Source organism: Callithrix jacchus, chromosome 1 (genome assembly GCF_049354715.1).
Source record: "Callithrix jacchus isolate 240 chromosome 1, calJac240_pri, whole genome shotgun sequence".
Classification (NCBI taxonomy): Eukaryota; Metazoa; Chordata; class Mammalia; order Primates; family Cebidae; genus Callithrix; species Callithrix jacchus.
In genome coordinates, this window is record NC_133502.1 from 123770853 (window position 1) to 124347568 (window position 576716).

The 576716-nt window shown below is 36.7% G+C and overlaps 2 protein-coding genes and 1 long non-coding RNA gene across 16 annotated transcripts in view; all 3 read left to right on the top strand.

Annotated features, from left to right (window-relative positions):
- Window positions 1-15352: 15352 nt before the first annotated feature.
- CNTLN (centlein) lies at window positions 15353-344908 on the top strand. 13 transcript variants are annotated; one of them, XM_054256412.2, is made up of 27 exons: window positions 15353-15785; window positions 23594-23682; window positions 91008-91092; window positions 100093-100227; window positions 100843-101022; window positions 121457-121594; window positions 134725-134883; window positions 145657-145851; window positions 175941-176117; window positions 177910-178035; window positions 186267-186388; window positions 187770-187889; window positions 211029-211129; window positions 230710-230801; window positions 237581-238116; window positions 249396-249576; window positions 255101-255194; window positions 255295-255518; window positions 295172-295363; window positions 300519-300616; window positions 302089-302215; window positions 304428-304565; window positions 305461-305646; window positions 324818-325012; window positions 327469-327546; window positions 335674-335768; window positions 343551-344908. In XM_054256412.2, exons 1-26 carry the CDS (start codon window positions 15426-15428, stop codon window positions 335758-335760), a joined length of 4215 nt encoding a protein of 1404 aa, XP_054112387.2. In that variant the 5' UTR covers window positions 15353-15425; the 3' UTR covers window positions 335761-335768; window positions 343551-344908. The 13 variants fall into 13 exon arrangements, 11 of the variants coding, with proteins under 11 accessions (XP_054112387.2, XP_054112389.2, XP_078225842.1 ...); XM_054256414.2 differs by having other exon boundaries at window positions 324818-325003; XM_078369716.1 differs by having other exon boundaries at window positions 249399-249576; window positions 324818-325003.
- Window positions 344909-356617: 11709 nt separating this feature from the next.
- Window positions 356618-408553, top strand: LOC128932176 (uncharacterized). Its single transcript, XR_008481671.2, has 4 exons — window positions 356618-358540; window positions 394097-394239; window positions 402475-402574; window positions 407022-408553. It is a non-coding gene; the product is annotated as an uncharacterized LOC128932176 (long non-coding RNA).
- A 7678-nt stretch (window positions 408554-416231) lies between these two features.
- SH3GL2 (SH3 domain containing GRB2 like 2, endophilin A1) overlaps window positions 416232-576716 on the top strand; it is a 208742-nt gene continuing 48257 nt past the window's right edge. Inside the window, exon 1 of one of the 2 annotated variants that reach the window (XM_002742946.6) lies at window positions 416232-416456. In XM_002742946.6, the coding sequence (XP_002742992.4) occupies window positions 416250-416456 (207 nt within the window). In that variant the 5' untranslated portion in view covers window positions 416232-416249. Of the gene's footprint in view, window positions 416457-469987; window positions 535083-576716 lie in introns of those variants that run through there. The other variant, XM_008997300.5, reaches the window with a different exon arrangement.

The following is a 576716-nucleotide window of genomic DNA, read 5'->3' on the forward strand; positions in this document are numbered from 1 at the left end:
CCTTATGGATACATAATAAACCTATGTTAGTCTACCCCTCTAGAGAGCCCTCACTAATACAGGTATATACAGGTATATTAGTATATACAGGTATATATATATATACTAAACAAAAATATATATAATATACAGGTATACAATATATGTATATAATATACAAAAATATATACTAATATACCTATATACTAGTATATATATATGTATACTATACAAAAATCTCATGGATATATAATATACCTGTATTAGTTCTACCCCTCTAAAGAACCCTAATACAGGTATATACAGGTATACTAATATTTACTAATATACCTGTATATACCTATATTAGTCAGGGTTCTCTAGAGGAGTAGAACAAATATATATATATATATATATATATATATATATATATATATATACTATTCATTGCATCCACATCATTTTACATTTGCATACTGTTCTGGGAATCCTTAATTACAAGTATCTACCAACTTGTGTGTGTGTGTATTTACACACTTGTAAATACTTGTAATTTATATATATAAATATATTTATATATAAAGGGGAGTTTATTAAGTGTTAAGTCACATGATCACAAGGTCCCACAATAGGCTGCCTGCAAGCTGAGGGGCAAGGAAAGCCAGTCCGAGTCCCAGAACTGAAGAACTTGGAGTCCAGTGTTCCAGGGCAGGAAGCATCCAGCATGGGAGAAAGATGAGGCTGAGAGGCTAGGCCAGTCTAGTCTTTTCACGTTTTTCTGCCTACTTTATATTCTAGCCATGCTGGCAGCTGATTAGATGGTGCCCACCCAGATTGAGGGTGGGTCTGCCTTTCCCATTCCATTGACTCAAATGTTAATCTCCTTTGGCAACACCCTCACAGTCACACCCAAGATCAATACTTTGCCTCCTTCAAACCAATCAAGTTGACACTCAGTATTAACCTTCATAATACCTAATTTATTTTAAACACAATTTCAACATTGTTAAAAATATAGTCTCTCCCAAAATAACTAAAAGCAGAGACTCAGACAGCTACTTAAATACCAGTGTTCTTAGCAGCGTAGGCAAAAGATGAAGACAACCTAAATATCCATCAGCAGGTGAATGGATAGAGAAAATTTAGTATACAAAGATAATGGAATATTATTCTTTCTTAAAAAGGATTGAAATTTGGATGCATATTACTACATGGATAAACTTTGAAAATATTATGCTAAGTGAAATACTTCATACATCAAAAGACTAATATTTCATGATTCTTCTTATATAAGGTGCCTAGAATAGACAACTTCAAAGGGGCAGTAAGTATAAAACAATAGGAATTGGAGAAAGGGGGTAATGGAGAGTTAATGCTTAGTGGATACAGAGTTTCTATTTGGGATAATGAAAAAGTTCTAGAAATTGATCCTGGTGATGGTTGCACAACATTGTGCATATACTTAATGCTACTGAGTTGCACACCTAAAAGTGGTTAAAATGGTGAATTTTATATTAGATATGTATCTTACCACAGTAAAAAAAAGTTAGTTTCCAGAAAATAAACTCTTTCTTGAGTTCCATCTCCAAAAACCAGGAGCCTAGCTTCCCAAATATGGAACAGGGAAAGATGTTTCCAGCAACTGTAGTAATAGTAGGGTTTGGTATAAAATAGAATTTTACATTTGTCACTCAGTATTAACGTCACAATACCTAATTTATTTTAAACACAATTTCAACATTGTTAAAAATATAGTCTCTCCCAAAATAACCAAAAGCAGACTAACGAAAATGTAATAATTTATACCAGAATTAGAGTTCATACTTTATAAGTGTAGCACCCAGAACCATGCTCCATGCTAGACTTTCAGTCTCCTTTCCCAGTACCCTCTGCTTCTGTCTGCAACATCACTAACACTGCAGGAAAGAGGGATTGTCCTACCTGGCTAAGTGAGAACAGTAGGAAAAACGGAGTAATGGGAAAGCAACACTATGGACAGGACTATGTGTGAGCTGTGATTTGAAAACATGAACTGCCCCTGCTTTTGTTGTTTATTTAGTGTTGAAAAGATGGAGGCGAAATCAGGAATTAGAAGAATTATAAGTAAAATGTATCTGACTGTGTGTGTTTGATACTGTTGGTTGCTAATTGTAGCAGACACCTTAGGCTATTTTGCAAAAGTTGCCTCTCCTCCTCTTTCCTATTAAGAGAACACTAATTTTTGTTTGGGATCATAATATGTTCACTTAAAAAAAACTTGCTTTTCCATCTCTCATTCAATTAAGTGTGGCCTGATAATGTAGTTTGGTCAATGAGATGTAAGTGGAAATCTACTAGGGAATTTGGGGAAAGCGTTTGCTTTTATGATGTAAGTGCATTTCCTTCCTCTCCCCTTTGTCTAGCCAGGCAGGAAGGTGTAATCCTAACAGTTATAACAACTTGTTTTCATTAAGATGAAAGTCATTTGCTCAGTTCAACAGAGTAAGAATTTAAGAGCTAGCTGGTGTTCTTTGTGACATGGAGTAGTGTGGATTCCCTAAATCTGGGTTTCTTGTAAGGTGAGAAAATAAACACCTATGTATTTAAGCTACTGATAGGTACAAGTGGCATTCATCTACTGGGGAAGGGCAGAAATTCCAGATAAAAGGAACAGAATCCAGAGATCAGAAGTAATGGCTGTGTAAGGTAGAGGGTAGGGCTGGAGAATAAGTGGTTTATTTTGGTTGCAGCATAGAGTATGGAAGAAAAAGTAGGGGGAAGTAATATTGAAAAACAGTGTTGAGTCAGAAAGTAGTAGAAAGCCTGACATACTAGGTTAAATAATTGAATTTTGTTATGAAAGCAGCAAGGAACCACAGAAGGTCTCTGTATTAGTCTGTTCATATGCTGCTGTGAGGAAATACCCGAGACTGGGTAATTTATAAAGAAAAGAGCTTTAATTGACTAACAGTTCCGCATGGCTGGAGAGACCTCAGGAAACTTAAAATCACTGCAGAAGGCACCTTTTCACAGGGCGGCAGGAGAGAAAATGAGTGCCAACAGGGAAAATGCTTATAAAACCATCAAATCTCTTGAGAATTTACTCGTTATTATAAGAACAGCATAGGGGAAACCGCCCCCGTGATTCAATTACTTCCCATCAGGCCCCTCCCACAACACGTGGGGATTATGGAAGCTATAATTCAAGATGCGATTTGGGTGCAGACCCAACCAAACCACATCAGTCTCTGTTCTGCAATGTGCCATACTGAAAGCTATGCTTAGTCAAGCAAGGACTGGCTGTAGTAGTTCAATTGGGTGAGAACAAGTAGGAGACTATTTTACTAATCTAGGTTGGAATGAATGAAGGTCTGAACTGGGGTAGGGGTAGTAGGACAAGATGGGAATTGTGGGTAGTGGGCAAAATATTTAAGGCAAGAATGGACAGATGGCGATATGTGGAGTGAATAGAGGGAATCTTGCCTACCTCTGACTTTCATATTTTGATAATTGAATAGAAAATATACAGACTGGCTTGGAATCCTGATTTCTTTCTTTTAGAATAAAACAGAAAAAAGATATAGATGAAGATTTCTTTCTAAAGGCAAAAACCCTGATGTATGACCTGTGTTTGTCTTCTTTCTGGTTTCGAAATTACTTTGGTCAAGATTTTAACAAAACAACTCCTTTGAAACATAGACTCCAAGAGGTTAGAGATGTTTTTTTCACTGCTATTTCTCCAGCACCTAGAAGAGTGGCTGGCACATAGTAGTCCTTCAAAAAATATTTGTTGAATGAATAAATGGAGTATTCATTATATTTGGAATTTTTTTAGAAATGCAGTTGTTTTTTATTTAATGATATTAGTGATTTTTAGAACAGAAAACGAGTCTAAGGATTGCCTGATCTAGTCTGTTCATTTTAAACAAAAGGAACTGGATTCACAGGGAATTATGGTACACAGATATTATAATTTTCCTTGTGTATGTGTGTTACATTTCTGGGGACCAGTAAACCAAAAAGAGAAAATAATCAATACCTATGTGCAAATTCTGTCTAGGACCATCTTCAAATTAATAAGTACATATTTTTTGTCTTCTGTATTTCTCATACTGTTAAGGATGTGATAGGACATTTTAAAAGGAGACTGAGATCTGAATCTTATCTTCAAAGAAATTAGAGTTTAGGGAGAGAAGGTTAAGGCATATGAAATATCTAGAATGCACTCAAGAACTATAATTGGGTAGGACTGGATAGGCGAGTTCAGGAAAGGGAAGAGTAATGTGTCTTATAGACTGTTTCGTAAAAATTTTAAAAATATATTTATATAAGAACATAAAATGTTGACATTTATCAAATAACCAGCTAGTATAAAGCTGAGCAGAGCAGAATTCAAAATGAATTCAAAAACAGTGGGGTGAGTGTAACAAGGTGAATTTAAATAATAGCTTAATAATACTTAATAAGAATTTAATGATTCCTAATATTTATTCAGCATCTACTATGAAACATGGAAAGAGTAAAACAGTGTTTACTGACATTGTTGCTTTTGATCCATACTGCCCCATAAAGCTTGTTTTAATTCTTATTTTTAGGTTAGGTAATGTTCAAAATGTTAAATGACAGATAAGTCATGAATTCATGCTTCAAATTCAGATTTAAACGCTTACCACTACATCACACTGCCTTGATAGCTTTAAAAAGAATAAATGTAGCCTTCTACATTTATGTATTTAGTATGAAGCACCTCATCAGTTTGGGGTACAAATATGGTCATTTATTCTTATGATAATCGCAGTAAATATTCAAGACCTCACCAGCACAATTAACGAGATGTTCATTTTCTGCTTTGGAGCTTCCCCCTTACGTAGTCTAGAGTCTAATTGTGACTAACAGCCAGAGGAGAAGAGGCCTGGAAATGTTCCTATTCTGAAAGTTCTGAGTTCCACCTGTCATTGTTTCCATGGCATCTTTGTCTGTGGCTGAGAACTGACTCTGTATGTTGGACTGACTTTCTTGTCTGAAGTAGTAATGGCACCCTTCCTGGTACAGAACCCTGCATAGGTCACATCCATTCTCTTTAGGGGAAGATTATCCCACACTCTCCAGCTGCATGCTGGACCAAAGGCAGTTAATCGTCAAACTTCCAAGTTTACAGCTCTTTGGTTTACATTCAGCTGCTCAGCCATTGTCCTCAAACAGATGTTCGGTGACAAGAGTCAACTTGAATTTCCAGTGCAAGTCATGCACTATGGTCAAAACTGGCCCTCACTCTACAAGCTCTTTCAGTTAAGTACTCAATCTGAGGCTACCAGTCCAGACATTCCCTTCTCTCATGGGCCCGTTTCTACCACTGGGTCTCAGTCAGGATCATCTCAATTCATTAGATCTAAAACAATGTTTAGGTCAAGCACAGTGGTTCACATCTCTAATCCTAGCACTTTGGGAGGCCAAGGCAGGAGGATTGCTTGAACCCAGAAGTTCAAAAGCAGCCTGAGGAACATGTGAAGACCTCATCTCCATAAAAAAATCCTAAAGTTAGCTAGTTGTGGTGGCATGTGCCTGGGGTTCCAGCTACTCTGGAGGCTGAGATGGGAGGATCATGTGAGCTTGGGAGTTGTGGCTGCAGTAAGCCATGATTGTACTACACCACTGCACTCTAGCCTGGATGACAGAGTGAGACCCTGTCTCAACAACAACAGCAAAGAAAACAATGTTAAATCTCTAAGAAGAAGAGGACTTGCTGCCTTTCCTTCAAGACACTATGTCTCATGCATATTTAACTACTACATACCAATGAGTTCTACATACCTAACCAGATATAGGCTGATGATTTCCAAATGTGTATTTTGAGATTAGAATCTCTTCCAAGAACTTCATGTTTGCATGTTCTTTTGCCTACTCACATCTCTAATTAGAAGTCTCTTAACATTTCAAATTCAGTGTATCTCAAAGGGAACTTTTTTTTTTTTTTCTGAGACGAAGTCTTACTCTGTCACCAGGCTAGAGTGCAGTGGTACCATCTTGGCTCACTGTAGCCTCCACCTCTGCAACCAGTTGGGGTCAAGAGATTCTCATGCCTCAGCCTCCCAAGTAGCTGGGACTACAAGCATGTGCCACCACGCCCAATAAATTTTTGCTTTTTTTTAGTAGAGTTGGGGTTTCACCGTGTTGGCCAGGATGGTCTCAATCTCTTGAGCTTGTGAACTGCCTGCCTCAGCCTCCCAAAGTGATTACAGGCGTAAGCCACTGAGACTGGCCTTTTTTTTTTTTTTCTGAGACAGAGTTTTGCTCTGTCACCCAGGCTGGAGTGCAGTGGCTCAATCTCAGCTTACTGCAACCTCTGCCTCCTGGAACCAAGGGATTCTTTTGCTTCAGCTTCCTGAGTAGCTGGGACTACAGGCACGCACCACTACACCCGGCTAATTTTAGTATTTTTAGTAGAGATGGGGTTTTACATTTTGCCCAGGCTGGTCTCACACTCCTGACCTTAGGTGATCTCAAAGAGAACTTTTGATTCCCTGCTTCTAATCCTGTTCATCCAGTAGTCTTCACCACCTCAATTTATGGTACCTCCAGCTATTCAGATTCCCAAACCAAACTCTTGCAGACCAGATCCTTCCTTTGCTGTCTTCTTTCACAACCAATGAATCAAGAAGTCCTGTCAGCTCACCCTTTGTAATACATCCTGAATACCACCGTATCTCTTTTCCCCCTGCAAACTCCCTGGTCCAAGCCACCATCATCTCTTGCTTGACTGGTCTTCCTGCTTCTATTCCTCTTCTCCCAACCCCATAATCCATTCTCTTCAAAGCAGAGTGGTTTTTCATCAATGTAGTGAAATCGTATCTCCCTTCTGATTAAAATCTTTCCATTATTTACTGTTCGTCTTAGAATAAAGTCCAAACTCCCTCCTTCATCTTACACCACATTTCCTTTCACACTTCCTAATTCTAGCCATACTTGCCTTTGTTCTGTTTTTAGAACACACCAAGCGACTTTGTATCTCTGGTCTTATGTATTTCCCATTAACACCCCAGACTTTCTGAATAGTTGGTTCCTTTTCATTTTTCAGATTTCAGCTCATATTCCACCTCTTCAGAGGCCCCCGCCTTAATTGACTTAATGAAAGTAGTCCCTGCCCAGATAGTCTCCATCACACCGCCCTTTTCTTTCCTTTTTAGCACTTACTACACTCTTTATGTTGTTGTTGTTGAAGTTGCTTACTTGTTTGTCAATTTACTTTCCCCATATGAGTTCAGGAAGAAGGAGTTGGTTGGCCTTGGCTTTTCTGTATATCCAGTGTTAAGCTTCCAGCACATATTAGGTATTCCACACATAATTTGATTAACTATTGACTAAGTGAATAATTGTGAGACATCTTTTGTGCATCCCAGAAGCACAAAAGCATGGCATAGTTTTTATCAGCTTAACTCAGTGATTCTCAATTCTGGCTGCATGTTAGACTTATCTGGGGAACTCTTAAAAAAAAAATGCTGGGTCCCATACCACATCCATTGAATCATAATGTCTGGAGATGGAACCCAGGTAACATTCTTTTAAAAGCTGTTATGTGATTTTTATCTACAACCATCACACGGGAACTGGGGGTAACCATCATTTCTCTTTTAACTCCAGGTCAGCTTCTTTATCTTATTTGAGACTTTCAGCATGATTTATATGTGGGATTTTCTTGTGGATTACAAAACTTGTTCCCTGGCCATCTGGATATTTTATCCACTTGGGGATCAGCTTCTTTGAGATTGAAGGATAATAGACATTTCCTGGGAAATGGATGTGTTATCCCTCACAATCTATAAAGCACTGTAGTGTTCAGATTTCACTCAAGCTTTTGATTTATGTTTATACCTTCAGTGTCCTCATTGTCTGATACTTTCCCAGATAGGTCCATGGTGTGCTTCCCAGTCAGTTGAGGTGTTTGCTTATTCTTTATTAGAAATGCTTTTCTTGACTACCTAAAATTGCACCTTATCACTGTTATTACTTAGTGTTCTTCCTTGCTTTTTAAAATATATAACATCACTAATTAATAATATATTTATTTGTTTATGATATGTTTTCTCCTAGTAGAGCATAAGCTCTGTAAAAGCCAGAATTGAGACTGTTTTGTTTATTGATATATTCCTAGAAGTGTTCAATAAATACTTGTTAAAAGAGTTAAGGAATAAGTAGGCTGGGCATGGTGGCTCACACCTGTAATTCCTGGACTTTGGGAGGCCAAGGTGAACACCCGAGGTCAGGAGTTCAAGACCAGCCTGGCCAACATAGTGAAACCCTGGCTCTACTAAAAATATGAAAATTAGCCAGGCATGATGACGGGTGCCTGCCTGTAATCCCAGCTACTCAGGAGGCTGAGGAAGGAGAATCTTGAACTCAGGAGGTGGAGGTGGAGGTTGCAGTGAGCCGAGATTGCTCCATTGCACTCCAGCCTGGGCGACAGAGCGAAACTCAGTCTCAAAAAAAAAAAAAAAAAAGGGGGGGTGGAAGTAATGAGTAAATGAAAATGAGTTAAGGAATGAGAAATGAGTGTTCTGGCAAGGGGTCCCCGAATTGAATGCATATATCCTTTTCTGCCTTTTTCTCTTCCCAAGGAATTTGCTGTAGAAGTTTGCTACATCAGAAAACATTGTTTGGAAACAGAAATTTTGGTAGCACCGGGAACCATTTTATCCAGGATTTAACAGTCTCATTTTCCACCAATAGTAGTTAGCATACTGCTACTATGTGATTTATCTCAAATACTAATTTTGATATCTGATACTCCACAAAAATATTCTCTGTTCATAGCAAAGCCCTGTATACTAAGGTGAGATATTAGTAACTACCATGAGGAATATCTATTAATTGCTGATGGCAAGAATTTCTGTGGCTTATAGAAAGCTAGCTAATAGACATTCGGCTTCCTGTGTTCGGCAATTGTGATAGGTATCATGAGTGATAAGGAAAAAACAGGCATTTTCTTCCATCTAGGATCTTATAATATCTAAATATATAAATAATATAGAACTACCAATCACATTAAATAAAATGTGAGAATTATACATTTATAAAAGAGATGTAAAATAGGAAATTAATGCAAAATACAAATTAAGTACAAATTATCTTGGAATACATAATATTGAGGATAATCAGAGTTACCTAGTATAGTCCAGACCTTCTGGAAACTGGGTTTAATGAAGAATGTGAAGATGATAAAAAAAGTACCTAGACACATTCCCTTTGGGACTTGTAGAGGGGTTTCTGTTTACAAGCCTAACTCTTTGCTTAACTCTTGCTTGAATTCTGTTCCTTCTACTTTTTTAGTGTGTGATTCACTTTTTTCTAGAAATTTTGTGGGCTTGTTGTCAATTAATGTCCAACCAGCTTCCATGAGAAGGACATAAGAGTTGTTAATTTAAATCATTTATTTTCTATAATAAGATGCAATTTAGACCGCATCCCAATTGCTGCTTATTAGAATACCTTGGCCTTTTAAGCTAGATACCTCATGTTTGCTTCCCCAGATTGTTTCCTGATGTTTCCCACCCTGCTTCCATGTCCTGGTGGGCTGACCTGTAAGAACTGGTTGGGTTCAGCAAGTGAGTAGCACAGGAGGAGGTGGGTATGAGAGAAGAAGTTGGAACATTTGTTCCCCTGGCTCCAAAGTTCCATAGTCTGTGCCTCTCACCAGGCAGCTCTCTATACCCAGCCCTTCTCTCTCCTTGTAACATTAGCTGCTCTTTCTCTCATCCCTTCAAGCCTAGGGTGATAACATTTCTCATCCTTTAAGAAGCCTCCCGAGGCAGGTGGATTACAAGATCAGTAGTTCAAGACCAGCCTGACCAATATGGTGAAACCCCCATCTCTACTAAAAATACAAAAATTATCCAGGCATGGTGGTGTGTGTGCCTGTAGTCCCAGCTCTCAGGAGGCTGAGGAAGGAGAATCACTTGAACTCGGGAGACGCAGGTTGCAGTGAGCCAAGATCGTGCCACCACACTCCAGCCTAGCAACAGAGCGAGACTCCGTCTCAAAAAAAAGAAGGCTTAGGGTACAGTGTGTTTCCCTCTGTCCTACTCTTACCTTTGTGATTAGTCTTCGTTTTAACTGTTTCTTGAAGTACTCAGTATGAGTTGCCATCAATTTCTTGTTGTACTCTGATTGATCACCTCACCAAGCAGAAAGGGAATTGGCCCTCTGATGGTAAGGTGACGTATATGTTTCTCATACTTAAGACTGGAATCAGTGCCTCTGTGTGGGTTACCTAAACACATTCAATAGAAGTGTGATTCTGCCATTCAATATTGCTGCCATCTCCTTGGCCATTTGATAAAATTTATCTCCTATTGCTAACACGGAAGATGAGGATAAACAGTCAATTACTAATATGGACTAAGAAAATCAGAAAAGTCTGGAATTGGCTGCTGCTATTGAAAGTCTGCTATGCATCATAAGTGGGTATGTGACACATCAGGATGATGTTGGGTTGGGAAAAAGTGCTATTTCTCTGGTTATGGAAGCCCTCTTACTAAGGCAAAGGAGTGGTGACTGAAGACATGGTATTCTGGATTTTCAAGAGACAAATGCTTGTGTGTGTGTGTGTGTGTGTGTGTGTGTGTGTATTTCTGTATATAAGTGTGTGAGACCACTGTAATGTGGAATAAGTAAGAATCTTCAGGACAGAAATGTCAAACAAGGTCATTGGCAGTGGAAAAAGAAGGCCTTCATGTTTAGGATAAAATCAGGGGAGAAAAGTGCTCGAAGAATTGAAGTACTTTTGCAATACTGCCTCGAGGATAAAGAACAGTCAATTAGAACACCTAGGACCAGGAATGTATAATTCCATCTATTAGGGAGGAGGAAATTTAAATATAAACAAGAAGGCTGAAAAAGTAGGGTGTTGCCTCACTGTGGTCATGTGTTGAAAAGGAATACTGTAACTATGCAACCCTGTGTTTTGTGGAACCAGCTGAACTTCTCAGGGAACCTGGGACTATATTCCAAATTTTGCTGAACCAAATAAGCTGAGACAAGTTACTCAAACCTAAGGCTTACGGGTTACTCCCACCCCCTGCCCCACCCCCCTGCTGAACAACATACACACTTATATTTGTGGTTCAGTGGAGATAATTTTTGCTTATATTTAGAAAAAGCAACAGTTGTTTGAACACTTTTGGACTGTTTGGCAATCTTTGGAGATGAAATTGGAAAATGAAATTCTGCTGTCATAGCTCAGTTGGGTCATAACTTTTGAACAGGAACTGATGATGTCTCCTTGTATACCTATAATTGTGACCTAGAACATTCTTAGGACTGATCAGGGTATCAGTAGTTGTCAGGAATTGCTCAATCAAAATTGCAGTAATTGAAAGCACAGAATAATCCTATTTATTTACTTCTGCTAACTTCTGGATTGAGATTTGTCCACACTAGGCTGTCATGATACATCTACTACTGATTCAAGTACCACATCAGCACATTCTAGCTTATGGGTTCCTCTTTTGATGCTGAAGCAAGTGATTCTTGATTTAAATCTCTAGGACATGGCAAACACTAAAAACTAAGATAAATTTTAAAATCATAAGAAAAGAAATCTAAGACGTTTGAGGTCTTGCCAATACCTAATGATATTTTAAAACTTAATTAAATTCTGCTATCCAAATAAAGATTATACAAAATTGGTAAAGCAGAAATACACAGGTCTTAAAATTCTGCATTCTTTCTGGAAACAAAGAATATAAAGGATGAGAAACTGCTAATACATTTTTTCTCTTTTAAAACAGAAGTTAAAAATAAATTTTAAAAATTAAGGTAAAAGAGGAAATTTAAGTACCATATTAATTTGCACATTTCTTTCATTATTTCCCAATATTTCAGCTATACAATGTTGATATTGAGAGAATTATGCATTTCTCTATTCTATTATATTTCATCCTCAGCAGACTCCATTATGTATTTCTTCAGAACAGATACTATCACTTTTAAATGTTTAGACAAAGAGTTGAACAGGAGAAACAGCTTGTTTTGCACATTTTTATTCATGTAGCAGTGTGGATATTTAACTTATCTTTCTGAGTCACAAGTGTTTGTATTTAACATTTCATTCATTTCTGTCATTTCAGCAAATAACTAATACAAATAAATACCTCCTATGTATACTTCTGGAAATGTGCACATTTCTTTTCTTAAAAATTGTCTGCCAATAAAGAACTTTTATAACTCTACAACAGAAAGACAAATAACCCAATTAAAAAATAGTCAAAGAACTTGAATGAATAGATATTTCTCCAAAGGAGAGAAACAAATGTCCAACAAATTCATGAAAATATGCTCACTGTCATTAGTTATGGGGAAAATGCAAATGAAAGCCACAAGGAAGACAGCACTTTATACCCACTAGACTGGCCATAAAAAACAACGCAAAACAAAAACAGAAATAAGCGTTGGTGAGGATGATGAGAAATTAGAATGCTAATACATTGCTTATGGGAAGGTAAAATGGCACAGCCACTGTAGAAAAGAGTTTGATGATTCCGCAGTAAATTAAACATGTGATCTAGACATTCCACTCATAGGTATATAAACAAAAAATTGAACATAAGTGTTCAGACAAAAACCTGTACATGAATGTTTATAGCAACTCTATTCTATTCACAATAGGAGAAGGGTAGAAAGAACCGAAATGCCCATTAACAGATGAATGGATAAACAAAATGTAGTATATTCCTTCAATGGTATATTTTCAGCTATAAAAGAGAATGAAGTACTGATACATGCTACAACATAGACGAATCTTGAAAACATTATGCTAATAAAAGAAACCAGACACAAAAGGCCACATAGTATATGGTTCTATTGATATGAAATATCCGAAAAAGGCAAATCCATAGAGACATAAAGGGAATTAATGATTGCCTGGGGCTTGGGGGTGGTGAGAATGTGGAATGACTAATGTGGGTATGTGGTTTCTGTTTCTGTTGATGAAAATGTTCTGGAACTAGATAGTGGTGGTGTTTGCCTAACATGGTGAATGTAGCTAATGCTGCTGAGTTGTTCTTTATTTGTAGCCATTTCATTTATTTAGTTATTATTTTTATTTTTTGAGACCGTGTCGCTTTATTACCCAGGCTGGAGTGCAGTGGCGTGATCTCGGCTCACTGCAACCTCTGCCTCCAGTATTCAAATGATTCTCCTGCCTCAGCCTCCCTAGTAGCTGGGATTACTGGCATTCACTACCACTCCCAGCTAATTTTTGTATTTTTAGCAGAGACAAGGTTTCACCACGTTGTCTAGGCTGGTCTTGAACTCCTGGCCTCAAGTGATCTGCCAGGTTTGGCCTCCCAAAGTGCTGGGATTGCAGGTGTGAGCCACAGCACCTGGCCTATTTGTAGCCATTTTAAATGGCTTGTGCATAATAGAAGATATTTCACTGCTTTTCAAAATAATCTTTTTATGATGAGGTGAAATGATGTCCTTTCGATTGAATGACATGCAGCAATTAAAAATGTGCATTATACTGATTTGGGGCCAAACACGTAACTTATGTGGTTAGACTTCCCAGTCTTAACTCCAGTCAAATCTCATAGGCTATGAAGGCCGAATGGTATTTCTTTTTTTTTTTTTGAGTCGGAGTCTCAGTCTGTTGCCCAGGCTGGAGTCAGTGGTATGATCTCGGCTCACTGCAATCTTCCCCTCCCAGGTTCAAGCGACTCTCCTGCCTCAGCCTCCTGAGTAGTTGGGACCACAGTCATGCACTATTACACCTGGCTAATTTTTGTATTTTTTAGTGGAGACTGGGTTTCACCATATTGGCCAGGCTGGTCTGGAATTCCTGACCTAGTGATCCTCCTGCCAAGGCCTCCCAAAGTGCTGGAATTACAGGTGTTAGCCACGGTGCCCGGCCAATGCTATATTTCAAGTCACAGGTGTGGAGTCGGGGTAGACATCAAAGTACACATGGTGCCCGGCCAATGCTGTATTTCAAGTCACAGGTGTGGAGTCGGGGTAGACATCAAAGTACACATTTTCAGAGTTAAGTGGAATTCAGTGAATTCAAATCCTGGCTTTTCTGATAACAAATGTGGAACTTCAGGGAAGTTACAGTAACCTCACAAGTGTTTCCGCCCTAGTAAAAAATGGAGATAGATAATATCTAATTGAAGGTGACATATTAATTGAATGAGTTCGTATATGAAAAGTGCTTAGGACTGGACTCAGCATATGGCAAATGTTCAGTAGGTTAGCGAGTTCTAAGACAAGGCTTATAAATATACTTTTTCTAATTTTTTTTGTGAGAAATTCACCTTCAGTGAGAAGGAAGTCCACTTATCTTGCCTGCCTTGGCAGGATTCTAATTGGAAGGGTGTCTTTTAACATCCTGACTAGAACCTCATGCAGAGATGGTAATTTTTTGATTAAATGAGGTCAATAGTTAAAGTGGTCATCTCTCTATTTCTACAGTCCCTCAACCCCCATCTCAGCTCTCCCCAAGTATTATGGAACCCTTTCTGCCAAAGAGGGCAGTTCTAGCTTTCAGGAATATTCTGCCAGCTCAATATGCATCTCCTTACTTATCAATAGTAAGAAAGTATTTGATGGACAAAGAAAGAGAAGATTATTGCCTGTTTGAAGTTTAAAAAGAAAGCCAGAAGAAAAAAAGAAAAAAGAACAAAAGATAAAGTAGATCTTGTTTCTTCAACCACGCTCCAAATTACTGATTTCAAACTCTTTCCAAGGATCCGAACTGTTCAGTAATGTGGGCTCCGCTCTCTCTGATATCCAGCCAGAAGCTGACAGAAAAACTCAAAGGAAATCATGACTCTTGCAAAACAAAAGACAAAGGGTGTACAAAGCATCATCATTTGAGTGGGAAACCTGCTTGATAGTCCCAGCTCAGCACAAGGCTTTCCACGTCTCCTTGACATTAGTCAGCTGGATGTCAGCTGTGCTAAAGCAGTTTTGCCAAGGGGTGTGAAGAAAACACTTAAGTGTAAAACTTATTCCTTGATCCTCAAGGAGCTTACAACAGCGTTGGAGAGATTAACCGTGTAACTGACACTCCAGGGCGGGCAATGAAACGTGACACAGGCGTTGGCAGGGTTCTTGAAGGAGGGAGATTTCACAGTTAAGGATCATTTGGGGTTGAGGGCTAGTCAAAGAAGGCTTTAAGAGGTGGGGTGTAAGTGGCGGGCAGGGCTTCAGGTGGGAGGGAAATTCAGGCGATCCTAGCCAAGGATTCAGGCACAGCACGTCCGGATTGCTTGCCTGGCGGACCCGCCTCACACTTTCGGGCCACGGCGCGTGCGTAACCCAACGTTCGCGCTGGGCGCAAGGCCCGCGGGAAGCCGGCCAGGGCCGGAGAACACGAGACGCCGCGGGCCAAGGCGGGAAAAGACTCGCGCATGCGCGGCTCTGTGTTCCGGGCTCCTGGTTGGGAAAAGAGAGGTGGAGTTTCTAAGAGGGAACTTGACCCGTTAGCAGCCGCAGCCATGGCTGGGCGTTCGCCTCCCTCACCGCCCCCTCCACCCCCGGCGCGACAGTTGGGCCCCAGGTCCCCACGTGTTGGGCGGGGAGCTGAGGTACACGCAGTGCGCAGCGAGGCCTCGGGTCTTGCCGGCGCAGCGCGGGAGGTGGTGGCAGACAAAAGTGATATAATCTGGCTGGGCGAAAAAGGGTCAAGGGGCCGGCAAGGGCCTAGGGGGGCAGCTCCGGCTCATGGTCCTCTCCTCAGCGCGCCCATGGGGTCCAGGGGGCTAGAGGGCATCTCGGTAGAGGAGGCGATGGTGACCCGGACGCAGCTGCTGGAGGAAGAGCTGAGCAGCCTAAAGGAGGAATTGGCCCTGTGTCAGGTATCGAGGACTCTCGCCACGGGACCCGTGGGGAGGCGCTCCCTTCTCCCTCTGCCTTGGGACCTACCCTGCCCCGCCCGGCGACTCTCCCTCGCGGTTCCACACCCCGCTTCGCCCGCGGCCCGGGGTCTGGAGGGACGCGGTTGCGCCCCACTCCCCGACCCCGGGCCCGTCCCTTTCTGAACAGCGGCCAGACAGGCTTCTTTTGCGATCCCGGATTTGGTTTTGGCCACTTGGATACACTCAGCTGCATCCCCTCCCCTTTCCCCAAAGCCCAAGTTCTTGGTAACTGTAGCTGATGCCTGCCTGGGGCCCAGGAGTGGCGTGCAATCCACTAGGTGAAATGAACAGGAAAGTAAACACTTGTTAAAGTAAAATCTGTTGTTGAAGGAGCATGTTTTTAAAATTCAAACCCAAACTTGCCTTTGTTTTTTCCCAAACTGAAGTTTTAAACACAGACCACTCACGTTGAGAATGTCTCCGAGCTGGGAACTTAAAACAGATAATAGTTGGTACTTGTTTATTAACCAACTATAGTAAAAATGCGGTCCTTGAGTGAGAAATCTCATTTTCATGTGATCTTGTCGGTGAAAAGCATTTGCTAAATCAATTGCATTAGCGTTACTTTCCTGTTTGTAGAGTTTTTGTAAGGATGGACTTGACTGTACTCATGTTCAAAGAGATTGAATTTTCCTTTAGTTTTGCATCCTTACTATCATCTCTTCTGATTTTACCAGAACCTTTAGATATTGGGAGATTGGATGTTGGAAACTCACTCAACAGATCTTTAAGTCACTCTGTCTTCAAGGTAGAAACCAATTAGGAACTGCTGAACACCAAAGTAACTTTGTGAACAGTATCATCAGTTTAATAAAACAATTCATGAAATTCATTCTCTTAGAGTTTGTTCTGCTGGATTTTTTTTGCCCGTTTTATAGATCCTTGCTGACTGAGTGAAGGCTGTAAAAATTGGACCATCTTCAAATTGATTATGCCTTTGGTTAAACAAGGTTGGGACATTTTATGTGGTGCCCTCTTTTCATTTTTCCCATTTTTCTTTTCTTCCTTGGATGAGGAACAAAGAGATGAGTAAATGACGCCAATGAACTGAAGCTTTTGTCATATGCAGACCTCACCCTTTGGCGAGTTTTAAGATGTGAACTCATGATAAAGGCCTTTGATACTCTGAGTCCTAATCTAAGATACTCTTTGGCATATTTTCCACACTCTTTCCTCCTATCTCTGGCTCCCCACATAGTTAGGCTTTAGTTGGCTAAGGAGCTAAGATACTTTTTATGAGTGACTTAGTTAAGGAGGTCAGTCTGTTGGAAACAGCCTGGTGAACCTCTTCCCCCAAATACTTACATTTTTTAAGACTAGCTCCAAACATGGTACCACTTTTTTTTTTTTTTTTTGAGACAGAGTTTCACTCTTGTTACCCAGGCTAGAGTGCAATCACACGATCTCGGCTCACCGCAACCTCCGCCTCTTGGCTTCAGGCAATTCTCCTGCCTCAGCCTCCTGAGTAGCTGGGATTACAGACACGTGCCACCATGCCCAGCTAATTTTTTGTATTTTTAGTAGAGATGGGGTTTCACCATGTTGACCAGGATGGTCTCGATCTCTTGACCTCGTGATCCACCCTCCTCGGCCTCCCAAAGTGCTGGGATTACAGGCTTGCGCACCGCGCCCGGTCGGTACCACATTTTTACATGGAGCCAAATGTGGCTCCAAACATGGACTAGGAAAATGATTGAAATACTCTTGGCAAATGTAAGAATACAGGGATGCTTGTAATAGCCTAGAATGATGATTTCTTAGAATTTGTAATATTAATACTCTTATACAATTGTAGGCAGTATCCCGCACCATGAAAATCTTAGTCAAATCAGACTCCTGCTCTTGGGGAAACTTGGGGTAAAATAGCAATTAAACTCCCAATTGTTTTGTAAAAAAGCATTTAGGTAATTAAATAATTCCTTTCATATCTTTTAAAATATATTACCCCACCAGTTTATTCAACTAGAACTCACAGTACCGAAGACTACGGAGTATTAAAATTGCTTGAAATTACAACTCAAAGTAAAATTCATTTTGTATCTCAACCTAGTAAGTACACACACACAAATAAATACATGTGTTTTCAGAAAGAATACATACACTCACACTATGTCTGCTGATTTTTTTCAGTTCTATTCCTTTAAAAAATCCTGTCCAGATCTAAATTAATTTCAGAACCCAACAATGCTTGAAACATTCAGTTTGGGAAAATGAACACTGCTAATTAGTCCATGGTCATAAGTAGTAGCTTCGTTTAATTTGTTTTGCTTTCACATTCAGCTTATGGGAATTCAATGATAGGTGTTTGGTGAAGTTTGAGTAATTCCCCATACCATTCTATGTAACTGGAATGCCTCAGAATAAGCATGTAATAGAAAGCAATCAAACATTTCTCTTAATATCAGCATCTCATCCCACTCTATGTATTATCTAATTAAACTTAAAAAAATATGGCCCCTAGATTAGCAAGTGAACTACAAATAATGCTTATCTGAAGAAAAAGTGATTAATTTCAATGAGGGAAGAAAAGCTGTCTGTATTTGTCTTACTGAGTATAGTAGGTTAGCTTCCAAATGTAGCTTTTTCCTAAGGAATTTTTCGAGGGTGTTCCAAATGGTAATTTTGCATCCATGACATTTATGCCCTGTTTCACTAATTTAGAACCTAACTCCACTACACTTTTAATTTTGATTATATGCTTCAAGAATGCGTTCTGTTTGTGATAAAGGATGCTAGGGCATGTGTATGTGCACATTTATCACCATTTATAGACTTTTATGAGAAAAAGTGTTTTGTTTACATAGAGAAATACTATGCTTATATACTATTTATAAAGGTTATTTTTTGGTATCAGGTAAAAATATTTACTAAATCTATAAGCCAGTTTTAGGAACAAAATTGTTTACGGTATTTAAATGAAATATGAGATAAATTAGTTTCATCATTAAAGCTCATCAACTTTAATGATGAAACTAACTTTTGAAGCAGGTGATGTTGGAATTATATATGATCAGAAAAGTCAGCCAGTTATATTTTATTTTAGAAATTTAGGTGTGTTGAAACTTCATTCACAAAAACAAATTTGAGAACTTACTGTATAATTAATTCCTCCAGTTGTTTGTAGTTGTATTCTACTTGGTGAGTCTTTTTGTGAAATTATTTTTCATGCTAATAATTTACTAAGTGGCTACTTGGTGCTGTATTTTGTTAGTAAACTCTTGACATGGTTTGCCCTGAGCTCTGATGACCAAATTATTGTTTAGATTTAGGAAACAGTTTCAAGTGTTTGTTCAGTTCATTCCTCCAGCAGAGGTCAATTGAGGGCCTAATATATTGCCAACACTAAATTATTTCTCATGAGACTAGGTACCCAATGAAAAATGGCAATTTTAGGTATCTGTAGTTGTATAGATGGTATCTATTTCCATGCCAGTTGATGAAAGAGAAAACCAATCCACGTCCAAGGAAATTTAGACCTAAGTCACCTAGTATTTAGTCAGCTGTTTCATAGCCTGAGTTTAGTATAGTTTGTGAAAAGGAGTAGGAATCATTATTATTATTTCATTATTATTTTGAGACAGATTTTTGCTGTCACCAGGCTGGAGTGCAGTGGTGCGATCACAATCTCGGTTCATTGCAATCTCCACCTCCAGGTTTGAGTGATTCCACTGCTGCAGCCTCCCAAGTAGCTGGGACTATAGGCACATGCCACCACACCTGGCTAATTTTTTGTATTTTAGTAGCCACGGGGTTTCACCATGTTGACCAGGATGGTCTTCATCTCCTGACCTCGTGATCTGCCTGCTTTGGCCTCCCAAAGTGCTGGGATTACAGGTGTGAGCCACTGCACTCGGCCATTTTATTTTTTAATTTTTAAAAATTATTATTTAATTCTGTTTGGAAGTTCTATAGTGAGAATAAAGAATTTTATGATAGTACTTTGGGAGGCCAAGGCAGGCGGATCACCTGAGATCAGGAGTTCAAGACTAGCTTGGCCAACATGGTGAAACCCTGTCTCTGCTAAAATATAAAAATTAGCATGGTGTGGTGGCATACACCTGTAATCCCAGCTACTTGAGAGGCTGAAGCAGGAGAGTTGCTTGAACCTGGGAAGCAAAGGTTGTAGTAAGCTGAGATCACTCCATTGCACTCCAGCCTGGGTGACAGAGTGAGACTGTGTCTCAAAAAAAAAAATTTATAGTAAGTAATCTTAATAGGTTTTTATTTTTTGTTTTCATTTTATTTGTGACAGCCTCCCTCTGTTACCCACACTGGAGTACAATGGTGTAATCATGGGTTATTGCATAGTTGACCTCCTGGGCTCAAAGGAACCACCCACCTCAGTCTCCAGAGTAGCTGGGACTACAGATGTGTGCCACCATGCTACGCTGATTTTTGTATTTTTTATAGAGATGGGGTCTCTGTCTCCCTATGTTGCCCAGGTTGATCTCGAACTTCTGGACTTAAGCCATTCCTCCATCTCAGACTTACGGGCATGAGCTACCACATCTGGCCAAGGTTTTAATTTTTATTACTTAAAAAGAACATCTTTAAGTGCCTGAAGATAGGGAAAATATAAAGAGAATATGAGTGATTGACAATAGTTTTCTTGTGTTAATATTTGGAACAGTTTGGAAACTAGCTCTGTGTTTTTTTGGGGGGACTTTATTTTTTGTATATGAAGGAGTTTTAGTAATTCTAGGTATAATCCAAATTGAACATAATATAGCATCTAAATAAAACACTCACAAAACTCTTACATAACATAGTTCCACAATCCATTTGTAGCATTTTATTGTTCACAAAAGAATTTACTTTTTTTCATATCACCAGCCTTACTGTACAGCATGGTGGTATAGTTAATAACAATAGGTTGTGTACTTGAAAATTACTAAGAGGATAGATTTTAAGTGGTATCACAAAGAATTGGTGAGTGTATGAGGTAATGGTTATGTTTTTTTCTTTGTTTTTTGAGACAGGGTCTTGGTCTGTCACTGAGGCTGTAGTGGAGTGGCACAATCATTGCTCTCTGTAGCCTTGATCTCCTGGACTCAACAATCCTCCTACCCTCAGCCTCCTGAGTAGCTGGGACTACAGGCGCATTCCACTACAGTTAGCTAATTTTTAAGTTTTTTGTAGCGACGGGGATCTCACTGTGTTGCTCAGGCTAGTCTCAAACTCCTGGACTCAAATGATCTCCCATTTTGGCCTCACAAAGTGCTGGGATTACAGATGTGACCCAATGTGCCAGCCCTAATGGTTATGTTATTTGGCTTGATTTAACCATTCTAAAATGTATACCTAATCAAAAAATTATGTTGTATGCCATAAATATATGCTAATCTGTCAATTAAAAATATTAAAAAAACAAAAATTCCAGAAAAAGAAATGGGTAAATACATTCCTAATCTTGAAATAGAGGAGGCTTTTCTAACTAGTACATAAAATCCGTAAGCCATAATGGAAAAGATGGATAAATTTGATTATGTAAAGTTAATAACTTACTTTTTCAAAAAAATCATCATAAATAAGCAACAACAGACTGGGAAGAATATTTCTAATAGTGGGTAGACACAAGTCTAATTTTAAGATGTTCTTTAAGTTTCCAACAACGCTTATATTTTATTGGCAGAACTTAGTCACATAACCCATAAGGCAAGAGAGGTTGTCTGTTAATTGGGCAAAATTATTTCTGTAACTGAAAAGAGAGAATGAATGATAGAGACAGACAGAAGTTGAGATATCTGCCACACAAGTAAAACCAAATAACTGAACATACAAGATTATTAAATGTGTTGTGAAAAAAAGATTAAAATGGGAAAAGGGATTACTAGAGACTTGGGGGGTTTTGGTGGCTATTATAGTAGTCAGGGAAGAATTCACTTGAGCTGTTATTTAAGCAAAGACTTGAATAAAATAAGGGAATAATCTATATGAATATTTGACAGGTCATACCGTGTGTGCACAGGCCCTGTGCAAGTAGAGTAAGAAAGTTTATGTGACTAAGGAAGAAAGTGACAGATGAAGTTGGGGTGGTGTATATGAGCCAGGTCGTGTGGAGTCTTGTAGCCTTGACACAGAGTTTGGATTAATTTCCTAATCTGATGGAAACTCACTGGAGAGTTTTGAGTTGTAAGGCTATGAGACCATGATAGAGAGTTGGGCAAGAGATGAAACTGACTTGGATTAGGGTGATAGTAGTAGAAGTAGTGAGAGTGGTCAGAATTTCCCTAAAATGTAGATGAGGACAGTAGGGTTTATTGATGATTTGGATATGAAGCGTGAGGAGAACAGAATAACCAAGATTGACTCCTAGGTTTTAGATTAACCTAACCCCTGGCCCATGGGCCACATGCTGCCCATATTGGCTTTGAATGTGGCCTAACACAAATTAGTAAACTTTCTTAAAACATTATGAGATTGTTTTTGCATTTTTTTTTAGCTCATTAACTATTGTTAGTGTATCTTACATGTGGCCCAAGATAATTCTTCTAATGTGACCTAGGGTAGCCAAAAGATTGGGCACCCCTGTTTTAGATCTTTGAATAAATGAATAGATGGTGGTATCATTTTCTAGGAGGGAGAGGGACAGGTTTGTGAGAGGGTAAGGAACCAATAATTTTATTTTGGACAAGTTAAATTTAAGTTACCTATTAGGCTTTGAAGTGGAATTATTGAATATGCAATTGGAGATGTAAGTCTGGACCTAAGAGTAGAGGAAATGGCTCTAGATAGAAATGTGGGAGTCTCAGTGTAGAGTTGGTATTTAAAAACATGGGTCTGATATGAGGTCACCTAGGGTAGTGGTTCACAACCCAGAGTGCACTGATTCACCTGAGGCACTTTTAAAACATACTGATGCTTGGATCTAACCTAAGATAAATTAATCAGAATCTCGAACTCATTCCTATTTTTTAAAAGCTCCCCAACAGGGATTCCTGTCAGCCAGGGGTAATAACAACTAACCTAGGTAATAAGGACTGAAACTACCCATTGTCCTTTAGATTTGGCAATATAGAGGACCTTGAAAAATGATTTTAGCATAATGGTAGGGAGAAAAATCTTACTGGGAACCATTAGAGAGTGAACAGGAGATAGGAAATGGACAAGTCTTTTTTGTTTTCTTCAAATGGAGTTCTCTTGTTCCCCGTGGTGGAGTGCAATGGCATCATGATCTTGGCAACCTTACAGTGGCAACCTCCACCTCCTGGACTGAAGTGATTCTCCTGCCTCAGCCGTCCGAGTAGCTAAGATTACAGGCATGCACCACTATGCCTGGCTATGTTTTTTATTTTTAGTAGAGATGGGATTTCACCATGTCGACCAGGCTGGTCTCAAACTCCTGACCTCAGGTGATCCTCTTGCCTCGGCCTCCCAGAGTACTGAGATTACAGGCATGAGCCACTGTGCCCGGCCCAGGCACCTCTTTGAAGAAGTTTTGCTAAAAGGGGAGCTGATAAATGGAGCCGCAGCTGGAGGGAAGTTTCCTTTTAGAGCAAATTTAACTAGGTATTTAGCATTTCAACAGTTGCATCCCCAAATATCGGTGACAGAAATAGTAAAAGTGAATGTGGATTACCTGTGTAAAAAATTTTTAAAATAAAGCTTTCCCCCATACTTAAAAAAAAATCAATTGATGTAGTTATAGAACTAGGGGTCAAGTAATTTATTTTTGTTTTAAAATTTATTATAGTATCTTGGCTGTCACTACAAGGCAATGCATCTGAAGTCTCTTTTATTTCTTTAAGGCTGATAAAGAATTTGTATGGTCTTTGTGGAAACGTCTCCAGGTGACAAACCCAGATCTCACACAAGTGGTCAGTTTGGTTGTAGAAAGGTGAGCTCTCAAATTATTTTTTTGTGAGTATTTGGTGTGTTGAGTTTGTTTCTCTTCATTATTAAAGTTAATACTTGTCATTAATTTCCTGAAGAGATTCATTTCATTTCTAAATAAATGTGGAGCCAAAAATTAAGATTGTTGGATTTATTATAAAGGGTGCCAGTTCACCAAATAAAGGTATGCCTATTCATATTCTGACATATTTGGAGAGTGTGTTGCTAAGAGATAAAACTATGTTTTTAATACTGTGTGTGTGTGTGTGTGTGTGTGTGTGTGTGTGTCTGTCTGTCTGTCTGTCTTGAACTGTTATAGCTCAACTTTAAAGATTGGCAAAGTCCCTGTCGTTTGACTTTTTCTCCATAGACTGCCTCTATAGGGAACTTACTAGATGTGACTCACTTTCCCCATAAGATAATTGCAGTATGCAATTGAAAACCTGGGATGACCTTGCCAGTGTAGAGTAAGTGTTCTGGAATAGGTTGAGGGATTTTACTTAGCACTCCATATTATCCTGTAGGGGATGCCCAGTCATTTAACTGTAGATTATTAGGCCTCTCCTTTGTCACTAGAAACAATGGAATGATGCTTGTTCTCCCTATCAAGCATTTGGTATACGGTAGTCCCATGACACTTAGCACAGCAATTAAAACACTTGCTTTCCTGTTACACGGATTCCATTATACCTCTTAAATTAGAAGCTAAGCATATGGATACCTTTTCCTTTTCCTTTTTTAAAAATTAAAATGCTGATCATATAATCTGAATATCATTTTTTATTACTTGAACTATATTCATTTTTGTAGTCTCTAGTCCTGGGATCATTCCAGTGTTGTCTGGAATTTGACTTGTTTAAAATCTGTAATATATGCCTGAGTATGTCTAATTTTACCATCTTTAGTTATTATGAACACTTAAAATAGTATAATCAGTTTCTCATGTTGCTTGTATGTCTAATTCATCAATCATTTTTTTCCTCTAATGATCAGAATTTAGTCTTTGTTGAAATACCCTTCTTAATTCCTCAATCATTTTTGAGATGAAATGTGATAATTCTTAGACTCCCTCTGTTTTTTAAGTAGAATAAGCCTTCTAAAGAAGCCATGGGACTTCAGTTGTCATTTCTGTGATTCATTTTTTATACTCCCCTCTTTTTATTTGTTATTTTTTAAAACTTTCTAAACCTATCCATAATTTTTACTTTCCTCTTGGTTAAACAGAAGCAGATATTAAATTATTGTTAGGTCATCTTCCTTATCCTTTCCAATGTCTATTTTTCATATTTATAATATATAAAATATATATTCATATAACATACAATTTATAAATAAATGTACATACTGTATATTAGAGATAGGTGCTCAAAAGTCTTTTGTTGATAAGATGTGTAATGAGAAATTTGGAGATTACTGCTTTATAACTATGATTCAAAATTTAGTGTGTACAAGTTATACTTGGAGAATTTATTAAATGAAGATTTCTGGGACTTTCACCTGATATACTGAGTCTCTAGGGGTGATCTAGGTTTAAAATAAAGTTTAAAATAATGTTTCCAGGTAATTTTGATGTCTGTAGGTTCCATTGTGAGATACTTTGGATTTCGAGTTTAATTTTGAAATTGGAAACTATAAGTGGCATTTGTAATTTAAGACTATGTAAATATTTCCAAGAGAACCATGTAGTGTGTTCACATCCATTGAGAAGTGCAAATGATATGCCAAGTATTCAACCTATGTCTGTTAAAAGTAATATTCTAAATATCAAGGTCAAATAGATTATCTTTCTGTATAGTCCATTAATTATCCAAATATGATCCATTTAGGTCTGTTTAATTTTTAAACCATGGACTTCCTGGACAGCATTTCCCCCTTGGAATTTCTCATTGCCCTTCCCTTTACTTTTTCTTGTAAAGGATGCCTATGTTCATTGTCCTCTTTACTTTTTCTTATAAAGAATGTCTGTGTTCTTTGTCAGATGTTTATATACTTGGCTGAGGACATTTTCCTTGTTCTCTTTGGCTTATAGTATGGATTTGGTCAAATGAATTTCTAAACCTACTCACAGTTGTCATCATAGGTTTTCTTTTTGTTGTACAGCTGAACTTATTCCACAGTTTATAGGATGCCAAAACGTCCTTTTCTTTTTGTCAGATTATTTATTCAAGTTTTTTTTTTTTTTCTCAGAAAGGATGGTACATTTTCTGACTCCTATGTGACTGAAAATATCTTTCTCTTGCCCTATGCTTAGTTGGCACTTCAGCTGAATATAATATTTTATGTCCATGTAGTTTGCCTTGGATTTTTGAAAGCATAGTTCTGTTATCTAATTTTAGCATATAATAATGCTACCAAAGAGCCCATCAGTGTGATTCTTGTTTCTTCCTAGATACTTGCTTGAAGCGTGTAGGATTTTCTCTTTAGATGCACTATTACTGTAAAATCTCAACATCATCTGTTTATGTGGGTCCTTTGAAAATTTATCTTTTTCAGCCTTTGGTGGGCCTTTCCATCTGAAAACTTAAGATTTTCTTTTGATTGAGAAAATGTTCTCATATTTTTTCTTCATTGTATTATTTGTTCTAGCACTCTGTTAGAAGTTGGATCTTATGGATTTAACCTTCTTTTCTTTTTCTCTGTTATCTCATGTTTTCCATCTTTTTATCTTTCATTGTAGGTCCCGAATGGCCTTCCTACTTTTTGTTGCTTCAATAAGTGGAATTCTTCTGTTTGTTCTATGCTATGATCTGAATTTTGATGTCCCCCCAAACTTCATATGTTGGCCCCTAATACCCAATGTGATAATATTAAGAGATGAGACCTTTTGGAAGTGATTACATCATGAGGGTTCTGCCTTCATAAGTGGGATTAGTGCCCTTATAAAGGGGTTTAAGGAGCCTCCCTCATCTGCCATGTGAGGATACAGATGGTGTCATCTACAAGGAACAGACCCCTCACCAGACACCAAATCTGCTGGTGCCTTGATCTTGGACTTTTCAGCCTCCAGAACTGTGAGCAATACATTTCTATTGTTTATGAATTACCCAATATAAGGTATTTTGTTATAGTAGCCCAAATGGATGAAGATTCTCTCATTTTTTGAATTTTTAAATTTTAGAAATCAAGTTTTTACTTCTAAGAAATTACTTATGTGATTTTTCCTTTCTCAAAACAGCTTCCTTTGATAGAATAACTTCTTAATCTTTCTGATTATAATTTTTAAGTTATTTTCTGTTTCTTGAATTATCTTTGTTTTCTGTCGGGTAACTTGTTTGTTCTTTTTAGTCTTTCTCTTTTTTAAATTAAAAAAATTTTTCTCACCTTTCTCTTTGATGCTATTGATTTTCTTCAAATGTATGATGAACCTTCACTGCATTGCTTTATATAGGTATATTGCTCATATGGGTTTGCTTTGTTTTTTATATATCTGTTTACCAGAAGGTTTCTCCTTTGAATGTAAGGATTGCCTATGGGCTTTTTATAAGGCCTAGGGAGAGGCCTGTTCACAGGCTTTCCTGAAAAATGTGTAGTAGATAGACTTCATTGTAGTGAATGAGAGTTAGGTCCTTTAAGTCAGGCCTTTTTCTAATTCTGTTGCTTTCCCAACATTCAGAGTAGGGATCTTTGCCAGGCAAATGGTTGTTCCAGGCAAATGGTTGTTCTGAAAGCGTTTTTGGGCATTTGATATAGGCAAATGCTGCAGGTAGCTGTTCTGAACATGGATGAGAGGGAGGCTCAGCTTTTTTGGTAAATGGTTTCTTAATTAATTGTCTTGATTTCTGTGGGCTTCTGCTGTCTGTACTTACTAATTGGGTACTTATAGCCTTTCTGGGGCCTCTTCCATGAAAAACAGCCATCTTCTTCTTCTGTAGACTTCTATTTAGGTTTTGGATTAATTTTTTCCTTTGGTTTATTTGTCTCTATGAGTCTGTGCTTCTGTTTTTTTTTTTTTTGAGACGGAGTTTTAGCTCTTGTTACCCAGGCTGGAGTGCAATGGCGCGATCTTGGCTCACCGCAACTTCCGCCTCTCGGGTTCAGGCAATTCTCCTGCCTCAGCCTCCCGAGTAGCTGGGATTACAGGCACGTGCCACTATGCCCAGCTAATTTTTTGTATTTTTAGTAGAGACGGGGTTTCACCATATTGACCAGAATGGTCTCGATCTCTTGAGCTCGTGATCCACCCGCCTCGGCCCTTCAAAGTGCTGGGATTACAGGTGTGAGCCACTGTGCCTGGACATGTGACTCAAATTTTTTTGCCACTTTGTGTGTGCCTGCAAATGACTACAGTAGTGCCACAATTACTGAGTTTCATGTTAACAAATAAATTTTATTGAGGAAGCGAGTTTACAAATTCTGAATCCATTAATAAGAACTGACTATCTCTAAAAGATAAGGGGTCTTTTAACAAAACAATGATATCATCATCATACTTAGAATTCTATAATTATTTCCTATTATAATTAAATATCCAGTTTGTTTTTACATTTCTCGGATTGTCTTGTACCTTTTTAAAAAAAGGTTGGTTTGTTCCCAGGAGGATCAAACATGCATAGCCTACCTGCTAAATATATTTGTTCATTTTTTTCCTCTTCTGCCTTTCTCTTAGTCTTTTTCTTTCTTCACAGTTTATTTTTGTAATAGCTTGAGTTTTTTATTCTGTAGAGTTTCCCCAAATCTGGATTATTGTGTAGTACTCTGTACACCATAGTTGCCATAAGCTTGTAGTTAGAACTAGAAGCTTATTCAGATTCATTTTTGATATTTTCACAAAAATAATATTTTTAGATGTTACTATTTACAAGGCTTACCATGGAGATATCACAGCTTCAGTTCCAGACCACTGTAATACAGCAAATATTACAATAAAGCAAATCAGGCAAATTTTTGAGTTTCCCAGTACATATAAAAGTTATATTCAGGCTGGGCTCAGTGGCTCATGCCTGTAATCCCAGCACTTTGCAAGGCCACGGTGGACAGATCATGAGGTCAGGAGATTGAGACCATCCTGGCCAACATGGTGAAACCCCATCTGGTGCATGCCTGTAATCCCAGCTACTTGGGAGGCTGAGGCAGGAGAATCATTTGAATCTGGGAGTCAGAGATTGCAGTGAGCTAAGGTAGTGCCACTGCACTCCAGCCTGGCAACAGAGTGAAACTTTGTCTCAAAAAAAAGTTATATTCAGAATGATTTATAATTCAAATGATAAAATAGAATTGAAAGCACTGTATATTAACTAGCCTATGGACTTAATCCTTTGAGAAGCAATGTAATTGTGTAGAGCAGCAATTAATGTTGCTAGGTACAAAGTTGCATTTAAATTTGTAATTATGTAGAACTGATATCACACTATGTGGAAAGATACTGGAGGCTGAAGTGGATACTACAATAAATAATATTAGTAATAACACTGCCTACTCTCTCTTCCACAGAAAATAAAGAAGGGAAGGAGAATGCAGCGAAAGGTATTGGGATCTGGGATGAGTGTTAATGTTGCTCATTGAGCAACTTCAGCCAGCATGTTTTGAGAAGACTGTTTTTTTTTTTTTTTAATTTTTTATTGGATTTTAGGTTTTGGGGTGCATGAGCAGAGCATGTCAGACAGTTGCGTAGGAACACACATGGCAGTGTGCTTTTCTTTCCTTCTCCCCTTCACCCACATTTGGCATTTCTCCCCAGGCTATCCCTCCCCACCTCCCCCTCCCACTGGCCCTCCCCTTTTCCCCCCAATAGACCCCAGTGTTTAGTACTCCCCTTTCTGTGTCCGTGTGTTCTCATTTTTCATCACCCACCTATGAGTGAGAATATGCGGTGTTTCATTTTCTGTTCTTGTGTCAGTTTGCTGAGGATGACGTTCTCCAGATTCATCCATGTCCCTACAAACGACACAAACTCATCATTTCTGATTGCTGCGTAATATTCCATGGTGTATATGTGCCACATTTTTCCAATCCAGTCTATTATCAATGGGCATTTTGGTTGATTCCAGGTCTTTGCTATTGTAAACAGTGCTGCAATGAACATTCGTGTACATGTGTCCTTATAGTAGAACGATTTATAGTCTTTTGGATATATACCCAGAAATGGGATTGCTGGGTCAAATGGAATTTCTATTTCTAGATCCTTGAGGAATCGCCACACTGTCTTCCACAATGGTTGAACTAATTTACACTCCCACCAACAGTGTAAAAGTGTTCCTTTTTCTCCACATCCTCTCCAGCATCTGTCGTCTCCAGATTTTTTAATGATCGCCATTCTAACTGGCGTGAGATGGTATCTCAATGTGGTTTTGATTTGCATCTCTCTGATGACCAGTGACGATGAGCATTTTTTCATATGATTGTTGGCCTCATATATGTCTTCTTTTGTAAAGTGTCTGTTCATATCCCTTGCCCACTTTTGAATGGGCTCGTTTGTTTTTTTCCTGTAAATCCGTTTGAGTTCTTTGTAAATTCTGGATATCAGCCCTTTGTCAGATGGGTAAACTGCAAAAATTTTTTCCCATTCTGTTGGTTGCCGATCCACTCTAGTGACTGTTTCTTTTGCCGTGAAGAAGCTGTGGAGTTTCATTAGGTCCCATTTGTCTATTTTGGCTTTTGTTGCCAATGCTTTTGGTGTTTTGTTCATAAAGTCCTTGCCTACTCCTATGTCCTGGATAGTTTTGCCTAGATTTCCTTCTAGGGTTTTTATGGTGCCAGGTCTTATGTTTAAGTCTTTAATTCATCTGGAGTTAATTTTAGTGTAAGGTGTCAGGAAGGGGTCCAGTTTCTGCTTTCTGCACATGGCTAGCCAGTTTTCCCAACACCATTTGTTAAACAGGGAATCCTTTCCCCCTTGCTTGTTTTTGTCAGGTTTATCAAAGATTTTATAGTTGTAGATATGTTGTGTTGCCTCCAGTGCCTCTGTTTTGTTCCATTGTTCTATATCTCTGTTTTGGTACCAGTACCATGCTGTTTTGATTACTGTAGCCTTGTAGTATAGTTTGAAATCCGGTAGTGTGATGCCCCCCGCTGTGTTCTTTCTGCTTAGAATTGACTTGGCTATGCGGGCTCTCTTTTGGTTCCATATGAAGTTCATGGTGGTTTTTTCCAGTTCTGTGAAGAAAGTCAATGGTAGCTTGATGGGGATAGCATTGATTCTGTAAATTACTTTGGGCAGTATAGCCATTTTCACGATATTAATTCTTCCTAACCATGAACATGGAATGTTTCTCCATCTGTTTGTGTCCTCTCTGATTTCGTTGAGCAGTGGTTTGTAGTTCTCCTTGAAGAGGTCCCTTACGTTCCTTGTGAGTTGTATTCCAAGGTATTTTATTCTTTTTGTAGCAATTGAGAATGGCAGTTCGTTCTTGATTTGGCTTTCTTTAAGTCTGTTATTGGTGTAGATGAATGCTTGTGATTTTTGCACATTGATTTTATATCCTGAGACTTTGCTGAAGTTGCTTATCAGTTTCAGGAGTTTTTGGGCTGAGGCAATGTGGTCTTCTAGGTATACTATCATGTCGTCTGCAAATAGAGACAATTTGGCTTCCACCTTTCCTATTTGAATACCCTTTATTTCTTTTTCTTGCCTGATTGCTCTGGCTAGAACTTCCAGAACTATATTGAATAGGAGTGGTGAAAGAGGGCATCCTTGTCTAGTGCCATATTTCAAAGGGAATGCTTCCAGTTTTTGCCCATTCAGTATGATATTGGCTGTTGGTTTGTCATAAATAGCTTTTATTACTTTGAGATACGTTCCATCGATACCGAGTTTATTGAGGGTTTTTAGTATAAAGGGCTGTTGAATTTTGTCAAATGCCTTCTCTGCGTCAATTGAGATAATCATGTGGTTTTTGTTTTTGGTTCTGTTTATGTGGTGAATTACGTTGATAGACTTGCGTATGTTGAACCAGCCTTGCATCTCCGGGATGAATCCTACTTGATCATGGTGAATAAGTTTTTTGTTTTGCTGTTGCATTCGGCTTGCCAATATTTTACTGAAGATTTTTGCATCTATGTTCATCATGGATATTGGCCCGAAGTTTTCTTTTCTTGTTGGGTCTCTGCCGGGTTTTGGTATCAGGATGATGTTGGTCTCGTAAAATGATTTGGGAAGTATTCCCTCTTTTTGGATTGTTTGAAATAGTTTTAGAAGGAATGGTACCAGCTCCTCTTTGTGTGTCTGGTAGAATTCGGCTGTGAACCCATCTGGACCTGGGCTTTTTTTGTGTGGTAGGCTCTTAATTGCTGCCTCGACTTCTGACCTTGTTATTGGTCTATTCATAGTTTCAGCTTCCTCCTGGTTTAGGCTTGGGAGGACACAGGAGTCCAGGAATTTATCCATTTCTTCCAGGTTTACTAGTTTATGTGCATAGAGTTGTTTGTAATATTCTCTGATGATGGTTTGAATTTCTGTGGAATCTGTGGTGATTTCCCCTTTATCATTTTTTATTGCATCTATTTGGTTGTTCTCTCTTTTCTTTTTAATCAATCTGGCTAGTGGTCTGTCTATTTTGTTGATCTTTTCAAAAAACCAGCTCTTGGATTTATTGATTTTTTGAAGGGTTTTTCGTATCTCAATCTCCTTCAGTTCAGCTCTGATCTTAGTTATTTCTTGTCTTCTGCTGGGTTTTGAGTTTTTTTGATCTTGCTCCTCTAGCTCTTTTAATTTTGACGATAGGGTGTCAATTTTGGATCTCTCCATTCTCCTCATATGGGCACTTATTGCTATATACTTTCCTCTAGAGACTGCTTTAAATGTGTCCCAGAGGTTCTGGCACGTTGTGTCTTCGTTCTCATTGGTTTCGAAGAACTTCTTTATTTCTGACTTCATTTCATTGTTTATCCAGTCAACATTCAAGAGCCAGTTGTTCAGTTTCCATGAAGCTGTGCGGTTCTGGGTCGGTTTCTGTATTCTGAGTTCTAACTTGATTGCACTATGGTCTGAGAGGCTGTTTGTTATGATTTCAGTTGTTTTGCATTTGTTGAGCAGTGCTTTACTTCCAATTATGTGGTCAATTTTTGAGTAGGTGTGATGTGGTGCTGAGAAGAATGTATATTCTGTGGATTTCGGGTGGAGAGTTCTGTAAATGTCTATCAGGTTTGCTTGCTCCAGGTCTGAGTTCAAGCCCTGGATATCCTTGTTGATTTTCTGTCTGGTTGATCTGTCTAATATTGACAGTGGAGTGTTAAAGTCTCCCACTATTATTGTGTGGGAGTCTAAGTCTCTTTGTAAGTCATTAAGAACTTGCCTTATGTATCTGGGTGCTCCTGCATTGGGTCCATATATGTTTAGGATCGTTAGCTCTTCTTGTTTTATCGATCCTTTTACCAGTATGTAATGGCCTTCTTTGTCTCTTTTGATCTTTGTTGCTTTAAAGTCTATTTTATCAGAGATGAGAATTGCAACTCCTGCTTTTTTTGCTCTCCATTTGCTTGGTAAATCTTCCTCCATCCCTTTATTTTGAGCCTTTGTGTATCCTTGCATGTGAGATGGGTTTCCTGGATACAGCACACTGATGGGTTTTGGCTTTTTATCCAATTTGCCAGTCTGTGTCTTTTGATTGGTGCATTTAGTCCATTTACATTTAGGGTTAATATTGTTATGTGTGAATTTGATACTGCCATTTTGATGCTAAGTGGCTGTTTTGCCTGTTAGTTGTTGTAGAATCTTCATTATGTTGATGCTCTTTAGCATTCAGTGTGATTTTGGAATGGCTGGTACTGGTTGTTCCTTTCTATGTGTAGTGCCTCTTTTAGGATCTCTTGTAAAGCTGGCCTGGTGGTGACAAAATCTCTGAGTACTTGCTTGTTCGCAAAGGATTTTATTTTTCCTTCACTTCTGAAGCTTAGTTTGGCTGGATATGAAATTCTGGGTTGAAAGTTCTTTTCTTTAAGAATGTTGAATATTGGCCCCCACTCTCTTCTGGCTTGTAGTGTTTCTGACGAGAGATCTGCTGTGAGTCTGATGGGCATCCCTTTGTGGGTAACTCGACCTTTCTCTCTGGCTGCCCTTAGTATTTTCTCTTTTATTTCAACCTTGTTGAATCTGACGATTATGTGCCTTGGGGTTGCTCTTCTTGCAGAATATATTTGTGGTGTTCTCTGTATTTCCTACATTTGAGTGTTGGCCTGTCTTGCTAGGTGGGGGAAGTTTTCCTGGATGATGTCCTGAAGAGTATTTTCCAGCTTGGATTCATTCTCTTCATCCCCTTCTGGTACACCTATCAAACGTAGATTAGGTCTTTTCACATAGTCCCACATTTCTTGGAGACTTTGTTCATTCCTTTTTGTGCTTTTTTCTCTAATCTTGGTTTCTCGTTTTGTTTCATTGAGTTGGTCTTCGACTTCAGATATTCTTTCTTCTGTTTGGTCAATTCGGCTATTGAAACTTGTGCATGCTTTGCGAAGTTCTCGTATTATGTTTTTCAGCTCCTTTAATTCATTCATATTCCTCTCTAAGTTATCCATTCTTGTTATCATTTCCTCATATATTTTTTTAAGTTCCTTAGTTTCTTTGCATTGATTTAATACATGTTCTTTTAGCTCACAAAAGTTTCTCATTATCCACCTTCTGAAGTCTAATTCCGTCATTTCGTCACAGTCATTCTTCGTCCAGCTTTGCTCCCTTGCTGGTGAGGAGTTTTGGTCCTTTCTAGGAGGCGAGGTGTTCTGGTTTCTGGTGTTTTCCTCCTTTTTTCGCTGGTTTCTTCCCATCTTTGTGGGTTTATCCACTTGTCGTCTGTGTAGTTGCTGACTTTTCGATTGGGTCTCTGAGTGGACACCCAGATTGTTGATGATGAAGTATTTCTGTTACTTGGTTTTCCTTCTAACAGCCTATCCCCTTCGCTGTACGACTGCTGAGGTCCACTCCAGGCCCTGCTTGTCTGGGGTGCACCTTTAGCAGCTGTGGCACAGTGAGGGATGCTACCCGTTTCTTTTTCTGCTATCTTTGTCCCACGATGATGCCTGCCAAATGTCAGTCTTTTGGATATAGAGGGGTCAGGGAGCTGCTTGAGGAGACAGTCTGTACTTTTTTGGAGCTCAATTGCTGAGCTGTGAGCTCTGTTGTTCATTCAGGGCTGTTAGGCTGCTATGTTTGATTCTGCTGCCACAGAGCTCATTAAAACCCTTTTTTTCTCAAATGCTCTGTGTTGGGGGGTTCGGGCTTTATTTTTCGATGTCCGATGAGGTGTCCTGCCGAGCTAGAAGGCAGACTAGCCACTGTTTGGCTGCCGAAGCTCCGCCCTGCTGTTGTGTGATTCGCCCTGTTCCTGCAGGCTCTGCTGTGGTCTCCGCCACGCCCTGTGGCGGAGTCTCTTCATTGTAGCGTGTTGCCTCAGCAACAGCAGGCTGCGTCAGCAGTGGGTGTGTATCTCAGTGGGGATGGGTTGCCTCGGCAACGGCTGGCTGCGTCAGCAGTGGGCGTGTATCTCAGTTGGGGCGGGTTGCCTCGGTAGTGGTGGACGCCCCTCCCCCACAGAGCGTCTTGGACCGTCTGCTCAGGATAGTTTGAAATCGCGGTTTTGTTCGTCCCACTGGGTGTCCCAAACGATCTGTCCCTGCAATCCCCTGGGCTGGCGTACTGTCCAAGTCTCGTTCAGTCTCAAGTCCAGCCCTCTCAAGTCTCAGGTTGCCGGTTCAACAGGGCACCTGGACAAGCGCGCCTTGTGGGGATTGCTGGGTAGGGCCAGCCGCCGCCGCCCCGGCTTCCGGCTTCGCCAGGCAGACCTACTGCCTGGCGTCCCGTGTCTTTTTTATACTTGGGAGTTTCCCCGTTCTGTGGGCAACAAAGATCAGTCTGGAAATGTAGCTCCGACTCACCGTTTGCGGATTCAACGAGAGCTCCAATCCTGGGTTGTTCTCACAGCGCCATCTTGAGTCCTCCCAAGAAGACTGTTTTTCTGGCACTATTTGGCCTGAATTCTCGAGCTTTAGTTAGTGTCGTGACTTACCATGTTTCCTCAAACTATAGCCTAATATATTTGCTGATAACAATCAATATGTACCAAATATTAATAATGATTTATCTTTTTCCATTAGAGAGGCTTCAGGATTATTCTTTGCTGATGCCATTACTTTTTACTAAAATTTCATGTACTTTCCTGATTGAGAAGTTATTTAAAGAATGATAAGATTGAAGCATGGTGAAGGTAGAGAAAAGGGGTGGGGTTAAGAGGAGGAAAGAAGAGAAAAGAGCATTTCCCCAATGTGAAAGTTAATTTTAAGTATTGATTTGACTGGGCCATGGGATGCCCAGGTATTTGGATAAATATTAGTTTTGGATGTGTCTGTGGCAGTGCTTCTGGAAGAGATTAGCATTTAAATTGATGAACTGAGTAAAGTGGACTGCGCTCTCCAATGTGGGTGGTCATCCAGTCATTTGAGGCCTAAAGAGAACGTAAAGGCTGAGGAAAGTCTGCTACAATGATAATTTTCTTTGCCAAGCATGTCAGACATGTATGTCATATTTTTAACTAAGTAGTTACATGTGAATAAGTGTAAGAAAATGATTGCTTATCAGTAGTACATAAATTCAGATTCAGAAAGGATGGTCATACAAAGCAACCACAGGTTGTCCACATGGGTAGCCGAGATAGTGATACTTTTGCTTTCTGAGGGATCAATGTTCACAAACTTTGTTTTATGCACACAATTATTAAGTATTAATTAAAACTATCTTCAGTCTATGTGTGTAAGGTACATATTAAACATAAATCAATTTCACATTTAGGCTTGGTTCCCATTCCCAAGATACCTCATTTATGTATATGAAAATATTCTGAAATCCAAAATTTGAAACACTTCTGATTCCAACCATTTCAGTTATTTAAAGAATGAGAAGATTGAAGCATGGTGAAGGTAGAGAAAGGGGTGGGGTAAGAGGAGGAAAAAAAGAGAAAAGAGCGTTTCTTTGATGTGAAAGTTAATTTTAAGTATTGATCCGACTGGGCTTTTTCATTTCCTTTACTTGTTATAGGTTGATTCAGATTTTCTATTTTTTTCTTGAGTCAGTTTTGGTAGTTTGTGTCTTTCTAAGAATTTTTACATTTCTTCTAGGATATCTAATTTGCTGGGTATAGTTGTTCATATAAATTTCCTTAATTTCTTTTTTTAAAGATTGGTAGTAATATCCCCTTTTTTATTTCTGATTCTGATAATTTTAGGCTTCTGTTTATCGTGATCAATCTAGCTAAAGGTTTGTCAATTTTGTTGATCTTTTTGAAGAATCAGCTTTTGGCTGTTTTTGTTTTTTCTTCTGTTTTTCTTTTCTCTATTTTATTAATTTCTCCTCTAATTTTTATTATTTCCCTCATTCTACTTGCTTTAGGTTTAGTTTGCTTTTATTTTTCCAGTGTTATTGACTTGAGACTGTTCTGCTTTCTTGATATAGGCATTTATGGCTATACCCTTCCATCTTAGCACTGCTTTAGCTACATTTCAAACATTTTTATACTTTGTGTTTTTATTTTCATTAATCTCAGAGTGATGTCCTCTTTGACTTGTTGCTTAGAGTGTGTTGTTTAATTTCTGCATATTTGTGAGTTTCTCAGCTTTCCAATTTTGATTTTGATTTTTGATTTTGTTCCATTGCATTCAGATTTATTGAGATTTGTTTTATGGCTGAGCATATGGTCTATTCTGACTAGAACTTCTAAGCTTGAACTTCTCTACATTGTGTTGCAAATGAAGTCAGTTTCTTTGGGAAGAAATTAGGCCTTTTTTGACATAATGCTTTTCCTTTCAAGGAAATCTCTGAGTCAGGCCTGTGGAGCTGAGGATGTGAACAACATTATGCTTCTCTTTGAGTGACCCCCTACTCTAGGAGCTGATTGCTTAGTGGAAGGAGGCCACAGCCTAAGGTTCTCTTGGCTTGCCTTTCCTGGCATGAAACCCTTGCATCACAAGCTGGGATCTCAATATACTACAGCCAAAGTAGAATCTATATTCCATAATTTGGAGCTGGGCAGAAGAAAGGAGTCCCCACGACTCAATTGCACTTGGGTTGGTCTTAACCTCAGCAACAATTAGCTGGGGGCAGGATGAGAATTGTTGATGTCCTCTTCTTCCTGGGAAGAAAACCCTCCAGCTGGGAACAGGAGGAAGAGGGAGCCCTGTGTTCTTGGCTGCAGCTGTCTTGAATGGAGTCTATACCATGCTGAGCTGGAAAGGTGGAAGGAGGGAATGGTTTTGGTTTAGACACCACAAACATTGATATGACTTACTTATAGATTTTCTTGGATAGATGTTTCTTCATTTGCTGTTTGATTTTAGGACCATTTTTAGAGGCTTTAAGTGGTTGTTGTTGTTAATCATTTTCACCAGTTCCACTGGAGAGTGCGTCAGAAGAGTTCTTCAATCATCATCTCTCAATGTTTGTTGTTTTAAACTGCTAAATTTTGGAGTAATTTGTTATACTTCAGTAGATAAATACTGGATCAAAAGATACAGTGGCAATTGTGATAGAGATTATAAAATCACTGACTTTAGGAGTTGTATCAAGTTATACTTCCACCAGAAAATACAAGACGGTACTTATTTTCCCTACATTCCTGGCTATCATATTGTTTTTAAGCTTTTTTTTTTTCTTACCTAAAATGTAAAAAATGGTAACCTGAATAGTTTTCACTTGTATTTCTCTTACTATTTGTAAGTGAAGTCTAAGAGCCATTTTATATCATTTTTTAAATCTATCTTTCTATATCCATTGTTGTGGCATTTCTAATTCATGTCCTGTGGTGCCCTTCAAACTCACTATATTATGTAAAGAGCTTATTGGCTTCTCCTATGAGTTATTTTACTACCTAACTTTCTCACTATCACAGGCATGCTGTTTTCTTCCTTTTCTTTAAATTTCACATCTTGAGGGTAATCTTTGATACCTTTTGGACTCTTTGAACAGAAAATCAATTCCCAAGTTCAGTCACTTCCTCTTTTACAGTGTCACTCAAATTTAGTAATTCCTCTGTGTCCTTAACTTCCAAATCCTCTATCTTGGTTCTTAGTAGCTCAGCTCTGAACATCTTATTGATTTCTTTTCCAAACATCAGTTCTGTTGTACATCTTTACTTTGAAACAAAAGAAGATATGAGACACCAAAGAAAATAATTTGTAAAATTTAGGTTAAAGATAGCCAGTGAAAATTCTAGGACTTTCTTAATGGGTATCTAGAGGAAGCTTATAACCTTTAAGCTTGGATTCCTAGGGGATACTTCATATTGCAAAGAAACCCAGCTGTGAGATTTAGACATGCATGGCCATCATTAAAACAGATCTCTCCACCACATTTACCCATTCATCAGGTATCAATTCAATGTCATCTGATTGTCCGACACTCTGCTAAAAGTTAGAGAAAGAGATAACTCTGCATTTAGCTATTAAAGAATATTGTCTAATAGGAAAGACATTTGTAGACAGAGGCAATTTATAATAAGAATTTGATAAATACTATAATAAGGATATTCATATTAATGTAATTATTTGATCTATGGAAAAAGTTAAAAAAAGTTCTCACACTAATTCTATTTTAAGTAATTAGAAGTTTATGTTATTGAAAATAAAATTTTGATTTCCCTAGTAGAATAATATCATACTAGAAAATATTTTTATAATACTATTTTATTCTTGTAAATTTGTAGAAAATGTTGTTTTCTATCATATATAGATATTTAAGTATACCTGTCACTTTATGAATTTATTATAAATTACTACTGGAAAAAGGACATTTTGAATATATCACTTGTTTATTTGCTCTACAAATCTAATTTCCTTGCTACTATATATAAACTCTCACTTTAGATTATTGGTATCAAAAGAGTACAACCACTGTATTTTATCTTTAAATGCATAAAAATACATAACCTTAGGAGGAAGGAGTAATAAACATTGATGAAATAGTAACATGGAGTTTCATAGAAATATTAATACATTAGGAACCATAAGAGCTTGAATTATTCAACTTTTCTTTGGATTACTACAAATGCATGCCAAACTCCAGTATCTTTGCCTTAGACACAAATTTTATCTTGGCTTTAGAAATTAATAATACATTATTTTTTCCATAAAGAACTTTATTTTGAGTTTGCAGTAAAGTAACAGCAACTGCTATTATTTTGCATGCTAAAATTATATGGTGAATTATTTTGTAGGCTTATCTGACAAATGTGCTGTCCTGCATTTTGTGTAGCCCTCCTTTAAGGTACTGCAGCTTGTGATCCACCTACTGTTCACAAATAATCTCAGGAAGTAAATTATTTTGTGTCTTTGCTGCTACAGATCCATCCAGAGTTGGGTTATTAATCTGTTTCCTCCAGTCCTTTTTAATTCTTTACATTTGCTTCTATGGTTAATCTTTTTTGTGTTACTTTCTGTTTTTTCTCTTCTATTAATAGTTACTTGACATGTGTTTGTCTTAGGGCAGTCATCTCAGTATGGTCTGTCTGAAGACATGTGCTAGTAAGCAAACAGTAAGGAGAATGTGCCAGAATGTGTATAATCAACCTTGTGGTCTCTTCACTGCTAACGTTTTGATACTTGTCTCGCTTTCTTTTATGGCCAACTAGTAGCAACCAGTTCACAGTACTGCAGTTTGAATAGCACTGCTTTAAGTTTCCATACTTTGTTACACACCACTTTCACTAGAAATACACTAAGCTTTGTTGGTAGAAAAGAATACAGTATGAAGAAAACTGGAATAGTGGTCTTCAGGGAATCACCAAAAGCTCTTGAGGCCCTCATTAAACATATAGATGGTGTAATTAATTCTTTTTCCATCTGGATGTTTCCCTGAGTTGTTGAATTTACTTTACTTTTATTGCACATGAGGATGAATCGTGGTTTGGTGGGCTGGAGGGTGCACAGACTATGGGGCATAGAACAGTTACCGTAAAGTCAGTCAATGGAAACATTTCTAACTGGGCAGGGTAAAGATCTTTTCATTTTGGTTTCAATGGATGGAATGAATTCTCACACTACTTACTGATTTGAAATTAGATTGGAGAATATTAAATATATTTTTAGGTAGATTTCTGGTTTTGATGATGTATTAATCTGTTTTCACACTGCTAATAAAGATATACCTGAGACTGTGTAATTTATAAAGAAAAAGAGGTGTAATTGACTCACAATTCCACATGGCTGGGAAGACTTCACAATCATGGCAGAAGGCAAATGAAGAGCAGAATCACATTTTACATGGTGGCAGACAAGAGAGGATGTGCATTGGACCTTGCCTTCATAAAACCATCAGATCTTGTGAGACTTACTATCATAAGAACAGCAGGGGGAAAGACTTGTCTCTATGATTAAATTACCTCCCACTGTGTCACTCCCACTGCATGTGGGGATTATGGGAGCTACAATTCAAGATGAGGTTTGGGTGGGGACACAGACAAACCATATCAAATGATATATGGAAGTAAAATGCATTGTTTTATTGTCGTGATAATTAAGCTCTCTTCCCCCCATTTTTAGAAATTATTTTAGAAATAAGAGTATAATAAAGCATAAATTGATACTGTATTTTTGTGATTCATTAGATATCAGCGAATCAAATATAGATAGGTCTGTATTTGATTTGAGACTATAGAAATATAGAAATAAGGTCTCTTGAATACTGCTTCAACAGCATTTATATTTCATTGTAATTATTTATATGTGTCAATTTGTTGCCTTTTCCATTGAACAGTGTGAGGACCATATTGTGCGTATTTTCCATAGTGCTTATTACGGCCCCTGGCACAAAGGCACTGAATAAATGAATGAATAACTGAACAAGTAAATGCATGATATTATAATACAAGGTAATGGAAACTAGTATATTGAAGTAAGAATAAGCATATTTACATATTAAAAAATGTTGATCTGGCTGGCCTATAATCCCAGTACTTTGGGAGGCTGAGGCACTTGGATTGCTTGAGCTCAGGTTCAGGACCAGCATGGCAAATACAGTGATACCCTGTCTCTACAAAAAATACAAAAATTAGTTGGTGGTTGTGCACACCTGTAGTTCCAGCTACTTGGGAGGCTGGGATGGGAGGATGGCTTGAGCCTAGGAGGTGGAGGTTGCAGTGAGCCAAGATCATGCCACTGCACTCCAGCCTGGGTAACAGAGCAAGATTCTGTCTCAAAAAAAAAAAAAGGCGAGGAATAGTGGCTTATGCCTATAATCCCAGAACTTTGGAAGGATGAGGCGGATGGATCACTTCAGGCTGGGAGTTTAAGACCAGCCTGACCAACATGGCAAAAACCCATCTCTACTAAAAATACAAAAATTAACTGGACATGGCGGTGTGTGCCTGTAATCCCAGCTACTTGCAAGCCTGAGGCAAGAGGATCACTTGAACCCAAAAGGCAGATGTTGCAGTGAGCAACCAGATATTAATCAAGTGTAAACTCATAGTAAAGATATTTTCTGGAATATTATATGGTCTCACATCTCTCATGTACGTATTCTTAGGAGGCCACTGGAAGATGTGTACCATCAAAACAAAGAATATACCAAAAAAGATAAAAAGTTGGGATTGAGGAAATGTGAGATCCAACACATGAATAATACAAAGATATTCCAAGGTGAAGATAAATAAAGTCTGAGAAGACCTGATAGCAGTAGTTCAGAATGAAGCAGGACTACAACAGTTCTTTAAGAAGGATGGCTCTATGAAAAAATTGGCACTGACAGATTGTAATGTTTTTGAGACAGATGTTCATACTTTGAGAATTCTAGAAATATGTCCCCAAATTTATGAAATAATGTAAGTCATATATGACCTAACTAATACATTTATGGATGGTATTTGGGACTGCTTTTTTGGTGGTGGTTGTTTTTTGGTTATATCTTGATAATTATGTGTAAGTTGAAAAATAACCTGTAACTTGGATGAAACTAATAATTATATAAAAATATGAGACTATTCATGCTGATTCTGCATGGGATCTTTGATTAATTTGAAAGTTGCATGTAAGTTAGCATAGCAGATTTTTTAGGCTATTTATTATTTTGAAACTCTTAAGTTTGCTTGTTGAATAAATGTCCTGTATAGCAACATTTATTAACCACAGGTATCTATTTATTTTGTTATACTTTATATACCATTTATGATAAAGACCTTTTTTCTTTTTCCACTTTTGATTTATTTGAAATCGCAGATGGGTCTATTGAATAAGGATTATGAATAAGAGGGGGTATAGTAGAGTTGGGTGATGAATTGTGAAGTTTTGTGTTGGTTGTAGTGAAGGTGATAGTTTTACCAAAAGGCTAGGTCAGCAACAAATTACAGGGGCAGGCAGGAGTTATGGAAGGTTTGTTCACTGCCATAGTATGGCATGCATTTTTTTTTAACTTTTGAGTAGATTTCGAGTCTTTTTATTTTTTAAGTGACCACATCTTGCTTTGTCACCCAGCATGGAGTACAGTGGTGTGATCATAGCTCACTGCAGTCTCGAATCCCTGGGCTCAAGTGATTGTCCTGCCCCAGCCTTCCAAGTAGCTAGGACTACAGGTGTGTACCTAACATGCTTGGCTAATTTAAAAACACTGTGTACATGTAGGGTCTTGCTGTTATAGCAGGCTGATCTTGAACACCTGGGTTCAAGCATCCTCTTGTCTTAGCCTTACAAAGCACTAGGGTTACCGGTCTCAGTCACCACACTCAGTCTTAGAATCTCAAGTAATCCTAAACCTGATAGAACATAATGACAGCTTTGTGAATATTTGGGGTCTCTTTTGATTGCTCCAGATATCCCTGGTACATTATTTTGAATTGTTGAATATGGTTTTTATTCTGGTTCTAAAAATTGAAATCAAATATGAACGAGATTATAAAATCATGGACAAGACCAATTTCAAGTTTTTTCCTATTTTTTTTTTTTCTTTCTAGTTTTGTGATTTCAGGTCTTATGATTAAGTTTAATCCACTTTGAGCTAATTTTTGTGTATGTCATAAGATTCCAATTTTTTTCTTCCACATGTAACTATCTAGTTTTCTTGGTACCATTTATTGAAGAGATTTTCCTTTGCACATTGTGTATTCTTGGCACCTTTGTTGAAAACTAGTTGACCATTTGTGTATAGGTTTATTTCAGGGTTCTCTATTCTGTTCAATTGGTCTGTTTATCTGTGTTTATGCCAGTGTGCTTTGTAATCTGGTTTGAAATCAGAAAGTGTGATGCTTCATCTTTGTTCTACTTAAGATTGCTTTAGCTATTCACAATCCTTTGTGGTCCCATATGAATTTTATGACTTTTTTTTCCTTTGTGTGCCATTAGAATTTTGATAGGGATTGCAATGCATCTGTAGATTGCTTTGGGTAATATGAATATTTTAGCAATAACCATCCTTCTAATCCATGAGCTGTTTTTCCAGTTATTTGTGTCTTCAATTTCTTTCATCAGTGTTTTAAAGTTTTCAGTTATAGATCTTTCATGTATTTGGTTAGAAATAAATCTAACCAAATTTATTTATTTATTTATTTTAACATAAATGCTGTAGTCATCAGCTTTTTTTTTTAATTTTAAATTTTTTATTGTGTTTTAGGTTTTGGGGTATATGTGCAGAACATGATAGTTGCATAGGTACACACATGGCAGTGTGTTTTGCTGCCTTCCGCCCCCTCACCCACATTTGGCATTTTTCCCCATGCTATCCCTCCCCAGCTTCCCCCCTCCACTGTCCCTCCCCTATTCCCCCCAATAGACCCCAGTGTGTAGTACGTACCCCTTCCCTGTGTCCATGTGTTCTCATTGTTCAACACCCGCTTATGAGTGAGAATATGCGGTGTTTCATTTTCTGTTCTTGTGTCAGTTTGCTGAGAATGATGTTCTCCAGATTCATCCATGTCCCTACAAAGGACACGAACTATAATTTTTGATTGCTGCATAATATTCCATGGTGTATATGTGGGCATTTGGGTTGGTTCCAGGTCTTTGCTATTGTAAACAGTGCTGCAATGAACATTCATGTGCATGTGTCCTTATAGTAGAATGATTTATAGTCCTTTGGATATATGCCCAGTAATGGGATTGCTGGGTCAAATGGAATTTCTATTTCTAGGTCCTTGAGGACTCGCCACATTGTCTTCCACAATGGTTGAACTAATTTACACTCCCACCAGCAGTGTAAAAGTGTTCCTATTTCTCCACATCCTCTCCAGCATCTGTCGTCTCCAGATTTTTTAATGATCATCATTCTAACTGGCGTGAGATGGTATCTCAATGTGGTTTTGATTTGCATCTCTCTAATAACCAGTGATGAGCATTTTTTCATATGATTGTTGGCCTCATGTATGTCCTCTTTTGTAAAGTGTCTGTTCATATTTTTTGCCCATTTTTGGATGGGCTTGTTTGTTTTTTTCTTGTAAATCTGTTTGAGTTCTTTGTAAATTCTGGATATCAGCCCTCTATCAGACGGGTAAACTGCAAAAATTTTTTCCCATTCTGTTGGTTGCCAATTCACTCTAGTGACCGTTTCTTTTGCCGTGCAGAAGCTGTGGAGTTTCATTAGGTCCCATTTGTCTATTTTGGCTTTTGTTGCCAATGCTTTTGGTGTTTTGGTCATGAAGTCCTTGCCTACTCCTATGTCGTGAATCGTTTTGCCTAGATTTTCTTCTAGGGTTTTTATGGTGCCAGGTCTTATGTTTAAGTCTTTAATCCATCTGGAGTTAATTTTAGTGTAAGGTGTCAGGAAGCGGTCCAGTTTCTGCTTTCTGTACATGGCTAGCCAGTTTTCCCAACACCATTTATTAAACAGGGAGTCCTTTCCCCATTGCTTGTTTTTGTCAGGTTTATCAGATTGTATGGTTGTAGATATGTTGTGTTGCCTCCGATGCCTCTGTTCTGTTCCATTGGTCTATATCTCTGTTTTGGTACCAGTACCATGCTGTTTTGATTACTGTAGCCTTGTAATATAGTTTGAAGTTCGGTAGTGTGATGCCCCCCGCTGTGTTCTTTTGCTTAGGATTGACTTGGCTATGCGGGCTCTCTTTTGGTTCCATATGAAGTTCAAGGTGGTTTTTTCCAGTTCTGTGAAGAAAGTCAATGGTAGCTTGATGGGGATAGCATTGATTCTGTAAATTACTTTGGGCAGTATAGCCATTTTCACGATATTAATTCTTCCTAACCATGAACATGGAATGTTTCTCCATCTGTTTGTGTCCTCTCTGATTTCGTTGAGCAGTGGTTTGTAGTTTTCCTTGAAGAGGTCCCTTGCATTCCTTGTAAGTTGTATTCCTAGGTATTTTATTCTTCTTTGTAGCAATTGTGAATGGCAGTTTGTCCTTGATTTGGCTCTCTTTAAGTCTGTTATTGGTGTATAGGAATGCTTGTGATTTTTGCACATTGATTTTATATCCTGAGACTTTGCTGAAGTTGCTTATCAGTTTTCAGGAGTTTTTGGGCTGAGATGATCGGGTCTTCTAGATATACTATCATGTCGTCTGCAAATAGAGACAATTTGGCTTCCACCTTTCCTACTTGAATACCCTTTATTTCTTTTTCTTGCCTGATTGTTCTGGCTAGGACTTCCAGTACTATATTGAATAGAAGTGGTGAGAGAGGGCATTCTTGTCTAGCACCGGATTTCAAAGGGAATGCTTCCAGTTTTTGCCCATTCAGTATGATATTCACTGTTGCTTTGTCGTAAATACCTTTTATTATTTTGAGATACGTTCCATCAGATTCCTCTCTCAGTTGTCCATTCTTGTTATCATTTCCTCAAATATTTTTTTAAGGTTCCTAGTTTCTTTGCATTGATTTAGAACATGTTCTTTTAGCTCACGGAAGTTTCTCATTACCCATCCTCTGAAGTCTGATATCGTCATTTCATCTCACTCATTCTCCGTCCAGCTTTGTTCCTTTGCTGGTGAGGAGTTTTGGTCCTTTGTAGGAGATGAGATGTTCTGGTTTCGGGTGTTTTTCTCCTTTTTGCACTGGTTTCTTCCCATCTTTGTGGATTTATCCACCTGTAATCTGAGTAGTTGCTGATTTTTCAATTGGGTCTCTGAGTGGCGGCCCAGATTGTTGATGATGATGTATTTCTGTTTCTTAGTTTTCCTTCTACGAGTCTAGCCCCTCTACTATAAGACTGCTGAGGTCCACTCCAAGCCCGGCTTGCCTGGGGTACAGCTGTAGCAGCTGGAGAACAGTGAGGGATGCTACCAGTTTCCTCTTCTGCTATCTTTGTCCCAGAATGCCTTCCAAATGTCAGTCTGATCAGTCCTTTTTGTGGTGAGTCTTTGCGTATACGGGGGTCAGGGAGCTGCTTGCGGAGGTGGTCTGTACTTTACAGGAGCTCAAGTGCTGAGCTGTGAGCTCCGTTGTCCATTCAGGGCTGCTAGGCAAGTACGTTTAAGTCTGCTGCAGCAGAACTCACAAAACTCCTTTTTTCCCTCAGATGCTCTGTCTCAGGGAGTTAGGGCTTTCTTTATGAGTATCCGTTGCACTGTCCTGCCCAGCTTGGAGGCAGTTTAGTCACTATTTGCCTGCCGAAAGTCTGCCCTGCTACCATGGGGTCCGCCCTGTTGCCGTGTGCTCCGCCCTGCTGCTGTGGGCTCTGTCCTGTTGGCGGAGTCTCTCTGTTATTGTGGTTTGCCTTGGCAACGGCAGGCTGCGTTGGCAGTGGTAGAGTACCTCAGTAGGGGTGGAATGTCTCGGTAATGGCAGACGCCCCTCCCCCACCGAGCTGCACTGTCCTGCATTCAGCTGTACCCGCCATGAAACTCTCAACCCCAAGCGTTTCGAATCATTGTTTTATTTGTCCCTGTGTGGGTCCACCCGTCGAGCCTGATCACCTTGCTCCCTGCCTCAGAGCCCTTTTGTTTTTTTTAAAGTTGAACAGTTGTCTCTCTTTCAGGTGTTTCAGTCGCCTGCTGAAAGGGCACTGGGATCTGTGTGATTTCCCATGCAGCAACCCACTGCGCTGGCTCACAGTTTGCTTCCTGGGAATCTCCTGGCCTGGCTCACTGTCCAAGTCCCGTTTAATCAGATGTATATGCTAATCTGCTCTCCGAAATCTCAAATTGCTGGTTTAACAGGGCACCCAGAGCAGTGCATTTTGTGCGGCGTGCCGCCACACTGCGGCACCGGCCAAAATGGCCGCCTCAGCTGAGACAGCTGCACTGCCATCCCGTGTCTCTCCTTCACCTGGGAATTACCCTGTTATGTGGGAAACAAAGATCCATCTGGAAATGCAGCGTGAACTCACCCTCTGCGTCTTCACTGAGAGCTGCAATCCTGAGTTGCTTCTATAGTGCCATCTTCCAGTCATCCTAACCAAATTTAGATTTATTTCTAACCCAATACATGAAAGAAATATTTTCTTTTTTATTTTTATTGAGACAGAGTCTTGCTCTGTTGCCCAGGCTGGAATGTAGTGGCATGATTTCAGCTCACTGCAACCTCTGCCTCCTGGGTTCAAGTGATTCTCCTGCCTCAGCCTCCCAGTAGCTGGGATTACCATGCCCAGCTAATTTTTGTATTTTTAGTACAGACAGGGTTTTACCATGTTGGCCAGGATGGTCTCAATTTCCTGACCTTGAGATCTATCCGCCTCAGTTTCCCAAAGTGCTGGGATTACAGGCATGAGCCACCATGCCTTACCATATTTTTTTATTTTTGATACTGTTGTTAATGTGATTGTTTTCTTAATTTCGTTTTTTAGAGAGTATGTTTTAGTGTATAGAAACACAACTGATTTTTATGCTGATTTTGTATTCTGAAACTTCATTAAGTTATTTTACTAGTTTCTAACAGTTTTTTTGTTTTGGAAAGAGTCTTTAATTTTCTGTATATAAGATGTGTTATCTGAAAACAGTGACAGTTTCACTTCTTCCTTTCTAATTTGTATGGCCTTTATTTCTTTTTCTTGCCTAATTGCTTTAGGTAGGACTTCCAGTAGTATATTGAATAAAAGTGGCAAGAATGGGTTCTCTTCATGGTGTTTCATAAGTACTGTAGGCTTTCTTTACTTTACTTTTTAAAAAATATTCTTTTAAATGTAATGAGTAATTTCAAATTATCTGTTTTTGAGTTCACAGATTCTTCTGCTTGATTAAATCTGATGTTGATACTCTATTTCATTTTGCATTCCATTGTATTCCTCAGCTTCAGAATTTGTTTTTTTTTAATGATTTTTATCACTCTGTTATTCTCATTTTGATCATGTATTGTTTTCTTAATATCATTGAGTCATCCACCTCTGTCCTCGTATAGTTTGGTGGGCTTCCTTGAAACAGTTGGAATCATTCTCTTCATAACAATGTTTTGGTCAATGATGGCTACATATCTGATGGTAGTCCCATAAGATTATAATACCATATTTTTACTGTATTTTTTTCTATGTTTAGTTATGTTTACACGTGCAAATACTTGCCATTGTGTTACAGTTGCCTATAGTATTCAGTACAGTTACATGCTATACAGGTTTGTAGCTTTGGAGCTACAGACTCTACCATATACCCTAGGTGTGTAGTAGGCTATATCATTTAGGTTTATGTACGTACACTCTATGATACTTGCACAAGGACAGAATCACCTAATGATGTATTTCTCAGAATGAATGCTGTTTTTTTTTTTTTTTTTTGAGACGGAGTTTCACTCTTGTTACTCAGGCTGGAGTGCAATGGCGCGATCTCGGCTCACCGCAACCTCCTCCTTCTGGGTTCAGGCAATTCTCGTGCCTCAGCCTACTGAGTAGCTGGGATTCCAGGCACGCGCCACCATGCCCAGCTAATTTTTTGTATTTTTAGTAGAGACGGGGTTTCACCATGTTGACCAGGATGGTCTCGATCTCTTGACCTCGTAATCCACCTGCCTCGGCCTCCCAAAGTGCTAGGATTACAGGCTTGAGCCACCACACCCGGCCATTTTTTTTTTTCTTTTAGATGGAGTTTTGCTCTTGTTACCCAGGCTGGAGTGCAATGGCGCAATCTTGGCTCACCACAACCTCCGCCTCCTGGGTTGAGGCACTTCTCCTGCCTCAGCTTCCTGAGTAGCTGGGATCACAGGCACGTGCCACCGTGTCCAGCTAATTTTTTGTATTTTGAGTAGAGACTGGGTTTCACCATGTTGATCAGGATGGTCTCGATCTCTCGTGATCCACCCACCTTGGCCTCCCAAAGTGCTGGGATTACAGGCTTGAGCCACCAGAATGCTGTTGTTAAGTTACATATGACTGTGTTTTGAATTCTTTGACAATTAAAAGATCTCCATTTCTTTTGGATTGGTTATTAGAAAATTATCATTTTGTTTTTTGGTGGGATTTTTTTTTTATTTTTTGGTGTTTGTTGCCTTGCATTGATATGTGTGCACTTGATGCAGCAGTCACTTCTGGACTTTATACACTAGTTTTCTGCCTTGCATTGATATGTGTGCACTTGATGGAGCAGTCACTTCTGGACTTTATACACTAGTTTCATTTACAATTGAGTACAAAAGTGCTGGCTTGATGAGGTGCCCTGGTGAGGATATGGTGGTATAGTCTCCATGCAGTTTTGTCAGGTGAAGTCAGTATCATATGGGTCATATGATTGTTATAGTCTTACTTTGTTAATAAATTGCCAAGCTGTTTGTCCGAGTGTCAATACCATTTTACGTTTTCTCTAGTAATGTGAGAGTAATTCAGTTTATCTGCTTCTTCACCAGCATTTGGTGTTATCACTATGTTATTATTATTATTATTACTTTTGAGATGGAGTTTCGCTGTCATTGCCCAGGCTGGAGTCAATGGTGCGATCTCGGCTCACCACAACCTCCATTTCCTGGGTTTAAGCAATTCTCCTGCCTTAGCCTCGCGAGTAGCTGGGACTACAGGCATGTGCCCTTATGCCCAGCTAACTTTAGTATTTTTAGTAGAGACGGGGTTTCATCATGTTGACCAGGATGGTCTCGATCTCTTGACCTTGTGATCTACACACCTTGGCCTCCCAGAGTGCTGGGATTATAGGCGTGAGTCACTGCGCCCGGCCTGTCACTATGTTTTTTTTTAGCCATTCTGCTGATGTAGAGTTATACCTCATTGTAGCTTTAATTTGCATTTCTTGTGGTTAATGATGTTGAACATATTTCCTGTATTCATTTGCCATCTGTATATCTTCTTTGATGAAATGTCTTTTCATGTCTTTTACCTATTTCCTATTTGGATTTTTAAAAATTATGCTGAGTTTTGAAAGTCCTTTACATATCCCAGATACTGGGATACTGGTATTTTGACAACTATGTGGTTTGCAAATATTGTCTCCTAGTCTATAGCTTGTGTTTCATCCTCTTAACATGGTCTTTTTTAGAACATAATTTGAAATTTTGATTAAGTCTAATTTTAATTTTTCTTTAATAGATGTGTTTTTGGTGTCAAATTGAGATTTTGTTTTTGCCTACCCCTAGAGACCAAAGATTTTCTCTTATATTTTTTTAAAGTTTTATAGGTTTTTTTTTTTAATATACTAGCAACAAATGCTTGGAAAGTGAAATTTTTTATTATTATTATACTTTAAGTTCTAGGATACATGTGCAGAATGTGGAGGTTTGTTACATAGGTATGCAGGTGCCGTGGTGGTTTGCTGCATCCATCACCCCGTCATTTTACATTAGGTAATTCTCCTAATGCTATCCATCCCCTAGCCCCCCAACCCCTGCTGTCCCTCCCCTAACCCCCAACCCCTGACAGGCCCCAGTGTGTGATGTTCCCCTCCGTCTATGCGTTCTTATTGTTCAACACTCACTTATGAGTGAGAACATGTGGTGTTTGGTTTTCTGTTCTTGTATCGGTTTGCTGAGAATGATGCTTTCTGGCTTCATCCATGTCCCTGCAAAAGGCATGAATTCATCTTTTTTTATGGCTGCATAGTATTCCATGGTGTATATATGCCACTTTTTTTAAATCCAGTCTATCATTGATGGGCATTTGGGTTGGTTCCAAGTTTTTGCTATAGTTTTATGTTTTATACTTAAGTTCACAATCCATTTTGAGTTAATATTTGTATAAGAAGAGATTTAAGGAGGACAAAGTTATTTTCATTTTCTGCCTGTGGTTGTCTAATTCTTCTAGCACAATTTGTTAAAAGTACTGTTCTCTTCCCATTGAACTATTTTGCATCTTTGTCTAAAATCACGTAGGCATATTGTCATGGTATATTTCTTTATTCTGTTCTGTTGATCTATTGTGTCTATTTTCTGTCAATATCATACCATCTTGATTACTATACCTCTATAACACATCTTAAAATCTGCTAGAATGATTTCTCCTGCTTTTTCTCCTTTTTCAAAATTGTTTTAGCTCTTTTAGTCCTGTGCTTTTCCATGAAGTTAAGATGACTCTTGTCTCTATTTAAAAAAAAATCTACACTGGGTGTGGTGACTCAGGCCTGTAATCCCAGTACTTTGGTTGGGAGGCGGAGGCAGGTAAGTCACGAGGTCAAGAGATCAAGACCATCTGGGCCAACGTGGTGAAACCCTGTGTCTACTAAAAATACAAAAATTAGCTGGGTGTGGTGGCATGTGCCTGTAGTCCCAGCTACTCGGAAGGCTGAGGCAGGAGAATCACTTGAATCTGGGGGGCGGAGGTTGCAGTGAGCTGAGATTGTACCATTGCACTTCAGCCTGGTGAGAGAGTGAGGCTCTGTCTTAAAAAAGAAATAAAATTTAGCTCAGGTTTTCAGTTGAACCTGGATATCAGTTTTGGGGAGAATTGGCATGTTTGTTGACTCTTAATCCTTGGACATTAAGAATAAGATTTCTTTTTGCTTATTTAGATTTTCTTTGATTGCTTTCACTACCATTTTGTAGTTTTGAGCATACAAGTCCTGTATACTTTTTGTTAGATTTACACCTGTGTATTCAAACATTTTTGTATGCTGGCAAATGATACTGTATTTTTATGTTTAGTGTCTACGTTTGCATTACTAGTATACAGAATGCTGAATTCCGTGTATACTTATTTCTAAGATTTCGTTTTTAAACGATCCCTTGATTTTTCTACATAGATAATCATGTTAGTTGTAAGTAAGTACAGTTTTCTTTCTTTCTTTCTGATTTGTGTGCCTTTTATTTTATTTTTTCCCTTACTGTGCTGGCTGTATTTTCCAGTACTATGTTGAATAAGAGTGGTGAGTGAACCTCCTCGCCCTGCTCCTATTTTAGAGAGAAATCAATCTTTCACTAAATGGCCCCTGCAAGTTTTTTGTAAACGTTGTTTATCAAGTTGAGGAAATTTTCTGTTCCTACATTGCTGAGAATTTTTTAAAAATCATAAATGGAATCAAATGCTTGTACCGCATCACTTGATATTACCAAGAGATTTTTCTTCAGACTGTTGAAATGGTGGAATACATGGATTTATTTTTGAATATTGAAACACTTTTGCCCACTGGAATAAATTTCAGTTGGCCATGCTGTAGAATTATATTTATACATTGATAAATACTATTTGCTAATGTTTTGTTAAGTATTTTTTGCATCTCTAATCGTGAGGGATATTGGTGTATAGCTTTCTTTTACTGTACTATCTTTGTTTTTTGTATCGGAGATAAGGGGAAATGCTACTTTCTCTTTTCTTTTCTGGAACAAGTTGTGTAAAGTTAATGTTACTCTTCTTCACATGTTTGGTGGAATTCTCCAGTGAAATCATCTCCACCTGGAGAATTCTTTTCTTGGAGTTTTCAAATTGGCAATTCGATTTCCTTAATAGTTATAGGATTGTCTAGTTATCTATTTCATATTGGTGAAGTATGGTAGTTTGTGCATTATGAGGAATTGGTCAGTTTTTCTAAGTTGTAAATTTATGTATGTAGAGTTGTTCACAGTTTTTGCTTGTAGTTTTATGTCTGCAGTGTCTGTATTGATAATCCTGTTTCTTTCTTGATACTGGTAACAGATGTGTCTTTTTCCTATTTGTTTCCTTTGTCAGTCTTTCTAGAAGACTTATTTGAACAGTTGTGGGCTTTCAAAAAGTTAGTTCTTAGTTTTATTGATTTTTTTCTATTATTTTTCTGTTTTCTATTACTTTGATTTCTGCTTATTATTTCCTTTTTATTGTTCTCTGTGTCAATAATTTTCAGTTTCTTAAAGTGGAAGTGTAGATTATTGATTTGAAGTGTTTCCTCATTTGTAATGTACCTGATTAATTTTATAAATTTCCCTCTCACCTGCTTTAACTTCATCTCTCATAGTTTGATACATTGCCTTTTAATTTTTATTCAGTTCTATGTATTTTAACTTTCCTCTAAGACTTTCTATATGATCAAGGATTAATTTGAAGTGTGTTATTTAATTTTCAAGTGTTTGGAGATTTTTTTTATTGCCAAATTTTTAGTTTGATTTTATGTGGTCAGAGAATGTGTTCTGTGATTTAATTTCTTTTAAATTTGACAAGGTTTGTTTTATGGCCCAAAATATGGTTTATCTTTGTATAAATCTATGGGCATTTGAAAATAATGTATATTTTGCTGATGTTGGTGGATTGTTCTATAAATGTTGATTAGATCCTGTAGGTTGATTTTGTTGTTGAGTTCTTTTGTATCCTTAATAATTTACTGTCTAGTTCTGCTCATTGTTGAGAGAGGCATTTTGAAGTTGCCAAACAAAATTATTGATCTATTACTCTTTTGCATTGTATCAGTTTTTCTTTCTATATATTTTTGAGCTCTAAAGTTTGGTACATAAACATTTAGGATCACTAAGTCCTTTTGGTAGATTCTTTTACCGTTGTATAATGTCCGTTGCTTTCCCTAGTAATTTGCTCTGAAGTACACTTTATTCAATGTTAATATAACCACTACTCATTGTTTTTGAAGAATGATTACATGACATATCTTTTTTCCTTCCTTTTACTTTCAGCATACCTATATTGTCATATTTGAAATGAGTTTCTTTTAGCTACTGTATAGTTGTGTAAGGTTTTAAAATCTGTTGATTACTTTTAATTTGTATATATTAGATTATTTTCAGTTTAATTATTGATATGTTATCACTTGTGTGTCATTTTGTTTTTTTTTCTGTTTGCTATCTCAGTTTTCTTTTTCTGCCTTCCTGTTGGCTATTGGAGCACTTAGAATTTCATTTTGACTTATCTGTATTGTTTTTGATGGTATCTCTTTGTATATATCTTTTAGAGGTTGCTCTATTGTATATACATAACTTATTAGAGTCTACTGGTGTCAATATTTTACAACTTGAAGTGACATGTATAATAGAAACCTTTCTGTCTATTTTCCTTTTCTCTCCCCTGTATAATATAGTTGCCGTGAATATTTTTTGACACACATAACATATTATTATACTTTTTGTTTCAGCCATCAAACCTAATTTAGAAAAGTGAAGAAGACAAGGAAAGTCTGTTGTATTTACCCAGATTTTTGCCCTTACTCTTTTCCTTCTTTGTTCTTGATGTTCCAGAATACATCCATTTAAAATTTCTTTTCTATTTAGAAAACTTACCTTAGCCAATCTTTTTTCGTTGGCCTCCTGACAACAACCAATTCATAGATTTTCCCCCTCTTTTTTTTTTTAAGAATGTCCTGATTTTCTTTCATTCCTTTTTTTTTTTAAATTTTTTTTTTTTTTTTTTTTGAGACGGAGTTTCGCTCTTGTTACCCAGGCTGGAGTGCAATGGTGCGATTTCCGCTCACCGCAACCTCCGCCTCCTGGGTTCAGGCAATTCTCCTGCCTCTGCCTCCTGAGTAGCTGGGATTGCGGGCACGCACCACCATGCCCAGCTAATTTTTTGTATTTTTTTTAGTAGAGATGGGGTTTCACCATGTTGACCAGGATTGTCTCGATCTCTTGACCTTGTGATCCACCCACCTCGGCCTCCCAAAGTGCTGGGATTACAGGCTTGAGCTACTGCGCCCGGCCAATTTTCTTTCATTCCTAAAAAATGTTTTCACTGGTTGTATTATAGAATTGTGAGTCCTTTTCTTTTGGTATTTGAAAAATGCTGTGCCCCTTCCTTCTGGTTTTGGTGTTTTCCAGAAAAAAATCAGCTGTCATCTGGATCATTGTTTGTTTTTAGGTAATAATGGTATTTCTGTGTCACTGTCTTAAAGATTTTTTCTTGGATTTTAGATTTTAGAAGTTTTAGTTTGATATGACTTGGTGTAGATTTATTCGAGATTATTGTGTTTGGGTTTGCTCAGCTTCTTGAATCTGTATGTCTTTTTGCCAAACCTGATAAATTTTGAGCCATTATGTTTTTGTATATTTATTTACCACTGCCTCTTTCTCTTCTACCTGGGCTCAGCTGTTATAAATATTAGATCTTTGACAGGCCTCTGAGATGCTATTCATTTTGTCTATTTTCTATGTTGTTCTGATTGGGTAAATTCTGTTGTTCTCTTTTGCTTTTCACTGTCCTCTCCAGTTGTCTGTTGAACCCATTTATTCAGTTGTGTTTTGTACATTTCAGTAATAAAATTTGCATTTGTTTTTTCTTTGTGTCTTCTGTCTCTTTGCTTAGACTTTCTCTTTCTTGGCTGAGCCTTCCAATTTGTTTCTTTTACTTTCATAACTGCTCATTGAAGCATTTTCATTATGGCTGCTTTGAAATTGTTTTCATACAATTTTGACATCTCTGTCATCTTGGCATTGGCACCTGTGGATTTTTTTTAACAATTCAATTTGAGATATTACTGGTTCTTGGTGTAACAAGTGATTTTCTGATTGAATCTGGATACTTTGGGTATTACATTTTGAACTCTGTATCTTATTTACACCTTCTATTTTCTCTGGCTTTCAGTGATACTATTCTATCAGAGGAAGAGGTAGCCCCTCCTCTTTACTGCCAGAAGAGTTCAGAAGTTTAGGTTCCTCTGGTCTCTGAAGACACCTGAGGAATGTGATGATTTTTTTATTGCTGGATGGGTGTATTCTTACCCTTTATTAGGCCTTCACTGATACCACCCTAGCTGGAAGGGGCAAGAATGTCTCCCATGTGGCTTCCACTGACACCATGGAAAGAAGGGTGCCTTGTTATTGCTGGGTATAGGTGTAAATTCTGACTTTTCCCTGGCCTTCTCTGACACAGTTGCAATGGGAGCAGGGGCTGGAGGAGTGGGTAGCCTCATTGCTCTATGGTAAGTATGAATGTCCTGGCTCTCCACTTGTCCTTCTCTGAAATTCTTCTTGTAGCAGTTAGGGAGGCTGGGAAGTCTAGGCTCCCCTTTTGGCCTTTGCTGGCATGAGTGGTGGTGGGGCCACATTTTTTTTTTTCCTTTGGTACTTTTCAGGAGTAAAGTGGTTAATGTCTAAAAGTTTTTTGTTTACTAGGCCAACCCTTTTCTGGTCTTTAGGGTAGAGAGCAGACTTTTGTTGAGGCTTTTATTTTTCTGTACTTACTGGTGTTTCTAGGTTGTCAGCGTTTCCTGTTCCATTTCTGCTATGCATATGGCCAAAAGAAAACACAGGGAACTTACTGCTTTTAATAACAAAGTCCCAAGGTCTCTAGTCAGTCTGCTTTTTTCCCCCCACCTTCAGAGTTTTCTTATGTTTATTTTATATATAATATTCAGGGTTTTTAGTTATGTTTTGAGGGAGGAATCAGGAAAATACTTTTAATTCATTTTCCTTGGAACGGAGGCTGACCATGCTGCAAAAAAATGATTTTGTCATTGTATTTGGTGAATTAATTGAAGTAGGTAACTTGATATTGTTTAAATTTACAATTCAGAGTAAGATTGAAAAAGTTTGATAGATGAACAGTTTACCCTAGAGGGAAGGTGGCAAATACCTGGTCCTTGTGCCACCCCTCTTACCCTTACATGCGTGGCAGTCTTTACTGATTGTTCTCCATTCTTCTTCCTGTTGAGTCCTGAATTAAAACAGCACTCCAGATAGCACATTTATAGGGTTTTGCAGAGGAGAGAAAACTTATTTGCCATACTTTCCATGAAGCTGTATTCAGTTGGGAATAATTAGTCATGTGAGTTCTAATAGGAGGGGCCCAGTTGAGATGGGTTCTAGTGTGTACAGAATTGATGCAGTTATTCATGAAGCCAAGTGAAACAGGTCATTAGTTGTTACTGGAGGTCTGTGTCTTCAAAGTGTGTTATCTGCATCTGTGTGTAGATAATAGCATGATAGAATCTGTATTTACTAATGATTCTAGTAATTAAGTGTGGACCTTCAAGTTTTGTCATCAGGACTTATCATTTACATATTTTTTTGTGAGGGAAGATAAATTTATAATTAGTAAACTAAAATGTTTTAAAATCCATCTGTAAATCTAAACTATCTTATAGACGTGAATGGGACATACCTACTTTGTCATCTGGAACTATCAGAGAATAATTATTCTTTTAACAAATTTATCATTTTATAAGGTTATTCAGGAGAAAATAAACATAGAAGAAAAGAGTGTCCATAAAAACTCATTGAATAGAATTGCAGTCTTATATGTAGACTTTTGAAAACTATCTTGTTGCATTAAAAATTACTTTACAAACACTTTATTTCTGTTTTTTTTTTTTTAAGAAATAGAAGCATATAAATGTTTAAATAGAATTGCAAGCAATAAAAATGCAGTTATGGTAACTTTAAAATGTTCACATGAAACGCTAATAATAATCTTTGGCCATTCAGTAAGATTGATAAAGTCTTGCCTATTTCTTTCAATGCCTTTGGTAAATTTTTATGTTATCATCAAAAATAAATGTTTCAAAGGCAAATGAACTAGGTATAATTATATATAAACAATGCTGAGATCAATAGTATTTAAAGTAGTTGGGAAGTATACTAAACATGAAATACACTTCTACATCCACTTACTTGAAAATACCTGGAGGCCTTTTCTTATCCCAAAGGCATTTCTAATTTGCATAGCAAAGATAATATTATTTGTATTTTCCTTTAATATTCTACTATAGTTATATTCACCAGATAAAAAATGTACCTACCCTGTGAAAGCTAGTATCTAAATTTGTTCTTAAGAACGAGTCAAGTATAAAGTAAATAACTTCTAGTTGAAATGGATTATAGTGACCTTTTTAAAGTTACACATTGAGGTCATGAGATAATCTGATTTATGATAGCATATGAGAAGCAACAAATAATCCCAAATGTTCATCTCACACTGTAGATTAACCTGAGTTTCAATAGATATAATTTTGAGAAAGATTTTTGTGAAATATCTTTAAAGTATTTGGTGATTTTATCAATAAAAGGACTTATTGGAATCATAAATGAACTCAATTATTTGAAAATTATCAAGCATATATATGTATAAAATTCTTACTATTTTGGAATTTGAATTTTCAAGTAATTATATAAACATGAATATTTATTATAACACATATAGCACATTTTTGTAGTACTATTTCAACTAATTTCAAATGTTTTAATTTTAGTAGTTAAAATACAGTAGGATTTTATTTTAAAGTGCAATACTTATGATAACTAGTTATTTCAAAATTTTACATTATGCTTAAAATGTTACTTTTCAAGAATAAACATTAATGTAGGGAAGAAATACTATGAAAAGGTAAAACCAGATATTCTTCCACTTGAGAATGTTGATAGATGTGAGGTAGGAATTTGCTTTTAAAATTGTGAATTGTATTGGGGGAGAAGGGAGAGTTACTACTATGATCATGACTACAGTTACCATTGCCATTCTGAATTGGTTTCATTAGGGTTCAATCCAGCCATTTTAGCAGAATTTCTACTGGCATAATTGCTATTTCAGGATTAATTTTTTAAGACAACAATAGTAATACACAGTAACCATATTCAGAAAATTAACCCCTTTGAAATAAGCATGTCTTTATTAAAAACCTGATAAGGACTAAGGATCACTTAGGCAAAAATTTGAAATAGTAAAGTATCCATAAATTATTTCTGTATTTTTCTAAAGGATTGTAGGTTTGAGTGAATTATGATATAAGCAAATCTGGTGTTAAAACTAAACTCACAGTGCATCTTTTGTATATCTTCTAATTAAGTCTCAGAATTTTATAAAAGCTTTAACCAAATAACATTTAATTTATATACTCTTGAAGTCCAACTAGAATGTTCTAGCCAAATGTTGCATTGTTAGAGATTCTTAAAGTTAAGCTGGTATGAAGATTTTCATTCTATTGGAAAATAGAATTCTTTTGGAATTCTAAAAATGAAATTTTCTGTTGAAACCTGTCTTCTGGTAAAACATTCAAATACATTTACAATTTATATTCCAAGGTGAAGTGTGTGTTCTTTAATTTCTAAGGAGGTTATCAATTTTATTGCAATAGATATATCTAAAACGTGAGTAAATCAAAAGAAAATCAAAAGTCAGTCAACTTCTGGTACATGTTCACAATTTTGCCAGAAACTGGATGACTCCAAACAAACATGACATTTACTTTCATAGGGTTTATTAAAAGGTAATGCATTCCTAAGTAACATGTTGGTACAGCATTGTTTCTAAGATACATCACTATTTGTCTCAGCAAATGTTTTCTTTTTAATTGTATCTGGCTCAGATCTTTCTGTGATTGCTTTTAAATTTATGCTGATTCTTCTAGCTTACTTTCTTTTCTTCTAGTTTCCTTTTCTCTGTTAATATCTGTTGGTTTGTGAGTGTGTGAATGATTGGTGGGATCTACTCTGAGGGTTCCCGAGAACAGTGAAGAGGTTTCAGAGACCAATGAGGTGAGGGAGATGCAAAAGACATGGAAAGATCTTTCCTATGCCTTGCACATTTCACTTTGCTAGAAAGGCTTTTCTCTTATCTCTTTGTTTTTAAAATGTTTCCCATTCGAATATGTGTGTGTGTGTGTGTGTATGTGTGTGTGTGTGTGTGTGTGTGTGTCAGTCAGGGTCCTGCTCTGTTGCCTAGGCTGGAGTGCAGTGTTGAGGTCATGGCGTATTATAGCCTCTACCTCCTGGGCTCAATTAATGCTTCCACCTCAGTCTTCTGAGTAGCTGGGACTACAGGCATGCACCACTGCGCCTGGCTAATTTTTAAATTTTTTGTAGAGACAGGTCTCACATAGGTTGCTCAGATTGGTCTTGAACTCATGAGCTCAAGTTATCCTCCTGCCTTGGCCTCCCACAGTGCTAGGATTATAGGTATGATTATAATTATATCTAGTGGATTATAGCCACCATGCCATGCCCTCCTATTCTTTAGTTATCAGAATAAGTGAAACTTCTTTATATACTCCAACCGAGGGTAATTTATTTCATCTTGGACTTTGTTTGTAATTTTCTTACAGGACTTCCCATATTCTGCCATGTGTTCATGCACACTGAGTAGATATGAATTCCTTGAAAAGAGTCTTTATCTTAGAATCACTGGTAGTATATAGTATATATAGTACCTTATTCATATTGTGTAGTGTCTGTTCAGTGCTTTTTTAGAGAGTTGTTCTCAGCATGTCTCTAAAACTGGATAGAAACTGGGTAGTTGTAATGATAAAAGAATCTCTTGCAACAAAATAGGATTCATGTTGGTAGGCATTAGGAAGTATTGGGAGCAGATAGTAGAGTTTATCTTGGTTTTCTCAACTGAGGGCATTTGTTAACTTTAAGGTTATCAATCTGTTGTTCAAAAATATTTATTGAATGTCTACATTGTATATGATTTTGGATTGGAAATCCTTGCCAGGTCACCTTGCTAAATGAAGTTTAATAGGAGGTGCTCACTTCTCTATCTCAGGTTTGCAGCTGTTACTAGTTTTTTTTTCCTTGTTTTCGTGATTTTTAGTTTATAGCCCACTTTTAGCTGCCAATTATGTGTATATATTTAGGTTCTATTACCATTTATAAAGCATGTTAAGCAAACATTACCTTATTTAATTTAGATACTTATTGCCTAAAATGTTTCAGAATATCATTTGATCCTCCCTATGTTCTGATGACTACATGTTTCTTTTATTCATATTTAATATAATTATTTCTATCCTTTCTATAGAATGAGTCCTACATTTTCTACCCTTACAGACTAGCTACTTAATTTTTTATATGCAAACCTGAATTTGATGGAATAGCATTCCTATGTAAGATTTTTGGATAGAGTTGCAAATTGTTTTAGTTTTAGACTTGTGTCTTTGGTTCTTGATATATTATCTACATTAATACTTTACCTTGACCAGTGACATGATTTCTGACCCCTGTATTGTCAGAAAGATTGTGTCATAAAGTGGAGTGAGTTCAGATATGTGTTTGAATTTTAGCTTTGTTACTTATTAGCTTTGATTTTGGGTAAGTTACATAATTTCTCCTAATTATTATAAATTTCCAAATCTGTAAAGACAAGTATCTGCTTTACTTTCTGTGTTAATAGGAGCTAATTTGAAAATGTCAAACTTTTTTGTAAATTATGACATACTATATAAGTTTAAGTGGCTGCCAGTATTTCTTCTAGCTAGTTCATTTGATAGCAGTCTTAGTTTATTCCTATGCTTTCATGTTTTTAAGGATGAGGAAGTGAGAATGTCAGAGAAGGGTTTAATTTTTTTTTAAATATATGAAGACATAGTAATGGGGTCATTATAGAAAATTTGAGAAAATAATCGTAGGCCTACTATCTAGTGATAACGTCTCTGATAGTTTACATATTTTTTTCTGGTATTTTTTGTTTTGAAACAGAATCTCTCTCTCACCAGGCTGGAGTGCAGTGGCACAATCTAGGCTCACTGCAACCTCTGTCTCCTGGGTTCAAGCGATTATCCTGCCTCAGCCTCCTGAGTAGCTGGGACTACAGGCATGTGCCACCATACCCAGATAATTGTATTTTTAGTGGATATGGGGCTTCATCATGTTGGCCAGGATGGTCTAATCTCCTGACCTCGTGATTCGTCTGCTTCAGCCTCCCAAAGTGCTGGGATTACAGGTGTGATCCACCACGCCCGGCTTCCCCTAGTATTTTTTTTTGTGTAAATATATAATTTACTTTTGTTTTGTAAAAATTGGATCATGTTTTTATATTGTGCTACTATACCAGTAGCATTTTCTTATTTTTCCCCTGCCTTGAAAACTTTATTTTTCAATGCCTAAGTATTTCACTTTATGAATTTAACATAATTTATTGTTATTGTTTTGATAATTACTGAATGTCATATTTTTACTGTTAGAAATATTGCAATGATGAATGTATTTTAACATAAATCTTTTTTTTTTTTTTTTGAGAAGGAGTTTCACTCTTGTTACCCAGGCTGGAGTGCAATGGCGTGATCACGGCTCACTGCAACCTCCGCCTCCTGGGTTCAGGCAATTCTCCTGCCTCAGCCTCCTGAGTAGCTGGGATTACAGTCACGCGCCACCATGCCCAGCTAATTTTTTTGTATTTTTAGTAGAGACGGGGTTTCACCATGTTGACCAGGATGGTCTCGATCTCTTGAGCTCGGGATCCACCCGCCTCGGCCTCCCAAAGTGCTGGGATTACAGGCATGAGCCACGTGCCCAGCCCTAACATAAATCTTTATTTGAAAATCTTGAGTCCAAGATTGGAACTTTAAAAGAACCTGTATAATATGTAAACAGCAGCAGTTTATGAGACCTTTTGTGGCATCCTCTCCAGCTTTGTGTGGGTTTTATCATGAAATATTTTGAGTGTGCAAAAATGTATAAATAATAACTTAATATTTATATACTGTCTACTTTGCTCAATATATATATGCTATATATACATATATGTGCATTGTAATCTTCTTTGAATTCTTTCCCAGTCCATTCTTTCCTTCTGCTAACTTTCATACCTGAAGAAGACAAAAATAACTGTGCTTAGCAAAGTATAATGGCAATTTTAAATAAAGAACTTGCTAGATTGTTAAGAATTCTGAAGGATTATTTCTATAAAATATAAATGTCCCATTAATGTTTGTCAGAGAAGAAAAGGCATGGAAAAAGTTATCACATGTTTAGATTTATTGTTTGTGTTTCTGTGTGAAATTCTGAAGATAAGTCTAATTCTACCATGAGGGTATATATCATGGAATATATTTTTCATATTGATGGCAAAGCAAAGGCAGTTTTCAAAAATTATGACTCTTACATTTATATGGACAACATCTGTAGACAGTAAAAAAGTCCATTGTCTTTTTTCGCATTCTTTTCAAATGATTTCTTTTACTGATAAGAATTGCTGGTGATCCAAATGAATATAACATTGTTTAGGCACTGCTGTTTGGGAAATACTATGATCCTCATTTATAAAGCAGTATTTCAGTGAAAGAATCTTAGGCGATGGGAAGCAAATAATTCAGCTCTATTTTGAATAATTTTTATTCAGTGGTTTCAAGTTTTCTGATTTTTTTCTGTACTGTTTAATCTCCTGTTCATTTTTAGTATATGTTTCATTTAAGATTCCATAGTTTTCACATCTAGAAGTTCCATTTAAAAAATATATATTCACTTTCTCTCCATTATGTTCATTAAATTATTGAGTATCTTTTAAATATTTATAAAAGCTGTTTGAAGGTTTTTGAATTCTTTAATTTCATTATCTGAGTTACTGACTTTTCTTTTTTCCCATCCGGATTGTGGATTATGTGTTTCCACTTCTTTGCATGCCTGGTGATTTTTGGTTGGATACTTGGCATTATGAATTTTATCTTACTGATAGTTTGATTTTTGTTGTATTCCTTTAAGGAATGATGGATTTTTTTCTTCCATGCAGTTAAGTTACTTGTTAATCAATTTGAGCTTTTTGGGACTTAGTTTTAAGCTTTATTACTGTAGGCACAGAGCAGTAGAGCAACTTTTTTTTCTAATCTAGGGTGAATTTAATCCCACTATTAAGTTTTTTGTTGTTGTTTTGTTTTGAAATGGAGTCTTGCTCTGTTGCCCAGGCTGGAATGCAGTGGCAGGATCTCGGCTCACTGCAACCTTCATCTCCCGGGTTCAAGCGATTATCCTGTCTCAGCCTCCTGAGTAGCTGGGATTATAGTTGCCCACCACCATGCCCTGCTAATTATTTTGTATTTTTAATAGAAACAGGTTTCACTATGTTGGCCAGGCTGGTCTTGAACTCCTAAGTGCAAGCTATCCACCTGCCTCCAAGTGCTGGAATTACAGGCGTGAGCTACCACACCTGACTTCACTATGAAGTTATCGTTCTGGGGACTTGACTTAATTTCTTGAATATTACAAGGTCTTTTCACTCTGACTGATGGAAACAGGAACTATTATAAGCCTTTTGTGACCTCTAGGAATTTTTTAGTCTACTGCTTTCCAGTGACTCCTTTCCTTTGTCAGGAGTAGCTTTTCTCTCAGGCATGGATTGATTAATACTCAGAACTTCTGGAACTCTCTCTCTCAATGCAGCTCCATCCTCTAGTATTTTGCCCTGCAAATTCTGCCTGCCTTGACCTTCCTGACTCTAGTCTGTGTCTACTCAACTTAATGAGACCCAGAGCTCTGTTTGGGTCTCTTCATCCTTTGCTGTAGCTGGAAAACTGTTTCTATCTAGTAAGCCGGGGGCAATCATAGAACCTACTTCATTAGTTACCTTTCTTCAGGGATCATAGCCCTTTGTTACCTGTTGTACAGTGTCTGAGAATATTTTGTATATTTTGTACAGTTTTCAGGTTTTTTAAGGCAACAGGGCAAATCAGGTTCCTGTTACTCCCTGATGACAAGAAGTAGAAATTAATTCAGCTTTGTATGCTGAGGAATGGCCCAGAACTTTCAGAGGAATGGCTCAGAACTTTCACATCCTTTAATATATATATTGCATTGTGAACAGATAGTAACTATTAAATTGTAATTGTGCCAAGAAAGGATTTTTTTTATTTTGCGAGTTTATAATTTTCACATGACTATTAAAAATTTTCATTTAAACTACTATATATATAAAGTTTAGCATATTTTTGTTGTTGTTACAGTGAGAGTTTCAAATATCCACCTCCTAATGAAGTTGACTGACTCATATAGGTAATGATCTTTATATCTGGAATTTCACAGTGGTCAAAAATTTATGCAAAAACATCTCTATTTGAACTTGAAGGTACGTGACTTATTTCTCATTAACTGAGTTGTCATATTCTTAAACTCTTTCAATTTTAGACTTGAAGAGGAATGTATGAGTCTGATGAAATGCTGAAAATGGTACAGTAAGAAATGAGATTAAACTTAAGTGAGACTCTAGGAGAATTATAATTATAGCAATTAAGAATTACCAGGGTGTTGAAAGACTTTTTGGTAAAGATCTGTTACCATAAATGTAGCTCTCCACAATTATAATTCTTAGTCATTTAAATAATAGATCTGTTTTCTTTAAAGATTAACTCAGGGATTCCTAAGTGTTTTCTGTTCATAATGCCCTTAGTATCTCTGTAATTTTTTCATGATGCCTCAAGGCAAAGTGAAATACCTAAGTTCCAGTGATTAAATATTTAGGTCCTAAGAACTTAGTAGCCATTAAAAGTATATATATAAATTAAACAGAAACAAGTATTTTCTTCTTAAACAGCTGTAACTATTTACTAATAGTATATGTGAACCTGTCGGGTACTGGACAGCTTCTCATACTTTAAAATCAGTTTGGATGCTGCCTCTCTCATTTCCTTGGCTCTGTTTTTGCATTTTATCACAGCAATTGTTAAATACCCAGCTTCACGATGCCACACAAGAAATGTTAATGCAATCTAACATTGAAGTCCTAAAGTTCCTTTTGCTAGTAGTGCAGTGTCCAACAGATGTCAAGTATTTCTGTTTCTCTCAGACCCTTAAAATATTCCATAGTGCTGTTGTGTATCTGCTATAGTACCCCTTGGAAACTTGACACACATTCTGGGTACTGTGGGATTAACTGATTTTCTTCTATTGTTTATCACTGTTTTATATGGCGTTCTGGCATGATTAAGGTCCTAATTTTTTTATTTGGAATAGAGAATTTTTTTTTATCTGTTTCTTAAGAACCTGAGTTATTAATGGTTAAGTAAAGGAATAATATATGATATTTCTCTTGCTAGAAAAATGCTTACAGCAGAGGCTTAATGGAAAAGTATTGAATAAATTGGTTTTGTGTAATTTTACAAATAATTTCAAATATGAAGAGAAATAGTGAATAAATATTGAAACATGATATTTAATAGGAAAAGAAGGAAGATGAGGTGGGATGAATAAACTGAAAAGAAAAACATGAATTTTATTGTGAGGATATATAAGGGAAAATAATTAAAATTATCTGTGCTATTATTTCATTTCTTGACATTAATTATTGTCTTGTAATGGACTAAGGATGTTGCTGAGTGATCCTTACAGATATTTACACACTGAACTGTACTAAGCTGTTTTTTGACTGAAAATGATTTTTAGAATGATACATTTTACAAAGAAGTATATTCTACACCTTCTGGGAAAATACTATTCTTATATACCATAATAAGTATACATTTGCAATTCCATGTATTCATAATTTAATGTGTCATCGAACATAACTATACACTCAATATATATTAGCTATTACATAACCATTGTGTTAAGTAATAGCTAATAAGTAATAGCTAATATATATTGAGTGTTTATTATGGGCCATACACAGTTCTTAGTGATTTTTATATATTAATTGAATTGTTACAATAGCCCTCCCCAACATAGGCCCTATTCTTATTTTCATTGAATGTATGAAGGAACTGTGGTACAGAGTACATGATTAATTTGCTCACACTCACAGAGCTAATGAATGGTGGAGTCAGAATTTGAAATCTGGTGGTATGTTTCCAGAGCCCCCCTTTTAAAATCTACTATTTAAGGGGAGAATTAGCTTTCACCTAAGTGTCAACAAAGAAACACTAGTCAAGAAAAAGAAGACAACAAATGAATGCAATCTAAATTTATTTTAAGATCCTAGACTTATTAAAATCTTTTTTTAATAGATTGATTCAAGGAAAGTAAGCTGTATTAGTTTGTTTTTATGCTGCTGATAAAGACATACCCAAGACTGGGAAGGAAAAGAGGTTTAATTGGACTTACAATTCCACATGGTTGGTGAGGCCTCAGAATCATGGCGGGAGATGAAAGGCACTTCTTACTTGGTGGCAGCAAGAGAAAATGAGGAAAATAAGAAAGTGGAAATGCCTGATGAAACCATCAGATCTTGTGAGACTTATTTATTACCATAAGAATAGTATGAGGAACCTCCCCCGCCACCGCCATGATTCAGTTATCTCACTGGGTCCTTTCCACAACACATGTGAATTACAGGAGTACAATTCAAGATGAGATTTGGGTGGGGACACAGAACCAAACCATATCATTCCAACCCTGGCCCTTCTAAATCTCATGTCCTCACATTTCAAAACCAGTCATGCCTTCCCAACAGTCCCCCAGAGTCTTAACTCATTTCAGCATTAACCCAAAAGTCCATAGTCCAGTCTCATCTAAGACAAGGCAAGTTCTTTCTGCCTGTGAACCTGTAAAATAAAAAACAAGCTAGTTACTTCCCAGATACAATGTGGGTACAGGTATTGGGTAAATACAGCCATTCCAAATGAGAGAAATTGACCAAAACAAGGGCCCATGCAAGTCTGAAATCCAGTAGGGCAGTCTAATTTTTAAAATGATCTCCTTTGACTCCAGGTCTCCCATCCAGGTCACACTGATGCAGGAGGTGGGTTCCCATGGTCTTGGGCAGCTCCACCCTTGTGGCTTTGCAGGGCACAGTCTCCCTCCCAGCTGCTTTCATGGCTGACATTGAGTGTCTGTGGCTTTTCCAGGCAAATGGAACAAGCTGTTGGTGGATATACCATTCTGGCATTTGGAGGGTAGTGGTCCTCTTCTCACAGCTCCACTAGGAAATGCCCTAGTAGGGACTCTGTGTTGGGGCTCTGACCCCACATTTCTCTCTGTGCTGCCCTAGCAGAGGTTCTCTGTGTGAGATCAGTCAGAATGGTGGGAGAAATTTTAGAGAACACACACCTTCTTAGAAGGTTGGAAGGTTTTACAAAAGCCTCAGAAGAAGGTTATGGCTGAAGGCAGCCTAATCCTTTTACCTTGAACTTACAGCATAGAGTAAATAACAAGGGAATATAGAGAGGAGTTTATCTAAATAGCTTGTTTACTCATGTGGTACTAAGACTGACCTTTGAACATTTGCATGCACAACTGCTCTCTACTCATGGCGGGGGTTGGCGAGGTTAATTACCCCCAATGGTGTTTACGTGAGACCTTTACCATTTACTCTGTAGTAAATAAATGCGAAGGCTGCCAGCTTATGGGGGCTGCTGCTGACTTTGGCAGAGGTTCCTTGGCTGCACTGACTGGCAAGCCCATGTCAGTGTATGTTTTTCATCCATCGCTCAGTTGAGTCTGCCGGACAGACTCGATAGTTCTCCACGAGTGCCCACCCCTGCAGCAGACTTCTGCCTAGGCATCCAGGCGTTTCCATACATTTTCTGAAATCTAGGCAGAGGTTCTCAAACCCCAATTCTTGACTACTATGTACTTCAGGCCCATCACCACATGGCATCTGCCAAGGCTTGGGGCTTGCACCTTCTGAAGCCACAGTCCAAGTTCTGTGTTGACCCCTTTCAGCCACAGCTGGAGCAGCTGGGGCACAGGGCATCAAGTCCCTAGGCTGCACACAGTACATGGATCCTGGGCCCAGCCCACAAAACCATTTTCTCCTAGGTCTTTGGGGCTGTGATGGGAGGGGCGGGCTGCTGTGAAAACCTCTGACATACCCTGGAGACATTTTCCCTATTGTCTTGGGGATTAACATCCATCTACTTGTTGTTTTTGCAAATTTCTGCAGCCAGTTTGAATTTCTCCTCAGAAAATTGGTTTTTCTTTTCTATCACATTGTTAGGCTGCAAACTTTTCAAACTTTTATGGTCTGCTTTCCTTATCAAATGGAATGCTTTTAACAGCACCCAAGTTATCTCTTGAATGCTTTGCTGCTTAGAAATTTCTTCTATCAGATACCCTAAATCGTCTCTCTCAAGTTCAAAGTTCTATAAATCTCTGGGACAGGGGCAAAATGCCGCCAGTTTCTTTGCTAAACAATAACAAGGGTCACCTTTGTTCCAGTTCCCAACAAGTTCCTCATCTCCATCTGAGACCGCCTCAGCCTGGATTTTATGATCCATATCACTATCAGCATTTTGGTAAAAGTCATTCAACAAGACTCTAGGAAGTTCCAAGCTTTCCCACATTTTCCTGTTTTCTGAGCCCTCCAAACTGTTCCAGCCTTTGTCTGTTACCCATTTCAAAGTTCCTTCTGCATTTTTGGGTATCTTTTAAGCAACACCCCACTTCAGTGGTACCAGTTTACTGTATTTGTCCATTTTCACACTGTTAATAAAGACATCTGAGACTGGGAAGAAAAAAGTTTAATTGGACTTACAGTTTTACATGGCTGGGGAGGCCTCTGAACCATGGCAGGAGGCAAAAGGCACTTCTTACCTGATAGCGACAAGAGAAAATGAGGAAGATGCAAAAGCTGAAACCCTTGATAAAACCGTCAGATTTTGTGAGACTTACTCATTATCATGAGAACAGTATGGGAGAAACTGCCCCCATGATTCAAATTTTATCCCACCAGGTCTCTCCCACATGTGGGAATTATGGGAGTACAAGTGCAATGAGATTTGAGTGGGGATACAGCCAAACCATATCAGAAGCTAAACAGAAAAGCTTGAAACTATAAAGTAATATGTTACTTTGTGTTATTTTATTTCATTTATACCATGAGTAATTCAAGATTATATTGGAAAGTGTTTCATGATGAGTTCAAGGAATTGGATTATAGCAAGTGGTTATTGGAAGCTAAGTCTGTTTGTGAGATCATACTAATGATTTGGGGAGGAAGCATAACCATGCTTAATAATAATTTTGACCTATAATATTGCTGGAAATGAAAGATAATTGGTTTAGTAGGTGAGCAGTGTGACCTTTTCCTTGTATCCTTTGCTTCTTGATGAAGACTGTTTTTTTCCCCCCTTTTCTTTTTGATACACTTCCTCATCTCAGGATGAATACCATTCAATTATTATCTGGTTTTATTGTGTTGCATCTTCTTTAAACTTGTTTTTGTGAGTTTTTAAGTTCTAGGTTTATGTAGATTGTAGTATTGTTCGTATAGTTATAGGTACTTAATAAATCTAAATTAATTCAGAATTACTTACTGAATGCCTAATACGTGCCAAGCATTCTGCCAGTAGTGTGCCCGGAGAGAGAATTGGGAAGGAAAAGAAAATAGCCCTTTTTGTGAAGGTGGTTTTGGTAAAAAATGTAATCATTAACTGAAGAATGGTCTTCCTTGATCTCCCTTGTTGACTAAAGGAACTCTCTTGCCTGCATTTATTCTCTGTCTCCACTTCTTGGCTTTATTTATAGTACTTGTTAAATTAAAAGGGTATTTTTTCTGTGATGAAAATTTTGCTATGCATGATAATTTATTATAGCTTTACATGAAATCAGAACTTCTGGTGATCTATATAAGATTAAGTTTTATTGTAAGGAATTTTGAAACTGATGGTAAAGATGGTTGGGAACATAGAATTAGAAGTCATACAGATAAGAGTTTTTTTATTTTTTACCATTTTGAGATTGTGTCTTGTCCTGTCATGAGGGTGGAATGCAGTGGCATGACCTTAGCTTACTGCAGCCTCCACCTCCGGGGTTCAAGCAGTTCTCCTGCCTCAGCCTCCTGATTACCTGGGATTACAGGCGCCTACCACCACGCCTGGCTAATTTTTTTTTATTTTTAGTAGGGATGGGGTTCACTGTGTTGGTCAGGCTGGTCTTAAACTCCTGACCTCAGGTGATCTGCCTGCCTTGGCCTTCCGAAGTACAGGGATCCCAAGGTGGGCATAAGCCACTGTGCCCTGCCTAGATCAGAGTTTATATCCTTAAATATTTCTGATTTTCTTATATTTTAGACCTCAGTTTTCACATTTTAAAAAGAGTTTTTATAAAGGGATTTTTCAAGAATTTTAGAATATGTACATAAAAATTTAGTTTAAAGCTTCTCCAGTAGTAGGTATTCAAAAATGGCAATGATACTTTAAAAGTTCTCTCAAGTGGTCAGAATTTTATCAGGAGATGTGTGAGGAATGATATTTAATTTTAACTGTTGAAGACTTTAAAAAGTAAGACATACAAATATTTCCTTCATTGAGTTGTGAATTCACTTAAAAGGTATTTAAAAATTTTTTAATTTATGTGGGTATATAGTAGGTCTATTTATCTATGGTGTATACAAGATATTTGGATACAGGTATACAATGCATAATGGTCCCATCAGAGTAAATGGGGTATACATCACCTCAAGCATTTATCTTTTCTTTGTGTTACAATCTCAGTATATTATTTTAGTTATTTTAAAATGTACAATAAATTATTGTTGACTGTAGTCACCCTGTAGTGTTATCAAATATTAGATCTGATTCAGTCTATCAAAGTGTATTGTTGCACCCGTTAACCACCTTCCGGTTCACTACCTTTTCCAGTCTCTCTTAACCATCATTCTACTTTCTGTCTCCGTGAGTTCAATTGTTTTAATTTTTAGCTCCCCTAAATATGTAAGCAAATTACTTACACTCTCTGTACCTCAGTTCCTTCATCTTTTAAATGAAAGTAATAATAGGGCCTACTTCACAGGGCTATTTTTTAATAAGAATTCAGACAATACATGGAAAATAGGAGATTTAGTTCTTTTTATATATTCACAGTTCTAATTTACACGTTCACCAACAGTATGTATACAAGAGTTCCCTTTTCTCAATATCCTTGCCAGCGTTTGTAATTGCCTAACTTCTGGATAAAAGCCATTTGACTGAGGTGAGATCATATCTCATTTCATTTTGATTTGCATTTCTCTGATGATCAGTGATGTTGAGCACCCTGTTATTTATCTGTTTGGTGTTAGTATGTCTTCTTTTGAGAAATATGTATTCAGATCTTTTGTTAATTTTAAAATTGGATTATTACATTTTTTTCTATACAGTTTTTTGAGTTTCTTATACTCTGGTTTTTGATCCATTGTCAGATGAGTAGTTTGCAGATATTGTTTCCTATTCTGTGGCTTGCCTGCTCACTTTATTGATTGCTTCCTTTGCTATGCAGAAACTTTTTAACTTGGTATGGTCCCATGTATCTGTTTTTGCTTTGGTTGCCTTTGCTTATTGAGTATTACTCAAAAAATCTTTGCTCAGTCCAGTGTCCTGGAGAGTTTCCCCAATATTTTCTTTTAGTAGCTTCATAGTTTGAGGTCTGAGATTTAAGGGTTTAATCTATTGTGATTTGATTTTTGTATATGGTGAGAGATGAGGGTCTAGTTTTTATTCTCCTGCATATGTATATCTAGTTTTCCCAGAACCATTTTTTGAAGATATTGTCCTTTCCCCAGTGTATATTCTTGGTATCTTTGTTGACAATGAGTTCACTGTAGCTATATGACTATATTTCTGAGTTCTCTATTCTGTTCCATTGGTCTGTGTGTCTGTTTTTATGCTAGTGCCATGTTTTGATAACTGTAGCTTTGTAGTATAATTTGAAGTCAGGTAATATCCATCCAGTTTAGTTCTTTTTGCTCAGGATATTTTTGGCTATTTTGGGTCTTTTGTGGTTCCATATAAAATTTAGAATTGTTTATTTCTATTTTTGTGAAGAATATCCTTGGTATTATGATATGGATTGCACTGAATCTATAGATGGCTTTGGGTAGTGTGGACATTTTAATAATAATTATTCTTCCAATCCATGAACATGGAATTTCTTTTCTTTGTTTTGTATTTTTCCTCAGTGTCTTTCATCAATGTTTTCATTGCAGAGAACTTCCTAGGTATTTAATTTTATTTGTAGCCATTGTATATGGCATTACTTTCTTGATTTTTTTTTAGATTGTTTGCTGTTGGCATATAGAGATGCTATGGATTTTTGTATTTTTTTTTAACTTTAACTTCTGGGATTCATGTGCAGGATGTGCAGGTTTGTTACATAGATTTACATGTGCCAGGGTGGCTTGCCATACCTATCAACCCATCATCTAGTTTTTAAGCACTGCATGCATTAGGTATTTATCCTAATGGTCTCCCTTCTTTTACCCTCTATGCTCCCCCCACAGACAGGCCTTGGTGTGTGATGTTCCCCTTCCTGTGTCCATGTGTTCTCATTGTTCAACTCCCGCTTATGAGTGAGAACATGCAGTGTTTTCTGTTTCTGTGTTAGTTTGCTGAGGATGATGGCTTCCAGCTTCATCCATGTCCCTGCAAAGGACATTGAACTAATTTTTTTTTATGGCTTCGTAGTATTCCATGGTTTATATGTGCCACATTTTCTTTATCCAGTCTATCAGTGATGGATGTTGGAGTTAGCTCCAAGTCTTTACTGTTGTAAATAGTGCTACAGTAAACATATGTGTGCATGTGTCTTTATAGTAGAATGATTTATAACAATTTGGGAATATACCATATAATGGGATTGCTGAGTCAAATGGTATTTCTGGTTCTAGATCTTTGAGAAATTGCCACAGTGTTTTCCACAATGGTTGAGCTAACTCATACTCCACCAGCAGTATGAAAGCATTCCTATTTCTCCACAGCTTCTCCAGCATCTGTTGTTTCGTGGCTTTTTAATAATCACCATCCTAACTGGTGTGAGATGGAATCTCAACATGGTTTTGATTTGCATTTCTCTAATGGCCTGTTATGAGCTATATATATATATATATATATATATATATATATATGTTTCTTGACCACATAAATGTCTTGTTTTGAGAAGTGTCTATTCATATCTTTGCCCACTTTTTGATGGCATTATTTTTTTTCTGTAAATTTGTTTAAGTTCCTTATATATTCTGCATATTAGACCTTTTTCAGATGACTAGATTACAGAAATTTTCTCTCATTCTATAGGGTACCTGTTCACTCGGATGATAGTTTCCTTTTGCTGCACAGAAGCTCTTGATTAGATCTGATTTGTCAATTTTGGCTTTTGTTGCCATTGCTTTTGGTGTTTTAGTCATGAAGACTTTGCCTATGTGTATGTCCTGATGATATTGCCTAGGTTTTCGTCTTGTGTTTTTATGATTTTGGGTTTTACATTTAAGTCTTTAATCCATTTTGAGTTAATTTTTGTATAAGGTGTATGGAAGGGGTCCAGTTTCAGTTTTCTGCATATGGCTAGCCAGTTTTCCCAGCACCATTTATTAAATAGATAATATTTCTTATTACTTGTTTTTGTCAGGTTTGTTGAAGATCAGATGGTTGTAGGTGTTTGGTGTTATCTGTTCCACTGGTCTATGTATTTGTTTTGGTACCAGTACTGTGCTGTTTTGGTTACTGTAACCTTGTAATATAGTTTGAAGTCAGGTAGCATGATGGCTCCAACTTTGTTCTTTTTGCTTAGGATTTTGTTGGCTATAAGGGCCCTTTTTTAGTTTCATGTGACATTTAAAGTAGTTTTTTCTAATTATGCGAATAAAGTCAATGGTAGCTTGATGGGAACAGCATCGAATCTATAAATTACTGCCAAAAGTAATTTATAGATTCGATGCTGTTCCCATCAAGTAGATTGAATCATTTGAACCAGCAGTGAATTACTGCCAAAAGTAATTTATAGATTCAATGCTGATTCAACTTAATGCTGCTTCAACTGATTCAGTTCAGTCATTTCCGTGATATTAATTCTTCCTCACCATGAGCATGGAATTTTTTTTCCATTTGTTTGTGTTCTCTTATTTCCATGAACAGTGGTTTGTAGTTCTCCTTGAAGAGGTCTTGCACATTCCTTGTAAGTTGTATTTCTGGGTATTTTATTTTCTTTGTAGCAATTGTGAATGAGAGTTTATTCATGATTTGGCTCTCTGCTTGTCTGTTATTGGCCTGTAGGAATGCTTGTGAGTTTTGCACATTGATTTTGCGTCCTGCACCTTTGCTGAAGTTGCTTGTCTGCTTAAGGAGTTTTTGGGCTGAGTTGATGGGGTTCTCTAAATATACATTCATGTCATCTGCAGAGACAATTTGGCTTTCTCTCTTCCTATTTGTATACCCTTTATTTCTTTCTTTTGCCTGATTGCCCTGGCCAGAACATCCAACACTATGTTGAATAGGAATGGTTGGAGAGGCCATCTTGTCCTGTGCCAGTTTTCAAAGGGAATGCTTCAAGCTTTTGCCCCTTCAATATGATATTGGCTATGGGTTTGTTTTAAATAGCTCTCATTATTTTGAGATATGTTCCATCAATACCTAGTTTATTGAGAGTTTTTAGCATGAAGGGATGTTGAATTTTATTGAAGGCCTTTTCTACATCTGTGGAAATAATCATGTGGTTTTTGTCATTGGTTCTGTTTATGTGATGGATTACATTTATTTATTTGCATATGTGGAACGAGCCTTGCATTCTAGGGATGAAGGTGACTTGATTGTGATGGATAAGCTTTTTGTTGTGCTGCTTTATTCAGTTTGCCAATATTTTATTGAAGATTTTTGCATCGATGTTCATCAAGAATATTGGCCCGAGATTTTCATTTTTTTGTTGTGTCTCTGCCAGATTTTGGTATCAAGATGATGCTGGCCTCATAAAACAAGTTAGGGAGGGGTCCCTCTTTTTCTATCGTTTGGAATAGTTTCGGAAAGAATGGTACCAGTTCCTCTTTTTACCTTTGGTACAGTTTGGCTGTGAATCCATCTGGTTCTGGACTTTATTCAGGTGGTAGGCTATTAATTGCTGCCTCAATTTCAGAACTTGTTATTGGTCTATTCAGGGATTCAACTTCTTCCTGGTTTGTTCTTAGAAGGGTGTATGTGTGCAGGAATTTATCCATTTCCTCTAGATTTTCTAGTTTATTTGCATAGAAGTGTTAATAGTATTCTCTGATGTTAGTTTGTATTTCCGTGGGATCAGTGGTGATATCCTTTATATAATTTTTATTGTGTCTATGAGTGTTCTGTTTTTTCTTGATTAGTCTAGCGAGTGGTCTGTCTAATGTGTTTTTCAAAAAACCAGCTTCTGGATTTATTGATTTATTTTTTTGAAGGATTTTTCGTGTTTCTGTCTCCTTCAGTTTTGCTCTGATCTTAGTTATTTCTTGTCTTCTGTTAATTTTTGAATTTGTTTGTTTTTGCCTCTCTAGTTCTTTTAATTTTCATATTACGGTGTTGATTTTAGATCTTTCCAGCTTTGCAGTGTGGGATTTTGTGCTATAAATTTCCTTCTTAACACTGCTTTAGCTGTGTCCCAGAGATTTTGGTACATTGTCTCTTTGTTCTCATAGGTTTCAAATAACTTATTTATTTCTGACATAATTTCATCATTTTCCTAGTAGTCATTCAAGAGCAGGTTGTTCAGTTACTTGTGGGTTTTGAGTGAGTTTCTTAATCCTGAATTCTAATTTGATTACATAGTGGTCTTTGTTATAATTTCTATTCTTTTGCATTTCCTGAGGAGTAATTTCCAACTTTTATGTGGTCAATTTTAGAAAAAGTGCTATGTGGTGCTGAGAAGAATGTATATTCCGTTGATTTGGGGTGGAGAGTTCTCTAGATATCTATTAGGTCTCTTTGGTCTGGAGCTGAGTTTAAGTTCTGAATATCCTTGTTAATTTTCTGTCTTGTTGATCTGTGTAATATTGCCAGTGGGATGTTAAAGTCCCCCATATTATTGTGTAGGAGTCTAAGTCTCTTTGTAGGTCTCTAAGAACTTGTTTTATGAATTTGGGTGCTCCTGTATTGGGTGCATATATACTTAAAGGTTGTAGCTCTACTTGTTGCATTGATCCCTTGATTGATAAGAACATATGTAATGTTCTTATTTGTCTTTTTTGATCTTTGTTGATTTAAAGTCTGTTTTATCAAAGACTAGGATTGCAACCCCTGCTTTTTTTTGCTTTCCATTTGCTTGGTAAATATTCCTCCATCCCTTTATTTTGAGCTTATGTGTGTCTTTGCACATTAGACGGGTCTCCTGAATACAGCAAATGGATGGGTCTTGACTCTTTATTCAACTTGCCAGTCTGTGTCTTTTAATTGGGGCATTTAGGCCATTTACACTTAAAGTTAATATTGTTATCCATGAGTTTGATCCTGCTATTATGATGCTAGCTTGTTATTTTGCTTGTTAGTTGATGCAGTTTCTTCATAGCATCAATGGTCTTTACAGTTTGGTATGTTTTTGTAGTGGCTGGTACCAGTTTTTGCTTTCCATGTTTAGTGCTTTCTTTAGGAGCTCTTATAAAGTAGGCCTGGTGGTGGTGAAATCTCTCAGCATTTGCTTGTTGGTAAAGGATTTATTTCTCCTTCACTTATGAATCTCAGTTTTGCTAGTTATGAAATTATGGGTTGAAAAATCTTTTCTTTAAGAATGTTGAATATTGGTCCCCACTCTCTTTTGGCTTATAGAGTTTCTGCTGAGATATGCTGTTCTTCTCATGGGCTTTCCTTTGTGGATAACCTGATTTTTCTCTTTGGTTACTCTTAACATTTTCTCCTTCATTTCAACCTTGATGAATCTGATGATTATGTGTCTTGTAGTTGCTCTTCTCAAGGACTATCTTTGTGGTGTCCTCTGTAGTTCCTCAATTTAAATGTTGGCCTGTCTTGCTAGGTTGGGGAAGTTCTCCTGGATAATATCCTGAAGAGTGTTTTCTGACTTTTTTCCATTCTCCCTGTTACTTTCAGGAACACCAGTCAAATGTAGATTTGGTCTTTTCACATTGTCCCATATTTCTTGGAGGCTTTGTTTATTTCTTTTTACTCTTTTTTCTCTAACCTTGTCTTCTCATGTTATTTCACTGAGTTGATCTTCAATCTCTGAGATCCTTTCTTCCACTTGATTGTTTTGGCTGTTGATATTTGTGTATGTTTAATGAAGTTCTTGTGCTATGTTTTTCAGCTCCATGAGGTAATTTATGTTCTTCTCTAAACTGGTTATTCTAGTTAGCAATTTGTCTAACCTTTTTTCCAGGTTCCTAGCTTCCTTGCATTGGGTTAGAACATGCTCCTTTAGTTTGGAGGAGTTTTGTTATTGCCCACCTTCTGAAGCCTACTTCTGTCAGTTCGTCAAACTTATTCTCCATCCAGTTTTGTTCTCTTGCTGGTGAGGAGTTGTGATCCTTTGGAGAAGAAGAGACATTTTGGTGTTTGGAATTTTTAGTCATTTTTGCCGTTTTTTCTCCCATCTTTGTGGATTTATCTACCTTTGGTCTTTGATGTTGGTGATATTGATAATATTCCTTTCTGTTTGTTAGTTTGCCTTCTAACTGTCAGGCCCCTCTGCTGGAGTTTGCTGGAGGTCCACTCCAGACCCTGTTTGCCTGGATATCACCAGGGAGCCTGCAGAACAACAAAGATTGCTGCCTGTTCTACCTCTGGAAGCTTCTTCCCAGAGGGGCACCTGCCAGATGCCAGCCAGAGCTCTCCTGTATGAGTTTTCTGTCAATCCCTACTGTGTGTCTCCCAGTCAGTATACATAGCTGTCAGGGACCCATTTGAGGAGGTAGTCTTTTCCTTTTCAGAGCTTGAACACTGTGCTGGGAGAACCACTACTCTCTTCAGAGGTGTCAGGCAGGAATGTTTAAGCATGCTGAAACTGTGACCACAACCTCCTTTCCTCCCATGTGCTCTGTCCCAGGGAGCTGCGGTGGTCTCTGCCCAGTTCAAACTTTGTGACAACTTTGTTTACACTGTGAGGGTCAAACTACCTACTCAAGTGTCAACAAGGGTATCAGCCATACCCTTCCTTTCCACCAAGCTCGAGCACTGGAGGTCAACTTCAGACTGCTGTGCTAGCAGCGAGAATTTAAAGCCAGTGGATTTTAGCTTTTGCTGGGCTCCATGAGGTTTGGACTTGCTGAGCCATGCACCAGAGAGACTCTCCTGGTCTGCTGGTTGCCATGACCATAGGAAAAGTGCAGTATCTGGTCCAGAATGTACCATTTCTCCTGCTACAGTCTCTTGCAGCTTACGTTGGCTAGGAAAGGGAAATCCCCTGACTCTGTGTACTTCCCTCAACCTGCTTCGGCTGGCCTTCCATGGGCTGCATCCACTGTCCAGCTCATTCCAATGAGACGAACCAGGTACCTTAGTTGGAAATGCAGGAATCACCTGCCATCTGTGTTGATCTTGCTGGGAGCTGCAGAATGGAGCTGTTTCTATTTGGCCATATTGTCAGCTATCTGTTGGCTTTTATTAATTGTGCTTTTAATTCTCCTGTGCTTATCCTGTATCTGTAATCTGTATCAACTATGCCTTCCCCATGTATCTATGAGGGTATTTTCCTACCGTTGAGTATCATATTGAGGCTGAATGGGGAGGAAAAGTTAAATTTTAAACTTAAACTCAACTGAACATGGACACAGACATTTGTCACTAAGTCCCGGAATGGGTTGTGTGAGCCCCTTGAGGTGATAATTCAGCATTGTTTCAGAGAAATCTCTATTTCAATCTATTCCTATGTGTTAGTTATTGAAAAACAATAGACAGTCACAAAAGCAAGTTGCTTTTTGTGTTCCTTGAGTCCAGTCATGAAGTGCCCTTGTGATTGTTTGGCCTCATGCCAAACAACTTGTTACAAAAAGAGCTAGGGTCCCAGATTGTGCCAAAGCTTCATGAGACCTCTCTTTATCTGTGCGCCAATGAATGGCTGACTCTGGAGCCCAGGCTGTTGCTTCTTAGTCTGGTGGTGAATCCACCATAGTCTGGTGAGTGTGGTGTCTGACTCTGGTGCCCAGCCTGTTGCTTCCCAGTCTGGTGGGCAATCCTCCATAGATCTCTTTTCCTTCTTCTGTTCCATTGCAATTTGTTTATTATATAATTTGCTTATTATATCAATTTGCTTATATAAATTTGCTTATATCTGCATTGCCATTTATGTGGGATAAAGCTTATTAACCCTTAAAGGTATTGTGTATGTGCCTTTTCTTCTCCCCTCATGCATTTCCTGCACAGAATACACCTTTCCAGGGGAGTGAATGGTTATGTCTTGCTGGGGTTCCAGGCACCACTGGAGTATGAAGAAAACTCCTGCAGCTTGCTTGGTGTCTGCCCAAACAGCTGCCCAGTTTTGTGCTTGAGACCCAGGTCCCTGGTGGTACCAAGGACCCTGGACCCTGATGTCCCTGGTGCAGTTTTATGAAATGCTTTTCACATGAGGGAATCTCCTGATGTGTGGATTGCAAAAACCATGGGAAAATTATAGTACCCAGGCTTGGAATCACAGTCTCTTATGGCTTCCTTTGGCTTGGAGAGGGAGGTCCCCAGCCTTTGCACTTCCTGGATAAAGTGGTGCCCCACCCTGCTTCTGTTTGTCTGCTGTGGTTTGTACCCACTGCCTAACCAATCCCAATGAGTTGAACTGGGTACCTCAGTTGGGAATGCAGAAATTGCCCACCTTCGGTGTTGGTCTCACTGGGAGCTGCAGACCAGATCTGTTCCTATTTTGCTATTATAGCCCCTCCCTTGTATGCTGATTTTGTATCTTGCAACTTTATTGAATTTATCAGTTCTGATAATTTTCTTGTGGAGTCTTTAGGTTTTTTCAAATATAAGATCATACCTTCTCCAAACATGGATAATTTGACCTCTTCCTTTCCAGTTTGGATGCTTTTTATTTCTTTCTTTTGTCTGATTGCTCTTGCTAGGACTTCCAGTGCTATGTTGAATAACAGAGGTGAAAGTAAGCATCCTTGTCATGGTCTAGATCTTAGAGGAAAGACTTTCAGTTTTTCCACATTCAATATGAATACTAGCTTTTGGTCTGTCATTTATGGCTTTTATTGTGTTGTGGTGTTTCTTTTATATCCAGTTTTTTGAGGGTTTTTATCCTGAAGTAATGCCTAATTTTATGAAATGCTTTTTCACCATCAATTGAAAGGATCATGTGGCTTTTGTGCTTCATTCTGTTGATATGATATATCCCACTGACTGATTTGCATATGTTGAACTATCCTTGCTTGCCCAGGATAAATTTTACTGCGTCATGATGAATGATCTTTTTCATATGTTGTTGAATTTTGTTTGGTAGTATTTTATGGAGGATTTTTGCATTAATGTTCATCAGGGATATTGGACAGTGGTTTCCTTTATTTGATAAGTCTTTCTCTGGTTTTGGTATCAGGGTGAGAGTAGCCTTGTTCAATGAATTTGGAAAATGTTTCCTTCTTCTCTGTTTTTCAAAATACTTTAAATATGATTGGCATTAGTTCTTTAAATGTTTGGTAGAATTCAGCAATGAAGCCATTGGGTCCTGGGCTCTTCTGTGCTTGAAGACTTTTTTTATGGCTTCGATGTCATTACTTGTTATTGGTCTGTTCAGGTTTTAGATTTCTTCATGATTCAATTTTGGTAAGTTGTATGTGTCAAGGAATTCACCTATTTTTTTCTAGATTTTCCAATTTATTGGCATAGAGTTGCTCATAGTAGCTGCTAATAATCCTTTGAATTTCTGTGGTATTGGTTGTAATGTCTCCTTTTCATCTCTGATTTTATTTATGTGTCTTCTCTCTTTTCTTGTTAATTAGTCTGGCTAAGGATTTTTCGATTTTATGTATCTTTTCAGAAAGCCATCTTTTTCTTTCATTGTTCTTTTTTTGTTTCAATTCCATTAATTTATCCACTGATCTTAAGTATTATTTCTCTACTACTAATTTTGTGTTTCATTTGCTTTTCCTTTTCTAGTTCTTTAAGATCAATGGTTAGGTTGTTTATTTGAAGTTTTCCTACTTTTTTGTTGTAGGTGCTTATAGCTATAAACTTTCATGTTAGTACTACTTTTGCTGTAGGTTTGGTATTTTGTGTTTACATTATTATTTATTTCAAGAAAATTTTCAGTTTCCTTCTTAATTTCTTCATTGTCATTCAGAAGCATATTGTTTAATTTCTGCGTTTTTTTATAGGTTCCAAAAGTCCTCCTGTTAATTGATTTCTAGTTTTATTCCATTGTAGTCAGAGAAGATACTTGATATAATTTCAATTTGTTTGAATTTTTAAGACTTTTTAGTTGCATCACATATAGTCTTTTCTTGGTAATGATCCAAGTGCTGAGGAGAAGAATGTGTATTCCCGACTGGTTGGATGAAATATTCTGTAACTACCTATTAGATCTATTTGTTCTGTAGTACAGATGAAGTCCAATGTTTCTTTGTTGATTTTCTGTCTGGATGGTTCTGTCTAATGCTGGAAGTGGGATGTTGAAGCCTCCAGCTATTCTTTTATTGGGGTCTTGCTTTTTAGCTCTAATAATATTTTCTCTATATCTTTAGATTCTCCAGTGTTGGGTGCATATATAATTACAATTGTTGTAGACTCTTGCCAGACTGACCCCTTTCTTACTGTGTAATGAGCTTCTTTGTCTCTTTTTATGGTTTTTTTCTTGAAATCTGTTTTGTCTAAGTATAGCTACTCCTACTCATTTGAGAGATTCTTGAAGTGTAACTATAATTCACCCGTGACTTCTATAAGGATGTGATTCACTAAGGTTTAGGATGAGATTGAGGTATCTGCATTTTAAAACAGATTCTTCTGACATTCACCTTAAGGAAAATACTGTGATTTTACAGAATAGAATCTAAACTTGAAAAGTAAATATTGTTTCATCTTTATGGATAGAAAAACCCCAAGATCCAATATTTAACAGTTTTAAAGACTACTAAAAAAATTTGTACCTCTTTCATTGTAACTTGTTTACTGCTTAACTCTAACATTTGGAAAGAAGTTATTTTTAAGAATTAGGGGTTAAGAACACAAGCTGTTGAATCAGGCAACTGGATTTGTAATCCTGGTTTGCTAGTTGTGTGACCTGGGAAAAAATGTTTTACTGTTCTTTTTTATAAGATATAATAAGTATAGAATTGTTTTGTGTTAATGAATACAAGGATTGTAATGTCTAGCACATAGTAAGTGCATTATTATCATTACTATTTCATGTTACAGTTTAAGTTTCTTTTCAGTTTATTTTGTAGTCTTGTGAAAAATCAATTAGTATCTTCTATGTAATAGTCTTCTAAGAGTAACTCTCAGTATTATTTTTTAATATTATATGTTATTTGCAGTTTACTAATCCTAAAAATAATGTGTATTATACTTGTATCCGAAAATGCAAATGCAGAAATATATCTGAATTTCAAATGGAAGATATTCATGGCTTACCAATGATAATACTTTTTGATTTTCAAATATGCATATTTCAAATGAAGCATATGCATAAATTCCTTTATTTTTCTACTGTTTTTACATCTAAACACTATATATTTGTATAAATTTTGAAGATGTGGTTTGCTTTCTTTTTAATATTCTGTACTTTTTTTGTAGACTTCTTAATACTTTTTTCTTATGTTCACTTTCCTAATTTCAGTTCTTCTTCTCTTCTTCTGTCTGGTAATGAAAACTCAATTCTGGAAAATCAGAATGGAAAAGGGAATAAAGGCAAGATGATTTTTAGATTTTATTGACATGTTTTTATTGGCATGTTTATTAAGTTTTTATTGACATGTTTATCAAGGATATGTGTGTTATATCCTTGATATACTTGTGTTCAAAGATTGAATTTCATAGGAAACGAGAGGTTATCTTATTTTTATGGTTGATGTTTACATGCTTGCTAAGGAGATGGTTTCTGTAAGGTTATGGTATATTCTCTCACCAGTGGGACCACCTCCCTCCTGCTCTTTTTCTACTCCTGAACACATAGTTGTACACTATCCTATGTGTATTACGCCAACATAGACTGCAAAGAGGTTGCACTTTGGAGCATGGTAGTAGCGTGGCTGTTTGGAGACCCCAGAAGTGTAGCTGCCAGAATTATGCCATCTGGTAACAATGCTGCCAGGAAATTCCATCCAGGGCATAAATATATTTTTGCTGAGCGTTTTTCCTGTTGCAACAGCCATGAATGGCTAGGCAGAGATATGGATGGATGGTCATGGGAACTAACTGAAAGGTTTTTAATTGGAACCATTCTAATGTTCAAGGTGAGATAACTTGCAATAAAGCGTGAAGAAACACATTTAAACTTTTACAATAGATGCAGGAAGCTTGACCAAATAATCTTTAAACTTCTATGAAGATTTTTAAATTAAATAATCATGAGATTATAGTAAGGAATTGTTACTTAAAAAATTTAGTGTTTATCCACATGGCAGAAGGTAGTACAGAAACATAGCTTTTGTTTTAAAGGTAAAATAATTGTGATCACCTTTATTTGGTTATAGTTTATTTCTGATTTCTTAAAAATTCCCAGAACATTGAACGTAAGTCAACATTACATGGAAAAGAAAGTATTATGCAGCTTGTATGTGTGCATATCTGCATATTTGAGCACAAAATATTGACATGATAATTGTAGTCAAGCCTGAGTGAACAGTGGCCTGTGGGAATTCAGCTGGTGTTGTACCAACTGGATGGCGGCTCAGGACACAGTTTGAAATGCAAGGTGCAAGTTAGCACTTTATTCAGCACAGGCAGGCATCATTTAAAAATCCTTGGGGGCAACCCTGGTGATGTGCAGATGTTAAAACAGTCTGTTCTGAAGTGCTGATATTTTTGAACACTGGAAGAAACTTCTAGATTCTGGGTGAAAAATATTTATGCAGTTACAAAAGGCATATAATACAAATCTTTTCCAACTCTTTTTATGATGTTTTACATGATAATTGTTGAGTATATGCAGAAATATCTGGACAATTAGTTAAAAGAGATGAAATATAAGAAAACCAGGAAATATTTAATTTCTAACTATAAAATGAAAAGGTTTTGTTTTGAGTTTTAGCTTTTATATTTAGAAATGCTGTTGAATGAGTATCTGATACATAAAGAGTATTTGGTCTTATTTAGTAATATATTTAATATAAAACAACTGTGTTCTATTAAATTGTTGCTGCTTTGCTTAGAGTTCATCCATCTGTAATTTACAGATTCAGATTCAAATTCACATCTTAGCCTGATGGTCTTCTGCATTGTGGTCTGACTGAATAAGGAAAAAAAGTCAATCATTTGTCATTTGTCAACTCCTCCAGCACAAGTTTTGGCTTTCAAATATAATTTTAAACATGTATTTTATACTGGAAATTATAATAGTTCTAAATTCTGGATTATATAATAAAAACTAAGTTCTGTATAAAAGCAAAGTAGATATATTAACTATACTTGAGCCTTTACAACATTTTATATGAATTAGGATTTATTGAATTATTTTTATTCCACATATTAAAGTTTTCTTTTTTCAAATAGTTGCTTGAAGTAAAATGTGTTTGTACAATATTTTTGCAACCTCTTTTTCAAGTTTTGTTATTGGTATCTTGTTTATAGATGCTATTCTGGTAATTCACTATGCATATTCATAATAAGAAAATACTTATAAAATAGTTCATGAATAAATGGTAAATAATTTGATGATGGTATAATTCCGATTTCTCTAACCTTCTATTATTATGTCTTACTGCTTTAGAATCTTAATCTTATAATTATGTTTGCTAGAATTGGGAATGTGTTTAAATTGTAAGCCATTGATATGTATAAAATCTGCATTTTAATAGATTCTCTACTCAAAGAAAACTTTAGTCCAACTAGTTTTATTTTGTGCATTATTTATATCTGTAAATTAAAAATAACCAACTTCAGAAGGTTTGCTTTTTTATTTTCTTTGTTTATAAATTCAGACTAATATCACTACCTCATTTATAGTTAAATGTTTTTTTAGACTCTAATATTTCATTTTGACATCTCATTAAAAGTGGGCTCAAACCCAGAAAATATGATCCTGTTATAGTGTATAATATATGGCCTGGTCTATAACATAATACAATTTTGTTTAATGATATAGAATAATTTCTCAGAGTTTTGAGTTTAGAAAAATGGCAGAAAGTTAGCATGGTAATTCATGTGGCTAAGTATGGCAATGTTAAATGTTTACATGGGAAGTACTCTTGGGAAAAATAATTGGTGCTTAAAACTTGTACAGATTTGACAGCCTCTCTTCACTTCATTTTTCATCCTAAAGAAGTCTGCAAATATTCTTAGCTCACATCATTATTGCACATCAGTGGTTCTAATTAGCTAAACAGGAGTTTGTCTCAGTCATTGATCATCATCAGCTTCCTGACAGTGTCTTTATTTTTTTTAAGGAATCTTTTTTTTAATGTCTTGTAAGTACATAGAAGTACATGTATTAATTGAATTGACCAGATAGGCTGGTGGCATTATAAACATGAAACAACATTTAAAAATCTTATTTTTTCAGGTAAAGAATATTGTATTTCTTTTACAGCACCATTTAATCTTGGGAACATTTTTCTGTTATGAAAATGTTAGACTCCCATGCCACCAGGAGGAGCTGCTAGACAAATTGCCATGTTTTGAGTTGTGATTATATTTTAATTTCAAAATTATAACATAGTAGTCAATTTGGGAGGTTTTTGGTTATGAGATATACTATTCAGGTATCTTTTTGAAGTTTTTATTTTATGTGACACTTTATGACCCATTTTTTCAATATTAGGTCACTCAGATTAATTTATTGAGAAGTCTTACTGTTATTTTGGTGACTCTCACACTTTAGCATACATCAGAATTGCTTGAGATCTTGTGTCTTAATCAGTTCTGGCTGCTAAAACAATCCTCGGTGGCTTAAGTATTTATTCTTATAGTTCCAGAGGCTGAGAAGTACAAAATTAAAGTGCCAACTGATGTGATTTCCGGTGAGGGCTCTTTGCAGATGGCTGCTGTTGCATCCTCATATGGCAGAGAGAGATCCTCTCTCTAGTGTCCCTTCTCATAAAGGTGCTACTCCCATTCATGAGGGAGTAATCCTCAAGACCCTAATTGCCTCCCACAGGCCCTACCTCCAAATACTATCACATTGGTTATTAGGGCATCAGTGTATTAATTTTGAGGAGACACAAACCTTCAGTCCATAGAACCTTGTTAAACCGATTGCTGGGCCCCCGACCATTAGAGTTCTTGATTCAATGTGTCTGGATTGGGCTGAAGAACATGCATTTCTAACCTAGGGGCTGATGACGCTAGTACTCTGCAACCTACCACTAGTTAGACTGTGAGTATGTGTATGTGACATACTTGTGTTGTAGGAGAGAATCAACCTAGTATCAAGCTCATTTGGAAGCTGTAATAATGCTTTTGTTTGGGTTTGGTGGCACATAATCTAGTATTATCCCTATCCTTATTAGTGGGGATCTTAGGCTTATTATAGAAGAGGGGATTATAAAGACTAAACCTACAATTTGTTTTTAACATTTATTTTAAGTTTAGGGGTACATGTGCAGGTTTGTAACATAGGTAAATTTGTGTCATGGGGATTGGTTATACAATTTATCACCCAGGTATTAAGCCTAGTACCCACTGGTTATTTTTCCTGATCTTCTTCCTCCTCCAATCCTCTTCCCTCCAATGGGACCTAATGTGTGTTGTTCCCCTCTATTTGGCCATGTTTTTCATCATTTAGCTCCCATTTATAGGTGAGAACATGTGGTATATTAGGTTTTCTATACCTGCATTAGTTTTCTGAGGACAATGGCCTCCAGCTCCATCCATGTCCCTGCAAAGGATATGATCTTGTTCCTTTTTGTGGCTTTGTAGTATTCCATATGTACCATGTTTTCTTTATCCAGTCCATCATTGGTGGGCATTTCTGTTGATTCCATGTTTTGCTCTTGTAAATAGTGCTGCAGTGAATATATGGGTGCATATGTCTTTATATGGAATGATTTATATTCCTTTGTAAACTTATACATTAAACTAATTCCTGGACAGTTAAAAGTAGATTCATGGTACATCCAGAAAGGAACTTACAGAGGAAATATCTGACTGTAATTAATGCTTTAACTTTCATGATCTGGGTCTTTGTCCCTGGGTAAACCCTATCATGCCCTACCTTTTGGTCTCTGGCTATTTTCCTCTTAATGTATATACCTCTAATAGATTTAGTATGTTTTTGCAGTACTTATGATTTTATAATGGTAAGTAATTTGAGGTAATATATTAGTGACAAATTATAGGCCAAGTGCATATATTTTTAACATAAAATAGTTGTATAAATCAATAAACACACTAAAATATAAAATGGCAGATATACTGATAGACAATGGCAAAACAGAAAATAAAAAGGGGTAGAAATTAATCAACTTTTGAAAGTATATTTTATTATTAATACAAGAAACAAAAGAAGTCCTAGTTGTACACAATGGATTGCAATTTTGTATTAAATGTGCTATTAATGTATGGTAAGTAGGAAATAAAATAATAAAGCAAGATAAAGTGCAAATGAGAAGAATAAATCATCGTAATGTATATGTTTGTAAAATTTCCAATGTGGTTTTTTCCAGTTCTCCACCTTTTGTCTGCCTACCTCCAAAGGGCTAAACTTGACTTGAGAAAAACCCTGAACCATGATGACAATGATCTTACATTAATTTATGACTACTAATTTTAAGTGGTCTTTAGTACTGCCTGGTCATAATCCTACTTTTTCCTGGCCCACTTACTATCTCAGTTTCTTGTTTCCTCTCTTCTCAACTTCCAACACTTCTCTTCCCATTCTTCCTTTCAGCTGTTGGATACCCTTGCTTTTATATACCATTGAGAAAATGGAAACTCTTTGAAGGGAGCTTTTATTCCTTCCCCTAAGTATATCTTCCAACATATTTGATTCTGTTCTCATGTTCTCTCTTTTAATTTCTTTGGAAGAACTATTTATATTTATCTAAAGCCAAACAAGCTGTGTGTATCCTTCAAGCCTCAAGGATTCAAAGACGTTGGACTGCAGTTCTCTCTCTCTCATTCATCATCAGTGTCTCTCACTGCCCTGGATAATTCCTATCAGTATACACACAAGGCTGTCTTATCTCCCATGTTAAAAAAAAAAAAACTCTGGTGATCTCATGTTTCTCTTGAAGTACTCTGCCATTTCTCTGCTCCTTTCTATGCAAAATTCCTCTGAAGAATACTTTTCAGTATTTCTGTGTTTTTCTTTCTTACTTGAACTTTCTCTAATTAGGCTTTGTAATCACCATCCTCCTAAAATAGTTCTTGTTAAGATATCACTACTGACCTTAATTGATACAGTTTGGCTCTATGTTCCCACCCACATCTTATCTTCAGTTGTACTTCCATAATACTCATGTGTTATGGAAGGGACCTAGTGGGTGGGAATTTGAACCATGGGGGTGGTTTCCCCATACTGTTTTCGTGGTACAGAATAAGTCTCATGAGATCTAATGGTTTTATCAAGGGTTTCAGCTTTTACATCGTCCTCATTTTCTCTTGCTGCTGCCATATAAGAAGTGCCTTTTACCTCCTGCCACGATTCTGAGGCTTCCCCAGCTATATGGAACTGTAAGTCCAATTAAACCTCTTTTTGTTCCCAGTTTCAGGTATGTCTTTATCGGCAGTGTAAAACAGATTCATACATTAGTATTGCTAAATCCAGCAGTCATTTCTCCATCTTTACTTTTTTTAGTGTGTTTGTAGCAATTGATACCCTTGATCATTCCTTTCTACTAGCTTCTATTAGCTCTTTCTCTTAATTCTCCTCTCAAATTACTGGCTTATCCTTCTTAGTTTCATGTGATGTTTTTTCCTTATCTTATCTTAATAAACTATAAATGTTGAAATGTTCCAGGACTCAATCCTCATACTTCTTTATCTAAAATCACTCCCTACGCAAACCTATCTACTCTTATGGTCTTAAAAACACAGTAATCTGCCTTATCCATGGAGAATATGTTCCAAAGCTCCCAGTGGATACCTGAAATCATGGACAGTACTGAACCCTATGTACACTATGATTTTTCCCACACAGTAATGGGCAGGTAGTGTTTATAGCATGGATACTTTTGACAAAGGGATGATTCACGTCCTATGTGAGTCAGAGTTGGACAGTGCAAGATTTTATCATGCACTCAGAACTGCACTGCAGTATAAAGTTTATGGATTGTTTATTTCTGGAACTTCTTATGTAATATTTTTGGATCACAGTTGACTGCTAGTATCTGAAACCATGGAAAGTGAAACTGAGGGTAAGGGAGAACTACTGTACTTGGATGACTCCTAAATTTGTATCTTCAGCCTTAATTTTTTACTGATTCCAGACTTTTTAATCCAACTGCCTACTCCTTTTGGATGTTGATTAGGCATCTCAAACTTAGTATGTCCATATTTGAAATCCTTGTGTCCGACAGTTTTCTTTCCATATCTTAGATAATGTTTACTCCATTCTTCCAGTTGTATAGGGAAAAGCTTTGGAGACATTCCTGACTTTTCTATCAAATAATCCTGTTAGTGCTACCTTTAAAATATCCAAAATTTAATCACTTGTCAATATCACTGCATCTACTTATCTTGTACAATTCACATTCCTTTTTCACCTGGCCATTTCATTTTGTTTCAAACTTGTCTTTTTTCTATATTTTAAAGTGATATTTGTATTTGGGATATGAAAATTTAAAGTATTAGCTACCAATTATGACTAATAAACTCTATATATTTTTGTATCTAGAGAAAAACAGAAATCTGAAGCTAAAGACAGAAAAGTTCTAGAAATTCTACAAGTCAAGGACGCCAAAATACAAGAATTTGAACAGGTTGGTGTTACAATAAAAATATTGGAAATTATTATATTTGTTTTGGGTAGTAGATCTTGAAAATTATTTTTATGTTTTTGCAGTAGTGTTTATGGAGACTATCAGGGTTCTTATGTTAAAGCATTACTATTTCGAAATCACTAGTAAGATTATTCTTTATTATTAATACTTTGCTTGTACCCTGTTATTTGTTTTCTGAATTAATAGGCTTTAACTCTATCTGATGTTACAGTTTTATAATAGTATCTGGTTGAGATACTGTTTACTTCTTAAACTTGTAAATTTTCAGAATGTCTAGAAGAGATAAAAATTGAGATGATAATATGTATACTTTAAAAAACTTGTATTTTTGTATTAGTGCTGTATTAGGCTATTCCAGTGCTATGAAGAAATACCTGAGACTGGGTAATTAATAAGAAAAAAGTTTCATTGGCTTATGGTTCTGCAGATGGTACAGGAAGCATAGCAGTTTCTGCTTCTGGGGAGGCCTCAAGGAGCTTTACTCATGTCAGAAAGCAAAGCAAGAGTATACACCTCATGATTATAGCAGGAGCAAGAGAGAGAGACAGGGCATGGTGAGAGAGGTGCCACACACTCTTAAACAACGGGAACTCATGAAAACTCACTCACTATGTAAAGTCAGCACTAAGCCTTGATGGATCCACCCCCAAATATCTCTCACCAGCCCCCAATTTCAGCTTTGGGGATTACAGTTCATTGTGAGATTTGGTCAGGGGCAACTATTCAAACGATATCAAGTACAATCCTATGTCTTATGTTTAATCAGTAAATTACACAATTACATATAATTATATGTATATGTAATATGTAAAATCATGTGTGATTGTATATATTCAGTATATAATTACTACAAAAGTACATGTGACCATGCTTCCTGGAAGAATTTTCAAGATATAAACATCTTTAAAAAGAAGTAAAAGAAATTTAAGAGTGGCTAATATTGTTATATAATATTTAAATTCATTTTATACCCAATTGCTCTTTATGGAGCAAATTAACTATAATTTTTCTTTGGAGGTACCTTTGTGGCAACTATGCTTTTTTGACATTTGAATTTATTTTCATTTCTAGCCAATTAAAGGGTCATGAGAACTTTGATCTAGGGTCAGTTGTTGTTATAAAGCTGTTTTATGAACGGACTAAAAGTTCTATTCCCTACATCCACCTCAGTTCTTTCTAAAAATGAATAGTGATTCCAATATAACATATAAATGTGAAATTTATACCTTTTCCAAAGTTGAGTTTGTCTTATAGAAAATGTCATAATTGGTACTATAATGATAAGAATAACATTTTAGTCAGTTTGTTCTGGAAACAAACAGTTGTATTTACCACCCAAGTATTAAACAATATTAATATATTCTCTAAAATAGGTAAATACTGTCATGTGCCTGGTATATTAATTGGATTAGGCTAAGCTGCTTAGTAAGTACAACCTTATGACCCAGATGTGGCCGACATCATTTGTATTCACATTTTACCTGAAAAAATTTGTCCACTCCAAGATTCAGGTGATTTGGGAAAATGTTTTCCTCAGTTACACCTCTATTCCGTTAGAGAAGGAAAATGGGTTTTGGCACTCTTTTTAATATCCTTAGGCATTAAGTTTGCAACACTCTAATGAATGCTTTTCAGTTTACCATCTTCGGATAACTATAGCATACCCTTAGAAAATGTTGCCTTTTTTCAATGAAAATATATATTCCCCTTTTATTTGCTAAGTTCCTTGTTTACTTCTGCATCCTTGAGTAGAGATTATTTCATTACTTATCTTTTTGAGTGAAATCACATAGCTTATGTATAACATATTAAACTTCCATAAGATAAATTATTTCCTTTGTAGGGACCCAAATTTCTTTAGGTTTAATTATTTCATTTTTGTGTAATGATGGTTATAAGTTTCCACAAGGTGTATTTTCAGTTAAGTTTAACAAAATGTTGTATTAAATGTATGTATTATCCTGTGATGGTATAGTAGAACATTCAGAGTTACATTTCTTGCCTTTAATGCTTTTTAAATCTCTTTGATGATTAGGTGAAGATAGAAGTGAGGTGGAAATAGCCATATTCTCCTACACTACTTTGTGTTTTCTATGAGGGCAGAGTCTATTTCTCTCTCATCCACTTGTCAGTCTCATACAGACAACTATATACCCAGCGCCTAATTATTAATAGTTATTTCATCATCGAGTCCACTGACATGGACTGGAATTATTAGGTTGGCAGGAATTAAAGGTATGTAAATGGAACTGTAAGGACTTGATAGTCATTTTGAAAATCACTCTTAGGTTTTCAATTAGAGAAACCAGGAGAACAGTGGGATTATTATCAAAAAGAGGGTTATTTACAGGAAGTAAAATTGTTTTGAAGGTAAAGTTTTGAGCTTCCTTTAGATAGTTTGTGTTTTAGGTGTTGACGGGAATTCCAGTTAGAGATTTTTAGCAAACTGTTGGAAGCATGAATGGAGTTTTGACCTGGAGATGTGGGTATATAATGGTTTAATTAGAGAGAAGATTTTAAGCAGTGAGAATTTTGAGAACAAGATATTTGCTGATATTTTTTATGAGGAAGGGAAAATTTTAGTAAAAGAGATGGAAAGACTTTAGGGAAGTAAGGAGAGAGTACAATGCAGTGTCTCATAAATTGAGAAAAGAGAGTTTCAAGAAGCAAAAGGTTGTCATTGTTGTAAAATGCTACAAAAACTGGAATAGGTTTTTGAAAAAGATATTACATTCAGTAGTCATGAAATTTTTGAATCAATTTTAGAAAGCAATACAAGGGGAATGGCATATGAAATTTTAAGAGATCATTGAATTCTGACAATGTAATGGAAATGAGTGAAGAAATGTGACATTATGGGGTAGGGAAAGACAGGGATAGATTGATTGACTGATTGATTTTAAGTAATAGCTCACACAGTTGTGGGCTGGCAAGTAACTCTGCAGGGCAGTTTGGCAGAATGGAGATCTAGGGAAGAGTTCATGTTACACTGCAAATCCTATGGTAGTCTGGAGGTAGAATTTCTTCCTCCTCTGTGGATGATAGTATTTTCTTGAACCCTTCAAATGATTGGGTGAGGCCAGCCCATATTATGAAGGGTAATCTGCTTTTTTCAAAGTCCATTAGTTTAAATGTTAACCACATCTAAAGAATACTTTCACAATAAATAACATCTAGACTGATGTTAGATAAGAACCTGTGTACCATGGGTAGCTTAGCCAAATTGACATATAAAATTAACCAAATGGGTAAAAGGAGCTGGGGTAAATAGGTTTTAGGTTTATCTGCCTAGAGATTACACTGTGTCCATTGTTTGCTATGGTATGAGTTAGAGGCAAAAGTTTGGTATTCTTGTTTTTTAATTTCAATTTTTGTAGATACTTTGTAAATATCCTTGATATGCATAGTTCTTTCTGTTTTCTTAAAAAGAAAAACTTTACACAAATTAAATTCAATGTAGTTTAATTGAGCTATAAAAGAATTCTTGAGTTTGGTACCACTCAGGACCAAAAGTGGTTCAGAGAGCTCTGCTCCACAGTATGGCCTGGGACTATGTATAGCCAGAGAATGGAAGTGAGAAACAGAAATAGCCAGATTGGTTACAGTTTGGTGTTTGCCTTATTTGGACATGTTTTGGCAATTTGCACTTGTGATTGACTGAATGCTTGGCTGCTGTAATAGGCTGAGACTCGGCTACTATACAAGAATATACTCTCAAGTAGGGTTGTGCTTGTTTACATATTGTTAGGTTATAGTTAGCTACCTACAGAGGCAGTTTAATTTAATAGTTGCTATTTAAACTGCATTTTTTTGGTCAAACTTACTGATTATACAATAATCCTATTGATATGGTGGTAGGGTGTTGGAGGAGGAGAGGAAGCGGTCTGTAGTGTTATGTTTGGGTTTCAGTCTTTTGGGGGGCTGTGCTTCTGGACTGTGACCTTCTAAATTCTTCTCAGTTTTTTTTTGTCTCCCCCCTCCCCTTACCCCCTTAGGAGAGATAGGAAGGCTAGAAGGTGCTAGATTTGGGTATTTCCCTTCCCCAAGTTGGTTAGTTAGGCTCAAGTAAAATCCCATGAGTCTGGGCTCTGGTAAAATAGGTTTTCTTGGCAGACATTGGTAAAAAGAAAAGAATAGTCTCAGTGTGTTTAAAGATGGTTACTTTCTCCCCCCACATATTGGAAACAGGAAGGAATTATTGTCCCATCTTCCTTGTGACAACATGACAGGGGTCCAGTAGGTTAAATTTATGAAAATGTGTCACCTCTTACTATTTGATGGTTCCTCTGAGTGCTGTTTGCCTCCTTTGCCTGATGATGACTGGGCCATCCTTGAATTTTAAACTCTCAGACTTGTCCATATTGATCTTCTAACAATTCATTAATTACAGAATGAGTTTTGTTTCTCCCCTCTGGTGCTAGCTCCTGTGGAAACATTTTCTCCTGGGCATCTGTTCCATTAAGTTGTTATTCTATTTGCCTGTCTGTCTTTTCAATTTTGGGGGCATTGGCTTGCTGGATAATCTCGGTTCCCTAGTGGATCTAAAAAGAGTTGTTGATTTTCAGTTTGTTTAGCTTTTTTTCTTATTGTGTAAATGGGAAAGATGACTTCCAAGTTCCTTATATGCTGGACTGTTAACCAGAAGTCACGCCATTGAATTTTTGTTGTTCCACTGAAAAATATTAAATAGCTCCTAATTTTCAAGTTTAATAGCTATAAGATAGAGTAAGAATTAGAATGACAAATCCTTTAGCTTATTTAAATCTTCTATATCTATGAAATTACTACAAAGTTACACACTTTTTTTTAGCTGATTGGAGAAAGTCTTTCATAGAGTGCAATCTAATAATTATTAGTGTAAAGAATTGCCATGTTTTTTCTTTTGGTAAGACTATGTTTTAGCTTTGTCACTGTTATAAAATAATGTAGTACATTTCCCTTCTAGTATTGTGCTTAATAGCATGACTTATGATAGTCTAGTATACTGTATTTAATTAGATGATGATTGCTTTTTAACATTATGTTTCCTTTTTTCCTTACCTTCTAGGAAGCTCAAAAGTTTCATTTCCTAATTGCAGTTGCTTTTTTTATCCCTTCATTTTTCTCCACTTATCACTGTTTTAGTTAAATTGTGGTTTAATTACTGCTTTGTTTACTTTTTTTGTTAAAACTTTCATGTCCATTTTGAAAATAGGTCGGTATAAATAATAAATTAACTATGCTGAAGTATTGCCTAACAGTTTGGGCCTTATGCTCCTTTGCCACCCCCTACACATTTTTATCCCTGCTTCATACTTGCTATTATTCTCTTGTTACTCTATAGACTTCTCTTGACCATTATTTGAATTATTCATTTCATGGCTTATCTGTAATAAATTATTTTTTCCAGACATTCTCTCTTGTCACCCCTTATTGCTTTATGGTTCCTTTGAGTTGTGTTTACTATTTTAATATTAACTCAAGCCAGACTAATAAGAATTTACCTACCTCTGTTCAGAAAGTTTTGTTGAAAAATATTAATAAAGCTAAATTTTAAAATGAACTTTAACTGTATATATCTGTGCTTTCATTATTTAGATTATCGAGGACATATTTTATTAGGAAATTGTGTTGATTTATACAAACTTTTACACTTTTTTAGAGTTTATCAGTGCTCTTGTATTGGGAAAGAATCTTTGTCTAACTTATTACTTTAATGATTTTGTGATACAAGAAACTATATTATGCAATGTAAACTAATTCTCAGAATATGATAGTTGTAGTTAAAGTTTTTTTCTTATTACGCTTTTAAATTTACAAACTGAGTCTGTGTTTGTCCTTTTGAATTACTATTCTAAGTTAACGCAAGTGCCCAAATCTAATTTATTAAATAATTTTCATGAAAGGACTCACTATTGATATCATTTATGTTGTCAGTGCCTATTAAATTTAGTTCACTTTAGTGGGAAAATCCTTTTAAAACTTGTCAATTGGTCAGTGTTCTCTCCTTCCTAGAGTTTAATTTCCCGAATAGACAAGAGATGCTCAATTTTTGTCATTTCTCCTTCAAAGCATAGGCTTATGGGTCTTTTACAAACAGTTTTAATGCTTATATTATTGAATTTATTATTTAGTGTCAATCTCATCTGTAAACACTTAACAATCTAGTTTGGAAGATATTATGAGTAGATAGATAGTTAGCAACACTAGGTAGTTTGTTATGTATCAAATGAACAATATAGATAATATAAAAATTTAGAAATGGCAAGAATTACAAAATACTGGGATTCAGTAAGGGAAACTTTTATTGAGGAGCTGGAAATGGAATCTTAAAGGGGCATAAGACTTAGCTGAGAGTAGAAAAATTGATTATAAATTGTGGATGAGCCATTTTTATGCATCTATTTTTATGTTACTTGATTGATGTCAGGCACATTTTGATATGGCCTAGTAATGAAAACAGGACATAAAAGTTAAAACTGAGATGCCATTTGTACTTACTGGATTAAAAAAAATTTCCAACCCTGAGAGTTAACTGTTGGTAGGGAGGTAGAGTAATGAAAACTCTTGAAGTGCAAATAATCGTTGACTTAGCAATTTCACTCTAAGTGGATATAATCCAGCGAAGTGTTCTTCATACTTTTATTAATATGACCCTCACACTGAAAAAAGTACATTCTACTTCATGACCCAGTAAACACACATGAAATAAAAATTTCATATAAGTTATTTTTACTATGTATAATTAAGATAAACATATGCAAATGTTTATATCAAATGTGAGTTTACTAATATTTAAATACAATAAAAATCTTAAACATAAGAATTTAGAAAATAATTATAAAGCATGTCTGTTTCATAAGTTTATTCCTGTAACTATAGTTTCTTTGCTCAGAATGTGTGGCTATTAACTTGATACTTTCTGTTGTATATTACATTAAAAAAATACTGATTATGGTAACTAAACTGATTTAATGACCCATTACTAGATGGTAATCTGCAGTGTGAAAAACACTGCCTGGGAGAAATTCTTGGTCATGAATACTTGGAATCATGCTTAAGAGTGTTCATAGCAGCATTGTTTCTATACCCCTTTACCTTAAATGGGAAACAGCTGAAATACACACCGATAAAAGATGGATAAATATAGCATATTTTTCTGATGGACTAATACTATATATGAAGGTAGTTGATCTACAGTTGCATTTATTATTATGAATAAATTTGGGAACATACATTGAGCAAAAATAAGCTGTATAATATGTATAGTATGATTTAACTTAAATTTAAAAATAAGCAAAATTATATACAGTATTTTAAATAGGGACATATATCTGTCTCTGAACTATAAAGAAAAGCAAGACAAAGATAAGAATCAGGGTTTCAGGATAATGCTTATTGTTGGAGGGAATAGGAGGTATTAGAGGATAAAGGGATATACATGAGATATCAAAGATAATGATACAATTTTGTTTCCTTGCTGAATGTTGGTATGTACAGGGCCCACTCCTTTTATTTCTTTTAAGTATAATAAATCAATAGTATTATACCTTTAAAAATTAGAGTATTCGGGTTAACTCAGCAGGCTGAGCTGGGAAGACTGCTTGAGTCCAGGAGTTTGAGAAGGCAATGTAGTGAGACCTTGTCTCTACGAAGAAAATTAAAAATTATCTGGGTTGGTGACACATACCTATGGTCCTAGCTACTTAGGAGTTTGAGGTGGGAGGATCCCAGGAGTTCCAGGCTGCAGTGAGCCATGATTGTTCCCCTGCACTCCTGACTGTGTGACATAACAGAGTGAGACCCTGTCTCTAAAAAAATGAAATAAATAAAATATAATATTGGATATATTTTCACTTTATTCCTAAAACTCAATCCATTTTTCATTCTGTTTCTGAATCTTCTCCTCATTTTTGGTTTATTTCCAAGTCCTTTGGAGACAATTTGATAAAGAGGAAATATGAGAGTATAAAATAAATTGATATTTAGGGATCAGCATCAATGATAGCTCAGAGATGGAATAAAGTCTACTGAGTGTAATACTTAAAAAAATGTGTTTCCATCTTGATGTGTCTCTTTCTTGGTTGACAGACAAATGGTGTTATTGAGTCTGACTTGGAGGCTTCCAATAATTGCATCAGGCTGGATAGTATGTGCTTAATAAATGTTAGTTGAAAGAATGGATGGATTGATAAAAGTTGAAGAAGTTTAGGAAAGAGATAAAATCAGGATATGGATTTCATTTTTAACAAGTTAGTTTGAGGTAGTAGACAGTCCAAAGGGGAAGGTCTTGTATAGCTGGAAGTATGAGACTGGTGATTGGGAAGGTGAGGGCTGGATTATAGATTGGATAGTCTTTCAGACAGAGGTAGGATTAGCAGCCAAGAGAGGTACTACAGTTTTTGAGAGAAAAGATATATGGAGAAACAAGGGAAGGTAAAAATTGAGTCATGGGTACATCTACCTCATAGATGTAAGTTAGGTATCTCACAGGCGAAAAGGATGTTCAGTTAAAAATTATGGCAGTCTTAACATTCTAAATATTCTGTCTACAGAATAACTTCCCATTAAAAGATTTTTAAAGTGATTTATGCTTTCACAAAATCATAGTTTTTCAGAAAAGTTTCTTCTAAATGACATTCAAATAAAATAATAAGGAATTATGTTAGCTATAAATATATTTTCTTTAATTAGAATGTTTTGTAAAAAATCTTGTTTTTCTCTGTTACACACATGAATTCTGAAAGCTTGCTTTCTGAGTGTGGCTTAATATTTAGTGTTCAATTTTTATGTGTTCTTCAACCCAAATAGGCCCTGTACTTGCACATTTTAGTTAAAAATTAATGGGCATATCATAGGAAATGAGAATTGTGGTGATAGACATTATTTTGAAAGCTAGTTAATCCTAACATTAGCAAATCAAAATCTAAAACCTTTAAAATAAAGTATTTATTTTCTTAGAAATAATAGCTCATCAGTAATTTAATTTTTTTTCCACAGACAGAATTACTACTGAAACAGGAAATAAATGACCTTGTGAAACGCAAGACTGCAGTAGATGAAGAAAATGCTTTCTTAAGGAAAGAATTCAGTGAGTTGGAGAAGAAATTTAAAGATAAAAGTCAAGAAATTAAGGTGTGTTGAGTTGTACATAGTTTTGTGGGACTGTTGCTTTGAAGTTCTGCTTTAAGCTTTGTTAGCCTTTGTGGCACAGGAAGTGACAGGTTTGGAGGAAAAATTGCCTTAGGCCCTGCTGTACCATACAGCTTTCTCACATGCAAAAACTCTGATAAGGATGCTTTAAAGCTAGAACTCCAAGCTTTATAACTTTTAGATAAATAGTTAATGATGGAAATGGAGCTAAGAAAGCAGGAGTGTTGAATATGTGGCTTCTTGTAATTAGATTCTGATTGGGACTGGCATTATTAATTGATAAAACCCAGGTCTGGGAGGATATGTCTGTATGGGTCTCAAAAATAGCTGGGGACAGCATCAAAGGCAGCTTGATCAATTAATGGGCTCTTTGCAAATGTGTACTCATCAAAGCTGTCATCCAGTGAAAAAATATGACCCATCCACCTGCATGAAAAGAGCCCATAAAAGTACACAGGTGACCTTGGCTATCAAATATAGAAGAAGCTGCTGTGAGGGTAAAACTGCACAGTTTGTATTTGCTGATTAGTTCTCACCATTTTTTGGGGTTTTTTTGGTTTTGTTTTGTTTATTTGCCCTTGTGGTACTGTTCTACAGGACACTAAGGAGTGTGTACAGAACAAAGAAGAGCAAAACAGACTAGTTATAAAAAATCTGGAGGAGGAAAACCAGAAATTAAGTACCCGCTGTGCTGACCTGCTAAATGACCTGGATAAACTGAGGAAGCAGGAAGCACATTGGAGAAAAGAAAAATATAGCACTGATGCAAAAATAAAGGTATACAATGGGAATGGAATCCAGATTCCTCTTTTGAATCTAACTTTTTCTAGGAAGTTTAATACATGTTATTTTCTTTAAATAACAAGTTATATATTCAAATCCACCAGTGGGGCCTAGCATTAATTTATATTCTTTCACTTAAGACCCATAGCTTTTTAAAAATTGATGTTGCAAAGCAGGAAACTGACTTCAAATGGTTATCCTAAAATGTAATCATTAAAAAATAAAGGCTATTGCATTTTGAAATAAAATGTGTTTTCAAAAAACATACTTAGAATCATGGGTTTTAACTTTTTCACTTAAGGCTTAAGCTTACAAATATAGCTAGAATTTATTGCAATATGGTTTTTAAGACTATTTTCTAGCTCCTTTAAAATATAAACTGTAAAAAAATACTAAGCAGTTAAACAATACAAATATGTGGTTCTATGATGGTGCTTTCTTTGACTTTAAAGGGCCTTATTTATGGGAAAATTTTATTTTTATAGAAGATAAAGGTTACAATCAAGCTTTATAATCTTTTTTTATAATCCTTTTTTAAAGGCTAGTCAAGTGAGGCAGTTACATTTTTTTGATTAGTATATTTCAAAATAATACTTTTATGGCATTCTCTTTGTCTTTAGAGGTTTTTGTTAATTTCTTTTCTCATTAAATTATATGCTTTTTTTTAAATAATAGGTTTTGTTGAAAAGGCCAGGCACAGATTTTAGTACTAATAAGTATGGTGGTCTCCCTATGCATATGCCCCTAAAAAGAAAACACTCACACACACACTCACACACACACAGCTATTCACCAACTATAAGCAGTTGACCATATGTATCTGCAGGTTCTGCATGGGTGGATCAAAGTATTCAGAAAAAAAAAACAATTAAAAGTAACAATATAATAATAAATGATACAAGTAAAAAATACATTATAACTGTTTATATTACATTTGGTATTTTAAGTAATCTAGAGATGATTTAAAGTATATTGGAAGATGTGTGTAGGGTATTCACAAATACTGTGCTGTTTTATATCAGAGATATCCATGGATTTTGGTATCTGTGGAGAGTCCTGGATTCAATCCTCCAGGGATACTGAGGGACAATGGTAATATGTATGGATGTACGGTTGTGTATGTGCATGTGTGCAAGAATATTTAAGTTAGGGGAGAAGGATATATCTTTCTCGGTGTATACACCTTTTGTAGATTACTTAAGTCTATTAGTGCACAATCATGGGATGACTGAGCCATTGAGATAATTGAATTCTGGTGCATTTTCTTAATTTTTGTGTCAGTTTCTGCTTCTATGCAAGGTTTAAACAATTTAGAGATGTGTTAACTCACAGCTTCATAATTATTTGGTGGTAATTTTTATTTCCTTATTTATTTTATTTGAGTAATCAGCTCTGGGATTTGCTGCGACTTGTAGTTGTGTAATTTTTTTTTTCTGGTAGGGTTATTGTCTTTTTCTTAATTGCTTTTTGGGCATTCACTATTTATTTTGGATATTAGTACTTTGTATCTTATAAATACCTTCTGTTCTACATACCTTGAATAAGGAAACTAGACTTTCAAAAGTTTGTGAATTTTGGTAATCATTTTATTATTTTCTTCTCAAATGTTTTTGCTTTAAAAGTTTTATATGATAAAGCTTTCCTCACCCCCAAAGTCTTTAATCTAATTATGATTTATTTTTGGGTGTGATGGTCCACATCATTTACTCAATACCCACAGAAGCAGCAAGATTGTTCACTGATCTTCAGCTTTCTGCATGGTCATAAAAGAATTCTCACTGCTACCTTTCCGGAAAGTGGATCTTACAACCCTCATTCAGAGAGGTCCTTTCTTGTACCTAGAGTCTAAGAAGGATCTGAACAAACAGTCCTTTCTAATAAGTTTACTTTACCAGAGGATCATATGCCGTTGTCCTCCAGTCACAGTTTTACATGACTCTCCATAGAAATACACAGTTTTTCCTGTTTGGGTCTCCATTTCTGATATCTACTGTGTCATTTAAAACTTTGGTTAAATAAATTAGTTGTATTTTTCTCTTAATAATTTGTCTTTTATTACTGGGATGTCAGCCACGAACCTTGCCATGGGTAAAGGAAAATATACTACTTTTTCTTTCCTACATGTCCATATATTTTCATTTCTCTTGCTTATATACTTAGGAGTGAGGTTATTGGGTCATATGGTAACTGTTTTTAAGCTTTTGAGGAACTGCCAGACTATTTTCCAAAGCAGATGTACCATTTTTCATTCAGACACTATGTTTAAGGGCTTTGATTTTTTTCCATGCTCTCACTAATACTTGTAATTGTTTACCCTTTTTGTTATAGCCACCTCATGGATGTGAAGTGATATCTCACTAGGATTTTTTGTTTGTTCATTTGTTTGTTTGGAGTCTTGCTCTGTCACCCAGGTTGGAGTACAGTGGCATGATCTCAGCTCACTGCAAACTCTGTCTCCTGGGTTCAAGCTATTCTCCTGCCTTAGCCTTCCAAGTAGCTGGGACTACAGGTGCATGCCACTGTGTGTGGATAATTTTTGTATTTTTAGTAGAGATGGGGTTTTGCTATGTTGGCCATGCTGGTCTGGAATCATTGTGGTTCTGATTTGCATTTTCCTGATGGCAAATGATGATGAGCATCTTTTCATTTATTATTATCTTTGGAGAAATGTCTATTAAAGTCCTTTGTGTATATACTGGATCCACATTCTTTATCAGTTATATACATTGAAACTATTTTTTCTTAAATTCTTTGTTATTTTTTACTCTCTTGATGGTGTTCTTAAAAATACCAGTTTTTAATTTTGATAACATTTTATTTACCTTTTTTTGGTGTTGCTCGTCATTTTGATATATCTAAGAAACCATTGCTAATCCAAGATTATGAAGATTGACACCTTTATTTTGTTCTGGGAGTTTTATAGTTTTATATCTTACATTTACTTCTTCGATACATTTTGAGTTAACGAGTTAACCTTTGAATATGGTGTAAGCAGGCCTAACGTCATGCTTTTGTATGTGTTATTTAGTTGTTTCAGCACCATTTGCTGAAGAAAATTCTTTTTTACCCACTGAATTGTCTTGATACCATTATTGAATATCAGTTGACTGTAAATATAAGGGTTTATTTCTGGACCTCAGTTCTGTTTATTTGATCTATACATCTATCCTGCCTGTGCCACACTCTCTTCATTGTTGCAGCTTTGTAGCAAGTTTTGAAATTGAGGTTTATGTGTCCTCCATATTTATTCTTTTTCTAGACCAGCTATTCTGGGTCTGTTAAATTTTCAAATGAATCTTAGAATTATCTTTTCTCCTCTGGCCAAAAAAGCCATCTGAGAGTTGAATAGAGATTGCCTTGAATCAGTAGATCAGTTTGGGGAATGTTATCATCTCAATAATATTAAGTCTCCTGATCCATGAACATGTGATGTTTTCCATTTATTTAGGTCTTCTTCAATTTTTTCAATTGTTTTGTAGCTTTCAGGGTATAAATTTTCACTTCTTTGGGTAAATGTATTCCTGAATATTTTATTATTTTAGATGCTATTGTAATTGGAACTGTTTCTTAATTTTCATTTCATATCATTCATTTATAATGTATAGTATAGATACACAATTGAGTTTTGTATACTGATCTTGTATACTGCAACCTTACTGAATAGGTTAACTAATTCTGATTTTTTAATTTGTAAATTCCTTAAGACTTTCTACATATCATATCAGGACATCTGCAAATAGACATAGTTTCATTTCTTCCTTTCTAATCTGAGTGCTTTTAATTTCATTTTGTATTTTTCTGATAGAACCTCTGGTACAGTGTTAAATAGAAAAAGGATGTATATCTATATCTTGTGCCTTATTCCAGGGGCAAAAGATTTGCTCTTTCACCGTTAAGTATGATATTACCTCTGAGGTGTTTTGTTGTTGTTATTTTATTAGATGGAGGAAGTTTTCCTCTAGTCTTAACTTAGTGAGTGTTTTTAAAAATATTTATTATTATTTTGTATTTTATGGGTACAGAGTAAGTGTATTCTTTTATGGGGGTCCATGAGATATTTTATCAGGCTTATAGCACATAATAATTATGTCAGAATATTTGGGGTATACATGATCTCTTTTAGTTATTTAACCATGTGTAATAAACCATTATTCATTGTAGTAATCCTGTTGTGCTATCAAATACTAGATTCTACTCAGTCTAACTATATTTTTGTACCTGGTAACAATCCTCACTCTCCCTACAGCCTATGCTACGCTTTCCAGCCTCTGCTAACCATCGTGCTACTCTCTGTCTCCATGAGTTCAATTGTTTTAATGTTGAGCTTACACAAATAAGAACATGCAAAATTTGTCTTTCTGTGATTAGCTTATTTCACTTAATATGTCCTCCATTTCCATCCATGTTGTTGGAAATGACATGATCTCATTCTTTTTTTATGTGAGAATAGAACTCCATTGTGCGTGTTTACTACATTTTCTTTATCCATTTGTCTCTTAATGAACACTTAGGTTGCTTTCAAGTCATGGCTCTTGAGAATAGTGGTGTAATAAACAAGAGAGTGCAGATACCTTATTGAAATACTAATTTCCTTTCTTTTGGGTATATACCTAGCAGTGGTATTCCTAGGTCTTACGGTAGCTCTATTATTAGTTTTTACAGGAATCTTCAAACCATTCTCAAAAGTGGTTGTACTAATTTACATTCCCTCAACAGTGTACAAAAAGTTTCATTTTCTCTACATCCTTGCCAGCATTTGTTGTTACTTGTTTTTTGGATAAAAGCCATTTTAACTGGGATAAGATATTATCTCTTAGTAATTTTGATTTACATTTCTCTGATATTTTTTTCGGAGTTTCGCTGTTGTTACTCAGACTGGAGTGCAATGGCACGATCTCGGCTCACTGCAACCTCTGCCTCCTGGATTCAAGCAATTCTCCTGCCTCAGTCTCCTGGGTAGCTGGGACTACAGGCGCGCATCACCATGCCCAGCTAATTTTTTTGTATTTTTAGTAGAGACAGGGTTTCACCTGGCTGATCAGTATGGTCTTGATCTCTTGACCTCGTGATCCACCTGCCTCAGCCTCCCAAAGTGCTGGGATTATAGGCATCAGCCACCGCACCTGGCCCATTTCTCTGATATCTCATAGTAATTTTGATTTGCATTTCTCTGATGATCAGTGATGTTCAGTACCTTTTCAAATACCTATTTTTCTTTGTGTGTCTTCCTTTGAGACATGTGTATTCACATCTTTTGTCCCTTTTAAAATCAGCTAATTAGATTTTTTTTCATATAGAGTTTGAGCTCCTTATATATATATATGGATATATATATATGGATATATATATATATAACAAGGTTATTAATCTCTTGTCAGATGGTTAGTTTGCAGATATTGTCCCTGTCTGTTCACTCTGCTGATTGCTCTTTTTGCTGTGCAGAAGCTTTTTAGCTTGATGTGATCCCATGTGTACATTTTTGCTTTCGTTTCCTGTCCATGTGGGGTATTACTCAACAAATCTTTGTCCAGTCCTATGTCCTATTGTTTCTGCAGTGTTTTCTTTTAGTAGCTTCATAGTTTGGGGTCTGTGACTTAAGTATTTAATCCATTGTGATTTGACTTTTGTACATGGCAAAAGATAGGCGTCTAGTTTCATTCTTTTGTGTATGTGTATCTGGTTTTCCCAGCACCATTAACTGAAGGCACTGTCTTTTCCCAAATGTATTTTCTTGGTACTTTTGTTAACAGTGAGTTCATTGTAGATATATGACTATAGTTCTGAGTTCTCTGTTTTGTTCCATTGGCCTATGTGTTTGTTTTTATGTCAGTACCATGTGGTTTTGGTTATTATAGCTTTGTAGTCTAATTTGAAGTCAGGTAATATGAGTCCTCCAGTTTTGTTCTTTTTGCTCAGGATAGCTTTGGCTACCCTGGGTCTTTTGTGTTTCCATATGATTTTCAGATTTTTAAAAACAATGCAAAGAATGTCATTAGTATTTTGATAAGGATTGCACAGAATCTATAAATGGCTTTGGGCAGTATGGACATTTTAACAATATTGACTCTTTCAATCCATGAACAAAATATTTCTTTCTTTTTTTAAATTATATTTTAAGTTCTGGGGTACATGAGCAGAATGTGCAAGTTTATTACATAGGTATACACTTGTCACGGTGGTTTGTTGCACCCATCAACCTGTCATGTACATTAGGTATTTCTTCTAATGATGTCCCTCCCCTAATCCCCACCCTCAGATAGGCCCCGGTGTGTGATGTTCCCCTCCCTGTGTCCACGTGTTCTCATTGTTCAACTTCCATTTATAAGTGAGAACATGTGGTGTTTGGTTTTCTGTTCTTATATTAGTTAGCTGAGAATGATGGTTTCCAGTTTCATCCCTGTCCCTGCAAAGGACATGAACTCATCCTTTTTTATGGCTGCATAGTATTCCATGGTATATATGTGCCACATTTTCTTTATCCAGTCTATCATTGATGGGCACTTGGATTGCTTCCAAGTCTTCGTTATTGGGAACAGTGCTGCAATAAACATATATGTGCATGTGTGTTTGTAGTAGAAAGATTTATAATCCTTTGGGTGTATACTTTAGTAATGGGATTGCTAGGTCAAATGGTGTTTCTAGTTCTACGTCCTTGAGGAATCGCCACACCGTCTTCCACAATGGTTGAACTAATTTATACTCCCACCAGCAGTGTAAAAGCATTCCTATTTCCCCACATCCTTTCTAGCATCTGTTGTCTCCTGATTTTTTTAATGATCGCCATTATAACTGGCATGAGATGGTGTCTCAGTGTGGTTTTGATTTGCATTTTTCTAATGACCAGTGATGATGAGCTTTTTTTCATGTGTTTGTTGGCTGCATAAATGTCTTCTTTTGAGAAGTGTCTGTTCATATCCTTTGCCTACTTTTTGGTGGGGAAAAAGCCTAATTTTAGCTTTTGTTGCCATTGCTTTTGGTGTTTTAGTCATGACGTCTTTGCCCAGGCCTATGTCCTAAATGGTATTGCCTAGGTTTTCTTTTAGGGTTTTTATGGTTTTAGGTCTTATATTTAAATCTTTGATCCATCTTGAGTTAATTTTTGTGTAAGTTGTAAAGGAAGGGATCCAGTTTCAGCTTTCTGCATATGGCTAGCCAGTTTTCTCAACACTGTTTATTAAATAGGGAATCCTTTCCCTATTGCTTATTTTTGTCAGGTTTGTCAAAGGTCAGAAGGTTGTAGGTGTGTGGCATTATTTCTGAGGCCTCTTTTCTGTTCCATTGATCTATATATCTGTTTTGTTACTCGTACCATGCTGTTTTGGTTATTGTAGCCTTGTAGTATAGTTAGAAGTCAGGTAGCATGATGCCTCCAGGATTTTTGTTTTTGTTTAGGATTACATTGGCTATGCAGGCTCTTTTGGTTCCATATAAAATTTAAAGTAGTTTTTTTCCAATTCTATGGAGAAAGTCAGTGGTAGCTTGACGGGGTTAACATTGAATATAGAAATTACTTTGGACGGTATGGCCATTTTCACAATATTGATTCTTCCTAACCATGAGCATGGAATGTTTTTCCATTTGTTTGTGTTCTCTCTTATTTCATTGAGCAGTGGTTCTCCTTGAAGAGGTCCTTTACATCTCATGTAAGTTGTATTCTTAGGTGTTTTATTCTCTTTGTAGCAATTGTGAATGGGAGTTCACTCATGATTTGACTCTGTTAGTCTATTATTGGTGTATAGAAATGCTTGTGATTTTTGCACTTTGATTCTACATCCTGAGACTTTGCTGAAGTTGCTTATCGGCTTAAGGAGACTGTGGGCTGAGATGGTGTGGTCTTCTAAATATTCAATAATGTCAACTGCAAACAGTGACAATTTGACTTCCTCTCATCTGATTTAAATACCCTTTATTTCTTTCTCTTGCCTGATTGCCCTGATGATAACTTCCAATACTATGTTGAATAGAAGTGGTTAGAGAGGGCATCCTTGTCTTGTAATGTTTTTCAAAGGAATACTTCCAGTTTTTGCCCTTCAGTATGATACTGGGTATGCTTTTGTCATAAATAGTTCTTACTATTTTGAGATATGTTCCATCAGTACCTAGTTTATTGAGTTTTTTTTAGCACGAAGGGCTGTTGAATTTTTTCGAAGGCCTTTTCTGCATCTATTGAGATAATCATGTGGGTTTTGTCATTGGTTCTGTTTATATGATAGATTATATTTATTTATTTGCATATGTTGAACCAGCCTTGCATCCCAGGGATGAAGCTGACTTGATTGTGGTGGATAAGCTTTTTGATGTACTGCTGGATTTGGTTTGCTAGTATTTTATTGAGGATTTTTGCCTTGATGTTCATCAGGGATATTGGCCTGAAATTTTCTTTTTTTTATTGTGTCTCTGCCGGGCTTTGGTATCAGGATGATGCTGGCCTCATAAAATGAGTTAGGGAGGATTCCTTCTTTTTCTATTGTCTGAAATACTTTCAGAAGAAATAGTACCAGCTCCTTTTTATACCTCTGGTACAATTTGGCTCTGAATTTGTCTGGACCTGGACTTTTTTTTTTGGTTGGTAGGCTTTAATTACTGGCTTAATTTCAGAACTTGTTATTGGTCTCTTCAGGGATTTGACTTCTTCCTGGTTTAGTCTTGGAAGGGTGTATGTATCAAGGAATTTATCCATTTCTTCTATAATTTTGTAGTTTATTTGTATAGATATGTTTATAGTATTCTCTGACGGTAGTTTATATTTCTCTGGGATTGGTGGTGATACCCCTTTATCATTTTTTATTGTGTTTATTTAATTCTTCTCTCTTTTTTATTAGTCCAGCTAATGGTCTATCTTATATGTTGATCTTCTGAAAAAATCAGCTCCTGTATTCATTGATTTTTTTAAAGAGTTTTTCATTTCTCTATCTCCTTAGCCCCTGCCCTGATCTTAGTTATTTATTGTCTTCTGCTAGCTTTTGAATTTATTTGCTCTTGCATCTCTAGTTCTTTTAATGGTGATGTTAGGGTATCAATTTTAGATATTCCTGCTTTCTCTTATGGACATTTAGTGCTATAAATTTCCCTCTAAACACTGCTTTAAATGTGTTTCAGATATTTTGGTACATTGTCTCTTGGTTTTCATTGGTTTCAAAGAACTTATTTTATTTCTGCTTTAATTTTGCTTTACCCAGTAGTCATTCAGGAGCAGGTTGTTCTGTTTCTATGTAGTTGTGCAGTTTTGAGTGAGTTTCTTAATCCTGAGTTCTAATTTGATTGCACTTTTGTCTGAGACACTGTTTATTATGATTTCCATTCTTTTGCATTTGCTGAGGAGTGTTTTACTTCCAATTATGTGGTCAATTTTAGAATACATATGATGTGGTGCTGAGTAGAATGTATTTTCTGTTGATATAGGGTAGAGAGTTCTGTAGATGTGTGTCAGGTTTGCTTTCAAGTCCTGAATATCCTTTTTAATATTCTTTCTTGTTGATCTGTCTAATATTGACAGTGAGGTGTTAAAATCTCCCACTATTATTCTGTGGGAGTCTAAGTCACTTTGTAGGACTCTAAGAAATCTCTAAGAACTTGCTTTATGAATCGGGGTGCTCCTATATTGGGCGCATATATATTTAGGATAGTTAGCTCTTCTTGTTACATTGATTTCTTTACCATTATGTAATGTCCTTCTTTGTCTTTTTTGATCTTTGTTGGTTTAAAGTCTGTTTTATCAGAGCCTAGGATTGCAACTCCTGCTTTTTTTTTTTTTTGCTTTCCATTTGCTTTGTAAGTATTCCTCCATCACTTTATTTTGAATGTCTTACGTGAGAAGAGTCTCCTAAGTATAGCACACCGATGGGTTTTGACTCTTTATCCAATTTGCTAGTCTTTATCTTATTGGGGCATTTATCCTGTTTACATTTAAGATTAATATTATGTGTGCATTTGATCCTGTCATTATGATGCTAGCTAGTTATATTGTCTGTTAGTTGCTGCAGTTTCTTCATAGCAGTGAGGTCTTTACAATTTGGTATGTTTTTACAGTGGCTGGTACTGATTGTTTCTTTTTATGTTTAGTGCTTCTCTCAGGAGCTCTTGTAAGGCAGGCCTGGTGGTGACAAAAATCTCTCAGCATTTGCTTGTCTCTAAAGAATTTTAATTCTCTTTTGCTTAGCTTGGCTGGATATGAAATTCTGGTTTGAAAATTCTTTTCTTTAAGAGTGTTGAATATTGGCCCCCACTCTCTTCTGACTTGTAGGGTTACTGTCTAGGGATCTGCTGTTGGTCTGATGGACTTACCTTTGTCGGTAACCCGACCTCTCTCTCTCAGGCTGCCCTTATCATTTTTTCCTTCATTTCAACCTTGGTGAATCTGACAATTATGTGTCTTGGGTTTGCTTTTCTTGAGGAGTATCTTTGTGGTGTTCTCTGTATTTCTGAATTTGAATGTTGGCCTGCCTTGCTAGGTTGAAGAAGTTCTCCTGAATCATATCCTGAAGAGTGTTTTCCAACTTGGTTTCATTATCTCAGTCACTTTCAGGTACACCAGTCAAATGTACATTTGGTCTTTTCACATAGTCTCATATTTCTTGGAGGCTTTGTTCATTTCTTTTCACTCTTTTTTTTCTAATATTGTGTTCTTGCTTTATTTCATTGAGTTGATCTTCAGTTTCTGATATTCCTTTTCTGCTTGAATGATTTGGCTATTGATACTTGTGTATACTTCATGAAGTTCTTGTGCTATGTTTTTCACCTCCATGAGGTCATTTATGTTCTTCTCTAAACTGATTATTCTAGTTAGCAATTCCTCTTAACGTTTTTTCAAGGTTCTTCACTTTATTGCATTGGGTTAGAACATGCTCCTTTAGCTTGGCGGTGTTTGTTATTACCCTCCTTCTGAAGCCTACTTCTGTCAGTTAATCAATCTCATTCTCTGTTTAGTTTTTTTCTCTTGCTGGTGAGGAGTTGTGATTCTTTGGAGAAGAAGTGTTTTGGTTTTTGGAATTTTCAGCTTTTTTGTGCTGGTTTCTCCCCATCTTTGTGGATTTATCTACCTTTGGTCTTTGATGTGGGTGACCTTCAGATGGGGTCTCTGAGTGGTTGTCCTTTTGTTGATGTTGATATTATTGTTTTCTGTTTGTTAGTTTTCCTTCTAACCTTCAGGCCTCTCTGCAGTAGGTCTACTGGAGTTCCTTGGAGGTTCACTCCAGCTTCTATTTCTTTGGGTATCTCTCATGGAAGCTGCAGAACAGCAAAGATTGCTGCCTGTTCCTTCCTCTGGAAGCTTTTTCCCAGAGGAGCACCCGCCATGTGTTAGCCAGAGCTCTCCTATATGAGGTACCTGTAGGCCCCTACTGGGAGGTGTCTCCCAGTCAGGATACACAGGGGTCAGGGACTTACTTGAGAAGGCAGTCTGCCCCTTATCAGAGCTCAAACAGTATGCTGGGAGATCCACTGCTCTGTTCAGTGCTGTCAGGCAGGGCCATTTAATTCTGCTGAAGCTGCTCCCATAGCCATCCCTTTCCCTAGGTGCTCTGTCCCAGGGAGATGGTTTTTTTTTTTTCTAAAAGTCTCTGTCTGCTGTTGCTGCCTTTTTTTCAGTGATGCCCTGCCCAGAAAGGAGGAATCTAGAGGGGCAGTCTGGCCATAGTGGCTTTGCTGAGCTCTGGTGGGCTCTGCCCAGTTCAAATTTTTGGGTGCTTTGTTTACACTGTGAGGGTCACCCCTCCCAGTATCAAGCTGTCATGTACCAGGTTGACCTCAGACTGCTGCACTGGCAGAGAGAATTTCAAGCCAGTGAATCTTAGTGTGCTGGGCTCTGTGGGGGTGGGACCCAGTGAGCCAGACCCCTTGGCTCTCTGGCTTCAGCCTTTTTTCCAGGGGAGTGAATGGTTCTATCTTGGTGGTATTCCAGGTGCCACTGGGGTATGAAAAAATAATTCCTGCTGCTAGCTTGGTTTCTGCCCAAATGGCCACCCACTTTTGTGCTTGAAACTCAGGACCTTGGTGGCCTAGGCACCTGAGGGAATCTCCTGGTCTGCTGGTTGAGAAGACCATGGAAAATTCAGTGCAGTATCTGGGCCCTAATGCACCATTCTTCTCAGGGCTTCCCTTGACTAGGGGAGGGAAGTTTCCCTACCCTTTGCTTTTCTCAGGTGAGGCGACACCCCTCCCTGCTTCAGCTTGCCCTCTGTGCACTGTACCTACCGTCCAACCAGTCCTAGTGAGATGAACCAAGTTCCTTAGTTGGACATGCAGAAGTCACCTGCCTTTTGTAGACTGGAGCTGTTCCTATTCAGTTATCTTGCCTGAGCAAGGTATTTTTTTTTCAAAAATTTTTTTGTATTCTCTTCAGTTTCTCTCATCAATGTTTTGTAGTTTTCATTGTAGAGACCTTTAACTACTTTGGTTAATTCCTAGGTATATAATTTTATTTGTAGCTATCATAAGTGGGATTACTTTGTTACTTTTCTTCAGATTGTTTGCTTATAGCAGTGCTACTGATTTTTGTATGTTGATTTTGTATCCTGCAACTGAATTTGTTTATTCATTCTAGTAGGTTTTTGGTGGCGTCTTTAGTTTTTTCTAAATATAAGATTATATCATCTGCAAACAAGGATGTTTTGACTATTTCCTTTCCAACTTGGATGCCCTTTATTTCTTTCTCTTGTCCAATTGCTCTAGGGCTTCCAGTACTGTGCTGAATAACAGTGGTGAAAGTGGATATTCTTGTCATGTTTCAGATTTTAGCATAAAGCTTTCAGCTTTTCCATATTCAGTATGATACTAGCTGTCAGTCATTTATGGCTTTTATTGTTTTGAGGTGTGTTCCCTCTATATCCAGTTTTTTTGAGAGTTTTTATCATGACATAGTGTTGAATTTTATAAAATGCTTTTTCACCATCAATTGAAATGATCATCTGGTTTTTTTTTTTTCTTTTATTCTTCTTTTCTTTTCTTTTTTCTTTCTTTTCTTTTCGGTGGAGTCTTGCTCTGTCACCCAGGCTGGAGTGCAGTGGTATGATCTCAGCTTGCTGCAGACTTCACCTCCTGGGTTCAAGTGATTCTTCTGCCTTGGCCTCCTAAGTAGCTGGGATTAAAGGTATGGGTCACCATGCCCGGCTAATGTTTATATTTTTAGTAGAGACAGGGTTTGCCATGTTGGCTAGGCTGGTCTCTAACTCCTGACCTCAGATTTCCAGGTTTGCCATGTTGGCTAGGCTGGTCTCTAACTCCCACCTCAGCTTTCCAGGGTGCTGAGATTACAGGTGTGAGCCACCATACCTGGCCGGTTTTTGTTTTTCATTCTGTTGATATGATGTGTTTCATGATGTATCCCAACAATTGATTTGCCTATATTAAACCACCCTTGTATCCCTAGAATAAATTCCACTTGGTCATGATGAATGATCTTTTTGATTTGGTACTAGTATTTTATTGAGGATTTTTGGCATCAGTGTTCATCAGGAATATTATTCTGTAGTTTCCTTTTTTTTTGATGTGTCTTTGTCTGGCTTTGGTATCAGGGTAATACTGGCCTTGTATAATGAGTTTGAAATTATTCCCTTCTCTGTTCTTCCAAATAATTTGAGCAGGATTGTTGTTAGTTTTTATTTAAATGTTTGGTAGAATTCTATAGCTGAGAGACTTCTTTACTGAGAGACTTTTTATTAAGGCTTCAATCTCATTACTTCTTATTCATCTGTTCAGGTTTTGGATTCTTCATGGTTCTATCTTAGTAGGTTGTATGTGTCTATAAACTTGTCTATTCTAGATTTTTAAATTTATTAGTGTATAGTTGCTGATAGTAGTCATTAATAATCCTTTGAATTTCTGCAGTTTCTGTTATAATGTCGACTTTTTAATCTGTGATTTTACTTATTTGGGTCGTCTCTCTTTTTTTCTGAGTTAATTTGACTAATATTTTGTCTATTTAGTTTATCTTTCAAAAAACCAAGTTTCTCTTCATTGTTCTTTTGTATTGTTTCAGTTTCATTTATTTCTGCTCTGATTTTTATTATTTTCTTCTACTGATTTGGAGTTTTGTTTGCTGTTGCTTTTCTAGTTCTTTAAGATGCATTGTTAGGTAGTTTATTTGTTGAGTGTTTTTTTTTTTTTATTTAGATGCTTATAGCATAAAATTCACTTTTAGTACTGCTTTCACTGTAGCCCATAGGTTTTGATATGGTGTGTTTCCATTATCATTTGCTTCTTGGGATTTTTCAGTTTCCTTCTTAATTTCTTCATTGCACTACTGGTTATTCAAGAGCATGTCATTTAATTTCCACGTGTTGTACCATTTCCAAATTTTTTTTGTTATTTATTTCTAGTTTTATTCCACTGTGGTCAGAGAAGATGCTTGATATAATTTTGGTTTTTGGAATTGTCTACACTTGTTTTGTGGTAAACATATGGCCTATCCTTGAGAATGATCTACATGTTGAGAAGAAGAATGTATGTTCTGTAGCCATTGGATGAAATGTGGTGTAAATATCTATTAGACACATTTAGTCTATAGTGCAGATGAGTCTGATGTTTCTTTGTTGATTTTTAGTCTGGATTATCTATCCAAAGCTGAAGGTGGGGTCTTGAAGCCTCCAGCTGTTATTGTATTGGGGCCTCTCTCTCTTTAGCTCAAATACGGGATTTTCTTTATATATCTTGATGCTCCAACGTTAGGTGCATTTATATTTATATTTGTTTTATTCTCTTGCTGCATTGACTCCTTTTTCATTATAAAGTGAGCTTCTTTATATCTTTTTGTAGTTTTGTCCTGAAATCTATTTTCTCTGGTAGAAGTATAGCTACTCCTGCTCTTTTTTGGTTTTCATTTTGTATGGAATATTTTTTTCACCCTTTTGTTTTCCATCTGTAGGTATCTTTATAGGTTGAGAGAGAGAGAGAGAGAGAGAGAGAGAGAGAGAGAGAGAGAGAGAGTGTGTGTGTGTGTGTGTGTATGTGTGGTTTGATACATGGTCTTGTTCTGTCACCCAGACTGGAGTGCAGTGGTTTGATCATGGCTCACTTCAGCCCCCATCTCCCAGGCTCAAGCAATCCTCCCACCTCAGCCTCTCAAGTAGCTGGGACCACAGGCATATATAACCACTTCTGGCTAATTTTTTGTAGAGATGAGGTTTTGCTGTGTTGCCCAGGCTGGTTTCAAACTCCTAGGCTGAAGTGACCCTCCTGCCTCTGCCTTCCAAAGTGCTGGGGTTACAGGTATGCACCAACATGCCGGGTCCCCTGAAGTTGAGTGTAGGCAACATATCATTGAGTCTTGTTTTTAAAAAGATATATATGTAGAGAGTTTGTCCCATTTACCTTCAGCATTATTAGTGAGATTTGTTCCATTTATCTGCATCATTTTTATTGATAATTAAGGACTTACTCCTGCCATTAGTTATTTGCTTCCTGATTGTTTTGTGGTCTTCTCTTCCATTTTTTTCTTCTTTCTGGTTCCCTTTTAGTAAAGGTGATTTTTCTCTGGTGGTGTGATTTAATTTCTTCTTCTTTATTTTTTGTGTATCTATTGTATGTATCTTGATTTGAGGTTACCATGAGGCTTGCCAATATTATTTTATCACCCATTATTTTTAAATGATTACATCTTAACACTGATTGCATATTTAAACAAATTAACAAACACTCAAAGAGAAACTAGGATAAACTCTAATCTTCATCCTGTTTTATAACTTTTTGTTCTTTTTATTAATATTTTATTGTACTGTATATGTCTTGAAAGTTGTCACAGTTATTTTTGATAGTTTAAGTCTTCTTACTCAAGATATGAGTAGTTTACTCTGCAATTACAGTTTCATAATACTCTGTATTTGTCTGTGTACTTGATATTACCAGTGAGCTGTGTTCCTTTGTATGACTTCTTATTGCTTATTAATGTCATTTTTTTTTTCAAATTGAAGAATTTTTTTTTTAGCCTTTCTTGTAGGACAGATTTGGTGTTGATGAAATCCCTCAGCTTTTGATTGTCTGGGAAAGTCTTTCTTTGAAGGATACTTTTGCTGCATATACTATTCTATGTTAAAAGTTATTTTTTTCCCCTTTTAGCACTTTAAATATGTCATGACACTCTCTCCTGACCTGTAAAGTTCCCACTGTGCAATCTGCTGCCAGATGTATCAGAGAGTCTATTGTATGTTATTTGCATGTGTGTGTGTTTGTGTTTTTTTTTTTTTTTAGCTGCTTTTTGTATTCTTTCTTTGTCTTTGACCATTGGGATTTTGATTATTAAGTGACTTGAAGTAGTTTTTCTTTGGGTTACATCTACTTCATGTTGTATAACCTTTTTGTTCTTGGATATTGATATCTTTCTCTAGGTTTGGGGAGTTTTCAGATACTATCTCTTTGAATAAATTTTCTAGCCTGACTTCTGCCTCTACCTCCTCTTTAAGGCGAGTAACTATTAAATTTACCCATTTCAGTTTATTTCCTCAATCTTGTGTGTGTGCTTCATTCCTTTTACTCCTTTTTCTTTTGTTTCTGTATTTTTAAATAACCTGTCTTCAGTCTAACTAGTTCTTCTGCTTGATCAGTTCTGCTTTTAAGAAACTGATGCGTTCTTCAGTATGTCAGTTACATTTTTCGTTTCCAGAATTTTTGCTTTATTCTTTTTAACAACTTAAATATCTTTGTTAAATATCTCTGATAGAATTCTGAATTCCTTATCTGTGTTATCTTGACTTTAACTGAACTTCTTCAAAGCAGCTATTTTGAATTACCTGTCTGAAAGATCACATATTTGTGTCTCCATGATTTTTCCTTGGTTATTTATTTAGTTCATTTGATGAGGTCATGTTTTCCTGGATAGTTTTGATGCTTGTGGATATTCGTTGGTATCCAGGCATCAAAGAGTTAGGTATCCATTGCATTCTTTGCAGTCTGGGATTGTTTGTACTCATCTTTCTGGGGAAGGCTTTCCTGATATTTGAAGGAACTTGGGTGTTGTGATCTATGTCTTTGGTCATTGTAGCCTTATCTGCATTAGAGAGCACCATAAGCCCAGTAACAGTGTGCCTCTTGTAGACTAATAGAAGTGCTGCCTTGGTGGTCTTATGTGAGATCTGGGAGAATTTCCTGAATTACTGGGCAGAGACTCTTGCTCTCTTCCCTTACTTTCTCCCAAAGATTCCAAATGGAATCTTTCTCTGTGATGAGCTGCCTGGACTTAGGGAATGAGTGACACAAGCACCCCTGTGACCACCAACACTGGGAATGAGCTGGGTCATATTTGAAGCTACTGTAGCACTGATTCTCACCCAGGGCCTATGGATCTAACTGTGTGGTTATTGTCTGTGTTTACTCAAGGGACTAGGGACTCCACAATCAGCAGTTTGTTCAGCCAGCCAGACAGACCTGTGTCCTTCCAATATGGTAAGGTTGCCCTGGCCATTTATAGAGAAGCCATCTGGGAGTCAGGGTCTGGAGTCGGGAAAAGTAGTAAACTACCTGATGTTCTGTTCCACTGTGGTTGAGCTGGCAGCCAAGCCTCAATACCAAGCCCTTCCCACTTTTCTCTCTCCTTTCCTTAAGCCGAGAAGTCTCTCCTCATGTCCATCACCCAAGGGCTCTTTAGTCAGCAAGAGATGAATCCAGTTGGAACCAATTATTTCCCTCAGAGGAGTATGTTTTTTTTTTCTGGTCCAGGGTGTGGTTAGAAATGTTGTTCAGGAGTTAGGTCCTGTAATGGGTGCTTCAGGGCACTCCCTCCTGCTTTATTGTACTTTGGCTCAGCTGGTGTCTAAGTTATGAGACTAAGTCCTCTTTATTCTCTTCTCTTCTCTAGCAGAAGGTAGGAGTCTGCCCTGGAGCTGTGTGCTGCACTGCCTTGGCTTGGAATAAGGGGTGATACAAGCACTCCCTTTGCTGCCCTGGGTAGTGTTTTTACTGGGTCACATGCACTCTACGTCCACCAGCTCTGAGTCTAGCATACCACTAAGACAGCCTGGGAATTACAGTCCATGTGGCCTAGATTGCCTTTAAAGTTTATTTAGGACCTCAGATCACTTTATTTCATTGTGGCAGGGCTTACCTGAAATCAGGTTCCAACTGCTTGGTTGGGAGACTTCCTTCTGGCTAGGGCTGATCTAAATGCTCCCTCCATGGTGCCAGCTGAGTTCTGCCCCATGTTGCTTTCTACTATGACAGAGTAGCACTGATTTGCAGAACAAAGTCCCTCAGTTCCTATGGTCTACCTCTCCCAAGAACACAATTTCTGTCTTTGCACTGTGCAGCTACTGCTGGGGTACGGGGGAGGGGTTGTGTGGGTGTCTTGAGATTGACTGTCCTTCTTCAATGCCTCTTTCTTTAATATGATGTTAAAACCAGGTACTCTGATTGCTCACCTGAGTTTTGGTTCTTAAAAAGGTGCTTTTTGTGTTGTGGATAGTTGTTCAACATGGTGTTTGTGCATGAAGGATGATTGCTTGAGGCTTCTATTTAGCCATCTTGCTCCACCTCCTCCCATCAGGTGTTTTTCATTATGAAGGGACTGTTGTACTTTGGCAAGTTCTTTTACCTTTTTTTTTTTTTTTTTTTTTTTTGCATCTGTTGAAATGATCATGTGGCTTTTCTCTTCTTTCTTTCCTTTTTTTTTTTTTTTTGAGACAGGGTCTCACTCTGCCACCCAGGCTAGAGTGTGGTGGCATGACTTGGCTCACTGCACCCTCTGCTTCCCAGGTTCAAGCAGTCCTCCAGCTTCAGCCCTTCAAGCAACTGGGACTACAGGCGTCAGCCACCATGCCCTGCTAGTTATTTGTAAAGACAGGGTTTTGCCATGTAACTTTGGCTGGTCTCAAACTCCTGAGTCAAAGCAATTTACCTGCCTTGACCTCCCAAACTGCTGGAATTACTGTCATGAGCCACTGCACCCAGCCTTGTCTTTGTCTTTCATTATACTGGTGTGGTGTATTCTATTAACTGATTTTTTGGTGTTAAACCAACCTTACATTACTGAAATATCTTTAATTTACTCTTTCTTTGGTATCAGGATTATGCTGTCTTTACAGAATGAGTTAGGACGTATTACATCCTCTTCTAGGTGTTATTACAGTTTTAGAGGGATTGGTATTCTCAGATGCTGGGTAGAATTTACCACTGAATCTGCCTGTTCCTGAATTTTTCTTTGTTGGAAGGTTTTGATAACTGATTTAGTCTCTTCATTTGTTATATTTGTTAAGACTTTTCTTCTTGAGTCAGTTTAGGTAATCCAGGGGTTTCTAGCAATTTTTCCATTTCATCTAAATTATTTAATTTTGATGGGAAATTATTTATAATTTATAAATATATTTAATAATTTATTCTATAAATATAATTTATATTTATATGAAACAAATGAATAAAAAGGTATCGGTAAAAAAAAAAAATCAACTAAGAGGGCTGGGTGTGATGGCTCACGCCTGTAATCCCAGCACTTCAGGAGGCCAAGGAGGGTGGATCACAAGGTCAGGAGTTCAAGACCAGCATGGCTAAGATGGTGAAACCCCGTCTCTACTAAAAATACAAAAAATTAGGAGGGCATGGTGGCATATGCCTGTAATCCCAGCTACTTAGGAGGCTGAGGTGGAGAACTGCTTAAACTTGGGAGGCAGAGGTTGCAGTGAGCCTAGATTGTGCCACTGCACTCTAACCTGGGTGACAGAGTGAGACTCTGTCTAAAAAATAAAAATAAAAAAAAAATAAACATTAAAAAAATCAACTAAGAAAAGCAATAATAGAGGAATGAAAGACAAAAATGCTGTTATATATAGAGAGAAAAAGTGATAAAATGGCAGCTTTCTTACTAATATTTACTCTATCTAATAATTGATTAAATGTTTAGCATCATGCAAACCTGAACAGACAAGTAATAATTAGTAAGATTGAGTCAGTAACAAAAAGTCTCCAAACAAAGAAAAGCCCAGGATCAGATGGATTCATTGTAATATGTCTAATAATTCTTTTGTTATCTAATAATCCTTTTTATTTCTTTACAGTTAATAGTAGTATTTTCATGTCATTTCAGATTTTAGTTATTTGTATCCTTTTTTTTTTCCCTTTAGTAGTCTAGCTAAGGTTTGCTAATTTGGACATTCTTTTCAGAAAATAACCTTTTACTTTAATGATTGTCAGTTGTTTTTTTATCCCTTCTCCTTTTCAAATTTCCACTCTCATATTTATTATAAATTAATTTTATAATATATTCTTTAAAATAAAACATCAAATTTTAAAATTCTTTCACAATTTAATAACTAAATTTGTTATGCATATCTTCAAATTTATTTGCTTCAAAAATCTGTTACTGGTATAAGTTAGTGTTTGTATTAAAAGTATTTTAACTAAGTGAAAAAATTAAAATAGTTTTTCTCTGTCATTTTGTAGAATAATTAAATATAACAGATGTTATATTTAGTTTTATGTTTGATTATTGATATAAGCACTCTAATTTTAGGCCTTTGAAGACAACTTAATTGAAGCAAGGAAAGAAATTGAAGTATTACAGAGTAAATATAATACTCTATCATTACAGTTGAATAATAAACAGACTGAACTTATCCAGAAGGATATGGATATTACCCTGGTCAGGCAAGTATGTTGTTTTTAACTTAACATTATAGAAATGTCATTAGTCATTCAGAATGACAGCATTTATACTTATTATTAACACCTTAAAATGAAACTGTGTTTTCTGTGGTTATATATGTTTGTGCATTGAGAATCTGGGGTTATTTACACTGAATGGAAAAATTACCTGGGAGAATGAGTGGGTCAACAGGATTGGATGAGCATGGTCAAGGGGTACCCTAGTTCAGGTTTTAACAAGGACATTGCAATGCTTTCATTCATTGTTTTCTTCTGACATTTCTAGGTATGTGTTATATGGTATTCATATTGCTACAGAGAACAATAATAACTGAGAAACACAATTTTGAGTTTTAATTTTATTATGTTCTATATAGTTTCAGTTTGTGATGCAGTCTTTCTGTATCAATATAATTGATTTTTTAATACTATTCATAAAATTGGATTACTTAAGAAAGTAAGCATGATACACTTGTGTTTCTAAGTGTTTTTAAAGATGTGGAAACTATTAATTTGCTTTATAATTACTTTTTTCAGAAAGTAGTATAAGAGAAAATAACTTTTCCTTGGTTCATAGATTAGTGTCTCTCTCTCTCTCTCTCTCTCTATCTCTATCTATCTCTATCTCTATCTCTCTATCTATCTCATCTGTCTAACTATCTGTCTATCCACACACATGAATGGATATGCATGGATATCTGTATGTATGTGTTTATTTATTTTGGTAGCACCACAGCATGGAATTGAAGGTATGCTTCTAGAAGTATATAATAGAATTTCATTGTATGATTTACTGTAATTTAAAAACAAGTAATAAATAAATGATAGGTAAGTTATTGCCATTCTGGTACACATTGGATGGAGTTCTTCTTTGGTAAAACTTGTCTGTGATTTTCTTTCATGTTAGTGGGCATTGGTAAGGGGGTCAAGTTAGTGCTATATATCATGTACTTTTTATAGTTCCATTGGGTAAAATACAGTTTTATAAATTTAAATATAGCATTGTGAATTTTGTTCAGATGAGACACTGTTTACTATTACTGAAGCCAATAAAATTGAAGTGAGTTAGAATGTTAACAGATTCCTTGTATCAGATTTTAAAGACTTTCTCATCATAAGGGTCAGGAAAAGTATAAGCTTTATAGATGGTATACTGGTTGACATATCAACTTATGGTGTAATTATTTTTAAAGCAATAAGGAAGTCAGAAAATAATTTAAAGAGGAATAGAATCTTAGATTTGGGTGAAATTTAAAAATTGTTAGTTATTCTTTTCTTTGTCCCAATAAGGTAGTATAGCATTTAGTCTTTTCTTGAAATTTTTAGTTTAAAAGTTTCTCATGCTTTTCAAGACTGCTATTTTCATTTTATGTTGTTTAAATTTTTGAACATTGTTTTACATGTACTTAGTTGAAATTTGCCTTTTTACAATTCCCACCTATTTATTGTAGATTTATTATCTGGAGATTCTTAGAAACAATCTAATTCCTATTATATAACATAGCTCAGTGGTCAAGGCAGTTATCAATGACAACTTTTTTTTTTTACTAATTGATCAACGACTCCTATTTCTTACATAAGCTCTTTATGTACATGTTTCACAGATGTTATCATGTTTTGGGTTACCTTTCTGACTGTTTTCCATATTGTCAATCTTCTAAAAATATAACATCTAGAACTACATAAAATATTTCAACAAAGACCTTTCCAGTTTAGAATATGATGGTGCTAGGCTATTAGAACAAATATAGTGTCCATTCTAGGATACAGTGCAGTGTTAAGGACATGGGATATAACAACTATGTTTTCTTCTATGTTTTGTGTGAGTTTGTTTATTTAAATTTAGTGTATTGCAAGAGCTGTAAGTTATAAATAAAGCAGTAATATTCACAGATGCACTTTTTCTTATACAATAGTAAAAGAATACTAGCTAATGAGCCATGTGTAATTCTAAGAGTCTGATTAAAAGGACTCATAGAGACATACGGCCTATGTGAATGCAGGAACAAAACACCAAATACTTCATGTTCTCACTTATAAGTAGGAGCTATACATTGAGCACCCATTGACATAAACATAGAGCAGTAGACACTGTGGCTACTAGACAATGAAGGGAGTGAGGGTCCAAGGGTGGAAAACTTACCTATTGGGTACTATATTCACCACCTGGGTGACAGGAATCACTCAAACCGCAGCATCAAGCAATATAGCCATGTAACAGAACTGCACATGTACCCCCCTGAATCTAAAATAAAAGTAGAAATTTTGAAAAGAAGGACTCACATAGAAGGATAATAGCATAGAGTTGGTTGTTTGGTGCAGCGGACTTTGTCTTAAATCTTCATTATAGGGTAGTAGTCGAGATGTCTACAATGTTTCTCCTGAGTTATGGTTGGATGCACTATGTGTCTTCTGTCTTTCATCATTATTTCCTTGGGAGAGGGTGGTTATGATATACCAGTCCCAGTTTATTGAATCCTTATGTTGTACTCAAGACATACAAAGCCATAATTGTGGAAAAAGTAGTCTAAGCACTTTCTTATTTGGGTACACTTTTCCTCACTGATGGAGCTACTGTTTCTTTATGGATTTTCTTCTTTGGAGTTCATAGTCATTTATATTTTATTGAATATTTGATCCATGTTACCCATTGTGCTAAAGGATATTTTTGTGAACTCTACTTCAAATGATTTTTGCCCAGGTTACAGTATAAATAAGTGTATACAGTCATTCCTTGGTATATGTGGAGGATTGGTTTCAGGCCTCAATGTAGCCACCAAAGTCTACAGATGCCGAAGCCCCTTATATATGGCAGTATTTGCACATAATCTATGCATATTCTCCTGTATACTTTAAATCATCTTTAGATTACTTTTATTAAATATATCATACAATATAAATAGTTGTGATACTGTATTTTTTGTTTGTATTGTTTTGTTATATATTTTGAATTACTGTTTTTGATCTACTGTTGTTTGAATATGTGGAAGTAGAAACCACAGATATGGAAGTCCAACTCTATGCATAAATAATGATGTACATGTCTGTAATCTATATAGAGCATGTTAATATATTTACTTAGCCATTGCATAAAAAGGGATAACCAATTAAATTGCCTACCCAAAACTTTTCCTGAATAGGTAATGGCTCTACAATTAAGGGTGAGAATTTTTGTTAGAAATTGAGTGAAAACAGTGCAATCATAATTTTGGTTTGGAGAATCTTCAGACAAAAATCCTGAAATCTGGATTGCTGGTTTTCCCAGGTACTTAGCAGAAACAAATGAGTTTCCTTTGGAGAATGATAAAACAATCTGGACTTAATTTATATCTAAAGTTTTACAAAATAAGGTCTAGCACATAGTCAGAAATAACAAATATGTAGTAACGAAAGAATAAAAAGATATAAGAACTAGAAATGAAAGAAGAAATCCTAAGTATTTGCTAAAACATCATTAATTCACATAGAGAATGCAAAATAATTTATATATAGTTTACATTAATCAATAAGTTTATCATGCTTGGTGGATACATGATCAGTGTATAAAACTTAATTGCTTTTTGTATACCAGCAAAACATTTTAGGAAATTAACTTAAAAAGAATTTAATTTACAGTATTACTGGAAGTATGAAGAGCAAATATAATGAAAAATGTGTATTACCTCTATTTACAGAATTCTACAAACGTTGAGAAAAATAAAAGGTCTATTTGTGTGCAGGGAAATAACAACGTTCAGGGTTTGGAAGATTCACTATGATAAAGATGCCAGTTCTCTCTGAATAGATGTTAGATTCAGAATAATACTGATCATGGATGATCAACAACAGGAAACCATTACCACCCTTAGCCAGAAGGGACAAGAATATGTATTCTGTGACAGAGGCTGCCCAATAAGAGCAGTAATCTTAGACAGAGGAACACAGGCACTATCAAACTGTAGCTCATCAGAGAGTGAGCCAGGTAAATAAGTATCTTGACCTCTTTCTCTTTTTTACTCTGGAATCACCAGCTAGTGCCTCCAACTGCTGAAACTCAGTGAGAGCCAGAGAACAAGAAGCAGTATAATCTAGTCTGTAAAGAAGTTGGTCTCCTAGGCTAAGCAGAGTAGGGATGATGAAGATTGGCCTATTCTTAGTTACTACTCTTTTTCAGAACTTTTCTGGCCATTATTCCCTGTTAATTTTTACATATGAATATTAGAGTAAACTTGCTTATTTTTTCTTTGGAATGTTGTTAGCACATAAAATTTATAATAATCTAAGAAGAATTGACATCTTTATGATGTTCTGTCTTCTTGTCCCAGAATGTGATGTGTCATTCCATTTGTTTCAGTCTCTGTGTCTTTCTCATGTAGATTTTGAACATTTCTCATTAAATTTATTCCTAGATCTTTCATGTCTCTTGTTACTATTTTAAATGTAATTTTTCCTTCTCATAAAGCTTTCAAATGATTTTTCTTTTATTGCATATCATTTTATTGTGCAGTTTTTTGGGATGGATTATTTTGTTTTCACTGAATTGTGCTATGATTATTTTGGTATAAATGATAAATATGAATTATATAAAAATAAATGCACATAGTACAGAAAAGTACAAAGAAGGTAAAAGAAAAAAAATGACACTAAAAATGCATCCCAAGATAAATAACAGCCATAAAATTTTTTGAGCATTGTTCTAGATTTTTCTCAGTCCCTATGTATAAATTGAGGTTTGGGTAGACAGAATTTTTAAATAAAAAAGACTATTTTGCACATGTTCTTTTGGTAACTAATAACTTTGGTATGTAGATTTTTTTTGTGTGTAATGAAACAATATGGCTCTCTGATGTGAAATTGAGGAGATCATTACATCTTAAATAATTATTTTTTTCTCTATAAGGAACACTATCTTTCTAAAACTAAGAACAAACATATGAAAAACCTTGTAGATTTATGTTATTTTTTTAAGCTACATTTCATCTTTAGCTGATTTTTGTACCCTGCTATGTACACTCTGAAATGAGCACATAAATTCAACCATTTTGATTCCCCACAATTTGTGTCTTAAGAATTATAGCATGTATTTCCTTTTGTGTAATTATAGTGAATGCAGATGTTTAGGCATAATTCTATACAGTACTTCAGTGTTCATCATTAAACTTTTTTACTCTTGATTTGTTCATTTCCTACTGTTTGTTTTGATTCATCTCATGAGCCCATCTTTACCAGGGCCTTCCCTATTGCTATGTTATGGTTTCTATCCCTGTTGGCATCCAGTTTAGTCATGTGACTTATTTTGGCCAGTGGAATGAGAGTACTGTCAAATGTTTTAAAGGAGCCATTGCTCGATTTGCCTTTGCTTTTTACCTTTTTCCAGAATAGCCTATTTCTACAACAGTCTGATGTTCCAGTTTGGGTTGTAGAATAAAGAAAAGCAAATGTAATGTGAATAAGGAGTAAATCTTTGTTTTTGTAAGGTGTCAAGTTTTTTCTTTTTAAGCTGTAGAACTAGGTAGAGAAGCTGTTCGAAACCCTCTGTTAGTGTTTTCTACAAAACCTGGTTTTTAAAAGGATATTCCTAATTTATCACCTGGCCGACTCAATTTTTACAATAGCATCACTGCTATGGTTTGAGTATTTGTCTCATCCAAAGTTCATGTTGAAATTTAATTCTCAATGTGGCAGAATTGGGACATTGGGCCTTTACAAGGCAATTGGGTCATGAGGGCTCTGCACTCATGAATGAATTAATCCACTCATGTATTAATGGGTTATCATGGGAATGCAACTGTTGGCCTTATAAGAGGAAGAAAGACTTGAGCTAATATGTTCAGCCTTATCACCATGTGATATCTGGTGCTGCCTCAGGACTCTGCCTAGAGTCCCCATGAGGAAGAAGGCCCTCCCCAGATGGAACCCTTCAACCTTGAACTATTGTAAGAATAACTGCAAGAAATAAATTCCTTTTTCTTTATAAATTACCCAGTTTTGGGGATTCTAAGTAACTAAAATAGACCAAAACAATCACTAGTTTTTTTAAGACCCTCACCATATGAAACCCTTCAACTCTGGAGTTCTGTAAGAATAACTGTAAGAGGAGAGAGAGAGATCCAAGATGGCTGATTAGCAGCAGCTCAGGATTGTAGCTCCCAGTGAAAGTGCAGAGAGTGAGTGGATGCCACACTTACAGATGAATTTTTGTTGCCCATGGACCAGGAGATTCCCAGCGGAGGAGCCCCACGGGTTGCCAGCACGACTCTTTTGGAAGGCACAGCTGTTTTGATGGTGCCCCACAGTGATGGTTCTCAGTGCAGAGTATATGGGATTGGGTGCCCTTTTAGTTGGTATTTGGAGCTCCAGGAAGGCAGAGTCACCCATTTAGCTGACTGAAAAGGGGACTGAAGTGGGGAGCCATACCGGGAGATTCCTGGGCAGAAAAGCGCCACGAGTCTCAACGCCACTATTTCAGCTGGCGCAGTGGGTCACCACAGGAGAAATTACACAGATTCCAGCGCCTTTTCAGTGGGTGACTGGAACACCTGGGAAAGAGTTGACCATTCAACTAAGGAAAAGAAGTAGAGGCTCTGAAACAGGGAGCCAGGTGATCGGGCTTGACTGGTCCCACCCCCACACAAAAATCAGCAATCAGAAGCACTGAGGATTGAGAGTTTCACAGCAAGCACAACTGAACCCGGGAAGAGCCAGCTTTGTGGGGGAGGGGCATCCGCCAAAGGAAAACTAAGAAACAGAAAAAACTTCATCACCCAAAAGCTGGACATCCACTCAGAGACCCAATCTGAAAGTCAGCAATTACAAAGAGGACAGGTGGATAAATCCACAAAGATGGGAAGAAACCAGCGCAAAAAGGATGAAAACACCCGAAATAAGAATGGCTCTCCTCCTATAGGGGATTGCAGCTCCTCATCAGCAAGGAAACAAGGCCTGATGGAGAATGAGTGTGATGAATTAACAGAATCAGGCATCAGAAGGTGGATAATAAGAAACTTCTGTGAGCTAAAAGAGCATGTTCTAACCCAATGCAAAGAAACTAAGAACCTTGAAAAAAGGTTTGATGAAATGCTAATGAGAATAGACAATTTAGAGAGGAATATAAGTGAATTAATGGAGCTGAAAAACACAATACGAGAACTTCACGAAGTATGCACAAGTTTTAACAGTTGAATTGATCAGGCAACAGAAAGGTTATCAGAGTTCAAAGACCAACTTAATGAAATAAAACAAGAAGACAAGATTAGAGAAAAAAGAATAAGAAGGAATGAGCAAAGTCTCCAAGAAATATGGGACTATGTGAAAAGACCTAATCTACGTTTGATAGGTGTACCTGAATGCAATGAAGAGAATGAATCCAAGCTGGAAAATATTCTTCAGGATATTATCCAGGAAAACTTTCCCAACCTGGCAAGGCAGGACAATACCCAACTCTAGGTAATACAGTGAACACCACAAAGATATTCCTCAAGAAGAGCAACCGCAAGGCATATAATCGTTAGAGTCACCAGGGTTGAAATGAAGGAGAAAATACTAAGGGCAGCCAGAGAGAAAGGTCAGGTTACCCACAAAGGGAAGCATATCAGACTCATAGCAGATCTCTCAGCAGAAACCCTACAAGCCAGAAGAGAGTGGGGGCCAATATTCAACATCCTTAAAGAAAAGAACTTTCAACCCAGAATTTCATATCCAGCCAAACTAAGTTTCATAAGTGAAGGAAAAATAAAATTTTTTGCAAACAAGCAAGTACTCAGAGACTTCATCACCAGCAGGCCTGCTTTACAAGAGCTTCTGAAAGAAGCATTACACACAGAAAGGAGCAACCAGTATCAGCCATTCCAAAAACATACCAAAAGGTAAAGAGCATCACCATAATAAAGAATCTACATCAACTAATGGGCAAAACAGCCAGCTAGCATTAAATGGCAGTATTAAACTCACATATATCAATATTAATCCTAAATTTAAATGGACTAAATGCCCCAATGAAAAGGCACAGGCAGGCAAATTGGATAAAAAGCCAAAACCCATCGGTATGCTGCATCCAGACCCATCTCACATACAAGGATACACAAAGACTCAAAACAAAGGGATGGAGGAAGATTTATTAACCAAATGGAGAGCAAAAAAAAAAAAAAAGGAGTTGCAATTCTCGTCTCTGATAAAATAGACTTTAAACCAACAAAGACCAAAAGAGACAAAGAAGGACATTACATAATGGTAAAAGGATCAATGCAACAAGAAGAGCTAAGGATCCTAAATATATATGCACCTAATACAGGAGCACCCAGATACATAAGGCAAGTTCTTAATGACTTACAAAGAGATTTAGACTCCCACTCAATAATAGTGGGAGACTTTAACACTACATTGTCAATATTAGACAGATCAATGAGACAGAAAATTAACAAGGATATCCATGACTTGAACACAAACCTGGAACAAGTAAACTTAATAAACATTTACAGAACTCTCCACCCCAAATCCACAAAATATACATTTTTCTCAGTATCACATCACACCTATTCTAAAAGTGACCACATAATTGGAAGTAAATCACTCCTCAGCAATTGCATAGCATTTCGCAGGTTTAAATGAAATATTGGTTGGCTGCTTGTATGTTATTTTCCTCCCTTATTCCTTCCTGTCTCTATTGTTAAGCACATTTATTGGCATAAAAGAGGTTTCTAATACTCATTTTTAGACTGCATTCTAGCCTGGACAATAGAGCAAGATTTCTATTCTCTCTCCCTCTTTCTTTTCCTCTTTCTTTCTCTCATTTTTTTTCTTTTTTTCTCTCTTTGTTTCTTCTTCCTTTTTTTTCTCTTTCAAAAAGAAGAGTAACTTTAAGAAATAAATTCCTTTTTCTTTATAAATTACCCAGTTTTAGGGATTCTAAGTAACCAAAATGGACTAAAACAATCATTAGACTAAAACAATCACTGAATGATTATTAGATTTATATTTCGGCAATACAATATATTCTACACAACTTAGCATCCCTCATGAGATGGTAAGCATTGCTGGTTCTCAGCATCTTCTCTTTCAGTGAGCCCAGATTTTCCTTAATTCCCTTTGATCTATATCTAGAGGAACTTCTCAGGTTTGAACCTAACAATTTTATGCTGTATAATTTTGATTTTGCTTATAACTACTCTCATTATGGATTTAAAGCTATGATGGCATTTTTTGATATCAGTCCTTTTTTGTTATCTTCTGCAATTCCATTGGTGACACCTCCAGATGCAGAAGGGACCCGAGTGCATAGGGTTTGGAGTGACCCCCAGCCAGCCACAGCAGCCGTACCCTAAGGAAGAGGGGCCTGTTAAAAGATAAACAGCACTTTGGGAGGCCGAGGCAGGTGGATCACGAGGTCAAGAGATTGAGACCATCCTGGTCAACATGGTGAAACCCCATCTCTACTAAAAATACAAAAAATTAGCTGGGCATGGTGGTGTGTGCCTGTAATCCCAGCTACTCAGGAGGCTGAGGCAGGAGAAGTGCCTGAACCGAGGAGGCGGAGGTTGCAGTGAGCTGAGATCATGCCATTGCACTCCAGCCTGGGTAACAAGAGTGAAACTCCATCTCAAAAAAAAAAAAAAAAAAAACCAAAAAAAACAAAAGGCTCCCCACAAATTCAAAGATCAAAGCTAGATAAACTCACAAAGGTGAGAAAGAATCAAGGTAAAAACACTGAAAACTCGAAAAGCCAGAATGCTTCTTCTCCAGATGATTGTAACATCTCTCCAGGAAGAGTGCAGAACTGGGTGGAGGCTGAGATGGATGAACTAATAGAAGTAGGCCTCAGAAAGTGGGTAATAACTAACTTAGCTTAGCTAAAGTAGCATGTTCTAACCCAATACAAAGAAGCTAAGCACCATGATAAAACATTACAGGAGCTGTTAACCAGAATAACCAGTTTGAAAGGAACATAAATTACCTAATGGAGTTGAAAAGACAATATGAGAACCTCCCCAATGCAACCACAAGTATCGGTAGCCAAAATGATCAAGTGGAGGAAAGAATTTCAGAGCTTAGAGAGTATCTTACTGAAGTAAGATAGGCAGACAAGATAAGAGATAAAGAAGAATAAACAGAAGCAAACAAAACCTCCATGACGTATGGGATTATCTAAAAAGATCGAACATTTGACTGAATGGGATACTTGAAAGAGATGGGAAGAACAGAACTAAGGTGGAAAATGTACTTCAGGATATCATCTAGGAGAACTTTCCCAACCTAACGAGACAGGCCAACATTTAATTAATGAAATCCAAAGAACCCCAGTAAGATGCTCCATGAGATGATCAACCCTAAGACATATAATCAGCAAATTCTTCAAGGTTGAAATGAAGAAAAAAAAATGTTAACAGCAGCCAGAGAGAAAGGTGAGGTCACCTACAGAAGGAAACCCATTAGACTAACAGGGAACTTCTCAGCAGAAACCCTATAAGCCAGAAGAGATTGGGCACCACCCTACTTTTCCTCGCTCTCCGTGGGTTGTGCCAAATGCCTAGTCAGTCCCAGTGAGAGAACTTGGATGCCTCAGTTGACAGTGCAGAATTCACTAGTAGTTTTGGTTTTTCTTTGTGCAGGCCTACTACCACAACTGTTTCTAGTCTGCCATCTTGGCCCCTCCTGTTTTACTTTACTTGTTTTCAAATGAGGAAAGGTCTAGACAATTTCAGTGCTTTCCGTGAGCCTCGTGTGCTGTTTGTATTTGCAGATTTGGTGTACATACCATCACTTCTACTTTTCTGTGGTGGTGTGGGGAGATAGAGAGAAATAAATGTATCTACATAGTGTAAGATTATGTTTCAGTTCCGCTTATTGAGAGCATGCCCAGAAAATGGCATGAGATGGTAGAGAAAAATGTGCTTTTTTTAGATTGATTTTTAATTTGCAAAGCCTTATAAACGTTTGAGCATCGTCCTACTCTTCAGTGTGTTTCTTATGACTAAAGATACATATATTTTGTTGTACATTATCCTTAAATACAGAACAGCTACTGATTCAGGCCTTCACAATAAGAAATACCAGATGTCTTCTAACATTGAAATATAAATAAATTTGCTGTTTTGCACTGTAGTGAAAGATATGTTTTATCTTAATCATGTCTCCTTTCTAAATGCAACTTGTTTTTTAGGTATCCTGGCTTACATGTCTTAACTACGATAGAATTTTCTCCTGTACTGTTGGGTATTTCCTTTGACAATTTTTGCTAGTATTATTCATGAAAATGGCAATAATCATCATGCATTATTACTAGGGTCTTTTCCCCCCCTCTTGTATTATATTTCCTGCAGGCATTGTGCCATTATTGGCTTTCTCCTCTCTGCTTCTCCATTTTTGACTGCTATTTTCTGCATGTTTCAGTTTTTTAAATAGTTACAGGAAAATGGTTTATGTCCATGTATCTGTATGGATGCAGGGCTTGTGGTTTGAGAATATTAATGTTCTAAATTGCTAAAGAACAGAACTATTTGCTCCCATACTAATTTTTTTCCATCTTCAACAACTGCCTGCATATTTCTTTTATTCTCTTTAAGACTTATCTTATGTGAATGAATGAGTAGTTAAAGCTTATAGGTAAAGAAAAAGTTCCATTAAGAAATACAATCTTCAAGATTGTATATAAAAATATATATATCTTATATATGTTAAATATTTAAATACAAATATATATTTTTTGATTTTTTAAATTTTGTTTTCTTTTGAGATGGAGTCTTGCTCTGTTGCCAGGCTGGAGTGTAGTGGAGCAATCTTGGCTCACTGTAACCTCCACTTCCTGGGTTCAAGTGATTCTTCTGCATCAGCCTCATGAATAACTGGGATTACAGGCATCTGCTACCACACCCAGCTAATTTTTGTATTTTTAGTAGAGATGGGATTTACCATGTTGGCCAGAATGGTCTCCATCTCTTGACCTTGTGATCTGCCCTCCTCGGCCTCCTAGAGTGCTGGGATTACAGGTGTGAGTCATCACACCCAGCCCAAAATATTATATAAGTACGATCATCCTTTCATATCCATGGATTCATCCAATCACTGATTGAAAATATCAGGGGAATAAAATGAGTGGTTGCATCTGTACTGAACGTGTACAGACTTTTTTCTTGTTAATTTTCCCTGAAGAGTACAGTATAACATTATTTACATAGCATGTACTTTGTATTAGGTATTATAAGTAATCTAGAGATGACTTAAAGTATTTGGGAGGTTGTGCACAGATTAAATGCAAAACTACATCATTTTATATAAGGAACTTGAGCATCTATAAATTTTCATATTCAAAGTGGATCTTGAAACCATTCTCCTGTAGATACCAAGAGACTACTGTTTATAGTATATTTTGATGAAATAGAGCTTTATAAATATTTTACTGTTCAAATTAAATATAAAAAAGAATTTTCAGTTTTGTATGATCTGTATCACACAGGACTCACTACCACAGCAATCTGGAAACCTCTATCTCTAAGGTGCGGTTCTCCTAGACTGTTAGTGCGATCATTGCCATCACCAGTTCACTTGTTCTCCTGTTTATCAGTTTCATCCTGGGTAGGTTAGAAGGACTGGATTTTCCTTGTGACTTTCTGACTTTCTTACCTCATCTGTTCCTTCAAGCTGGATTAGAGGAGTCACAGGAATCCCAGCTCAGGACCCTTAGCTTACAAACTAGAATTGGCAGTTGTGCTTTAAGGAACTTTGGTTTCAAAACCTAAATATGCCCTTTGGGACTCTTTTTAATATATTTAAAGTTCTGTATAATAATATGAGGTTGATGTTTCCTTGTTCAAAACTGTCTAATAACCATAGTTAACCTCACTACTTGTTAATTCTTGAAACTGAAGCATTTACTTAATTTAAATAAAAAGTGGTACTATGTATATCCATGGTTTTTATTACTATCAAGCTACAAAAAAATTAATATGTATCTGGGTTTGAAAATCATAGTAGTTGTATCAATACTTTCTATGTGTATGTGATAAATATTAAATACTTAGTTGTTTTATAAATAAGTTTGCCTGTAGTACAAATGGTAGATGAAAAATAGAATGCCAATTTGTAACCTTAGATGAACACGATTATTTAACTGAGATGATCTTTATCTATACTTTTCTCTGTTTATTACTTGCTTTGCACAGGAAGGAATTGCAGGAGCTGCAGAATCTTTACAAACAGAACAGTACACATACAGCTCAGCAAGCAGAGCTGATCCAGCAGCTTCAGGTTCTCAATATGGACACACAAAAAGCACTGAGAAATCAGGAAGATGTTCACACAGCTGAAAGTATATCATATCAAAAAGTATGCTTTTATTCTATAATTAAGATGCAAATGTATGTCTATGAACTTATAAACATATAGAATTTAGATTTTTTCAGATTTCAAGCATTTCATTATTACTTTTTTATACATATGTTTCCTGAAATTAGAAGTGAATGATGGTTCAATTTGGTAATATTTAAAATTTGGGAGTTTTCTTTATGGTTTTTAGAGCTGATTCACTTAAAATATAGTTACAAATTTACTCTGTAGGGTATTATTTTTATAAAGTGGTATTGAGATAGCTACTGTGAAATATACTAAGAGTATAGTTTCAAAATGGGAAAGGAATTGGAGAATGGAATTCCTCAGCCTGCTGTTACAAGAAATTATTTTGTTAAGTATGATTCTAGTTTATGACTTAAGGCAGACTTTCATTATAAAATTTGTACTTTTTTTTGGCAAATCTTCACAAACACAAAGAGGATTACTGAGGAGGTCTTTAGGATCAATATTTTTCTCTATTTTGTGTTTCCGTTCAGTAGTCTTTTACTTTACAGTTGTTTTAGGAACCCTTCAAGAAGGTTTACCCAAGTATGTGGGTGTGCTGACTGACTCAGCAGCAATAATTTTATCTAGTAATTAAAAAAATACCTTTATTGAGTTTTTCATATGTTTTGTGTAGAGTGCTAAATTGTTTACATACATAATTTATATAGAATTATTTAATATTAATAGTTGAGGTGAGTGAGGCTTAGAGAGGTTAAATAATGCAGTTCATATTATTTCTCTAAAATTATTGGATTTTTCCTTTTGATCTTACTCTTGTTCTAAAAAAAAAAACCACTGAAAATCTAATGTCTATAATTAACATGATATAAATTACCTTAAAACTTAAACACATATTTTTAAATGATGCTTTGTAACAGTGGTTTTCAGTGTATTTTGTGTTCCCTTTGTGTTTTCCCTAGATAACAGCAAGCAGGAAGATACAGTCTATTCTGTCCACTTCATCTACAGCAGTGCCACCTTTTTGTTTTACGGGTGGGATTGCCCACTGTGTTTTTTGTTTCTAAACCAGGCTCCATTGCTAAAAGGATTTGTAACACTATACCTTATTAATTATTTTAATTGTTTTCTCTTTTTCCCCCCTTGATAAGTTTCTGTTTTTTGAAATATTTTTTTCCCCCTCTTGGCTTCCAGTGTACTATAATTGTGTGGTTTTCTTCCTTCAGTTTCTGACTATCTCTTTTTAGTTTCTTTCTGGTCCTACCCAGTCTCCATGTCCTATAAATGTTAAAATGTCCCAGGCCTCAGTCTTAGGATCTCTCCTTGACTTTCAGAATTATTCTACAGGTTGAATATCCCTTATCTAAAATGCTTGGAACCTGAAACCAGAAATACTTTACATTTTGAGTTTTTGGGATTTTGGAATATTTGCATTACGTTTACTGGCTGAGCATCCCAAATCTGAAAATTTGAAATCTGAAATGCTCCAATGAGCATTTCCTTTGAACATCATACTGGTGCTCACAAATGTTTTGGATTTTGGAGCATTTTAGATTTTTGGATTTGGATGTTCTACCAGTGTCTATAGGCCGATGATTCTCAAATTTGTTTATCTACCTTGGATCGCTTCAGTGTATTCTAGGAAAGAGTATATCTAATTTTTGACTTAATGTCTCTTCCCTTGCATGCCTAATGGGCATCTCACTTGGAATGTGTTCAGAACAAAGCTATTGCCTGTTATGTTTTCAGTACAGGTTCAGAATTCGACTAGTTCCCATTGCCCTTGTTTCACCATTCTCTCCAGGCCACTATCATGTATTACCTGGATTACTGTAGTAACTTGCGTTTCTTTGGTTTGATCTTAAGCCTTTTGCATGTTCCAAAAATAGGTGCCAGGATATATAAATGGCCAAAACTTTGTGAGTCAAATCAGATCACTCCTCTCTTCAAGTCCCTCCACTGGTTTCCCAGACCATTAAAAATAAAAAACCTAAGTTCTTACTACAACCTGTGGGACCCTACATGTTCTGGTTCTAAATTATCTCTCTGATCTCATCTTTGCCTTCTCTTTTTATTCATTCTACTTCAGCACCACAAACCATGTTTTTGTTCCTTGAACATTTATTTAACCTTTCAAGGTACACTTTCTTCCAGTGCCTGAAAGCTTTCCCACCCAGTTATCTGCATATATACCATTTTACTTCATTTTACAACTCTTACAGTTTAAAATTAGTTGCTAGCAGACATTAAATGGTAGAAGTAAGAATGATGTATGTTATAATAGTAGTAGAAGGAAGTATGGGAACATAACTGGGGGCCAGTTCCAAGACTAAGGATAAAGAAAGCTCTCCTTGAATTGCTTGAACCCAGGAGGCGGAGGTTGCAGTGAGCCGAGATTGCGCCACTGCACTCCAGTCTGGTGCCTGGTGACAGACTTTGAGACTCTGTCTCAAAAAAAAAAAAAAAAAGCTCTTCTTGATGGTGTCACACTAGTAATACTTTTCTAAGAAGATAAAATATCAAAGAGACAAATTAATTTCTCATAGCTTTTCCAAGTGAACTCTTGTTCAAACCATAAATTCTTTAGTGTATACCTTTACTAAATTTGGGAAGTAGAACTTATATGCCCCTATTTGGAGAACTTACCATAACCTAAATTGTGATCTGGGGTACATTTTGAAACTTTACACACGTTTCTTCTAGGATTATGTTTATCCCTTTCAAGAATCATTATAGAAAATGAAAGATGTAAATGATAGGGGTATGTTGTGTTTGTGAATAGTATCGAGGCAGAAAAAAAAAATAGAAGACAATAAACTGAGATGTGCTACCTTGAATAATTGGTTTGCTTTTCCTTAGGTTAAGTCTATTTTTTGTAATTTTTTTCTCTAGATTGAATTTCATTTTTCTTTTATTTTTGTTTCTCAGATATTACCTTGGGTAGCATGGGAGTTGGGGGTTTCACTGATACTTAAGATGATACTCACTTTGAAATTGTAATTCCTGCAGTTATATTTTAGTTTTGAAGTTGGTTTAGATGCTTATAGTTGTTCATAAAGTTTTCATTAGTATCCTCAACTAGACTCTATTTGAAAATATATTTTTTTTATTTATTCTTTATAAATTTTTTTACAGTTAGTAGACATTACAATTATTTTGGTAGCTGTATATAGTTACTAAAAAAAAAAAAAAAACACAAAGTCTTTTATAATTCCATCTCCCAGAGGTAAATACTGTGAACATTTTGAGTATTTCAGTTTTAAAAATGCATGTTAACATGTCTGTGAGCACACGATTTTTTACTTTAACATTATATTTTTAAAAATCATAACATTTAACTATTTTAGACAGTCACAATTATTTTTCTAGTGTTATATATGTTATTCAAGTGTTTTACTATTGTGAATAAAACTGCAACAAACATCTCTTTGTTATCAGTTCAAATTATTACTGTTCATTAGAGTGCATTGACTACACATATGTACGTATACACACACATGCATACACTGACCTACCCCCTACCCACCCAGAGAAGACTTCTTTTTATGAAACTATAACATTGTATTAACCATGAGCAATTCATTTTTTTGTTTGTTTATTTATTGACAGGGTCTCACTGTCGCCTAAGCTGGAGTGCAGTGGCCCGATCTCAACTCACTGCAATCTCTGCTTCCTGGGTTCAAGTGATTCCTTCATCTCACCCTCCCCAGTAGCTGGGACTACAAGCATACGCCACCACACTTAGCTAATTTTTGTACTTTTCGATAGAGATGGGGTTTTAGCCATGTTGGCCAGGCTGATCTCAAACTCCTGACCTCAGGTGATCCACCTGCTTGAGCCTCCCAAAGTGCTCAGATTATAGGTCTGAGCCACTGTGCCTGGCCCAATTCACTTTTAATTAGTTCTTACATAACATATTCTTTTAAAATTATTCCATAATAAGAATGTATGGGGGTCATGGATTTTAAGGGGACCTGCCTACTTCATGATCAGTAAATGTTAAGTTACTGAACCTTGAGACATTGCATGTTATGGTGTCCCACTTTGGATATGCAATTTAAACATCATAATTGTAAGAGTATTTTAAAACTTTATGGCAATGTTTCTATTTTAATTTAAATATTACTCTCGTCCATTAAATGGACTAAAGTATTTAAATTGCATATTACCAATGAATGGATGAATGGTTCTGTGGTGATGAAAAATGTGGAGAAACACCATACAAGTGAGAAGTCCTTCCAGTTAGATCACAGTTATAAAGAAAGAATGTAAAATTGTACTATAAGTCAGGGAGAATCTGAGTTTCCATTTATACAAATTATTTTAGAAATGTATTATGTAAAGTGAGGTAAAAATGTAAGTTGCTCCTAGTAGCCATGTAATAATAATAGTTAACATGTTTTAGCATATTGCGTATCAGACACTGGCAATAGGTCTTTTGCCTCATTGTTTAAGCCTCGCACCAACCCAATGTGGTATTGTCATTTTTATTCCTGTTTTATAGATCAGGTAACTGAAGCTTAGAATGTTGTCTAAAGTCAAACAGCTACCTGTGTAGACTTCAGATGTAGGTAATCTTGGGTCCAGAATGCAATCCTTAAACTTTATTGGAAAGCCCCCAGTAAAGTTAAGTTATAAGTGGAAAGATGATATATTATCCTTAAAAGCCTTATTAAACAGATTCTACAAACTTGCATTATCCATTCTCATCCAAGTTTTTTCAATGCTTAATAATTTCTAATGTTGGAATATTTATCCTCATATCTATGTTAAATGTTATTGAGAAGATTCCACTACAGTGTTTTTGGTGACCAGAGTATAGCATGTTACCTTCCTCTGTGAAAAGGCTTTCATCATTCTCTAGCCATTGTTTCTCCTGATTGTACACATTTGGTTTCTTTTATCTTGCTATTACATCACACTTTTTAACTTTTTGAGCTTCTGAAGATTTTTTACTGACCCTGTTTTTTTCTCCTCAAAAATGTAATAGTTGTGTAGTGCAGGATTTTAAAATTTTGGAATGATCATACTGCCTTGTCAGGTGTGCTGTTGTTCAGACTTTACTGTTCATTTATATCAGATTATTCATTCTTTATCTAGAGCATTATATGTAGTAATTATCTTTAGTACTTGTCTACACATATTTTTAGATTTTTTTCCAACAAATTTGAATAATCCTTGCAATAGTGAGATGAAATTATTTACTCAAAATTTCAAATATATTTTCATATAGATTTATTTAAATATTTTCAAATAATAATTGAGATTTAGCTGTAAGACTCAAGTGAGTTGAATTAAAAAATATTGCATTAACAATTTATCTTCAGTTCTTATTAAGCTTCTTTAAGAGTTAGGTCCTAGTTACTGTTTTAATGAATTTTGTTTCCTCTGTTCTCTTTCTCTCAATTCTTCACCCCTTTTTCTTGCCCTTCCATTCCCTATTCTTTCTCATTTATTAAGTAGATATGTATAATATCTGTTTAATTATCTGAAAAGATAAAAACAGTTATCCCAAGTGGTAGAATGCGGGGATTGGGGAGAGTAGACAAAGGTAAAGAAAGAAAATTGGAAAAAGGTTTTGAGCACAGAAAAGAGGTGAATCATGTTTTCCCAGAGCTCTCCATAACAAATCATTAGTCTCATACACGAATCTACCAATCATATAGTGTGGGAGGCTTTTCTAGGAGAAAACACCTGTCAAGATAAATAAAAGTAATCTAGGGTGTTCTCTTCCTCTGAGCATGTAGCCATTCATATAATTTTCAATATTTTAATATCTCTGTACATCCTTTATATCCATGTATATGATTTAAATATTGATAGGTAATTATGTCAGCATTTATGATTTCTAGACCATCTAACATGGTTGGGGTACTAATATGTATTTTATAACTTTTTATTCTATTTGGTGACCATATTATTTAAGCTGTTATCAAACTAGGAAAATAAGGAGGTAGCATATTAAATTACATGTTAAATTAGTCTTCTTGTTTTTGGCTATAAATAGTACAGTTTTCACTTGAAGAATTTATTGTTTCAGTCAGTGTTGCAAATATTGTTGGCACTCTGTGTCCATGGGCTACATCCCCATTCAAATATTCAAACAACCATGTATTGAAAATATTTGGGAAAAAAAATAAAAAATAGCAATATAACAATAAAAATTAATTAATACAAAAAAACTGTATAACAACTATTTGCATAGTGTTTACATTGTATTAGGTATTATATGTAATTCAGAGATGGCTTAAAGTATACAGGAGGATATACATAGTTTATAAGCAAATACTGTCCCATTTTATATAAAGGACTTCTGCATTTGCAGATTTTTGGTATCCACTTGGGTCCTGGAAACAACCTTGTGGGTACTGAGGGAATGACTTTAGTATATTTACTAAATTTGGAATATTTTAATCCTTAAACAAATTATTATTATTGGGTAATAGAACATACACATTTTCAAAATTTTTAAGATATATAAAATATCATCTAGTTGTTTAACACTAATAAAAATATTTGAAAAGGAACTCTTCAGTCTAAACCCCCCAAAATGAAAGGAGTTGGGAGTTTGAAGTCTTATTTCTAACTTGCTTTCTGTCTCCTGACCTTTTTAACCTTTTTCACTTTAATTTCTTCAACAGAAAATAGCATGAAGAATAGTGGATAATATATTACATATGAATTATAGTGATTATACTTCTAACATATATAATATAATATATGATTAAATTTTACAGTACAGAATCTTACCAAAAAAATTATGATCCATTCAAGCTTTTTGGATTATTAGAGGAAAGAAATTGTAGAGAAAAGAGCCTCTCTGAAAACTGTTGTAAGGAATGTTGGCCAGGCGCAGTGACTCAAGCCACCAAAGCACTTTGGAAGGCCAAAGTGGTCGGATCACAAGGTCAAGAGATGGAGACCATCCTGACCAACATGTTGAAACCTTGTATCTACTAAAAATACAAAAAAAATTAGCTGGGTGTGGTAGTGCGTACCTGTAGTCCCAGCTACTAAGAGACTGAGAGGCAGGAGAATTGCTTAAACCCAGGAGGTGGAGGTTACAGTGAGCCGAGATGGTGCCACTGTACTCCAGCCTGGTGCCTGAAGACAGAGCCAGACTCTGTCTCAAAAAAAAAAAAAAAAAAAAAAAAAAAGTATTGCTAATAGGGAGAAAGCAAGCTAACTCAGGATGCCTAAAGCAATGTGGATGAATGTATTTATCATACTGCCTAATTTACTCACTTGAGAACTTTTTTTTTTTAACTCTACTTTTATTAATGGAATGAGAATAAGATGGAATCTACCCAGGGCACTGGAACATCCTAAGCTTTTGCCTTCTTGCAGGATCTCCTAGAGAAATAAACATTTTATTACTCAGAGGTCTTGTCACCAAAAAACACTTTAGAAATAAAAATAGATTTAACCTTGTTGAAGGCAGTTTTAACCAAGTTTACTGCTGAACTGAGGCCTAGAATTAAAAATGGCTGGAGGACTATCTTTGCTTCCTGTGCTCTAAGTTCACAACTGGGTGATCTCATTACTATTAAATACATGAAATCCAGTCAGCCAACAAAGAAAACAGGCAAGTAGGTGATGTATGTTTGGAGTAAGCTCAGGAATAAGTTTGACCCAATACCTAGAGCAAAGCTGGTCTAATTTGATATGGACTTTTTCAGTTCTTTTTCATCTGCTGCTTGGAAGGATGGATATTCAGTGCAAGACATAGAGTTTGTCCCAGAGTAATTTTACTCGCCCAGTCATATCACATTCAGAAGTCAGGGCAACTTCTGAATAGGAATGCAACTGCTTAAACTGCATGTCAGAGAGAGCAACGTAGAGAATGCAAGAAGAGTGCTATTAGTCCTCTATTTTATGAAGCAAGACAGAAGTTAGACAAGAGAGGAGATACATTAAGATAGAGCCATCTTCCATAAATGAATAGACCGAGAGTCCTATATTTGTGGAAGAAGGTCCCAAGATGTAACACCCAAGAGTAAGGTATACCACACTCTTGGCACTAGTGGCCAGTAAATTGGTCCTCAGTCCTGACCATACACTAGCATCATGCCTGTACCTTGGTCATTAGGAGGGAAGGTATGTGGTTTTCTTTGTCAGCACTTACCAGTGTCAATGGGTTCTCAAATATTTGAACTATGTGAATTCTTTAATAATAACTTCTATTATTTACCTCAGAGGGATTTATTTGTACTGATTGGGTAAACATTGGTTAGTGTAAGTAAAGCTCCTGAGATTAGAAAGTGGTTAAATATTCACTGAAAAAGTGACTGTGCAGTGAAGAGAAGACCCTCACTCATAGTTTCAACTCTCCCTAGCCAGTTTAGCTCTTGTGTGCAGGGTTTGCTTTTTCTTTTCTACCCTGAACCCACTCATGAGAGCAGCAGCACAGTACAAGTAGGCACTCTGACCTCTTCATTGTCCCTCAAAGCTGTCAGCTTCCTACTCTTTCTTCCCTCCTAGAATATCTGATGGTATCAGCTGTGGAAAGGACACTGGACATGCTTTCTGGTATAACGGTGTAATAGGAAGGGAAAGTATAAATTGATGTTCTGTTTTTTTAAATGAATCATATAGGCAACACTTCTAAAAAATTGCTTAGACTTTGGCTATGAAGTGAAGTGGATTATGTATATCCACAGTAATATAGATAGATAGATAGTTTTATTTTTTTTAAGACAGAGTCTCCCTCTGTCACCCAGGCTGGAGTGCAATGGTACAATCTTGGCTCACTGCAGCCTTGACCTCCTGGGCTCAATTGATCCTCTTACCTCAGCCTTCCAAGTAGTGGGGCTACAGGCACACGCTACCATGCCTGGGTAATTTTTTGTGTTTTTGATAGAGACGGGGATTCATTATGTTGCCCAGGCTGGTCTTGAACTCCTGAGCTCAGGCAATCTGCCCCCCTTGGTCTCCCAAAGTGCTGAGATTACAGGTGTGAGCCACCATGCCCAGCCAGAGATATATTTTTTTAATAAAAGATAAAAGGTATGTTGAGCTAATTATATACCAGTGGTATGGAACTTTGGAGGGTCTTATTTTTGTGACAAATTATGTTTCCGGAGACGTATTAATGAAAGGTTTTAGAAGCCTTTTTAAATTTTAAATTTAAAAAACGGAGGTATAACATGCATACAGAAATGTACATAAATCCTAGGTTTCTAGATGAACTAAAGGTTTATAATCTTTTATGTCTGTGAGTTTCTTCCCATGAGGCAAGGCCAACTAATGGAAGATGTTCTGTATCTTTAATGAAATGAGAAAACCTAAAAACTTACTGTAGCATCTACACAATTTTGAGATTTTCCACTTGGGGGTTTTGCTCTTATTATATGATTTTGCTATTAGCCTTTGAAACTACACACGCTCACACACACACACACACACACACACACATATCTTCACTCAGGTCACTTTTCTAGTGTCAGCTGCAGATATACATACAGATTCTGTATGTAAATCAGCTACCACAGATTGAATTATATCTCATTAAATCACAATTATACATTAGGATTTTCATTACCAAGCAAGTTTACAAGTGCTGGAGGCATACAATTAACCCTATATTATTCTCTATATGATAGCACTTATATGTTATATGTTGTCTCATGGTTTTAAATTTATCTAATGCATATTGCCTTAACTTAAAAAGGTTTTAAAGTTATTCAAGCCTTCAAAATGTTGCTTCTAGTTTTTCACACTGTTTAAGGTTTTCAGTAACTCCCTGTTGTCTACAGAACAGGTCCATCCTCTTAATCTGTTATTGAAGAGCTTTTACATTCTATCTACAGTCTTAGTGCTTGACTTTGTCTCTTTAAAATTTATTTTATTTAATTAATTAATTTATTTATTTTTGAATCGAAGTCTCACACTCTTGCCCAGGCTGGAGTGCAGTGGCACAATCTTGGCTCACTGAAACCTCCACTTTCCAGGTTCAAGTGATTCTCCTGACTCAGCCTCCCAAGTAGCTGGGACTACAGGCACGCCCCACCATGCCCAGCTAATTTTTTAATATGTTTTAGTAGAGATGGGGTTTCGCCATGTTGGTCAGGCTGGTCTTGAGCTCCTGGCCTCATGATCCACTTATCTCGGCATCCCAGAGTGTTGGGATTACAGGCGTGAACCAACATGCCCAGCCAACTTTGTCTCTTATTATTCCTTCTGCTCCTCCTGGCAGTAGGTTACTTAATAAGAAAGTAGAATTCAACATTAATTAACTCTTAATAAATTTTATTTTCTTTCAAATATATGTATTAAGTCCAATTAAACTGATACCCTTAGCTCCTTTCTGTCCTTTTCTATCATTGTACATAATTTTTTTCACATTTCTTCTATCTTTAGAATTTTTGTTTTTGGTCGATTCCAATTATATTGTCATGGCTCAGATCAGGTTCTTTTTCATAATTCCCTCCATGATTAATATAGCTAAATTAAAGTATTTTCTTTCTCAGAAATTTGGCATTCTTTTCCTAAATTACACTGGCTAATAATACATGTTGCCTTTCTTGCATCTTTTTTAGTTATTAATATGAAATTTTAAATGTTAAAAAATTAAATACTAAAAAGTATATAATTTAGTTTTTTTGTGTTTATATCTTCTTTCTCTCTCAGACTATTAAAATAACCTGAGGGCAAGGACTATGTTTACACAGTTCATATATATATATGTGTGTGTGTGTGTGTGTGTGTGTGTGCGTGCGCGCACGCGTGTATATATATACACGCGCACACACACAGACACTAGCTTTATTGATTATTAATATACTTTGGATATATTTTTTAAAACAGCTTTACAATGAGTTACATATTTGTTTTGAAACCACAAAATCGAATGAAGCTATGCTCCGGCAAAGTGTTATTAATCTTCAGGATCAGCTATTTCAAAAAGAGCAAGAAAATGCTAAGTTAAAAGAAAAACTTCAGGAATCACAGGGAGCACCTCATCCTTTACCTCAAGAAAATGATTCAGACTACTCAGTGCAGGTGAGTAGCATTTTCTAAAAATGTTATTCAGTGTAATATCAAATTAAATCATCTCCCACAACTGACTAAAACATAAAATTTAAATATATTTGCATTTATTGGAGTATAAGAAGTGTGCAGATAATTTTGCATTATACTATTTTTATACTTTTTGTAGGCATGAATATTACAATACATGTGCATGCAGAAGTACAGGGTATAGCAAATTTAGTTATTGTGATGAATCGTTTGACCGATAGACATTATGGAAAATCAAATTAATCGGTCATGTCCATTTTGAGACTTCATAACTAAATGAGCTAATGGAATAGAAAGAGTATCTAACAGTAAGTCTCATAAAGTACTTGCCATAATGCCTGGTATGCAGTACTTAATATCGAATAGTCCTAAACCTGTCACTACCTTGATACATGATTTTGAACAGGTCATATAATCTTTCTTACTATTTCCAGTGGTAAATGAATGTAGTATAAATGTGTAGATAAGTATGTAGGATCTGGTTTCAAATAAGCCTCGGATAAATTATAGCCCTGTGAGCTTTGTGAACTTAAATATGTTTCTGAACCTTTTTATTCAAAGTTTTATCATATACAAAATTATGAGGAAACAATTTATTGTTTAGTTATTCATAAAAATGATATGATGTGTTATATGAGGTTAGGCAATTTTGACTCATCAGTATGGTACGAAGATTTACTCATGGTTTTTGGCATAGCTGTTTGTTTTCACCGCTTAAAAATATTCTGTTATATGTGAGTATATCATAACTATTTTTACATGTGTCTCTAGATGAGTACTTTGGTTATTTTCATTTTTGCTGTTATGGATAATATTACTGTTGACATTTTCACATGTTTCTTGACATATATGTGTATACATCTTTGTGGGTTAGATATCTAGGACTAGAAATTCTGGAACAGAGTATGAAAATATTACTTTTACACAATACTGATCACCTGTGTTTCAAAGTGGTTTTATGAGTTTTACTATCACCAACAATATAAAAGAAATCTGGCTGTTTCCTGTCCTACTTAACACTTGGTATTATCAGACTTCTTACTTAATTGCCAGTTGAATGAGTATAAGATAGTATTTTATTTTGTTCTTTATGTGCATATCACTGACTAGCCAGTGTGTGTCTTCTTTTTTTTTTTTTTTTTTTTTTTTAATTTTTTATTTGATTATAGGTTTTGGGGTACATGAGCAGAGCATGCGAGACAGTTGCGTAGGTACACACATGGCAGTGTGCTTTGCTTTTCTTCTCCCCTTCACCCACATTTGGCATTTCTCCCCAGGCTATCCCTCCCCACCTCCCCCTCCCACTGACCCTCCCCTTTTCCCCCCAATAGACCCCAGTGTTTAGTACTCCCCTTTCTGTGTCCATGTGTTCTCATTTTTCATCACCCACCTATGAGTGAGAATATGCGGTGTTTCATTTTCTGTTCTTGTGTCAGTTTGCTGAGGATGACGTTCTCCAGATTCATCCATGTCCCTACAAACGACACGAACTCATCATTTCTGATTGCTGCGTAATATTCCATGGTGTATATGTGCCACATTTTTCCAATCCAGTCTATTATCAATGGGCATTTGGGTTGATTCCAGGTCTTTGCTATTGTAAACAGTGCTGCAATGAACATTCGTGTACATGTGTCCTTATAGTAGAACGATTTATAGTCTTTTGGATATATACCCAGTAATGGGATTGCTGGGTCAAATGGAATTTCTATTTCTAAGGCCTTGAGGAATCGCCACACCGTCTTCCACAATGGTTGAACTAATTTACACTCCCACCAACAGTGTAAAAGTGTTCCTTTTTCTCCACATCCTCTCCAGCATCTGTTGTCTCCAGATTTTTTAATGATCGCCATTCTAAGTGGCGTGAGATGGTATCTCAATGTGGTTTTGATTTGCATCTCTCTGATGACCAGTGACGATGAGCATTTTTTCATATGATTGTTGGCCTCATATATGTCTTCTTTCGTAAAGTATCTGTTCATATCCTTTGCCCACTTTTGAATGGGCTTGTTTGTTTTTTTCCTGTAAATCTGCTTGAGTTGTTTGTAAATTCTGGATATCAGCCCTTTGTCAGATGGGTAGACTGCGAAAATTTTTTCCCATTCTGTTGGTTGCCGATCCACTCTAGTGACTGTTTCTTTTGCCGTGCAGAAGCTGTGGAGTTTCATTAGGTCCCATTTGTCTATTTTGGCTTTTGTTGCCAATGCTTTTGGTGTTTTGTTCATGAAGTCCTTGCCTACTCCTATGTCCTGGATAGTTTTGCCTAGATTTCCTTCTAGGGTTTTTATGGTGCCAGGTCTTATGTTTAAGTCTTTAATCCATCTGGAGTTAATTTTAGTGTAAGGTGTCAGGAAGGGGTCCAGTTTCTGCTTTCTGCACATGGCTAGCCAGTTTTCCCAACACCATTTGTTAAACATGGAATCCTTGCCCCATTGCTTGTTTTTGTCAGGTTTATCAAAGATTGTATAGTTGTATGTATGTTGTGTTGCCTTTGGTGCCTCTGTTTTGTTCCATTGTTCTATATCTCTGTTTTGGTACCAGTACCATGCTGTTTTGATTACTGTAGCCTTGTAGTATAGTTTGAAATCCGGTAGTGTGATGCCCCCTGCTGTGTTCTTTTTGCTTAGAATTGACTTGGCTATGCGGGCTCTCTTTTGGTTCCATATGAAGTTCATGGTGGTTTTTTCCAGTTCTGTGAAGAAAGTCAATGGTAGCTTGATGGGGATAGCGTTGATTCTGTAAATTACTTTGGGCAGTATAGCCATTTTCACGATATTAATTCTTCCTAACCATGAACATGGAATGTTTCTCCATCTGTTTGTGTCCTCTCTGATTTCGTTGAGCAGTGGTTTGTAGTTCTCCTTGAAGAGGTCCCTTACGTTCCTTGTGAGTTGTATTCCAAGGTATTTTATTCTTTTTGTAGCAATTGCGAATGGCAGTTCGCTCTTGATTTGGCTTTCTTTAAGTCTGTTATTGGTGTAGACGAATGCTTGTGATTTTTGCACATTGATTTTATATCCTGAGACTTTGCTGAAGTTGCTTATCAGTTTCAGGAGTTTTTGGGCTGAGGCAATGTGGTCTTCTAGGTATACTATCATGTCGTCTGCAAATAGAGACAATTTGGCTTCCACCTTTCCTATTTGAATACCCTTTATTTCTTTTTCTTGCCTGATTGCTCTGGCTAGAACTTCCAGTACTATATTGAATAGGAGTGGTGAGAGAGGGCATCCTTGTCTAGTGCCAGATTTCAAAGGGAATGCTTCCAGTTTTTGCCCATTCAGTATGATATTGGCTGTTGGTTTGTCATAAATAGCTTTTATTACTTTGAGATACGTTCCATTGATACCGAGTTTATTGAGGGTTTTTAGCATAAAGGGCTGTTGAATTTTGTCAAATGCCTTCTCTGCGTCAATTGAGATAATCATGTGGTTTTTGTTTTTGGTTCTGTTTATGTGGTGAATTACGTTGATAGACTTGCGTATGTTGAACCAGCCTTGCATCCCCGGGATGAATCCTACTTGATCATGATGAATAAGTTTTTTGATTTGCTGTTGCAATCGGCTTGCCAATATTTAATTGAAGATTTTTGCATCTATGTTCATCATGGATATTGGCTGAAGTTTTCTTTTCTCGTTGGGTCTCTGCCGGGTTTTGGTATCAGGATGATGTTGGTCTCATAAAATGATTTGGGAAGGATTCCCTCTTTTTGGATTGTTTGAAATAGTTTTAGAAGGAATGGTACCAGCTCCTCCTTGTGTGTCTGGTAGAATTCGGCTGTGAACCCGTCTGGACCTGGGCTTTTTTTGTGAGGTAGGCTCTTAATTGCTGCCTCGACTTCAGACCTTGTTATTGGTCTATTCATAGTTTCAGCTTCCTCCTGGTTTAGGCTTGGGAGGACACAGGAGTCCAGGAATTTATCCATTTCTTCCAGGTTTACTAGTTTATGCGCATAGAGTTGTTTGTAATATTCTCTGATGATGGTTTGAATTTCTGTGGAATCTGTGGTGATTTCCCCTTTTTCATTTTTTATTGCATCTATTTGATTGTTCTCTCTCTTTTTTTTAATCAATCTGGCTAGTGGTCTGTCTATTTTGTTGATCTTTTCAAAAAACCAGCTCTTGGATTTATTGATTTTTTGAAGGGTTTTTCGTGTCTCAATCTCCTTCAGCTCAGCTCTGATCTTAGTAATTTCTTGTCTTCTGCTGGGTTTTGAGTTTTTTTGATCTTGCTCCTCTAGCTCTTTCAATTTTGACGATAGGGTGTCAATTTTGGATCTCTCCATTCTCCTCATATGGGCACTTATTGCTATATACTTTCCTCTAGAGACTGCTTTAAATGTGTCCCAGAGGTTCTGGCACGTTGTGTCTTCGTTCTCATTGGTTTCGAAGAACTTCTTTATTTCTGCCTTCATTTCGTTGTTTACCCAGTCAACATTCAAGAGCCAGTTGTTCAGTTTCCATGAAGCTGTGCGGTTCTGGGTCGGTTTCTGAATTCTGAGTTCTAACTTGATTGCACTATGGTCTGAGAGGCTGTTTGTTATGATTTCAGTTGTTTTGCATTTGTTGAGCAGTGCTTTACTTCCAATTATGTGGTCAATTTTTGAGTAGGTGTGATGTGGGGCTGAGAAGAATGTGTATTCTGTGGATTTGGGGTGGAGAGTTCTGTAAATGTCCACCAGGTTTGCTTGCTCCAGTTCTGAGTTCAAGCCCTGGATATCCTTGTTGATTTTCTGTCTGGTTGATCTGTCTAGTATTGACAGTGGAGTGTTAAAGTCTCCCACTATTATTGTGTGGGAGTCTAAGTCCTTTTGTAAGTCATTAAGAACTTGCCTTATGTATCTGGGTGCTCCTGTGTTGGGTCCATATATGTTTAGGATCGTTAGCTCTTCTTGTTGTATCGATCCTTTTACCATTATGTAATGGCCTTCTTTGTCTCTTTTGATCTTTGTTGCTTTAAAGTCTATTTTATCAGAGATGAGAATTGCAACTCCTGCTTTTTTTTGCTTTCCATTAGCTTGGTAAATCTTCCTCCATCCCTTTATTTTGAGCCTTTGTGTATCCTTGCATGTGAGATGGGTTTCCTGGATACAGCAAACTGATGGGTTTTGGATTTTTATCCAATTTGCCAGTCTGTGTCTTTTGGTTGGTGCATTTAGTCCATTTACATTTAGGGTTAATATTGTTATGTGTGAATTTGATACTGCCATTTTGATGCTAAGTGGCTGTTTTGCCTGTTAGTTGTTGTAGATTCTTCATTATGTTGAAGCTCTTTAGCATTCAGTGTGATTTTGGAATGGCTGGTACTGATTGATCCTTTCTATGTGTAGTGCCTCTTTTAGGAGCTCTTGTAAAACAGGCCTGGTGGTGACAAAATCTCTGAGTACTTGCTTGTTCACAAAGGATTTTATTCTTCCTTCACTTCTGAAGCTCAGTTTGGCTGGATATGAAATTCTGGGTTGAAAGTTCTTTTCTTTAAGAATGTTGAATATTGGCCCCCACTCTCTTCTGGCTTGTAGTGTTTCTGCCGAGAGATCTGCTGTGAGTCTGATGGGCTTCCCTTTGTGGGTGACCTGACCTTTCTCTCTGGCTGCCCTTAGTATTCTCTCCTTTATTTCAACCCTGTTGAATCTGACGATTATATGCCTTGGGGTTGCTCTTCTTGCGGAATATCTTTGTGGTGTTCTCTGAATTTCCTGCAATTGAGTGTTGGCCTGTCTTGCTAGGTGGGGGAAATTTTCCTGGATGATGTCCTGAAGAGTATTTTCCAGCTTGGATTCATTCTCTTCGTCCCCTTCTGGTACACCTATCAAACGTAGGTTAGGTCTTTTCACATAGTCCCACATTTCTTGGAGACTTTGTTCATTCCTTTTTGCGCTTTTTTCTCTGATCTTGGTTTCTCGTTTTATTTCATTGAGTTGGTCTTCGACTTCAGATATTCTTTCTTCTGCTTGGTCAATTCGGCTATTGAAACTTGCGTTTGCTTCGCGAAGTTCTCGTATTGTGTGTTTCAGCTCCTTTAATTCATTCAGATTCCTCTCTAAGGTATCCATTCTTGTTATCATTTCCTCGAATCTTTTTTCAAGGTTCTTAGTTTCTTTGCATTGATTTAATACATGATCTTTTAGCTCACAAAAGTTTCTCATTATCCATCTTCTGAAGTCTAATTCCGTCATTTCGTCACAGTCATTCTCCGTCCAGCTTTGCTCCCTTGCTGGTGAGGAGTTTTGGTCCTTTCTAGGAGGCGAGGTGTTCTGGTTTTGGGTGTTTTCCTCCTTTTTGCGCTGGTTTCTTCCCATCTTTGTGGATTTGTCCGCTGGTCGTCTGCGTAGTTGCTGACTTTTCGTTTGGGTCTCTGAGTGGACACCCAGAATGTTGATGATGAAGTATTTCTGTTGCTTGGTTTTCCTTCTACCAGTCTAGCCCCTTCGCTGTACGACTGCTGAGGTCCACTCCAGACCCTGCTTGTCTGGGTTGCACCTCTAGTAGCTGTGGCACAGCGAGGGATGCTACCAGTTTCTTTTTCTGCTCTCCTTGTCCCAGGATGATCCCTGCCTAATGTCAGTCTTTTGGATATAGAGGGGTCAGGGAGCTGCTTGAGGAGACAGTTTGTACTTTACAGGGGTTTAATTGCTGAGCTGTGCACTCTGTTGTTCATTCAGGGCTGTTATGCTGCTATGTTTGATTCTGCTGCAACAGAGCTCATTAAAAAACCCTTTTTTTTTTTTTTTTTCTCAAATGCTCTGTGTTGACGGGTTTGGGCTTTATTTTTGGATGTCCGATCAGGTGTCCTGCCCAGCTAGAAGGCAGACTAGGCACTGTTTGGCTGCCGAGGCTCCGACCTGCTGTTGTGTGATTCGTGCTGTTCCTGCCGGCTCTGCTGTGGTCTCCGCCACGCCCTGCGGCTGAGTCTCTTCGTTGTAGCGTGTTGCCTCAGCAGTGGCAGGCTGCGTCAGCAGTGGGCGTGTATCTCAGTAGGGTCGGGTTGCCTCGGCAACGGCTGGCTGCAGTGGGCGTGTATCTCAGTTGGGGTGGGTTGCCTCGGCAACGGCTGGCTGAGTCAGCAGTGGGCGTGTATCTCAGTTGGGGCAGGTTGCCTCGGCAACGGCTGGCTGCATCAGCAGTGAGCGTGTATCTCAGTTGGGGCAGGTTGCCTCGGTAGTGGTGGATGCCCCTCCCCCACAGAGCGTCTCGGACCATCTGCTCGGGATAGTTTGAAATCGCGGTTTTGTTCGTCCCACTGGGTATCCCAATCCCTGCAATCCCCTGGGCTGGCCTATTGTCCAAGTCTCGTTCAGTCTCAAGTCCAGCCCTCTCAAGTCTCAGGTTGCCAGTTCAACAGGGCACCCGGACAAGCGCGCCCTGTGGGGATTGCTGGGTAGGGCCGGCCGCCGCCGCCCCGGCTGCCGGCTTCGCCAGGCAGACCTAGTGCCTGGCGTCCCGTGTCTTTTTTATACTTGGGAATTTCCCCGTTCTGTGGGCTACAAAGATCAGTCTGGAAATGCCGCTCTGACTCACCGTTTGCAGATTCAACGAGAAGAGCTCCAATCCTGGGTTGTTCTCACAGCGCCATCTTGAGTCCTCCCTTCGTGTGTTCTTTTGTGAAATATCTGTTTATGTCTTTTGTTCAATCTTCTATTGGACTTTTTTCTTACCTATTTACAAAGGCTCTTTATATGTTCTTGATATTAATCCCTAGTAAGTTAATATATGGCAGATATCTCAGTGTGTACCTTGTCTTTTGATTTTCCTCAAGGTGTCATTTGATTAACAAAAATTAAATTTTTTTTTTTTGAGACAGAGTTTTGCTCTTGATGCCCAGGCTGGAGTGCAGTGGTGCAATCTTGCTCATTGCAACCTTCACCTCCTGGGTTCAAGTGATTCTCCTGCCTCAGCCTCCCAAGTAGCTGGGATTATAGATCCCTGCCACCACACCTGGTTAATTTTTTGTATTTTTAGTAGAGACGAGATTTCACCATGTTGGTCAGGCTGGTCTTGAACTGCTGACCTCAGGTGATCCACCCACCTTGGCCTCCCAAAGTGCTGGGATTACAGGCATGAGCCACTGTGCCAGGCCACTTCTTAATTTTAATTCAGGCAAATTAATCATTTATGGTTATTGCTTTGGTATTTCATTTAAAAAATCTTTCTGTTCTCCAAAGACAGAAAGATTTCCAATCAAAATCCCAGGAGGGTTTTTGTTTTTAAAGAGAAAAGATCTCAAACTCCAGGAGGCTTCTTTTGTTTTTTTTAAGAAAGTGACAAATCAATTCTAAAATTTGTAGGGAAATGCAAAGAACCTAAAAGAGGAAAATTAAGTTTCATAAAGAACAAGTTGGAGAACTTCCACTCCTGATTTGAGACTGACTTACTGAGCTAAAATATCTAGATAGTATGGCATTAGCATAATAATTGACAAAATAATCAATAGAACAGAGTCCAGAAATATGCCTACTCATATATGTAGCTTTATAGTAACTTTTGAAACAAGGGTAATAAAAGTTACTTTATTCTTTTTGAAGAATATTCTTTATGTTCTTGCTCCTTTGCTTTTTTGTAGTAATTTTACTATGACCTCCTCAATTTCTTTTTTTAAAATTATTATTATACTTTAAGTTCTAGGATACAGGTACAGAATGTGCAGGTTTGTTACATAGGTATACACGTGCCATGGTGGTTTGCTGCATCCATCAACCCGTCATCTACATTAGGTATTTCTCCTGATGCTATCCCTCCCTTAGCCCCCCCATGCCCTGACAGGCCCCGATGTGTGATGTTCCTCTCCCTGTGTCCATGTGTTCTCATTGTTCAATTCCCACTTATGAGTGAGAACATTTGGTATTTGGTTTTCTGTTCTTGTGTTAGTTTGCTGTGATTTATGGTTTCCAGCTTAACATTCATTTAGAAATGTTTCTGATTTCCCTTTGGATTTTCTGTTTGACTCTTTGGTGAATGTAAGTGTCTTATTTACTTTTGAAATATTTGTATATGTGTGTATATGTATATGTTTTCTGTTTATCTTATTGTTACTGACTTCTAATCTACTTCCACTGTGGTCTTATCCTACCATATAAGATTATTGTATTTTGATACTTATTGAGATTTGAAGCCTATGGGTTTGGTGAAAGTACTATATCTACCTGAGAAAAATTTGTGTTTTGTAGCTGCTGGGCAGAGTGCTCCTTAAATATCAGTATTAATTATATCATTGTACCTGATAGTGTTCGGATCTTTTATGTCTTTAATGATCTTTATGTTTAGTTTTTCTATCAGTTGCTTAAGAGAGGAATGTTAAAATCTCCCATATAATTGTAGATTTTTGTTTCTCCTTTGAGTTTTCTCAATTTTTGCTTCATGCATTTTAAAGTTGTTTTATTAGTTGCATGCATATTGATGATTGTTATGTCTTTCTGATTCATTAAACCCTTTCTCATTATAAAAAGTCATTTTTAACTATAATATTTTGTTAGCTTGAAATGTACCTTTATTATGTCAGTATAGCCAATTATTCCCTTATATGATTATGTTTTACATAGTATACCTTTCTCATTCTTTTATTTTCAGCAAATAGGTTACTGTATATTTAAAGTGTATGTATTTGGATCCTGTCGTTTATAAATTATTCTGACAATCTCTTCCTTTACATTGCAGTGTTAATCCATTGTATTGTAACATAATTATAATATGATCCGGTTTAGGTGTACCACGTTATCATGTGTTTTTTGTTTGTCCTGTCTTTGGTTCCTCTCCCTCTCTTTTTCTTTCTTCCTTTTGGATTAATCAACTGGCTTTTAAAAAAATTTAAACATTTACTCTTCTATCCTCTAGACTCAGTTTCTGATGGTAATTCAGCAGAACTCATTTCATTATTCACTTAAATGTAATGTGTCCGTTTTCTCTGGCTTTTTTTTTCCTCAAGATTTTCCTTTTGACTATAAGCATTTAAATTATGAGGTTCCCACGTTTGATTTTCATTATATTCATCCATCTTGCAGTTTGCTGAGCTTCTTGATTTTCATAATTTTAAAACCAAACTGGAGAAAAATTTTGACCTTACTTTCACAAATATTTTTTATTTCTCTTCTTTCTTTTCTCCTTTTGAGACTCCTGTTTCACTTATGTTAAGATTTTCAGTGTTGGCCCACAGGTTAGTAAAGCTCTTTTAATTTTATTTTTTTTTGGTTACAGACTCTCGCTGTGTCTGTCACCCAGGTTGGAGTGCGGTGGCAATATCTGGGCTCGCTGCAATCTCTACCTCCTGGGTTTAAGCATTTCCCCTGCCTCAGCCTTCCCAGTGGCTGGAATTACAGGCATGTACCACATGTCTGGCTAATTTTTGTAGTTTAGTAGAGATAGGGTTTTGCCATGTTGGCCAGGCTGGTCTCAAACTTCTGATCTCAGGTGATCCACCCACCTCAGCCTCCTGAAGTACTAGGATTACAGGTGTGAGCTACCATGCCTGGCCAGCTCTGTTTATGTTTAAAAAACGGTTTTATGTCTATATTATTCAGATTAGTTTCTATTACTTTATATGCAGTTTAGCTGAAATTTCTGTTATCTCCAACTTGCTCTTAAGTCTTTTATGTGAATTATTCGGCAAATATAGGTCCTTGTTATAATAGTTCAAATAGCTCCTTTAAAATCCATATTTTCTTTATCTATTGGGTCTTCTTGGGTTTGATCACTATTGTTTTCCCTTTTCTTTTGAATATGGATCATATGTTGTTTCTTCTAATTTGGAAATATATGGTGTATATTGTAAAATATATGTTATAGAGACTCTGGTTCCTGTGGTATTACTTATACAAGTGTTGAAATAAATATATAAATCAGAATTTTAACTAGATCAGACTTAAATTTAAAGCCCTGCTTCCTGTTAGGTGGGTGGCAGTAAATTGTTTTTCAGTTCTTTAAACCTTTTCTGGATTGCTTAGAGGTCTACTCAGTGAATGAATAGTTCAGTAATGAGTTCATAGTTTTTACTCTTTCTTTTCTGGAATTTCCCCCCTCAATTTGTAGCTACAGTGGTATGACTGAACTTTGTCCTCTAGTTCTTCAAGCCATTAACTAGTTCTTGCAAGGTTCTATTGGAATTTTAGTGTCCTAACATGATTTCTCTTGTGGGCCTTGCTAAGGTAAAAATTAATCAAAATGGGTAACTTAGCCAATGCTGTTCCATTTTCCAAGTATCACTTCTTATCTAGATTCTGCTTGCATTTGATCACTCTCTGTTACCTTCGGGTAGCTGTTTTATAATTTGCTTGGAGTTTAAATAGTTGTGTGTGGTACATTTATTCTGATAGGATCTGCTCTGCCATTATTGTAAGTGGAACTTCCCAATCTTTGACTTTTTAAAGCAAATTTTAACTTATTTTTTAAAAATCATTTTCTAAACAATGCAGGGAACTTAATAGACTCTAACTTGTTTATCTTGTCACCTCTTATTGTCTTACATTTTAATTATACATATATTTTTACTCTATAAAATATTGTTGTAAAAAAATCAATTGCATTTAGAATTTTTAAACATTTTAATCTTCTTTGTTCTTTTCTGCAATTCTGTATTTCCCACCAGTATCTTTTGCCTTAAACACTCCTTTTAGTGTTTATTTTACTGATCATCATCTCACAGTAAATTCTCTCATTTTATATTTTTTGGATAATCTCTTCCTTTTGCTTTTAATTCTGAAGAGTATTTTCCAGATGGATAGAATTTTTGATTTGCACTATCTTTTCTTTATTTTAAAGATGATATACCTTGTTTTCTGTATTTTGTATTGAGAAGTCATGTCTCTTATTGTTGCAACTTTAACAGTAGTGTGTCCTTCGTGTGTTTACTTTTTATAGTTTCTCTTTATTTTTGGTTTCTAGCATTTTTTATATGATTTAAATTTGGTAGTGTTTCTCCTTTTCCTGGTTTTTTCATTTTTAGAGCTTTTTTCAGCTGTGGCCTATGGTTTTTGTTTTCTTTATTCTTAGAAAATTTGCGGTAAAAATGTCTTCAAATAGGACTTGTACATATTCTTTCTCTCCTGTCCTTTTGAGATTCCAATTACACACATATTTCACTATATTCCATATATTTTTGAGCTCTTTTTTGTATCTTCAGGGTATTTTCTCTCTTTGCTTCAACCGTGATGTTTTCTTAAGTTCATACGTTCTCTCTTCTGTTGTGGTTAGTCTGATGTTGTACCCATCTATATTGAATTATTGATATGTATCGTACTTTTGTGGGTAGAATATTCTTTAAGTGTCATTTAGGACAAGTTTCTTGATATCATTGTTTAGGTCTTTATCTGTATAGATTTTCTCTACTCGTTCTATCAATTACTAAGAGATATGTTGAAATTTTCCAACCATACATGTAGGTTTGTCTATTTCTCCTTTCTGTTCCATTCTGTTTTTTTTTTTAGGTCCAATTGGCTTGTAATGTTCTTCCAGTCTTCTGTTTCCATGCTGATCTTCTGTCTAGTATTTTTTCCCATTATTACTGTTTAATTGTCTTTTTTTCTCTTTAATTCTAGGTTTTGCTTCACATAATTTGGGGTTATTTTGTTAAGTACATTTATTTTTATAATTGTTATCTCTTCTTGATTAATTGATTCTTTTTTCATTATAAAATATTCTTTATCTTTAGTGGCAATTTTTGTCTTAAAGTCCATTTTGTCTGACATAGCCACCCCAGCTTCGTTTTGGTTACTGTTTCCATGTTATATCTTTTTCCGTGCTTTTTTATTTAGTATGTGTGTCTTTCAATCTAAAGTGTTTCTCTGTAGACATCATATAGTTGAATTATGATTTTAAAATCTATTCTGTCCTAATCTACACCTTTAATTTGAGGGCTTAATATAATTACAGATGCTTTTTAATTTATGATGGGGCTATGTCATGATAAACCTGTTGTAAGTTGAAAATATTGCAAGTTGAAAGTGCATTTTTGATATAATGTTTTCAGCTCATAATGGGTTTATATGGATGTAGCCATATCATAAGTCAAGGAGTGTACTGAATGTATATTGCTTTCACACCATTGTAAAGTTGAGAATTCGTAAGTTCAACCATTTGAAGTCAAGGACTGTCTGTATTGATAAGGTAAGATATAAATCTGCCATTTTGCTAATTTTTATATGTGTTATGCCTTGTTCTTCTTTTCCTCCATTACTGCCTTCTTTTTTGTAATATTTTCTGGTGTGATGTTTTAATTCCTTTGTTTTTCTTTTACTATATTTTTTTAAGTTATTTCCTTAGTGGATACTCTTGGAGGATTAGAATTAACAGTTTAAAGCAATCTCATAGAAATTCATATGAACTTAATGTCAGTACAAAACATGCTCCTATGTACCTTTGTTTCTCCCCTGGCTCTTTATGCTGTTCTTGTCACAAATAAATCTTTTTATATTTTATGCCATCATTACAGATTTATAATTATTTCTTTATGCAATTGTCTCAAACCAGACAGAAGAAAAAATGTTTCTTTTCCTTATTGTTGAGAAGATATCATGTCACTATCATTGGGTTTGCATAATTTCTGGTGAGAAATCTGGTGTAATTTTATAATTTTCCCTTTGTATATGTCATATATATGTGGAGTTTGAAAATCGTATGAATGAATATTAGATAGATAATGTTGAGCGTGTTTCTCTGAATAAGAATCTTTGTGTAGCTAATGAGGTGACCTTAAAATAAGTACATTTTATGGACTGATTAAATAATGGCTCTTAGGTTATATGGAAGATAGATAGGAAATTTGAATTTAAAGTAATTTTTTTTGTAAAATGTATAGTAAAATGCAGGAATCATACTGTTAACTGCAACTCTTCATTAATTAGTATATCTAAATATACATTCTACCAATTTTTATTGATATTCTACTCTGTGTTAGGTGCTATTCTTGGTGATGAAGAAATATTAGGAAACAAGGCAAGGAAACAGTAACATAGCACTTATTACCATGTTTCATGTGCTTATCAGACAGTGACCCTCTGACCTGAATGTATGCACATGGAGAAAAATAAGACAGCATGAGGTGGAACATGATGGAGAGTGATAGTGCTATTTTGTGTATGATAGCAGAAGAAATCATTCTGATTAGGTGACATTTGAAAAGAAATCTAGAAGAAGTGAATCATTTAGATATTTGATAAAGAGCATCCTAAGCAGAGAGGACAAATGCAAAGCTCATGTATCAGGAGCTTGTCTAGCAAGAAGGTTAGTATGGCTAGACTGAGAGTTAGGGGAAGAGAAGTGAAAGGTGACCTCAGAAAGATAAATGTGGGGCAGGTCTCCTTGGGCCTTGTTAGGCTACTATAAGGATATAGATTTTACTCTGAGTGAAATGGAAAGCCATTGTGTGTTTTTTGTAGAAGAGCAACATGGAACCTATTGGGTTGTCTTAATCAGAAGAGTGGTGAGATCTAACTGAATGTTTTAAGAAGATCACTCTGGATGCAATGCAGAAAACATAATATAGGAAGGCAAGGATGAGAGCAGGGAGACCAATTTAAGAGGCAATTGCAATAGTCCAGGTAGAACTCAGTGGATACTTAGACTATGTTATAAAAATAATTCAAAGGTAGAGTTCATAAACTTTGATATTGGCTTATAAGTGAAATATGAGAAGAAAGGATGAATTAAAAAAGAATCTGGGCCGGGCGCAGTGGCTCAAGCCTGTAATCCCAGCACTCTGGGAGGCCGAGGCGGGTGGATCACGAGGTCAAGAGATCAAGACCATCCTGGCCAACATGGTGAAACCCCGTCTCTACTAAAAATACAAAAAATTAGCTGGGCATGGTGGCACGTGCCTGTAATCCCAGCTACTTGGGAGGCTGAGGCAGGAGAATTGCTTGAATACAGGAGGCGGAGGTTGCGGTGAGCCGAGATCATGCCATTGCACTCCAGCCTGGGTAACAAGAGTGAAACTCAGCCTCAAAAAAAAAAGAATCCATGCTTTTCAGCGCTAACCACCTGGACAAATGGATTTGCTATTTTCTGAGGCAAGAAAGATTATTCTCACAACTTTCCTAACAATAGGAGGACACTGAAGTTAGTTAGAGGAGAGATGTGGAAGTCCTGAATTAGGGAAGTAGGCATGAAGAGAAATCTGTGACTCAAGATTTCTACCAATTCGTAACATATACGTTCCCATGCTGATACTCTCATTTTAGGATTCAGTCCAACTAGACTTACCTCCTCATCCTTTCTTTCCCATCCATCCATCCATTCATCCATCCATCCAGCATTCGTTTATTCAGTCGTATAGGCAATATTTATTAAAATCCCATTGTATTTTGACAGGGGATACAAAACTGAACAAGAGCATTTATGTTTCTGTGAATCTTACAGATAGGCATTCAGGTAAAAAATCGTTACAAAATGTGCTGTAATTGAAGTATGAACCAAATAGGAACCTGTGGAGAGAAGCTTTTCAAGGAGCATGTTTAATGGAGAGAAAGGAATTACCAAAACTTTCGCAGAGAAAACAATTTATGTCAGTTTTTTAAGGGCTTTCTAGCTTCAGAAAGTGCACTTGTCAGAGTGAGAAAGTTTGTGTATCCTCAATAGTGAGAATACTTTGGGTAAATACTTCTTCTAATCTACATCCAAGCATTTTAGGGTGGGAGTAGTCATGATTCTAATTCAGTACGTCTGGGCTGGGGCCTGAGATTCTGCATTTCTGTCATGTTCCAGATCAGGCTGTTAGAGCTGGTCTAGCGATCATACTTTAATGATTAATAGGAGACTACGTGGAAAGTGAAATACATAGTTGAGGGGAAATGGTAGGAAAGTTTTATTCTTTCAATTTTTCTATCTCTAAATTTTTAAATACCTCTAGTGAGACTTTTTTGTGCAGGATTGTGGGGGTGTTATTTATGGAGTAATAGATAAGAACATAGACTCTGGAGTCTGGATGCATGGATTCGTATCATAGACTTAAGCACTTAATTGTGACTTTGGGCAAGTTACTGCTGTAAGTCAACTCAGTTTTAACATTTATGAAATGGGTATTATAATAGTACTTACCTCATTAGAGTTTCATTAAGATTGTATGAGACAATGAATGGTGGACATTTAGAGTAATAACTGTTAGCTCTTAATTTATTGTACAGAGAAGACCCTTGTTATGTTAGTAAATATGAGATTTTTTTCTCATATTGGTGGGGATTTAGCTTCCTTTCTTCGGATTTCAACTTGTAATCCGAATTATTGGTGAGCTGACAGTCTTTGCCATAGAAAGGGCAAAGCTAATTGGTTCATATGGGATTGAAACCTGTGACCTTTGATTTCTAAGCACCCTGCTCTTAACTAACTGAATTCTGAATGACTGCCTATTCTTATCTCAAAGCGATTGTTTATCTTTTTCATGCAGAAATAATGTTTTTTGCCTTGGAGGAAAATCTTGCAGTAGAGGACAAGAGAGAAAGCCAACCGTTAAATTTACTGTATTTATCTGTGAATGAGATACATGCCATGTGGCTAATGGCAAGACCACAAGATCTGAGTTGCACATTTTAACCAGTCTTGTTGATTTTTATTTCTTTTCATCATTACTGTCTATTCCTTGCTTTCCTCAGTCGAAGAGAATTTTCTTCAGCTGTTTTCCGTTATGTTCTTGCTTTATTTTTATAGTTTTTATCACAAAATATTTGCAACCTATAGAAGAATAAATATAATGTTGGTATACTCACCAGCAGCTGTCACAAATAATCTTGATTGTATCTATGTACTCTTTCTTGATCCCATCTTTCTTTCTTTTCATGAAGGTGACTACTGTGTTGGATTTTTTGTTAATGAGTTCCTACCTATTAAAACTATGTTTTCTTAAATAATATAGTGTTTAGTATTGCTTTTATTTAAACCTTAAAAATATCATCTACACATGTAATGCTCTGCGAGTAAGTCTTTTTGTAGGGGAATTTATTGTTGCTGAGTGTTCTTGTAATTCTTCCCCCTCTGTGCAACAGTCTGTTGTGTGAATAAATTACAATTTATTTATGGAATAGTCTGGTTGTATTCCCCACACTAACTCATACCTGAATTCTAATCCCTAATGTGAAGGTATTTTAAGTGGGACATTGGGAGGCTCTGCTCTCATGAGTGGGATTAGCACCTTTATAAAATAACAGGCCTAAGAGATACCCCTCACCCGCTCCACAATGTGAGGATATAGCAAGCCAATTCTGTGTATAGACCAAAAGGCAGCTCTCCCTGGACACCAAATCTACCAGTGCTTTGATCTTGGACTTCCCAGTCTCTGGAACTGTGAGGAATATATTTCTGTTGTTTATAGGATACTCCATTTATGGGAACCCAAATAGACTAAACAGTCTATTCTTTGTCAGTGAACACTTTTGTGTTTTTGTTCTTTCAGCTATAAGAATTTTTACATACTGCTGTTGTGATCTTTGTACATACCACAAAGACTGTATCTGTATCTTCTGACACACATGTGCAAGACTGTCTCTAGGATTTATTGCTAAGGATGAAATTGTCTGATGGATATGCAAATGTTCAGGTTAATAAGAAAATGCCAGATCGTTTGGCAAGTTATAGACTTCTTAGTTGTATTTTAAAAGAGATAAAGTATATCATTGGGGTTTCATTTTGTATTTCTTTGATTTCTAATGAGTTTGAGTTTCTTATATTTATGTGTGCAATATTTGTATCTCTTCTATTTTTCTATTAGGATGTTTTCTTTTCGTTGAAGTTACTTATTTTGGATACTAATCGTTTGTTCGTTGCTGTATTATTTAGCATAATGTCACCTTCTGAAAAATGTAGACCTCAAATCTCTGTGGCTTAAAATAATTTATTTTTTATTTATGTAACAGTCCAATATGGGTATTACTTGGGCTTTTAACTTCCAAGCAGTGATTTACAGACCCAAACTCCTTTTATCTTTTGGATGTACTGTCTTTAAACATGGCTCCCAAAGTTTTGGGTCATCTCTACTTCAGCCTGCCAGAAGAGAAAAAGAGTATACAAAATCACATTTAGGAAGTTTTATGAATCTGGCTTAGAAATGGTACATAGCACTTTGCCAGCATATCATTGGCCAGAACTCAATTCTCTGTCCACATGTTATGTAATTGCAAAGAAAATGGGGCAATGTGTACTAATTTCCAAAAAGAGGAAAAGAGTTTAGACGTCAGCCAACAGTCTCAGCTCTCAGTTAGTCTTGCAAATATCTTCTTGTTTCTGGCTTTTCTTTTTCACTTGTTTTCTGGTATCTTGAAAAGTGAAGTTATTTTAATAGAATTAAGTTTTTCAATATTCTTTCTTATAGTTGGTGTATAGTGTATCTTATTTAAGAAGGCCCTCCTCATTCTAACACCATAAAGATATTTTCCTATATTTTTATCTAAAGTGTAGTTTTGACTTCCACTTATAAGTTCTTAATCTGTGGGATTTATTTATTTGTTTGCTATAAAGAAGGGAATTCAAATTAATTTTTAAAAAATCTGGATATCTGTTTGCCTCAGTGTATCTATTGTGTTAATAATTACCCTTTTTTAGGGATGTACAGTGCCACCCCTGACATTTATTATTGCATGCATATATGGGTACGTATTTACATGGGTCAATTTCTGGGCTCCCTATTTATTTGCACTGGATAAATTTTAAATCTTTGAAATAGCAACACTGTGTTTATTATTATAGCTTCATAAAGAGTCCTGATAATTTTAGGGACAAATCTTATCACCTTACTCTTTTTCCAATATTTTGGACATTGTTGATTATTTCAATATAATGTTATAACCAGTTATCAAGTTTCCTCAAAAACCCTTTGGGAATTAATTTGAACAGAACTGACATCTTTACCATTTAAAATATTTCTATAAATGAAATAGCTCCATTAATTTATGTCTTCTTTAATGTATTTAAAAAATATTTTTCAGTTTTACCCATAGGGGCTTCCATATTTTAAAATTAGATTATTTCTGAGTAAGTTATGATTTTGTTGGTATTTTAGCTATCTGCATTTTATTACATTTTCTATTTTTTGTGTGTAGAAATGCAATTGATTTTTAAATATTTATCTTATATCTAGTCACCCTGTTAATCTACTATTAATTCTGTATTTTTAGATTCAACTGGGTTTTTTTGGGTAGACAGTCATATCATCTATAAATGTTGGCAGTTTTGTTTCTTCCTTAAAAATTCTCATATATTCTACCAATCATTATATATTTTACCAGACGAAAGTTAAGGAGAAGTGGTTAGAGTGAGTGTTCTTGTCTTGCTCCTAATTTTAAAGGGAATTTGAATATCTCATCATTGGGAGTGAAGTTAACCATAATTTCTCATAGATACCTTTTTATTAGGTTAATGAGCTCAATAAACTAATATGATTGAGTCATAAATTTTATAAAATGTTTTAACTTTTCATACCTGGGTTTTTCCATCCTTTTAAAATTCTACTCCATTCATTTTACTGTTATTTTGTTTGCTTTTTTCAAAGCTCTAGTAAGGAATAAAATTGATCTTTTGTGTAGCTTTCTTGTACTAACTTTATCTAGTTTTGGGACTAAAAATAGCCTTACACAATGAGTTATTGAGCCAAAGAATTAGAAAATTGGATTAAAAAGCTGATAAAATTACTCAAAATTTAGTGCAGACACACAGCATGATGGAAACTATAAAAGAAGTGAGTAGACTTGGAGGGGGGAATGAGAAATTCAAACCCTATCTAATTGTAAAAGATTAAATGGTGAATAGGGGGTGGCAGTAGACATTATGCTGTATATTTGTTTTTTTTTTTCAAATCTGTTCAGTTTGACTTTAAATCTACAAGCTCTTTATTTCTTGAGTTTCTTTTTTTTCTTTTTAAAAATCACTCATAGCTAGTATGAGAGTATGATAATTTTATAAGAATCAACATGAGAATCAGGGATCTTTTGGTGACTCACATAAAGAGGGATAAAAGATGTAATGGGCTTAGTACTAGTGAATTCAAGGCAGATAGTCATGGCAGGGTATTTGGAAACAAAGGGTGCTATGCCTAGGGTTTCTTCTTGATGTCTCTAGATCAAGGTGAAGAGATCTAGGCAAAGTAGGTCTGTCTGAGCCTCAGTGCCTCTCCTTCAGCCCATATGATGGTGGATAATTTAAGGAGAGGCATGATCTTAGAGCCAGAGTGTGCTTTCAGTCTTAAACTTTGCATGTGGCTCTGTGTGTGTAAAAAGGGTAAATAAAGTAAATGGAGAATGTAAATTCTATATAATTGGAATTAAACGGTTTATAAATTTGTATCTGCATGTGCAATTACCATTTCATTACAATATAATTTAACATTTGCAACATTTTTTTTGACTGCCTCATATTTTAACATAGGAATGTACCTTTTTTTTACCCTAAACTTCCCTAGTCTGAGACATTTTACATATTTTAATTTTATTTTATTCCAATGCCTTTTTTTTAAAAGATGGAGTTTTGCTCTTGTAGCCCAGGGTACAAGATCTTGGCTCACTGCAACCTCTGCCTCCTGGGTTCAAGTGATTCTCCTGCCTCAGCCTCCCGAGTAGCTGGGATTACAGACATTCACCCCCCACGCCTGGCTAATTTTTGTATTTTTAGTATTTATTCTAATTCCTGGTTATTTCCTCAGGATGAATTCTTTTGTTAGAGATTATGAACCTAAGGCTTTTGAATATATATGCCCTGCCAAACTGCATTCCAGCAAGATTATACTAAGTTATCTTCTCACAGTGTATGAGATTGCCCACATTTTATATTCTTTTGAGTATTTATTATAATTTAAAAACAGCCTTTCAAAACAGATTTATTCTTTTATTTCTCATCTCTTTGGAAACTAGTGAGGTTTTTCACTTTCACTTTTCATGTAGTTTTCTTTTGTAAATGTTCTGTCAGCTTGTATTTTTATCTTGTTTGCTTACTGATACACATGACCCTTTAAATATATGTTAGGGACTGAACGCTGTTTAATGTTCATCACAGTGTATTATTTGCCCACCTTGTTAATACTTTCTAGACCTTCTAGACTCAATTTAAAGATAATTGAGAGCTTTTTTCTGAAGACTTTTTCTTAAGATTGAGCTCCATGTACCTCTTTCTGCATTAGCAGGTATTAAACTTAATTGTTTTCCTTGTGTATCTCTATCTCTAGACTCTGAGCTCCTTGAGGGCAAAGAGAGTTGATGCCTTATCCTTTTCTCCCCACTGCCTTCTCCAGTGATTGATAGTCTAAGTTCAATACATGCTTTTTGAATGAACACATGAAAATTCTTTGATATAACAGTTGTAGGAAGCAGGAAGTAAGTACAATAAAGAGTTAACTTTTGGAAGGGAATGTCTAATTGTGACGTGGACAAAAAATATCAGTAGTAGTTAGCTTTGTTTTCTTGCCAGCCAGAGGGTCTGGTATTGATGGTGACTGTTTGCTGCTAACTATAGTATTTCAGTTTCTCAGGTGGAAGGGAGAAGATCAGATTGTAGTACCTTAATTTGGGCACAGAATGCTGTTAATCTTTGTCATACTTTAGTGGAAAATATTATGCCAGAATTAATAATTGGTTTGCTTTTGTTTGGCTTTTTATGATTTTTACTTTTTCATTGTTTCTATTTCATTTTTTCTCATTTTCAGCATGGAAGAATGTCAGTCTTATACTTTCTCTAGGTATCTTACTGTACAGGATCAAAATAATTTTCAATATATTAGGTTAAGGTGCCACAAATACAGTACTTTCATATTATGCTTATCATCATCTTTTTTTCCACACTTAACTAGTTTTGAGTTTATATCTGTAAACTTAATTTGAAAAGTTGACTTATTCTACAGCATTATTTTAAATGAAAACTGCCTTGTAATTTGTTGCTTGATTTAATTATATTCAGTAATTTATATTTTAAATTCAGTTGTATATGTAAATATGGCCACAAATATATGGGAATTTGATATTTGGATATTTGATATTTAATCAGTTTTCAGGAGAGAACAACTTAATAGTAAAATATAATGTTATGATATGATTTTTAGCCTTAATAAATGAAAGACTTTAAAAGAAAAATTTGAAGTCTTTATCCTTTGTAAGTCTTAACTATAAACTATTTTTCTAAAGGTCTTTGTGAATTATGTTCACAAAATTTGTTATCATACAACTTCATTATCTTGCATGAAAAAGAAACCCTTTCTGCTATAAAAAGAAGGCTGCCAATAGATATTCTAATATTTCAAGCCTACTTTAAGTTCCAAGCAGAATGAAACAGCCTAAGATATTAAAATGTAGAAATTTAGCATATCTAATGGAAACTGCAACTCAACTTTAACTACTCTATAGTGGCACTTCTCTTGCCGCTGTAATAAAACTTAAGAATGTTTAGCGATTTTTTTTCCCTACTATTATTCAAAATTACGTTACCCCTACTGAAATCTGAATGGCTTTTAGTGGATTAATTAAACTGTAGCTGGTTTGCCATCTGGGTGCAGCTTGTTTAGCTGCCTTTCCACAGAAAATTTCTCATGGAGTAAAGAGTATTTTTTGTTAGAATACAGCTGCTAGGCTTTACTTTTTAAAAAAACAAATAGTTTATACTTTCATACATGAGACTTGTGATGAAAATTAATTTGTAGAATATAAAACCTATAAAACCTTTAGAAATAATACAACACAAGCTTTTTAGTATTCTTTATAAATTTGTAAAAAATGTATGTCTTGATAACGTGTAACATTAAATATAATGCTAGGTTTAGGCTAAATATAAAAAAATGGGAAAGAGGGAATTAACTAAATCTGATTTTTATGGCTCAAGTGGTTTCATTAAATTAGAGTGCTCTGTGTTGTTCATTAATGAACTTGTGCCATATGCTTTAACTGTTCTGGTCAATAGCTGATAAAGAAAGGCTGTAGATTTGCTTTTTTTTTATATAAAGCTGGATAAAAATATCCATGTGATGGGCTTTTATCAAAGGAGTTACTTTGAATTCAGTAACAACTACTGAGGCAATATGGCTCGCAATTTGCAACCCAAAGGTAGTCATACATTATTGGAATACAGCCTACTGCGCTTCACATTACACAGATGTGAAGGCCTGATTATAGCTGCTTCATAATTAACAGTGATCCGATTTGTTTTGTGGCATAAATGGTGCATGTGTAGAACATTAGCCATGGCACTCTCATTCAAATTCAACTCAAGGGCTCAGCGGCAGGCGGGTCACGAGCTTCAGGGAGTAGAAGCACAAGCTCCTCCATATGTTCTTGCTGCATCTTACTATGGCTATGAGTGCAAGATAAGTTCCCCAAAGAACCTAATCGTGTTCTGTAATTACAGTGCGGCTTTCTGCTGGCTAGAAATGAGGGAGAAGCTAAAACACTCCCTCATCAGATAATTTGTAAATTACTTTACATGGCGGATGCCTAACTCAGTTGGTTTTCAACTGCTGAAATTATAAATAATTGTAACAGATGTGGCAATATGGCTAGCCTCCAATAAATGAGGCCCTTGATAATTTGGCCAACCCTTTGACAGGCCAATTTAATAAAATGTGAACAAAATCTTCTTGCTAATAATTTATCATCCTTTTTCCCAGTAGAATAAATTTAATTACCCTAGCAGTTAACAAGGTCACACCCAGATGCCAAACTCGGCTACAGTTTTGATAATGCAATCAGGAATTGAGAGGTGATGACAGCGTTGTTGTTTTTTTCATTACCTGGCTTCACATAAACACAGGTGGCGTAGCTTTCTTGTCAGTTTTTAATAATTACAGGCTATTATGGAATGCATAGTTAGCAGATTGAAAACCACACTTTAGTGAATTTGTTTGAGTATGATTGAGGTTTTAATGTATAGAGATGATAATGTATAACAAGCATAGTCCCTTGCTTATACCATTAATATACAAATTTTCATTGTTTTACTGGTGACATAAGTGTTAAGTGTTTATAAAACTTAGAGTATGTATTATAATAAGTAGTGGATTATACCCCAAAGTCACATATTGAGAGATATACCATAAAGGAAGTTTAATTCCATGAATTTTAGAAATTCCTTTTAGGATACCACTAACAAACATTTTAAATAGCCAGATTTGCAAATTCTGGCAGAATGTGAGGCTTATAGTGTATTTTGGAAAAATCTGAATGTGTTTTATTTTGCTATTTATGATTTTAAAAATATATAGAAAAATCAGTCCTTTCATTCTGGTTTTTAAGTATAGCCAGGATTAGTTTACTCTTCAGATTATAATCTGTAGGTGATTTGTATATTAAGGAGTTAAGACTCTAAATATTCTTCTGTAACATGTAGATATTACTAATTTTTATCAGTACAGTGGGATATTTACATGTCATAGAATAAATTCTTTGCTTGTAGTTGCTCAATTTTGTACCAAAGATGCTACTGTCATTTACTGGATGGATGTACAAGCCAATTGTTGTCATATACTGGATGTAAGTGTAATCAACTTGTAACCCAGTCAGTGTTACGTTTTATGTAGTATATGGAAGAAGTTAAAGTTTCGGAATTAATTTTTTTCCATTTTATTTTGCTGTTCAACAACTTGACTGTACCATATGTGTATTTAGATACTAAAGGAAAGCTAAATTTGACTATTGTTTAGTTCTGAATTTTGCTATAATATGATAGTGTTACAAGAAGAGATAGTGATAATTTATATTTTACTCAAATGTAGTAAATACTTTCTTTTTATTTGTGAGTTACAAATGATATCTGAAGATATTTGGGTTAAAAGTGAGTAGATGGAAGAAATGCAAATATCTATATTTTACAAAGAGAGTACTAGCTGAATTTGTTGATATTAGACATTTTATTAATATTAGTGGTCTTCCTAAAAATAAAGTGTAAGTTTACTACACTTAGCTTTATTTGTGAATTTTTATTATAAGACTATTTTGATTTATATTATGTTGAATTGATATTATTTTTTTCTTTTTTTCAAGAATATGTGACTATGATTAAAATCATTTATTTTCCAGTGCTAGATGATTCAGCTAACAATGTTTATTAATTAGTAATAGACATATTTCTGCATATCTGAAATCAATTTTAAATGTAAAGTCCATCTCTGAATACAGAGATTCAGGCGTTTCACAAGAAAAGTGTGTGGGTATGCATGTGTATGTGTGTGTGTGTGTATGTATGTATACACAGACACTTATATGTTCTGTTGTATTCCAAGAGGATCTGAATTAGTTTTAGAGAACAGTCATTCAAGTAGTCAGTTTTTCTGATACATATATATGTTAGATATTTTATATATACATGTAACATTTTACACACACACACACACACACACTGTGACCCATACTTGATTTTCAGTGAGATACTGTTTTATGAAAAACTATTTGTTTTGCTGTGGTATCATGTCCTTTTTAAAATGTTTTTGTTATGCTGTAGGCTGTGTTATGTGTTGACAAGTTTAGAATTCATAAATTTCTTAAAACAAATAAGATAATGTATGTAAGATGCTTAGCCAAAGGTAGGAACTAAACACTTTTTTGGTAAATACTAGTTGTTATCATCATTGCAATGTAGTTGGGAAAATATATTTAGTTATAATTTGCTAATAAAACAATTTAACTTATAATTTTTATAATTATTATAGCTGTGAAACAATTTTCTATGTATTAGGCAATATTCAGTTGGCCCCCATTCTAATAGTGCCCTACAGTATTTCTTGGATTTAATGCAACATGACTAGATATTTAAGTTGTATAATTTAAAAAATAGTAATTTAAATTAAAAAAAAAACCTAAAGCCCCTCCCCCATACTTTCTATTCTATTTAATATATATCTTCTACAGAACTTTTCAATCAAAATTAGCTCTGTGAGTCAATGTGAAAAATAAAGTTATATTATTAACAATGGCAGTTTAAAAAGATTATTTCCACCTCGGAGTCTTGAGAGGCTACCATGGGAGACTGCCTGGGAGACTATCATGTAGTCAGTCCACTAATCAAGTCCACTAATCATTTTACATCAGATTAATTATGGTATAGCACCATACAATTATATTCCAAGAATATATAAACTAAAAGGGAGCAAACTATTTTTAATATTAGATTAAAAATTTATTTATAAAATACAAATAATTGTTAGAAACGAAAGTTAACTTTTCAAAGATGGTAGGATTTTAAAGGTAATAGAATAAACGTCAACAGAGAGGGGATTTGTTAACTTGATTTTGCTATGCATGTAAAGCAGCCCTTAAAATGGATAAAGATACATAAGGATATGTAAAGATCTATGAGAATATAAATGTATACTGATTTCATTATATATACATATAATAATTATATATGTATGTATTTGTGATTATTATGTTTTTAAAAAGCAAGTAAAAAAGTACAGTATGGTTGTGGACAAAATAATAGCTTTACAAGTAGAATAATCTGACAAAACTCTACTTTAGCCAGGTGATCAAAGTGAATATCAACAGTAATAAATCATGTTGATAGCATATACCCTTGATATGTTGTGATGAAAATGGCACTTTACCTCTATGATCTTCCTTCCCAAAACTCATAACCCCAGCATAATCATGGGAAAAACATCAGACCATTCCCAAAGGAGGGGCATTCTACAGAAAACTGTCAAGGTCATGAGAGACAAGGAAAGTCTGAGAAACAGCCAAGAGGAGCTCAAGGAGATATAACAACTAAATGTAATGTATCCTAGAGGGGATCCTGAAACAGAAAGACGACATTAGGAAAAAACTAAGGAAATATGAATAGACTATGTCCTTCAGTTACTAATAATGTATGAATATTGGTTCAATAATTGTAACAAATGTACTGTACAAATTTAAGATGTTAATAATTGGGGAAACTGATGGGTGGGGGTAGGAAGTCAGGGAGAACTCTGTATAGTATCTGCTCCATTTTTCTGTACATAGAAAACTGTTACAAAAAATAAAGTCTTTTAATTTTGAAAAAGTATGTTAAATGACAAAAATATAATAGTTTTCTTTTTTTAATTAAAGTCTGGGAGATATCTCACAATCTTACTAGTACGAACTTTGAGGGATGAGATTGTGAGATTTATTTATATTTCCCCTACCTATATTGAAAAATTTATATTAAAATTTTAGTCATTTTATTTGCAAAAAGTAAATATTTTTATTTTGAAAAGCATTTAGGCTGGGTGCGGTGGCTCATGCCTGTAATCCCAGCACTTTGGGAGGCCAAGGCAGGTGGATCATCTGAGGCCAGGAGTTCGAGATCAGCCTGACCAACCTGGTGAAACCCTGTCTTTACTAAAAATACAAAATTAGCTGGAGATGGTGGCTCATGACTGTAATCCCAGGTACTCAGGAGGCTGAGGCAGGAGAATTGCTTTAACCTAGGAGGTGGAGTTTGCAGCAGCTGAGATCGCACCATTGCACTCCAGCCTGGGCAACAAGAGTAAAACTCTCTCTCTCAAAAAAAAAAAAAAAAGGAAGAAGAAAAGCATTTAGTGACATGTTCATTGTAAAATCTTTAAGGAATTCAGATAAGTACAAAGAAAATAATTCACCTTACAGTCTCTCTGCTTAGAAATCACACTAACATTTCAGGGTTGTTTTTTACTTTATGCATGTTTGGTGCAATCTATTTTTATATAGATTTTATAATGTACCCTTTTGTGCCTTACTTTTCTCACTTAATTTATCATGGATATCTTTCCATATTAGCCTTCAACGTAATTAGAAGTAAATTAAATGTTTGGTACATTTTTATGGGTTTTGATACATATTTCAGAATTTCTCTAGAAAATTTATAGCAGATTATACTTCCACTAACACATTCTCAAAGTAACCCATAAACTGGATCCAACCAACATTTGAAAATATGGACACTCTTCTTAGAAATCCTAATTCTTTGCTTTTCTTGAAAAATTAGTAAATCTAGCAACATTGGGCACATTCTTCTCTGAAAACAATTGGCTGGAGTTGAGCAGCAACTGCCCTAAAATCCATCCTTACTCTTCAGCAGTGAGGCTGAGTGTTGACAGTTCATTTTGCTCATATTTAATACTTAAAACAATGGTTTTATTAGGAGAAATGTAAACCACTTCTTGTAAACATGTCTCTAACAAAGTGATAAAAGGCAAGAGAGAAAACTATACTTAAAGAAAATCGGAACATGAATAAGTTACTTTGTAGAGGGGAAGGACGTATCTACATTGTTAATAGGTAGTATGCTAAGTGCCTCTGTTGGATGAATTCTAAAGCTATTATTTAAAAACAAACCAAACACATTTTTATTTGCATTATCTTCCTAGATTCTATTTACTACTTTCATAGTATTTTGATGTTCTGTTATTGTTTATTGAAGAATTTTGAAGGAATGCTGCCTAAATATCCTTTAATATTAGCAAAAATATTAATATCAATAGGAATATTAGAAATTAATTCATTATTATTATACTGACAGTATCCACTGTTGGAGCATTGTTAATGTCTTCTTGAATATTTGAGTTATCATTGTAGCTTCTTGACTGAATATTAATTTTATAATGTTTCTAGCTACAGCATTATAATCCATTGATGACTTAGGAAGTTCACTTATTGAAGAACACAGGTTTGTTTATTGGATATACCAATAAACTAAAATTATGTTTTTCTTGTTTTAAGTTTTTGTTTGACCTTAAACAAATTATTTATTTAAAATTCATTTTGCATATGATAGGTGTTATGTATCGTTTATAATTTTATTAAGGGAAACCTAGACAAGAGCAGTAGCCTTTTGAAATGTTAAGCTTGGCAGCCCAGTCAAAGGAAATATTTCTAAACATCATAAATTTGATTATAACACAGGAGAAAAAATAAAAGTTATACAATGCTTAAAACGATGGTGATAAAACAATAGGACCAAATCATTTAGACTTACTGGAAGATAAATGCTTAAAATATTTTAGTTTGATGTTCAAAGCATGATAACGAAATCCGTAATGTATTGTAAGTATGCTAACAATACAATATAAATAATACTTTGAGGAAGATAGTCATATAGTAGAATAAAGGTTGGAAACAAATGAGGTGATTTAAATATAAGGAAAGTGTAATAGTATAAATCAAATATGGCCCCTCTCAATATAAAAATTGCAGGTTAGCATTAGGAAAATTTTGCATATCCTCTCAGAAAAAAGCAGGTACAATTGGAAAGGATATTTCCCATTGTTGGTTCAAAAAAGTTAACCCATGTATATTTTTCTCTTAGTACTTAGGAATATCATTTAGGACGGATGGGGCTTTTCATAAGTTTATATGCAAATATTTTCAGGGCTACTAGATCCTTACTGATAATGTTAAGCATCATAAGATTTTACATTTGTTTGCCTGTAAGTCATCAAAAACTGTTTTCATATGATTCTGTGTTTTCATTTTTGTAAATGTAGTTGTTGATTTGCAATAGCATATTTTCATGGGTTTTAATGGCCTCAAGTACATTCAGTGGAGATAGTAGTCAAATTTTGCAGAAGTCTAGTTTTCATGAACAGTTTTCCTAAAAGATTAGTTTTCTTTTGACTTCTGTTGTTACAATGTGGAGCTTACCATTAGCAGTTTATCTGAAACATGAATAAATTTCAAAGAAAACTGCTGTAAACTGTGTTGACTTAAAATTGTCAGGGTTCTTTGAGGAGTTGTTATTAAATTAGGACACAGTAAAAGCTAATTGTACTTATAGTGCTGTTGGTTTCCTTTTCCCAGGTTTATATTCTATGGTATTGTATGACGCTTGATGACCAGATGATGGATTGCATATTTTCTGAGGGACTGCATGTGTGTATAATCAGAAATTTGAAATGACCAACTGATAGATGAGTGGTGTGTGTCATGCAGCCATGCTTTAAATTTTTCTCTTGAAAATCTATATGACAGCATTATTTATGAAAATACTTGCATATAGACTCTTGGTTATTTTATTGAAAAATCCTATTCTATGGAATGAAAAGGTTCAGCTTATGCTAGTTTATTGTTAAAATGAAATTTTCCTTCTCTGAGTATTTATAATTTCTATAATGTAATGTTATATATAGCTATTTGCATATGTTTATAAATAATGTAAGATGCAATCATACATATATATTTACACATATTCTTTTAAAATCAGGTACCTTGTCACCCATCTTTATCAAGCTTAGAAACATTAATGGTGTCACAGAAGTCTGAAATCGAGTATTTACAGGAGAAACTAAAGATAGCAAATAAAAAACTGTCAGAAAACTTATCTGCCAACAAAGCTTTCTCAGAAAAGAGCATCAGGACAAGTGCTGAAGGAAAACATAAGGTAGGGACATTTTATCATTTTGTGAATTTGCCAAGGTGAGGCTGGAAAGATAAGAGATGAAGTTAAAAAACAAATGGCAGCATTTACTTCTCTGCTTACGTTTCAGGAAGCTTTTGAAAAATATTATGTACCAAACTCTTGATAAAATACCTCTTAGGAATAAGGAGTTTTCCCTTTTTAGAGACTGAATTATATTCCCAAATTAGTTAATTTAATATATTATTAGTGCTATAGCCATTTTGTTAGTAAATTAACATTCTTATATTAAAACTTTTGATAAGTTTTCCTCATCTCTCTGATGTATGAATCTATCTGATTAAAATTTTATTTTTAAATGGCATTTACTCACTTTTCTAATTTGAATGAAAATAAAAATATATCTAATATGTCTTTCAGATATGATGTTTAAAATACTGTTTGGAAAATAAAATGTTAAATGAATTTTAACACTAACTTCTGCACTGCACTTGTTATATATTTTTATAGATTTCAAGGGATAGCAGTAGAAAAAAGCAAATTTTACAAAGCATGTTTCTCATTTATTAATGTCTCAATTTTTTCTTTTTTTAGGATTTATTACATATTTGTGTTATGCTGTAAAAGATTCTATGGAACGTTGACTATTATAAAAATTTCATAATATCGTGTAGTACATACGTTATTTCTAGATAAATTGAAATAACATTTTCCTCAAATTAAGAGCTTTAGCATATTTTTCATACACTTGTTACTTCAGCAATAGAGAAATAATTGTTTTTATAATGGGAAACCTTGTTGTTAAAGTAATAGTTTTTGTTTCTTTCCGTTTTTTCCTATGAGTAGACAGAACTATCTTAATAAAGGAAGTTTTTAAAATTTGAACCATGTTTCTGTGGTATTGTTATTCAGGTTCTCTAAAATTATTAGTAATTTTCAGAAAATGAGATTTATTATTAAAACATAACTGCCTTATATATTTCTTGCCATTTTGAAGTTGTTTCACAAGTACTTAGCTTTATTTAAATGAAAGAAAACATTCCTAAAATTGAAATGCAGCATTACCGGGCCTAATTTGATTGCTTACTCAATTGCCAAAGTTTAAAAATATATTATGATTTTTGTCTGCTTTTAATAAAAGTCAAGAAAAAGAGAGGGGTATCTTGACCAAAATTTTCTTTCTTTTTGTAAGGCCATGCAGTAAGATGAACACTGTGTTACCCAGCTTAATAGTTGCTTTCACATATTCTTTCTCCAGATTGGTATATGAAACTGTACATAATATAAACATATTCTTGTCTCTAGTTAGCCACATTATAGTTAATGACCATATGGTCATTATGGTATAAGATCTACTGTCTGTTGTATTTATATTCCTCAAGCATATTGTTCCTTCAACTTCACAGTGTGTTAAACTATTTCAAAGGGAAAAAAATCCTTTCCCTCTTGTTTCTGGTTGTCCTATCAAGTGTAACCTTGGACCCTTATAGAGCAATTAGACCAGCCTCTATCCCCTCCTTTGTAATGAGGTTTCTTGCATTTCTGAGTCTATAACCCTTTAGTCTTCCCTAATGGGACATCATTATTCTGAAAGAAACAATGTAAATGTAAATGAATATTCTCATTAACGAGTCACAGAGAAACCTTTAGCGGTAGCACTGTGGTAATTCCGCTTGTTATTTCTCTGGTATTCCATGCAGGATTTTTTTTTTATAATTCATTATTAGTATTCAAAATTACTTGTTCTTTAATTTTGCATGTCTTTCATAATCCAGTATTCCAACTAGTTCAACCATGTCCTTGTTTTATTCTCCAGGAACCACCTGTGAAACGTTCAAGGTCTTTGTCCCCAAAGAGCTCTTTCACAGACTCAGAGGAGCTACGGAAGCTGAGAAAAGCTGAAAGAAAGATTGAAAACTTAGAGAAGGCACTACAACTAAAGGTGAACATTAAATCATTTCTTTAGTAGTAACCTTGCAAAGATAAAAATATATCAAAGTAAACATACAGTTCACAAATTACTAGTTGTCATTTTTCTTTCCTGAATGTAATTGCCTATATAAAAGTGTATAATCAGTTCATCTTTTTCTGAGGATTATGAAATAATATAAAATATTTGCTACTTGAAAACTAAATATTTATTTACTACTTTCAAGTTATTTGGTAATATTTTGTTTTAAAATTGGGCATAAGTTTTGTACACTTTCTCAAAGGCAAAAAATAGAATTGCAGCAAGTGGAAAGAGAATTTCTTGTTCTTTATATATATAAAACATATAAAAATAAGGTGAGTTTTAAAGCATATTAACCTAGCTCAGATCACTTACAATTATCCTTTATAGAAAAATTACATTTAGTCAAAATGAGAAATACATAAATATTTTTCATTTCAGCTGAATTTGTCTCAGAACATATGATATTTAAATGAACATTCTACCCAGTTTTAAGAAACATATATGTTATTGGTCTGTCTTTGAGAGCTTGTATTAATACTTCCTAATTCATACTTTGTGAATTCTCTTTCTCCAAGAAGTTGTTCATGCATATTGAACCCATTTTGTGTGACTATATTGAGGGCTTTAATTTTTTTCTCTGACTTTCATTCTTCATTTACAATTACCTGAAGCTGTGTCCTATTTGAAGTTTAATTATATAATTCTTGAATAGTTTTATGACATTTTGTAAGTCCAGTGCTTTACACATTATTAGAATTTAGTACATTTAAAGCTCAGATACTTTGTTGTATAATGTAGATTACTCTTAAGGAGAAAAAGGTTTGGTTTAGATTATGTGTGTTCTAAAACAAAATAGGGTTTAGGGATATAGTTACCAATAAGCTATAATAAATAATTTTAGTCTGCCTTTCCATTAAACATTAAGTTTTAATTTGTTTATTCAGATTTAAACTATTCTAAAACATGAAACATTTCTAAATGAAACTATTCTGAAACATGAAAATCTACTGTTTCTACCAAGAATAAAATGTCCAGATGACCCCAGCTAGCATTTAGCCTACAATAAGGAACTTAGGTAAACACCTAAGTCATTCTCTCATTTGTTTCCTCAATAGCAATTATTGAGCATTGCAATTAGCCAAGCATCTTACTAGTCACTTGTATAACAGGAGACAAGTTGAGTTGCTATCCTTCAAGACTCTTTCTCTAGTTAAGAAGATATGATAAGTAAGTAGTTAGAATCTTGTGTTAAGTGTAAATATGTGATTAAGCACAGGATATTATGGGCATTTTTAGGGAGCCAGTCTGTCATCTTCCTCCTTTTGCATGTATATTTTTTTTCTTGAGACAGTCTTACTCTGTCACCAAGGCTAGAGTGAAGGCACCATCTCAGCTCACTGCAACCTCTGCCTCCCAGGTTCAAGTGATTCTCCTGCTTCAGCCCCCTGAGTAGCTGGGATTACAGGCGTGTGCCACCATTTGCAGCTCATTTTTGTATTTTTAGTAGAGATAGGGTTGCACCATGTTGGCCAGGCTGGTCTTGAACTCCTGACCTCCAGTGATCCTCCTGCCTCAGCCTCCCTTAGTGCTGGGATTACAGGCGTGAGCTACTGCACTCAGCCTTCTTGCATCATTCTTGAAATTTGTTTCCTGGATTCTCCAGAGAAACAGAACCAGTAGAATACACACACACAAAGAAACACATACATGCACATGGAACATTATGTACTATATTTGTATGATTCCTTATCGTAAATTACATTATGAGATTTTGTATAAGAAATTGGCTAACATGATTATGGAGGCTCAGAAGAATAAGCTCTACAGTTGCTCAGGGAATGCTATGCAGCCACAAGAAAGAATGACATCCTGTACTTTGCGGCAACATGAGTGCAGCTGGAGGCCATTGTCTTATGTGAACTAATGTAGAAACAGAAAACTAAATATCGTATGTTCTCATTTATAATTGGGGACTAAATCCTGAGTGCACATGGACATAAAGAGGGGAACAGTAGACACTTAGGAACTACAAAAGGAGGGGAGCGAGGGCTATCAACCTTCTTATTGGGTACTGTGTTCACCATCTGGATGATGGAATCAATAGAAGCCCAAACCTCAGCATCCTGCAATATACCCTTGTAACAAACCTGCACATATCCTCCCTAATTCTAAAATTAAAAAATAACAAGATCTTCAGTCTGCTAGCTAGAGATCAGGAGAGCTGATGGTATTAGTTCCAGCTTGAGCCCAAAGACTCTAGAACCAGAAAAACTGATGGTATAAGTTAAGGTCAAATCAGAAGGCAAGAGAAGATGGATGTCCCAGCTCAAAGGCAGGCAGAGAGAAAGGAATGTTTCTTATTCTATTCAGGCTTTCAGAGATTAAATGACTTCCATCTACATTGGAGTAAGCAATCTACTTTATTCAGTTTACTGATTAAAATATTGATCTCATCAAGAAACATCCTCACAGATACACCTAGAAATATAGTTAACCAAATATTTGGGCAGTCAAGTTGACACATAAAATTAACTGTCACATATGTCATTCAGTAGTAGCAGATCTCTACCTGTTTACCTCAAGAAATCTGTAAGACTGACAGTTTGTTATTTTTGGCAGGAAGAAGAACAATTCAAAGATATTTTTAGATCTGTTACCTTTCCATCCACTTCTTGCATTCCTTGTTTCAGAAAATGTCTTGAAGGATTATATTAATTTATTTCCTCATTCTTTTTTTATGACAATAGCTTTCTGTGATGTGATCCCAAGTTTATTTTCAGAGTAAAGTTCTTTTTTTCCACTAAATTTCTTTTTTTTATTGATAGTTTTTTTATATTCATAGTTTAAGTCAATTGATGATAATCATGAATTTCAAATGTATGTCTTTTAGCAGATTTTCAAGATGAGGAAAAAATGGGAGCAAATACTTTTCTTGTATTATATCATTTAGTAGGATAGGATTATTTATTTTAAAGGAGCCATAAAAAAGGTGCCATAATCAAGAACATTTAGCAAAAGAAGTAGGTAAACAGAACCTGTAGAATAAAGCAATTCCAAAGAGAATAATGGAGCCCAGAGTAATTGACTTTAGTAAGAATAAATATCCCATTTAGTGAAGACCAAAGACTTCATTACAACTCTCCTTTTTATGCTATGATTATACTTATTGCTATTACTAAAGCACAGGTGAGTATAAACTAGTAGTTAATAATATTTCCTAGGGCTGCTGTAACAAAGGTCCATAGCCAGGTGGCTTAGAACAATAGACATTTATTGTCTCAAAGTGATGGAGGCTAGTAAAGTTCAAAATGAAGGTGTCAGCAGAGTTGGGTCCTGAGGACTATGAGGGAGAATCTGTTCCATTCCTCTCCTAGTTTCTGGGAGCCTCAGGTATTCCTTGCCTTATAGATAGCATTGTCCTTTGTCTTCACATTGTCTTTTCTTTATGCATCTCTCTTCCTTTGTCTATATTTCTGTTTTTACAAGTGTATCAGTCCTGTTGGATGAGGGCCTGTCTAATGACCTCATTTTAACGTGATTACTTCTGCAAAGATCCTATCTTCAAATAAAATCACATTGTGAGATATTGGGGATTAGGACTTCAAGATACTTTTAGATGGGGGTGGTGGGGCACAATTTAACCCATAAAATGTGTCTTAATGGTTTTTAAGATACATTTGTTGATCTTAGTACTCCTTTTTTGACCATTACTTACTAATGCATGTTGAATTTTTGTCATGGCCTTTGGTGTTATATGGAACACTGCTCTGGCAGAAGCTAATGGGAGTGTGATAAATAAAAATATTCCATGCTCAAGTGATTATTTTAAACAGTGGATTAAAAGGTTTCTTTTTTTGTGTGTGATCCTTTAACATACTCATATGAGTTGTGAATCTTTAGAAAGGCATAGACACATCTTTTCCCTGATTTGCTTGGTTATATTATACCTATTAATATTAACCAGAAGACTGTTGTTGCATGAAAAATACTGTTGGAAATGCTGAAATAAAGACAAAAGACATGCTCCATAGCACAGTAGGTAGCTTTAGGGTCCCAAGTTGATTACCAAGGTGGATTGAAGAGTGAGAGGGACAAGTAAGTTTCAGGAGTAGCCCATGGTACATATACTTTGAAATGATGCTGTTTGTGCTATCAACAGTAAGTTATGCACATTAAAGGATTCTTGTTATGAATTGTGTATAAATATTAACACAGTATCTTGTTGAGCTTATACTTATGGTTAGTTTTTTGTGTTTTCAAGATAGGTGACCAGTGCTGTAACAAATAGCCAGTAGAAATGGAAGGAATGTAAGCTATTTTTATAAAAATCCTATCCTTGATCCTGACTTGATTAATATAGTGATCTAGCAACTTATAAAGTATTATTTGGAAACCAGTGCATCAGAGCTTTATGAAAGCCACAATAATCTTGACTAATGTGGTGAATTTCTGTTTTATTGACTTTCATGCATTTGGCAACTTGATTCTATTAGTATTTTTCAATGTTGTTTAATAATATTAGCATGTCTTTTGAATACAACATATATGTCTTTTATTTTTCAATGGTCTGGTACATATCATCTTTATACATTCTGCTGAAATTAAACATCTGTAATGGAATCCTTGGTATTTTATAAAAGGTTTTTGGCTTTTTTTTAACTTCTTTAAAACCTTGCTCTTATTTTCTGAAGATTGAGCCACTGCTTTATAAACAGTGCTTATGCGTTTGGTTTGCCTTATTCTCAAGGACCCTTTGTCCAAACCAGAAGATTAGATACAAAATTATTTCTGTTTTTATGAATTTAGAATTAGAATTGCAAAGATCTTTGAGGAAAAAGTCAGTTGATACAATTTTTCCTGTTTTCTATTTCCTAATGTTTCATTCATTCATACTCGTTTATACACAGAAAGAGCCTTGCTAGGCATGATGACTCAGACCTGTAATCCTAGGAAATTGGGAGGCCAACATAGGCAGATAACTTGAGGCCACGAGTTAGAGACCAGACTGACCAACATGGCAAAACCCTGTCTCCACTGAAAATATACAAGAAAATTAGCCAGGTGTAGTGCTGCACACCTGTAATCCCAGCTACTCAGAAGACTGAGGTGTGAGAATCACTTGAACCCAGGAGGCGGAGGTTGCAGTAAGCTGAGATGCTGCCACTGTACTCCAGTGAGTCTCTGTCTCAAAAAAAAAAAAGTTAGAGCCTCTAGTTTAGCTAGTTTAAATGCAAACTCCAAAGAAAGTACTTAGTAAATGTTTTATGAATTGATCTCCTTCAGTAGCTGCCAGTGAAATATTTTTGTGTGTATCCTGTAGGAAAATATATTAATTAGTGGTATAAAATACATTTTTCAATCCATACACTTGATTTGTTATAAGATCTTTGGTGGTAATATTTCCCAAATAAAGTACTATTATTTTACCTTTGCCTATTATATGTCAAAATTTGGATCATAATCCAAACTACGGTTAACCTGTGTTTGTTAGAAGATTATGAAGAAAACATTTAGATATTTTGAAAAATATTTCTTTTAAGATATCCAACTTTTGATGGATGGCTTCAGCTGGGTGTATTCTGGTAGTTTTAAAATGAAGAAATGTTTTTCTTTGAACTGTGTCTATCATATATATATATTTTATTTATTTTTTTTTGAGACGGAGTTTTGCTTTTGTTACCCAGGCTGGAGTGCAATGGCGCAATCTCGGCTCACTGCAACCTCCGCCTCCTGGGTTCAGGCAATTATCCTGCCTCGGCCTTCTGAGTAGCTGGGATTACAGGCACGCACCACCATGCCCAGCTAATTTTTTGTATTTTTAGTAGAGACGGGGTATCACCATGTTGACCAGGATGGTCTCGATCTCTTGACCTCGTGATCCACCAGCCTCGGCCTCCCAAAGTGCTGGGATTACAGGCGTGAGCCACTGTGCCCGGCCCAGATTTATGCTTTTATAAAATTTTACTGTCTATTGCTGAAGTAGGATAAAAGAACAATAGTCTCTAGAACTAATTTAATGCATGATTTACACTTTGCCAACAGCATCCCCAAAGCATGAATCTTTGGATGAAACTTCATTTTAAAAGAATTATTCTTATAAATTTTGTCTATCCAATGATTTGCAAATGATATCTAGTTGAGTCTTATTTTTAATCGTTTAGATTTTAATAATTTTATAAGAATTATGTAAATACCCTATTGTTACATATAATAAATTAAGAAGCAATTAAAATTAAAGCAGAAGGCTCACCTGTAAAACCATTTTTTATAAATTATACTTTAAGTTCTGGGATACATGTGCAGAACATGCAGGTTTGTTACATAGGTTTACACACATGCCATGGTGTTTTGCTGCATGCATCAACGTGTCACCTACATTAGGTATTTCTCCTAATGCTATCCTTCCCTTACCTCCCCACCCCTTGACAGGCCCCGGTGTATGATGTTCTCCTCCCTGTGTCCATGTATTCTCATTGTTCAACTCCCACTTATGAGTGAGAACATGTGGTGTTTGGTTTTCTGTTCTTATGTTAGTTGGGTAAGAATGATGGTTTCTAGCTTCATCCATGTCCCTGCAAAGGATATGAACTCATTCCTTTTTATGGCTGCATAGTATTCCATGGTGTGTATGTGCTACATTTTCTTTATCCAGTCTACCATTGATGGGCATTTGGGTTGGTTCCAAGTTTTTGCTATTGGGAACAGTGCCTCAATAAACACACATACGCATGTGTCTTTATAGTAGAATGATTTATAATCCTTTGGGTATATACTAAGTAATGGGATTGCTGGGTCAAATGGTATTTCTGGTTCTAGATCCTTGAGGAATCACCACACTGTTTTCCACAATGGTTGAACTAATTTACGCTCCCACCAACAGTGTAGAAGCGTTCTTATTTCTCCACAACCTGTCTAGTATCTGTTGTTTCCTGAGTTTATTGTGGTCACCATTCTAACTGGCATGAGATGCTATCTTATTGTGGTTTTGATTTGCATTTCTCCAATGACCAGTGATGATAAACTTTTTTTCATGTATTTTTTGGCCACATAAATGTCTTTTTTTGAGAAGTGTCTGTTCATATTAAAATATTTGAAATTTTCATGAGGAAAGAAACTCAAGAATTTACTTATTTTACTTTGAGAAATACCATTTATAGTTGTGCATGTTTTCTGAGGACTAAGAATTTTGTCTTTATAAGTTCATTTTATGTTTATCTTAAAATGAAAATTTATCTCATGTGCTATATACATTTAGAAGTAGTCAACCATGCCACACATAGTGGCATATACCTGTAATTGCAGCATTTTGGGAGGCTGAGACAGGATCATTTGATACTAGGAGTTTGAGACCAGCCTGGGCAATGTAGTGAGACCCTGTCTCTACAAAAATAAAATAAAAAACTTAGCTGGATGTGGTGCTGCGTGCCTATAGTGCTAGCTACTTGGAAGAATGACATGGAAAAACTGCCTGAGATAGGAGTTTAAGACTGCAATGAGATAAGAACTCCAGCCTAGGCCACACAGGGAAGCCCTGTTTTAAAAAAAATAAAAATAAATAAAAAAGAAGTAGTTGATTACAATTGTTTAAGTTAGGTGTTGACACAACAAAGTAATGTTTGGATGGCTTGTTTTATGATCTCTTTAAGAGTAGTAAGGCTAGCTTTCTCATTCCAGTTCTTCATGGTACAATCCCAGAAGGTTAAACTATGCTCCTTCTAACATAGGTTTAGTCTCATTGTCTTTCTTATATGTAATCCTTGTGCCTTACTACATTTTAATTATGAATTCCTGTGCTAAAGAATTGTTCTTACTCTGATTAATGTTCTTATACTAATTATATTTGCACTGTAACAAAATAGTCATTGTTTATGTATAGATAAAACCTTATGCTGAAAAAGAAAACAATTAAAAATATGTAAGATAGGCTTATGAATGTATATTAATTAACAACAGGTAAAGGAATGAAACTATCTTAATGGTAAAATTTTGAAATTATGTGATCAGCTTAAAAAATACATTGACTGAGTTGAATTTATGAAGCAAATGTATTCTCTGACTAGAAGAATTCTTTTTTCTGCTTAAATACATATTACAGATTTGTTCATGTTTACACACTATTTTCTTTCAAATTTCATATTTAGATGGGTAACCTTTTATTTGAAACATTATATTAATATTTTCTGCAAATGTATATATACTTGCTTTTTTGTGTTCTACAGAACCAAGAAAATGATGAGCTAAGAGATGCCCATGAAAAACGCAAGGAAAGGCTGCAGATGTTACAGACCAACTACAGAGCAGTAAAAGAGCAATTAAAACAGTGGGAAGAAGGCAGTGGCATGTGAGTTACATAGCTCATAAAGGCATTTCCCTAAATATTAAATGGAATGGAGTAGCATTATATAGGTGTCTTAATGGCTTTTGTTTGATTTTAAAGAAATTATTTGGTAGTCAAAATTTTTATTGTGAATTTTTAAATGGAGACTATAACAAATGAAAACAGAAATGTGTTGGTAATAACTGTAGACTTTTATTACATTTGCAGATATTAGCAGTCAATAATTATGAATTATTGTACACATTTGTAATATCAATGGAATAACTTAATAAAAGTATGTACTTTAAAGCAAAAATGGTTAATATCCATGTGATTGAAAAAATTGCTTTTAAATTAATAAAATACAGCTGTTAAAATGTTTATAACCCCAAAAGTATTTAAATTTTAATGGAAAGACTAGAGAAATACGAAATTCACATATATAGTTAACTATCTTAAAACTATTTCAACCTAGTATGCAATTTGAAGATCTTTACTATCCATCAGTTTGTTCTCCAGCTTATCCGAATGAATTGGCGGTCTCAGTTCAATTGCTCTGAACAGGTGTTCATATCTTGGTTAGTCGTAAGTGGCTCCCCTGTTAACAGTATCAACAGAGGGCAAAGGACTGAATGAGTACAGAAAATCTACTATCCTCTCATCTTTTGAGATGGATCCTTTAGGGCAATGTTGATGATACACATTGGTCTGTTCTGTAGAGAAATACTGTTTCTAAATTGGCCAGTAAAGCACTTTTACAAAATAAAAGTGAAGAGTTTGTTTTATGTTCAAAAAATGAAAATGAAAATATAAAGGGCATTTGGCATCACTTATAGATAATTGTCACATCTAATTATTTTCTTTGATGAGTGGAAGTGTTTCATATCTTTTGTCAGTAAAGCAATGATAAAGCAGTTTGTCCTACATTTATTCTCTGTTCATCTAACTTTTAACTAATCACTAGAAGTATGAAATCTACTTTCTGACATATTCACTGGTAATAGTTTTTTTTTTTTAAAGATAAAGGCATGTATACCACATTCATATTGGTTAGCAGCAAATTCTAGATGAGTTGTTTGCTTATAGATTTTTTGGGTTGGGGGGAACCACTGAAATTCTACAGTGCCTATTTTTATTACTATAAGACTGAATGAGAGCAATAGACCTTAGGCTATCATGCATCTGCTTAAAAGTTTCCTTTCCATAGTAGTAAATAAACTTCAAAAATTATGATAGAGGGTTTTGATTTCTACATGCATAGGTTTTAGGAAATTCATCCAATAATTGGTCAACTTGAGTTAGAAATTTGGTCAATAGATACTTTTAAATGTTAAGAAATATATAAAGTAATTATTATTGCACTTCAGACATGTTAATGAAAAAAGCAACTCTGTTTTAAAAATAGGACTGAAATCAGAAAAATAAAGAGAGCAGATCCCCAGCAACTTCGACAAGAAGATTCTGATGCTGTGTGGAATGAACTGGCATATTTCAAAAGGGAAAACCAGGAGCTAATGATTCAAAAGTGAGTTTCATTTTTAACAATATGGACTTAGATATAATATTTGGGAGAAATTTTTTGTAGATTAAAGGACATTAAAGAAACACTTTATAAAAGTTGAAAATGAAATAATCTGATTTTTGTCAATGAAAGTAAAGAAAAAAAGACTAGCTTTTAAAAATATATATGTATTATGCAATAACAAGTTGCACAGTTGCTAGCTCTAACAGAAACTGTATAATATGATCTAGGGATTGTGTTAATTAGTGTGGCTCTCATCTGTTGGAGGTGTCGCTCTTCATTAGCCTGTATTTTAGACACTGCCGTGCTTCATTTTTGGAATGAGGTGGAGAGGGGATAACCTAGCCAGCCATCCTTGTTTGATCTCCTAGATACATACACAATGCAGAATGCCTGAGCTCTCTTGGTTCCCTGCCCTGTCCTGCTAATCCCAGCTGAGCTCATTATGGTGTAGCCTTGCTGCTACTCTTGGAGCCGGAGCTGTCCAAGCTAATTACTGGTAGCAGCAGAACTGCCTGTTAAGGGTCTGGTGTGGATCTGCTAACATGGTCCTTGGTAGTGACCTGCAAAAGTCACGAGGGAATTGCCTTCTTTCTTGCTGTGCACTGCCTGTCCTTTGGGCTTACTGCTGATTTTTCCACATTGGTCTTTTAGCTGCCCTAAGTATAAAACTTGATGAAGGATACTCATATTTTAGAAAACATACAGTTGGTCACTTGATCTTATAATTCACAGGCTATTATATTAAGCCTGGCAAAGAAAGAACACTTCTTTTTTTTTAGTAAGACTAAAAGGGGTTATACCAATATGATTAACCTCTTCTGCTACTTAACTATTACTTCATTTAGAGTTAATTTCTGACACTCAGGCATAGAGTTTTTTAAAGCCTAGGTATCTTTTAGATTGCTAGAATTTAACCTCGTATGACATAATGTAATTAAATGTCAGTAAATTTTCTTAGCTGTAAATGAGAACCTTGTTTTATATACTATATGATAACATGTATAACTCTTGTTTATAGCCTTTTATATGTAATGATAAACTTTTGAGGAAATAACCAGACCAGATGAGATTTAAATGTTATATACTCCCATTTACCTCTTAAAGTGTAGTATACTCTATTAGTTCTAAATATTTGATGCTATAATGAAGTCTCTTATCTTGAAAACTATTTTATGGGCTCACAGATTTGTCCCAGAGGCATTTTCTAATAATTTCAGTAGCTTTATTGAAATATAACTCACAAGTCATACAATTCACTCATATAAAGTATATAATGTAGTGGTATATTCAGAGTTGTACTATTCATTATCACAGTCAATTTTAGAACATTTTTATCATCCCCCTATTCTCCCCACCAAAAGCCCACACAACTTTGCTGTCATTCCCCAACTCTCCCATCCATTCTGCCTAGCCCTAGGAAACTACCAGTCTTCTTCTTGTGTTTATAGATTTGCCTATTCTAGACATTTCATATAAATGGAATCATTTAATATTTGGTCCTAGACTACCTTCTTTCACTTAGTGTAACATTTTCAAAGTTCATCCATGTTGTAAATGTATCTATACTTTATCTGATGCTCTTTAATGACCTGTCTCCAAAAAAGTAAATAATTTTGAACAAAGTAAATTAGTTGAGAGACTGAATCTAACTATTCAAGAAAATTTAGGAAGGATTACCTGTAAATGGTTCATTTGGAGTTTATTTTATTCGCTAATGAAATAGAACTAAAGAAAAAGTAATGAGGACTTTTTAAAGTTAGAGAACTCAGAATTCTGATCTGTTCACTCAGCAGTATTTGCACTTTACAAATAGCTCTTTGAATTAAATGCTGAGTCGTTATTAAAGTGTGGAACTTTTCCCTGAAATATGTTGATATTCATTAATGTTATAGCAATTTGTGAAATAGTCATTTTTCAGTTAAGTCTTAATTTAGTAAGAGGTAATGATATTTTTTAAAAGAATTGAATAAATTTTAATGTAAACTTTTCACAGAAAGGTTGCATTATTTTGTGAAACATTTATTTAGGTAACAAATGTGTTTGAGTGCTGTGTGATAGTCACTCTGCTGGGTGAATGAAATGAGAACACCAGACAGACTTTCTACTCTCAAGGAACTTGCTTGGAAACATGTTTAGTATTAAACATTCTTAATGAAATGTGATGTTAAAAATGTCAAAGATGTTAAAAACTAATGTCAAAAAGTGTCATGATAAAACATTAAATATCACTGCTACAGTCATTGAAATTTGTTCTGAGGAGAGAAATTTTTTAAAGTTGTATCTAGTACGTTGAATTTTTAATGTGCAGTTTCATGAGTTATAACATATATATGTTTGAGTAGCTACCACCACAGTCAGTATACAGAATAGCTCTATCATCTCAAAAAATTTCCTCATCCTGCCCTTTTGTAGTCAAATCCTCCCACTACCATAACACCTGATTTGTTCTCCTTCCCTATAGCTTTCCTTTTTCAGACTGTCATATGCGTAGAATCATACAGGCTGTAACTTTCTGAGACTGACTTCTTTCAGCATAATGTGTTTGAGGTTCATTTGGATTGGTTAATCTAATGTGTTCCTTTTCATTGCTAAATGATATTCTGTTTTATGGATGAACTACTTCATCTACTGAAGAACATTTGTTTTTTTTTCTAGTTTTTTGCGGTTATGAATAGAGCTGCTATTCAGAGTTTTTTGTGTGAACGTAACGTTTTTATTCTTTATGAGAAATGCCCAAGAGTTACATTGAATTCCGTAAATTGCCCTGTCATTCTCCTACCTATATCTTTTGAATGGCAAAGTTTTTAATTTTTATGAAATCCAGTTTCAAACCGTATCATTTTAAAATTTTACATTGCTAGTGTATGAATATTTTGCATGCTGATGTTATATCTTGCATTATTTATAGTTAGAGCTAAGTCTGCCATGTTATTATTTATTTTCTGTGTGTTTTTTCTGTTTCCCGTTTACTTCCTTCATATGGGTTACTTAAGCCTTTTTTTTAGAATTTCATTTTAATTTTTCTGTAGAGTTTTTGACTGTATCTCTTTGAATAGTTTTTTTTTAATTGTCTGCTCTTGGTGTTATAATACATACCTTATTACAGTCTACTGGTATCAACATTTTATTAGTTTAAGAGGAATCTATAAACCTTAGTTTCATTTACATATCTTTACCCTTCCTCACTGTAATACAGTTATCTCAATATTTTCTCTAGTTACATTGAGAACTTCATCACATGATGTAATAGGTTTTGCCTCGACTCTCAAATGCAATTTTGAACCACAAAACATGGGTAGTCTATTATGTTTACCCATAAGTTTATCCATGAGAGATAAATAATTTATGAATGGGTAAATATAGTAGAGGTATTATTTATCCTTTTTCTACTGTCCTTACTGGTAACCTTCCAAGTTTCTTCTTTTAAAATTTTCTTTCATTTTAAAGAACTTCCTTTAGAATTACTAGAATAGGTTAGCTGGCAAGAAATTCTCTGTTTTCTTTTAAAATGTCTTGATTTCTCCTTCATTACCTGTATTATTCTGTTTTCAGACTACTATAAAGAAATGCTTAAGACTGGATAATTTATAAAGGAAAGAGATTTAATTGACTCATAGTTCCACATGGCTGGGGAGGCCTCAGGAAACATGGTGGAAGGTGAAGGGGAAGCAAGGACCTTCTTCACACAGCAGCAAGAGAGAGAAGAGTGAGGAGTGAAGGGAGAAGAGCCCCACATAAAACCATCAGATCTCACTAGCATGAGAACAGCATGGAGGAAACTGCCCCCATGATCCATTCACCTCCCAACAAGTCTCTCCCTGAACACACAGGGATTATGGGAATTACAACTCAAGATGAGATTTGGGTGGGGACACAGAAAAAGCATGTTACTACTAAATGGTATTTTCATTGTATGTAGAATTATAGCTTAGTAATTTTTTTCTTCAGCACTTGAAAAATTTTCTACCTTTTTTTTGACTCTGTTGTTTCTGATGCAAAATGCACTGTTGAATCATTGTTTCACCATAGGTAATGCATCATTCTATTTACTTGCTTTCAATAATTTTTCCTTTTTCTTTACTTTTCAGAAGTTTGATCATAACATGTCTTGGCATAGCTTTGTTTGGGTTTATTTTATATGGCTTTCTCTTTCCTGAATCCCTAGGTTTGTGACTTTTGTCAAATTTGGGAAATTTTTGTCATTAATTCTTTAAATCCTTTTTAAACCCTACATTTCTTTTCCGTTGACGACTCTAAAGACATGAATGCTAGATTTTTTATTATTGCCCTACAAGTCACTGAGGGTCTCTTCAATTTATTTTTCAGCCTTTCAGCCTGTTTTATCTCTGTTATTCAGATTTAGTAATTTCTGTTGTGTCTCTTAAGTTTACTGATTGTCTTTTTTCTCATGAGCTTATGCAGCAAGTTTTTTATTTTGGCTTTATAATTTTTTAGTTCGAAAATTTCTATTGGGCCCTTTACGTAAAATTTTTCTTTATTTGCTTAGACTTTATTTATTTTAAGAGTGTTATTTAATGGTTCACTGGAGCATTTTAATCATGGCTGCTTTAAAGTTCTTGTCAAATCTGACATATGTGTTATATCATGGTAGTAGCATTCTTTGAGTATAATTTCTTCCTTTGATTATATATTTTCCTTATACTTAGTATGATGAATGATTTTTTAAATTGTCTCCTGGCCATTTGGACTACAGATACTTCTCAACATACCATAGGATTATGTCCTGATAAATCCATCATAAGTTGAAAATGTCATAGGTTGAAAATGTGGCCAGGCGTGGTGTCTCATGCCTATAATCTCATCACTTTGGGAGGCTGAAGCAAGTGGATCACTTGAGGTCAGGGGTTTGAGACTGGCCTGGACAACACGGTGAAACCTTTTCTGTACTATAAATACAAAGATTAGCCAGGTGTGGTGGCACATACCTGTAATCCCAGCTACCCTGGAGGCTGAGACAGGAGAATCACTTGAACCCAGAAGGCAGAGGTTGCAGTGAGCAGATATTGTGCCATTGCAATTCATCCTGGGCATGGGTGACAGAGTGAGACTCTGTCACCAAAAAAAAAGAAAAAAGAAAAATAAAATGCATTGAATGCATGTAAACTACTGAATATCATAACTTACTCTAGACTATCTTAAAATGCTCAGAACACTTACATTAGTTTACAGTTGGACAAAATTATCTAATACAAAACCAGTTTTATGATAACATACTGAGTAGCTCATACATCACATATTACCAGCCTGGGAAAAGATCAGAATTCAAAATTTGAAGTACATTAAAATTGCGACAGTTTTATACCATCATAAAGTTGAAAAATCATAGGGAGAACCATTGTAAGTTAGTGACTATCTGTATTACATTTTGAGACTCTGGATCTTCTTTAAATCTTTTATTTTAATAGGCCTCTGATGATATCATGTCTGAGGGAGAAGGTTACCTCATTACTACTAGGAAAAGGTGGGAATCTTACTCCTCCCTTTTACCTCTTTTTTTTTGGAGACGGAGTTTCACTCTTGTTACCCAGGCTGGAGTGCAATGGCATGATCTCGGCTCACCGCAACCTCTGCCTCTGGGTTCAGGCAATTCTCCTGCCTCAGCCTCCTGAGTAGCTGGGATTACAGTTACGCGCCACCATGCCCAGCTAATTTTTTGTATTTTTTTAGTAGAGACGGGGTTTCACCATGTTGACCAGGATGGTCTCGATCTCTTGACCTCGTGATCCACCCTCCTCCGCCTCCCAAAGTGCTGGGATTACAGGCTTGAGCCACTGCGCCTGGCCCCCTTTTACCTCTTAAGTTTTCCTCTGCTAATATTGCATTGAGGGAGTGTGAAGGTATTACTGCTTAGTGTTGGTGAAAGTACAGGCTGCTCACTCTGCTTTTTTTTTTCTATTTTTTTTTGAGATGGATTCTCGCTCTGGTGATTTTGGCTAACTGCAGCCTCCGCCTCCGCCTCCTGAGTTCCAGTGATTCTCCTGCGTCAGCCTGCTGAGTAGCTGGAATTACAAGTGCCTGCCACTATGCCTGGCTAATTTTTGTATTTTCAGTAGAGATGAGGTTTCACCATGTTGGCCAAGCTGGTCTCAAATTCCTGACCTCAAGTGATCCACCTGCCTTGGCCTCCCAAAGTGCTGGGATTACATGCGTGAGCCACTACACCCAGCTCTCACTCTGCTTTCATTGACAGAGCGTGGCTGATTTTGTTTTTCACCCCCCAGTGATTATGGCTGGAGTAGGGTGGGCATGGTGAGCAGGGTTTTTGTTTTACTGGTCCTCCCCTTTCCTGGTCTTTTGGCTAGAGAGAGTATGCTTTCCCTGAAGCATTTTTTGTTTGTATTCATCGGCACCTCTAGGTGGTGAGTTTCTCTAGTATCTAGTTTGGGGTATGTAGGAGGAAAGAAAACTCAAGGAACTCACCATTGTGAGTCACTTCTCTAATGTTGTTCCTCTACTCCTGAGCTCCCTATTCTATCCTTCTTCTTTTCCCTGCCTTTCAAAGTCTCATGTTTGTTTTATTATTATTTTCTGGGTTTTTATATTTAATTAGCAGTAGGAATAGAGTTAAATACATCTACTCCTTGTTGGGAAACAGAAGTTTCAGCTTATTTTACTATGGGCCAGGAAGTCTTATTTTTGATTCATTCATTAATATCTAGTTTCATACTCAGTCTTAAATATTTAAGTAATAAGTAATTTAAATAATAAATATAACTATTTAACTATTTTTTGTAGCAATGTAAGATTTTAGATGTAAGGTTAGAATCTACAAAAAAGATATACTCATAATACTACTTTTAAACTGAATTTAAATAGTACTTTAAAATCCAATCTTAAAAGTTAACTTTTAAGACTTTAATAAAACATTGTATGGCAAGTCTATATCAATTTATAAAATATGGTTAAAAATATAATGCTATCACTGACTGAGATTATAGTGTTTCTACCACTGGATATGGTAAGAAATATTAGTTGCTGCTATCGTATAAAAACCTGAGAACTTGAAACAACTTACATGGAATATAGTTCCTATAATATTTCATTTATATTTATATCTATAATATAAAATATATATATTTATTATAACCGTATTTTAATAAAAAGGCCAAGAATTTAGTAATCTATGAACTGATAAATTGGTTCCTCCAGTATTTAATGAGCATTCATATGTTCATATATTCATTCAATATTTAAACAATATAATTCAGAGCCAGGCACTAACTAGGGGCTGAACATACAGTAAAGATTAATAGTTTCAAGCTCTAGGAAGGCTTAATTTAAATAGGAGTATCTACCATTTGCTAGTAAGGTGAAACTACTCTTTGGAAGCTAGTTAGTAAGCAGCTAGCCTTCAGAAATGCCAGCAGGCTTACTCAGCTTTCTCACTCAGCTGAAGTTGGTAATTAACCGATACTAAATTAGATGGAGTAGCCAACAAAGTCTAACATATGTTAACATTCTCCCAAGTGAAAGTATCAGTAAAAAAATTTGTGTATATTCTTTCAGAATGGTGATATAAAACTATATAATAAGGTGCTCAACTGCAGCAGAAAATTAAGCTTTTCTAATCCAGCAAATTAAATATTACACATTGTCAACCACAGCTGCATGTTCTCGCTAGGAATCCTGGGTGTGCTGACATTCATCGTGTGTTTTCTGTGTCCTTGGCTAAATAAATCAGAATGTATAGTGGTTTAGTAATAGGTCATTCTCTCCTAATCTGTAGCCTATGTAAAATGCTTCAGCTGGGTACTTTTCTAGGCACAGGTAAACAAAGAGAAATAATATGTTGGCCCTTTTATCAAGTCATCATACCTTAGCAGATAAGACAAGTGCGGTGGCTCAAGCCTATAATCCCAGCACTTTTGGGGGCTGAGGCAGGTGGATCACGAGGTCAAGAGATCGAGACCATCCTGGTCAACATGGTGAAACCCTGTCTCTACTAAAAATACAAGAAAAAAAATTAGCTGGGCATGGTGGCACGTGCCTGTAATCCCAGCTACTCAGGAGGCTGAGTCAGGAGAATTGGCTGAACCCAGGATGCGGAGGTTTCAGTGAGCTGAGATCACGCCATTGCACTCCAGCCTGGGTAACAAAAGCGAAACTCCGTCTCAAAAAAAAAAAGACAAGCAAAAATATGATTAAAAGCAATAAGAGAATAGTAGGGACATAAAGCAGGGAAAGCTCTATTCTGCTTGTGAGTGGGAAAAGAGCTAAAGCAAATCTGTTGTTGATGTTACAAAATGCCATAGACTGGATGACTTAACAGACGTGTACTTCTTGTAGTTTTGGAGGCTGAGAAATTCAGGATCATGGTGATGATGGATTAGGATCCTGATGAGGGCTCTCTTCCCTGGCTTGTAGATGGCTGCCTTCTCAGTGTATTGTCATATTTCAGAAGAGCTCTTTCTCTTTCTTGTCTTAAAAGCTACTCAGCCCATCATGAGGACCCCTTTCTATCCCTAATTGCTCAAAGTCTCCATCTCTAACTGTCATCACATTAGGGGTTAGAGTTTCAGCTGAGTTCAAATCTGATGTATGAACTCAGTTATAACTAATTGATATGTGTGATGCATGTCAGATATGTCACATATGGATTTTGAGGTGACATAATTAAGTTCATAGCAATCAATATTTTAGACTCTGATTTGTTAAGGATAATTAAATCAAGGACAGAAAAATCTAGGTGAATTTTTCAATAACCAGGAGGTAACTAACAGATACTTATCTTGTTAAATTCTCACTAGTATTTGAAAAATCTGGTCATGCTTTGAAACAATTTTTTTCTTCAGCATTCTGGCACCATTTCTTCTGGTTTTATCTCTGTACCTCTGGCCACCTATTACATTCTCCTTTGCCATCTTTTCCCCCTGAAATCAGCTGTTTACTGTTGCTGTATTTTTGGACTTTGTGATAGGCATTCTCTGTACTTCGTATATATACTGGCTTATGACAATCTCATCTATCATCCCATGATTTCAGTCATTTCCTGCCAGTTGACTTTCAAACCTGTATTTCTAGCATAGACCTCTTTCTGAACTGCAACTAAGTATATCCAAATGTCTACACAACTTCTCCTTTCAGATGTCTCACTGAGATTCAACATGTTTGAAATCAAATTTAGGATCTCCAAATTTACTCCTATTATTCTAAATCTTAATAAATGGTATTATAATCTATCAGTTTATTCAAACCGGAAAGCTAGGGTGTTATATGTTTACTTATTATTTGTTTCCGACCTCCTCATTGAATTCCATACTAAGCCTTAATATTTCACATCACAAACATTGCGAGGATGTATCTTATTTCTTTCCATCCTCAGTATTAATGCTCTTATCCATACCACCACCATTTCTTTCCTAGTCAACTAGGATAAATTCATAAATATCTGCATCCACTCTTCTCCCTTCAAATCTGTTTTCAACAGTGCTGCTGACTGATCTTTTAAAATATTGTTTTGAGAATATCCATCATTTGTTTAAAAACCTTTAGTATCTTTCTATTGCTTTTTAAACAAATCTAAATTCATTATATAACACACTTGAATATCAGCCCCCCCCAGTTTTTTTTAACAATTTCTGCTTTTCCTTTCATATCTAAAAATAAGCATGAGAATACAAAGTAATTGCACAGAATTACTAATGTTTTCTTAGTTGATTACCGAGAATTCTGGTTAATACATTTGTCAATGAAGGCAGCTGAGCTGGAGTCAGTAGTAAAGGGGTTTTGAATTCATAATCCAAAAACTTCAATTTTATTTTATAGAAGTAGGAAATTTTACCCCATATATTATAAGTAGATATATCTTCTTTATTTCAATGATTTTTTTATCCTTTTTTCTTAATGATAAATTGTAAGCTATAGATCAGTGGCATAGCTCAGATTGGAGTTCTTCTTCTCTTTTGGGTTAAATATTAAATATATGTAGGCCATAGTTTTAAAGAATATCCTATAAAAATTAACAATAATTACTCAAGCTCAAATCAAAATATTATCCTAGGAAAGTTCAGGAATTTTTTTTCTTCTGCAAAGCAAGACTGCCAGTCTTCTTGAGCTAGAATGTAATTTTTTTGGTATGTAGAAATGAAAAATGAGGATTTTAGAAACTGTATTTCTCTGCAATAGAAATAAAATGCTTAGCAAAAAATGTCTGCCAATGATGACATATTTTGAAAACAAATGTATTTTCAGGTAACCATTAACTACATATAAATTTCATATTAGTTGTATTTTAAAGAATACAATTCAGTGGCATTTAGTGCCTTCACAATGTTGTATAGCAGTGACCTTTAATTCAAAAGCATTTTCATCACCACTGAAGGAGACCCCATACCCTTAAGCAGCCAGTCTCTGTCCCTCCATTTGTCCCTTCTTAAAATTGCTGGCAACTGCTAATCTGCTCTGTGTTTCTATGGATTTATCTGTTTTGAATTCATATAAATAGAATCATACTATATGTGACCTTTGCATCTGGATGCTTTTACTTAGCATAATGTGTTTACTGTGTTCAAGATTCATCTACGTTGAAGCATGTGTCAGAAATTTATTACTTTTTTATGGCTGAATACTATCCTTTTGTATATGTATACCACAGTTTGTTTTTCCATTAATCCCTTGGTGGACTTTTGGATTCCTTCCACATTTTGGCTATTCTGAATAGTGCTGCTGTGAACATTTATATACAGGGATTGTTTGAATACCTGTTTTCAATATCTATATCTATATCTATATATCTAGATATATACAGAGAGATAGAGAGATAGATACATATGTATCTAGATATCTGTCTATATATAGAGGTAGAAAGTAGACTTGACATAAAATTTACAATTTTGATAAATTTAGATAAATAGTTCAATAGCATTAACTACATTCACATTGTTACTACCTTTGCCACCACCATCTTCAAAATCTTTTCATCTTCTCATATTGATACTCAATACCCCTTAATTGATAATTTCTCATTTGCTAGTTCCCATAGCCCCTGTCTCTTTCTGTTTTTTGTCTCTATGGATTTGCCTATTCTAGGAGCCTCATTTAATTAGAATCATATACTATTTGTCTTTTTGTATCTGGATTATCTCATTTACTATTTAAGATTTGTCAGTGTTAAACCATTTGCCAGAATTTCCTTCCTTTTTAAGGCTGAATAATATTCCATCTTATGTATATGCCACAATTTGTTTATTCAGCCATTGATGGACATTTGGGTTTTTTCTGCATTCCAGCTTTTATATTTTTTATTTGTAATCTAATTTGTATTTTGCTATAAAGTCAACAAGATTTTTTGTATCATCCATAGGCAGATATTTCACTTGAATAAATGGCAAGTATATTTTGGAATTTTATTTTGTAACTCTTGAGATTAACTTTCAATGTTTATCCCTTATGTTGTTTTCAGGCATGAGTCCATATATATAGATACTCATTTTTTGAGACCATACATATATTACTCTAAATTTATTTACTATAATTTGTTTCCACATATTTTAGGCACTATATATATGGTATTTTAAATTTTTCTTAAGGAATTACATAGAAAAATCTTGAGTGTTGTAATCATTTGACTTTTCTGTTAAAAGATATCAAAGTTATCTGTAAGTCATTTTTGTCACATGAACTTTATAACACGTTTTCTTTAGGGAAAATAATATTAACAATGTTGAGTTTGAACATCTGAACTGAATGCTAATGACTAAATAATAAAATTAATTTTGAATGACAGGAAACTCATACAAAGGGTTTGCTTAGTCTGGAAAGTATTTCAGGCTTTAGAATAGTTTGCTTTCAGTGTAGATTAGTTGCCTCTTAAGTAACTTTGTTCTGAAGAAAGGAATGATGTATAATCAAATGTAGGAATGTTACAGGTAAAATTATATTCAGATATAAAAAGGTTTTAAATTTGGTAATGCATTTTCCGATATTTGTAATTTTATCTAAGAAACATAAAAGCTTGTGAGAGAAAAATTTTACTCTTAAAGAGATTCTTATGATTAAAAGGAGTTTTTAAAAAAGTATACTTTTAAGCTCTGGGGTACATGTGCAGAATGTGCAGGTTTGTAACATAGGTATACACGTGCCATGGTGGTTTGCTGCACCCATCAACCATCATATACATTAGGTATTTCTCCTAATGCTATCCCTCCCCAAAACCCCACGCCACTGACAGGCCCCAGTGTGTGATGTTCACCTCCTTCTGTCCATGTGTTCTCATTGTTCAGTTCCCACTTATGAGTGAGAACATGTGGTGTTTGGTATCCTGTTCTTGTGTTAGTTTGGTGAGAATGATGGTTTCCAGCTTCATCTATGCCCCTGCAAAGGACACGAACTCATCCTTTTTTATGGCTGCATTGAATTCCATAGTGTATTTGTTGCCACACTTTCTTTATTCAGTCTATCGTTAATGGGCATTTGGGTTGGTTCTAAGCATTTGCTATTGTGAACAGTGCCTCAATAAACATACATGTGCATGTGTCTTTATAGTAGAATGATTTACAATCCTTTGGCTATACACCCAGCAGTGGGATTGCTGGGTCAAATGGTATTTCTGGTTGTAGATCCTTAAGGAATCACCACACTGTCTTCCACAATGGTTGAATATGAATGCTTTTAACACTGCTGGTGGGAGTATAAACTCCATTGTGTTTATACTCCCACCAGCAGTGTTAAAAGCATTCCTGTTTTTCCCCATCCTCTCCAGTATCTGTTGTCTCCTGATTTTTTAATGATTGTCATTCTAACTGGCATGAGATGGTATCTCAATGTGGTTTTGATCTGCATTTCTCTAATGACCAGTGATGATGAGCTTTTTTACATGTGTTTGTTGGCTGTGTAAATGTCTTCTTTTGAGAAGTGTCTGTTCATATCCTTTGCCCACTTTTTGATGGGGTTGTTTGCTTTTTTTCTTGTAAATTTGTTTAAGTTCTTTGTAGATTCAGGACGTTAGCCTTTTATTAGATAGGTAGATTGCAAAAATTTCTCCCATTCTGTAGGTTGCCTATTCACTCTGATGAAAGCTTCTTTTGTTGTACAGAAGTTCTTTAGTTTAATTAGATCCCATTTGTCAATTTTGGCTTTCATTGCCATTGCTTTTGATATTTTAGTCATGAAGTTTTTGCCCATGCCTATGTCCTGAATGGTATTACCTAGGTTTTCTTCTAGGGTTTTTATGGTTTTAGGTCTTACATTTAAGTCTTTAATCCATCTTGAGTTAATTTTTGTAAGGTATTGAAACAGGATATATGCAATTTGTTAATAGTGAACAATTAGAAGCAATCTAAACGTGTATTAGCAATTAATAAAAATACATTGTGATATATTAATATAATGTGATATGCTACTGCATTTAACATGCATAAACAAGATCTAAACTCATCAAAATGGAAATACTTAAAAAGCAAAAGTTGATTTAAAAGAAGTTGAATAATAGTATCTATACTATGATATAATTTCTAAAAGTTAAAAATTTTTAGAAATCATAAAATGATACTATATATTTTGCAGATGTATATGTGGACATACGCATTCATAAAAACATCGTGACACATAACTACACACATACATAGACAAATACATGTGTATATGTACATATATACACATATAGGTACACTGTATATTTATATACTACATACATATACAGTATTAAAACATGAACCAGAAAGATAAATACCAAATTTTAGATACTGATTATTTTCAGGGAGGAACAAAGGTAGATTATTGTATGGGGCAATAGTATTTACAAATTCATTTTTTTTCAAAAATAAAAATGAATTAAATATGGCTTAAAGTGTTTTTTTAAATCTAGTCAGTTGTTACATTAATGTTGTTCATATTATTCTCCATACTTTTTTTAATGTTTGAAATATGCTATTTTTAAAGTATGTACTAAAAAACATAGTAATTAAACTTTGAGAGAGATCCAAGATGGCCGATTACTAGCAGCTCAGGAGTGTAGCTCCCAGTGAAAGTGCAGAGAATGAGAGGACACCACACTTTCAGACGAGACTTTGTTGCTCATGGACCAGGAGATTCCCAGCGGAGGAGCCCCACAGGTCGCCAGTGCGACTCTTGTGGCCAGCATGGCGGTTTTGCCAGCACCACGGTGTTCTCAGTGCAGTGTAAACGGGACTGGGTCCCCTTTTGGTCAACGTTTGGAGCTCCAGGAAGGCAGAGTCACCCATTCAGCTGATTGAAAAAGGGACTCAAAAGGGAAGCCAGACTGAAGATTCCTGGGCAGAAAAGAACCGTGAATCTTGATGCCGCTGTTTTGGCCCAGCACAGTGGTTGCTCAGATTCTGGCGCCGGGAATCAACAAGTTTGACATCCACTCAGAGACCTAATTTCAAAGTTGGTAATTACAAAGACGACAGATGGATAAATTTACAATGATGGGAAGAAACCAGTGTAAAAAGGCTGAGAATACCCAAAATCAGAATGCCTCTCCCTCTCCAGGGGATCACAGTTCCTCACCAACAGGGGAACAAGGCCTGATGAAGAATGAGTGTGTTCCATTGATAGAATTAGGCCTCAGAAAGTTGATAATAAGAAACTTCTGTGAGTTAAAAGAACATGTTCTAGCCCAATGTAAAGAAACTAAGAACCTTGAAAAAAGGTTTGACGAAATCCTAATGAGAATTGACAATTTAGAGGAATATAAGTGAATTAATGGAACTGAAGAATACAATACAAGAACTCTGTGAAGTATGCACAGGTTTTAACAGTTGAATTGATCAAGCAAAAGAAAGGATATCAGAGGTCAAAGACCAACTTAGTGAAATGAAATGAGAAGACAAGACTAGAGAAGAAAGAGTAAAAAGGAATGAGCAAAGTCTCCAAGAAATATGGCACTATGTGAAAAGACCTAATTTACGTTTGATAGGTGTACCTGAATGTCATGAAGAGAATGAATCCAAGCTGGAAAATATTCTTCAGGATATTTTTCAGGAAAACTTTCCTAACCTAGTAAGGCAGGACAATACTCAACTCCAAGTAATACAGAGAACACCACAAAGATATTCCGCAAGTAGAGCAACCCCAAGACACATAATCATTAGATTCACCAGGGTTGAAATAAAGGAGAAAATTCTAAGGGCAGCTAGAGAGAAAGGTCAGGTTACCCATAAAGGGAAGCCTATCAGACTCACAGCAGATCTCTCAGCAGAAACCCTGCAAACTAGAAGGGAGTGGGGGTCGATATTCAATATCCCCAAAGAAAAGAATTTTCAACCCAGAATCTCATATCCAGCCAAACTAAGCTTCATAAATGGAGGAAAAATAAAATTTTTCACAAAGAAGCAAGCACTCAGAGATTTCATCACTACAAGGCCTGCTTTACAAGAGCTTCTGAAAGAACCATTATGCACAGAAAGGAACAACCAGTATCAGTCATCCCAAAAACTTACCAAAAGGTAAAGAGTATCTCCATAATGAAGAATCTATATCAACTAATGGACAAAACAGCCAGCTAGCATCAAATGACAGTATTAAACTCACAAGTATCAATATTAATCCTAAATTTAAATGGATTAAATGCCACAATCAAAGACACAGACAGGCAAATTGAATAAAAAGTCAAAACCCATCGGTACGCTGTATCCAGATCCATCTCATAAGCAAAGACACACAAAAACTCAAAACAAAGGATTGGAGGAAGACTCACCAGTCAAATGGAGAGCAAAAAAAAAAAAAGGGGGAGTTGTAACTTTCGTCTCTGACAAAATAGACTTTAATAGTAACAAAGACTAAAAGAAACAAAGAAGGACATTACATAATGGTAAAAGCATCAATGCAACAACAGGAGTCAATGATTGTAAATATATATGCACCCAATATAGAAGCACCCAGATATATAAGACAAGTTCTTAATGACTTATAAAGAGACCTGGACTCCCAAATAATAATAGCAAGACACTTTGACACCACATTGTTAATATTCGAAGGATCAACGCGATAGAAAATTAACAGCGACGTCTATGATCAGAACTCAGACCTGGAACAAGTAAAGTCAGTGAATATTTATAGAATTCTTCACCCCAGGTCCACAGATCATACATTTTTCTCATTATCACACCTATTTTGAAAGTGACCACATAATTAGAAATAAATCACTCTTCTTTGCATAGCATTTCACAGACTTAAATAAAATATTGGTTGGCTGTTTGTTTGTTATTTTCTTCCCTTTCTCCTTCTTGTCTCTGCTGTTAAGCACAATTATTGGCATAAAAGAGGTTTTTAATACCTATTTTTAGATTGCATTCCAGCCTGGGCAATAGAGCAAGACTCCTGTTCTCTCTCCCACTTTCTCTTTCTTTCAAAAAAAAAAAAATAGTAATTAAACTTTTAGTTAGAAACACCAAAAGGAATCTTTTAAATGAGCACATATACAAAAATGCTCACTACAGTATTGTTTGTAATTATGAAAATTGGAAAACAACCAAAATAGCAGATGATATAAATACATAGCTAAAAATCCCCCCAAAAAACCTATTTAATAAAATATTTTGCCCAACACCAAGCTTAAAAGTCAATGATAGATTGATTATAAACTAAATGTGAAGGATTTAGCAGTAAAACTTTTAGAAGAAAACATGGGAAAACATCTTTGTGATTTTGTAGTAGGCCCAGATTTCTCTCTCTCTCTCTCTCTTTCTTTTCTTTTCTTTTTTTTTGACAAAGGATCTTACTTTGTCACCCCATGGAATGCAGTGGTACAATCTCAGTTCACTGAAGCCTCAACCTCCTGAATTCAAGTAATTCTCTCGCCTTAGCTCCTCGAGGTAGCTGGGACTACGGGCATATGTCATCATGCCTGGCTGATTTTTTTTTTATATTTGTAGAAATGGAGTTTTGCCATGTGGCCCAGACTCGTCTCAAACTCCTGAGCTCAAGCAATTCACTTGTCTTGGCCTCCTAATATGCTAGGATTATAGGTGTGAACTACTGCACCTGGCCAGTTTCTTAAACCAGACATAAAAAAAAACTAAATAGAAATGAAAAATTGATAAATTGGCCTATATTAAAACCAAGAATTTATATTCATGAAAAGATGCCATTAAACAAATTAAAAGGCAACTTTTAGAGTATGAAAAGATATTTTTTAGTATATATGTCCAGGAAAGGAATAGTACTCAGAATATAAGAAGAATTCCTATGACTAAATGAGAAAAGGACAGTCAACCCAATAGAAAAATGAGCAAAATGCTTGAACAGATATTTCACATAAGAGGACATCCCAGTGGCCAATTAACATGAAAAAGTGTTCATCTTGATTTGTCTTCTTTTCCTAGATTTTTTAATTGGAAGCTTACATCATTATGGATATTTCTTTTTTTTGTAATTTAAGTGTTATATGTTGTACTATAGATACTCATCTAAGCATTGCTTTTGCTGTGACTTACAAATTTTGAAATGTGTTTTAAATTTTTCTAAGTTCAAAATATTTTCTAACTCCTCTTGGATTCTTCACTGAAAGTAGAACTATTTAGAAATGTTACAGAAAAACATCATTCAATGAAACTTGTTAAAGTTTGGTAAAGAGGACTTAATTCATGACCATCATGATAGGTAGGCACCACTGCAATTGGATTTTGCAGTTGAGGGGAAAGATTGGACTCAACTCCTAATACAGCATGGGCAAGTGGGAATTTAGAGCTAAGGTCGAGGAGGCCAGTGGATTGGAAAATTTCTAAGAGGAAGCATCAACAGTATGGGAGATTCTGGCTAACCTGACCTTATCAGGGCTTCGACTGAAGACAGGCCAGGGTGATCAAGGGGATGGTCCCCACCTAGGGGATGGTCAAGGATGAGGAACCTAATTAGATACTGACCTTGATTTAGATATTGGGGTAGGGTTCTTGCTAAACTGACTTGGTGGAGTTTCTTGCTAAAACTGAATTTTACAAGGAAGTGCACAGATAGGCTTAGGAGAAGGTTAAACAGAGCCTCTTTGTCAGAAATAGGTTCTTTACTTTCAGATATTTTCAGATTTTGCAGACATCCTTCTGGTATTCTTAATTTTATTATTTTATTATGGTCATAGAATATGCTTTGCATGATTTTAAAATGCTTTCAGCTTTATTGAGAATTGTTTTATGGTCCAGCATGTGGTCTTACCTTCGTGAATGTTCCATGGCACTTGAAAAGAATGTTTGTTTTGCTGTTCTTGGGTATGAAGTGTTTTATAAACATTCAGTTAGGTTTTTGATAGTGTTTTTTAAAATATTCTGCATCCTTACTTGTATCTGTCCACTTTTTCTATCAGTTGCTGAGAAAGGTGTGTTAAAATCTCAGTTTAAATATTTTCAGTTTTTTCTTTTTGAGACGGAGTTTTGCTCTTGTTACCCAGGCTGGAGTGCAATGGCGCGATCTCGGCTCACCGCAACCTCCGCATCCTGGGTTCAGGCAATTCTCCTGCCTCAGCCTCCTGGGTAGCTGGGATTACAGGCATGCACCACCATGCCCAGCTAATTTTTTGTGTTTTTTTAGTAGAGACGGGGTTTCACAATGGTGACCAGGATGGTCTCGATCTCTTGACCTCATGATCCACCCGCCTCGGCCTCCCAAAGGGTTGGGCGCGCCCGGCCATATTCTCAGTTTTTAAAAACATGTTTTAAACACAAGTTTATCATTTACTAGAGGCTTGTTTATCTCTACTCATTAAAATTACCCCTTCTGTGTTCTCTACTGAATGTCCCTGGTATTCAACTAAGATTCTCTCCTCTCTTACTGGTCACAACTCAAATGTATCCGAATCCTGTGTGAGAAATATTCTTGGAATATTATGTTTAATGCTACTATTGTTCTTTGCCTGCCCTTGTTGTGTTTAATACTATGCATATGCAAAAAAAAAAAAAAAAAAAGATTAGCCCCATACTCAAATTCTACAGATTTCTTTAGCTATTTTCCACTGTAGAGTCCCTCTCATTGGGTAGTATGCCTCACAAATTCTGGCTGTTCAGAGTTCCCAAACTCTAGTCTCTTGTTGCAACTCAGTGAGACTGTTATATTCTTCTTGGTACCCCTCTCCCTGCATCAAGGTCTGGGAAGTGCTTCTAGGCAGATATCGAGCTATCATTAGGGGCTCTCTGTTTATTTGCTTTCTCTCAGGGATTACAGTTCTGCACTGCCTGTTGTCTAGTGTTTGAATACAGTTGTTTTATATAATTTGTCCAGTGAGAAATAGATTTTAAGTTGTGCTCTTCATACCAGAGTATAAGAAACACTAGTGTAAGTGGATAGTAAATCAGAGTCAGTAGATAGCCAGTGCTCCTCCTGGTGAGGGCTACCAGGGCTCTGACTCTGTCGGCTCCTCCCGCAAACACTCACTAAGATGTGGTTTGCTGGTGCTTAGTTTGGCTCAAGCCAAAGGTGGTTCCTGATGTCTATAAATATTTACTAAAAGTAGGGACTGTGTGTGTTCTTTCCAAAACAAACAAGCTGTAAGTATAAAGTTCCTTTTAAGAAGCAAGAAATAACTTTTCCAACAATGGCCGTACTACCTTCTGTTGGGTTAGTGATCTGAGAGCCAAGCAAAACTAAGTTGAGGTAAGTTACATCTGCTTTTTCTTTGTGGAGCCATCTTGCTTCACTATGTTCCATGTTCTTAGCTAAACAAATCAGGAACCTAATTCAAGCTTAATCATTGTGTGGCTGAGTGTATGTGTGTGCTCCTCCTATCAATTTGTAATGGACCAGGGAAACTGCCAATATATATTATTGGATCCCAGTTTTTAAAATCCTCATGTATATGTATTGATATTTATAACATATGAACAAAAAGATGAAAGTATACATGTCAAAGTATAAACATTTTTTTTTATCCAAGAAGTAGACTGAGTGAGGGAAAGCAGAGACTACCTAAGTTTTACTTTAAATAACTTTAATTTATTGTTTGAATAATTATAACATTGATTATAACAACTTATATTCTTGATTACATAAAAGTCTAGAAATAATATATTTTCCTGGTGAATCATTTATTTGATCATTATGTAATAACTTTATCTTTAATTTTTTTCCAGTGTACATTTTATTTTCTTAGGCTCCTTTTTAAAAAGGTTTTTTTTAATCTTTGATTTAATTAATCACAGTTTTTTTTCATTTCTCTTCTGACCTCTAATTTTTGATTTTTAATTTGTTTTTCATGCTTTATGTAATTATTCTTGAAATTATGACCATCATTTATTTGACAAAGTCTAAAGTTCATCATTAGCTCTATAATCTTATAATACAAGGAGCTTTAAATGTTTAACTCTTACCTCTTTCATGATCCAGAATCATTTTCTTGCTGAGAATGTTAGTTCTACCTTATTTTAGCTCTATCTTCATTCAGATATTGTTTTAATTGCTTTGCATAATAAATGTATATTTAATTCCTTGTATGTATTTGTTAATGTCTTCTCTCACTGCTTATTTTGTTTTATAACTTGCTTTTGAGTTTACTTATTTTCTTCTTAAAATATGTATTTTAATGATTTTTTCATCTAGAATCTATGAGTAGTAAACCTTGGCATGTGGAAGATATTACATATTTTCCTTCTGGCTTTTCTTGTTGATATGAGAAGTATGCTGTTATTCCGGAGATCTTTAGTTATTATAAATGTTTTCTTCTCAATCTGGTTGATTTAATGATTGTCTCTTTCTTTGGTGTCCTGAAGTTTCAATATACTTCTATCATAGTGAATAGAGTTTTATTTATACTTCTTGCAATTTTTTGATGCTTTTTAAATGTTAATTCATATCTTTTATCAGTTCTGAAATTCTAAGCTATTAATATTTTGGCTGTCATCTCCCATCTCTACTTATGGCCTCAGCCTTTCAAATTTCTCCTTGAATAATTTCTGTTAGATGCTTTCTGGACTTCTTATTCCAATGTACTGTGTGTACCTCTACTGTTTGCCTTCCTTAACCTCCTTCTGCTGTCTTCCATTTTATCAGTTTTCATTAGCTTTTTCTACTTGTTATTGAACCCATCCATTAAGTTTTAAATTCTAGTATTATGCTATTATTATTCATTTTCATTGCTTTATTTCATCCATTTAGATATATTATTTGACTCTTTTTATCTATTTTATAAGCCCCTGTCCTTTTTTTAACATGTTTATCACTTCTTTATTTTTTTAAAAACATTTTAAAAACTCTAATTATGAAAGTAATTTTGATTGTTCTATTATCTGTGTTTTGTTGTTGTACATTCTCCCATTTTGGGCAGTGGGATATTTAGATTATCATTCATGGCTTTGAACTTATTTATATACTTATTATTACCTCTATGCTTGACTTCTCTGAGAATTATTTTCTATAGTGGCTTTACTCCCATACATTTGCTTAGCTATGGAAGCCTCCCTTTAGGGATGATTGTGTCTTCCTGAACCCTCTAGTATACACTGGCCATATGTCCAGTTTTTATATTATTGTTGATTCTTCATGTTTCTGCAAATTACATGGCTCAGTTTTGAACCTATTTATTTAGGCATAGGGTTCTGATATCATGTTGACTCTATCTTGTCCCCATACTAGGGCAGGAGAACTATTTTACTGTAACTCTAATCAGATAAGCTCAGATATTCATGTTTTCCTTCAGCAAATTGTTATCTCCCAGTTTCCTATAGTTAGCTCATTTTTGTCTGTCAGCAAGGTAGGGCCATGAGTCTAAAAGTCCATCTGATATGGTTTGGATGTGGTCCAAATTTCATGTCACATTGTAATCCCCAATGGTGAAAGAGGGGTCTGGTGAGAGGTGACTGGATTATGTGGGTGGACTTCTCCCTTGTTTTTCTCATGATAGTGAGTGAGTTCTCACAAGATCTGGTTGTTTAAAAGTGTGTAGCACCTCCCCCTGTGCACTCTTTCTCCTGCTCCAGTCAGGCTTCTCCTTCACCTTCTGCCATGAATGTAAGTTTCATGAGGCCTCCTCAGCCATGCTTCCTGTACAGCCTTTGGAACTGTGAGTCAATTGAACCTCTTTTCTTTATAAATTACCTAGGGTCAGGAGGTTTTTTATAGCAAAGGATTTGATCTTGGTCAAATAGTCACCATGTTAGCTCAGTTCTGTTTTACTGGGAAGTCTTTTTGCCTTTATTTCGCATCTAGGAATTTACCTTTCTTGTTTTCAGCTTTATGTATTAACATTTTTCATTTCTAGTTTGCCTAGAATATCTGTGTGTTAGGATGTGGATGAATAGGCCGGGTGTGGTGGCTCATGCCTGTGATCCCAGCATTTCGGGAGGCCAAGATGAACAGGTTGCTTGAGTCCAGGAGTTCAGCCTATGCAACTTGGTAAAATCCCAACTGTACAAAAAATTAGCTGGGCATGGTGGCACATGCCTGTAGTCCCAGCTACTTGGGAGGCTGAGTGGTATGATCACCTGAGCCTGGGAGATAGGGGCTGCAGTAAGCCATGATTGTGCCACTGTACTTCAGCCTGGGTGAGAGAATGAGACTTTGTCTACATACAACCAGGAAGTAGTTGAGCAACCAAATACATAATTTTTTAAATTATGTAGTCTGTATTTTAAGTGTTTTGCATGTTTATTGAGATAAAGTTAACAGGAGTTACTTACTTAAAACATTTGATTTTCTAGATCCTCAGTAAATTCAATTGTAATTTTTAGGATTTGTGCATATTATTATTATTTTTACTTTTTGGACACAAGGGCTTACTCTTTTGTCCAGGCTATAGTGCAGCAGTGAAATTATAGCTTAGTGTAACCTTGAAGTCTTGGGCTGAGGCACTCCTACTGCCTCAGCATCCCAAGTAGCTAGGACTGCAGGTGCACATAACTATGATGGTCTAGTTGTTGCCATTATTATTGTTATTAATGTAAAGAAGCATCTGTCTGTGTTGCCCAGGCTGGTCTTGAATTTTTAGTCTCAAGTGATCCTCTTGCCTTGGCTTTCTAAAATGCTGGGATTACAGGTATGAGCCACCGCACCCAGCCTGTGAATAATATTGATATATTTTTGCTTTTGTTTTACTATTCTCTATTTTATATATTTTAAAATATCTTTACTGACTTTGTTTAATATATTATTTTAAAAATATATTGAAATATATAGATTTGATGTATTTTTTAAATAAAACAATATGGTTTTAAGTAAATGTTTATTGCTTTTTCATAGGATGAATCTTGAAGAAGAATTAGATGAACTTAAAGTACATATATCTATTGATAAGGCAGCAATACAAGAATTGAATAGATGTATGGCAGAGAGAAGAGAAGGTAAATTTTCAGAAAATAAATATTTAACAGAGGAAATTTAAAATGTTTTAATTCTTGGTGTTTTCGTTTCCATTTATTTTAAGAATCTTACTCTTTTTATGCCTTTTTTCAATACTTTATTCATTGATAACTCACTAACATTTTCATCATGAGAAAATTAAATAAATAGAACATCTAAAGGTCAGATTTATAATTTATTTTAAAAATCTATGGGAGAAGTTGCTGCAAGATGGACAAATCGAAGGCTTTATATTCTGTGGGAACTCCAAATTTAACAACTATCTACAAACAAAAAAAACCACCTACATAAGAACCCAAAATCAGGTGAGCACTCACAGTACCAGGTTTTAACTTCAAATGGCTGAAAGAGGGTAGAAAAGACTATCTTGAATTACTAATGCCAGACTTCCCTGATTTCCCGGCAGTAGCCACATGGCAGAGAGAGAGAACTGTACACTTGGGGGAGGGAGAATGCAGTGACTGTTGGAATTTGCCTTGAACTCAGTCCTTCCCTGTCATAGCAGAGAGCAAAACTGGGCTGCGTGCATCTGATGCCTGCCCACAGAAAGGGCATTTAGTCCAGACCTCTCCAGAGGAGAATCTCCCATCCCAGTGCTTAGAACCTGGGTTCTGTCAAGCCTCATCACCACAGGGCTCTACGGCTCTATGTAAACTTAAAAGACAGTCTAGGCCACAATTACTTCAGCTCCTAGGCAAGCCCTAGTACTGAGCTGGGTTCAGAGCCAGTGGACTTGGATGGCATGTGACTTACTGAGTCACCAGCCAGGGCAACTGATGGGGTATTTGTGCTACTGCTCTCCCATCCCTAGGCAGCATGGCTCATGGCTCTAAAAGGAACCCCTTCTGTCTGCTTGAGGAGGAGAGAAGAAAGAGTAAAAAGGTCTTTGTCTTGCATCTTGGACACCAGCTCAGCCACAGTAGGATAGGGAACTAGTTAGATTTATGAGACCCCTATTCTAGGCCCTAGCTCCTGAATGACATTTCTAGATACATCCTGGCCTAGAAGGGAACCTGGTGCTTTGAAGGTAAGGATGCAGTCCTGGCAGGATCTATCACCTACTGACTAAGGAGTCTTTGGGCCCCAAATAGCCAGCAGTGATACCCAGATGGTACACTGTGGGTCTTCCTGAGACTCTGAGATGTGGTGGCTTTGGGTGAAACCCAGTGCTTCCCAGCTGTGGTGGCTGTGGTAAGAGACTCCTGCTTGAGAAAAGCAGAGGGAAAAGTAAAGGGTAATTTGTCTTGCACCTTAGGTACCAGCTCATCCACAATGCGTTAGAGCACCAAGCTGCTTGTGGGGTTACTGATACCAGGTCTTGGCTCTTAGTTGGCATTTCTAGACCTGCCTTGGGCCAGAGGGAAGCCCACTGCCCTGAAGGGTGAGTTCCAGGTCTGGCAGCATTTGCAACAAGCTGACTGAAGAGACCTTGGGCCTTAAGGAACATTGGCAGTGGCCTGGTAGTATTCCCTGTAGGACTGCAGTGGTGGTGACCACAGAGAGAGACTCCTTTGCCTTTGGAAAGGGAAGGGAAGAGTGGGAAGGACTGTGTCTGGTGGTTTGAGTGCCAGCTTAGCTGCAGTAGAATAGAACACCAGGTGGATTTCTAAGGTTTTTTAGTCTACTCTCCAGCTCTTAGATGGCATCTTTGGTCCCAGCCAGGGCCTGAGGGATCTTGCTACCCTGGAGGGCATGACACAAGTCTGGCTGGCTTCACAGTCTGCTCTTTGCAGAGCCCTAGGGCCTTGAGCAAACCTGGGTGGTAGCCAGATAGCAGTTACATTGAGCCTTGGGTGAGACTCAGGGATATACTGGTGTCAGGTCTGACCCAGCATAGTTTTAGTGATGGTGGCCACAGGGGTGCATTTGTCACTCCATCTCCAGCTCCAGAAGGCCCAGCAAAGAGAAATAGACTCTGTTTGAGAGAAAGGAAAGAGAACAAGAGTCTCTGCCTGGTAATTCAGAGAATTCTTCAGGATGTTATCCAAGACTTCCCAGGCATTCGTTCTAGACGTCTGCAAGAACCGCAGTGTTACTGGGCTTGGGGTGCCCACTAATGCAGATATGGCTTAGATCACAACACCCAAGTTCTTTCAAATACTTGGAAAATCTTCTCAAGAAGGATGGGTACAAACAAGCAGAGACTGCAAAGACTAAAATAAGTATCTAAGTTTTAAATTCCCAGACACCACCAAACATCCACAAGCATCAAGACTATCCAGGTGATATGGTTATGCTTTCTGTTCTCACCCAAAACTCATCTTGAAATGTAATGACCATAATCCCCACCTCTCAAGGGATAGATCAGGTGGAGGTAATTGAATCATAGGGGTGGTTACCCCATGCCATTCTCATGATAGTAAGTGAATTCTCATGAGATCTGATGGTTTTATGAGGGGCTCTTTCCCCATTTGCTTGGCATTTCTTCTTCTTGCCACCTTGTAAAGAAGATATCTTGGTTCCCTTTTGCCTTCTACCATATTGTAAGTTTCCAGAGGCCTCCCCAGCCATGCTAAGCTGTGAGTCAATTAAACCTCTTTCCTTTATTACCCAGTCTTGAGCAGTTCTTTATAGCAGTATGAAAACAGACGAATATACCAAGAAAACATGACTTCATCAAAGAAATTAAATAAGGTACCTGGGACCAATCCTGCAGCTAGAGAAATATATGGTCTTTCAGACAGAGAATTCCAAATAACTGTTCTGAGGAAACTAAAAGAAATTCAAGATAACATGGAGAAGGATTTCAGAATTCTATCAGAGAAATTTAACAAAGTGATTGAAAAAATAAAAAAGAATCAAGCAGAAACTCTGGAATAAAAATTGCATTGGAGTCTCCGCATAGCAGAATTGATCAAGCAGAAGAAGGAATTAGTGAGCTTGAAGACAGGCTATTTGAAAATACGCAGTCAGGGGGGCTGTGTTGGCTCATGCCTGTAATCCTAGCATTTTAGGACGCTGAGTTGGGAGGATCACCTGAGGTCAAGAATTCGAGACAAGCCTGGCCAACATGGCAGAAGACCTTCTCTACTAAAAATACAAAAATTAGCTAGGTGTGATGGCACATGCCTGTGATCCGAGCTACTCAGGAGGCTGAGGCAGGGGAATCACTTGAACTTGGGAGGCAAAGGTTGCTGTGAGCCAAGATCATGCCACTGCACTCCAGCATGGGAAACAGAGTGAGACTCCATCTCAAAAAAAGAAAAAAGAAAGGAAGAAAGAAAAGAAAATATGCAGTCAGAGGATACAAAAGAAAAAGAATAAAAAACAATGAAGCATGCCTACAAGATTTATAAAATAGCCTCAAAAGACAAAATCCAGGAGTTATAGGTCTTAAAGAGGAGGTTGTGAGAGAGATGGGTACAAAGTTTATTCAAAGGAAAATAACAGAACTTTTCAAACCTAGCAAAAGATTACAATATTTAACTGTGAGAAAGTTGTAGAACACCAAGCAGATTTAACCCAAAAAAGACAACCTGAGCCGGGCGCGGTGGCTCACGCATATAATCCTAGCACTTTGGGAGGCTGAGGCGGGTGGATCACGAGGTCAAGAGATCAAGACCATCCTGGTCACCATTGTGAAACCACATCTCTACTAAAAATACAAAAAAAATTAGCTGGGCATGGTGGTGCGTGCCTGTAGTCCCAGCTACTCGGGAGGCTGAGGCAGGAGAATTGCTTGAACCCAGGAGACAGAGGTTGCAGTGAGCCGAGATCGTGCTATTGCACTCCAGTCTGGGTAACAACAGCGAAACTCTGTCTCCAAAAAAAAAAAAAAAACCTGAAGTTAAACTCCCAAGGGTCAAGGATAAAGAAAGGATCCTAAAAGCAACAAGAGAAAAGAAGCAAATAATGTGCAAGGGAGCTTCAGTACACTCGCAGCAGACTTTTATGTGGAAACTTTACAGGCTAGGAAATAGTGGCATGACATATTTACAGTGCCAAAGGAAAAAACAACAACAACAAACTTTTGCCCTGGAATAATATGTCCTGCAGAAATATCCTCCAAACATGAAGAAGAAATACTTTCACAGACAGATAAAAGCTGCAGATTTCATCAACACCAGACCTATCTTATAAGAAATCATAAATGGAATACTTCAATCAGAAAAAAGGATATTAATGAGTAATAAATAATCTGAAAGTACAAAACTCACTGGCAATAGTAAGTACACAGAATGACATACAATATTATAGCACTGTAAGAGTGGTATAGAAACTACTTGTATCTAAAGTAGAAAGACTTAAAGATGAGCCAAGAAAAAAATAACTAAAAAGTTTTCAAGACATAGAACAATAAGATATATACAACAAAAAGTTAAAAAGAGGCTGGACAAAGTTATATAATTTTTATCAGCTTTTCTTTTGCTTGTCTATGCAAACAGCATTAAGTTATCAATCTGGTTAAAATAATGGGTTATAAGATAGTATTTGCAACACTTAATTGTAACCTCAAATGAAAAACCATACAATGGCCACACAAAAAATAAAAAGGAAGAAATAAAATCTTCTTTCTATTTTAGGAGAAGAAGGTAAGAGAAAATTACATTCACTGCAAGGAAAACAAGAAAGAATTAATGAAGGAAAAGAAGACTACAAAATAACTAGGAAACCAATACCAAAATGGCAGGAGTAAGTCCTTACTTATGAGTAATAATATTGAATGTAAGTGGACTAAACTCCTTAATTGAAATACATAGAGCATCTGAAAGGATGTAAAAATCAGAGCCACTCTTTGTTGTGTCCAAGAAACACTTCATATATAAAGGGACATATAGGCTGAAAATAAGCAAATGGAAAAAATATTCCATGCCAGTGCAAGCCAAAGAAGAGCAGGAGTAGCTATGCTAATGTCAGACGAAATAGATTTCAAGCAAAAAGTGTAAGAAGAGACAAAGGTCATTATATAATGATAAAGGTGTCAATTTAGTAAAAGGCTATCATAGTTGTAATTATATATTCACCCAACACTGGAGTGCCCAGATATATAAAGCAAATATTATTAGAGCTAAAGAGAAATATAGACCCTAATTCAAAAATAGCTGAAAGCTTTAGTATCCCAGTTTCAGCATTGGACAGGCTTCTAGACAGAAAATCAACAAAGAAACATTGGAATTAATTTGTACTGTAGACCAAATAGAGCCAGTAGATATTTACAGTACATTTCATCCAATGTCTGCAGAATACACATTCTTCCCCCCCAGCACATGGATTATTCCCAAGAATAGACTATGTGTTAGGCCACAAAACAAGTTTGAAAACATTCAAAAAAATTTGAAATAATATCAGGCATCTTCCCTGACAAAAATGGAATAGCACTAGTAATCAATAACATGAAAAATTTTGGAAGTTCTACAGACATATGGAAATTAAACAATGTGCTCCTGAATGACCAGAGGGTCAATGAAGAAATTAAGGGGGAAATTCAATCATTTCTCGAAACAAATGATAATGGAAGCCCAACATACTGAAACCTATAGGATACAGCAAAAGCTAATACTAAGAGAAAAACTTATAGCTATAAATGTCTACATCAAAGAAGAAGAAAAATTTCTAATAACTTGATGCATCGTGAAGAACTAGAAAAGCTAGAGCAAACCAAACACAAAACTAGTAGAAGAAAAGAAATAATAAAGATCAGAGCAAAAACAAATTAAAATGAATGAAACAATATGAAAAAAATCATTAAAACAAAAAGTTGGTTTTTCAAAAAGCTAAACAAAATTTACAAACCTCTAACCATATGAAGAAAAAGAGAAAATAAATAATATCAGGGGTGGAAAAAGTAGACATTGTAACAGATACAGCAGAAATTTAAAGCATTGTTGGTTGTTACCATCACCAACTATTTGCCAACTACATATCAGCTATATACCAAGAAACTGGAAAATCTAGAAGAAATAGATAAATCCTTATACAGCCTACCAAGATTATTGAACCATGAAGAAATCCAAAACCTGAACAGAACAATAATAAGTAATGAGATTGATGCCATAATACTTAGCCTCACAGCTAAAAAAAAACTGGGACCCAGTGACTTCACTGCTGAGTTCTACCAAACATTTAAAGAAGAACTAATTCCAGTCTTACTCAAACTATTCCAAAAGGTAGAAGAGGAGGGAATACTTTCAAACTCATTCTACATGGCCAATATTACCTTGATACCAAAACTAGGCAAAGACACATAAAAAAAAAGGAAACTACAGTTCAGTATTCCTGATGAACATTCATGCAAAAAACCTCTGCAAAATACTAGCAAACTGAATTCAGCAACACATTAAAAAATCATTATGACCAAGTGGGATTTATCCACAGGTTTCAAGGATGGTTCACCATTTGCACATAAATTAGTGTAATACATCATATCAACAGAATGAGGGACAAAAACCATATGATCATTTCAACTGATTCTGAAAAAGCATTTGGTAAAATTCAACATTCTTTCATGACAGAATCTTTTAAAAAACTGGTTTTATTGGAACAAACATACATCATCATAGTAAAAAGCATATACAACACAGCTATAGCTGGTATTATACTGAATCAGGAAAAACTGAAAGCTTTTTCTTTAAGATTTGGAACATGACCACAATGTCTCCTTTTGCCTCTGTGATTCAACATGGTACTGGGTGTCCTAGTTAAAGTAGTTACAAAATGAATGAATGAATGAATGGATGAATGAATGAAAGGAAGGAAAGGGAAGGGGAGAGAGAGAGAAAAGAAAAGAAAGGGCATTCAAATTAGAAAGGAAGAAGTCAAATTATCTTTATTTGCTGATGATATGATCTTATATTAAAAAAACTTAATTTTCCATCAAAAAACTATTAGAAAGGATTAACAAATTCAGTAAGGTTGGAGGATACAAAATCAGCATACACAAATCAGTATCATTTCTATATGCCATTAGGAAACAATCTGAAAAAGAAATCAAGAAAGATAATTCTATGTACAGTAGCTACACATAAAATTCAGTACCTAAGATTTAACCAGAGAAGTGGTGTTAGGTCTTAGGTTTAAATCTTTAATCTATCTGCAGTTAATTTTTGTATAAGGAATAAGGAAGGTGTCCAGTTTAAGCTTTCTGCATATGGCTAGCCAGTTTTCCCAATATAATTTATTAAATAGAGAATCATTTCCCCATTGCTTGTTTTTGTAAGGTTTGCCAAAGATCAGATGGTTGTAGATGTGTGACATTACTTCCGAGGCCTCTGTTCTGTTTGGTTGGTCTTCATCTCTGTTTTGGTACCAGTATTATGCTGTTTTAATTAATGTAGCCTTGAAGCATAGTTTGAAGTCAGGTAGCATGATGCCTCCAACTTTGTTCTTTTTGCTTAGGATCATTTTGACTATGTGGACTCTCTTTTGGTGATATGAAGTTTAAGGTGGGTTTTTCCAGTTCTGTGAAGAAGGTCAATGCTAGCTTGATGAGGATAGCATTGAATCTATAAATTACTTTGGGCAGTATGGCCATTTTTATGATATTGATACTTCCTAACCATGAGCATGGAATGTTTCTCCATCTGTTTGTGTCCTCTTTTATTTTCTTGAACAGAGGTTTGTAGTTGTCCTTGAAGAGGTCCTTCACATCCCTTGTTACTTTTATTCCCAGATACTTTATTCCCTTTGTAGCAATTGTGGATGAGAGTTTGCTCATGATTTGGCTCTCTGTGTGTTATTGGTTTATAGGAATGATTATGATTTTTGCACATTGATTCTGCATACTGAGACTTTGCTGAAGTTGCTTATCAGCTTGAGATTTTGGGCTGAGATGATGGAGTCTTCTAAATATACAGTCTTGTTGTTTGCAAATATATAAAATTTAATTTCCTCTTTTCCTAATTGAATATGCTTTATTTATTTTTCTTGCCTGATTGCTGTGGCCAGAACTTCTAATACTATGTTGAATAGGAGTGGTAAGAGAGGCCACCCTTATCTTGTGCCAGTTGTCAAAGGGAATGCTTCCAGTTTTTGCCTGTTCAGTACGATATTGGCTGTGGGTTTATGATAAGTAGATTTTATTATTTTGAGATACATTCCATCGATACCTAGTTCATTGAGAGTTTTTAGCATAAAGGGCTTTTGAATTTTGTCCAGGGCCTTCTCTGCATCCATTGAGATAACCATGTGGTTTTTGTCTTTGCTTCTTTTTACCTGATGGATCATATTTTTAGATTTGCATATATTAAACTGGATGAAGCTCACTTGATCATCATGGATAAGCTTTTTGATGTGCTGTTGGATTTGGTTTGCCAGTATTTTATTAAGGATTTTCGCATCAATGTTCATCATGGATATTAGCCTGAAATTTTCTTTTTTAGTTGTGTCTCTGCCATGCTTTGGTATCAGGATGATATTGGTCTCATAAAATGATTTAGGGAGTATTCCCTCTTTTTGTATTGTTTGAGGTAGTTTCAGAAGGAATGATACCAGCTCCTGTTTGTACCTCTGGTGGAATTCAGCTATGAACTCTGTACTTTTTTTGGTTGGTAGGCTATTAATTGCTGCCTAAATTTTAGAACTTCAGATCTTGTTATTGGTCTATTCAGGGATTCAGCTTGTTCCTCGTTTATTCTTGGGAGGGTATAAGTGTCCAGGAATTTATCCATTTCTTCTAGATTTACTAGTTTATGGGCATAGAGGTGTTTGTAGTAATCTCTGATGGTAGTTTGTATTTCTGTGAAATTGGTGGTGATACTCCCTTTATCATTTTTTATTATACCTATTCAATTCTTCTCTATTTTCTTTTTTATTAGTCTGACTAGTGGTCTATTTTGTTGATGTTTTCAAAAAACCAGCTCCCAGATTTATTAATTTTTTGAAGGATTTTTTGTGTCTCTATCTCCTTCAGTTCTGGGCTGATCTTAGTTATTTCTTGTCTGCTAGCTTTTGAATTTGTTTGATCTTGCTCCTCTAGTTCTTTTAATTGCCACATTAGGTTGTCGATTTTAGTTCTTTCCTCACTTCTCATGTGGGCATTTAGTGCTATAAATTTTCCTCTAGACACTGCTTCAAATATGTCCCAGAGATTCTTGTACTTTGTGTCTTTGTTCTCATTTGTTTTGAAGAACATCTTTATTTCGTCCTTCATTTCATTATTTATCCAGTAGTCATTTAGGAGCAGGTTGTTCAGTTTCCATGTAATTGTGCAGTTTTGAGTGAGTTTCTTAATCCTGAGATCTAATTTGATTGCACTGTGGTCTGAGAGACTGTTTGTTATGATTTCCATTCTTTTGCATTTGCCTAGGAGTGATTTACTTCCAATTTTAGAGTAAGTGTGATGTGGTGCTGAGAAGAATGTATATTCTGTTGATTTGGGGTGGAGAGTTCTGTAGATGTCTGTTAGGTCCACTTAAGGTCTCAGATCTGAGTTGAAGTCCTGGATATCCATTTTAATTTTCTGTCTCGTTGATTATCACAGGATTTTTTGTTGTTTAACCTGCTACATTCTAACCACTGTACTTTTAGATTTTGACAATTTATACTTAATAATTAGTTTTCATCTGTCCCTCACTTGGCCTTATGTCCCACTTACTCTTATTGCTTCAGTTGCTCACACTCAGGTTACTGTTGACTTGTTAAGGCCAATATTTCAACCTCTTTACACTTTAATTTTCATTGTATTTCCATTCTTTTGCATTTGCCTAGGAGTGATTTACTTCCAATTCAATTTACTTTAATATTTCTCTGTATTCCTAATACTATTCCTTTGGCTTGTTTTAAAAATAATTTTTAACCTTAAAATATCTATTTTTGCTTCATTTTTGAAAGGTATTTTGAATAAGTATAGAATGCTACCTTGACAGATTTTTTTTCCTTAGTAGTTAATTACCCACTGTCTTCTAGTGTGGAATGTTTCTGATAGGAATTCTGCTCTCATTCTTACTTTGTTCATCATTATATAATATGCCCCCCTTTTTTCCCTCAGCTAGTCAGAGCAATGAACTACTATTGCACTTGTATGATCTTTGCAGATTGTTTCCTTTAAGTTTTCTCCAGTCCTTTTGGATGGGTTTTTTTTTTTCTCTTAAACCTGGGTAGTTTCCTTATATGCATGCACTGACTAGTACTTAGCTGAAGACTTGAGGTCTTCAGCTCTGTAGATCTTCAGAGCTCCCCCTATATCTGGGTAGATCTCTCCTCTATGAAACTTTGCCCTGCAAACTCTAGCTCCATTGGTCTCCCTGTAATCCAGGGTATGTCTCCTTAATTTTGGAAGATTACTGGACTCCATTTAGGTTTCCTGTTTCTGTGCTGTAGCTTGGAAGCTCTCTGTAAGCAGTAAGCTAGGGTAATCATAGAACTCATTTTATTTGTTGCCCTCTCTTAGGGATGACATTTTCTGGTGCCCAGTATCTAAAAACAATTTTTGATACATTTTGTCTATTTTTTAGTTGCTCCATATAGAAGGGAAAATCTGGTCTCTCTGACTTACTTTTTTTTTAATGGAACATGTTTTCCCAGGATTAAATCTCAAATCTGTAGGAATAGTAACCTCTTTCCATATTCCAAATGTATATTTCCTATTTTCTGATACCTGTTTCCTTCTCCTGTTTTTACAAGTATCTTAAAAGTTAAGCATGTCATCAAAAAAAAACTCATTGCCTTTTTTCTCAAATGAGTTCAGTATCCCCTAGGCTTCCCAAATGAATACCTTAAGTCCCTACCATGCTAAATTTCTTTTTACTGAAAATTGCAATTCATAGTGTAATGAGTCTTGAATATAGTCCCACAATACCTTTGTTAAGAGCTTAGCTCAACCAAAGAGAGTTGAAATGCCAGGTGTAGGAATAGCTGCTCTAAGACAACAAACCAAAATGAAAGTTACAGCCACCTTTGATTAATTACTGAGATAGTGTAAGCAAGAGGCTAAAGTGGAGAAAGTGCCAGCTCCCCATATTTTATTTTCCCCCATTCGTCCAGTGATCAACATAGAAATGAGGGTTGTCTCATGGCTAGTGGATCCTCAGACAAAAGATTCTTGCCATTTGATAGACTTGAGGCATGGGGGAAGGTTGTGGGAGGATGGTTGGGAGAGGAAAAGTATAAAGTCAGAATGAGTCAGAATGAGGACAGATATCTTCAAGTTTACTATTTCCTCCCAGTCTCCTAAGGAGGTTTCTGCAGACACCTAAGCAAGCCTCAGCCAAAGGTACCCAAGAAAAAGGCCTCCATATTGAGACATCTATGGTAGAGATACAGATGTTTAAGAGTGATTGGCCAGGGAAACTAGTGTCCTTTACTAGGAGAACCTGAGTCCTTGAATGTAACTCCCTTCAGAGACTGTAGTCCATTGACTGTACAACAAGTCTGGTTAGGGAGGGCAGTGTTCCCCCGTGAAGAGTGCCAGGTAGAACCTTGGAATTCCCTATGGTCAAGCCTGAAAAATCACATGTAAGGTTTGGTCGGGAGCTACGTTCTTCAGTCTTTACTGAGTTACAAGTACATGAGTATGTTCACAAAACCATTTCTTATCGTGTTTGTCATTGAAAGTTGAGGGCTTTGTATATTAGACAATGCAAGAAACAAGCAAATGGGAAAACTAATTCATAAACAAAAGCAAGCATTTATTCATTGCATATGGGTCTGAAGGAGCTCTTACTACTGCAGGTTTTCTGGTCCAGCTCCATTTTAGGCTGCAAGTCAAGTACACTTCTGCTCTATGTGTCTGATTCTTGAACACTGCAGAAACAAATGTAAACATGGAGAGTTTCTTTTGATTATGTTTGGAACTGGCACACTGTAACTTCCACCTGAGATTTCTTTGGCTAAAGCAAGTCTCCTTATTAAATAAAACAAACAAGAATTCATTGTCAGTATTAGTTTCTATGGAGGATTGGGGGAATATTTTTAGGCCTTTACCCAGAATCTACTAAGCCTTGCATTATTCCTTTCAGAAATTATTAGCAACAGACATGACAGCCAAATCCTGAGCCATGTTTTAATGTCAGCATCTGAGATTTGGCCTTTATGTTGCCAGAGATTCAGTGTCTACTCCTTTGATATGGTGACAATTTCGTTTTCCAACTCTAAAACTACTGGAACTTACACAGTCCCATGTATCAATGGTCTGTGTCTTTCTGAGCTTGGATCTTTCTTAGAGTAGCTAGTCAAATGCAGCCAGCAATAACCAAACTCATACTATCAGCATTCTGCACCAAACCAAACTCAGCATTATATGCTTCCTCACTCAGTGTAAAATTTATCAGGCACATTTTTTGCCTTCCAGGTTATGCCATGTGGTAGTTGTCCAAATGTTCTGTAACTACATAACATGGGTCACTATTTTCTCAGCATCCTGTAACATATTTTGCTATCTGCCGCCCAATCCCCAAATCAATGCCACATAATTTAGTTTTTTATCATAGCAGTACCCCACTTATAATTACCAATTTCTGTATCCCATCAGTTTTTCCTACAGAATAAACAACTACAAAATCACAAAATCTCAATAGCATACAGTAATGAACATTTATTTCTTGCTCATTAGTCTATCAGCTGTGATAACTGTGCTGCAGTCTGCAGGTCTGTTGGTTGGCTGGAGTGCTTCACCTTGAGGCAATATTGGATTTAGGTCTGCTCCATATTTCTTAATCCCAGGCCAGGCTGAAGGGGCAGTGACTACCTGAACATGTTCTTTTTGAGGCAGATGTTGGAATTTCCAAGGGGTGATCATAAGCATACCATTTTAAGTTCTAGGCTCATAACAAGTATTCTGTCATTTGTATCCACGTTTCCCTAATCCAAGCAAATCACATGGCTAAACTCAATATTAGTGGAGTAGGGATCTGTATTCTATCTATGAAGGTATCCATGAGAGGAGTAAGCATTTGCTGAATAATAGTCTACCGCAGTATAATATAAAAGCATAAGCCAGTGAGCAAAAGTATGCTGGTGCTGTTAGCATATGTTATGATTATATGGCTTTCTAGATAGTCTGACCCAATCCAGAAATAAAGCATCTAGAATGGAGTAAATGGATTGCAGATTGTCCTTATTAAATGTTTTTTTAAAAATATCACAGGCTTTTATAATAGTTGGGCAACATACAATTTAAGTTCAAGATTTCTGGCAAGTGTCTCAAATTTACTTACTATTAAGAATAGATTGTGTTGGATACATACCAAGAAGAACATAACCAAAAAATCAAGCGTTTGGAAATGGTCATCCTACTTTAACTTAGAGGCAAATAAAGGGAACATATTGGGAACCAAAGGGCAATCCTTTGAGGCATATTCAGGTTTTCTCCAATAAAGCCAAAACCTTTTCAACAACAATAAAAATGTTAAAATAGTTACTTCTTGGAATGATTAATATTAACTAATTCTTTGTTGCCGTAATTTAATGCAAAGTCATTAATCTATTGAGCATATACCTAGTACCTAAACGTTTAAGGAGAATAAACAAAAATTATTCTAAACCCATGCAATATGTTTTATAAAGAAAGGAAGGTCAGACTGCAGTTTTGTTTTATACTAATTATAATTGCTATCCAATCTAGCATAAGGATATTCCTTCTAGCCCTACTCTTGGTATGTTAATATTTCTGATCTTATATTACCCAATTATTTAGTGACTTCCTGCTAATAACAGAATAAAGCCCAAATTTCTTTATCCCACTGAAAAATAGCCCTTGCCTACCTCATTAGCCTTATTTTTTCATACGTTTAGCATTATTTTTTTCTCTCTGAAACTGAAAATCAGCAAAATAAAACCCCAAATGTGCTTTAGCATTTAATACCTCTGGACCAGTGTACACAGTACTGTATTCCTTTCTTTTCTTGTCAGTTTCATGTAGAAAAGACCTACTGATCTATGTGACCTCCTAAAGCCATTTTCTGTTCTTTTTTTGTACCCTCACATGTATGTTAGTGTGTGTGTGTATGTATACACACATATATAATGCATATTTTACATATAATGTATATTGTGTAATGTATATATGTGTATATATACATATAATGTATACTCATTACTCAGTAATTATATACTCATATAATGTATGTAATATATATATACACACGTATACATTATATATAAAACATGCAGGCAAATCATTTGAATACAGGAATTTGAGACCAGCCTGGGCAACTCTGTCTCTACCAAAAAAACACAAACAAACAAACAAGAAACTTGGATATGGCAGCATGCAGCTGCAGTCCCAGCTACTTGGGGCACTTAGGCTGGAGGATTACTTGAGCCCTGGAGGCAGAGGTTACGGTGAGCTGAGATCGTGCCACTGCACTCCAGCCTAGGTGATAGAGCAGGCTGTCTAAAAAAATAAATAGAAATTTTAAGGTTAAAAATTATTTTTAAAACAAGCCAAAGGAATAGTATTAGGAATACAGAGAAATATTAAAGTAAATTGAAGTGAAATTTAATCGTAAAAACTAATGTGTAACATGAAATTTATATGAAATCGGAAGCACAATTCCAGTCTTAAGCTTAATAAAGTTAATTTATTTAATATAAAAACAAATTAAAATATAATAAAGCACTTGAAAGTAGAAAAAAATAGTCTAAAATATTTAAAAAGTATGTCCTTACGGAATAGCTTAAAATCATAGGAGGTTGTTACACATGGCTTCCAAGCTAGCTAGAAGAATTAAAGATACCATGTTCAAATCCCCATAATTCATCCATGTGAGCTAATGGAAATAAGTCCATCAGGTCCCCGGCTTAAAGACATTTTATTTTTAAGGCAAGGAAGCCTGTTTATTGGGCATAGTTTACAATGAATAAAATAAAACAAACAAACCCTACTTATCCTTCTGTTTATCTACCTCTCTTCCTAGAAAAAGGTACTTATATTGTTCTGGCAACTTCCTTTTTAGAATATCTGTGGCTGGTAACAAAAATGGGCTACTTGTCTTTCAACTTTTACTGATTGAATAGATTTTTCCCAAGCCTCCTACCCAGGTAAAGTCAAAGGGGATGGTCTAGGTCTCCAGAAAGAGTTGCCAAGCCTAACAGTCATGTCAAATGATTGAAATTCTCTCTTACTCATCAGAAACAAGATTTATTTCTTGCCATTTCATTCATCAGAAATGCGACTTCAGTTTTCATTGGCCTATGGTTACTTCTCAGAGGAGATGAGTTTTAATTATAGTTGGCTGATCTGACTTTATGTTGCCTAAGGCAACAATGTTTAATTAACACAATAACGAAAAACTTTTTAATGGCAGGTCTTGCTGATTGTTACCTATTCATCTGCAATTCACTTGTCTGAAACAGCATTCAGTTATTTTTACTCACAGTACTTCTGAAACCAATTGTATACATTTTTTCTTCCACCCAACAACCAACTCTTTGCTTCTCCAAACTCCAGTTGGGCAATTCAGTTCAATTCTAACTACTTAGAATTAGTGCAGACCCTACAGATTAAGGACTCAGTTCCACAAGCCTGCCCCATTTTAGATGCCAGAATGGAGTAAATGGATTGCAAATGTCAGATTGTCCTTATTAAATGTTACTTAAAAAATAACACAGACTTTCATAATAGTTGGGCAGCCTACAATTTAAGTTCAAGATTTCTGGCAAGTGTCTCAGGTTTACTTACTATTAAGAATAGATTGTGTTGGATGCATACCAAGAAGAACATGACCAAAAAATCAAGCATTTGGAAATGGTCATCCTACTCTAACTTAGAGGCAATTCAAGGGAACATATTGGGAACCAAAGGGCAATCATTTGAGGCATATTCAGGTTTTCTCCAATAAAGCCAAAAGCTTTTCAGCAACAAGAGATGCCAGTCACAAGTCCCAGGTTTCCACCTGTATTTCTGACCAACTGACTATGAATTGGGGATTCCCAGGAGGCCTTCCTCAGATTTGGTAATTTGCTACAATGGCTTAGAAAAGTTTTCTATTTGCCATTACTGGTTTGTTTTAAAGGATACAACTCAGAAACAGCCAAATAGAAGAGTTGCATAGTTCATGGTATGGAGGAAGGAACAGGAAGCTTTCTTGTCCTTTTTGAGTGTGCCACCTTCAGCATCTCAAAGTCTTTACCAACTTGGAATGTCTCCAAACTCCAAAATTTTTATGGCGCTTCCATTAAGTAGGCATCATTGATTCAATCATTGGCCATTGGTGATTGAATTCAATCTCCATTTCCTTTTCCTTCTGCAGAGGCCTGGTGGTGGGGCTGGATGTTAAAAATCATCTTATCACATGGTTACCTCCTCTTGCAGCCAGTCCTTATCTTGAACCTATCTAGAGACTCACCAGGAATCATCTTATTAAGCATAAACACTGGTATGGTTGAAAGGGGCTTGTTATGCTTTGCTTGTAATAACAAAGGATGCTCTTATTACTCGAGAAATTCCAAGGGTTTTAGAAACTATGTGTCAGGAATTGGGGACAAAAATTAAATATAGTGGGCCCTCTGTATCCATGTGTTCCACATCCCTTATTTAACCATTTGCAGATCAAAAATATTTGAAAAAAAAAATTGCATCTGTACTGAACATGTACAGCCCTTTTATATTGTTATTATTCCTTAAACAATATAGTATAACAACTATTTACATCAAATTTACATGGTATTAGTTATTATAAGTAATACAGAGATTATATGGGAGGATGTGCATAGGTTATATGCAAATACTACACTGTGCTACATCAGGGACTTGAGCATGGTTGGATTTTGGTATCCCAGGAAGGTGCCTGGAACAGGAATGACTGTATATATTTCTTATTGTATCATAAGTACCTTCTGAAGTAAAACGTACCCACTATGATTCTCATTTTCTTTCCCTAAAAGTGAAATAAAAATAGCAATATTCTTTAGGAAATTGCTTATACAATAAGTTGATAACTATTCTTAATCTCTTAAATTGATAGAATCACAAACAGACTTTTAGGAAAGTTTGTATACAAAGCTTCATATTAAGATCAGGGAAAAAATACTCATAACAGATTTTTAAAATAATTTGTTAAAATAATTAACATAAAAAATCTAAAAGGAGAATACCAAGTAAAAGATTGCAGAAAAATCTATATTATTTAAGAGGATTAAAAGAAAAAATATAGAATATAGAATATACTGGGTGCGGTGGCTCACGCCTGTAATCCCAGCACTATGGGAGGCCAAGGCTGGTGGATCATAGGTCAGGAGTTTGAGACCAGCCTGACCAACATGGAGAAACCCCGTCTCTACTAAAAATAAAAAAAATTAGCTGGGCATGGTGGCACATGCCTGTAATCCCCGCTACTTGGGAGGCTAAGGCAGGAGAATCGCCTGAATCCAGGAGGCTGAGCTTGTGGTGAGCTGAGGTCGTGCCATTGCACTCCAGCCTGGGCAATAAGAGCAAAACTCCATCTCAAAAAGAAAGAAAATAGAATATAATAAGCTTAAGTACTATGAATAAGCAAAATGAAAAGTTAATAAGAAAAAGAAATAATGGGGAGAAGAAACTCCTGAGAAAGAATATAAATTAGGCCGGGCGCGGTGGCTCAAGCCTGTAATCCCAGCACTTTGGGAGGCCGAGGCGGGTGGATAACAAGGTCAAGAGATCGAGACCATCCTGGTCAACATGGTGAAACCCCGTCCCTACTAAAGATACAAAAAATTTAGCTGGGCATGGTGGCGTGTGCCTGTAATCCCAGCTACTCAGGAGGCTGAGGCAGGAGAATTGGCTGAACCCAGGAGGCGGAGATTGCGGTGAGCCGAGATTGCACCATTGCACCCCAGCCTGGGTAACAAGAGCGAAACTCCGTCTCAAAAAAAAAAAAAAAGAAAGAAAAAGAAAAAGAAAGAATAGAAATTAGAATGAATGTTTATACTAGTAAAAGAAAAGCATGTAAAACTAAAATATTAAAAATAAATCTCCAGTGAAGTGAAGCATATGCTCACACATCTACTATAGGAAAGAAATAGAAATGTGTATTCTAACTAGGGCTTGGTTTATTTCACAAATTCTGAGATCCTTGAAGAGAAAGAGAGTCAAGGGCAGAGAATTGAGTCCTTCTTTCTTTCCATGGCATGGGCTTAGCTTCTTGAGCGTTTTTTATAAACCTGTGAAAGGGAGAAACAAACTTGAGCAGATAAGCACAGCTGAACATGGTTTGCCATTCCACCAGTGGACCTTGCACACATCCAGGAGAACACAAGCAGCAGACAAATTCATTTTTAAATCAGTCTTCACCATTTACTTTATTGGAATTGTTTAGCTATTGTTGGCATCCCATACTCTTTGAACATAGAACTTTTATCTTATTTTTAAGATTAAATATTTCACTCAGAAGTATAGCAGATATTTAAATGATGAGAAAAGATGAATTGTATTTGCATATTATTTCTATATTGCTGAAAGATTGTTGTAAATGAATTCAACACCATGGTGTTAGGGGACTAGAAGAAGAAACTTGGGGAACTGATAGATTATTATCAAGGTAAAGGTACTTATTCCCCAGGTGGCAAATTCTACCTATCCTAGCTTTTATTATCCTTAGGATAGTGTTCTATTTATCTCATAAGTACAGAAGTTTTAATTGGGTATGTCATTTTTCAAAGACAAAAGAAATGCCTAATTCACTCTAACAAACTTGTTAGTCACTGTTTATACCAGGAGGATTTCTACTCTACAGAGAATAATATTGTTTTCTTTTTCCTTTGTTGAGAAATCAAAGTTTTACATTGACCTACAGCAGCCAAGCATATTTTAAAGCAAAATCATCTCAGGCTAACACAGATATGTATCCTTTTAGCTTTATGTATTCTTTTTTGTCCCTTTTTATTCCTTAAGAAAAGTTATATTCCAAAAGTAATTCAATGAGAAAATGTTAGTAAAATTTGTCATAATAATTTATCTGATAAGAAAAAAGTTATGTATAGGATTTGATATATTTTGTTTTTAATATTAACTGAAGTTTTATGATTTTGTTTTTTCTTTAGGGTTGTTAAGTTACTTGTATGTTTTTGGCTTGGTTGGAAAGGTTTTGGTAGTCAAATGTATAGCTAGTGTAGGAATGATTTGTAGATATAACCTCACCCATATACCTAGCTTTCTATTTGTTACGGAGTCACAGTATTTCTAGAAGAGTGATTTTTATGGTTTACCTTGCCCAGTGCATGATCTTTCACTTGAAAAAAAGATTGTGTAAGGGGGTGTTACGATTTCAATCCACCCTAATTCTGTTACTGTTTGCTTTGTTCAGCCATCTCTGTGATCCTCCTGGCAGGGAACAAGATCCAGAGAACAAAACTAGTAGTGACTGTATAGATAAAAAGCAATGAATTCTGCTTTTAAGGTAAAGGGGGAATAGTCTACAAAAGAATGAAAATAGGAATAAAAGTGTAGCATTGTTAACCTGCAGATCTATTGTACTTTTGAAAAATCTTACACTGTGGAAAAAAAAAAGGTGACACTACAAAGATACATAATTATGTGGCTAAAAATCTTGAAAAGGGTCATTGTTTAGTTACTGACCAAATACTTGACAAGAAAATAGCCTAGATTACTCATAATTGAAAAACCATAGAACTCTTTTTTTTTTTAAATGACAAGACAGTATTTCAGCAGTACACATGGTACCATAATATATTATTTATTCTCTACCAGAACAACTCTTTAGATCTGGTGAAGATGATGAGGTCAAGAAAAGTACTCCAGAGAAGAATGGAAAAGAAATGTTGGAGCAGACATTACAGAAGGTAGTCTAATCTTTAAGATATCGAACTGAGCAAGTTAAATCTGAATTTTAACATAAAGGATTATATTTTAAAGCAAGGGCTTATGAATGTAAACCTTGTGTGAATCCTTAATTCAGATCCATAATTCAAAATCATTGGCTTGCCAAAATGGGGTTAAAAAAATCAATGTTAGTGAAATAAATGTGTAAACACTTGTGCTTCCATTGACATAGATTAAAATTATTTTCAAAAGGTGAAATGGAGAGAATGAAAAAAATAGAAACTACAGGAATGTTGACTATATGTGCTTGTTAGTTATAACTTAGCAGTTTAAATTTAAAATATATTTTAATAAGACTGTGCTATACTTCCACAAATACAGAGATTTATCATATTTGAACTAAAACACTGAGCATAGTTACAACTTTATCACAGTAAAATGGTAATATATTTATAGTTTTAATGTTAAATTTGAGAAAATACATGACTCGTCTAATTTTAGATAAAAACTTATACCAATATGATTTAGTACAGCATTTTATGTTTCAATAAGGCCATCCATGTAAACTCTATGTCATGTTATACCATGTCTATCATTAATAGTAAAATGCTATTTTAAAATATTAACATTTATCTTTATAATTTTATATTTAATTCATATTTTTACAAATACATTGTTATCAAGTTCAATTAAGTAGATCTAATTATTAATACTTCTACAGAAAATAATCTTTGAATAGCTTGTTCTTTTTTTTTTTGTTTTAAGACGGAGTTTCGCTCTTGTTACCCAGGCTGGAGTGCAATGGCATGATCTCGGCTCACCGCAACCTCCGCCTTCTGGGTTCAGGCAGTTCTCCTCAGCCTCCTGAGTAGCTGGGTTTACAGGCACGCACCACCATGCCCAGCTAATTTTTTGTATTTTTAGTAGAGACAGGGTTTCACCATGTTGACCAGGATGATCTTGATCTCTTGACCTCGTTATCCACCGGCCTCGGCCTCCCAAAGTGCTGGGATTACAGGCGTGAGCCGCCCCGCCCGGCCATAGCTTGTTGTTATAAGTGATTCTCAGTTGGCTACATTAGATTACTTTTATAATTAGCTAAAGCTGAAAATGTACAAATATATAAACAAAAATATTAACATAGTTACTTATATTTTGTTGCATCTCTGAATTGACTTGTAGGAAATCTAGTGATTTATAGCAGATGATGTGATTCTTCATACTTATAACACTTGCCATATGGTCAGGTAACAAAGGCTGTCATCTCATTATTACTGAATGACACATATAAAGTTAATGTAATAATACATAACTAGAAATGCTTACATTTGTATGTCTTTAGGTAAAATAACTAATTGAATTAATCTATTCACTACCAGCTAGGATGTCATACAGTTCACACTAACCTAGCATCTTTTTTTTCAGAACAATATTTTTATTTGCCAGGTTTTGTATAATTTTTGTATCTATGGATAAGTAACTACTATTTCTTGCCTTAGGATAGAAACTCAAAAGTAACCCATTATTTCATTCCATCTGCCATAAATGAGTACTACAATAGTAGATCCGGACCTCTGTTTTAAGACCTGACAACCAATATATTTTCATTGGATGTATGTCAAATTAGTATACTATTTTTTATATTTACCTAATGCAAGTTTATCAATCACAAGTTAATTCCTCGTGGTTTTAATGATTTCCTTATTTTAAAACATATATGAAACTCACTCAAAATTAATTTTAAAAATAGTAATATGATGAAAACAGTGTTTGTATATAGTAGAAATGAAACATATGAACAGATTATTTTAAAAATAATAACATTTCACATTGTTATTGGCAGAATTGTGTTCTAGCCTCCAAATTTATATTTATATTAAGAGTCCTAATCTGTATTATCTCAGAATGTGAGTATATTTGAAGACAGGGTCCTTAAAGAGGTAATTAAGTTAAAATAAGGCTATTAGGGTGAGCTATAATACAACATGACCAGTGTCTTTATTTAAAAAAAGGAAATTAGAATACAGACAAATACAGAGGGAAGTCCATGTGAAGACACAGGGAAAAGATAGCCATTTACAAGCCAAAGAGAGAGGCTTCAGAAGAAACCAACCCTGCTGACACCTTGATCTTGGACTTCTAGACTTCAGGAATGTGAGAAAATAAATTTCTGTTGTTTAAGTCACCTACTCTGTTATACTTTGTTATGGCAACCCTAGCAAGCTAATGTAAGTGCTTCAGAGCTTCATAATGCCAGGGGTTTTATTTCTGTTTTGAAAAGAGCCTCCTTTTTTTTTTTCCCAGATGGAATCTTGCTCTGTCATCCAGACTGGAGTGCAGTGGGTGATGTTGGCTTACTGCAACTTCTGCCTGCTGGGTTTAAGCTATTCTCTTACCTCAGCCTCCTGAGTAACTGGGACTACAGGGGTGCACCACCATGCCTGGCTAATTTTTGAGTTTTTTGTAGAGGTGGGGCTTCATCATATTGGCCAGGCTGGTCTCTAACTCCTGGGTACAAGTGATCCACCCACCTCAGCCTTCCAAAGTGCTGGGATTACAGATGTGAGCCACTGCCCCTGGCCTAAAAAGAGCCATCTATTTGGTATAGTATTTAAAATGTTCAGTACTGTAAGAAAATATGGGCCTGAGCTGAATTATAACCCATAAATCAAACACCTTTATCAGTTCCCCAGACTTTCATTCTCAAATATGTATTAAAATTTACTTTTCTATTTTTGAAGGATTAAAATCAGTTTAACAGTTTTTGAGAGTATACTTTGAATAACACTTTAATAAGTGCTATGGATTTTCCCTTTCAAAATATTTAGAAGTAGTGTCTCTGTTTTGTTATTTGTCCTCCAATTTAAACTTAAATAGTTTTGACCACTTCTCATAATTAAACATAGATTCACATTAGGCAGTTAACAGACCTTAAAACCACAGACATCTTCAATTGGTGTGTAAAGGGGTGGAAAGGTGTGGTGTCTTTCCTCGCCCATCTTAAGGGCCACAGTTGACACTCCTATAATAAAAGGCAGGTTAACATGAGAAAAATGTAACATTTATTTAATCAAAGTTTTATGTGCCACAGGAGGCTTCAAACACAAAGACCCAGAGAAAACTGTTTATAAGCTGAGGTTCCATAAATAAAGGATAGCCATGTAGAAATGTGTTTGCACAAATGGGTATGATCTATGGTAATAGACTGAGGAGAGGTGAGCCCAGCAAGGCCTGTCTGCTCAGATTCTTCTTGCCCTCTGTGTTGACTTACTTCCTTTCCAGGTATGGGACCAGGCCCCTCTAGAATGAAAGTCTTCAAGGGAGAACCAAGAAGAGAGAAAGTGACTTTTCTTGGTTTTAAGCCTTGCTTTTGGGGAGAGGAGTTCTAGTTTATATGACCTGCTTTAGGGAAGAGGAATTATGTTGATTTGACTGACTTGAGGGGAGAAAAAGGGGTGGGTGACAGTAGGGCAGGAGTGCCATACTTTGGTGCGTTGTGTTCTGAGCACCAACCTAGTAAAATTTTAATAAGTTTTCCCCAAACTTAATTGGATTTTAGTAAAAAAATTTATAATGCTAATTTCTAGAATCGGAATCTCAAATTTAAGATGTTTATTTGTTGTATTTGTTTATAACATATTTTAGTTTAATTGAGATATAAAGTTGATTTAATGTCTACTTTGGAATATTTAGCACAAGTAATTATATTTTAGTTACAGCAATTTTATTTGGTAGGTGTTAAGATTAATAATAGAAACAGTAATAATGATAATGATAATAAATTGTTTTCTTCAGGAATTATGGTTTATGATCACATTTAATACTCCCAACAAAACTGCAAGGTGTAGGTTTTACTATCCTCATTTCACAGATGAGGAAAGTAAAGGTAAAATACCTTAAATATTTTACCAGCTAAAGCGAGTAGAGTTGGAAGTGAGATATAGACCTAATTCAAAATTCTATTTCCCCTAAAACACACTGCTTCTTATTAGTATTTTTGTATCACCAAAGTCATTTTAAAAAAAAAAAATGTGTGGACCAATCAAGGCAACACAGTGAGAGTCCATCTCCACAAAAAATAAAAAATTAGCCAAGTGTGTTGGTGCATGACTCTGGTCCCAGCTCCTTGGGAGGCTGAGGTGAGAGGATCACTTGAGCCCAGGAGATCAAGGCTGAAGTGAACCATGATCGGGCTCCTGCACTCCAACCTTGGCAATAAAGTGAGACCCTGACTTAAAGAAAGTGTAATTGCTTACTTGCACCAAATATGTATTTTAAAAATAGAGTATATTTTTACTTTTCTTTGGAATATAACATGCAAAAGTATTTTTAAATATATTTATGAAAGGTATACTGATTTCAGTGGTGATTAAAAATTCTTCAATAAAATTTAGAGGTAGAGTGATTTGGAAAAAATAAAAAATACTCTGCCATAGATTTTTTTTCTTGAACACTGTATTTTTTGTCACATTAATCAGCTCCCCAGTAAAGTGCTTACATTGAGAAGGAACAATACATACAATCTCTTTCACAGAAATATGCAGAAGTCTACAATAGTCTGGTACAAAATTTTTCAGATACCTTTATTCTAGGTCATGAGTAGGTCCTATAAGGACATAAGTCCAATAGTAGGTTAATATATCATACCATGGAATAGAAGTAATTAAAATTAGGTGATATTCCTCATACCATACTGAGAAATTCCCAAGCCCTAGGATAGCCTAGTCACTTAATAAATGAATGTTGATTTAAATGAAAGAGGCTGAACGTGTAAAACAAAAAGGTAATACAGAAGGATGTGTAAATCAGACATGACTGAAACTCATGTTTAGAAAACAACTTCTTCACCATTGTAAGTAAAGTTTAGTAAACTGGAAAGTGTTAAGAATATGTTTTGGCAGGGCAAGGTGGCTCACGCCTGTAATCCCAGCACTTTGGGAGGTCGAGGCAGGCAGATCACAAGGTCAGGAGTTTGAGACCTGCCTGGCTAATATGGTGAAAGCCTGTCTCTACTAAAAATACAAAAATTAGCCAGATGGCACGTGCCTGTAGTCCCAGCTACTTGGGAGGCTGAGGCAGAAGAATCACTTGAACCCAGGAGGTGGAGATTGCAGTGAGCCAAGATTGCGCCACTGCACTTTAACCTGGGCCACAGAGCAAGACTCCATCCCCCGCTGCTGCCAAAAAGAATATGTGTGTTTTATCTTGTATATTTCTGGAATATTATTATTTTGAATCAGAGGTTGTTGTCTTCATATCTTCAGTCATCTATAAAAAATACTAAAACTGAGGGGATGATAAATAATAGAAATTCGTTGTCCAAGATCCAAGTGCCTAAGATTCAGTGTCTTAGGAGGACTCTCTTTCTGGTTTATAGATGGCACCTTCTTGCTGTGCCCTCACATGGTCTAAGGAACTAACTAGCTTTCTGGGGATTTTTATAACAGCACTAATCCCATTCATGAGGCCCCCACCCTCATGATCCAGTCACCTTCCAAAGGCCCACCCCCTGGTAACATCACACTGTGATCATGTTTCAACATATGAATTTTATGAGGGACACAAGTATTCAGACCATTGGAGTTGTCAGTATATCAAACATGTTTCTCTATGAAGAATTTTGTTTTAAAAGTAAAAATGAGTTCATATACTTCTCCAGTCATTTAGATTTTTTGTCTCCATTTTGCTTGTCTCCAGTTTTTTCTTGATTCCAAATCTTTGTTCATTTTTCATACATGTCTGAGTAATTTCTTTCTCCTATGGCTTGTTGCATAGTGGGAGGGGCACAAAATCCTGAATTTGGATCCCAGTTCAATCCAGGAAAGGTTTACCTCTGTGAAATTTAAGTTTTCAGAACCTCTCTTTCCTATTTTGGAAAGATAAACTGTTGGTTCTATCTACATATCTCATGTTTTTGAGATGGCCAGAAGAAATCATGTTTATGAAACTATTTTGTAAATAGTAAAATGTACTTTACAAACAATAGTGCTCATTATTAATTAGACCTAATCTAAGTCAACTCCTCCATGAAATATTTGAACTCATGAATTAGAATTAATTGCCCAGACTTATGGAACTTGGATTATATCCTTTATTAGGCTTATGTATGCAAATGTCTGTCTTTCCAAATAATTTGGAAATTCCTTAAGATTAGGAAGTGTGTGTTACCTTTGCTATGTCCTATAACATGAGCATTGTTTATTGAAATAAAAGGGAAAATTTTAATTTATATGCAATCTTGAAATCATTGTAATTTAAAATCGTTAGTCTTTATTATTTGGTAACTGTTCTTTATCGCATAAACTGAGGACCGTATGACTACTAAAATTACATTTTTCTAATTTAGAAAAAAAGCAACCTCAGTAGATTACTTGGTATTGTCCTTCCTTTTTCATGATTATTGAATATTGAATGAAAATGTTATTAATACAATTTATGTATCTACTTTTAGACTTTTTGTATAAATTATTTTTCTCTGAATTTTTTTTCCACAATGAATAGAATGTATAGCCAAGGCACTTATAATCTCAGAAGACACTGCAGTTTATTAGCATACTTAGTTCTGTTACTTTGTATAGAATTTTGCCTTCTTTTACCATCTGTTCTTTATTCAACAGATGTATTATTGCATTTTTGAATGTATTCATCTACACCACTTTAGAATTATCTAGAAATTAAGTACTTTAGATTTATATTGTCCTTGTGCTAAATGTAATTTTTATAAGTTAGAAATGATAATAAAATATAGTAGATTATGGTTTTAGATTCTTAAAAGAATAAATTAAACTCTTCTGTTTAGGTCATTGAGTTGGAAAATCGGCTAAAATCTTTTGAGAAAAGGTCAAGGAAATTAAAAGAAGGGAATAAAAAATTAATGAAAGAAAATGATTTTCTGAAATCCCGCTTAAAGCAGCAACAAGAAGATACAGAGGCCAGAGAAAAAGAGCTAGAACAGATAATAAAGGGGAGTAAAGATGTAGAAAAAGTAAATACTGAACTTCAAGTAAAAATCAGTGAGCTGGAGAGAGAAGTCACTTCCCTGAGGAGACAAGTGACAGAAGCTAATGCATTGAGAAATGAAAATGAAGAGCTGATGAGCCCAATGGAGAAATCAAAACAGTCAGCAGACAAAGCTAAATCTGAGATGGCCACAACGGAAGTGAGATCTGGGCGATATGATTGTAAGACAACTACAACCAAGGTTAAATTTAAAGCTGCCAAGAAAAATTGCTCTGTGGGTCGTCACCACACTGTTCTCAATCACTCCATCAAGGTTGTGAGCAATGTGTTTGAGAACCTCAGCAAGGACGGCTGGGAGGATGTGAGTGAAAACAGGTAAGGCTCTCATTAGCTTAGCTCTGTGGTGGGGACACTGTGCATATGTAAAACACTAGCAAATGGAGATTGAATTTCAACTACTGTCGATTTGGTATTCAGAAAAATACTGTCAGATCCTTTGAAATATCTTGGGAGGTCTTGTTCTGAGCTTATTGACTGAAATTTGCATGCAAAATTAGCCACAACTGCATGAGTATTTGAATAGGTGCCAGGAAATCCAAAAGAAGGCAATGCTTGATTTCTTCCAGTGATGCTATTTTCATGCAGTCATGAGGCTTGAAATTGACAGTTTGGCAGGTTGATTTAATTTGCTGGCCCTTTGCATATTCACCACTGACAGCTAAGGATTCCCAGGCAAGCCTGCTAAGTCGGTTTAGTTATCTTGTGACATGCCAACCTGGGAGGAGAAACAATTTTCCCCCTTAATTTAGTTAGATAAATTTTGAATGACCCATTTCAGCTTGTTACCAGATGTCTACAAGCTGTTTAACATCCTTTAAATTAAGAACCATCTTCACTAATTATTTCATGTATGTATTATGCAAAGTCATTGTACTAACTTTAATTGAATGGTGGTTAAAATTAGTTCTTTAAAGTTATGGCTCTACAGATTCCTAGTCTTAAGATACATAACCCTAGTGAACAACAACAGGAGGATACTAAAAGTCTGTAATACTTCTTTCTCTTACCCCTGGCTATACATTCGTATATGCACTTGAAACATATCAGTAAAACTGTCAGAGACATGTGAACCAAAGCAACTCTGTCTTAAATAGGAGCTGGGTAAAATGAGGCTGAAACCTACTGGGCTGCATTCCCAGACGGTAAGGCATTCTAACTCACAGGATGATATAGGAGGTTAGTACAAAACACAGGTCATAAAGACCTTGCTGATAAAACAGGTTGTAGTAAAGGAGCTGGCTAAAACCCACCAAAACCGAGATGGCCACAAGAGAGACCTCTGGTTTCCTTGCTACTATACTCGCACCAGCACCATGACAGTTTATAAATGCCATGGCAACATCATGAAGTTACCCTATGTGGTCTGAAAAGGGGAGGCATGAATTATCTACCTCTAGTTTAGCATATCATCAAGAAATAACCATAAAAATGGGCATCAGCAGCCCTTGGAGCTACTCTGTTTATAGAGTAGCCATTCTTTTATTCCTTTACTTTTTTTAAAAAAAACTCGCTTTCACTTTGCACTGCTGACTTGCCCTGAATTCTTTTCTTGTGCGTGATCCAGGAACCCTCTCTTGGGGTCTGGATAAGGACTCCTTTCCTGTAACAAGACCACCAAGACAAATGAATGATTGAACCCCTCTTTTTTACATCTAGACAGTAGGGAAGTTCAGTGTTGCCGTAACTGCTAACAAATTGCCCAATTTGCCATAATTTTAACAATTCTGCCTTGTTTTATAATGACATATGTCCTTTGATTTTCCCTAGTTTTTTATTTTGTTTTGTTTTTAAATTCCTAACGGTGATTCTCTTTTAGATTTGGGATCCCTCTGGGTAGTTTTCCTAATCACAGACGTAGAACTGAAAATTATCTTAAAATGTGGTTCCCAAACTTGTTTGCATATTAGAGCACCTGGAGGTCTTATAAAAATTCCAAAGGTTAGGTCACACCCCAGACCAATTAAATTATAACCCTTGGAATAGGATACAGGCCTAAGCAATTTTTGAAGTTTCCCTCTTGAATCCAGTGTGTAGACAAGTTTGAAAAACACTGTTTTTAAACATCATCTACTCAAGCCCCTTGTCCTCAGGCAGTTAAAGAAACTCAAAAACATAATGAAGGAAAGGCCAAAGGACCAAATCTGCATTTTTATTTTCATGTTACCCAGGTTCTTCTTTCTTCTCTCATAGCAATTAGAGATAAAAACTTATTTCACACCCACTAAGCACTTGTCTGTATCTTCAAGAAAATTCTAGTGGCTAGTTACTAATTTTATCTTAACCACTTGGTACTACCACACTATTCATAATAAAGTGGTTCCATTCACTTATGTGCAAATATGTATGTATGAATAAATAACCAACAGGGAATACATTAATATACTTTTAATTTTATTATATTACTGTTACCAGAAAGGAGTCCCAATTCAGACCCCAAGAAAGGGTTCTTGATCTCTCACAAGAAAGAATTTGAGGCAAGCCCATAGAATAAAATGAAAGCAAATTTATTAAGAAAGTAAAGGAATAAAAGAATGGCTAGCTCCATAGGCAGAGCAGCCCCTGAGGGCTGCTGGGTGCCCATCGTTATGGTTATTTCTTGACTATATGCTAAAGAAGGGGTGGATTATTCATGCCTCCTCTTTTTGGACCACATAGGTTAACTTCCTGACGTTGCCATGGCATTTGTAAACTGTCATGGCACTGTTGGGAGCTTAGCAGTGAGAACGACCAGAGGTCACTCTGATCACTGTCTTGGTTTTGGTGGGTTTAATCTGGCTTCTTTACTGCAGGCTGTTTCATCAGCAAGGTCTTTATGACCTATATCGTGTGCTGACCTCCTATCTTATCCTGTGACTTAGATTGCCTAACTTACTGGGAATGCCTCCTGGCAGATGTCAGCCTTATTTTACCCAGTCCCTATTCAAGATGGAGTTGCTCTGTTTCAAATACCTCTGACATTAGTACATGTGCACAAGGTCACATATTTTGAGAGACATATTATACAGTATCTCTTAAAATATAGGATTGCCATTTATGTTATTTAGCAGAACTCAATTTTATACTATGATTAGTGTTACATTTCCTGCCTGACAGAAAGCCTTCAAGAGTCACTTAGCTGAAAAGAATTCTCAAACAGCTAGAAATTCTTGCAAGAGAGCTTTAGGGACTTCAGAAGATTCTTTCTTTTAGATTTTTATAGTATAAAATATAAGAGTTACTTGGATTTTGAAAAAAATAGAACTTCATGTGTATATATGTATAATACTATATTGTATGACTATCACCTTATTCATATTTATTTCTCATAGTTGAATAGTTATTTACAAGAGCATGCCTTTTCAGCGATGGGTTTTTATCACAAGGGTTTGTTTATTCTTTCAGGAAGAAAAACAGAATTTCAATATTCCAAGCAAATTAAAGAGAGAGAAGTGAAGTTTGTAGTGTTATTAAATAAAAGGGGCTCTTTGCCTTATGCTGGAAGTCAATACTATGACATTGAGTTTTTGAGAAAAAAAAAGTTTTGTATCGCAAGTTGACTCACAAGGAGACAGGAGTGTCAAGCTCAAATCTGTCGCCCCAGGCTGGCTTCAAAGCAGTATTTTCAGCAAGTGATGGGGGGAGGGGAGATGCTGAGATTAATAGGTCATTGGTGGAAGGAAAGGGGAGATCTGCAAAGTCCTTAAGGATACAAAGACATAGTTATCTCTTCATGCCATCTCATAGGTTGCATGTGCAATTCTGGGATAGTATGAAACATGCAGTGGAATTTCAGGCTGTGATGTCAGCAAGCTCATTCTGTGCAGACTCCAGTTGACCATGTTGGTTCCAACTGATTTCACCTAGTTTTTTAATCTCATAAGCAGAGGGAGTTTCAGTAAGTGGTTTTTTAATCTGCCATCCTGCACACTCAAGAATTTCTGTTAATCATTGGTTTCTTTAACTCTTTGAGGCATAGTTTCAGAAGCAGAGAGGGAAGAATTTATTGAGTACATTATAAAGGGTTGCCGAACATGCCATGCCAAAATATGCAGTTTTGGCATAAGGATTATTTCAAACTGAAGCCAGTTCAGAAAAAGCAGATACAAGAAAAGCTCTCTTCTCTTCCCCTACAGTGCATACATTTACAAAGGCATACCTTCTTCCCTCTCTGCCAAAAAAGGGATAAAAGCTAATCCCTGGAAACAACTTGAGACCCTAATGAGCCTGGAGATAGCACCAGAGAAATCTACATAACAAATTTTACCAACTAGCCTTCATCTACCATTAGTTTTCCACGTATTTGCCTTCCTACAATTTGCTGCCCCTTAGGGCTCAAGTCCTTTTCCTTTGCTTTATCACTTCTTTAAATATTTATTTTCTTTGTTGAAGATGCTGTATAAACTGGAGTTCTAAGCCACCTCTTTGAGTTACTCACTTTCGGATAGTCCCATGTATTATATGTGTGATACACATGTTAATAAACGTTTTTCCCTTGTTAATCTGTCTTTTGTTACAGGAGTCTCAAATGAGAACTTAGAAGGGTAGAGGGAAAATCATTTGTTTTTATCCCTACAGTTATACTTTATAATTCCATTTTCTCCTAGGTTATTTCTTTAATTACTTGGTCACATTTCCCAAACATGACATAAACTTCCGTGATTCTATGTGTTTAGCCTCTCTGACTTCATGTCTCTCCCTGCTTGTGCATTTTATTCTCATTCAAAATTATTTTACAAGAAACTGATAGTTTTTGACTTACCTTTTTCTTTTTGCTTCAGGAATGTGGTATTTTGATCCTTTTAAAGTTTTCAACTTTAGTCCTAAAGCCCTTTCCATCTTCCTTCCATTTTATAAAGCAGTGTATTCATTCACATTGTCACCTTTTGTAAACAGATGATAACACCTGATGGGGTTCAGGACATACTCCTCCCAACATATAGCTGAAGGAATTTGAAAAATGGCAGGTGCTAGAAGAACTCTGTGATCTTCTCCCTTGAAACAGATTGTAAGAACCTCATATGAGAGGTGACTTCCTTATACCAGAGGAAAGGAACATCCTTATGTCAAAAGACAGAGGAACACCAGGATGAATCTGAATGAACTGCCATGCTAAGTGTCTCCCAGTTTACTATACTTAGCTCATACTCTTGTCTTACCACATTTTCCCATGACTTCCTATTTTTCATCAAACGTCAGATGTAACTATTTCTTCAGGTCCTCATTTCCTTGTGAAGGCTCCCTTGTCATGTACAACTTATATTAAATAATTTCATTTGCTTTTCTCTTGTTAATCTGCATTTTTTACAGTGTCTCGGTCAAGAACTTAAGTTGGATAAAAGAAACCTATATTTTTCTCCCCAACACAACTATCCCATTACTTAGAGTGCATCTTAGGTGTAAGATTTATTGCCGAGGTAAAATGAGGAAACTGAGGCAAGTATAAAAAAGTGAGAAGCTAATTTATTCAGCTCCCAGGAGAGCTTCAGTGGTCCAAGAGGGGGCCAGAGTGGTCCAAGAGGGGGCCAGAGAAGTCGCACCCTGTTCAGGGTGTGGGGTTTTATGGGGAAGGCAGGCAATTGATTGGCTACTGGGGAAACAGAGAAGGCATTTCTATTGGCTGTTGAGGAGCAGGAAGTGCATGGAGTTGGAAGTACATGAAACTAGCTGCCATTGGTAGGTAGGCGGGACCTTGAGTAAGTGGGCCTTGATTGACTACTGGGGAAACAAAGAGAAGGCATTTCTATTGGCTGTTGAGGAGCAGGAAGTACATGGAGTTAAAGTAGGAAGTACATGAAACTAGCTCCCATTGGTAGGTGGGCAGGACCTTGGGTACCCGGGCCTGCTGGGGGCATATGGGGCAGGCTCTTGCTGGGCAGGGTATGGTGGAACTTCTTTTAAAAAAATTTCTCGCAGGGTTTTGTTAACAGCGGGCTGGAGGTTGGATGCATAATTTAGTGCTGAGTATGGGCTTGGGCATGGTATGCAGAGGCGGGTGTGGGGAAGCTATGTGGGGAAGCCAGATAATGAGCTCGGGTGATGACACAGTTATCAGGCATGGAGAGTGATGAATGTGTCCGTTTGACTCCCGGCAAGGCAACTGGCCTTACATTAGGGATTAGGAACATGGACTCTGTGATCTAACTGCTTTCATTCAAATCCTAACTCTGACATCCTCTAGCTGTGTGACCATAGGCATGCTCTTTAACCTGTCTGTTCCTCAATTTCATCACCCATAAAATAGGTATAATATACTGTGAGAAAGAAGTAGGATAGAACATTAAAATAGTACCTAAAACATGTTCAATACTGTGTATTTACTATTATTATAAGGAAATATTTTCTTTGACTATCCAAAATATAGATTTTTATGGTATAAAATAAAAGAGTTACTTGGATATTGAAAAACATAGAACTTAGTATGTATAATTTAGTATATGTAAAACACTATATTATATGATTATCACCATATTAATATTTATTTTCAACTATTTAATATTTCAACTATAGTTGATAGTATTTATAAGAGCATGCCTTACCCCATCCTCAACATATTTGTATGTGTGTGTGAAATGTATATGTTGATTAAGTCACTCATTCCCAGTTATGTTCAAGAATATGAAAAATTCTGCAATGAAACAGTATAGTACAATAAATATTTATTTTTCAAATTGTGAGTACAGGTCTTTTTTAGGCCTGCATTTTGTTGCTGTTTATAGATTCTACACACAAAGGTTCCATGAACATCTCTTCGTAAACTTGTTTCAGCTAAAATTATTTGTTTCTCAAGCTAATTTTAATTCTACCCAGACTTTTTTTTCAGTAGAGTTAGTGGAATGATTACTTTTATGATTGCAAAGGTTTTTAATCTTGGAAACTTTTATATTGCTATTTTTAAATGACCTATGCATTCATTTTATCCTCATGGAAGTCCTGATTCTACTGTGTTTTCCACTAAATTTATCAAAAATAGATTTGTCTGTACTTTCCCAAAATAGCAATCTTGCTTTGGGTTCCTAGCATTTTATTCCTAGGTTAGTGTAGATCTAGATTCTGTAGAACTTTTCATGTAGTTAGTCTCTTGACACAGTATCTTAGGATTAAGTAATAGAGTTCCTTTCATGTTGTTAAGTTTTTGATGGAAGACCAGACTATATACATAGCAGACAGTGAAGAATATGTGAATAAATACGTTTGTTGAATCATTAAACTATATTTATTGTCTGACTGCCTAATATAGTACGGTACATAAAAGCAAAGTCCGTATAGAGAATTTTTTTTTAATGACATAGAGTCATGCTCTGTTTCCCAGGCTGGAATGCTGTGGCACAGTCATGGCTCACTGCATCCTTGACCTCCTGGGCTCAAGCTCCCTTCAGCCTCAGTCTCCTGAGGAGCTGAGACTACAGGCATACAGGAGCTGAGACTACATGCCACCATGCCTGGAAAATTTTTTAAATTTTTTTGTAGAGATGAGGTCTTGCTACATTGCCCAGACTAGTTTTGAACTTCTGTTCTCAAGTGATCTTCTTGTCTTGGCCTCAGAAAGTGTTTAGATTACAGGTGCAAGCCACTGTGTTTGGCCTAGATTTGAGGTTTAGTGAAACAATGAAAATTTAAAAAGTATTATAAGAAATTACAAGATTACTTGTTTATAACTTCGGAGCATCTCTAGAAAGTATACTTAAGCAAGACATGAAAATACAGAGCCAGATATGAAAGAAAGGTAATAGAACTTTAAACATCTATGTAATAATAGACTATATAAAAAGAGTTAAAAGTCAAATGACTAACCAGGAGAAGGTATTTACAACAAATAAAGAAAGTGAAGGACTAATATCCAGAAGATTTAAGGATCACCTACAAATTGTTATATAAAAAAACACACCAATAGAAAATGGGCAATGCTATGGACAGGAAATATTAATGACTTGAGCAGATGACTCAGTGAACTAAAGATTATGAATCTATCTGTAGCAGACAGAGATGGTATCTGGAACCTCTGACAAGCATGACAAGAACCACATGTAGACAATAAGGCCATGAGATTTCTGTTGACAACTATTTTCTATTTAAAAAGCTAGTACTGCTGGGAAGAGGCTGCAGCAGTGGCAGATTTTTATTTTCACAAATCCCCCATCAAAATAAACAAAACAAAGAGGAAGGCATAGCCAAAATCTCAAGGATAGCATCTACAATAGAATTGGTGACAAACCCAAAATATGAACAGATAGGGATAGCCATCAGTAACTGTACGATTTGCATTGTATCAAGAGAGAGAAAATTGGTGTCCTGAGAAAAGAAAAATATAAAGTCCCTAAACAGACTATGATTGGAAAACACAGCAGGACAATATAAGAATGGCAACAGAAACTAAGAGAAGACACTGTAGGATCCCATTTGCAAGTGAATGTCAAGGAACCATTATAATGTCTGGAATGCAGAAAAAGGGTTTCTTCTATGAACTGTCTACACCAAAAAACCAGAACTTCCCTACTGAACCAAGTACCACACAGAACACTGAAAAGAGACTGAGTGTTATAGGGACAGTAGCCTCCTCTGTTGGTTAATTTTATGTGTCAACTTGTGTGTTTTGGGATGAGGTTAACATTTAAATCAGTGAGCTTTGGATAAAGCACACTGTCACATTGTCCTCCAGAATGGAGATGAACCTCATTTAGTCTGTTGAAGGCCTGAATAGAATATAAAGAATGGCCTCTGTGAGCAAGAGGGAATTTTCCAGAAAATAGCCTTCAGATTTAATCTGCACCATCAGCCCTCCTGGGTGTCTAGCCTGTCAGACTTCACACTAGAACTGGAAAATTGGCTTTCCTGTGTTTCCACCTGGCATTTGAACTGAAGCTGCACCATTAGTTCTGGGCTATACTGGGCCATACTGTAGATTAGGACTTCCCAGCCTCCATAATCCCACGAACCAATTCCTGAAAATATCTGCATACATCCTGTTGGTTCTATTTCTCCAGAAAAACCCTGACTAATCCACCTCCCCACCTCCCACTCCCACCCCCATCAAGCCTATTTCAGCTGCTGTCTTACTCTTTCTCAGTAATGATAATTCTATCTTTACAGTTTTGCTGAGCAAAGGCTTGATATTGTCCTTGATTCCCGTCTTTCTGTCCCTCATTAATCTACCCTATCAGGGAATCTTCGTGTATTTCTTTAGAAAAATGTCCAGAAATTGGCCTTTTCTCATCACTTTGGTTGTCATCACCCTTATATCTATCATTATAAGTTGCCTGGAATACAAAAAGAACTTTCCTAAACTCCCTCTCTGCTTTCAACCTTGTCTTTCGTTCATATTTAGTAATAAGAGAGCTTTTATTAATAACAAAAGCTCTAAATAAGAGCTTTTTGCTAAATAAGACTAGTAAAAAGCTCTCTTAATAATAAGCATATTTAGTAATAAGAGAGCTTTTACTAAATAATCTTATTACTAAATATGCTGCTTTTTATGATACTTATGCCATTTTGGGCATTATATACTGAATTTCTGTCAAGTTTTGGCAAAAAAAAGGAATAGAACACAAAAAGAGGTAAACAATTATAGTAGAACTTGTAAGCAAATAGAGTATTCTGATTCAGAAATAATGAATTCTGGTATATCAACATAACTTGAGGATTTGATCAATTGCTATCAGTATTTTGAAGGAGAACCCAAATGGTATGAGAATATAGGAAGCAGGAAAGTGTAGTAGGGAAATTAGAAAGCACAAAGAAGGGTAATTCTCCAGTTGGTGTTTTTTAAATAAATCCTAAGTAAGGTTCTAGGACATTATAAAATAATAGTTTGTGAATGGTTTTTAAAAAGAAGTAGTAATTTCTCAAAGCCAGTATGGGTTCTTCAAGGGAAATTCTTATCAGACTAACCAATAACTTTTTAAAATATAATAACAGTAAATACAGAACATCTGAATTCTATCAAAGCATGTTTATCTAATTGTAATTAACATGACATTGAAAGAGATGCAAAATACTTCACACAATAGAATCAAGATCCCCAAAGATCTCAATAGACTGGGATGATAGTTACACAAATACCTACAGTTAGTTAACTTGGCTATAAAATACCAGTGGCACTATACAATGGGAAGAATATGTGGCTCTAATAGTTGTCTGCGTAGAAATACTTTAGGAGGTTTTGTTAAATCTTATTTGAGTCTATAGTATGATGTACGTGCTGGAAAAGTTTACATACTTTTAGTCTGCATCTACACAGAGTTTTACTGAGTATATCTCATAGCGTCACAGGAATATGAAACTGAATTCTGGACACAATGATCCATCATGATAAGCTGAAACACATTCAAAACTGACCAGGGAGGCTGGGCATGATAGCTCACCCCTGTAATCCCAGCACTTTGGGAGGCCAAGGCAGGCGGATTACCTGAGATCAGGAGTTTGAGACCAGCCTGACCAACATGGTGAAACCCCAACTCTACTAAAAATACAAAAAATTAGCTGGGTGTGATGGCAGATACCTGTAATCACAGCTACTTGGGAGGCTGAGGCAGGAGTATTGTTTGAAACCAAGAGGTGGAGGTTGCACTGAACCAAGATCGCCACCACTGCACTCTAGCCTGGGCACGATGGAGTGAGACTCCATCTCAAAAAAAAAAAAAAAAAGGTCTGACCAGGGAAATAAGGCATCTCAAAAGCATATAAGCATATATGTTAGGAACATTTGAACAAGCTCGGGATGTTATTCTTCTTGGTGTCTTAAGCAGCATATAATGGTGTCTTAAGCAGCATGTAATGATGTCTAAATAGTTAAAAGCTCATTCATATGGGAAAGGGACTTACTTGTATGTTCCACACAACCTCAACACTTCTATCTCCTACCTTTGTTTTTTTTCTCTTTAAAACATCACTATTAACATACTGTGTATTTTACTACTTCTTGTTTCCTGTCCCTCTACTCTTACCAGGATAAAGGTCACATGAGGGAAGGGATTTTGTTTTCCACTTTGTTCACTACCACCTTAGCCTTTATGCCCACAAAAGTGCCTGGGCCCATAGGTGGTGCTTAACAAATACTTCATTGAATGATGAATACCCCATAAGGGATGGAACTAGAATCAATGGGTGAAACAAAATTTCAGAGATTGAAATTTTGAAAAATTAAAGTTCTAATACAACTTACTCAATAATTCCTACTATTGATACATCAAGGCACCAAATGTTTATCTATTTAGTATAAATCAGTGAAAAATTCAGAGATTGAAATTTTGTTTCAGGTGAAGGAAAAACTTTATTGGAAATATTAAACCTTTGTGGGCTTGTTGGGAAAGTAGTGCATGCTCCGACCCTAGAAGCATTACAGCAAATGCTTCCTGAGTTAACACTTGGTAGAAATACTATAGACATGATGTTAGTAGGGATTTGATGTTAGATAATCTGTTTTCTTGATGGGATTCTATAATTTTGTAAAATAGATTTAGGCTGATTTTCCCTTTTACATTGAGAACCTATAAATGCCCACATTAAACTTGCAGCTTTATATACAATCTATGCTAAAATATTATTTTGTCTTGTACTTAACACAAGTACATGTAACAACTTTTATTCTTGGGTTTTATGTCCCTACTTTTTCCTGAAAGCAGTGATTCTGAAGCACAGACCTCTCAAACATTGGGAACAATTATTGTAGAAACATCCCAGAAAATAAGTCCTACAGAAGATGAAAAAGACCAGAAAGAAAGTAATCCAACAGAAGATAGCCAAACACAAGGAAAAGAAGTAATACAGACATATTTAAATATAGATGGCAAGACCCCAAAGGTATCTGACACAATTTTGCTTAATTGTATGCTGTTTTAAATTTTGTCTTATTCTTTTTAAGTAAAGAAATTTTACTATTGATTTAATTTGAATTCTTAAAAGTTGTCTTTTTTGAAATATACAGTGAAAATATTCACTTTTGAATAATTTTCAAGTTCTTATTGTAACAGTCTTTTGCATAGATGAAAATCGAAGTAAATACTATTCTTATAAATATGAATCTTAAGGTATTTATATCTCAGCAAAAAAGTGATAATAGGCTTATTATTGTTTTCAGGTATATGAAATATTCCAAGTGAGGAAACTTCTTTTTTAATATTAGCCTTCGCAATGATAAAGTCATTTAGTCTGACTACATCTTTAAATTACGTATTTCTAACCCCTCAATGTATTTTAAATTTTGAAAAATTAAAGTTCTAATACAACTTATTCAGTAATTCCTACTACTGATACATCAAGGCACCAAATGTTTATCTATTTAGTACAAATCAGTGAAAAATTAAGGACAGTTCATTTTTATTTTGTTGTAAAAAATTAGGTTGTTTTTTAATTAACCTCTAAGTTTCTTTTAAAGCGTAATTCAGAAACATTTGTTTTGAGATCTTGCCAGCACTTTAGAGGAAAGGTCTTCTTTAGTTACTACCAGAATAAAGTTCAGACCAACAATTATATGCTAAATGCTTGCTGATTGATTGATAAATATATTTTATAAAAATTTTTGCTGCTCTTTATTGATACTTGGTAGGTTAGTTTTTCTTGTTTCAGCTACTTTTGTGTGTATGTTGAGGTATATCATTGTGACTTTAAGTTTCTGTGATTACTAATACAATATTGAGTACTTTCTCATAGTTATTGGCCATTAGTATTCTTTAATAAATTGCCTCTTCAAGTCTGTGCATTTTACAAATGACTTGTCTGAATTTTCGTTACTGGCTTAGGAATTCTTAAATACTCTATCTATGAGTCTTTTGTTGGTTATATTAGGTATCTTTTCCTACTCCATGGTGTGCCTTTTTACTCTTCTTACTGGAGTCTTCTGAAGAATAAAACATCTCAGTTCTAATGTGGCCAAACTTATCAATTTCTTTGTTTATTAATAGCACATTGTGTCTTCTGTATAATGCATTCCTTACTGCAACTTAGACGTATCCTATACTACCTTCTGTGTTCTTTCCCTATATTTTTCTGATTTACTGTTTTGATTTTCACATCAATGTCAGCATTGATTTTTGCATGTGACATAAGATAGGGATTAAGTTTCCCATTTTTTCCCCAATATTTGTCATGAACTTTTCCTTACTTTATTCAAAGGTATCTTTATTGTAAATCAAATGTACATAAACACATGGATATTTCTCTAGGCTCTTTCTTCTATTCCTTCAGTAAATGTGTTAGTATCATGCTGTCTTAGTTACATTTTAGGAGTGTTGATCGGTAATAGAACAAGTTTCCCACCTTCTTGTTCATCAAGAGTCTCTTCTTGGTCCTTTACTCTTCAAAATGAATTTAAAATCAGCTTAAGTTCTACAAAAAGTTTTTTGGGGGACTTTGGTAGTGACTCTATTAACCTAAATTAATATAAAACAAGAAGATACTGAAAGGTATAGAGGAGGCAGCAGACCAGCTAGGTACCCCCGGACTCAGGGAACAACATGGTAGTAAGCTCTCTGGGTTTTCATTTTGCTTCATATATCCTGGCCTGGATACCTGGAATTCCCCACTGGGAAACTCCAGTAGGTCAGACAATACCGGCCCTGGATAAAACCATTATTTTAGCCAAAGAATCGGGAAGAGGCCAGCCTAGCAAGACAGAAAAGCTTACACAGTAACTGTCCTACTTCAGGCAAACACCACAGAAAAAATTGTAACCCTATTCCAGTCTCATCTGTAATGGCCTAGTGGGAACCTAGACTTTCACTCTCACCTGGCTGTAAGTAAGTAGGCACTCTTCACCTCTCCTCCTAATATCAGGTTGTTGCCAGAGAAGACCAAGTAGGGAGCAGCCAGTGATAATGACTCCCTCCTGAGGTCTTCAACCCCTGGGCTGCAGACAGGTACCTTTTGTGGGCTTCTAGGAACTGGGTCACACAGCAGAAGGTGAGTGTGTTGGCCTGAGCTCTGCCTCCTGTTGGATCAGTGGAGGCATTAGACTCTCATACAAGCGTGAACCTTATTGTGAACTGCACATGCAAGGGATCTAGATTGCCACTCTTTATGAGAATCTAATGCCTGATGATCTAAGATAGAACAGTTTCATCCTGAAACCATCTCCTCCCCCCTACCCCCTCCACCCCGTATCCATGCAAAACTTATCTTCTACAAAGCCAGTCTCTGCTGCCAGAAAGGTTGAGAGCCACTGACTTTCTCCTTTCCATGTCATTGGAGACCACATAGGGAACCTGAATATTCATCTCCATTCAGCAGTTTAATGCCTCTTTCCCTTCTGAGCAAGACAATTTCAGAGGCCAAGTACAGAGATGGGTAATTTAATTATCACTCATACCTAACAAGCTCCCTACCCCCTCCCCATGATGTCAGTAGAAGCCAAGTGAGGAACACCAATGAGATCCCCCTCCATTATCCAGCCATGATGGTATCAGCAGATGCCTACTGGGTAGCCTGAAGTTCTGCCCCCACCAAGCAGTAATAAGGTACCCCTCTCCAACCAGGTTGTCAACTGAGACTGTATTTCTACTTCCAACTGGCAGTAATTAGATGGTGTGTTCCTTGCCCCATCAGCGTGGTGTCAGATGAGGCCTGTTCAAATAAGATTCAAGGAAGATACAGAACCTTGACCCACACAAGTATGAACAACTGATTTTCGACAAATGTACAAAAATAATTCAATAAAAGAAGGATAATCTTTTCAAAAAAACAGTGCTAGAGCAATTGGATATTCCTACCTAAAAAAGAATCTGCATATACACTTTACACTGTATGCAAAAATTAATTTGAGGTGGAACACATATAAATACAGAATATTATAAACTTTCAGAAATAAATAGAGAAAATCTTCAGGGCTTAGAGCTGGGTGAAGAGTTTTTAGACATGATACCAAAAGCATGATCCATAAAAGAAAATATCAGTAAATTAGACTTCATTAAAATTAAGAACTTTTGCTCTTCAAAAAACCCTATTTAGAAGATCAAAAGACAAGCCACAGAGTGAGAGGAATATTTAAAAACCATGTGTCTGACAAAAGTCTCATAGCTTGAATATATGAAAAATGCTCAAAACTTAACAGGAAGAAATTAAACGATCCAGTTACAAAATAGGCAAAAGATATGGGCAAATATTTTACCAAAAAAGGATATATGGATGGCAAATAAGAATATACAAAGTTTTTAAACATCACTGTCAGGAAACAGCTAAAGTAAATATTAGTGAAAATACCATGTCCTGACCCAGAGTGCAGAGGGACTGGATCTCTTATATGGTTCATGAGAATATAAAATTCTACTTTACAGCATTCTGAAAAACAGTTTTGTGGTTTCTTAAAACACTAAACTTACCATACAACCCAGCTATCATACCCTTAGACACTTATCCCACAGACTTGAAAATATATGTTTACCAAAAAAAAACTTATACATGAATGATCATAGCTCATTTACTTGTAAAAGCTGAAAACTGGGAACAACCAAAATTCTCTTCAATAGCTGAACAGGTAAACAAACTAATACATCTGTAACACAGAAAACTACTCAGCAGTGAAAAGGAACTAACTATTGACATACTTAACGTCTTAGCTTTGTAACCTCAAATTTGTTGTCTTAGATTGGGAACTAGGCTTTCTTTCTTGCCTTCTGCATTCTGTGTTGCTATTTAAGTGGAATTTCAAGGTCACAAGGGATTGTTTGTTCTGCATTTTGCTGGCCACTTTGTGGGTTTGTCTCTCTGATTTTCTGCTTTCACTTCATTTTTGGCCTCTGGCATTTCCTTTATATTTTTGCCGTGTTAGAAAGATACTCTAAATATGTTTGTTTCATAGTATGAGAGTTTTCTTGAATTTGTATTCATTAATAGTACAGGAAACAGAAGCCCACTTCTTTGTAATTTAATTTTAGCTGCAGTTAATTTGATAGCAAATCTGGTGACTGGTATTAGTAATTCAATTGGTAGTTGTGTTTTGGACCTTTATTTTTTTTTTTTTAACAGTGCTCAGTATATGGCTGATACTTAAATACTAATTAAATCTTAATAAAGCAAGGAAAAATTTATCTTATAAGCCAGTTCTGAAGATAAGTTCAAATGAAGCATTTCAAAAATATTTTGAGAAATGAAACATTGTTAAGGTTTTATAATTTCTGAAAGTAATTAATTTAAAGGAAAACCTTATTTTAGATATAGGCTTCTGGCATATGTGTTAAATGGTTACATGACTTTAGGGCTATTTGTTGCAAGACTGGGATCGTTGAAAACATTCTTAATATAAGAAATAATTTTCTAGATGGAATATATCCATGTTTCCCAGCCAATAAATTATTAAACTAGACTGGACACTGTGGTTCACGCCCATAATCCCAACACTTTGGGTGGGCCAGGCGAGTGGGTCACTTGATGCCAGGAGTTTGAATCTAGCCTGGACAGCATGGCGAAACTCGATCTCTACTAAAAATACAAAAAGTAGCTGGGGGTGGAGGTGTGCACCTGTAGTCTCAGCTACTTGGAAGGCTGAGGCATGAGAATCACTTGAACCCTGGAGGCAGAGGTTGCAGTGAACTGAGATTGCACCACTGCACTCCAGCCTAAGCAAGAGAGCCAGACTCTGTCTCAAATAAAAAACAAACAAACAAAAAAAACAAACAAAACCACACACACACACACACACACGCAAACTTAAACAAGACCGCATGTTTTACTACTAATATTTACATGTTTAAATTGGTAAAATATTTTGAAACAAAAGGGCTTCATTTTATTCAGCCTCAGTGTATTGAATGCCATGAGGAAAACATACCACTTCAGGAAAAGTTATTTTATTATTGTCAGAATTATTTTTAGCCTTATTTGTCAGAGGGTTATTAGCTTCATTTGTCTGCATATAATAGAGAAGAGTATTTGAGAAAAGACCTATAGTTTCAGAGAATAAGTTATTAATTATTCACATTTTACTTTTGTTACTATTACCATATTTACTCCTAAGTTTTTAAACTATCCCTAGATTAAGTTTCTACTTCTTTGGAGTTGATTTGGTATCTTTATCTTCTGCCTGCTAGTTTAAGTTCAGTGTATATAATAAGTTTATTTGTAAGTTCTTGGTATCAGTTATAGAATTTTATTATCTAGAATTAAAAAAAATTTTTTTTTCAGTTTTTTTTTGTAAGAGACAGTCATGCTATGTTGCCCAGGCTGGTCTCAAACTCCTAGCCTCAAGCAGTCCTCCTGTCTTAGCTTCCTATAGTCTTTTTTAAAACTTCTGCATAAATAATTGTATTTTTAGGTAAAGGGATATTACTTATACCAGTTTACTTGATGTTGTTATTGAATAATAATACAATTTTTATGAAACCTTCAAATTTAGGACTATTTTCATGATAAGAATGCCAAAAAAACAACTTTTCAAAAGAAGAATTGTAAGATGCAAAAGAATTCACATACAGCAGTTCCTACTAGAGGTAAGAATGTATATGTAATTAACAATATGTCTTTAAATTTTTAAATCTAATTTTTAAAAGATTAGATTTAAATTTTAATAATTTCAATATTTTTATATAGCCAACAGAGAAAAGTACAAAAATATAACTGCCCAGAAATCAACTAGCAATATTATTTTATTACGAGAACGGATTATATCCTTGCAACAACAAAACAGTGTACTTCAGAATGCCAAGAAAACAGCAGAATTGTCTGTTAAAGAATATAAAGAAGTTAATGAAAAGCTCCTCCATCAACAGCAAGTATCTGATCAACGATTTCAGACAAGTAGGCAGACAATAAAGGTAAAGAGAACTTTAAGATTGATTAATAGTATATTATAGTGTAAAAGTAGATATTTTATTTTACGTATATTGTTTAGTTCATATTTGTGTTAGACAGATCTATGAGTTAAAAAAAATTACTGGACTTCTTTAATAAGGCCCATATTAAAGGCTAACTAACATACAGGAGGGAGGGAAATCCAAATCAAAAAGACACTTTGCTAGCATTCCTGTCCTACTTAGTTTTTCTCATCTTTGAAATATTTTTATATATTCTGTATTGTGTTACATCTTAGCCTTTAAAAGCAGGCTTCATACATACATATAGCTTATCCATTTGCCTATGTTTAAAACTTTGTGTTTATGATAAGTTATATTATTAAACTAATATATTCCTCAGTTACTCTTTGCCCAAATACTAGTATAAAATGTGAGGATTTTAATGTGAGTATCTGTTTTAATGTATTTGAATAGCCTACCCATGGTCCTTTTTACTCAGGCAAATATAGAGCTTTCTATAGCAATTTTCTTCACATTATACCTTACTCCTGGTAATGTAATCTTAAAGCACAGATTTAACTTACACTTTGAGATGAACTTAAAGCAAATGAAAAAGAAAAGATTTTTTGTTTTTTAGGTCTCCATTCTTTACAGTATTTGCTTGTGAAATGAATGATTTGTTAGAAAGTTGTCATTTTGCACAGAAAAAATTATTTCATTATTTTAGAAAACAATCTTTAAATCACTATCACATGTAATTTTAAATTATACTTAAATTCTCTAATTCTAATATCTAGTGCTTTGATTCAAACAATATGTATAAACATCTTAATGGTGAAGGATTAATCCAGTTAAGAATTGTGTTCTGACTTTATTCCCAGAGTAGCCTTATACCCAAACCTTAACTGCATTCCAAACTTAGACTAGAAGTTTCAGTATAGGCTTGGCCCTTGGAAATATGGCAGTGGGATACCAGATGAGACTGAGCTCTGTGTTAGAATTTAGACAAAGCCACTGATAACACAGCCACTGTGTAGAAACCACATTTCCCAAAACGATTTGATCCCATATACATTTTACTGGCTAGAATTTTCTTTTCTTCTCTTTAATACTCTTTGTCTCTCTTTCTTTCCTTTCCTTTTCCTCTCTGCTACTCTTCCTTTCTTTCTTCTGTAGTTAAATGACATTGTTTTATAGCACCATGATACTATGAACTATATACATTCCTAAGTTTTTTGTGCAAATAGCGAAGTGACATGAAAGAACATTTTTTTTAAAAGAAGAAAGAAAGCATTCTTAACTTTAATTGTTCAATATTATACAAAAAACTTTTGAGCTTTTCAGTTTCTCTTAAATAATATACTAGACAACTGGCTTTTCGTAAGAGTAAATTGTAATATTGTTAGAGGAAAGATGTAAAAGATTAGCGTTGTTATGAAAATTATTTTCCTCATTCTCTTTGGAACAGGAATTTTCTACATTGAGAATTTGAAAAGTAGTGGTACTTCTTGGGAGTTCCTTAAATTGCATGTACTATGAGAAAAATAAAAATAGTACACTAGGGATTCAACTAAAAATCTGTGTTAGATATACTTTTTTACCTTTTTCACAACCAGTTTTAATTTCCTTTCTTATAATGAGGTGCCATACTGGGTAATATCAATTAAGAAAATCCACATTTTAGCAGAGATTTCAACTACTTGCAAAGATAAAATTAGGAGGTATAAAAAGCACTTCAGTTACTTCATGGTTCATGTGCATTTTAGAGAGAGTATGGTATGGATGATCAAATGAGTTACTTTAATATGAATTTCTCCTTGAAGCTACCCTCAATTCTAGCTATTTGAAATCTCATCTACTCCAAGGTAAAGGTCATACTTTTGTTACTATGTTATAGGTGTAACTTGTATTTCATTGTTATATGTTATTTTATTTTTTAGTGTACATTTTCTTTAGATAATAGAAAGGTCCAAGAACATCTAATAATGAGAAAAGCACTTCAGGAAAGGATAAGAATCAGAATTTAGAAATTTTCCATCTCAAAAATCACTATGAACTCGAATAAATGTAACCAGTGATTAATTAAAATTAGATTTCATTTGCATATTCTGTACATAGGGAGAAACAACTGATATGGTAACTAAACTTAGAATTCTCTACTGATAAAGTAACTTCCCAAATATTACATAGATACAGACAAATTATCTTTAGTTAACACATTAGTATAGTCTTTGTGAGCTCTATCATAATAAGCATAGCTTGGGATGGAAGATGTCAAGATCTCAGTTTCTCATTTACTGAGAAATTTTTCAGGTTACCAACCTGAGGATTTGGGTAGCATCTGTTCATTTCTGTGATATTTTTTAATAATGGAACTTAGGAAAACAGATTAAGTTTAGTCTTTCTTTTCCTGTCTATTTATGATAGAATTCCTACATGCTTGGCAAATACTTTAATTATTTCATATCTGTATCTTGTGATTTTAAAACCCTCAATATTTATTTTTTATTCCAAAGTATTGAATTGGGCATCAATAGGTTTTGAACTTATAGGCCTTGAATTTATTGTGCATTAATAACTAATATTTAAGACAGATTTCAATGTTTGGGCAACATCCATACTTAAGATGTTACTTTATATTCAGGAAAACTTTTCAAAGATTTTCAACTTTTTCATATGAAATTAAAAGTACCATTGTTGTTAGGAGGTTGATAAGAGGAGCATAATGTATTTTTGGCATTTTTCCCCGTCGGTTTCATTGCAGTGTGTTTTAAACCGTTATAGAATTTCCTCAACAAGACTTAGAATAAGAAATTTGAACTGTATAAGTGAAGCCACTATATTTTGGAATAAAAATTTTGACCAGAATAATAGATTTTTTACATGTGTGGGCTGAACTGTAGCTTTATTCTTTTTTGTTTGTTTGGTTTTTTACATTTTGCCTATTCTCAAGATATGTATGACATATAGATAGTATTTTGCAACTATGAGCTAAGTAGTATGCTATGTAAATGGCAAAGATTTATGATTTTCAAAAGCAGATACTATAAATGTTGTCATAAAATATTCTGAATCTATTTTGAAATACACTGTAGCCTTATACTAAGCATTATCCTATAGATGGAATATATAAATAGATATCTGCTATTTTCAAGAAAAATTAACTATAAATCTTTATGCTTTATATTTTATACATTTGTTTAAAGTATGTATATATTGCCACAGTTGTAAAGATATGAGTAAAAACATGCTAGCCCTATTCTTTAGAGTTTCCTTTTGATATGAGAAAAATCTGAAACACAGCAATGTTTAATTTTATAGATTTATTTATGTTTCTCAGGTTCTACACTAATTTAGACAAAAAGTAGTAAAAGAATATTTTATCAGACTGGGCATTCAAACATGAAAAATTAATTTTCTTTTCTATAAAGGATTTTAGGAAAGTTAAGAGACACAGAAAAATATAAAGCATATATAAGAAATACCCTTATACCCTTAAGAAATTAGCCTTTTGGCATATATTCTTCCTCTGTATATTTTAAAGATGGAAAATGTGATAAAGTAAAATTTTTATTTAATCATTATCTACAGCCCCATCTTCTTCCACTCATCTCTGGAGACACTTTCATAAGTTCATACTAATTTTCTAATTATTTAAAAAGTTTTGCACACATACATACATTGATAAATGATATATAGGATTTTTTTTATTGTAGCATAGTTTTTTGTTTGCTTGTTTGTTTTTGAGATGGAGTCTCTTTCTGTCACCTAGGCTAGAGTGCGGTGGCACAATCTTGGCTCACTGCAACCTCTGCCTCCCAGTTTCAAGAAATTCTCCTGCCTCAGCCTCCCGAGTATCTGGGACTACAGGTACTCACCACCACACCCAGATGATTTTTGTATTTTCAGTAGAGTCAGAGTTTCACTATGTTGGCTAGGGTGGTCTTGACTCCTGACCTTAGGTGATCCACCCACATCAGCCTCCCAAAGCGCTCGGATTACAGGTGTGAGCCACTGTGCCCGATGTTGTAGCATTGTTTTTGTGTATTTCAAAATAAATTAAATTTGATTAAATAAATATGTTACATTATATTTCATCATTTCTCTATTCATGGACATTTGAGTTTCCAATTTTTTTTTGCCTTTACAGACAGTTCGACATTGAGTCTCATTATACGTATTTCCTTGTGTTCATTGAGAGAAGTTCTCTTAAATAAAGATCCAGAATTAGAATTGTTGGAGGATATAGATTGGACATTTAAATATTTATTGTCTGTCAAATTGGTTCTAGCAGTTTTGTCTCTCATTACAAAACTTTCAGCGTGCCACTTCTCATGTACTCACCAATACTTGATATTGTCAGACTTAAATGTTTATAAATATGCTGATAAGATATATGTTATTTAAAATTTTAAAACTGTTTATTAATACTCTATTCTCATTATTTTACACAATAATTCACTGAATTGTTTGTATGCAAATTGACCTTATAAATACTTATCTAGAGCCAAATGATAGAATTGCTGATATTCAAATATGAACTAGAGTTTAAATGGTTTCACATAGCCATTAATGGCCTTTTGTCAACATATTTTCAATAATTTTTACTTTTAATTATCTTGAAAATCAACACTACATAGATCGCTTTGAGTCTGTTCCTTCATAGGAAAGGCCAAAGATTTTTTTTTTTGAGACGGAGTTTCGCTCTTGTTACCCAGGCTGGAGTGCAATGGCACGATTTCGGCTCACCGCAACCTCCACCTCCTGGGTTGAGGCAATTCTCTTGCCTCAGTCTCCTAAGTAACTGGGATTACAGGCATGCTCCACCATGCTCAGCTAATTTTTTGTAATTTTAGTAGAGACGGGGTTTCACCATGTTGACTAAGATGGTCTCGATCTCTTGACCTCGTGATCCACCCGCCTTGGCCTCCCAAAGTGCTGGGATTACAGGCTTGAGCTACCGTACCCGGCCGGCCAAAGATTTTATTAAGAATTTCTTTATAACTTACTACAAATTGATAACATACCCAGACTGGAAAGAATTTAGATATTTTTGAATTAAAAAAATTAAAAGTTGAGTTATAATTAACATATTATAAAATTTACCATATGCAGGAGTACAATTTAGTAATTTTTAGTATATTCTCAATATTGTACAACCATCACCGTCTAATGCCAGAACAGTTTCATTATCTCAAAAAGAAATTCTATACCTATTAGCATTATTCGCCATCCTGCCCCCATCCTATCATTTACCAATCAATAATCTACTTTCCATCTATATGGATTTGCCTATTCTGAATATTTCTTATAAATGGAATCATATAATATGTGATCTTTTGTGACTTGCTTCTTTCACATAGTGTAATGTTTTCAAAGTTCATTTATATTGTAGCCTGGACTCTATTCTGTCACAGGATCCTTTGGATGTCACTTCACTAGCCAGAAACCTCTGTGGCCAGTGGCACCTCTGTTTGAGTTTTGCTGGTGCCCACCGGGCTGGTTCCACCCACTTGGCCTGGCAGGGTGTGCTTGGCTTGCACTACCAGACCCATTGCATGCCCACTGAGAGTGAGCCAAGCTCAGTGCTTTGAGGGATGTATGAGTGAGCAAGTGTGGAGTCTGGCCACTGCCCATAGCTAACTGTGTTGTTGGCTGTAATGGGGAGGGCAGCCACAGGTGCTGGCTCTGTGTGAGGCTGTGGCATGATTAGGACTACTGCAAGTGGGTTCTAGCTATGGGCACTGGTATCTGGATGTGGGAAATGTGGTGGCACCTGAAAGCTCAGAGATATCAGCAACCATGAAGCCCCAAGGAGGTGGCAGGAGATAGCTACAGCTCTCTCATTCCCACAGCTCTGCAATTGAGGGGTGGGGGGAATGTTTCAGCTTGTTCAGTCCCATCTCCTTGCTCTGGCCTGCAGCTCCCAGACTGGCCTGGCTCGCTGTGCTTCCCATCACATGGAGTAGCTGACACTGGCAGAGGGTGGGAGGGCTATAGTGTTACAGCTCTGGCTTGGGGAATCTGGAGGTTTGGGCCTCCAGAAAGGTCGTTGCTCTTTACTCCCACAGTCTGATGAACAGGATCATGTCACTGCTTGCTGCTCAGCAAGCTGGCCTGGAACATGTTACAGCCCCTTACCTCCTGCTCGGAGCTGGGCAAGATGGCCAGTAAAGTTTTATAGCCCTCTTCATAAAGGGGTCCAGTGGGTCCCAAGTTCTGTCCTGCCTCCAGGAAGAATGAGGTTATGGGGATAGGAGAGGAGACCTGAAGTGGGGTGGCTCCTACCTACAGGCAGGTAGTACCAAGATGTGGCTGAATCTTGGGGTTTTATGGGCTTAGAATGAAGTGCATGCTTAATGGTCTATGGGTGGGCCTGGAAAAACCACCATTTGGCTCAAAGACATCAAGGAAATTCTCACTCTGGGTCATAGATTTGGCCTGGAACTGGCAGCCTGGTTTTCAGACTTCAGGATGTCTTTTGTTTGAAGATAGTGTTTCACCAGGGACTCACCCTTTCCTGCCTAGGAATTTGTCTGCCTCCTGCCACTCTCTCTTCCTTTTAATGCCTGAATAATATTCCATTGTTATGTATATACCTCATTGCCTATCCATTAATTTACTGATGGACATTTGGACTATTTCTGTTTGTTTAGAAGTTTTCTGTGGGGATGTATGTTTTCATTTCTCTTGGGTGAATTCCTAGGAGTGGAATTGCTGGGTCATATGGTGATTTTACTGTTAGCCTTTAGAGGAACTGCTAGACTCTTTTCCAAAGTAGCTATACCATTTTGTTTTCCAATCAACAGTGTATGAGAGGTCTGGTTTCTCCACATCTTCACCAACACCTATGACATGCCTTTTAGACTCTTTTTTTCTTGAGTCAGTTCCAGTAGTTATGAATGGTGCCATTTTCACCTAGGTCACATAATTTGTTGCATACAATTGTTTATATTACCCAATTGTAATCTCCTAATTGTTATGAAGTTTGTAGACATGCCCCCTGCCTTATTCCTGATTTTGGTAATGTCTAACTTTTCTCTTCTTTTCTTCGTCAGTCTAGCTAAAGGTTTGTGGGTTTTGTTGCTTTTTTTTTTAAGAACCAACTTTTGTTTCTGTTAATTTTCTTTATTTTTTTATTTCCCAATTAATTTCATATATTTCTGTTCTAATTTTTGTTATTTCCTACTTTTACTTTTGGTTTAGTTTACTCTTCTTTGTCTGTTTTCTTAAGGTGGTAGTATACATTATTGATTTACATACTTTCTTATTTTTAACATAGGTTTACAACTGTAAATTTTATTCTAAGCACTATAGAATAAATGCACTAAGTAGTGTGGTTTGCTGCCTTTATCCCCTCATCACCTATATCTGGCATTTCTCCCTATGTTATCCTTCCCCAACTCCCTATGCCCGATGTCCCTCAATGTAGTTTTGATTTGCATTTCTCTAATGACCAGTGATGATAAGCATTTTTTCATGTTTGTTGGCCTCATATATGTCTTCTAGAGAAAAGTGTCTGTTCATATCTTTTGCCTACTTTTGAATGGGTTTGTTTTGTTTGTTTCTAGTAAATCTGTTTTAGTTCTTTGTAGATTTTGGACATAAGTCGTTTGTCAGATGGGTAGACTGCAAAAATTTTTTCCCATTGTGTTGGTTGCCAGTTCACTCTAATGATTGTTTCTTTTGCTGTGCAGAAGCTCCGGAGTTTAATTAGATCCCATTTGTCTATTTTGGCTTTTGTTGCCAATGCTTTTGGTGTTTTAGTCATGAAGTCCTTGCCTATGCCTATGTCCTGAATGGTTTTGCCTAGGTTTTCTTCTAAGATTTTTATGGTGTTAGGTCTTATGTTTAAGTCTTTAATCCATCTGGAGTTAATTTTAGTGTAAGGTGTCAGGAAGGGGTCCAGTTTCTGCTTTCTGCACATGGCTACCCAGTTTTCCCTAAACCATTATTAAACAGGGAGTCCTTTCCCCATTGCTTGTTTTTGTGAGGTCTTTCAAAGATCAGATGGTTGTAGATGTGTGGCGTTGCCTCTAAGGCCTCTGTTTTGTTCCACTGGTCTATATCTCTGTTTTGGTACCAGTACCATGCTGTTTTGATTACTGTAGCCTTGTAGTATAGTTTGAAGTCAGGTAGTGTGAGGCCTCCAGCTTTGTTCTTTTTGCTTAGAATTGACTTGGCTATGTGGGCTCTCTTTTGATTCCATATGAAGTTAAGGTGGTTTTTTCCAGTTCTATGAAGGTCACCAGTAGCTTGATAGGGATAAAGTTGAATCTATAAATTGCTTTGGGCAGTATGGCCATCACGATATTGATTCTTCCTAACCATAAGCATGGAATGTTTCTCCATCTATTTGTGTCCTCTCTTATTTTGTTGAGCAGTGGTTTGCAGTTCTCCTTGAAGAGGTCCTTTACATCCTTTGTTAGTTGTATTCCTAGGTATTTTATTCTCTTTGTAGCAATTGTGAATGGCAGTTTGTTCTTGATTTGGCTCTCTTTAAGTCTGTTACTAGTTTATAGGAATGCTTTTGATTTTTGCACATTGATTTTGTATCCTGAGACTTTGCTGAAGTTGCTTATCAGTTTAAGGAGATTTTGCGCTGAGACGATAGGCTCTTCTAAATATACAGTCATGTTGTCTGCAAATAGAGACAGTTTGACTTCCTCCTTTCCTAATTGAATACCCTTTATTTCTTTTTCTTGCCTGACTGCTCTGGCTAGAACTTTCAATACTATATTGAATAGGAGTGGTGAGAGAGGGCATCCTTGTCTCGTGCTGGATTTCACGGGGAATGCCTCCAGTTTTTGCCCATTCAGTATGATATTGGCTGTGGGTTTGTCGTAAATAGCTCTTATTATTTTGAGATATGTTCTGTCGATAGGTAGTTTGTTGACAGTTTTTAGCATAAAGGGCTGTTGAATTTTGTCAAAGGCCTTCTCTGCATCTATTGAGATAATCATGTGGTTTTTGTCTGGTTCTGTTTATGTGGAAATGTGGTGTGCTCCGCCCAGTTAGAACTTCCCAACAGGTCTGTTTACATTGCGGGGAGAAAACCTCCTACTCAAGCCTCAGTAATGGGGGACACCCCTCTCCACACCAAGCTTGAGCATCCCAGCTGGACTTCAGACTGCTGTGCTGGCAGCGAGAACTTTTAGCCAATGGATCTTAACTTGCTGAGCTCTGTAGGCGTGAGATCTGCTGAGCTAGACCACTTGCCTCCTGCCTTCAGCCCCCTTTCCAGAGGAGTGAATGGTTCTGTCTTGTTGGTGTTCCAGGTGCCACTGGGGAATGAAAAAAATTTCCTGCAGCTAGCTCAGTGTCTGCCCAGTTTTGTGCTTGAAAATCCGGGCCTTGTTGGCATAGGCACCAGAGGGAATCTCCTGGTCTGCGGGTTGCGAAAACCATTGGAAAAATGTAGTATCTGGTCCGGAGTGCACAGTCCCTCAGGGCTTCTTTTGGCTAGGGGAGGGAGTTTCTGGATCCCTTGTGCTTCCCTAGTGAGGCTGTGCCCCATCCTGCTTCCCACTTGTCCTCCATGGGCTGCACCCACTGTCTAACCAGTCCCAGTTAGATGAGCAGGTACCTCAGTTGGAAAAGCAGAAATCACCCACCTTCTGCATTGATCTCGCTGGGAGCTACAGACTGGAAGTGTTCCTATTTTTCCATCTTGCCAGCCACCTCCTTAATGCTGGAAATCCCTACAGGATGGGATGTTTCTGCATGTGTTTACAGTTTTGATATTCAGCTCAGCTTTAGTGGATATGTTTTTGTGTGTGGCAATTCCTTGAACCCTGTTTTTGGGGAGCATTGGTCTAGACTGTTTTCAGTTTGCTTTTGCTACCCCTTAGTACTTAATATTTATGTTCATTCCTAGAGTTAAGGATTCCTCACCCACATTGAAAAATTCAGATTTCAAACCCACATGAGGTAAAGTTACAGACATAAACATTCCCATTAGAGATAACTGAGAATTTTTGTACTCTGCCCTGGTTCCAATCAAACAGACAAACTTCTTTATTACCATTTGTCCTAGCAATAGTTTTTAATCTACCCTTGAACTGAAGTTGCAGCCCTCCACAGGATCCTCAGATTTGGCTTCTCTAGCCCAAGGTCAAAGTTGCAGCTCCTGCTCCCACAATTCCTGAAGTTGCTGGCCCTGGTGATTTCCATGCAGCGGGTGCTACCACACCTCCAGTCACATGCTCGCTGCTTTGCTGCTGGCTGCTCTCCATAGGTGGCTATGATCGAAGCCCTTAAGTAGCAACTTTTTTTTTTTTAAGGATTTTCAGCAATACATCAAAAAGAATATTTGATGTCGTATATTTTCTAGATTTTCTACATGACACAGAGGATTTTCAGGTTATATTGTCTTCCAGACTGCTGGTGTTTAGATAGTTTTTAAAATTTTAACTGTATTTCCTGTCAAATACAGTATCAAAGATCGAACAAAATATTTAAAATTTCATGAGTAAAGAGTACAGTGGGTGTAGTATAGCCTATAAATCTCAATGAACTTTCAGTGGCTGTTTTCTTATTTTTCTAAATTAATTAAAACAACAAAGACAAATCATACTAATGACAGTTTAGTACTATTCCAATTCCTTTTTTTCTCTTAATATTTTTCTTCACTTCATGATTATGTGTATTTGGTGGCTAAGGCAATTGAAACTACAAGATTTAAGGATTGGTCATTGAGAATATTATTGCCCTTAGTTGGATTAAGCCAGTGTTGGGGCTCTCAATGGCAGAATTATCACATCTGTACCACAGTAGTCATCTTTTCTTTTTGTCTCAGATTTCCAAATTTGGCTACATAGTAACTCCTTAAGATCATTCTTTCATTCATTAAGCATCGATTGTGTACCTTCTGTGTCCTAGGGTCCATGAAAGATAATGGGAACACAACAGAGAACTAGACACAGGTATGGTTTTACTCTCATGGAACTTACTTGTGGTAAGAGACAGAATATAATAGCCATGCAACAGAATAAGTAAAATAATTAAAGATTACAGAGAGTGCATTGTAATTAAAGATAAAGGGAGGGAAAGGTTGGCTTTAGATCAACCTTTGTCAGACAATGGCATTTCTGAGAAGGTGACATTGACACCAAGGCCCAAAGGATGAGATGTAGTGTAACAAAATAGCAGAATCACTTTCAGGTTTATTAGGAGTCCTCTTGCACTTTTCAAGCTCATGAGTACACTGCCCTGCAGTACAGAGGAAGGATAATAAATATTAATGGAGAAAAGTTACTCCAGACAGATTATGATAATAATAGTGAGAATAGCTAACCTTTATGTGCTTACTATGTATAGGGCATCTTCTAAGCACTTTATGTGGATTCATTCATTTAATTTTCACAACATCCCTTTGAGATAAGATAGTATTATTATCTACATTTTACAGAAATTAATATGGATAAGTTCATATGCATACTGAATGACTACTACTGTATGCCTTCCCAAAAGTTTATTTTGATTTGTTGTATTTATTTTTTGAAAAAGCTGATTTTATTTTTCAGTAATGAGATTAGGTTATATTAGCACAGTGGAAACTTTTGCAAACAGTATTTTTCTCATTTGATTTTCATAACCTGTGAGGTATTCTCTTTAAAAAATAATTCAGTTGAGATCCAGAGAGTTTAGTTAACTTGATCATGTTTACTTCACTAGTTTGTGTTAGGTCTGTTGCTCAAATTCTGTTATGCCTTCTTTACTATGCAGTGTTTTAAATAAATGCATTCTCAAGGTCACAGTAATACACAGTTATAGAAAGCAAAGTCATTTTAGTGTTCTAGAATCAGAATAGCACATATATTAAATGATTAAAAACGTTAATCATTGGATGATCTTTTTTTCTTTTTAAAAAATATATATTTATCCATTAATTTATTCCAGCTTATTCCTTGAAAGATTTGAGGCAGTTATTATCTATTTTCATGAGTTATTTTTATAGATTCTTTGAAAATAGAAAAATGCTCTGGAACTATCAGATATTACATATTTGGCTTTATATATTCATAAAAATACCACTTTATAGTAATAAATAAAAACAAATCTGCTGGCCGGGCACAGTGGCTCACACCTGTAATCTCAGGACTTTGGGAGGTCGAGTGGGGCGGATCACGAGGTCAAGAGATTGAGACCTTCTTGGCCATGGTGAAACCCTGTCTGTACTAAAAACACAAAAATTAGCCAGGCGTGATGGCACATGCCTCTAGTGCCAGCTATTCAGGAGATTGAGGCAGAAGAATTGCTTGAATCCAGGAGGTGGAGGTTGCAGTAAGCTGAGATTGCACCACTGCACTCTAGCCTGGCGACAGAGCAAGATTCTGTCTCAAAAAAAAAAAAAAAAAAAATCTGTTTAAATCTCATTATATGAGCCAACTGTGGAAGTAGACAATAAAAATATACATAAGCAGATTCGTGGTAGCAACACCTTATTTATCTGAGCTTGTCTTTTCTCAACACTGCTAATATGTAAGACTTCTTAGCTATAACAGAAGTTCCCTGAATCTCCTTAAATATAACAGAAGTTCCCCGTGATAGATTCAAGAGTTGTTAGCAGAAGCTATTGTAGACAGTGGCAACAGTTGTAAGACATATTCGCTACAGCTGTAATTGTTGCCTAACGTACACATGGAAACATTCTACAATTAATCATCTCCAGAACAAGGGATATTTCACACTAAAGTGTATAAATAAAGTATTTGAGTATGTATTTATATTTTATATCAAATGACATTTAAGACATTTAGAAATATAACATTTTTATGACACTTTAACTTTGCAGAGCATTTTCACATACTTTCACAATTTGAGAAATACAGAATATCCATGAGTTAATTGGATAGAAATTATTATCCTGTTTTTATACAGAAAATAAAAGAGACTACTTGGGTAAATGACTTATCCAAGGGTCATGGTTAATAAATGGTAAGTCTAAAACTTGAAACTTGTATTATTTTGACTGTAGAGTCATCTTTCTCTAATCATCCTGCACAGATTTTTAAGAAAATAAAAATACTGACATATTTTACATTTTACCCCTTTTAAGTATAGTAGATTTTTTCAAAATTACATTTAAAATATAATAATTTGACTTAAAAAATTTTAGACTTCCATACAGTTATGGTTAGCCAAGCAAAAGAATTTTAATGCTCTTACTAGTTTCATTTGAATGGACATTTAATATTTGGCAAAATATGTAACTTCAGAACACTGTGAACATATATTCTGAAAACTTACCATATTGTATTTGAATTGATTGTTCATCTGTCTGAAGAAAGTATGAAGTTATTGACATCAACTTGTATATTTAATCTTTATTTTCTAGTCTGATTCTACAACATTTAAATATACCTGATATAAAATAAAGAATCTCTTCTTCTCAGGTGTGTGATTTTCTATATCTTCTAAATTTCTCCCTAGACTCTTTCTGAGAATCATATTCCTTTTCCAGTCTGTGTTATCATAGCTTACTTAAGATTTCATAGAATAAACTACTCTTTTCAATTGTCACCTATTAGGAATTAATATCACCAATATTACAAAAATTACCTATCTTTGAAATCATACTATTTATCAGAAAACTCTCTAGTATTCTGTCACGCCCTTTATTACCCATTTTAAAATTATTGATACATAATAGTTGTTCATATTTATGGGGTACATGTGATGTTTTGTTGCAGGCACACAGTGTGGAATGTATGCATTGTATGGGTAATTGGAATATCTGTCATCTCGAAAATTTGTCATTTCTTTGTGCTGAGAACATTAGTGATCTTCTCTTCCAGCTATTTTGAAACATACAATAAATTATTGCTAACTGTAGTTGCCCTACTGTACTGTTGAATACTAGAGCTTATTCCTTCTATCTAACTATATTTATGTACACATTAACCAAGCTCTCTTCCCCACACCCCCAACTCCTACCACCCTTTCTAGCCTCTGGTAACTACCATTCTACTCACTACCTTCATGAGTTCAATTTTATTTAGCAGCTGCATATGAGTGAGAACATGAGATATTTGTATTTCTGGGCCTGGCTTATCATAATGTCCTTCAGTTACACCCATCTTGTTGCAAATGACATGATTTTATTCCTTTTTCATGGATAAATAGTATTCTGTTGTTTATATATATCACATTTTCTTTATCCATTCATTCATTGTTGGAGAACTAGATTGATTCCATATCTTGGCTCTTGTGAATAACACTGCAATAAACATAGGAATGGAGATATTTCTTTGACATACCGATTTCATTTCCTTTAGCTATATACCCAGTAATGGGATTGTTGGATCATATGGTAGTTCTGTTTCTAGTTTTTTTGAAGAATCTCCATACTGTTTTCCATAGTGGTTGTGCTAATTTGCATTCCCACTAATAGTGTATAAAAATTCCCTTTTATCTACATCCTCACCAGCATCTGTTAATTTTTGTCTTTTTGATAATAGCCATTTTGACTGGAGTAAGATGATATCTCATTGTGGTTTTCATTTGCATATCCCTGATGGTTAATGATATTGAACATGTTTTCATATACCTTTTGGCTATTTATGTTTTCTTTTTAGAGAAATGTCTTTTCAAATCTTTTACCCATTTTTAATTGGATCATTTGTTTTTGCTATTTATTGTTTGAGTTTTTTGTATATTCTTGTTATTAATCCTTTTCAGATGGATACTTTGCAAATATTTTTTCTCATTATTTAGGTTGTCTCTTTGTTGATTGTTTGCTGTGCAAAAGCATTTTAGCTTGACATAATCCCATTTGTCTATTTTTGTGTTTGTTACCTGTGTTTTTGAGATCTTACTCAAAAAATATTTGCCTAAACCAATGTCCTGAAGTGCTTTTTTTCAGTGTTTCTTCCCAGTGGTTTCACAGTTGTAGGTTTTATATTTAAGTCTTTAATCCATTTTGATTTATTTATTCATTCCTGAGACTTCAGTGAGCCGTTAATGAACAGACCTAGGAACATTGTTTAATGTGTAGAAGATTAAGATCTGTACCCAGTACATCAATTACTAGGTATAACACCTGAAAGAAGCAACATGTTTTCTAAGTGATCAATTCCTTATCTTTATAAAGGTTAAAGATCAAACAAATGTATATCATAGAAAAACTATAAAGCATCTTATTGAAGCACTTCTGTGCATGCTTTGTGATACCAATAACTCATGTGCAAAACTATTCCTTTACATTCTGCTGTGTAAATAGTAGAATTGATGGCTTTTTGTTTTCCATATTAAATCATTAGTTTTAAGGTAAAGTTATTTTCATCCTTATGATGATGGTGATCTTTTATAAATGTGAGAGACCCAGTGCTTTGAAAAATGAATGAAATGAAGTAAATCTACACCTGGAGAAATCGGGGGAAATAGCAAGACTACTGGAGACGATAAGTAAAATTTAGCAAGGCACTAGAAAAAGAAACAACAAAACAACCCTTCAATGGAATGAATCAATGACAGTTAAACTATCAGCCAACATGCTAAAAATATTTGTAAAGCACAAGAAATTGCAAGTGGTCTGATATGTTTGAAAAGAACCATACAGAGTGTTTAGAAGTGAAATCATACAATAAGTAAAATTAAAACTTTACTGACTATAATTAGATACAGGAGAAGAGTTTCATTATTAGTTAACTGGATGAGGGAATTACTTAACGAGATGATAGAAGAATTTATTAAGAATATGACATAGAGACAAAGGAATGAAAAACACAGAAGACATGAGTTATGAAGAAATAAAAAGGGTCTATCATTAATTAGGACTTCTGAATGATAGGAGATTAAATGGTGAAAAATTTTTTTTCAAGAAAAGTTAGAATGGCAACTGACTTCTCAAAAGCAATAGTAGAAACCAGAAGACAGTGGAACAGATTTTTAGTGTGCTGAAATAAAATGCATCAGTATAAATTCTATTCTCTGTTAAAATATTTTTTAAGATGAGGATCAGGCCAAGTGCAGTGTTTCACGTTTGTAATCCCAGCACTCTGGGAGGCCAAGGCAGGTGGATCACCTGAGGTCAGGAGTTTAAGACCAGCCTGGCCAACATGTGAAACCCTGTTTCTACTAAAAATACATAAAATTATCTGGGCATAGTGGCACATGACTGTAATCCTAGCTACTTGGGAGGCTCAGGAAGGAGAATCGCTTGAGCCTAGGAGGCAGAGGTTGCAGTGAGCTGAGATCATGCCACTGTACTCCAGCCTGGGTGACAGAGCAAGACTCTGTCTCAAAAAAAAAAAAAAATAAAGAAGATTATGATCAAATAAAAATATTTGACCTCCAAATCTAACAGCATTATGCACTAAAGGAAGTTATTTTAATCAAAAGTAAAAATGATCTGAGATATAACAAAACTGAAGAGTAAAAAGTATGACAAATAGCTTGGCTTATAAAGTAGTTGGCTTGGGGATGACTGTCTTTAAGTTTAAACTTTAAGTATAATGCTTACTGTACAGACTGGAGTGCAGTGACGTGATCATAGCTCACTGTAACCTCAAACTGCTGGGTGTGTGTCACCATGCCCAACTATCAAAAAATTTTTTTGTAGAGATGGGATCTCACTTTGTTGCTCAGGGTTGTCTTGAACACCTGGCCTCAAGCAGTCCTCTCACCTTGGCCTCCCAAAGTTCTGGGGTTATAGGCATCAACTACTATGTCCAGCCTGTTTTTAATTAAGAAAAATTGTTTAGTTAAATAATGTTTTGACATTTATGGAGATAATGAGCGTTTCCCCCCCCCAGTTTACTCTGTTGATATAGTGAATTACATTAGTAGATTTTCTTATGCTTACTTATTCTTATATTCTGGGGATAAACTCTACTTGATGATATTGTTCTCTTATTAGATTATATAACTGCAAGATCTGTAGTTATATTCCCTGTTTGATTTCTGATAAGAGGATTTGTGTCTTCTCTCTTTTTATTTTTCTTATTCTTGTTAGAGACAATTTTATTGATTTTTTTCAAGAGCCAGCTTTTTGTTTCATTGATTTTCTTTGTTTTTCGGTTGTCAGTTTTATTTATTTCTGCTCTTATCTTTGTAAGTTTCTTTTTTTTCTGCTTGCTTTGGGTTTATTTTGCTCTTTTTCTAACTGCTTGCTATAAGATCTTAGAATTCTCTTTTCTGATAAGACTGTTTAGTGCTATAAATTTCCTTTCCACCACTGCTTTAGCTGCATCCCATATTCTTTTTATATACTATATATTACATTTCATTACATTCTTGCTTTTCAAATTTCCTCTGAAACTTCCTCTTTGACTTGTGTATTATAAATATATTGTTTAATTTATGAGTGTTTGCAGATTTTCCTATTTTTTTAAATCGTATTGTAGTTTGATTCCATTATGATCAGAGGCTAGTCTATGTATATTTCCAAATGTGCTGAGGTTGGTTTTATGGTCTAGATATGGCCTATCCTGGTGAATATTTCATGGGAACTTAAACAAAATTAGAATTTCAGATGCTGCTGAATAGAGTGTTCTGTAGTATTTGGTAGCAATGTAGTATCTTTAATTAATTTATGTACATTTTTTTAGGTATAGTACTATAGCACACTTAAAATGTTGTCTATGAAATTTCTCTTCATTCCTGAAGCATATAGAATTTGCAGTCAACAGTTCTTTTAAAAAAAGTTGTTGCTATTATTGTTGTTGGTTTGAAAAACAGTTGTGCCACTTCTTTTGGTCTCCACAGTTTCATTTAAGAAATCTACTGTCATTCAAATTAGCATATCCCTATAAGTAATGCATTATTTCTGTCTGGCTACTTTCAATATTTTTTTGTCTTTAGTTATTAAAAGTTGGCTTTTAAAAGTAGTCTATTACTTAAATTTTGATTTCTTCAAAAACAAATTATTAAGAATATCTTCTATATTGCAAAGATAATATATTGTCTATCTTGCTGTACGAGATGGGAGAAACTGTCTTTAATTAATTACTCTTGGCTTATTTCTGCCCCACTTTGCCTCACTTCTCGAGTTTAGTGCCTCGAGTTCTGCTAGGAATATTCAGTGGTTATTTTTGTTGTTGTTTGTTTCTAAGAGATATTTTTGGAAAGAGAGCAGATTGTCATCTGCTTTATAGTTTCTACAAAGCTATAGTTTCTAATAATGCTTTCTGGACTTTTGTTATTTTTATGAATTTATTTTTATACTACATTTGCATTCTAGTGGTGTAACTGCCCCTCCGAACATGGTACCTTTTAAACTTTTATTTAAAGATAATGCACGGTCACAATGGCTGTTAGGACTGTAATTAAAAGACGGTAGGAGGAGCATTTTGAAATATGAAATAGGATTTGACCTTAGAACATGAAAGGTAGTGAGAGTAGTCAAAGGGTGGCTCTTATTGTTTTTCGTTTTGTTTTGTTTTGTTTAAGATGAAGTTTTGCTCTTGTTTCCCAGGCTGGAGGGCAATGGCATAATCTTGGCCTACTGAAACCTCTGCTGCCTAGGTTCAAGAGATTCTCCTGCCTCAGCCTCCCGAGTAGCTGGGATTCCAGGCATGCGCCAACACATCCAACTAATTTTTCTATTTTTATTAGAGACAGGGTTTCACCATGTTGGCCAAGCTGGTATCAAACTCCTGACCTCAGGTGATCCACTCACCTCAGCCTCCCAAAGTGCTGGGATAACAGGCTTGAGCTTTCACACCTGACTAGAGGCCACGCTTCTTTTTTATGGGCACACTTCCCATTGGACTGTCAAAGTAACAAATGCCCTAGCTCTGGTCCACCCAGCTGCTGTTTCCAGATCTTTATGTTAGAATGTAGCTGTGCCTCTAAGGTAGGGGATATCAGAGAAACAAATAAATGTATTTCCTTATTCTTATTGAAATGGTGATCTAGCCTCCTTTTGTGATATTTATTTATCTTTTACATTATAAACAATTTAAAAGCAAGAATATGTTTTACCTTAGTATGTTCTATAGTGTCCACAGCATAATTTGATAAAAACTACATATTTTCTCAATATTCATAAAAACCTTATAAACATATACTGCTGTTTATGATTATACATCATTATCTTCTTTGATTTCTTGATGAATTATTGATTCTTCTACCCTCTGAGTCAGATCCAGCTAAATTCTGCAGTAGCACATTTTGTTTCAGAAACTTTTTGGCAATAGCAATCTTAAAGCAGTTTCCTTTTTAGAATTTGATTTTTCAAGTTTGCTTCATATGTTGTCCAATTACATTAACCAAATAAACTTAAATTAGTTTAATCAAGCCTCAAATAAAAGATTTTTATTTTGAGTGTCAGAATTTGGAATTCCAAGTGTCAGAATTTGGAATTAAAAATAACAGAGCACAGCCCATTCAACAAATGCCTTGGGTTTTGAGTTACTCTAGCATTTAAACATTGAGCATAAAAACTACTAAGTCTGAAGAGACCTTTAGCAAACTCTTTAATACTAAAAGAGCCTTATTTTACTCCATTTAAAAAATTCATGTATTTAAGCATTATGTGATTGTTATTGTATCCAAACTTATATTTGTCCTTTGTTTGTATTTATTTACAGAATTCTTATATGAAAGATTAAAGGTATTAAACTGTATGGGAGCCATTTTTTTTCCCGTCAGGAATTGCAGAATTTTAAATAGTCTCATTTCCATTTTTGTTATCTGTGTTCACACCTCTAGTAATAATGAACTAGAAAACTATTCTCTTTTTGCACCTGATTGCTAATCTCCAGGGTTTTCTTTTACCTTACCCCAGTAGTTTGTGTAGTACACATTCCTTGTAGGGTATTCAGTTTATATATGTCAGATTCTCTAGGGCCATGGCTTTTGCCAGATGAAGCACTTTTGATTTTGAGGCTGATGAAACACAGCGCGGTTATTGATCTGTGCATGACATAGCCTGTCTCTCTCCTAGCAGAGTGTAGCAACATTTATCCAGGAATTTGTGAAATGTCACTCGGATCATGTTCGCAAGGTAAACTGTGCAAAACCCAGGATCAGAGCTGAGAATCCATGTGGAATTGGACGTGACTGTCTTATTCCTATGTCCTATCTTCTAGGTGAAGCAAGTGATATTTGTTAACAGAATGTCTGTGTCCTCAATTAGACTTTGTAGGAAACTATTATTACCACTTATACCACTGTGTACTATAAAATTATATTTCTTATACTCTGTTTTTAGATTCACTTCTTATCTTACCAAAGAAAAAATATTAATGTAAGAATATGTGATATGAGTAGCATCACTTAGAAATTTCTGTTTAAAGCAGTGTTATAATGTATTGCACAGTTTTAAATTTCTAGTAGTGTTCTCATTCTTTACATCAACATACTTTCAGGTAGGTATGTCTCATCTATATTAGTATTTCAGGAAGTAAAAAGTTATAGCATATTTGTCACCATTGAATTGATATAATATTTATGCATATATTTTAGAGTTTGGTTTTAAATGACCAGAATATTGGTGAGCACATGGATAGCTATGTTTGTTACAGTTCAGTTTAGTTTAATGTACCTAACACGTGTAAAGCTCTATAATAATGGGATATTCAACAGTGAATTAAATATAATCCTTGTCCCCTATAACATCAGAGTTGAATATGTGTATAATATTAAAAGGAAATTGTGAGATATAGACAAATATGTATATGTGTGTATGCGTATATAGACCATCCATATTTAAATGCATGTGGAGAGAGAGAGTCATTCACTGCTGTCATTCTTGATTAAGGCTTTTGAAGGAGTAGCATTTGGGCTTAACCTTAAGGTTTGGTATGATTCTGGTAGTTGTGTGCATTAGCAACATTATTAGAAGAAAGGAAAGCTTCAAAAGACATCTAGCCGACATAGCAGTTGTTGAGAATAGTGAATAATCTGGTTTGGCTTTGGTTTTCAACCCTGACCATTTATTATCCTCACCTGGGGAACTTTGAAAAATACTTATGCCGAGGCCTCACCCTAGACCAATTAAATTTTAATATCTAAGAGTTAGGCCCTGTACCTTGGTAGTTTTTTAGAGCTCTAAGGTAATTCTGATGTAGAATAAGGACTGAGACTAAAGCTTGAGAGATTGGAGATTGAATGCAAGTAAGTAGATAAAAGATTGTTTAACTATCAAGGCAAAAGATTATTAGGAAGAGAACTAGACAATATTAATAGAAATAGAGTTGTTTAAAAAGCAAGAAACTTTTCAGTGTTATAACACACAAAGTTTGATGACTAATTACATATGGGAAAGTAAAGAAAAAAGAGGTATTTAAGATATCTTCCAAGTTTTTAACAAAGTGAGTAGAAAATTGATGACCAAAGAACTATATTTGTGACAATGTAATGTACTAAATATTGTGGTGAGAAAATACCAATAAAGTTGAATAAAATATAAGAAAGAGCCTCATAAATGCATGCTAGAACTTTCAAAAAATAAAAAAGAAACCTAAATTCTTACAATCTAGAAACAACAACAGCTTATTTTTTGTAGCCAAGTGATATTTTGTTAGTGAACTGAATATCAAGTAAGTAGTAGGATATATGAGTTTAAAATTTAGGGGATAGCCCTGGGCTGGGCATATAAATTTTGCTGCTATGAGCATATAGGTGGCATTTAAAAATGAAGCTGAATGAAATCACCAAGGGAGTGGAGACAGGTAGAAAAGAGATAAGGTCCCAGCTTTGAGTTCTAGACCTTCCAGCATTTAGAAGTTGGACAGATGAGAAAGGACCAGAAAAGAGAGACCAGTGAAAGGGAAAAACAAGAGAAAGGAGTATCTTAGAAGCCAAATGATTGAAGTATATCAAGAAGGGAATGATATACTTTATCATTCTCTATACCAACTGCTGCTTATTAGAATGAGTTCATGGGAAGAATTGAGGAATGGGAAAAGAAAAAGGGCAATTGGAGGATATAATTAAATATGCATACATTTTAGAGTTATTTTGAGGAGGTTTGCTGGAAAAGGGAGCAGAGAGCCTCTAAAATGTAAACACCTAGTAACTTAAACTCAAAATAGACAATTCATATATTGATAATGTCAGTACTTTTAAGTAATGCTGACAGAAAGGCATTAAAGATATACGTTATTTGAACAGAGCAATAAAAAGTCTTTCTCTAAGTATTTATCAAAAATGTTCACATATTTAGGCACAAAACAACATACCACAAATTTCAAAGGATTTGTTTCATATTAATTATATTGTCTAACACAAGTGAAGTACTTCAAAAGTTACTTAAAAATATCTGATGCAAATTTATAGAGGCATTTCTAAAAAACTAATGGGTCAAAGAAGAAAACAAAATGAAAATGAAAAATATTTCAGATTGAATGACAAATAATACACATAGAAACTTTTAGAATGCAGCTAAGGTGATAGTCAGATGGAAATTTATATCCTTTTTTTGGGGGGGAGGAAGGCAGGAAGGGAGGCAAGGAGGAAGGCAGGAAGGGAGGGAAGGAGGAAGGGAGGGAGGAAGGAAGGGATGAAGGAAGGAAGGAAGGGAGGAAGGGGGAAGGGAGGGAAGAAGGGAGGGAGGGAGGGAGGGAGGGAGGGAGGGAGGGAAGGGAAGGGAAGGAAGGAAATCAAGCAATGAGAGAGACATTGCCAACCTGGATCTAGAGGTTTACAAGTCGATTTCTTTTTTTTTTTTTCTTTTTTTTGAGAGAAGGAAAGAAAAAATATGAGTAAAGGAGAGGAAGAAAGAGGAAGAGAAATAGGAAGGGTGAACAGAAATATTGCTTTATTCTGAAAAATAATGGGTATTAATAATGGCCAATCAATGTTTCATTTAAACCTATGAGTAGGTGTGATGTGGTATTGACAAGAATAGATATTTTGTGTATTTGAAGGGGAGAGCTCTATAAATATTTATTAAGTTTACTTGTTCCAGATCTGAGTTCGAGTCCTTGATATCCTTGTTAATTTTCTGTCTCATTGAATCTAAGTCTCTATGTATCTGGGTGTTAGGATCGTTATCTCTTGTTGTTGCATTGATCCTTTTACCACTATATCTTTGTTGCTTTAAAATCTATTTTATCAGATATGAGAATTGCAACTCCTGCTTTTTATTAATTAATTAATTTATTTATTTATTTTTGCTCTCCATTTGGTTGGTAAATCTTTCTCCATCCCTTTGTTTTGGGTCTTTGTGTATCCTTGCATGTGAAACAGGTCTGGATGTAACATGCCATTGGGTTTTGGCTGTGTCTTTTGATTGGGGGATTTAGTCGATTTAAATTTAGGGTTACTGCCATTTGATGTTAACTGGCTGTTTTATCCATTCCTTGATGTAAATTCTTCTTTACGTTGGTGCTCTTTACCTTTTGGTATATTTTTAGAAAGGCTAATACTGGTTGTTTCTTTCTGTGTGTAATGCTTCTTTCAGAAGCTCTTGTAAAATACTTGTAGTAAGACCAGAAGATGTCTAAACTCACAGAGCTAAATATTTTATTTAAGAATGAGAAACTGAATAAGCCCAGTGCTGTACATTAAATATATGTGTTCCCCCATAATTCATAACCCCCAATGTGATCATTTCAAAAGTGGAGATGTTGAGAGTTACATTTGTTCATGAGGGTGGGGCCCCCGTGATGGGATTAATGCCCATATACAAAGAAGAAACAGGAGATCTCTCTCTGCTCTCTGCTATGTGAGGATAGAAGAGAAGATGGCCATCTGCCAACTTGGAAGAATGACCTCACCAGACACCAGATCTACCAACACCTTGATCTTGGACTTCCCAGGATCCAGATTATGATAAATAAATCTTTGTTGTTTTAGCCACCCAGTCTATGATAACTTATAATGGCAGCCCAAACTAAGACACTCAAAGAAAATAGAAAGAGATATTAAAATAAGGGCAAAGTTGATATTATAGAAAGTAAAAATGCAGCAGACATGATCAACAAATCCACAAGCTGGATCACTAAGACTAATAAGTTGACAAACATTAGTGTTAATAAGCATATAGAGAAATTGTAACCGTCATACAATGCTGGTGGGAATGTAAAATGGCACAGGTAGTTTTGGAAAATGGTTTGACAGATCCTTGCAAAATGAAACATAGAACTACCAAATAACCTACCATTTCCACTTTCAGATATACGTTCAAGAGAACTGAAAACATAGGTTCACATAAAACTTTCTGCATTCATTTATAGAAGCATTATTCATAGTAGCCCAAAAGGGGAAACAACATGTGGGTTCATCAACTGATGAATGGAGAAAAATTGTGGTATATCCATATAATGGATTATCATTCATTAATAGGAATAAAATGCTGACACATGTTACAATATGGATGAATCTTGAACGCATCTTGCCAAGTGGAAGAAGCTAATCATAAAAGACCATATACAATATGATTCCATTTATATGAAATATCCAGAAAAGGCGAAATCCATAGACAGAAAGTGGACTCAGTGATTGCTTAGAGCCAGGGTTGGGAAAGAGTTTCTGTAAAGGGGCAGGAGTTTCTTTAGAAGTACTCTACAGTTAGTCTGTGGTGATAATTGCACAACTCTGTAAATATACTAAGTGTCCTTAAGAAAGAAGTATACACCTTAAAAAGATGAAACATGCCAACCAAGAATATTGTGTCTGACAAAACTTTCTTCAAAAATGAAAGTGAAATAGAATTTCCCAGACAAGCAAAAGCAGCGGACTTCATCATTACTAGACCTTTCTTAGAAAAAATACTAAACTGAGTTCTTCAAGTTGAAACAAAAAGATACTGAACAGCAATACTTAAAAGCATGTGAAAGTATAAAGGTCACTAGTAAAGGTAAATAGTGGTGTGTAATCACTTTTTATTCTGGCATAGAAATTACAATAAAAGTATAAAAATTATAACTAAAATATGATAACGAATACCTAATATAAAAAGATGTAATTTCTTTCACCAAATTACACGTGAGGGGAGAAGTGAAAGCATGGATTCTGTATGTGATTGAAGTTACACTGTTAACAGCTTAAAAGATTGTGGTAAACAATATATTTTATGTAAGCTTCATGGTGATCACAAAAAAAATACTTACAGAAGATACACAAAAAGAAAATGAGAAAGGAATCAAAGCATGTCACTGTAAAAAAAAAATCAATGAAATGCAATGGAAGATAGTAACAGGAAAAGAGAGACATAAGAGCTATAAGACAGAAAACAACAAAGTGGCAATAGGAAATTTCTTCACCATCAATAATTAAATATAAATGGATTACATTCCCCAGTCAAGAGATGGAGAGTTGCCAAGTGGCAAAAAAAAAACCAGAAAACCAAAAAACCAAAAAAACAAAAAACCAGACTCCAACTATATCCTGTCTCCAGGAGACTCACTTTAGTTTTAACAACACAGGCTTATAGTGAAGGAATGGAAAACGATATCCCATACAAAGTAAGTAAAGGAGAGAAGGGGTGGCTATACCAATATCAGATATTAAATTAAAAACTGTTAGACAAAGACATTCACCTGAAAGAAGGGCCTATTCACCAAGAAGATAAAACAGTTATAAATATTTGTGCACCAAACTTCAGAACTCCTGTATATACAGGAAACAAACTTTGACAGAACTGAAGGGAGAAATAGACAGCAACACAATAATACGAGATTTAAGTAGTTCACTTTCAGTAATGGATAGAACAAGATTAACATGGAAATGGAGGACTTGAACAAAACTGTCGACCAATTGAACCTAACAGATCTGTAGAGAATACTCTACAGCAGCATATATTTGCTTCTCAATGCACATGAAGTATTTTCCAGGATAGACTACATGTTAGGCCAAAAACATATCTTAGATAAATTTAAGAAGGTTGAAGTAGTACAAAGTATCTATTCTGATCATAATGGTATGAAACTAAAGATCAACAGCCAAAGGACAACTGTAAAATCCACAAATGTGTAGAAATTAAACAAAACACTCTTTATTTTTGAGACAGAGTCTTTCTCCATCACACAGGCTGGAGTGCAGTGGCATGATCTCAGCTCACTGCAACCTCCACCTCCTGGGTTCAAGTGATTCTCCTGCCTCAGCCTCCTGAGTAGCTGGGATTACAGGTGTGAGCCACCACACACACCTAAACAAAACAGTTTTAAACAACCAATGGGTTAAAGAATATGTCACAAATAAAATTAGAAAATACTTGGAGACAAATGAAAATGAAAACATAACACACCTGGATTTATGGGCTGTAAGCATAAGCAGTGCTAAAAGTGAAGTTTATGTACTGTGCTGTACACTTGAAAATTTGTTAAGAAAGTAGCTCTCCTTCGTTTTTTTACCACAGTAAAAAATGTAAAAAAATTTTTTGATAAATACTTGTTCATGATAAAAATTATCTTAGCAAACTAGTATTAGCAGAGAACTTTCTTATTCTGTTAAAAGGTTTCTACCAAAAACCTGAAACATTTCTGTTTAAAGATGTTTACCAGAAACCTGAAATAGCCATCATACTTAATGATACAAGTTAGATGCATTTTTTTTGAAATCGGGAAGAAGACTTCTATACCTGCTATCATTGTTTATCTTTGATGTTGTACTTGAGTACCTAACCAGCACATTAATATGAGACAGAAGTGAAAGTTAAATGTTTTAGAAATGAAGAAACGAAACCATCATTAGTTCTCATACACTATGCTTGTCTCCACAGAATCTCAAGACAAATTACTATAATTAGCAAGCGATTTCAGTAAGATTGCTGGATATAAAATCAATGTATGCTAAGATAATAGGACTCATATTCACTAGCAATCAAAGAATATGCAATTTAAAAGAAAACTATTATTTAAGTAATAGCAGGTATTCTGTGGTATCTAGGAAGGGAAGTCATGTTACAATTACAGGGATTTGTTAAAATGTGAAAAAGGAGTGTCTTTATCTCTTTGGGGAGTCTGTATCTATATTCTAAAAGTATAAAGATAAGGGAAAAATAAACACCAAAGTTATTCAAGATAGTGATTATTTATGGTGGGTCAGGAGAGATGTTCATAGCCTTTAACTGTATTGGTAATATATTGTCTTAGTTGACTAGTTAGTATATGGGCATTCATTGTATTTTTCTTTATATACCTACGGTATTTTGAAATATTTCATTAAAAATGAAGAAGGAAATCTACTGTTGTCATTAGCCCAGAGAAAGAGTGCTGAAAGTGGAACAAATCTTTGCAACAAGATCATAAGTTTATGGGTAGTGATCTGCTATGTAGGCAAAGAGGAGTCAGAGAAGAACCAAAAGAAGTGTACAGAGAATGTGGAGGAAAAATCGAGCACTTTAATAAAGAAACAAGGGAGAGAAAGTTTTTAACAACAAAAAGAAGATTTGATTAACAGTGTCAGATCCCGTAGAGGAACTCATAATAGAAAACTGAAAAGAGACTGTTGGACTTTACTAAAAAGACTGTATTAATAAGACTCTCTTGATAACAAGTGATAGAAACAAACTTCAAACTAATATTTTTAAAACCCCACAAAATCAAAGGATGAACTGTAGCTCATAGACTTGGTAAAGGTACAGAAAATTGGAAACAGACGCCTTAATGTTTTTAATGCTTGTATCTCACATCTCTTCATTCCGGAACAGACCAGCTTTCTCCATGCAGCCCTGGCCATGTGGTAAGCCTACATTCTTACAGTTCTGTCTCAGAGAAGAAAAGAACTACTCATTCTCATCTACTCTTCCTCTAACTTACAAGGTAGTTAAATTTCAGGAGCCACAGGAATACAAATACTTTGTATGTAATTTTGAGTTGGGATTTAGGTTTATTTCATTATATGTTTATTTTCACCTACATGAATAATTGACAGGAATTTCAGAGTCATGCCAAGAAACAGAGTAGTTTCTATTGGGCAGGACTGATTTACACGTTGCAGTACTTAAGTATTCTTTGCTGTTACCCACGTCAGTGCCAATCATTGTGGCACTCAAAAAGTGTCCCAACAAATTTCCAAAATACACATCTGGATAGTATGTATTCTTTGAGAATCACTGATTTAGGAGAAAAGCAGATCAACCAGCTTGATTAATAAAAATGAAATAACTCCCAGACTTACCCTGTTACTAAATATCTACATGAATCATTGTCCTTGATGTAGCATAATTGCCTGAGAGACAGGTATTTATTGGACTTTATTTATTGAGTGATCTACTTTGTTAGGTCAAGCCTATTTACTTGAAAGAATATGATAAACAGAAAACAATTCTGAATAGAATATGGAACAATGGTGGTAGAAATTCTTATGTGGAATTTTGTGTGTTAGAAAACATAGCTTTTCAGTGAAATCTATGAGATATCTTGAATAACATAGTATAGGTCGAAGCGTTGCAAATATCTTTTTTCTATATAAAACAAATTTCTACTCTATGCCATGAAAGACATTTTTTGGTAATTTTCACATATGCTAGTCCTTAGCTTTTAAAAAATCCCATTTTAAATGTTATTAGTAACTTTTTATTTTATCAAATCCATCTATTTTAAAAATGTTCATTTTTTACTCTCTTGAATCTTAAGAAATTTATACAGGGAAACGAGAAAAATATTAGTTTCTCTTGAGAATTCTTGTAGGGTATGTTTATAAATGATCAACATCATATGAATACTTAGTACTGATGCTGTTAAATTTGTAATGAGTTGTAGGGTTTTGAAATTCCCTGACTGACTTTCATCCAAGTACTTTATTTGCAAGGCTTAGATACAGTATAACCAATGAAAGACATACAGTTAACTACTGACCCTATCATGAAAATATTTCAGTGTCTAAGAATTATGATGTTATTCATATTTAGGATATATTTAATAAACATATATCTTTCACTGGCTTGAATATATGAATTTGGAGCCACAAATGACGATCTCTAGCCTTTGGTTCTATGGCCCCCAAAGTAGGTCGTTTTAATTTAGATTAATGTGATAATGTCTTCTTCCTAAGAACTGATTCAAGCGTAATTTAAATAATGTTTATATTCATGCTTTTCAGAGGCTTATTGAGAAATTCTTTATCTTATAAAATATAAATTTCAGAAATATATCATGGTATGTTATAAATTTTTAGAAGTCAAAAATTATTCTAAGGAATATTGATGCCTCTCTTTTGAAGCCTACATAGGAATTAGGTATTATGAGCAATTTAGTACTATACATGGATATTCATTTCCTCTATCTAGTCCACAAAAGCCTTTTTGAGCAATAAAATACCTTAAAATAAGAAGTAATACTATTGTAATAGCACACCATGAGGACAGAAAAACAGTCAAATAAAAGTATTGAAATCTGATTTTTAGAAAAACCAAGTTTAATCAGAGACGAATGAAGCAATCTTCATGAGACTTCCGCAGGTATCTGCTAGTCTGTTTCTGATAATCGTTATAACTGCAGTTGAAAATGTATGGCTTTTTTTGTATGTATGTCTTTAAAGTTTCTGAATGGGGTTTTTCAGATAGACTGCAGTCAAAGAATCTCTCATCTGCATTTACTCTGAGAGAAATTGCATGGCGGGCAACTCACTGCCGCCAGGGTCCCAGAGCTTCTCCTGCTGGGGTGTCAGCTACAGGAACCTTATTTCAGCTCAAAACTAGATGCTCTCACATATCCTGTGTTGCCTGTCTGCACTCCCATAGGAATGCAGTATTTAAGTTTCAACAAAGCCATTTTGCCAAGCCTAAAGACAATCCTGGCACCATAAAACCAGCAGACACATTCAGCCTGCTCACGAATACACTTTGGGGCCCTCCCCGTAGCTGAGGTTTCAGAGATTTCCTGTGTTGAGGAAAAAGTGTTTGGAAAAGTTCTTCAAAACTGCCCTGGCCTGGCTTTAAACTTGTTGAGGTATACAGATGCAGGCTGCTGGCCCAGTGTTCTTCTCCACCTAGATGATCGCCTGCACTCTGCTCCAGTGCTGTGCATGCTGAATCTATGGACATTTGTCCGTTCCCCAGGGTAAACCTATCAGCTGGACTCATGGCTTATCACCATGGGTGCCGACATCCCACCTCAGAGATGTGCTGAAAAAACTGAATCTGATATGAATGGTTTATTCAACTGAAGTTCAAAATCTTCTTTGATGAAGCTTACATCCCTTGCAGTGTAGCCTGTCAGTTCCTGGTTAACTTTCAGCAAAGTACCTTTTCTTGGTAAGATGGAAGAATTCTGAAAATCAATGACCATGGCATGTGAAGGAGATGATTTAAGTGAATGTCGACTTCCCTTTCAAACAGCAAATGATGCTGTCCTTGAGTGGCAGCCCAGGTCTCGCCACACACCTTTCCAACTGATGGTATGGCTAGTTTTCCATATGGAAAAACTACTAGGCTGATACTCTTCTGTTCATCTCCCAAAGTGAGTTGCAAGTGAACTGTTCAGTAACTTATATAAGTGTACAGATAAATTTCTTTTTAAGTTTCCGGGCCCTGGTTTGAAGAAGGACAGGCCATAGGAAGTTTCTTTTGTTCCATAGAAAAACTGAAAAGCCACTTTTTCTGCATGACCTAGAAGATTAGGGAGTTTGAAGCCACGTACCATACTCCCTTCATTGTTTCCAACCATGGTATTTTAACTGCCCATTAATCTTAATTCAGTTACTTCAAAGGTAGCATCTAACTCATTTGGAAATGCACTGTCACCTTGACATGTATCAATCAAAAAATCCACTTGTCTAAAAATTCCTCAATGAATAACTTTCTCATGAGCTTCATGAGATTTCCACATTACCTCAGTGAGGTTTTTAGCCATAAAAGGATCTCCAGTTTTCCAAATGATTATATTATCTTTATTTAGTCCATCTAAGCTCTTCAAAATGAGCATGTTGAACAGCCAAATCTTTTTTTAAGAATTTCTTGTTAGCTTCACTTTCAACTTTAGCAAATTCAGTTTCATCTTCTGATGCTCCAAAACCAGATCCACTTGATGGAAGAGGCTCCAAACTCTGTGTGTACAATGTCCCCATGCTTCCTTCTCTCTTTTTTTTTTTTTGAGATGGAGTTTCACTCTTGTTACCCAGGCTGGAGTGCAATGGTGCAATCTCGGCTCACGGCAACCTCCGCCTCCTGGGTTCAGGCAATTATCCTGCCTCAGCCTCCTGAGTAGCTGGGATTACAGGCACGCGCCACCATGCCCAGCTAATTTTTTGTATGTTTAGTAGAGATGGGGTTTCACCATGTTGACCAGGATGGTCTTGATCTGCTTCCTTCTCTTGATGCCACCTCAGAGAGCTTCCCAGGCCTGACCAACCCTCGGTTAGTGAGGGCAGAAGGCTGCCATTCTTTACTTAGATACAGATATGCTGTTAACATCATCATGAAACATCAAGTATTATTTTTCTTGACCTGACATGTTCATTTTTAGTCTTGGTTCTTTGAGTGAACATTCACAGAAAGCATCTCTTAAATTAAGGTGGATTCTTTTCTTGTTGCTGCTACTCAACTCCAGTAACAAAATAAAATTAACAAATGGGGTGGAGGAAGAATGTAATTAAAGTGATGAATAGTATATAGGACATATGAGGTATAGGTATTTCTATGTTGAATTAACTGAGTCTAAGCAGGAGAAGGAGAGTAAAAAAGAGGAGTTCAGAAAGACATTGTACAGTGTCTTCTTTAGGACATCAAATAGCACTACCATCTTCTTTGTTTCCTATTGAGGAAAGGAGTCAGAATGGATATGATGGCAACCTCATAGTCATTAGTAAGCATGTCATGTGTAAGTGAAGTGTTTAGGAGGGTTGCAGCTGAACTCATAATATTACCATATAAACATTGAAAAATCATGTTGGTAATGATGTCGATAATTATTCTGGGTATACTTTTGGTTTCTGTTATCTGTCCTAGTATTTAGTAGCTGGTATTTAGTTTTCAAGAGCGCTTTCCTTCTGACATCAACAGAAGATTTGAAATAACAACAAACCAACGGTCAAACTCTTTTCTGTGAATAGACAAATATTTATTTTTCCCATGAATACTTGAAAATCAGTTATGTTAGTGAACTCTCTAAATTTCACATATGACGTGTTTTTACTATATATTATTTTCCCCATACTTATGGGAGCAGAAGGTTAAGTGATATGGTTCAACAAATCTAATTAAAATACATTTGTTTAGTTATTCAGATTATTTTGAAAGAAACTACATTGCTGATATCACATAGGTTAAAATGTGCTATAAAGGCATATAATATTAAAACCATTTGTATAAATTAAAGGTACTTGTTAAATGTTTTGAGTATTTTTGGGCTGCTTTCAGAATTAAAAATATTAGTAAACTGTTTTGAATAATTTGACACTTGAATTAATAGTGTTGATTTTTGAGAAATAATATCTAAACATATTAACAAAATAATTATTTAATTTGACATTAGCTAGAACTTATGTTATAAAGTATAAGGGCACTGAATTAATTTAACTCCTTGTAAATGTTATTGAGAGTAGCGTATCTCTTACCCATATGCAGATATCCATAGTTCTCTGATAGAAACTAATTTGAACACATCAAGACAGATTGGCATTTTCAGTCTCATAAAAAACTGCTTTGTTAATTGCAAACCATATTTAGTATGACCTTACAGCAAAGTAGTACCTTAAATGCCATGCTTTGTCTTTAATATGCATACTGGAGCCGGGTTCATCTGTACCAGACAACTACACTTCATGAAGAGTTTTTTTCTTGATAGGCAATTAGCAGTAATTAGGAAGATTCACCTCAATAAGATGTCAACATGAGATTGTTTAAAAAAGTTGAATGTCAGTGACTTAAAAAAGAAAGTTCTTCTGACATCTATGTATGGCATGTGAAACATGAAATGTTAATTTAACTTTTCTGCTTATTATTCATGCACAATATTATTTTGTCATTCAGACTCTGCACTGACAGAGTGTAAGGGTGTTAAAATAGTATTGCTGGAATAAAAAGAGGATTAATCTACCTTTGGCCAATTAGCCAAAAGGTACTTAATGGTCTCTAAAGGCTACTGAAGTCTAACTACTAGCAAAAGCATTGGTGAAAAGTCCTCTATATTACCTTCATTTGCTTGACATTTCATGAAACAGTCTAGGCCTTTAGTAACTGCAGTTGTCAGAAAATAGTTTATAAATGAGTGATGCAGTAACTCAGTGGTTTTTTCATAAGAAATTTTGTTACATAAATAATTACATCTCTGTCTAAGATCATTTCTGGTTATTGGTTTTTAATTTTTAATTCTTTCTCTTGGTGATCTCAAGTATAACAAAATAAAATTAATGTTTTAAATTTAAAAGTCTTGTTACTAGGAAGTTATTAATCTGAACTATTTATCTTTTTAAGTAAGTCTTATGTGGAAAACATTTGTTAGTGACGTGGAAAATGATGGCATTGTCTTGATAACTCATACATTTCAATTGACTGTGAATTTAATCCTATACCTGGACAACAGAATTTTATTTCTTTCAGTTTTATCCCCTATAAAAGTATAATACTCTCAATAAAAGAACATTGATTCTATTAACAAGAGGGAGAATATCATTAAGATTATGGTGACTTTCTAGGGAGTTCTTGCCTACTGAATTTACATATACCCTGTTCAATTAGAATTTTCTCTCCAGTTTCATTTATTTACATTCTGGTAACAAAATTTATGTTCACCTCAATAATTTTTTAAATTATTTTTTTAAAAAATAAGATTTTAAAATTGCTGTCTCTACTTAATTATAAATCAGAATAATCAGATTGTGAGAATGTAAATGAACTTATTTCTGTATTCAACATTAAATAGTCTTAAGTCAGTCCTAAGCAGAATTTAACATGAGAGATTTTGGAGAGGTTATTGGAAACAGATCATTCTCATTTAATGATTGCTTTTCTCTACTTGGATTGTCAAGTCCTTTGGCTTTCAAAAGGAGAAAGAAAAAGTGGAGAGCACATTATTGTTATAGATGGAAACTAAGCCTTACTTTTTACTCTGGTTACTGATTGACCTTTTTCAATATTCAGCATCTCAAAGTTGCTCCAGCATGGACTGCAAAGTGTTCTTTAACCACCAGCTATTTCCTCCATGGGCCTCCCAGAAACCCTGATCCAGTGTCTCTGGCATTCAGCTTCACGTTTGGCTGGATTTTTAAAGAATTTCTGTGTCTTTATGTTTCAGACTCCACTATCCCAACTAAGAATACTTCCAAATTTTTTAGAGGGTTTGTTACTTTAAGTTTTTTATTTGGTGGTAAAAAATGTATGGGAAAGACTGAACTGTGTCTTTGAATGCTATAGGATGGATATTGTCCAGAAAAGAAAAATGTAGGTTGGAATCACTTTCATTTTAGAATTGAAAAGCTATACCCCATCCCGTTCATTTCCCTTGGAGCACTGCTTCTAAACTAGTTGGATACCCAAAAGCATTTTCTTTACATGTGCTACAACTAGCAACATGTTCGTCGAATAGGCAGATATTGAATATTTTATTCTTTAGAGACATCAAGATCAGAGAGTATCTAAAAATATATTGTTTGGGGAGTAATTAGGGAAATGGTTTTCTCAGTTTTTTTTCTAAGCCCTTTATTTCTCATTATTGGGCCTGAAGAATATTTTCCAAAGGCCTTGTTTTATTTTTTTCTGATATGCATTCCTGAACAGTAAAATGTTTACCAAGTCTCCCTGATGGAGAAGAGATGCTTGATGTCCTCACACTGCCCCCAGTTTACTGACCAGTGATTTGGCAGCTACCTTCTCTTAAGTAAAAGTTGGAAAGCAGAGTGGTCATAGGTCTAAGCTAGAATATTCAATGCTGTACTTAGCTTCTATGACACATTTTACAGAACAAATCAGGGTAATACGGGGAGGGAAACAGGCTCTAGCCAGCATTTACCAGACAGGAATTGAAGGTAGCAGCAGTTTCCTCAGCTTCCTGTTTTGTTTCTTCAGAGCACTTACTATAGTTTATTGTTACGTATTTCTGGATTATAGACGGGTAGCTATCTAAAGGCAAGGATTATTTATAACCTTTTTATTATCATTGAAAACAGAGACCTAGTATAGTTCCAACTACATAGTATGTATAAAAATAATAAATGATAGGTATTGAATCAGGTTCTGAATCTAGGTATTCTATATCTAAATCTTCCAGCAAATGTCAAGTTGGGGCCAAAAATAAAAGCAGTTTGCGAATGAAATCCCATTTAAGAAAACAAGGGAAAATAGGCCAGGGGAGACTGATTTACCCGATCGTGGGATTCTAGTTACTGTTGAGGACAGCAAATAAAAGCTTCTGGCCAGAGGCTTTGCTTGTCAGTTTAACTACAAAATGCAGATCTGGTACAGGCAATTTATATTACTAGCAAGGAAAATGAAACATACAAATAAACTGAAAAAGAACAAAAACATTAAAAAGAAAATGGGGGTTAGGCACAGTGGCGCATGACTATAATTCCAGCTTTTTGGGAGACCAAGGTGGGAGGATTGCTTGAAGTTAGGAGTTCAAGACCAGGCTGGACAACACAGCAAGATCCCATATCTACAAAAAATTTAAAAATTAGCTGGGCATAACGGTAAGTGCCTGTAGTCCCTGCTACTTGGGAGGCTGAGTCAGGAGGATCCCTTAAACCGAAGAGTTTGAGACTATAGTGGGCTATGATTGAGCCTCCACACTCCAGCCTGGGCAATAGAGCCAGACCTCATCTGAAAAGAAAATGGGACAATTTATAAAGCAATTGAATAAATAAAATGAATACAAAATTATGTATAAAGAAAACAACATTAATCCAGACAGAGTGGCAGTAACAGAACAAGAAGTAGGGTCTAGAAAGGGGCTGATTAAAAAAAAAATTAGAACCCATATTAATTTTCAGTGGTAATTGATAAATTATCACAAATTTAACAGCTGAGAAACAACATATGCATTCATTACCTCATAGTGTCGTTGGGTCAGGAGTCTGATATAGCCTAGTGGGGTGCTCTGCTCAGAATGTCATAATACAATCAGTGTGTTAGCTAGGCTGCCTTTTTTTTTTTTTTTTTCCTGGAGCTTAGGCTTTTCTTCAGGCTCACATGTTTGTTGGAAAAATTCAGTTCCTTGTGGGTATAGGACTGAGGTTCGTGGCTTGCTTGCTGCAAGCCAAGGATCATTCTCAATTCCTTGAGGCCTCCCTTAGCTCTTGCCTTGTAGCTCCTCTCATAACATGACAACTTACTTATTTAAAGGCAGCAGGGGAATCTCCTTGAGCTCAGAGAACTCCTCTGGGCTTCTTTGAAAGGGCTCATCTGATTAGGTCAGGACCAGCCAAGAAAAGCTTGCTTTTCATTAGCTCTCAGAAACTTGATTAAGGACCCTGACCCTAATGACATCTACAGAATTCTCTTTGTATATAACATAATGTAATCATGGGAATGATAGCTTATTATATTTCTGGGTCCCATCCAAGGGGAGAGTATTGTACCAGTGCTTGGGGTCATCTGAGAATTGTGTCTACCACAAGATGTTATACTGAAGAGTAAGTTTTTCAGTACATTTTTATTTCTTCTTAGAGTCACTTAGAGAGTTCTTCTCTTTTCCAAGATCTATGCTTCCTCAATGTTAAATTTAAATAAATTATTAATAGATAGTGTCTAGTTTAAAAATTTTATAGTGTTAAGTTCTATTTTATAACCTTTAGTTTGACATAATTGACTACACATAAATCAATACAAATCTCAGTACTTATTCTTATTGAAGTCAACTTTTAAATTGAAATCGATGTTTAGGAGACTGTGGACGGATTGCACTGCTGGGGATATAGAGTCAGAGGAGCATATCTGCCTTCAATACCTGTGTAGTGTAGGAGGGATCCTAGATTGATCCCAGTCAAACAAGTAAGTATGACTTAAGACAAACTAAAGTTTCTGTCATGAGAGAAATTACCAGGTTATTTTGCATAAACATGTTAAAGTTTTATTAATCTAGCTCCTCAGGCTTTAACATACTTCTCAGATGCTATATAGTAGCCTTTACCACAAGATAACAATGCTGACAATAATGCTGCACATTGAACATCTACTACATGGGATCACAGACATTTTAAGATTCTGTCCTCAAGCTCACCTTTGATAGGTAGACAAGCACCATCTCTTTTTAAATGAGGAAACAAAGCCATGCGTTTGTGCAAGCTCACTCAGCTTCTAAGCAGTAGACCCAGAGAATTCAAATCCGGAAATTATGACTCTTCCATGTGTGTTTTGTCATCACTTGTTCTTAACATAATGTGACTTCAGTGCTTATAAATCTTTGCTTAGAGATGGAAAGGTAATAATGGAGAAATGGGAATTATGCTGCTAATAAACAAGAAGAATCACAATTTTAGGAGTAGTCTTAATTTATTGGTAGATTTTATAGCACAGTCTCTTTCAAACAAGGTTACCCACAAAACCTGTCTCACAGCCTAGAGCAAATGTAGGCAAAAGAAAGTTATTTGCATGTATTTTTCTCATCTATAGCTTTCTCAAGTAAGAAGTAGACTTTTTAAACTGAGAGACATTAGTAATAGAGCTCCAGTTATTTGTCCAAAATGCTAAGGAGAACCAAAGGGTTCCAAACTGATGGAATGTATGATTTGCATATTTCCTCTATTTCAAGAGATGCTACGTAGCATTTCTAGGCATATATAACTAACACTGGAAATAGATTTTCAAGATTGTAGATTTTAAATATTGTTTAATCAAAACATTTATATTTTAATAAAGTACAAGTCATTTAGTTTACTGCCTCCATAATTCCAGTATTTCTTCATTTAATACATTTTATATGGTTAAATTGAAGTTGAAAGTTACATATGCATGTCTTTTAGAAGAATATATTTATTGACTTTGTCTTTCCTAAGTGGAGACACATTTATAGTGTCAGGATCTGCCAGGTGGAAGAATAGACAGAAATCTAGTGGCATACAAGTATAAGAAATGAGAGAATTCACCTAAGCTATTCCAGTAAGAAGAAAAAAACAAAGATGGCTTCATGAAGGAGGAAATACTAAGCTGCCCTTTAAAGATGGGACCCATTTCAGCAGAAAGAAACACCATGTGTAGAGTCATCAGTGTAAAAATGGTAGGCAGATTTGGGGAATGGCAGGCAAGTTTGGCTTCATGTGATGCCTGACTGAAACACAAATTGAAGCTTAATCTTAGCCTTATTATCCACAAACATTTAGGCTTTATTCTATTGGAATGAAGAACACATGAAGGGCTTTGATGAAAAGAATAATAGGTCAGTGTTGTTTTAGGAAGTTGTATAAAGGGTGGTATGAAGATAGGGCAAGATTGACGGGAGAGAGAGAGGTTAATGTAATAGTCTTAATGAAATAATGAGGGTTTTCATTAAGAGAGTGACTGAAAGGAATGAAAATGAGAAACACTATGTAATTTGTAGAACTTGAATGTTGATTGGACATAGAGAATAAATAAATAGAGAGGAAGATGGATTCAAGCTTGAATATTAAATGAGAAGATTTCTGGGTTTAAGGAAATTAAGGTTTACTTTTAGATATTAATTATTAGGTATTTTTCAGACAATGAACAAATTTCATAAACAATTTCCTGAAAATCTATAGAACCATACTTTTAGATTATAAGCTAAAATATAGCCAAATAGTTTTTTTTAACCACAGCATACTTTTTATGTTGCCAAAACATAGTTTAATCTCAAGTATATTAAGTTCTAGATTGAATCCATTATCTGAAATATTTATATTTAATAATATGCACATACATATATAAATACATATATAAGTATGGTGTAGTTTCTAGAAGTTGTATTTTAAATATAGTGTTAATAAGTAACACATTTCATGTTTATCTTACTGTACACTTTAGCTACACTTTTTCTATTTCTAATTGGAATCCTTAACAAAGAAAGATTTTTTTCCCCCTCTGAGAGATTTCAGTATCATTTTGTCTAATTATACCTTATGTTAAGCGACCACATTATAAGCTGCTTTGGAATAATAACATAGTAATGCAGGTATCCTCTTAAGCAGCTCTGAGTTGTTATGCCATTATAGTTTGGTGACATTCTGCTGACTATAGATTGGTGAATGAGAAGGGCTAACATTAAGCTGATTTCTTTTACACTCCTTCATAAAAACATTACTATTATGTCATTTAGCAAAATGTTTATGTTAATAAAATTCAAAATGTAAGGAGGTCAGTGCAATTCTACCTCAACATTAGAAATAGGACTTTTCAACAATCAATCAAGTGCATAAAACTGAGCGAGTTTGTTTGCACACTATTTATTTGAACTAAATCTCTAACAAGCCTCGTCTGCTAATTGGACTTAACATTTATGTTGCTAAATGAGAAGCATTTTGGCTGCTATATAGGGTGGTAAGACCTACCCAGTGGAATAAACAGCTAACATCTGTTATCCTGTCCTGCTCCAGCTTGGCTTTTCCCAGTTAAGTACTACATCAGCCCTGAAGTCAAGGTTATCAAATATGTGAATCTCTGGCTCACCCATGTATGTGTGAAGGTAAAGAAATAGTGCATCATCACTTAGGACCAGCCAACCAAAAGATACTGAGTACAGCTTGTTCATTTTGTTTTAACTTTGCAAGCCATACTACTATAAGCAAAATCTAGTAGAGGTTAAGATTTTTATAAAGTTTATATAATAACTATAATTAATTTCAGTTCTTTTTAGTATTTTCCTAGCTGTAGAATTTTATGCTGATAACTGTTAAATTAAGCATAGTTACTTTTATATTTATATTTATTTTCTTTTTTTGAAAACCAGAAGCTGAATTTGGATTTGGCTGGGCTTCGGAAAGAAAAAGAAGATTTACTAAAGAAATTGGAGTCCTCATCTGAAATCACAAGTTTGGCAGAAGAAATTTCCCAAGTAGCAGTTCCACGGATACAAGTTACATCACTTGGTCCTTCAAGGAGCATGGATTTCGAAATGAAGCAATTGCAGTGTAAACTAAAGGTGATTATAAAGTTTACTAAACATGAAAACATATGTTATGCTACCGAATCCTGCAAGACATATTTATATTAACACTAATTTATTCTAATAAAGGTAAATTATGATATAGATAATCCAAAAATTATTACTATTACCTTCTTTATTAATTTTTAGCCTGGTAGATTCTTATCAGGTAATGAATAGTTCCATTCTCTGAAAAAATGACAAGACACCATGAAATCCTAATTTAGGAACTGGTGTAAACTGGCCAATATCTGCTACTCTAATACTCCTTTCTGTCCCTACGCCTCCCTCCAGCTGAACAGAATCCTTTCAGAGATATAATGTGTCAACATAAACAGAATTGCTTTTCTCTACATACTTCCTACTATTTTAATTTGGTTGTTGGTTGGAAACAGAGAAGGAGGAGATAAGTGGGAGGGAGAAGCAGAGAGCAAAAATGAGTAGGTTTCATATATTTCAGCAAGTTAAACTTGAGAGTGAAAATAAAAAGCAGTGTTTCTTTTGTTTTACGTCCAGGTGAAACTCTAACATCTTAGAAGTAAGTCTGTCCTTAGTTTAAATAGAATTACATTGTAAGAAATAGGATTTGTAAGTGAGTTTTAATTGGAAAGCTCATTTTCATGCTTCTTAATCCCATTTATTCTTCGCATAGTTAATTATTTTCTTCAGTGGGGATTGCTAGCTAGAAGATAAAAAGGGCAGCGTATATGGAACCACAGCTATAACGCTAGTCACTAGAAAGAAAATCCTGATGGTAAATGCACAGAGTACATTAGAAATGGAATAATCATACCTGTTAGGGAGGCATTGGAATACTATGTTGAATTGTCAAATAGACTCATCATTGTTTTCAATCCCAAATAGGATATGTGCACTCTTAAATATTGTGCATTTTTAGTGCAGAATAACTTATAGGATAAATAGGATAAAATTTAAAATAGTTTATTATTGCTTGAAAATAATTTGCTTTATTAATAGTAACCAAATATACAAACCAGCACTGGGATTCTTCTTGAATACCATCTTCTTTAGATAATTTTTATGTGTAAAACTTGCCTTGATCACATTTTATAAGCTTAAATAACTTACATAATATTAGAAATGTGAGGGAAAAGTGTTGCACAATTTGGGGGCATGAATCTTAAAATGTGTCTCTGAAAACGTGGGGTAAAATGTATAAACTGAACATTTCAGCAGTTAGGTTTCATATAGAGAAGATAAAATCATTGAGATACTCCTTGATCTTATCTGTCACATAGACTTTAATTCATACTTCTGTGATTCTTCATGTATTTAAGTCCTCATGATTCTGATATAACTTTGTTTTTCACCAGGATAAAATAGAATGCTAGATCCAGTATTGTCTAATCTGATGTAAATCATAATTTATGATTTTTACATAAACAGTTTTTAGTTGATTTATACTTATTTTATTTACCACAGATGGTCTAATAATTTTTGGTAATAATAGATCCATGTGAGTGTCTGTAAGTTCTTTGCATTATGATTTTTCATGGTGTAAGCTTTTACCCACATGCAAATCTCTCTCTTGCTTTGGAGGAATGTGTGAGTCAGAAAGGGAACAAAAGCAATTAGTTTGAAGTGATTGTCCATAACCTAAACTAGAGTATTGGAACACTGACTAAACTGCACAGGGACAAATAGGATAAATTTTTACTTTTGTCTTGTTTCATGTTTTTATATAGAAATTTCCTAGAAGACCGAGTACCTTTAAGTACATAATACTCTCTGCCACTAAAAATTTTTGTTCTGATACTAGTTTGTAGAGATTCCATAACAAAATACTACAGACTGGTTGTCTTAAATAGCAAACATATATATTATTCTCACAGTTCTGAAGGCTGGCAGTCTAAGATCAAGGTGGTGACAGGCTTCATTTCCTGTGAGGCCTCTCCTTGGTTTGTAGATGGCTGTCTTCTCCCTGTGTTTTCATATGGTCTTCCTTCTACATGTCTCTGTGCCCTAATCTCCTCTTCCGATAAAGACACCAGTCATATTAAATTAGATTCCACCCTAATAACCTCATTTTACCTGAATTATCTGTTTAAAGGCCTTATCTCCAAATACAGTCACATTCTAGAGTACTGGTGGTTTGATGAGAGCTTCAACATACTAATTTGTTTCGGGAAAATAGAATGTAGCCCATAACAGATATCCAACTGCTAATACAGTGATTTTCTAATAACTAACTTATTTTGTACTTAATGTTTTTAGACTTAATTGAAAAAATTGGTTAGATTAGAATATACTAAAGGTTTATATACACCTTTTCTATACTATCCAGTTAATATTAGACTTTTCTAGGTAATTTTATGTATGCTTTTCTGATGTCCCTGGTTCGTTTACAGCTGAGAAAACTGAGACAGAAAGAGTAAGTTACTTGTCCAAGATCACACAGGTACTGTATCTAGAGCTGAGATTAGAACTCAAACCATCTGGCTACATAGTCCGTGCTCCTAATTATTATACTATGCAAATTAAAAATATATTTAATAAACTTAGTATAGTATGGCTCTAGCAGGGATGACTTTTTACCATTGTGACATTTTTGATATGTGTGTTTTACACCAGATTTTAAGTCATGTTACAGATAAATATTGGACAGTAGGGAATGGAAAAGGGACAAAGGATCTGGGTTTTGATCACTTCTTGGCCATTAACTTATTGTGGACCTGGTCAAGGAAATTACTTCACTTCCCTAGAGGTCTAAAGCAGGGATACCTTTCTACCCTTCTGGTAAGAATTTTTGAGGATCAAATGAAATAACTTAGATTTAGAGATCTTGGCCAAAGTGTATCTTAACCTGGCATTGTTTTATTTACTATAAATAAATTGCTTTTCTCTCAGTTCTCCAAGTCAGAGTTAAAACAGCATTTTCAGCCACATAAAATACAGCCTTAAGTCTAAAAACAGAAAAGAATTAACTAGTTATCTTAATATCCACTTAATTCGTTCCATTGAAGATATTGTCAGGCTTTATTTACTGCCTCTATCTTTTATTTTAAATACAATTCTAAGTTTATTTATTTTAGTTCTCATCAGAAAACACCTCCAGTGCAGCACACTAGAAGTATGCATATTATGGGGCAGGATGATTATGTTTAGGCAGGAATAATGACACAGAAGCAAATAATTACAACCAACAGATTGACAGAAAAAAAGGAAATATGAAATGTTAAGGTAAATACAAAATTAGAAAAGCATAGTCTGGGACCATGTAGAGGAGGAATAAGTAGACATTTATATCACAGTGGTCCCTAAAGCTATCACCATATTATAGTATAGTGGTAATATAATACTTATTATTAATATATGTATAATCTATCATTATAAATTATACATATTATAAATTATACATATCATTATAAATTATACATATTGTTAAATATGTGACCATATTTATTCTAAATAATAATACATAATATTATATTAACATATCACTATTAGCATAATCATGGATGTTCATATTTCTAACTGAATGAACAATCATTAGAGAAAGAATTGAAAAGTAATGATTAAAGCAAAAGTTTCAGTTATTTGATATATTGACTAGTGTGGAACGTATTATTCAGGCAGTGCTGGAAATAAGACACTGTATCACTGTAAACATGCAAAATATGGTAGAAATTTTGATTGCATTATACACACATTTGATCAAAACATAACATTCAAAAGAGTTACTATGTTGAGGTAGCTTTGGGCTTTTGAGAAAAATTATGTTTCATGTAAAAACTAAAATTATTTCAAATGTTCATCAATTTATATTTTATACCCATGAGATATTTAAAGTCGGTCTGATGAATTACTATGTTTACCCTGGGTAATTGTTTAGTCTTTTCAAATTAAAATTATTTTTAGCATGAGTCAAACATCCAAACCTAGGAATAGTTCTAATAGAAATAATTTATTGTAGTTTAGATATATTAGCTAAATAACTATTCCAAATATTTTTAAAGCTATTATATTTTATTGTATTTATATTCATTTAATACTTTTAAAACTTAACAAATGGATTAATATGAGTATGTCAATACTATCTTGAGTGTAGAAAAACTAAAATACTGAAAAGACTAAATGATGTTTTAGATTACACATTTAGTTGGAACTAGAGTCAAAATTGCAAGGTGTTCTAACACTCTAGTTACTATCTCTGGCTTCTAGACTGTACTGACAACAAATACCACAAGACTGTTTTGCTTTGAAAACTTAATAATTATTTATAAATAATTTAATAAGTAGCATTATTAATAACTTCAAGTAAAGAAGGATTGAGTATTCATGAGGTTTTGTCAGTTATCATTATTCTCTAACAAACTATCCCAAAACATCATGGCCTAAAACGATAGTGTATTATTTCTTATGATTTGGTGTATTGCCTGGGAAGTTCTTTGGCTGGTCTCTTCTGGGCTACATCATATGCCTGCATTTTTTTAAACCAAAGATTTCCCTTGCTAGAAGATACAAAATAGTTTCACTCATAGATCTGACAATGGGTCTACTGCCTGTCAGTTGGAGTATCTTGGTACTCTTCCACATGATACATCAACTGTCTTCCTAGCAAGGTGATCCTGGAGCAGCATTCCAAGAAGGCAAGGAGAGAAGTCACAAAGCTTTAAGACCTGGGAACTGAAATTTACACAGTGTCATTTCTGCTGCATTCTTTTGGGCAAAGCAAGTCACAAGCTAGACTGTATCCAGAATGTTGGAAAATAGATTCTACTGCTTGATGAATGGCAAAGCATTTGTGACCATATTTAATCTAAGATGTTAGTAAATCCAGTATTCATTTTAAGTGATCTTCTTAAATCATTAAAATTCTTACTTATTCACACATTTACATTTTACTAGGACAATTCATATTTCTGTAAATGTATTTTGGATTACTTACTCTTTGTAATTGTTAAATGATTGTGTTCCTCTATGGTTTGGCATGTTATATAAAAGTTTTAGTATTGCTGTATTATTTCTATTACAGCATATAAAATAAAGCATTTAAAATATTAAAACATTCATTTTAATTTTTTGCCATAATTATTGTAAATATTACTCTTCTTTAGAATGGCATTTATTTTTATGCTGCTTTAGACCAAGATTGAATGGTATATTTACATTTATTTCATTTTTAATCTAGAATGCAACTAATGAGCTCACTAAACAGTCATCAAATGTGAAGTCTTTGAAATTTGAACTCCTGGCAAAAGAAGAACACATAAAGGAAATGCATGAGAAGTATGGTCTTTGTAGTTCTAGCCATTGTATTTGGTGCCACCTAGTGACAGCCAACTCTATTAAACGTGCCCCAAGAAACTGCTATGTTATTATTTTCCTTCCCTAGATCATGTTTAAACCTATGTAAGATGAAAGTTTAAGGAATGCTACATATAGCATGATTAATGGCAAGCTATTTACTGTTTTTTAATTAGGATAAGGATGAAGTTAAATTTCTCTTATTAAACATTTAATTTCGAATAAATATAATGACTTCAAGACTATGAATGGAAAGCTTTACAATGTGGCAGTTATTTGAGCCCCCCCAAATATATAGATTAATATTTATATTGGATTTAATGCCTAAGTTTATAAAGGTAAGGTGGGAAAAGGAAAGTTTTATTTGTGTTGAAAATAACTGGAGATTATGAAAATTTGTACTTTTTGTGTTTATTAATAAAAAGATTTTAAATGCTCTATCGCCCTGGATCAAAATTATTATTTTCTGTATCTTTCAAAGCTATACTATTGCTTAGAAATAGTAAGTTGTTTACGTAGAATTTTGGTTGTCACTAATACATTTAAGATATAGGTATCTCACAAACACACCTGTGGACCTCATTATAAGTGAAGAGCTTTTAAAAGTAATATGAATAGATAAAAGTATTCAACAAAAAGATTGGTTAATTTTTTAACTGAGAATATTTTAAAGTTTATTTATTGATTAAGTCTTGCTTATTTTAACAGGGCTATAGATTAACCCTCTTTGAATCCTGGCTTCCTCACCTACTAGGCCTATGTCTCAATTTAATAATATTAATTCATAAGGTTCTTATGAGGAATAAGTGAGTTAACACATGTATAAGTGCTTATAACAGTGACTGGAATGGAGTAAGCATTCAACACATGTTAGCTATGGTCTTTCTCATTTTAACAGTAGTAGCAGTAGCAGCTGCAGTAGCAGTAGTAGTAACTCTCACTGCATTTACCATTTTATACTTAATATTTCATCAACTTATGCTAAGCAGATGTGTGGATTTAATCTCAAATTATATTAAATTAGAAGATATTATGCCTAATTTAGTTTCATTATGAGTTTACATTTGTTAATTGAAGTATAAGATTTTTTCTTATCATTATGCTTTTGATTATCTTTATATATCACTTTGATTTTTTCACAGCAATGTAAAAATGTAATAGTTCTAAGTTTTCATAAGTGTTACAAATTTTTCTCATTTCTTATGTTTTTTGTTTTAATGCATATATAATTCTATAATTACCAAGTCACAATAAATTATAGATTTTACAAATGCTCAAAATATTGAAAAAATAGCATATTATCCAGTGCAATTCATTTTACTAATTTACAATGTCATTAATATCACATAGCATTTAAAAACTAACAGTAGGCATGATATTGGATAAAATGTAAGCTATCACCACCGTTAAGGTATTTTCTATCACTCTTGATATTATCTTTTTTATTTTTCAAGGATGTCTCGAATGGAGAGGGATATAACTATGAAAAGACATTTGATAGAGGACTTGAAATTTCGGCAGAAAGTGAATTTGGAAAGTAGTGAGAGTCTTAGTGAAATGTTAGAAAATCTTGATAAAAAGGTATCCATTTTTATGTTCACTGACACTAAAAATATCCCTTCCCATTGTATTTACTCTCTTGCCATAACTATTTAATCCTAATAAATATATAGAAGATATTCATAGGATATATATTTACTGTTACAAAATTACACTGTTTTCTCTGAAAGTACATTATTTATTTTAAAATTCAAGTCTCTAAAATCTCATACTTTATATGACCACATATTCTGTTTCTATTTATAAATATCCCATGAAAAGATTAAAAATCCTCAAATTTCTAGGATACATAATTAAATTTTTCAGTGTTTCATTTTATTCATAACTATAATTTATGTTAGAAACAAGCTTATATTTCTTTTTTTTTTATTATTTTTTAGGAAGGGAGGAAGGCAGGAAGGGAGGAAAGGAGGAAGGGAGGGAGGGAGGGAGAGAAGGGAAGGAAGGAAATCAAGCAATTAGAGAGACATTGCCGACCTGGATCTAGAGGTCTACAAGTTGATTTCTTTTTTTTCTTTTTTTGAGAGAAGGAAAGAAAAGAAAAGGAGTGAAGGGGAGGAAGAAAGAGAAAGAAAAAGAGGGAGAGAGAACGGAAATGTTGCTTTACTCTAAAAAAAATGGGTATTAATAATGGCCAATCAATGTTTCATTTAAACCTATAAGTAGGTGTGATGTGGTATTGACAAGAATGTATATTTTGTGTATTTAAAGTGGAGAGCTCTATAAATATTTATTAAGTTTACTTGTTCCGTATCTGAGTTCGAGTCCTTGATATCCTTATTAATTTTCTGTCTCATTGAGTCTAAGTCTCTATGTATCTGGGTGTTAGGATCGTTATCTCTTGTTGTTGCATTGATCCTTTTACCACTATATCTTTGTTGCTTTAAAATCTATTTTATCAGACGAGAATTGCAATTCCTGCTTTTTATTTATTTATTTGTTTATTTTTGATAAGCTTATATTTCTTAGACTGAGTCTTGCTTTGTCACCTGGCACCAGGCTGGAGTGCAGTGGTGAAATCTCGGCTCACTGCAATCTCTGCCTCCTGGGTTTAAGCAATTCTCCTGCCTCAGCCTCCCAGGTAGCTGGGACTACAGGCGCGTCGCACCACGCCCACCTAATTTTTGTGTTTTTTAGTAGAGACGGGGTTTCACCATGGTGGCCAGGATGCCCTCGATCTCTTTACCTTATGATCCGCCCGCCTCGGCCTCCCAAAGTGCTGGGATTACAGGCGTGAGCCACTGCACCCAGCCACAAGCTTATTATTTCTTAGTGAAAACTGATTACCAATAACTATCAGAAGTTCTTTAAAAATGTACCTTCTTTTTGTATACGCTTAATGCATTTTACATGGGAAGGGCGTTTACATGCAAAGGGAGTTGTATTTAAAGTAGTTATATAATGTATGACCCCAAAGTAGAAGGTTTTGTTGTTTAAAAAAAAAAAAGGTGCTATTTTCACGACTCATAAAGTAGCCTGTGCTTTGGCATTCACTGAGTGTTATCCACACCTGAGAGAACATCTCCTTTACTTCTCTTGTTGAAAGTGAAAGTTTATCTGTTAGGTCAAATGGATTTAAGAAAGAAACTTTTACATGAGCATGGTGAATCCGTATGGATTTTCTTTCTCTTCTCCTCCATGTACCCATGCAAGTTAAAATCACTACCTATAGGCTTTTTCAATGTTATTCTTTCAATGTTGCTAATTTTGTAACTTCAGTAATCATTTCAGATACAACCTTGGAATCTTTATATACATAACATTTTTCCGTTATACATACACACACACACACACACACACACACACACACACACATTATATATCTCATAAATATATACTATATTTTATTTTATCTAGAAATGGGCATGTAATACTTATTTTGGGGAATACAATGGAAAGTTATCTATAACTTGGCTTGTTTCAGAATCAGAACAATGGAAATTTAGGTTAGTAATTCATGGATATGTAGTTAACATTAATATTGTGTTATTGGGTACAAGGATATACATACCAGTATTCATATAGTTTGTGTGCAATTTTGGTTTTTCTTATTGATTTAAGGATTATTACTTTCATACAAAATGTGAGTTCTGTAAATATACTTGATTTGATAGCATTATGAGAAAATAAATGGAATTAGACTCATTCACTCATTTATTTTCTGTTGGAACAAGTACAGTATAGTACTAGAATGCCTTTAACAATAGTAATTACCTTTATGCTTTTAATGTAGGTAAAGACATTAACTGAAGAATGTTCCAACAAGAAAGTATCAATTGATTCACTAAAGCAAAGACTTACTGTTGCTGTAAAAGAAAAGTCACAGTATGAGCAGATGTATCAAAAATCTAAAGAGGAGTTAGAAAAAAAGGTATGTTTTTAAAAAGGACATTTTAGCTTAGAGATGGAAATAATGGTGTTTGTTTCATTTATTTCTTATGTTTCTTTTTTTTAATTTTATTTTTTATTATACTTTAAGTTCTGGGGTACATGTACAGAAAGTACAGGTTTGTTACATAGTCATACACATGCAGTGCTTTGCTGCATATCAACCCGTCATCTACATTAGGTATTTCTCCTAATGCTATCCCTCCCCTCGCTCCCCACCCCCCGACAGGCTCCCACCCCCCAACAGATTTCAACGGGTGTGACAGTGTGGTGTTCCCCTCCCTGTGTCCATGTGTTCTCATTGTTCACCTCTCACTTATGAGTGAGAGCATGTTTCATTTTTAACATTGTTGTTTTTTTTCCTTCTCAAAACCACAAGCTACTTAAACACTTCAGATAATGGCAAAGAGAATTTGTATCTTTACATGAAGCACTAAATATTTGATTAGCATTAAAGATACTTCTGTATTTTTCTGTATTAGAGAAAACAGGTGTCATTTGTCTTGATGGTTTTTAATAAATGAAAACTATTATTAATCACTGGTATTTATACAAGTATATATGAATTTTGTAGGCCTGCCTAAACTTTCAAACTAAATATTTCTGTTATGTAGAGGATCTTTTGGTCTAAAATAGCTTCTATGACTTTAATTATTTGTAATCTTTAAAAACCATAAACTAATTTTGATAATTATATGAGAATATGTACTTAGGATGTTTTATTGAAAATTAATGAAAATAATCACTAATTTTACCCAAATAGTAAATACTTATATAGAGAGAATAATAAAATATTTTCCTTATTTGACATGTATAACTAACTCTTCCAAATATGTTTATAAAATATCTTTGATTTTATGACTGCTGATCTTTTGCAGGATCTCAAACTTACTCTCCTAGTATCAAAAATAAATGAGACTGAATCTGCAATGGCAGAAATTGAAACAGCAGCATCTAAGCAGCTTCAAGTATTAGCACTGCAAAGTGAGCAGGTCCTAGAAGGTGCACAGAAGAAATTGCTGTTAGCTAATGAAAAAGTGGAAGAGTTCACCATATTTGTGAAGGTTTGAATTATTTGCGGTTTACTGACTTGTACTTTACTTCAGGTAGAGTAGGCAGTAGCCTACTTGAGATGATTTGGGGAATAAAATTTCTCTCTGCTTTCCTAACACACAAAGCATCTTCTCCTAATCTATTTATCACATTGCTAATAGTTTCTTCATAAAGAATTTGTTTTTATAGTTTAAAATTTTCTAACATCTTATTAATATCTTTATTAATATCAATTTAGTTATGAAATTATACTAGTCAAGTAATCTGGACAGTTTTTAAGTTGAAAGAATTAAGCCATTCCCACACTACTCTCCTTTTGAAAATCGTTCAGGCGGGAACAACCAGACACTTGCTCAGGGTTCAGTGATGCTAAGAGACGTCTGAAGCTCAGGCCCCAAACTATCAAGACATGGAATAGACAGAGGAATGGCAATGACAAGCAGAACAAAGAGAAGACAAACTTTAGTATCTGCAGACGTGTACCATCTAGAAATTATCTAAAGCTGAAAAGCCCTAGATGAATGCAGGATTGCTGTGGTTTCATGACTTCAATTTGAATAATGTTTTAAAGATTATATAATAGGGAAAGATGACAAATATGAACAGACTGACTTTGGTACTCTTTCAGAATTTTCAGAATTTTTATTTCAGTTTGGTATTTAGATTACCTACAGAGTCTCACTCTGTCACCCAGGCTGGAGCACAGTGGTGTGATCTCAGCTCACTGCAACCTCCGCCTCTGGGGTTTAAGCAATTCTGCACCGCAGCCTCCCGAGTAGCTGAGATTATAGGTACATGCCACCATGCCTGGCTAATTTTGTGTATTTTTAGTAGAGATGAGGTTTCACCATGTTGGCCAGGCTGATCTTGAACTCCTGACTTCATGATCCACCCACCTCAGCCTACCAAAGTGCTGGGATTACAGGTGTGAGCTGCCACACCTGACTCAGAATAGTTTTTATTGCATTTAAATATAATAAATAATATTGGGCCCCAAACCTATTTAATCAAATCCTGGTTGGAGTGGAGCCCAATAATCTGCATTTTACAAGTTAACTAAGTGATTATTATACATAATAAAGTTTTAGAAGTAATTCCTTACATTGTTTTTAAGAATTGTATTCAAATAACAACACATACCAATTTGGCATTTAGTAACACCATTTATAACGCATGACTTCCAATGGCAACTTGACATTTGCTTTTCTTAACTGTTTTAGTGCCAATATATAGTTGCTGTTGGCATCACATCTACTGTATAACCTATTTTTCAAATAAGGAGCCATCAGCAAATTAATGCCCAAACCATATATTGAAGGCAAAGACTGGGTCTTAAGGCATGATTATCTCAAGGCATGATTATCAGTCTTTCTCTTCCTTGCACATATGGCCCTAGGTCTAGGCAGAAATGCCTAGGACCCACCATCTAAGGCAGCATATCATCAGTGACTCCCTAAATACGCTTCCTCCATATTTAATACTTAAGACCTTTTATAACTGGGTGTTATCCCAATGAAGTCTAATCTTCTTTCACACTACTCTTTCACCCAAAATACCTTCCCTCTTTGTTCTCTCTTCAGATTTAATTCTGGGCCTTCCTCTTTCATGAATCTGCCCTTTAACTCTGTAGCTAAGAGGATAGAGCCCAAATCTGCCATTTACTAGCTCTCTGACCTCAGGATAGTGACTGAATCCTCTGTGCCTCAGTTTCCCCATATATAGAATGACTATAATAATAGAACATATGTGAGGTGAGGATTTAAATAAGTTACCATGGCTAAAGATCAGAACAGTTCCTAACTGCTATCTCAGTATCAACTATTATTATCAGCAGTGGTAATAGCAGTAATAGTATGGCTCTGACTTGTTTCCTGAACATTTATTATATGTACCACATACATTAACACAATTGTAAACTTGTATTTTTCTTTCTGTTTCAAATAGATTATAGTCAACTTGAGGAAAGGAACATTGTCATTTGTTGTCTTCAGGGTACTGGCACATAACAGGGCTCATTAAATTCTTGAATTTATATCTGCTTCAAGAATTGTACTGGACATATAGTCACTGCTCAGATGGAAAACTCTGAACAGTGAGGACTGTGCACATTCTTTAATGAGCGTAGTTAAGGAATGCACATAGTACCTACATGAAACATTATGATCACCAGGACTCATTCCATGCAGAGCTTATTAGGGTATCATGTACACAAAAGTACTTAATAAATATTATTAGTAGTATTAATAGTAATAATGTTTGTTCTGGCCCTGATGTGGAATCTATGTTCCCTTTAGTCTTTTCATTTATTCACAGGGCACAACGAGATTATGGAAGAGGTGGAGTGGCCATCTGTTCTAGATCTAGTCTTGAATATGGAATTTGGCCCTGGGGTGAAATCAAGTACTTTGAGCATCTGGGCTGGATATATGTGGCAGAGCTGAGGCTTTGAATTCTCCTAATAACTCAATAAAACACACAAGGGAAATTTCTAGAAGTATTTGCTCAGTTTGACTCAGCCCTGATACAGGCTTGTTAATGTGCCTGTATGTGAGAGTCATATGCCAAGCTCCATCTTTTCAGTGTTTTTTGTTAGCTATGAAATAAATACAATCCAAAAGCCAATATTTAGCTGGAAGCATAAATGGCTTCATTATCAATATGAACTTGATTTGGTAAGATTTAAAATCTCTTGCTTCTTAGGTAAAAATATTTGTGGAGCATTAGAATTTCATTTTTACACATAACAATTGTTAATACTTTGGGACTGTACTCGTAATTAAGATTTATGAACAGGTCTATGATACAATTCAACTTGAGTTAACTCTTTTGTCATTACTGAAAAAGGAAGTGACAACTGTGTTTAAAGAAAATCTTCATAATAAAATACATTACATTATTTGGGAAACTTTATGTAAATTATATCTCAAGAAAGCTGTTTTAAACCTATTTTTAAAAAATTCATTATTTATCCCAGAAACCCTGATGGCAGTAGTGACTCCACAGTATCTGAGCCACCAGTTATCACCTTCCTTCCTACAGATATCACCAGTAAAATGTAATCTTACTGAAAAAAGCCTAAGCAATCCATAATGATTCAATGAAACTAAAAATTATATGTAACTAGCTATACAGATAAAGACTTATGATAAAGACTGGAAAACTCAATCTAATAAGACAGAAATGGAATTGCTTACTATATTTTTCACAATCATTATTGGTGGCTGGTTACAATTAATTATAATAATGGAAAAGTAAAGTAAATTTAAATCGATATGTATATCCAAAAAGCATTCATATTTTGACAATATCCTCAGATATTGGGATAATTTCTAGCTCATGATATCCCAAGAATTGCAAGAAGGCCGACCTCAGGTTTTGGAAATTGAGTTAACATTTAATGCTTACTTCGTGCCATACAAAGTTTTTACTTACTTTGATAACAATTGTTAGCTAAGGAACATTATTCAACTGATGTGAATAGAGTGACACTTTTTAAAACTTACAGTGTTTTTAGCAAATGATAATTTAAAGGGTTTTTCAAAACCCTTTGGGGGCTGTAGAGTTGCTCAGAGAGTAACTGAGCAGATTTTGAAGTGGTAATAAGAAGGCAATTCTGTAACAGTAAGAGGGAAGTAAAGATAAAAGCCAGATGGAAGTAGCACCCAGTGTTGAAAACAGACTGTTTTATTTTTTTTTTTTAAAAAGAGGAAAGTAAAACTGAGACCCAACGTGTAAATACAAGGCAAATGTGATCTTATAAAAATAAGAAGTTAGCTTTGATATATGTATGGAAGGTAAAACAGTTCAGTGAACCTAGTGCAATGAAAGCTCTATTATATATGAAAGATACACTTTGGGAGGGAAAATGATTGTTCATGCATTCTGAAGTGTATTTCAACCGAACAACGTAGTATTTTCTAAAAATCAATGCACTGGAATTGAAGGCATGTGGAATATATCATATAATAACTACACTACTCATTATGTAGGCCATCTAGCATTGCTTCTACTTCATTTAGGTACCTCTTTTTATGACATGTGGTACATGAGGGTTGCTCCTGGAATTTCTGTATTATTCATCCCTATTTAGAAATTCTGTTGGTTGGTTAAGATGTAGGAATGAATATTAAAATAGATCAGAAGCTAATTGGAACATATTAGAATCACCTACCCAAATTATTTGTATCTCATTTTAGAATGCTAGTCATACAGCTTAGCACCCAAATTATTATCTTTCTCTCCAACACAATCTTGTTATGACTTTTGGTGACTTCATATCCTTGTAAGCCATCCAATACCCTATTGGATATTCCCTTTCTATTCTTCAGCATCCTCGTTTCCAATGATTATTCCCATCATCATACCGCTGATTTATGGTTCTCAACTATGGATCACCACCTACCTTAGGGAGCATTTGGAAATGTATGTGGGTTCTTTGTGTTACACTGACTGGTAGATGCTACTAGCATTCAATACCCAGGAGCCAGGGTTGTTAAAAGTTCTGCTTTGGGAAGAAAAGTCTCATACAGTGAAAAATTGTTATTTTTCCCAAATGCCAAATATGTCCCCACTAAGAAACACTACCCTTGGCCTTGTCATTACAGATAACTATGTGAATTCCAAAATCTCCATTTCCAGCGTTTTATTCTTTGACCACTGTTTCTTTTTGTGCTCATGGTTCAACAATTTTTGACCTGATTATAACCTCAAATGTACTGGCCTTACTACTTTCTCACTAATTACTACCAGCCTCCTTCCCATTGTGCCCTTGCTTCCCTCCTTATGCAGCATGGATTCTATGTTGTATCATAGTCATTTTCTTGCATATATCCTCAACTTCCTCCTTTGTCCCTTTGTCATATTCCTGTGGAAAAAACTCAAATCTACTTTATTTTGAATCTCTGCCTAGTTCTCACCTGAATCCAAGGAAGTGAATGTGTTTAAATAAAAACATAAACATGCTGATTCATCTTTATTTAAACAAATAACCAAGAACTTCGGGTGGGCTCTCAGCAATATCGGATAATCCTATTATATAGTTTCCAGTGCATTCAGGCTCCATGTTTCCCAGTCATTCTGCTGCCTTCTCAAACTTTCAGCATCCCCTGCTTAACCACTCAATCTTGGCTTCTTATTTTACTGAGAAAACAGAAGCAACCCACAGATAATTTCCTCCTTTTTTCATTACCTTTATTTTCTAGATTCCTCCTAAATCTGTGCCCACGTACTGTCACTTCCCTCGTATTACTAGGAATGAACCATCTGCACGCCTGTCTAAGGCTAAAACTTCACTTTGCACACTGGATTTTATCTCCTCATATTCCCCAGGACTTTGGCCTTGTAATTTTAACCCTACACTTTGTATCACCAATATTCCTTCTATATTGGATCACTTACATTAGCAAACACACACCATTTACCAAAAAAACCTTTACTGGACTCTCTATCTCCTTGAACTCATTTTTCTCCTCTTTCATGTAGCAAAACACCACGAAAGTGATACCTATTCTCTGCCCCCTTTCTTATCTTCCATTCTGTTTTCAACCTTCGCCAGTTAGGCTTTCAATCTTATTACCCCTCCAAAGTACTTTATTCAAAGTCAGCAGTAATCTCCATTTTGCCCAATCTGTGATCAGTTCTCAGTTCTTACCTTATTTGAACCCTTGGGAGCATTTGAAATTCTGTTTTTGAGTTGGAGATTCCCTTTTGTTGCTCAGGCTGGAGTGCAGTGGTGCGATCTCTGCTCAATGCAACCTCTACCTTCCAGGTTCAAGTGATTCTCCTGCCTCAGCCTCCCCAGTAGCTATGATTACAGGCACCCATCACCATGCCAGCTAATTTTTGTATCTTTAGTACAGACGGGGGTTTTGCTATGTAGGCCAGGCTGGTCTCAAACTCCTGACCTCAAGTGATCCACCTGCCTCGGCCTCCCAAAGTGCTGGGATTATAGGCATGAGCCACTGCGCCCAGCCAGTTTTTCTTATCACATCTAGCTGATCTTCTCTGACTTCTTTGCTAGTCCTCATTCTCTTCCTGACAAACGTTAAGTGTTGAAATTACCTAGGGTTCGGTCTTTATACCTTTCCTCTTCATTATCTATACTCACTTTCTAGACAGTCTCTCCGAACACTGTAATTTAAAATGCCATATTCTGACCTATGGCTCCCTAATATATGCCTGTTCTCATCCTGTCCTTGAAACTATGGATTTTTAAATCTTCCTGCCTAATTGTGATTTTTCACTTGGATGTCTAATAAGCATCTCAAACTTACCATGTACAAAAAAGTTGAAAGAAATTATTTTGCTTCTCCTGGCTTTCTTTCTCTATCTCAGAAAAATTTTTTCACTGGTCATCGATGGTTAGGCCCCAAATCTGTAATCATATTTGGCTCTTCCCTTTCTCTCACATTGCATTTCAAATACTTCAAATTTTGTCTGCTGTTATTTGAAAATAGACCTAGGATTCTGCTGCCTGTCACCACTGCTACTCTCCTGGTTCAGGTTACCATCATTTCTTGCTTGTACCTATGCATTAGTCTCCTCCTTCAGCTCTTGACCCAGAATAGTTTTTTCTTTATCACTTGGCAGAATGATCCTTTTAAAATAGGAAACATGACCAGGCACAGTGGCTCACGCCTGTAAATCCCAGCACTTTGGGAGACTGAGGCGGGTGGATCACTTGAGGTCAGGAGTTCGAGACCAGCCTGGCCAACATGGCAAAACCCCCTTCTTTATTAAAAATACAAAAATTACCCAGGTCTGGTGGCAGGCGGCTGTAGTCCCTGCTACTTTGGAGGCTGAGGCAGGCGAATTTCTTGAACCCGGGAGGTGGAGGTTGCAGTGAGCTGAGATCGTGCCACTGCACTCCAGCCTGGGTGACAGAGTGAGACTCCATCTCACATGACTTCTTATTACTCAAGAAAATAGAAAACCTTGTCTTCCCATAAAGGACTTCATGATTAATTTTATTGTTTCTTCTGCAACTTCACTTTCTACTACATTTTACCTCACTTATTCCACTTCAGCCTTTCTTTCTGGTTTTCTTGCTCTTTTTTTGAACACTGTGGGCCCTCTTCTCGCTCAAGATCTTTGTCCTCTACTTCATATCTTCAAGTAGTTTATCTTATCACTTCTTCAAATCTCTCTGCCCTGTCAACTTTTGAACATATGAAACAATGGAAAACGAAGAAGATAGTAGAAAACCTGTAAGCTGGTTAAATCTAAATCATTGTTGACCTTAATGTTTACAGTATTAGAAATGGGGGCAGTGGGTTGGTTGGAAGAGTTAAGTTTCCTTTTTGCTTTGGTGGAATAATATGGAGTATAAGAAACTCTAGATATTGATTCAAAATATAATATTAAATATATATTTCAAATGTTTAAAGATGACCATAAGAATAAAAATATTTAATTTGTAAAGAATTTTGATGAAAAAAAGGAATAAAGAAAGCTCCATCAATCTGACACAAGCCAGGAAATAAAAAAGAAGGGAGAGAGGGAACGAGCAGGGAAAGAAGGAAAGGAGGAAGAAGAATAAGAAAACTGGTAAATAAAAAAGATATGATGTAGCTCTTCCTTAAATACAGACATATCTGATTTTATTGTGTTTGCTCTGTTGCACTTCTCAGATACTGTGTTTTATACAAATTGAAGGTTCGTGGCAGCCCAGTGTCAAGCAAATCTATCAGCTCCATTTGTTTTTCCCAACAATGTGTTTTCACTTTGTGTCTCTGTGTCATATTTTGCTAACTATTGTAATATTTCAAACTTGTTCATTATTATTCTATCTGGTGTGGTGGTCTGTGATCAGTAATCTTTAATGTTAGTGTTTTAATTATTTTGGGGTGCCATGAGCAGAACCCATATTAATTAGGAGTGAACATAACTGATAAATATTATGTGTATTCTGACTGTTCTCTCCCAACTATCTTTTTCCCCATTACACTCCCTCTCCCTGGGCCTCCAGATTTCCTGAGATTCAACAATATTGCAGTTAGGCCAACTAACTAACTATAGTGACCTCTAAGAGTTCAAGTGAAAAGAAGAGTCACATATCTCTCACTTTGAATCAAAAGCTAGAAAAACTTAGTGGGAAAGGCAGGTCAAAAGCTGAGACTGGCTATAACTAGGCCTTTTGCACCAAACAGCCAAGTTGTGAAAGGAAAGGAAAAGTTACTGAAGGAAACAAAAAATGCTGTTTCATGAAAACAAAAATGATAAGAAAGTGAAACAGCCTTATTGCTGATATACAGAAAATTTTAGTGGTCTGGATAAAAGATTAAACCAGTCACAACAGTTTAAGCTAAAGCTTAATCCAGAGCAAGGCCCTAACTATCTTCAGTTTTACAAAGGGTGAGAGAGCTGAGGAAGCAGCAGAACACCTTAAAGCTACCAGAGATACAAGGAAAGAAGCCACCTACATAACATAAGAATACAAGGTAAAGCAGCAAGGGCTGATGTGAAAGCTGCAGCAAGTTATCCAAAAGATCTAGGTAAGATCACTGATGAAAGTGACTACATTAAACAACATATTTTCTTTTTAATTATACTTTAAGTTCTGGAAAACAAAGAAGCTAGTGAAAAAAACCAAACACATGTGGCTGCATAGTGTTCCATGGTGTATATGTGCCACATTTTCTTTATCCAATCTATCATTGATGGGCATTTGGGTTGGTTCCAAGTCTTTGCTATTTGAACAGTGCCACAATAAACATACGTGTGCATGTGTCTTTATAGTAGAGTGATTTATAATCCTTTGGGTATATACCCAGTAATGGGATTGCTGGTTCAAATGGTATTTCTAGTTCTAGATCATTGAGGAATCACCACAGTGTCTTCCACAATGGTTGAACTAATTTACACTTTCACCAACAGTCTAAAAGCATTCCTATTTCTCCACATCCTCTCCACCATCTGTTGTTTCCTGACTTTTTAATGAATGCCATTCTAACTGGCGTGAAATGGTATCTCATTGTGGTTTTGATTTGCATTTCTCTAATGACCAGTGATGATGAGTATTTTTTCATATGTTTCTTGGCTGCATAAATGTCTTCTTTTGAGAAGTGTCTATTCATATCCTTCACCCACTTTTTGATAGGGTTGTTTTTTTTCTTGTAAATTTGTTTAAGTTCTTTGTCGATTCTGTATATTAGCCTTTGGAGATGGATAGATTGCAAAAATTCCCTCACATTCTGTAGGTTGCTTGATGACAGTTTCTTTTGCTGCGCAGAACCTCTTTAGTTTAATTAGGTCACATTTGTCAATTTGGCTTTTGTTGCCATAGCTTTTGGTGTTTTATCATGAAGTCTTTGCCCATGCCTATGTCCTAAATGGTATTACCTAGGTTTTCTTCTAGGGTTTTTATGATTTTAGGTCTTATGTTTAAGTCTTTAATCTGTCTTGAGTTAATTTTTGTATAAGGTGTAAGGAAGGGATCCAGTTTCAGCTTTCTGCATATGGTTAGCCAGTTTTCCCAACACCATTTATTAAATAAAGAATCCTTTCCCCATTGCTTGTTTTTATCATGTTTGTCAAAGATGAGATGGTTATAGATGTGTGGTGCTATTTCTGAGGCCTCTGTTCTGTTTCATACATCTATATATCTGTTTTGGTACTGGTACCATGCTGTTTTGGTTACTGTAGCATTATAGTATAGTTTGAAGTCAGGTAGTGTGATGCCTCCAGCTTTGTTTTTTTTTTTTTCCTTAGGATTGTCTTGGCTATGTGGGCTCTTTTTTGGTTCCATATGAAATTTAAAGTAGTTTTTTCCAATTCTGTGAAGAAAGTCAGTGGTAGTTTCATGGGGATAACATTGAATCTATAAATTACTTTGGGCAGTATGGCCATTTTCATGATATTGATTCTTCTTATCCATGAGCATGGAATGTTTTTCCATCTGTTTGTGTCCTCTCTTATTTCCTTAAGCAGTGGTTTGTAGTCCTTCTTGAAGAGGTCCTTCTCATCCCTTGTAACTTGTATTCTTAGATTTTTTAATTCTCTTTGTAGCAATTGTGAATGGGAGTTCACTCATGATTTGGCTCTCTGTTTCTCTGTTATTCATGTATAGGAATGCTTGTGATTTTTGCACATTGATTTTGTATTATCCTGAGACTTTGCTGAAGTTGCTTTTCAGGTTAAGGAGATTTGGGCTGAGATGATGGGGTTTTCTAAATATACAATCATGTTATCTGCAAACAGAGATTATTTGACTTTCTCTACATATTTTCTATGTAGACAAAACAGCCTCCTATTAGAAGATGCCATCTAAGAGAAAGATAGAAAGGAGAAGTCAGCGCCTGGCTTCAAAGCTTCAAAGAACAGACTGACTTTTTTGTTAGGGTTAATGCAGCTGAGGACTTTAAGTTGAAGCCAATGTTCATTTAATATTCCAGAAATCCTAGGGCCCTTAAGAATTATGCTAAATCTACTATGCCTGTGCTCTATAAATGGAATAACAATGCCTAAATGACAACACATCTATTTACAGCATGGTTTACTGAATGTTTTAGGCCCTCTGTTGAGACCTGCTACTTAGAAAAAAAGATTCCTTTCAAAATATTGCTGCTCATTGATAATGTACCTAGTCACCCAAGAGCTTTGATGGAGGTGTACATTGAGATTAAAGCTGTTTTCATGCCTGCTAATATAATATCCATTCTTCAGCTCATGGTTCAAGGAGTAATTTCAATTTTAAAGTTGAAGACTTAAAAGTCTTATTATTTAAGAAATAAATTTCATAAGACATAGCTTCTGTAGATAGTGATTCCTCTGATGGAGCTGACCAAAGTAAACGGGAATCCTTCTGGAAAGGATTCACCATTCTAGATGCCATTTAAGAACGTTCACGATTCATGGGAAGAGGTCAAAATAGCAACATTAGCAGGAGTTTGGATGAAGTTGATTCTAACTTTCATGGATAACTTTGAGGGGTTCAAGATGTTAGTGGAGGAAGAAACTACAGATGTGGTAGAAATAGCAAGTGAACTAAAATTGGAAATGGATCCCAATATATGCTGAATTGCTGCAATCTCATGATAAAACCTGAATGGATGAGGAGTTGCCTCTTAGGGATGAGCAAATAAAGTGGTTTCCTGAGGTGAAATCTACTCCTGGTGAAAACGCTGTGAACATTGTTGAAATGACAACAAAAGATTTAGAATATTCCGTAAACTTAGTTGGTAAAGCAGTGGCAGGGTTTGAGAGGATTGACTCCAGTTTTGGAAGAAGTTTTACTGTGGTAAATGCTATGAAACAGCATCACATGCTATAGAGAAATCTTTCATAAAAGGAAGAATCCATGGATATGGCAAGTTTTATTGTTTTCTTAAAGAAATTGCCATAGCCAGCCCAGCCTTCAGCAATCATCTCCCTAATTTGTCAGCAGTTATCAACCTTGAGGCAAGACACTCCATTAGAAAAGTTATTTCAATGTGCTGAAGGCTCAGATGATCATTAACATTTTTAGCAATAAAGTATTTTTAATTACGGTAGATAAATTTCTTAGACATAATGCTATTCCACACTTATAAACATGACTTTTACATTCACTGAGAAACCAAAAACATTGTATGACTCACTTTATTGTGGTGGTCTAAAATGGTACCCACAATATGTCTGAAGTATGCCTGTATTTTGGATATTAACCTCTGTCAAATATGTGACTTGCAAATATTTTCTTCCATTTTGTAGGTTGTCTTTTCACTGTTGTTTGCTGTGTAGAAGCTTTTTAGTTTGATATAGTCCTACTTATGTATTTTGGATTATGTCAACAAGAAGCAATTCTAGAACCCAGCCAGCAGCCCTATCTGACTGCAGAGCTTAACCAGTGACCACCTGACCTTATCAGTATGGACAGCAGCTCTGCCCAACTGGAGAGCCTGACAGCAAGTACTGCCTACCTACCCATGGATGTTGTCTGCTGGCCGGTTCAGATCCAAAGGTTGGACTGACTGGTGAACTATTCCTGCTGAAGAAAACCTGTAAAGGCTGGAAGAAGTGGCTGCTTCCTTAAACGTGCTGACAGCAATGCAAGGATACAGGGATTATGAAGAATCATGGAAACATGACATAATCAAAGGAAAATAGTAAAGCTCAGTTAACCCTAAGTAAATGAATATATAAAAACTGACAACAAATTCAGATTAATCCTCTTAAAGTCCAGTCAACTATAAGAAAACATGATGGACAGCTAAATGAAATTAGGAAGACAACACATGATTAAACTCAGAGGTTCAACAAAGAAATAGAAAAAAAACCCCACAGAAATCCCAGAGATAAGAATACTATGACTAAACTGAAAAATTCAATAGGGATCTTCAAAGGCAGAGTTGATCAAATATAAGAAAGAATCAGTGAACTCAATGGGAGGTCATTTGAAATTATCCAGTCAGAATAAAAGAAAGAATGAAATGCAGAAGAAAGCCTACAGGAACTATGGGATGCAATTCAACAATATGTGCATTATAGGAATTTCAGAAGGAGGAGACAGAAAAGGTAGAAAGTTTCTTTAAAAAAAATAATGGCTGAAACTTCCCAAATTTGGTGAGAGAAATGGACATTCATGAGACACATTATAATTCCCAAAAGTTAAAGACAGAGAATTTTGAAAGCAGCCAAAGAGATTTATCACATACAAGGAAGGACCCATAATACTATTGGTGAATTTCTCAGTAGAAACTTTGTGGCCAAGAGGGTGTGGCATGATATATTGAAAGGAAAAAACCCTGCCAACCAAGAATACCACAGTTAGCAAATATTTCCTTCATAAATGAAGGAGATAAAAACTTTTCCGAACAAATGAAAGTAGAGGGAATTTATGGTCCTTATAAGGAATGCCAAGGAGACGTATTCAAGCTGAAAGGAAAGGACTCTGATTAGTAAAGCTAAATATAGAGTTAAAATCAGAGTCCTCTAATATTGTGATGGTTTTGTATAAATCACCTTAACTCTCATATAAAAGTTTTAATTAAAATATTAAATATAACTGTACAATAATTTTGTGAATACACAATATAAAAATATATATTATAACAGTAACCTAAAATGTGAGGGATTTAAAGGTAAAAATATAGAGATTTTATATGCAATTAAGGCTAAGTAGTTAACTGCTTAAAATAGAAAGTCCTAACATATTTTATGTAGACCTCATGGTGGCCACAAAGGAAATGTCTGTAGTAGATCTAGATATACATAAGTTTAACGGAAAGGAATCAAAGCATACCACTACAAAAAGTATCAGATCATAAGATAAGATAGAAAGAGAGGAATAAAGAGCAAAGAAACTACAAAACAGTAAGAAAAAATTAACAAGATATAAATAGGGAGACAGGGAGTCCTTCCCTGGTAATAATTTTAAATGTAAATGAATTAAACTCACCAATCAGTAGACAGTAGCTGAATGGATAGTTTTAAAAATCCAGTAATTTGCTGGCTATAAGAGACTCAGTTCAGCTTTAAGGACCCACATAGACTAAAAGTAAAGGGGTGGAAAAAATATTTCATGCAAATGATGGCAGAAAGAGAGCACAAGTGGCTATAATTTTATGAGGCAAAATAGACTTAAGTAAAAAATAGTCACAAGAGGCAATGAAGGCCATTATATAATATTAAAGGTGTCAATTCATCAAGAAAATATAATAATTATAAATATTTATGCACCAAACTTGGGAGCACTTAAATGTATAGAAAAAATACTAACAGAACTGAAAGGAGAAATAAACTGATCCAAACAGTAGGGAACTTTAATACCCTACTCTCAGTAATGCATACATTATCCAGAAAATCCATAAGGACTTAGCAGATTTGAACAACACTATAGACCAAATGGACTGAACATATACGGAATATGCCATCCAACAGCAGCAGGTTTGTATTCTTCTCAAGCCTGAAGAACATTTTCCAGGATAGACTGTATGTTAGGCCACAAAATATCTCAGCAAATTTAAGAAGATTGAAATCATGTCAAGTATTTTTTATTATAATAATATGAAACTAAATATCAATTCAATAACAGGAAAATTGGAAAACTTATAAAACTTATTAAAATATGGACACTCTTGATCAACCAGTAGGTCAAAGAAGAAATCAAAATGGAAATTTAAAAATACCTTGAGAGAAACAGAAATGGAAACACAACATACCAAAATTTACAAGGTGAAACTAGAGCATTTGTAAGAGGAAATATAGGTGTAAACACCTACATTAAGAAAAAATAAGCTTCTCAGATAAACAACCTAACTTTATGACTCATAGAACTAGAAAAAGAAGAACAAACTAAGCTCAACTTTAGCAGAAAGAAAGAAATAATAAAGATTACAGTGGAACTAAATGAAATAGAGACTAGAAGAACAATAGAAAAGATCAGTGAAACTAAGATGAGGTTTTTTGAAAAAATAAATTGAAAGATGTTTAGCTAGACTAACCAAGATAAAAAGGGGAATGGAGCTTCAATAGTTTATAATATTTCTATACCTGGCTTGCTTCCAAAGAGAAGAGGCAGGGCTTAATGAAGAGTAACACAGACAAGACCAATCTGCAGGAAGCAGCATTTCTCATAGCAGCCAAGAAAATACATTATTTACTTGTAAAACAACAGCAAAACAGTTCTATAATAAAAATAGCCTGGCTAATGGAATTCACCAGTAAACAACTCCTAAATTTATATGTAATATTTGAACAGCATAGAAAATAGCCCAAGCCCCTCCGCTACATAACTTTCTATAAACAAATGGTCCAAGAAAAACTCTTCTTTCAAAAATGAGTCCTGAAGAAGGAACCAGCACAGTATCTGTACAAATATATTAGAATAAGGGTGGAGGAAAGAAATAGGAAAAGTAAAGGCAGGAAAATACATTTCAACAGAGGTAAGTTGCAACAGAGCAGATGAAAATATTTTACTATGAATTAAAAATGTTAATGAAATAATTTTCTCTTAAAAGTACCTTTGCAAGACGGAAATAAATGTAAAATTGATGGGAAAAGATGGTGAGACAACAGGAACAGATAAAAGGATGCTGGCAGATAAAGTGATGGAAGTAAAAGAAAATAAAATTATCTCAAAAAAATGTTTTGATGGTTTCGTGTGTATATATTAAAGCTGATCAAATTGTACATTTAAATATGTTGAACTTATTACATTTAATTATGCATCCTACAGTAAATAAAAGAAAAACTTACAGATACATATGATAATGTGGATGAATCTTAAAAACACCATGTTAATTAAAAGAAATCAGACATAAGAAGAAATGAAATAAAATGCACAGGCCTTAAGTATTCAGTTTAATAAGATTTTTGACAGCTGTCTGGATACGTACCCACCGCCTCGCTCACAATACATCTCAACTCCAAAGCTTCCCATAAGGTAGCTTGAACCCTCTTTTGAAACTGCCATGCAGTACAGCTTCTCCTGCCCAGTCCTGCCTTCCTAAGTTTCCTACAGTTGTTCCTAAGTGCACTCCCCGTAGATATACTGCACACAGATCTGCATCTCAGAGTCTTTTCTTCAGAAATCCTACCTGAGACACTCCAAAAAGAAAATCTCAATTATTCTGAAAGGTCAAAATAGCATGGATAATATTCTATTAATAGTATAAATAGCATCAATGTTTATAAATACTATGCATAAATAGTAGAGAAAATGCAATGAAACTACAATTTATTACAAAACTGGAAAAGGTAAGTCACTACCATGTAGATATTAAACAGAAAAATGCTTTTAAAAATTCTTCGGTTAAGGAGAAAATCTGAGCACGTTGCAGAATATCCCTAAAAGAATAATATTCTGGGGCTGGGTGGGGTGGCTGAAGCCTGTAATCCCAGCACTTTGGGAGGCTGGGGCGGGTGGATCACGAGGTCAACAGATCCAGACCATCCTGGTCAACATGGTGAAACCCCATCACTACTAAAAATACAAAAATTAGCTGGGCATGGTGGTGGGCGCCTGTAATCCGAGCTACTCAGGAGGCTGAGGAAGGAGAATTGCCTGAACCCAGGAGGCGGAGGTTGCGGTAAGCAGAGATCACGCCATTGCACTCCAGGCTGGGTATCAAGAGTGAAACTCTGCCTCAAAAAAAAAAAAAAAAAGAAAGGAAAAAGAAAAAAGAAAAGAATAATATTCTGTAATTATTGGAACCCATAGGATAAAGCTGAAATGGTGATCAAAAAAAATTTGTAGCCTTATATATTTAATAAATAAAAAATCAGAATAAACATTCAGCAAATGAATTAAGAAAAATAACCAGAATCTAAAGATTAAAATAGAAATTAATATTTGTAAAATTAATCAATACAAGATTTTTTGGAAAATAAAATAAAAAGCAATAAAATAGATAAACCTTTAACCTACCTACTTAAGAAAAAAAGAAAGCACAAAAGCAGAACCATACAAATAAGAAGTGGTAAGTGAACGTAATCCTAGACCTAGATGCAGGAAAAACAAAATCGTGGCGGACTACTTAATTCTCTTCAAATAAATTTGAAACCCTAAATGAAATGGATAAATTTCTAGGAAAATATAATGCACCAAAACTCACTCCAGAACAGATAGAATATCAAAACTAATTGTCAAAAAGCTGCCTTCCGCTGTAATAAATATGAGTCCAAATGCAACTAAGTGATACCACATCAATAAAGAGCAGATAAATTCAATCTCATTGAAACTACTATAGAACATGGAAAAAGAAAGATATATTCCAAACTTTTCTGGAGTATTGTGTCAAATAAAAATGAACAAATCTCATATTAGTGCAGAAAATTTAGATAAAATATTGGCAGATAAATTTGGCGGCACACCAAAAAATTGTGCCAAAACCAGGTACAGTTTATTCTAGAATGCAAGGATAACTCAATACTAAGAAAATTACCAATAATCCTTTTAATAGATTTATGATAGAAAACAATGATAGCCTATATAGATGCTAGAATGGATACTTAAGAAAATATTCATTTCTGTAGGAAATAAAATATAGTTACTTCCAGTTACTTTCTTAGTATATTAAAATAGGCTAAATCAAATCAAAAGCTGGTATAGTGTTTTCCAGGAAACAGAAGGACTTCACTAAAATCAGGAACAAGTCAAGTATGTCCATCCATAAGACTGTTTAGTATCACTCAAGGGGAACTTAATAACCAGGGAAATAAGAAAGGAAAAGTAAATTAGAGGTATAAAGATAAAAGAAAAGGAGATAAAATAATCAGTCTTTACAGTTAGTTGTTTGAATTCCTAGGAACAGGAATCAACTGAAAAACTCCTATAAAAAAATAGGAAAAAATATATAAAATAAAATGCCCGGAAATAAACTAGATCTGTACAGAGCAAACTTTAAAACAATCCTTTGAAACACAGATAAAGACCTAAACAAATGGAAAAGAATACCATATTATTTGATTAGGAAGACACAGCATTCCAAAATGTCAACATGATCCAAATAAAATTTAACATGATGGAAATAAAATTACCAGTAAGACATTTTTAAGGGGCAGAGAATCTACACAAGCTGACTGTGAAATTCATATGGAAAATCAAATAAGCAAAAACACCAAGAAAAATCTGATGTAGAGGGGTAATAAGAGAGAGATAGCCTTGACCAATGTTAAAATTTTAAATACAGCATTATTAGTTAAAATATACTCAAATGTAAAACTTTAATAAAAAGAGAGGGATCAGAATAGAAAGCTCAGACACTGACATAAAGATTTATGAAATCACTGGGAGAAAGATGGACTATTTGCCAAGTGGTGACGGGACAACTGAGTATGATTTTATGTAATAATCTTCTAAGTGATTACAAATGGATACAAAAATTTTCACTGAAAAATAATAAAAGCAAAACAAAAGTTGTGGTTTGAAAGTATTTTCTGTGTACTTCATTGTGGATAATGCTTTTTAAAGTATCCACTAAATTCAAAAGTGTGGGAAAGGAAAAGATTCATTAATTTGAGTACATACAAAATTAAAAATATTTTTCTTTGACATTACTGTCAAAAGAAAAAACAAATTATGAAAAAATTGAAATATATACAATAGGCAAATATGATTTCTCTAATATATAAAAAACTGTAAATCCCTAAGAAAGACAAAAAATTACAAAGAAAATATAATTTCTTAAGGCTGATGTTCAACTTCGTTTATAGTGAGAGAACGGAAACTAAAATACAGTGAAAAAACAAACTACTCTGAAATAACAGTGGTATTTTGCTAAGCATGTGGAGAAACAGATACTTTCATTCATTCTTTGTGAAGATATATATTAGTACTATCTTGAATGGAGAACAGGGATAGAATTAAGTAACAGCTGTCAAAATTATGCACGCCGTTTGATTCAGCAGTTTCAATTCTAGCCATATATCCTAGAGATGCAAAATTAATATCTGAGTGCCATTATTTATTGTAACACTGCTTATGCTAGCAAAAGATTAGAAACAGCCCCAACATGTAACTAACCTGTTCTCATTGTCACAAAGCCATGAACTGAGGCACTCTGTCCAACCAGATCAAGGAGCAACTTTTTGTTACCCACACATAGGTGTGGTATGAGCTAGCATTTACTGATTTCTCAAAGGGGCAACTTAAAGGCTTGTGAAGCAATCCTTGATTTTTTTAATAATTTTTCTTCAATCATTTATTGTTGTCTTGCCCACAGATAACTTACCACACATAATTAAACTTTGATCCCATTTGTCTTTCTCAACTTCTTCTAAAGCATTTCTAATCTAGTATCTATAAGATATAAACAGTTCTTTCTTCAGTAATCTTTCATTGGTTTATGTAACAATTAAATGAATTTTGCAACTAACCTGTTACAAATAATATATGCACATTGAGGAATAAGTAGAACCTGACTCTTGGTGTTAGGTCAACTAGTGGAAGTAGTTGTGCCTCTGGCATGATTAAAAATAGCCTGCCTGCTGTAAGCACTCACCAAGTAACATATCATTGGTATATCTGAAAGAGAGGTGGGGGGGCTTTGTTTAATCTGGGAAGTTGGTTAAGTATTTATTGAAGAGAATTTTTATTGCATACTGACAGTAAGTAAAGAGCAATCTGCTATATTCCAAAATAATTAAAATCAGAGTAATCCTCATAAAAAAAGATTTGTTAGTATCTTCACACTTGTATGTTATTACTGCTTTGTCTTTATTATGACTTCCATATAAGCTCAGTTTCTTTCCAATATGTTACAGGCTTTGGCCAGAGAGTTACAAAATGATGTCCATGTGGTAAGGCGACAAATAAGAGAGCTTAAAAAAATGAAGAAAAACAGGGACATCTGTAAAACCTCAACCCATAAAGCCCAGACCTTGGCAGCTTCTATCCTGAACATTTCACGGTCAGATCTAGAGGAAATATTAGACACAGAAGATGAAGTGGTAAGATCAGTTAAGTATTTATTAGTAAAGTGTTTATTACACATTGGACTTAAGTACATATTTTATTTGTTTATATCTTGTAATTTCATCTTTAAGATAGTATTAATGAAGGTAAGATTGTTAAAATGCCAATGAAAGATATATGTTAAGTATTAACGGACTCAAAAAGCCTTTAAAGAAATTCAACTGTATAATATAGAAATAAACTAGTACTTATAACCTTTTGAATTACTTGTTATTAAATTCAGTTATTCTTTCCTATCTATTCCATTTTAACTTAATTTTGTTATATATTGTGGAAGCCAGTATACTTAATTAAGCTAGCTTGAATGGATTTAGTTAAGCTGAGTCTCCATTGATTTGAAGTTTTTTTCTCCTTAAGAGATTTTTTTAAAAGGGCTAATCTATTACTTTCATAGCTAAATTTAAAATAATTATTAATCAATATATCTTTTGAAAATATATTGTTGAAAAATATTTATTTCTTAAAATTGGGCAAAATACTTCTCTGTGAATTTATATGCATACAGGTATACTCTTTAGTAGCCTTTCAGCACCTCCTGGGGAAAACACTGCATTTTTGACATAGTCACTACCTCATAAACAGTAGACTCTCATCCCATGCAGTCTTTTGCGAAACATGTGTGGGATGTCATTGCTACCCTACTGTACCTCTGAGCTTTAATTCTTGCATATTAGATATTTATCATTTGGAATGGCAAAAGATGATGGCAGCAGCTTCTCACCAAATATTTGTTCAACAATAGACTTGGGTGTTTGTATGAGATCATCCTGTAGCCTCTCATCAGCTTTTGAAAGATCTCTGGAATAGAGCAAATCTACAATATGCAAAGATTTTTGAACTGCCAAGAATCGTTAGAAAATAGTTCAAAGAAATCCTACTGGTATTATTCTCATCCCATGGGTGACTTACCAGTTTCTGTTTTCAGCAGCTATGCCAAAATGTCTATTACTTTTTATCAAATTCTAAACTTTGAAGTATAAGAACAATATCACATATAGTATCAAATGTAAGACACATGGGAATGATTACTTTTGGCAAGGGTGTTAACTAAGCCTTATTATAGGCATTTAATTAAAATATGTTGATTGATGAGAAACCTAACAAAAAATTAAGAATAAGGCCTCTACTGTTGACTAGGAATTTTAAAACACTCAGATTTAGCATAGTCCCTCATATGAGTATGTCTGTAGGCATGTATGTGTTTATACATGCACACATGTACTTACATTAACACATGTACATAATTCTGGAACACAGAGCCACCATTTTGAGACCAAGAAGTCTCTAAAATGAGGCACTCTCTGGGCTAAGAAATTAGAGAAAAACACCCTCTTTGAGTGAGTAAGTTAGAAAAGTTGTCCTCTTTGAATATATGAATTAGAAAAGGATCTCTCTTGATAGCCCCAAAGACTAGATGGCACATGTCTGTGAAGAAATGGCACCTCTGCCTCTGGGCAGGTAGAGTCTAAGACAGAGTACACAGCACTGTAACATGCATTTCACACAATCTTAAATCAAGTCCCTCCTGGAAGAAAAAGAGATATAAACACACTGTTCTGAGAGAGATAGGTATATTTTGATATATTTACTAGATTTCTTTATAGACCAGAGCTTATTTAGACTGATTGTGACATCTTCTAGAGGTCCAAGGAGTTGCCCAGGCAGAGCTCAGATCACTTGATTTATGTTCTTTACACTATATTGAACTATGGTAAATTCACATCAAAACTATGATAGCCTATCTGAAGTACCTAGCCTGATACCTGCCATACAGTAAATTTCAATAAATAATAGTTTCTCATCCCCTTCCTTTCTTGGAAAGTCTATTTTTTTTGTAAACTGAATTACAATTTCAAGTGAATCATCAACTGCACATGTGAATACATTTCAATTCCATAAATATTCTATCATGATAATTGATTCGTTGAAAATACTTCATGACTTACAGCACTTTAAGTTGGTATGTCCCTTGCCTATCAGTAGATTATTGGATAGATATACCAGAGTCATGCCATGTTCTATTCTGTTTGTAATGATAACAATTACCACTTAATTATCTGTTGACAAATCAGATTTTGGAATATTAGGTTTCATGTTATCTCACAAGGGTCACCTATAAATGATTCTTTTATATAACTCCATCTTGTTTTTCACTTTAATTGCTTTCACTCCCATATTAGCCCCTACTTTGAGCTCCACTGTGAAGGTAAAAATTAAATATTTCTGAATTACTGTGAAATATATAAATATAACTTCCATAGTATGTATTTATAAATTAAAATTTAAAGAGCATGGATTTAAATATTTCTAATTGAAGATGACAGACTGTTCTTTGTTGACTAATTCTAGTGATATTACTCTAGACTTACTCAGTATCTAATAGTAAAATCAACTTCATATAAATTCTATTAACACCAGTGTTTTTATTTTCTTTCTTCAGGAAATTGAAAAAACAAAAATTGATGCTGAAAATGACAAGGAATGGATGTTGTACATTCAGAAACTTCTTGAAGGACAGGTATTTCATTTTACTGTTTCATATATTTAACTTCCAAATAAGAATTCCACACCTTACATTTTCACCAGATGTCTAACTTTTATAAACACTTCCCTATTATTTACTTCTGTTAGGTAAAGAAGTATTCCAGTAGGTAGAAAGGAAAGTTAACCCTCTATTTGTACTTTTGGACTTAACAAATGAAACAAATGCCTTGGGATAGAGCCAACATGGGTCTTAGCAAATGCATTAATTAAATTATTGAGTCAACCTCTGTGCTTGCTAGACTGAAAAGGATCCATTCTCTCAGACCTCTTAGGAAAAGAGATTCTTTATTATGTATCTTTAAAGTTAGTAGTTGATATGGACACCTGAGGAGTTCATGAGTTTCAGTGACCTTTTACTATGGACCTGTTTCCAGTCAATTCATGTTTTCCTCACAGCCAGACAGCTGTTTATTACTGTGTCTTCCCGCATTCTCTACAATATTTTCTACTGAGACCTCGAGCAGCTTGTTAGTGGGAAGTAAATATTGATTTGGCATCCTGTCAATGCAGAAAGAATGAAAAAATTTCCACCAGAGGCCCCTCAAACATTTTCCTATCGACATTTTCTGGGCCGAGTGGAAAGCTGCATAGAGGATGACAAGGCCAAGACGAGTTGAAATCCCTTAGGGGTCTATTGAGACTGCTGCTGTGACCTGTGTGATACTTTTTCTTCCCTTTCAAGTATTTTTTTAATACACATATAGTCTGTGGGGATGCGCCCCTCTTGTAAGTGATCAAGGGCAGTTTATTGGCAGGTGAGAGCCCTGCTTTTCTAGTCATAGCCAGCTTTTGTTTTGACATCACTGACAGCATGTAATGTATTCTAAAACTTTTTCATTATAGTTCTTTTGGCTCAACCTAATTGCTTATTTTTTAAATGGACTGGAATAAATAAAAGCCAAAACATATTTGTCAAAATACCTCCAAAATTGTTCTGTGATTTTTGGAAAGTCATTGTAAATGTTTCTGTGTAAAGATTAAAATTGAAACTGATATTAAATGCAATTATTTTACATTTGTATTAACAAGTATTAGTTGCTGTGCTTTTGGTAAAGTCAAGAATAAGTAAATAGTATATAAACTATTCATATTAGTATCTGTGATATATTTTTGAAACATTGTCTAGAATCACTTTAATAACAATAGAAGATTGCTTAAAGTTGTTTAAGTGTAGATGTGCAGGCACTAGACAAAGTCTTTTACACTGACTACTTGCTTTTGAGAACAGAGTCCATTTCTTATTCATGTGGTATTCCCAGAACCTAGCTCAGTGGCTGGTGCATCAATGAGTTTAGTAATGATTGTAATGAGGTTTTTTTTTTTTCAGCATAAAAATGCAAAAATGAACTTTTTCAGCATAAAAATGAAAAAATGAACATTTTATTTACAAAATGTTCACTTTGTAAATAAGGCTTATATTTATTTGAATTAGAAATTTTATCATCGCCGGGTGCGGTGGGTCAAGCCTGTAATCCCAGCACTTTGGGAGGCTGAGGCGGGTGGATCACGAGGTCAACAGATCAAGACCATCCTGGTCAACATGGTGAAACCCCATCTCTACTAAAAATACAAAAAATTAGCTGGGCATGGTGGCGCGTGCCTGTAATCCCAGCTACTCAGGAGGCTGAGGCAGGAGAATTGCCTGAACCCAGGAGGCGGAGGTTGCGGTGAGCCAAGATTGCACCATTGCACTCCAGCCTGGGTAACAAGAGTGAAACTCTGTCTCAAAAAAAAAAAAAAAGAAATTTTATCATCAATTTTGACTATAAAAATAATAAATCTGTTTGTGTAAAGCTTTGTTAAATTTTACAAAAGCTGTACTGACACTGGACCTGGGTTTTTTTGGTGAACACATGGAGAGGTACATACACACATTCTACATTACCTGAGTGTGCTTAATCTGTCCAGAAAGTGTAAAAAAATCCTGTTGAAAATGGCATCAGACTGCTTAATATTCCAGCTTGATATAGTACCTTTTTGTGCCACTGAGCCTGGATTCTGGAATATAATTGCCAGGCAGTATTGATTTAATTGCCCAGGTTTATTTGTGGACTCCTAATTATTGACTGGAGGTAAATTTAATGGAGCAGCCTTTATGAACACTGGGAAACCGCTGCTGTTGCTGTTATACATAATGAACTGCATCATGTGCCTTTAGATCATTTTTCAAGCTAATTTTATTCCACTGTGACAGTATGATAACATTTAAAAAGTCAAAGACTTTTTATTTTTATTACTGACATAGGTGGTTTTGCTGATGTCTTTGAATTTTGTGAGAGAAAAAATAGGTACTTCATTGGTTGCACTTGAATGTCACTTTATAATTACACCCAAGAGAAAAATCTATAAAATAGAAAACATCTTTTTTTTTTAGCCTACTTTTCTTCCCTCTCAATCCGAGCAATTATATTTGTCCTGAATTTTAGAAAAGGTTTTCTTTGCCCACCAGTTTTTTTAGAGTCTGAGTTACACTCACAGGATTGTGTAGACAAAAGTGTAAATATGTTCATTCATACATTTTGTTTAGTTTATGGCTTATAGGTCCTTGGATATGAGCTTGCATGATCTTTACGATATGGAATAACAAGACATTTTCTTATAAAAATACTAATTAGTTCAATACTGATGTTTCATTATTCAAATATTTTGATAAAATTATTGGAAAACTTATCTTTTATGTCCTCTCTGTGTATTGTATGCTGTATGTGCTTGAATCCTGAGATTATAGGATGAATCTGGCCCTGTGATTCTGTCTTTTGTTTGATTGGGCCACAGAATTGCTTTCTGTTAAAAAAAATATATTTTTTTCTGCTTTTGACTGATAGAATGTCATGTTGATAAAATATTCACCACAAAATAAAAAGCTGTTCTTCCATGTGGCAGTGTGGAATTAATAATGATATAATACCTACTCTTGCTGTTAGCCAGAAGTAGATGAGAACTAAAGGTCTAAAATTTTAACTTATATATATATTTGATACAGAAGAAAATATATATCATTATTTCAAGTAGTTGTGATACTGTTGGTAATTTTTGATATTTGACATTTATCTGCACCTTACCTTTGTCCCCATAGATTTCTAGTAATAAGAAGAACACTGAAAAACTCTTACCAAGTCTACTTGTATCTTTCTATGGCATAGCTGCCTTTAATTTCTTTGAACATTTTTATTTGTATAAATTTCTCTTTTCACATTAATATATTTTTTAAAACTTATAATTTATGGCAGAGACAAGCAAGGAAATTAATAATTAAAGTAGGAATGGAGAAACTACCAAAATTAGTTTTTCTAAAACTAATTTTGTTTTTCTAAAACTAGTTTAGGAAATGGGAGAAAAATAGGAATAGGAAAAGTAGACTGAGACCAAATTATAAAAGCTTTTGAGCAGGGTAGGAATGTAATCAGAGTTGTGCTTTAGGAAAATGCCTTAGAGCAGCATGTAGGATGGTTGGACAGAGGAGACTGGGAGCAAAAATGTGTTCTAGGTGAGGGGCAATGAGAGTCTGGATGTGGCCTGGCCATAGAATAGAAAGGCTGGAGACAGAGGTGATCTACATTATAACGAGTGAATAGATAGCAGTAATGAGATTAGATGAAGGGGTCTGGGCAGGAACCAAAAGATGGGTGAGATTAATATACTACAGGAGGAAAGAAAGATAATGATGCCTTTAGAGGTTTAGAGAACAAACAAGGTAAAGCAATTTTAGTTAAACGAAAGAAATAAAGCCAGGCATAAAATGTTATATATTGTATGATTCCATTCACCCAAAATGTGAAAGTAGGCAAATCTATAGACAGTAGATTTGTGGTTGCCAGAGGCTGAGGGGTTACAGAGAGTGGCTGCTTATGGATATAGTTTCTTTGAGGATGATGAAAATGCTCTGGAATTACTAGTGATGGCTACACAATCTTGCAAGTATACTAAAAACCAATGATTTATATTTAAAATGGTGAGTTTTGCTATGTGAATTATATCTCCACTTACACTTGATAATGGGACATATTATAAAAAGAAAAAAGAATACATTTTAAAGTAAGTTTAATAAATTACTTATTTCACATGTGCTTTCCCCCACCATTAGCAGAGGTTTCTTTAAATGCATTTGAACTTGAATTCTGTCTACTGGCTGTAAGTATGAGCAAATGATATAAATTATTTTATTTCAAACTCAGTAGTTTCCTTTCAGTTGATACATAAGGAGATGTTCCACCTTTATACTTTAACTGATCTTATCTGCTCACATATCCAAACAAGCAGTCAGTTTTTTAAACTTTGCCCATTAAAAAACATTTTTTATCAGTTCTGCCCATTCTGGTTCCCCAAATTGAAATTATAATAAAGGTCAGTTTTAGGCCTTAATAATACCTAAAACAGTTCTTTGTACTTGTGGCTTTATAAAGGCAATGAAAATAATTAGTGGAAGTTAAACTGAGCCTATGCTCTGGAATTCATTTAAAAAAACATACATGAGTACCTTCTACATGCCAGATGTTATTTCAGGTTTGGAGAATATAGCAGTGAACAAAAGAGATTAAAATTCACTACTCTTATAGAGTTTACGCTTCTGGGGATGGTGGACAATAAATAGTTAAAATGTATAAACTATGAAATTTACTAGACAGTTAACTTGAGAATTATGGATATATTAAAATGTGTATATATGTATAAAACAAATAATACACAGTTATAACCAGAGTGTGGGTCTTTACTAAGATTTCTATAAAAACCCTTAGACATGAATGGCTAGAAAATGTGTTCTTGATTTTGTGGTGTGTTGCTTTATTCTTTGTTATTTGCTAACCCTTTTTTAGGTTTCATTTTATCCATTTTAGTCCACTTTGTATGGATCATTTTCTTCTATTGGAACTATATCAAAAATTCTATCTTTTTGCCTTCACTTTTCGAGAATTTAAAGTGCAGGCTTTGATCAGTGGCTTTTCTTTACCTTTAAGTATTCCTGTTCCTATTCGTTGCATCAGAACTTGCAAATGCTGAAATTTAAAATGACTAACTTTCCCCAGTGTCCTCTCTGCAAAATATGCTTACCTTCTATAGAATGCCTTGCAGTGTGGCAGTGGGAAGGGTTTTATAAATCTCCCTGGCTTTTGCAAATAGAATACACTACTAGCCTGAAGGTTAACTGAAAGTTTCTCCTTGCAACTCTGAAGACATTTACTCTGTGGTTATTTCTTATGTTGCACTTATAACAATGCATTCACAAACTGACATACTCACACACTCACTCTGTCTCATACATATAAGCCTACAGACTAAGTAACCCACACAGAATTATTCCTCACATTTTGATGAAGTAGTAAGAGTTTAAAATTCTCCACTCACAGCTTTGCTGTTTCGTTTTTTTAATTTAACAATGTAGCCTACTTTCATATCACCAGAATGTGATGAAAGTTAAAGGGACCCTTTTAATAAAATAACTAAATTTAATTTGAATCTACAAAGAAACTCCTTTTTCTGTTTTTCATTTTATTGTTTTCTTCATGTAGTTTTATCTCCTGTAATATATATTCTTGTGTTGTAAGAAAACAAAGAAGTTTATAACTAGTATTCTAAAATTAAGTCTCAACCAAATATAAAAAGATTTCTGCCTGGAAGTTCTTTATTAACAGCTAATTCATGTTCTATATATATTTGAAGTTAGTAATACTATTTATTCAACAAACTTTTATTGAGTGCTGATAGTATGTAAAAGTGCTAGTCAGCATGGGAAACAAATGGGACAGTTCAGGTCCTCAAAAGGCTTAAACTCTAAAGTAGGAAATATTAAGTGTTAGTGAGGATGGGGAGAAAATTGTGCACTTGTAGGTTGCTAATGATAATGTAAAAGGGTGCTGTTATTGTGGAAAATACTATGGCGGTTCTTCCACACATTAAGCATAGAGTTACCATATTATCCAGTAAGTCAGCTTCTGGGTGTATCTCCAAAAGAATTGAAAACAGGAACTCAAACAGATATTTGTATACCAATGTGCATAACAGTGTTGTTCACAATAGCCAAAAGACGGAAGTGATCCAAATACTCATTGATGAATGAATGGATAAACAAAATGTGGTTTATGCATACAATTTATTATTCAGCCTTAAAAAGGCATAACTTACAGATACATGCTACAATATGGATGAACCCTGAAGACATTATGCTAAGTGGAATAAGACAGACACAAAAGGACAAATACTCTGATTCCACTTATTTGAGGTACCTAGATTAATCAAGTTCGTAGAGACAGAAAGTAGAATGGTGGTTGTCAAGGGCTGGTGGACCAAAGGGAATGGGGAGTTATTGTTTAATATATGTGGTATTTCAGTTTGGAAAGATGAAAAAGTTCTGGAGATAGAGGTCGTGTTGGTTAGACAACAGCATGAATCTAATTAATGCCACTGACTGAGTGACTTAAAATGATAAAATATTTGTCATGTCTATAACATGAAACAATTTTTAAAGAAATCTAAAGTAGGATTTATAGTCAGTATATGTGGGGACACAGGTAATACTCATTTCCATTATGATTTAATTGGTTTAAATTACAGAGGGTAACCTTATCTATTTCCAAAACATTAGGAAGCACTTATTTATATAAGAGGCAAATTAGTGTAGTCAAATGTAGTATGGGACAGTTCTGCCTTCTGGATAGACAGGTTCCTTGAGAGCACAGCAAGTTAATCTTTTATCTCCTAGGCCTTGCTACAGGAAAATAAAAAGTCAGTAAATTGTGCCCAAAAAATATGGATTACCCAGAGGACCAGTAAACTCACTCCTATTCTTGTACCTTGAAAAGCCCATCCTGTGTCACCCCATTCTGTTTTTTGTAACTTTCAAGGGATATTAGCAAGAATATTCTTCATCTAGATTTAGAACTAGATTTTTCCATGGCTGCAGAAAATAGAGCAAGATATATGAAGCACAATGAGTGATAAAACCCCATGCTTAAAATGTTTTCATTATGAAATATCTAAGCCAACCACTCTTCCAGAGCATGAGCTCTGCCTTGTGGAATAATAGGAAACTCTGTAACTGCTGGAGAAATCCATGCTTAGCATCATGTGCCTGAGATTCATTCAGTTTCTCCTCATATTGACCAGAACTCTCCCCACACAGTAAACTTACAATGGCTTATAGTCAGAAGACCTGGGGTTGTGTTCTGTCTCACCCTAGCATGTGAAGCAGTTAGCTCAAGGCAAGTAACTAAAGCGTCTGTAACTCAATATAAGATAGACAAATACCACCTGACAGACTTGGAATGATAAAATAATGCATGCCAAAATGCATTCTCCCTTGTAAAAGTGTTTTGTCACCCTTAAAAAGGATAGTAAGAATTTGAGGCCTATGGAAAATAGCTAAAACTTAGTATGCTAGTGATTTCTTATGTTTTAATTATTTTTAATTTATTTTAAAAGCAAATCTTTTTGCCAGATTTGCTACTAGTCTCCCAGAAGATGCCTAGCCTCTTGCCTACTATGTGGTAAATAGAGTCATGCACGTTTTGGCCAATGACAGACTGCACTAGACAGTGGGTGGTCTGGTAAGATTATAATGAAGGTGACAAATTCTTTTTTTTTTTAACCTTTTATTTTAGGTTCAGGAGTACATGTGCAGGTTGCTATATAAGTAAACTAATGTCATGGGGGTTTGCTCTAAAGATTATTTCATCACCCAGGTACTAACCCAATAGTTATTTTTTCTGATCCTCTCCTTCTTCCCACCCTCTGCCCTCCAATAGGCCCCAGGGTATGTTGTTCCCCTCTATGTATCCATGTGTTCTCATCATTTAGCTCCCACTTATAAATGAGAACATGCAGTATTTGGCTTTTTATTCCTGCGTTAGTTTGCTAAGGATGTAATGGAGCTGAAAAATTCTTATCACCAAGTGACATGGTAACCATCCTAAGGTTGTAATACAACACATTAGCCTTATTTGTGGTGATACTGGTGTAAAACCTGCTGTGCTGCCACTCATAGAAAGTATAGCATATACAATCATGTGCCACACATAATACTTGATAATAAATGTCTATGTTACTAGTTTATGTATTTACTATGCCATACTTGTTTTTTGTCAGTGTATCTCACTCTGTCTTCCAGGTTGGAGTGCAGTGGTGTAGTCTGGGCTTTCTGAAACCTCTGCCTGCCAGGCTCAAACAATTCTGCCTCAGCCTCCTGAGTAGCTGAGACTACAGGTGCGCACCACCATGCCTAGCTAATTATTTTTATTTATTAATTTTTGGAGAGATTGGGTTTCTCCTTGTTGCCCAGGCTGGTTTCGAACTCCTGAGCTCAGGTGATCTGCCTGTCTCGGCCTCCCAAAGTGCTGGGATTACAGGTGTGAGCCACTGTGCCCAGCCTACTATGCCATGCATTTTGTCATTGTTTTAGAGTATACTTTTCTACTTATTTTTTTTTAAGTTAACTGTAAAACAGCCTAAGGCAGGTCTTTCAGGAGGTATTCCAGAAGAAGGCATTGCTAACAGAGGAGGTGACAGCTCCATGTGAGTTATTGCCCCTGAAGAACTTCCAATAGGACAAGATGTGGAGGTGAAAGACAGTGATAGTGATGACCCTGACCCTATGTAGGTCCAGGCTAATATATATATTTTCTGTCTTATTTTTTAATTAAAATGTTAAAAAATTAAAAATAGAAAAAGCTTACAGAATAAGTATATAAAAATATTTTTTTACAGCTGTACAGTATGTTTGTGTTTTAAGCTAGGTGTTCTTACAGAAGAGTCAAAAATTAAAGTGTACAAAGTAAAGTTACAGTAAGCTAAGGTTAATTTATTACTGAAGAAAGAAAAAGGTTTCCTAAATACATTTAGTGTAGCCTAAGTATACAGTGTTTATAATATCTACAGTAGTGTACAGTAATGTCCTAGGCCTTCACATTTAATCACCACTCACTCACTGACTTGCCCAGAGCAACTTTCATTCCCACAGGCTCCATTTGTGGTGAGTGGCCTGTTCAGGGGTACCATTTCAAGAAATCTTTTATATCATATTTTTACTCTACCTTTCCTACATTTAGATATACAAATTACATTTGCCTACAGTATTCAGTACAGTAACAGGTTTATAGCCTAGGAGCAATAAGCATAGGATGTTGCCTAGGTGTGTAGTAGGCTGTACCATCTAGGTTTACACAATGACAAAATCGCCTAACAATGTATTTCTCACAGTGCATCCCTATTGGTAAGTGATACATAATTGTATTTGTTGAGTGCTTTCAATGCGGGGGGGAGTATAAGTCACTATCCATATTCATCCAGATTCTAGGGTGACATATTTAAGTCAACATTCAGTGATACAGTGATAAACAAAAGACTGAATAATTCAGTTCTCTTTTGGATCTTTCCCAATCCCTTTATTTTTCCTACCTGTACAGTTAAGTATTCTCTTAGTCATTTCAGGCTGCTATCACAGAATACCATAGACTGGGTGGCTGAAGCAAGAAACATTTATTTTTCACAGTTTTGGGGTCTGGGAAGTCCAAGTTCAGGAACTGGCCATAGGAGCATTCTTCCTGTTTTGTAGATCATGTTCTTCTCATTGTATTCTCATATAGCAGAGAGAGCAAGCTCTCCTATCTCTTTTTATAAGGGCACTAATCCCATTCAGGAGGCTTCCATCCTTATGACCTAATTACTTTCCAAAACCCTTACCTCTTAATACCATCACTTTGGGGTTTAAGATTTTAACATACAAATTTTGAGGGAACACAAGCATTTAGTTAATAACAAGAGTCTACCTGCTAAATACTTTTAATGTCAGTTAAGCTTTCTTTTCCAGAACTCAGAGTTTGTATCCATGTGATAAACACTGGTATTCATACCTAGTCCTATTGAGCCCCCAAATTATTTCTTTAACATCTACATAAAAAGGGACTCCTTGTTACAGCGGACTGTAGACTCCTAAAAGTATTCTCTCTAGCAGGTATATCTCACCTAGTCATGAAGGAGCATACAAGGAATGGACATATCCCCCTAAAGTATATGTACTACACAGTTCCTGGCATTTAAGAAGAAAGTGAGTCATATTAGGATAGTCTGAATACCAGTATTAAGATGTATTTGTCATTACGTGTGCTGGCTTTGTGAGAAGACAACTAGGATTCCAAAAAGGTCTTGCAGGTAATTGGAGAAGGTGGGATAAAGTAGTAATGTGTCAGGCTCTGTGTAAGACCAGTGTTCACAAAGTTCATAGGAGTCCATACTGATGTCCAGGGAAGTTTAGGGAATTCAGTTCCTTTTTGTGCTGGTATCATTGCCCAAAGTGTTGTCTTAAAGGTGAGGGCACAGCAGTAGTCTCATATATGAGAATACTGGTCATCAGTTAGGGAAAAGTGACTTGATAGGAGTGGAAAATGAGGGGAGGGAGAAACTCCCAGCTGCTGAGGAACCAGTGGCAAGAGGTTAGCCCTATCTAGGCAAGTTTTGGGGATTAGAATTATAGTGTCACTCAGGAACCAGACAAGAAGCCTAATCACAGCCTAGAGGTGCTTCTGGGTTTGAAGGGAAGTCTACAGCTAACTTAAATTTCTCCATTTCTCTTCTATCTTATGTAACTTACCATAGCCCTAAAGAACTTGCTGGCAGTTCATTTTACTAAATCCTGAAGTATCTTACCAAGTGTGTCTGCAACCCCAAAGACTTTTTGCTTTAAGTTATGGAAGCACTCCTTGAGGCAAAAGAACGAAAGAAATAATTAATTATTTCAACTCTTTATTCTTCATTCTGTCTTACAGCTTCTAGAATAAGGTTCAAAATTAAAGAGAAAACAAATTGTAACCTTCAACAGAGTTATGAAAGCAGCAGGTACAGCCTTCTCTGTGTCCATTTTTAGCATAGCTCCAAGAGTTTTTATATCTACAAGGATATGCAGCAGAAATAGAAACATTTGGGAGACATAACTCAAAATTTGGTGCCAAATTTAAATTGCAAATAAATTGTTCCTTCTAATGGCATTCTTGATTGTTTCAACCAGTTCAGTCTTTACAAGATAATAGAGTGGATGCTGACCACTCAGATATGTGTGTGTGCTTGTATGTATGTAAATAAATGCATATACCAAATGTTGAACCTTTAATTTTAAAATAAACTACATTATCTTGTCTTATTAGTTCAGATCATTTTTAAGAGCAGATATAATTCATAAAATTGTATATTCTTCACTTTTGATATGACACTAGATAAAAGTCAAATTTTGTTTTATAAGCAATATCTTTTTGGTTACAGTCTTCAAACAGAACACAAGAATAAAAATGGCCAAATTGTTAATTTTATCCTTTATACTTAAAAGTTATCCTTATTTCCATTTTTTCTTTCAATACAAAAGAATTTTAATTTTATATTAAGATTATATTCCAATTAGTGCTGATGTAATAAGTTATTTATATGTTTTGCAATCATGGACTTTAAGCTTTGCTATTTTTCTTTTTTTTTTTTTGAGACAGAGTTTCGCTCTTGTTACCCAGGCTGGAGTGCAATGGCACGATCTTGGCTCACTGTAACCTCCGCCTCCTGGGTTCAGCCAGGAACCCAAGATTCTCCTGCCTCAGCCTCCTGAGTAGCTGGGATTACAGGCACGGGCCACCATGCCCAGCTAATTTTTTGTATTTTTAGTAGAGATGGGGTTTCACCATGTTGACCAGGATGGTCTCGATCCCTTGACCTCGTGATCCACCCGCCTCAGCCTCCCAAAGTGCTGGGATTACAGGTGTGAGCCACCGCACCTGGCCGCTTTGCTGTTTTTCTAAGATAGTTCTCAAACATCTGCAGTAAAGAAAGTCACAATTTGTAAGTGTGAGTAATAAATTTAATATTGTGACAGTTGCATAGCACTTCCTAAAGGTAAACATCTGTAGGTGTTTATATGTCAGAGAAGCTGAAAACCTGTGTGAAATCAGGGGAAATCCCTCCAGTAATAGAAATCACTCTTTGTAACAGGAACAGCCAGAATGACTAGGAAGATCTGCCTTAAGACTACCTATAGACGAAGCCAAACTTAGTTGTCAGATATCCCAGTTAAATTTCTATGCCAGGAAGTTTCACTCTATATGAAATCTTCCCCATCCATTTTTCTCTTTATGCAGAAGAGTTCAAGCATGCATAACTCTGTACTGATATGCCTAGGAGTATCATCTCTCCTTTTTTATCCAAGAGATAAAAAGAAATCATGCAGGCTCCTTGGACTTTGTAATCCCTGGCAAATACCAGCTTAAAAATGAAGCCCGCAACAGCATAATTGTTGGGTTTATTGTTTCACGTGTATTTGATAGGAAGCAAGAGGATCTTTGCTGTGGTCAGATTGCCACTTCTATCCAACTCTAAAATCCTATTAGTAAAAGGTCATCTGTGCCTTTCTGTACTTCAGAGATTTCTAAGGGAGACTTGGCCCCTTCCAGAATGCATAAAAGATAATATAATTAACTATAAACTCATTGTGCAAAATAAATATCCATTTAATCTGGACTTCAAAGTGGAAGGTTTGGGTCTCTTGTTCTTAGTTTTTAAAAAACATTTTGCACTTAAAAAATATGGCAAACAAAAAAGGCAGACTGTGAATTTTTAATGTGCTTTCCAAGGTATGCCATATTTTAAGTACAGTTTTAGTCCTAACTCTAACCAACCTAGGGCTATATGCTGAGAATTGATGTTCATGTGGTACTGTAAGATTTTGAAGAGCTTTCTTGAATCACTGAAGGTTAAATTATGTTCCATCTAACTTTCCGGTTAACCAGAATTTATGATGTTTGAGAATTAGTATGATATAAGTAGTAACTCTCAATTAACGAAAATAGCCAGTTAACTTGAAAATTCCACTCGTAACCATTTTTACAAACAAAATCTTTTGGTAATTCATTCTAGACTAAGCAGAACTGTTTTGTGTACAATCCATGAAAAAGTTTGCTAAATAAATGAATAATATAAACTTGTTAAAACCAAAGTTGTTAGCGCGTTCGTTATCTGAATACATATTGAGTCTGTTCCATAAAGCAAGAACTATTTGTAAAGCGGGAAGGACAGATACTTAAATTTTTTTAGTTGACAGTTACTTTAAGTTGTATTCATTTGAAAATAATAAGTATATTTTACAAAATGTTTTGTAGTTCTGACTTTTTCTTTCTCTAAATTTGTTTCAATTATTAACTATTTTATTATATTTTCTGTTATAAAATTACCTTATGACTGAGCCTTATGTATTTAAAAAATAATTTTTGAAACACCTCTTTGAAAGCTGAATTTACAGTTAACAATAATCCAGAAGGTATAAACAGCAAGTAGAGTGAGCACTGGGTTTAGAAGAAAATACTGTCAATTGGTTCATAAAAAGGGAAAATAGAAAAATTGAATTAAGATAAAAATTTTAAATCTCACACTGACTTGTAGGATATAGGAACTTTTATATAATGACAAATACTATGTTTCTTCTAATCCATTATAGACAAATAGGTTCCTTGCCAGGGCAGTAGATGTACACATACTATGCACTTTGATTTAAGCGTTGTACTGCTTTTGGAAATCCAAAATGTGTTAGCCTCTATATAAAGCTTAAAGGAAACTTACAATCCAGTAAAACATGGTTGGCATACAGTTGTGTTTAACTTTGAGGCTTTTCGTTTTATTGGGAACCAGAGCAAGAGAATAAAGGGAGTTGGTAATAAATTAATAAATGGACCTTGTGTTCCATTTTGAAGGCTTTCTGGAGGAGTTCTTTGAACTTGACTTTTTTTTAAAGGTAATATCTATGTTGAAAATTGTTCAGATCACAAGATAATAAGAGTAGATTTAGATTTAAACTTGAAAATTAAATTTGCAAACAAGATAATTAATGCCAACACATTCCAGCCTGGTGAGAGGTCTATGATATTATTACATAGGAAATGATATAACCAGTATGTTCTCCAAACTGTGGTTCATGGACCACTAATTCAGCCTGATAAATAGACCATGAGAAAAGGATGGACAAATGAATTTAGAAACAGAATATGATATTGCCCTCTTGGAGAAACACAGTGCCTGTTAGCCTCTTAAAGACTCTTAAGAGGTCCTGAACTAAAGGAAGTATTTAGAAGTTTGGTTTGTGTCCCAAGTTTATTTGATTAGAGAACAATTTTAGAAAATGAACTGCTCACTTCTGCTTTGTTTCTACGAGTAAGAGATGGGAAATTACTTCCATCTTTTATCTTCCTTTTAGATAGGAATGCATTTGGTACTAAGTGACATCATTCAAATAAAAATTGCCCAATAGTTTTGTCATTTTTGGTGCATTTCTTTCACACCTAATATTAATGTTCTCAGTTGTTTGCAAAACTGGCATCTTTGTCAAATATAACTCTTTTTCACATCCAAAAAGAGCAATTTGTCAAAATTAAAATGTACTACTTTTATTATTATCCTTTAGAAGAGAACTGATCATATTCTTTTTCTTATTTCTAAGATGCTTTTCCCACTTCTTCATATTCCTGAAAATGGGATGCATATGTAATAAGTGTATGTTTGATATGGTCATTTTGTCCCTCTAGAAAAGCTATTTTAAAGTCAATGTATATATCTTCTGTTCATCTGTATCTTAAAACTGAAGAAATGTGTTCTTTCGGTATCTTATACTTTCCTCAGTGGTAAGTTTCAAGAAAGACAAATATGTGAAGCTCCTGGTTTCTGAGGAAGAGGCACAGACTCAGGCTACCTTAAGGAGAAGGTGGATTACTATAAAGATAAGAAGGGACTTAAACTAAAATGTTCTTTGGGTCTGAGGCAGTTCTCTGGATCAGCTGTGATCTCTATTTCTCCTTCATGGCTTATGTGGTCTATTTGTTTGTGCCTGTCTGCTCTTTAAATTCTACTACTATAGCCCATCTTTTCTCTTGTTACCTGTCCAAATTTAGGAAAGAGCCATTCTGATTGGTGTAACTAACTATAGAAACCCTAGCGGAGCATAGCTGAGTACCCAGACAAAGGCCATGAGGCCACCCTGAGTCAGATGCCGACAGTGATGCTGTCAGTGGTCACCCTAGCACAAAAATGGGCCTGGTGCTACTTCCCTGTAGGGAAGGGGGCTGGGCATGCTAATCATTCCCATTGACATATTCAAGGAAACAAGAAGTAGTTTATCCCTAGTTGATCTAAAGGACAAGTCCAAGAAATGACTTAACAAACCTCTTAATTATGACAGACCTCTTAACGTGAGGCTAGGTAGCTGAGAATAAGTTTAAGAGAAAGTTTCTAGGATTCAGAAGTAACTGGGGCTGCATTTCAGATTGTCTTTTACTTACCACCTATAACTGTAGAACTGTGTTGAATGAGTTGGAGTTCTACAGGCAACTTAGTGAAGCAGAGGAAACAGTAAAACTTGACCAGAAAAGTTATATAAATTAAGAAATTTAAAAATGTAGTCTACATTTCATAAACTCAGCAGTTTGCAACATGTGTATTACACTTTGATATGCCAAACAACTTCTCTGTAACTTAATCAATGGGTATACTTTTGCCATTTTTTTCCTCTGAAGTTTTTACTCTACAACTCTTGAGATGTTCAGCTTTAACACAGACATGTGGATTGATGGTTCTCTCTCATTCTTTTATGAGTGATGAACATACAGTACTACTTCTGTGGGCCTGTGTGCCCTAGAGATGACTGTAACCTGCTATTGATCAGCTGATTGAAGATAAATGGCTTAGCTGCTTGTATTGCAGATTACATCATTAACATGGTCAGTAAACCATGAATTGTTCAATAAGGCGTTTATCTTTTTTCATTTTACTTCTGCTCTTTTATCATTTTTATTAGGAAAGACAAAATTACCTACACTAACCAGCAAGATCAGTAGAAAAGAGATCCAGTAGGGTACCATTATGGCTGCAAAGTTGCAGACATCTAACTTCTAATGGTTTAATGATATTTAGTATATGTTTTTGAACTGAAGAAAATATAGAGTTTTAATAATCGTTTTTGTGTTTCTCTTACAGCTTCCTTTTGCCTCATATTTACTAGAAGCAGTACTGGAAAAACTAAATGAAAAAAAGAAACTAGTTGAAGGATATTTTACAATTATGAATGATATTAGATGATATTAAAATGGAGAGCTTTATTACAAATGTGAAAACTCTTTATGTGGTGTGCTTGGAATGTACGCATTGGAATTCTGATACAACTATCTGTTCCAACTATCAATAGTCAGGTTCAATACCAAAACAGGAAGTCTCTGAAACTAATTAATTGCTGAACAAGTGAAACTAATTAAGTGCATAGCCATTTAAAAGGAAATAGTGTAGCATTTGATTGTTGAATACAAATATTGCCACAAATCAATGCAAACTTAAAAATGATTTTCCTTCTAGTTCAGTAAAAGAAACTGAACAGGCTTGGCACACACAAATTGGTCTGAGCATAAGAAGAAAAAGTATCAACTAAGGATTTAATGTTTTAAGTTTCACAAAGAAACTAGATTTTTTTACATAAAACTGCTATAGATGGCCTTAAGTGGTCCAGGGAACAACAGATTTGTATTGTGAGCAAATATAAAATGAGGCATCATAACTTGAGCATTTATTGAAATAAATTGTGTGGTCCAATTGAATCTATTCTTATTGATGTGCTGGTTTATATAGGAGATGCTGTGTATTTCTGTAACTATTTGACAAAAATAAAAACATATTCTTCTTCTCTTTCTTAAATTCACAATACTATACTTTGTGTAGTCATATAAATTCTCAGGGGACCACAAACCCAGTGTATAAAATTAGGCTCTACTTAACAGAATTCCTAGTGTGGTCAACTAATTAAAGTTACATTCTTAACCATGATTCCTGAACATTCCCACCTCATTTCACCCTTTCACTGTGTTCCTGCCATACCCGTTTTGGTTCCTCTAATTCACCAACTGGTGCCTGCCTCCCACATTTGTTTTTCGTCTTCTCTCTTTCTAGAATACTCTGCATTCACCTTTCCTCATGACTGGCTCCATGTCATCATTCAAGTCCACCTTTCCCAGTCCCTCAGAGACACAGTCTTTGACCAAATTACTATTATATTTCCTCATAGCACAAAATTACCTATGTATCTGTTCATGTATTTGTTTTCTTGTTTATTTTCTTCTTCTCCCCCTTTAGTGTATTAGGTCCCATGAGATTAAGTCAGAGGTTGGCAGATTTTAGCCTGCAGAGTGAATCTGACCTGCCACCTGTTTTGTAAGGCTCACAAGCTAAGAATGGTTTTTGCCATAAATGATTTTAAAAATCAAAAAGGAGAATAATATTTTGTAGCATGTAAAAATTATATAAAATTCAAATTTTGCTGTCTGTCAATAAAGTGTTGTTGGAACACAGTGGTGCTCATTCATTTCTTTATTGTTATGGCTGCTTTCACACTACATTAGTGTAGATGAGTAGTTACAGAAGAGACTGTGCTGCTCTAGTAACTTTGCACTACTGCTTGGAATAGTACAAATCACAATGACACAGTTGCAACTTGACAGAATTTTAAGTGACACAAATACTGCCTTACTGCCTATTAAAAAAAAGAAACCAGTACACACTTTCCAAGTCAAAACAAGAAAAGAAGAAACAAATGACCATCAAATGTCACATACTTCAGGCACAATGAAGTGCGGATTTTGTTATTGAATTAGATGGCAAAAAAAAATTGTGTTTATTATGTGACTACATTATATGCCAAAAGAATACAATTAAAACATTACCATACTAAGCATTCATCACAGTGGTCCCAACTCACAGGAAAGCAGAATTTTGTTACAAAGATAAAAAGAGTAATAAAAATGTACAAAACTTAAAATGGGACTGCATAGTATGACCTTGATACCAAGACTAAACAAAGACAGTACAAAAAAAAGAAAATGTGGTGGCCTGAAAAATGACTCCTGAAGATGTTGACTCCTTAATTCCTGAAACCTGTGAATGTGTTACTGTATATGTCAAAAGGAAATCTGCAAATACGATTAGGTCAGGATCTTGAGTGGGAAGATTATCTTGGATTACCGACGTGAACCTGATGAAACCACAAGTGTTCTTTTGAGAGGGAGGTAGGAAAAATTAAAGAAAGAGAGTGATGCTACTAAGAGAAGCAGAAAAAGAAATTTGAAGATGCTACACTACTAGCTTAAAATATGGAGGAAAGGGCCATGAACCAAAGAATGTGGCTAGCCTTTGGAAACCAGAAAAGGCAAAGAAACAGATTCTTCCTAGAGCTTTGGGAAGAACTGTCAGCACATTGACTTCAGCCAGCTAAACTGATTTTGGACATCTAGAATTGTAAGATAATAAATTTTATCTATTTTAAGCCAGTAAGTTTGTGGTACTTTGTGACTCCAGCAATAGAAAACAAATACAATTTGCCAAAAATCTGTTTAGAATTCTTACATCTATGTTCATGAGGGATATTGGTCAAAAGATACAAGATCAAGGCTGGTTCAATATTCAGAAATCAGTGTAAACCATCATATTAACAGTCTAAAAATACCATGCAATCATAAAATTTGATATAGAAAAAGCATGTAACAAAAGTTGGCATTCATTTATTTTTTAAAAAGACTCAGAAAACTAGAAATAGGAACTTCTCAATTTGATAAGACCATCTCTAAAAAGCCTACAGTTAACATTGTACATAATGATGAGGACCAAACACTTCCCCTATGACCAGGAACAAGGTGAGGATTTCAACTCTCACCACGCTCACTGAACATAACATGGGAAATCTAGCTACCCTAGGAAGCCAAGAAAATGAAAGAAAAGGCATCCAGATTGGAAAGGAAAAAAAATTATAAAATTAATGAGTTCAGCAAGATCTCCAGATACAAAATCAACATAGAAAAAATAATTATATTTCTATACACTAGTAAACTAGTAAAAAAAATTTGGAAACTGAAATTTAAAATACAGTACAATTTACGATTTCCCAAAAACCAGAGATACTTATGTATAAAACCTGACAAAACATGCGTAATACTTGTATATGAAAACTACAAAACACTGATGAAAGAAATAAAAAAGCTAATAAATTAGGAGATATAGTGAGAGCATGGGTTAGAATACTACATTAAAGATGCCAGCTGTCTCCAAATTTATACAGAGATTTAACACAATTCCCATTAACATCACAGCAAGAGATTTAGGAAATAGAGATCATTTTTCTAAAATGTATGTGGGAACTCAGAGAAAGCAGAATATCAAAAAACACCCTAAGAAGCATAACAGTGGGAGGCATCACTTTACCCAGTTTCAAAATGGATTATATAGCTACAATAATCAGGAGTGTGAGGTGCTGGCAGGCAGAGGGCGGGACAAATAAATCAATGGAACAGAATAGAAAACCAAGAAATGGCCGGGCGCGGTGGCTCAAGCCTGTAATCCCAGCACTTTGGGAGGCCGAGACGGGTGGATCACGAGGTCGAGAGATCGAGACCATCCTGGTCAACATGGTGAAACCCCATCTCTACTAAAAATACAAAAAATTAGCTGGGCATGGTGGCGCGTGCCTGTAATCCCAGCTACTCAGGAGGCTGAGGCAGGAGAATTGCCTGAACCGGGAAGGCGGAGGTTGTGGTGAGCCGAGATCACGCCATTGCACTCCAGCCTGGGTAACAAGAGCGAAACTCCGTCTCAAAAAAAAGAAAACCAAGAAATACACCTAAGTAAATTTGCCCGACTGATTTGAGACAAAGGTTCAAAAGCAATTCAATAGAGGCATAATTGCCTTTTTGACAAAGGGTCCTAAAGTAGTTGGGCATCCTGGGTTAAAAAAACAAAACAAAACAAAAAATTGACCTAAACCTCACACATTACACATTCAGACATAAATTAAAACGGGTCAACGTTTAAATGTAAAATGTAGAATATAACATAGAGAAAATCTTCAGGACTTCAGACTTGCTGAAGAATTTCTAGCTGTGACACCAGAAGCATGACGCAAAAAAGAAAAATCGGTAAGTTTTATTTCATCAAAATTAAGAATTTTTGCCCTGGGAATAGACAAGCTGCAGACTGGTGGAAAATATTTGCAGATCACATATCTGATGAAGGAGTCATATCTCAAACAGTTCTCAACACTCAACAGTGAACTCAACAACAAAACAATCCTCCATAAGTAATATTTATATCCTGGGAGATTATGAAATAAGCTTGGGGCTATGGCTGCTGTAAGTGAAAGTTGTCATGTTTATGTGTGTTTCAGAATATGAGACAGCAGAAAGAGTGAATTTCACTCTTCAACACTAGTCCTTAGTCATATATTGAAAGCTTTGCCTATTTTAATTTCTCCTTCAAATTATGCAGGATTCTTCCCAGTAGCACAAATGACCTTTGCATTTAGGGGGTTAAAGTGAAAATTATTATCATGAATTTGTAGCCATAATGAGAAAAGCTTACTTAATGCTCCCAAATAACTGTAAAACCAAACAAAATGTATCAGAAAACATTTTGAGAGAGCCCTTTATTGGCCTGTGTTCAGAAGGGGTCATGAGATTTGTGGGCAGACGAGCTGCTATTTTTTTGTTTCTTTTTTTTTTTTTTTTTTTTTAATTTTTTATTGGATTATAGGTTTTGGGGTACATGAGCAGAGCATGCAAGACAGTTGCGTAGGTACACACATGGCAGTGTGCTTTGCTTTTCTTCTCCCCTTCACCCACATTTGGCATTTCTCCCCAGGCTATCCCTCCCCACCTCCCCCTCCCACTGGCCCTCCCCTTTTCCCCCCAATAGACCCCAGTGTTTAGTACTCCCCTTTCTGTGTCCATGTGTTCTCATTTTTCATCACCCACCTATGAGTGAGAATATGCGGTGTTTCATTTTCTGTTCTTGTGTCAGTTTGCTGAGGATGATGTTTTCCAGATTCATCCATGTCCCTACAAACGACACGAACTCATCATTTCTGATTGCTGCATAATATTCCATGGTGTATATGTGCCACATTTTTCCAATCCAGTCTATTATCAATGGGCATTTGGGTTGATTCCAGGTCTTTGCTATTGTAAACAGTGCTGCAATGAACATTCGTGTACATGTGTCCTTATAGTAGAACGATTTATAGTCTTTTGGATATATACCCAGTAATGGGATTGCTGGGTCAAATGGAATTTCTATTTCTAAGGCCTTGAGGAATCGCCACACTGTCTTCCACAATGGTTGAACTAATTTACACTCCCACCAACAGTGTAAAAGTGTTCCTTTTTCTCCACATCCTCTCCAGCATCTGTTGTCTCCAGATTTTTTAATGATCGCCATTCTAACTGGCGTGAGATGGTATCTCAATGTGGTTTTGATTTGCATCTCTCTGATGACCAGTGACGATGAGCATTTTTTCATATGATTGTTGGCCTCATATATGTCTTCTTTCGTAAAGTATCTGTTCATATCCTTTGCCCACTTTTGAATGGGCTTGTTTGTTTTTTTCCTGTAAATCTGCTTGAGTTGTTTGTAAATTCTGGATATCAGCCCTTTGTCAGATGGGTAGACTGCGAAAATTTTTTCCCATTCTGTTGGTTGCCGATCCACTCTAGTGACTGTTTCTTTTGCCGTGCAGAAGCTGTGGAGTTTCATTAGGTCCCATTTGTCTATTTTGGCCTTTGTTGCCAATGCTCTTGGTGTTTTGTTCATGAAGTCCTTGCCTACTCCTATGTCCTGGATAGTTTTGCCTAGATTTCCTTCTAGGGTTTTTATGGTGCCAGGTCTTATGTTTAAGTCTTTAATCCATCTGGAGTTAATTTTAGTGTAAGGTGTCAGGAAGGGGTCCAGTTTCTGCTTTCTGCACATGGCTAGCCAGTTTTCCCAACACCATTTGTTAAACATGGAATCCTTGCCCCATTGCTTGTTTTTGTCAGGTTTATCAAAGATTGTATAGTTGTATGTATGTTGTGTTGCCTCCGGTGCCTCTGTTTTGTTCCATTGGTCTATATCTCTGTTTTGGTACCAGTACCATGCTGTTTTGATTACTGTAGCCTTGTAGTATAATTTGAAATCCGGTAGTGTGATTCCCCCCGCTGTGTTCTTTTTGCTTAGAATTGACTTGGCTATGCGGGCTCTCTTTTGGTTCCATATGAAGTTCATGGTGGTTTTTTCCAGTTCTGTGAAGAAAGTCAATGGTAGCTTGATGGGGATAGCGTTGATTCTGTAAATTACTTTGGGCAGTATAGCCACTTTCACGATATTAATTCTTCCTAACCATGAACATGGAATGTTTCTCCATCTGTTTGTGTCCTCTCTGATTTCGTTGAGCAGTGGTTTGTAGTTCTCCTTGAAGAGGTCCCTTACGTTCCTTGTGAGTTGTATTCCAAGGTATTTTATTCTTTTTGTAGCAATTGCGAATGGCAGTTCGCTCTTGATTTGGCTTTCTTTAAGTCTGTTATTGGTGTAGATGAATGCTTGTGATTTTTGCACATTGATTTTATATCCTGAGACTTTGCTGAAGTTGTTTATCAGTTTCAGGAGTTTTTGGGCTGAGGCGATGGGGTCTTCTATGTATACTATCATGTCGTCTGCAAATAGAGACAATTTGGCTTCCACCTTTCCTATTTGAATACCCTTTATTTCTTTTTCTTGCCTGATTGCTCTGGCCAGAACTTCCAGTACTATATTGAATAGGAGTGGTGAGAGAGGGCATCCTTGTCTAGTACCAGATTTCAAAGGGAATGCTTCCAGTTTTTGCCCATTCAGTATGATATTGGCTGTTGGTTTGTCATAAATAGCTTTTATTACTTTGAGATACGTTCCATCGATACCGAGTTTATTGAGGGTTTTTAGCATAAAGGGCTGTTGAATTTTGTCAAATGCCTTCTCTGCGTCAATTGAGATAATCATGTGGTTTTTGTTCTTGGTTCTGTTTATGTGGTGAATTACGTTGATAGACTTGCGTATGTTGAACCAGCCTTGCATCCCTGGGATGAATCCTACTTGATCATGATGAATAAGTTTTTTGATTTGCTGTTGCAATCGGCTTGTCAATATTTTATTGAAGATTTTTGCATCCATGTTCATCATGGATATTGGCCTGAAGTTTTCTTTTCTCGTTGGGTCTCTGCCGGGTTTTGGTATCAGGATGATGTTGGTCTCATAAAATGATTTGGGAAGGATTCCCTCTTTTTGGATTGTTTGAAATAGTTTTAGAAGGAATGGTACCAGCTCCTCCTTGTGTGTCTGGTAGAATTCGGCTGTGAACCCGTCTGGACCTGGGCTTTTTTTGTGAGGTAGGCTCTTAATTGCTGCCTCAACTTCAGACCTTGTTATTGGTCTATTCATAGTTTCAGCTTCCTCCTGGTTTAGGCTTGGGAGGACACAGGAGTCCAGGAATTTATCCATTTCTTCCAGGTTTACTAGTTTATGTGCATAGAGTTGTTTGTAATATTCTCTGATGATGGTTTGAATTTCTGTGGAATCTGTGGTGATTTCCCCTTTATCATTTTTTATTGCATCTATTTGGTTGTTCTCTCTTTTCTTTTTAATCAATCTGGCTAGTGGTCTGTCTATTTTGTTGATCTTTTCAAAAAACCAGCTCTTGGATTTATTGATTTTTTGAAGGGTTTTTCGTATCTCAATCTCCTTCAGCTCAGCTCTGATCTTAGTAATTTCTTGTCTTCTGCTGGGTTTTGAGTTTTTTTGGTCTTGCTCCTCTAGCTCTTTCAATTTTGACGATAGGGTGTCTATTTTGGATCTCTCCATTCTCCTCATATGGGCACTTATTGCTATATACTTTCCTCTAGAGACTGCTTTAAATGTGTCCCAGGGGTTCTGGCACGTTGTGTCTTCATTCTCATTGGTTTCGAAGAACTTCTTTATTTCTGCCTTCATTTCGTTGTTTACCCAGTCAACCTTCAAGAGCCAGTTGTTCAGTTTCCATGAAGCTGTGCGGTTCTGGGTCGGTTTCTGAATTCTGAGTTCTAACTTGATTGCACTATGGTCTGAGAGGCTGTTTGTTATGATTTCAGTTGTTTTGCATTTGTTGAGCAGTGCTTTACTTCCAATTATGTGGTCAATTTTAGAGTAGGTGTGATGTGGTGCTGAGAAGAATGTGTATTCTGTGGATTTGGGGTGGAGAGTTCTGTAAATGTCCACCAGGTTTGCTTGCTCCAGGTCTGAGTTCAAGCCCTGGGTATCCTTGTTGATTTTCTGTCTGGTTGATCTGTCTAGTATTGACAGTGGAGTGTTAAAGTCTCCCACTATTATTGTGTGGGAGTCTAAGTCCTTCTGTAAGTCATTAAGAACTTGCCTTATGTATCTGGGTGCTCCTGTGTTGGGTCCATATATGTTTAGGATCGTTAGCTCTTCTTGTTGTATCGATCCTTTTACCATTATGTAATGGCCTTCTTTGTCTCTTTTGATCTTTGTTGCTTTAAAGTCTATTTTATCAGAGATGAGAATTGCAACTCCTGCTTTTTTTTGCTTTCCATTAGCTTGGTAAATCTTCCTCCATCCCTTTATTTTGAGCCTTTGTGTATCCTTGCATGTGAGATGGGTTTCCTGGATACAGCACACTGATGGGTTTTGGCTTTTTATCCAATTTGCCAGTCTGTGTCTTTTGATTGGTGCATTTAGTCCATTTACATTTAGGGTTAATATTGTTATGTGTGAATTTGATACTGCCATTTTGATTCTAAATGGCTGTTTTGCCTGTTAGTTGTTGTAGATTCTTCATTATGTTGAAGCTCTTTAGCATTCAGTGTGATTTTGGAATGGCTGGTACTGATTGATCCTTTCTATGTGTAGTGCCTCTTTTAGGAGCTCTTGTAAAACAGGCCTGGTGGTGACAAAATCTCTGAGTACTTGCTTGTTCGCAAAGGATTTTATTCTTCCTTCACTTCTGAAGCTCAGTTTGGCTGGATATGAAATTCTGGGTTGAAAGTTCTTTTCTTTAAGAATGTTGAATATTGGCCCCCACTCTCTTCTGGCTTGTAGTGTTTCTGCCGAGAGATCTGCTGTGAGTCTGATGGGCTTCCCTTTGTGGGTGACCCGACCTTTCTCTCTGGCTGCTCTTAGTATTCTCTCCTTTATTTCAACCCTGTTGAATCTGACGATTATATGCCTTGGGGTTGCTCTTCTTGCGGAATATCTTTGTGGTGTTCTCTGTATTTCCTGCAATTGAGTGTTGGCTTGTCTTGCTAGGTGGGGGAAATTTTCCTGGATGATGTCCTGAAGAGTATTTTCCAGCTGGGATTCATTCTCTTCGTCCCCTTCTGGTACACCTATGAAACGTAGGTTAGGTCTTTTCACATAGTCCCACATTTCTTGGAGACTTTGTTCATTCCTTTTTGCGCTTTTTTCTCTGATCTTGGTTTCTCGTTTTATTTCATTGAGTTGGTCTTCGACTTCAGATATTCTTTCTTCTGCTTGGTCAATTTGGCTATTGAAACTTGCGTTTGCTTCGCGAAGTTCTCGTATTGTGTTTTTCAGCTCCTTTAATTCATTCATATTCCTCTCTAAGGTATCCATTCTTGTTATCATTTCCTCGAATCTTTTTTCAAATCTTTTTTCAAGGTTCTTAGTTTCTTTGCATTGATTTAATACATGATCTTTTAGCTCACAGAAGTTTCTCATTATCCATCTTCTGAAGTCTAATTCCGTCATTTCGTCACAGTCATTCTCCGTCCAGCTTTGTTCCCTTGCTGGTGAGGAGTTTTGGTCCTTTCTAGGAGGCGATGTGTTCTGGTTTTGGGTGTTTTCCTCCTTTTTGCGCTGGTTTCTTCCCATCTTTGTGGATTTGTCCGCTGGTCTTCTGCGTAGTTGCTGACTTTTCGTTTGGGTCTCTGAGTGGACACCCAGAATGTTGATGATGAAGTATTTCTGTTGCTTGGATTTCCTTCTACCAGTCTAGCCCCTTCGCTGTACGACTGTTGAGGTCCGCTCCAGACCCTGCTTGTCTGGGGTGCACCTCTAGTAGCCGTGGCACAGCGAGGGATGCTACCAGTTTCTTTTTCTGCTCTCTTTGTCCCAGGATGATGCCTGCCTAATGACAGTCTTTTGGATATAGAGGGGTCAGGGAGCTGCTTGAGGAGACAGTTTGTACTTCATAGGGGTTTAATTGCTGAGCTGTGCACTCTGTTGTTCATTCAGGGCTGTTAGGCTGCTATGTTTGATTCTGCTGCAACACAGCTCATTAAACAACCCTTTTTTTTTTCTCAAATGCTCTGTGTTGAGGGGTTTGGGCTTTATTTTTGGATGTCCGATCAGGTGTCCTGCCCAGCTCAAAGGCAGACTAGCCACTGTTTGGTTGCCGAGGCTCCGCCCTGCTGTTGTGTGATTCGCGCTGTTCCTGCCGGCTCTGCTGTGGTCTCCACCACGCCCTGCGGCGGAGTCTCTTCCTTGTAGCGTGTTGCCTCAGCAACGGCAGGCTGCGTCAGCAGTGGGCGTGTATCTCAGTAGGGACGGGTTGCCTCAGCAACGGCTGGCTGCGTCAGCAGTGGGCGTGTATCTCAGGTGGGGCGGGTTGCCTCGGCAACGGCTGGCTGCCTCAGCAGTGGGCGTGTATATCAGTTGGGGCAGGTTGCCTCCGTAGTGGTGGACGCCCCTCCCCCACAGAGCGTCTCGGACCGTCTGCCCGGGATAGTTTGAAATCGCGGTTTTGTTCGTCCCACTGGGTATCCCAAACGATCTGTCCCTGCAATCCCCTGGGCTGGGCTACTGTGCAAGTCTCGTTCAGTCTCAAGTCCAGCCCTCTCAAGTCTCAGGTTGCCGGTTCAACAAGGCACCCGGACAAGCGCGCCCTGTGGGGATTGCTGGGTAGGGCCGGCCGCAGCCGCCCGGCTGCCGGCTTCGCCAGGCAGACCTACTGCCTGGCGTCCCGTGTCTTTTTATACTTGGGAGTTTCCCCGTTCTGTGGGCAACAAAGATCAGTCTGGAAATGCAGCACTGACTCACCGTTTGTGAATTCAACGCGGGCTCCAATCCTGGGTTGTTCTCACAGCGCCATCTTGAGTCCCCTCCCTTTTTTGTTTCTTAAAAAATTTTGGCTGGGCACAGTAGCTCACACCTGTAATCCCAGCACTTTGGGAGGCCAAGGCAGGTGGATCACCTGAGGTCAGGAGTTCGAGATCACCCTGGCCAACATGGTGAAACCCTGTCTCTACTAAAAATATGAAAATTAGCCGGGTGTGGGGGTGGGTGCCTATAATCCCGGCTACTCAGGAGGCTGAGGCAGGAGAATTGCCGGAATCAGGAGGCACAGGTTGCAGTGAGCTAAGATCGAGCCACTGGACTGTAGCCTGGGTAACAAGAGAGAGACTCTGTCTCAAAAGAAAAAAAAAATTTAATTAATACATAAAAATTTTACATAAGTGTGGGGCAAAATGGAATGTTGCAATGCATGTGTACATGGTTAATTATTAAATCAGGGTAATTATATCTGTCACTTCAAACATGCATTACTTGTTTGTGGTAAGAACATTCAAAATCCTGTCTATTTTATTTTAGATTCAGGGGGTACATTTGTTTTGCTAAATGAATACATTGCATGATTCTGAGCTTTGAGTTTCTAATCTCATCACCCAAGTATTGAACGTAGTACCTGATATGTAATTTTTCAAGCCATTCCCCCTCCCTTTCCCACTTTTGGAATCCCCAGTGCTTATTGTTTCCATCTTTGTGTTTGTGTGTACTCAATATTTATCTCTCACTTTTAAATGAGAACTTGAGGTATTTTGTTTTCTGTTTCTGTATTAATTTGCTTAGGACAATGACTTCCAGCTCTATCCCCACTGTTGCAAAGGATACACTTTTGTTCTTTTTTATGGCCGCATAGTACTCCATGGTTTATATATTTACCACATTTTCTTTATCCAGTCCATCATTGATAGGCATCTGGGTTCTATGTCTTTGCTGTTGTGAAGAATGCTGCAATGAACATACAAATGCAGGTATCAGTAGAATGATTTACTTTCCTTTGCATATATACCTACTAATTGGGTTGCTGGGTCAAATAGTAATTCTGTTCTTAGTTTGAAGAGTTGCTATTTTTAATTCCTACATTCCAGTCACATAACTGACTTTGGTATTAACACAAATTTATATCAGTGGCTTAATAATAATGGGATAAAAATGACTTTTTTTGTTGCCTGCGATATGAAAGCTTTCCTCAAAAAGATGATTTTTTAAAGCCTTTTAACTTACCTTTTAATTTTTAAATACACAAAGACATATTTTATTACAATTTTTTTCTACTCACTGAGGAATGGTAGACATTACAAATGCTTTTGCACTTAGTTCAATCCTCAGTTTCCTTCTTTTTTAACACACACAGTCTACAAAACCACAGTTTTGACATCAGCTCCTTCCAACACTTTTGCCACATTCAACTTGCCTTTCACCTAGGAAATGATCATTAAGGATAATTTAAAAGAAGGTGGTGCTCTCCTGCCTTCTGTACTCTTACATTTTGTGATGGAGAAAATGTCGCTCTTTGTTAATGCTGACCCTAGCACGAAGTCTTCAGTCACTTAGAGAGAAGTATTAGAGGCTTCCCTGGGTTCATGCCCCACCTTGTAGGCCAGAATCTGGAAAAATATATCTTTAACCTACCTGAACCTACTTAAAGCACTATCAGCATATATTGGGAGTAGATTTAATAAAGAGAAAGTGAAAGATATAAATGAAGTTTCATTTTTCTACCACATCTTATCTCAAGCTACTACTATTCAACTAGAGGTGGCAGAAAAATCTTCCAGTTCTTTTGATGTTTTTCTGGCTTGGGTTCTAGTTCTTTGGCATTTAATCCTCATTATGTTTTCTATTCTAAAATATCTGATTGTATGTTCCCTATCCTAGAACTGTTTTAGCATACACTCCTTCCTGTTCCTCCTTAGGGCACCAATCATGACACTCTCCTCACGAATTCACTGATGGACTCAAGCCAGAAAAAGAAAAGCATAGTCAAGACATTTTTATTTTTATCTTATTTTATTTATTTTGAGACAGAGTCTGTATCGCCCAGGCTGAAGTGCAGTGGCACAGTTTCAGCTCACTGCAACCTCTGCCTCCCAGGTTCAAGCAATTTTCCTGCCTCAGCCTCCCAAGTACCTGGGACTCCAGGCGCCCGCCACCACACCCGACTGAGTTTTGTATTTTTAGTAGAGACAGGTTTTCACCTTGTTAGTCAGGTTGGTCTAGAACCCCTGACCTTAGGTGATCCACCTGCCTCATCTTCCCAAAGATCTGGGATTACAGGCATAAGCCACCATGCCTGGCCTTTTTATTTTACATAACTTTTATTTCAAAATAATTTGACATTGATAAAAAGTTGCAAACGTGTAAGCAGAGTTCTTGAATATGCTTCACCCAGATTCCCTGAATGATATCATCTTACATAACCATAGTACACTGTCCAAACCAGGAAAATGCCATTAGTGCAATATTTTTAACCCAAATATAGACCATAGATGGATTTAAGTTTTTACATTCATATTTTTAATACATTTTGTCACATGTATAGATTATGCAAGCATTACCACAATCGAGATACAGAACTGTTCCATCAGCCCAAAGAATATCCCTCATGTTACCCCTTAGTACTCACACCCTCCTCGTAACTCTAATCCCTGGCAGCCACTAATCTGTTCATCATCACTATAATTTTGTCACTGCAAATGTTATATAAATGGAATTATGGAACATATAGCCTTTTGACATTGGCTCCTTTCACAGAGCATAATGTCCTTGGAATCCATCTAAATCATTGTATATATCAATAACCCACTTACTTTTAACTGGTGAGTGTCATCTCATTTGGATATAACGCAATTAACTACTTCATTTACTTGTCAAAGGACACATGCAATTACATACCACTCTTGATGGTCAGGGACTGAGAAAGAATATGATTGAAAAATTGGTGACAAGGAAATCCGGAGAAGAGGTTTGTAGATGGACCTCTCTGAGTGAGCAAATAATGTGAAGATATTTACATCCTATGTCATGCTCACCAAAGTATGACCTCAGCACAGGAAGATTTTAATACTCAAATTGATAGGATAGGATAACCTGTTCTGTGGATGCCAGTCAACTTCTTTTTTCGACCACCCCTGTCTTTGCCCAATGGACTCCTGAGCAAAGTGGCCATGGTGGCAGGGATAGAAATCATGGGATGTGCTCAGAAACATGGATTTTTACTCACCAAGGCTGACCTGGCTATGGCCACTACTGAGTGCCCAATCTGTCAGCAGCAGAGACCAACACTCAGCCCTTAATATGGCACCATTCTTTGGGGTGATCAGCTAGCTACCTGGTGGCAGATTGATTACTTTGGACCATTGCCATCATGGAAGGGGCAAGGTTTTGTTCTTACTAGAATAGACACTTACTCTGGATGTGGATTTGCCTTCTGTGCCCAAAATGCTTCTGCCAAAACTACCATTTGTGGACTTAGAGAATGCCTTATCCACCACCATGGCATTGCACATAGCATTATTTGTGATCAACGAAATTACTTCATGCAAATAAAGTGTAGCAATGGGCCCGTGCTCATGAAATTTGCGTTCCTCACCATCCTAAATCAGCTGGTTTGACAGAATAGTGGAATGGCCTTTTGAAGACTGTTACAGTGCCCACTAAGAAGGAAAACTATACAAGGTGGGGAAAGGTTCCCTAAAAGGCTGTATACACTTGGGAATCAGTGTCTAATATATGGTGCCATTTCTCCCATAGCCAGGATCCATAGATCTAGAAATCAGGGGGTGGAATTGGTAGTGGCACCACTCATTATCCCTAGTGACCTACTAGCAAAATGTTTGCTTCCTGTTCTTGTGACCTTATGCTTTCCTATCCTAGAGGTCTTAGTTCCAAAGAGAGATGCTTCCACCAGGAGACACAACAGTGATTTCATTGAACTGGAAATTAAGACTGCTGCCTGGCTGCTTTGGCCTCCTCATGCTTCCAAAGCAACAGACAAAGAAGGGAGTCCACATTTCTGGCTGGGGTGTTTGATCCGGACTACCAAGGGGAAATTGAACTACTACTCTACGATAGAGGTAAGGAAGACTATATCTGGAATACAGGTGATCCTTTATAGTATCTCTTAGTATTACTATGTCCTGTGGTTAAAATCAATGGAAAACTACCACAACCCAATTCGTTCAGGACTACTAGGCCCAGACACTTGAGGGTTGAAGGTTTGGGTTGCCCACCAAGAAAAGAACTACAGCCAGCTGAGGTGTTTGGTAAGGGCAAAGGGAGTAGGGAATAGGTAATTGAAGAAAGTAGTTAGAAATACCATATAATCACAGTGACCATATGACCATAGTGACCACATGACCAGTTACCTAAATGAGAAATGCAATTATCTGAGTATTTCCTCCATGTTTTGAAGTGAATATATTTGCGTATGTGTGTTCCGTTGACAAGGGTGGACTTAATGGTTAATTTTATGTGTCAAACTGAGTGGGTCATGATGCTTAGATATGTGGTCAGACATTCTGGATGTTTCTCTTAGCATGTTTTTGGAGATTAACATTTAAATCGGCGGACTTTAAGTAAAGCAGATTGCCCTCCATTATGTGGGGTAGGCCTCATTCAGTTAGCTGAATAGAACAAAAAGACTGATTTGCCCCAAGCAAAAGAGAAATCTGCTAGCAATTTGCCTTTGTAGATGAAGTGCAACATTGGCTCTTTCGGGTCTCCAGCCTGTCTGCCTACTCTGAAGATTTTGGACTTGGTAGGCTCCATAATTCCATGAGCGAATTCCTCCAAATAAATCTCTCTTTCTCTCTCCCCATATTGGTTCTGTGTTCTGAGAGAACACAAATACATCAAGTTTTGGCTGTTGCATATAATGTTATCATAAATATTCAAGTACAGGTTTTTGTATGAACCCAGGTTTTCACTTCTCTAGAGGAAATACCCACAAATGTGATTGCTGGGTCATAGAGTAAGTGTGTGTTTAAATTTATAAGAAACTGCAAAAATGTTTTCTAGAGTGCCTAACACTTTACCACCACACCAACCATGTCTGAAAGATAAAGTTGGTCTGCATCCTCTCCAGGACTTGGTACTGTTAATATTTTTAGTTTACAATTCTAATGGGTGTGTGGTAGAGATACTTTTCTTTTTAAGTTCTATTCCAGCTCTACCATTCTCAACCCAACATTTGTCATCTTTTGTTTTTCTATCTCCAAAACCTGCTTATGTGGTCTTTTTAGAAAGCATGGGATGATGAGGATAGGTTGATTGGGATTGGATGGGACATATATAACTCTTCTCCAGAATTATTTCCTGGAAAAACACCTCCCAGCAATCATCATGGGTTTTACAAGGAACTTTGAAAAAGCAGGTGTCATGGTCTATTGCTGCATAACAAATTTCTCTAAAACCTAGTGGCTTAAAACAACATTTATTTGGGCCCCTTTCTGTGGGTCAACACTCTGGATCCTCTGATACTGGATTTCTCACAAGGCTGCAGTCATCACAAGACTTCGCTCAGGATTCACTCCCTGGCTCTTTTGTATGGCTGTTGGCAGGATTCATTTCCTTGGGCTTAGGGCTTCCTTGCTAGCTATTGGCTGGAGTCTGTCCTCAGTCCTTTGCCACACGAGTCTCTTCAGTATGGCAACTTGCTTTATCTCACACACTAATACACATACACACACATGCATACTGGGAGGGGATTACACAAAAATGTGAATAACAGTTGGCGAGAATTATTAGGAGCCATTTCATGAGCTGTCCACCACAGCAGGTGTTTAGTTTTGGTGCTCTGGATAAAGGGGAGGCTACTGGAGAAATTGCCTTGAAGGTGTCAACAAGGTAGGATAGAGTGGACTTAGAATAAATATTTATTTGTAATGGTTTGGGGGAGGAAGACAGGAGCTTAAGGGTTGCAAAATTGCAACTATCTCTTGGTACCACCATAGAATATACATAAAAAGAACGCTACCTAGAGTGAGATCTGTCACATAAAGATGCTCTACATGTGAAATTAAGGAGGCTAATTTAATACCATTTCTAGACTTGAGCTCCAGAGGTTGTGACAGCACAATTATTCTTCCACAGGAAATGAAATAAAACCAATGTCAGAAATCTACAAATTTCTACAAATCTACAAACGTCTATTCTATGGACGTTTCTCAGATTTGAATTGTAGAAACAATGTTGAAAGCAGAAAGCAGGCTGTGTAAAGCATTAGAGATTCAAAGCCAAAGGAGAATCAGCCTGAGACTCCTGAAGTCTACCATGCCATATCAGTGGCCTGAGGAGGCGTTTGAACAAATTAAACTGAAGCTAAGGAATACTTTTCATGCAAAAGAATGAAATAACTTCCTTTGCAGCAACATGGATGAGTTGGAGGCCATTATCCTAACTGAATTACTGAAGAAACAGTAGATCAAACACCGCATGTTCTCACTTAATAGTGGAAGCTAAACAGTGGGTCCACATAGACATAAAGATGGAAACAGTAGACACTGAGGACTACAAAATAGGGGAGGCAGTAAAGGCGCAAGTGTTGGAGAAGCTATCTGTTGCATACTGTGTTCACTATTGGGTGATTGGTCCACTAGAAGAGCAGACCCCAGCATTACATAATACAACCATGTAAAGAACTTGCATGGCTTTCCCCCTGAATCTATAATTGAGAAAAGAATAGAGTTTAAAAAAGAAAGAGTACTTTTCAAAACACATATTTTCACAGAATATTCATACTCCTAAAAAGAAATACCCGAATCTAGTAAGATCTGTTACTGCTGGAGAGAGGATTGAGAGCTCTGTGTACTGGGAGACACACAGGCCTCTTACATTGTATCATTTTATACTGGGTGAATATGTTCCCATGGGCATAAATTAAAAGAAAAATAAAAGGCAAATACTTTTAATAACAATTTTAATTCTTGTAAACCATCAGTGAGGCAATAATAAGATGGAAATGGCAAATGATCTGAAACATAATGAAAATGAGAATATTTTTTTTAAAACAAAAAACCTATGGGACATAGATAAAGCTGTATTTAAAAGAGAATGAATAGCTTCAAAAGTGATCATGTTAAAAATGAACTGAAAATAACTAAATATACAACTTAAGAAATAGAAAAAATCATGCCAGGCATGGTGGCTCACCTATGTAGTCCCAGCACTTTGGATGGCCGAGGCGGGCAGATCATTTGAGCCCAGGAGTTTAAGACCAGCCTGAACAAAATGGCAAAACCCCTATGTACAAAACAAACAAACAAAAAAAAAAAAAACTAGCCTGGTGTGGTGGCATGTATCTGTAATCCCATCTACTCAGGAGGTTGAGGTGGGAGGATAGAGTGAGCCCAGGAGGTCAAGGCTGCAGTGAGCCATGATTGTGCTACCGAACTCCAGCCTGGGCAACAGAATGAGACCCTGTCTTTAAATAAATAAACAAACAAACAAATAGAGTAGGAGGAAATAATTCATAAAAGTGAAATTAATTTAAAAGGAAAACAACTAAAAAAGAGATATAACATAGCTGATTCTTAAAATTAAATTAACTCTAGTAAGCCTAATTAGGGATAGAAGAGAAAAGTGAAAACATGCAACATTAGTAATTAGCAAAGATGCAAAAGGCATTTCAAAAATTGTAAAAGAATATGTACAGGTCAATTTTAAGGCAATATGTGATTTTCTAGCAAAATATAAATAACCCAGATTCGCTTAAGAAGTGGTAGAAAGTTGGCCAGGCACAGTGGCTCACACTTGTAATCCCAGCACTTTGGTAGGCTGAGGTAGGAGGATTGCTTGAGCCCAGGAGTTTGAGACCATCCTGGGCAATATAATGAGACCCCATCTCTACAAATAATTAAAAAAACAATAGCTGGACATAGTGACATATGCCTGTAGTATCAGCTACTGGGGATGCTAAGATGGGAGGATCACTTGAGCCTTTTGAGGTTGCAGTGAGCTGAGACTGTGCTACCACACTCCAGCCTGAGCAACAGAGCAAGATGCTGCCTCAAACAAAAGAAGTGGTAGGAAGTCAAATAAACCATTACATGTAACAGAAGTTAGAACATAGATAAAGACCTGCCATTTAGAAAGGCATCAGGACCAGAAGACTGACATCTATGTAGCCTCAAAAACCAGACAATTCCTTTTCTTATAACTACTCACAGAAAAAGATGAAAGGATCCCATAAGTGATAGTATGAAGCAAGGATAGGCTAAATATCAAAATCAGATAAAAATACCTAAAAAGAGAACTATAAATCAATATTTACTAATATAAATGTAAGTATTTGGAGTAAAAATAGAGATTCTAGTTTATTCAAATAACAGCATACCTGACCAAGTAGATTTTATTCCAGGCATACTGATTTTTGAAGGGAAGTCCATCCTAGATCAGCTGATTGTCAGCCAAGCCATAGACTCCTGAGCAATATTAATGCTCACTGTGGCATACCACTGAGATTTTGTAGTTGTTTGGCATGCAGAATTATTGTGATCATAACACTAGTTAACTATTATAGTTAGCTCCGCTGGACCATGTGCCTTTATGACCTTTTCTACTTGTTCCTTCATGTTCTCTTGTAGAAACTAAAACCATCATTTTGAGGCTAGAAGCCATGTGCTAGGATAGAGGAAAAGAACAGAAAGCTAGAAGGAACCTGGGTCCTAAGTTACCACAGAGCTACCATATAGCCCTGGACTGCCTACATTCAGATGTTTTTATGTTTAAGTCATTGTAATTTTTGGTGCTCTGGCATATGAAGTCAAACCAAATCCTGACTCACATGCAAATGGTTTGTACATTGTCAAATCCTATGGCCAGTTTTCAGCCTTTCTCCTGCTTCATCCATCAGCAGTATTTGGCCCTGCTGGTCATGCTTTCTTTAAAGTCTTTCTTTGCTTTGCTTCTTGGGCCCCACTCTTTCATAGACCTTATTTTAACTCATTGGCTACTCCTTCTCCGTCTCAATTTCTAGATAGCCCTTATCTTGCTTAATTCTAAATGCTGGGGGTGCTACCAGGCTCACTTTTAAGAATGTTTTTTATTTTAATTGATACTCAGTGTGTAGCTGATCTTAACTAATCCCATGACCTTAATTACAATCTATAAGCTATCGACTCCCAACCTTATTTTCCAGCCCTGACATCTCCCCTGATCTCATCTTATTGCTTATTCAGCATCTCCACTTGATGGTCTCATAAGTATCCCAGACGTCACATTTGTGCTGCATTTCCACCACTCCCCCAGGTCTGTAAGTGGCAAGGTTAAAATTCCATTTTGTGAGGCCAAAAAGTCTCAGCACCATCCTGCCTCCTGTTTTCACTCACACCCCGATCAGTCTATCTGGAAATTCTATTGACTCTATCCTCAGAATGTCCAGAATCCAACAGCTTATCACTGCATTCCCCATTTTCACTCCAGTTAAACCATCAACTGAACTACTGCCTCACTTTAGTTGATCTCCCTGCCTCAGCTGTTGCTCTAATACAGCATATTCACCACCTCGCATTCATTTAAAATACATGAGACCATGTCATTCCTCTGCTCACAATCCTCCAGCCACTTCTCATTGTACTCAGAGTAATGGAAGAGTCTTTCCTGCAGCCTTCAAGGCCTGCATGACTTGGCTACCAGTTCTCCATCACACTTCATCTTCTTCCTCTCCTTGTAACTTACTCCACATCACTGCAGTGGCCTCATCAAGCACACTCAACCTGTGCCCAACTCAGGACCTTTGCACTGCAGTTCTCTGGGACTCTGTCTCCCTGGTAGCCACATGATTTTCTCCCTCCTTTCATTCAAACCTTGACTCAAACTCACCTCTTTAAAGAGGCTTCCCCTGACTACATTCTCCACAGCAGCATATTTCACATTGCATTCTCTATCATCTACCCTGCCTTATCTTTCTTCTTAGTGGTATCATGTTGTACATATCTGTGTATCCTCCATCTCTCCTATAGACCGTAAGTCACATAACAGTGTGGGGGAGAAAAAGCAATACCATTCCTCAACCATTGCAAGGGTTGTGGCTGACACTCCTGTAACAAAAAATTAACAAGAGAAAAGCATAACCAATTTATTCAACCAAGGTTTTACATGATATGGGAACCTTCAGACATGAAGACCCAGAGACCCAGGGAAATGGGTATAACTTTATGCTTAGGTTCAATGAAGAAGGAACAGTTGTGCAGAAAAGTGACTGGACAAAGGAGGAATCTGACCTGATGGCAACACACTACGGAAAACTTAACAATCCCTGTTTGTTCAGATTCTTGGCCCCTCTGGGTAATATGCCTTTACTTTGGGCATAGGGTGGGATACCTGTCACATCAGGGTCCTATTGTCTAATTTCATAGAAGACAAGTCAGAGAACCCCTTTATGGCCAGCTCTCACATAAACAAGTGGAAGGTCAGAGAGTGGCCTTTCCATTTCTGCTGTTTCCTCAGTTTCCAATGTGCTATATTTTGGGGTAGTGTTTTCTGAGCCCCAACAACAGCAAGAACTTGATCCAGGTTTTGTCTGTTTTGTTGTTATAGATGTAACCCTAGTGCCTATAACAATGCCTGACACATAGTAGGGATCAAATAAATATGCATTGAGGAAAGAATCTTTCTATCTGGAGCACAATCTTTCTATCTCCTGGAATGCAGTGGGCACTGCAACAAATGTTACATTCACAAAGTAATGGGATCAAAAGGCATCTTGAGTTGAATCATGTTCCCTAAAGATATGTTGAAATCCTAGCCCTCCTGTATCTTATTTGGAAATAAGGTCTTTGTAGATGTATTCAAGTTAAGAAAAGATCACACTGGATTAGAGTGAGCCTGCATTCAATACCTAGTGTCCTTAGGAGGAGAGAGAGATTGGGAGACACACAGATGCACACAGAGGGAAGAGGACCATGTACAGACGGAGGCGTAGTTTGGAGTTAGGCTGCCTCAGCTGAAGGAAGGCCAACGACTGCCAGCCACCACCGGGAGCTAGAACAGACCCATAGGTTACATTCTCTCCAGCAAGGCCATCAGGGGGAATATGGTTCTGCCGGCACCTTGGTCTTGGACCTCTAGCCTCTCTAACTGTGAAGGAATATATTTCTGTTGTTTTAAGTCATCCTGCTTATGGTCGTTTGTTACGGCAGCCCTGGGAAAGTCCTACAAAAGGTGAGGAGAACTAGGCCTTCCTTCAGTGTGATCAGTTACCTCATCTCATTAATGCCAGAGTTAGAACTCAGGCCTCCTGACTCTCCAGTTCAGTGTTCCTTACCCGGACCAGTGCTTCTCAACTTTGTTTCCATTAACCACCCCCAAGGAGCCTCTTTAGGGTTTTTTTTTTTCCCTAATCACCTCCTACCCCCACCTCCATAAACTTTTAATACCACAGCTATACAGTATAGTGTTTATATGCCGTGGCCCTTTGCAGGGCCATAGACCATTAGAATATCTAAGTTTTAAGATTTTGCCTCTCCTCCCACGAACTCCAAATTTTTACCTCCTGGTAGAGGGAAGTGTTTTGGCATTGATAATGCATGCTCTTAACTGAAATATTACCTGATAACGGCCATAAATGAAATATTTATTTTTCTGTTATCAGAAAAAGAATTGTAGGTACAGCTCGTGCATACATATTCCAGCTCTCCCTCTGTCCTCTCTCAGAAGTGAAGTGAAGCCATGTGACTTGTTTTAGGCAATGAAATGTGAGCGTAAGTGCCATGTGTTACCTTCAAGTAGAAGCTCTGAGACATCGCTTAATTCCCTACCTTCTCCCTCCTGCCCCTGTAATTGTGGAAACACAGGGTATGATGGAGCCTTCAGGAGCTGTGACCCCAAGTGACAGTGATGAACAGAGCTTTCCTGATGGCTCTCAATGCACCACGTCTATGAATGAGAAATAAACTTCTCTGTGAAAAGCCACTGAGATTTATTTATTTTTTTGAGGTGAGTTCTCTGTCACTCAGGCTTTAGTGCACTGGTATGATCACAGTCACTGAACCTCTGCCTCCCGGGCTCAAGCGATCCTCCTACCTCAGCCCCCTGAGTAGCTGGGACTATAGTGTTTGCCACCAGGCCTATTTATTTAGTTAGTTGAGATGGAGTCTTGGATCGTCTCCCCGGCTGGAGAGCAAGGGTACCATCTTAGCTCACTGCAACCTCCGCTTCCTGGGTTCACAAATCTCTTGCCTCAGCCTCCTGAGTAGCTGGAATTACAGGCACATGCCACCATGACCAGCTGTTTTATTGTTTTTTGTTTTTCTTAGTAGAGATGGGGTTTCACTATCTTGGCCAGACTGGTCTCAAACTCCTGACATCATGATCCGCCTGCCTCAGCCTCCCAAAGTGCTGGGATTACAGGTGTGAGCCACTGTGCCCGGCCATTTCTTTATTTTTTCAAGAGAGATAGGGTGTCACCATGTTTCCCAGGCTGATCTCAAATTATTGGCCTGAAGCATTCTGTCCACCTCAGTCTCCCAAAGTGCTGGATTACAGGCATCAACCACTGCTCCTGGCTACTACTGAGATTTGTTTTTTTTTTTGTTTTTTTTTTTTAATCAAAGAAAAACCTATTCCATCCTAACAAACATAGTATTGCATGAGGGGAAAAGTCAGATGCATAAAATTAACCTTTATTTTAATAATTAACCTTTCACCTTAATTTTAATTTAATATGGTACTCACAAGGGAAAATAAAAACTCCAATAATGTTTTAAAATGTAATTAAATAGAACATTTCTGAGCTTCTTGTTTAAAATTTAACTTCTCACTCATCTTATTATATATTAAATTTTGAAACATAAATAAAACAAAGGTTCACTGCTCTACAACTCTAAGTTAGAACTTCAATTCAAGTATAGATTGACCTATTTTAAATACATGGGATGCAGGGAGACTTGCCAGGACTGAGGGCTCAATGCTTTTTTCACACTTTCTTTGCAAGATATATGGTGCTGGATCATGGACTTCATCACCGATGAAAAATAAAATTATGTGTTTATTGGATTTGTGTGACCTTTTCTTCCAACAGTCTCAAGGCACCAAACTTTTAGCACATCCACTCCTTAAGTAATTTTAACATGCAGAGAGGATGAGAAGGTCAAACAATTACAAGAAGTCTGCTAGCCAATGTCAGCGGAATGCATTAGGTGTCAGTAGAGTTTCTATTTCAGATATTAACAAACAGGACATAAAGCTACAGTATAGCTGGGGTGAAGCAAGAGGCATGCCGGGGAATGTGCTAAATAACCCTCAGGAATTGGGCAGCGCAGCCAGCCTTCTCAGAGAGTACAGGAGAGGAAGAAGTAAAAGGCAATGTTTTTAAAACTGAAAGCTAGGATTTTTATCAGGAAAGTTGCCTCACAGTGGAGCCTTACCCTCCTTCAAGTATTTCTTTTGCTTGTGTGAATTCAGTCATTTGTAAAGGTAGAAAACTCTCTTTTCCATTTGCTCTGTTAATTACTGTTTGCCTCCTTTCACTGAACAAATTTTGCAGGATTTTATGAAGTGTTTTCTTTGTCTGATCTTTTGTAATAGCCACCTATAGAGATTTTTGTACCAGAAGTAGATTCAGTGCAGAAAACAGACCCACTGCAAGTGTTACAGGAGCAAAAGGATGTAATATAAGATTTAGGTTTACACATATGTGGGAGAGCTAATGGCAGGGTGGGGCTGAACAGCAGGTAGAGGATTAGAGAAACGGTCCCTTAATAACTCCTGCCTGAAGAGCTGGAGCAGGAAGGGAAGCTATTCTGGCCACCACGTTCTCCTGAGAATAATGGCTCAGCTTTGCAAATCCCACGCAAGTTTCTCTCAGTGGCAAAATCAAACCCTGAATTGTATGGAAAGGGCATTCTGAGAAACATGGCTCCCACTTTGGAGGTGAGAGGTGGTACTGCTCAGATGACCAAATGCAATCCAGCATAGTTAATTGCACAATGAAAAGGGCACTCTATTTATTGAAGTTGGGTCTGTTTATTTTAACTGATAATTAAGGTGCAAGCTAAAAGTACGAATTCAGTTCAGTATATTGCTCTGTTAAGAACAAAATATAAGCTGATATATTTTCAGTTTTTCATGAAATGGTTTTCATCACATTTGAGATGTGTGTTTGCAACAAAGAAAAACGCTAGTGTCAGTGGTCAGGACAGCATCCCCATCCTGCCTTGATGCCTTTGCAATGGAGGCTAGATAGTGGCAATATCTTGAGTAGCCTATTTTGTCTTCATCAAGAAAATAATTGAAGCTGCCTCTTCTGTGGTTCTTAAACATAATTGAGGTCTGAAGCTTGTAAAATTCTGTGGAGTATTACTTGCATCAGAATTGAAAACTGTCATGTAATATGAGTTTATAAATAAATAAATGAGCATTTAAACTGTTTATCTGCAAGTAATCTAAATAGAGAAGGCACGAGATAATTGTCAAAGCGAAGTTTTAAAATGAAAAAGAAAACCCACAGCCTTTGATTAAAGATTCTTCAGTATTTCGGATTTGATTTCCAAACCGTCAGCGTTCCCAGAAGACAGAAAAGAGGCCCCTTGTGGTTTAGAAAAGCTAGCGAGAGAGAAAGAGAGACAGAGGAAATGGAACATAAAGAATGGTAAAGGAAGCAGCAAAGGCACTAATAGAGCAATCATAGGGTGAGTGAAAAAGAACATTTCCTGTGATCAGGTCCTGCAACAAGCTGAACAGAAAGGAGATTTAGCTGGTTCTAGAAAAGGACAACTAGCAAGAGACTTGCTCAATTGAATAATTCTTTTTTTCCTCCTAATTCACACTTGAGTATGTCTGGTGTGGATAATACTTGTTTAATAGCCTAGTTTTTAGCCATTTTTACATAGAGAAACCTATTCCTTGAACAAAAGCCAGTATACATTTTTGCAGCTTATTTCATATTTAGGGTCACCCTTTTCTCCTGGATGGTGTGGAACTCTACTATCACCAGGTGGCAACTCACAACTTTGCAGATGAGAGACAAAGCTGAAAGGAAACTGCTCCTTTCAAGTGCTAAACAGCATTGCAATTATGTTCATTTTTGGCATTAAAGCCATAACTGCCAGGACAAAATGCATTTCAGAGTTTGGGCTGCTTCAGCAAGTCCTGAAAAATTAATTACTAACAGTTTCTTTCAGAGATACTCTAAAAAATTACAAATGCTTATTGATTCATAACTACAGCATTTCAAATATTTTATTGTTTCCCCTTAAAATTCCTGTGAATACTGGGAAAACCTGACTGTAATTCTGTGTGTGTGTGTGTGTGTGTGTGTGTGTGTGTGTGTGTATATATATATAATCACATTGGGTTTTAGAATCATAACCTGTTAGCTCAAATACGAATTAGCAACTACTGTTTACAATGAGCCACCCCACATGATCTCTGCATTTTCTACTAGACTTTGCTGCGATGGTCTGTTTCCAGTCTCTTGTCTCTTATGACATAGGACTACCTATCCAGGGATTTTGTAAGGATTAAGGAGGTAATAATGGCTAGTGCCTGCCACATAGTAGATGCCATATAAATGTCAGTTGCTGTCCCTCCCCCCATACAATTTAGGTGAGTAGGATGACTACTGATTGTTGAGCTGTGCATCTGGCATTGTGCTAACCGGTTTCATTCCTCAAACAGCCCTATAAGGAAAAGGAGGCTTAGCCACTAACTTGCCCAAGATTCCACAGCAAATACCTGGCTGACCTGGAAATTCAGCCTCAGGACTTTCAAACCCTTTCCTGGTATGCCGTCCTGAGCTTGGGTCCTTCAAACCAAATATGAAATCCCATGATACCTCATGCAACCTTTTCATCACTTGGAGGGCTGGGCTCCTATGGGAGAAAGATTCTTGTGGTTTTACATTTACTTTTTGAAAATGCAGTATAGCATTGCCAGGCTCTAAAACCTGAGATTGACACAGAGAAGCATACTTGGCTGGCACACAACCAAAAGTTGGCCTGCCTTCCCCTCAAGCTACAAGGATATTCAGGCCATCTAGCCTTTTATGACACACATGAGAATAAACTAAAAACAAAAAAAAACTTTTTAAAATTTTAAAAAATTCTCCTATTCCAAGGCTTGATACCTTGAACCACCATGCCCAGCCCTTATATATTTCTTCAAGGTTCCTTACCTAGTGAAAATAAAAAAATATATAATTCTACCTTGATTTTTCACAGTGGAAAAATGAATTTGAAGATTATCTTACGGATTATTTGCTTTGGTTTTATTTGTTAACAGTAGTACTATATGAACTTTTGCATGTGCATCCTTTTTTTGTCATTTTCTTGATATCTCTGAGACTTCTAGAACTTTTACACTAATATCTCAGGAAGTAGAATAGCTGGCATCTTTTGAAACTCTTAAGAGGGACCCCATAAAGAAGCTTGGTCCTATAAAGAGGAATCAATTAAAGCTTGCATTAAGGCGCATTCATCAATTGAACACTTTCCTCCATTACAGGGTTGACCCCTGTGGATCTGTAGAAATTTCTTTGGTCAAAAAAAAGTTAAGAGCAGTTTTCACTAATACATCCCTTGCTCTTCCTCTTGGAAACATCCCTTTACTCTTATGTCAAATGTGTGAAATGTTTTCTAAAATGGGAAAGGTTTGAAAGTGACTTTGTAAATTGACTACCTGTATATAAGCTTTCTGTGTATACTAGTTAATGGTAATTTGATATTTAATCAGAGTTTTCCAGAAAAGCAGAACTAATATTCTGTATGTGTGTATATGTATGTGCATACATATGTTTTATTTATTTGTTTGTTATTTAGTTATTATGAGGGATTGGCTCATGGTAATTCCTAAGATCTGCTGTTGGTAATGGAGACCTGGGGTAATGGATGAGATACTACCAGTCTAAAAGCCTATATATCAGTTTGAGTCTGAAGGCAGGAAAAGACTGATATCCCAGCTCAAGGCTATCAGTCAGGGGGAGTTTCCCTTAGCTTTTTTGTTGTATTCAGGTCTTCCATTAATTGAATAAGGCCTTTGCATGAATAGGGAGGGCAATCTGCTTTATTCGGTTTACTGATTCAAATGTTCAAATGTTAATCTCATCCAGAAACATTCTCACAGACACAGCCAGAATAATGTTTGACCAAGTGTCTAGGTACTGGATATCCCATTCAAGTTGACACATAAAATTAACAGTTATAATAATCCATTGCTGATAACATTGATTACATCTTAAACTTTCATTCTCAGCTTATATTAAGGTTAAGAACTTGACTATTTGTTGTAAACTTTAAATCCTGCTATTTGTTAATTATGATTCAGTAGCTCTATCAAAACACATTTTATGTGTGCTTTAAGAATAAAACCTTGACCTGTATAATACATATATTTCCAAATTTAACCTCCAGAGAGTTACAAAGAGAGAAAAGCAGCCCCTGACGGCTGGGAGGTAACTCTTACTGTCCACTTGGCCTGTTGTTGCTAGGAGCTAGCCTTGCTATTTTCCTCTTCAATATAAATAATTTCACAGAATATCAAAATCAGATAAGACTGCTCTGTGACCATCAGAGATAAAGACAAAAACAAGGCCACTGTCAAATCATGTTTGAACATAGATAATAACATGAACATTGTTGGACATTTTACTAATTTGTTTCATTTCTAAAAGAGGCTTATTCGGAAAATGAGGCTCAGCTGCTAACTTGCCCAAGATCCCACAGCCAAAACATTACCCAAACCATAAAAATGACCAAAACATCTTTCTATCCTGATTAATATGAGTGACTATTGTAAACTTTAAAACTTAACTGATGGAAAAAAACCTTTCAGTCATTTTTTTAAGTATTGCAGGAATATTAAGTACAGGTAAACAGTAAACATTTTCTAAAAGAAAAGTTATTAAATTATGTTTCTCTTTGTGGATACTGGAAAATGTTTTTATAGCTATGAGATAGAACAGATTTTAACTTCAAAATAAAAGAAATTTTGGCATGATTCAGAGTTTTAAAAAATTAGTTTACCATATAAAAATGTTGTTAGCATAACATTTTGATTTGTTCAAGACCAGTGTTATTCCTAATAATTCAAACTTTCCTACATTGGTTTTATGAGTTAAATGATCTACCAATGTTTCCATAGCTTGTTTAAATTTAAAAATTATATATATAATTGTATTCAACTAAACAGAATAATAAATATCCTTTTAAAAGACAATTTTATAAAAATATATAATACTGTAAGTAAAAAATATGTTAGCTAAATTAAAATTTCTAGATCCTTCACTAAATTTAAGGTCACAGAAAAATGACTGAACTCATTAAGAAAAGATCTTTGAAGGCCTAAATAATTTCTAAATAAATTCTAAATAATTTCTAAATAAATTTTTTAAAACACACAAAACACTGGTTATGAAACATAATTTGACCCTTATTTCTTAAAATAACAATAGGTTAACAAAGCATACAGATGTCTTTGGACATTTGTTATACATTATTTTCCTATACAAAATAGCAAAAATAATTTGAAATAAGTGCTCATTGAGCAATAAACAAGATTGCTTAGGTTTGTCTAAAATTCTCCAAACTTTAATTACGTAAATTATTATAAGAGACTTTGTCTACCAGAGTTAGTATAAAAAACTAACAAATTATAAAATTTAACTTCTTTTGATAAATAACATAAGATAAATATGCCAACATAAGTATCTTTCAATTACTGAATACTTCCTAGTTAAAAGGACCATCTCAGGCTAAACATCTGAGGGCACAAAGACTGATAAGACAGATACAATAAATGTGCACCAAAATATTTTTCATAATTCCAAATTTGCAAATATTTTTCCCTTTTACTCATAAAGAGTCTGTACATATTGTAATGGGAATCATTTGAAACATATTGGTTCTTTCACTCTTTCATTAGCCCCAATAGCCGAGTCATATGTAGATAGATCTCTAAGACCTATAATAGCAATAGCAAAACATGTAAAAAAAAATCAATTAATTTAGCTCTAGAGTTTCCACTAAACAATGATTATTATGCTTTACAAATTCTCTCTCTCTCTTTTTATTTTTGAGACAGAGTCTTGCTCTGTCACCTAGGCTGGAGTGCAGTGGTGCGATCTCAGTTCACTGCACCTCTGCTTCCTGGGTTCAAGCAATTCTCTTGCCTCAGCCTCCCGAGTAGCTGGGATTACAGGCATGCACTCAGCTAAGCTGATTTTTGTGATTTTAGTAGAGACAACGTTTCACTATGTTGGCTGGGCTGGTCTTGAACTCCTGACCTCAAGTGATCCACCTACCTCAGCCTCCCAAAGTGTTGGGATTACAGGCATGAACCAACATACCCAGCCACCTAACTTCTTATAAAAAGCTGTTGCTTCTCCCTTGACATATCACTATTACTGTGACACTCCAAATTCAGCCATCCTCCATCCTTTACCTGAAAAAGAAAGAAATCTCATTGTTCATACCCTGCACAGCCTTTCTACAGATTCCACCTAAATAATCCTGATTTGATTGTCTTTGTTGCTTGTCTATCCTTAAAAACAACAACTAAAACTTTTCAAGAAGGCGATACTATTAGAGACTTAAATTTATCCTTAAAATAGAAGCTCTCACTGTACTCTAGTTGATAAAGTTGTTTCCCATGGAGTACACACTGACACTTCTGATACTGTGATACATGTGTACTGGAACAGAAGAATTCAGTAAATGGATGGCAGACGGCGGGAGCTAGGATTCTCATTGGTGGAGTGGAAACTTACAGATAAGCAAAGCGGGGAGAGGAGAGTGATGTGTGTGGTAATGAATTCGAGTTGGCAATATCAGCATGAACTCAGCTGAGCGAGCCTGGAGGTCGTGGCACTGGAATAGCAACACGCATAACTGGCACCAACATCTTGGTTTCCAACAAAAGGAACCAGGGTTCTTGGGAGAAATGGCTGATTCTGGAACTGGGACAAGAAATATACAAGATGAGCCTGGAGTGTTGTATAGTGCCAGAAGGTAAGGCAGTAGAAAATCCTGCATCAATGGGGGTGTGTCAAAGGGACACAGGAGCCAAGGGAAAGAGTCCTCAGTGGCTAAAGCCGGAACAATTTGATCAACAAAATAAATATTTCATAGCCCAAACTGCAAAATACAGATTCATGAGTTCATACTGACAGAAATAATTGATTGAATAAATACCTAAATGTATGGAGAATAGACAAGTCTCCCAAGCAGAAGAAAATAAAGATAGCAGAAACATAGATAAGTTTCCAAGTAATTGATGTAGATACTCTGCCTTCAGGAGGGTTTGGGAAATCCCCCTACTCCTTATGTGTGGGCTGCATGTAGTGACTTTTTCCTAAGGAATACGTTATAGAAAGTTGGGGGAAAATAGTAGCTGTACCCTGGAGAAACCTGACAAACACTACCTCAGCCAGTTGATCAAGGTCAACAACAGTGACAAGTCTCATTGATAATGCTGTGTGGACCTTCACATGCTGTGATGAAAATAGAGCTTTACCTCTGTGAGTTTTCTTCCCTCAAATCCATAATCCTAGCTTGATTATGAAGAAGATATTAGATAAACTCCAGTGGAGAAGCATCCTACAAAATACTTGACCAGTGCTCCTCAAAACTGTCCCGTCATGCTCATCAGAAACATCTGAGAAAATGTCCCACCTGAAAGGACACTGGGGAGCTATGACAGTTACATGTAATAATGGTATCTGAATGAGATTCTGGAACAAAGAAAGGATATTGGGCAAAAACTAAGGAAATCTGAATAAACTATGAATGTTGGTTAATTAAAATACATCAGTATTGCTCATTCATGGTAACAAATGCTCTATACATTAAAAAATCCAGAGCTAAGCCCTATTTCCTTGAGCCTTGAATGCTGTAGTAAGTCTTTTCTGACACATTCTTGATGAGATGCCCCATGGTTCCCCATGAAGTGTGTCCTCTCTCATTGCAACGTATAATAACACATCACAGGTGTATTTGTAGTGCTTTTGGTCATTGGCAAAGCCATGATTCAATCAAACCATGATGACCCTTAACATGCTGCTAATGGCAAGTTTTAGATTTGTTTTCTCAGAAGAATTCATGTTTTTGGCTTAGTATTGTCTTTCTTGTTCTTATTTTTTAAACTTTTATTCCAAAATGTCATGCTCTTATTATACAGTATAGATTCTTGCAAAGACTAAGTATTTCTCTAATTGACCTCAAGATGGCAGGCTTGAATAAAAGATATTTCCATTTTAAAGTTCGGGATTTCTCAGAAGTTCTCTTTGAATTTGGAATTACAAATGAATGGTGTTTTCCTCACTCTTTATAGGCTTTTTTCCCCAGGTATTTGTTTTGTTTATTTTATGTTTGTTTTCTTAATTGTCTCCTAAAGGGCTATGACATTTTATTCCATTTTTTTCTTAGAATATCAAAGACAGTCATGAGAATCTGCAGATTATCATCATTTTTTAAAAAAATGATGATAAATGGAAGAGGTACATTTAGGCAAATGTTATCCTAGGATGAGATCAGTGATACACATTCCTACACTGCCCCATGAGAATGCTAAATTATTATTATTTTTTTTTCTTTTTTAAAATTTTACTTTAAGTTCTGGGATACATGTTCAGAACGTGCAGGTTTGTTGCATAGGTATACATGTGCCATGGTGGTTTGCTGCACCTGTCAACCCATCATCTAGGTTTTAAGCCCCGCATGCATTAGATATTTGCCCTAATGCTATCCCTCCTCTTGCCCCCCACCCCCCAACAGGCCCTGGTGTGTGATGTTCCCCTCCCCGTGTCCATGTGTTCTCATTGCTCAACTCCCACTTATGAGTGAGAACATGCAGCGTTTGATTTTCTGTTCTTGCATTAGTTTGCTGAGAATGATGGTTTCCAGCTTCATCCACGTCCCAGCAAAGAACATGAACTCAGAGAATGCTAAATTATTACTGCGCTTTTATTGTAAAAAGCCTTGCAATATTAGTTCCAAGTTACCAACATGCATCTACAATAATTTTATACTGGAGTTTGGGGGATGAATTTTATCTACTATACCAGCAAGTCATTGAAAAAATACAGGCTAATGTGGGAACTCTAACCAGTGGTTCTATAACATTGTCATGTCTAAAATTCTCCCAAAGTAAGTAAAACAATATTTTGATTCTATTTGATCTTTAAAAAGTGTATCATGTATTCCTTCCTTCTTTCTCCTAATTTTATTAGAAAAAGCAATATAGTACGGTAGTTAAGTACCTAGGTTGTAGAGCCAGACAAACTCAAGTTCAGGTCTAATTCAGCCTCTTATTGGCTGCTTCTTTCTTCTTGGCCAGGATGCTACTTAACCTCTCTGAATCTTATCTGAAAAATAATATTTCTTGCAAGGTTTATGAGTGGAAAGCACTTAGCACAGTTGAATAAATGACAGGCATTATTATTATTTGGGGAGAAGGAAGGAAGGGTGAGTGAGGAGTATCACCAAACATAGTATGAGTTGTGAGTTACAACTCTGAGGAGATTAATACAATTACACGAATTTTTTAAAACTATGTGAGAATCCATGAAAGCTCAGAAGACCCACCTTTCCATAATGATCCCACTAAGGATTTGCTCTCAAGTTCAAAGCAAATGATCTAATGACTTTAGGAATCAGTTTCCTCATCTGTTTTCACAGCGTGTCTGTGACCACAGATGTGGATCAAAGGCCAGAAGGAATTTCCTGAATGTTCTGTTCTGCATAAGACCCCTCAGACTCTCAGTCAGTTCTGAGGTTAGGGTGAGGGTTGGGTCATAAGAAACCCCTAGAGAAAGCCTGATGCAAAGCCTCACCAGCCCCACAGGACTGGGGACCAGAAAAGCTTCAATTTAATTCAGAACAAATATAGTATTTACATACCTAATGATAACAAATTCACACTCATTCATAAGCACAGACACAGATTTCTTTTATATTCATTATATGGCCTTGTGGCCCTACAGGAGTAAAGAAAGATATTGGTTTGTTGAGTGTACTTGGTAACTCAGTTTAGCTGATGGGACACCTGCTGAAAATAGAAGAAACTTCTAAACCTAACCTGGACCTTTGGGTAGCAACTGGTGACAAAAATTGACATAGGAGTCACAGGAATCTAAGGAAATACCTTAATACCATTTAGATCTACCTGTTGTACTTTTGGTGAATAGAATACATGTTCTCTACCCTTATCAGATCTCTCACCAGAGATGTTAACTGGTGACCAATTGATGGTTAATTGCCTCTGTCAACCCCCAGAGCAGAAAATGCTAAGAAATAGCCAAGAGCAGTGTAGCCAGAGGAGGAGGACAATTAGGCCTTTGTTTTAGAAATTTCCCTGAGTTGTTTTCACTGGGAATTAGGGGTACTTTCTCTTTTCCAAATAGTATCCATTTTGAAATACTCTAACAGGGCCGAATACTCAAAGCAACCCCTCTGATTACCCAATCCTTACTCAGGTTTGTTGTGTTCCAGGTGTTTTGCTGTTGCCTTAATTTTTAGGCTCACTATTCTGAATACCACATTTGCAACCCAGGAAGACAGTGAGAATTCACTGAACAGTGAGCAATGCAAACCATTTTTACTAAAAGTGAAAAGAAAAGTCAAGAAGGCACCACCAGGGTGCAGTTCTTTCCAAATAAAATACACATGTCAATAACAGCAGTGGACACAGGGGGGCAGTAACACACAACACACGCAGCCATTTTTTGCCCTTAAATTTTTTAAATTGCATAAATTAAATAATGGTTTTCCAAGTCTCCACTTTGAAAAAGGAATTATCCCAATAGTGTCTGTTGATCAAGAGATACTACGTAGAGATACATGAGTCAAAATGTTCTCTTTTGAATCTCAATCAGAAGATCTGATTCTGTTTGTGAATCCAGTGATTTTGCCATTTTACTTCTTGGACTCGAAATTAGGACAGACTATCTTTTTAAATTGGCTTTTACTATTTTGTCTCATCTCATGGGAGAATGACCAAAAGCTGTATATAATTTCTTTTGTGGTTGTTGTTTGTTTTTTGATTTTTTTGTTTATTTGAGACGGAGTCTCACTCTGTCCCCCAGTCTGGAGTGCAATGTCGCGATCTCGCCTCACTGCAATCTCTGCCTCCCAGGCTCAAGTGATTCCCCTGCCTCAGCCTCACAAGTAGCTGGGTTAACAGGTACATACCACTACACCCTGCTAATTGTTGTATTTTTAGTAGAGATGAGGTTTCACCATGTGGTCCAGGCTGATCTCGCATGTAATTTCCTATGTCCATGTTTGTAAGTCAGACCATCCTAGCTTGAGAGGAGGACAGACTGGGCCCTGAGGTTGTGTGCAGTCTGTTCCCCTGGCCATGGTGATGGGCTGGAGTGCAGGGGCAGGGGGATGGAGCTTCTGCTCAACAATTGTTTTAGGGCCATGGTCATCTTGAGTGGCAAAGGCACCCTGGAGAGGCGAGGTGAAGAGACCTAGAGACGCCAGGGGTGTGAGAACAGATGGAGAGCAGGTGAACCTGGAGCTCACCTTCCTCGTGGCTGGGACAAGAAGAAGGCCACATGTGGTGCCCCTGTGCAGAGCCAGCTCCTGTGGGAGACACAGAGGCATCCACGCCCTAGGAGTTTCAGCTTTTCTCAAGTGCCACTGACAGCTTCACTCTGCCAGCTGCTCCTGCTTCTCAGACTCAAGGGACCTGTGGCAAGAAGATCACTGAAGACCAACCAGAAAAGGAGAAGACTAAGGCTTCAAACTTTTGAAAGCTACTGGCCATACTTTTATGGAGCACAGAAGAAAAACAAATCCTGAAGTATCTGATACTGTTGAGAAATAGGTACAAACTGCAGTTCATCCTGAAAAATAGCTAAATAGTAAGAGCTGACTGTGTATAGTGCTTAACGGGGTTGGCCATGGTCATTTAAGTCTTAAAATGACCCTATGGGGCATGTACCATAATTATCCCAGTTTTATAGGTGGGGAATCAGGGGTGCACAGAGGCTAACTGACTCAGCTAAGGACATTTGAGCTTTTAACAATTGGAGCTGGGATTTGAACCCAGGTAGTCTGGTACCGGAGGCTACACTCTAAATTACACTCTGATGCTGGCAAAATGAGAAATGCAAACTTTCCCCCTGTAAATGAAAGCAAAGCAAACCCTTACTTTGAATTTCTGTAACTGGATTTGAAGTTAAGTTATTTGAATACATATATGATAAATTATCTGAATGAAAAATACTATTTTACACTGATACTTAACTCAGTTAAAACTGATACTGTTTTCCACTGATACTTGACTCAGTTAAAACTTATAAGGGGATTTTTCTTTTTAATTATTCTAATCCCACTTCCTGGTTTTAGCTACTAGAAATCAAGCATCCCTAGAGGGAAATCACATCTTTTTCATGACTGTTTTAGCATTTGGCATATTTAGCATGGGGTCTAACCCAGAGAAAGTATTCAACAAATATTTATTAGCTGCTTGAACAGCTTTAATAACTGTTCTTGCTTCAATAAATGTTCATTATACGTGAAAAGTGCACCTACCAGAAGCTCTTGTTTTACTATATATCAAAATAGGAAAATAAATTTATGAGTTTCTAAAAGATGGAAAAATTTGTAAGCTAATATATCTTAATCAATAATGTATTTTTAGGAATCATTGATAGTTTCTTAGATTGTTAATGCACCCAAGAGGAAAGGGAGAAATAATGGAATTATGAAAATGTAAAATTCAGAATTCTTCAGAGAAGAGAGCTAAGATTATATGTCAGGCAATAGGCTGGGCATTTTTATAATTACTTTTTTTGGCTTTTTTGAATTGCTAAAAGGCTATTATATTGTTCCCATTTTCCAGATGAGGAAGCTGAAGGTTAAAGAAGTAACTTCCTTTCCAACTAGTCAGGATTTGAATATGTCTGGTTTCAAAATCCATACTCTTTCTATTATATGTTATATCAATCAATAATTCATTCTATAGCAATAGAATTTGTTGATGTTGGTTTAAAACTGCGGGATTTATTTTCTTGCATGAAAGGTAGTGTGGAGACACCTGGGTGTTGGCAATAGCCCAGTGCCCCAGTGACGTCAGAGCAGTGATACTGTGATGTTCCTGGCCTTTCCTCATGGTTGCAAGACTCAAGGGAGGAAGATGAGAAAGGGAAGTAGGCAACACTTGCACCCAAATCCAAAAGCTTTCTTAGGAACCTCATAGCAGATTTCATTTATGTCCCATTGGCCATGATAGGGTTAGGGAGGAGGACGATAAAGAGTTGGACAAGCCACTGAACAGTGTCTACACATTCAGGTTGTGATGTTTGTTAGCAGATTCCTTTGATGCTGTCTCTGCAGGGTAATGGTTAAATGATCAAGCAGCTCCTCTGAGCTCATCTCTGGTGGGTACATTCTGGGTCAGAAGAACTGAGTTTTCAAGTGCATCTGGGGTATCTGGTCACTTTTGCTTCTACCAACATAGTCTTCTCCAGTGTCACAGAGAGGACAAGCTGTTAAGTGCTGCCACTTTTCATGTGCTTCCTACAAGTCCCATGTCTGTAGCTCAGTGCTGTAAAACTGGAGCACTGGGTTTTTCTACTTTCCGTTTTTGGGGGTTTCAAATAGAAAGAGCATCAGACAAGGAGTCAGAAGGCTTGGATTCGAGTCCAGCTTTGTTACCCATGGAGTGACCTGAACTAAATCCCTGAAGCCCCATGGGCTTTTATCTTTTCGTCTACACAGGATGGTGATAATATTCTTGGCTATTTGTCAGGATTGCAGACTGTACCAGTAAGCATTCTCAAATCACCACGGTCTTATATAAATGAAGGTGTCATTACATTTACTAGGTCTAAAGGGGCCCTCTGGTTCCAAGAATTGCAGCGACCATCTTGGATCATGAGGCTATAAGATCCCAAAGGGTGGAGCCTCTGTCATCCCTATTTCTGTCTCCCCAGAACTAGCACAATACCTGCACTTACTTCTTATTAAATGCTTATGCAATGAGGGGGTAAGTAGGTGAATGACTGTCTGAATTTTAAAAAATGAATGAAGGCTAATGCTATGACACCCAATTTCTAGCTCTTTGGCTCTGCCTGTGCTCTTCTGTGTCTGTCTGCCTGCTGGAGGTTCTGCCTGAACGGCCTTCCTGTAGCATCCAAACGTGATTTTACCTCCAAGGTACGGTAGCTCTCATCTTCTGCTCAAAGCTGTAGGACTTCCTATTCCTGCCACCAGCATCTCTCTTCTCCAGCCCTTGGGCATGCTGTTCCATTATTTGTCTCTTTGTTTCCTCTCATTCTCAAATCATATCACTTGGCAAGGCTTTGAACAGTACTGTACTTCTGCAATATTCAGGTGTGAGACAAACTTCAGCCACCACGCAGTATTGCAAAGAGCTGCTCCTAATCGTGAGACCCTCTCTTCTTTCATTAAGTATTGATGCAGTTGTGGCAAAGCCTGATTTTGGTTACTGAGATGGCTCAGTGGGGCCCTTGCTTTGAGGCAGAGACTGGGCTGGCTGGTCTTGGACAGTCCCAGCCTGTCTTAGGAGCCTTGCCTGGGTGGCTTTGATGCTTCACAATCAAACATTGCCAGCAGCAGACTTGAGTCTACATTTTCTCAACTAGAGAGCCATGGGTTAGACAATGATAGCATGTGTTCAGACACAGCACTGAAAAATTGTACACTCAGTTTGGATTGGGATTCCTTTTCACTTTCACCATTTGTAAAGTATCATCTTGATTAAGATATAATTCACATGCCATTTAATCCACTCATATAAAATGGATTATTTAGGCTTTTAGCATGTTCACAATGTTGTACAACCATCACTACAATATATTTTAGAACACTTAAATCACTTTACCCCCTCCCACCAAAGAAACCTTACCCATTAGCAGTCACTCCCCCTCTCTCTTCCTGTTCCCCACTCCCCCACCCCTAACCCTAAGAAACGACTAATCTGCTTCTGGTCTCTATATATTCATCTTCTCTGGACATGTAAAGTAAATGGAATCTTAATCCTATGTGGTTATTTTGTGACTGGCTTCTTTCACTTGACACGATGTTTTCAAGGTTCATCCTTATTCTGTCATGTGTTATTAATTCATTCCTTTTTATGCTGAATAATATTCCATTGTATGGACATATCACATTTTATTTATCCATTCATCATTGATGGGTATTTGTGTTTTTCTATTTTGGGGCCATGATGAGTAATACCATTGGTGTATAAATTTCATGTGGACATGTTTTCATTTCTCTAGAGCAGATATCTATGAGTAGAATTGCTGGATCATATAATAATTCTATGTTTAATTTTTTGATGAATGGTCAGACTGTTTTCCATTGCAGATGTGCTGTAACTCTAGGTTTAATTCTGTGGCCCTTTTTAACTCAAGGACAGTTTTAGCATCAGAATAGAGATGGGCATTTCAACTGAGAGTGATAACCTGCTGATTTTAACCTGTCAACAGAAACACAGTTTTACTTTATTTTAAAGTACTGTGCATTTATAACTTGTTTCCAAGTCACTATTAGCAGATCTTCCAGGAGGCAAGATTGCATTGTGACATCTAGCTTGTCCATGGCAGAGGTAACATGACTGGTTAAATATCCCTGCATTTAAAGTCACCTTCACTGGAATGTGGTCTTGAACCAGAATCTTTCTTGCCACCCCTTGTGCCCCTTGTCAGGGATGTTCAGCCTCAGTCTAGCAACTGTTGAGGTCCTTGTGTATCATTCCTGGATTCCACGCTCAGCACAATCTTTTGTCCATGGATCTCTTTCTATAGTGTGTGACTATGGTATGGTAGAGAATTATATCACAGAGGCAACATCATGATCTGCCAGTAGAATGCAGCAGAGAAAGAGAGAGAGGAAGAGAAAGAGCGTTGCTAGAAATAGGGCATTATCCCCACAGTGGTTAAGGAGGGTGGAGGAGAAGAAAAATCTGTTTTCGTGACTTTAAGATTGTAGATGGTATGTTCTAGAATTCTGACTACATAAAATGTAAATGCTATTGCTCTGGGTTTAATTCTGTTGGCTTGGCTTAATAATTTAAGAAAATAATATGGAAAGACAAGACAGAAAAATGTATCATTGTCAGTTGAGCATAACCTTTTTTTACACTCTATATTTCACCTCTGGTATACTGAAATTACATCAATTTCTTATTTTAGCAAAGAGGAGAAAAAGTATTTTTCTAACAGACTTAAATGTCTCTTTAAACCAGTACTGGTAATCACTCCCTATGTATTTCTTTTTTTTTTTTTTTTTTTTTTTTGAGATGGAGTTTTGCTCTTGTTACCCAGGCTGGAGTGCAATGGCGTGATCTCGGCTCACCGCAACCTCAGCTTCCTGGGTTCAGGCAATTCTCCTGCCTCAGCCTCCTGAGTAGCTGCGAATACAGGCACATGCCACCATGCCCAGCTAATTTTTTTTTTGTATTTTTAGTAGAGACGGGGTTTCACCATGTTGACCAGGATGGTCTCGATCTCTTGACCTCGTGATCCACCCGCCTCGGTCTCCCAAAGTGCGGGGATTACAGGTGTGAGCCACCGCGCCTGGCCCACTAGTAAGTTTTAAAACATACAGAATGTTGGAAGTAGAGGAGAGACAGCTAAAGAATTTGAAACACAGATAAATCAAACATGGGGCTCAAAGTCTCCTGAACAGCCATAGCTCTGAACCACAGCTGGAGCACTGACCCTCAGGCAGGGGCTCCTTACCTGTACACACTGCCTCAGTCTGCCCTGGCTGTCCTGCACATGGAGGGCAGCAAGGAAGGAGCCTGTTAGCTGGCACACGCTAGCTCCTGTGCCCATATGTGCTGGGGCTCAGTGGCAGCCATTACAGTAGAGGGTGGTGTGGTAAGAAGTTCCAGCTCTCATATCTGATCCTCAATCTTGGCCACTTCTGTCACAAACAATCCCATTATGTGAATTAGAACAACCCCACATTCCCAAGCATGGTTAAGCCCCACACTAGGGCTTGAGAGTAGCCCATAGGCACCATCTCAGCCCCACTTGTACCTTTGCCTGGGAGGTCTCCTGCAGGGCCTAACCCACACAGTCGTGTAGGATGATCCCATTACTCTTGAAAGCAGGTCACTTTCCTCACCCACAAAATGATCAATCACTTCAACCACATGAATAAGAAGACTTCTCTAGTAAGGATTTGTGATGAGTGAATAAGACCATGTTGGTAAAAGTGCTTTGTAAATCAGAAAAGATAACCAAAAGATAATTATCATAAATGTTTGTGTAGGCACATGCACGCACGCACGCGCACACACACACAACTTTTGTTATTTTTAAATACTTAGGAAAGATCTTCAATCTTTTAGCCTCGTAAACAGGCCTTTATAACCAGTGAAAATGCCCTTGGTTCTTGGTACCAGAGAGAATCTCAGTAGATATCTCAGCAAAACATAAAGAACAAAATGAAGGGTATCCCCGATCCAGTTTTTCTCAAACCTGGCTGCATATTAGAATAACTTGGAGAATTTTGATCTTATGCCAGAAATTCTGATTCATTTATTTGGTAGGTGTAGGAAGTGGGGAGAGGCAACCATTGATAGTTTTAAAGCTCCCAGGTGACAGTAATGCACATCCAGGATTGAGAAAAACAATTCTATACCTATTGTCCCTTATTCATCTTCATTCTTTTCTTTTTTTTTGAGATGGAGTTTTGCTCTTGTTACCCAGGCTGGAGTGCAATGGTGCAATCTCAGGCTGGCAATTCTCCAGCCTCAGCCTCCTGAGTAGCTGGGATTACAGCCATGCGCCATCATGCCCAGCTAATTTTTTGTATTTTTAGTAGAGACAGCGTTTCACCATGTTGACCAGGATGGTCTCGATCTCTTGACCTCGTGATCCACCCACCTTAGCCTCCCAAAGTGCTGGGATTACAGGCTTGAGCCAGTGCGCAGGCCTCATCTTCATTCTAATTCCATCTAGGCCTTGCGAGGCCAGTCAATGTTGCAATGGATGGCCAAGCTCAGGTGTCCTCTGATGTTGCTGGAGGCCCAGTGGCCTGATCTAACAATCTTAGACCTGCAATCAAATAAGGAGCTGGGGCCAGGGGATCCTAGCCATCCATATCTGAAGAGATCATTGAAGTGACTGTATTCATTTGCTAGGACTGCTATAACAAAAATCCCACAGACTGAGTGGTTTAAACTACAGAAACTTATTTTCCCATAGTTCTAGAGGCTGGAAGTCCAAGATCAGGTTCCTTCTGAGGTCTCGCTCCTTGCCTTGCAGATAGCTACCCTCTTTCTGCTTCTTCACATGGTCAGCCCTCTGGGCCTGCACACCCCAGGCATCTCTTTTTCTATGTCCAAATTTTCTTACTTTCTTTCTTGTTTTGAGACAAGGTCTCACTCTGTCTCCCAGGCTGGAGTGCAGTGGTGAGATCTCAGCTCACTGCAACCTCTGCCTCCCAAGCTCAAGTGATTCTCCTGCCTCAGCCTTCTAAGTAGGTGGGACTACAGGCACAATGCCATGCCCAGCTAATGTTTGTATTTTTAGTAGAGATGTGGTTTCACCATGTTGCCCAGGCTGGTCTTGAACTCCTGGCCTCAAGTGACTCACCCAACCTGGCCTCCAAAAATGCTGGGATTACAGGTATAAGCCACCACACCCAGCCCAAATTTTCGCTTCTTATAAGAACACCACCTAACAGCCTAATTTTAATTTAATTACCTCTTCGAGGATAATTAACTTATGGTCAGGTGCTAATATACTGGAGGTTAGGACTTCAGTATATGAATTTAAGAGGAAACACTTAGAACATAACAGGGCCCCATTAAGGAAACTGATGGTGTGTCCAGAACAAGAGAGCCCCATGTTGACCCCCTGTAGAGTGCCGGCCGCTGGTTGTACCCAGGACTGGGACCAAAAAAGTGATGTGCTCAGGGAGAGCATTAAAGTCTAACAATCCCTTGTATTCTTTGAGGAACCTAGTATTTCTTTGGGGATAAGTAAGTATTCTTTCATTTTAAAAGTATTACATGTCCTTTTAAAAATGTTTTGGTGGTTGGTGTTTTTAACTTTTGTTTTGGCAAATGATTAAGAGGAAAAGTCAACTCTTGTTTTTGGTATGAGAGGAAATAAGTTCATTCAAGCACTAAGACCAGAACCTAATGTTTGTAGTACGTGCTTTTAACCATGCCAAACTTTAGTTAGAGGCATCATTCCCACTGAACTCCTATTCTTAGATGAATTCTGTGAACTAATAACAAAAGAGTATATATACTACAAGTAGGTCTCACCTGGTCCTCTTGAGACAGGATCCATCATGAGCTCTTGAGTCTATAGAGAGAGCCCATTGTGAGGGACCAGTAGGCAGCTTAAGCTCCAAGCAACTGACACAGCATTAGAAATATAGGGTCAGCTATGGTAGAGAGGGGTTAGGTGTCAGGACTCAACTTGCGGATGTCTCATCCCTTCAGAGCCCAGAATCAAACTATTGGGGAAATCAGGGAACAAAACCCGGCTCTGCTTCTTACTCTCTGTATAGCTTCAGGAAATCTGCAATACTCCCTCTATGCCTCAGTTTCCTCATATGCAAAATGTAGAGAATATACTGTCTCAGAATTGTTGTGAAGATAATCATAGTATTTCATAAGATTAATATAAGTAAACAGAAATACAAACAACTATCGAAGAATACTATAAACACCTCTATGCAAATAAACTAGAAAATCTAGAAGAAATGGATAAATTCCTGGACATATACACCCTCCCATGACTGAACCAGGAAGAAGTTGAATCTCTGAATAGACCCATAACAAGATCTCAAATTGAGGCAGTAATCAATAGCCTGCCAACAACAATAACAACAACAACAACAGCAACAACGCCCAGGATCAGATGGACTTACAGCTGAATTCTACCAGAGGTGCAAACCAAAGCTGTGCCGTTTCTTCTGAAACTATTCTAAACAACTAAAAAGGAGAGACTGTTCCCTAACCCATTTTATGAGGCCAGCATCATCCTGATACCAAAACCTGGCAGAAATACAACAATAAGAGAAAATTTGGGCCAATATTTTTGATGAATATCAATGCAAAAATCCTCAGTAAAATACAGACAAACCGAATCCAGCAACACATCAAAAAGCTTATCCACCATGATCAAGTTGGCTTCATCCCCTGGATGCAAGGCTGCTTTAACATAACACAGATAAATAAATGTAATTTATTTACATTTATTTAATATACACAAATCAATAAATGTAATTCATCATGTAAACAGAAGTAAAAACAAAAACCTCATGCTTATCTCAATAGATGCAGAAAAGGCCTTCAATAAAAGAGTCAACATCTCTTTATGTTAATAACTCTTAATAAACTAGGTATTGATGGAACATACCTCGAAATAATAAGAGGAATTTATGACAAACCCACAGCCAATATCATACTGAATAGGCAAAACTGGGAGCACTCCCCTTGAAAACCAGCACATGACAAGGATGCCCTCTCTCACCACTCCTATTGAACTTAATATTGGAAGTTCAGAGCAATCAGGCAGGAGAAAGAAATAAAGCATATTCAAATAGGAAGAGAGGAAGTTAAACTGTTTCTGTTTGCAGATTACATAATTCTATATCTAGAAAACTCTATCATCGCAGCCTAAAGTTTCTTAAGTTGGTAAACAACTTCAGCAAAGTCTCAGAATAAAAAAATCAATATGCAAAAATCACAGGCATTGCTATACACCAACAACAGACAAGCAAAGAGCCATATCATGAATGAATGAACTGTTCACAATTGCTACAGAGAATAAAATACCTTGAATACAGCTAATAAGGGAAGTGAAAGACCTCTTCAAGAACTACAAACCACTGCTCAAGGAAGTAAGACAGGACACAAACAAATGGAAAACATTCTATGCTCATGGATAGGATGAATCAATATGAAAATGGCCATCCTTCCCAAAGTAATTTAGATTCAATCTATTACCATTAAACTACCATTGACATTCTTCACAGATTTAGAAAACAGACTGTTTTAAAATTCATGTGGAACCAAAAAAAAGCCTCTATAGCCAAGACAACCATAAGCAAGCAAACAAACAAACAAAGCTGGAGGCATCACGCTACCTGAGTTCAAAGTATACTACAAGGCTACAGTAATCAAAACAGCATGATACTGGTACCAAAAACAGATATATAGACCAATGGAAGCCTCAGAGTATAATAGAAGCCTCAGAAATAACACCACACATATACAACCATCTGATTTTCAACAAACCTGACAAAAACAAGCAATGAGCGTAGGATTGCTTAATAAATGGTTCTGGGACAAGTGGCTAGACATATGCAGAAAATTGAAACTGGACCCCTTCCTTACACCTTATACAAAAATTAACTCAAGATGGATTAAAACCTTAAATATAAAACCCAAAACTATGAAAACCTTAAAAGAAGCCTGAAAGAAAATCTAGGCAATACCATTCAGGACACAGGCATGAGCAAAGATTTTATTACAAAAACATCAAAAAGCAATTGCAACAAAAGCAAAATTGACAAATGAGATCTAAACTAAGGAGCTTCTACACAGCAAGGAAACTATCATCAGAGTAAACAGGCAACCTACAGAATGGGAGAAAATTTTGCAATCTATCCATCTGACAAAGGGTGAGTATCCAGAATCTACAAGGAACTTAAGCAAACAACCCCATCAAGAAGTGGGCAAAGGACATGAACAGACACTTACAAAAGAAGACACTTATGTGGCCCAAAAACATGAAAAAAACTCAACATCACTGATCATTAGAGAAATGCAAATCAAAACCACAATGAGATACCCTCAGACAAGTCAGAATGGTGATTATTAAAATGTCCAGAAACAACAGATGCTGGCGAGGTTGTGGAGAAATACAAATGCTTTTACACTGTTGGTGGGAATGTAAATTAGTTCAACCATTATGGAAGCCTGTGGTGGTTCCTCTAAGACCTAGAACCAGAAATACCATTTGACCCAGCAATCTCATTACTGGGTATATGCCCAAAGGAATTGAAACCACTTGATTATGAAGATTCATTTATGTGTACGTTCATTGCAGCACTATTTACAATAGTAAAGACACAGAATCAACCCAAATGTCCATCAGTGATAGACTGAATTAAAAAATCTGGTATATCTACATTATGAAATACTATGCAGCCATAAAAAGAAATGAGATCATGTCCTTTGCTGGGACATGGATGGAGCCATCATCTTCAGCAGGGTGATGAACAGGAACAGAAAACCAAATACCGAATATTTTCACTTGTAAGTGGGAGCTGCACAATGAGAACACATGGACACAGGAAGGCGAACAACAAACAGTGGGGTCTGTCAGAGGAGGGGTCAGGGGAAGGGAGAGCATCAGGAAGAATGGCTAATGCATGCTGGGCTTAATACCTAAGTTATGGGCTGATAAGTGCAGCAAACCAACATTGCACACATTTACCTATATAACAAACCTATACATCCTACACATGTATCCTGGAACTTAAAATACAGATTAATGTGAGTAAAATGCTTAGCACAGTGTTTGGCATGTTAGAAATGCTTGATAAATATTATTATTTTTATCATTAACATGCAAAATACTTTATAATAACTGCATTCTAGCTCAGGAGTGCTGTGAAAATTATTTATAAGAATGGGCTGATGTTATTTAACATGGGACCTATAAAAAAGAGCAGAACTTCACTTCTCTAATCTACCTAAATACTCACACAGAAGAGCTAAAACATTTGAACATGAGCTAGCTGGGAGTTGAGATGGTGAATCATTCTCCCCAATGATCTGTAGTGATAGCTAAGAACCACCTCTAAAGCCTGGAGGCCTAGGTTACTTACAAAATAGGTGGGGAGACCCTGTACTCAGAAAGAGAGGATGGTTCCCCACCAGGGTAGAGGGTTTAACACCTGGACCCAGGAGTCACAGCAGTTTATCCATCATGACTACAGCCAGATTCCCTGCTTGTAAACTGAGCAAAGGCTTTAAGTCATTCTTTCAACAAGTATTTAGTAAGCACTTACTATTTTCCAGTGGGAATATGATAGTTACCTCAAACTCCTGGGCCCAGTCTTCATGGAGCTCACAGTCTAGGGGTTCATCCTTGGAAAACCCCAAGTTAAGCAAGAGCAGTCAGAGTTTCCTATCCTCTTCCCTTTAAAATAACTTTTTACCTCCAGGGAAATGATCTTTTTACAAAAGTATGCCCCAAGTCTCTGGCTTTGTCTTTAGTTTGTATTTAAATAAACTTGGAGAAAGATCTATCATGGAATAAAAAATAAGAAAAATTAACAGGCTGTTGAAGTGGAAACCCTCAAAGGAGGTTGTTTCAATGAGACTTCCCTTTCTGATAAAACATTGAGACTGCCTAAACTGAATCCCATCAGTCCTCTGTCCTCTGCTAGCCCTTTGCCTTAGTCCACTTGGACTGCTATAATAAGAATGTGGCTTATAAACAATAGAAATTTATTGCTCACAGTTCTGGAGGCTGGGAAGTCCAAAATTAAGCCGCCTGAAGCTGCTGTGTCTGGTGAGGGCATGCTTTCTGCTTCATAGATCACACCTTCTAACTATGTCCCGACAGGGTGGAGGGGTCTAGCTTTCTGGGTTCTCTTAAAAAGGCACTAATTTCATTCACAAGGATGGAGCCTCATCACCTAAACCCCCTCCCAGAGACCCTCATCTTGTAATACTGTCACATTGGGGTTCAAGTTTCAACTTAACGAATTTTGGGGGAACATAAACATTCAGATCATATCATCATTCATTCCCCACATTCTCTGCAACTTCTTCCCTAGCTCATTTCCAACTGCTCTACTGTCCCTGACTACCTGTGACAGTTAATTTCAGCTGTCAATTTGACTGGACTAAAGGATACACAGATAGCTGATAAAACATTAATTCTGGGTGTGTCTGTGAGAGGGTTTCTGAAAGAAAGTAGCATTTGGTTCGGTAGACTGAGTAAAGCAGATCACCCCCACCAATGTGAGTGGGCATCCCGCAATCCATTGAGGACCTAAATATTAATAGAAGAAAAAGGCAAAAGAGGGGCAAATTCACTGTCTCTGTTGGAGCTGAAACATCCGTCTTATCCTACCCTCAGATATCAGAAATGCTGGTTGTCAGGCCTTTGGACTTAAACTGAATTATACCACTGGATTTTCTTATTCTCCATCTTGCAGACAGCAGATCATGGTACTTAGCCTCCATAATCACATGGGTAAATTCCTGTAAATAATAAACCTCTGTGTGTGTGTGTGTTTTTGGAGGACCCTGACTAAAACATTACTCAAGACTGCCTTTTCTTCATCAGATGTGTTGATGCAGGTAGGATGAAGTGTCAGCAAACCAGCATATTCTAATTTACTGTTTCATTTTAAAAAGCAAAACCAAATAATCACGTCAAGAAACTCTCCTTGACCCTCTGCATTTCTGTCTTATTTCTTGTTTCATTTGCAATCAAAATTCTCAGAGTTGTCTACATACTCTGCCTCCAGTTTTGCATGACTCATTCGCCCTTCAACCTCCTCCAGCTCCACCCACGACATTGGCTGAAGCCATAAATTACCTTCAGATAATCAAATAAAATCATGTGGTATATTACTTTTTAATGAAATATAATGAGCACATAGAAAAGTACAAAAAGTGTAAGCATATAGATTGATGATGTTTTTGAAGGTGGTCACATCCACTGAACCATCACTAAGGCCAAGAAGTAGGAGTGTGTGTCTTAAGAAAACATAACATGAGATTTGTTATTTTAACATATTTTAAAGTGTGCAGTACTGTACTGTTAACTATAGGAACTATATTCTACAGCAGATAATAAATTCTGGAGAACTTAGAATTCTTTTAGAATTTCACTGTTTATTGCTGGTGTACAAAATTAAAATTATTTTTATGTATTAACTTTTCATCACCCATATTCCTAAATTCACCTATTAATTCCAATAAGCATTAATTATCTGAAGGTTTTATTTTGTTTCCTAGGTATGCAATAATTTTATATGTAAATAATTTGTTTTATTTCATAATTTCTAATCTTTAACACCTTTTATATTTTTACCTTGCCTTTTGTACTGTCCAGTAGTACCGTGAATAAAATTTTAAATAAATGTAGCAATAGCAGAAATTCTTGTCTTATTCTCATTCTCAAGGAAAGCATTTTTAATAACTATAATATTTGCTTTGTAATTTTTGTAGACATAGTTTATCAGACTTAAAAGTTGTCTCCTATTCATAGTTCCCTGATACTTTCTTGTTGCTAATAATTTTTCATCATAAATGTTAAACTCTATTTTTTTTGTACTCATTAAAATGATCATTTTTCTACCCTTTTGTCTCTTAATATGGTTGATTGATGTTTTTAAATGTTAAACCAACCTCATATTCCTAGAACAAACCCAACTTGGTGGTCATATATTATTGTTTGCTACATTTTATTTGTTAATATATTGTTTAGGACTTTTTGCATTTATGTTCATGAGACAAATGGAACTGTAATTTACCCTTCTTACCAGGCTTTGGCATTCAGGTCATCCCACCCTCATTATGCTTGTTGAGAAATGTCTCCCAAAACTCCTAATTTTAATTTATTTATTTATTCACTTAGAGACAGAGTCTCACTCTGTCACACAGCCTGGAGTGTAGTGGTGTGATCATGGCTCCCTGCAACCTCAATCTCCCTGGCCCAAGTGATCCTCCCACCTTAGCGTCCTGAGTAGCTGGGACCACAGGCACATGCCACCGTCCTGGCTAATTTTCTTTCTTTTTCTCCCCTCTCCTCCCCTCCCTTCCTCTCCCGTCCCCTCCCCTGACCTTCCCTTCCTTTCCTCCCCTTCTCTATTCTCCCCTTTCCTTTTCCCTCCTCCCCTCCCTTTACCCTCCCCTTCTTCTTCTCTCTCTCCTCTTTCTCTCTCTTTCCATTTCTCTTTCCCTCCCTCCCTCCCTCTCTTTTCTTTTCTTTTCTTTCTTTCTTTCTCTTTTTCTTTCTCTTTCTTTCTTTCTTTCCCTCCCTCCCTCCCTCCCTCCCTCCCTCCCTCCCTCCCTCCCTCCCTCCCTCCCTCCCTCCCTTCCTTCCTTCCTTCTTTCTTTCTTCCTTTCTTCCTTTCTTTCTTTCTTTCTTCTTTCTTCTTTCCAGGGTCTCATTATGTTACCCAGACTGGTCTGAAACTCCTGAGCTCAAGCGATCTTCCACCTTGCCTCCCAAAGTGCTGGCATTACAGTCATGAGTTACTGTGCCCAGGCACCCTGATTAAAAAAAAAAAATCCAGAAGAATTTGTGTAAGATACTTTGGAATAGCTTACCAGTGATACTATAGGAACTTGAAGTTTTCTCAGGAGGTTTTAACCAAGGATTTAATTTCTTTAAAAGATAGTACTCTTCATATCATTAGTCAATGGCGAAACACAGGATGTAATGACTTTATCAGGTTAAAGTTTAGAAGTTCACTCTGGCCTCACAGCAGAGGATAGATTGAAGGCAGACAATATTGGACAGAGGCCAGTGAGGAAACTGACAATAGTTGCTTGTTGACATCAGTACTAGGCAGTGGCAGAGAGTTGAAGAAGTGGGAACAGGTGAAAATAAATACAAATTTTTTAGGGAAATGACTTATAAAAGGCAGTATGATAAGTATGGTCTATTTGAAAAGTCTGAGTTTACTGTGTGTTTTCTCTCCTTTTATAAGCAGAATCAGAGAGCTGGTACCATTTCAGTAGGTCCTTGGGCTGCCTGAAAATTATGACGCTGGAGCATCATTTACTCAAAATGCTCATCCAAAAACAGGACATCAAAACTAGTCACTCTTCGCCTTATGGAAACGAATACCCCAAGGTAATATGGTATTATTATTATTATTTCTGATTGGCATATAGCTCTGGTGAGGGTGGATTTTTACACTCATGCTATATCCTTCCTGTCATTCTTTTCCCCTCTGTAGATTTCCTCTGGACACTTTCCACACATTCTCATCTGGCCCCTGCTCTTGAGCAAGTTGAATTAGGAGGTGGTACCTGGCAGTTCCTCCTCTAATTATCCAGGGAAGACAGAAAAAGAGGAAAACAGGAGTTGAGAGGTAAAGCTTAGAACAGAGAGATAACCATTAGCTAGAAAGGCCGAATAGTAGGAGAAAAGATAGCACAGGAGGCAAGGAGAGCATGGTGAGCCATGGAAGGGGTGAGGGAAAGAGACTGAAGACTCAACTCCACCAGTGTGGGATCATCTTTGGATGTGGACTCTGTTGTGTCTTGGGTTCAGGTTATTTAAGAAGCCTAGTGAGCCAGATGGTCCCCTCCTTAGCGTCTGGTTTTGTGAGGTTGTAACTTGGCCTTTCAGTTCCCTAATAGTTCACATTATCTCCTCTTCCTCCTAGGCCTTTTTATCACTTCTTACCATTTTATCTCCCAATTGGTTGATATTGACTTCTTATTAAATAAAATGTGGTCTTTGCTCTTAAGTTAAAATTCTGATGGGGAAAGAATGTATACACAAAGAATATCACAACTATTTATGTTAATTAAAGGAAATACAGACCAAGGGCACTGAGTTCAGGCAGTTGAGATATTCCGGAGAAGGGAGTTTCCTTAGGATATTGCCTCATGGACTCACATGCTCACTGTGGTAGAGAAACACCTGGAGACTTTTCTTTCATGTAATACTTAGAGGCAAAGTTACTGTAATCAAGAATATGCTGTTAAGAAGGCCTGGTTTTAACACTGTCATTGGTGAGCATTTGTAACATATAAAGCAGACCTTGGGTTTTCAAGACAGTTTATCTGCTAATTGTCAAGAGAATAGAGCTGAGGTTGCAATGTGTCAGCAAGAATGTCAAGGAGGAAGTCAGAGGGTCAAATCAGCTGGGCTTGGCCTGTTTGCCGTAGGTGGTGTTCTTAGAGATTCAGTGGTTCATTCTGTTTGGCGACTTAAAGAGCCATTTAGGTTCAGAACTAAAAATGTGTGGGCATGGGCCAGGAAGAAGGCAGTGAATGACTGGGATCAACATGCCAGTGTCTCCCAGGTGCACTGGTTCAGATAGCTGGAAGTCTCTCTCATACGCATCCACTCCCATAAGCAGCTCTTGGCAAGATTGGGGAAAAAAAGGGCTTCTCACTTGTGTTTTTTAACTGTCACTTTGCTTAAGAATCACATGGTGCTTGTCAAAGTGCATATTCCTGGGCCCTACTCCCAGACATGTACCCGTTACTTTCTGGGGCTGGGCCCAGAGGTCAGCATTTATTTTTATAGGCACACCAGGTATTCCAGAATAAGATGCTCTGTGGACCACATTTTCAGAAATGCTGCCTTAAAGTCTTCCATGTCTCCCAGCTGTCTAATCACTGTATGAGGGGCCATAATTTAATCTATTTCCAAAGAAAGGGGTCTGGAAGTCGTTTTTCTCCTCCTACATTCCATCTGTCATCTCCTTCTGCCACTCTGTTCTAACATTTCCTTGACGTTTGGGCCCTCTCCTCAAGCTTCTCATCCAAAAGCACTGTGTAAGCTGGATGCATTGCACACAAGAGCTTCTGTAGTTGCGACTGCTTAAGTTAAACCAGCCTCCTCGAGGGTGTCCAGCAGAGAGGTGCACCTGAGGGATTAGGGCAACAACCTAGCTCCGGCCTCAGTTACTGCAGAACTCGATTTGCCAGAGGTGCCAACGTGAAGACCAAAGGTTGAGTTTTACACAAGGTTTCCTTTTTGTTTCTTTAAAACTTGGACTTTTTGTCAGCATTTTTAAATGGGGGGAATTTCTCATAAACATCCAAATTTCTGACTGCTCTTAGAATATCAGATCTGGCCAGTTTGGCCAGTTTCCCTACGGGCAACAGTCAGCTGGTTGAGGAGAGGCTGCCTTCTTGAGACACTGTACCAACCCCACCAAGCAGAGGTGCATATTTTCTGAAGATAAGGAAGCTAACACGTTAAGGCCTGCTCTTTCATGGACCTTGACCCAATTCTGTATTTGCAATTCTATGTTGTTTTCTTTAAGAGGCCTCCACAATTGTATATATTTCCGATTCCAGGAAACCTGGATCTGCTCCTGCAGCTCTGCTCTATGGACTCCCCACACTGAGGTCAAGAGCAGCTGCCATTCATTGTAAGACTTGCCAGTGGATTTTCTTTAAGTAGAGAAACATTTCTCTGAACTCATGGGTCTATAGAAACAAACGAAGAAGGCCTCGGATTTCAGGAAGGAGGGGAGAGAGCCTGTCTCTTTGTGGATGTGATCTGGCCTGCATCCCTGGCCTTTGATGTCATGACCTCTGGCTGCATCGAGGTCTCCATCTACAATTCATGATTCCTTAAATTCTATGGAGTTGGAACAGCCTTTTTGTACATAGACCTGCTTGCTTTCTTCTCCATTTCTTAAAAGACATATTTAAATCCCATCTATTTAATCCTCACTTGGTAAAATGAGGCTAGGAATCACCATGGTGAAGAAAAAGAAAAAGTAGAGTCTGCCCATAGAAAGAGAATGAGATCTTGCTCTTTTGGAATGGAATGTCCTATGGGAAAGGACTGGATCGTTTCTGTAATTTTTAATGCAAATGTTTGCAGGCATGGCTAAATGCTCCCTAAGAACTCAATAGATATTCACTGATGATAAGACATGTATAAAATAGATTAAAACATGTCCTTCAGTTACCTTCTAGGGTATTTTTTAATGTATTGGTTGCTGCTTGAACAGATATTTCTATCCCACCATTTTAGGGCTCTGTGAAAATACAAATATTTTTGTTGTAACAACATGTTGTGATATTGCAAATTCAGTTACTGCCTTTTTCCCTCCCAAGATAGTTTGATATTTCTTGTCTTGTTCACAATGCTGTTTTAAAGTCTCATTTTTTACTCTTGAGATTGTTAAGGACTTGGTGGTGTTTTCTGTGAATATATTTATTACTCAGGCGCCATGTCTCTGCTTCTTGTCTGGAAAGGAGGAAAACTGGCATACATTATAGATCATCTGGCAGGGAGTCTTCCCGAATGATTTATTTGAAGCTTATTTTAACATTCTCCATTTGTACAGACAGTTAGTCTTCTCTTCTTTCTAGATAATGTCTTATTAAAAGGAAACACCTGTTTAAACATGTAAAAATAAGACTAAATGTAAACAAAAGGAGTTTTTGGTAAATGTGGCATTTGCCATATCTAGTTTCTAATTTTTCCTGTGTGGAAGTAGGCTGGGGGATGTGATTTATTACTCTGGGTAAGACCCATTAGCTACTTTTTCTGCAAAATAGTGGGGTGTCCACCAGGCCAGTGTGGTCTGTGGGTCATGACTGTAGAACTAGGAAGAGGTTGATTATTTTAATGATATCATTAATAACATGAGCCTAATTTTTCAGTAGTTTTACACTAGTTGCCTACATAAATGTCAATCTAAATTTATTTTTTCTACTTATTCTGGCCCTCTCTGTGACTGCAGCCCAGTTTTGAATCATTTCTAGTCCTAAGATAGTATTAAGATGATTCCAGAAGGCTTGTGCCTTCAGATATCTGAAAGAATCAAACAGAAATCCTGAAAATCATATTACAAAAAAGGAAAACAATATGCCAATTACTCTTAGGAACTTAGATGCAAAAATCCAAAGCAAAATAATAGCACATCTAATCCATCAATGTATACAGCGTAAATATACAATATGACCAAGTTGTAGTTTTCCCAGGAATACAATGTTATTCAGATATTTGCAGATCAATCAGCCACATAATAAAGGAGAAAAAAATAACTATATCAATAGATGCAGCACAAATGTTTGATGAAATTCCACCATGTTAATAATAAACTCTTAGCTAACTAGTAGTAGATAGAAATTTCTTAAATAGAATAAATAGAGTACAAAACAGCATAATAAACAGAGTACTTAATAAGGAAATACTGAAAATGTCTTTCTGAGATTAAAAAAAGAGAGGATGCTTGCTATTACTGCTTTTACACTGCTGTAAATCAAGGAAAAGCAATAAAACATTGGAAAGGGAACAGTAATTACCATTCAGGCACCATTTGCATACTACATGTTTGCATTCATAGAAATCCAAAGCAATCCTTAGATCAACAATTACAATTAGCAAATGGATTTATCAAGGTCATTGCATAAAAGTTCAGTATATAAATTATATTTTTACATACTAACTCAAGCAAATACTGAAAATTTAAACATACCTAAACACAGAGCTAACAAGATAAACCAGAATGCAGCATGGAGAGATAAAAAGGTGAAAAATACAAGGAGAAGATAAAATACATACAGAGTAGAGTTAAAAAGACTGAAGCTATGAGTAATTTTAGTCCTAGAGGGAATGTGACAGAAGCAGCACTAACTGAACAGTTCATGGCTAAGAAATGTCCAATACTGGTGAAAGAAATCAAGACACAAACTAAAAAGTGCAGCAAACTATAAATAAGATAAATAAGAAACCCATACCTATGCATCACAATTAAATGGCTGTAAACAAATAACAAAGAGAAAATCTTAAAAGCAGCCAGGGGGTAGAGTGAAGGAGAAGTGAAGACAAATTACCAAAATTAGAGTGAGCTGACTTTGTATGAAAAATAATGGCAGCCTAAAGATAATGAGAAAATATCTTTAAAGTACTTAAAAAAACTGCCAACCTAAAATTCTATTTTCATCCTCAAAAAAAGCAATTGAAATGAGGACATTTTCAGATGAACAAAAACAGTGGATTTATCACCAGCAAACCTATTCTTATGGAAAGCCAAAGGATATTCTTTAAGCAGAATAAAAATGTTCACAGACAGAAGGTGGGAGACCTAGGAAAAATGAAGAACAATAGAAAGGGAAATGTATGGCTGGGCACAGTGGCTCATGCCTGTAATCCCAGCACTTTGGGAAGCCAAGGCAGGTGAATCATGAGGTAAAGAGATTGAGACCATCCTGGCCAACATGGTGAAACCCTATCTCTACTAAAAAATACAAAAATTAGCTGAACATGGTGGTGCGCCTGTAGTCCCAGCTACTCAGGAGGCTGAGGCAGGAGAATCACTTGAACCCAGGAGGTGGAAGTTGCAGTGAACTGAGATCATGCCACTGCACTCCAGCCTGGGTGAAAGAGCAAGACTCCATCTCAAAAAAAAAAAAAAAGAAAAGCAAATTTGTGAATACATCTACATGAATATTGTCTGTATGAAAAAATAATAAAAGTGTGTTGTAGACACAAGTCAGGAGTTGGGTAAATGGAGTTAAATTCTGTTATAGGCCTTGCGTTGTCCAAGAGAACAGCATCAATAAACATGACAATCTAACCAGTTAAAAATATGTTTTGCAATATCAAGGGCAATTATTAAAAGAATAAACAAGCATTTATTTGTAATTTTGAACCTAATGTTAGAAAACAATGAAATAATAGACATTGAGTCAATCTAAAACAAGTTAAGAAAATCAAGAAAAAGAAACATAAATCAGGTAGCGCAAATAAAAAATATGCAGCAAGATGATAGTCTTAGATATAAATACATCAGTAATTATAATAAATATAAATAGACTAAATGCTTCAATTAAAGAAAAAGCATTTCAGAATGGATTGAACAGATTTTATGAGGTTCGTAAAAGACGCACTGAAAATATAAGAATATAGAAAGGTTGAAATACAAAAATTAAACAAAATGAAGCTAAACACACAGAACATTTACAAAAGTTTACCATATGCTCGTCCCTGAAGAAAATCTCTAGTACCAAAAAATAAAAATTAAACAGAGTATGTTCTCGATCCACAATGCAATTAAGCTAGAAATCAATTACAAAGAGATAGCTACAAAATTTTCATGTACTTGGAAATTAAGCAGTATATTTTTATGTAACTCATGCATCAAAGCAGAAATCATAAAAGAAGTTAGAAAATACTTTGAACAGAAATATTCATCTTAAAACCTGTGGGATACTGGCTCAAACTATGTTTAGAGAGAAATTTATAACTTTAGTTGTGATGGATGTCTGAAATATAAATTTGCTTACTATTTATTTCAAGAAGTTAGTAAATTATATCAAGTCAAAGTAAAAGGAGGGAAATAATAAAGATAAGAGACATTAATGATATGGAAAACAAAAAATAGAGAAAATCAATCAGTCAAATATTGCTTATTTGAAGAAACTAATAAATCTGAGAAACACCTGCTTAGACTGAGCAAGAAAAGGAAAGAGAAGTAAAAAAAAAAAAAAATCAGTGTCAGGAATGAAGAGGGCACATCATTATAGATGCTAAGAATATGAAAATATAATTAATAACTTTATGCCAATATATTTGAAAATTTAGACAAAATTTATAAATTCCTTTAAGAACAGAACAGATATGATACGAGGGGAAATAAACAGTTCTGCAACTAATGAAGATAGTAAATCTGTAAATTAAAAATCTACCTCATTGCAGGGAGCTGAGATTTCACCACCACATTCCAGCCTGAGTGAGAGTCCATCTCAAAAAAAAGAAAAACAAAAACAGTGTACCTCAAAGAAAACTTTGGGCCTTGAGGCCATTAGTACTGAATTCTACCATTCATTTTAGGAAGAAATGGCACTGATGTTATGTGAACTCTTAAAGGGAATAAGACAAGAATAAGCATCTTGTCTAGCATAATTTATAAACCCAGTATAACTTGGATACCAAAATCTATAAAGACATGATGAAAAAGGAAAATTGTACGTCAGTCTTAATCTTTACGTTTTAATTTTTTTAGAGACAGGGTCTCATTCTGTCACTCAGAGTGGAGTGGAGTGGTCTGTTCACAGCCCACAGCAGCCTCAAACTCCTGGGCTCAATCAATCCTCCTGCCTCAGCCTTCCCAGTATCTGGGATACAGGCACATGCCACCATGCCTGAGTAATTTTTAAACCTTTTGTACAGATAGGGACCTGCTTTGTTGCCCAGGATGGTCTCAAGCTCCTGGCTTCAAGCAATGCTCCTGCCTCATCCTCCCAAATTGCTAGGATTACAGATGTGAGTCATCATGCCCATCCTAGGCCAGTCTCATCCTTCAACAAAGACAAATAGACTAATGGAGAAGATAAAACTTCTCAGTGACATATGTAACTGATAAAGGGGTTGATTTTGGACTATACCTAGACTGTCTACAAATCAGTAGGAAAAGACAACCCAGTAGAAATAAGGGCAATTTGATTTTCTCATCCTTCAACAAAGACAAATAGACTAATGGAGAAGATAAAACTTCTCAGTGACATATGTAACTGATAAAGGGGTTGATTTTGGACTATACCTAGACTGTCTACAAATCAGTAGGAAAAGACAACCCAGTAGAAATAAGGGCAATAGATTTGAATGGCTACTTCACAATAGAGGATTTTCAAATGGTCAATAAAAATATGAAGATACCTAAAACTTCATCAATAAGCAGAAGAATAAAAAATTAAATCATGAGATATGACTACACACTTGCCAGAATGGCTAACCAAAAAGACTGATAATACCAAGTTCCAGCGAGGACATGGAAAAAATGGACTGTCAAACACTGGTGTTTGATGAAAGTGTAAATAAGGACAACCATTTTGTAAAACTGGTATTATGTCCTAGCATTTGGCATTATATCCTAAAGTTGAAACATACACTATCTTGTGACTGAGCAATTCTACTCCTGGAAATACCCTGTAGGTGTGCTTGCACATGTGTGCCAAGAGTGTTGCATACAAGAAAGTTTCAGTAGAATTATCAGAATAGTCCCAAACCAAAAGCAGCGCAAGTGTTCACCAATGACAGAGTAGAAAAATAAATTCCTACTGAGGAATCCTTTACATAGCAGGGGCCATGGAATTTGAGCTGGTAAAATAATAAATCTCAAAGTCATTCATTCCATGGTGTAGATGAATTTGGGTGGATAGAAATCACATTAATATGGAGAGGATCCACATCAGCAATTGCTCTTCACAAGAGCCATCTAGTGAAAATCTCTAAAGCACATGTGATTCACCCAACAGGACCACCTCAACTTCTATTCTTCATCATGCACGACCACCAGAAAGCTTCATTCTTGTACGTCATCAAGTTAGCCCCTGGCAGAATTTTCTTTTCTAGCTTTCATTATTGCTTTTCTCTCTCCAGGACGACAAGCATCTGTCCGGGACCCAGCTCGAGGTGGGCAAAGAGACCTTAGAAACACAAACAGCAAGGTTTTAATTCCAGCTGCATCTCTTATCAAACGGTAAGCATGGGAAAAATTACTTATCTGTCCAAATATCAATGTCCTTATCCATAAAATGGGTATAATAACATACATATATACCATACAGTTATATGAAGATCAAATAATGTCTAAAAAATTTCATGCAAAGAAAGGTGCTCCAATGGTAGCTATTAGTAGCTTATGTTGATTCTGACTAGCTTCCATTTCAGTATGCCATGATTTGAATGTTTACTTACCTCCAAAATTCATCTTGAAACTTATTCCCCAATGCAATAGTGTTAAGCAGTGGAGCCTTTAAGAGGTGATTAGCTCAAGAGGGGCATTCACTTATGAATAGGATTTGTTCCCTTATAAAAGAGGTATTGCATAGTGCTCACCCCTTTGCCCTTCTGCTCTTCCACCATATAAGAACATAGCATGCGTCCCAGCTAGAGGATGCAGCAACAGGCACCATCATGGAAACAGAGAGCAAACCCTCACCAGACTCCAAATCTTGGACCTGGCAACCTCTGGAAGTGTGAGAAATAAATTACCCAGTCTGTAGTATTTTGTTATAGCAGCAGGAATGGACTAAGACAATATGTTGTGATATTAACTCAGACCTTGTCTTTTCTCCTCAATACGATGCTAAGAACCCCAAGAGTGAATCAACTGGTTCAAACCAAGCATAACTGCACCGGAGGAGTTGGGCATATTCCCAGCTGACTGCTCGGGAAAGGCATTTGTGTTGTGTGTCACCTGAATGAAGGCTGATTTCTATAGACAGCAGCCAGAGGGGCAAAGAGGGAGGAACAAAGAGGGCAGGGAGGATATCATGGCAAATAAAATGAGATGAACTTCTGGATTCTCTTTTGAAAACTAGACTCTGATGTTGGGGCCAGAAAACACTATTGAGTGTTGATATATGTTCTGTACCTTGCCAGCCTACCAGAATTTTCTTTATCTGCTTTCTTCATCCTCTATGAGGGGAGCTCTATTTTCACTAGCTCAGTTGTGAGGCATGTGTGATGCGTAATCAGGCAGTGTGCACAGAAACACAAACTGAATTCTGGGAAGGCAAAAGAATAGGAGCAGACAGAAAAGAACAGGGAAGGGAGACAGGCTGGGCACTGGGGAGAATATTATTCAGCACTGAGAATTGTAGAAGGGAAGGCATTTGGGGTAAGCAACTGATGACCGCTTTGGAGAATACTGTAAGTGGCAGAGATGATTAAATAACCACAAAGTGGCAAATCTGCCTTGGAATTTAATTTGGAATCAGTTCTGTTGGATCTGGAGTTCATTCTACCAAGCTCCATGCCCTCCTGTAACAGCAAGAGAAAACCAGTGGCTTTTCAAAGAGATGACAAGGGCTGTGGGTTTCAGATCTGCATGGAAGGCATTTTTAGACACACAAGGCCAGGCATGATTGTAGCTGAAAAGGAACAAGGGAGAAAGGAAGCAACTAGAATTGCATTCTTCATAAACATTGCCTTTGGTCTGCTTCACATGGGTGACTAATGAATATGTTGACTATTGCTCAATGAAATATTTATTATGTGTTAATAATTTCAAGACTTCCTGATTTCCTCTGATATGTTAAATTATTGAACATTTGAATTATAGAGCTATCTGAATACAAATCATTATCTCTGAGGATTTGTTCTACAAAATTGCTTCTGTGTACCTGATCTTTGTTATATATAAGCCAGCAATAGATCTGGAATTAACTGAATGTAATATACATAAAAGTCATATAGATACAAATAATTTTTCTGGGATATTACCTTAAGCTTAAGGTATAACCATAACCACAGTCATACATTATCTTTTATATGATAATTATTTGGATTACATAGATTCCTACTGAAGAGAATTTAGATAATACCATAAATATAAATAAGATAAAAATCACCCATAGATCTTACCATTCAGAGATAATTATTATTCATATTTTAAAATATTTTAGCTACTCTTTTTTTGTGCCTATGCAGACAGTTATTATTATATAATTGAAATTATTGTGGCTTTTTACTTTTATATGCTGCTGTTGTTAATTAATACTATATTCTGACAAGTTTAAGATACCAAGAAATGTTCTTTAGAAATGTAATATATAATGGCTATGCTCTATTCTCACATGTCGATTACATCGTAATTTATTTAAACATTCCTTAATGTTGGAGTTTTATGTTGTTTTCATTATTTTCCTATTGTCTAATGTTGTGATAAGTATCTTGATACAGTACTAATATTTGCCTAAATTTTGCTTTTATAACAACTTGTTTGAGATCTAAATCACATACCAAACAACTTACTCACTTAATGTGTACAATTCAATATCTATTAGTATATCCACAGCCAGGGGCATCTTTTGCCAACATCCATTTTAGAACATTTTCATTATCCCAAAAAGAAACTCCACCCCCTTTAGCCATCAACCCCCAGTTCTTCCATATGCCCCACTGGCACTGTAGACAACCATAAATCTATGTTCTTTCTCTAAAGATTTGCCTATTTTGGACATTTTTTTGTATAATGAACTCATATGATATGTCGTCCTTGTGACAGTCATCTTTCATTTTGCATAATTTCAAGGGTGATCCATGTAGTGTAGTTGAATTTATCCGTACCTCATTCTCTTATTGCCAAATAGTATCACATGTGTGGTTATACCACATATTACATATCCATTCTTCAGTTGGATATTTGGGTTGTTTCCGTTTTTCAGATATTATGAAATAATGTTTCTATGAACATTCATGTACAAATTAGTATAGACATATGTTTTATTTCTCTTGGGTATATAACTAGAGTGCAAATGCTGGGTCCTGTGGTAACTCCATGTTTAATCATTTTAGGACTTGCCCGACTGTTTTTCAAAGTGTCTGTGCCATTTTATATTCTTGCTAGAAATGTATAAAGGTTTCAATTTCTCTACATCCTCACCATTTGTTATTATCTATTTTTAAAAAATTATAACCATCCATTTGGGTTCGAAGTATCATCTTGTGATTTTGATTTGCATTGTCCTGATGTCTGAATTTCTATTTAATTAAGATACTTTTTGGATATAAAATTACTGAATTAAGAACACAGTTTTTAAAAAGTTAATGTATAGTGCCAAACTGTTTTCACCAATTGTGTGCATTTTACTCTGTGTGGAAGTATGTAGGTCACTTGTTCCATAAGATTTTCATTACAATAAATATTTAAATGGGTATCACATTGACACAGTTTCTTATAAGCCTGGGTCTTTTCATATACATAATGATTATTTATGTAACTCCAGTGAGCTACCCATATTCTTTGTCCATTTTCCTACTGGGTCTCACTTTTTACTTTTTATTAAGTTATATACATTTCTTATATTAATCATAGTTTTCATTAGGAATTTTAGTGTACATTTGTTTTGGAAACTTTTCTTAAAATAGCCTACATTCATCTTGAATAATTTTTGTTAAAAGGGAAAGTTTTTGAGTAAGTCATCACTGTAAGATAACTGAAAAAGTTAATATTTCAGAGTCTTTGTGATAACCAATCAGAACAATCATTTCCAAAGAATTAAAAAAGATTTTGAAAATTTAAAAATTCATATTTGTTTACACAATAGAAAATATTAGGCAAATGGAGACTGAGACTTAGCACTTCGAATATATGAGACACATTCATGCTTATCCCTGAATCTAACTGAAAATTAAAATATACCTTATGTTCAGTGAAATACAGGAAATTAGAATTGGTAATCATTTGGGGGTTGATCCTTTTCATTTAGTTTGTTTGACATTTTAATTACATTTGTGGAAATAACCGGAGTTTAAAAAATATATGTTGTTCAATGTCAATCTCTCAATGTTTACTTATATTTAAAAAACTGTCACAATAAAATCTAGGACTGAGCAGTCTCACTTTTTGGTTTGCAAAATTCTTAAACAGAAATCACTGAAGTATAACAAGCATTCTCTGGCTAATTGTGCTTCCAGAAGGCTAAGTGTGAGAAGTGAGATGTGTGAACACCAAACACCTTTCCCCAGTTCTGCTTAAAAGTCAAAATTGCTCATAAGTTGATTACAAATAGCTCTAGCTTTCCTTTACAACGATCTTTGAACCCCAAGTGCTCACTGTTGAGTAGTTCAGAGTTTATAGTCTTTTGAATTTAAGCACTATCTTTTTAGGCCTAATGAGTCTCCCCTTCTACCCAGAGCTGGTTGGTTACTATGGCTGAAGCCAGAGGCAGCACAGAGTAATGTGGGATGGATGACAGATATCATATTCTTCTCCCTAAACTATGTGCTTCAGTGGCTGAATATTGATCCATCCAAGAGGAGGAAACTGCCTGTATTATGTTTAAATGTACCAGATAAGGAATGGAGAAGAAGGGTATGAGAAAATCTCCTGCGTTAAAGTATGTAAGCACCATTGGTCTGGGGGACACACATTGCGTGATGGGAGTAATTTATCCCTTCTTGTTACTTTTTCTCAACAGCGGCAAGGAAATGTGCCAAGTGTCCCAAGTGTCCCGGTGCTGCTGTCATTAAGAAGGTATTGTAACAAAATGCTAAGGACTAAGATGCAGTCTTAACGGGAGTCTTGGGCCCTATTGTGAATTGAATTGTGTCCTCCAGAAAGATTCCTGGAAGTCCTAATCCCCCAGTACCAGAGAATGAGACCTTATTTGGAAATAGGGTCATTGCAGATGCAATTAACTAAACTGGGATGAGGTTACACTAGAATTGGTTGGGACCTTAATCCAATAAGGCTGGTTTCCTTATAAGAGTGAAACTTAGATACAGATACACACAGAGAGTAGAAGGCCAGAAGACAGAAGCAGAGATTGACGTGAGGCATCTCTTAGCAGAGAATGCTGAAGAACACCAGCCATCACCAGGAGCTACAAGAAAGCCATGGAACAAGGTTTTCTCCAAGTCCTCAGGAGGAACCAACCCTGCTGACACCTTGAGTTCAGACTTCTGGCCTCCAGAGCTGTGAGAGAGCAAGGTTCTGTGTTACAGCTGTCCTTGCAAACCAACACAGGCTCCAAATCTCTAGCCAAACTGCTTAATCATTTTGCCTCAATTTCTTTATCTGTGGGATAGAAATCATAATAGCAGCCCATTGGGATGATCCAATAGACGTCTTCTATAAGGGGAAAGCTTCTACATTTGGCTACCTGGGGCTTCTGGCCTTACGCCTTGCACCCTTCTCTGTCAGCACTACTGCTGCACTTTAGAGACCAGTGGCTGTTAAGCTGTAGTGCATATCAGAATCACCTGGAGGGCTTGTTAAAACACAGGTGGCCTGACCCCACCTCCAGAGTTGCTCATCTAGGAGGTCTGAAGTGGGGCATTGCTAACTTGCGAGTCAAACACATTCTTAGGTGACACTGATGCTGCTGGTCCAGAGACCCCACTTTGAGTACTATGCAATTAGACACTTGGGGAAGTTTTATGGGGAACAAAGTAATGAGGCCAGCCTTAGAGGGAGTTCTGAAAGGGCGGGAGGCTTTGCATCACGTGCAGTAAGACTTATTCTTGTCATTGCAATGAGCTACCCTGCCCTTCCCCTATGCTGTAACACATGGACATTTATGCTATCTTATTGGCTACAGGTTCTTTTCCAATCTTCATTCTGAATTTGGAAGTTATTTTCTTGCACATTCTGGGCTTTGACTTGAATGTCTACCTATTTTTTCCATTTTGAACTTCCCAGAGTGATGAGATTTGAGATCTGATCTAAAGTTAATATCAGAATCTTTTTGTCTCACCTCCCCATGAGCTCTTTTCTCCATGACCTCTTCTTTCCTAACACAGACTTTCGTTTTTTGTTTTTTTTTTTTAAGATGGAGTCTCGCTCTGTCACCCAGGCTGGAGGGCAGTGGCACCATCTTGGCTCACGGCAACCTCCTATGATTATTAGGTGCTTAATCATACATTCATCTATGGAACCAGTTTTCATGTAATAGTCATTCAGAGACATTCCTGTTGATTTTTAACCACCCCACCCCCACCTCACTCTGATCATCTTCAGCTAGACTTAGAAAGGCCATGATTGATCCTCCAAAACACTTTCATTTCTTTTAAGTTTTACTAAATTTCCCAAAGCTTTTCTGCCCATTCATTTATGAAATGTGGAACACCTCCTGTGTGCTCTCAGTGTATGCTTGGCATGCAGTGGTGAACAAAACTTAATGGTCCATGCCCTTAAGGAGTTTGCAGAATAGTGAGAGAAGTGACAGAGATATACATTTAAAAGAAATCACATTAATACATGCAAAATCATAGCTGTGACAAGTGCATCAAAGGAGAGTAGTACTTAGCTCTACAGGACTATACTGGTAAAATCTGACCATGTTAGGAAGCTCAGAGAAGTCTTTTATATGGAGATCTGAAGGGCATGCAGAAAATTAGCCAGGATAAAGTAGAAAATGGTCAGGCAGAGAATAGTGTGTGCAAACTTGGCCGGATGAAGGAGTATACCAGAGATCAACCCTTAGTGTGAGCATCAGGTATATGAGAGGTGCTGGTGCTGTGTGGCTGAACAAGTGGGGAAGTGCCCACAGCGCATAACATTCCTCAATGCTGTGTTCTCATTCTGAACAGGTATGAGCCATCAGGCATCTTCCTTGTTTCCACTGGCTATTCTCCCATCTGTCATCGGACTTCCTCCACTCATGATGTGGGCTTCGTCCCTCTCTATCTGCTCACCAGTGCTCTGTCGGCACGCCAGGGAAATAGGCATCCCTTCTCCTTTCCCAGCTGACCTCTCCATTTGGCCTTTCTTCCTTTCCTACTGCATTCTCCAGTGACTGCACTCAGTGAGACTCTAAGTCTCTAGGGTGACTTATATCTGTAGTTTAACTGATTTCTTCCCTTTGTTCATTAACACGCCCAGATGGTCCAGCTTAAAAAACAAACAAACAAACAAACAAACAAACAAACAAACAAACAGAAAACTTCCTATCAGTTCCCTCGTTAACCATGACCTAATGACTGGCGTCTCTCTTTTCATTGGTGGTAGTGGGTTAGGGGGACAACTGCCTTTGCTTCTTCACTTCCTCTCCTCCCTGACTCCTTAGTCAATTCTGCCTTAATAGAGAATTCTTCATTGTTAAATGTGTTCACTGGTCTTAAGCTTGAGCCTTGAATGGGATTTCCTCCCCTCTGTAATACACCTTCCAAGTTAAGGGCATCTTAAGAATTGCTGTCAACATTCCCCAATTCAACTTAACTCTATTCACAGAAAACTGAAAGTATTTTCTAGATTTTTGATCTAAGGAATTTCTTAGTTGGCAAACTTTTTATAACTGAACTTAGAGAAAATTAGTATTTCTGAAAGGGTAGCATTTTTTTGTGTGTGTATGATGGATTCTCATTCTGTAGCTGTGCTGGAGTGCAGTGGTGTGATCTCAAATCACTGCAACCTCTGGCTCTCTGGTTCAAGTGATTCTCCTGCCTCAACCTCCTGAGTGGCTGGGCACCACCACGCCCAGCTAATTTTTGTATTTTTTTAGTAGAGATGTGGTTTCACCATGTTGGCAGGATGAGCTCGATCTCTTGACTTTGTGATTCGCCCGCCTCAGCCTCCCAAAGTGCTGGGATTACAGGCGTGAGCCACCATGCCAGGTTTTAATGTTAAATGTTTGAAATGCAGTTTTTAAAGTGGTGCTTTATATTTGATTTGTTGTCATTGAAGTCAGCTTTATATGTGTGGCCCAGAGAAAAATACAAGCTGAGCATGTTTAACAAAACAATTGATCTGAAAAAATTTTTTCAAGGAAAAAAAGAAAAGTCCAAGCCAGACAAACATGATTAATCTATTTAAGTAGCTGTAAATTGTCAACTGTTTTATCCCTTCTGAAAGTGTAATTTTCTTTTAAAAACATATTGAAGTAGTAGAATAAATATATTGTTGGTATTATTTTCATATATAAAGCTGATACAGAATATTGGAAGCTTGTACTCAGAGTTCTTAGTATTGTTGACAGGTTTATGCTAAATTAAATGACCTCTCCTTTCATACTTGGATTTTCTGTAATCAGGAGAATGCATCATTTAGATGACAGGGTAGCATGCATACTGTGACTAAGGAAAAGGTTTTCTTTGTAGGGCTAAGTAGCTACCAAAATAGCAACAGAACTTGGCCTATTTTTTTTTTTTTTTGAGACACAGTTTCACTCTGCTGCCTAGGCTGGAGTGCAGTGGCATGATCTCGGCTCACCACAACCTCTGCCTTCTAGATTCAAGTGATTCTCCTTCCTCAACCTCCTGAGTAGCTGGAATTACAGGCACATGCCACTGCACCTGGCTAATTTTTGTATTTTTTAGTACAGACCAGGTTTCACCATGTTAGCCAGGCTGGTCTTGAACTAGCGATCCACCTGCCTCAGCCTCTCAACGTGCTGGGATTACAGGTGTGAGCCACTGTGCCAGGCCACAACTTGGTCTCCTTAACACAGTACTTTAACAGGCTGACTAGCCAGATCCCATGTTTAGGGTTAACAATATGCCTTCAGTATCTTTAGTGATAATATCCAGAGAGGCATAGAATAAATAAGCCAATGGTAAAGATGCCCTAACAATTATTCTCATTCCAGGAGTGCCACTACTGTCTCAGAGCCCAGTTGCTTGGCATTTATTTACAAACATTCGGATGCCAATTCCCAGGATATTGGGAGGTTCAGACCTTGGCAGCCTGAACCATACTAATCAAATAAACAAAAGGTTTGATTTGTAAATCAGAATGTCAATGTCTTACAAGGAGAATTGACACTTTGCTAAAAGACTATATTCCTTGTCACTTAATCTGTCCACCCTTTTCTTAGAAGGAAGCCTAATGCAGTGCTTAGCAGGAACTATAGTTGCCTAAATCTCTGAGCTGCTAGCCAAACAATAAATGGATTTGATATTAGAATATTATTATAGGAAGGGGAAAGAGGATGAAACACCCAGCGTTTTTTATTGCAAGCAAAATAAAGCAGTGTTGCCTGAGTGAACAAAGGGGAATTTATGGGAAAGGCATTGGGAACTGAATCGTCAGGACCCTGGAGAACCGGGCTTGAACCAGACTTTGACACATGAGGTAGCAACCATAACCACTGAACAATCTGCTCAGTCAGCTTCCCAGTCTTTTTGACCTTCTGCTGGACCTAGCTTTCAAAATTTAATCAGCCTTTTAAAATTTCAATTAGCCCATATCTAGCATGTATTTATATTATCTGGGAAGAATTATAAAAACTCTGCACTCAAAGAGGTAGGCATTGGAGATTATATATGAATATCTACAGCACATATTAGACCAAATGCAGCTCATCAGGGCTGAGGCTTCAAAAATAAAGTGAGGACATGAGGGTAGAAGGATAGGGAAAGACTTCAAAGGAAAAGCACTGCAAATGGGTGCTGGAGATGGCAGGATTTTGTGGGGAAGTTGGAACTATCTCCTGGAATGAAATAATGACTATGGTACAGATGTAAAAGTCTAACACGAGTCATCCACTTGGTTAAGCCCTTTCTACTCCTCTGTGATTGGGTTACAAGGGTTTAGCTAAGTGGAAAGGAAGTTTTTGCAGGGAAAGGCCCCTGTACTTTGGAGGGAGGAGGGTTATATTAGAGAGAAGGAAAGTTGGGGAAGATGGCCATCCCCAGCAGAAAGACCCACACATTTCACTTCAAAAGAGGCAAAAAAAAAAAAAAAAAAAAAAAGGTTCTGTCTATGTATCTGTTGGAGAGTGGCTGGCAGGTGACAAAACCGGAAGCAAAAAAACAAAGATGGTCTTTCCCTGGACTTCTCATCTCTAGGAAAGGGCTTGTTAGCCCTGTCCAGGCTGGGTGGGGGCTCAATACTACTGGTAGTGTCCAAAGGCACAAAATCTTATGGTAAGTGCCACTCACCCAGAAACAACTGTCTGGGTTTGCACAATCGAAATTTTAATATAGCGTGATCTGGTGAACATCAGATCCAATGTGGTTAAAAGAAAGCATCAGCGTCAATGATACATTGTTCATTTTTTTATTCGTTCATTCAAACCTCTTCTATTTATTAACAGTGACTGCAGGCTCTATCTTGAATTGAGGCTAAAGGCTAGAGAAAAAGTAGGATAAGTCATTTCCTTTCATTACCTTTGTTTTCTCATCTGTAAAATAAGAAGTTGGAGTTAAATGCCTTTGCTTTGCAATGTTTCTTATGCTTAATGAACTTACACATGAAGTCAGGAGCAGTTTGCCCCCTGTATGAGCCAGAGGCACAGTGACAGGGGTTGAAGCTCAGTAGGATGAATGCTGCTGCTTTTCCTCTACCTCCTTGAAGCTAGGGACCCTCTGAAAGGTGCCAGGGATGCAGCAGCTCTGTGCAAATGAGAGGTCTGGTATTTGCCAGAAGCTTTAGCATAGTGCAAGGAGAAATAGTGCATGAATGATGTGATCGGATTATTGCTGACCATGAATTTACTGCCCAATTAGTGAGGTGGTGTTTTGTGAGGGTTTCATTTAATTTGAACTTTCCTGAGAAGATCTAGGTTTATTTAACATTTTACATTGATTTTATCCCAGGAGACTGTAGGGCAGCATGCTGAATTTCAACATTTTGCCAAATAAAGGTCTTCCTCACTGACTTTTGATTTCCCTTTCCCTGCATTGTGCTTCTGCATCTCTCTCCAAAGCCTCTGTTGAAGATTCTTTGCAACCAAAGACAGCATCCATGTTTAGAATTGTTCAGTGTCTGGGGTATTTGTTTCTCTGTATTCAAGTAACAGTACATGTCCATAGGAAGGTTATTTTTTTCAAATTAGTGGTCTGGAAACCCCTTGGGATTCAAGGTCCAGCCCATTCATGTCTTGATACCTCCCCTTCTCAATCCCAACATCTCTTACCCTGATGCTTGCTAGTAGGAGGAGCTTAACAAATTTCTTCAAAGGTGACATCTCAAAGGTCTGTATAGGCATAAATTGTGGGCTTTGATATAAATGCTGGACTTAGATGAGGTATTTGTCCATTTTCATGCTGTTGATAAGGAGGTACCTGAGACTGGACAATTTACAAAAGAAATTGGACTCACAGTTCCACATGGCTGGGGAGGCCTCACAGTCATAGCAGAAGGTGACAGGCATGTCTCACATGGCAGCAGACAAGAGAAGAGAACTTGTGCAGGGAAACTCCCGTTTTTAAAAACATCAGATCTCATGAGACTGATTCATCATCACAAGAACAGTGTAGGAAAGACCTGCTACCATCATTCAATCACTCCCACTGGGTTCCTCTCAGGACACGTGGGAATTGTTGAGAGTTAAAATTCGGGATGAGATTTGGGTGGAGACATGGCCAAATCAGATCAGATGAGATGCAGAGGATGCCTGAGAGACTGCACAATGGTAAAGGATTTAATGTCCTTAAATAGTTTTTTTTCTCCCAAGGTAGTTTCTTTGAAGTTTAGCAGCATAAGACTTCTAAGTTGGTGGATGAAGAACCAGGGAAAGATAGCAACTGGCTTTTGTAAAATGTAGGGCTCAGTTAAGTATTCAAAGTTTCAAGGAGGCACTTCAGGCCCCCATTTCATATCTTTCATGATTAGAGAGAAGAGCTCATATCTATCCCAAGCCCTTCCACTTTGTAGATCAATTGCTCTATCTTTTGGTAGCTTCAACCAAGGCCTATCTTATGAAATGTTCCATTGTTCAGATCAGAGACGTGGTAGTAAAAATTAACTATAAAATACTGTTTTCTATTATGCAAGTAGTGGGTAACTTTTTTTTTTTTTTGAGATAGAGTTTTGCTTTTGTTGCCCAGGCTGGAGTGCAATGGTGCTATCTAGGCTGACCGCAACCTCTGTCTCCAGGGTTCAAGTGATTATCCTGCCTTAGCCTCTGGAGTAGCTGGGATTACAGGCATGCACCACCACACCCAGCTAATTTTGTACTTTTTAGTAGAGCTGGGGTTTCTCCACATTGGTCAGGCTGGTCTTGAACTCCTGACCTCAGGTGATCTGCCTGCCGTGGCCTCCCAAAGTGCTGGGATTACAGGCATGAGCCACCGAGCCCAGCTGGGCAACCTTTTAAAAATTGGAAACATAGAGAAAAAAGTTTATTCCTAACAACCAGAGCCTCAGTGAATTAAAATTACTCAGGTTTCCTACCGATGCTACATGTCCATTGAATGTCAGCTGGGGACTCTGGCCTGCTTTAAGTCTCACTCTGGATCCTGGCTGAGATACCACAGCTTTCTAGAATATTGTGGCAGAGGAAAAGAGAGCTTTGCATCTCATACCCACATCTTATGCCACTTCTGCAGAAGTGACAGTCACTTTTCCTCCTAACCCTCTAGTCAAAACTTGTAACCATACCTCCACTTAACAAGAGTTTTGGAAAGTGAAATTCTGCCAGGTAGGGAAAGGTATATCAACAGTGGTAAGGGCTGCCACACTGGAGAATAGCTCCTTTCATCTGCCTCTCTGCAGCCTGCGTCCCTAGTCCATGCGCTCTGCTGCTCCAGTGCCCACCACTGCTTGACTCTGCCTTTGTGTATGTCAGTTTACATCATCAAGAAAAACCATGACTGGTAGCTCTACCGGATGGATGGAACCCTTTTGCATCAGATGTTCACCCTGTGCCTAAGCAGCAGTGTCTCGAAGAGTGGGGGTGGGTCTGTGGTTCCTATCAGGCAGCAGGAATTGTGGAGACATGAAAAGTATTTCTAGGACTCCCATTCTGCCTTGTTGTTGCTACCCATGCTTGGCAATTTCTTCCATCTTGACTTCTGTCCTTCTGGCTTCTCCTTCCTATCACTGTGGTCCACATACGGGGACAGCATCCAAGTTCTTTCCCACCAGCTCCTCAGTCCTAGAAAAATCAGACGTGCTTAAGTATCAGAGCACAGAAGGCATTTAGTGCTGCTATGCTCCCAAGTCATCTGATTCTATCAGTTTCACTTTAGCCAGCCATACCTCCTTGGTTACATATGAAGTATCTGTATATAACTTAGTATCGTGCTTTTTCACATTATATTTTGATTTTTATCAGATCGGAAACCCTAAATTCACAAGCATTTGGTGTTAACCATAACTTGGTGTTAACCAAGTTGACATTTGGGCTTTTTAATTTCTGTAACCAGAGGATTAAATGCTATTTTTGTAGTAAGACTTCAATTCTATTTATCTGTCCAGGCTTAAGGGCTCCTGTTCTTCTTTTTAAGTCGTTAAATTGTATCAGTTCGGGGGAAAAGTGTGCGTGGCTTTCCCTAAAGTAAGATAGGGATATAGAAATCAGGGCAGAAAAACGTTTTCTGTGACCAATCAGGCAGGGCAAGGCATAGAAGGAGCAATGACTTAGTCATTAGTCCAGATAGAAGGCCACTCCTTTCCAGGCTGCGGCTGCAGAGAGGCCAGGCTCAAAGGGCAGGAGGGCCGTCTGCAGGCAGCGCCGCCGCGGCTACCTGGAAGCCCAGCAAGTCCCCTGAGTCCTGCGGGTGCCTGGGCTAACAATCTGCAGCGACCTGTCTGCAGCCCGCGGGGGCACGAACACCAGCCCCGGGACAGGAGGACGTCCTCGGCCCACTGACCAGGGATACGCCCGCGGGTGCCACTGAGCCACAGCCCCGCAGCGGGCGCCCGCGCCCAGGTACCGCGCGCCACGGCACCTGCCCGGGCGTCCCTGCGCTTGGGGCGGGGCTTCCCGCGTCCCCTTTAAGAGGCCGCATCACCCGCCCTTGACGTCAGAGTGTCTCTCCGCATGAGCCCGTGCCCCGCTCGGCTCCGCGCCCTCGCGCCCACAGCCCCGGCGGCGGCACGACCAGCGGCGGCCAGGAGAGCGCGCCGCCCCGCTCGGCCCTCCGGTCCCACTCCGCCGCCGCTTCCCGCCAGCACCGCAGCCGCTCGCGCGGCCTCCCGCACCATGTCGGTGGCCGGGCTCAAGAAGCAGTTCCACAAAGCCACTCAGGTAAGAAGCGTGGCAGGTGCGTCCGGCGCAGTCCGGGGCGAAGCTGCAAAGGGTGCGCTCGGCGCTGGCCGTCCAGCGGCAGCTCGGGCACCCCGGCACCGCGCCTCGCCAGCGCCGGCCGCGCCCCGCCTCGCCCGCCGCGGCGGCTCGGGGCATCCCCGGGCTGGGCGTCCGCCCTCGGTTCCCCGCCCCCGGCTCGGTGCGCGCTGCCCGCCCGCGGGTCCCAGGCGTCCAGCCTGGTAGCGCTGCCCGCCGCCCCCGCAGCACCTCACGCCCGCGCTGCGGGAAGGGGACCGCGGCTGCATTGCTGCCGCGGCGCAGGTGCCCGGGCGGCGCGGCGGGAGATTATGTAAAGTCGCCTCTTCCCGGGTGACCTTGCGGAGTCGGTGCGCCCCGCTGTCCCGGGATGTGTCGGCACGAGCGGTGGCCGCGCTGGGGGTGGCGGCGCGGAGGCCGGGGGTCTGCGCTCCTCTCCCTTCCTCGGTGGTCAAAACCCTCCTTCCCCGCCGCCCGCAGTCTCCAGAGGAATGGGAGGCTGGGGGCTTCCTTTAGGGACCCGCGTAACTTTTTCCTAGAGAATTCGGTCGTGAAACTCCTTTGTGGCCGGGGCATGACCAGCACTATGCGGGTCTTAAATATTTCCGTTGGGTTTTGCTGCCTTAGCTTAACCAAATTGTTGAAGACTTAAAATCATTCTGTATTTTAAATCGTTTTTAATGAACCTTTGACATCTTAGATGTACCCATTTTTCTTTATGGGGTTAGTATGCTGTGATTGTAATAAAACAAATTAACCTAGATTCTAATAATTAAAATCGTTGGACTCGAAGAATTTTACTTAGGGAAAAATAAGCGAGTACTTACGCTGTGACCTATTTCTTACATAATGTGTGTGATTACTAATTTTTTATTCTCTGAAATAGGTTCAAATTTACGGGATCTCTAGCTAAAGGTTTTGATGACTTACCTTGAAATGTTTTTTATAATTTAGTGTTAAATATTTTTTCATCGGTTAGCCTTAATTAATGAGCTTTCTCATAATTTTTCAGAAGTAATGAGGTTTTTCCTAGGCTACCACATGGCAGCCCCGTTATAAACCACATCCAGAAATGATGAGGGTTGTGTTTTACAGAACCTTGGTTAACTTAGGGTGACAGATGCGGCATGAAATTCACGTCATGTGTGTGTGTTTGCACGCGTGTGCATCATCTTAGTCCCCATAGACTTGCCTTTATAGGATCAATTATATCTGTCAACTTAGGTAATTAAGTAAGAAACTTAATTGCCTTAATTTAGGCAATTAAGAAAAGTATATATAAATCAACTTAGGTAATTAACAAAAGTTCTGTAAAAATGTTTCTTAATGTCATTATTCTTGCTTTTTTATTATAATTGGAGTTTTCTGTGACCACTCCACCAGTCATGTTTGTGAATGTAAGTGCTTTGTTGATGTAGTTTGGAAGGCTTCGAATAATTGTTTGCTTCAAGTTCTTTCATGTTCCCAGAACCAAGCATGTGTGCTGCCCAGGAATTCTCTGGCATAACTTCTTCAATATTACTAACCTTTTTGATTTCTCTGCTGGTCACTTCTCTGTAGCGTACTTCGACACTGGATTTACCAATATGACATCTTTTTTCCACTTTGATCCTGAAGGTTTCTTTTGCAAAGCTTAGTGCCGTCAAAGCCGATTAGGAGTCTTGACTTTGGAGTGGGAAGGGCTAAGGTTTGAATCCTGCCTCTGCTGCCTCTGACCTTGAGAGAGTATTTAACTTCTGAATCTGTCCTTGTTAAGTGATGATAATATCCATTTCTCAGGGGTGAGGTGAAGAGAAATGAGTGTGTAGGACACATGTGAAAAGTGTCCAATAGATAGTTATTGACATTAAGGATAATTTTATTAGTATAAAATACTATTCTTTATGCTATGGAAGTTACCCAAGCTAGACCTTTTAGTTTTTCCAACTTAAAAAATAGTCAGAGGGCTCCATTTCAGCTAAATCTCGAATTTCTATGTAGCTCTAAAGTGTAGAAAAAAATAATTTGAACTTTGTTAGGAAAGAACTTAAAAGGTTAGAGAAGGTAAGCATGTGATGTGATATGGTTTCCATTTATCGCACTGAATCCAAATGCAGAATCACTGCATCATTGTCTTTTACTGAAAAGTCTTTTATTTGAAAGGTGAAGTAGCACAGTCTCTTATCCATAGCTAAGTGTAGCACACTACTAGAAAGCCTAAGGCACAGCTAACTGTTCTTTGCCTGTGTGGATATTTAGAAGAGTATGTAAAGCCTGCGTTATGGTTTGCATGTGACAAAAATATTAAAGAAATAATCATGTCCCACTTTTGTAGCCATTTATTTCCATGCAGGTCCATGAACCTGATGTAATCTGCAGAGGAAGCTTCAGACCTAGAATTACTTCCTTTTGAGTACTGACTTGCTGGATGATATAGCCTAGGTTTATTTATTTATTTTTTTGTGACAGAGTTTTGCTGTTGTCACCCAGGCTGGAGTGCAATGGCACCATCTTAGCTCACTGCAACCTCCACCTCCCGGGTTCAAGCAATTCTCCTGCCTCAGCCTCCAGAGTAGCTATGATTACAGGTGCCTACCACCATGCCCAGCTAATTTTTGTATTTTTAGTAGAGACAGGGTTTAGCTATGTTAACCAGGCTGGTCTTGAAGTCCTGACCTCGGATGATCTGTCCTCAGCCTCCCAAAGTGCTGGGATTACATTTGTGAGCCACCACACCTAGCCTGGTTTTGTAAGTGGAAGGCGCCTGTTCAGGCAAAAGTTTCTTTCTATGGAATTGAGCTTTTTTTGCTTGTGTTGGTAAGGGATGATATTTATGTTAATAAAACACTGTACTTTACTGTTTGTACTTGGAGTTTCTGATTCAGTGTGTCACAGATGTTGTCTTAGTATGCTGACAGTTATTTTCAATATATTTACAATTTGGAGGTAAAAAATGCTTATGCCAAGTAAAACTTATTAGAGGAGGAAATCCTTTCAGCACGAGAATATATAAATATAGCAAAAATTGATCCTCTTATTTTCATGGACTTCATTACTTAATTGTTCATAAAGATATTTTACTATGTAATTAGCATAACGTATTTTTTACTGCAATAAAAGCCAAATGTGTGTCACTGTACTTTTAGTGAGTTTTATTCATATTGAGATTTCATTTTACAAAATTCATGTCAATTTTTTTCACTTGTTTTAAACTGGCAGCAGCTTAGGTAAAAATAGCTATTTCCAATGAATATGAAGCTTCTACAAAATCTGCACTTTAAAAAATTCACTGTATCATGCATATAGTGTATACACATTTTGCTTTATAATAACATGTAAAAGTCTATTATAAAGTAAAATATATTAAGTCATTTTATGAGTGTGCTGGAGCTGCTGTAACAAAGTACTGCAAACTGAGTGGTTTCAACAACAGAAATGTATTGTCTCCCACTTCTTGATACAAGCACACTTGAAGTCTGAGACCCAGGTGCCAGTAGGGCCAGGAGCCCTCTGAAGGTATGAGACAGGATCTATTCCAGGCTTTCTTAGCTCTGGTTCTTTGTTGGTTATCTTTGGCCTTCCTTGGCTTGTAGATATGTCACTTGGTCTCTGCCTGCATGCTCACATGGCATTCTCCCTGTGTCTCTCAGTGTCCAAATTTCCCCATTTTATAAGGACCTCAAGTCATATAGGATTGGGCAAGCCCATCCCACTCCACTATCACTTCATCTTAAGGAATTATATCTGTAATGCCCCTATTTCCAAGTAAGGTTGCATTCTGTGCTATTGTAATTAGGACTTTAATATGAATTTTGGGAGGGGTACAGTTCAATCCATAACAGTCATTATTTGCATAAAAGGATTAACCACAGGATTCTATATTTGATTCAGCATCTAAGAGGACAATTCATTCTGTATATAACATATAACTTTCTATTACATTCAAAAAGATACACTTTCTTCTTTTTTAATGAGTTGGTTAGTATATTGCTAAGGTCTGAATGTGTCCCCCTAAAATACATATGTTGAAACTTGACTACCAATATGACAGTATTAAGAGATGGGCCTTTAGGAGGTGATTAAGTCACAGGGGCTCTCATGATTAAGTCATGAATGGGATTAGTGCTCTCAAAAAAGGTTGAAGGGGTCACTCGGTCCCCTTCTACTGTGTGAGAGTTTAGCAACAAGGGACCATCTTTGAAGCAAAGGATGGACCCTCACCAGGCACACGATCTGCTGGTGCCTTCATCTTGGACTTCCTAGCCTCCCAAACTGTATTTATAAGTTACTCATTGTAAGGTATTTTGTTTGTAGACCAAGACAGAAATATACCAATTATAAACTGCGTTTTGTGGTTTTTTAAAATGATAAAATGAATTTGGGTAGGCTGGGTTTCATGGTACTGTCTGGTATGTGCTTATTTGTGACACTCGGATTCCTTAACCGGGAAAATTTCATTATGTTTGTGTTCTGTGTCCTTCTGTTTTACCTAATTTCCTCATTCAGAATGCTGTATTTTATGTAGATGCTTTGCTCAGGAGACCATTACTTAAATCTTTCATGCATTTGTTGATTTGGTAAGATGTGAAACTTAAAAGTATTGGATTAAGTAGTTACGACTTTATCTCAGCAAGATTCTCAGTTTCTTAATTGCCTCTAAGCAGTCAACTCTCAGCTGCCTTTAAAATCTTGGCTGTGGCTTGTTGCTTGACCCAGGATTTCCACACCTGTACCCTTTCAGATTCTTAGCCAGTGTCTATAATAGGCTGCTAGGGGCCTATGTATTTTATAAAATTATAAGTCATGTTTTGTACATGCATTTTTCTGAGGGAGAATGTCGTTAGCCTATCATCAGCTTCTTAAGTAAATCCCCAGTTGCTGTCCCTCCCCTCAAAAAGTAAAAATACAGGCATGAGCATGGTGGCTCATGCCTGTAATCCCAGCACTTTGGGAAGCCGGGGCAGGAGGATAACTTGAGATCAGGAGTTCAAAACCAGCTTGGCTAGTGTGGTAAAACCTTGTCTCTACTAAAAATACAAAAAGAAAGATTGGCCAGATGTGGTGGCAGGTGCCTGTAATCCTAGCAACCCAGGATGCTGAGGCAGGAAAATTGCTTGAACCAGGTGGCAGAGGTTGCAGTGAGCTGAGATACTGCCACTGTACTCCAGCTTGGGCAACAGAATGAGACTCTATCTCAAGAAAAAAAAAATTAATCATGTCATCAGGAGAAAATGGGTGTTTCTTATAATACCCTCACTCCAACAGTTCTGTTACTGGGCTTTAGGTTGCGTAATCAAAATGCAGCTTTCTCTGCATTAATTTTAGCAGCAATCAAATATAAAAAACCTTTCCAGAGGTGTCAGGATTGAATGAAGATAAAGCTTGTGAGAGTGCCATGCTTGCATAATAAGGATCAATTTAACCATGTAAAACAAAATGTTATTAATGAGCTTTAAGTCATAGATGTGATAATTTACTGGCACATGGGCCTGTGGGGATATGAAAAGAAAGTAGTGACCGAAAATGATTTCCCTCTAGCCTGAGAGTTCTCTTGATTGAAGTTTTTGTTGTTGAAACAAGTTATATTTTTGCAAGCTATTCCCCCCCATAGTGATTCTTTAATGTTTTAAATTGCATTTATATGAATTTTTGTTTCAGTGTACTTGGAAAATTTTAAGGTAGCCTGCAAATTAATTAGAAGTACGCTAGAAAATGGCAAGACTTGGTTGGGACAAATGGTGACTGCTTTGATGACAGATGTCATTGTGGAAGGGAGAGGTTTAATATTCAGGGGAGGGGAGCTGAAGCTTGCAGAGCAGATTCCATTCTGCCAAGCCTCTTGTGCTGCACACCATCTCAGGGCATCAAGCAACCTGAGGGCTTTCTTCAGAGGAGTAGGTTGAGGCAGAGGAGAGAGAAGGGTGGGACACACTGACAAATGAGTCATGAGAATTAGGTGAGGAGATGGAGTTTAAGAACTGCTTCAGAATTCAAAGTGGATACCTGGTGGGGCTTTCTAGGGATGAGCAGTCCTTCTGAATTTAAGGCTAGATAGTTAAGATACTAAGTGGGGAAGATGTCAGTGGATTTTTTTTTTTTTTTTGAGACAGAGTTTTACTTTTGTCATGGCTGGAGTGCAATGGCATGATCTTGGCTCACTGCAGCGTCTGCCTCCTGGGTTCAAGTGATTCTCCTGCCTCAGCCTCCTGAGTATCTGAGATTACAGGCATGTGCCACTACGCCCAACTAATTTTGTATTTTTAGTAGAGACAGGGTTTCTCCATGTTGGTCAGGCTGGTCTTGAACTCGCGACTTAAGGTGATCTGCCCGCCTTGGCCTCCCAAAGTGTCGGGATTATAGACGTGAGCCACTACACCCAGCCAGAAGTCAGAGTTTTAGGCCTCCCTTTCCTCTTTTTGTTTTTTTTAATCCTTTGTACCGTTATCCTGTATTCTTTTAGATAGCGGTCAGTGAGGTGTAGCCACAAGAGGGGACACAGGAGAGGCTCAAGAAAACAAAGTTTATGAAACTCACAGGTCTTAGAATGGCAGAATCACTGTACAGGAGAATAGGAGGGGGGCGCATATTGGGTGGAGGTGATGGCCCTGAGAGCAGGATCAGCTAAGCAGTTAGGAAACAGATGGGAGTGGTGAGAGCAAGGACTGTGGGCAAATTCCTTTACTAGTGATCTTGGTGCAGTTCACAGGAAAAGGCGGGAGGAGATTTCATTGGTGTATTTTGGTGTATGTGATGCATTTGCATTGGTGCATTGGTAGGCCATGGTCAGAAGAAGGCAGAGAGGTGAACTTGTGGTAGGGACCAGCTTTATCACACTTGTGCACCTGGTTACCTGGGTGGGGTGTTCACAGTTAGTGTATGTGGGAATGAATGTTGAGGCAGTAGGAGACAACATATGAAGCTTTGAAACTTTGTAATACAACCCTTCTAGGTGTTTTTGGTTTAGAATTTCTTTGTTTCCCTAAGCACATAAGGAGCCCAAAAGCTTAAGAATGATGTACATGGTATCTGATGGATAATAAAGACTAAGAAGAGAGCTATAGCTATACTTATTAAAATGCCATGATTGTGAGACCCTGCCGAGTCTTTTGCATTGTACCAACAAAATGTTTTCATGCTGTACTGAATCATTAGCTGATGATAAATGTTTTAGGAAATAACTTCATTATTTTTGAAGGTTTTACATTCAGTACAACTTCTAAATTACAAATATGATGTTGTAGTTGCTCTGCCCTAATCTCCCTCCCCCATCTCCTGAGTCAAATTGTAGATAGTATAGATGAATATGGAGAAGCTGTCTGTGATGCTTGTGAAGAACCCACAGTTCCATGGAGGTTTGCTTGGATACTTAGGACACTGAAGGACCTCTAGGCAGTGTTTTCTGGCTTTTTTGAATTATGATATATATAAAAAATAAAAATATCTTTCTTATAGTTGAAACTGACCTTTCCCCATAGAGCCTAATGGGAATAGTATTATAATGCTAAGAGATACCTCAATATCAGGGTGTGTATTAGTCTGTTCTTATGTTGCTAATAAAGACATACCTGAGACTGGGTAGTTTATACAGGAAAGAGGCTTAATTGACTCACAGTTCTGCATGGCTGGGGAGGCCTCAGGAAACTTACAGTCATAGTGGAGGGGGGATCAAAAACGTCCTTTACGTGATGGCAGCAAGGAGAAGTACAGAGTGAAGTGGGGGAAAAAGCCCCTTATAAAACCATCAGATCTCGTGAGAATTCACTCACTATCACAAGAACAGCATGGAGGTAACCACCCCCATGATTCAATTACCTCCTACCAGGTCCCTCCCATGACACATGGGGATTATGGGAACTACAGTTTAAGATGAGATTTGGGTGGTGACACAGTCAGATCATATCACGGAATAATGCTTGAATGAAACATAAAGCAGATAGTCAGCCTGTGCTTTTAAATGTACAGGAAATCGGCTGGGCTCCATAGCTCATGCCTGCAATTCCAGCACTTTGGGAGGCCAAGGCAGGCGGATCAGTTGAGGAGTTTGAACCAGCCTGGCCAACATGGCAAAACCCTGTCTCTACTAAAAATACAAAAATTAGCCAGGCGTGGTAGTGTGCATCTGTAATCTTAGCTACTAGGGAGGCTGAGGCAAGAGAATCCCTTGAACCTGGGAGGTAGAGGCTGCAGTGAGCCAACATCATGCCATTGTACTCCAGCCTGGACAACAGAGTGAGAGTGTCTCAAAAAAAAAAGTACAGAAAATAATGTCTATAGTGAACACTCCCAGTGAGGAAAGGAGAGAATGGGAGTCAGGACAGCTATTGTCCATAACAGTGATGGCATCCTGCATGGGGACATTGTGAAGTCCCCTGCCCAGCAGCGGAGGAAGTTCCTTGGTTATCCAATCTGGCTCTGCAATCTGGGAGGAACTCTTTTGTTCTTATATATATTTGGCCAGATCTAAGAAGGTCGAGAGGAAATGTGCCCTCTTTGGGAACTGCATAACTTTTTCAGTCAACTTCCTGTTTATTTAAATTTGAGGATTGTTTTACAGTTACAGGCCTTTAATTACTCATGGTTGATTTGAGTAATGGAATTTCTTTAGAAACTTAATAGGCTTCTGGCCATACATGGTGGCTCGCACCTATAATCCTGGCACAAGTGATCTGGCACCAGATCACTTGAGGCCAGGAGTTGGAGACCACACTGGCCAACATGGTGAAGCCCCTTCTCGACTAAAACCACAAAAATTAGTCAGGCTTGGTGGTGCATGCCTGTAGTTCCAGCTACTCAGGAGGCTGAGGCATGAACATTTCTTGAACCTTGGAGGCAGAGGTTGCAGTGAGCCAGACTGCAACACTGCACTGCAACCTGGGCAATAGAGCAAGACACTGTCTCAAAAACAAAACAAAACAAAACAAAAACAGAAAAACTTCAACTGAATAGGCTTCTGATACATGTTTTCTTCTTGTCAGTTTCATTTGTCAATTTCTATGATGGAAATTTTTTTTTAGACCTAACCTGGTACTTTGGCTTAACCAAGAATTCTTAAGGGTACTTTGATGCTCAAACTCCTTTTCATTTATATTTCCTGTTACTTGCTTCAGAGAATCAGGATGACCCTGGATGGGTTTGCCATCCCACACGTGGTTTTTAAGGTGGCCAAAGGGAAAGAGTATGTTTTAACAAGCACGGGAGATACTCATAAGCCAGGCCTGGAAAAGGAATGTAGTAGACAGAATGCTACGACTCTCAGTGACTCTTGCTCTTGTGTAGTCTCCTCCCCTTTGTGTGGGTACAACATTCAATTTGAAAAGATATCACTCCTGAGAATTTAACTTTATAAGACAAAAGGGAAGATTAGGTGATTTGGATTTAATCTAATCCTTTGAGTCCTTAAAAAGCAGGATATTTTCTCTGGCTGGTAGTGGAAGGAAAAATCAAAGAGACTGGAAGTGTGACTGGACATGCTGTTGTTGCTTTAAAGAGGGAGAGGCCATGTGAGTAGGAAGGCAGGCAGCCTCTAGGAGCAGAGATCAGCTCTTGGATGACGGCCAGCAGGGAAAATAGGGAACTTAGACTCATAGCCTTAAAGAATTGGACTCTGCCAAGAATCTGAGGGGAAGGGAATTCTTCCCCCAAGTTTCCAAATAATAGACCAGTCTAGCCAATGCCTTAATTTTGGCCTTGTGAGACCCTAAACGGGGAGCTCAGATAAGCTGGCTCTGACTTCTGGTTTATAGAATTATAAGATAGTAAATGGGTATTGTTTATGTTTGGTTGGCTGGAACTTATAACATGGCCCCTCTGTGGTACACCCAAGAGAAAAGGAAGAAGGCAAGTGTAGCCTAGCTATGTGCCCAGGATTAAACGTGGGTTTTTGTTTAAAAAGCTAGCAGTTTTTGTTATTTCTTGTGTCTATAATTAATTCATTGTATGTCTGTTTATTAACTTATTTGTGAGCTTGTTAATGTATGTATATGTGCATGTCTATATGAACATACACAACATACATATGTACATATGAATTTTAAGAATTTTAAGTCTAGTTTGCTTAACAAGTCTTTTCTTATTACATAAGGCTCAATATGTTCCACGTGACTTTTGAGACAGCATTTCACTGTGTCACCAAGGCTGGAGCATAGTGGCTCAATCACAGCTCACTGCAACCTCAATCTCCTGGGTCCAAGCAATCCTCCCACCTCAGCCTCCAGAGTAGCTGGGACTGCAGGCATGTGCCACTAAACCTGGCCCATATGCCTTATTATATTTTATAGGTTTTTTTAATTCTACAGTGCTTGGGCTTTTTTTTTTCCAATCTTGTTGCCCAGGCTGGAGTGCAAATGCACCATCTTGGCTCACAGCAACCTCTGCCTCCCGGGTTCAAGTGATTCTCCTGCCTCAGCCTCCTGAGTAGCTGGGATTACAGGCATGTGCCACTGCACCCAGCCAATTTTGTAATTTTAGTAGAGATGGGGTTTCTCCATGTTGGTCAGGCTGGTCTTGAGCTCCTGACCTCAGGGATCCACTTGCCTCGGTCTCCCTAAGTGCTGGGATTACAGGTCTGAGCCATGGCACCTGGCCTGAGCATTTTGATATTTAGATGTTTTTCTTTCGTGAGGCACAAGTTTATTTCTGTGGCCCCTGATCAGGTGTTTTTTTTTTTTTTTGGCTGATCAGTTTTAAACAGTGTCACTGTTAAGTACTTGCTAGGTAGTTAGTACCTTAGCTTGTTAGCTTGGTGGGCTGGTAGAACAGTGACAGCTTCACAAACCTTGGAATGGAGAGACTATAGATCTGCAAAGAAGTTTTTGAATTCTTAGTCTCTGACAGCATGGCGGGGATTTCAGTGAGAGTAGAGGAGTTGACTGGTAACCTTGCATCTGTTTTTGTGCTTGGGGAAGGCTGATGCCAACACAGACAGTGAAATGCCCTTACCTAGTACAGGCACGTCAGATGGCAATGTGGTATTTTGAAGTTGTTCATTAAGCTGTTGAGGATTGCAGATTTGTATAGCACACCTGAATTGTGTTGTGGTGTAAGCAGCAGGGGTGAGGGTGGTCGTGGGCTCCGTAGCATGTGGGCCATCTTCTGTGATGTGTTAGCCCTGTGTTCTTTGATATGATTCATGGATCCTTAGCCCTGAATGGTTTTTTAGGTACGCTGCCTAAAGGAAGTGCCAGACATAATTTGGAAAGGCACTTCCTTTAGGTCTGGAACCCTGAGATATATTTTAGGGACTTGGTGTCAGTTGAACAGCTTGGTCAGGGAGAAAATACTGTGGCCTGGTTTTTATGTCTGAGTGGTAAGTAAGCTGAAGGGGAGGTGTCCTGTAGAGATTGATAACAGGGTGGACATACCTCTCACTTCCATTGTCATTTTCTGCATGTACTGCTCACTGAGGTGACCCTAATGTGCTTCTTTCTGTTGAGTTAATGTTGTGTACAGTGGCTTGATAGTTGTATTTATACCATTCATTATTTTGCTGGTTAAGTGGCTGCATCTGGGCAAGGAGGACCTACAGACCCTTTGCTGTGGCATTCCACATCATCATCATCTAATACACTGGCTAAAGGAGCTATTCATCAATACTGTCGTTAAGAGTTTACTGATGAATAATACTAGCCTGTTAACCAGAGATCTTCTATTTCTTGTGCTCACCTTTGCACTTGAGTTCTGTCTCCTGTTTCACTTTTTAATTAAGTTTAACAAACATGAAGTTGTTTCTTTTCCATTCTTCTCATCCATTATGCTCTATGTATTTTGGTCCCTTTGAAGCTCATAATTCTAAATCTTTGGATTTTTCATTCATTTGGTCATTATAGTCATCTTGAATATAGTCCAAATTTTAAAGATGTCTATAGTGCTCATCATCCCCGTGTTCTAGACATAGAAGCTCCTTTTTCCTAGCTCCAAGAAAAGCTGGAAAGATGTCATTCTTTACATGACTTAAATTGTTCAACAGATATTTTTGTGATCATTAAGATGCACTTAATTTATTTTTGTTTTGTTTTTGAGACAGGGTCTCACTCTGTCACAGTGGCGTGATCATGGCTTACTGCAACCTCCTCCTCGTAGGCTCAAGCCTCCCTCCTCAGCCTCCCAGGTAGCTGGGACTACAGGCTCACATCACCACTCCTGGCTAATTTTTATAGTTTTTGTAGAGACAGGGTCTTGCTACGTTGCCCAGGCTGGTCTTACACTCCTGGGCTCAGGCGATATGCCTGTCTCGGCCTCCCAAAGTGCTGGGATTATAGGTATGAGCTATTGCACCTGGCTAATGTTTAGTTCATTTTCTACAAGCTCTTTCAGCTACTTTCTGTGTCTGAAGACATACAGATTTGAAGCATTTTGATACATTTTCACCAAAATATTACCTTACATGAAAGGACATGTCTCAAACAGAAAACTTATCATAAAATCACTGTATCAATTGTTTTCCTTAATCGATGACTATTACCTCCTCTTTTACGAAGCAGTGAGTTATACTGATATTATGTGATATGTACCAGCTTGCCCTTTATAATATCTAAATTACCTAAATGCTTAGTGTTGTCACCCCTCCTGTGCCTTCCAAGAAAGGTCAACTGCTCAGAGGTAAATTTGCATTTACTCAGCAATGGGGATTGCAACCTGGGTAGCAGTCAGAGATTGCACCACCCGAGAGGGGAAAGGGGACTATTTGTAAGAACTTATTTAGATTCCATAAATTGCTTGTCCCATTATTTCATTGGTGTATTGAACAGAGAAGTCTTCAATCAGTAGTAGAAGGGTACATTTGTATCAGTTAGGAAAAACCTTTATACAGAGTGTTTGTAAAGATTAGGACCAGTTTTACTTGTACTGTGTGGTGCTGAGAGCATGGTTGTTTGTGAAGGAATGTTTTTCACAGTTCCTTTTTGGGTCTCCAAGTTCATCAGCAGTTTAACATGCTGTAAGTAGCCCAAGATGGAATTACTGATGTAAAATCTGGAACAGTACTAAGCTCCTAGTGTCCAGTAAAACTGTGTCCAGTGGTTGTTGCTGTGAATGATTCAAGTGAATGTAGGCATTTTCTGTAGGAACTTTCCATGGGATTATGGTGGAATAATTTGACTATTTCCTAAGTATATCATTCAGTTGTATCTTCTTGACATTTTGTCCATCTGTATTCATGTTTGTTGACTGTATTAGGATTCTCCAGCAAAACAGAACCAATATGATATCTAGATATATGAGAGGAATTTGTGATGGGAATTGGCTCATGTGATTATGGAGACTAAATCCTGCAGTATGCTTTCTACAAGCTGGAGAACCAGGAAAGCCGGTGGTGTAATACAGTCCAAGTCCAAAGGCCTGAGGACCTGGGGGCTGCTGGTGTAAGTCCCAAACTCAAGGGCTCAAGAATCTGGAGTTCTGATGGCGAGGGCAGGAGAAGATGGAAGTTTTGCGCAATAAGAAAGAGCAGCTTTGCTTTTTGTTCTTCCCAGGCCCTCAAGCAATTGGATGGTGGCTGCTCTCATGTCTTCCTTGCTCAGTCTACTGATTCGGATGCTGCTAATCTCTTCTGGAAACATCCTGGCAGACACACTCAGAAATATTTTACCAACTATCTGTGTATCCCTTAACCCAGTTAAGTTGACACATAAAATTAATCATCACATTGACTCATTTTAAAATCATCGAATCACTTTCTTAAATGGAAAAATCACTATCAATCATCAAACAAAACAAATTTAAGTCCTGGATACTTTTGCCTGAGTAAATCTGTGAGCTTGAGGTTAATTCTGCGGTTGCTGAAACAGGAGATTAACAAATAAACAAGTGGTAGATATCCTAACAATACCCTGAGATTTCCTCCTTCACTGAATTAGAATGGAAGAAGAATAAAATGGATATTTTAATTTGGGGATTCAGTGTTCTTGTGGACCGTGATATTGTGAAATACGTATTTGATCTCCCTGTTTCCTCACAGAAGAAAATTTATGAAACCCATGGGATCACCAGAGTGGTAACTGTCTTTTCTCTGTTATGAGATGACCAGTGGCTGGGGGCTCCTATAGCTTCAGGTTGGGGGCTCTTCACCAGAAAGACCAAGGTATGCTTAGAAGTTTGAGACTTCCAGCCCCGTCCTCCAGCCTCCTTAGAGGGGAAAGTGGGTGAAGGTTAAGCAGATCACCAAAGGCCAGTGATTTACTCAGTCATGCCAATGTAATGACGCCTCCGTAAGAACCCAACATCACAGGATTTGGAAAGGTTTTCAGACAGCTGAGGTTCCTGAAGGAGGGTGTGCCTGGAGAGGGTATAGAAGCTCCAGGCTGCTTCTCCCATACCTTGACCCATGCATCCTTCCATCTGGCTGTTTATCTGTATCCTTTGTAATATCTTTCTAATAAAAGGCTAAACATAAGTAAGTGTTTCCCTAAGTTCTGTGAGCTGCTCTGGCAAGTTAATTGAACCACAGCAGTGAGTTATGGGAACCCTGACTTACAGCTGGTAGGTCAGAAGTAAAGGACTGTGCCTGTGACCGGCATCTGAAGCCAGTTGTGGGACTGAGCCCTCAACCTGTGGGATTTGGTGCTATCTCCATGTAGTGTCAGAATTGAATTGAATTGGAGAACACTCAGCTGGTGTCCAGTGGAGAATCATCTGCAGAATGGGTTGCTGGTAGGAAGAAATCCCCACATGTTTTGGTGACCAGAGATCACGGAAGTAGTCTGTGTGGGTATTTTGAGATATATATAATAGGAGAAACTGAGTTTGCTTTTTTGCTACATCCTTACAAGGACACAAGTCTGTACCAACTGTGTTGTTCAAAACATGCTCCTTCCCATACATAATTTGTCTATGGAAACGGTTGACGTTTTTCTGACCACCAAGGTTTTCTGCCCATAATGGGGTATTTAATTATATTTTAGAAAAAGGAAGGTCATTTTTTAGAGCAGCACTGAGTCATCTGTTCTGTGCCTGATGTTCAGAAAGGAGGTAGACATGTTATTTAAGAGAAGCTCTTGAGACAATTTAGAAAATGGTGCAACACCATCCATCATCGGACTGTGTGGCACAAAATCAATAAGAACCCAGAATTAGAAGCTCAGAGACTTCAGATCTCCTGGTTTTCCCATTCTGAGCACTTGTGAGACCCCAGACCAGTCACTGGTCACTTGATCTCAACTTCTTCCTCCTCACACCCACATTTTCTCAGTTGCACAGCTGAGGTAATATGGTCTTGGGCATGATTTTAGGTTATGACATTTTATGCTTCTGGTCTCATTCCCTGCTGGTTCATTAACTAGCGTGGCTATAAGTGAACTTTCTAAAGAGCAAATCTAGCATTGCTCTTCTGCTTAAAACTCTTCAGTGGCTCCTTATGGCTCCCAGGATAAGTCCTTTTAGGTCCTGTTCAGGAGTCTGAAGTGTCATCTGTGTCCTGCTCAGTGACCTACTCTCACTCTCACACTCTGTATGTGCTCTGAGCTGTAGCTGTGCTAGTTATCCTGACATCTCGCCATTCTGCCACACAGTGTTCCTTGGCTTTCAAGCATTTGCACCATGCTGTTCCCTCTATGTGGAAATTCCCTTCCTTCCACTTTGTATTTGATTAATCTCTGTTTTAAGTTATCAGCTTGATATTTCCTCAGAAAGATTACCCTTACCTCATTTAGTGTGGGTTAAATGTCCTTCCACGTGCAATGAAAATTGCCTGTTTTGGGAGGGGAACAACACAAGCTAGGGCCTATGTGGGGGTGGGGGAGCAAGGGGAGGGAGAGCATTAGGACAAATAGCTAATGCATCTGGGGCTTAAAACCTAGGTGATGGGTTCACAGGTGCAGCAAACCACCATGGCACATGTATACCTATGTAACAAACCTGCATGTTCTGTGCAGGTATTCTGGAACTTAAAGTAAAAGAGAAAAGAAAAAAAGAAAATTACCTGTTGTATCTCTGAAGCGTAGTGCTTGGTATAAAGAGAGGGACCCTGCCTTTCTATAATTAATTATGTTTCCGGTTCCTAGCTTGTAGTGGGCATTTAATTGATACTTATTGAATGAATACATAGTTCCTGTTTCTTCCTGTTTATCCTGATGTATATTTAAAGAGTGCGTCCTATACACATATTTTTGATGTATTTATTTCTGCTTAAAATACATCACATATTTCTAAAAGTTAATGTAGAACTTAAAACATACCCTAATAAAATTGTAAGTTTGAAAGTTTAGAATAAACTTCTTTCATTATGAAAATGGCTAGCATGCCTAGGTACTATTTTAACTCATGTATTACTCACAGCAACCCGGTGAGCATTATTATATCCCCATTTTGCAGATGAGGAAACTGAAGCACAGAGGTGAAGTAAGTTGCCCAAGCTTACACAGCATCAGTGGCAGAGTCAGGATTGAGACCAGGCCACCTCGTTTCAGAGCCAGTAACTGCCAGTAGTTTTTAGCCATGAATCCTGTTGTCACCTTACACATCAAACCAAGATATATCTAAAAGCTCTTAGTGATCACTAAGAAGAAGATATGAAGACTTTAGTAGAAAAATTAGACAAGAATATAAAAAGGCAGCATTTGAAAGAACAAGTGGCCAAGATATGAATGCAAAAATTAAGGAAATCAAACAGCAATATCTGACATTTTTCATTGTTTAGATTGGCAGAGATGAAAAGGATAGTAACATTCTGGGTTAGCAAGAGCGTAAGAACATGGGTCCTCATTTATGATGGAAGTGTAAACTGTCAAAACACCTCTGGAGATCAGTAGTTCTCTTCCCTGTAATTCTGTTTTTAGGGAACTATTCACAGAAAATAAATGTATAAGTATGTACAACTTATGTACAAGATTGTTCACCGTAGTAGTTATTGTGACGAAAAATTGGAAACAAATAAGGGATAAGGAAGTAAATCTATATGTCAGTATTATGAAATCTCTACAGCTGTTTTATCCATAGGGCAATATTTATTATAGTAGGGAAATATTCATGATTATTGCTAAAATGAAAAAAGCCTGCCATAAAGCAGACATGCAATATGTAGTAAGCCCAATATTGTAAAAATACAGCATGATGGTAGCTAAAATGCACTGAGAATTTATAGACAAGGCCCTATGCTATGTCGCTACAATAAGATTGTTTATTTATTTATTTTATTTTTTTGAGAGGGAGTCTCACTCTGTTACCCAGGCTGAGAGTGTAGTGGCACGATCTCTGCTCACTGCAACTTCCACCCCCTAGGTTCAAGCGATTCTTCTGCCTCAGCCTCTTGAGTAGCTGGGATTACAGGTGCCTGCCACTGTGCTTGGCTAATTTTTGTATTTTTATTAGAGATGGATTTCACCATATTGGCCAGGCCAGTCTTGAACTCCTGACCTCATGATCTACCCACCTCGGCCTCCCAAACAATAAGATGATTTTTTAAATGAACATTTGAACAGTGATTATTCCTAGTCATTGGGTTTATGGGTGAACAGTTAGTGTTTCTACATTTTCTTTCTTATCTTTGGTAATTTGATCTATTACAAAATTATCTTTCCACTCCATCATCTTAACTTGTAACCCTACTTTCTTAGGATAAGTTGAAAATAAGGAATCGAATAATTTTAGGAGCCATCATGGGGACCAGGAGCAAACCCAGTTTCTAGCCAAGTTCTAGAACTATAAATAGATGTCAATTTGCTTCATTAGCCATTTAGCTTAAAACTACTGCAACACCTGCCTTGTCCTCCACAGAGCCCTGAATTAAATTGTGCTGCTTGGGTTTCTTTTGAATGCATGGCTACTTTTCCAGTTTCACCAAGGAGAAGTGTAGAAACATTATAAATAAATAGCTGCTAATAACTTCTGCTGGCATTTATTTTAAATGAAGATTTTTTTTTCAGTTCCCTAGTCTTATCCATAGGAAAAATAGTGTCATGGCGTTGACACAGTGTTTTTGTAAAGGGAAGGAGGGCAGCTAAGACATGTATAGTGTGGAGGAGTACACCTGTAAGATGTTCTTGGCAATTTGGTGTGAGCTGCTTAGCCTCATTCTCTAGCCCTTAGGCCAGGAGTCTTCTGGGCATCTGTCACTTCTTAACTTCTCAGCAAAAAACCCAGTAGGCAGTGCCATTCTAGCGAAAAAAAAAAAAAAGAATGAAATGAGGGGGAGATAACCTGCGATAGGAGACATTCCCGATGATCCCCTTTGAACTTGAATGTGGAAGATTGTTAATAGCCTCTGGTAGGCTTCTGTTTTGAAGACAGAAAATGCAAAGTTTAGGAAGCCATAAATGGTAAAATAATATACTCTTCTCACCAACCCAAACAAAATAGATCAAAATGGAAAAAAAAAAAAACATTACCATGAAACACAGCCTGAGTAATGAGATGGGCAGGCCACTGTTGCCTTTCTCCCAGAGAGGACACGTCTAGCAAGATCCACCGGTGGATTGCTGGGCACAAGTATACCTTAATGGATGGCTGGCTTTCTCTGGGGCCTGCCACTCTTTGATGGCTTCAATGGCAAATGCTTTGACCTCTGAGTCAAATAATTTATGTGAAATCATTTCTAGAGAAAAGCTTGCTTTTCCAGCCTCTGCAGCATCTTGTGACGTTTCTGGGGACAATATTAACTTGTAAGTTGAGAAACAGTTGAGACTTTGCCTCGAGAGACTTGTTTTCTTGTGTAGTCTGCTGAAGCATATACCAAATTGATGCTTTTATTTGCTGCAGAACTTCAGGTTTTGGTCTTTTTAAAGTGGTTTTAGATCTCAACATTTAAAAATAATAAATCACTATATAACAATGATTTTTGAATGAAGATAGAGGTAGCATAATTGAACTTTGTTACTCATGTATTCTGTATTATGTGTTTCTTAGGTGGTTCTCTTAAGAGTGAGGGTTTTACAAGAGACTTCTTTCATAATTGGACATTAGTTGTAGAAAGGGAGGTGTGAGTTTGTTTGATTTGTATGTTTCTTTTTCAGATTATGGAACTATCCATTAATAAGCTATTCTATAAATTATCTTGATTTAAAAACTCTCATTGGAGGGTTGCTAGGACCTACCTGATCTGACCCTGGCCTCTCCATTAATAAGCTACTCTATAAATTATTTTGATTTAAAAACTCTCCTTGGATAGTTGCAAGGGCCTGCCTGATTTGACCCTGGCCTCTCCATCCTGGTTTAGGGCCAATTTTCCTCTCTGTGTGCTCTGGTCATCCATCTTTCTTACAAACAGTAGGCATTTGTCAATTACCTGCCAGTCTCTGTGCTGAGTTTTAGGTATAGAGAGATGCATAAAATACTCATTCCCTGCGCCTTGGAACTGGCAGTGCAGTGTGGGAGACAGACCCATGATCATATAAACATAGAATTTGTCACAAGTGCAACAAAGAACGATGCTAGAGCACTCTTACATGGAGGTCATACCTGACATTATGTTGTGGAGAGAGGCCATGTTCTTTTCAGTATGTAGAAAGGTTAAGGTTGTTTATGAGGTACAGCTGGGGAAGTGCTTACCAGCATCATTTGAAAAGTGAACAGGGTACTACTATTTTCAAATAAAAAAAGAGCAGATGATGGTTGCACAGACACTTTACATTCTTATTCAGAGAGGATAGTTTTGAGGAAAAAGAACTGCTTCTCATGTCTTACCAAAGCTAGGGTTATGGAACATCTCCAGCTGGAATAGTTTCTGTTAAATAAGACTGTATGATATGATTTACATTATTATCTTTCTTACCAAAGACCATAACTGTGTCTCACAGAAGTGTGTGGTCATGAAATGTTTCCCTGAGGATGTGTCTTTAAACTGAGAAATTGAGGATTAGAAGAAACCAGCCCTTTGCAGAGTTGCTGGTTGAGGGGTCTGAGCCTACTCTCCCACCTGCCCACTTTGTGTCATCCTGGGGCTAGTTCACGCCCACCCATCCTTATGGACCTTAAGTCAGATGTTATTGGAACCCCTTTCTCTGGGTTGATCAGGTTCCTTTTATTACATTCACCATGGTTTGTGATTGTGTATTAATTTTGTGGCCATTTGATTAAATGCCTGTCTCCTTCAGTTGGTCTCTAAATTTCTAAAGGGAAGGATCAAGTCTCTGTTGATCTCCTGGGGTAGTTACCATTATGCCCATTTTACTGATGAAGAAACTAAGGCACAGAGAAGTGTGGTGCTTCATCCAACATAATATACAGTATTAATGGTGGAGGCAGAGTTTGACACTGGCAGTCTATCCTTTCGATGTTGGAATAGATTTTAAATGAATCATTTAATAATTTAGTCAATGCAACAAAATAGAAAGTCCAGAAGTGAGTAGTACAGTGTGGTGATTTGGTATACAATAAAGGCAATATTTAAAATCACTGTAAAAAAATAGATTATTTAGTAAATGGCATTTGGATAGTTAGCTATCCATTTGAGAAATAAACTTGAATCCTTGTTGTCACACCTTATAATAAATTTTCAGTAGTTGGAAAATATTAAGGTAAAAGACTGTAAAAGGAAAATATGGTTTCTTTTGAACTGGAGAATACTTTCTAAACATAACATATCATGCAGAGACTATGCACTATGGACGAAGTCTGGTGCATTTTTGCTATGTAAAAATGAAGAACGGCTGAGTAGCAAAAGCATCCTAAAAATGGTTGAAGTGACTAATGGGATTAAGATTTGCAGCATACAACTAAAAAATAAAATTTACAAAACCCAGCCTTGGCAAGGGTACAGAGCCAAAGGGCACTGTATTTCCTGCAGGTTCTTCTCTCTGGGATCCAGTTAGGCAATATGTGTCAATATGCAGATTCCCTTTGATTAAGGCACTTCTTGGAATTATCACAAGTAGGATAATGGGGGGGATATACAAGGATGTATGTTCAAAATTTATTACTGTGTTAATGGTAGTGAAATATTGGTCCAGTCATATGATGGAGTTCTGTTAAGCAAATGATGTCATCTGTATTCACATGGCAACCTTTCCTTGACATGATTAGGTTTGGATGACAGATTCTGGCCAGGCATTTGTAGCATGAATCCATATGTAAAACTGTGGGTGTAGCCTGTGTATGTACTTGTGGATGGGTGGTGATTTGGAACTAGGGTCACAATGTTAGTAATTATCTCTAGATGTGACCTTTCAAACGTTTTTTCTTAAAATTATTTGATGTTGTTTCCTTTAAAAAAATATAAACACAGAACATACACCTATTGATAACAAACCTATCCAGGAAATGGGAATAAATATCTAAGACTGTGTATCTTTTTTTTCTAATCTGAATATTTTGCTTATGAAATACAAAATTAGGACATTCTGTCATTTTGTATTTAAATTCTTACAATACTTATTTTGGGTTCCTATACATGCTCTCCCTGCGTTTGGCTTTCCTAGCCACTGTAGTAGGGATGTTTGAAATATTCAGGGTACTGAAAAGCAGTTTAAACACAAAAAAGTGCATAGGTGCAGAAGTATTTTCATTAAAATTGCATGAATGCTTGTGTTTATTCTACAGCACAAAGCCTTCCTGGATGACCTGGATCGATGTTTGATAGAAACACAGCCTCTTAAGCATCAATGTTCTTAAAATCTTTGGTTATTAATTAAATGTCCTATGTTCTTCAGCCTTTTTAGGTAGAGAAACTAAGACAAAGGAGAAAAAAAGATGTCAAAGATAGGAGTGTAATGTTGAAGGGAGAATTTCAAATAACCCACCTCCACACATGCCTTTCTCAGAGAAACTATTAAACAGCACAGCTGGCTCTGATTCTGATCTTTTCTCAGTCAGATCTTCAGAGAACAGTTTTAATAAAGCATTAATTATGGAGCATCCCTACACACACTGTAGAAAGGGATCATTCAGCTGCATAATGTTCCTAATGATATATTTATGGATTGCTATTTCTATCCTAGTTTAAGGTATCTGTTGCCCTTTAGTTACTGGGGTATGCTGATTTCAGAACTACAAACAACGTTTAATATTCAACACACTAACTGGTTCAATGTATATGTAGCACTACTGTGGGTTTTATGGGGAATGGACGTTGAAGATTAGTTTCTTGCTCATCCACAGTGTGGGGACATATTTGGCATTTTCAGAAACTCTTTACTCATTGTCTGAGGTGGGAAATTGTTGGAAGGCAGAGCAGAGGGGAGAAAGAAATAAGTTATTTACCTAGGAGAAAAATGCTGTGTGAATTTAGAGTTTAGAATTTAGGATATGGTGATCTTAATGAGTGTGGGAGCTGCAGTAGGTAATGGATCTGTAAATTTTTTTCTGCAATTTTTTTTCTTTCCCATTAGCTCAGTGACAACCACTGTGCTCCCCTCCCTTAGTGTGTCCCTCAGCATTCTTAACCATTTTGTATGTGTATTACCAAGCTTTTCCCCAGGTACCTCATGTGTGGTGGTGTTTCTACAGCTTTATTGAAGTGATTGGTGTCTTCACCTAATAGGTCAGGTGGTGGCTTTGCCTCACCTGCATATGGTCATTTATTTTTGGTTGCTGAAGCCCAGGTTGTCTTAAGAAATACCTTTTTTTTTTTAAGTTGGAATCAATTTTTTTTATTACAGGACATCCAGCAAGTTGGGTGGAAGGTGGAAAAAATAAACACAGGGCTTAATGTTCAGAGGATATTTTTAGACCTAGAAGCAGCTTGCTGCTTTCCATGAAATACTTGAGTGTAATTCATGACTCATGTTTCCTTTTTTGGTGGTTTTTCTTTAAAGGATGAAAGGCTGGATTTAACTGTGTTTGTGTGTGCCCCTGCAGTTTGTTTCTCTAGATTCATAGGAGTGTGTTTATTTAGTAACTATATGCATAATTTCCTTTTGTCCTTTGTAAAATATCTTTTTTTAGTCATAAAAATCAAATCATCTTCCCATGTAAGCTTCAGGACAAGTGAGGTTATATATTGAAAGAAACCATGACAGTAGTTAAATTTTTATTTTTTAGGGATAGCAGAGAAAGCCAGTGAGTGGTTCAGTAACACTGTTAATTTTCAAGTTCTCTGGAATGCTTAAAAAGAGCTGAAGTAATTTTTAGGCCATTTTGAGTTGGTGCATTTTATTTGGGTGACTTGTAGAATCCTAACCCCCAAAACTTGGGATATGGTCACTGGGGAGGAGAATCCTAGTGGTGGGAACATCTGTCTATGGTGGATTTGATGCTGCCAGGTACTTAAAAGTAATTACAATTCTGGTAGTTATAAAATAGAAATGGTCAAGCTTGGGAGTCATGAATTGTACTTTGGGCTGGGAATCTTATAGATCGTTCACATATGGAAAGCATTTTAAGGGCATTGCAGAAAGCCTTCTGGTTTAACTTCATGAAACTTAACTCTTCCTTCCAGACTGTCTCTCCCACCTTCTGAAAACCATAGAAAGAGCTCTATTTATTGGGCCCTATGACTTAAAAGAGTAAAAGCCCGAAGAGTGACAATCAGATGTCTTTAAAGTTCTGCTTTGGACCCAAGGCAGGAGGATGCTTGTGGCATTTCAGCACTTTCCTCAGGATCAGAGTAGGGAGAGACAGAAATGGTCTTTATTTGTGGGACCACAGCTTGAAATGGGGCTGTTGGGCTGTACTGGATTTGAGTCTTTCCAAAAGGTGAAAGTAATGATAGCTGCTGGGCTCCCATCTCCCGTGAAAACCCCGTCATTTGACTGTCAATTTAATTGTTGTTGTCTGAGCTCTTTTTTTTGAACATTTTTAAAAAAGACATTCATTTTCCTCTTTTTAAGTGTTTTGTATCTATCCCAATGCAGAAGCCACCAGCCACCTTGCCTCTTTCACCCCCGTCTCTAGGAGATTGGCAGGTCTAATAGCAATGTCACCACAGATCACATTTTCCAGGTGACTCTTGACCCCTTGAAAGAGGAGTGGCCTGATCTCATGTAGACCTAACGGTATAAAAAACTTCAATGTTATTGATTTGCAAAAGAAGGATTATAAACAAGATGCTACAAGACAGTTGATTGTCAAATTTTCCTCTTTATTTCTCCATTATTGGGGAAGATGGAGTGAGGGAATAAAGTAGGAAACACATGCACCAACATGAAAACATTTCTTGTAGGTGAGGATAACAAGGACTTCTGTCACTAAAAGCTTCCTTTTTTAAATGTTTAAATTAACTGCAGGATGTTAAAAGAAATCCTGCAATTATTCTAGACATTGATGTGGTATAAAGAAAAATCCATCTTAAATCCCCTGCAAAGTTCATTTAAATTTTCTTGATTGTGGTACTTTACTTGGAGCTTAATTTCTTTAGGTAGTGTGTTTTTACCCTATTCTTTAGTTATAGGCAAGGAGCCACATTTACAACAGGAGCTTGGACCCAGTAAGGGAACAGTGCTGTGTGCGCATATTCTGTGGGACTGATTCTGAGGACAAGGCACTGAGTCTTTGGGCTTATGCTTAGAGAGGTCACCTTAATTTCAGAGAGCAAAGAGTTTTGTTTATGAGAAATTCCCAGATATATTAAAATTGTTTTTGAACATAAATTGAATCAATTTGGCCTTATTAAAAATCCAGAATTGTTTGAATGCCAGTGTTCATGGTAGCGTTACTGACAATAGTGAAAAGGTGGGAGCAACCCGAGTGTGGAGAGAGAAATAAACACAGTATGGTAGATCCTGCCACATGGTGCATCATGGATGAGCCGTAAGGACATTATTGTAAGTTAAATAGCCCGGAAATAAAAAGACAGATACTCTATGATCCCACTTATGAGGTACCAAGAGTAGTCAAATTTATCGACAGAAAGTAGAACAGTGGTTGAGGGTGGAGGGCAACTGGGGAGTTGTGTAACAGGTACAGAGTGTCAGTTGGGGGAGATGAAAGTTCTGGAGATGGATGGTGGTGGTGATGGTTATATAAAGCACGAATACACTTATGCCACTGAACTGTACACTTACAAGTTAAGATGGCAAATTTTATGTTACATATATTTTACTACAATTAAAAATTAAAAAATAGAAAAAAAAGGGTGAGTCAGTCTCCAGTGGTTTATTTTTAGCTTCTGGTCATGGTGGAGTGTGGCTGTCCTGGTCCTATGCTTGTTGCAAAACTACGGGTGGGAAGGGACCTTAGACCTGTCATCTGCTCCAACACTTTCCCATGAGAAAACTGGGTCTCATGCCAGGCGCGGTGGCTCACGCCTGTAATCCTAGCACTTTGGGAGGCCGAGGGGGGTGGATCACCTGAGGTCAGGTGTTCAAGACCAGCCTGACCATCATGGTGAAACCCCATCTTCAAAAAAAAAAGAAAAGAATTGGGTCTTGGAAAAGTGAGGTATTTACTACCTTCTGCATGGGCTTCAGTTTCCTGGAGAGGCTATGCAATGTGTAGCAAGAGCTGGGCACTGGACTCTACTGCCTGGGTTCCACTCTCCTCTGCTGCTTACTTGCCAAGTCCACACAGATGGTTAACTTTTCTTTTTTTTTTGAGACAGAATCTGGCTCTATCGCCCAGGCTAGAGTGCAGTGGCGCTATCTTGGCTCACCACCTCCTCCTGGGTTTAAATGATTCTCCTGCCTCAGCCTCCTGAGTAGCTGGGATTACAGACACACACCACTACACCCGGCTAATTTTTGTATTTCTAGTGGAGATAGGGTTTCACCTTGTTGGTCAGGCCGGTCTTGAACTCCTGACTGTCATGATCTGCCTTCCAAAGTGCTGGGATTACAGGTGTGAGCCACCATGCCCAGCCACAGACAGTTAACTTTTCTAAACCTGTTTCTGAATGTATAAAATAGGAATAATGTCAGTGCCCTATGAGGTTGTTATGGAGGTTATCTGAGCTAATGCGTATTAGATGCTTACCATCCTGTTTTCATTCAACAAGTAACATATGAACTTTAGCTTCTTGTTATCATTGCTTTTGTTGCTGCTGTTACTGGCATGTGCTGCAAAGAGGCTTTAGGGACAGATGTCTTGAGATTGAGGCTCAGTGGCAACTACTTGTTAGTGCTGTGTCCTTAGCCATGCTGCTTAATTTCCCCTTGTTACCCAGTGCATGAAGTAAGTATGGATTAAGTGCCTTTTTTGGTGTGGTGCTTGTGAAGGGAGAGAGTGGACTTCCTGACAGAGCACTTGGTGAATGGTAATCCAGGTCAGTTTTAGTGGGTAAGATGAGGTCACTGCAGCCTGGAGGGCTGGTGTCTGCCAGGGCATGGTCTTCAAGAGTGGTGCTGACAACAGGCATGCCCAGCTGTGACCATGGGCTAGGGGTGGAGATATGTTCTTCTAGGCCTGCTTTCTAAGGCCTCCTGACAAAGGGGTCACTGGACTTCTCTAGGTCAGTTGTCTCTAAAAGTAGGCTGGGGGCCTGCAGGTAGAGCCTGGTATAGTTTGAGTCAGGGATAGAGGTATTAGTGTTCTTTCACAAGTCACTTTTTTTTTTGAGCTGTGGTCTTTGTGTGGAATGCAGAGGCACAGTCATGGATCACTACAATCTCAACCTCCTGGGCTCGAGAGATCCTCCCACCTCACCATCCTGTGTAGCTGGGACTACAGACATTCACAACCATGCCCAGCTAATTTTTTTGTAAAGATAGGGTCTTTCTGTGTTTCCCAGGCTTGTCTTGAACTCCTGGCCTCAAATGATCCTCTTGCCTTGGCCTCCAAACTACTGGGATTGCAGACAGGAGCTACTGCAGTAGGCTACAGTTACTTTTGTTTTTGATGCCAGGAAGTAAACATCCCCTCACTACTGACTCATTGTCTTGCTGGCTCTTTTTTACTAGCTCAGCCTTACCCACTTCCAGAGGAAGACTTCATCCAAAATTCAGATGATCAGGGAGGTCATTTGTGCTCAAGATAAATTTATCTAGCCAGCATGTATTGAGGTATTGAAAACCAATATATGATGGGGGTAAGAGACTAGAAATATAAAAGGGAATAAAATACTCATGGCATGCAGGGGCTCAGCACTTGCAGTATCCAGTCCTAGTGCCTGAGAGTTAGAAAAAAACAAGCAGAGATGTTTCTCTCTTAGCCCAGGCAGCTCCTCAGTGTGGGAGCCTGGTGCCAACATTGCAAGTGTATTGCGTATTATTTAAATGTGTTTGTATGTTTATGTTTGGTGTACATATGTTTTCAGATTTGTGAAAAACATATAATAAAGTTCATGCCATAAAATTTGTGGTTGTGAGATTTGTCATAGTCTATTACATTCCTAAAGACCCTGTCAATATTGTGGACATTCAAGCCAAGAGATTCCAGAAGGACTTTAAAATGCTGGTGTCAGAGCAGACAGTAGACATGTCTTCCTGTATGGGTGTAGGCATAGTCACCTGTATGGGGCCCAGGCAGAAACTGAACTGATAGTTTCATCAAAGTCAACACATTCTTTTTTTATGAACTCTAACATTTCTATGCTTGAGCACTTGATCCCTTTCACTAATGGCTTCTATATTTTTTCAAGTAGTATCATTCTACCCTTCTCAACCCTGACTGCTCAGTTAGCTTCACTTGGGTGAGTTTTAACAGACTGCTCAGACCCCACCCCTCCCAAGGCCAGTAAAACCAGAAACTTCCCAAATGTTACAAACATGTAGCTGGTTTGGGAACCGTTAGCCTATTCAAAAGGTTGGCTAGCCTCTGTCTTCCTTTTCAATTGATATGAAAGATGCTAATCTTGCGTTGATGGTCTACCTCTGTACCAGTTCGATTTCTTCTTTGTAGCCATCATGAGAGATCTGATCTAGGAAGCAAAAGCTAAAATCAATTCTAAAAGTTTTTATCAGATGTACTTGATGTTTTCTGATGAAGTGAGAGCTTGATATCCTCCCACTATCTGAACTGCCTGCTACCTTGTTTTCTGTTTCCCTTTGCTTCATTAGGAGAGTAAAGGAGAGACTTGATGTTAGTTGTTCCATGTCTTGCAATGCTGAAAACTACCACAACCAAGAAATACAATTATAAAAATGAAGATGTGTCTTCACTAGCTTCACTCTCTGTTCAGGCAGCTTCTTGTTTAGCAGTGAGGCAGCAATTTAGAAGTAGAGGGTCAGCAGTAGGAAGCAAGACCCCACTTGTGATTTCCTCTGAGTTCTTCTGAAAGATACAGTCCCTCTTACAAACACACAGTAATTTAGAGGAGCATGTTTACCAGCTGAAGCCCTTTTTTGCTCCTCTTCTCATAAGGGCTGTTATTGAGGGAGTTTGTGTGTCTGAGGAAAGGACTACTTTATGATAGTTCCTTAAAATTTTGACACACAGTCATGCATCACATAACAAGGGGATATGTTCTGAGAAATGCATCATTAGGTGATTTCATCATTGTATGAACATCCTAGACTATACTCACACAGATCTAGATGGTGTAGCCTGCTGCAGCCCCAGGCTATATGATGTAGTCCATTGCTCCAAGGTTGTGAACCTGTACAGCATGTTAGTGTACTGAATGCTGTAGGTAGTTATAACACCATCATAAGCATTTATGTATCTAACATATTTAAATGTAGAAAAGATACAGTAAAAATATGGTATGAATGATTAAAAATAGTATACCTGTATGGGGCACTTACCATGAATGGGGCTTATAGGACTGGAAGTTCCTTCTGGGTGAGTTGGTGAGTGAGTGGTGATGAAATCACCTAATCTATTATGGCATAACTAAGTGAATTTTTCAAGTCTTGTAATCTTATGGGACTACCGTCATGTATTTGGGCCATCGTTGACCAGAATATCAACATATGGCTATATTTGGCTGAACAATTAAGTAGAAAAAAACCATATTAAGACCTCTTCCAAAGTATTTTTTACAGGTTTCACTGTTCACATTCTTTGTATATTTACATCATACTATATGGTCTGCAATTGTATTTTTGACTTTCTCTTGAAATTTGGAATGTCTAAAAATTCCAGCAGGCTCCAAGAGTTTGTCCTTTTTGGTTGTGTTTGTTTCATCCGTAGCAGAATTGCCTAATTGAAATTAAATGAAAATAATGGCATGACACTTGGTACCATCACAAACTGATCATTCAAATGAATGGGTTAAAAACTGTTCGTGTCACGATTTATGGAATGTTTTCCTGTGCTTGTGCTTGGTGCTAGACGTGCAATTATATAACATGCTTGTGCTTGGTGCTAGACGTACAATTGTATAAAATGTTTATTATAGTGAAGAAATTCAAGATTTTTCTTCATCTTCATCTGTTCAAATGAAAATGGGATCCTTGTGTTTCGGCGGGGGGTGATTTGCCTTATATATAAACAACTGAGGAAGCTGGATATTGAGGAGTAAAATCTCTCTTTGAATTTAGAATTTGTAAGGTTTCCTCTTAATGGTCAAATCTTATTGTAGAAATCTGTTAATGAAAACTTTGATAAACACAATGAACAGATTTGTCTATTCCTCATCCACATAGGTTGGAAGCAACAAGTATTTTGATTTTTGACTCATCCTTTCTCAAGTGAAGTGACAATGTGTTGATGGATTAAACACAGTTATTTTTAAGCTGCTTTGACATTCTCTAGGCAGATTATTATCAGTTACAGAGCCCTGAGATTTGAGAGTTGCAGATGCTTTCATGATTCTTCACTGTCTGTCTCTCCTTACATAAATGTTTCAAGAAAGCTAATAAAATTATTCCTCAAGGTTAAAAACAAGGGAGTTATGGACTGGATTTGAGGTTGAAATTAGGTGAAAACATGAATGATTTTTTGGTAACATACAAGTGGAAACACAATCAATCCTTTTTAGTTTTATTGAATGTAAACACAAAATTTCATGGAGGTGGTTATGTTGCTTTTCATTTACAATGTTAAAAAATGTTTGAGTAAAGCAGCTCTGTTTTGGTGGCTAGAGATCCAGGAGTACTTTCACTTACAAGTGATCTGCTCTTTCACTGATCCCAGCATCTGCTGCTACTGTGTCACACCTTTGGGTGAATGGGGGATCCAGAGCTAATCCAGCAAGTGACAATGTTAGTGACCCACATTACTGAGCACTTAATAAACAATAATTCTCACAGCATGATGAAGTAGTTCTTTATGGCATCCTCATTTCTAGATGAGGAAATAGAAGTGCAGAAATATGATAGCTTGCCCAAGATCACAGTCTGTAAGAGGTACAATTAGAGTTTGAAGCCAGATAGTCAGGGTTTTTACAGGCCAGGCACCAAATAAATAGTTAAGACAGAATTGTTTTTCCGGATATTTTGCAAAGGAAGTTTGAGACTTAAGGAAAGAGCAAAGATGGTTTTGTGTTTAAGCAGATCCATTGAGCACTTCTTGGGTCATGGTCTCTGTACCCATAAAACTATGACAAGTACAGGGGTTGCAAATCATATGCCTCCATAAGCCAAGCAGGTAGAATAGAGGAGTGAAGTCCAAATGGGCTGTGGTGAGCAGGAGAGCTCTCCATGGGGCCACCTCCCTGCAGCTGTAGCCAATGAGAAGGTGAGCCCAGTATGACTATCTCTAGAAGGGCAGCTAAATAAAGGTTTAAAAAAATCTGTGGGTCATAAAAACTGATCTTTAGGTTACATCAAGTTTGTGAGTATACAGTGTGAAACCTCTAGATATGTACTTGATATGGTTTGGGAGAATGTATTGAGAAGGTGGGGAAACATTTCTTCTCTAAAAGAAAGTTGCAGATCTTACTGCAAAGTGATGGTTGAGCAGAGGCTGCCCCTTGAGTTGGGCATGTGCTCCCCAGCTCATGGCATCTGGGCTCTCATTGATAATGGAGGATATGTTGGGTGATTCTTGGAAGCCACACAAGTCACACCACACCTGGGATCTCATAATCATTTTGCCACCCTTGAGAGCTCCACACGATTGGCCCTCTTGCAGGAGAACATTTTAAGACAAATGTGTACTGCTCAAGGACTCATTTGCTAAGTTAGGGGCAGACTCCTTGGTACCACCAAATCCTATTGTTCCTAAATTGGTCAGTGCATTGTAGTATCCCCTATGTGCAATTTTAACTCTGTCGGTCCGGGTTTGAATGGATGCCTAGCTTTATTCTAGCCATGCAACTGTGGGCAAGTTCCATCTTCTCCAAAGTCAGCTTCCTCGGGGTATTGCAAGAATTAAATACCAAAGTGCACATAAGGGTCTGGCATACAGCAAGTGATAGTTTCCTTTCTTTTCCTCATTTTAATCAATTACCCAGTTTGTGGATGTGATACCAAATGAGCTTCCTGAAGATGAGAGCTGTGTGTGAATGTAGGGCTCAGATCCTCTTTATGTATTCAGTGAACACTATGTTGTGTCTAATAGGCACCTGCTCTAGGGCATTAGGGGCATTAAAGGTGTGTTTATATTCTCAAGGAGTTTACAATTTAGTGAGAGACAGAAAAAGCTGATGTTTGGCTGCTAGGTTGGTGTAAGTGGTTGATACATACTTGGAATGACTAAGATATTTTTTTTTTTTGAGATGAAATCTTGCTCTGTCACCCAGGCTGGAGTGCAGTGGTACAATCTTGGCTCACTGCAACCTTTGCCTCCCAGGTTCAAGTGATTCTTCTGCCTCAGCCTCCCGAGTAGCTGGGACTACAGGTATGTGCCGACATGCCTGCCTAATTTTTTGTATTTTTAGCAGAGGTGGGGTTTCACCATATTGGCCACCTGGTCTTGAACTCCTGACCTTGTGATCTGCCTGCCTTGGCCTCACAGAGTTCTGGGATTACAGGTGGGAGCCACCACACCCAGCCAAGATCATTGTTTAACATTGGCAAGTGCACAATGCAATGGGAACTTTATAATTCTGGAGAAATGCTCAACTGTAAAGCATATACTTAAAAGATCAGAGTGTAAGGGTCCCTGGCTGAACAATGTTGAATTTTTTTCATTTTCCTTTTTTTGAAAAACAAGTTTAACACAAAATTGTTAAGCAAAGCTGTTCTAAGAAGTATAGCAAATTTTCTAAAGTTGTTTTTTTAAAAATAAAAGCTAACCTTATATTCTCCTGTAAACTAATTTGCTGACCCAGAAATGGAATTGTGATAAAAATAGGGCAGTGCCCCTTCAAAATGAGAGTTCTCTTATATTACGGGGTACTTTTTTGGTGAATACTAAGTATATTTAGTCATCCTATTCTTTTTTTTAAATCTTTAATCCTTCTTGAAATTTTGTTTAATATTAAATATCATAAATTAGCAAACATTTTAAATTCTTAAGGTTGTAGGCTCCCTACAATAAAATTAATACAGTTAAAAAATTACAGTCTGAATAAAGAGAAGATATTAATGCCAGGGTGTTAAATAAAAGTCTTATTTCTTCTTAGTGAAAGTTCTTTTTTTCAATTGACAATTAACTGGATTTTTCTATATTTCTCTAAGAGTTACTCATTTTGACATTTCGTTTCATGAAAGATGTAAAGAACTTCTTTAATTTTATTGTTCATAGAGTAGTTGTCATACAGTAATAATCTTGCAAATAGGAAGTATCCTTCATTGGTCTTTTTTATTTCATAAAAACGTAACAATTATTTTACTATAGGGAACTATGCAGGTTGAGTAACTCTAAATAGTTTTCATGATCATGAAGTAACTTCCAAGTTATTTCATAGGGTAAATGTGGATGCATGATAAACACATAGAACATTTTTTTTTTCATTTTTGCTTTTGGTTGAACTTGTTCCTGGAAGCTAAAATATATTCTACAGTGAAATAAATTCTCATGTATCCTTGGGGCACTACAATTTAATAGGAAGAGAAGCTCATTTAGAACTTTATTGGCTTCAGTTCCTTCTGGCTACAGCATAATCAGAGACCTTGACTTTTCAAGTCATTGCAGTGGCATGTTTGAGATGTGTGTGACTTGAATGTGGCACATATCTGAGACTCTGTGACTGGTAACCGAGGCTCCTCGTTATTAAGTTCATGATCTCATTGCTGTTTTTGCGAGAAGCTGGTGGATCCCTAAGACATGGACGAAAGCTTTTAACACTTCTCAGAGTATGTCTGGTTAACTTTAGTCACTGCAGTGTTCCTGTTGTGGGAACTGGCCTTGCCTTTGCTATGCCCTGACAGCAGGAGATCAGAGGTGATCATTGCCTTGGGCTCTGTCTTCAGTGCCAACGGGAGACATCAGGACTTGCCGGCCCCACGTCCACTGAACTCCTCTTGTCTTTTGTGTTGATCATGGGAATCATAATGACGACTTGCCTATCTCAACACTCTTTCCCACAGTAAAGTAATAGAGTGCTTTTGTGGTTCTGTAAGCTCTTTTTGTGTGCATCATCTTCTTTCACCCTGAAAATGACTTTGTGAAGTCAGTAGCTAATGGTATTGGGACTCGTTGTACATATGAGGAAATTCTGAGAGAAAGGAGGTGCCTGGGGGAAGGTTGCCCAGCAGCAGAGCTGGCATAGAAGGCAAACCTGTGACCTGTCTGTGAGGGGAAAGGCCTGCTATTCAAGGCTTGCATTGCCTGTCTGTCCTCTCTTTCTAGTTCTGTGCAGAGGAGGAACAGGGAGGAAAAACTCTTCCCAAGATTGCTCCTGAGTGTGGCTTGTGGTGAATTTGTGGTAGTAGCTCTGGTCAGCTTTTAGCACTTAGAATACATTATGAATCCATCTGTGTGGTACAGTCTTTTTGTGTGAGACTGACAGAGCCTTCTTAACCTTACCACATCTGGGAGCTTGCTTGAAGTGCTGAATCTCAGACCCAAGGAATCAATTGTTCTTAAACAAGGTTGTCAGGTGATTCTTATGTATATTAAGTTTGCAAAATGCAGCTCTACTAAAATACAGAGGACCAGAAATTGCATAATTGAGAATAAGGTGAGGAGAGGAAGGGGTGCGTATGTGTATGTGTGAGAGACTGGGAGGATGCATTTCATGTGTGGGTGTGTAAGTGTGGGAGTGTGTTCTTATTTTACTGGAAAAAGCAGCTCACTGAGATATAATTCACATACCATGCAGTTCACCTATTTAAAGTGTGCTGTTTAAAGTAAACCACTTATTAGTTTTAAGTGTATTCACAGTCTTGTGCAACCATAACTACAATTAATTTTGGAACATTTTTGCACCTGGAAAGAAACCCCATACCAATAAGCAGTCACTCACCGTTTTTCCACAATGCTTACCCTGCTTCTGAGAAGCCCTGATGATCGCTAATGTACTTCTGCCTCTGTCTATTGGATTTGTCTGTTCTGGTCATTTCTTGTATGAATGAAATCATACAATATGTGGTCTTTTGTGTCTGAATTTTTTCACAGTTCATCTTGTAGCATGTATCAATGCTTCATTCCTTTTTTACTGCTGTCATTTTTTTGTCTTAAGTTTATTTTGAGCAAGAATACAGAGATTTTGCCTTTATCCTTAGTTTGGATGAAACTAAGACTTTGATATCCTTAGGCTGTGTTAAAAAGTCTTTTGTTGTACAATAATATTCAACAAGAGTAATGTCTTAGTGTGACCATTGCTTTTCTGATGCTACATACTCTAGAATCTGAAAACTGACAGTGATTATTAAATGCATTCAATTGAAGAAGTAAAATGTAAGTATTTTCCATTTGTAAAGTTTTGGTTAGTTAATTTTCAATCACTTTTTCCGTAAAAGCAGTGGTGTGCCATCCACGCTCTGCTGAAAACTGTGCGTGCCTTTATAAATTATCCAGCTGATGTTGCTGAAAATTAAAATGACAAAATATTGTGTTTAGATAAATAACAACAATGGCAGTATTTTTGGCAAGAAATCACATATTGTCCCTCCCTCAGGCAGTCTGTTCCCTGCAATTCTGAATGTTTGGTAATTTTAAGAGCCTCAGAGGAAGATAGAATTCTTTCCCTTGGTGTCAGTGCTAAGCTCTGAGATTGTTATTTATAAAATAAAGGACAAATGTGTTTTCCTCTAGATACATAAAGATGTTTTAAGAAGTTTTTTTGTGTAAAATACCTTACAGCTTGGAGACAATCTTGGTTTGGTTCTTGGGCTCTCATTTTATAACACTTATCTCAGGTGACAGGAGAGGAATGGCCAGCAAGATGCTCCAGCCTGCACAAAAGTCACTTTAGCATTTCCCTGCTTTGACTATGGCACATGGACATTTGGAAATTCTCATTCTGGTTTTAGCAACACAAAAAGCTTTCCTTTTTCCTCTTTCCTCCTTACTGACTAGCCTCATCTCAATGTCATTAAATTACCAGTGCCTTATTTGGCAGGCTGCCTGGTAAATCAAATGAATGACAATACTGGAGATCTTGTGTGGTCACTTTCTAAAGGGTTTTGTGCCTCCTTTATACTCTTGTCTCCTTCTCCCTCTTTGGCGGGACGACTCAGTTATTTGGCTCTGTTTGAGAAGGCTCTGGGAAAAATGCCATTTATCTATCTTTTCAACTTGAGGGGACATGCTTTCTTCACAGATTTCTTTGGGATGGAACGTTCTTTCTTTCTTCTTTTTTTCTGTCTTCTCTTTTTTTCCATCTCCTCCATCCTTTTTTTCCATCTTGTCTTTTTTTTTCCATCTTCTTTCTCTGTTTACTGTTTCTAGGTGCTGTAAATTGCTGATCATTCCCAGTAATCACAAGCATTCTGTTCTTTCTCAGTCCTGACAAAGTTGCCATTGTGCATAGGTGTATTTGTGTGTGTGTGTGACAGGGAACATGCATGGTTTCTGTAAAGAGAAAAAATAAAAAATCCTTGCCCCTTTTAGATGTGGAAAGTAAATGGTTAAACTAGCCAGATCCCTCTTTTGGAGGAAATAGGAAAGATTGGATTGAGCCCTTATGTCAAGGAAATTGACATGGCTGGGTTTCAGGGAGCGGGGTGGATTGGCCCACTAAAGATCTATGTCAGATTAGTGGCACTGGAATTGGGACAGCATAGCAATTTTCTGTAGTAGGGTGAACTCGGGGAAAAAGGCAGGCACCCAGCATGCCCTGAGAATTTCCTGTGTGTCAGAGAGTGTTATACAAATGCTCTGTATATTCTTGTGTAGTAAGACAACTTTGTGAGCTGTATATTACTATTATTGTTACTAACCATCACTGCTTCATAAATGGAGAAACTGAGGCCCAGGAAAGTCATATTTTATAAAGTTCTACAGCCGAGAGGTGGGCTGGGGAGGTTTCTATTCTTTTCTACGAAGTGAAGTTTGTCTTTGTTGTGTCTGTGCCATATTCCTTAAAGGGGCAGATGTTACAAGGCTGATGTGGCTCATGGAAACACTAGCATAAGGCAAAAATACAAAGTCCCCTCACAGACTATAATTTCCCCATACCCAAAAGGCTCTGTAACAGCATTTCCAGAAATAAGGGCAAAATTCTATGGCTTCCAGGAACCAAGAGGTACCCAGATGCCAGTGACACCCTGATTAGAATGAGCTTGTCCTCTCTGCTCTGAGAGTCCTTTGTTCTTAGGCTCCTCCCAACTCCTGTGGACACCTGGGCTGTGTGCTGCCTACTGGTGTTATGTTACTGGTAGGACTCTTTGCTGAGTGTTTATTGCACAGTTTGGTGAATTGAAGGCTTACTTCCTGGTGAGCACCCCCAGGCAGGGTGAGGTATGGACCTGTCTAAAGTTTGTTTTGCATGAAGTGTTTACTGGGATTTTTAGGAATTCTCAGATAAATCCATATGATAGCCTACCTATATTTTCTATGAATAAATTGGGAGTTTAAGATGGATATTCTTGGCCAGGCGCAGTGGCTCATGCCTGTAATCCCAGCACTTTGGGAGGCCAAGGTGGGTGGATCACAAGGTCAGGAGATCCAGACCATCCTGACTAACATGTTGAAACCCCATCTCTACTAAACATACAAAAAATTAGCCGGATGTAGTGGCACATACCCGGCTGTAGTCCCAGCTCCTTTGGAGACTGAGGTAGGAGAATCACTTGAACCTGGGAGGCAGAGGTTACAGAGGCCGAGGTAACACTACTGCACTCCAGCCTGGGTGACAGAGTGAGACTCTGTCTCAAAAAAAAAGTATTCTTTTCATTTGTCATTTTCTCCTGATTTAAACATTTTTCCTCATTAATACATATTCATTGTGAAAAACTTAGAACAAAAGTTAAAGGAAAAAAACCCCCACACACTACTTAATTACAAAGATCTCATAAACATAATTCTGTATTTATTTTCGATAGAAAAATTTTTAATGCTAACCTTATAGAACTCAGTAAAAAAATAGTATAATCATTTTAATCAGCTGATAATTTGCTCTAGCAGCTTAAAATATTTTTGCTTCATTTCACTTTTTCTCCTGCATAATAGGTTGTTGTTCTTTGAATGAGAAAAAAAGTTAAAGTTTGTGGTCAATGGCAGGACTCTGAGAGATGTTTCTGGAAACTGAGATTCAGAGGCAACCTGCATTCTGCTTTCTCCAGGTCACCTTATTAATGCAGCCCTTTGATCAGTAAGGTGGAGTGACCTACCCATCATTACACTTACTCTACATCAGCCTTCATGTTTTAAGGAAAATATCTTTACTAAGCTGTTTGTGTAAAGCTGTATCACACAGTGGATGAAGCACTTATGTTCCTGGAAAAAAAAAAGATAAATTAGGAAGCTTTCAGATTTGTTTATAAAAGAAATACAAGGCTAGGAAAGAGGCATGATGACTTTATGTAATATAGTGAGTCAGTGACCTGTTTTCCAGAACTTAGCAGCTGCATTTTTTTCCTTTGGGGGTAAAACATAATATATGGGTATAACTTCAACTCTAGCTAATTGCTTCTCTTGATACTTAAAAAAAATTAAAATCAATAAGGAGAAATCTGCACTGAAATAATAAAAGAAGACGATGTACTTTTTGTGGGGTGGTATTTTTATTTTTACAATATTGAAGTGGTAAAGAAAGGTGGAGAGGTCTGGGGGTCTGAGAGTCAGAGGAAGCTACAAATGATATAGCAAAGCAAATAACTAGATTACCAATCTTTTGAAATATGCAGGGGAACAAATCATGTTACTGCCTTATTAAAAAGTATTTTCTCCTTTATAGTTAAAAAATCAAGAAGGTATCAACCTTCAAAATCGTATCATTGAATATAGTAAGTTCCTTATTTTTCCTTTTCTTTAATATAGTCTGTTATTTTTTATTATTGCATCTTATTTTCTGATTTTTATGCCAAAGAGACTGATAAAAATTAGTCTATGCACTTATTTTTTTACTTTACTTCTGAATATATAATATAGTTGGCATAGTATAAAAGGTTAGACAGTGATGTCTGAATTCTCCCCCAGCTAGTTTCCTTCCCAGAGGCAACCATTGTTACTGTTACCATGTTTTCCCAAAGATAGTTCCTGCAAATGTTGGCAAATTAGAGTGTTCTTTTTCCCTGTCTCTCTTCCTTCCTTTCTTACACAGATGCTAGCATCCATGATATAATATTCTAGGTCTGTCTGGTTGTTTTTACTTCATGTGCTCTGTAGATTATTCTATTTCAGTACACCAAGAGCTTCCTTATTGTTTCATAGTTGGTTACTATTCAGTTGTATTATTATATTATGCCATGATTTATTTAAGCAATATGCTATTGGTGGACATTTAAAATGTTTCCAGTTTGCTCCTTTGAACAATGCTGCAGTATATAAAGTTGTACACATATGTAGGTTTGTCAAGAAACAAGTGGAAACCAAGAGCTGAAAGATGGTTTTAGGATTGTCCCTGAAAGTTAGGTCTCTGTCATTGTTTCCCAGGCTGGTGCTCCTTGGAACTCTCACCAGGGAAATAGACATCATTGGAGCAGAAGGAAAATGGGATTTCATGGCCAAATTTGGGAAATGCAGCATCCCTGAATATTCCTTGGAGCTTCATAAAATAACTAGCATCCTATAGGCTTAATGTGCTCATGTGGTTTTAACAACAACAGCAACAAACAACCAAAGATAAATTTTCAGGCTTACTTGAGTATCACATACTTGCAGATGCCTGTTAATATCATTCAAGCAGTTTCTGGGAAAAAAAAAGTTTGGGAAATGCTGACCTGTGTGGTGACTCCCTGTCTCATCGGTTTCACAGATACTGAAAACTAGCTGTTTGACTTTTTTCAGCTGATAAATTGCTTTTGGAGTCAAGTTTCTTGACATCTGTAGCTTGTTCACTCTGGTCCTGCTGCTTAAAATGAGATATAGCGTATTTGGAAAGTTGCATATCAGGACCATCTTCTGTTTGTGAGCATGAGAGAAGGTGGGATCAGATATCTTGGGCGGAGCCCAGTCTCCAGCTAAAGACTTGAATTGTAAAATTGTGTTGTATTTTGGGACAAAAATCAAGAAGTTCATTTTGGCTAGGGTTTGGGGAATAGAAATGGGTGAAGGAGAGTTGTAAGACTTTCTAAAATAAGCAGCACTGAAGCAGAAGTTGCAGTTTGGAGTTCTGTTATAGAATATGGAGAGGAAAGCAATCGTTTTTTTCCTCTAGTATGCATCCCTGGTTGGTTCTCAACCAGGGATGATTTTGCTCCCCTGCTGAAGGGGACAGTTGGCAGTGTCTGGAGACGTTTTTGGTTACCACGACTGGAAAGGTGCTACCAGCGTCTGGTAGGTAGAGATCAGGGCTGCTGCTAAACATCTTGCAGTGCACAGGACAAAATACCACAGTAAAGAATTACCTAGTCGAAAATGTCAGTCGTACCTCCATTAGTATAACTTTCTCTAATGGGATTCTACCATGGTTGGAGAGTTAGGAAATTGTTACTCTTTTTTTCTTCATACATGGAGAGGGGCATAAGTCAGCCATGTGCCATTCTGGACTGATGCTGCCACCATGATGCCAGCATTTGATAATAGTAAACCCATGACACCTTATTCATAGTTCTGAAGTTTAGAAAAATGCTGGAAAATGTGAAGTTTCTTCATAATTCAGTCAGTAGTAAAACCTTGCCTGTGTTGCCATAAAGGTATTTATAGTCTTGATTTACCTGATTCTGTGTGAATGTTAATGTGCTTGACTGTAGGGTGCTGGCTTAGACCTGGCTTGGAGTTTTAAATAGTAAACACACTGTATCACTCTTCTAAAGTCTATAACTTTCCCTCCCTCCCTCCCTCCCTCCCTCCCTCCCTCCCTCCCTCCCTCCCTTCCTTCCTTATCCTTCCTATCCTTCCGCTGGAGTCTTGCTCTGTTGACTAGGCTGTAGTGCAGTGGCACAATCTCAGCTCATGGCATCCTCCACTACCCAGGTTCAAGCAATTCCCCTGCCTCTGGGACTACAGGTGCATGCCACCATGCCTGGCTAATTTTTTTGTATTTTAAGAGAGACGGGGTTTTACCATATTGGCCAGGGGTCTCGATTTTCTGACCTCGTCATCCACCCACTTCAACCTCCCAAAGTGCTGGGATTACAGGCGTGAGCCACTGTGCCTGGCTTAACTAAAGTCTGTAACATTCTATACTTGGGAACACTTTGGTCCTCAAAAGTTTCAGAGAAGAGATTGTGAACTTATATATTGAACTAAATTTTTGCCAAATTTGGCTTATTTTTAATAATTCAGAGCTTTTAGTAATGTTTGTTGATTTTTTAAATTCCAGAAATGGCATAAGATCATTGTGAAGAGTTTAGGTACGAAAAAGTAGTAATATTATCAACCAACTGTATGGTACTTACTGTGTACCAGGTACTGTTCTCAGCACTTTATATGCAGTAATGAATTTAATCTTCTGAATCCCATTATACCTTCTTTACAAGTGCACAAACCATAGCGAAGTAACTTGCTCAAAATCCTCTAGTTGATGGCAGAGCTGGGCTTTGAACTCTGGCTCAGAGAAAAAAGTGATTCATAATCTCAATAGCTGGAAAGGGCTGTTGTGTGTACGTGGGTGTATTTCCCCTTCTTTCAGCCTCCCCTACTCAATGTATTTGAGAATTTCCCGTTTTAAATATTTTCTAAAATCTGATTGTTGGATGGCTGCTTACCTATTTAAAAGAATAGGTTAGTGAACCATAAATTATTTAAACATTCTTGTTGGGCATTTAGGCTCTGTCCATTTTTTCACAAGAGAAAATTGACATGAATACATTTATATATAAATATCCATATCTCTGATTATTTCTTTAGAGAACATTTTAAAGTACCTTTTAAATAGACTCTTCATATGTATACTGTCAAATTTACCACTTTATTCTCTCATTAGAATTCATTTTCATCAGCAAAGAATCTTAAATGCTTTTCCCCTTGATTTCTAATTCTGTGATGTAGTATCTTAAAGTTTTCTGAGAAAATCAGATAGATGATTGGAAATTTAGTATGATGTTTTTAATTGGTCAGGAAACAAGTAGTTGGAATAACTGATTTGATAAAATACTGTGTTTCAAAAAATTCAATTTTAGAGCTATTTTTATTTTCAGGTTAACCCATGGAGTTAAATCAAGGCTCCATTTTACATTGTTATGAAGAGCTGGTAGAAAAAAGGATAATGCAGCATTAAGAGATACTCTGACCTGAATCTTACTGGAATGTGATCAGTATTTGCCTAAAACAATCTTTCAGTAAATATTTATGGAGTATCTGCTATTCACCATACACTGCATTTTATATTGGGGGTCCAGTGAGGAGCAGGTTTATGAAAAGAAAAATAGTGAATACTTACACAGTACCTTTTAGGTGTCAGACACTATTTTAACAGCTTACGTGTGATACTTTATTTATTACTCCCAACAACCCTATGAGGTAGATGCTATTATTGTATTCATTTAACTGAAAAGACTGAAGCACAGAGAAGGTAAGTAGTGGGCTTGCAGACATACAACTACTAACCAAGGCAAACACTGACTCTGCTAGTTTGGAGGGGCAGGCAGAAGAGGGTTGGTGCAGTACTCTGGGCATGAGAAACTGGTGGCTTTTGCCACCAGCAAATTGGTCCAGCAATCTAGCAATGGGACTGGAGAGAAATGGAGGGATCAGAAATATTTTTCACGATAGAATTTATCAGACATGGTGATTGAGTGTGGAGAGAGAGGGAGAAGTCAAGGGCAAGGCGTAGGTATCTTAGTGTGAGCAACTTGCTAGATGATGGGGCCCTTCGATGAGCCTAGGAACAGCAGGAAGGAATGAGGAGGATTTTTTGGATTGGTTACGTTGGAGGGTTCTGAAAGATGGAGGGAAGCAGAGTGGCATTGTCTCCAAAATATTTGGAGTCAGTAACTTTGAAGCTCACCAAATGTGCCCTGGTAGTTTAGTTATCAGAAAATGAGTTTCTTTAAATACTTGTAATGTGTAGTTCATGAGAAAGTTTTCTAGCATTTAAGATGTTGACAAAGTTCAGTTGATTGCTGTGTTTTTCATGCATTAACATGTAAAATTCGTGTCATATTAATGCCCTTTTAAAGACTAATTTCAATGCCTATAGACAGCTTGCTAATGGAGTTGTATTGTCGTTTGCGTTATCAATAATCTGTGAATGTATAGATTATTGCCATTTTTCTTCATTTTAGATGATTTTACAATGAATGTGTTTGTGCATAAAACAGTTTTGATATGCAGGATTATTTCTTTGGAGGTATGGCTGAACTACAATTACTGAATCATGCATATCACAAAATTATTTTCTGGAAAGCCTGTACTAATTTATGTTGCCAACTACATGCAAGACCTCTCTCTATAAGGTCAGTGAGTTGAATCGTCCTGATGATTTTTGTGGCACTTTCATTCACTTCCTGCTTTTTGTAACATATCCTATGTTCACAATCATATGATGACTTTGTGTCCCAGGTCTTTATTTTATTGTAATCAATGACTAATTCATACAGAATAGTGCCAAGAAGTTTTACAGATATAATCAGGTAAGAGAGGGGAAATCAGGATCAATTTCTTCCACTCTGTTTAAAGTACTGATGACAGTATGATACTTCAAGTTGTTTGAGATGAAGTCTTTGTGCCAAAGCCTGGCTGATGGCTCTAAGGACACTACAACTCATTAAAAGATGCCTTTCCGTCAATGTGCAGGTTGCCTGCCTCCATGGTGTAAGTGGTGGAGAGTTAAAGCCATTACATGGATCATTTGGGACAAAAACAAATTTTACTTTAAATTATCTGGTGATTTGGGAATAAAACTAGGATAACTCTTTTGGACTGACATTATACCATAATTGCCACAGTTTTGGACTTTTTCTACTTTGCCCAATAAAAATGTTGCTCCACAACCCTTAATTTCTATAATTTTTCCACCTCAGCTTTCTACAATGCATGTTCGTAGTTTGTGTAATGTTCTTTAGGTTGCTAATTTCTGCCTCCAGAGCCAGGAGATCTGTCTTCTTTTGATTATTCCCAAACGTAAATTTTGGGAAAATCAGAATCAGACTGTTTCCCTATTTGTCATTTGGAAATTTCTGCATTCATAAATAATTGCTTGTAAACTTCTAATAAATATGCATTAGGAGTTGTTTTGAAAATTTATTATTTAGGGATTATTTATTAGTCTGGTTACTTGCCAGAGTGATACATTAAAAAAATGGTTGTCCACCCATCTGCTTCATCCCATAATTCCCCCAAACAATCTTCAACTAGGAGAATCGTAATATGCAAATAAGCCATCTGCAGTGTCTAAATGGGAGGACAGCTTCCAGTTTTTAGTCAGAAACTTGCCAGGGGCAGGGTACTAATTTCAGTAGCATTCCTGAAAGGGGAGGATCTCTTAAGAGGCAGCATGATTAAAAATGCTTCCATAGTAATAGGGACACTGGAACTGGGTATCCAGGTACTTGTGAGCAACAAATCTCCTGTTTCAAGATTCAACCCCACCTGTGGGATACTCATGTTTCATCATAGGTGTTCTCAACTTTATTCTTTTCATACCTCTACAAAGACAAAAAAAAGTGATACCAATAAAAAAAATGTGGAAGACTATTAATTGGGATTGAACAGTACCTGTGGTTTCCTCATGTGACCCTCGACTTGTCTTATTCTCCAAGAAAGTGGGCTGGTACGTAGGTGTTCTCAATCTTCTTAATTTTAAAATGAGGAAGGCCAGAGACAGCCATGGTAAGTGTAGAATAATGAATTCTAATCCTGACCTATTGGTCACTCCTTTGGCAGGGTATGTGCTTGGGGGATGAAAACCAAGACTTAAAGACTGCCAGTCCCCTGCTGCAGTTTTTGAGAGTAAGAACTATGCTTGCTATAATATGGCAGAATGAAATTATACCTGCTCTTTTCCTAGTTCTTCCCTTTTTTTTATTTAGCATTCATTCTCCTTTAGTGTGCTATTTGGAAGTGTGAAAGAAAACCCTGGTTGTGTTCTTTCCCCTTGACCTTCCATCTGACTGGGCCCCTTAGTGGTAAGGGTGAGGGATGAGAGGTTAGTCTCTGGTGTTTAAGGTCCCCACAATATGTCTGAATGTTTGCAGACGTAGAAGCTGTGTCCCATGCATAGGAGGAGCTTGTGGGAAGCTAGCTGGAGAGGTTCAGAAAGTAGAGTTGTTGGATACATGGCCCTAGGTGTTGTATACATATGTAGTTCAAATGGAGTTAGGTTCTATATAGAGTAGTGTGTAGACTGAGAACAAAATGACCTATCAATCTTAGGAAATGAATTAAGAGGAAGGTTGCCTGTGAAGGACGAGTCAGAGATAAAGTAGGAAATCCAGAAGAGATTGATGTTCTGAAAGTTAAGACCAGACAATGTTTCAAGAAGAATGTAATCGGAGAATGAAGGTTCAGTGTGTTTTGCTTGCATTTGCTTTTTATTTGGGAATCACTTCAAATTTATGGAAAAAAATTACAAAAAACACCTGTTCCTTTATTTATCGAATTCACCTTTTCTTATATTTAACCCTGTTTACTTTATAATTTCCCCCTCCCTATGCCCCCCCATATATTTTTTTCTGAACCATTTGGAGGTTATATTAATATATCATGCCTTCTCAATATCTCTTGGAAAAGAAAAGGCAGGAAATATGATGCATTTTTTTCTCAAAAAAATATATATCATGGCCCTTCTAAATACTAAATATTTCCTAAGAATTGGGATATTCTTTTCTATAACCACAGCACTATTATCAACTTGAGTAAATTTAACATTGATACAATTTTAAAAATCAGATCTAATATTCATATTCCAATTAACCAGTTAACCCAATGACATTTTTAATATATTTTTTTCTCTCATACAGGTTCTAATCTGGGGTCAAATACTTGATTTTCTTTCATTCTTTTGTTTCTTTTAATCTGAAACATTTGCACAGCCTTGGTTTTTCTCTTAATGACATTGACAGTGTTTAAGACTGCATCCTACCCCTTAAAAATGCAGTGGTTCTCAGTTTGGGGTTGTTACTACCTCATGATTAGATTCAGGGTAATGCAGTCTCAGTTGGGATATTGTGTAGTGACGCATCCTTGACAGGATGTCAAATCTGCAGGCACCTAATGCCCATTGGTGGTGGTGACTTTGAACATCCCATTGCAGTGTTGTCTAGTTTCTTGATTATATAATTATTGTTTTCTTTTTCTTCCCTTGCAATAAGTAGTCTTTGGGGAGCTAATGTAAAGTCATGTAGACATCCTTCTCCTCCTCAAAATCAATGCAAGGTTTAGCATCCATGATGATTCTTTCTGAGTTCAGTCTTTACAGTGATAGGTGTGCAAACATGGTTTTCCATCTCTGTGCTCTTTCCATGTTTACCATTCGGCTTTTGACAGTCTACTCTAAGCAAGAGTCTTACATCATTTCCATTTATTTATTTTTTTATTAGGGTTCACTCATGAGTTCCCATTTTCCGTTGGTTCATAATTTACCACAGCACTCAATGTGAGCCCTCAATCAAATTTGAGTTGGCCAGTGGGGGCCCCTTCAAGCTGGCTTCTGTGTCTATGTGGCATGTTCCCATCACTTACTTTTGACAAATTTTTCACTTTCTGGCATAACATTATGATCAAGTTCATCTTATATATGCTTTAGCCCTGGAGCCATTCATTCTTTGAGAAGCCCTGATTCCTTTTAGTGGAGAAAGGGTACAGGCAGTCTGGTCTGTGTTTTCTGTGACCCTCTCTGCTATGTGAAGTGTTCAGCCCAGGCTTTGGGAACTATGCATTTCGTGGTAGATGTTGGGTCAAGTGGAAATCTTGGGGTACTGAGGAAGAATAATTTTGATTTGCAATTGTTAAATGAAGAATATATGTTCAGAGTGTGAGTGAGATGAAAATTGTCCTTGTTATTTAGTTTGTTTGTAGGCCTTGGCTAGAGTTGGCCTGACAGATTGTATCCCTTTCCCTCTGGCTGTACTTTTTTGGGAGGGGGCTGGCCTGCATTTTAATGAACATGCACATTTTGGCACTCTCTCATGCTTGCATTTTTTGTTGTCTTTTCGAATTACCACACTCTATAGGTGCCCCTTTAACATTGGCTCGTCCTCTGTGAAAGGGCAGGGGGAGGTGAGTGGAGGGTATTCTGGTTCCCTTGGGGTGAGCAGTCTGCAGAGGCCACACAGTCCACATCTGTTGTTGATTGAATCCTGGTCCAGAAGCTCCACTTTGTATTGCTGGGTGTAATGAGCAGAATCATTACTGTGACAACACATGGTTCCTTTTTTAAGTCCACCTCCTTTCATTGCCCCCTAGCTGGCAAGTCACCTGATGGTTTCTGACACTTTCTTACCAGTTTGGAGCTATTTAAAATACATTCCTACTTTTCTCATTTTATGGGATCATCTGGACAATACCTTGTATGATAATCAGGCAGAGATCAATTCCATTTTATAGACAAGGAAACAAGGCAAAGAGAGTAAGTTTCCAATGGGGAAGGTTAGTCTCTTTTCCTTAGTAAGTAGCAAGGAGCTAGTAAATGTCAGAACCAGAACTTCAGCTTGGCACTTCTGCTTTGCACTCTGCTTTCTTCTTGTCTTAGTCATTCAAAAACTGAAGAAGAAATGTGAGCCCTGTAGAAGGGGCTTAGGTACAGGAATTGGTGGCAGTAGGAGGTAGGGTAGATTTCTTTCTTCTTAATCAGCTTCCTGTCTGGAGCTTCACATATTGGGTGTATCATTTTTCAACGTGAAAGAGAGGCTGAGTCACTTTGCGTCTTCATGGGGAACCCATCCCAGGATATGTGTCCTAAACCCCAGGCTTACCTCAAGGCAATCAGAGAAAACCATGTGACAGCATCAGTGTCACTACCTGTGGTTGATGAAGCAGAGCAGAAAAGCTGTTTTCTTCTCCTTGTCCTTTATGTCAGACTTCCTCATCTCATCTTCCCTACCTGGGCTGATGGACTGTCTTGTGGGGCTGGGGAGGTGTCTATTTGGCTCTTGGTTTTGGTTTCCAGAGGGAGGCTCTGGCTGCAGGACACAGCAGATGGAGCCTGCAGGAGCCCATGTTTGTGCCTCAGCAGGTGTGGGTCCGGGATGGGTCTGACCTCCACCTGGCACCTGCTTCTTTTATTGCCTCCATATGTCAAGGGGATATGAGCCCATGAGAGTGCTTTCAGATTGCTCTGGCCTGAGGCCACGTTTGGGAATGGCAGGAACATGTTGTGGGGGAACAGGGACCTTTGTGAAGGACGGTTGAGGAGCCAGTCTGAGGTTAGAGGACCACACAGCTGCCCCTTCTAGAATCCTTGCTAGGCTGAAGGTGTGGCTTCAATAAGGTCCTAGTTGGGCTGTGTTCTCATCTCCCTTTTATTTATTTATTTTTGTTATTTTGTTAAAATTTTCTTGCTCATGGAGTTTTCGAATGGCAGTAATGATTTTTATTATTTTTTTTAAAGAGTAAAACAGTGGGAATCTAGTGCAGTTACTTCAAGACATATCAGGTAAACTTTACCAGTAAATCAAAGGCCATTGACTCAGGAATGTGTAGGGATCTATAGACTCCCTGAAATTAAATGCAGAATGTTATATGTTTGCATGAATGTATTTTTCGGAGGAACGGCTCCCATAGCTTTCTGCAGATTCTTATAGACATTTGAGATCCTCTCCAAAGCCTGGCCTCCATATGTCTTCTTCACATTCCTTTGGAGGACTGGCTTTGCCTCCTGTGTCTCTCATAGATATCTAAGCACTTTAATTTGTGGAAGAGTCAAGGAAGAGGAGGCCTTGAAAATAGTCTCCTTTCTAACTGCAAAATGTGGGGGGCTGGCCCTGCGTCCCCTCCTCCCATTACTGGTTCCCTGAGCAGGTCTGAGCCAGGATAATCTTTAACCTCCACTTTGTGTCAGGCTCTGGTTGTATGGCAGATGTACGTCTCCTCATTTGATTGTCACAACTGCCCTGTAATGCAGGTGCCAAAGACCGAATAACATGTTTAAGTTACTAAATAGAAGAATTGGGACTGCCATTAAAATCTGCCAGATTCCAAAGCCAGAGTTCTTTCAGTACACTCAAGGAATAAAAACATCAGCTTCCATTTTTCTTAGCACTCACCAATGAGACACCATCCTGTCCTGTTCCCTCTTGTTCATTCTGCAGTGCCATATATCGCTCCAAAGCCTAGGTAGTGCACGAAGCTCACCTACAGCTCACCTTCCTGTGAGGCAGAGAACTAGCTTGATCTTTGGGGAATGATGACAGAGCTCTGCGAAGGTGCTGGATCCCTAATCACTTTGCTGGGTTTTTCATTCCTGGCCCACCCCAGAGCTCTTCTGGAAGTAAAGGCCTGAAACTGTGGCCTTCATGCCTACAGTGGCTCAGCTGGAGAAGGAAAGTAACAGACATGAAGTGTTAGCAAGCAGACCTCATCTGTTATTTGACTTTCAAAATCACAAATAATAATTAATCATCATTACAGGGTGTTTTTAATGTGGTCACATTGGCATGAACAATTTTGATTCTGAGAGTGTGATTTGTATGAAATGCTATGAATATAGTAAATTAAAAAATAATTTGTTGGGGCTATGCTCTGATGGCATTTCAAAAAGGTGTTTGTTATCCTACCCTGCCCCTTCATCCCTCTGTTATAACTGTGTAGACAAAGGATAAAACCCAGGTAAACCTCCTGAGATAGAGGTTCCAGATGGCATTAGCTGAAAAGATACCTGGCACCCAGAGAGGCCGTGGCTCTTTGTACACAAACCACAGGGATTATTTTTACTGCTCTAGTGACTCAATACAACAGTGGTCTGGGAAGATTTGGCTTTAGCCTCATCTCTGTTGTGGTTTAACCTCTTCATGTCTCAGACTTCTTACTTTTCTCCTGTTATAGAGCACAGAGTGGTTGTGATGGTGAGTTCACAGAGACCTGAGAGCTCTAAGTTCTTTTGGGTCACAGGAGTGATTTCTCTTTTTTGCAGTGTAAGGTACAAAACATTAAATACCTGAGACACGACTGTGAGACCATGGTAAAATTACATCGAGTCTCAGTTTCTTCTTTGAACACGATTACTCATTTAGAGTAATAGACTGTATCTTAAATGAGCCAAAATGGATCAAACATTGAGCATTGTAACTGGCACATGGGCATTCACGAAGTAACTAACTCTTCTCTGTACCTCCTTACTTCTGTATACGTGCCTCCAATAGAAACAGAATATATTGATTGGCTGGAAGTAGAGTAGGAACATTAATCTGTTTCTTAAATGCAGTGCCAAGCTTAAAAATGCATCTGTAGTTCTGGAGATGTCTAGATAATGATATTTTGGGTGTGTGTGTGTGCATGCACATTTATCTATTTGTGTAAGTTTCCATAAATCTGGGTCTACCAAATGAAATGTGGCTTTCCTTGCTGGCTTCAGCCATTTTGATTTTGATTGATGTTAAGGTAAGAGAAATAGAGTAAGAGCATACATTTAGAGCTAGATGCCTCAGCAGCTGGCTTGGAGGCTTTTTTTTAAAAAATGGGTATTTTTTTTTTAAATGGGTGGCTGTAATTTCAAGCAAACAGTTCTGGGTAGATTTTATCTAGCTTAAGGGAGAATTGTATATTGGGCACTAAGTATTAATGGGTGAAATCCTGCCAGCTGCTTTTTTATAGATCTTTGGTGTGAAGCAAGGCTTTGTATATGTTGCCAGCCAAAAATTGATATTGGATCCAATTCCATCAGAGAAGCTTTAGTATTTTTAGAAGTAACACTCACCCTAGCACAGCATGCGGTGATGTATAATACCAACTGTTTATAAAAATCCATGTTTTAATTAATTTCTAGAAAGTTAAATTACCTTGTTTTTCCCAATGCCTTCTGTCTGTCAAACAGAACAAAACTGCATTAGAGTTCAAGATGTGGCCTTTGCAGAGGACTGAGATGAATTCACATGTTGACCTTTATAATATGAGGACTGCATGGAGATTGGATGGCTGGGAGGCAGGAGACCTAGGTTCTAGCCCCAGTTCCGCCTTCTCTGGAGTGTGTGATCTGGACCTTTGTGGCCAGGTCTTTGTGGCCCTCAGATTGTGTAGATATTAAACAAAGTGGTTGTAGGAAATTTCCATTGTGTTTTAAGTTTAATAAATTATTATGATTTCATGATAGAAATGAAATATAGTGTGCAAGTCTCTTTCCTAAAATTGTGAGATCATGTCTGTTAGATCCATGAAGCTTTGGTGGGGAAAATGAGATTTAAAGAACGAAGATAGTGATTTTTGGTGACTTAGCACTATATTCTTGCCATTTTTCATGGATTCTCTTGTTTTATATTTAAAGAACACTTTCAGATTGCCTTAAGCCTGTTTGTTTCCTGTGTATTCAGGTTTCACTTTGCTTTGATGGGCTATTAACAAGGCCTAACAACACCAATGTCCAGGTGTCTCAGTCCAGCAAGTTCTATAGTACTGTTCGTGCCATGGATTTGGACTTTCAAATCTTCAGCAACTATTTTTTTCTGTGTATATTTTTGCTTCTATAACACACTGTTTGAAATGTGGTCCCCAAGCCACCTATAATGGAATCACATGGAGGTGCTTGAAAAAGTGGCATGTTTCTGGTTAATGTGCATTCTTACTGGAGCCGAATCTCTTGGGGACAGGCATAAAAAGCCTCGTAGTTTGCAAGTGATTCTCAAATTTAAACTGGCCTCAGAATCACTGTTTTTGGAATTCAAGGTTATACTTCTGTTCATGTTCTTAGAATCTAACATATAATTAGAATTCAATGAACATTTTTGAGCAATAAATCAGCACATGAGTTGCTGGATTTGTGGTAGTTAATTAGAAAGCTATAGGATACCTTTACCAGCCTTTTTATAATGAAGGCTCTGAAATATTTATTGAATGAATGAATATTGCTGATAATAAGGTGATGGAAGTAATTTTTTATTTAAATTGCTAACATACTGCTTTTCATTTCATAACGGTCTTCCAAAAAACAATATTCTTGTGACTGTTATTGACTATAAATTGGATACTTTTGGATACCGCTCTGGTTGTACTTAAGTGTTTTTGACCTTGTATTACACACACACCACTCCCTTTGGTGGAAGCCTGCAGGTGATCACACGTTTCAATGCTGGGAGGGCTGTCAAGTAGACTGAATGGGAAGGGCAGAATGTGGTAGGAGGTTAAAAAGCAAAAGGCACATGCTATGACTTTTCACTTTTTCTTGTTGTCTTAAGTCTTTTGTGATAGTCACATAACACCAGTGGGACCAGAGACTGGGGCAGGCCAAAGAGGCACTGATTAAGGAAATTGTTGCTACCTAACAGTTATTCTGGAGCTCAAATATTTCATGTTTCTTATACGATAATGTAGCCTTTCAAGTCTCCAAATCTCATTTGGCAGAAGGGGTTGGGGGAGTTGGAGGCAGCAGCTTGGATCCGAGGCTCAGTCTCTTGCCTGCTGTTTGAGGGGCAAGGTGGGGCAGGACCTGTAAAAAATTCCTTCAGCCATGGCCCTTTTCTCCTACAATGACTATAGAAGATTAGAACTCTTTAACTGTTTAGGAATTTGAGTGTTCTGCGTAAGGATCCAATTAGGATGATAGGAAAGAGACATAACTAGCAATAGATTTAATATGTGATATTTGATAGCATTTTAACAAGTGTCCAGAGCCTATGCATGCAGTGATTGCTTGATACTCTAGTTTTAATTTGAGTTATAGCATAGGGATGGTGACTCTATAGAGACAAAAACCACAATTACTTTTGCACCAACCTAATATTAAGTTTGTATGTTTCACATTTGTAGACTTGTTTCATCAGCAGAGCAGTTTCCAAGGGTTCAAGGAAACATTGTTCAATGTTTTCTCTCATCCATCCCTCTGTGAAGGGATGTTGCAAGGAGAGTTTGTATTGAAGGTGCAGTTTTTGCTTTCATAGCATGTGGTTAAAATAAAAACAACAGTGCAGTGTTCTCACATCCTCTCTTACTCAGATGTAGGGTGTATTTAGTGAACTTTGGCCATTCTAACAACTGTTCCTGCTGCTGTTTGTTGTGTTGTTCTTTTCTGGCTTTAATGTAATGTAAACCCACCAGACAAGACTTCTGGCAGTTCTATAGATGGAAAATGTAAGGACTCAATTTGTAGGTAAGTGGTTTCTATCCTGGAGGAAGCGAAACCCATCATACAGGATGTTCACATCAGCTGGGTTGGATGTCAGTGTTGGCGAGTCAGTGCTTTGAAGGGCTAAATGTTTTGAATACCACCCCCAGACATAATATTTTGGGTTCAGTGAGGCTTTAAAACACCCTTTATTCTCCCCACTTTCCATCATCTTCTGCAAACTTAACAATTTCCTATACTTTTTCAGAAAATGAGCCTTTCAATCGCCCAATTCATAGCTGGAGGAGCCTCACTTTGAAAGGTAAAAACAGGTTGGCTTGTTTATAACTTCAGAGCTGCTCCTTGCTTACATGCTTATGTTTACATTTTTGAAATTGACCTAAAAAATGTCAATACTTTGTTATGGTTTTGAGATTTATCTGAGAGTTCCTTTCTGGGTGTCTTAATTTTCTTGGCAAAATGATTTTCCTTTTAGGGTTCAGTATATTCTTTTCAGGGTTGTTTCTGGAAAGATTTTAAGATAGTTTAAGTGCTTTCTTAGCCACATAAAACATAATTTTCTTAATACACTTTGGGGGGAAAATCAATAATCAGTGTTAGAGTAACACTAATTAGTGAATGCCATTTGCTCTAATGCTAGATTAAAATTGTCCTTGAATTTAAAAATTTATTAAATCTTAGTGCCAAAAATTAAAGTAAAACATTACAAACAAGTTTTTTTTTTTTGTTTTAAAAACAACCTATCCATGGCATTAGAGAAAAATAATAAAAAAAATGCACAATCTCTAACACAACTGTTTTTAGTTTTGCCTGTTGTTTCTATTTTTGCTGACACAGCTACAAAGCACTTATTGGAACTACAGTAATTATTTTGATTTTTGATTTTTATCATGTATCATTGTTTTCATTTTCTCATATACTATACAAACGTCACTGTCATGGCTACATAATGGGCTATCCAGGTGATTTACTGTGAGAATGACTATATTCTTAGAATTAAAATTCCATCCACTTTTTTGAAATTGTAGATCATGTTGTAGGGAACATATTTTTGCCTATATTTTTCTTTTAATGATTACATCCTTAAATTTCGACTTTAAATCTGAAATTTCTGGGTCACAGTTATTTTTATGGCCCTGAAATAATATTCTGTTTATACTTTTAGAAATAGTTTTTGTTCTAACCAACCAGAGCACAAGTGACAGGCAAGCTTTTGGCATTAGTGCATAGATGTTCTTAACGCATCCTGAATATTTTGTGCTCTTATTGTGTCCCTGCTATTTGGAGCCTGCCTGAAAAAGATTCTGTCAGGGGCTTCTGCTAATTAAATTGAATTAGTCCAGTTTTGCTGCAAACAGGTAACTGATTTTGGTATTTTATTCCTTGATACTTATTGCTGAAACAAGTTTTTATGAAAAAAGGAGAGTATTAGCCTGGGGACAAAAGTAGTTTGGTTCTGAGTTCTCTAGAGGAGCTGCCAATATTAATGAACTATCACTTGGAGCCTGCAACCTGCCAGCCTCAACTTTTCCTCTCCTGGGCCAGCCATCATCGGTCTTTCACATTGCCTTTCACTTTGCCAAGTAAGCCTTTTCAGTACCTTCTGGTATAGGTCTTGTTTCTTAAGGGAGCGTGCCCTAAGTAGGGGAACTGGGCAATCTGGAAGGGAACTTCTATTTCACAGCCATATGGGAATTCCGGTAGAATGAGACTCTATGATGAGTGTGGGTACCTGCCCTTCTTGGCAGGAGTGGACTAGAAATCACTTGGTGTTACTGTAAGCCCAGTCTATTGATGTGCACCTGTGTTGTGGGAGAATACTACTCTCAATGGCTGCACGGCTGCCAGTGACGTTACAAAGTCCTCCATGTAAAAGCATGGCTAACTGCTTAACATGTATTAAATGAAAAAGCAGAATATGAAGTGATCTAGGTACTGTACAAGTGTCATAAAATTTTTGCATATGGTTAAAATAATATTAATATAAGAAAGTGTAAATAGCTGTAATAAGTTACGGTGAGAGTAAAGTCATTTCTTTTTCTTTTTTGCAGCAACATGTTCTTTAGTGTTTTAGCACATTTGTAGTAGAGTTTTGAAGTTATTTTTGCAAATAAGATATGTAGGATTCTAGGTCTGTGAAGTAAAATTGAATGAAGAGGATTTGACAGTCTGTTTAAACTTCTGGGAAGTAAAGGTTGAAAACAGTAAGATTTTGTCTGTGTATCTTCTGAAGCTGAAATGAACACTGTGCCCATTTTGCTCTATGTCTATTGAGTATTTTCTAAAGTCTTTTTGGGGAGTAAGTATATCTTCAGCTGAAAGAAGATTTCTAAGTATCTGAGTCCTTTAGGAAGCTGAAAGTTTTGAGTTATGCAAGTGTGCCTTCAGTGTCCTTTGGCAACAACCCCTTCCTATACTTTCTTCACTGCCGTGATTTGTATCTCGAATGACCATGTCCCTCTTCCTGCTCACAAAAACCTTGAGCTTAGTTGTGTATACCTTGGATAAAGCAATAGAGTGCAGAAGTAGAGAATGCTGGTTCTGGACTCAAATTCCTGATGTGGAATCCTGGCTGGTTTTGGGACTGTGGGCTCTTGAAGGGAGTAGCCTCATATGTACAGTGGAGACCACAAAGTACCCTTAGGGTAGCTGTGAAGATGGCGAGTATTCCTTTTAACTATGAGAAATCAGAAAAATATGGAAAACCACAAAAAAAGATAATAGAAATAACCCAAAACTCCACAACATATTTTGCTTTTTGTCTTCTCTGATGATGAAATGAAAGGTGTTGACCATTGGGGAAGTAAACATGTTTGAAAGTGGGGCGCTTCCAGACTCCCTGAAATATATGCCTCTTTTCTACCTATGCCTAGTACCGTACCTCACTCATTGTCACCCACTAGAGATCTAACTTTGTGTTCTGGGTTCTACTGCTACATTTTGTGACTTGGGCAAATCATCTAAATACTTCTAGGTGTTCTTTAAGGCTTAAAAACCAAAGTTAGGTTAGCTTTCTCATCCTTTCTTTTCTTAACCCATGACTTGGTTGATTTATGGTTTGTTTATTTCCTTCATATGTCTTCAGTGAAAGGAGCAGAGAAAATGAGTTTGGATGCCTCAGTTAGCCAACAGCTTTTGAGCAGACACTCTTCTGGCCCGAAAATAACAGAAACACATAATACATACATGATCTCTGGCTCTTGGCGCTTGTGGCAGGGCCCTGGATAGGGAAGGGTAAGCATCCTGATGCTGTAATGTGACGGAAACTTCTGTAGGGAAGCATAGGATTCAGTGTCAGTACTTGTGATGCAAGTAGTTATTTGAACATTTCTCTTGTTTGTTTTTAACCTTTTTTTTTGAGACGGAGTCTCCCTCTGTTGCCCAGGCTGGAGTGCAGTGGTGCAATCTCAGCTCATTGCAACCTCTGTCTCCTGGGTTCAAGCAATTCTCCTGCCTCAGCCTCCTGAGTAGCTGGGACTACAGGTGCATGCCACCATGCCCAGCTAAATTTTTGCATTTTTAGTAGAGACGGGGTTTCACTGTGTTAGCCAGGATCTCTTGACCTCGTGATCTGCCCACCTCAGCCTCCCAAAGTGCTGGGATTATAGGCATGAGCCACCACGCCTGGCCTGCTGTTTGTTTTTAACTTTTAAGTTCAGGAATACATGGGCAGGATGTGCAGGTTTGTTACATAGGTAAAGGTGTGTCATTGGGGTTTGTTGTACAGATTATTTCATCATGCAGGTATTAAGCCTAGTACCCACTAGGTATTTTTTCTGGATCCTCTTCCTGCTCCCACCCTTCACCCTCCTATAGGCCCTAGTGCATCTCGTTCCCCTCTATGTGTCCATGTATTACCATCATTTAGTGCCCACTTATAAGTAAGAACATGTAGTATTTGGCTATCTGTTCTTACATTAGTTTGCTAAGGATGCAGCTGCATCCATGTCCCTGCAAAGGACATGGTCCCATTCTTTTTTATGGCTGCATAGTATTCCATGACATATATGTACCGTATTTTCTTTATCCAGTCTATCATTGATGGGCATTTAGATTGATTCCATGCAAGTTCTTAGAGACATTCAAATAATATTTGAGCATTTCTTACTGGAATAAAGTGAAAAAGAAAGGTGTGGCACCTGGCTGGCTCATTCAGGAGACCTGGGTTTGAACTGCTTTATCTGTAAAAGCTCAATTTAATTCAGAGTTATATGACTAAAAGGTATACAGCACCTGCATCCTGGAGGTAGGGATGCACTGTTCTTGACTTCACAGAGCACCTATTTAAGCTGAACAGCAGATGCCTGCTGTGAGATCATGTGCTCAGTGTGTACACAACTGGGAAATCTGGTCTATGTTATCTCCTTGGAATGTCTCTTGGAGTCAGCTGTGATGCCCCTAGGGGTTCAGGAACAAGGGAGAAAAATGAGTGGACATCTTAAGGCTCTTTGAGGATTTCCTGGTTGCTTCCAGCTCATGTTGAGGAGTATTACTGGAAGGTTTGGAAGGATAAAAGCCACGTAACAGCAGTTTCTGTTTTCTCTAACCTCCGTTTATCAGTCTGGTCAAGGCAGCAGGTAACCAAGAGGTCATGAATGCAGTGCCTAAGCTGTATGTGGGCCTAAGACCTGCCAAGGTATTCAAGTACAACCACACGGAAGCTTTGCTTTCTAGGCACAAAGTTTGGTTATCTTATATCTCCTTGCCATGCTTTTCATAAAATATTAACAAGAGTTAGATGTTGGAGTTTCTCAGTGTGTGGACAAATATGCAGGTGCTTTCCAAACAATATTATGTTGCCCTTTCTGCTGAACTGTTGGTGTAAGGAAACCTTATAATGTGTAACAGCATGGCGTTAGCTGATCCATCATTCCATTCTCCATGTTGATCATAGCTCTGCAAAATGACCTTCTTCACTACGGGAGTTGTGCCACAATACAACTGCCAACAGTGTTGCCATTTTGATACTGTTGAAGGAAATTAGGTATCATTTTCTTTTGGTCCAGGAAGATAATTTTCCCATTGTGCAAGTTTACTAGCCATAGAATTAATAAACTTCACCCTTATATCAACTTGAATATTTAAGTTATTCTGGGAAACAATTTTAAGTGGGTATTTAATTCAAATCTTGTTACTCTCTGTCCACTGAACTGACATGAGTCATCTAATCCTTGATTTAATCTTTAATGCCCAGATAAAAATTAAGGCTAGCTCTGTGTTTATTGTTACAACAGTTGCCTGCACTGCTTTTCCTGGGTGGTTTTCTTTATGGTTTAAAATTCGTTACAATGATCCTACTGTGTTGGACACTAGCATAAAAAGAAGGTGTTCAGTCCCTTCATTTGTGGATATGTTGTTACTGCTAAGTTTTCTTACAGTTTGCTTGTTGTAGGATACTTGCTGTAACCTGCCACTTGCCTGGAAGGGAAAGGAATATCAAAGGTGAACCTAGTGCATGAAGTATTTATCACCCAGGTAGTCTCTTCTGTTCTGAGAAGAACTGAAGTTGTTGAGCGGAGTTTGCTGTAAATGGTGGCATCTCAGTTTGATGGCTTTGGGACAGGAGCACCAACATTTAATGGTGGATTCAGGGCATGTTATATTTCAGCCCAAAGTTAAGACCAAAGCACTTTAGTCACATATTTTATTAACGAAGATTATTATGTGAGTAAGTGTAATGAAAATGGAAGTGGTTGGGATATGGCCATCAGATTCAGGCCCAAAGAGAGTATTCTTAAATTCCCAGTCTTACGTAAGAGGCTGCTTTGGAACTCTGGGTACATTGTCTGAATTCTCATAAACCTCTGCTTATAGCTCACTTGTAGCACTTGTGCTGTTTGTTATTACTTTTGTGTCTGTGTTCTTTACTTAGTTGGGAATTCCTGAACCTAGGAACTGTGTCATAACGTTTGAATGAATCAATTTATATAAAAAGCAGAATTCCACCCTGGGCTTCCTCAGGACAAGGAAATAGTGGCAACAACATTATCTTTGGATGCAAAATGTGGTTTGTATCCTGTTTCTTTTGTTTGTTAGCCATGTGCCTTTAGGCAGGTGTCTTGTCCTTTCTGAGCCTTAGCCTCCTCACCACCAGTAAGAGTGGGATAAAAACCTCAGAAGTTATTAACATATTCAGAAAAACCTAAGTGGGTGCTTTATGGAATTGTACCATGATAAACTCAATCAAACACTTGATATGTATTCCTCCATTCAGCTCACCTTTTGATCTTAAAACACTGATTTCGTAGGATGATGTTTTTCAAGATATCCTAGAGAGGCCCTTAAAAATTTCTTGTTTCTCATTTTCAAGTCAGTATCAAAAAAGTCCTTATTTTAGTAGACATTTGTTTATCCATTGTCCAGATATTTACTGGGTTCCTGCTGTATTCCAGGCCCTGCGCTGAGTGCTAGAGGTACGTAAACCAACAAAACAGATACATTTTGGGTTAATCTAACTGGATGTTAGTTAAGCAGTAGAGATAGACAAAAAAAGTCAACAATTGAATGAAAGCATTGTTATGAAGTGTCATGAGGAAAATCAAATGATGAGGTGGACACTGGTTGGGGGTGATGGAAAACTATTTTGGATAGGGTGGTGAAAGAGTGCCCCTTAGAGAAATGATATGTAAGCTGAGACTTAAAGAATGAGACACTGCCACCACAGTCCTCCTCTTTGTGGGCTTGGGGGACATGCAGAACAAGGACTTCTTGCCTTGTGGTCTCAGGCCGCACCACCAGCCTGCACTGTGGTCACTCTGCCCTTGGAGCTACTATCAACAGGTAGATGGGCCTCCCTTCTGCTAAGTTGCCAACTTCTCCTTAGCAGAGGGTCCTACCAACAACTCCTTAATGTCTTATAAGCTGATCCCTTCAGACTGGGAGAGGGAGTGGTGGTGTCTGACTTCTCTCCATTTCCCTGGTTCTGGAACTTTTAATGGACATTTGAATCATGGGGATTTTGTGAGAATTGCATTGTTGGATCCCACGTCCAGAATTTCTAATTTAAGTAGGCCTGAGAATTTTCATGTCTAGCAAGTTCCCAGGTGAGGTTGATGCCCCTGGCATAAGGACCACACTTTGAGAGCTACTGGTGGCTTTTGCCTTAAAACAGGTAAGTGATGTCTATCATCCATTTTATCTATCTATAAAGTAAATATGGGGGAGATGACAGTTATGTAGTACTAACTATATGAGAGGCACTGTGCTAAGTGCTTGGCACATTTTAGGTCATTAATAAAGAATTTTTCAAGATAGGTGAGTTATTATTATTTTTCTCTGTGTTACTAATGAAATTGAGGCACAGAGAGATTGCAGGTCTTCAAGATCACTTAGCCAGGAAATGATCGAGCTGGGATTTGAACAGGGCGGTTTAGCTTGCTCCAGAGTCCGCGTTCTTAATCATTAGGCTAAAATAGAAGTATCAGTAGTATCTACTGTCTAGGATTTTAAAATGATGATTATATGAGATCATGTAGATACTGGGCTGAGACCTTTTTTTTCTTCCTTTTTTTTAAGCTTCCCTTCCCTTCCCTTATCATTATGCTATATGTAAAAATGGAGCCTAATCTACCAATTTTTAACTCTGGTTGTGCTTTGATTGAGGAATGACTTTTGGCAGGAGAGGCTACTAGCCCAGTGCAATTTATGTAACAGTTACTCTATAAAGGTTTGTTGAATGAATATATGAGTTCTCAATTGTTGAAACTGTTGCCATTTTCTCTCGGGACATTTGATTAGGGAAAGATTTATTTTAAAAGACAGGAAAGCATGAACTGCAAAAGAAAAAAGTGGTAAAATAAACTTCATCAAAATGGAAAACTTTTGCTCTTTGGAAGATAGACTGGGGGAACAAGGCAATAGACTGGGAGAAAATATTGTAAAATATAAAAGTAATAAAAGGCATGTGCTCAGAATACATGAAGAACTCTTACAACATATAAAACAGACAACCTGATAAAAATATGGACAAATGGTTTGAATAGACATGTTATAAAAGAAAATACATAAATGATCAAAAGCACATGAAGTTTTGAGGAAATGCATATTAAAGCCACAATGAGATACCACTGTATACCCATTAGAACGGCCAAAGTTAAAAAGACTATACCAAGTGCTGGTGAGGATGTGGAGGGACTGGCATCTTTTTACATTCTTGATGGGAATGCAAGTTGGAAAACATTATGGTAGGGTGTATAAGATAACATAAAATTGCCATATAATTCAGCAGTTCAACTCCTTGGTCTTTGTCAAAGGGAAAGGAGAACATGTCCATACAGATATTATGTAAATATTCATGGCAACATTATTCATAATAGTCTTAAAAAATGGATACAACCTAATTATGGTGTGCCTGTGCTATTGAATATTACCTAACAACAAAAGGATAACTTATTAATATATCATGACATGTTGTATTTTACCAAAACTTTAAAAAGTTATGCTAAGTGAAAGATGTCAAACCCAAAAGAATAAATACTATTCAATTTCATTATATGAAAATTGAAAATTGGCAAAACTAGTGATATAAAGCAGATTAGTGATTGCCTGGGCTGGGAGTTGAGAGACAGTATTTGACTACAAAAAGTACCAGGAAAATTTTTAGGGTGCTAGTAATTTATTAATATATCTTGAATGTGGTGGGGGTTACAAGGTTATGTGCAATTATGAAAATTCATCAAAATATGAAATTAAAATAACTGACTTTTATTACAATTTATTATTTTGTCATTAATTTCGAAAATTATAAATTGTACCCACCAAAGCAAAAATATTTAAAAACTATATAGTCTCTGCCAGTTTATCTTACCTGTTTCTATTAATAAAGCATTCTGTAATGTTTCATCATTAAATATAATAACAGATTATTTTTCTCAGCACTTTATATTCTTATTCTTTTACTAGTCATTATATGACTAGAGAATTTGGAAAAGAGTTACTTTTTTTCTTTCTTTTATAAAACCATATTAATCCAATTTGCAGACCCTTTACTTCTTTTTCCAAGGGCATTATTTCCACTGAAAATACTGGACAAATTTAAGGGACACATTTTTTTGTTTTGAATCAAAGAGCTTGTCATAGTATAAAAACCAACAACATTGCTATGATATTAAAAGGACCTCTCTCAACTATCTGTCTCTGTTCAAATAGGCCCAGGAATGCCCACTTGCAAGGCTGTTGTGAAGGTGAACCGAGACCATGTATGTCAGATGTAGCAGACAGCCATGGTCCTCAGTAGGCTGATGGCTTTACTGTTTTTCTCCATAACACTTCTCATTTCTCAGAGCCAAGGCCAGGGAATGTTTTGAAATGTTTATTTCAAAAGTATTTATTGTACATATATTATTTATTCATTTACTTATGATTACTATGTCTTTGAAATGAGCCTGTGTTAAACAGATATTCAGATCAGCTTTAACAAATCCTTTAGGCCTAATAATTTTTTTCTTTCAACATGCCTAATGTAGCATAATAGTTAATAGCATAGTAGTTTGACTTTTAAAATCAATTTTCAGGGAAGAATGTGAATATAGGAAAGCTTCCTGTCAGAGATTATCTAAACTTACGCATAAATTCTAAGTAAAACTCTGAATTTAGGTGTATAATTATAGAATCTCTTCAATTATAAGAAATTTGAAAAAATTGTTTCTTATCTATGATGAGTTTATTTTAAAAAGTTATTAAGTATTTATAAAGGAGCCTTTTTTGGGGTGGCTGCTGATTACTATCAAGTTTCCAATATTACAGACTCTGTGCTTGACTTGAATAGTACAGTTTATTTAGGCTTCTAGCTCCTAGTAGTGTTTCCAGACAGATTCCCCAGTCTCTCTGAAGTTCAGTTCAGTCATCATCTCCTCTCTATTCCTGGAGTGTATGTTGCTTATAGTAGCTGTTCAAGGGAAAGATATATGAATGAGATTAATCCATAAATGTTTGAATTCAAACTCTTGTTTTTTTTTAAGTACTTGTATAAAAAGGAATGAAATATTTGTCCATGCTAAAGCATGGAGAAACCTTGAAAACTTTATTTTTATATGTTATTTTAAATTATACGTTAAGTTCTAGGCTACATATGCAGAACATGCAGGTTTGTTACATAGGTATACATGTGCCATGGTGGTTTGCTGCACACATTAACCCATCACAAACAGTAGGTATTTGTTCTAACGCTATCCCTCCCCTTGCCCCCGACCCCTGACAGGCCCCGGTGTGTGATGTTCCCCTCCCTGTGTTCATATGTTCTCACTGTTGAACTCCCATAAATAATGCCACACACATCTGCAGCCATCTAATCTTTGACAAAACTGACAAAAACAAGCAATGGGGAAAGGATTCCCTATTTAATAAATGGTGTTGGGAAAACTGGCTAACCATATGCAGAAAACTGAAACTGGATCCCTTCCTTACACCTTATACAAAAATTAACTCAAGATGGATTAAAATATTTAAATGTAAATCCTAGCTTTTGAATTTATTTGTTCTTGTTTCTCTAGGTCTTCTAATTATGATGTTAGAGTATTCATTTTAGATCTTTCCTGCTTTCTCTTGTGGGCATTTAAACACTACTTTAGCTGCATTGGAAATTCTGGTAAGTTGTGTCTTTGTTCTCATTGGTTTCAAAGAACTTATTTATTTCTGCCTTAATTTCATTATTTACCCAGTAGTCATTCAGGAGCAGGTTGTTCAGTTTCCACATAGCTGTGTGATTTTGAGTGAGTTTTAAATCCTGATTTCTAATTTGATTGCACTGGGTCTCAGAGAGTGTTTGTTATGATATCTGTTCTTCTGTATTTGCTGAGGAGTGTTTTACTTCCAGTTATGTGGTCAATTTTAGAATAAGTGCTCTGTGGTGCTGAGAAAAATGCACATTCTGTTGATTTGGTAGGGGAGAGTTCTGTAGATGTCTATTAGGTCTGCTTGGTGCAGAGCTGAGTTCAAGTCCTGAATATCCTTGTTAATTTTCTGTCTTATTGATATGTCTAATATAGACAGTGGTCTGTTAAAGTCTCCACTATTATTTTGTGGGAGTCTAAGTCTCTTTGTAGGTCTCTAAGAACTTGCTTTATGAATCTGGGTGCTCCTGTATTGGATGCATATATATTTAGGATAGTTAGCTCCTCTTGTTGCATTGATCCCTTTACTGTTATATAAAGCTCTTCTTTGTCTTTTTTGGTCTTTGTTGGTTTAAAGTCTGTTTTATCAGAGACTAGAATTGCACCCCCTGCTTTTTTGTGCTTTCCATTTTCTTGGTAAATCTTCCTCCATGCCTTTATTTTGAGCCTGCATATGTCTTTGCACGTGAGATGGGTCTCCTGAATGCATTGTACTGATAGGTCTTGACTCTTTATCCAATATGCCAGTCTATGCCTTTTAATTGGGGGCATTTAGCCTGTTTACATTTAAGGTAATATTGTTAAGTGTGAATTTGATCCTGTCATTATGATGCTAGCTGGTTATATTATCCGTTAGTTGATGCAGTTTCTTCATAGTGTCGATGGTCTTTACAGTTTGGTTTGTTTTTGCAGTGGCTGGTACCAGTTTTTCCTTTCCATATATAGTGCTTCCTTCAGGAGCTCTTGTAACACAGGCCTGGTGGTGACAGTGGTGACAGAATCCCTCAGCATTTGCTTGTCTGGAAAGGATTTTATTTCTCCTTCATTTATGAAGCTTAGTTTGGCTGGATATGAAATTCTGGGTTGAAAATTCTTTTCTTTAAGAATGTTAAATATTGGCCCCCACTCTCTTCTGGCTTGTGGGGTTTCTGCAGAGAAATCTGCTATTAGTCTAATGGGCTTCCCTTTGTGGGTAACCAGACATTTCTCTCTGGCTGCCCTTAACATTTTTTCCTTCTTTTTAACCTTGGTGAATCTGACAATTATGTGTCTTGGTGTTGCTCTTCTTGAGGAGTTTCTTTGTGGTGGTCTCTGTATTTCCTGAATTTGAATGTTGGCCTGTCGTGCTAGAGTGGAGAAGTTCTCCTGGATGATATCCTAAAGCATATTTTCCAAGTTAGTTCCATTCTCTCCATCACTTTCAGGTACACCAATCAAATGTAGGTTTGGTCTTTTCACATAGTGCCATATTTCTTGGAGGCTTTGTTTGTTCCTTTTCATTCTTTCTTCTCTAATCTTGTCTTCATGCTTTATTTCATTAAGTTGATCTTCAATCTGATATCCTTTCTTCTGCTTAATCAGTTCAACTATTGATACTTGTGTATGCTTCACAAAGTTCTTGTGCTGTGTGTTTCAGCTCCTTCAGGTCGTTTATGTTCTTCTCTAAGCTTGTTATTCTGTTAGCAATTCCTCTCACCTTTTATCAAGGTTTTTATCTTCTTTGCATTGGGTTAGAATGTGGAGGAGTTTGTTATTACCCACCGTCTGAAGCTTACTTATGTCAGTTTGTTAAACTCATTCTCTGTCTGGTTTTGCTCCCTTGCTGGCAAGGAGTTATGATCCTTTGGAGGAGAAGAGGTGTTCTGATTTTTGGAATTTTCAGCCTTTTTGTGCTGGTTTTCCTCATCTTTGTGGATTTATCTACCTTTGGTCTTTGCTTTGGTGACCTTCAGATGGAGTTTTTGCATGGTCATCTTTTTTGTTGTTGTTGATGCTTTTGTTTTCTGTTTGTTAATTTTCCTTCTAATAATCAGGCCCTGGTTCAGGACTGCTGGAGTTTGCTAGGAGTCCACTCTAGACCCTGTTTGCCTGGATATCACCAGAGGAGGCTGTAGAACAGCAAGGATTGCTGCCTGTTTGTTCCTCTGGAGGCTTCATCCCACAGGGGTACCCACCAGTTGCCAGCTGGAGCTTACCCCTATGAGGTGTCTGTTGACCCCTGCTCAGAGGTGTCTCCCCATCAGGAGGCATGGGAGTCAGGGATCCACTTGAGTAGGCATTGTGTCCCTTAGCAGAGCTCTAGCACTGTGCTGGGAGATCTGCTGCTTTCTTCAGAGCTGGCAGGCAGGAATGTTATGTTTTAAGTCTGCTGAAGCTCCACCCACAGCCAATCCTTCCCTCAGGTGCTCTGTCTCAGGGAGAGGGGAGTTTTACCTGTAAGCCCCTGACTGAGTCTGCTGCCTTTCTTTCAGAGATGCCCTGCCCAGAGAGGAGGAATCTAGAGAGAGAGTGGCTACAGCAGCTTTGTGGCACTCAAAATTCTTTTATAATGATCTGAAGTTAACAGGATGCAGATTGTATATCTAAATTGACTTGTAAACATTTATTTTAGAAAATGATGATATATTCTCTCATCACTATTATATTTCTGTTGCTTTAGTGTGTAAAACACTATGCTAGATATTGTGGGAAAGACTAAAATTAATAATAGCTAATACTAGGCAAGTTCACATTGTGTGCCAGATGCTATGTTAGATGTGGGTGATTTCATTTAGTGCTAAAACAGCCCTATGAGAGAGCTCTTGTTAGTCTCTCTCTCTCTCTCTCTCTCTGTCTCTCTCTCTCTCTCTCTCTACCATTTGTGGGAACTGATGCTTTAGGAAGACATAAAGATGCTAATGGTGGAACTGGGATTTAAATTATGACCACAAAGCTGTTGTTCTTATATCTCTAACATACAAAGCCTTACGTTTCTCATCTGAAAGTGAGGATAACAAACTAGCTTGTTGCAAAGATTAAATAAAGTAGTGCTATACAACATTTGGTACTGCAGAGTACTACCATTACTATTTGATGGTAGTAATTAGTGTGGCCACTATGTAAGAGAGATTGGAAGATTAAAATAAATAATACACATAAAGGATTTAGCATGGAGCATGGCATGTAAGCACTAACCAACTCAAAGAGGCATCCTTTAAATTGGACCATGAAAGTTGACAGAATTTTTACAGTTGAACTTTGAACAACATCGGTTTGAAAGTATGTAGTGGACATACTTTCAAAGTGGACTATGTAGGTCCACTTATATGCAGATTCACTTCCACCTCTGCCACCCTTGAGACTGTTGGGACAGTCTCTCCACCTTCCTCCTTCACCTCAGCCTACTCAACACAAAGATGAGGATGAAGACCTTTATGATGATGCACTTCCACTTAATGGACAGTAAATATATATTCTCTTCCTTATGATTTCTTAATATTTTCTTTTCTGTAATAGATATACAGAATGTGTTAATAACTTTGTGTTATTAACAAACACAAACAGTTATTAACACATTTTAATAACTAAATCAATAAGGCTAACAGTTAACCATTAGTAGTTAAGCTTTGGAAAGGGCAAAAATTATATGTGGATTTTTAACTACGCAAGGGGATTCCCATTCCTAATCTCCCTGTTGTTCAAGGAGTCCACTGTATATAGAGAGATCTGTGCATGGGGGAAAAGAACATGGTCAAAATTAGGGGGATGCATGTATAAAGGTGCTGAGATGAGATTAAGGCTGTTAAGTAGTCAGTTTAGCTACACAAAGGTACACAGGAAGGAGTAGAAAGCTGGATTGGAAAGTAATTTGTGGCCAAATCTTTATAGATCTTCAAGGCCAGGCAAAGAAATTTGGCCTTGTTTATCCTTTGGAAAGCAAGTATACTGAGTTAACTCACTCAGAAACATCCAGGGTCTGTTTCTTAGCATTGGTAAATTAATTCTTTAGACACTGAAAAAGGAGAGTTCCTGTGGAATATTTTCTTGTTGTCATTATTTCTTTAATACATTTGTCTTCTAAAATGTACTGAGGTAGTGACTTGACAGAATCAAAGCATCTTGGAAAATGAATCATTGGCTTCTTTCTAATAGCTGCTTAGAATTCTAAATTTTTGTGTTGGCAGGTCTCAAATATTTTCTTAAGTCTGTGTGAAATGTTCAAAGAGTTTCCTGTGATAGTGTTTGGTTCATTCAGGTTGAAAATGATGAAAACGACTTCTGGAAAGAGAAGACAGTGTAGGTTACATCTGTCAACCTGGAAACAAAGTTCTGTAGACTTCGTATCATATCAAACATTTTTCCCTTAAATTATTACAGTGAAATCTAGATGCAAAGAGCACTGTTCCATCAAGGATCTTACCTGTCTCTGAATAGAACTGTATCTTCACAATGATATTGTGTGTGAGTACGTGTGTATAAAAATAAATCTGTCAATGTAGGCTTTTCCTTTTTCTCTTAAGGATTCATCATAAGATCCTATACTGTACGTTTTTCATTGTTGTTTTGAGAAAGAGTCTTACTCTGTCATCCAGGATGGACAGTGACACGATCTCAGCTCACTGCAACCTGTGCCTCCCAGGTTCAAGCGATTCTTATGCCTCAGCCTCCCAAGTAGCTAGAATTACAGGTATGCGCCACAACGCCTGGCTAATTTTTTGTATTTTAGTAGAGACAGGGTTTTGCCATGTTGGCTAGGCTGGTCTCGAACTCATGACCTGAAGTGAACCGCTTTCCTTGGCCTCCCAGAGTGCTGGGATTACAGGCTTAAGCCACCATACCTGGCCTATTGCGTACATTTTTAAAGGCACAATTAAAACCCATGTTTTGAATTATACTGCTCACATTTGCTTACAAATACTACATTCAAATTTGGTTAGATCTCTGTTTTCAGTGTAATTTAAATGAAAAAAATAATAATTGTATGATAAAGATAAATTGATGGTAACAAAGTAGGATATTTGAAAGGACATTTGGAAATGCTACAAAACTTATGTTTTCTATTTTAAATGGAAAAAAATAGTTTACCATGTGCCCATTTAACTTACACAAGTGAGTTTGCTTTATTAGGCTGACCGCAAATGAGTAAAAAAAAAAAAATTTCTTTTAGTAAATACATATATAAGGCCTCATTTCAGGTTTGAGGAAAATTGTGAATGTTTTTGGTAATTTTATATAATATTCTCTCTCTTGGAAGTCTCAGTAGTTTTTCTTGCTATGCCTGAATTTTGGCAGAATAACATGTCAAACCAATTTGTTATACACCTATTATAACAGAAGTGAGAAAGAAAAATCACAGTTCACAGTTTCAACAGGTTTGTACCAAAATGGTGTTTAGTATATCCAGTTGTTCTATCTAGAAAAAAAAATGTAGAATGACTCAACTTTAAATTAATTAATCTAAAAAGAAAAGCCTTCATAACCACCAGCTTTTATTTAGTGTTCTACACATTTCTAATATTCCAACAAGGACATCTTCCCTGGAGAGAGTAGAGTTGACATCACACCAACCCTGATTAGAATTTTCACTTAAGAACAGCAGTGAGGATGATATTATCTGCATTCAGATTCCAAGCTTAGTTATGGAATAAAATATTGCACATGTTGTGTTTGACATAATAAAACATAAGTGAAATGTGATTATTGCCAGGATTTTACTTAAACTAGAAATCTGCAACCTGTGCCTCCCAGGTTGCATCCTTGTAACAGTTTGACGTACACAAAATAACATGATACTGACTCTTTTTCAAGCCTTAATAATCATGTTATTCATATGGATTGGTTGAAGACTATTGGAGGTGATATCCAGTTGTGGTTTTTATGGCTGAAGCATATTTTTAGAAATCATGTTAATGGTGATATGATGGATAAATCAGATCTGAATACATTATACACTCTTTCCTCTTGGGAACATATTAATTAACATGTGAGATTGCTCATGATAATTCTTGTTAGAGCATTTTCAGCCTGCCTTCTGCCAAATCACTACAGTTTGTTGCTTTATGGAATACATGTTTTCTCCCCATCACTGGTCACCCTATGTCCTAATGCTAGAAAAATAAGATTTTTCCCAGGGATGAATTCTGGTGCCATTTCATTGAAACTAGACCTTTTCTCTGATTCTCCCCTTTTTTCTTGTGTGTATGTATGTTTGCATGTGTGCACACAAGTATGTGTGGTGTGTGTGAGAGACATAGAACACCTGTTTCTTAACTTTGCTTTTGATTGTTTTTTCGTTTGTTTTTATTGTTCTTAATTCCTAAGACATAATTTCAATATCTGGTAGGAGAAGCTTTCAGCTTTTGCTTTATTTTCTTGAAAAAATGTCCAAGCAATTAATTTTCTTTTTTTCTCCATGTATATCTTTAGATCTAGTTTGTTAAGCTTCCTCAAATTCCTGATGGGATGTTATAGGAAATTCACTGAAACTATAAATTAATTTTATGGAAATTTGACATCTTGAGAATGTTGATTTATCTCATCTACAAGCATCTTCTCTCTCCATTTATTCAGGGAATTTTAAATGTTTTGACATTTAAAGTTTTGACATTTTCTCCTTGAGAATCTCGGGTGATTTTTGTTAGATTAATTTGTTTTTGTTGCTCTTACAATTAGTGATGTGTTTTCCTTTTTTCCTGATTATTATGAGGAATACTCTTCACTTTATGTATATTTGTTTTATATTTGATAACTTTGCAGAATTCTATAATTAGTTCTCCATCACCTTATTAGCTATATCACTTTGTTTTAGCGGTTTGTGGGTGATAAGTTCTTTCCGCTTTTGTCTATTTGAGGAAGTCTTTATTTTGTTTTTTATTTGGAAAGAGATTTGTGGTGGCTAAAGAATTCTGGGATGACTTTTTTCCCCTTCAGCACTTCAAAGATGTCATTTTCATATTTCCAGTATTTCCTCATCTTTTGTATTGATATTGCTTAACTTGTTTTAAATTCTTATTCTGTCTGTTTTCTCACTCATTACTTCAGTAGTTATTTTTCCTCTATTTTTATTCTGTCTTTAAACTGCTTAGGATTTGCTTTTACTTATGATGGCAGTCAGGGATCTTTGCCAAATCATTGCCTCCTATCTCCTGTCAATCTTGCCTGAGACTCTTCCAAATTATTAGCCTTTTCAAAATACCACTTAATGGTTCATTAATCATTCTGAGTGATGAATTGATTGATTGTCTTTTTTCAGTTCAATGATTTCTGCTTGCATATTTATTTTCTGCATTCTCGTTTCTGGCTTTATTCTCTTGAACTTGTCCCCTTTGGTAAATTTAGTTATCAGCTAATTTTATTTCATTATTATTTTCTATCAAAGACATTTAAAAGAATTTACCATTATTATTGTTTTAGGTGCATGTCATAAATTTTGGCATGAGTTCATCCCTTCTCATTATGATTTAAGGGTTTTATAGTTTCCGTCATTTATTTTTTAAATCATTATTCATTATTATTTTTACATATATATGTTGTTATTTTAGATTTCAGATATGTACAGTCTCTTCTAGTCATCTTTTTTGTTGTTTCTACCTTTATTATATTGAGGTAAGAACATACTCTGGTGGAGTTTTTGTAATTTTTTGAGGCTTCAATTTTGGCCCATGAAGTGGTCAAGTTCTGTGACTATTCCACGAGTGCTTCAGAACAACAGCTGTTCCATTTCACAGCACTATTAATTGGTGTATTTACATTTTCTCTCTCATTTCTGAGATGGGTGTCTTAATATTATATCTATATTAAATAGAATGAGTATCCCTAATCCAAAAGTGTAAAATCCAAAATGCTTCAAAATCTGAAACCTTTTGAACACCAACATGACACTCAAAGGAAATGCTCACTGGAGCATTTTAGATTTCAGATATTCAGATTAGAGATGCTCAACCTATATTATTAATAATTGATGGAAATATTCTATCAGTTTCTATGAGAAACATACTGAATTATCCAATAAAATAGTTGAATTTATTATTCTGGTAGATCAGTTACTTGTTAGTTTACATATTTTGATGTCATATTTTCAGCTACATATACCTCTGTGTTGGTTGTATTTTTGTTCTACAGCATTTCCTACAGGTAAATTCCTACAAAAGTAGGTAAATTTCCTCTTGGTCCTTTATGATGTTTTGGCTGCAATTCTATTCTGTCTGATAATAAAATTGCTACAAGGGGTTTCTTCCATTTTCTCTCCCTCTGACATAATATTTTCCATACACTTAATGTTGACTGGTTGAATCATGGTTTTCTCAAAAATCCAATCTGAAAGTCTGTCTTTTGCTATTAAGTTTCATCCATCTATAATACTTTGATCACAATTACTCTTTTATCTGGCTTATTTTCACTGTCTCATTTTCTGCCTTCTGTTTATCATACCTGTTTTCTCTCTTGCTTGCATTGCGATTTTCTTTTCTATCTTTGGATGGAAACTCTGTAAATCAGATGTCTTTTTTTCCCCCTCAGTTCTGGGAAATATTTGACTGTTATTTCTTCAGTGCCTTCTCCCATCTGTTTACTTTTCTTTATTCTTTTGAGCCTAATACTTCTAGCCTCCAGATTTTTTTTATATTTTATCTCATTCTTTCTTTCTTTTAGATGCCATCTGGAGAGAGTTTTGGCCTGGTTTTCTCAGATATTGTGTAGGTTGTTTGAGCTGTTGTCTTCTACTGATGGTGCTTATGCTGCTCAGTTTCCTCATAATTTTCTCTGGACTCATCTTTAATTCCCCTGTAGTTATCGCCTGCTGCAGTCCCTTCCCAAGTTCAAGTGTTGCCAATGTGATAGTATGAAGAGGAAGGGCCTTTAAAAGATGATGAGGCCATGAGAGCTCCTCACCTTGTGAATGAGACCATTTCCTTGTGTATTTAAGTGTTTTATTATTCAGAGGAACTTAACTTTTACACATCACCCTGAAGGGTGAAAGCAGTTCAATTTGAGGGTGGCTGAGTTTGGTTAGTCCTATTAAAGAAGACAGATACTGCTTTGGTAAACATTCATGGAGCCATTAACAGGGGGCTCAGGCAGAGGGTATGTGATAACCTAGCTTCAAACAGGTAGAAAACATCACATCTGTAACAAAAGAAATGACTGGGCAGACTTTCTTTGAAATCCTGGGAAGAGTAGTTGTATGCTCTATTTACACAGCAGCTATCCTGTCATTATTCCTTTTGCGTTTTAAGCATTGACTTTACCCTCTACTCTCATTAATAGCTAGCTTCTAGGAGGTGTCAAGACAAGGAGACAGCCACAGACTGGGGGAGGGCAAGAAATCCAGAGTCAGATGAGAATCTTTCCCAGTTAGAAGAAGAAAACAAGATTGGAAAAACTAATACTTTGGCTGTTCCTTCTGCTCTCCACTGACCCCTCCTGTGCTTCTGAAGCCTGAATCATCCTTTCTCTGTCTTAGCTCATGTATCATTCATAATATCGCTTTACTGTGGTGATTATAACATATTACCCTATAGTTTTCTGTGGTGCTTCCCCTAAATAAATGCACTCCTCGAAGGAAGGGGCCTTGTCATATTTTTTGTGTGTGTTCAGTGAAAATTTGTTTATTAAATAAATGCATAAGCAGTCATTGAAAATGTAGACATAGGTAAGAATGCTGCCTGTTGGCTAGACCAGTGAGAGTTTTGATTTATTTATAGGAGAACTCTGTCCCTGAGCCAATATGTCTGTCAGTAAGACTAGTCTGAAAGCATAGATTAGGGCTCAGAATGAATAGAATTTAATGATGAAAATTATATCTCTGTCTATCATCTATCTATATAACGTCTAGGAATCTTATACAACAAAATAGATGTTTAGAAAAAATTATAAAAATAAATTTGTAGATAAAATGAGTTTAATTATCACTGACTATATTAGCCAGTAGCTAGTGGGAAGAAGAAATACCATGCTGGTGTGAATGAGAACATATTATTATGTGACAGAAGTGTAATACCCAACTGCAAAGGTGCCATAAGATCAAAATACATAGAGGAAATTAGGTAATAGTACAAAATAAAAATAACCAGCTTCTGGTAACACGTAGATATTTTCCATCTAAATTGTTACTTTTAATGACGGTGTCATGCTGCTCCTGGAGGATGTGATGGGACCTGTGCAGTGAGATTAAATAGGTCCCAGAAGAAACCATATAGTTTGGTGTTCTGCAGTTGTTCATAGATCAAATAGGTCTTTGCTTTTCTATGAAAAATCCCTCAGCAGAGAGAGGTGATGAGGAGGAATTAGATCAGCATGAATTTTCCTTTTCCTCTAGAAATGCTTCAAACACCTTAAGGGCTTCAAGGCAGGGTCCATAAGTGGAAATCTGTAAGGAAAAAAAGAAAATTCACAATCCAGCAGGTGAGAAGACTGCAATTTTTGGTCAAATAAATACCTAGGTGTTCCATTGTCTTGTCTTTTTGAATTCATGTAGTACTTCCTTTCTCAAATAAAAACAGAAGGATGGCAAGGAGCACACGTGCTGCCTTTCGTCCCTCCCTCTTCCTGTGCCCAGCTGGTAAGGAAATTGGATGTTTTACTACAATCACTGGCTCCCCACCCCTACCCCCTGCTCATATAGCTTGGGAAGTGATAATATGCACTGAGTCCATTCCAATAAAACATGCAACATGACTTACTGTTTCTCAATATGTTTTATAAGATAGATTGATTTATACACTATTAGAAGTTGAGTCTGAATAGTTAATTTTCAAAGTAAATTAAAAATAAATTTTTATTACATTGCATATTATCAATAAGCATTTTAAAAACCCCAAATATATTATTTAAACATACAATTTAAAGATAAATGTTTTTAAATGGTGGTGGAAGAACCTTTTCTATATTTTTCACATTTTCTGATGTACTTGCTATTCTTATCTTCTGGTTTCACCCCCTCTGGCCTTCTAGCCTCATGCATGGTTTTTGAGCACATTGAACATGTCCAATCCATGTAGTTCGAACTTTTTGCTCTCTGAGGGTTACCATACCCATCCCTGCATGCTTGCCTTCATCTGGAACCAGTCTGATACATTCCAAGAGGAGGATAGAGGTGGGTCTAGGTCGCTTTGCCACAGGGATCTGCACTTGTTGATCCGGAAGAAAAGTGCTTTTAAAGCCAACCTGGGCACATCTTAAGTCAAGATTAGGTTTGTGGAAGTTGGCTCATCTCTTAAATTCTGTATTTTTTAGCCCCCTGAAATCATTTTTGGAGTGAAAGCTAAGAGTTAGAAATCAGTCTCTTGGATTGGCTTATATGACTTTTTATAATTGATTTATCTGTTACTTAAGCAATACTCTAGTTTTTTTATTTTCTATGTAAATTGTGTTGATGGATCAGCATACAATATTATTTATAATTTCTATTGGTATATTTTTAATTTTAATTACTTTGGTAGACTGATTTGCACTAAGAAAGTTACCCATGGATAGATGTATTAGGGCATATTTTAATATTTTTTAATATGTAACATTCAGAAGATTAATATATCATAAAATTAATGTAGTAACTGACTAGCTTTATGAAATTGTAAGCTTGTTAAAAATTGATTTTTTTTAACTGGAGATGAGAGTTCCATAGTTGAAAAAATATTCCATGTCAGTGCTTTGTAGATTGCTAGTATTATGGATAACCTTGCCTATAGTTCCTTGATGAAAATTATCTGTTGCATTTATAATATCACAAGTAATAAATTATTGAAGTATGTGCCTGTATATGCCTGTGATTGGTATGTTTCATCTTAATTCTGTTTATGCTCTTAGTTTTGCAAAGAAGAAATAACTGCCAGTGGTAGCTGTTAAAATTACATTCAAATCTATTGAGGAACATGTTTTGAATATCTTTTATGCTTATTAAAAAATGCTTTTCTATTGAATTCTCATTTGTTTAAATTATACATGTGATTACTTGACAAGTTAAAGTATAAACAATTTACGTTAGGAAAATGGGATTAAAAATCCAGGAACACTTAAAAAACATTCTTATGGTGAAAATTTAAAAAGTAATTTCATTTAATGAGTTTCAGAAAAAACATCATTGGGTGGAATGTAAATGTTTGAAATATTCTTGAACAAAAGTGCTCTCTGATACTATGGACATGAAAATTCTTAAATTACTCATAAAATGCAGCTGTTTCTAGGAACAGTTGTGAAATACGTTTTAGTCACTTGCCTCAAAGAGAAATGTAGCCTGAAAAGCTTATACACACTGAATTACTATTTTGGTTTAACTTTTTTTTGTGCCTACTAGTTAGTTGCCAGGCACTTTATACTGAGTAGTGAATAACAGATACCTGCTTTTCAGTAGCTGCTTCTCTAGTAGGAGAAAGAGATACATGAACAATTTTAATTTACTGTAGTGAATGCTGTTATAGATGTACATGCACATGACCTGTTGTAAAATCTGGAGTATCATAGTCAGGAGAAGAGAGAAGTTTGCGGCAGGTTGTCATCTAGGTCTCCCTTCCCTCAACACCATGTAGATACGAGCTCTCTGGTCTTGGCAGTAGTGTGGCTATACTATAAACATGGGCAGGGTGATGATGTTGACTTGGATTTTGATGTTATTCTCTCGAATTACTTATTCCTTAAAGCATTTACCTTTCCAAGTCTGTTTCCTTTCTGTGAATTAAAGTAGTAAAAATACCCTGCCTCACCAGGCAGTTATGAGGACCAGTTGAGATAATGTGCCTGAATGAGCTTTGTAAATAGGGAAAATGTATACAAGCTAATCATTAGTATTTGTGGCTCTCACTGTGTGATTTGAGGCTGTTTAACCTCCCTATGCTCTGGATTTATTATCTGTAAGAGGGGGATAATAATGGTTGTTCTGAAAAATGGTAATTGTGAAGATTAAATGAGTTAAAATATGTAAAGCTCTTAAAACAGTGTCTGGCATACACTGTTGCTAAAATATTGGCCATGATTTTAATATTCTTATAGCGGAAGTGGTTGACTCTACCTCTCTGTTACCTTGGTGGAAGATTTTCAAGATACTCATTTTGGTGTGCCCTGAACATTAAGGTTCCATGTAATTTTGATGGCATGATGAAAACTTTATGTGGTTGGACGGTTGTTGTAGATGAGCATCCAGAATTGGATTAACTGATCCACTGCAGGTAGGAACATACCAGGTGAGCAGGTGCTCCCTGTTAGCTCACACTGTCTGCTGAATCGTCTGGAAATGCCTCTTTTTGGCATTCAAATGATATACTCTTCTCTAGTTGCAGAAAGTCAGTTTAATGATTAGTGATTAAGATGCTGCCTTTTTGACAGTCATTAATAAGTTGTTAATTAAAAACCCCAGTCTGGAGCATCTGCCATTGTCCCCTCTTGGGTAGCTACTGTTTCAGATCTGTTTTGTTTGGTGAACTACAGCAAGCTGGGTAGCCATTTCTGATATCTGTTTTAGTAGCAAATTATGGTGCTTCTTGTTGGTTTGATTTCTTCTAGTGACATTTTATTTTCCTGCCTCCTTAGAATGTCTAGCAAAAAGCTTTATTTCATCTGAATTCCACTGAGTCATCACATTGTATGTGTGAAAGAAAATGGATTTATAGTAACAATTAATAAAAAATAGTAAAAGATAATACTGCTTAATAATAAATGTGTACTAAATGTGCCAGGCACAGTGCTAGGCATTTTAATACAAAAGCTCATTTAAATCATCAAATAACATTGTGAGATATCCCTTAGCAATTTTAAACTTAAACTACATGCTTATTGAGGGGCAGCTTGAAGCTGCATTTGCATAGCAGGTGCTTTGCGGTGTATTTATTGGGAGGAGAACTGTTGGAAATTGGAGTGGGTGGTGTGTGCACTGAATCCCCAAGATGTCCCTGGAAATCACCCCTGCTTGCTCTACCAAGGTACCAGAAAATCTGCTCTGAGAAATGAGTCCTTAGGATTAAATTTTTCTATTGTTAGGACCTGCTTGAAGTGTAGCTGTCCCTGGAGAGGGAACTGATTAAATCATTTAACACTTAAATAGGGATTCAGTTATGAAATTATCTTCTGAGCAAGAAAGAAGCTGAAGGCTCAAGTAACATTTAATGGGAGAAGAAGGTGATGGAAGATTTCTTGCTAGTGGTACTTCCTAGGGAATTAGCTGGAGATAGAACTGGGAAGCCGGGGAGACAATATAGAGTGCAGAAGAAGAATTGGAAAGGGCAGATGGGAGTGAGCCAAGTGGCCACTAACGTCTCTTCCTATAGTTACATTGGGATCCCATATTATGGAGAAAATCCATTTGGCTGTCTTCCCCATCTCAATCAAAGCTTTTGTTCCCTTTGGTTCCCTTTGGTCCTCAGCTATGTCTGTGTTCCTGGGAGAATTCAGTTCCATTTATTGGCTCAGCAGTAGATGGTGCTGCTATAGGATGATGGCTGGCAGAGCCATTTCTGAGTAGCCTTGTAGGTTTGGGGGCCAGTGTCGTAGAATTGTCCTTGAAATGTCAGCCATTGAAGTAAGTGGTCGGCCTCTCTCTCTCTCTCGCGCTCTCTCTCTCTGTGTGTGTGTGTGTGTGTGTGTGTGTGTGTGTGTTCACAGCAATGTATTATCTTGTATGCCTGGGTTGGAGAGATGTTAATGAATTTGTGGAGGTTAGAAAAATAATTGATCACTAGACTGTCTCATTTAGGTTCAGGGAGAGAATTCTTCATCCTTGTAACTCAATGTTGTTTTACATGCTCTCTGGAATTGGAGTTAGAAACTGGTGGTATAATAGAAATGCATTTACTCTCAGAGTTTACTGATTATTTCATTAGATATGGTTCAGAATTAGTGTTGTTTCATAAAAGTTGAAATTGGTTTACTTTAGAGGCACAAGAATCTTGACGATTTTCAAGCTGAACAAAAAATAATTGGGAAGTTTTGGGAAGTCAGGAAGTATCTTCTAGTTTAAGATTCACTGCTTGGGGGCACTTCATCACCATTAAACTGGGAAGACAGAAATATTTTAATTTTCATATAACTGGGTTATTTATAGGACTTTTGTCTAGAATTTACTAATGTCTGAGATTACTTTTCCCAGCCTGTAAACATGGATAATGGTAACTGCCTGTAAGGGTAGTTGTAAGTATAGTCAAAGTATTAAGTAAACAGGCTTGGATTATGATTTCACCACCTATTGGCTATGTGGACAGTTTTATTTAGTCTTCTGAAGTTATGGTTTTCTCATCCATTAAAATCCTGGGCAGAGTAAGAATTTAGTAAGATGTATGCTAAATGTCTGGCATACGTTAAGTGGGTTTGCCATTCACATGTGCTTTCTTTTGCCAGGGCTGTATTAAATTTAAAATAGTTTATAACACTTAAGCATCAGATGATTCCACTGTAATAATCTGGATTTCAGAAATTGGAATATCTGGCAACCTTAGGCCTGTACCTCTGGCTGCCTGACTCCTCAAGCTGTGTGACTGTAGACTTCCTTGGGTGGGACGTATTCTCCAGTTTTCTACAGAACTGCCGGTTTAAATCCAGATGATTTCAGCCCTGAACTAGAAGGTTCTGTCTCAGTGGGCTCTGTGATCTCAGAAAACCACTTAATTTCTCCAAGGCTCAGTGTTTTTCTAGGGGTACTAGAGGGTTTGGACTCGCTGATTCTCAGGGTTTCTTCTAGTACTGAACTTGTCTGAAGAGTGATACATAACCACTCACAAACTTCCATGGGGTATTTGAAATAAAACTTAGTCTATAAAATAAAATAATGAAGTATGGATTGTAAGAACAGTTAGATTAATTACAAAATGGCTTAAAATTAATGTTCATGCCAGGCACATGGCTCACCCTTGTAATCTTAGCACTTTGGGAGGCCAAGGTGGGCAGATCACTTGAGGTCAGGAGTTTGAGACCAGCATGGCCAACATGCTGAAACCCTGTCTCTACTGAAAATATAAGGGTTAACTGGGCATGGTGGCAGGCACCTGTAATTCCAGCTACTCAGAAAGCTGAAGCAGGAGAATTGCTTGAACCTGGGAGGTGGAGGTTGCAGTGAGCTGACATTGTGCCACTGCACTCCAGCTTGGGCAACAGAGTGAGACTCCATCTCAAAAAAAAAAAAACTGTTCAGCATTGTTGGCTAGTACCAATCTAGAAAACTGAAGAATTAAATCTTTTAGCCCTGTGCTGTTGATATTTCTCTGTTGATTTTGATAAAGCTATATGGGCAGGGATATCAATTTAGGAGCTTTTGTGAAGCTGGGCATGATAGTCATATGATGGATGACAGACTCAGGATGGCAAGACATCTTGATAAAATGGAGCAGTGGACCAAAACTGAAAAAAGATATGTACACAGTGGTATAATGTGGCATGAAAAATATCAACTGAATAAGTAAAGATGAAGAAGGAAATATCTTAATACGTGAAAAAGACCTAGAGTTTTAGATGATATGTTCAACTGCAAGTGATGTACATGGCCATTACTGTGTCACATAAAGAAAATATTAGGATTTCTGTTTATGTTTATTTAGATAAGCAACTTTTCAATTTGTATGTGTGTTGAATTACATGGCGAGATGGTACTACATGAGTAAAACAGAACATGCGCTTGGGGTACAGTTATAATCTTTTTTTGAGTAATAGGTGAGTGTGATCAGATGTTTGCAGGCTGCTGGATTGGAAGTTTTGTTTGTTGAAAGGTATCATAGTACAGTGGAAAGTACAGGTTTTAGAATCAGATAGTCCTGAATATAAACTTTAATATTATCATGTAATACTTATGTAACATAACCTAATGAGCCTCACTTTCATTGGATGTAAAAACGTGTGTTATAATACTTCTCTCATAGGTATGTTGGATGGTGGCGATGGGATGATTTTACTGCTGCCTTTTGGTTGATTTCTCTGTTTTTTTTTTTTTTTTTGGTCTTTTACATTTGATTTGTCAGGGCTGGAGAATATACTCTGTACAGTTTTATTCTTTTAAATTTGTTGGGTTTAAAAAATGACCCTTAACTGTCCAATAAAAAGTGTATTTTGCTGAATATTCCATGAGTGCTTGGTAAGAATGTGCATTCTTTGTGTTCTGTGAATGTCAATTAGATCCTACTGGTTGATGTCTTATTCAGTTCTTCTGTATCCTTACTAATTTTCTATTTAGTAGTTCTATCAGTTGCTGAGAGTGGGATGTTTGGACCCATGATGAGATGATTTTTTATAATTGAGTTTTTTAAATGTACATCTGTATCTAGCTTTGCGTGACCCAGAGTAGTCAGCATAGTATAGCCTAGTAAAGGGAAGAGTTAATGTTTGCATGACATTAGGTCTTCAGATATTGCAGGGCTGCTATGGGGAACATGGTTGGTTGCCCTCGTTTTTAAATCATGCCTTAAAATGGAAGGAATGCAAAGAAGCTGTAGTGAGAGACTAGTCAGCTTCATGCTAGAGAAAATGTTCTCATCATATGATTTCCCATGAATTCAGTAGCAGAATCTGTCACCATTAGCTCTTCAGGGTTTACAGAAATACTTCATGCCTTTGGCCTCTTTCTTATTATTGAGCAAGCTTGAATACTAGAAGCTCCAGTGCCTTCTTTATACAATGAGCTGGATTAGGTTAGATTTCTGGTATTTAGTGACTCTTTCAGTCAGATACAGACTCAATGTTTGACCCTCTCTTTTGGCATGTTAGCATGCAGAATTAACTTGTTTTCACATTTCACAGTAGCACATGTAAAAATCTGTACTTTCAGTTTTTTGGTCAAGTCCTTTTTTTTTGAGAAAGAGCTTTGCTCTTGTTGCCCAGGCTGGAGTGCAGTAGCATGATCTTGGCTCATGGCAACCTCCACTTCCCTGGTTCAAGTGATTCTCCTGCCTCAGCCTCCCGTGTAGCTGGGACTATAGGCAGGCACCACCATACCCAGCTAATTTTTTGTATTTTTAGTACAGACAGGGTTTCACCATGTTGGCGAGGCTGGTCTTGAACTCCTGACCTCATGATTTGCCTGCTTCGGCCTCCCAGAGTGCTGGGATTACAGGCATGAGCCAGACCTACCTACCAAGACCTTTTAAAATAAACCTTTTGGGGAAGATGTATTCTAGTAGAGAAGGAGAGATGTGAAGTGACAAAAAATATCCTCAGGCTTTGGGTCTTATCAAAGCAGTCATTCTTGAAAAGTCACATTTTATTTCTCTGTTCTTCATTTTCTAGAGTAAAGCCATCAGGTTCTTTTAAATAAGTGTGTCTCTTTTAAATAACATATGGCTGGAAAAATACTCCAGCTGAGAATTGATCTTTTAGTTGTTGATTTTAGTATAAGACAGTTACATTGACTGTGATGATTGATTGTTATGTTGGGATTTATATCCTTCAGTTTTTTTTTGTATTAGATTTGTTTTTTTTTTACTGTTTATTAATGCTTTTTTTCTGATTTCCTTCTATTTATTAACATTAAAAATTTTTTTTTGTTATTTTCCCTCTACTGGTTTGGCCATTATGCATTCTGTTAGACTGAAATTTTAACACATATACTCTGATTAATTTTACAAAAGATGTATCTGGGTTTTATTAATTTTGTAAATCAAAGAACTAAGAATTTATTATCATATCAAAAAACATGACCACTTAGAGTTCTGAAATACGGATTTGTTGTTGTTCTATGACTCTAGTCTGTTTCATAGCTACTTGCTAATTGCATTATTATTAATGGATCTGGAGAATGATACCTCATAGAGATGTCAAGGCTGATATGAATTTACTGTGGGATAATTTCATCCATGCTTCAGCACTACAGATTTATTGTTAACAGATGTCATTAAAGTGAAGCTACTGCCAGTTGTTGAACTTGACTTAGAAACTGAAATAAGCTGCAGGAAAAAAACCTCTTTTCAGATGAAACTGAAAAATACCTATTGGAATCATAACAATTAAAGACTTGTCACTTCATTCGTCAACTTTTTGTTCTTTTTTCTTTTTTGTTATGGAGAGAGACACTTCTCTAGTCTCCATTTGTTGGTTACTGTCACCACCAGTGGCAGTTTTACATAAAATAATGCCAAGGGGGAAGAATACTGAAACATAAAAATGTGGTGGTGGTAGTTATATTTTTTAAAAATATATATCCTGTTGAAATAGTTTTGAGTTTTAGCTTTGCTGTATCCAACCTCAAAGCATTAATTCCGTATGCCTAAATGAATTTGCTAGCTACTAAAGGAATAGTTGAAATGCTGTGAGGCTCAAATCTCTACTTATAACATGGAAAATTATTCTTCTAATTTCATTTGGGTAAAAATGAATTCCCATGAACAGATGTTAGCAAAGCAGGCTTCCTTTTATTATTTGTCTTACCGCATACACAGTATCCAGAAACGTGTTGATATGAAACAAAATCAAATCAAGGTGATTGTAATGTGGACATTGGATCAGGCTTCTGGAATGTTCATTTCATAGGTTGCTTTGCATTTCTCACTTGGAGATGCATTCACAACTTTATACTTCTTTGCTTTAGTTTTTTGCACTTTAAAAATGAGAACTATAATGATCTTGAGCTCACATGGTTGTCAGTGAAGAAATTGGAAAAGGCAAAGTTTTTTATTTAAATACATTACATATTAAAAATTAATATCAAACTTATGAAAAATTTATTTGACAAAAAAGCAAGTGATATTGGCTCTACAAAATGTACTTCTGAATTTTCTATGTGACTATGTATTTCTACAATATATAGAAATATATAGAAATATTTTATAATATAGAAATATGTAATTGTATAGAATATTCAGAAGTACATCTTGGAGGGAGTCAGGGAATATTTTTCAACCACTTGCATGTATAATCTTTCTTTTCTCGCCCTGGTTTTTCCCCTTTTTAGTTCACTCAGCTGTTCTAGAAGACAGTGATGTTTTAGGGGGAGATTTATTCAAACCACAGGGGAATGTTTAAGAAGAGTTGCTTTGCTTGAAAAAAAAAATGTATTTGTTTTGATTATATTTTAAAGAAATTGATACTTTTAAAGTAACTTTTAATTTCAAAATGATATTAAACTTACATAAAAGTTCCATGAGTAGCATAAAATACTTCCATGTATACTCTTTACCCTGATTCACCAGTGTTCATCTGTTTGCTTCATTGACTTTATCATTAGTTATTTCTCCTTTGTACACAAGCTGTTTTTTTCTGAACCATTTAAGAGTTATTGTAAACTAACCCTTAACTGTTTCAATGCATGTTTCCCAAGAATAAGGACATTTTCTTATATATCCATAGTAGAGTGATAAAAAAATAAAACTTTTACTATCCTGTCCACTGTCTGAACTTAAGTTTTATCAGTTGTCCCAATAATAACTTTTATAGCATTTCCTTCCTCCACTGGATCTAGGATCCATCTATATGCATTGTGTTTAATTATTGTGTCTTAAGTTTCTTTTAATCTTGAATCATTCTTCATCCTTACGTTTTTCTTTCTTTCTTTTTTTTTAATTGCATTTTAGGTTTAGGGGTACATGTGTAGAACATGCAAGATAGTTGCATAGGTACACACATGGCAGTGTGTTTTGCTGCCTTCCTCCCCTTCACCCACATTTGGCATTTCTCCCCAGGCTATCCCTCCCCAGCTCCCCCCCCGCTGTCCCTCCCCTATTCCCCCCAATAGACCCCAGTGTGTCCATGTGTTCTCATTTTTCCTCACCCGCCTATGAGTGAGAATATGCAGTGTTTCATTTTCTGTTCTTGTGTCAGTTTGCTGAGAATGATGGTCTCCAGATTCATCCATGTCCCTACAAAGGACACGAACTCATCATTTTTGATTGCTGCATAATATTCCATGGGGTATATGTGCCACATTTTCCCAGTCCAGTCTATCATCGATGGGCATTCGGGTTGGTTCCAGGTCTTTGCTATTGTAAACAGTGCTGCAATGAACATTCGTGTGCATGTGTCCTTATAGTAGAACGATTTATAGTCCTTTGGATATATACCCAGTAATGGGATTGCTGGGTCAAATGGAATTTCTGTTTCTAAGGCCTTGAGGAATCGCCACACTGTCTTCCACAATGGTTGAACTAATTTACACTCCCACCAACAGTGTAAAAGTGTTCCTATTTCTCCACATCCCCTCCAGCATCTGTTGTCTCCAGATTTTTTGATGATCGCCATTCTAACTGGCCTGAGATGGTATCTCAATGTGGTTTTGATTTGCATCTCTCTAATGACCAGTGATGATGAGCATTTTTTCATATGTTTGTTGGCCTCATGTATGTCTTCTTTTGTACAGTGTCTGTTCATATCCTTTGCCCACTTTTGAATGGGCTTATTTTTTTCTTGTAAATCTTTTTGAGTTCTTTGTAAATTCTGGATATCAGCCCTCTGTCAGATGGGCAGACTGCAAAAATTTTTTCCCATTCTGTTGGTTTCTGATTCACTCTAGTGACTGTTTCTTTTGCTGTGCAGAAGCTGTAGAGTTTCATTAGGTCCCATTTGTCTATTTTGGCTTTTGTTGCCAATGCTTTTGGTGTTTTGGTCATGAAGTCCTTGCCTACTCCTGTGTCCTGAATTGTTTTGCCTAGATTTTCTTCTAGGGGTTTTATGGTGCCAGGTCTTATGTTTAAGTCTTTAATCCATCTGGAGTTAATTTTAGTGTAAGGTGTCAGGAAGAGGTCCAGTTTCTGCTTTCTGCACATGGCTAGCCAGTTTTCCCAACACCATTTGTTAAACAGGGAATCCTTTCCCCATTGCTTTTGTCAGGTTTATCAAAGATTGTATGGTTGTAGATATGTTGTGTTGCCTCCACTGCCTCTGTTCTGTTCCATTGGTCTATATCTCTGTTTTGGTACCAGTACCATGCTGTTTTGATTACTGTAGCCTTGTAGTGTAGTTTGAAGTCCGGTAGTGTGATGCCCCTCGCTGTGTTCTCTTTGCTTAAAATTGACTTGGCTATGTGGGCTCTCTTTTGGTTCCATATGAAGTTCATGGTGGTTTTTCCAATTCTGTGAAGAAAGTCAATGGTAGCTTGATGGGGATAGTGTTGATTCTATAAATTACTTAGTGCATATAGCTATTTTCATGATATTGATTCTTCCTAACCATGAACATGGAATGTTTCTCCATCTGTTTGTGTCCTCTCTGATTTCATTGAGCAGTGGTTTGTAGTTTTCCTTGAAGAGGTCCTTTACGTTTCTTGTAAGTTGTATTCCTAGGTATTTTATTCTTTTTGTAGCAATTGTGAATGGCAGTTCGTTCTTGATTTGGCTGTCTTTAAGTCTGTTATTGGTGTATAGGAATGCTTGTGATTTTTGCACATTGATTTTATATACTGAGACTTTGCTGAAGTTGCTTATCAGTTTCAGGAGTTTTTGGGCTGAGGCAATGGGGTCTTCTTGGCATACTATCATGTCATCTGCAAATAGAGACAATTTGGCTTCCACCTTTCCTATTTGAATACCCCTTATTTCTTTTTCTTGCCTGATTGCTCTGGCTAGAACGTCCAGTACTATATTGAATAGGAGTGGTGAGAGAGGGCATCCTTGTCTAGTGCCAGATTTCAAAGGGAATGCTTCCAGTTTTTGCCCATTCAGTATGATATTGGCTGTTGGTTTGTTGTAAATAGCTTTTATTACTTTGAGATATGTTCCATCAATACCGAGTTTATTGAGGGTTTTTAGCATAAAGGGCTGTTGAATTTTGTCAAATTCCTTCTCTGTGTCAATTGAGATAATCATGTGATTTTTGTTTTTGGTTCTGTTTATGTGGTGAATTACGTTTATAGACTTGTGTATGTTGAACCAGCTTTGCATCCCTGGGATGAATCCTACTTGATCATGATGGATAAGTTTTTTGATGTGCTGTTGCAGTCGGTTTGCCAGTATTTTATTGAAGATTTTTGCATCTATGTTCGTCATGGATATTGGCCAGAAGTTTTCTTTTCTTGTTGAGTCTCTGCCAGGTTTTGGTATCAGCATGATGTTGGTCTCATAAAATGATTTGGGAAGGATTCCCTGTTTTTGGATTATTTGGAATAGTTTCAGAAGGAATGGTACCAACTCCTCTTTGTGTGTCTGTAGAATTCGGCTGTGAACCCATCTGGACCTGGCCACACACTAAAAAAAATCCTTACTTTTTTCTTTCATGACCTTGATGTTTTTCATGAGTACAGGCAAATTATTTTGTGGAATGTATCTTAACAGATTTGTCTGCTGTTTCTTCATAATACTATTCAGGTATTTGTTTGCTTATTTATTCATTGACATTTATTATGTTCTCTTAGATTCTTAGGCAGTGTTGTAAATTATTACTGTCAGTGTTAACTGTTGCTCAAATTGTTACAGGTCTGGCCAGTAGGAGCCCCTTCAGCTTAGAGAACAATGTCATCATCATTCTTTACGTTGTATATCATCTTGTACTTTTTCTCCTGCATCCTTGGAATCAGCCGGTACTCTAAGACCCCTGATTCCTTTTAGTAGAGAGTGGTGTTTAGGTCTTGGTGCTAGATGTGCTTATTGCTACCAGGATGTCATAATTTTTAGGTCTTCTTGGCATTCAAAGCAAGGGGAAGAAATACACACACACAAATAAATATTTATCTCTCTTTTTTTATTGCATTTTAGGTTTTGGGGTACATGTGAAGAACATACAAGATAGTTGCATAGGTACACACATGGCAGTGTGATTTGCTGCCTTCCTCCCCTTCACCTATATCCGGCATTTCTCCCCATGCTATCTCTCCGTTCATCTATCCATCAGTTCACTTGTCCATCAAAACGTGAAAAACCATGACTTCATACTGATACCTTCAGTTTCAGTCTAGTACCACAGGGTTCATTGCAGTATTCTTCCTTTCCATATTTGTAACTCCACCACCTAAGAAACAAGGCTTTATTATTATTAATATACCTACTTATTTGCTTAATTCTAACAAAAAAAGTATATTTAAAATTTCTACTCTTATAGCACACTGAAAAAGTAACCTAATGACTAGAGTTCAGTGTTTGCATATGGTTCTTTGTGTCTTTAGACTGAGGGTATGTAGTCAAAGCACTGAATTCAGAAGTTACCTTGGTTAGTTCATTTTTTTCCTCTCTTCTATGTTTCTGTGTTCTTTGTTTGAAATACAGTAAGGTTCATATGTTTCTGTTGTATTCCACTTAGCATTCTTTCACCCATGCTTTTTGGTTTTATTTGGATATATGAAACAATATGGTTTCAGAAATGAAAGATGTCCCCAGAAACATTATGGCTCTAATTCTTTCAGTTTCTCTGCTCTGTTTATGCAGCTCTCACCCTAGTTCCTGTTACTTGTAGGTAACTAGTGTCATTAATTTTTAGCTTATCCTTCTTGTATTTCTTTTGCAAAAACAAGCAGATTCATGTGTTTTCCCACTCTGTCATAGACAAAGGTAACTGTGTGTGTGTGTGTGTGTGTGTGTGTATGAAGTTTGTTTTTTTAAATCAGTTCATAGAGATCATTCTTATTCCTCCTAACAGCCTATTCACCCAGTTTTCTAAATGTTAACATTTCAGTTGTATCCAGTAGTTTGCCATCAGAAACACTGTAGTGGATAACCTAGTGCACATATATGTTTATAATGTCAGAGGTGAATATTTTGGTTAAATCTTTGGAAGTAATATTGCTAAGTCAAAAGGTAAATGTAAGAACTTTTGTTAGATATTGTCAAATTCCCCTGAATAAAGGCTGTACCAATTTTAATTTGCACAAGCCAGGTTATGAGAGGACCTATTTCTTTACAGCCTTGTCAACAGAATGTGTTGTCAGAAGTTTTAATTTTTTGCTCTACTGAAACATGGGAAATGGTATTGCAGCATAGTTTTTATTTGCTTTTATTATTTGTTAAGTTGAAGAGTTTCCACATGATAAATACAGTTTGTAGGTCTTTTTTGTGAATTGTCTGTGTCTTTTAGCTGTTTTTTAAATGGTGTTTTGACTTTTTTTCTCATGTAGACATTCTTGGTATATTATTAGTGCTACTGGCTTTTTAACTGTGATATGTGTTGCAGCAAATATTTTTTTCTAGCTTGTCATTTGTTCTTTTTGAATAGGATGTAATTCATATACCATAACAATAATCCTTTAAACATGTACAGTTCAGTGGTATTTAGCATGTTCATAAGGTTGTTACAGGATTACCACCATCTAGTTCTAGAACATTTTCATCTTCTAAAAAGAAACCCATACCCATTGGCACCTACTCTCCTCAGTCCACAAATCCCCTGACAATCACCATACTTTCTGTCTCTCTGAATTTAATTACTGTTTTTTTTTTTTAACGTCTGGCTTCTTTCTCTTAGCATAATGTCTTCAAGATTCATATATGTTATAGATGCATTAGTACATTTGTTTTTATGGCAGAATAATATTACATTATATGGATATACAAGATTTTGATCAATTGATAAACATTTAGAATGTTTCCACTTTTTGACTGTTAAGAATAATGCTACCATGAACCCTTGTGTGCACGTTTTTGTGTGGACAAAAGTTTTCATTTCTTTTGTATATGCCTCGGGGTGGAACCGTCAAGTTATATGGTAGATTCATGTTTAGACTCTTGAGGCACTGCCAAACTGTTTTCCAAAGCACTTGTATCATTTAAAAATTTTAGCAGTACCTGAGAGTTTCCATTTCTCCACATCCCTATCAACACTTGCCATTTTATTGTCCTTTTGACTATAACCATCTTCCTGGGTGTGCAGTGGTATCTTATTGTGGTTTCATTTGTGTTTCTCTTAAGAGTAAGGATATTGAGCATCTCTTCATGTGCATATTGGTCATTTGTATGTTTTCTTTAGAGAAATGTCTTCTTTAGATCCTTTGCCAATTTTAAATATTGAGTTCTTTTTATTGTTGAGTTTATATATTCTGGATACTAGTCTCTTGTCAGATAAGTGAGCTGCAAATATTTTCTCCCATTCTGTGGGTTGTCTTTTCGTGTTCTTGATGTTGATCTTTGAAACAAAGTTTTCATGATGTCCAACTTACCAGGGTTTTTGTTTTTGCTTTGCTTCATATCTAAGAAGCCACTGCTTAATTCAAATTTGCAAGACTAATGACTATGTTTCTTCTAAGACCTTTGTAGTTTTAGCTGTTACATTTAAGTTTTAAATTTAAGTTAATTTTGTATAAAGTAGATGGTAGGTGTCTAGCTTCATTCTTTTTTATGTGGATAACCAGTGTCCTATCACCAGTGTTTGAAAAGACTGTTCTTTCTCCACTGAGTATTCTTGGTATCCTTGTCTGTCAACAATCAGTTACCCATAAATTTATGGATTTGCTGTTTGTCTTTTGAATTTGCTTATGAATTTTTTTTGGCCATGCTCAAGTTTGAATTTTTGTGTAGCAGAATTTATCAACATATTTCTTATCTTAATTTTGAGTCAAAGAAAGTTTTCTGCTATACTTAAGTTATGGAGGACTTTAGCCATGTTTTCTCTTAGTAATTATGTCATTTTCAAAATGCCTGTTCTTTTTATCTCAGAACCATTTATTTGATTTTATTACTTTAGAGAGAGGGTCTTATTTTGTCACTCAGGCTGGAGTGCAGTGGCATAATCATAGTTCACTGCAACCTCAAAGACCTGGACTCCAGCTATCCTTCTGCCTCAGCCTCCTGAGGATCTGGGACTACAGGTGCATGCCACCATGCCCAGGTAGTTTTAAAAAATTTTTAAGAGATCAGATTTTGCTATGTTGCCTATGCTAGTCTCAAACTCTTGGGTTCAAGCAGTACCCCTGCATTGGCATCCCAAAGTACGGGGATTACAGGGGTGAATCACCATGTCTGGCCAGAATCATTTATTAACAGTAAATTTTGCTCAATGATTTCAGGTGCCTCCTGTAGCATATACTAAATTTACATATGTATATTCGTCCATTTATTGGGCTTTCAAGTCTGTTTCTCTGTTTATGTAATACTGTGATTTTTTTAATTAAAATTTTTATTTTGTGCTAGTTTTAGATTCATATGCAGTTGTAAGAAACAACACAGAGATTTTCTGTAACCTTTTCCAGTTTTCCTCAGTGGTGACACCTTGAAAAACTGTAGTACAGTATCAAAACCAGGATATTGACATGGATAACAGTCTACAGATTTTTTGCAGTTTACTTGAACTCATTTATGTATATGTGTGTATTTACTTCTGTGTCATTCTGTCACATATATAGGTTCAAGTATTCACCACCACAGTCAAAATATAGAGCAGTTTCATCATTGTAAGGATCACTCAGGTTGCCCTTTTATAACCATACCCATTTCCTCTTTCATCCTCCCTACTCTCTGGCAACCACTAACCCTTTCTCCATTTATATAATTTTGTCATTTTAATGGCATTACAAAAGCAGAATTATACAGTATATAATTCTTAGGGGTTGGTTTACAAAATCTTTACTCAGTGCAGTTTCTTGGAAATGTACTCAAATTATTGCATATTTATTATTGAGTAGTGGTGTAGGGTAAGGATGCACCAATTTGTATAATCATTTAGTTTTTGAAAAACACCAGGGTTGGTTCTGGGTTTGTACTCATGAATAAAGCTGCTAATGATCGTTCATATACAGGTTTTTATGTGAACATAAGTATTCCACATTCCTCTGAGATAAATGCTTATGAGGGTGATTGTATTGAAGTGGCCTTGTTTTCTGGGGTGACATTTAGAGTTCTTCGTCTCATAGCCAAGGAAATCAAGGAGGTGGACACACCAAGGGTGAAGTTTAGAGCAGAAATTCAATAGGAGAAGGAAAAAGAACAGCTCTCTGCTACAGAAAGGGGTCCTAGAAAAAGGGTTGGCATCCTGTGATGAAATGCAGGAATTTTTACAGACAAGCTAGTGGGGAGGCGGTATCTGAACATAGCAGGGGAAAAACCAGTTAGGACCAGGTGTGTCATCTGCATAGGGTACAAATCTCTGGAAGCCCCTACTCCAATCTTTTATTGTACAGACAGGTCCTCAGCCTGAGCTGCTCCATGTTGCTTATTTATTTCTTACTGTGCATGTGCTAAAGAAGGGGAGGTGGAACTCCATGGTAGACATACTTGGCCCCAGGTAGCCCTTGCTATCGATGCAGCTGTTGGCATCCCCCAGCTTGATCTTCCAGGCTACTGTTTGTCAGAAAGTGAGTGATTCTTGGACTGCTTTTTAGGGAAGTTATGCCAAGCATGCTTTGCCATTACTATCTGCCTAAACAGTTTTTTTCTGTCTCCTGTGTCATGATAATGGCATGTTTAGTTACATAACAAACTGTAAAACTGTTTTAATTATAGGGGCTTTTCAGTATGTTTTAATATCTGGTGGGGCCAATAACCCCTAAGAGCTTTTCTTTTCAAGCATTTTCCAAGCCTTAACACAAAATGGTTGTATTATGCCAGTGAAATCTTTTTGTCTAATTTATCCTGCTTATAGTATTGCAGATGGACAAAGTAGCATTTTCATTGCTTTCCCAGCTTCAGCTCTTGACTATCTTTAGTCCAACTTGGCTGGCAAATTGCCGTTTTAGTATGTCGCATTTGTTCACATCTTTTCTGAATTTCTCAATTATTCTTGTTAAGAAACTAAAATTATGAAATTTTTATTCCTCTTATTTTTTCTTATCCAATTACAATAATGGCACTTGCATATATATCAGTGATTCTCAAACGTTAGTAACTGAATCATTGATGTATATGCAAGTGCCATTATTTTAAGGTAACAGAATCACCTGGAAGGCTTATTAAAACACAGATTGCTAGGCCTCAGCCACAAAGGCTCTAATTCAGTAGGTATGGGGTGGGGCCTGATTATTTGCATTTCTGCAGCACCTGGTGATGCTGAGGCTGCTGGCTTGGGGACCACATTTTGAGGACTAGTAGTCTTTATTAGAATGGCTTATGGAGTGCCTCTGGGAAGATTGCTGGGTGGTATGATTGATGCTATATTTGAATGATTGTGTAGGACAGGTGTCATTATGGCTGTACTGCTAAAAAAAAACAAGGTATATGATGCTGGTATCTAACAGACTTTTAAATCTTAGTACTGAAAGGAGATAGAAAAGTTCACCTTTTAAGTCATTCATTGATTGAATTGTTCATTTATTCATAAGATTTCTTTGCTTCCAACTACATTTGCTAGGCAGTAAAATGGATTCTGTTTTACATAGTTAGGATTTTTTTTTTAAGAAAAGTTAAATGTATTTTCTAAAATTCTATATTTAAGAAGCAAAGGGTTAATAGAGATTAGGAAGGGTAATGTGTGGCAGGGTGAGGGGAAGGTCATGGGGTGATAGCACAACAAGGAGAGTGTGGTCAATAATAATTTAACTGTACATTTAAAAACAACCAAAAGAGTATAATTAGCTTGATTATATCATAAAGGATAAATGCTTGAGTGGATGGATATTCTATTTTCCATGATATGATTCTCATGCATTGCATGCCTGTATCAAAATATCTCATGTACCCCGTAAATATATACACCTACTTTGTGCCCCCAAAATTTAAGAAATTATAAAAGCAAAAAACAAGAAAGAAAAAAGCCCTGGACTTTCAGAAGCCTTTGAATAACCTTTGCAGAATTGTGCCTCTGTTCTACACACAATTAACTGTGTTAAAACTGTGAATTAAAGCTGAAATTTAATTTCACCAACTTAATAATGTCTTTATAACTGATGATGACATCTTGGTTGCCTTGAGACAACAACCAAAGACTTGATTTCCTTGAGATAAGGATTTTGGTTGAATCAGTATTTCTGTAGTATTTATCTTATCTCATAATGATTGTGTTACTTTGCCAAAGATTGTACTCATACCTTGACAAATGAAACTATATCAGTAAATTAATTCTATTTAAGTCAGAGTAGAATTGACTAGGGGTTACCGACTGACGAATGTCAGAGCCCAGTGTTTTACATGAAACTACATTGGAAACTGGCCTCTGGAACTTGATGTTTTCTTTTGACCTAAATCTACTCTGTAATGTGAGATAAGTACAATTGTTTAAAGATTCTTAAGATGTTGACTTCGAATTTGCTTATTTGTGTTTAATTAAAATGGTGCATACAGATATGTATGTAGTGTGGTTTGGCAATAGTTAAATTTGGGAGCAGAGAAGGAACATTTTTAGAAATCTTGGTTTCCAAGCAACCAAACACACAATATCAGATCCGTGTACCACTTGCTTAATGTTAAGATGCCCTAAATGTAAATAATTGATTGAGCAGAGAGTAGAACAGCCAATATAGTCAGCTGAATTCCAAGCTCCTTAACCTGAGCTCATTATGCTCTGGTTAGAGAATAGGGTGGCTGAATTCTCTTAGAAAAGGAAATCAGATAATCTCTGGCATGCACATAGATCTTGAAAATTATTTGGACTTAAGTAAGCATTGAGTTTTCAAGCTTTAGTTTAGTGAATGTGAATATTTTGATCTGTGATCTTTCAGGAGACAAATGAGCTCAGAGCCAGGGTTTCTCCCCCTGTTTCTGGGAGCCATGCACCCTCTCCACCCAAAACAGAGGACCTAAGGAGTGATTGATTTTATAAAAGATACAGAGTAACACACTCTATATATTCATCAAACCCTATAAATAACTTTCACTTCTAGACCTCTCTGATATAGATATCTTTCTTTTCATTTTGGAAGCTTTCCATGGGTGATTTCATCCATACTTGTGGTTTTAACTCTTGTACTTCTATGTATGACTTCCAAACGATACCTCAAGCCTCATTCTGTTTCAGAATTAGATTTTCATGTTATAACACATGCTGGACATTCATTCATAGGTCCAACTCAAAATGTCTAAAAGGAATTAATCTCTTAATCTGTCTGCTACTCCAGAGCAGATTACTCTGCCTGCTCTGCTCTGTCCCATCTTGGGTTGTGTTTGGGAATATCACAGGGCTCTTTGATTTCTTGCCTTGTTACCCTTACATGTGGCTATTTGCCATAGTCTGTCAATTCTGCCTCACTAGTCCTCTCCAGTAAGTCTTCCTTCTCTTCTACTCTTATAGTCTCTCACCTTGAACTTTTATTTATTTATTTAACTTTTTTTAAGGCAATCTCACTTTGTCACCCAGCCTGGAATGCAGTGTTGCGATTATGGCTCACAGCAGCCTTGACCTCCTGGGCTCAAGCAATCCTCCCACTTCAGCCTTCCCATGCAAGTAGCTGGGACTACAGGCATGCACCACGATGCCTGACTAATTTTTTAATTTGTTTTTGTAGAGATGGGGTTTCACCATGTTGCCCAGCTGGTCCTGAACGCAGGCTCAAGCGATCTGCCTGCCTCCCGAAGTGCTGGGATTACAGGCTTGAGCCACCACACCTGGCCTTTACTTTGACCTTGACTCATCTCCGTATCCCTTATCTTTGCCTGCTCAAGTCCACCTTTTATCCTACAACCACGATTTTTTTTTTTAGAAACACATTTCTGACCACATTGCTCACCTTTAAACACTTGGATGATGCTTGATCACCAGCAGCATAAAGTCTAAGCTCTTTGGGTAGACCTACTAGTCTGCCATGTTCTCACTCTTGTCTACTTCTCCATCTTGATGTCTTGCCATTCCCCAAACATACTTTAGAATACAGCGATTCAGAACTCCTTTTAGTTCCCTGAAATCACTGTAATGTTTCACACATCCTTACCTGTGATTTTGCTGTTTTTTCTTACCCCTGTGTCTCTTTTAATTCTTTTGCTTTCAAGACATTGCTCTGGGTTTTCTAGGATGCCTCCCTTGATTTCTTTTGCTCACCCATCTGCTGCCATCACAGATTATGTCAGTTGACTCATCCCTAGGATCTTCATAGGGCATCCTGTGAATCCACTTTATTGAATTCATCTTTAAGCTCCTTGAGTGGAGGGTGTGTGTTTTATTTCTCTTGGTGTCTCTCTTTCCCTGTATGACTCTTGAAATCATTGTGAATTGATCTGTGCACTTCTTTATGGAGGTATGCAGAATTAACCACATAATTGTGGCAAGAAATGTCTTTGCCTTTTATTTTTAATGGCAATGAGAGTTAGTAGCATGTTCTTTGTATTTATCTTGGGTATACATTACTACAAAGCAGATCACCCCAAAACTCAGCAGCTAAAAACAAGAAATAGTGTGTGTGTGTGTGTGTGTGTGTGATTTCTTTTTTTAAAGATGGAGTCTCATTCTGTTGCCCAGGCTGGAGTGCAATGGTGTGATCTCGGCTCACTGAAACCTCTACCTCTTGGGTTCCAGTGATTCTCCTGCCTGACCCTCCTTAGCAACTGGGACTACAGGTGTGGGCCACCATGCCTGGCTAATTTTTGTATTTTTAGTAGAGACAGGTTTTCACCATATTGCCCAGGCTCTCTTAAATTCCCAACCTCAAACAATCTGCCTGCCTTGGCCTCCCAAAATGCTGGGGTTACAAGTGTGAGCCGCTATACCTGGCCAAAACAACAAACATTTTATTTGTTCATGATTTTGTTGGAAAATCATGGTCTCATGATTGCGTTGGGCTCAGCTGGATGTTTCTTCTTTTTGTCTTGTCACTCATGGGTCTTCATTCATGTTGTGGCCCAACTGAAGGTAGAAGGTCTAGAATCTCTGGCAATATGTTGCTGGCTGTCAGCTCTGCCTCCCTCGCATCCTCAGGGTTTCTTTCCTTGGCAATCTCAGAGCAGCAAGAGACTAAGGGTGAAAGTTGCAAGGCCTTTAGAGGCCCAGGCCCAGAAAGTGTGCGGTGGCAGTTCAGTAACGTTCTCCTGGCCAATGTAAGTCACCAGACCAGCTCAGATTCAAGGGGTGGGGAATAGACTTCATCTGGATGGGAGGAGCCGCCAAGTCACATTGCCAAGGAGTGTGCATTCAGGGACGGGAGGAATGTGATTGTTTGTTGTTGTCAGCACAGTATACCTTACTAGAACTGAATTGACTTTTCTACTTTTTGAACATTTTTTTGTACATTGTGTTATTTCTCTGTGCTAGTCATCTCACATGCTTTAAACTTTGTATGTCTTATTTCCTTCCTTAGTAGGCCACATTGGGAGCTCATCTTTTACACTTAGGAGACAGTGCAATAAACTTTTTTTTTTTTTTGAGACAGAGTATCACTCTGTTGCCAGCCAGAAGTGCTGTCGTGTGATCTCAGCTCACTACAACCTCCGCTTTCCAGGTTTAAGTGATTCTCCTGCCTCAGCCTCCTGAATAGCTGGGACTACAGGCAGGCACCACCATACCCAGATAATTTTTTGTATTTTTAGTAGGGACTGGGTTTCACCATGTTGGCCAGGATGGTCTTGATCTCTTGACCTTGTGATCCTCCCACCTCGGTCTCCCAAAGTGCTGGGACTACAGATATGAGCCACCGCACCAGGCCTGCAATAAACATTTATATATCTCATAGCACATACCAGATTTTTAATATTTGGCAGGTGTTTAATCAGGACCTAAGGGGTGAATATTTTTTAATCTTTCTTGAATATTTTTTATCTTTCTTGAGATAGATGTTCAGAGTATTAGGTAAATGACTATCTTTGACTGTGCACTGATAACTAAAATAACATTACCAAATTTAATTGAGACATAATTTTGGGCCTGCCTTTAAAGCTAAAGAAATTCCTGTGTATATGAATATTACAGGCAATTGTGTAATATCAGTATCTATCTGAAAAGACTGTACTGTTAACAGAACTCTTTAAATTGTACAGAGGCTATTTTTTCCTAGAACTTAAAATTTATTTGCTCTGCAAGAATGGGAAGAGTGAGAAAAGGTGCCTTAAGGATGTAAACATGCTGTGTCTAGTACTGTTATTTGTTGTCAGCAATATACCAGTAAAAATGTTAATGCCCTTCTTGCATATTGGGTTTGTTCCATGGATGACTCTTTTCCTGGAGTTCTTAGAAGTTGTACATAACCAAACGGGGCTGGAGAGTGAGAGAAAGCAAAAGATTTCGCTAGAAGAAGAGAGAGATACATTCTGGTTTAGGGGCGAAAATTGCCCTGTGCAGTATCTGAAAAACATAAATCCCCGCTGTCAGTTTTAATTTTTGATCTTAGTCTTTAGTGTTCATTCCTTTGTCTTTTTTCTTTCCTTCTCCTCAACTTTGCTATAAAAATATTTACACATCTAGAATGGAAAGAATTATTTTTGCCCAAACTATAAAAAGTATATCACAGTCTGGACGCAGTGGCTCATGCCTGTAATGGCAGCACTTTGGGAGGCCAATGTGGGTGGATCATTTGAGACCAGGAGTTCAAGACCAGCCTGGCCAACATGGTGAAAACCCATCTCTACTAAAAATACTAAGATTGGCTGGGCGTGGTGGCTCATGCCTGCCATCCCAGCACTGTGAGGCCGAGGTGGGCGGATCACCTGAGGTCAGGGGTTCAAGACCAGTCTGACGAACCTGGAGAAATGCCGTCTCTACTAAAAATACAAAATTAGCCAGGTGTGGTGGCGCATGCCTGTAATCGCAGCTACTTGGGATGCTGAGGCAGGAGAATCACTTGAATCTGGGAGGCGGAGGTTGCCATGAGCCGAGATTGTGCCATTGCACTCTAGCCTGGGTAACAAGAGCAAAACTCTGCCTCAAACAGATAAATAAACAAACAAACAAAAAATACACACACACTAAAATTAGCTGGGCATGGAGGCAAGTGCCTGTTATCTCAGCTACTTGGGATGGTGAGGCAGGAAAATCACTTGAACCTGGGATGCGGAGGTCGTAGTGAGCAGAGACTGTGCCACTGCATTCCAGCTTCAGTAACAGAGCAAGACTGTCTAAAAAAAAAGTATATCACAAATGTTTAATATTGTTACATATTTTTCTTTAATACATAATCATGCATCCCTAAAAGTGGTATTTTGCTACATAGCCTCAATATAGTTTTCACAACTCAGTGTGTCCTCTTAAAACAAGAATGCTGGTACCATCTTCACTGATGAAAGGCTTGTGGCTAAGAAGGTCTGAGACATAACAGATGCTTCTCCATGTTGCTTTCCCATCTTTCTCTTAAAAGTTAGTTTCTTTTTGTCCTTTTTATCTTTTCATATTATTTTTATCTTCTCCATAATTCTACCTTCTGCCTTCTTATTGGGATGTCTGCTCTCTGTGCCAAATATGCCTTAAATTCTTTCATCTTGGTTCTCCTCGGGAGAGACTAATGGAAGACCCTTCAGTACTAGGTCTGCTCAGAGGAGATCACAGCCTGCCCCTCATGGGACCATTTGGTGATGTCTTCCTCCATCATTGCCTGCGGTCACACCTGTGGACTTAGAGGTTGAGCAAGATCTTCTGTCCCAAGAGAACCCACATTTATATTCTGACTGGGTCTCTGTGAAGATTTTTAAAACTTTTTTTTTTCTGAAAAGATACAGCTGTGCCCATGTAAGCAAACATGGAAGACTGTTCATTATTTTCTCCTTTTTATCCATTCTCATGTTTACATTTACTGTATAACCTTGTTTTTGGCTTATCTTTGACATACTTTATTTACTATGTAGGTTGGATAATTTTCCTGGTGATACTGTACTCTGACATCATGAAGGGAAGGCTCATTTTAGAGTGGATGCTTTCAAATACTATCAGTGAGGAGATTTTAGTATTTTATAGCCTTCAAGCAAGCTTATTTGGGGTCCACAACATACCCCTTATGTGTTAAATGAATGAATGATTATTTTACACAACTCACTCCAAAATTTTTTAGCTACCCATGCTTCTAGAAGCTTTTAAAGAATCAAAAAGCAGCTGTATTAAAATGGGGGAAAATAGGAAGAAGCTTAGAAATAATTTTTAGGAAATGTATTACCTTTAAGCATAGAACTAAAGAGAAGAGGTAGGTGGCAAAACAACAACAACAACAACAACAACAACAACAACAACAGAAGACTTAAGTGTAATCAGTATGGGGATTGGAAGCCTGTACTGTGAGTGGTGCTTTACAATATTACCAGTTAATGTCTTTTGTATTCTCTTTTTCTATGTCCTCATTGTATTTTCCTCTGTCTCTTGATTTACCTGCAAAACTATAGGCACATTTGTAAATTTGTGTTAGGGTTTCCTGTAGTATGAACATATGTCACCGGTGAGCCCACTGACTCTGAATTAAGAAAACATAAGCTTAATATGCAGAAAACTGAAACTGGACCCCTTCCTTACACCTTCTACAAAAATTAACTAGACTTAAATGTAAAATGCAAAACCATAAAAACCCTAGAAGAAACCTAGGCAGTACCAGTCAGGACACAGGCATGGGCAAAGACTTCATGACAAAATTGCCAAAAGCAATGGCAACAATAGCCAAAATTGACAAATGGGATGTAATTAAACTAAAGAGCTTCTGCACAACAAAACAAACTATCATCAGAGTGACCAGGCAACCTATGGAATGGGAGAAAATTTTTGTAATCTACCCATCAGGCAAAGATGTAATATCCAGAATTTACAAGGAACTTAAACAAATTTATAAGAAAAAAACAACCTCATCAAAAAGTTGGCAAAGGATATGAAGACACATTTCTCAGAAGAAGACATTTATGTGGACAACAAACATATTTTAAAAAGTTCAGCATCACTGATCATTACAGAAATGCAAATCAAAACTACAGTTAGATACCATCTTACACCAGTCAGAATGGTAATTATTAAAAAAATCAAGAAACAATAGACACGAGGCTGTGGAGAAATAGGAATGCTTTTATACTGTTGATGGGAATGTAAGTTAGTTCAACCACTGTGGAAGACAGTATGAGGATTCCTCAAGGATCAACTACCATTTGACCCAGCAATCCTGTTACTGGGTATATATCCAAAGGAATATGTATCATTCTACCCTAAAGACACATACATGGATGTGTTTGTTACAGTACCATTTACAATAACAAAGTCAACCCAAATGGAACCAACCCAGATGCCCATCAGTGATAGACTGGATAAAGAAAATGTGGTACATATACACCATGGAATACTATGCAGCTTTAAATAGGAGTGCGATCATGTCCTTTGCAGGGACATGGATGAAGCCAGAAGCCATCATTCTCAGCAAACTAGCACAGGAACAGAAAACCAAACACAACATGTTATCACTCATAAGTTAGAGTTGAACATTGGAACACATGGACACAGGGAGGAGAATAGCACACACGAGGGCCTGTTGGGGAGAAGGTGAGGGGAGGGAACTTAGAGGATGGGTCAATAGGTACAGCACACTACCATGGCACATGTATTCCTATGTAACAAACCTGCACATTCTCCATATTATCCTGGAACTTAAAGCAAAATTAAAAAAAAAAGAAAACATGGGCTTAAATAGCACAGAAGATCTGTTTCTCCTTTGAAAAACCCATTAAGTTTGGATAAATTCTAAGAGAAAGCATTTTAACTAGCATCCTGAGCACTTCCTCACATTCTTCTAGTTTGCAAGTTAGCATGATGTATGTGTATTTATGTATTTTAAACTCCATAAACTTTTTTATTATTGAAACCAAAAACAGACAAGAAGCCTTCTATGAACAGGCTTCTGCTGGTGTGTAGAAAGCTGATAAGAGTATGGCCTCCATGCTTATAATAGTAAAACATCCAGATAATATACAAAATGACAACTTTTATTGGTCTCATCAGAGAATTTCAGTCATGGAACAACTAATTAGGCTGAAATCTAAGGAAAGGGTATGAGTCTCCAAGTAGATAGGACAAGACGTTTACTTAACTGGGGTAAATACTGATGCTGATGTCATAAAAGCTAGTAAGAAAAAAACTCGATTACATTTTAAGTTCTAAAAGCTGAATGTATATAGGCATGGAAACTGCAGCTGCAAGGAGAATTCAGTCACATGCAAGCAGTTCTCCACACAGCTCACCTTGTGCTCATGGAGAAGACTAGGGGCAAGGCAAGTGATGGAAGAATACCATTCTTATGGGGCAGACCTTGAGGGAGGCAAACAGCAACCACTGCAAGGAAGGCATGAAGCCCTCTGGATCCTCCTTCCCTAATCCCATCTCTATTATGGAACAAAAACCTTACACTCCTCGGGGAAGGGCAGTAAACTCTAGGCTCAGGGGACAGGTGAAAACCTAGTTCAGCTAGGGCAAAGGAACAGGAAAATTGCTGTACATTTGGAGGAGGGTCAAAGAAGTATTATCCACTGGGACTACTAGAGATCTCCTAACATTGTGGGAGGAGGTAGATCACTTACAATGTCCTGCCCCTATACCCAGGCAAACAGATCCTGCCTGAGACTGAAGTTGAACCAAACAAAGAATGCTTTCTCTCCACACACACCAGGCTGCTAACCTCAGAGTAACAAATACTGACAGCTTACTGCTAGGAGAGTGGGGAGAACATGGAGAGAGACCCTCCTTCCTAAGGTACACTCACAAAGGAAAGACCTAAAGCTGAGGATGAAGCAGATACTGGGAAAAACACTGTGGCAAAGCACCCCACCTGAAGAACAAGGTAATGCTACAGAGACATGAAACCTGTGATGTGCAGAGGGTAGTAAGCCTAAATTCAGCTCTCAACTCTTGACTATATTAAATCAACTCCCCACACTTAACACTAGCAACATGAGAGACATGTTCATTTCCAGGCATAAATACTATATACCTCTGTCTCTAGAGTTCTGCACAAGATGGCTCAGTAACCAAAAATTACTGAGATGCACAGAAAGTCAGGTAAACACATAAAAGAAACAAAGCAATCTGTAGAACCAGGCTCAGATATGATCCAGATGTTAGAACTACCAGATAATTTTAAATAACTAAGATCCATGTGTTAAAGATTCTACTGGGAAAAGTAGATAATGTATGTGCATGTACAGTTGAGAAATTTCAGTAGAAAAGTTGAAATTGCAAAAAAGAATAAAATGAAAATGCTAGAAATGAAAAACTTAGAGATGGAAGATGTTTTTGATGCCTTATTGGTAGAATTGATGTAGTTGAAGAAGTAATCAGGATCTTTGAAGATTGGTCAGAAGAGATTTATGGGAAACCTGAAACACAAAGAGAAAAGAGGATGTGACAAAAAAAAAAAAACACAAAAAAACAAAAAAACAAAAATATGAGCCCCTGAAGGAGATCTGTGCGGATCACTCCGTGTGAGGCCCCTAGGAAATGGGCCTCGCAATATGGTGAGCTTGAGTGCGGACACAGATCCCCGGTTGGGGGAATCAAGCTGAGGGGACAGCAGGAACCGAGAGAGGGACTATGTTATTCAAAATAATTAACAGACATTACTTTATGGATATGAGGACTTGGGAGGCATTGTGTGCACTTTTGGCTCCTTATGGTTTATTGCTTCATTGTGTTCATTTTGGACCCTTGTTACATTCACTGTAAAATATTAACTTAAATATTTACACTTGTTAACTTACTTGTGTGTAACTTAGTGGGCATAACTTACTTAGTGGGCTTAACTTGCTTACCTTGTGACTTAATTATTTTGATCTGATGTAAACAACATTAAGCGGAAAACTATATAATGGAACCTATTGCAAAAATAAAATTGCAGCATGGGCATAGTGCATGTAGTCCTCCAGACCTCGCTCTTTTTCTTTCTCCGGTGCACACTCTCTTCCAGGTTTGGGACCCTCTCGCTGGACAAGATTCCCAGGCTCACATTCAGTTCACAACAAACCCCTAATAGTTTTAGTACAATATCAGAAGTTCTAATGTATATGTAATTAGATTTCCAGGATGAGAAGAGAGTGACTAGTGTGGTAAAAAATAATGCAATACAAAAACTATTTGAAGAGATAACAGTTCAAAAATTTCCAGAACTAATGACACATACCAAGTAACAAATCCAAGAAGCTCAATAAGCAGAATGAATACCCACCTCACACACACAGTCAGACATATCATATTCACACTGATAAAAAACAAAATTTTAAAGGAACCAGATGAAAAAAAAACATTATATACAGAAGAACAAAGATGAGACAAAGCAGACTTCTCATCAAAGTTAGGCAAGATTATAGTGCTGACAGAATAAACTTTAAACCCAGAATCCTATGTCCTGAAAAATATTTTTCAAAATGAAAAAAAGCAAACATAAGTGACCTTATTGTCTTCATTACACTGCCAACATTTAAATATCAGTGGAAATGAAGATAAGGCTCTGGTCTCAACCACATTGATCTGAACTGACAACTGCAGTAAATCAGCTATGTGTCTCAATTTATGAATTTGTCTTTGAGTTTTGTTTAATAGTAGTAAATCGTGTAGCTTTGATGGCTCTTAAAGGTAATGTACTTGGTACCTGTATCAGCCAAGGTTTTCTAGAGAAACAACCAATAGGATGGACAGGTGTGTATGTATATGTCTAAGGGTACATGTATATTTATGAATGGATGGATATCAAGAGGTTTATTTTAAGTAGTTGGCTCCTGTGATCTTGGGAACTGACAAGTACAAAATTCATAGGACATGTTTTTATAAAAGCCCCTCAGGCAGGAGTTGATGCTACAGATGCTGCAGTCTTGAGGCTGAGTTTCTTCTTCTTCAGGGAAAATATTAACACTTGCTTCTTTCAGTTGACTGGATGAGGTCCCCCCCACATTATTGACAATAATCTTCTTAAAGTTGCTGAATGTAGATTTTAAGCATAGCTACAAAATACCTTCACAAACAATACCTAGGTTCGTGATTAATTGATTAACTGGCTACTATTGCCTAGCCAGGTTGACACATAAAACTAAACATCACAGGACACATTATTAGAATTGTGGCAAGATGGAAAATGGAATCTTTGCAAAACAATGGAATTACTACATTTTGATTATTTGTATTTTTAGCATGGTGATAAGAATGATCCCAGATTGAAGCTGCACGTTACATAAGCTGGTAATAGTAAGAATTGAAGTTGTAAACCTGCATTAAAACATTCTAAGCCTTTAAATATGCTCTCTCACATATTAAGTGTATGCTTTGGGTTTTTTTAAATAATTATTTCATCATCTAGAACCATTTAAATTTGTTTTGAGTTTTTAAAATCCATTTCACTTAATACGTTATCTTTTCATTGAAATTATGTGATTAACCAAATTGGTACAAGGTACTGAAAGTTTGCAGTTCCCTGTGATGACTTCATCTGCAAGTAGTATTATACTGGGATTTTGTGAGAACATGAGAGCCTAAAAGTCACTGCAGTACAATATTGCTGCAGATATTGGAGGAGGAGTAAGCTAAATGGTGACACTGAGACTGTTTTTGACTCTGCCTGTAATGGAGTACATAGGTTAGAAAACAAACTTTTTAAGTGCAGCAAAAGAATTTAAATTGTAAACACAACTGCAGACATACAGAGTAGTTCAGTTAAAAAGTATGTTCTGCATAGTAGAGTCCTGAAGTTCTAATGATAAAAATCAGAATGTTAAAAACAATCTATAGCATATATGTAGTTAAATGGAAAATCATGTCCCTACAGAGAATAATGGTTTTTCTCTGTCCTGGTGATAAAGTTTAAATCGAGGATTTATCTTTGCCTTCTGAAAATATTAGTTTGCTGACTTTAAAAATCATACTTGTTAAACCAGAGAGAAACAATGACGTGAATCTCAAGGAAGTATGAAGAAAGCATCTCAAAGACCACTGATTATTTGGGGCAAATAATTTAGTAAGTAATTTCCATATTTGAGACTGTGGCAAGGATTGCTGCCTACAGCCAGTTCTGTTATGTAACAAAATGCATTTAAGAGATGCCTGACAGTGTGTTTCTGTAATGCTCTAGCATTTAAAACACAAGGACAAAGATTGTGTTGCACAGTTCAGTATGGTAGTAGCTACTTTTGTAGTGCATGAGTTAGCTTTCTGCTCCCTGCATTCACCTAAGTTCATCTGTTCCAGTCTCTGTCTACTTACAAAATTAAAATAACTCTGAACTTGTTTTGAATTTGTTATGCTACTTAGTTATATATCAAGTGGTACCAAGATTATCTGGTTCTATTTTATGGGAGATTCAGCATCATAATGTGGCAGACTTTTTGGCCAAATGTTTCAACCAGTAGAATTGCCTTGTGGAGGGCAATTTTCTGTCTATGTATTATTTTCTGTAGCTTGCTTTGATCAACAGTGGGAAAAAAAGCAGTTTGGGTTAGAAATTGGGTGAAAGGAGAATATTGGATATAAGAGAAGTAGCATACTCTTTTACAGGTGAAACCTTGGATATATTATTTATAAGCAGGAGAAGACAAAGGAAAATAAGATACAGTGTGAAAAAATAAGAGAGATCATGAGCACACCTAGTGCTCAGCTCTGGTTTCCAATACCATTCTCCAGTATTGGAGAACCAGGGCACCTTGGAGAAATGGCTGATTCTAGTACTGGGGCAGGAAACATGCAAGATGAGCCTGGAGCGTTTTGTAGTGTGAGAAAGGAAAGAGGTGCCAAAGAATAAAAACCCCAGGGAACATATTGCTGGGAGTATGTCAAAGGGACACAGAAGCCAACTCAAAGACCTCCTAATGGCCAAAGAGAGAAAAATTTGAACAGAAAAATAAATAACATAGGATTGGATCATAATCTGACATATCAAATAGATATCTGTGAGTTCATACTGATGGAGGTAAATGATGGGATAAATGATAGGAGAAAAGACACATATTTCCTGTGCAGAGGAATTCCAAACTATGCACTCTGTCTTAGCATACTGGCCTACTCTTTAAGTGTGAGATGCTCATAGAGACTTTGAATTGAAGCATACAGGATGGAGAGTGCGTGCAACAGGAGATCACTTTACAGTGGAGAAACTGACACACACTACCCCAGCCAGGTGATCAAGGTCCACATCATTAACAGTGATAAATCATGTTGATAGTGTGTTCCCTCAACATGATGTGATGAAAATGGAACTTCACCTCTGTGGTCTTCCTCCCTCAAGCACCACCTGTAGTCTTATCATGAGAAAGAAACACCAAGAAAACCCCAAACAGTGGGTCATCCTATAATATACCTGATCAGTACTCCTCAAAACTTTCAGGGTTACCAAAAACAAAGAAAAGTTTGAGAAACTGTCAAACCAAGAGGAGCCTAATGAGATATGAAAACTAAATACTTGACCACCAGAATGAAATCCTGTAACATAAAAAAGGCCACTAGGAGGTCAGGCACACACCTGTAATTCCAGCACTTTGGGAGGCCAAGGTGAACAGATCACAAGGTCAGGAGATCGAGACCATCCTGGCCAACATAGTGAAACCTCATCTCTACTAAAAATATAAAAATTGTGGTGGCGTGTGCCTGTAATACCAGCTACTCAGGACGCTGAGGCAGGAGAATTGCTTAAACTGGGGAGTTAGAGATTTGCAGTGAACCGAGATCATACCACTGCACTCCAGCCTGGTGACAGAGTGAGAATCCCTCAAAAAAAGCCCACTAGGTAACAAAGAAGCAAATCTGAATAAACTGTCTGCTCTAGTTCATTATAATGTATCAATATTGACTCATCGATTGTAACAAATATGCCATACTAATGTACAGTGCTAATTAGAGAGGACACATAGATTTTAAAGCCCAGTACACATGACCCATCCTTTTGAGTGTCCTCACCATGGCCTACAAGGCCCATATGATCTAGCCCCTTCATCTTTAATTACATGTCTTAGCTCCTCCTCCTCAGCACTGTCTCAGCTACTCTGGCCTAGTTGCTGTTCCTTGAACATGCAAGTTTGTTGTTCCCGTCTTTCATTTGCCATTTGCTCTGCCTGAATCTTCATGCATATTATTCATTTCATTTAGGTCTTTGGGCAAATACCACCTAGTTATTATACTGCTTATAATAGTATCTCCTGCAGTCTGTAAACACAAAACCTATGCTCTTTGTCTTCATAACACTTAGTCCCTGAAATTATTTATTTACTTTAACTTCTTATCCCAATAGAAATTAGGCACATGAAATCAGGGACTTTGTTAATTCTGTTGTTCCTCTGTCTGTAGCAACTAGAACAATTCCGTGCAAGTGGTAGATAGCACTGAGAAAATATCGTGAATGAAAGAATTCTCAAATTCTGCCTCCTTCCTTTCCTCTGAATGCTTACTGTAAATTCTGTGTGACTCTTGGAAAGGTTCTCTGCTGTGTCTTTTTGTACATGTGTGAGACTTTGTTTACCTTCTAGGTTGCCAATCCTAGTCTCTGATTTATGTCTACACCCTGTGCCTAACAGAAAGAAGTGACTGCTTAGTAGCATTTATGGGATAAACATTTGTTTCTGCTTTTCACCTGTTCTTTCACTGCATTCAGCATTCCCCTGGGAGAGGCCTCAGGCATACAAAGTTGAATATGTCTGACTTTGTTTTTATGGATCCCTCCAAGCTTTTCCCCCTAACCGCTATCTGAACTTCGTGCTGCAGGTCTCTTGATTTTGATCTGTTTGGCTTTGGTTTTGGCTTCCCCCATATCACATATCCTCTTTAGACTTGAAGACATCACTCCCATTTTTAAAAACACAGTTCTAACCTGGAAATCCCATAGGATCTCACCTGATCCTGCTAAAAAATTATGTTGATGAGAAATGGAACTCACCAAGCTCCTGTGTCCAGCTAAGCCCAGCAGTTTAAATGTACACTGTGGCTTGCGTGTGGCAGTCTGCCTGATGGGAGACTTACTCTCTCTCCCTTCTTTCCCAGTCCCTCACATTTATTAAGAATAACATGAAAATTGCCAGGTACTAGGGGCACCTGTGAATAAAATACAAAGACTAAAGAACTTATAATGGAAATAACATAGTCCTCACATCACAAGAATCACTATTTACCCTCTGGAAAGCCAGGGAATTTGTTCATGAAGCTTAACCCAGGGTCCTCTTGTCCACCTAGAAGATCTTGCCAGAATGGATTCCAGACATAGTGATTAGCTAGAAGTAAATAGACTTATATTTACCTAGCCTTCAAAACCTTGCTACCAAAGTGGTGGCAAATATTAGTATACTTTTAAATAATTTCCTCCTGTGGAGAAAGGGACATGCTTTCTCAAACAGAGACTTTTGAAACCATTCATAACCAATAAGAACCTTAGCATGCTAGGGTAAAGTTAATGATGAATTGGTCTCAGCAGTTGCCGCAGTATTGGCACAGTACTCTGCCATGTAATGTTTGTGTTTTTCAGTTTACTCTGCCAAGGGGTGACCAGATATTATTTCCTGTTCCAGTTGTTGCTTTGTAGCTTTTTGCCAGTTTTCATCTTTCTCTTTGAGACCTTAATTGGTCTTTTAATTTCTACTAACCCTAATTCTACTTTTATTTTACCTATCAGTTAGAAAATATTGCCACAGTTATTAATAAAAACATTGCAAAGATGTGCTTTGTTTACCTCTTTTTAAATTTGTTGGACAGATAATAGAAAATTACATAGTAATATATAGTAATATATTACATAAAGAAATGTGCTTAAGACATTCCTTGCTAACCTTAATTTTTTGGGCAGCCTACAAAGAAATCCCTATATAATTGATTTTTGTCAGAGTTTATAACATTCTAAAAGCCTGATATTTAGTTGATTTGCCTATGACTCCTGCATGTTGAAACCAAAACACTCAGTTTATCGAACTTATGAAATAAGACTAGAAATTTTAAAAATCTACAAATTGAGTTGCTTTCTCTTTAATTTGCTGTTCTAGCTCTCAAAAAATTGATGAGATTGGCAGTCAGAGATTTTACACTAATATAGTTGGTATTTTATTAAAATCAAACTTGTACTATTCAGTAACAATACAGGTTATTTCCTCGTTCTTTTTCGAACATTGCTCTTTATCTTGTCAGTTTTTGACTTTGACTTTAAAATTAGTGGTTTTGTACACTTTTGACAGTTATTATAAAGTACTGTATATTCATTCCACATAAACTGCCTGATGTTTTTTCAGAGTACATACTGAAGAGTATTTTTCAGCCAACAGAAGATAGAGAAGAGTAGCACCTAATTTGGCAATATCTATCAAAGTTACAAATGCGGTCTGTCTCTCAGAATTCATTTCTGAAGTATATTTTCTTATGTGTGACATAACCTATGTGCAGATTTATTAAATACAACATTTTTGAAATGGTAGAGTGTTGGTAAGAGACAAAATAAGTGTAAATTAATAAAAGATAGACTAAGGGATGTTACATCTATATAGTGAAATATGCAGATGTTAAAAAAGTAGTGGGGGCTTGCTGTGTATGAACATGGAGGACAGCAAGGTGCAGAATATGCTTATTTGAGTTTTTGTGTAAGAAGAAGGAGTGATATATAATGGTATTTTTATTTTGCATAATGAAACCCTGGAAAGATATTCAAGAAACTATTAAATGTGCTTGCTTGTAAATATTACTTTTACAAGCCAGGCATAGTGGCTCACACCTGTAATTCCAGCACTTTGAGAGGCCAAGGTGGGTGGATCACTTGAGGTCAGGAGTTCAAGACCAGCCTGGTCAATATGGTAAGAACCCATCTCTACTAAAAATAAAAAAATTAGCTGGGTGTGGTGGTGCATGCCTGTAGTCCCAGCTACTCATGGGGCTGAGGCAGGAGAATAGCTTAAACCCAAGAGATGGAGGTTACAGTGAGCTGAGATTGGGCCACTGCACTCCAGACAGAGTGAGTCTCCATCCAAAAAATAAAAAATTACTTGGAGAAAATAGGGCAGCTAGAGGCAGAGGTGAATAAGAAATATTTTTCACTGTATACTTTTTATGATTTTGTTAGTTTGCTTTCACACTGCTGATAAAGGCATACCTGAAACTGGGAACAAAAAGAGGTTTCACTGGACTTACAGTTCCATGTGGCTGGGAGGCCTCAGAATCATGGTGGGAGGTAAAAGGCACTTCTTATGTGGTGGTGGCAAGAGAAAAATGAGGAAAAAGCAAAAGTGGAAACCCTTGATACAACTACCAGATCTCATGAGACTAACTCACTGTCGTGAGAATAGCATGGGAAAGACTGGCCCACATGATTCAGTTACCTCTCCCTGAATCCCTCCCACAACATGTGGGAATTTTAGGAGATCCAATTTAAGTTGAGATTTGGGTGGGGACACAGCCAAACCATTTCAAATACTGCTTTGGTTTTTTCGAGCCATGTCACTGTATTGTCCATTGAAAATAAATTAAAAAAAAATGTTGGGAACTTGCATGTATACTAATATTGATAGTGGGTTTTGGAAATTTACTGAATGTCTGTTTTTGAGCAGAGAATGTTATATTTGAACACGTGGATTGGGATCCTTCTCTTGAGCCTTTTGGTTGCTGGTGATATTTTCTCCATTGGCAAGTACTTTAGGAAGCTTAATATCGTTAGGAAGCTTAATGGATGCTCTTTTGGTTGTGTTAGTTGGATGAAGAAACAGAGATGAACTAAATATCCAACTTCCACTTTCTGGGAGTTGCCATTACTTCTGTGTAAAATAGGGATAGAATGTTTTTGTTTTATGTTGTTTGTGGACATGTGAATGGTGTCAAGTTTCTTCAGACATGGACACACATACACAGATAAAAAGAAAGGCTGCCTATTATTCTGCCATTTAATACAAAAGTCTTTCTATACACCTAAAGACTTGCTACCTGAAAATTTGTAATTATTTTCCTAGATGATATTGTGTGAGAACTGAAGTTGCTAAGAACTCCAGTTCTCTGCTGGATGAATCAAGCAGGCAGTGAACCAAATGCCTGGAAAGGCTGTTGATGGAAGAGGAGTCCCATTTTGCTCTCAGGATAGACACTGAACATCAGTGTATTTGGAAGCATGGTAACCACCCCTGTCTTGGTTAGAGCTTTCATGGTAATAATTTAATTTATATTGTTAGAAGAATTTATTACTGAATGTATAGTGGAGAGTAGGAAGCTTATTAGTGATCTGAATTTACGCAAAGTGTATGCTAGATTTTATTTTCCCACTGTCATCCATGCCTAATAATATTTTTCAAGATTTTTAGTGGCAGCGCTTTCCTTGCTTTGCTAGTTGGAAACATTCATATTATTCAGAAAGAAAAAACCCTGGTGAGGAAGTTGGAGACTATTTTCTGTATTAGTCTGTTCTTAGACCACTATAAAGAAGTACCTGAGACTGGTAATTTATGAGGAAGAGGGGTTTAATTGACTCACAGTCCCACAGGCTGTCCAGGAAGCATGTCTGGGAGGTTTTAGGAAACTTAAAACCATGGCGGAAGGCGAACGGGAAGCAAGCACATCATCACAGTGGCAGAGCCGGGGAGACAGAGAGAGAGCACGCGAGAGAGCGAGCGATCGAGCACAAAGCTTGGAATATACCAAGAGTCTGGTGTTGATTGCCTATTTTTTAATGCTAATAAGAAAGTGTTCTTTTTTTTCTGGGGGATTTTCTCAACTGTTCTATTGTAAAAGCAACTATTATAATTGCTTTTTATAATACCCAGATGGCTGGATTTGCTATGTACTATACATGATGTACCTAAAGCTGGTAACAGGGTTGGCTGTCATGTAGCCTTCAGAGTTCAACATCCAAAATGTCATCATTTTACCCCTTCCAGTGCAATAGTAGAGCTGAAGACAGGGAAAAACAAGCAAATATTTGAGGGTGAGAATGTTATAAGTTGAGGGTATGAATGTTGGAAATGAACATATTCACCTCTAAATAAAGTGAGAAAAACCATTATTCTTTCTAAATTTTCCATATGCCAGTAAAATGGGAATAGTGATTTCCTGAAGGTATTGCTCTGGAGTATTTAAATAATTGAGTTAAATATCAAACTTCACATTTATAGAGTCTACTAAAACCTTCACAAATGGGGGCTTACAGATTAGAGTTTTTTTTTAATTTTTATTTTTTCTGTAGGGAATGGAGTGGGGGAGGCAGCAGCCCATTTTGGTGATACATTGTACAGCAGTCACAATGTTAAAATGTGAAGAAATCTAGTGAAAATTATGAAATGCTGTAAAATGAATAAATAGGAAAGAATATAAAAGCAGCCAGAGATTACTAGAGGGGAAAGAGGCACTGCAAAAGTTACTGGAAGGAATACAAGAGAAGAAAATAATTAAAAAACAGTTAATAAGAAATGTCATCCCATTCTCTTCCCTGGCTGCTTTTTCTGGCTTTGCTCAATGGGTGAAAATTCTGGAGTGTTTATTGGTATCCCTTAGCTCAACATCTTACCAAGATATTTTCGTTTTCTCAAAGTGAAATGTGATCCCTCCACCTTCTTAGGATGACAGGCACATGTGCAAGCACTGGAGAGGAACTCGAGATCCCACGAGCTCGCCTCTGCTTGATGCACAGTGGAGTAGATGCCTGAGGTGTCAGCAAATATTGAAGATTTTTATTTCCTGGAGGTTAGAAACTTTACCTAGCTTCTCTGCTCTGCACACATAAGGAGTAATTGGATTATTTTCCCTGAGTCAGTAAGGTTTTTGGTGTCACATAATCTCAGGGAAACAAATGCAATTGCTTAGATCTCAAAATACTCCTCAGATGGCACCTTTGAGGAGGTAACCAGGAGGTATCTGCACTCCCTCTGTGCTTGCCAGGGGCCTTTTGACCTTCTCTATAAAAAGCCCTTTTTCTATTGATGCTCCTGGGTGGTAGCGGGTCGGATGGCCATTACATAATCACAACCTCTTTTTATCAGTCAGGGTAGCTATTATGTGGAGAGCTAGGAGTGGATTACTTCTTGGCAGGAATAAGCACAGAAAAATCTATTCAGATTTTGTGTTTAATGGGAACATTGTGAGAAAAAAAATCTTGATGTCTCTGAAATTGGAGGATGGTATTTTATCTGAAGAAAATGGGTAGGGAATGTTGGGGTCATTTCTTAGATCTGACCTTAGTAAGTCACAGAGGCCTCTTTATACTGATGTTGCATTTTTAAAAGGCTTTTTGACATCATGGGGGAAATACACTAGACCAAGAGAAGGCAGACCTGATAGTTCTAGTTCAGGCTGTGTTGTTGTCTGAGTTGTCCTGCAAGCTGACACAAATCACAACTTCCCCGACCCTCTCCTTTCTCATCCCTTCAGTGAAGACCCTCTATAATACCTATGTCCTTTCCAGTTCTGAAGTCTGTTTAATTGGGGGCAGCTGGAGGACTCAGGGAGGCCCACACTACTAAAATTGAGAGGATATATTTTACCCTTGTAAAGAGAACATTTTAAAAAGCTGGCTTTATAAGTCAAAGGATATTTAAAATACAAATTACTGTTAGTTTGTATTTTGTAATGAATATTTCAGATTTATGTTTGTGCCTTGAAGCTAATTGACTGTGAATAAAACAGTTTTATAAACAAAGCCATACTCTCATGGTGTATGAGTCCATTTTCACACTGCTATGAAGAAATACCTTAGACTGGGTAATTTATGAAAAGAAGAGGTTTAATTGACTCACAGTTTCATATGGCTGGGGAGGCCTCAGGGAACTTACAGGCATGGCAAAAAGTGAAGAGGAAGAAAGGCACCTTCTTCACAGAGTGGCAGGAAAGAGAAGTGCCAAGCAGAGGGGTAAAAGCCCCTTATAAAACCATCAGATCTCATGAGAACTCACTCACTGTCATGAAAACAGCATTGGGAACCTCCCCCATAATTCCACTGCCTCTTATCCAGTCCCTCCTGTGACACATGGGGATTAAGGGAACTACAATTAAAAGTAGAATTTGGGTGAGGATACAGCCAAACCGTATCACATGGCTTTGGATTATCCCTTCCTTTTTTTGATTTTTCTTAGCCCATTTTGTGTGGATGCTAAAACCAAAATTGCTCTCCACATGCACAGTATATCCATAACCCTCTTACCTTCCTTCACTTTCTGGGACTTGTTCTTATTTTAGAGTGACTTTTAAAAACTGAACATACAGAAGCCTCATTGCCTATTATAGATAAAAGGATGCATTTCTGGGAGGATGTACTAACTCCAATGTTGGAACCTTGATACTGTCATGGGCTGACGTTTTCCCTTTAAAAGTCAGCTTCCTCACATCACAGGGTACTAGAGAGGCCACATGGGCTGTGAAAACTGGGCACTCAGGCTGGATAGATTGATTGCTAACAGCCGTAAAGATAGTCTGCTTTCTTCAGAATTAGTAGGTGGCTTTGCATCTTCAGCTTGAGCATGAGTTCAAATGCATTTCTGTATGAGGTCCAATCAGTGTCGTGGCCAGTTCCAGCTCACACATTCAAAGTATCATCTGAGGAATGCAAAGCAACATTTTTAGTCTTTTGTCTTAATAATTTCTCTATTAGCAACTTCATTAGACATCCTTCATTAGACTTTGTCAGTGAAACCATATCATTGCCTCCCAAACAGCCTTCTAGACTCCTAAGCTTGAAATGGACCAAGGAACATTTAAACTGTCTCATAGTTTTGCAGAAGCAGAAAATGCTGGGATTGTAACCCAGGTCTCCCTGATGACTTGGCCTGGGTTGTGCCTCCTAAATTCTTCTTGTCTTCTCATTTGCTCAATTGTCATGATGTTGGTTGAAAGGAATTAATAAAATCAGACTGCCATTGAATCTCTGGGATCTAGAAAATGGACTATTAAAATTTAGAAGGTATAGTCACTTCCTGCATTCCCTTGGTCTGTGTGCCTGTTCTTATCCATTCCTAATCTTCTTTTGTAGCTGGTCTTTTAGGACATTGTTGTCAACCCAACATATCCTGGGTACTTCCTGAGGTGATCCTGCTAATTTTGGAAGAATTGAAAGATGAATATAGCATATGGGTAGTAGAAGGAGTCCTGGATAGGAAGGCTTTGCAGTCTTGGCTTCAAGTCCAGATGCAGTCAGTCACCTGTCACTTTGGTCAGCATCTAAGACCTCCAGGCTTCAGTTGTCTTGTCTAAAACATGGCACTTTCTGCCTCTGAATTTCTGACTCATAAAATGGTTCAAGCCATATTGTCAGTGAGTACTGCTTTTAATATCAGCTTCATATGGAGGTAGCTTTCCAGGCTGCTCTAACTTTTGGATTACATAACAGAGATAGAGTGGCTGATGGATGGGTATCTGGATATCTGGCTTGTTGTGGTGAGTGGGAGAGAGATAGAAAAAAAATCCTTGGGAAGAACTTTTTAAAATCTGTGTGAATATGTTTATATTGGGATGGTTCTGAATTCTAGACTTTAGATAAACTAAGAAAATAGGATGTAATATCAAGAGGTAAAATTCCATGAGCTGAAGTCAATGAGTAATACACAACTGAGAGAGGTGAAAAGGAAATAAGAGATTAAAAGAGGTAGAGAAAAATGATGTTGGACAGGTCCCTTAACAAATTACCTGACTTTGTTTTTGCTTATGTAAGAGTTGGACTAAATTATACCTGAACTTCTGTTCTGTGAAGTTCACAAGTACAGATATTTCTAGAGGGAAGTAAGATGTTTATTAATTTTTTTTAAGTTTTTGTTCTTTCCCTAAAGATATAGTATATTCAAATTATTTAAAAATCAAATACAGAAAGACATGGGGAAGAAGAGCCAAAATTCTCTGAAATATTCCTCTGTATATAAAGGCATGATTCAACAGATCGAGACCATCCTGGTCAACATGGTGAAACCCCGTCTCTACTAAAAAAAAAAAATTACAAAAAATTAGCTGGGCACGGTGGCGCGTGCCTGTAATCCCAACTACTCAGGAGGCTGAGGCAGGAGAATTGCCTGAACCCAGGGGGCGGAGGTTGCGGTGAGCCGAGATTGTACCATTGCACTCCAGCCTGGGTAACAAGAGCGAAACTCCGTCTCAAAAAAAAAAAAAATAAAAAAAAAATAAAGGCATGATTGAGTCACTGTCAGTCATTTGGTAAAGATACTATTAGAGTTCTGTGCAAGCAGCATGAAAAACATTCAAGGTGAAGGAAACAAGCAGTCACAGCTTATATTTTTCCAATCTAAATTAAATCCAACTGAAGTATATGCTTATGAGATTGACAGGACTTTCAGTATCACCCTCCAGGGATATTCTCTCCTGTGCCTAGTTTGCCAGCCCCCTCACCCCAAACACCACAAGTATATATAGTCTAAAAAGGAATATGACTGAAATCTGCTCTCAAGCAGAGAGGAGCCTTATCAACCGTTGATCTCCTGGTGCCATCCCTGCCTTACCTTCAGCCTTACGGCCATGTGGCACCACTGTTGAGCACTCGCCCCTCTTGGCTGTCCAATAGTACTTGCTTATGTTGCTGTGAAATATCACGAGCTTGAGCTCCCAGCAAAGACCACGTGCCTCTTTGAACAAGGGCAGCTCTATTAGTTCAGCACATCATCCATTTTCTGCGTTATATAATATGTCATTGATGACATGTGCTATCATTTATTCAGCCAGTCATCTCATGGTCAGTGCTTAAGTCCATATTAGTTATAAATAGTGTCATGATGAACACTTTACATATATCTTTGACCTTCTATCTGTGTTTTTAGAACTAACACTCAGGAGTCATGTTGCTGTATCAATAGGTTTCCCTGTTAAGTTTTTACCTGTATTGCAAGTTTGCATTCTGGAATAGATGCAGCAGTTTACATTCCCGAGAGTGCATTGGAGTGCACTCCTTGTCACACTTGCTGACGATCTCTGTGGAAGAAGAAAATAGTTCTGGCTACCACAATCTCAGAAGAAGAACATATGGTCATACACATGGCAACATTATCTCTAGAGAACTTGGGTTCCTCTGGTATTCAGGATCCATCTGCTAGGGATTTATTATTTTTCTTGTTTCCTCTCCCTAAGTTGACGTTGAATTGGTCATGCTGACCCATTTAAATTCAGAGGGTGAGCCATTTTTTTTAATCTCATGTTCTCTTACCATATTTGAAGAAATGGCCAGATTTTTCTCAGCCTTCTAACCGTTTCACCGTGTTTTGCCGTGTATGTATGACTTACCCAGTGGCAAAATGATAAATTCAGGGTCTTCAAGCTAAAACTTCCTAAAGCGATATCCTAAGACTCAGTTGTGAACTGAAAAATCTATGGAAATCTAGAAGATCAGGAGATCTACCCTTTGGCCTCTTGATTGCCTAGATTCCTGTGGTTAGATTAGCTGGAACTAATTGCTGAATATTTGTTGTTTTCTGAAGATAACCATTTGTTGTCTTTTGTTCTTTAGCCAGATTCATCTTTCTGATTTTTAAAATAATTTCTCTGTATTTTACCCTATTCTTTAGAAATATTTCTATATTCTGTGCTTGTGATTGATTTATGAAGTCTCCTAGAAGTTACACAGGGCCTGTGTTAAAATCCTGTCAGCAATAAAGCTATATGGTTTCCTAGATGTTCTGCAGACTAAAAAAACATTTATTCTGATATTTAATCAAACTCTGAGGACTTAAACATATGGTATAAAGAATGCTAGATAAATAGTTTTTCATGTTATTTTACTGGCAAAAACTGCAGTTATGTTTGCACCAACCTAACTAGAACCATATCACAGTAGCAGATGAACCCATCTTAAAGCCTGTCTTGGAGAGATGGATGGACCTCTCCACTGTGTTTCATCATGCTAATATGGAGTATGCCTGCCCTTGGGCAACTCATTTCATATTGGGCCTTAATCCCAATTGGCAAAATGAATTATAACCTTTCATCGTTCTATAGATTTCAGCTTAAAGTGACCCCACAGAAGAAAAGAGGGGGGAGAGTGGAAAAGGAGTCACAAACCTAGCAGAGAATCTTCCCTCTGGGTTCTGAATAAACATTGTATACACAGAAGAAATCTGTACACAGAACCATCCCAGGAGAATCAGACTGACAATAAAACTTAAAAAGCTCTTGCTACAAAATACTTAGAAATGAAGGATAAAACAACAAAAATATGCTTTTTTTTTAACCATCTTAGTCATTTTTTAAATTGCATTTTAGGTTTTGGGGTACATATGAAGAACATGCAAGCTTGTTGCATAGGTACACACGTGGCAGTGTGATTTGCTGCCTTCCTCCCCTTCACCTATATCTGGCATTTCTCCCCATGCTATCTCTCCCCAACTCCCCACCCGCCGCTGTCCCTCCCCTATTCCCCCCAACAGACCCCAGTGTGTAGTGCTCCCCTCCCTGTGTCCATGTGTTCTCATTGTTCAGCACCTACCTATGAGTGAGAACATGCAGTATTTAATTTTCTGTTCTTGTGTCAGTTTGCTGAAAATGATGGTCTCCAGCTTCATCCATGTCCCTACAAAGGGCACGAACTCATCGTTTTTGATGACTGCATAATATTCCATGGTGTGTATGTGCCACATTTTCCCTGTCCAGTCTATCATCGATGGGCATTTGGGTTGGTTCCAGGTCTTTGCTATTGTAAACAGTGCTGCAATGAACATTTGTGTGCATATGTCCTTATAGTAGAATGATTTATAATCCTCTGGATATATACCCAATAATGGGATTGCTTGGTCAAATGGAATTTCTATTTCTAGGTCCTTGAGGAATCGCCACACTGTCTTCCACAATGGTTGAACTAATTTACACTCCCACCAGCAGTGTAAAAGTGTTCCTATTTCTCCACATCCTCTCCAGCATCTGTTGTCTCCAGATGTTTTAATGATCACCATTCTAACTGGTGTAAGATGATATCTTAATGTAGTTTTGATTTGCATTTCTCTAATGACCAGTGATGATGAGCATTTTTTCATATGTTTGTTGGCCTCATGTATGTCTTCTTTTGTAAAGTGTCTGTTCATATCCTTTGCTCACTTTTGAATGGGCTTGTTTGTTTTTTTCTTGTAAAACTGTTTGAGTTCTTTGTAAATTCTGGATATCAGCCCATTGTCAGATGGGTAGATGGCAAAAATTTTTTCCCGTTCTGTTGGTTGCCAGTTCACTCTAATGACTGTTTCTTTTGCCGTGCAGAATATGTTTTTATTCATAGCAGAGCTAACCAGAAAGTAATATCAGGAGCCTGAAATGAAGAGGGAAACTGAAGACCTGAGCTGTTTCAGGAGACGTGGGCCTCTAGGAGGGGAGAAGTTGGAAGTGAGTCATAAGCATGGGTATAGAAATTGGGGAAGAGGTCATAAAATAATTACTGCTACTGGATGATATGTGTATACCTAGAAAACTTTATAGAAGCAATTGAAACAATACAACAATAAGCATGTTCATTTTAACATATAGAAATATTGGCATATGGAAATAGCCTACTTAGATGCAAATAGCCACCAATTAGAAGATAGGGTAGAAGGAAAGTTCTCATTTGCAGTAGCATTAAACAAAGATAAAATTCCTAGATATAAATGGCATAATTTTTCTATTTTAAAAAAATAAATATACCACATGTATAATTTTTCCTAGAAGAAGACATAAGAAACAGAAAAGCATACCATGTTCTTTCTGTGATTGGAAAGACTTAGAATCATAAAAGAGTCAGTTTTCTCTAAGTTAAACTATAAATGTAATGTGATACTTATACAAAAGGTACTATTTTTAGTAAGACAAGCTGATTATAAATTTATGGAAAAATAGTTAAATATAGCCCAGGAAAACATAAAGAATAATAAGGAAAACTAGCCCTAATATATGTTAAAATACACTTAAAATCTTTGATATTTAAAACAGTGTATTACTCGTTCATGAAGAAACAGATTAATACTTTAACATAAGATATAAGTAGATTTCAAATCAATAAAGCAAAATAGGTAATTCAATAAGTGGTTTTGGGACAGATGGATAATCCTCTTGGGAAAAAGGTTGGATCCATAATTCACATCTTGGATCCATAATATGCATTGGCAGGACCAGGAAAAGTTTCCAATAGAATAAATAAAAATTTAAATGTTGATTAATGAAATCATAAAAATCACTAGAAGAAAACACTGAAGAAATTTAAAAGTAATTTTGATTTGATGGAAACTTTTCTAATTATGAACTCAAGCCCAAAAACTATAAAGGAAAGAATCAGGATATGCACGTATATAAAGAGAAATCATGTTGCACAGCAAAAAAACAGCCATTAACCGGGTCATGGAAAAATTTAAACAGATGGAAAAGCAAGGAGCAAAACATAGTGAAACTTCTTGTTTCCATCTCCCTTTCAACCATTACAAACTCATGACTGAATTTATTTTGAAGGTAATCTTTGCTTCTCTTATCATCTAAAAAAATCTACGTGTGATTGTAAAAGAGTCCTTTTTTTCCTCAACACATTAAAATACCATTATTGCAATTAGGAAATTAGTGATTCCCTAATATTCAGAACCATTTTTAAGACATAGGAAAAATTAATCTTCCAGTAAATAATGCCCACTTACATAAATATCTAAAAGGCACATTCTATGATTTCAGAAATGTTTTTAAAAAGTTTAAAAGAGAGGAATATGCTACAAAAACTTATATTAAACTAAATTTAGTTATGCTTTCCCCTTTCAGTGTTCCAAATGCCCTGAATCTCTTAATGCCTTGCTGTCTGCTGGTTATGCCACTTGATTATGCTTTTGTTAATCCTGGATCTTGCTCTGACCTGAATGAAACCCATTGCTTTATCCAGCCCTTAAAAATCGCTTAGGACTGCGGCAGATGACAGCCCAGCAGTCTCTAATAAATCCCTCAAGATGCAGACATGTCAGACATTGTCAAGACCCTCAAGCTCTTTAAGGAAGATTCAACAGAGATGAAATGTGGAGGTAGTAGTAGCCTGTGTGCCGCCAGAATTTCCCAGCCCAGCCTTTGTCAAATGAAAATGAGCTGCATTCTTTAGGTAGGGAATGATTTTAAGGATTGTATGGCTCAAGAAGAAACACAATAAAAATATTTTATAAACAACTAGCTTAAGTGAATCTCTTTTCATAAAAATATTTAAAATGCATGTGATATCAATGAGATTGATAGAGATTGAATTTGATGTAACAATCACAAATTTGTATATTAAAATTAGTGTGTTCAGAATAACATGGCCGTTTCATTTCCCAAAAGTTGAGGAGGAGGGACTCCTGCTTAACTCATTCTGTGAGACTAGCATCATCCTGATACCAAAACCTTGCAGAGTCAAGGTTTGATGAAAAAAGAAAATGTCTGGCCAGTATCCTTTATTAACATAGTTGCAAAAATCCTCAGGAAAATGCTAGCAAACCAAATCCAATAGCACATCAAAAAGTTAATCCACTATGATCAAGTATACTTTGTCCCTGGGATGCAAGGTTGATTCAATGTATGTAAATCGATAAATGTGATTCATCACATAAACAGAACTAAAGACAAAAACCACATGATCATCTCAATAGATCCAGAAAAGGCTTCTGATAAAATTTAGCATCTGTCCATGTTAAAAACCCTCAACAAAGTAGACACCAAAGGAATACATCTCAAAATAATAAGAACCATTTATGACAAGCCCATAGCCAGCATCATACTGAATGGTTAAATCATTCCTCTGGTAAACTGGAAGGAAACGATGCCCTCTTTCACCACTCCTATTCAGCATAGTATTGGAGGTCCTAGTTAGAGCAGTCAGCAAGAGAAATAAAAAGCATTCAAACAGGCAGAGAGGAAGTCAAAGTATCTCTCTTTGTAGACCGTATGGTTCTATACCTGGAAAAATCACACAGTCTCTTCCCAAAAGCTCCTTGATCTGATAAACAACTTCAGTGAAATTTCAGGATACAAAATTGATGTACAAAAATCAGTGGCATTTCTATACACCAGCATCATCCAAGCTGAGAGCTAAACCAAGAACACACTTCCATTCTCAGTAGCCACAAAAAGAATAAAACACCCAGGAAAACAGCTAACCAGGGAGGTGAAAGATCGCTACAATGAGAATTACAAAACACTACTCAAAGAAATCAGAGATGACACAAAGAAATGGAAAACTCTTTTATGCTGATAGATAGAATAATCAATATTGTTAAAACGGTTATACTCTCCAAGGCAATTTACAGATTCAGTGCCATTTCTGTCAAATTATCAATGACATTTTACACAGAATTAGAAAAAAAAAATACTTAAAACTCTTATGGAATCAAAAAAGAGCCTGAATAGACAAGGCTAAGCTAAAAAGACAGAGCTGAAGACATCGCATTACCTGACTCCAAGTTATGCTACAGACTATAGTAACCAAAACAGCATGGTACTGGTACAATAGCAGACACACATACCAATGGAACAGAATAGAGAGCATAGGAATAAATACACATACCTACAACCATCTAATCTTTGACAAAGCTGAAAAAAAGAAGCAATAGGGGAAAGTACTCTTTATTCGGTAAATATTGCTGGGATAACTGGCTAGTACATATGCAGAAGACTGAAACTATACCCCTTCCTTCATCATATAAAAAATTAACTCTACGGTGGCTCATGCCTGTAATCCTAGCACTTTGGGAGGCCGAGGTAGGTGGATCACGAGGTCAAGAGATTGAGACCATCCTGGTCAACATGGTGAAACCCTGTCTCTACTAAAAATACAAAAAATTCACTGGGCACAGTGGCGCGTGCCTGTAATCCCAGCTTCTCAGGAGGCTGAGGCAGGAGAATTGCCTGAAACCAGGAGGCGGAGGTTGCAGTGAGCCGAGATCGTGCCATTGCACTCCAGCCTGCATAACAAGAGCAAAACTCTGTCTCAAAAAAAAAAAAAAAGTTAACTCCAGATGGATTAAAGACTTAAATGTAAAACCCAAAACTGTAAAAATCCTGGAAATGCCACTGATTTTTGTACATCTGTACAAAATCTGTAAATTGCTTTGGAGAGTATAACTTTTAACAATATTGATTCTTCCTATCTGTGAGCGTAAAATCTTTTTCCATTTCTTTGTGTAACCTAGGACATACCGCTGGGGACACAGGACTTGGCAAAGATTTCATGATGAAGATGCCAAAAGTAATTGCAACAAAAACAAAAATTGACAAAATAAACTAGAGATCTTCTGCAGAGCAGAATAAATTATCAACAGAGTAAACAGACAACTTACAGAATGGGAGAAAATATTTGCAAACTATGCATGCAAAAAAAGATCTAATATACAGAATTTTTAAGGAGCTTAAATTTACAAGCAAAAACCAAATAACCCCATTAAAAAATGGGCAAAAGGCATAGGCAGACACTTCAAAAGCAGACATACATGTGGCCAACAAGCTTATAAAAACATGCTCAACATCACTGATCATTAGAGAAATGCAAATTAAAAAGGCAATGAGATACCATCTCACACCAGTCAGAATGATTGTTATAAAAAAGTCAAACAGTGAAAGATGATTGCAGAGAAAAGAGAAGGCTTATATAATGCTGCTGGAAATGTAAATTAGTTTAGCCGTCGTGGAAAGCTTTGTGGCAATTTCTTAAAGAACTCCAAACCGGAATTACCACTCAACCTAGCAATCCCATATTGGGTATATTCCTAAATAAATATAAATTCTACCATAAAGGCACATGCATGCATATGTTCAGCACAGCAGTCTTCACAGTAGTAAAGATGTAGAATCACCTAAGTGGACTTGATAAAGAAAATATGTACCATATATAGTATGTTCAGTCCACTTAAGTTGATGTAGATTCAACCTAAGTGGACTGGGTAAAGAAAATGAGATCATGTTCTTTGCAGCAACATGCATGGAGCTGGAGGCCACTGTAAGTGAACTAACACAGAAACAGAAAACAAAAATACTTTATGTTCTTGTATAAGTGGAAGCTAAATGTTCAGTACACATAGACACAAAGAAGGGAACCATAGACACTGGGACCTCCTTGAGGGTGGAGAGTGGGAGGAGGGTGAGGATCGTAAAACTAACTGTTGGGTACTATGTGTATCACCTGGGTTACAAAATACATCAAACCCCCATAGCATGCAATTTACCCATGTAAAAAAAACCTGCCTATGTACTCCATGATGCTAAAATAAAAGTTTAAGAAAAGAACATGGTGGTTTCATCCAATTTGTTTTAAAATTTATTTAATAAAAAATTTTTTAGATATAGGGCTAAAAACTGATCAGAGTAATATATACAAAGTTTTAGTAAATGATGTCAAAGTAATGTCTATATATCTAATGTATGAGATCAAAGTCGATATTCTGAGTAAAACTTAGAATTGTGTCATTTGAGAATTTATTCTTTTATTCTGGAGTGACAAAGGGACATGCCCAGGGCTACTAAGTAGGGCCTGAATCCCCTCTCCCGATCCCAGTGCCTTTTTCCTTTCCATGTGATCATACTTCTTCCTTTCAGACCTTTAAATCGATGATCTTTATTCCTTAGAATGTGTGTTGAAGTTTTGAGTAAAGTATGGTAGGCATGGATGTATTTTTATGCTTTCTTAATGTAAACTGCTTTTCTCCACATTGACTGATGCTAACACCTATTCATGAACTTCCCTGTCCTCTCATTTGTACCAGCCTTTTGATTCTGCCAGATGCAGCAAGAGAGCAATTGCTTTTCCTAAAGAAATCCATAGTTGCTTTATTTTCCTCTTATCTTTTCTTACCATGGTAAACTTTTATGGTCATTTATCTCTGCTGTAAAAATGAATGAATGTAGTACATGTAATCTTTCCTGTGTTAAATTATATGACATATATTGTTTATATCTTCATTTTAGTTTCTTTTATGTGAATGGACATTTTTGTTCATGAAGGAAGATTTGTATCTTTTTTTTGTTCTTAGCTTTAGACATTTTACAGGTGAATGCCTAGGGTCCTTGGATCCTTCTTGCTGGTCCCTCTATTCCTGATATCTAAGACTAATCTTATACCATTAAAATGAATAATGACCCTTACAAAAATGAAATCCTGCTTCTTACAACAGTCAGGAAAGGCTAGAAAAAGCTACTGTAGGGTTTTGCCTCAACAAAGTAAATAGTAAGCATTTGGAAGGAAATTCAAGCAGTGTGCTTCGGTCAGAGAAATGTAGCATCTCTGAGTAAAAGGGATTTTTAGGTAATTTGTATATTTATGCACTGACGTTTAAGCCTTACACTGCTAACCAGTGGTCAGCCAATCCCTGCTTAACCCATGCTGAAGATCAGAAAACCAGGAAAGCAGCCTCAGTGATAAGAGGAACTTGTGCTTTTAATCTGGTAAATTTCTGTATCCTGACTGCAACACACATGTTCTGTGGCCTTGGGCAAGGGACTCTCTGATTCTCCATTTCCTTATTGTAATCTAAGCTGTCATGAGAATTAAGTGACATATCAGCTACTACTATTCTCATCCATCACATCTGAGCTGAAATAAATCTTCCACTAGTTCTCGCATCTTGCTTCTAAATCTTCCTTTTGGGGTCGTAAAAAACACATTTGTAATCTCAGCAGCTATCCTCTAGGTGTGTTTAATTTCAAGTCTCAACTCTATCCTTTCTGTGTTTGAAAATTGTGCAATCAAAGGAAACATGCAGACAGAACATTGGTAAGCTGAAGACACCTTCTAGCATTTTCTGTGACCTACCTGTATTTTACTGTGCTGTACTAACTTTGTGCTATGCAAAGAGTCACTTTTGTGAACTTGTATTTGTGAACAGAAGCTCGAATTAAGCACTCCATTTCGGTCATTAACTGATGTGAAAAACTCATTTTCTGGATGAAAATATGCATATGGTTTGGCAAAGGATAGTGAAAGTTGGTGTAGGTACCAGAGACTTTACAGCTATTAGACCTGAACCCCTAAATCCTTGTATCTAAGATTTAAAGCACCATCTTTACATAAGCCTGTTTCACTTGCTACTGACAATAAAAATCCTATCCTAACACAGACAAGTAAAAAAAGTAACCTCATATGCATATTCTGTTTCACACTCATCTTGTGTGTTTACTCGCCATGTGCCTCCCAAATCCAAATAAAAGGTGAGACCTAGAGACACATGTTCACACTTGTCCTCTTGGAAGGATGTAGATTTTATGCATGATGTTCCCATTATTGTAAATGGAGTGTACAAAGATAATTAAGTCCTTATCTTTCAGTGTTTCAATTATGAATAGCTTTCAATTCAATGTTACCCTGAGGGCCTCTGAGATGGGTAGAGGAACTGTCTGTCTCCGATTCTGAACTGTTCCCAAGGTCTTGGCTTCTTTCTTCCCCTCTTGGTCATTGTTCTTCGCAGGTTCTGTGCCTGCTTCTTGACATCCTCATCACTATCTCCACTTCTTTCTTTTATCCCTTCAGTTTTTTTACAGTTTCACTTGTGTATGTGTTTGGTTTTGATAGTGAGACTAAATTTTATTTCAGCTTAAATGATTGTCACACTTTATATATTTCATTTTTTGATTTTGACTCTTAGCATTCTTTCATGTCAGGTGTTTCTAGAAAAACTACTTTGAATAATTTAGGGACTCCAGAGTAGAGAAATTCCAATTTGAAAATATTCTAATTTTGGCTTTTAAAAACAAATAAAATGTGAAGATGAAACCATTAGAACTTGACTTTCTTAAAAATTCATCGACTAGTATATATTTAACAAATATATGTGATTGCATTATTTTCTTTTTATAAATTAAATGTTCTTTAACCATGAATACTTGGTCAGGTCTCTCTAGTGGCTTTAAGTAAAGACCACTTCATTTACCCTCACGTGGCTAAAATAATGCCTTTTGTTGTGCTTTAAGTTTGTTATGTGAAAGGAGTCCTCTTCTGAGATTAGTTTAAAATGTCCTATTTAAAGGATGTTTGCATGGCCCCATTTAAGAAATTAGGCTATGAAAATCCAACCTGATTATGAGATTCTGGTTTAAAGAAATTGGAAGCGCATTTGAGGTTCTTTGTTACCATGGATCTTGGATTTTACTGGAACTAAACTACTGAGTTTCAGGTTTGTTAGGTTTTACTTAAAAATGCCATTTCCAGCACCAATGTATTACATTTCATTCTAAGTCCTAAGTGACCATGTACTTTTATTTGTCAGTTTATTTTCTGCTGCCATGATTCTTACTCTTATCAAGACATTTGTTTTCATTTCTAATGTAGGCAGAATGTTTAGACCAGAGGTTCCGCTGATCTATGATTCTCTAGATTCTGCAGGTTGACATGTTTCCCAGGGCTTGCTCATTTGGGGACCTTGAAGAATGAATTTGGCCTAAAAGAAGCTTGGTTTATTTGTATATGACTTGCAAGACAAGTCACTCCTTTACAATATCTTGTCATGGGTGGAATAGACCACTCATGAATAGAAAACAGAAGCATATTAAAGCCTTTACTCAAGAAGTCATACGAAATTCCTAATCCCAGATATAAGAGCATATTTCTTGTGTGGCAAGTCCGTGAAACCAAAGGCGTGGTCCATACATAAGTGGGTGATACCCCTCAGCAGAGAGAGGGTGCTCCAGATACTCAGCTGATTTTGGCACTGTCTCTAACATGTAAGTGGGCCGTGGCTTCTTTTCTTCCAGTGTGCTTAGTAGAGTATCCTAAAGGAGCCTACAGATGAAAATGTAAACTAGCATGTGAATTATTACATGTTACATGTAAAGAAAACTTTTCTCATTATAGTATTATAAATGTTATACATTATGTGTGTATATATATAGTTTAACCTATTTTATTACACACACACACACACACGTTTAACCTGTATTCTGTCTCCCCTGTCACTTTGCTTATTTTAGAATATGACAATATTTTTATATTTTGGACAACTGAACTGACATTCATTTAACAAATATGTATTGAGTTCCTGGTATGTTCCAGGTACTGCGGAAGGGTGCTGAAGATACAAAGATAAGTAAAAATATGTATCCTTTTCTTAAGTAGCTTATAGCCTAATGAGGGAGATAGAAATATAAACCATTAACAATAGAGTGAGGGCAGGACTCCTAGAGGCCCTATAGGTTACAAAGTGCTTTGAAACCTTAGAGGAAGGAGTGATCCTTAGGGTAGGAGTGGAATTGTCTGGGAAGGACCTGCTATGTTGAAGAGTCTGAGTTTCACCCTATAATCAGTCAGGGAACTGATTCGGTTTAGCTGTATCCCCACCCAAATATCATCTTGAATTGTAGTTACCATTCAAAATATAATCCCCATGTGTCATGGGAGGGACCCAGTGGGAGCGGTTACCCCATGATGCTGTTCTGATGATAGTGAGTGAGTTCTCACAAGACCTGATGCTTTAATAAGAGGCTTTCCCCACTTTTGCTCTGCACTTGCTGCTGCCATGTGAAGGATGTGTTTGCATCCCCTTCTGTTAGGATTGTAAGTTTCCTGAGGCCTCCTCAGCTCTGCAGACCTGAGTCAATTAAACCTTTTTCCTTTATAAATTATCCAGCCTTGGGCATGTCCTTATAGCAGCATAAGAATTGACTAATACAGGGACCACTAAGGAATTTTAAGTCTTGGAGTGATATGGTCAGATATTCCTTCTAAGAAGTTGATACTGTGGACTACAATTTAGAAATGAGAGGCTAGAGGAATTTTTCAACAAATTAAAACAATAAATTGATCCAGCAATTCTACTTCTAGATGTAGACCCAAAATAACTGAAAGCACAGACTTGAGCAGATATCTGTCCATCCATGTTCACAGGAACATTATTCATAATAGTCAAAACATGGAAAAACCCAAATGTCTAACAAGATTTGAGTGGATAAACAAAATGTGTTATACATATGTGCAATGGCATATCGTTAAAACCTTAACAAGGAATAAAATTTTGACACATCCTACAATAGGGATAAACCTTATAGACATTGTACTAAGTGAAATAAGCCAGTCTTCATCTTTGATGTATGATAACAATAGTACAGCTCTCCTCCCTTATTTGCAAGGGTTATGTTCCCAAACCCCCAGTGTTTGCCTGAAACCATGGATATTACTGAATGCTGTATATATTATACTATTTTTTCCATATTTACAGTACTATAAGATTTAAGTTATAAATTAGGTACAGTAGGAGGTGTACAATAATAAAGTGGAACAGCTATAACAGTATACTTAATAAGAGATATATGATTGTGCACATTCATTCTCTCTCTCTCTCTCTCAAAATACCTTAACTGTGGGAAACTGAAAAGTGAGATCACAGATTATGGGGAAAAATTGTACCTATTTAATAAAATGACAGGGTGGTTACCCTGAGGAATAAAAAAAATCTTAACCCTAACCCAAGGTTACAAAGATTTTCTCTCATCCTTTATTTCAGAAGTTTTATAGTTAGGTATTAAAGGTAGATCTGTGGTCAGTTTGTGCTAATTTTGTGTATTACTGAATGTGTGGATGGAATGTTTTTTGTTTTTGCATATGAACATCCAATTTCTCTAGCATCATTTGTTGAAAACTCTGTTCATTCTTCACTGCATTGTCTTCTATCTCTGAAAACAATTATTTGTCCTATATATCTAAATTTGTTTCTAGAGTCTTTATTCTGTAGCATTGATCTATTTGTCTTTTCTGATGCCAGTACCTCATTGATTACAGTAGCTTTATGTTAAGTCTTGAAATCACATTCTTCTAAGTTGTTTTGTTCATCTGTGTTCTTCACAATGTTTTCAAATGGATTTAGAATCAGTTGATTTCTACACACACAGACACACACACACATATACACACACAGTGTAATAAGATTTTGATTGGGATTGCATTGAATCTGTACATCAATTTGTAGAGAATGGAGACCACAATATTGAGTCTTGTGACCCATGATCAAGGTAATTCTCCATTTATTTAGCTCTTTTAACATTTCTTTCAGCAATGTTATTGTTTTCAGTGTATAGAACTTTTACATGTTTTGTCACATTTATCCCTAAATATTTTATATTGTTGATGCTATTTTGTATGATATTTTTATGTCAATTTATGATTGTTCATTACTAGTATGTAGAAATGCAATCAATTTTTATATATTGGCCTTATAGCCTATGACCTTCTTAAACTCACTTATTAGTTCTAGTAGCTTTTTGTAGATCACATTGGATCTTCTATACAGAAAATCTGGTTTTTATTTTTTCCTTCTTAATCTGGATGCCTTTTATTTCTCTTTGTGGCTTTACTTTCTATTTGTCTATCTGTATATCCATCCATCCATCAATCCATCTATCCATTCATCCATCCATCCATCCATCCATCTCACTACCTACCTGTAACCTTGATTACAATGTTCAATAGAAATAGTAATTGTGAACATTTTTGCTGTGTTCCTGATCATAGAGAAGTAGCATTCAGTCTTTCACCATTAAGGATGATGTTACCTGTATGTTTTTCTTTTTCTTTTTTTCCCCACTCCCCCAATATTGAGGATTTTTATATCTGTATCTATATCTATAGATATAGATAGATATATATTTTTTGAAACAGAGTCTTGTTCTGTCCCTCACACTGGAGTGCAGTGGCATGATCTTGGCTCACCTGCAACCTCTCCCTCCCAGGTTCAAGTTATTCTCCTGCCTCACCTCCTGAGTAGCTCAGACTACAGGTATGCACCACCACACCTAGCTAATTTTTGTATTTTTAGTAGAGACGGGGTTTTACCATTTTGGCCAGGATGGTCTTGATCTCTTGACCTTGTGATCTGCCCCCTTGGCCTCCCGAAGTGCTGGGATTACAGGTGTGAGCCACCGCACCTGTGTGAGTTTATATCTTAAATATATATATCTTAAATATATAAATATATATATATGTATATACACACATATTTTATTGCATTTTAGGTTCTGGGGTACATGTGAAGAGCATGCAGGATTGTTGCATAGGTATATCCATGGCAATGTGGTTTGCTGCCTCCATCCCTATCACCTATATCTGGCATTTCTCCCCATGTTATTCCTCCCCAACTCCCTACCCCTCACTGTCCCTCCTGTATCCCCCCACTCCCACAGACCTCAGTATGTGATGTTCTTATAGGCCCTTTTTAAAGTTTAAGGGCATTCCTTTCCCTTCTTTGGTTGCTGAGTGATTTTTTTAGTCAAAAATAGATGTTAGATTTTGTCACATGCTATTGAGATGATTATGTAGTTTTCCTTTTTAGTTTTTTTTCAATACGGTGATGGATGTTTTGAGTGTTAAGCTTACTGTATATTCCTTGAATAAACTCCACTTATCCCTTTAAAATTTGTAGAATCTATAGTTGATATCCTCTCTCATTTGTAATATCAATAATTTACATATGTTTTCTTTTTCTGTGATAAGTTTGCCTAGAGATTTATCAATTTTATTGATCTTCTCAAAGAACCTGCTTTTGGCATAATTGACTTTTCTCTGTTGTTTTTCTTTTTTTAATTTCACTGACTTTTTGGCTTTGAACTTTATTATTTCCTTTCTTCTGCTTACTCTTTGTCACTTTTTGGTTTCTTAAAGGTCATTCATTTGAGACCTTTCTTCTTTTCTAACATAGATGTTAGGTGGTATAAATTTCTTCTTAAGTACTATGGTAGTGTCATCCCACAAATTCTGTTGTATTTTCTTTCTTCTCAAAATGCATTCTAATTTTTCTTTTGATTTCTTTATGAACCAGTAGATTACTTAGAATAGCATTGTTTACTTTATATCTATTTGGAGATTTGTTAGAGATCTGTTTTTTATTTCTGATGTAATTTCATTGTAGTTAGAGAAAATACATTATATAACTTGAATTCTTTTTTTTTTTTTTTTTTTTTGAGACAGAGTCTTGCTCTGCCGCCAGGTGCCAGGCTGGAGTGCAGTGGTGGGATCTCAGCTCACTGCGACCTCTGCCTCCCTGGTTTCAAGCAATTCTCCTGCTTCAGCCTCCCAAGTAGCTGGGACTACAGATGCATGCCACCACGCCCAGCTAATTTTTGTATTTTTAGTAGAGACGGGGTTTCATCATATTGACCGGGATGGTCTTGATCTCTTGACCTCATGATCTGCCCACCTCAGCCTCCCAAAGTGCTGGGATTACAGTCATGAGCCACTGCACCTGGCCAACTTGAATCCTTTTAAATGTATTGAGAATTATTTTATGGTTGAGAATATTGCCTGTCTTGTATACATGTTTCATGAACACTACAGAATAATGTATATTTCATTGTCGTTGGATGAAGTCTTTTATAAATGTTAATAAAGTCAATTTGGTTGATAGGATAGTTCTGGTCTACTATATGTCTGACAATTTTCTGTCCATTTTTTCTAATATTTAGAAAAGGGTACTGAAATCTTCAACTTTAATTTGGGATTTTTGTCTATTTCTACTTCTATGTCTATGTGGTTTTTCTTCATGCATTGGAAGAAATAATATTGGGACATAAATACTAAGGATTGTTACATCATCTTGATTAATTGAGCCCTTTATTAGTATGAAATGATGGTTTTGATCCCTAGAAATTGTCCTTACTATGCTGTATTTTTTACTTGTGTTACTGTGTGTATCTTTTTCCATTCTATTACCTTTTTTTAAATCTATTAGTGTCTTTGTGTTTAAAGTGTTTGTAGGTTTGTAGTAAGCAAATATTGTTGGGTCTTTATCTTTTATCCAACCTGAAAAATTTTGCCTTTTTTGTTGATATTTAGAATATTTTCATTTAATATGATTATTCCTATATTTAGGTTTAAACCAGTCATCTTGCTGTTTGTTTTCTAGTTTCATCTGTTATTTTTTTTCATTTCCTTTCTTTTTCCCTGCCCTTTTGGAATTATTTTAATGATTCTGATTTATCTTCCTGTTCTTACATTGTTCATAGCTATTTGTTTTGCTACTTTAGTAGTTGGTAGTGCCTAAATGGTCTATAGCATTCATCTTTAAGTGAGAATTACTTAATTACTTAGCACAGTTTAAGTGATAATTACTACTACACTTACTGCATCAAAGTCTTAGAGCTGTATATTTCATTTCTCTCTCTCGGCGTTTATGTTACTGTTATTATATACATATTTACTTTACCTATGTTATAAACCACTGAGTACATAGTTGTTCTTTTTGTTTGAATAGTCAGTTATCTTTTAATAAATTTTAACAACAAAATCTCACATCTATAACCTATAACATTTTCTATATTTTTCATTTCTTACATAGATCCAGATTTTTATCTGGTATCATTTTCTTTTGCTTGAAAGACTTTATTTAATATTTCTTTCTTATGTGGTTGTTGTAGTGATGAATTATTCCAGCTATTGTATGTCTGAAAATAAATCTTTATGTTGCCTGTGTTTCTGAAAGTTGTTTTCACTGGACATAGAATTCTTAGTCAACATTTTTTCTTTTTTTAGTACTTTAAAGATGTTATCCACAGTCTTTTTGTTTTGTATTGCATATGTAGTATCCCTCATCCCTTGTATATAATATGTCTTTTTTCCTCTAGCCTGTATTTAAGATTTGTTTTTCTTTATCACTGGTTTTGAGTATTTGATTATGGTTTCTTCCTTTCTTTTCTTATTTTTTAGGTGGGTTCTCACTTTGTTGCCCAGGTTGGTCACAAATTTGCTTTGTTGTCCAGGCTGGTCATGAATATGCTTTCCTTTGTAATCTTCTTAGTGTTTCTCGTGTTTAGGGTTTATTGAGCTTCTTGGATTCATCAGTTTGTTGTTTTACTCAGGTTTAGCCATTTTCAGCCATTAATTTTTCAAAATGCTTTCTTGCCCCTCTCCAACTCTTCTCTCTCTCAGGAACTTCATTTTCTCATCTGTTAGCTCACTTGATACTGTCCCTTATCTCACTGATTATTTTCTTTCTTTTTTTGATTCATTTTCTCTGTGTGTTTCATCTTTGGATTGCTTTTGTTGCTAGGCTTTAAATTTCACTAATGGTTTTTCCTGCAGGATCTCCTGTGGTTAATACCATCCAGTTTATTATTTGTCTCAGACGTTGTATTTTTTTGTGTCTGAGGATTATACCTCATATTTATGTGTATGTATATGCAGATGCTCCTCGACTTGTAATGGGCATCACATTATGTCCAGATAAACCTATCATAAGTTGAAAATATCATAAGTTGATAATGCATTTAGTACATCTAATATACCAAATATTATAGCTTAGCCTAGCCTACCTTATACATGCTCAAAACCCTTACATTAGCCTGCAGATGAGCAAAATCATCTAACACAAAGCCTAGTTTATAATATAGAGTTTAATATCTCATGCACTTTATTGAATACTGTACTGAAAGTGAGAAGAAGAATAGTTGTATGGGTGTTCAAAGTATGATTTTACTGAATGTGTATCACCTTTGTACTGTTGTAAAGTTGAAAAATCTTAAGTTGAACTATCATAGGTTGGGGACTGTCTATGTTTGTATGTGTGTATTTATATATTCTACTTCTCTAACTTTTTGAACAAATGGAAGGTAATTTAAATTATTTTAATATCCTTGTCAATTCTATAATCTGTGGCATTCTGAGTTTGACTTACTTGGTTGTTTTTTCTCATTATGGATCTTTTTTTTTTTTTGCTTCTTTGCAATGCCTAATAATCTTTAGTTGTATGATATTGTGAATTTTGCCTGACTGGGTGCTGGATGTTTTTATTTTTCTATAAAAATTCTTGGTCTTTGTTCTGGGACACAGCTAAATTACATGGAAATAGTTTTTTCCTTTTGGGTCTTGCTTTTAATATTTTCTAGGATGGACCAGAGCATCATTTAGTTTATAGCTAAAGCATCTTGCTTTATACTACTAAGACCTCTCTGAATCCTCCACTCAATTCCATGTAAATTATAAGGTTTTCTAGTATGTTCAGTGGGAATAGGCATTCTTCTGGCCCTATTTTGAGTGCTGAGTGCTATTCCCTCTACTCTTTTGGGGTGTTTCCTTTCTCAGTCTTGGTTAGTTTCCTCACACACATGTGTTGACCAGAACTCTACTGAATAGTTAAAGGAAACCTTTTATAGATAGCCTGGGTTCTCTCTCAGTGCAGCTCTGTTCACTCTGGTAGTGTGTCCTGTAAACACTAGCCACCTTGGTCTCCTCTGATTCTGATCTTTCTTCACTCTCTTCACCTGTGTTCTCTCTCTTTGCATTGTAAACTGGAAAATCTCTCAAAGCAGTAAACTGGGACAGTTGTGGGGCTCATCTCATTTGTTTCCTGTCAGTCAGGGATCGCTGACAGGAAACATTTTCTTGATACCCATTCTTGAAAATGGTTGTTTCTTATATAGATACATACATACATACATACATATGTTGACTGGCTTATTGGTTTCAGGCAGGAGGGTAAACCCAGTCCCTCTTATTCCACTTTGCCCAGAACTGATGGCCTGCTTTTTGTTTCATTAGAACCTGCTAGCTATATCTTTAACGGCATTTGTTATGGTCCAGTGGGAACAGTGATATAAAGCTGAAGGTCTCATCCTGTTTCTACCAATTAGCAGCTGTCTCAAGGGACAGACTTGTGGAGTCTCCTACTCAGAAGGTCATGTAGCTGATCCTCTAGTGCTGCATAAATTGCTTTCTGTACAGTCTCTCTTTTATGCTGTCACATGTTGGGAAGCTCTCCCTTTTGTATAACACATTTCCTATTTTAGGTATTTCTCAGCATTAGAAACATCTTTTTCATATTAGCTGAAACTGGTCTCCTACTAATCTCCATCCAAATTTATCCAGCAAAGTCATATGAAATGAGCCTAATCATTTTTTCCACACAGTAGCCCCACTCTTATTTGAAGGCTTATTGCCCTCTTCCTTCCAAAGTCATCTCCCAAAGTAAAAACCTTTTGATCTCTGTGAGCCTCAGTTGTCTCATCTATAAAATGTATTTGGCTGGGTGCGGTGGCTCACACCTGTAATCCCAGCACTTTGGGAGGCTGAGGCAGTCGGATCACCTGAGGCCAGGAGTTCAAGATCAGCCTGACCAACATGGAGAAAACCCAGTATGTACTAAACATACAAGAATTAGCCAGGCATAGTGGCACATGCCTATAATCCCAGCTACTCAGGAGGCTGAGGCAGGAGAATCACTTGAAGCCAGGAGGCAGAGGTTGTGGTGAGCCAAGATTGCACCATTGCACTCCAGCCTGGGCAACAAGAGTGAAACTCCATCTCAAAAAAAAAAAAGAGTGATATTTATTTTAAAATAATTCCTGTATCTGTGAGTGCCTTCTTTAATGAGTCAGATATCATGCCAGATGCTCAGAATGCAGAAGAGAATATGCCATCTCTGCCTTCACTCAGACAAATTGGGGGAAGAGAAGTTAAATGATACAGCAAAGAGATAAAATTGCTAATAGAAATATGCCAGGCATGGTGGGCAATTCATAGGATTTTATCGATGAAATTAATGCAAGTATGTGAAATGTACTCTATATGCTGTAAAGGACTGTATGTTTGATTATATTGGATATTATTAGTAGTAGTCAAAGATGTACCAGCAGCTGCTCCATACATGTTATTTTTTCTGGAGTTTGTTATGCTTTGATCTTTTCAATGTTAAAGTTCTGTTTGAAACATCTGCGTGCCACATAATTAATAAGTTTTAGTGTGTGATGTTGCCAACAGAGGGTGGAAACATGACAATAAGTTAATTTTTTCTCCTGCTATTGCAGGTTATTTGGGCTTGGCTCTTATAAAAGACAACTTGTACCCAGTGAATTCTCACATGAATCAAATATTGTAAGGTAGGAACACTGTAAAGCTCTACTGATGCTTTATTGCTTAAGACTTTACAACTCCAGATGGCAATTGTAATACTTTAGCATTTACCATACGGAGAAATAGAAAACAGTTTTCTGAAGAAAGCAGTGACAAGATTCCAATATCATGATTTGTAGCACTAGTTCATCCTCCCTCACAATGTTAGAACTTCTTATCGTGATTTATCAAGCATTTCATTACATTGCCAACAATTTAACAAAATTAAGAACTACTGTATACTGATGTGACATGGTGCTGAAGTCAGACTTTGGGAAAGTACACAATGTGGCAGCATTTCTTACGGTTGGAGATCATGTTAAAAATACAGATTCTGGACAGATGCAGTGGCTCACTCTTGTAATTTTGACACTTTGTGAGGCCAACGGGGGCGGATTGCTTGAGCCTAGGAGTTTGAGATCAACCTGGGCAGCATGGTAAAATCCCATCTCTATCAAAAAAAAAAAAAAAACCACAAAAATTAGCTGGGCACAGTGGCATGCCTTTGTAGTCCCAGCTACTTGGGAGGCTGAGGTGGGAGGATCATCTGAGCCCAGGGGAGATCAAGGCTGCAGTGAGTTGTGATCATGCCACTGCACTCCAGCCTGGGTGACACAGTGAGACCCCGTCTGAAAAGAAAATGGTAATTCCCAGACCCCGCCTCCAAAGACTCTTAGTTAGCAGTTCAAGAAAGTGGAGGCTGCACTGTACTTAACAATTATTTTGTGGATGATTCTGGTTCAGGTAGGTCCTGCTTTGAGGAGTACTGATAGAACCAGAATACATTGAAAGAGGCTTTGGCCTGCCTCATGGTTGAGGAAGAATTATGCACAGAAAAGGGAAAGTGAAGTACAGAAAACAGAATTGAGGTACTGAGACAGCTGGATTGGTTACAACTCAGTGTCTGCCTTATTTGAACATGGTTTGAACCATTGGCAGCCTTTATTGGCTAGAACCTGGTGACTGGCACAAGAATTGGTGACAGTCTGCACATCCAGTTAGGTTACAGTTCACTACCTGCTAAGAAACCTTTAGGCTGAACCTACATTGTGTAAGGAGGCAGTTTTAGGCTAAGCTCAATTTAACAAGGTGAAATAAGATATAAGGAAATGTAGGAAATAAAAATGAAGGGCTTACCACTTACTTTTCTAAATTTAACTTTTCAAAAGGCCTGATGGTCTTGGTATTGAAGCATACCTATCTATACTGGTGGTTCTTGAGTTATGAGCCATAATGTACTTTTGCTCCAGGACCTCTTCATAGGTGAGCCACCAAAATTTGATGAATGTGGACAATTAGTGTTTGCTGCAGTGGTCACTCCGGTGTCTTTCCAGAGGAAATATTTCTATTGGATTGAGTGGTAGTGTGTTGTGGAGCAGGGTATGACTTGTGGCACAAATGACAAGGGAAGCCTTATAGACTGGTAACAAAATGAGGTCAGTATTTCAGGCCACATCTACTCTGCTTTCTGAACTCCTGTACTCTCCTCTGGCTTGTTCTTGCTAACCTACTTAGTCCTGTGTCTCTGGCTGTCTGAGATTGGCAGCTTGGTTAAACTGACTGCTTGGCTTTTGATTTTGGTTTTGGCCCCTGGATGTGGACACATCCACAAAAATGTGGTTGAGAAAATTAGCATTGAAATGGCCACATACAGAGGTTTCCATGGAACTTGACAATTTCAGGGTTTATTTCAAGATTATAAAAGTAATATATATTTATTGTGAAAAGTATAAACAAACAAAAATTTAAACAATATATATTCTCTCACCAGAGATAGTTTTGATATATAAGGACTTAGTTTTCTGTTAATCTTTTTTGTATGTATATTTTAACAGGATCATACTATTTTAAACCCGATTCCTTTTCATTTTACTATATATGATGAATATCTTTTCCATCATTTTAAATGGTTGCTGTATGTTCCATTAAATGACTGTACCATACTATATTTTACTTAACCAGTATAGTTTTTTTGTTAATTTCTTGGAAAGTTTCTCTTAAATTTCCCATTTCCATTCCAGTTAAAGTAAAGAAAAAAAGTATATTTTTATGGGCAGTTATCCATGAATGCACTTAACATACATGTTCCTCACTTTATATTTGTAACTGTGAATCCCTGGTTCTCGGCCTTAAGAATTATTGGAGTGGGCCATACTACTGGCTTTCCTGGTTCTCCAGCTTGAAGAGAGCAGATCATCAGCCTTCCCAGCCTGCATAACACATGAGTCAATTCCCCTAATAAATACCCTCTTATTTATCTGTATATCTGTATCTCTTATTGGTTCTGATTCTCTGGAGAACCCTAGTACAACCACTAATAGGAAAATTAGGCAACAAGATGGGGTGGGGGGGGTAGTTCTGGAGAGAATCCCATGGTAGTGTCAGTAGTGAGGCAAAGTAAGGTTGGTAGTTACACTGGTGCCCAAGACACATGTATAATTTTCATAACAGTAGCTAAGGATTCAGTCTCTCTAAGTTTCTGTATCCACTTGTAAGTACAATTTGTGGACTTTACTCTGGAGGAATCTGAAGATGTTTAGTAGGTGAAAGACCTGTCCAAGGTGATATACCCAGGAAGTGGCAGGATTAATACCCAGGAAATGTGGCTTTATGGATTTCCTCTCTTTGTTTAAGTTAACCTCAGATCTGTTCTGTGCTTGCCAAGAGAAGGTAAATATGATTATGAAAATCTTTTATTTAGTAAGCTTTCCTGGTCTCTACTTTTAGACAAAATGTTTTCTGTATATGTAGTACCAATACAGAAAACTATTGCATATATAGACATATAGTTAATGCTTCAATACTCAAGAGAAAATATTTTCTCCACCAATCATGAAAATTCATTAACTATTGGAAATAGTCATTGCATGTTTGCACTGTAAACCTTTTGTGATTGAGTGTGGCAATGAATGTGCAATGAAATGTTTTTTTTTTAAATTCCTCTATTTACCAAATAACTCATCAGAATTTTCATGCCTCTGGAGGATCACTTCTCTTCAGCATCTGATAAGGCTTATACATACATTGTCACTTATTTTCTTCATAAATTAGCCATTTTATTCTGTTAGTAGCTTATGTCCATGTCTGACTGTAACAACTAGGATTCCAGTGGGATGTGGCAGATGCAAGTGAGAGGTGCATATCCAAGACACCCTAAATGGAATTAGCTGGTTCTTTGTTTCAGTTTATTATCTCAACTTCACTGCTGGTCCTTTCTCTCACAGATGCCTTGTATCTAAATCACTAGTGCCTGCTTAATAATTTTACTTGAATTGTAAAAGATAAATAGTACTATACAGTCAAAGCACATTTAAAACACACTCACAGTTTGTTTTCTGTCACAGAAAGAAAGAAAAATTTTCTTTTGTGCAAGCTTATTGCATTGGTGTAGATAAATGATCTTTGTGGATTTTATTTGCATCATATCTGTACCAAGGCTTTCATAATGCACTGTTAAATTCTCACCTTATGTATTTTTTATGTTTTTAAAATTAGTGAGGGAGCATTCTAACATTTCTTCTATGTTTACTATGTTTACCAAACTTTAATATCTTATATTTTCAATTAAAAAGTTAGAATAAGTAAGTTCTCTGGTTATTTTATGTAATTAATATCACATTATGTTGCCTTTGGTATCATGTACATGGTACATGTTTCTGAGCTGTTAATAATTTAGCAACTTCTTTCTAAAAAATATTTTACACCTCTTTCATACATGAACTTAAATATAGAGTGGTTTACTGCCAGATGTGGTTGAGAAATGTATCTCAATAATTTGTTGAGATGAAAACCTGTTAACTTCTCCTAAACTTTTCAACTGTGTAACTGGAGGGATTGCCTCTATTTAACCTTTAATGGAAAAGCAGGTTTCAGATAAAGTCTTTTGACAAACAACATCTTTTTCTTCATGACTCTCTCTTGGAATTTCCTTGCTGCCACTTCCATCTTCTTCCTCTATTTGGCTGAGGATTTCTGCTACCTATAAAGACTTGTCTCAGATAATTTTTATGGGTTTTTCTCTCTCCCAAAATAAAATGTATATGCCTTTCCTGATTTCTTTCAGCACTTCAAACGTCATTCCAGTGTTGTCTGGCCTCCATTGTTACAGATAAGAAGTTGTCTGTCATCTTATTGTGATGCCATCATTACATAATGAAATTCATAATTTTTCTCTTATTGACTTCAAGAGTTTATCTTTCAACATTTGAAGTGTCTGGTGTGGTTCTCATTGAGTTTTTCTTACTTGTAGTTCCTTGAGCTTCTTTAAAGTGTAGATTAGCATTTTTCATCAGTTTGGAAAGCTTTAACTATGATTTCTTTGAGTATTCTTTCTAATCCTTTTTCTCTCTCCTCCTCTTGTATTTTGATCATGAAAGTGTTGGTTTGCTAACTACGATCCCTCATTTCTGAGGCTCTGTTTACTTTTTCTTCTTTATTCCCTCTCTGGTTTTTGGATCATCTCATCTGCCTTCATGTATCATCAAGTTTGCTGATTCCTCCTTTTGCCCTTGAAAATCAAGTGCTTAGCCCTTCTTGTGAATTTTTCATACAAATTATTATACTCTTCAACTTGAGGAGTCCCATTTGGCACTTTTAAAAAATAATTTGTCTTTTGATTTATATTCTCTATTTGATAAGATATTGTCATCATGCCTTACTTTACTTCTGTAGGCATGGTTTTCCCTTAGTTCTTTGGACATATTTATAATGACTACTGCCAAGCCATATCTGCCGATTTAACCTCTGGGCCCTGAAAAGGAAGTTTCTACTACCTGTTTCACACCCCCCTCCCCACCATATATGTGTCACATTTTCCTGGGTGTGTGTGTGTGGATGTGTGTGCACATGCACATGAGTGTGTATGTATGTGTTTGAATGTCTCATAATTCTTTGTTGAAACCTGTACATTTTAGACATCCTAGTATCTCTGGATATTGATCCTCTCCCTCTTCTGGGGAAAGTTTCTTGAGGTTGTTTGCTCATTGGTTTATTTGTTTAGTGAGTTGGCTGTAGTACTTATTTGAAGAATATTTTTACCAGTCTACGTGGCCTCTGATATCCCTGCTCACATTTTTTTCTTTGCTTTTATCTGTTAGCATGAGTTCCTAGGAGTCACCCCTGGTTCTGCCTAAATCATTTACTGATCAATATGTATGCTTAAACTGCCTTAGCCAGTTGGATGTATGTGTGGCTTTCACAGTTCAGGGAATTTACAGTTTTGCCCTGAGTTCCACCAGGCTCTAGTAGGTCAGTGGTTCTTTCTCTATTCTCTCCTGAGAGGGTGCAGCATGGACATGCATACAGTCTTCCAGACCATGACAGGTGAATGTGATTTGATTCTATTTTAACTCCCTTCCTAGGAGTCACCCCTAGGATAGAGTAGCTTAATGTTTAGCCAGTATTTGGTCAGATGTCATGCTTAAGCCCCTGAAGTTGGTAAATCTTTTGCATTTTGCTGATAGATCTGTGTATGACTTGGGAGTTTTTTTCAAGTGTGTTCACATTCTACTTTATTTACTCCTGAGTAGAAGTAAAAGAGGTGTGCATTCCAGGGCATGTGCTCAGCCTTCTGAGCCCCTAGGGTTAAGTGTGATTCCAAGAGCACTCTGCTTCCATGTCTCTCAGGTTCCTTGGTCCACCATTTCACTTTCTGCTGCTGTTATCCTGAAGCTACCAGGCCCTGTATAATTGCTTGTCAACAAAATCTCCATTGTTTTTGACAGTGCCCTTAGGCGTGAACTTCTCTCTTTGTTCCAAATTAAGTCAGCAAGGCACAGCTCCCTCTGTCCTCAGGGCCTGACATTTTGCCTGCACAGAACCTCTGTGGCACTGAGCCAGAGTTTTGGGCAGAAACAATGACCTGCTTCTCCCAAAGTGAGCACCATGTACTATGAGCAGACACTGGAGACAAGTGCCATCATATGATGATGGCTCTGGGCTTTGTAGCCTGCTCTCTCGGTGTGGAATCTCTACCATGAGTGAGGTGGGGTTGGGGTTAAGGGCCTCGGTATTCTCAGACTTTGCTCTTGGCACACAGCCTTGCTGCAGAAGTGGGAACTGAATGGGGAAAGGAGATGGAGTCCTCTTAGAAGCACCTGCCAAGAATTGTGCATCCACAGCACATGGCTGGGGGTTGAGTAGGTAGTGAGAGGCACTGGCAGCCTGCCCCTCTCAGGTGAAACTCTAGCCCTAGACTAGGAGATGGGGAGAATGGGAACCCCTGTGTTCTTGACCATATCTTCCCATAGCAAAGCTTCCATCACACAGACCTGGCAGTAGGGGTGTAGGGAGGGTGTGGGAGCAAGTCATGGCTCCAGTGCCACAGGTTCTTGCCATTCTTACCAAGATGTAGTATATTTTCTTGAAGAGATGTTTCTTCACTTGCCGTATGCTCTTAGTAAAGTTTCCAGAAACTTTAAATGTTTCTTTAGTTTGTTTTAAACAATTTCACCAGTTAAGTAAATAGTGGTTGCACCAAGAGAGGATCTGCTAATCTCATACCACTGTTCCAGAAGACTCCCCTTCTTTGTGTGCTTTGTTAAGGCTTTTTCTCCAGCAGAATGACATTTACCTTATCTGATGGACTAATCCTTCATTGTCATTGAATGTGTTCATCGGGCTGTGACCTCTTATATCTTCATGTTCCCTGTCTGTAGTATTACGAATGCTCCTTCATAGTAAGTACTCAATAAATGTCTGTGAATGAATGAATAGATGGATACCATATTTTTCAAGTGATATGTTGATTTTTACTCAAAAAGAGCTATGCAAACAGTGGGGACTTTGGGCACTCTGAAGCTTTGCTGGCTATGGAAATAGATTTCCACTCTGCTGACCCAGCGTAAACATAGTGAGCTAGAACTTTTAAAAATAAAAGGGGTATGAGGAGCTACTATGCAACACATGAATAAAAAGAGACAACCCAATAGCAGAACAAACAACAGTAGCAGCAACAACAAAAAATAGATGCATGATATGCCTAGGCAGGCTATAAAATAGGGACTCGGAGAAGATCAATTAGCATCAAAGATGTTCCACCTGTTAGGAATATGACATTTAAAAATGATATAACATAAACTTATATTTATCAGATTTGCAAAAATTAAAACGTCTGACAAAGTATTGGGGAAGATGTGGAGAAACAGAAATTTTGGTAAACTGCAGGTAGGGCTATAAATTGGTTTAACTCTTTTGGGGAAAAATGTAGCAGTAACAAAATAGGTTGAAGATTATATAGTCACACTCTAGACACAGTAATTATACTGCAAGGCATAGATTCCAGGGAAAACTCTCACTCACGAGGAGCAGATGGCAGCCATAGAGAGATGCTTGTTGCTGTACTTTTTGTAATAGTGAAAAACGCAAAACAACCCAAATATACATCAATGGGGAAATGAAGAAATAAATGTGAATATAGTCTTAGAGTGGAACACGATGCATCAGTTAAGATGAATAGTCTGCCTCTACAGAGAGCAACATATACAAGTTTGATGGCTAACAAGTTAAAGAAAGTTGTAAATGGTATGGTATTATATACTGTTTATGTAAGTTAAAAAACAGCAAATGCATTTTTGTTGCTTATGAATACCATATACAAGTGTCAGCAATCTAAAATATGTAGGCTGAATCTGACCCATGGGCTGTTTTTGAAGAACTCACAAGCTAAGAATGATGTTTACATTTTAAAAGTGTGAAAACAACCAAAACATGTTACATAGACTCTACCTGACCCTCAAGTTTTAAAATATTTCTGTTTGCTCCTTTACTAAAAATGTTTGCTGGTTTCTGCTGTACAGATGATCTGTGCGCCCAGAGTCATGCCCTCCAGCCCAAGCTCAGTGGACAGCTCCCTGAAGGCCTCCTCTAACTTTCCTGCCCTAGGAGTTATTCCTGTGGCTTGGAACCTCTGCTCTTCCTGGGGGCAGCCTGAAACATCAGGGCTTAACACACTGGAGGCAACTATAACCGATGGGAATGTGAATCTGTGGATGATGATTTCCATATCTTCCTCTTCATCTAAGGAACAGTGCTGAGGCATGTTCTGCATGGTCCCTCACGGGGACCCAGCAGGATTGAGCCATTTTGCCCAACTTGGTAACCAGCTCCAGAACGTGCCCTTTACTGACCCTGCCTTTCCCTGCCCTGCCTCTCTCTTCTGGCTCCTTCCCTCTGCTTGCTGGAACCATCACCCAGATAGTCTGCCATCCCCTTATCCTTATTCCAGACTCTGTTTTGCAGGACTCCAGACTAAGACAGACATGTGGGTAGTAAAAGAATAAAACTGTCACTGGGGAGGAGGAGAATAGTTATCTCAGGGAAGACAGGGAACATAAAAGGGGCTTTCATTGTATTTGTTATACATTATTTCTTTATTTGAAAATATCAGTAACAAATATGGCAAAATGTTTGCTTTTTAAAAGCTAAGTATTTACATTTTTGAGTTTGAAATGATGCACCAGATATCTTTGTGAAATTAATCTTCCTCCTTAACTTTTCATTCTTCAGGAACTTGACTCTTATGGTGCCTAAAATCTGGTTTCTACCTTGGTGTGTTCATCATATCCTGAGGAAAATAAATTCATAATGAAAATAAAGGAAGAGTGTATGTATTTAACTAATAGAAGAGATGATGTACCACAGTAATTAAATCAAAAGTGGTTTTTCCTCTCTTATTTTGTGCTTCATAACTTTCATTTCCAGAAGAATGATGGTATCTAAAACCTTCCACTTAAAGATACTCTCCTGAATTTTATTTTTTTTAAATTTTTTGTTTATTTTAATTATACTTTAAGTTCTGGGATACATGTACAGAATGTGCCGAATTGTTACATAGGTATACATGCGCTGTGGTGGTTTGCTGCACCCATCAACCCATCATCTACATTAGGTATTTCTCCTAATGCTATTGCTCCCCTTGTCCCCCATCCCCTAACAGGCCCCGGTGTGTGATGTCCCTTCCCTGTGTCCATGTGTTCTCACTGTTCAACTCCGACTTATGAGTGAGAACATGTGGTGGTGTTTGGTTTTCTGTTCCTGTGTTAGTTTGCTGAGAATGATGGTTTCCAGTTTCATCCATGTCCTTGCAAAGAACATGAACTCATTCGTTTTTAAGGCTGACTAGTATTCCATGGTGTATATGTGCCATATTTTCTTTACCCAGTCTATCATTGATGGGTATTTGGGTTGGTTCCTAGTCTTTGCTAATGTTAATAGTGCTGCAGTAAACATACGTATGTATGTGTCTTAATAGTAGAATGATTTATAATCCTTTGGGTATACATCCTGTAATAGGATTGCTGGGTCAAATGGTATCTCTAGTTTTAGATCCTTGAGGAATCACTACACTGTTTTCTACAATGGTTAAACTAATTTACACTCCCACCAACAGTATAAAAGTGTTCCTATTTCTCCATATCTTCTTCAGCATCTGTTGTTTTCAGACTTTTTAATGATCGCCATTCTAACTGGCATGCGATGATATCTCAATGTGGTTTTGATTTGCATTTCTCTAATGACCAGTGATGATGAGCTTTTTTTTTCATGTTTGTTGGCTGCATAAATGTCTTCTTTTGAGAAGTGTCTGTTCATATCCTTTGCTTACTTTTTGATGGGGTTGTTTTTTTCTTGTAAATTTGTTTAAGTTTCTTGTAGATTCTGGATATTAGCCTTTGTTAGATGGATAGATTGCAAACATTTTCTCTCATTTTGTAGGTTGCCTGTTCACTCTGATGATAGTTTCTCTTGCTATACAGAAGCTCTTTAGTTTAATTACATCCCATTTGTCAATTTTGGCTTTTGTTGCCATTGCTTTTGGTGTTTTAGTCATGAAGTCTTTGCCCATGCCTATGTCCTGAATGGTATTACCTAGGTTTTCTTGTAGGGTTTTTCTGATTTTAGGTCTTACATTTAAATCTTTAATCCATCTTGAGTTAATTTTTGTATAAGGTGTAAGGAAGGGATCCAGTTGCAGTTTTCTGTGCATGGGTGGCCACTTTTCCCAACACCATTTATTACATAGGGAATCCTTTCCCCATTGCTTGCTTTTGTCAGGTTTGTCAAAGATCAGATGGTTGTAGCTGTATTATTTCTGGGGGCTCTGTTCTGTTCCATTGGTTTATATATCTGTTTTGGTACCAGCACCATGCTCTTTGGGTTCCTGTAGCCTTGTAGTGTAGTGTGAAGTCAGGTAGCATGGTGCTGCAGCTTTGTTGTTTTTGCTTAGGATTATCTTGGCTATATGGGCTCTTTTTTGGTCCCATATGAATTTAAAGTAGTTTTTTTCTGAATCTTTGAAGAAAGTCAATGGTACTTTGAAGGAGATAGCATTCAATCTATAAATTACTTTGGGTAGTATGGCCATTTTCATGACATTGATTCTTCCTATCCATGAGCATGGAGTGTTCTTCCATTTGTTTGTGTCCACTCTTATTTCCTTGAGTAGTGGTTGGTAGTTCTCCTTGAAAAGGTTCTTCACATCCCTTCTAAGTTATATTCCTAGATATTTTGTTTTCTGTGTAACAATTGTGAATGGGAGTTCACTCATGATTTGGCTCTCTATTATTGGTATATAGAAATGCTCATGATTTTTGCACATTGATTTTGTATCCTGAGACTTTGTTGAAGTTGCTTAGCAGTGTCAGGAGTTTTTGGACTGAGACGTTGGGGTTTTCTAAATACACAATATTGTCATCTGCCAACAGAGACAGTTTTACTTCCTTCTTTCTATTTGAATATGCTTTATTTCTTTCTTTTGCATGATTGCTGTTTCCAGAACTTCCAATACTATGTTGAATAGGAGTGATGAGAGAGGGCATCCTTGTCCTGTGCTGGTTTTCAAAGGGAATGCTTCCAGCTTTTACCCATTCAGTATGATATTGGCTGTGGGCTTGTCATAAATAGCTCTTATTATTTTGAGATATGTTCCATCAATACCTAGTTTATTGAGTGTTTTTAGCATGAAGGGGTGTTGAATTTTTATTGAAGGCCTTTTCTGCATCTATTGAAGATACTCTTCTGAATTTTAAATGACAGGTCAAACAAGCTCTAAGTTGCTTTAAATATGATGTATGTGGATGGCTATTCAACAAAGAGGCAAAATTTTTAGGGAACTATAAAATAATCCATTGGGAAAATTTCTCTTAGACTTCAGAAAATTAAGTCTCACTGGAGATTTTAATATGCTGTGCAAGGAGAGGAACCGAACAAAGGGACAAAAACAATTTTTTAAATAAGTGCCCACTAAGCTTACTTAGAGAGCAGGATGTTTTTATTAGCACATTTGGGACTTGAGGCATGCACAACTTCTTTCAGAGAGAGCCATATGTGCTTGTGCCCATGAGCCCTGCGACAGTCACGATTCTGTGGTTCTGCAAATGAAAGCAAAACGTGGTGTAGCCCTTATGTCAGTAATGATACCTTTTCCTAAAGCGGTGTCCTTTGGTTATGCCAAGCAGTTATTTGGCTGAGTGGCTTTGCACTAAGTATATCTAGAGTGATGTTTTAAAATTATAAATCGTATGTTTCTCCCTGCTATGGACTGAATGTTTGTGTCCCCCCAAATATATGTTGAAGCCCTAACCCCTAGTGTTATGGTATTTGGAGATGGGGCCTTCGGGAGGTGTTTAGGGTTATATGAGTTCATGAGGGTAGGACCCTGTTATTGGAATTCGTGCCCTTATAAGAAGAGAAAGAGGAAGAGCGAGAGAGAGGCACGGGGAGGGGGTTAGAGATGGAGAGAGAGAGAAACTTTCTCTCTCGAAACAAGCACAGAGGAAAGTTTATGTGAGGACACAGTGAGAAGGTGAAGGCAGCTGCATGCAAACCAATTGAGCCTTCACCAAAACCCAACTATGCTGGCACCCTTATCTTGAGCTTCTAGTTCTTGAAACACATGAGAGTGAATTTCTGTTGTTGGAGTTACCTGGTTTCTGGTATTTTTTTTTATGACAGCCCAAGCTGACTAATAGATTCCCTCATTGCTCTTAGGATGGAAGCCTTCATTTGGTCCAGAGAGGCTTGCAGGGTCTGGCTTTTGCCAGTGTCTTCAGCTTCATCTCCAGTGCTCTCTCTCTCCCTCTCTGATCTTCAGCAGTGCTGGTCTCTTGAAGGAGCCATGCTTCACCTATTTAGTCCCGGGCCTTTGCACATCATCCTCACAGTATCCTCGCTCCCTGACACACAAAAGACATTCAATATCTATTTTTAAATGAACAAGTGGCAGAAATTAGAAGATAGTCAAGTTCTCAGCTGTGATGGCAGAGGAGGAGATACTGTGGTAGGGAAACAAGGAATAAAAAAGGCAACACGGCTGGGCACAGTGCCTCATACCTATAATATCAGCACTTTGGGAGGCTGAGGCGGGCAAATCATGAGGTCAGGAGTTCGAGACCAGCCTGACCAACATGGTGAAACACTGTCTCTCCTAAAAATTCAAAAAGTTAGCTGGGCATAGTGGTGTAATCACAGCTACTCAGGAGGTTGTGGCAGGAGAATCGCTTGAACCCAGGAGGCAGAGGTTGCAGTGAGCCAAGATCACGCCACTGCACTCCAACCCTGGCCACAGAGTGAGACTCCATTTCTAAAAAAAAAAAAAAAAGACAACATTTGACTGTTGTGTCTGATCATTACTGTTTTGAATGATATGATTGTTCAGTAGGCGAACTCACTTTCATTCTTTTTTCTGACTTCATCATATTCTCACCAACAATCAAACAAGCACATTAATATTACCCTATAAAAAAGAACCTGTTTAAGTTGATGCTGTTGGAAATGGTGACCAGAGTTGTTGCTAATTACTCTGTTTTCTATAACTGCCTTTTTCCCTCAAAGTTTGCCACTGGAAAAGGGGAATTTGGTGGGAAAGAGAAGAAGACAAATACAGCGATGGTTCAGGGAATTATATCGAAGAGAATTGATTAGAAATTGGAAGTTAAAGGAAGAATAAGCAAATCACATTAGTACAGAGGTTGGTATACTGTCCCAGTGCATCCTTGTCTGTGAATGCATTCTAGAGCCTATATCAGGCCTGCACTGGACACTGGGAAAGAGGGATGAATAAGATCAAAATCACTGCCTTCCAGGAACTCAAAAAATGTGGAGAGACATTCATATAAATAATGATAGTTTAAAGTGCTGTCTAACAAGTGGTGAGCAGCTAGGCACAAGAGCCATGGGAGCACAGAGGGGTTTGGAAGTCTTCATGGGGAAGGGCATAGTTGGCCTAGTGACAGTGTGATTCAATAGGCCTACAGGCAAAGGAAGGAGGTTATGTATTTATTATTGAAGGACAGTAAAACCTAATTGATTTTAATTAATTCTTGCTCACTTCCAAGAAAATGTTTACCAATAGCTTTTAGCAATATAAACACTTATGAGAAGCAAATTTTTAAAAATTCAAAGGATTTTTTACCCACTGAAGTTGCATGTTGATTATAGCCTATCCAAATAGATTTTTCCTGGGAACAGGAGTTTGACTGGGTATGGAATCAGGGGACCTGGGTTTCAGCCCTCTCTCTGTACCACCTGGCTGTCTGACCATAGCACACCTGTTTACTTCACCCCTAACATCCTTGGCAGTTCTCACTACTGCTGCTTTCCCCACTCTTGAGAACAAGTATGTACCCATGGGATGATATGTTCCCATCAAAAGCACAAGTTTGCTTCTGCAGTGACTCTCTTTTGATGGGTGGCCAGACCTCTTTTCTATAACCCTCACCCCAAATCGGAAATGTAATCCTTCATTTTGTGCAAAACAAAACAAAACAAAACAAAACTAGACTGCATAGGCTAATGAATGTGTTTATTTTCCTCATATTCTCTTACTTAACCTCTACTTGCCAGCTCAGTGAACCAATGTACTAAAGAACTCTGGCAACAAGAACTGATTTGATAAGAAAACTTAATACAGGTCCCTTCTAGAAAATGCACTGTCAGTAGAGAATTAAATTTTGAAATGTAAATCTCAAATTCATCACTCCATAACAAAAGCACATTATTTTGCTTTTGAAGATCATCTGGAATGATGCCATTTAGATTAATTGCTTATACTTATAATTTACCTGGATTTTTTGAAAGTGTCTGTGTTTCCTCCTTTAGGCACATGTTTGTCTCAGAAGCATTTCGGAAGTTTATTGTCACTATATTCGTGAGTTTTCATATGACGTCAACTTTACCGTTGACAAAGCAGTTACTCAGTTATATTGTAGAATCTTCACATAACTTCAAGTATAACTGCCCTGTGAGGTAGCTTTTAGTTATTCACATAGCAGGAAAGTTAAGAGATAAGACAGTTTGCCCACAGTTGTCAACCTAGTAAATAGCACATAATGTCCATCAATAGTTGAATGAGTAGACAAAATATGGTATATCTATACAATTGAATATTATTCAGCTATAAAAGGAATGAAACAGTGATATGTGTCACAACATGAGGAATCTGGAAAACATTATGCTGTGTGAAACAAGCCAGAAACAAATACCACATAATTATATGATTCTGTTTATATAAAATATCCATAGGAGGAAAATCCATAGAGACAGAAGTATATGTGTGATTACCAAGAGTGGGCAGTGAATGCTAATGGCTAAAAAAATTCTTTTTGATATGACAAAAGCTATCTAATATTAGAGTATGGTGAGGATTACATAACTCCATAAATAGACTAAAAATCACTGGATTGTATACTTTAAATGGGTGAACTTTATGGGATATAAATTACACCTCAATAGAGTAATGTATTCTTCTTTGCCCTATACTCCAGAGCTAAAGGACAAGGAACTTCAAAACCACTGCCTCGGGGCTCCCTTCCTGGTACATGTTCTGCTTCACTTTTGCCACATCATGAGAAGGGGTACCCAGTCTCTTAAAAGTCTTCTTTCTGAACATTTCTTGTTTCTTCCTCTGAGATATCACTTGAACAACTAAGGGGATAGCCTCTCAGAATCCTGGTATTCACTACCTACCACTCACTGGCAGATGTTGACATTAGCACATTACTAAGCCTAAGCAGAATTAAAAGGAGAATATTGTTTCCTGTGTCCTTTCTGTATTTTATTTTTTGACATACTTTCATCAGAGCTCTGCAAACAATCAACTCATTCAAGAGCAAGTCTTCTACATGGCTTAAAAAGCACTAGACAGAAACTTGAAAGAAAAGGAAGCCATTAGTGCCAGGTTGGAATCCTGCAATACTATTTGGCACCTGTTCTTAGTTTAATGTATGAGTATAAGCAACCCTGAATCTATAGAAAATCCAGAAATGTCCCTGTTATTTTTTGAATGCTACCTGTTACTTACAAAATGCTCCTTTTAATATATATATATATTAAAAATGTATTTGTGTGTAAGTTTTGTATTTATGTAAGAGTATAACATATAACTACAGTTGACCCTTGAGCAATACCAGTTTGAACTGTGGGGTCCACTTATACATGGATTTTTTTCAACCAAATGTGGATGGAATGGAGAATATTAATGGCATGTGAACCCTGCCTGTGCAGAGGGCTAAATTTTTGTGTATATGGGTTCCACAGGGCCAACTGAGGGACTTGGGTATGTAGGATTTTAGTATACACAGGGGCTCTGGAACCAATCCCCTGCATACATTGAGGGACAACTATATTGGCACAGAATTGATCGAGCAGTAGGAAATGGGAAGATAAAGCTGGCAGCTCTTTCCACATATGGAAAGCATAGTGAGAAAGAAAGGGCTTAAGTTAGCAGGTAGGAGGTGTGGGATGTAGTGACGTCACTCTGTATATATGTTTCATCTATTGCAGCAGCCTTTCCTGGTACATACTTATAACCTGTGAGGGCAGAGAACAGGTACAGTTCTGATATCTGAGACTGTGGGAAGAAAACAAGTCAGGAATTTGTGTGGTAGGGGATCCTCCGCAATGTCTTGTCTGCTTCAGCATGAGCCTGTGAGGTCTGAGTATCTGCAGGGAATCAGCTGCAGTGCAGGCAGCAGACCTCACAGCATAGGGTGGAAGCAGAGTAGAGCATCTGTCAGTGCATAGCCTTCTTAGGCAGTGATGAGCTGCTTAGCATTCAAGGCATTCAGCCCAAGATTATAAATGAAATGTGTTTGTGTGTTTTTATGTGGATGGATGAATAGATGGATATGTATGTCTTCCCTGTCACTAGGAGGCTTTTTAAAATTTTGGTTTGGATCACAGAATTTCTACAGATATTAATCTTCAAATTTCATACCTCAGAGAGGAATTCATCTTTGAGCTTTGTGTGGTTATATTTTTATTCCTAATTTGTCAGTAAACAGGAATTTTATTTCCTCTATAGAGAAGTCAGTGAATTTTCTGTATAAGATGAAGGGTCTTGGGTCTCTTTTTGCATGCCCCCTGGTTGTCCATCCACTTTCACGACTACCTCTGAAGCCTCTTCATATCTCTTCCTTATTGTTACCTAAGGTAAAGCGTATGATATATTATTGCATCTATAAGCATGGTGCCAGTAGCTTGCTTTGGCTTAGGAAGGAAGAACATTTATCTCAGGATAGAGCTTGGCTGCCACATTTGGTGACATAAAATGCTATATGGAGAACTGACTATACAGAGGTGTGAAATACATATAGGAAGTCTCTTAAATATCTTCAAATATCCATCAGCTTGCAGTTTACCCCTGACGTTGGCTTTCTGTGAAGATGAAGTGCTTACCTTGAACGGATGGAAAAAAACGGTCACAAGTCCTAGTGCCCCACAGCCATCAATTACTCTACTTTTTAATGAGCATTTCCTGTGTTTCCAAATGATATTTCTATAGGCAGAAAGTGAGATGAGAGAGGGAAATATTGCACACAAAAATATGAGGATGTGAGTAGAGTGCCACTATTCATAATAGCACAGACTTGGAACCAACCCAAATGCCCATCAATGATAGACTGGATAAAGAAAATGTGGCACATATACACCATGGTATACTATGCAGCCTTAGAAAAGGATGAGCTTATGTCTTTTGCAGGGACATGGATGAAGCTGGAAACCATCGTTCTCAGCAAACTAACACAGTAACAGAAAACCAAACACCACCACATGTTCTCACTCATAAGTGGGAGTTGAACAGTGAGAACACATGGACACAGGGAGGGGAACATCACACACTGTGGCGTTTCAGGGGGTGGGTGGCCAGGGGAGAGATAGTGTTAGGAGAAATACCTAATGTAGATGATGGGTTGATGGGTGCAGCAAACTGCCATGGCACATGTATATCTATGTAACAAACCTGCACATTCTGCATATGTATCCCAGAAATTAAAGTGTAATTTAAAAAAAAGGAGAAAAAAGTAAACGAATAAATAAATATATAAAATGTGTCTGAAAAAAGAAATATAATGATGTAGATCCTATTACCTTATTCTTAGTGTACTTTGGAATGTGCTTATTTTGTCTTTAAGCCCATTATATTAATCTACATCACATAGACAGCAGTTTGCACTGCTGGAACCTATCTAACTCTTTAATTCTGATGACTCTGAAATGATTGTTTCAGCCACACCCTACTGCTACCTCCTTGCCCATTCTCTGGGCTTGCTTATATTCATTAAGGAAACTTTCTTGACTGTTAAGACCTCTTTCTTTCCAGATTCTTCCTTTACTTTCTGGTTTTGTTTGTTTGTTTTGGTCTTTTGTTAGTTCTTTCCCTGCCTAGTCTTTAATTTTTGGTGATGCTCAGGGTTTCTTCCTTGATTCATAGCTGTACTCTGGATGCATGTTCTCCCTGAGGGGTCGCATCTACTCTTTGGGTTTTACAAATATATAGTGATCTCTCTCTGTTTCTCTCTCTCTGTTTCTCTCTCTGTTTCTCTGTCTGTCTGTCTGTCTGTCTGTCTCTCTCTCTCTCTCCTGCTTTTTTGTATTTTAAATATTTAATGATTACTTATATATTCCCAGAGTTCTTGATTCAAGCCCTAACTGTCCACTTGGATGATTGCAGTATTGTTTTAACTGGTGTCTTTATTTCCAGTCTTAATTTTGCCAACTCAGTCCTCACTCCATAATCAGATGATTTAAAATTAATGTAACTATATCATTTCCCAGCTTAAAACCTGTTAATGGCTCCCCATTATGCTAAGATAAAATCTAAGGATTTATGGTACACCACTATGGAAGATATTTTGGCAGTTTCTTTAAAAATTAACTACACATCTACCACAAGACCCAGCAATTCCATTGCCAGGTTTCTTTCCAGTAGGAATGAAAACATGTTCATGCAAACTTGTATGCAAATATTTGTGGCAATGCTAGTTATAAAAACCCCAAACTGGAGGCAATATGAACTGGTGAATGGATAAAAAACGAAATGTGATATCACCATGCAATGAAATACTACTCCGCCAATAAAAAATAACAGCACAGACTAAACTCAAATGCATTAGGCTAAGTTAAAGTAGCCAGATATTTAAAACTATGTATTATATGATCCAACTTAAATGACATTTCTAGAAAAGTTAAAATTATGAGGAATCAAAAGCAGATGAGTTGTCCAGCCCTGCAGTGTCCTTGCAAGCCCTCTCTACTGGTGTGGACGTGAGAAATTATAGAATTAAAGGCACAAGACACTGAGATAGAGAAAAGAAAGTATGGGCCCAGGGGTCCATGCCAACCAAAGCACAGAGTCTGGCAGTGGCCCTGAGTGTCCGCACATTCTGACTTTTATTGAGCACAAAGCTCGGGGCAGGGTAGGTAGGGAATGTCATTGGTGGTCGGTGACTGGGGCAGGGTAGATAGGGCATGGCAGTGAAAGGGTCAAATACATCATGTGTCATCCAGGTAGGGGCTCAGGAATTTCTAGCAGCCGAGATGAGGTAAAGAGCAGAATGCGTCAGCACTTTTTCCATACTTGTCGAGAAAGAACAGAGACATTAAGATTTATGTTACTTTTACTGATTATCTCATCTAAGAAAAAAGGAACCAGGTGCGGAAGCAGAACGTGAGAGTAGACATGGAACGTGACCACTGAAGCACAGCATCGCACAGAGACAATTAAGCACCTGGATGTCTGCAGACTTACACCTGACAGCCATTAGGCCTACCACAAGAGCTTGGAGAAGCAGAGTTTTCTCCTAACTCCTCCAGGGAGGGAGACAAATTGGCCATCTGGGACGCCTCCGTCCCTAGCTGGCTAAACAGCAGGCACTTTCCCAGCACTGGCACTGCTGCACAGCCAAGGCGCCCTCCAGCAGCCCTTACTAGGGACTGACAGAGGCTTAAAGCATCTTGCCTTAGGGTCCTTCATTTCACAATGTCACCTCAGGTCCACACTTCCAACCTGAGAGGCATTAGTAAAAGAATTAAGATCACCTATGAATAACTAATAACTACTATGATTATATTTCTAGTTACTTTCTTCTTCATTATTTACATGGAAATAGGCTGAGGCTTCTGGCTCCTGCCTGGACACTTATGGGGTCTAACCCCTACAGTTGCCTAAAGGTGGAAGTGGGCAGTGACTCCAAATGAGCTCAAGAAAGAAACACGAAGCCAGGCATGAGGGCTCATGCCTGTAATCCTAGTACTTTGGGGGGACTGAGGTGGGCAGATCACCTGAGGTCAGGAGTTCAAGACCAGGCTGGCTAACATGGTGAAATCTCATCTCTACTAAAAACACAAAAATTCCCTGGGCATGGTGGTGGGTGCCTATAGTTCCAGCTACTCAGGAGGCTGAGGCAGAAGAATTGCTGAAACCCTGGAGGCGGAGGCTGCCATGAGCCGAGATCACGCCACTGCACTCCTGCCTGGGCAACAGGGTGAGACTCTGTCTCAAAAAAAAAGAAAGAAACATGTGCGTGCACACACACACACCACACAAACACACACACTCACACCCCTACAGTTTTTAGCATATCATAGAAGGGCACATTGCCATTTCATCCTTTCCTTCCCCTGCAGCCTCAGTCCTCAACATTCCCGGCCTTAGCCTCTGAGATCTGGCAGTGCTGAAGTATATGCATTCTCCTGTGCATATGTCACATTTGTTGCTCGTTTGCTTTTTGTCATGTAGATATTTATGTAATAAAGCTTCTTACCTGATCCCAGGTCTGTTCTTCTGGCTTACTTATTCCTTTCGAGATCAGCCCAGCCTCCAGGAAGCTTTCCCCAGCCCTTTCTCTCCCAACTATGTTCTAATTGTCTATGAGGGTACTCGGTACTTTTGTTAATATATGTATGCCATTGTATTGAGATGATTTGTTTACAATCATCCAAACAAAACTGCAGGTTCCCAGACAGCATGTGCTTATTTTACTTGTGTTTAAAACCCTTCAGTACTTGCAAAGTCCCTGGTACATAGTAGGCATTCAATTTGAGTGCTGCTGTATCCATTTCATTTGGTGGATTTAATCTCAAGATGTTTTTGTCTCTTTTTTCTAAAGAATGGAACTTGCACAAAAATAATTCTAAACTGAAAACAAAAATGTGCCATAGCACTTTCTCTTTAAGCACCTTGCATAGTACTTTCTTTTCCTCCCTTTCCTAATATATGGTCTGCCTGTGTCGTACTATAAATAGTACTGCAGCAGGTAGAAATTGTAGCAGTTAGGGTTCTCCAGAATAACAGAACAGTGAGACATAGATATGGATATATACATGCATACACACATACATACATACATACATACATAGAGAGAGAGAGAAAAAAATTTTATTTCCAGGAATTGCCTCATGCAATTGGGTGTGCTGACAAGTCTGAAATTTGCGAGTCTGGTCAGCAGGCTTGGAAACTCTTTGTCAGAAGGTGATGCTGCAGTCTTGAGGCAGAATTTCTTTCTCACAGTTAGTTCAGCTTTGTTCTTAAGGCTTTTCCATCGATTAGATGATGCCCATCCACATTATGAAGGATAATCTTTTTTATTTGAAGTCAACAGATTGTAGATGTTAACCATTTCCACAAAATACCTTTACAGCTATTGCATTAGTTTAGTTGACTAACTAGATACTGTTGACTTGCAAAGTTGACGCATGAAACTCACCATCACAGAAAGAGGCATGAAATTTGTAGTTGTAACGTATCTGAGAACTCTTCCGATTACCCAGGTCCACCCTGTTCTGGCCCCATTTTGTGGATGAGGAAACAGGCCCATGGTAGTTTGTAGTTTCAATTCACAAAACTGGTTAGGAGAAAGGGGCTTGCCAGGAAGTTCCTCTTAACAAATGAGAAAGTCCTAATTGACTTTGCTTTGGCCTTATCAACTGAGTCATCAAGCAATACGTTCTAGACCACTTATTAACCAGCTCAGAAATTCCGAAGTAATTACTGGTCTATCATTAGCAGATACTGCCTTTTTATATTCTGTGTAACTTCAATGGCTTATTGGAGTGGACTATGAAGATGTATCAAATTTTTTCCTATTGTTAGGGATGGAAAACTTTATGGAAATACCATCTCTGCTGCTGAACTGCCCTCTTCAATTGCCTCTTATCTGATGATGAACTAAATTATTTGGGGGAGTTGAAAAATAGAGAAATGCCAGTTATTTATTATTAGTCACATTGTATATACTCAAAAAATTATCTGTAAGACAAAAACAGGAAATCTTGCAAATGAAACCTATAGGTAATATATAGTTATAAACTATTTTTCCAGGAAGGAGCCAAAAGCTCTGCATGATCCCTCTATCATAAATTTTTCCAAGTCCTTTTGAAGGAAGGAAATAATTTGTCCTATAGTCTATGGGAATTTTTCACTTTGGGGAAATGGGGCTGAGAAAGTTATTACTTTTAACTGCAGTTAACCACACCAGAAACAATTACAGCATCATACAAATCAATTTCTGTATTTTCCATGAAGTATTTGCCAAGGAACAAAATAGGCTGGAAGATGGGGAAAAGGCCAAGTACTTAACTCACCCAATCTCATTTTAAAGTTTTTAGCTTTAGATATTCAAAGAAAGTCAGTCTTCATCCTTTCCAATTCATGGGACCATCACTGGTTTTTATACTATATAAAAGGAACCTTTCCAATTTTCTTAAATATACAATTTCTTAATAGTGAGAAATAAAATTATCTCAATTTAGGCAGACAAAATGTCTTTACTCATTTTTAAAGAAAATCTTAAATTTCTGGATAGGAAAATAAATATATATTTTTTGAAATCCATTTTCAAAACATCATGGCATTTAAGCATTCCAACTTAATGACAGCTGAGGAAGAATAGTGTGAGACATATATTGTGTAAAGTGAATCCACCCTGTGTTTTGTACATGGGGATACCACCATCTGGAAAAACAAGATCTGTGTATTTAGCCAAATGTCAAAGAATACTGCTGAAATTTGACGCTCCTGTTTCCCTCTAAATATTTGATATGTCATCAAGTATTGTATTTTTTTAATGTTTCAGTACTTTACTAAATAACAAAGAATAAAAAAAACTTCGCATAGAGTCAGAGGATGGGCTTTTTAATTTATTATCAGAGGTTATGCCTTTCTATAAATATTGAGAATACAGTAGTGTCCTACAGGGCTAGTATTACACCTTTCTTAAGAGCTTGTACATTAAGTAATGTTGTTATTTAATAATGTACTTAAATTACATTTAGATTTACTAAATGTGTGAAAACAATTTAAAATTCCATCTTACATTTAAGACTGCTTATTGTTTTTCAACTTGTTATTGGCAATATGTTGTAAATTTTTAGGATTGTGATAATATTAAAGGAAACCTCCATTTTGTTTGTTAAAAAAAGTGCTTATTAAGGAATAATAATACCTTATTTAAATTATGATTTTTGATAGTTGACAAAGTGATTTTACACGTATTTTCTCATCTAATTCTCAAAAAATCCAGTGTTAGATGATGTTTGTTTTCATTGCTCAGGTGAAGAAATTGAGGCAGCAGTAGGTTATGCATTTTTTTTTCATACAACTATTAGGTGACATTTCCATAACTGGAATTCATGTCTCTTGACTCTAAATCCAAGTTTTAAAAACCCTTGCCTAAAATGGCTCTCAATTACTGAATGGTCAATGACATTTCTTTGTACATATATGTATTTTATAGATTGTTCCATAGTGCCAATTGGGCAGGAATATTTCTAAATTCTGATTTCTACTCTTAAAACCTATACATACTTAATTTATAGAATGCTAACTAAAGTAATTCTGTTTTAATATGAGTAAATAAATGGCACCATACTTAAAAGTATTTAGGGTGATTTTTCAAGAAAATGTTTTGGAAAAGTATATTTTCTATGAAACATGTGGGTATACACACAAAAACACATTTTCCCACATATGTGTGTGTTTATATATGACACATGTGCATATGTATATATAAACTAAAATACATGTATTTAGATAGCACAAGGATTAATGGAAATAATTAGGTCATTAATACTAATTGCAATCGTAATAAAAGTCATGTAGTGGTTGAATGCAGAATAGTTACAATGAAGATAGAATTTTCTTTAGCCTTGGCTATAAGTAAAATGTTATACAACATAGTTTGTTGAATTTTCTTATTCTTTACCTGTTGTAATAGTTTATTGAATTTTCTTATTCTTTACCTTCTGTTGATAGAGTCAAAGATATAATACTTTGGGGTGGAGATCAAACTCAAGAGATAACAGAACCAATGCTAATTCATAGTTTAGAGTCCTTATTTAATTTACATGCAATTTTTGGTTTTAGAATAATTCATTGAGATAAATATTTTCTGCCTTGCTCTTCAAGCGCTATGTTAATTACTGAAGTCTCAGATTTTTTTAAAATAAAAGAGCATGTGATATATGATCTCTGGCATTAGCAGTTTACAATTTAGATGAGCAAATATGCTCAGCAATTAAGTAGTTCATTCCAGGTAATCCAACAGATGATGTCTCATTAAGAGTACGAAGGAAGTCCAATGACTTCCAGCTTGGATGGGGAGTAACAGATGATGGAGAAGGTGACATCAGGGTGGGCTTTTTTGGCAATTGGTAGAATTTGAAGAGTAGAAAAGGGAAATAGTTTTAGATACAAAGCAGAGGGGACAAACAGCATACGTGGTGGTTAGTAAGGAAACCTGGCTTTGCATGATGAATAGTGGCTGAACAAAATCAGGGAAATTAGGAGGTAAATAAACTTGCAGTTTTGGGAGGTATGAATAAATTTGATCTTAAGTCTGTTGAATTTCACTGATGATGTGATTTTCAAGGAGACCTTTATAAATGTCAGTTGGAGGTACAATCGTTGGCTTTTAAGC

What these genes read in the sequence shown, in the direction of transcription:
- CNTLN (XM_054256395.2), top strand. Translation starts at nt 15,426, where the DNA reads ATGGCTGGGCGTTCGCCTCCCTCACCGCCCCCTCCACCCCCGGCGCGA. An exon ending in ATATTACCCTGGTCAGGCAA is followed by an intron (nt 121,595 to 134,724) that starts GTATGTTGTTTT and finishes TTGCACAGGAAG; the next exon opens with GAATTGCAGGAGCTGCAGAA. An exon ending in AATTGCAGTGTAAACTAAAG is followed by an intron (nt 295,364 to 300,518) that starts GTGATTATAAAG and finishes TTTTTAATCTAG; the next exon opens with AATGCAACTAATGAGCTCAC.